Genomic DNA, 569942 nt, shown 5'->3' on the forward strand with positions numbered 1-569942 from the left:
GTCCTGCAGCGGCCGATCAGTGCACCGCGTCTTTGCGTTTGAAAAGTCAAATGGCGTTCCTTCTCTTCTGAGCCCTGCCATGCGCCCAAACAATTACTTTCCACCACATATGAGGTATCTACGTACTCAGGAAAAATTACACAATACGTTTTATGACGCAGTTTTTACTGATACCGTTACATAGTTACATATAGTTTCTTAGGTTGAAAAAAGACCTAGGTCCATCTAGTTCAACCTTCCTCCACCAGTTCTACATTTAGTCACTAAGTCATTTAGAACCAACAATGTTTTGTGTACTGAGGAAATCATCCAGCCCTTTTTTAAAAGCTGTTATAGTATCTGCCATTACTACCTCTTGTGGTAGGGCATTCCACAGTCTGACTGCTCAAACTGTAAAGAACCCTTTCCTATTTAGCTGTTGGAATCGCTTTTCTTCCACTCGCAGTGAGTGCCCCCTGGTCCTTAGTACTGTCTTTGGAAGAAATAAGTCATGTGCCAGTCCTTTATATTGACCACACATGTATTTATACATATAAATGAGATCTCCTCTGAGACGTCTTTTTTTTTAAGCTAAACATATCTAACTTTTTCAACCTGTCATCATATGGGAGGCCTTCCATTCCTTGTAATAGTCTAGTTGCCCGCCTTTGAACTGACTCTAACTTTTGAATGTCCTTTTTAAAATGTGGAGCCCAAAACTGGATCCCGTATTCCAGATGTGGCCTTAAAAGTGATTTATAGAGGGGTAACAATACGTTGGGATCACGGGATCTAATCTCTCTTTTTATACACCCGTTGTAAAAGAAAAAACTACCTGATTGATGCAAAAAATTTGTGGTTAAAAAAAAAATAATAATTTTCACGGTTCAACGTTATCAACTTCTGTGGAGCCCCTGGGGGTACAAGGGGCTCACCAAATATCTAGATAAATTCCTTGAGGGGGTCTAGTTCCAAAATGGGGTAATTTGTGGGGGAGCTCCACTGTTTAGGCACCATAGGGGGTCTCCAAACGTGACATGGTGTCCACTAATGATTCCAACCAATTTTGCTGTCAAATGGCGTTCCTTCTCTTCTGAGCCCCGCCATGCGCCCAAACAATTACTTTCCACCACATATGAGGTATCTGCGTACTCAGGAGAAATTGCACAATACGTTTTATGGTGCATTTTTTCCTGATACCCTTGTGGAAAAAAAAGCTACCTGGTTCAAGTGACAGTTTTGTGGTGAAAAAAAAAAAATTGTATTCCTGGCTCAACATTATTAACTTCTGTGGAGCCCCTTGGGGCTCGCTAAACATCTACATAAACTCCTTGAGGGGTCTAGTTTCCAAAATGGGGTCACTTGTGGGGGAGCTCCACTGTTTAGGCACCTCAAGGGGGTCTCCAAACGTGACATGGCGTCCGCTAATGATTCCAACCAATTTTGCTGTCAAACGGCGTTCCTTCTCTTCTGAGCCCCGCCATGCACCCAAACAATTACTTTCTACCACATATGAGGTATCGCCGTACTCAGGAAAAAATGCACTATAAATTTCATGGTGAATTTTTTCCTGATACCCTTGTTAAAAAAAAAGCTACCTAGTTGAAGCAACCGTTTTGTGGTAAAAAAAAAAAATTTCTTTTCACGGCTCAACGTTATAAACTTCTGTGAAGCCCCCAGGGGTTCAAAGTGCACATCAAACATCTAGAAAAATTATTTGAGGGCTCTAGTTTCCAAAATGGGGTCACTTGTAGGGGAGCTCCATTGTTTAGGCACCTCAGGGGGTCTTCAAACCCGACATGGCGTCCGCTAATGAGTGCAGCTAATTTTGCACTCAAAAATTCAAATGGCGCTCCTTGCCTTCCGAGCCCTGCCGTGTGTCCAAACATTTGATTTCCACCACATATGAGGTATCTGTGTACTCAGGAGAAAATGCACAATACATTTTATGGTGCATTTTTTCCTGATACCCTTGTGAAAAAAAAGCTACCTAGTTGAAGCAACCGTTTTGTGGTAAAAAAAAAATTTTTTCTTTTCACGGCTCAACGTTATAAACTTCTGTGAAGCACCCAGGGGTTCAAAGTGCACATCAAACATCTAGAAAAATTACTTGAGGGCTCTAGTTTCCAAAATGGGGTCACTTGTAGGGGAGCTCCATTGTTTAGGCACCTCAGGGGGTCTTCAAGCCCGACATGGCGTCCGCTAATGAGTGCAGCTAATTTTGCGTTCAAAAATTCAAATGGTGCTCCTTGCCTTCCGAGCCCTGCCGTGTGTCCCAACATTTGATTTCCACCACATATGAGGTATCTGCGTACTCAGGAGAAAATGCACAATACATTTTATGGTGCATTTTTTCCTGATACCTTTGTGAAAAAAAAAGCTACCTAGTTGAAGCAACCGTTTTGTGGTAAAAAAAATTTTTTTCTTTTCACGGCTCAACGATATAAAGTTCTGTGAAGCCCCCAGGTGTTCAAAGTGCTCACCAAACATCTAGAAAAATTATTTGAGGGCTCTAGTTTCCAAAATGGGGTCACTTGTGGGGGAGCTCCATTGTTTAGGCACCTCAGGGGGTCTTCAAACCCGACATGGCGTCCACTAATGAGTGCAGCTAATTTTGCGTTCAAAAATTCAAATGGCGCTCCTTCCCTTTCGACCTCTGTCATGCACCCAAACAATTTATTTTTACCACATATGGGGTATCAGCGTACTCAGGAGAAAATGCACAATACATAGGGTGCACTTTCTCTTTTCTCCCTTGTAAAAATGAAAATTTTATGGCTAAAGTAACATTTTTGTGTTAAAAAGTAAAATTTTCATTTTTTCCTTCCACATTGCTTTGGTTCCTGTGAAGCACCTAAAGGGTTAATAAACTTCTTGGATGTGGTTTTGAGCAGTTTCAGGGGTGCAGTTTTTAGAATGGGGTCACTTTTGGGTATTTTCTGTCACTTCGACCTCTCAAAGTCACTTCAAAGGTGACGTGGTCCCTAAAAAAAATTCTTTTGTAAATTTTGTTGGAAAAATGAGAAATTGCCGATGACCCCTTCTAACTTCCTAACGAAAAAAAATTTTGTTTCGAAAATTGCGCTGATAGAAAGTAGACAAGTGGGAAAGTTTATTTATTAACTATTTTGTGTGACATATCTCTCAGATTTCTGGGCATAAATTTTCAAAGTTTGAAAATTGCGAAATTTTCATAATTTTCGCAAAATTTCCTAAATTTTCACAAATAAACGCAAAAAATATCGGCCTAAATTTATCACTGACATGAAGTACAATATGTCATGAAAAAACAATCTCAGAATCGCCAGGATCCGTTGAAGCATTCCAGAGTTATAACCTGTCAAAGTGACACTGGTCAGAATTGCAAAAAATGGCCCGGTCATTAGGGTGTTTTAGTGGCCGGGGGTGAAGGGGTTAAACAATTAAGAAAATTTTAGCATTTTTAAGGCAAAACACTCAAAGACATCTGGGTGTCTTTTTAGCCTTCCCGTCAACTCCTTCATGCTAATGGCTCCTCCTCTGCTGAGAGTGTGTGCCGAAGTGTCATGCAACTGTGATCCGATCCTGTGATTGGATCGCAGCTGCAGAGGAGAGAGAGGGATTAATCTCTCCATCTCCTCATTGTCAGCAGTCTGATTTTTCACTCGCACCCATAGACTTGGGTGTGAGTGATCTGAGACTCTCAGACAATCACAGCATGTTGCAATTTTTTTCTCAATCTGATTAGTGCTGGGTGAAAAACTCGCAGATGTGAGCTGCTTTCTTGACTTAAATGGGGTCAAGTGCAATGAGAGATTTTCTTGCATTGCACTCATGCGAGTAATACGCCAGTGTGACTCTGTCCTAAGGCCCGTTTCACACATCAGTGAAAAACACTGACGGTTTTCACTGGCGTGTAAAACACGCACATGTCCCTGCGTGTGCCGTGAATCACGGCACACGTGGGTTGTCTAAGTGCAATCCGGGCTCCGTTCTCCGTGGCCCGTGATTGCATTTAGAAATCAACTCACCTGTGCCCGCTCCCGCTCTCCATGGTGCTGATCGCTCCCGCGGTGCAACATCTGGCCGGTGCTGACCCCCGCAGCAGCTGCTTCCGGTTCGGCTGTGTTGTGCATAATGAATATGCGCGACAGTAGTCAGCCGGCTCAGAAGCAGCCGGCAGAACGGGCTGCAGAGAGCGTCGCTGGAGTCGGGTGAGTAAAAATGATTTTTATTTTAAAAGCACGTTTTTTTCTGGCACGTGTCTCACGGATCACACCACTGCGTGGTCCGTGGGACATCAGTGATGCCAGAAAAAAATGGACATGTCACTGTGCGGCAATCACGCACACGCGGGTACGCCGCACGGAGACACGTGCAGTGAAAAATCACTGATGTGTGAGCAGACCCATTCATTATAATGGGTCTGCGTATGTCAGTGATTCTGGTACGTTTCAAAAAAAGCACAAACGTACCAGAATCACTGACGTGTGAAAGGGGCCAAATACTCAGTCATTTCCCACAAACCTATATAAACAGGTGCATCTCAATAAATTAGTCTATTGGTCAGGAGTGGCTTGACACAAGGAATGCGACAGTTGTAGCTCATGTCCTGGATTCGTCTGTGTATGGTGGCTCTTGAAGCACTGACTCCAGCAGCAGTACACTCATGAATCTCCCCAAAATTTTTGAAAGGCCTTTTCTTAAAAATCCTATCAAGGCTGCGGTTATCCCGGTTGCTTGTGCACCTTTTTCTTCCATACTTTTTCCTTCCACTAAACTTTCTATTAATATGATTAGATACAGCACTCTGTGAATAGACAGCTTCTTTAGCAATGACCTTTTGTGGCTTACCCTCCTTGTGAAGTGTGTCAATGACTGCCTTCTGTACATGTGTGAAGAAGTCAGCTGTCTTCCCCATGATCGTGTAGTCTACTGAACCAGACTAAGGGGCCATTTTAAACACTTATGAAGCCTTTGCAGGTGTTTTGTGGTAATTATTCTAATTTTATGAGATAATGACTTTTGGGTTTTTATTGGCTGTAAGCCATAATTATCAGCCATAATTAGCAACATTAACAGAAATAAACTCTTGAAATAGATCACTCTGTTTATTTATTTCAGTCTTTTTCTATTGAATTACTGAAATAAATTAACTTTTTGATGATATTCTAATTTACTGAGATGCACTAGTAATTCTGCTCAGCTTGTTCTTTATACCTTGATGTCCACAGATCAGACTGCATGTTCAAAGTGACAGGTTCCCTTTAACAAGTTACTACCAGCAATTTATAACTGAGCGCTGAGCACACTGTAATTCACTGTGAAATCCATCAAGTATTTGCAGAGGAGTGGAGAGTGGGGGCAGAATTTTGTGACTCATCCATACTTCATCCACTTAGTGTCTCTACTACAATAATATTTCATTGTGTGGTTTAAATCATTCTCCAGCTCAGCAGTTTTCAAAATAATATTAACTAGTTCACAGGAAAAGTGAATAAATCAAATATGTGGATAAAATTATTACTTGTAATATGTCACAATTATATATTAACTATACATAAAGGATTATTCCATCTCCGCTCACTTCTGTATCTGGAGGTAAGCAGATCTACTGATACCTATAGGTCTGCATGTGAGATCATGCATCTATCCTATTCATGTTACATTATAATTAATAGGACATATATAATATATATATACAATATGACAGACATCTCCATTCTTTGCAGGTGGGAAAACTTGCAAAATTGGGAGTGTATCAAATGCTTAAAGGGGTAACTCAGTGGTTAGCACTGCAGTCTTGCAGAGCTGGGGTCCTGGGTTCAAATCCCACCAAGGACACCATCTGCAAGGAGTTTGTATGTTCTCCCCGTGTTTGCGTGGGTTTCCTCTGGGTTCTCCGGTTTCCTCCCACACACCAAAGGCATACTGATAGGGACTCTAGATTGTGAGCCCCGATGGAGACAGTGTTACAAATGTATGTAAAGCGCTGTGGAATTAATAGCGCTATATAAATGAATAAATATAATTATTAATAATAATAATAGCAAATACTGTATCTCTAATTAGAAATGTAGTGTAGTTGTTCTGATTCACTACGTTACTTACCTCATGTGCAGGGCATTGCAAGACCTTAGGTATCCATGGTTATGACCAAGCATATAGTCACAGTTAGTTAATTGCTAGTAGTCATAACCATGGATACCTAAGGTCCTGCAATGCCCTGCACATGAGGTGAGCAACATAATGAAGCAGAAGAACTAGATTACATTTTTAATTGGCGGTATTTGTTAATATTATTATACCTCTAAATATTGGGATAAGATCTTGGAGACAGGAATATTCCTTTAATTTCCCCAATATATACTGTATATATTGTTTGCCTCTTTTGCACAATAAAACATTCTAGAAAAAAAATGTTTTTCATCTCCATATTCTGAGAGCTATAACGTTTTAATTTTTAACTGATAGATGATTTGAGTCTTATGTTGTGTGGGACAAGATGAGGTTTTCAGGAATATCATTTTTATTTGCAAATGACTTTATTCTCTATTTTTTGATCAGCTGTATTATGAAAAACATAGTTTTTTAACTTTTTTTTTTTTTTTACGTTGTTCACTCTATGGTTTAAAAAGAATGAGTTTTATAGCCTAGCTTGTTCCAGACGAGGCAATACTAACTATGTGTACTTGCTTTCTTTATTTTCCAAGATATATGAATACTGGTATTTAGAGGAATAATATTTTTTTACTATATTTTTGTTTTTTTATCTTGTTTTTTTTTTTGTATATATTTACCATTTTTATCACTTTTATTTCTCTGCTCTAAGGCCGTTTTCTCACTTGCGATTTTCTCACAGTAGTGCAATGCGAGAAATTCTCACATTGCACTCGGACACATGTTATTCAATGATTCAGCTCTCATCTTCGATTATTTTTCTCACTCCAAATCGGACTGAGAAAAAAAATCGCAGCATGCTGCGATTTGGAGAGCTTCTCCACAAGTCTCTTCAATAATTCTCTATGGGAGCAGGTAAATAATCGGATGTCACACGGACGGCACTCACACCATCTTAGTGACATTCGATTTTCTAAATACATTTATCGCATGTTTCACAAAACACTGGAAATGAGTGAGGTCTCACATTGTCGGTCAATTATAGAGATTGACCGACATTGTGAGACCTCACTCATTTCCAGTGTTTTGAGAAACATGCGATTAATGTCAGTCGGTCTCTCCCTCTCGGTCTCTATTCTCTCTCTGTCGGTCAATCTCTCTTTCTGTCGGTCTCTCTCTCTCTCTGTCCATGTCGGTCTATCCCTTCCCCCCCCTCTCTCATACTCACCGATCCCCGATCACCGGCGCGGCGCTGCACGGCGTTCATATTGCTCCGGCGGCTTCTCCTCTTTTGAAAAATCTGGCCGCTCATTATTCAATCACGTATTCCCTGTTTTCCACGCCCACCGGTGCCTATGATTGGTTGCAGTCAGACACGCCCCCACGATGAGTGACAGCTGTCTCACTGCAACCAATCACAGCTGCCGGTGGGCGGGTTTATATCATGCAGTTAAAAAAAAAATAAATTAAAAAAAAACCGGCGTGCGGTTCCCCCCAATTTTAATACCAGCGAGGGTAAAGCCACACGGCTGCATGCTGGTATTCCCAGGATGGGAAGCCCCACGTTATGGGGAGCCCCCCACCCTAACAATATCAGCCAGCAGCCGCCCAGAATTGCCACATCCATTAGATGCGACAGTCCCAGGACTCTACCCGGCTCATCCCGAATTGCCCTGGTGTGGTGGCAATCCGGGTAATAAGGTTACGTTAATCATGGCAGGCGTCTCCCCGAAATACCTTCCATGATTAACCTGTAAGTGAAAGTAAATAAACACACACAACGAAAAATCCTTTATTTGGAATAAAAGGCAAAAAAAACCCCTCATTTATATACCCCCTCTATGTTATCCCATAGGATAACACTCCCCATGTTATCCTATGGGACATGGGGAGTGCTGTGTCCATGCTGTGGATACGTGCGGCTGCGGAACATGCTGCGGATGTCCCGCAGCCGCACGTAATTGTATGTCATTCTTTTTGTGGAATTACCTGCGGAAATCCCGACTCTCCACTATGGAGATAGGGCCGGGACTTCCGCAGGTAAGCTGCATAAATGTCCGCAGGTTTACCGCAGCTATTTCGCTGTACTACCGCAGCTAAAAATAGCTGCGGATTCTGGCGAGCAGCTACGGGAAACCTGCGGCTGTACCTGTGGATATATCCGCAGGTGCAAACTCCCGTGTGCATATAGCCTAATAGTTACTCCACCCATTCACTGCGCATGACAATGCTGCTAATGTGAATACTAATGAGTCCACATCTCTGCTACAATAGACAGACAGATCACTGATATTGTGCTACTTACAAGAGACCAAAGATCCACATCCTTCAACCCCAACACGTGTTATGCCACTTATTTTTCAGGGGGGCGTATGTTGGGGTGGAGGGCAACGGTCTTTTTATAGTGTGCTGCCTAATGAAGTAAAATACACTCACTGGTGTTGCATGGTGCATCATCTGGAAGCCGGAACTGCCTGATGTAAAAGTGACTTCGGCCCGGCGACAATGAGACACACGCTGCGCATTGGTCACATGACAACGGAGACAGCGTGAGCTCAAAGTCTGCCGCCGGGTGGATATCGCAGCCAGGAATTCTCCTGACATGCATACAACCTTGTGAGAAGAGTTCACATAAGGACAACTATATAGCCAAATTTTAACAATGTGAACATTCACCTTCTATTAATTGCATAGATTAAGATCTAATTATAGAGGCATGCTATAGATTTCATAAGAGTTCCCTCATATTTAAAGTGTCAAACATAATTCAAATGAGAAATTCATGATTACATCAAATTCAGATATATAATTACAGAGTATAATTTTACATATTATAAAATCAAATACAACAACATCAATAATGAATATATTAGATGATATAGCTATGTAACACTCACATATATAATATCACACTGCCTGTTAAAACTAAATAAATAATGTGTAAATATGAACTCCATATATTAAATAAATTAAATTGATAATATATGTTACGTGTTATAAATATATTTTGATTAGGAGTAAATAAGATAATGTGGATTGATTATATAATTAATTACATGATGGTATATAACATTATGGTGTATTTGAAATATAATGTGATCACCCTATTAAAGAAAGTGAGTTCAACAATTTATAAATAATATAGAAAAAATGTGCGCCAAGTGATAAAATATAAAGTAAGTGTACAATGATAAAACTCAATAGCAATTATGAATTGATTGTTTAAATAATTTGTGTATGTTATAAATATAATTTCCTATCAGAATTGATGACAATAAAATTACAATAAAAAAATACTTCTTAAATGTACCATAAATTATAATTTAATAGAGTCACTATAGGTAGGCCATGTGTGTTGTCCATGCCAAACCCCACATATAGCAGGGAAGGAAGGGCAACACACATGGCCAACACACATTAAAGACTAATAAGGATGAGAGGGAGGCTCCAACTACCAATCACTGAAATACAAATAACAAAAATTAGCTTCCACCAGACATCGAATCTTCTCCTAATTTTCAATTTCATAAATAGAAGGATGAGGATTATTCTAAATAGAAGTGAATATATATAAATATATATATATATATATACATATACATATATATATATATATACATATACATACACACAAACTCATGCACCTTAAAAAACCATGAGCGTTAGGAGGAGTATATATACATCCATAAAAAAGTCTTGTGATTATGAGTCTGATACTCCATGTGTGAACAGAGGAATTTATGCAATCTAATGTGTGAGTATATGCAATCTAATGTGTGAGTGTATATACTCAGATGCGAGTGTGTGCAGTCTGATGTGTGACTGTATGCAGTCTGATGTGAGTGTATGCAGTCTGATGTGTGACTTTATGCAGTCTGATGTGAGTGTATTCAATCTGTGTGAGTGTATGCAGTCTGATGTGTGTGTATCAACCTGATGTGTGTATGCAATCTGATGTGTGAGTGTATGCAGTCTGATGTATGTATATGTATGCAGTCTGATGTGTGAGTGTGTGTAGTCTGATGTGTGAGTGTGTGCAGTCTGTGTGAGTGTATGCAGTCCGATGTGTGAGTGTATGTGATCTGATGTGTGAGTGTATGCAGTCTGATGTGCGAGTGTCTATTAGTCTAATGTGCAAATGTATGCAATCTGATGTGTGAGTGTATGCAATCTGATGTGTGAGTGTATGCAATCTGATGTGTGAGTGTATGCAATCTGATGTGTGAGTGTATGCAATCTGATGTGTGAGTGTATGCAATCTGATGTGGTGTGTATGGAAACTGATGTGGTGTTTGTATGAAATCTGATGTGTGAGTGTATCCAATCTGATGCGTGTGTATGCAATCTGATGTGTGAGTGTATGCAATCTGATTTAGTGTTTATCCAGTCTAAGGTGTGAGTGTATGCAATCTGATGTGTGTGTATGCAGACTGTGTGAGTGTATGCAATCTGATGTGGTGTGTTTATGCAATCTAATGTGTGAGTGTATGCAGTCTGATGTGGTGTGCGTATGCAATCTGATGTGTGAGTGTATGCAGTCTAATGTGTGAGTTTATGTAATCTCATGTGGTGTGAATGCATGCAATCTTATGTGAGGGTATGCAGTCTGATGTGTGAGTGTATACAGTCTGATGTGTGAGTGTATACAGTGATGTGTGAGTGTATACAGTCTGATGTGTGAGTGTATACAGTCTGATGTGGTTTGTGTATGCAATCTGATGTGTGAGTGTATGCAGTCTGATGTGAGAGTGTATGCAATCTGATTTTTGAGTGCATGCAGTCTGATGTGTGTGTATGCAGTCTGATGTGTGACTGTATGTGATCTAGTGTGTGAGTGTATGCAGTCTGATGTGTGAGTGTATGCAGTCTGATGTATGAGTGTATGCAGTCTGATGTGTGTGTATCAACCTGATGTGTGTATGCAATCTGATGTGTGAGTGTATGCAGTCTGATGTATGTATATGTATGCAGTCTGATGTGTGAGTGTGTGCAGTCTGTGTGAGTGTATGCAGTCTGACGTGTGAGTGTATGTGATCTGATGTGTGAGTGTATGCAATCTGATGTGTGAGTGTATGCAATCTGATGTGTGAGTGTATGCAATCTGATGTGGTGTGTGTATGGAAACTGATGTGGTGTGTGTATGGAAACTGATGTGGTGTTTGTATGAAATCTGATGTGTGAGTGTATCCAATCTGATGCGTGTGTATGCAATCTGATGTGTGAGTGAATGCAATCTGATATAGTGTTTATCCAGTCTAAGGTGTGAGTGTATGCAATCTGATGTGTGTGTATGCAGACTGTGTGAGTGTATGCAGTCTGATGTGGTGTGCGTATGCAATCTGATGTGTGAGTTTATGTAATCTGATGTGGTGTGTGTATCCAATCTGATGTGTAAGTGTATGCAGTCTGATGTGTGAGTGTATAAAATCTGATGTGGTGTGAATGTATGCAATCTTATGTGAGGGTATGCAGTTTGATGTGTGAGTGTATGCAGTCTGATGTGTGAGTGTATGCAGTCTGATGTGTGAGTGTATGCAGTCTGATGTTTGAGTGTATGCAGTCTGATGTTTGAGTGTATGCAGTCTGATGTTTGAGTGTATGCAGTCTGATGTCGTTTGTGTATGCAGTCTGATGTGTGAGTGTATGCAATCTGATGTGTGAGTGTATGCAGTCTGATGTGGCGTGCATATGCAATCTGATGTGGTTTGTGTATGCCATCTGATGTGTGAGTGTATGCAGTCTGATGTGAGAGTGTATGCAATCTGATTTTTGAGTGCATGCAGTCTGATATGTGTGTATGCAGTCTGATGTGTGTGTATGCAGTCTGATGTGTGACTGTATGTGATCTAATGTGTGAGTGTATGCAATCTGATGTGTGAGTGTATGCAATCTGATGTAGTGTGTGTATGTCTGCCGCCCCCGTCCCGGGTGCGATGGAATGGGGCATCCAGGTGTTAGAACCCTCCACGGGTAGGAGGGATGCCCCGGGACTTGGTGATGATGTTCGGGGATTGCCGTTGGGTGCGAAGGGGGTCACTTTCGTACTCACTCAGTCCATAAAGCTGACAACGACAACTGGATAAACCAAAGTTCTGGATACCGCTGCCACTGAGGGTCCCGTCCCTAATGGTGCTGCCTGGTGATCCGTGACCTTCCTCCTGGCACTTTACTTCTCTGTTGGTCCCGGTAGTATGGAACTAGTCGGGTCCCGCTCCCCACTATGGCTAAGTGTGGGAGCTTGCTCTCAGGGTTCACGTGCCTACCCTGACACCGCCTCCCTTGGTACACAGAGCGCATGCGTAGCGTGCACTCCAAAAGACTCTTCACCTACTTCCGCGTGTCACAGACCGGAAGTAGCGTCACACACCATAGCGCTTTTAAGGCTGGCACCAGCACAGCCCTTCACCTTGCCAGACGCACGGGGCACACACGCGGTTCACCTCTTCAGGGTAAGTGATTCCCCCACATACTTAATACCTCCACGGCAGCACGCTGCACATTGTTAATTCTCCCTTTTTTTCAGCCTGGCTATACTTAGGTCACGTTTTACCCAGCAACCGCTATATCCACAAGCTCCTTACGTAGCTCATGTTCCTGGACATTTTAGGTATGCTTTTAGCCATATCTTAATGGGGACACTTCCACTCTAACTATTATTGATCTATACAAAGAATCTTATAACCACATACCTGTGTATTCCTCACTAGCTCTCCTATATACAGAGCCCCGGACTATATGAAATTTTGGCTATAATCCTAACATACCATACTACCTAGCCATATGCAAGTGTATTAAGGTAAGAGGTTTCTTCTCCCCTCCCCCAAGCTCATGCTTTTATGTCCATTGTTATCCATTTTTTGCGGTTATGATTCACTATATAAAAGCCCCCCTTTTTCTAATTTTTTCCCCTTTTTTTCCCATCTAGTAATCCCCAGTATGTGCCATATGCACCATTTTCACTCATCTCTCAACCAGCTTTACAGCACCCTAACCTGAAGGTTTTTTTGCCATCTTGCCATCTACATACGGGTACTTTATCCCATTTTAATGTACTTATCTCATAGAGACACACTTAATTACACATGCTTTACGTTAACTAACTTTGGTTAATTTTTACTAGATTGGCAATCCAGCTCTGATTGAGCTGTACGTAATGTACCCATAAGCAAAGAAGTCCTACAGACAAAACCACAAATATATATGAGATCACATCATTGATCCACAATTGGAAATCTTCCATCCCTATCAATAGGTACGTCGCACCTGTTCCTAACAAATTTTCCTGTTTATTTCTCTCATCCCATTTAATTTTATTATTTTTCTCCCTCACACATTACCATTTAGATACTAGAAGAGTCTAGGCATATGACTGCCCATACCAGCACCGTCCTCTCATATATATCGGGACTCCTATATATCTAGGTGAGCCCCATGACTCCGAATGGTCCAGATTACCCTCACAGGAATGTTCACCATAGCACTCTCGTTTTCACCCCATTACACCACACCCTGGTGCCCCACAGAAGCCCTGTCTACCTAGTCACCTACTAACATTTGGTTCTTCTCTTTCTTCAATATTTTGAAATACTTTGTAGCATTTTATAATGTGCATGATTACTGATGTATGCAAAATGATTGTTCATGATATACTGATTTATTTTTTCTTATGTTCTTATGTTGATTTTGTGAATATATACAGTCAGTCTGTCCGACCAGATGAAGGCCGAGAAGAAGGCCGAAACGTTTCAGGCGGACCTTCTGCAATTGTATCATTTCCCCTTTTTCTTCAATAAAAAAATCGAGAAAAATTCAGACTTTATTCACTTTTTGACTTATAATTGGGAGATATAACAGTGTGCCGGAGTTACTCTCATTCTATTACAGTATTTTTCCTCCTGAGCACCTGTAACAGGTGATGCTAGGTCCATTTCCGTTCTTGTTTGACTTATTTTTGACCTAAGCTCCCTTATCTCCCCAACTGAGATTTTCCACCAACAACTCATGTCGCAATCCCACTTCTCCACATTTTCCTATAATGAGGAGGAGACCAATACTATAGTCTCCAGGGTCACCACTCCTAGCACCTTTCTAAGTGTGCCAACTGATGAAATACGACGAAAAGAATACGAAAAAGAAAAACAGAGATATGCAGCTCTAGACCTTCATCTAATTACCCTAGCCGAATATCACCATACCAAAAGAATACCGAGGGGACTCCGTGTCTCATTAAAACCAACACTATTCTCCGATAACAGTGAATTTTGCGATAAATTCGAAGCCATTATAAACAAATGCTCAATGGACATCATCGCTTTGACCATTGATTTTTTGCAAAGAGAAACAGAGCAATTATCCACCAGTATTAAAACTACAGAAGCACAACTTAAGCAAGTTCTTTCAATCTCAGATTTCGATCAATTGAAAAACAAGACTCAAGAACTTATCAACGATTTCAGGAAAACATTGGAAGCTAGAAAAAGGAACAAATTCCTGAGAGATCAGGAAGACTACACACGAGGCTCCGTATACAGATGGCGCTCTGGAGAGTCATCCAGTTATCAACGTCCACCCAGATACACCGGCTATTCTTCCTCAGGGAGCTCCGACAACGAGTTTCGTCCACCACGCCAGCAACCCGGTTTTTTAGGACCTCGCCGCCAACAAGGAAGAAAACAAGAAGGGGGCTCAGACACAGGACGCTATTATCGGGAGGATCGGGTATGGACAAGATCCCAGGTAAATCCCGCTTGGTGTACAACATATCGTCCTACAACTTGTCACCCACAGAATACCTAATTTTGGAGAAAGGTCTCACATTTAGTCCTACCCCACAATACGATACCTATAGGGTTGAACAAGAGCTCAACTACTTCTTTAGATCCATTCGTTTGAAAACACATTTTAATAATGTCAATACTGAAATTACTACTGTAAATTCTTGTACTAATGATTTGTGTTTTTCCTTAAAAGGACTTGACCTCCGTTCTAAAAGCTCATACATGCCTCCCAGAACGTACCATCCAGTTGAGACGTTCATCTCACTAGTAACTGGTGAGGTGGGCGAGCTCAATAAGAAAATTCATACCGGTGACCTCCACATTAGGAGCAATCCAGGGCCATTAAAACCCTCCAAGACAATCAACTCATTATTATTATTAAACCAGCTGATAAAGGAAGTGCAGTCGTAGTCCTTGACAAACATTATTACATTTCCGAAATACTCGGCCAACTTTCAGACAGATCTACTTATGAACCTGTTCCTAATGATCTTACACCTCAAGTGGCTTCTCTTATCAAAACAACAGCCAATTACTACCACAACTTAGGTGTTATGATCCGGAACCATGGAAGATCACCACAAATCATTGGCAAAAAGGTGACAAGAGCCTTGGCAACTAATCTGGCCGCCATCCCCTTACTAACCAACACAACTAGAAGTAGCCGAGGGGTGAACTAACATCCTGTGCACCGCGAACCCAGCCGGAGAACTAACTATCCTAAAGGTAGGAAAGATGAATAACTCTCTGCCTCAGAAAATAGACAAGAATAGCAAGCCCACCACATTCAAAGACTGCGGTGATATAGGAAAAACACAATACACAGGTAGATGACAGGATTAGCAAAAGGTGAGGCCCCCGCTGACTAAAATAGGAAAGGACAGGAAAGGGACTGATGGTAGCCAGAGAAAAACCCTGCAAAATACCAACTTCCTGATAGTACAAAAAAGCCCTCAGATCGCTCGATCTGAACTCCGTCCTATACCAGGTGCCCTTGTCATACCAATGAACAGAAAACAAGAATTATAACAAATTCAACAAGCCATAAACACATGGACCCAAAGGAGCTATACTCCACACAGAACTGCAGGGAGTTCCTCAACAAGCCACTGAGGGGAAAAATCCCTGGAAGGAAATAAACTGAAACCAACCACAACAAATGACAAACCCAGATAAGCAAAAGAACCAGGCAATAAATAAAGAGCAAGAACTTATCTGGAGTGGATGTGATGTAGAGCAGGATTAAGCAGGCTAGAGATACAAAGAACAACTGACATCCGGCAACAGCCTGCAATCAGACCAGGACTTAAATAAGCAGAGAGTTAGGAAAGGAAACACCCACTGCACAACCCACCTGGTCTCTGTCCAAACCCTTCCTGGCCACCAGAGGGAGCATCCCAGCAGCCAAGACATAACTAACATTCACAACACTTAGGCATAATTGACTCCAAACTCAATGAATTCCTGATCAACACACATCCCATCACCCCTGTTTTTTACACCCTTCCCAAGATTCACAAACACCTGACCCGCCCACTGGGAAGACCAATAGTAGCTTCTACTGATTCCATCCTTTCACCAGTATCAAAAACCATTGAAAAGATCTTGTCACCCTTCATACCCCTCACACCGTCTTATATCAAGGACACGGCACATTTTTTTGAGATTTTGGGTGATCTACATCATATTCCCCTATCTGCCTTACTAGTGACACTAGACGTCAACAGCCTGTACACCAGCATCCAACACGATGACGGTGTACAGGCTGTCAATTGGTTTCTACAACAGTATACCACCTTACCTAGTGACAACAGAACCTTTTGTCTTGACATGTTGAGGATTGTTCTTGAACAGAATTTTTTTCTTTTTCAAGATCAGTTCTATGTACAACGCAGGGGGACCGCGATGGGATCCAATGTCGCGCCCCCGTACGCTAACATTTTTATGACATTTTTTAAACAAAGATTTATCCATTCTCATCCCCTCATTATCCAACATGCTCTTCTTTGGCGTCGCTACATCGACGACGTCTTCCTGATCTGGGACGGTGACATCGCTTCCCTCACCTCATTTCACGAAAAGATCAATACTTGTCTCCCCGGTCTATCATTCACCATGCAGTATGATACTGACACAATCAACTTTTTGGACTGTGTGGTCATAAAAGGCACTGACGGCACCCTCAGTACCGATATTTACACCAAGCCAACAGATAGAAAAAGCCTTTTACACTATAAAAGTAATCATCCCAAACACATTAGACAATCCTTACCGATATCTCAACATACCCGGGTTGAAAGGCTAGTTACCAACGCTGATATCAGGACCAAAAGACACCATGAGATGAATGATAAATTCATTCAGAGAGGTTATCCACATCATATAGCCACAAGAACATCTTCAATTTCGGACAAAACAATGGGGAAACATGATCATATTCCCTTCATCAATACGTACCATTCTTTTTCACCCCTCCTCAAAAGGATTATTTTAAGACACTGGTCTCTATTGGGGACCTCATACCCCCCCATTAAAGAATTCCAAAGTACACTCCTGATCTGTCATAGAAGATCACCCAACCTCAAGAATAAACTCATACGAGCAGACATAGGTTCTGCTACCAACATTCCACATCAGAGATTTTTCGGCACTCCCCAACTAGGTACCTTTGCATGTTTGGGCTGTGCCCAATGTTCAAATGTTATCAAAGGTAACACCTTCACGCATCCCAGGTCTGGTAAGATCTTCCAGATCCAACAATTTTTCACATGTGACAGCACGTTTGTCGTGTACTACATCAAGTGTCCCTGCGGTCTCGGATATGTTGGGGAAACCACCCAGCATATCCGAGACCACATCAATAAACACAACTCCGACATTAGATGCGGACGCATGTTGTTACCCATTCCCCATCATTTTATAACAGCTGGCCATAAGATTTCCCAGCTCAGATTTCAAGTGATTGATTCTGTTGAAACTCATCGCAGAGGTGGGAACAGGGTTAAATGCCTCCTAGATAAGGAGGCAAGATGGATACACACATTGGGAACCATGGAAACCCATGGATTGAATCGGAAGTACAAAACAGGTTTCTAATTGCTTTCTTTAGTTGCTCCTCTTTCCACTTAATTTCTGGTTGTGATCTGTATATATCATTCATTCCTTTTTATCTCATAGATTCTTTATTATGATGAATCTCACCATAACATACAATTTTATGTATTTTTCCTAGCCTATAGTCCCAGCACCATAGCTTTGATTAGTGCCCATCTTAGTTTCAATTCTACCATGGCCATGATATGATTTAATTATTCTAGCACCATAACAGCTAATTCATGTGTACTAATTTACCAAATTCTATACTGTCGATATATTGTATACTTATATTGTTATAAATCTATGTCTAATTTTCCTTTCTTTTCTTACAGAATTAATTCCACATTTAGACCAGCACAGCCTGTCATCACCGGATAGTTGCCATTCACCGTCATCTGGACAAATCACTGGATTCACGCCTCCTAATTAGCATCTTGAGCACCGCTCTCACGTTACCATACCTGACCACCACTGCCCATGCGCGCTCTGCGCTCCACGGAGTATTCACCTACTTCCGTGTTCCACCTATAGGAAGTGCCTACCCTGACACCGCCTCCCTTGGTACACAGAGCGCATGCGTAGCCTGCACTCCAAAAGACTCTTCACCTACTTCCGCGTGTCACAGACCGGAAGTAGCGTCACACACCATAGCGCTTTTAACGCTGACTCCAGCACAGCCCTTCACCTTGCCAGACACACGGGGCACACACGCGGTTCACCTCTTCAGGGTAAGTGATTCCCCCACATACTTAATACCTCCACGGCAGCACGCTGCACATTGTTAATTATCCCTTTTTTTCAGTCTGCCTATACTTAGGTCACGTTTTACCCAGCAACCGCTATATCCACAAGCTCCTTATGTAGCTCATGTTCCTGGACATTTTAGGTATGCTTTTAGCCATATCTTAATGGGGAAACTTCCACTCTAACTATTATTGATCTATACAAAGAATCTTATAACCACATACCTGTGTATTCCTCACTAGCTCTCCTATATACAGAGCCCCGGACTATATGAAATTTTGGCTATAATCCTAACATACCATACTACCTAGCCATATGCAAGTGTATTAAGGTAAGAGGTTCCTTCTCCCCTCCCCCAAGCTCATGCTTTTATGTCCATTGTTATCCATTTTTTGTGGTGATGATTCACTATATAAAAGCCCCCCTTTTTCTCAATATTTTTCCCTTTTTTTCCCATCTAGTAATCCCCAGTATGTGCCATATGCACCATTTTCACTCATCTCTCAACCAGCTGTACAGCACCCTAACCTGAAGGGTTTTTTGCCATCTTGCCATCTACATACGGGTACTTTATCCCATTTTAATGTACTTATCTCATAGAGACACACTTAATTACACATGCTTTACGTTAACTAACTTTGGTTACTTTTTACTAGATTGGCAATCCAGCTCTGATTGAGCTGTACGTAATGTACCCATAAGCAAAGAAGTCCTACAGACAAAACCACAAATATATATGAGATCACATCATTAATCCACAATTGGAAATCTTCCATCCCTATCAATAGGTACATCGCACCTGTTCCTAACAAATTTTCCTGTTTATTTCTCTCATCCCATTTAATTTTATTATTTTTCTCCCTCGCACACATTACCATTTAGCTACTAGAAGAGTCTAGGCGTATGACTGCCCATACCAGCACCGTCCTCTCATATATATCGGGACTCCTATATATCTAGGTGAGCCCCAGATTACCCTCACAGGAATGTTCACCATAGCACTCTCGTTTTCACCCCATTACACCACACCCTGGTGCCCCACAGAAGCCCTGTCTACCTAGTCACCTACTAACATTTGGTTCTTCCCTTTCTTCAATATTTTGAAATACTTTGTAGCATTTTATAATGTGCATGATTACTGATGTATGCAAAATGATTGTTCATGATATACTGATTTATTTTTTCTTATGTTCTTATGTTGATTTTGTGAATATATACAGTCAGTCTGTCCGACCAGATGAAGGCCGAGACGAAGGCCGAAACGTTTTAGGCGGACCTTCTGCAATTGTATCATTTCCCCTTTTTCTTCAATAAAAAAATCGAGAAAAATTCAGACTTTATTCACTTTTTGACTTATAATTGGGAGATATAACAGTGTGCCGGAGTTACTCTCATTCTATTACAGTATTTTTCCTCCTGAGCACCTGTAACAGGTGATGCTAGGTCCATTTCCGTTCTTGTCTGGTATGTGAGTGCATGCAGTCTGATGTGTGAGTGTATGCAATCTGATGTGTGAGTGTATGCCGTCTCATGTGGTCTGCGTATGCAGTCTGATGTGTGAAAGTATGCAGTCTGATGTGTGAAAGTATGCAGTCTGATGTGTGAAAGTATGCAGTCTGATGTGTGAAAGTATGCAGTCTGATGTGTGAAAGTATGCAGTCTGATGTGCGAAAGTATGCAGTCTGATGTGCGAAAGTATGCAGTCTGATGTGCGAAAGTATGCAGTCTGATGTGCGAAAGTATGCAGTCTGATGTGTGTGTATTCAGTCTGATGTGTGTATGCAGTTTGATATGTGTGTGTATGCAGTTTTATTTGTGTGTATGCAATCTGATGTGTGTGTATGCAGTCTGATGTGAGTGCATGCAGTCTGATGTGAGTGTATGCAGTCTGATGTGTGTGTATGCAGTCTCATGTGTGAGTGCATGCAGTCTCATGTGTGAGTGCATGCAGTCTCATGTGTGAGTGCATGCAATCTGATGTACGAGAGTTTTCAGTCTGATGTGTGAGTGTATCCAATCTGATGTGGTTTGTGTATGCAATCTGATGTGAGAGTGTATGCAGTCTGATGTGTGAGTGTATACAGTCTGACGTGTGAGTGTATGCAATCTGATGTGTGAGTATATGCAATCTGATGTGTGAGTGTATGCAGTATCATGTGTGAGTGTACACAGTCTGATGTGTGAGTGTATGCAATCTGATGTGTGAGTGTATCCAATCTGATGTGGTTTGTGTATGCAATCTGATGTGAGAGTGTATGCAGTATCATGTGTGAGTGTATATGTCGCGGGCGGAGGAGGGGACGCTGCGCTCTCCCACTGCTCGGGTCCGGCTGCCGCTGCTGCTGCGGCCTCTGCTGCTCGGTGGCTCGAGCGATGGGCCGGATCCCGGGGACTCGAGCGGCGCTCCTCGACCGTTAGTGAAAAGGGGATTGGTTTTGGGGATTTATTGTCCGTGACGCCACCCACGGTTGTGGTGATTGTGTGGACACCACCGCTGCTCTGTATGGGGATCCCGGGAGCGGTGACAGGCAGCAGCTTTGTTGTTATTTCTCCCCTCCGTGGGTAGGGGGTTGGTTGTCCCGGGCCCCGGTGATGGGGTAGGGGTGGAGGACAGGCCAGGTGCGGGGCCTGGTGAGGTGCAGGGTCGCGGGGGCAGCGCTGTGCCGTACGGCACGGTGGTACTCACTCAGCCTGAGACGTTGACACAGTTCTCGGTAAAACACACGGCTGAAAAGACGGTTCCCACGGACGGCTGCTGTTGCTTTTCCCCGGTAGTTAACGGTGACTGTCTCTTTCCCTGCACCTTGTGTAATGTTGGTAGCGATGGGTTCCCACCGGTAACCCGCTCCCCGACTTGGATATGGGCTGGAGGAGCCCCTCTTTGCCCGCAGGCGCTGGCCCTGAGAAACTGGTGCCTTGGCGGTGGCGGTGTCTCTCTCATACGGTTGGACGGTTGCCTTCAATCGGGACTTAGTTGTTTGGAGACCCGGAGGTCCCCTTCACTGACGGATTTGGCAAATTCACGGCGACTCCTTGCCTTACCGGGATCCGAAAGGCCCCTGCCAATGGTGCTGGCTTCTCCTTGTGTACCGGTCCGGTACCGCCGGGCCAAAACCCGTCCACGGTCCTTACGGCACCTCCGATAGGCCACTCCTGCAGACGGTCACCGCCGTCTGCTAACCTTGCTGTCTCTGTCCGGGGCACACACCCGGACCAACTTCAGGCTGCTCTGTTACTACTTTCCTAGCTTCACTCCCACTCCTCTCACTTGCTCCTCTACCACTCAACTCTCACTTCAACTCCAAAACTCATCTGCCTGGTTTTCCCGCCTCCAGGACTGTGAACTCCTCGGTGGGCGGAGCCAACCACCTGGCCCACCCCCTGGTGTGGACATCAGCCCCTGGAGGAAGGCAACAAGGGTTTCTGGTCTAGCTTAGGTGTACCTAACCGGGGTGTAGGGTGTGGTGATGTCATTACCTGTGACCCTTGGCTTGCCCAGGGCGTCACATATACAGTCTGATGTGTAAGTGTATGCAATCTGATGTGTGAGTGTATGCAATCTGATGTGTGAGTGTACGCAGTATCATGTGTGAGTGTACACAGTCTGATGTGTGAGTGTATGCAATCAGATGTGTGAGTGTATGCGATCTGATTTGGTGTGTGTATGCAGTTTGATGTGTGAGTGTATGCAGTCTGATGTGTGAGTGTATGCAGTCTGATGTGTGAGTGTATGCAGTCTGATGAGTGAATGTGCATGTGGTTGTGATCTGATGTGTGTGTCAGCGAGAAGCAGGGGAGGATAGTGTGCAGCATACTTGCTCGGAACAGCTGCCAAGGATCACAGGAGTACCTGCGAGCCACACAGACACCCGGGGTCTGCCAAGTACGACGATCTTGGGAAGGGGGATCTGCATTTTTTGGGGGTAAACTTACCCCAAACCATTTCTCGTTGAAAATAAGCCCTCCCCAAAAATAAGACTTATTGCTTTTTTGGGGCAAGAAAAAAATATAAGACAGTGTCTTATTTTCAGGGAAACAGGGTATATAAATCGCTCATGATTATGGTATATATGTAGGTGCATTCACGGTGTATAATAAAAAAAAGATCCTAAGTTACATGCTCCAGAAACGTGGCTTATGTTGGTTGGAGTCTACAACAGGTGCAGGCTTCTGCTGACGGAGAATGAAATCGTTTAGCACTGACCACAGACTGCGCCTTGTGAATTGTGGACGGAGTTTGTTAATGATGTGCTATTGATAATGTTTGCCATATGTGTCAAGTAAAATATTTAATCTTCCTACAATGTCTTTGCTGAATATTTGTACTGATATTTGACATCTGCAACAAATTTGTACCATAAATTTGTCTTTTGTGTTCTGCACCACATTGATTACGTGTTTTAAGGCCCCGTCACACACAGAGATAAATCTTTAGCAGATCTATGGTTGCAGTGAAATCATGGACATATTGTTCCATTTGTACACAGCCACAAACCTGGCACTGATTGTCCACAATTTCACTGCAACCACAGATCTGCCGCAGATTCATCTCTGTGTGTGACAGGGCCTTTAGACATGTTCTGTAAACTTTTTAGGCACACATTACCATGACTTTATTAGAATGTGACATAAGGTGAAGAGGGGATCATATCCAATTATTAAAGTGCACACAATGGTAAGGACATATCAGAGAACCCTCTTTTTTGTTGTTGTGGAACTAGAATTTTTAGCAAGTCTCTTTTTTTTTTTAAACCAAATTTTTATTTCTTTTCTTGTAATGGTAAAATAGGGTACAGAATGAAGAAAATAAGGGTCAACAAATCAAAATATCAAATAACATAGTCTCTACAATTTATCGATCAAATATTTGTCACGGTCATCAAATTTGCTCCTTCCCCTTCTTCGTCAGTGTATATTTCCATTGTTCAGTCTCCGCTACTCCCCCCTTCAGCATTCCTTGATAACTTGTTACAAACATTACTTATAAACACTATCCCTCCCATTCCCCCCCTCCCCTCTCCATGCGACACAACCCAGAATTTGGCCAACTATACTTTCAGCTCACACAGGGACCCTGACAGGTCTTCCTTCATGTACCATTCCGTAGACACAAATGTAGACATTATTTGTATTATTTCTTCTCTAGAACATATATCGCTTATGAACTTTCTCCATTTACTGAAAAATTTTGCTGTCATCCTTTCTTTGCACCTCTCCACCATCACCTTCTCCAACATGAGTGTTTTTTTCAATTGATTAACAAGTTCTTCTTTTGTTGGTATTTCCTTCACCAGCCACTTCTGAAGAATAGCCCTTTTACTTATCATTGCTATATCATGGAAAAGATTCGGTAACTTGTCTCCCCCTTTCTCTCCCTCCTCCCGATGCGGATAGTGAAATAACCAGACCATTGGATCTAACTCTACATTTCTATTCCAGAGTTTCCTCACTACCCCTTGGACTTGTTTCCAAAATCTTTCAATCCTTTCGCACTGCCATATCCCATGATATAGATCTGTTTTTTCCGTACCACAATTTGGACAACTCATCATCCCAAGTCTCTTTTTTATAGACAAGGCATTTTGTCAGTTTTAATTCTACAACTAAAGACAATATGGAACTTATATATAAAAGTATATACAAATTGTCTGTTCGGGGAGGAAGAAGACAAACTGTCACCTATTGGAAGTAGCAGTCCTAAAAGTCAAAAGTGACCCTTTAACAAGCCTTTTCATATGACTAAGGCGGGCTTTGCACACTACGACATCGCAGGGTCAAATTGAAAATGACGCACTTCCGGCATCGCATGCGACATCGTAGTGTGTAAAGGCTCGATGATACGATTAAAGAGCGCAAAAGCGTCGTAATCGTATCATCGGTGCAGCGTCGGCGTAATCCATGATTACGCTGACGCGACAGTCCGATGTTGTTCCTCGCTCCTGCGGCAGCACACATCGCTGTGTGTGAAGTTGCAGGAGCGAGGAACATCTCCTACCGGCGTCACTGCGGCTTCCGTAGGATATGCGGAAGGAAGGAGATGGGCGGGATGTTTACATCCCACTCATCTCCGCCCCTCCGCTCCGATTGGCCGCCTGGCGTGTGACGTCGCTATGACGCCGCACGACCCGCCCCCTTAACAAGGAGGCGGGTCGCCGGCCAGAGCGACGGTCGCAGGACAGGTGAGTCCATGTGAAGCTGCCGTAGCGATAATGTTCGCTACCGCAGCTATCACAAGGAAATCGCTGCTGCGACGGGGGCGGGTACTATCGCGCTCGGCATCGCAGCATCAGCCTGCGATGTCGCAGCGTGCAAAGTACCCCTTAGGATTTATGACAGATCAAAACCTCAATTTTCAGATATGGTGTTTCGAGGGAAATGCCATTCATCAGTGCAAAGCATGAGATCTTTTCTAGCTGTATCAGAAGCTAAGATGTTTTCCCATGTAAAAGCATAGTTATTATTCTAATTAAATATACTATTAACAGTTTAAAACCCTTAGGAGGCATCCTACAATAAATAACATCATGCTCTCCCCAGTACCCAAAGTTCGGTGCCTCGGAGTGACCTTCGTCCTGCCTTGTCCTTTGTATCACACATCCAATCCCTCACCATCTCCTGCCATCTTCAACTCAAAAATATTTCCAGAATCCGTCCTTTCCCCAATTCTCAATCTAAATGCTAGTGCATGCCCTCATAATCTCCCGCCTCGATTACTGCAACATCCTCCTCTGTGGCCTCCCTGCTAACATGCTCGCCCCTCTCCAGTCCATCCTTAATTCTGCTGCCCGACTGATCCACCTCTCTCCTCAATACCACCCCACTTCTCCTCCCTGCAAATCCCTCCATTGGCTTCCAATATTCCCCCCTATCCAATTCAAACTACTAACAATGACCTACAAAGCCATCCATAATCTATCTCCTCCGTATATCTCTGAACTAATCTCCAGCTACACTCTAAAACGTAATCTCCGGTCCTCCCAAGATCTCCTTCTCTCCTCCTCTCTCATTCGCTCCTCATGCAACCGCCTCCAAGACTTCTCTCGAGCATCCCCTGTCTTCTGGAATTTGCTGCCTCATCACATCAGATTATCTGCTACACTTGCAAGCTTCAAACAGAACTTGAAAACTCATCTGTTCAGAAATGCCTATAATCTTCAATGACTCCACTGCTTCACCACCACCACAGCTGCCACCTCACCACCACGCGGAGCTGCCGCCTCTCCACCGTGCGGAGCTGTCGCTTCACCACCGTGCACAGCTGCCGCCTCACCACTGTGCGGAGTTGCCGCCTGACATATACCCCACCTACTGTCTCCTCAGCAAATTCCGATAGAATGTAAGTCTGCAACGGCAGTGTCCTCTTTCCTCTGTACTAGTCTGTCTATTGTAATTTGTATATGTAGTCTGTATGTAACCCGCTTCTCATGTACAGCACTATGGAATCAATGGTGCTCTATAAATAAATAATAATAATCATCATCATCAGCCACTACCGGTTTTCGGCCACGCTTTTTTCAGGACGAGGGGTCGGGACTTCAGCTTCAGTTTTGCGCCCTTTTGCTGGGGATGATGGCACAGTTGTTTTTGGCGCCAAAATATGGCGGGCAAGATGGCAGCAAGGAAATTTTACAGTCACTTTTCAGATTTGGACAGTTCTGTAAGGCGCTTGTCACCTGGGTTAGCGGGCCTAGTTCTGTTCCGGTTTGTGACGCCAGAAATTTGAGGTGTGCCACCCCTGCAGCAGTCGAACTGCTCGTATCTGGGGTTGTTGGGAACTTGGAACCATGGGGGGTAGGACCTGCACCCTAGGGGATAGGATGCAGTTCCCTGTAGCACCCTGATGTATTCAGGGGCGCTACACCAGCAGCAGCACCTGAAGGTCCAGACACATCCATGACAGTACCTGCCCCTCTAGGAGTGACCTCAGGGCCTGGCTTGGCAGGATGCACCCTTTGAAAAGTACGAACCAACCTGGCAGCGTTCACTTCAGATGCTGGAAACCAACTCCTGTCCTCCGGACCGTAACCTCTCCAATGCACTAATATTACAAGGAATCCAAGATCCTGGAAATTTCAAACTCAAGATTCCCTTCAACCAAAATGGGCACAGGAGGCAATGGAGACGGTATGGCCGGAGCGACATACTTCCTAAGAAGGGACCGGTGAAACACATTATGGATTTTCAGGGCGGGAGGCAGCTCAGGACGGAAAGCCACTGGGTTGATGATGGTAGAAATCTTGAACGGGCCAATAAACCTGGGACCCAGTTTCCACGAAGGCACCTTCAACTTAATGTAACGTGTCGACAACCAAACCAGATCATCCACATCCAGGTCCGGACCAGGTACAAGCTTTCTGTCAGCCATGCGTTTATACTTGTCAACCCATACGTCTCAGATTGCTCAGAACCTCTCGCCAAACAGATGAGAGAGAGGAGGCAAAACGCTCCTCTTCCGGAACCCTGAAGATGCCCCACTACAAAAGGTACCAAATTGAGGCTGGCACAATTGGCACCAAAAACTGGTGACTGGCCAGTGGACTCATTTACACAAAAAGGATGCCCAATCCTTCTGGTTCTCAGCAACAAAATACCTCAAATAGGTCTCCAGGTTCTGGTTGGTGAGCTTTGTCTGACCATTAGGGGCTCTTTGCACACTACGACATCGCAAGCCGATGCTGCGATGCCGAGCGCGATAGTCCCCGCTCCCGCCGCAAATGCGATATTTTGTGATAGTAGCCGTAGCGAATATTATCGCTACGGCAGCTTCACATGCACTTACCTGCCCTGCGATGTCGCTCTGGCCGGCGATCCGCTTCCTTCCTAAGGGGGCGGGTCGTGTGGCGTCACAGCGATGTCACACGGCAGGCGGCCAATAGAAGCGGAGGGGCGAAGATGAGCGGGAGGTAACTACCCGCCCGCCTCTTTCCTTCCGCATTGCAGACGGGAAGCAGGTAGGAGATGTTCCTCGCTCCTGCAACTTCATGCACAGCGATGTGTGCTGCCGCAGGAACGAGGAACAACATCGTACCGTCACAGCAGCCAAAATAATGAAAATGACCGACACTACACCGATCATACGATACCGACGGTTTTGCGCTCGGTAATTGTAGTTAAAACGATTTACACACTACGATGTCGAGAGCGACGCCGGAAGTGCGTCACTTTCGATTTGACCCCACTGACATCACACCTGTGATGTCGTAGCGTGGAAAGGGCCCTGTAGACTGGGGATGGAATGCGGAGGAATAAGACAACTGAACCCCCAAACGAGTGCAAATTGAACCTAGAGACAAACTGAGTACCACGATCGGAGACAACATGAGAAGGTAAACCATGAAGTCTCACTATCTCATTCACGAAAACCTGCACCAGAGTCTTGGCGTTGGGAAGAGCAGGTAAGGCAATAAAATGCACCATCTTGCTAAACCTGTCAACCTCCACCAATACCACAGTTTTACCAGCCGACGCAGGAAGATCCATGATAAATTCCACGGAAATGGTCTATCCAGAATGGTCAATGGCAAAAGAGATCCTGACGGACGAGTATGCAGGACTTTGGTGCGATCGCAAACAACACAAGCAGTCACAAAGCTGGCTACCTCCTTCTGCAACCCCGGCCACCAAAAATGACGGAACACAAGGTCAGAGGTTGTCTTACTACCTGGGTGTCCAGTAAGCACAGAGTCATGATGAGCTTGGATCAGTCGGTAGCGCAGGTCAGAGGGCACAAAAAGTCTCCCTGTAGGACAGGAGGCAGGGGTGTCCCCCTGAGCCTCCAAAACAGCAATCTCTAAGTCAGGACAAAAAGTTGAAACAACCACCCCCTGTTGCAGAATGGGAGCAGGATTCTCCTGATCATCACCCCCGGGAAATCTACGTGATTGAGCGTCCACCTTGACATTCTTAACCGCAGGACAGTAGGTGACAGTAAAATTAAACCTAGTAAAAAACACAGACCATCTGGCCTGTCTGGAGTTAAGACGTTTGGCGGATAACTAAATATGACAAATTCTTATGATCGGTAATCACAGTAATAGGATGAGCCGCCCCCTCCAACTAATGACGCCACTCCTCAAACGCCAATTTAATAGCAAGGAGTTCTCTATTACCTACATCATAATTTCTCTCCGCAGCGGAGAACTTCTTAGAGAAAAATGCACACGGACGCCATTTACCCGGCGACGGCCCCTGCGACAAAACTGCCCCAACCCCTACCTCTGACGCATCGACCTCCACAACGAAAAGCTGCGAAACGTCAGGTTGGCATAGTATGGGAGCAGTAGAAAAACACTTCTTCAAAGAAGAAAAGGCCTGCTGAGCAGAATCAGACCATGTGCAAAAATCAGCACCTTTTTTATATATATACACAGCGAACTGCAGACCTAAGGCTGGAATCACACTTGCGAGTGTAAAATCGGACTGATTCTCATGCTAGAAAGTAGCATGAGCACTGTCCAAGGGTTGATCCGTGTTCAATGCAACAGCAATGCGATTCTGTGATTTTTCTCATGATTGTAGTCCGTGTGAAATCCGTGGGTGATCCGTTTTTATTCTCAGCAGCCATGTCATCTGCCATTCAGCTCTGTTACATGGCCACTGACAGCAGACACAGACAGAGCCGCGGCATCAGAATGAAGTCGGATGAACTTCACGAGACTTCATTGTCATCTCGCGGCTCTGTCTGTGTGTCATGGCCTGATTTTCAGTCACCGATGAAGGTCTCACTGGTGACCGCAAATCCCCTGAGTGACTTAAGTGATCTGCGCTATAAGCAGTGCCATCACTGAGGTTACCCGCGGCCACAGCAGAAGTCCTCCCGCTGAGATCTGTGGCCGCGGGTAACCTGAGTGATGTCATCGCTGATAGCGCGACTCACTTCAGTCGCTGCGGAGAGCTCACAGAGAGCGGTGGTGGTCTGTGACCACTCTCTGTCAGCTTCTGATGTAGCAGAGCTCAGAGCATCGTGGGACCTCTGTGGATTACGTTGGACCTGGAGGGGTATTTAGGGACTTGAATAAAGTGGTGAAGGAGGGTTGTTTTTATTTTATTTCAAATAAAGGTTTTTGGGGTGTTTGTCTTTATTTTCTTTAACTTACAGGTTGATCATGGAAGGTATCTCAGGGAGACGCCTGCCATGATTAACCTAGGACTTAGTGGCAGCTATAGGCTGCTGCCATTAACCCCTTATTACCTTGATTGCTACCACACCAGGGCAATTTGGCATGAGCCGGGTACAGTCCCGGGACTGTCGCATCTAATGGATGCGGCAATTCCGGGCAGCTGCTGGCTGATATTTGTAGGGTGGGGGGCTCCCCATAATGTGGGGCTCCCCATCCTGACAATACCAGCCTCCAGCCATATGGCTTTACCCTGGCTGGTATGAAATTTGGGGGCGAACCGCACGCCCTATATTTTTAATTATTTACTTAATTTACTGCACGATATAGACCCGCCCACCGGCAGCTGTGATTGGTTGCAGTGAGACAGCTGTCACTCAGCGAGGGGGCGTGTCTGACTGCAACCAATCATAGGCGCCGATGGGCGGGGAAAGCAGGGAATACGTGATGGAATAATGAGCAATCGGCTTTTTCAAAAGAGGAAAAGCTGCCGGAGCCTTGTGACAGCCGTGCAGCGCCGCACCGGTGATCGGGGATCGGTGAGTATGAGAGAGGGGGAGAGAGGGATAGACCAACAGAGAGAGAGACCAACAGACAGAGAGAGACAGAGAGAGAATAGAGACCGAGAGGGAGAGACCGACTGACCAAGAGAGACAGATTGAGAGATAGAGATTGACCGACATCGACAGACCTCACTTCTTTGCAGTGTTTTCTGCAACATGCGATAAATGTATTTAGAAAAATGGATGTCACTAGGATGGTGTGTGTGCCGTCCGTGTTACATCCGTTTTTTTTCACGCACCCATAGACTTTCATTGGAGTGACTCGCACGTGAAACTCACCAAAATGCAGCATGCTGCGATTTTTTTCTCAGTCCGATTTGATATAGATTGCCCCCCACTTGTAAAGATTACGTTGATGTAGGAAAACAATACACAGATAGAAAACAGATTCAGCAAAGATGAGGCCCAAACTATCTAAATGGGAAAGGTCAGAAAAGAGCACTGTCTGCAGCTGTGCAATACCCTAGAAAAAGAACCAACACGCCTGAAATGGAAAAATACTGAGCTCACACGGGCTCTCCCCCACTATATCACGACTCTGGTGTTACTGGGATCCAAACAAACCCTAACATAGTGGAGGGACTGAAATTAGTACCAAGCATGACAAAACAAAATACACTGCGTGCAGAATTATTAGGCAAATGAGTATTTTGATCACATGATACTTTTTATACTTAACAAAGGTATAATGGAGGAGCTGTCTAACCCTTATAGCAGCTGGATTTTAATGTTCACTGGTGGGACCCGCTCGCAATCCTGGATGAAGCAATCTACAGGGTGTAAAAGGTATATAACAGAAAGAGATCCGGCGGTAGTCCTCAAGAACCAGATGGTAGTATAAAAAAATCCATTTTTATTAGAGAAAATGAGAATAAAATCCAGCAAAATAGAAATGACAACATGGGAGGTTAGTCAGAGACTAGTTTCGGCAAAAGCCTTCTTCCTGTCTGAGTAGAGTAGCTCTCTCACACAGCATATTAATGAACCACATTGCGATTAGCATAGTTAATTTTTAAAGGTGATCAATGTGGAGTGTGGAACACCCAGTCTGCTGGAGTAAAGAAAAAAAAGAAAAAAAAAAAAAGAGGAAAAACAAGTTTATATGTATACATACAAATAATAAAGAGAGACACATAAAACACTACCTCCCGGGTAGTCATTATAAATATATAAAGGACATATATAAGGATGCAAGTTTGAAGAGAGGAAGCATAATCAAAAAGAAAAGTATCAAGCTATTGCATAAGCATATATAAGGGGATCACAATGCAAGCACCTTCAATAATTTTTTTTTAATAGCATGAAATAAGGTCATATCTAAGATTTAACCCTGTTTTATACTTGTCCTACTCCAAGCTGTATATAGGCTTGAGAGCCAACTACCAATTAAGTAAGTTACGTGATGTGCATCTCTGTGAGGAGGGGTGTGGTGTAATGACATCAACATCCTATATAAGGTGTGCTTAATTATTAGGCAACTTCCTTTCCTTTGGCAAAATAGGTCAGAAGAAAGATTTCACGGGCTCTAAAAAGTCCAAAATTGTGAGATTTTTTGCAGAGGGATGCAGCAGTCTTGCAATTGCCAAACGTTTGAAGCGTGGTCACCGAACAATCAAGCGTTTCATGACAAATAGCCAACAGGGTCGCAACAAGCGTGTTGGGCAAAAAAAGACGCAAAGTAACTGCCCATAAATTGAGGAAAATCAAGTGTGAAGCTGCCAAGATGCCATTTGCCACCAGTTTGGCCATATTTCAGAGGTGCAACATTACTGGAGTGTCAAAAAGCACAAGGTGTGCCATACTCTGGGACGTGGCCAAGGTAAGGAAGGCTGAAAAACGACCACCTTTAAACAAGAAATATTAGATAAAACGTCAAGACTGGGCCAAGAAATAGCTTAAGACTGATTTTTCAAAGGTTTTATGGACTGATGAAATGAGAGTGACTCTTGATGGGACAGATGGATGGGCCAGAGGCTGGATCAGTAAAGGGCAGAGAGCTCCAATCTGACTCAGACGCCAGCAAGGTGGAGGTGGGGTACTGGTATGGGCTGATATCATCAAAGATGAACTTGTGGGACCTTTTCAGGTTGAGGATGGAGTGAAGGTCAACTCCCAGACCTACTGCCAGTTTCTGGAAGACAACTTCGTCAAGCAATGGTACAGGAAGAAGTCGGTATCGTTCAAGAAAAACATGATTTTCATGCAGGACAATGCTCCATCACATGCATCCAACTACTCCACAGCATGGCTGGCCAGTAAAGGTCTAAAAGATAAAAAGATAATGACATGGCCTTGTTCACCTGATCTGGACCCCATAGAGAACCTGTGGTCCCTCATAAAATGTGAGATCTACAGGGAGGGAAAATAATGTCTGGGAGGCTGTGGTGATTGCTGCACGCAATGTTGATCGTAAACAGATCAAGCAACTGACAGAATCTATGGATGGTAGGCTGTTGAGTGTCATCATAAAGAAAGGTGACTATATTGGTCACCCCATTTTTGGGGTTTTGTAGATCAGAAAAGTTTATTTCTAAATTTTGTGCAGTTATATTGGTTTACCTGGTTTAAATAAACAAGTGAGATGGGAATATACAGTCAGGTCCAGAAATATTTGGACAGTGACACAAGTTTTGTTATTTTAGCTGTTTACAAAAACATGTTCAGAAATACAATTATATATTTAATATGGGCTGAAAGTGCACACTCCCAGCTGCAATATGAGAGTTTTCACATCCAAATCAGAGAAAGGGTTTAGGAATCATAGCTCTGTAATGCATAGCTTCCTCTTTTTCAAGGGACCAAAAGTAATTGGACAAGGGACTCTAAGGGCTGCAATTAACTCTGAAGGTGTCTCCCTCGTTAACCTGTAATCAATGAAGTAGTTAAAAGGTCTGGGGTTGATTACAGGTGTGTAGTTTTGCATTTGGAAGCTGTTGCTGTGACCAGACAACATGCGGTCTAAGGAACTCTCAATTGAGGTGAAGCAGAACATCCTGAGGCTGAAAAAAAAGAAAAAAATCCATCAGAGAGATATCAGACATGCTTGGAGTAGCAAAATCAACAGTCGGGTACATTCTGAGAAAAAAGGAATTGACTGGTGAGCTTGGGAACTCAAAAAGGCCTGGGCGTCCACGGATGACAACAGTGGTGGATGATCACCGCATACTTTCTTTGGTGAAGAAGAACCCGTTCACATCAACTGAAGTCCAGAACACTCTCAGTGAAGTAGGTGTATCTGTCTCTAAGTCAACAGTAAAGAGAAGACTCCATGAAAGTAAATACAAAGGGTTCACATCTAGATGCAAACCATTCATCAATTCCAAAAATAGACAGGCCAGAGTAAAATTTGCTGAAAAACACCTCATGAAGCCAGCTCAGTTCTGGAAAAGTATTCTATGGACAGATGAGACAAAGATCAACCTGTACCAGAATGATGGGAAGAAAAAAGTTTGGAGAAGAAAGGGAACGGCACATGATCCAAGGCACACCACATCCTCTGTAAAACATGGTGGAGGCAACGTGATGGCATGGGCATGCATGGCTTTCAATGGCACTGGGTCACTTGTGTTTATTGATGACATAACAGCAGACAAGAGTAGCCGGATGAATTCTGAAGTGTACCGGGATATACTTTCAGCCCAGATTCAGCCAAATGCCGCAAAGTTGATCGGACGGCGCTTTATAGTACAGATGGACAATGACCTCAAGCATACAGCCAAAGCTACCCAGGAGTTCATGAGTGCAAAAAAGTGGAACATTCTGCAATGGCCAAGTCAATCACCAGATCTTAACCCAATTGAGCATGCATTTCACTTGCTCAAATCCAGACTTAAGACGGAAAGACCCACAAATAAGCAAGACCTGAAGGCTGCGGCTGTAAAGGCCTGGCAAAGCATTAAGAAGGAGGAAACCCAGCGTTTGGTGATGTCCATGGGTTCCAGACTTAAGGCAGTGATTGCCTCCAAAAGGATTCGCAACAAAATATTGAAAGTAAAAATATTTTGTTTGGGTTTGGTTTATTTGTCCAATTACTTTTGACCTCCTAAAATGTGGAGTGTTTGTAAAGAAATGTGTACAATTCCTACAATTTCTATCAGATATTTTTGTTCAAACCTTCAAATTAAACGTTACAATCTGCACTTGAATTCTGTTGCAGAGGTTTCATTTCAAATCCAATGTGGTGGCATGCAGAGCCCAACTCGCGAAAATTGTGTCACTGTCCAAATATTTCTGGACCTAACTGTATTTGTTTTTTATTAAATTGCCTAATAATTCTGCACAGTAATAGTTACCTGCACAAACAGATATACTCCTAAGATAGCCAAATCTAAAAAAACCCACTACAACTTCCAAAAATATTAAGCTTTGATATTTATGAGTCTTTTGGGTTGATTGAGAACATAGTTGTTGACCAATAATAAAAAATTCTCTAAAATACAACTTGCCTAATAATTCTGCACACGGTGTACATAGCAGAATATGGAGCAAGGTATCCAGACAGTGGAAATCACTAGCAGAGGTACAAAGACCAAACTTATCTGAAAGGAGTTCTGGTAGACACAGGAGGAAGGGCAGGCTTCAGAATGTCCTTAGCACACAGGAGACAACATTGAGCACCGGCAAGGAACAAGAGAACACGACTCAGTTATATAGGCCCAGTCAGAACCACCTGACTGCCAATCATCCTCAGCGGTCTAATTTCCATTCCGCAAGCCAACTCCACTACCAGCACTGACCACAAGAGGGAGCCCCAAACTGGAATCCAATCTAAATGAATTCACAACAGATCCTGATGATGATAATCATGATGATGTGCATAATGATGATGATGATGTTCATAATGATGATGATGATGTTCATAATGATGATGATGATCACGATCACGATGATGATCACGATCACAATGATGATGATGATCACGATGATGATGCTGATCATGATCACGATGATTATGATGAGCATGATCATGATCACGATGATGATGATGATCATGATAACGATGATGATCATGATGATCTTAATGATGATGATCATGATGATGATCATGATGATGATGACCATGAAGATCATCATGATGATGATCATGATGATGATGGTTATTAAGGGGAACCTGTCACCAGATTTGGTGACTATAAGCTGCGGCCACCACCAGTGTGCTCTTATATACAGCATTCTTTTTTTTTCTTTTTTTTTTAATTCTTTATTTAACCGTAAATATGGAAACATTCCAAACTGAATCAATTGCAATGTATTTCACATCCATTGTATGAGAACCAATAACAGACTGTGTCACATGAAAATTTCAACACTTTGACCCCTCCATGTTTACCCGAAAATTTTTGTAATACGGGAACACCAGGGATATACAGCATTCTAACATGCTGTATGTAAGAGCCCAGGCCGCTGTGCAGAGTGAAAAAATGACTTTATAATGCTTACCTAAACGGTCGGTTTGTTGCAGATAGGACAAATGGGTGGCTTCGTTCTCCGGGTGCCGCGCCTCCTCTTTCGGCTATCTTTGTCCTCCTTCTTCTGAAGCCGGGTTGCGTGACGCGTCCTATGTCATCCACACTCGACGGTATTAAAGTCCTGCGCATTCGCACTTTGATCTGCCCTGAGCAGGGCAGATCAAAATATTGTAGTGCGCCTGCACAAGACCTCAATGCCGGCGTGTGTGCATGAAGTATGACGCGTCATGCATCCCACCTTGAAAAGAAGGAGGACTAAGATGGCCGAAAGAGGTGCAGCACCCGGAGAACAGATACACCCATTTGACCTATCTGCACTGAACCAACCGTTTAAAATACTTACCTAAAGTTATTTTTTCGTTCTACAAAGCGGTCTGGGCTCTTATATACAGTGTTATAGAATTCTGTATATAAGAGCCCACTGGTGATTGCCGCAGCTTAAGTCACCAAATCTGGTGACAGGTTCTCTTTAACCCTTTCACGACCGGCCGATTTTTCGCTTTCCGTTTTTTTTTTTCGCCATTCTTTTTCTGAGAGACGTAACTTTTTTATTTTTCAGTCAATATGGTCATGTGAGGGCTCATTTTTTGCGGAACGAGCTGTACTTTTAAATGAAACCATCAGTTTTACCATATTGTGTACTAGAAAATGGCAAAAAAATTCCAAATGCTGAAAAATTGCAAAAAAAGTGCGATAGCACTATGGTTTTTGAGATATTTTATTCACTGTGTTCACTATATGGTAAAACTGATGTGTGGGTGTGATGCCTCAGGTCAGTGCGAGTTCGTAGACACCAAACATGTATAGGTTTACTTTTATATAAGGGGTTAAAAAAAAATCGGAAGTTTGTCCGAAAAAAGTGGCGCACGTTTTACGCCATATTCCGTGACCCGTAGCGTTCTCATTTTTCGGGATCTTAGGCTCAATGACGGCTTATTTTTTGCGTCTCGAGCTGACGTTTTTAACGGTACCATTTTTGCGCAGATGCTACGTTTTGATCGCCTCTTATTGCATTTTGCGCAAAAGTTGTGGCGACAAAAAAACGTCGTTTTGGCGTTTGGAATTTTTTTGCCGCTACGCCGTTTACTGATCAGATTAATTGATTTTATATTTTGATAGATCGGGCGTTTCTGAACGCGGCGATACCAAATGTGTGTATATTTTTTATTTTTTTAACCCTTTAATTTTCAATGGGGCGAATGGGGGGTGATTTGAACTTTTAGGTTTTTTTGTTTTTTTTTAATTTTTTAAAACTTATTTTTTTACTTTTTTTTTTTATTTTACTAGTCCCCCTAGGGGGCTATTGCGATCAGCATTCCGATCGCTCTGCAGTATCTGCTGATCACAGCTGGAAGGCTGTAAACAGCAGATACGCTGTCTTTCTCTTTTGCTGTGCCCCGGGCACAGCGAAAGTGAAACCAATTCATGTGTAGTACAGGAGTCATCACATGACCCTGTACTACCATGACAACTATCGGGAGTCACGTGATCGCGTCACGTGACTTCCGGTTTCGGCGGTAAGTAAAAACTTTACCGCGATTGCGCTTATAATGGCGCTGTCATGTATTGACAGCGCCATATAAGGGGTTAATCGGCACGAGCAGATAACGATTCTGCTCGTGCCTAGCAGGCACACATCTCAGCTGTGAAAATCAGCTGAGATGTGTGCCGATCGCGGCATGCTGCCGCCGGAGGACCGCGGGCAGTAAGATTATGTCATTTAGGACGTAATTTTACGGCCCGCGGTCGTTAAGGGGTTAAGCCAAATGGCACATTCTGTGTAGGTGTTTTTCATGCCGTGTTTACCTCTACCTATAGTATTCTTTGATATGAATTTTAATCGGCATTTTTTTAAAAATTCTTTATTTTTAAGTGAAAACCTTCAACATAACATAATACAGTTCTTAGGACCAATCAGGCCAATTTGCGTTACAATACATATATCATTAACAAGATGCCAAAACGGGAAATATATATTTGTATCTTGCTGAATAGCGTTCCTTCATATATCTCCTCCCGGGTTCCTGATAAGTCTAGGTTCCACCACACTTTTTCTTTAATACAGATTCACATTAAAACAGATAACGAAGGTGACTCACAAATACATGTGAAACAAGAAAGATAGAAAGGCTAGAGAAGAAAGAGAAGTTATTAGGCAATCAGTGTGAGAAGAATAGAAAAGTAGGAAGAAAGATGGGAGGGGAAGGGGAAGAGAGGTAGGGAAAAGGGGGGGGTAGGGAGGGGAATTCAGCTAAGTGTTGCGGACTGCGGTTCCATCGGCAGCCACATCACCCCCCACCAGGACGCTATATTCCTCTGAATGTTGGAAGTCCAACCATTCCCGCCAAGTGGATTTATCGGCATTTTGTATTATTTTGTTGTGCATGTTATATGGGTAATGGTCTCACTGTGCTTATTTAGCATTATTTGCTTGTTGTAAATTTATTGCAAAGTAGCATTCTCATTCATCCTTGTTTTTGTATCTTCTTAAGGCAGCTTTACAACTTACAATTACACATACGATCTCGTATGTGATGTGACATGCCCCCATCGTATGTGCGGCACGTTCAATTTATTGCCCGTGTCGCACAAACTGTTAAATCCCGTCACACGTACTTACCTTCCATACGACCTCGATGTGGGCGGCGAACATCCTCTTCCTGGAGTGGGAGGGACGTTCGGCGTCACAGCGACGTCACACGGCAGCCGGCCAATAGAAGCGGAGGAGCAGAGATGAGCAGGACGTAAACATCCCGCCGACCTCCTTCCTGCCGCATAGCCGGCAGGAGCTGCGGGACGCAGGTAAGCTGAGTTTATCATTTCCCGGGGTGTCACACACTGCGATGTGTGCTGCCTCAGGAACATTGAACAACCGGACGTTCAATTTTTGGTAATTGAACGACGTGTATGCGATCAACGGTTTTCTATTCAATCGCAATCGCACGTAGGTTTCACACACTACAATATCACTAACGATGCCGGATGTGCGTCACTTACGATGTGACCCCGCCGACACATCGTCAGATATATTGTAGCGTGTAACGCCCGCTTTATCCCCACTATTTTTAACAATTATTTTTTTACAAGATTAACTAATATAATAATTAAACATTTCTAGAATCTTGTGTCAGAGACTTGTGCTTCATAGGATTTACATTTTTCAAAGACTTGGTGTAAGCGTACAGCCTATTTCTGGATTTATGCTAAAAACAAAGAAGTTGTGGTGCCTGTTAGAGAATTATATGTTTTCAGCTTCAATCAGCCTCATTTAGGAGACATAGATTTTTTTAGCATTCATACTTGAAAGTATATATGACCTGTCACACAAAACAGCCTTAAGGTTATACGAGAGCCCACTATATCCAGAAATTATCCTGATTCTTTTTTTGAACTTTACCATCCACTTTACTGTAGGCACTTCCGTTTCATCAGTATTACGCTAGCACTATTCTTTTTGGAACTTACCATCCACTTCTCTGTAGTTTTCATCAGCACTATAATTCCTCAAAGTTGCAACTAAAATTTGGTTCACTTCAAAAAATTTTACGCCAGAATTCTAGTGTGAAAGCCTTGATGAGTCCGGCCCTTAGATTCTGGCACTCCAAATTGATTCTTCATGCTGTAATGTCATTTTTAGTAACAAAGTACTTGGCCGTCAAATGAGCCTAAGATTATTGAAATAACAGAGACCATTTAAGGCCAGAGGAGAGAATTCATTTAGCCATTGAAATAAACTGTAAGCAAGCCCCTCCTTTCACATCGACACAAGAACCCTTGTCCTATATGGGGCACAGGACCAGAAGTAAAGCAACCAGAAATGAAGATGGAGAATTTCTGGTGAAATGAGGTACCTAGCCAAATAAATTATACAACTTAGATAAATAAGCTTTAACTAGGACCATATTACTATGTTGTAGAGTTATACTGTACAAATTGCTATAGTAGTGTAATTGCAATATAATCTCATCTAGTCACGACCAAAAATTTTAAGCCTGACATTTTGGCTTTCACAAAGTTTGCTGCTTCAGTGTTTTTAGTCCCATGTTTCTATGGTTAATAAAGTAGAATTTTCAGCATTTCATAAGTTTTTACATTTTTACTGACAAATAAATCATTTATGCAAAGTCTAAATATGTATACAGTGTTGTCCCTTAATTTTCAAGGCTTCTGCTATTCTCCCTGACTTGCCAGCTGTATATTCGCTTCTAGGCCAAATCCTGACTGATGACAACCCATTCTTGTCTAATCAGTGCTCATTAATAGGATTGAGAACTGGGAAGGTTCCTGCCCAAAAAGCAAAATCTCAACGTTTTCTTCACTGAACCACTTGGTTATCATGTTTGCTTTGTGACATGGTGCTCATTCATGTTGAGAAAAGCCTGATTCCCAAATGGCTTCTGAATTGTTGGGAGAAGTTTATTTTGGAAGATTTTTAGATCCCATTCTTTATTCATGGCAGTGTTTTTAGGCGAAACTATGAGTGAGCCCACTCACTTGGATGAAAATCAACCCCACACATGAATGGTCACAGGATGAGTTACTGTTGGCATGACACAGGAATCATGGTAGCGCTCACCTTTTCTTCTCCAGAAATTAGTTCTTCTATATGTTGCAAATAGTCTAAAGGGGGCTTCATCTGTAGAGTTGAGTTGACTTGCAGATAACCGGGATCGGCAGGTCCCTGCTATTTTTCTTTGTAAATCTGGTTCCTTTCCGAAATCTGTCCCTATATAAGTCTATGGACATCAGAAACTGGAGATTAAAAATGTTGGTAGAAGGGATGGGAAGATAGGTCCGCACGGTGTACTTACTGAGGATCAGTCATGGCAGTTAAGGTATCGTCACACTAAGCGACGCTCCAGCGATCCCACCAGCAACCTAACCTGGCAGGGATCGCTGGAGTGTCGCTACACGGGTTTGCTGGTGAGCTGTCAAACAGGCAGATCTCACCAGCAACCAGTGACTAGCCCCCAGCCAGCAGCGACGCGTGGAAGCCATGCTGCGCTTGGTAACTAAGGTAAATATCGGGTAACCAACTCGATATTTACCTTGGTTACCAACGCACACCGCTTAGCACTGGCTCCCTGCACTCCTAGCTAGAGTACACATCGGGTTAATTACCCGATGTGTAGTCTGACTATGTGTAAAGGGAGCAGGGAGCCGGCACTGACAGCATGAGAGCGGCGGACGCTGGTAAATATCGGGTAACCAAGGAAAGGGCTTCTTGGTTACCCGATATTTACATTGGTTACCAGCGTCCGCAGAAGCTGGCTCACTGCACATTCAGTTGTAGCGCTCTCGCTGTCACACACAGCGATGTGTGCTTCACAGCGGGAGAGCAACAACTAAATGGTCCAGGACATTCAGCAACAACCAGCGACCTCACAGCAGGGGCCAGGTTGTCCCTGGATGTCACACACAGCAACATCGCTAGCAACATCGCTGTTGCGTCACAAAAGTCGTGCCTCAGCAGCGATGTTGCTAGCGATGTTGCTTAGTGAGACGTGGCCTTAAGCTGCTTCCAGGTCATGCATTCACTTCCGAAGCAGCTAATTAACTTTCATTAAATATACACTGCTTTCCCCGCCCACCGGCGCCTGTGTTTGGTTGTAGTTAGATTTGCCCCCACACTTAGTGGCAGCTGACTGCTTCCATTCATAGGCTCTATGCGCATCTATTTCGTAGGCCGGGGTCACACGAGCATATGTCTTGTGATGCAAGAGCATCTGATGCGATATGCTAATGACCCTCGGCTCAAGTTGTGATGCACGCGTGAGTCATGTGTCATGTGACAGTGATCTGATCGGATCACAGCTGCGGAGGCGATGGATGGATTAATCCCCCCATCTCCTCCATTGTCAGCCTGTGCGTATATTGCACTGCACTTGAATGTCATCTGTGCAGTCCAATGTTTCTCTTGCACCCTTGGACTAGTATGGGTGCCAGTGATAGGTGACTCGCAGACAATCGCAGCATGCTGAGATTTTTCTCCCGAGACAGATTAGGGCTGAGAAAAAACTCGCAGATGTGAGCTGCAGCATTATCTTACATGCAAGATTTTCCACGCATTGCACTGTTGCGAGTCATACACCACTACGGCTCTACCTTTACATTAAAAATAAATAAAAATTGGCGTAGGGTCCCCTATATTATGATACCCAGCACAGATAAGCATACGGCCATAGGCTACAGACTCCAGCATGCGCTAATCTTGGCTGTTTAATAAAATAAGAGGAACTGCATGCGGGGTTTTCTTTTTGTTATTTTTAAATAATTTACAAGAAAAAAAACAAAAACAAAAAAAAAACCAAAACAACGGGCAGTCTCCCCAATTTTGATACCCAGAAAAGATAAAGCCTGACAGCTGGGGGCTGGTATTTTCAGACTGGGGAGAGCCATAGCTATTGGCTGCCACCCCAGCCTAAAATAGCAACCTGCAGCTGCCCACGATTGTTGTATGCATTAGATGTAACAAGCTCTGCACTTTACCCGCCTCTTCCCAAGTGCCCTGGTGTGGTGGCAATCGGGGTAATAAGGATGTGCGATTCATGTCTATTTCTCCAGGAATGCTAATAAGGCGTTAATGGCAGTCCACAACAGCCACTAAGTCCTAGATTAGTGATGAGAGGCATCTTTGAGACAACACAAACACCGAAAAAATCCGTCTCAGTCATTGTCTGCGTGCACGCACAGTGAGTAGCTCACAAAATAACATTAGAATGTTGGGCACTGCAGCACAAAGCTGTGTGACTGTGCCGTACTCACGGAATCTAGCGTTCAGCTGTTCCAGGACTTGTATATGGCTGCTCCAGGTGGTGCTCTGCTGGCAGCGTGGTCAAGTTCAAGTGATATCTACATTATATCTTTTAAATATCCTAAACAGATCAATATTAGGTAAAATCTTAAAAACATATCTTGTTTGCGTGTTATACAATAACGCTGTATCCTCTTTTACAAACCTTTGTTGCAATCTTGTATAGGTAACTTGTTACAGAGTAACGTTTTTTTAACATCACCACGTCAGCAGCTATGACTCATTAAAAAGAAGTCAGCTGACGATTCAGACTAGGACTCTTCAAACCGCAAGCCACAGCGCGAAACGGCTGTCGTCCGTCTGCCGCCTCCGCACACCCCTCTCTCCCTGATTACGTTTTTGTCTGCAACCGCAGAATAGTTTGCCATTTACCAGAGTGAGTTGCCGCTTCATTCTCATACTTGGCACAGTGAGTAGTCATGCTCTATGGCCGCGCACTCACACTGAGATGTAGCAGAGCTGAATCGCTGTGGTACCTCGTGTGGATTACGTAGGACCTGCAGGGGTGTTTGGGGTTTAATAAAGTGGTGAAAGAGGGTGTTTTTTGTATTTTATTATAAATAAAAGATTTTTCTGTTTATTTTTTACTTTTAGGATTAGTGATGGGGGGGGGGGGTCTCAGACCCCTACCCATCACTAATTTTGGGCTTGATGACAGTTGTGCGCTGTTATTAACCCCTCATTACCCCGATTGCCACACCAGGGCAATCGGGAATAGCCGGGTAAAGCGCCATGCTTGTCGCATCTAATGGACGCGGCAATCCTGGACGGCTGCAGATTGCTATTTTTAAGCTGGGGGTCCTAATAACCATAGGCCTCCCAAGTCATAGAATACCAGCCCCCAGCTGTCGGGCTTTATCATGGCTGGGTATCAAAATTGGGGGGGGACCGCATGCCAGTTTTTTTAATCATTTATTTAAATAATGAACGAAAAAAAAAAAAAAAAAAAAAAAAAAGCAAACTGTATGTGGTTCCTCTTATTTTGATACACAGCCAAAATGAGCGAAGGGCTGGGGGCTGCAGCCTGTAGCTGTGGGTTTTATCTGTACTCGGTATCATAATATAGGGTGACTCTATGGCAATTGTTTTATTTATTTTTATACCATGATAATGACCCATAGAGAGCACCTGTGATTGGTTGCAGGCAGACACTGTCACACAGGCTGGGGGCACATCTGACTGCAACCAATCACAGATACCAGGCCAACCGGTGGGCGGGGAAAGCAGTGCATATGGATGAGCAATGATGGGATGAGCGGCCCAGGAAGTGAAGCAGAAGCTGAAGGAACAGGGTACAGCCACGCAGGTGCATTGTACAGCCGCGATGGAGCCTTGGTAAATATGAAGCGCTTGCTTCATTCTTATTTTCACTTTTTTTTTTTTTTTTTTTTTTTTTTTTTTTAAATTTCTTGAGTGCCGAATCCAGATCAAACACCCGAAATCCCGGGCCTTGGTCCAGCACCCGGGCATCTTTGAAACCGCGTGGATACCGACTTTTACAGTCTGCGTCCGCGCATCACTATTCATCAGAGAAAATAACTTTACTCCAGTCCCTGTACTTTGTGAAAAGTTACTTTCTGTGATGAAACCTCTTTAAAATTAGTCATCAGTATAACATGTGTAAACAATATTCTGTGCACAGAGGACAGCATAGCGTTTGTTTTGTGCACAAAAATTTGTTGACCGCCCGTCTAACCAGATCTAGGATAAATAGAAGAATTGATGCTGCAGTATTTTTATTTACACAGTATTTATTTCCCAGGAACACATTTGTATACAGCGTATTACAATAAAATCATAAAAAGGCATAAAAATTTCAATAACGGATAAAAAGTCCCTTTCTTATATTGCAGGCCTTGTAATTTACATGTCATTTCATATATGCTACATACAGAAGTTCAATAGTAAATACAAAACATACAAAGAGAAAACCAATCAAATAATTTAAGAATGAATCATCAGTACAGTGACATGATCTGAGTCATGGACAGGCAAGAAGGTCATCGTGTAAGAAATCATTATGTACAATTATTCATATCCTTCCTTCTACCTTACATGTCATCGGATTAATAACGAGACTCGAATTAGCAAGATTCTTTATAGGATTTGTCAGTATTGTAACATTTCTCATTTCCACCAAAACCTTATAAAACAGAAATAATAAAGTTCTGTTACTTAGTCAACCAGCCAAATATTCAACAGTTACTACAGACCACCATACCCATCACAGGAAAGTCAACTGCTGAAAACGACCATCTAATGAGTATGGGGGCTTCACGATTCTTTGACTGGAGATAAGTGACCACAAGAGTTGGCTCTACTCTCCCCATAGAGAAGTAATGCATGCTCAACTAAACGGAGCATGCATGTGTATATAGGGATCAAGAGAAATCACTGTTAACTTGTTTTAACTACACAACGCCTTTATGTCTTACCTGCAGGTTCATCTACTTACAGGCGGGGGTCCAAACGCTGGGGACATGCACCAAAAGTCGACAAAATGGATCATTTTTATTCCAGATGGGTCATTTTTATCCCCATTGAAGAGTGTTGCGGCAGGTTGAATGCCTGACCACAGCTCCATTCAGTCATTATGGGACTGCTGGAAGTAGTTGAGAGCCCTGTTCGGCAGACCCACAAGGGAATGAGCACACACACTGCCGGTCCATTCTAAAGAGGATAGACGTGCTCCATTTTGCCGATCAGTGTGGGTCCCAATGATTGGAGTGCCATCGATTCATAAGTTATCACCTATCCCGCATATAGGTGAAAAAGGGGTTGTCTGGGGAAAACAAGTTAAGAAGGGGACAAGCCTTCCCTATTTGGTCTAGGTTCTTCTTGCTTTCTAGATTTTTTTGTAGGTGAATAGATAACTTTACCTATAGCTTTGAGCCATAAAGATACATTTTTGTGACACATTTTACTGAGAAGTTCCTCCCATAAATGTGAATGGGGGCATTTCTGCAGTTTTTGCATGGATTTCTGCAAATCCTACTCAGATGAATGGGATACCTCGAGATATTTGTGCAATGACAGTGTGGAGTCCAACCCTTAAGGGGGCTTTACACGCAGCGACATCGCTAGCGATGTCGCTCGTGAAAGCACCCGCCCCGTCGTTTGTGCGTCATGGGCAAATCACTGCCCGTGGCGCACAATATTGCTAACACTGTCACACGTACTTACCTTCCTAGCGACGTCGCTGTGGACGGCGAACAACCTCTTCGTTAACGGGGAGGTTCGTGTGCCGTAACAGCAATGTCACACAGCAGCCGACCAATAGAAGCGGAGGCGCGGAGAGCAGCCATATTAACGACACGCCCACCTTGTTGCCGGAGGACGCAGGTAAGCTGTTAGTCGTTCCCGGGGTGTCACACGTAGCGATGTGTGCTGCCTCAGGAACGACGAACAACCTACGTCCACAACGACCAACGATATTTTGAAAATGAACGATGTGTCAATCAACGATTAGGTGAGTATTTTTGAACGTTAACACTCGCTCGTAGTTGTTACACGCAACGACGTCGCTAACGACGCCGGATGTGCGTCACGAAATCCGTGACCCCGAAGACATATCGTTAGATAAGGGGGTTTTACACAAAACGACATAAGCCATGGATTCAGGCACACATTCTGCAAAACTAAATGCAACTACAGCACAGTCGCACTCTGAAAGAACTGGCACTGGCCTTAAAGTCTGATCCATTTCCACCGATATTCTTTATGGGTCACACAAATAGAAAAGAACTAAGATAGACAGTAAATAAAATAATCTAATGTTGCTAAAAAAAAAAAAAAAAAAAAAAATAAAAAAAAATCTGAACATTGGTGATCAGCGATCAGATTTCTTTCCAGAAACAGACCTTTTCTTATCTATGGGCGGTGTCTAGTAATGTAGCTCAGGTCATTTCAAGTAATTGGGCTATAAAGCTAAATACCACCTATGGACAAGAATTGAGCCATTTCTGAGGAGAAAAAAAAAAAAAGAAATCAGACTTCTTATTCCGATCTTATACAATCCCTTTAAGATTAGCAATTTCACTAATTAACTAATTCTATCCAGATCATCAAGAATGTAGAACAAAATCCTATACAACTGACATTACAATAATTCTGTAGATTTTCCCCTATCCTCGGATATCATATATTATAATGTTGGATACACATTGGGCACGTTATGACCTAAACTGACCTGATGGCACGATGGATTTTGTCTGCAGGTATACATAAGACATGACTTATGCAGAGCAACATGGTAAGCATAGTTGGCTATTCACATTATTTTACATTCACATTCATTTCATGTACAAAAATTTACAATATATTTATTACAACCTATAATCAGAATTCAAGGGCTGGAATAAAAAAAAAATCGCTCCAAATCAAAAGAAGAAAAAAGGTCTTTACAAATCACAGTAGGATTACATCACAAGTGTATGAATCAGGTTGTTGGATTATTAGAAGACTCCTAAAACTCATTTGCCTAATCCGGACAGTGTATCATAAATGAAGCCGGGATGCGATCCCAGGCAATGGGCCACTCCTACTGATATTATGACCCAAATCTGGATTCTTCTTCATGAATGAATCTTGATATTTCCAGAAATATGTTAAATATATAAACTATAAAGTGATTTAAAGTCCATAAAAAAACATCAGTGTGAAAGATTGTCGTACACAGGTCTGTGCTGGAGATCCCTCAGGCGGCTGCTTCACATCGCTGGCTGAACAAGACTTCAACTATACTTGGATCAGCAAGAGTCGATATGTCCCCCAAATCCTTCTCATTGCGAGCGATCTGTCGCAGTACTCTCCGCATTATTTTACCTACAAGAACAAATCATAGTATTTATGGCTGCATAACATTTTCAGTGGTTTGTGGATTTAAAGGGAATCTGTCACTACATTTTATTACCTAATCTGAGAGCAGAATGATATAGAGACACGGATTCCAGTGATGTGTCACTTACTGGGCTGCTTAGTGTAATAAATGAGTTTTTAATCTCAACTGCAGATGCCAGTAAAGTAAGTGATAAATTACTGGAATCAGGCTCTCTGCCACTACAACATGCTGCTCTCATATGTGGTAGATCACCCAGGCCAAAAACTAGTACTACCAGGATACAGCTAAATCCCCACTAAAGTGGAAGCATCACAGGTGCAGGAGGAGCAAATCCCACACACCCCCCTGCATGGAATGGAGGGGGGCGATTGCTAGATGATAAAACTGCACACTGATTGCTTGCATAGAGCGCAGTTCACACATGCAGATAACACAGTCACAAACAGTGGAGAGTGTCTGTCCGTGCATGATACACAGGTGGGGTACGGCTTGGCAGCCCACCTGATCTAATAGTATGGGCGTCACCTAATAGGCTGCGGGTTTGTGACTGTTATCTGCATGTGTGAACAGCGCTCTATGCAAGCCACTAGTGTGCAGTTTTATCATCCAGCAATCGCCACCTCCATTCCATGGAAGTGTGTGATTTGCTCCTCCTGCACCTGTGATGCCTCCACTTTACTGGGAGTTTAGCTGTATCCTGGTAGAGTATTAGCTTTTGTCCTGGGCGATGTACACACTGCAGCTCATCTTGCTGTAAGTAATACATTTTTGGAGGATATTTTCCTCTTTTTGTTGTTATTTTTTATCTCATATGTGGTAGCAAAAATCTAGTGACAGATTCCCTTTAAGAGTGTATATACAATTAGTAAGTGTCTGCTTTTTTTGTCCTCACACAGCTTGAATTAGACAGAGTCTGCAATATTTGATATGCACCATAGAAGAGAATTGTCCAGTGGCTACTGATCTGAGACCATCTCTGTACTGCACTGTGGAATATGATGGGTTAAACAAGCAACAGATAATACACAACAGCCAAAAAGATGTGACAAAATCATGGAAGTATAATCAGGAAAATTAGATGCAAGTCACTAATTAAAAATATATTTTTGCTTCATGATAAAGCCTCCTTCCTGACTACTCTCCTTACACCTCATTAATTCCAAGAAAAAATATTTAAAAAAGGGAACCAGTCACCAGGTTTGTCCCTTATAAGCTGCGGGCACCACCAGTGAGCCCTTACAGTTGAAACCAGAAGTTTACATACACTATCTAAAAAGACACATCTGCATGTTTTTCTCACTATCTGACATGAAATGAGAATAAACCTTTCCCATTTTAAATCAATTAGAAACCAAAATTATTTATCTTTGCCAAATGCCAGAATAATGAGAAAGAATGTTAAAGGCTATGTGCGCACTAGAAAAGTGATTTTTCTCAAGAAAATTTCTTGAGAAACGTCTGGGAGTTGAAGATTACCGCAACTGCGGTAAAAAAACGCATGCGTTTTTGCCGCGGTTTTTCCCGCAGGTTGGTCCCTACTTTTTTTTATGCTGAACTGCAATAAATAATATAGATAATAGATAATCGATAGATAGACAGATAATGGATAGAGGGATAGATGAGAAAGACCTATAAAATGTCCCACCCCCCTGCATATTCTAAGCTGGCACCCTTTAGTGACTTTCATGTGGCACTAAAGGGTGCCTAGCCTTGTATTTAGCCAAAAAATAAATAATTAAAAAAAAACCAAAATGACGTGAGGTCCCCCCATCTTTTGTAGCCAGCTAGGGTAAAGCAGACTGCTGCAGCCTGCAGACCTCAGCTGGAAGCTTCACCTTGGCTGGTAATCCAAAACAGAGGGCACACCATGCTGTTATTTTACATTAAATAATTTAAAACAAAAACCGTGGGGTCCCCCCCAAATTGGATCACCAGCCAAGGTAAAGCGGACAGCTGGGGTCTGATATTCAGACTAGGGAGGTCCACTGTTATTAGACACTTCCCAGCCTAAAAATAGCAGGCTTCAGCCGCCCCAGAAGTGGCGCATCCATTAGACATGCCACTCCTGGCGCTTCGCCCCAACTCATCCCGTTGCCCTGGTGCGGTGGCAAACGGGGTAATATATGGGGTTGATGCCAGATGTGTAATGTCACCAGGCATCAAGCCCTGGGGTTCATGATGTCACGCGTCCATCAGATACCCGACATCACCAACCCAGTCACTAAGAAATAAAAAAATTAGACAACAAAAAAAGTTTTATTTGAAAAAACACTCCCCAGATTCCCTCTTTCACCAATTTATTGACAAGAACAATCAAATCCAGGTCCGGTGTAATCCAATAAGGGGGGGGGTCCCACGATGATCCATACCATAGTCACTGTCCCAGTCAATGAAGAACAGAAGGTTCCCCATTGGCTGGGAGAGTAATGCAGTGACCTGAGCTAACATCAATAGGTCAGGCCAGGTCACTGCAGGGGATGACGGTGCGCTGCCATCAGGAGGTTAGATGAGATCATTACCTGCTGTGATGATCTCCTGCAGTCCTGCCATCAGCGCTGTCACTGCCTTCTATGCCCGCCGCGTTCTCAGCAGTATTGCGAGAGCCCGTGACGTCCCCATCAGTGACAGTCTCGGGCATAGACGGCAGTGACAGCGGTGAGGTCAGGAGGCAGGAGATCTGACAGCAGGTAATGATCTCATCTCACCTCCTGACAGCAGCGCCCGTCATCCCCCGCGGCTGCACGCACTGCTGTGTGTCAGTGTCTGCCTGCGCTGCAGGGTGACAAGCTGCTGATACTGCGGGCAGACACTGACACTGCAGGGCGGGCAGCCGCAGGGCTGGAGCGGGACACAGACTGCACGGGCACCTGGAGGTCACACGGAAGTGCTTCTGTGCGGTGTCCAGGGAGTGTGACGTCTGTGTTTACTCTGCTCCGCTTCCTCTTCTGTCATAATGACATCACTCCCTGCAAAACCGCAGGCAGCGATGAACATTACCGCAGGTAAATCGCGGCTATACCGGGGGTATACTTCACATCATTTGCTACCTGCGGTATACCCCCGGTATTTCGCGATTACATTACAGTGAATGGAGTGAAATACCGGGGGTATACCGCAGGTACCTGCGGAAAAGAAGTGACATGCACATTTTCTCAAGAAATTTTCTCAAGAAAATCTTCAGAAAGAATTTTCTTGAGGAAAAAAAAACGCAGTGTGCGCACAGCTATTTTTTTTTCCCCATAGGTTTTGCTGGGAAATGTCTGCAGAAAGATCACAAGCATTTCTCAAGAAATTTCCGCAGTAAAAACGCCTAGTGCGCACAGGGCCTAAGGCATTTTTATTACTTTCTGCAAAGTCAAAAGTTTACAAACATTTCATTAGTATTTGGTACCATTGCCCTTAGGCCTCACGGACGTGTCAAAGGTGTGTATTGCCCTCGGTGTGCCGTGTGTATGGCATACGTGTGTTCTCCGTGTGTTATCCGTTTTAAACACACGGAGAACGGGACCTTTCTACTCTCCTGTCCCTGGCATCGCTGTCCGTGGTGCTGATCTTCGGTCTCTGATTCTGCCGACTCCCCGCTTCTGCTGCTTCCGGCCGCAGTGAAATGAATATGCAATGAGCAGAATGAGCGGTGGTCGGAAGCAAGTGACAGCAGCGGCAGAGATAGCAGGGCTGGAGAAGGTGAGTAAAGTTTTTTTTTTTTTTTTCTCGCAGACACGTGTTTTCTCCGGTGCGTGTCACATGGAACACATCCGTGTGGTCAGTTTGTGTTCCGTGTGACACCCGTGATGCCGGAGAAAAACGGACATGTCTACGTGTGGAGCACACAAGCACACGGTCCATGGCAGAATACGCACGTGAACGCAGACCCATTGATTTAAATGGGTCTACGTGTGCCCGTGTCTCCGGTACGTGAGAAAACTGGCCAAACACTTACCGGAGGTACAGACGTGTGAAAGAGGCCTTAAACTGTATGACTTGGTCAAACCATTTTTTTCATATCCTTCCACAACCTTCTCACAATAGTTGGTAGGAATTTGGGCACATTCCTCCTGTCAGAACTGGTGTAACTGAGCCATGTTTGTAGGTCGCCTTGCTCGCACCTGCCTTTCCAGCTTTGCCCATAATTTTTTTTTTTTTTTTAAATCAGATCTTTTTTATTAAACAACTAAGAATCAATACAGAGAAAATATATTGCACCTTGTATAACTAGTAAAAGCGTACATTGAATAAACATATGTTGTCTATAAATCAGGTTCTTCCCCTGTATAATATTATATATATATATATATATATATATATATATATATATATATATATATATATATATATATATATATATATATATATATATATATATATATATATATATATATATATATATATATATACATATACACACACACACATATTATAATATATATATATATATATACATACATATACACACACACACATATTATTATATATATATATATATATATATATATATATATATATATATATATATATATATATATATATATATATATATACATATATATATATATATATATATATATATATATACATATATACACATATACACACACATATTATAATATATATATATATATATATATATATATATATATATATATATATATATATATATATATATATATATATATATATATATATAAAAAAAGGATTCTTAGATCAGTTATATAAATTGAGCCTACAAAAAACCTGGCTCCACAGATAAACAAAAGTTTAAATTATGCAATAATACCTCAGTCTAATAGAAAAGCCTCCTCCATCAGCCGTGTCGCTCCGCATCATATTTCCATACCCGGTTTCCTCTCTCTCCCCGTTTAATCATCAATCACATCCTTCCGGCCCCTCCCACAGCGCCGCTCAAAGTCCATTCCGCCACGTAAAACACTAGTTTTAACTTTTACTCCCCAAACGTTCCATTCACTGCAAGCACAACAGTAACTGGTCCAACATTGCATCCTGCACTAGTGCCCCAGAGGGGAGACCCGGCGACTCCATCCATGGCTGCCAGATTTTGTAAAACTTTCTCAGTGTTTTTCTCTTTAAATAAACTCCCCTTTCCAATCTAATGACGTTATTTAATTTATTTTTAAGCTCTGATAACGGTGATGGAGGATCTAACCAATGGTATGTCAGTATCTTCCTTGCTTGATACAGGATACGGGCTATTCCCAGGGCTGTTGGAGTGTCCGGGTCTACTCCTCCCTCCAACAGACTCAACAAACAAACGAGGTGACGGCTGTATTGTGATATGATTTATTTGGTCTATGAGTCCCAGGGTTTGTTTCCAGAAATCACCAATGTGTCCACACTCCCACATAACATGCATCAAATGGGCATCATCCTGTCCACACCTAACACATTGTGCATTTGGTCTAAGTCCCATCCTGAATAATAGGCTGGGAGTTTTATATACCCTGTGGATGAGATATATTTGAGAAAGCCTTTGGCACTCAGAGACCGCCAGTTTAGGGAACTGTTCTAGAATGTCGGACCACTGGTCTTCCGTCAGGGGACCAACGTCCCGTTCCCATTTACTTTTAACAGACAGTGAGTATGTCTCCAGATGGGCAGGTAGTAATCTTTTGTATAGTTCAGAAATAAGGCCTTTAGAGGACTCAGATGTAATAATAATAATAATTTTATTCATTTATATAGCACTATTAATTCCACAGCGCTTTACATACATTAGCAACACTGTCCCCATTGGGGCTCACAATCTAGAGTCCCTATCTGTATGTCTTTGGAGTGTGGGAGGAAACCGGAGTACACGGAGGAAACCCACCCAAACACAGGGAGAACATACATACTCCTTGCAGATAGTGTCCTTGGTGGGATTTGAACCCAGGACCCCAGCGCTGCAAGACTGCAGTGCTAACCACTGAGCCACCGTGCAGCAGCATATGTAATGTCTGATTATGTGTCACTGTCACAGGATTTGTCCTCCCCTGTCTTTCCAGTGCGTGCCTCAGCTGTAAATACTGATAAAAGAAGACATGCGGAAGGTGAAACTCCGTTCTCAATTGCTCAAAACTCTTAAGAATATTATTTTGTAGTACTTGTGACACTAAATGGATCCCTTTATCTTCCCATCCTCTGAACCCCACTAATTTTTTAATTTCTGGCAAATCCGGGTTCCGCTACAGTGGCCAGAACTCCGTAGGCCCATTTATCTTCAAAAGAAACTTACCTTTGTCCCATACCCGAAATATCATAGCCAACGTGGGATATTGTGCCCCATTTATCCGTCTTTGTCTCACATTCAACTGGCAACCCGGATATTTCCATACCGATCCCTCTCTCACTATATCACCACTATTATCATACGCTCCTTCTTTGCCCCAACCCCTACGATGTTGCGCCCATAAATTTTCAATAGGATTGAGATCAGGGCATTATGATGGCCACTCCAAAACATTGACTTTGTTATCCTTAAGCCACTTTGTGACCAGTTTAGCAGTATGCTTCAGGTCATTGTCCATTTGGAAGACCCATTGCCGCCCAAGCTTTAAGTTCCTGGCAGACGTCTTGAGATGTTGCTTCAGTATTGCCACATAATCTTCTTTCCTCATGATGCCATCTATTTTGTGAAGTGCACCAGGCCCTCCAGCAGTAAAACAACCACACAACATGATGCTGACACTCCCGTGTTTCACAGCTGGGGTGGTGTTCTTAGGCTTCAAAGCTTTTTCCTCTAACTGTAACAATGGTCATTATGGCTTTTATTACTTTTCTCACACCACAGGATGTCTCAAAAAAATTAAAGGTGTGCATTTGCAAACATTAATCTTGCTTTTTTAGGTTTCTTTTGGAGTAATGGCTTCTTCCCGACAGAGAGGCCTTTCAGCCCATGTTGATACAGTACTCATTTCACTATGGATAATGACACAATCTTACCAGCTTCCACCAGCATCTTTATAAGGTCTTTTGCTTTTGTTCTTGGGTTGATATGCACATGTCTGACCAAAGCACGTTCCACTCTGGTACACAGAACCAGTCTACTTGATGGCTGGATATTCTCACCTTGTTTGTACTTGGGTATAGATGTTTGTACAGATGAACAAGGCACCTTCAGGTATCTGGAAATTGCACCCAAGGAGGAGCCAGACGTGTGCAAGTCCTGAGATTTTGTCCGATTTCTTTTGACACAAAGAAGCAGTGTGCTTCAGGTGTGCATTAAAATACATCCACAGATGTGTCTCTAATTAACTCAGATGTTGATAATAAACCTATCAGAAGCTTCCAAAGACATGACATCATATGAGCTATCCCATATTGTTATAGTACTCTTCGTGTATGTAAACTTTTGACTTTACAGAAAGTAATAAAAATGCCTTAAAACATTCTCTCTCATTATTCTGGCATTTGGCTAATATAAATAATTTTGGTAATCCTAATTGACCTAAAAATGGGAAAGGTTTATTCTTACTACATGTCAGGTAGTGAGAAAAACAAGCATATATGTCTTTTTAGATAGTGTATGTAAACTTCTGTTTTCAACTTCTATACAGCATTCTAGAATGCTGCGTATAAAGTGTCCAGGGCGACCTGTAGAACATAAAAAAATATCGTTCATTATACTCACCTGTGAGGTGGTCGGGCCCGATGGGCATTGCTGGACTCGATCCAGCGAAGCCTCTCTCCTGTGCAGTTGCAGTCCTACTTCCCAGCTCTGTGTGGATGACGTGTCCTACGTCATCCACACAAGTCTCCATTGCGCTCCTGCGATAGTGCACTTCTCTCTGCCCTTGACAGGGCAGATCAAAGTGTGCGTGCGCAGGAGCGCAATGGCGGCCTCTATATGGACGACGTAGAACACGTCATCCACACAGAGCTGGGAAGGAGGATGGCGACTGCACAGGAGAGAGGAGGCGCTGGACTGAGACCAGCGACGCCCAGTGGACAGGACCACCCCACAGGTAAGTATAATAAAAGAGGTTTTTATGTTATACAGAGCAGCCTGGGCTCTTATATACAGTATTTCTAGAATTCTGTATAAGAGGGCTTACTCGTGGTTTCCACAGCTTATAGGGGACAAATCTGGTTCCCTTTAAGAAATTAAAGCTTAAAAAATAAACAAAAAAAACCAAAACATTATGTTTTATGGTGAGAACATCAACCAAAAAAATTGTAGGAAGTGAGTTGTGACACCTGAAAAGCAATAGACATTTACTGGAAAACGCAAGTGACCTTTACATGTCTGCCTGCACCGATAATAGATAAAGTATTGCATCCAACGTTCTACTGGAATTGTTCCTTGTCACTAATGATTAACTAAACTGATCATTGATACTTTGTTGTTCGGTGAGGATCAAAAGTAATGTGTAGGAAATTACTATGACTGCGCCCATTTCTGCAGAATTGTAGGTTGCATCAACCAGAATTAGTCAAGGCTTTACCTGATCTCGTCTTTGGCAATCCTGGAGCATTCTGTATGAAATCAGGAGTTGCTATCGGCCCAATTTTCTCCCGAACTGCAAATGGTGACATGAAATAAATTCTTTATTTACATGCATAACACAAAATACCTTTAGAAATTTGGCAACAAGAAATAAAAATATAAAATTGCATAGGAAAATAAAAGGACAACTAATAAAAAATAAAAAAAACGCTCTAACTTTTTCGGTGCATGCTGTAGAATTCTCAGTGGCAAACATTATCACAAAGTAGATTACAATATACAGATTCTGTATTGATTTAGACGTGAGAAGGTAGAAATTTGTAAAGTTAGTACTGCATTTCCCTAAAGAGGGCTCCAATTTCAAGGAGAAGTTTCACCTTCAAGACTGGACATGTATATATCATCAGCAGCAGGAAAGCGGGAGACACCAAAAGCCTCTCCTTTTACTGACTGCCCATTCCGCTACCTGCTTTACAGAACATGTGATTAAACTTGCAGCTAAACTACCCCGAAAATGTTAATATACCAACTATATTAACCCCTTCACGCCCGGGCGATTTTCCATTTTTCTTTTTTCCTCCCCATCTCCCAAAGAGCCTTAACTTTTTTTATTTTTCCCTTCAACATAGCCATACGAGTGCTTATTTTTTGTAGAACAAGTTGTACTTTTGAATGTCATCATTCATTCTGCCACATAAATGTACTGGAAAAAACAGAAAAAAATTCCCAGTGCAGTGAAATTGCAAAAAACAAAAAAACAAAACAAAAACAAAACTGCAATTGAACGATTGTTTTTTTTACTTTTTATTTACGGTGTTCACTATATGGTAAAACTGATCTGGAATTACGATTCTTCAGGTCAGTACAAGTTCACAGATACCAAACATGTATAGTTTTACTTATCCAAGTGGTGAAAATAAATAAATAAATCTGAAATTTGTCAAAAGAAAAATTGTGTTTTTTGCTGCCATTTTCCGCAACCCGTAGCGTTTTCGTTTTTCAGGACGTGGGGCTCAGTGATGGCTTATTTATGTCTTGCGCTGATGTTTTTAAAATGATAATATTTTGGGTAGATACAATTTTTTGATCGCCTGTTATTGCATTTTAATGCAATGTTGTGGGGACCAAAACAACGTAATACTGGAGTTTTGATTTTTTTTCTTGCTACGCCATTTGCCGATCAGATTAAATGATTTTATATTTGGATAAATCGACCATTTCAGAATGCGGCGATACCAACCGTGTATTTTTTTATTGTGTTATTTTCAATGGGGCAAAAAAGGGGGTGTTTGAACTTTTAGGGGTTTTTTTAAATACATTTGTTTATTGACTTTATTAGTCCCCTTAGGGTATGGAAGCCTGCACTGTCAGATCACTTCTGCTGTTCAGAGCAATGTTTCAGCATCCCTCTAAACAGCAGAAATGCTGATGTGTGAATGTCTGTTCTCAGCCAGCATGCACAGGAAGTGAATCATGACAGCGAAGGGTAATCAGCCGACATCCGGATTTAATGACAACACATAGTCACCCAAAAGGACGCCAGGGAATGGCGCGCACTCCCTCGGCACGTGTTAGATTGTGCTGTCAGGGTCTGATAGCGCCATGTAACTAAATACTGCAGGTGCATTTGGATTGAAGATCCATCCGTGCCTGGTAGCTGCAGGGATCCGATCAGCCGACATGCGCGGGGAATGATGCGGGGTCGACGCATGAGTTTGCAATAAAAGGACAAACACGACCAAGGACGTATAGGTACATCCTTGGTTGTGGAGGAATTAAAGTGAGAATAGTGAGGAAAGTGCAGAACAACAAATAAGAATAGTTCAGTGAATATATTACCTTGTCTTTTAAGTTCTTCTGCAATCAGTTCAGTAAATTTCTTCCCATCTTTTAAGATCACGAAGCAGTAAAGACATTCTCCTTTTACAGTGTGGGGGCGACTTACCACCGCTGCCTCTGCTACTGCAGGGTGCTCCGCCAGGGCAGACTCCACCTCGGCTGTGCTTAGCAGATGACCTACAGAGAAATATACATGTTGACTACACAGTATAAATGCTACAATGCAGACATAGCCACTACTGGAAATTCACAGGACAAAGTATGCCTGGTAAGAAGTGAAACATTGTCAGAAAGCTGCCAGTCAGCGGCGTAGATAGGGTTATACACAGTAGTTCAGCATTCTGAGCACTTCTACATCTACAGCAGAGAAAACCGGGATTCCATCAAAACTACACCAAGCAGCCGAGTAAGGGAAACATTGCTGGAATCAGGGTTTCTGTCCTTACCTCATACTGCTCTCAAACTACATAGCAAAAACCTGCTGCTAGGTCCCCTTTAAAGTTATGGGCTGCCTTTTATTACCTTACACAGCAGCATCAACAATATGACAGAGTCCTTTTAAAGCAGGATGCAATAAAAGTACAATATACGCATAAAGCAATAATAAAGCTGTTATAGAGGTGCCTAGGGTCTGTACGGTAGTCAGGAATGCCCCATTAGACTTTAAAGTGTGGAGGTGAACTCCCATAAATAGAAATTAACGGATATCCAGCAGGGGAATATTATATTCCATAAAGCCATAAGTTTAAGGGGAAAAAAATAAAATTCTATTGTTCTAAAAACACTGCAAAAGCAATAAAAGATTAAGTACAAAAGTCCATATTGGATAGCGAGGAACATTAAATATAGAATAAACTGAGCTTGTCACCAACTATTTATTTCACTAACCTGAAACATTCAGCATGTCATCAATGCGACCGGTAATCCAGATGTATCCGTCCTTATCTCTTTTGCATCCTATCAGGTGAGAAGGTATGAGGTTAGCAGATAACTATGGCACCTGAAATACTGACAAGATCACTAAAACGGAAATGCCCATTGCTCCCTGTTCAGGTATATCTGTATTTACATCTACCTATCCTACACAGCTCTCTGCACTATAGCTATAGGGCACTATAAGGGTAAGTTCACACAGTGCGTTTTTCACGTGTTTTTCGGGTGTGTTTTTGCTCAGAAAACTGCATGACTTTGCTGCCTTCATTTTTGCTGTCTGCACGCAGAGGGTTTTTTTAGCTGCGTTTTTGGGGTGCCCACAAAAACGCAGCATGTCAATTATTTTTGCGGTTTTCACTGCGTTTTCCACCCATTGAGTTCAATGAGATGTTCAAAAACGCAATGAAAACAGCAAATTGCAAATATAGCTGCGTTTTAGTGCGTTTTTATTACTAAAAACACAGCTATAAAACGCAAGGGGTGGGCAGTAAAGTGACATGTACAGGAAGAGGATTCCTTCTGTCAGTAAATACAGAAGCCTGACCGGTACCGTCACCGCTGCGTCCATCTCCAGTCCTGTGCATGTCAGCTCCCGTGCGGCGCCATGTCTGGGTGGGAGGTGGAGGCAGCTGTGAAAACAAAAGTGAACAGTAGAAAAAAAAAAAAATATATGTCATACTCACCTGTCAGTAGACTCCTGGTGCCATGACCGCTCCCAGCTCCTCTCCCGGTTCCTCCGCGCCGGCTGTGTGCAGACGGCCGGGACACCTCTGATATCTGCAGGACCTGGCGATGATCACCTGACGCATCAGCTGATCGTAAGTCTCGCGGTGACTTCATCAGCTGATTACCATCGAGTCCTGCAGCGATTGGACGGGATCAAACTCCGCTCCAGGAGCTGCCGGTAATTAGCACATAAGTGAGTATTTTTTTTTTTTTGTACTGATGCTTCAGCTGATTGTATAAAAGCCGTTTATACAATCAGCTGATGTGTGATGTGATTCACATCCTGGAACCTGACACATCTGATCGCTTTGCCTTCCAGCAAACCGCTCAGATGATATTGGATCCAGATTGGACGGCGCGGGACCCTTGACTCAGGATTACTGCGGAGGGGGGGGGGGGGGTTCTTTATTTCAATAAAGATTGAGTCACTAATTGTGTTGTGTTTTATTTTATTTCTAATAAAAATATTTTTCTGTGTTTTTTTTTTATCTTTACTAGAAATTCATGGTGGCCATGCCTAATATTGGCGCGACACCATGAATTTCGGGCTTAGGGCCAGCTGATAATATACAGCTAGCCCTAACCCCATTATTACCCAGCGAGCCACCCATCACCAGGGCAGCTGGAAGAGTTGTATACAGTGCCAGAAGATGGCGCTTCTATGAAAGCGCCATTTTCTGGGGTGGCTGCGGACTGAAATTCGCAGCAGGGGTGCCCAGAAAACATGGGCACCCTGCACTGTGGATTTCAAACCCCAGCTGCCTAGTTGTACCTGGCTAGACTCAAAAATTGGGCGAAGCCCACGTCATTTTTTTTTTTAATTCTGTCATGAAATAAAAAAATAAAGAAAAAAAAAAAAGCTTCCCTATATTTTTGGTTCCCAGCCGGGTACAAATAGGCAGCTGGGGGTTGGGGGCAGCCCGTAACTGCCTGCTGTACCTGGCTAGCATACAAAAATATGGCGAAGCCCACGTCATTTTTGGGGGGGGCAAAAAACTCCTGCATACAGTCCTTGATGGAGGATACTGAGCCTTGTAGTTCTGCAGCTGCTGTCTGCTCTCCTGCATACACTAGTGGAGAATGAAGAACATATTGAAAAAAGAAATTAAATCAGACTTTTTTTTTTTGCAACAATCTTTAATGGCATTGTTCACTGATACAAAAAACGCATAAAGACGCAGTGAGCAAAAACGCAACAAAAAACACCAAATCGCGGAAAAAACGCATGCGTTTTTTGCCGCATTATTTGACGCGGGTGCGATTGTGCGGTTTTTGCCTCAAAAAACGCAGCGTCAAAAAAACGCAGTGTGTGAACCTAGTCTTAAGCGAAAAATAAAGCAGATTGGAATTAGTGTGACTATTCCGGCGTCCTATTCCATCGGCTACAATAGTGGTCTGTGGCCTCTACTGGAGTGGGAGTACTGCCTGTTACCTACCGGCATCTCCAGCTCTTATATTTAGCCTGACTAGTACAATCTCATTATTGAGACATAACAGACATTTGAAGTTGTGCCAAACCGGCTAATCAAGAGAGCCACGAATAGCGGCAAGCAAGATGGAATACTCCCTCTCTGACAGAGCAGCCATTGACCACGGCTGAGTAGAGTGGATTACCGCCAACTGTACTGTGATGTACGATTTCAGCCCTTCCAGTGTGCTCATGGGATAAATCAATAATACTGAGCTCTGGGCTGATAATACTAAAAGAGGCAAAATACAGTTCGGTCCAGAAATATTTGGACAGTGACACAATTTTCGCGAGTTAGGCTCTGCATGCCACCACATTGGATTTGAAATGAAACCTCTACAACAGAATTCAAGTGCAGATTGTAACGTTTAATTTGAAGGTTTGAACAAAAATATCTGATAGAAATTGTAGGAATTGTACACATTTCTTTACAAACACTCCACATTTTAGGAGGTCAAAAGTAATTGGACAAATAAACCAAACCCAAAAAAAAAAATAAATTTATTTTCAATATTTTGTTGCGAATCCTTTGGAGGCAATCACTGCCTTAAGTCTGGAACCCATGGACATCACCAAACGCTGGGTTTCCTCCTTCTTAATGCTTTGCCAGGCCTTTACAGCCGCAGCCTTCAGGTCTTGCTTGTTTGTGGGTCTTTCCGTCTTAAGTCTGGATTTGAGCAAGTGAAATGCATGCTCAATTGGGTTAAGATCTGGTGATTGACTTGGCCATTGCAGAATGTTCCACTCTTTTGCACTCATGAACTCCTGGGTAGCTTTGGCTGTATGCTTGGGGTCATTGTCCATCTGTACTATGAAGCACCGTCCGATCAACTTTGCGGCATTTGGCTGAATCTGGGCTGAAAGTATATCCCGGTACACTTCAGAATTCATCCGGCTACTCTTGTCTGCTGTTATGTCATCAATAAACACAAGTGACCCAGTGCCATATAAAGCCATGCATGCCCATGCCATCACGTTGCCTCCACCATGTTTTACAGAGGATGTGGTGTGCCTTGGATCATGTGCCGTTGTTCCCTTTCTTCTCCAAACTTTTTTTCTTCCCATCATTCTGGTACAGGTTGATATTGGTCTCATCTGTCCATAGAATACTTTTCCAGAACTGAGCTGGCTTCATGAGGTGTTTTTCAGCAAATTTAACTCTGGCCTGTCTATTTTTGGAATTGATGAATGGTTTGCATCTAGATGTGAACCCTTTGTATTTACTTTCATGGAGTCTTCTCTTTACTGTTGACTTAGAGACAGATACACCTACTTCACTGAGAGTGTTCTGGACTTCAGTTGATGTTGTGAACGGGTTCTTCTTCACCAAAGAAAGTATGCGGCGATCATCCACCACTGTTGTCATCCGTGGATGCCCAGGCCTTTTTGAGTTCCCAAGCTCACCAGTCAATTCCTTTTTTCTCAGAATGTACCCGACTGTTGATTTTGCTACTCCAAGCATGTCTGTTATCTCGCTGATGGATTTTTTCTTTTTTTTCAGCCTCAGGATGTTCTGCTTCACCTCAATTGAGAGTTCCTTAGACCGCATGTTGTCTGGTCACAGCAACAGCTTCCAAATGCAAAACCACACACCTGTAATCAACCCCAGACCTTTTAACTACTTCATTGATTACAGGTTAACGAGGGAGACGCCTTCAGAGTTAATTGCAGCCCTTAGAGTCCCTTGTCCAATTACTTTTGGTCCCTTGAAAAAGAGGAGGCTATGCATTACAGAGCTATGATTCCTAAACCCTTTCTCCGATTTGGATGTGAAAACTCTCATATTGCAGCTGGGAGTGTGCACTTTCAGCCCATATTATATATATAATTGTATTTCTGAACATGTTTTTTAAACAGCTAAAATAACAAAACTTGTGTCACTGTCCAAATATTTCTGGACCTAACTGTACATTAAGATTGATGGCTGAACAAGCTGTTTCGCTGATGCAGCCATAGTGGATTCTGTGGCCGACTTCTTTTTAGGGAATGATCAGTCACTAAAACAATAGTATATTAAATTTCACCCAACGAAGAATTGTTTTGGTTGAAATCATCCGTGATCAACTTTAGACTAACTTATATGGCCACCTTAACAGACTGACACCATTTAAACCAGAATAACCATTAATCTCATGAGGGTGACCCCATAAACAAAACAAGTAAATGTAAAAATCCTTATGCGTAATATTACATCACACTTAGGACCCATATAGAGGAGCTCGTTTTGGTATGTTAAGAGCACTGATCGACTAAATACCTGTGTATTTACCTATTCAGTACAACAGGAAGGTAAGGCAACAACTATGGTGGCAGCTGTAAATGAATATATATTATATATAAATCTCACACATATTGGTTGTCACCCAGTGTCCAGATTTTAAATTTTTCCATCTACACCTAAAATTACTTCTAGACACAGGCCAATCTGGCCATATTCCTCAATATCACAGAAGGGCAGGAACATCTGCGGCTATTGGAAAGGTTATATTTTTCATGTCAAGTAAAAAAAAAAATCATTATAATGCAATGTGAAGAATAAAAAAAGATCAGTGATGAAGTTTGTATATCATTCACAGAAATAATACACTCAGTGAGAATTCAGGGTTGTATTCGTCAGACATCCGTTTCCACACAATATCTTACCATCTCCAGCCACATAATATCCAGGGAACTTTCTGAAATATGTATTTTCAAAGCGCTCTTGGTTGCCATACACGGTCCTCATCATAGATGGCCATGGCTGCTTGAAGACCTAAATTGACAAAATTTATTTTAATATATTTAGTGTCTAACAAATTAGTATACCAATGGGAATGTTCAAAATCTGATTAACAAGTGTGCATTACAATCCCTTTAAAACATTATTTTTATTAATTAAATATTAAAATCGTCCAGGTGAAAAAACTCCAAAAAATAATAAATAAAAGGGGAGCTATTAAGGGTCAGGTGCAACCATATATTCTGAAGTTTACACAGGCAAATATAAAGATAGAAAAGCCAATCCAAAATTTATTTATACTAAAGTGACCCTAATATGTCACTATATCTGGCTCTGCCTGACAACGGAGGGTATGACGCCCTAACGTAGCTGGGCGCCCCCGTTCCTCGACGGCTGACCCTCACTCACCCTACCAAAGGATGATAGTATCTGTACCAAATACTCTCACCAACATAGTATATAATACTCCATTTTGATAAAAGGAGTACCTCAATTATCAATTCTATAGGCACATGGAGGGGAACAACTATAAACGGGTACAGCAATAAGTTATGATATCTGCAGGGGCAGATCAAATGACCAGGTCTGTCCAAATTTAGTAATGTTAAAGTGACCCTAATGTGTCACTTTACCTGGCCCTGCCTGGCAACGGAGGGTATGACGCCCTAACTTAGCTGAGCGCCCCCGTTCCTCGACGGCTGTCCCTCACTCACCCTAGTTGACCCTACCAATATAGGGATGGTATCTGTGCCTAATAATCTCAGTAATGGACACTAAATGTAATACTCCACAGAGAGTCCAATTAGAGGATAAATACCTCAATACACAATTTTACAGGTACAGTACAAAAACAAGGACATCTGCTGCCACAATCAGCCTACAGCATGTCTATCAGTATACAATGGGGACAAGATGTACTTCCCTCAATTAGATGCTGTTTACATGGCCTCAACGCGTTTCCCCGCCCGTCATCGGATCATCAGGAAGCCCACGGGTGATGATAAAAGATATACATCCCAGCATCATGTATGGTAGTGGCCAGCGCCATTGAATCATGGATTTAAATAAGCCAGACCTTGAAACTCTAGAGGTCCACTATGGAGAATTAACATACCAGGCTACCGTCCTCATAGTATTATATACTATGTTGGTGAGAGTATTTGGTACAGATACTATCATCCTTTGGTAGGGTCGAGTAGGGTGAGTGAGGGTCAGCCGTCGAGGAACGGGGGCGCCCAGCTACGTTAGGGCGTCATACCCTCCGTTGTCAGGCAGAGCCAGATATAGTGACATATTAGGGTCACTTTAGTATAAATAAATTTTGGATTGGCTTTTCTATCTTTATATTTGCCTGTGTAAACTTCAGAATATATGGTTGCACCTGACCCTTAATAGCTCCCCTTTTATTTATTATTTTTTGGAGTTTTTTCACCTGGACGATTTTAATATTTAATTAATAAAAATAATGTTTTAAAGGGATTGTAATGCACACTTGTTAATAATATATTTAGTGATAAGACTTTTGGATTTAAACAATTCTTGCCATGAAGCGCAATGTCAGATCATAGTTTGAGCTTATTCATATGACCATATTTTCAGTCTGAGTGCTATCCAAGGGGGAAGAAAAAAAAAAAAAAAAAAAAAAGGACACTGACCATTGTTATTCCATAAGGTTATTCACATGTGCATTTTTTAATTATTTTTTTCACTAGCATGCACGCATTGTTCTGCATGTCAGATAAAAGTTGCCCATTCAAGTCTATGGATACTAAAATTTAAATTAAAAAAAATGGATCCTATACAGTTCCCATAAATCTATACATCATCCAATTTTTGTAGACTCATTGATCAAATTTCCCATTCAGACAGGAGGAGGACTTGAACTCTAGTGCCACCTATTGGACATAGCAAGCCTAAAAATCAATATCAACCCAGTTAGGGAGCGCTTATACAACTAAATCAGATCTCATATCTTGCACTGAGGTGGGGAATCACATGTCTGCACATGGCAAGGCACTTTAAAGGGTTGTCATTGACTTTTAGGATTGCTACTTCCTACATATATATACATAGCAACTTCTTTAACAAAGGAAACTTTTTATTTTTGTTAAAAAAATTTGTTTAAAAGAACTGAAGTCCTCAGTGGTTGATGCCTTTTAATGGCTAACTGAGAAGATGGTAATAATAACAAGCTTTCGAGACTACTCAGGTCTCTTCATCAGGCATGGTATAACACAAAATCTGAAGAGTCACATATTTATACACTGGACAGCGACATATTTTTCTTACAAAGACACTTCTGAAGAAACGCGCACAACTGGACAGCGACATATTTTTCTTATGTGTATAAATATGTGACTCTTCAGATTTTGTGTTATACCATGCCTGATGAAGAGACCTGAGTAGTCTCGAAAGCTTGTTATTATTACCATCTTTTCAGTTAGCCATTAAAAGGTGTCAACCACTGAGGACTTCAGTTCTTTTAAACAAATTTTTTTATCTCTACTGGCCAACACGGTACAAAGATATATTTTACCTGTATTTTTGTTAACAAATTTTGTGTAGTATGGCAAGTTATGAAACTTTTGCAAATCACCTGGAGGATTTGTCTTCACTCCAGTACAAAAAAAAACTAAAAAAAAATATATATTATATTATATATATAAAATTGCCTTATTCTGTCTGTCTTGCTCCAAAATTCTGTCGTTACCGTGACAAGCGTCTCATTGGCCGCTCTCCTCGCCTCGGCTCCGCCCCCGCACGGATTGGCCGCTCACCCAGGCTCCGCCCCCTACACGGATTGGCCTCTCGCCCCGGCCCCCTGCACGCATTGGCACCTCGGCCATGCCCCGCCCCCTCACGCATTGCACGCTCGCTCTGGCCCCGCCCCCCGCACGCATTCCCCGAACCGACACGGAGCCCCGACTCCCAGGTGAGTGCTGTACCCCCGGGAGCCCACACCAGCGTACACCGGCAACCCAGCCGACACATACCCTCGCATTGCTGGGGTTGCCGGCGTACGCTGGTGTGGGCTCCCGTGCGTGCGGGGGGGCGGGGTACGCTGGTAACCATTGTGCTCATCGGGTAATATTGTGTAGCATGGTTACCAGCGTATGCCGGCTCCCTGCCCGTTCAGATCGTTGGTCTCCCGCTGTAACACACTGATGCGTGCTGCACAGCAGGAGACCAACAAGTGACCCAGCACTGTCTCTTTGAATACTTACCTGATGTGTACCATACTTACTAGCATACCCCGACTCCCGGCACACGTACGCTGATAACAATGATACACATCAGGTAACTATGCCTCCTCTCCCCCCAGGACTACTCCTCCTATTAGACTCCTCACCCCCAGGATGACTACTCCTATTATCCTCCTCTCCCCCCAGGACTACTCCTCCTATTATCCTCCTTTCTCCCCAGGACTACTCCTCCTATTATCCTGCTCTCCCCCCAGGACTACTCCTCCTATTATCCTGCTCTCCCCCCAGGACTACTCCTCCTATTATCCTGCTCTCCCCCCAGGACTACTCCTCCTATTATCCTGCTCTCCCCCCAGGACTACTCCTCCTATTATTCTTCTCTCCCCCCAGGACTACTCCTCCTATTATTCTTCTCTCCCCCTAGGACTACTCCTCCTATTATACTCCTCTCCCCACAGGACTACTTCTATTATCCTCCTCTCCCCCCAGGACTACTCCTCCCATTATCCTCCTCTTACCCCAGGACTACTTCTATTATACTCCTCGCTCCCAAGGACTACTCCTCCTATTATACTGCTCTCCCTCCAGGACTACTACTCCTATTATTCTTCTCCACCCCCCAGGAATAATACTCCTATTATCCTCCTCTCCCCCAGGACTACTCCTCCTACTATCCTTTCTCCCCAGGACTACTCCTCCTATTCTTCACTCCCCCCAGGACTACTCCTCCTATTATCCTGCTCTGCCCCCAGGACTACTCCTCCTATTATCCTCCTCTCCCCCCAGGACTACTACTCCTATTATACTCCTCTACCCAAGGACTACTCCTCCTATTATACTCCTCTCTCCGCAGGACTACTCCCCCTATTATACTCCTCACCTCCAGGACTACTCCTCCAACACACACACACACACACACACACAAACAAACCGCGCAACACACACAGCACCAAACACACAACGCTGCAGACACAGCGCTCCAGAAACACAACACACACACACACACAACGCAACACACAGCACCACACACACAACGCTGCAGACACAGCGCTCCACAAACACAACACACAGCACCAAACACACAACGCTACAGACACAGCGCTCCAGAAACACAACACACACAACGCAACACACAGCACCACACACAACGCTGCAGACACACAGCGCTCTACAAACAACGCAACACACAACGCTGCAGACACACAGCGCTCTACAAACAAGGCAACACACACAACGCAACACACAGCACCACACACAACGCTCTACAAACAAGGCAACACACAAACACCGCTTTCACACCACCCCCACCCAGACAACACCCAGAACATTTACAGCTCACTACACAAATACTTGGCAACTACAGGCAATTTATTTATATATATATTATATATATATATATATATATATACACACACACACATATACATATACATACATATACATATATATATATATATATATATATATATATAATCTATTATAGATAGATAGATATATATCTAACAAAAATCATACAGTAACCACACAATAAATTCTAGAATACCCGATGCGCTAGAATCGGGCTACCTTCATTATATATATATATATATATATATATATATATATATATATATTATATATATATATATATATATATATATATCTTATGTGGCTTCTAAACCACTGTTTTTCCCTGGTCTATTGTCTGCATGGATATCAGAATGAATTAATTTGGAGTACAGAGGATAGCAGTGAAATGGTCAGCACCTGTCTAAAGCGGGCTTTACACGCTACAATATATCTTGCGATGTGTCGGCGGGGTCACGTCGTAAGTGACGCGCATCCGGCATCGTAAGTTATATTGTAGCGTGTGACAGCTACGTGCGATTGTGATTGAACGTTAAAACGTTCATCGCATGCACGTCGTTCAATTGCTAAAATTTGAACGTGAGGTTGTTCAATGTTCCCGAGGCAGCACACATCGCAGTGTGTGAAACCCCGGGAACGATGAACAGATCTTACCTGCGTCCCGCGGCTCCCGCCGGCTATGCGGAAGGAAGGAGGTGGACGGAATGTTTACCTCCCGCTCATCTCTGCCCCTCCGCTTCTATTGGCCGGCTGCCGCGTGACGTCTATGTGACGCAGAACGTCCCTCCCACTCCAGGAAGTGGACGCTCGCTGCCCACATCGAGGTCATATGCAAGGGTAAGTACGTGTAACGGCAAATAATAGTTTGTGTGACACGTTCAACAAATTGATGGGGGCGTTTACGAACGCATACGATATCGTATGTGATATCGTAAGGTGTAAAGCAGGCTTAACTCTGGGGATAAACCTCTGCAGGAAGATGGAATTGGACGTACAACACAGAGGAGTAAACAGATGCCGACCCTTTCACTGCCATGGTCAGTACTCCAAATGAGTGTTCTGAGATCAAAACATCTGAAGGTAGGCAAACAGACTGGGCAAAAGCAGAGGTTTGGAAACCACTTATATGCAAACAAATTACATAATAAATACCTTTACAATGTTTCTTCCTATGAGATATAGAGATTATATATTATAAATCTATATCTATATAACAGTTTAGGAACTCTTTAAATACTTACTTTGTTATTGGAAACATTTTAAGAAGTATAGATTAGCACTTATAGGTATTCCAACTACAATATGTAGCAGTATATCGCTGGGATCTACCAACACATACCAATTAATACCTTATCACTTGGATACCAACTAGAACAAAGGTTATAAAGCCAAATTAAGACGTTTCAAGCACAGTACCACTCCAAACCAGTCACTCTGCAAGGAACTTCTACACGTGTGGCCTTTTATGCAATTCTGAGTACAATGAGAAAAAAAGGCTGCTTGCTTTCCACCCCCCCCAAACCCCCCCAAACCACCCCCCCATAAAAATTGTGTCTGGTACTGCAATTCAGCTCCATGAAATAGGACAATACTACAAATCACCTGCAGACAGGTGTGGTTCTGTGCTTCGAAGAATGCAGCCATTCTTGTGTCATCTTGGACAAATCCTTCAATACATATTTACAGGATGTCACAAAATAATAAGGAATTTCACAACACTTACCAGATAGCCCTCGGCTTCTCCTTCCAGCTCCTCTCCGTGCTCATTCAGTACTGCAGGAACCACTCCAAAGAATGGAAAAGTCTGTAAAACCCAGAATTTGATTAAATCATTATAGAAGCAAGCAATAGAAAATGTGTAACTAAATCTATGTAAATTTGTAGGGTGATTCAAATATATCTGGAGAAAAGATGGAAATGTTCACAAAACATCAATATTATGCAACTTCTAATATTAACGGAAAAGTTACGTTAAAATGACAAGAGATCAATGCAACTTTCCTGTAAAGACCCACGAGTGCAAATATATAAAGGCAGATTTAGTGTATATTGATAATGATAATCAGATTTAGAAACGCCAACCAAAAACAAAAACACATTTAGGGATTAGCTAGACAGGTGAAAATATAGAGTATTTTATAATAAATCCAATTACAAAAGTGGTTAGGGTGTAAAGATAGATATTTAAAAATTATATTTTAGGTGCTGAACCATGCCTTTAAAGAAAAGCGTGGATTTCTCTGGAAGAAAACTTCAGATTGCAGATATCAAGGAATCATATTATTCAGCTTCCTATGATCTCCATGCCCATATAGATGGCTTAGGAAGGTTGACCCTACTGATAGTTGTATCTCTCCAGCAGATATATACATTTATGACAATACTTACAGCAGATCCTGGTTTCAGAGGTGTAGCTGCTGGCAAAGGAGTAATGACATGACCTCCCTGAAAACAGAAAAAAAAAACCCACATTAATGTACATTTCTATACAGTTTAATGAAAACATAATAAATTTGTAAAATTTCGTTTAAAAAAAAGCATCTGTATCACTTTTCACTTAGGCCGGTTTCACATTTGCGTAGTTTTCACGGAAATGGAATCCAGCACAGATGCAGTACAGTACATTTATTTACAGTGGAAGCGCGATACCATGCGGTTGTGTGCTTCATACACTACCGCATGTGTCCACATGGTGTCGCGCTTCCACTGTAAATATATGAACTGTACTGTATGTGTCTTGGATTCAGTTTCCGTCAAAACAACGCAAATGTGAAACCGGCCTAAGAAAGAGAACCACTCCTGACATGTCTGTTTGTTAACATTTGTATTATCCATTTAGTCCCTTTATTACAATGAGATTTTCTAGGATTGTTTTGTATTCTTTTTTCGTTTTTTCTTAACTTCTTCTAAGAGTCATAACTTTTTATCTTTCGGCCCATACAGAATTGTATCATTACTTTTTATTATTTTACTTCCAAGCGTATTGAACCAAGTGCATTGAAATTGTGCAAAAAGAAGGGAATTTTGTTTACTTACCGTAAATTCCTTTTCTTCTAGCTCCAATTGGGAGACCCAGACAATTGGGTGTATAGCTTCTGCCTCCGGAGGCCACACAAAGTATTACACTTAAAAGTGTAAACCCCTCCCCTCTGCCTATACACCCCCCGTGCATCACGGGTTCCTCAGTTTTAGTGCAAAAGCAAGAAGGAGGAAAGCTAATAAATTGGTTTAAAGTAACTTCAATCCGAAGAAATTTCGGAGAACTGAAACCATTCAACATGAACAACCTGTGTACACGAAAAAACAACAGCCCGAAGGGAACAGGGCGGGTGCTGGGTCTCCCAATTGGAGCTAGAAGAAAAGGAATTTACGGTAAGTAAACAAAATTCCCTTCTTCTTTGTCGCTCCATTGGGAGACCCAGACAATTGGGACGTCCAAAAGCTGTCCCTGGGTGGGTAAAATAATACCTCGTAATAGAGCCGTAAAACGGCCCGTTCCTACAGGTGGGCAACCGCCGCCTGAAGGACTCGTCTACCTAGGCTGGCATCCGCCGAAGCATAGGTATGCACCTGATAGTGTTTGGTGAAAGTGTGCAGGCTCGACCAGGTAGCCGCCTGGCACACCTGCTGAGCCGTAGCCTGGTGCCGCAAAGCCCAGGACGCACCCACGGCTCTGGTAGAATGGGCCTTTAGCCCTGAGGGAACCGGAAGTCCAGAAGAACGGTAGGCTTCGAGAATTGGTTCCTTGATCCCCCGAGCCAGGGTGGATTTGGAAGCCTGTGACCCCTTACGCTGACCAGCGACAAGGACAAAGAGTGCCTCCGAGCGGCGCAGGGGCGCCGTACGGGAAATGTAGATTCTGAGCGCTCTCACCAGATCTAACAAATGCAAATCCCTTTCACATTGATGAACTGGATGAGGACAAAAAGAAGGTAAGGAGATATCCTGATTGAGATGAAAGGTGGATACCACCTTAGGAAGAAATTCCGGAACCGGGCGCAGCACCACCTTGTCCTGGTGAAACAGTGAAACACCAGGAAAGGAGCCTTGCATGACAACGCTGCTAGCTCAGACACTCTCCGAAGTGATGTGACTGCTACTAGGAAGACCACCTTCTGCGAAAGGCGAGAAAGAGAAATATCCTTCAAAGGCTCAAAAGGTGGCTTCTGAAGGGCCATCAGAACCCTGTTCAGATCCCAGGGTTCTAACGGCCGCCTGTAAGGAGGGACAATGTGACAAACCCCCTGCAGGAACGTGCGTACCTGAGAAAGCCTGGCAAGACGCTTCTGAAAGAACACAGAGAGCGCTGAGACTTGTCCCTTAAGGGAGCCGAGCGACAAACCTTTTTCCAATCCTGATTGAAGAAAGGAAAGAAAAGTGGGCAAGGCAAATGGCCAGGGAGAAAACCCCTGATCAGAGCACCAAGATAAGAATATCTTCCACGTCCTGTGGTAGATCTTGGCAGACGTTGGTTTCCTGGCCTGTCTCATAGTGGCAATGACCTCTTGAGATAACCCTGAAGACGCTAGGATCCAGGACTCAATGGCCACACAGTCAGGTTGAGGGCCGCAGAATTCAGATGGAAAAACGGCCCTTGAGACAGCAAGTCTGGTCGGTCTGGTAGTGCCCACGGTTGGCCCACCGTGAGATGCCACAGATCCGGGTACCACGACCTCCTCGGCCAGTCTGGAGCGACGAGAATGGCGCGGCGGCAGTCTGCCCTGATCTTGCGTAACACTCTGGGCAACAGTGCCAGAGGTGGAAACACATAAGGGAGTTGAAACTGCGACCAATCTTGAACTAAGGCGTCTGCCGCCAGAGCTCTGTGATCGTGAGATCGTGCCATGAATGCCGTGACTTTGTTGTTGTGCCGGGACGCCATTAGGTCGACGTCCGCATCCCCCAGCGGCAACAGATCTCCTGAAACACGTCCGGGTGAAGGGACCATTCCCCTGCGTCCATGCCCTGGCGACTGAGAAAGTCTGCTTCCCAGTTTTCTACGCCCGGGATGTGAACTGCGGATATGGTGGAGGCCGTGGCTTCCACCCACATCAAAATCCGCCGGACTTCCTGGAAGGCTTGCCGACTGCGTGTTCCGCCTTGGTGGTTGATGTAAGCCACCGCTGTGGAGTTGTCCGACTGAATTCGGATCTGCTTGCCTTCCAGCCACTGCTGGAACGCTTTTAGGGCAAGATACACTGCCCTGATCTCCAGAACATTGATCTGAAGGGAGGACTCTTGCTGAGTCCACGTACCCTGAGCCCTGTGGTGGAGAAAGACTGCTCCCCACCCTGACAGACTCGCGTCCGTCGTGACCACCGCCCAGGATGGGGGTAGGAAGGATTTCCCCTTCGACAATGAAGTGGGAAGAAGCCACCACCGAAGGGAAGCTTTGGCTGCCTGAGAGAGGGAGACGTTCCTGTCGAGGGACGTCGACTTCCTGTCCCATTTGCGTAGGATGTCCCATTGAAGAGGACGCAGGTGAAACTGCGCGAAAGGGACTGCCTCCATTGCTGCCACCATCTTCCCTAGGAAGTGCATGAGGCGCCTCAAGGGGTGTGACTGACCTTGAAGGAGAGATTGCAACCCTGTCTGCCGTGACCGCTGTTTGTTCAGCGGAAGCATCACCATCGCTGAGAGGGTATGAAACTCCATGCTAAGATATGTCAGCGATTGGGCCGGTGTCAGATTTGACTTTGGAAAATTGATGATCCACCCGAAACTCTGGAGAGTCTCCAGAGTAGCGTTGAGGCTGTGTTGGCATGCCTCTTGAGAGGGTGCCTTGACCAGCAGATCGTCCAAGTAAGGGATCACCGAGTGACCCTGAGAGTGGAGGACCGCTACTACTGTAGCCATGACCTTGGTGAAAACCCGTGGGGCTGTCGCCAGGCCGAACGGCAGTGCCACGAACTGAAGGTGTTCGTCTCCTATGGCGAAGCGCAGGAAGCGCTGATGCTCTGGAGCAATCGGTACGTGGAGATAAGCATCTTTGATATCGATCGATGCAAGGAAATCTCCTTGGGACATTGAGGCGATGACGGAGCGGAGGGATTCCATCCGGAACCGCCTGGTCTTTACGTGTTTGTTGAGCAGTTTTAGGTCCAGGACAGGACGGAAAGACCCGTCCTTCTTTGGAACCACAAACAGGTTGGAGTAAAAACCGTGACCCTGTTGCTGAAGAGGAACCGGGACCACCACTCCTTCTGCCTTCAGAGTGCCCACCGCCTGCAGAAGAGCATCGGCTCGCTCGGGAGGCGGAGATGTTCTGAAGAATCGAGTCGGAGGACGAGAGCTGAACTCTATCTTGTAACCGTGAGACAGAATGTCTCTCACCCAACGGTCTTTTACCTGTGGCAGCCAGGTGTCGCAAAAGCGGGAGAACCTGCCACCGACGAGGATGCGGTGTGAGGAGGCCGAAAGTCATGAGGAAGCCGCCTTGGTAGCGGCACCTCCGGCGGTCTTTTTAGGACGTGACTTAGACCGCCATGAATCGGAGTTCCTCTGATCCTTCTGAGGCCTTTTGGACGAGGAGAATTGGGACCTGCCCGCGCCCCGAAAGGACCGAAACCTCGACTGTCCCCTCCTCTGTTGGGGTATGTTTGGTTTGGCCTGGGGTAAGGATGTATCCTTTCCCTTGGATTGTTTGATGATTTCATCCAATCGCTCACCAAACAAGCGGTCGCCAGAAAACGGCAAACTGGTTAAGCACTTTTTGGAAGCAGAATCTGCCTTCCATTCCCATAGCCACAAGGCCCTGCGTATTGCCACCGAATTGGCGGATGCAACCGCCGTACGGCTCGCAGAGTCCAGGACAGCATTAATAGCGTAGGACGCAAATGCCGACGTCTGAGAGGTTATGGACGCCACTTGCGGCGCAGACGTACGTGTGACTGCGTCAATTTGCGCTTGACCCGCTGAGATAGCTTGGAGTGCCCATACGGCTGCGAATGCTGGAGCAAAAGACGCGCCGATAGCTTCATAGATGGATTTCAACCAGAGCTCCATCTGTCTGTTAGTGGCATCTTTGAGTGAAGCCCCATCTTCCACTGCAACTATGGATCTAGCCGCCAGTCTGGAGATTGGAGGATCCATCTTGGGACACTGAGCCCAGCCCTTGACCACGTCAGGGGGGAAGGGATAACGTGTATCCTTAAGGCGCTTGGAAAAACACTTATCTGGACAAGCTCGGTGTTTCTGGACTGCCTCCCTGAAGTCAGAGTGGTCCAGAAACATACTCGTACGTTTGGGAAACCTGAAACGGAATTTCTCCTGCTGAGAAGCTGACTCCTCCACTGGCGGAGCTGAGGGAGAAATATCCAACATTTGATTGATGGACACGATAAGATCATTCACTATGGCGTCCCCATCAGGAGTATCAAGGTTGAGAGCGGCCTCAGGATCAGAATCCTGATCAGCTACCTCCGCTTCATCATACAGAGAGTCCCCCCGCTGAGACCCTGAACAATGTGATGATGTCGAGGGAATTTCCCAGCGAGCTCGCTTAGGCGGTCTGGGGCTGCGGTCCGTGTCAGAGACCTCACCCTGGGATCTATGAGACACCCCGGGAGCACATTGTTGTTCCAACTGAGGGGGACCAGGGTGCAATGATTCAACAGTGCCCATGGTCTGAGATACCGGTCTGGACTGCAAGGCTTCTAGTATCTTAGCCATAGTCTCAGAAAGTCTATCAGTAAAAACTGCAAACTCCGTCCCCGTCACCTGGACAGTGTTAGCAGGTGGTTCCCCCTGGGCCACCCTTAGCAGAGGCTCCGGCTGAGAAAGTGCCACAGGGGCCGAGCATTGCACACAATGAGGGTCGGTGGAACCTGCCGGTAGTATAGCCGTACATGCGGCGCAGGCAGCATAGTAAGCCTGTGCTTTGGCACCCTTGCTTTTTGCGGACGACATGCTGTTGTCTCCTCTGAGCAATCCAGGAGGGTATATAGCCAAAAATCAACCGTGCACCATACAGTGTAAAGTATAGCCTATAAGCATATAAATCTATATGTACACTTCTGCACTAGTGGGGCCAGCACCTCAGGTGCTGCTTACCGCCCGCTCAAAGCGGTTGTGTGATCACCAGAATCCCTGCCTGGGTCTCCCAGAGCTTGTCTCCCCTCTCCAGCGTCAGAAGAGCTGACAGGAATGGCTGCCGGCGTCCTGAGGAGAGGAGGGGGCCGTGGGCGTGCCCTAGAAAGTGCGGGAATCTGGTGCCCCACTGTGCACAGTGAGGGGGGTGGAGTATGCAAAGCATGTTCCAGCCCTCAGCGCTGACGTCCTGTGCAGCGTCCCGCCCTTCCCCTGACTGGCAGGCCTGGGGGCGGGAAAAAAGTGAGATTAGGCCGCAAAAGCCGGGGACTAAAGTTATAAGCGCGGCCGGCGTATAAGCCCGGTCGGCGCGGTAGTCCCCGGCGTACTAACACTCCCAGCCGCGCTGCAGTGTGAAATGGCAGCGCGCGGTAGTCCCCAGTAAACTAACACACCCAGCCACGCTGCAGTGTGTGATGGCACAAGCGCGGTCAGCGCTGCGGTCCCCGGCGCACTAACACACCCAGCAATGCTGCAGTGTTTCTGTGCGCGGTCCCCACGGGGACACAGAGTACCTCAAAGTAGCAGGGCCTTGTCCCTGACGATACTCGGCTCCTTGTCCAGCAGAGTCCCCAGGGGCTGTGGATGGAGCACGGTCTCAGTGCCTGGAGACCGATTAGGATCCCACTTCACCCAGAGCCCTAAAGGGATGGGGAAGGAAAACAGCATGTGGGCTCCAGCCTCCGTACCCGCAATGGATACCTCAACCTTAACAACACCGCCGACAAGAGTGGGGTTAGAAGGGAGCATGCTGGGGGCCCTGTTATGGGCCCTCTTTTCTTCCATCCGACATAGTCAGCAGCTGCTGCTGACTAAGATGTGGAGCTATGCGTGGATGTCTGCCTCCTTCGCACAAAGCATGAAAACTGAGGAACCCGTGATGCACGGGGGGTGTATAGGCAGAAGGGGAGGGGCTTTACACTTTTAAGTGTAATACTTTGTGTGGCCTCCGGAGGCAGAAGCTATACACCCAATTGTCTGGGTCTCCCAATGGAGCGACAAAGAAAAGCACAATTCCATAATGGGTTTATAGGTTTTCTTTTTATGATGTCATTTTTAAAGCACAATCAACATGGCAATATGATTGTCCAGGAGAGCAGAATTACAAGTGGTATGGCTTCTACTTTTATTCCTTATTTGAGTCGTGTGTAGTAAAAAAAAAAAAAAAAAGTTTGTATTCTTTGAGTCTTCAGAGTTTTAATATTGTTAGGTCGATGGTGCTGTGTGACAGCTTTTCGTTGTGTGGTGAACGCACATTTTATTGACACCATATTGAAGTAATTATGACATTTTCATAACTTCTCAATGTATTTTCTTGCAGCGACCAAGAAACCACAATTCTGGCATTTCAATTACTCTTTTTATGGCTTTCACAGATCAGTTTAATTAATTGGATTTGATAGAGCCGACTTTTACAAACAGCAGTTACCACGTTTTTTGTATTTTTTATATTTTAAAATTAGGAAAATTGGCGAGATTCAAATTCACAAATTTTATTATTGTACTGTATTCTTTAGTCCTCTTAGGAGATTTGAACCAGTGATTGTCCAATCGCTTGTACTAGACTACAATATATAGTCAAAAATCACTATTCAAGAGCATGTATATGCAGTAGTCAGATACTGACAGCCGCATTTAATGGGTTAACAGAAGCATGTAAAGCTTCAGCACCATTTACTACTGTTCGAGGCAGATGATGACTGTAACACAGCCATCATCTGCCGGGACTGATGCAGGCTCAGCTCCTGAGCCTACGTTGAACATGGGAACCAGATATCCGATAATCCATCATATGTTGGGAAGTTCTGGAATATCTCTATGTAAATCTGAATTGCGCTATTCCTCTGTTATTCCTATTAGAAATATATAAAATGAACAACTCTTACCATTCCCCTTGTGACACTATCAGCACTGATTCTACAGGTAATAATTTTATCATAAATTTCATAGGAGTATTAAAAGAAGAACGGTTCTACACCAAGTTATTAGAGGAGATGATCTTTCATGAAAAATACAAGTATTTACTGAAACAAACAGGTAATAAAAGCTGACAGATCCTCAATGCAGGTGATCCAGGAGCAATTTAAAGTGAGGTTATCCATCACCAAGTGACGGCATCACTGGTATACGCTTTCCCTTTTAGACGGTGACGTAGTGCAGCTTTTTTACTTATCTTTCTATTACACAAGTCATGATTATAGTATTAATGTATAACTAAACACTATGAAAACATAATTTAACTACTTCCAGACTGCACATAGACTGTAATTGTCCACAAGGTCTAAACATAGTGTAGCAGTCGACAGACAGAAAAGGGCTCCTATGCAAAAATATTATATGAGCCCTTGCAGTACAATAATATTTCTGTGGCAGAAGCCGCTTTGTAGGTAGAAGTTGGACCTTTTACTTTCTTGGGCTGCTGTGTGACTGCATCCGGCCTTGATAGGAGCTGCACAAGTTGATGCAAGTTGCTGAGTGGGGGAGGTGACTGTCCGACACAGCAGGACTCCCCATAGAAAACGCAGACAAGGTTTATTACCACCTCTGCCTTGCCACTTGCCATATAAAACAATGCTGGAATAATGGTCAGTGTGCAGTATCAGTTGCATTGACATTGCTTCCCACTCTGGATCTAGGTATGTGAAAGCTGGATATATGGAGGGAGCAAGAGCTGCTCAGTTGTAGGAGATCCAGTCAGTTCTGAAATGCCCCTCCCCAGTTATTTTATGATCACTGATTGGGGCATAATGTGTGTAAAAATAAAAATATAATAACATACATACACACACACACACACACACACACACACACACACATATATATATTATATATATACACACACACACACACACACATATACACACACATATACACAGTATATACACACACACATAAGATATGAGTGTGTGTAAAGCACACACACAGATATACTGTATATATTAGTTTTACACACACACACACACACACACACACACACACACACACACGCACACGCACACGCACACTAAAATGCTTCCTCCATCCATAACCATACCTAGATATACAAGAATAATGGTTATGGAATGGGGGAAGCATTTTAAAATGTATTTCAGCGGTCCTTTGTGGTAAAAACAAGCAAGCAAAAAAAATATTTTGTTTTGCAACCAATATTGGAAATAAGAAAAGCGTATGAAAGAAAATTACACCCCACCAATGACTAAAAAAAAAAAGCCAAAAAAAATTTGAATATCTGAATGTGAAAAGGTTTTACAGAGCTTAAATCCACATGTACAGGGGCAAGGGTAAAGAGCACTTACCGTTTCTGTCTGCCAAAAAGTATCAACAATGGGGCATCTCTGATTACCAATAGTGTTGTAGTACCACAACCAAGCTTCTGCATTAATGGGCTCTCCGACTGTACCCAGTATTTTTAAAGAATTCAGATCGTATCTGCATGGAAGTAAGAGACATTAGGGGGGAGGTCAATACTGTATTTTTCGGACTATAAGACGTACCGGACCATAAGACGCACCCTGCTTTTAGAGGAGGAAAATAGGAACATAAAATTTTAAAGCAAAAAATGTGGTCATGACACCCTGTTATGGGGCGAAGATCTGCTGCTGACACTGTTATGGGGTAATGTCCCCAAATTCTCTACTAAAAGGTAACCCAGCCTGGTAATGATCCTCCTGCCTGGCATATGGCCTCATCCTGCTATATAACCCATCCTGGAATATACCCCCATCCTGCTCATAATATACCCCCATCCTGCTATATGCCCTCATTCTGCTATACGCCCCCCATCCTGGTATACGGCCCGCATCCTGTGGCACAAAAATAATAAATAAATAAACGTTCATAATCACCTTACCTCACTCTCTGCAGGATTGCTCCTCCTCCCGTCTGTGCCAGCATCAGCGCTGTTGAGTGGAGCCGGCCACGATCCCTGCAGCATCGCGATGTCCTCCTGTCTGTGCCGGCGGTGGCTGCGTGTGGACACGTGCGCACAGCGATGACGTTATCGCTGTGCACCCCGCTAGTCTCCACACAGCCGCCGCCGCCACAGATAGGAGAAGATCGCGGTGCTACAGGGATCGTGTCCGGTGAGTTATAATGATTCACTGCACAACCACCCCGCGCTGATGACGATGCGCGGGGGGCAGTGAATACAGCCGCACATGATCACTCCAGGCTGTAGTTGCCAGGGGTGATCATACGGACAGGCTGTTTAATATGCGTGCATTCCCCGCCCATCACCCCGCCCACCTGTCAGCACCAGCTTCAGCACTGAGAGATGATGGGTGTGCATATTAAATGAGCGGGTCGACATGGTCACGGCAGGCTGCTACAGCCTGCTATTGCCCCAGATCAGGGCCGGCGTCAGCACGCGGCATACCCGGGAAAATGCCGGGGCCCTGGAGAGCTGGGGGGGGCCCACTCGGCCTCGTCAGTTCTGCTGCCCCCAGGCCGAGTTCCGGGGACCGCAGTCCTTGGCACTGGAAACTGTGGCTGCCGGCCCTTTAAGGCCCGCAGACCACAGCATTCACTGTGTTCTCCTGCATTGAGCATCATCTGTGGGCGGAGCTACTGCCCGGCGTCCTGCTTGGTCGCACAGATGAAGGAGTCACAGTGCCAGCCGACCCCCAGCACATCGCTTCCCTCCAGCGCTGTGTGGGCCCCATCTGCACCGTGACCTGATCAGTATGTGGGACATCACTCCCTCCCCGCCCCTCCCTGTCCCCCCGTGCGTGTGTGGGCCCCGCAGAGCAAGGTGTGTGTTTGTATGTATGTATGTATGTATGTATGTATGTATGTATGTATGTATGCATGCATGCATGCATGCAGCAGAGCAGTATGCGTGTCTGTATGTATGTATGTATGTACAGTGCCTACAAGTAGTATTCAACCCCCTGCAGATTTAGCAGGTTTACACATTCGGAATTAACTTGGCATTGTGACATTTGGACTGTAGATCAGCCTGGAAGTGTGAAATGCACTGCAGCAAAAAAGAATGTTATTTCTTTTTTTAAATTGTGAAAAGTTTATTCAGAGGGTCATTTATTATTCAACCCCTCAAACCACAAGAATTCTGTTTGATTCCCCTAAAGTATTAAGAAGTATTTCAGGCACAAAGAACAATGAGCTTCACATGTTTGGATTAATTATCTCTTTTTCCAGCCTTCTCTGACTAATTAAGACCCTCCCCAAACTTGTGAACAGCACTCATACTTGGTCAACATGGGAAAGACAAAGGAGCATTCCAAGGCCATCAGAGACAAGATCGTGGAGGGTCACAAGGCTGGCAAGGGGTACAAAACCCTTTCCAAGGAGTTGGGCCTACCTGTCTCCACTGTTGGGAGCATCATCCGGAAGTGGAAGGCTTATGGAACTACTGTTAGCCTTCCACGGCCTGGACAGCCTTTGAAAGTTTCCACCCGTGCCGAGGCCAGGCTTGTCCGAAGAGTCAAGGCTAACCCAAGGACAACAAGGAAGGAGCTCCGGGAAGATCTCATGGCAGTGGGGACATTGGTTTCAGTCAATATCATAAGTAACGTACTCCACCGCAATGGTCTCCGTTCCAGACGAGCCCGTAAGGTACCTTTACTTTCAAAGCGTCAGGTCAAGACTCGTCTACAGTTTGCTCATGATCACTTGGAGGACTCTGAGACAGACTGGTTCAAGGTTCTCTGGTCTGATGAGACCAAGATCGAGATCTTTGGTGTCAACCACACACGTGACGTTTGGAGACTGGATGGCACTGCATACGACCCCAAGAATACCATCCCTACAGTCAAGCATGGTGGTGGCAGCATCATGCTGTGGTGCTGTTTCTCAGCCAAGGGGCCTGGCCATCTGGTCCGCATCCATGGGAAGATGGATAGCACGGCCTACCTGGAGATTTTGGCCAAGAACCTCCGCTCCTCCATCAAGGATCTTAAGATGGGTCGTCATTTCATCTTCCAACAAGACAACGACCCAAAGCACACAGCCAAGAAAACCAAGGCCTGGTTCAAGAGGGAAAAAATCAAGGTGTTGCAGTGGCCTAGTCAGTCTCCTGACCTTAACCCAATTGAAAACTTGTGGAAGGAGCTCAAGATTAAAGTCCACATGAGACACCCAAAGAACCCAAAGAGGAGTGGGCCAAGATAACTCCAGAGACCTGTGCCGGCCTGATCAGGTCTTATAAAAGACGATTATTAGCTGTAATTGCAAACAAGGGTTATTCCACAAAATATTAAACCTAGGGGTTGAATAATAATTGACCCACACTTTTATGTTGAAAATTTATTAAAATTTAACTGAGCAACATAACTTGTTGGTTTGTAAGATTTATGCATCTGTTAATAAATCCTGCTCTTGTTTGAAGTTTGCAGACTCACTTATTTGCATCTTATCAAACCTGCTAAATCTGCAGGGGGCTGAATACTACTTGTAGGCACTGTATATATGCAGCAGAGCAGTATGCGTGTCTGTCTGTATGTATGCATGTATGTATGCAGCAGAGCAGTATGAGTGTCTGTATGTATGCATGCTAAGCAGTATGCGTGTATGTATACATGTATGTATGCAGCAGAGCAGTATGCGTGTGTATGTATGCATGCAGAGCAGTATGCGTGTCTGTATGTATGCATGCAGCAGAGCAGTATGCGTGTCTATGTATGTATGTATGCAGCAGAGCAGTATGCGTGTCTATATGTATGTATGCATGTATGTATGCAGCAGAGCAGTATGCGTGTCTATGTATGTATGCATGTATGTATGTATGTATGTATGCATGCAGCAGAGCAGTATGTGTGTCTGTCTATATGTATGTATGCAGCAGAGCAGTGTGTGTGTGTCTGTATGTATGTATGTATGCAGCAGAGCAGTATGTGTGTGTCTGTCTATATGTATGTATGCATGCAGAGCAGTATGTGTGTGTCTGTATGTATGTATGTAGCAGAGCAGTATGTGTGTCTGTCTATATGTATGTATGCATGCAGCATAGCAGTGTGTGTCTCTGTATGTATGCATGTATGTATGATGTGTATTTATGTATGTCAGTGTATATGACTGTATAGATTTGTCTGTTTATATGTATTTTTGTGAGTATGTCTTTAAATATGTATATGTACGTGTATGTATCTGTGTATGTGTGTGTGTCTGCGTGTTTATGGGGCCCACTGGGACTCTTCCGCCCGGGGCCCACAAAAACCTGGAGCCGGCCCTGCCCCAGATGACCCGCTCCACCGCAGCATCCTCATTCCCCGCAACCCTACAGTCAGACTATAAGATGCACCCCCCACTTTCCCCCAACATTTGGGGGGAAAAGTGCGTCTTATAGTCCGAAAAATACGGTAATCATAAAGTACAACAGAATGAAAGAATTGTATTAGCCTTCAAACAACAGTTAGGGGTTTACAAAAAGTAACAAGATTTACAGTGATCTTAAAAGAGGAAAAGAAAAAGAAAGGATGTGCCATCTGCCAAAAAACACTCACTTTTGAATGGCATCATTTCCATATTTCATCAGTAAACGTATGGCAGTCGGTGCAGTATAAAACTGGTTCACCTTGTATTTCTCAATTATTTCCCAAAATCTCCCAACATGTGGATAGGTAGGAATGCCCTCAAACTGACAGAAAAAAAAAGAGAAAAAAAATTAATATAGGAATAAAAAAAAACAAAATTTTTATTTTCAGACACGTCCATGAAATAGGACAATAAGAATTCATCTGTAGCTGAAAGTAAAATCAAGTGAGCGTGATAGATCTTTTAGTTTGAGCTTTTTTTGTGAAATACAGTTAAAGAGATGGATTGTCACGTTCCAGATTAGACTAAGGCGGGCTTTGCACACTACGACATCGCAGGTGCGATGTCGGTGGGGTCAAATTGAAAATGGCGCACTTCTGGCATCGCATGCGACATCGTAGTGTGTAAAGGCTCGATGATACGATTAACGAGCGCAAAAGTGTCGTAATCGTATCATCGGTGCAGCGTCGGCGTAATCCATGATTACGCTGACTCGACGGTCCGATGTTCCTCGCTCCTGCGGCAGCACACATCGCTGTGTGTGAAGCCGCAGGAGCGAGGAACATCTCCTACCGGCGTCACTGCGGCTTCCGTAGGATATGCGGAAGGAAGGAGATGGGCAGGATGTTTACATCCCACTCATCTCCGCCCCTCCGCTCCGATTGGCCGCCTGGCATGTGACATCGCTATGACGCCGCACGACCCGCCCCCTTAACAAGGAGGCGGGTCGCCGGCCAGAGCGACGGTCGCAGGACAGGTGAGTCCATGTGAAGCTGCCGTAGCGATAATGTTCGCTACGGCAGCTATCACAAGGAAATCGCTGCTGCGAGGGGGCGGGTACTATCGCGCTCGGCATCGCAGCATCGGCCTGCGATGTCGCAGTGTGCAAAGTACCCCTAAGTGATAACTTTATACAGTGACATTTCTTTACTCTAGTTTTCCTTGGGCCTTGTAAATGCTTAATATTCTAGATAATTGTACTGTGATATAAAAGTACAGTACACATTTCCTTTCATGGCTAGAGAACATTTAGGTAATGAGTTTAGAAAGCTTACCATTACACTTGTAGCACCATTAGCTAATGGACCATAGGTAATGTAAGAATGACCTGTGATCCAACCAATGTCAGCTGTGCACCAGTAAATGTCATCCTCATGGTAGTCAAACACGTACTTAAATGTTAGAGCAGTGTAGAGGAGATATCCTGCAACTGTGTGCAAAACACCCTGCAGCAAAAGAAGCCAGTCATTAGCATGGCACGTATAATGCATGTATATTCAGTATGTATGTACAAAATGTTACTAAAAGTTCAAGACACAGAAGTAAATAAACAGAAATCGCTGGTAGATGCAGGTTTCTGATAATGTTGTCCAATTAATGCCACTTTTGGTTCTTTCACAGTTGACTTAGGTTTTAAGAGGTAAAGTCTCTCCTTGTGGAGAGTGACACACCTAACATGACAGGGTAAGAAGACTTATAGGCCACACAAGACTTATTAAAGGGTCAGAATTGACTTTTAGGATTGCTACAGTTCACAAGCTATCCATCTTTGAAGAGGCAATTTGCATATTTAATTATCCAGAGGAGCATTGTATGACCAAAAAGTCTCCTTACATTTGTGTATCAGGGACAACTCTCCACAAGGAGATGCTATCTCTGAGACCCCAGTTCATTTTTTCAATGAACAGTCATTTCCTAAAGGTCTAAGTCACAAACAATATCTTACATATAATAATTATTAAAAAAAAAAAATATTTATCAAAAATATTTATTGATGTTGATTACTTTTTTGAAGTGTATGTTAAATGTGTTTGCCCTGTGTGTATTTGATCAGTGTTTGATCCAGCCAAATGTATGTGTGTGCGCGCGCTGTACAGTGACAGAGTTGCCCAAAAACCGCGTGCCGATAATTGGAGATGTCACAATTGTTCCACAAACTAACAAAACTGTTCAATATGGCCGCCATCATGCATGGTGATCATGTTCAACCTATGCAGAACATGCTCGACACTTGCGTGTAACAGGTCTGGTGGGATGCTGCGCACTTCCAAAATGATGCGGTCTTTGAGGTCAGCCAGGGTGTCGACATTTTCCCAATAAACACGCTCTTTCAAGTGTCCCCACAACCAGAAATCTCAAGGATTGAGTTCAGGCGAATGCAGTGGCCATAGATTAGGGAAGGAGAGGGCTCAAAATCCGGTCATCACAAAAATGTGCACGCAGAACGTTCTTCACATGATTTGCAATGTGAGGAGGTGCTCTATTATGCACGAAGGTGGTCGACTGAAGACATTGCAGCTGTTGGAGTTGCAGACTTCCACTGTTTCCAGCCTAGTCTGGTATCTTGCTGCTGTTATGGAACAGGTAGCAACCCCAGTTGGCCTTAATGCTTCATAAAAGAATGGTTCGAGGATGAATGATGAGGTGAGGCCACACCGAACGGTTACCTTTGGTGAATGCAGCAGCACCTGCTCGACTGCATGTGGATTTTCGGTACCCCATATGCGGCATCATTGTTCCATTCTGGTAAAAATGCGCTTCGTTGCACCACAGAACATTCCATGGCCAATTGCCAGCCACTTCCACCCTCGCCAGAAACATGAATGCCAATGTCAAGTGGGTATCATTGTCTTGAGGAAGAAGTTGTTGATGGCCAATTTTATATGGGTATGCCTACAAGACCATTCGGAGAACTTTCCACACCGTGCTGCTCGGGAGCCCCAAATGCCTGGAAACACTGAGTGCACTGCTGTTCCCGGCAGGGTTGTTCGTACCCTGTTCCATGACAGCAGTGGCAATGTCCTCCACAACTTCTCTGCTTACCGGTTCTCACCCGCGCCCTGGCTGAACACGCAGTAACCCTGTTGCCTCAAAACAGGTCCTCATCTGTCTCAGCGAATTAACAGCCATTGGACCGCTACGTGTGTGAAGGTCTTTCAAACGATGAAAGGTTCTCAGTGAGCCTGGCATTCTCATAAAACAACCGCACTAACAGCGCGTGATCCGGCAAAGAGGCAGGCATCTTGCACACTGAGTTGCAAGGCACACTCACTGTACAGCGCGCCACCACTGGTGGGGAGTTTTGGTAAAACATTTTTTTTTTTTTAAGATGCCTTCCGTTCCTCCAAGCCTTGAATAGCATACATACCAACTTTCAGCCAATTCTGTCCACTGAGTCAGTCTGCACACGGGTTCAAACACATTAGGTTATTTTATGACCACCTTTTATATAATATTTAAATTTAAGAGACATGTAATATTTAAATTTAAGAGCCACGAATAAGACCACAAGGTCAAAACGTGCTGGTTTGTATGTTGGCTATTGCTGTTCTATACGTACATGTCCCTTAAACAAAAAAAAAAACAAAATTTTACAGTCTGGAATCAGAGTGTTGGACCTACCTTTTGTTCAAAATCTATGTACGTACGTGTGTGTGTGTGTGTGTGTGTGTGTGTGTGTGTGTGTGTGTGTGTGTGTGTGTGTGTGTGTGTGTGTGTAATAGACAAATTGTCCCTCCAGTGAGGAAGTTTCCAGAGGGGCATTGCAGCTATAAGTCCCCTTACTGACAGCCAGACTGGTTTGTCAGGTCTCCATAAGAAGAATAGTCTTCCCCGTAATAATAGACGCACACATTTTTACATTATAATATACATATACACAGACACACTTTATTCTGTTCAAATTGAACGAGCAGTATGCCTTCCAGGATATTGTTTTGGAAAATACAAGTGTCACGGTGCACTTGCTGGAATGTTTAGTCAGGGAGTGTCACTCCACGCATGTCATAAAGCGAAGAATGTGTTTAGAAATATCCCTGTATACGTGGACATGACTGACGTGACATTTTCTTGCACGAGTTTCCTGGTACTTTGAGGTCAGACTAATCGGTTTTTCGGTTTTGAATAAAGAAAAAAAAAAAAAAGCCGACATGTAAGACACACAATAGGAAAACATATGGTGAATTTGATGTTAGGTGAAGCTATAAACAAAAACTATTAAAGAGGAAATCACTAGCGCTATGTGCCAAAAAAATGGTGGCAGTGTGGGTGTATTCGACAGATGGGGAAAAACCCCCCATAAATATAGTATATATGAGAAAGAGAGATAGAGATAGATAGAGATATATATATATTACAATAAACTAATTCTTAGTGAAATTCACTGTTGCAAACAAGTCTCCAATGCTTACCTTTGGTTTTCCAGTGGAGCCACTTGTATAAAGAATAAAGAGAGGATCTTCTGACTCCATCCACTCAGGTTCACACTCCTCCTCAGCCGCGGCCATCAGCTCCTCCAGCCACCTGTCAGTATCAGGATTCCAGGCAGTCTGTGACAGGGACAAAATATTCATCAGTGACCAGAGCTACCAAAGAACAGCTGCAAAACATAATGTACTGTGCAGTCAGGCCAAAAATAGAAAATGTACACCATTATTATTCTCCCCTGGAAGTGGTACATAGAGTGGCGGTAAACAAGTCTGTATATCAAGCCGCTATTTATTTCTTTGTGTCTTGTATGTTTGTCAATCCCCGTTGAGCAACATTTCACAAACTTATTGGCAAGAACAACAAGGTTAAGGGAAAAAAATAAAAAGAGAATAAGGAAGTAAAGGTGCATAGAAGAATAGAAGAAAGTATTTTTGTACTACAAGTCTGAGGCAAAGCAAGTAGAATTATAACAACATGGATATGCGATTTACCTGAAGTTTGGACTTGTTTTGGTTGTTTAGTCTTCCTTCAAGGTGTTTGACCACGATACAATGCGTCACAGTGTGTGCCCTTTGTCAAAGAAAAAAAAAAAAAACAAAAAAAACCCACAATTTTAATCTGCAATAGACACAATATAACCAAACCCATAAGTGTATCATGACAACCAGGATGCTAATCATTGTAATAATTTGTTGCATAAGACCTAAACTTTGTATCTGTGGTGAAAGTAAGGTTTCTGAGGGATCCTTGAACAATGCACTCTTAAACATCACCTAATCCATACACATCAATGTCCATTTGTCTGAATGCTCCATTTTCAGTGGGAAGAAGGCTTCCAGATACCTCTGGCGTTCGCTCATCTTCCCCGATATCAGATATTATGAAGAGTCAGGAGGCCTCCATACTCCTCAGATGGTCAGCGAAGCCTGACATTTAAGGCCTCCTATATATGTTAGATGGCTATGGGACTGAATAATGGTTCAGCCAATAATTTGGTCTGCAATTTTCTCGGCCATCTCTCCCATACACAGGACCTCAGTCGGTGGTCCATGGGGTTTTCTATAAGTTCAAAGCCAGACATCTCTGCTTATCTCAGGGATAACAATTGAATGGGCAGTCCAAAAATAATACATATCAGGTCCTCATCTCCCCTGATAATCATCCTATCTTGGACCCCCATACACATTAGACTGTCATCTGAAAAAGAGGATATCGGCAGGTTCAGCCAACATTCGTCTATTTTATATTGGGAGCTTAAGCATCAGTTCACAAATCCAGTAATCATCTGTTTGAACCTAATCCAGTTTTTTTTTGTTTACTGGATGAGTTTCAAAGCAATGAAATATATTCTAAAAACGGATCCGTTCACATTAATGTCGATGATCTAAGAAATAGATCCAGTAGCAATTTCTCATTTTATTTAATCACAGTGAACTGATCTGTTTTAAAGTGTTTGAGTTTGCAAACTGATCCAGTTTTTTTTTGGTTACTGGATCCACTTCAAACACTGACTCAGTGGTTAGCACTACAGTCTTGTAGCCCTGGGGTCCTGGGTTCAAATCCCACCATGGACAACATCTGCCAGGAGTTTGTTTGTTCTCCCAGTGTTTGTGTAGGTTTCCTCCCACATTCCAAAGACATACTGGTGGATTGTGAACCCCAATGGGGACAGTGATGATCATGTCTGTAAAACGCTGTGGAATTGATAGAGCTATATAAAAAGGGAGTAAAATAAATAAATTAAAAAAAAAAAAATGATGATTAATGAACGAGTGAACTCAATCTTACTTCCAAGAAAAACAAATGTTCTACAATGTATATGTGACAGGAGATGCAGGGAGCAGTTTGCTATCCTCCTTGTGCCAGGGGCATGGAGAAAATCCTACAATTTAGAAGATTTTGTAAAAGAATGACTCTAGCGTTGGTTTTTTTTTTTACTTCTCGAGTGGTGCTTTAAATTGAAGTTGGCAGACCCCTGTCTTATACTCACCCTTCAGCGTCCTCACCATTTTTCAGTGTTGCTCCAGTCCTGCAGCACCATTTTGTACCCGTAACTTCTGACTGGCTTGAAGTCAGAAGTTACATCATAAGCTCTCAATACTAGTCTATAGAGCCAGAACAAGGCTCTTGTATTGAGTTGTGACCTTGGTGCACTCCATGAAACACTGGAGCTGCCGGCAGGTCACAAATCGCCGGAGACCGGCCAGAGCGACGCTGAAAACAGATGAAGACAGCAGCAGATGAGTATAAGCATGAAATAAAAAGAAACAAACAAAATGCTGGAGTGGTGCCTTAAGGCTGAGGCCACACGGGGATTACTGTGAGTGCTCGCATGAGACTCTGCACACAATCGCAGCACAGCGTGGCGCAGAGTGTCATGCGACCGTGGTCCAATCAGACCACAGCTGCGAAGGGGAGGGCCAGCACTGCTAAGGAGAGGGCCAGTGCTGCAGAAGAGAGGCATTTATCTCCCCATCTCTTCCGTTGCCGGCTGATGCGAGAATCGCACTGCACTCGCAATACAACGGTGTAATGCGAGAGCAATGCGATGTTTCTCTCGCCCAATAGACTTGAATGGATGCGAGTGGAACAAGATCGCCTTCCACCCGTAGCATGCTGTGACTGTTTTCTCGGTCCGATTAGGGCTGAGAAAATAAAAAAATCGCTCATGGGAGCGGGCATAGAGTAATATTGGTCCGAGTGGAATGCGATTTTTTAATCGCATTCCACTTGCTCCGTATTACTCTCCGTGTGTGCTTACCCTAATACTTGTACTGGGTTAGGTTCCATCTGCTGCTTTTTGACCTAAAGAATAGATTGGTTGGCAAAGTAGGTTTTTGGCATCACAGGCATAGAGGCAACTGAAGCAGCTCTACACTGTAAAATTTATCTCCATTTAGTGAATTTGGGGTTTATAGAGGAGCGGTCATCAAATTTCACAATACAATGTGCCTACTTTATGTAGTAGGTCTCTAACAGCCCCCAATACACATTGGATCAATCATTTGGCTTCAATGATTCCCCCATGCACAGAACGCTCGGCTCTATGAAGTGGCCAGTGCCAGAATGACAGTGTGTTATTCTATGGAGAACAGCAAGATCGGCTGCTGGAAATCCAACAGACTGGATCCTTCTCTACCACATCTTCTGTCAGGAAGGGGAAAAAGTCAGGAAGCCCCATTCACTTTAGACGGTCGGACAATCATTATAAAATAAATCTCTGAAGGATTCCACACCTCAGATCGTTGACAGATCCCAATGATATTTGAGGGCTCTGCCACCATTAGCCTAATGTGCATCGGAGCCTTCAAACCTCATGAGGCTGGTGTACTTAATCTGAAAAGCCACATCACATTGTCTGATAATATGAATAATAATAATAATACTGGTAATAAATTATTTTATGAATAGATAGGATTTACATACCCGGCAGTAAAAACATTAACAAAAGGATTATACAGCCATTCTGACAAATGTTCAAAGTAAATACACCTGTCTCATTAAGTCAAAGGATGTATTTAATAATGTGTACAAACTGAATAATAAGATCTGGTGACAGATCCACACATTCCTTCTTATGCAGGTGTGCGTAGATTTCATTTATTGTAATACATTTAATAGAAATTATACATGAAAGCATTTAGAAAGCCATACTTTTCCTTGCATTTTTGGATAGCCTCATCTGCAATATGCTTCAAGTTGATGAGTTTTTCTCCTCTAAATACCCCATCTGAAAAAGAAATATTTATTTCCAGGATTGATAGACACAAATTCTGGATTACCAATCTGAGTATAATTACACATGGTAGAATTTCTGCAGCGATCACATACATTTCATTTGGGTTTCTAATAAAGTCCAGAGACAGCCATATACCAATGTATGAAAGATTCTCTGCCACACGAGAACGTGCCCTGTGGTCAATGCTTTCCATACCTGCAGTGATCAGGACGGCACACTGGGAGTCCAAAATCCTTTCACAAAGTGAATCAGAGGAAAATCCTGCAAACTAAGAGTATAAATCAAAAACACACTTATTAGTGTTATATTCCAAAATTTAGCTTCTGGGCAACACGGATGAAATACACAAATGTTGATGTAGGACCATCGGTACATGCAGATACAGAATGATGGTCCATGTTACAATCTCTACTAGTTTGGACAGCTACGACATTCTATAAAACGGCGATATGGCCACTGTGTACAAACCCATAATCTCAGTAATGATATTATTATGGGCTGATTTGTCTCAATGTCCTAGTGATGAAGCCTCATCAGATCCCATATGCAGATTACAGGTGTAGAGGTAGTCAAGTCCCTACACTGTTTTCTGCTATATGTTGTCTACTTGTACTGCGAAAGAGGTCTTATACTAAATGTATTATATGGTGTTGATTGTTATAAATGTGTGTTAACATGTAAATGCTGCTAGTGGAGTGTACATTTCCGCTGTAGCCGAGTCAAGGGTAGTTTACCAGCAAGTGCCACCTAGCGGGTAGGCTGGAGCAGCGATAGATTGCATATCAGATATGACAGGGTTAAGTTGAGATAGAGGAATAATGACAGGTGGCAATTTGGCTGGTAGTGGGGGCCTCATGGGGTGGTTGTTCTGGATAGTGTTAGAGTAAGAATACGTGGCCACGGTGTCAGGACTAGTCAGGGAACCCTGAGGTAACCTCAAGAGGTCCAGAGCCTGTGGCTCACCCCAGTTGACTTAGGAGAGTCGTGCGACTAGAAAGCAGTCAGGGCAAAGAAACAGACGACAGACGACAATGTAAGGAAGAGGGGGAGTGTGGGGAGGGGGCAACAGAGCCACAAACCCAGCAGCTTGAGGACGAATTCCAAGATAGCAGGGTACAGGTTGAGAAAGTACTCCAGAAACAGCAAAACCAGAACTGTAAGGAGTGAGGTCATGTCTGTCATAATAGTGTAAAGAATAAACTGAACAAGATAGGTTCCCAAGTGTACTCTGTTGTTGATCTGAGGTTACTATTTCGTCTACGACGAGGATTGTCAGTGATAGACACCAGCCTAAAGAAACCAGTAAGTGTCGAGCACCCCACCCAAAGTCACACCCGTACAAGGAGTCTCTTTGATGAAGGAGTGTGGCGCCCGTATCTTAATTCTGGGGTACCAACCATAAAGTCATCAGAACTACTAATGGAGCAGTTTTCCCCATAGGTGGATATTTTGTGCCATCAAAAGCATGACTTTCCTCCAGAAAATGAGATCAGATTGGATATGTATATGTATCCTGTGTACAGTTAATAAAAGTGTCCAATGTGTAAATGGAGCAGTAGTGCACATACATAACCACCATTTCTTTCACTTCTATGGGACTAGTATTGTGCATGTGTGACCACCGGTCTCCTAAACACTAATCATCTGTGTGTGGTTCAGGGATCAAATCCCCCATAAACCTTACTTTTAACACCCATTTACCATATTCTTACAGCATGAAAGAAAAATTGGGATAAACTAAAGAATGGCCACACATATACATAGCAGATGGCTATGAGATATATGTCCCAACTCCCTCACACATGAATGTACAGCTCAGCCAAAACTCTGTGTTCTGAAAGGTGAGAGAGGAGAAAGCCACCGCCAACCAGCAGCGGGTCTCCAGAATAAAAAGAAGGAGTGGGCATAAAACTCAAGCTGGCCGATACTCATTCCCTCTCCTCATTATGTGTTGGGAGACCACTAACATTAGACTGATGGCCATTCCTACCAATTAATTAAGGAATATGGGGATGCCAAGAATGTAACCAGCATTACCAATGACTCTACCCCTGAAGAAGCCACACCGAGTGGCGATACACATGGGGTCTGTTTCTAACTCTTACACAGGTCACCATGCATTGTTGATCAGACATACCAACATGTTTTTGCTCACTGCATGTTTTTTGTATTGCTGACTGACCAGCATCCATTATCTTTGCAAGTATTCGCTATTTCTAGTAACAGTTACAGATTTTGAGAACGATATTAAGATGAGAAACCTACCACTATAGAGTGAACTGCACCAATCCTGGCACATGCCAACATGGAATATACCAGCTGTGGGATCATTGGCAAATAGATTGCCACCCGGTCTCCTTTCTTCACTCCTTAAAAATAAAAAACAAGATATAAGACTGAATTAAGAATGGAGATAAGATGAAAAATCAAGTTTTACAGCATTACTAAAATATGGTGTGGCTATTTAAGGGGTGTAAGGGTGGCGTCACACGGTACGATCTATCGTGCGATCGCACCCGCCCCCGTCATTTGTGCGTCACGGGCAATGAGTTGCCCATGGCGCACAAAGTCGTTAACCCCGTCACACGTACTTACCTCCCGAACGACCTCGCTGTGGGCGGCGAACATCCTCTTCCTGAAGGGGGAGGGACGTTCGGCGTCACAGCGACGTCACACAGCAGCCAGCCAATAGAAGCGGAGGGGCGGAGATGAGCGGGACGTAACATCCCGCCCACCTCCTTCCTTCCGCATTGCCGGCGGGACGCAGGTAAGCTGTGTTCGTCGTTCCTGGGGTGTCACACGGAGCGGTGTGTGCTGCCTCAGGAACGACGAACAACCGGCGCGCAGATGGAGGAACGACTTTATGAAAATGAATGACGTGTCAAAGAGCAACGATAAGGTGAGTATTTTTGCTCGTTCACAGTCGTTTGTAGCTGTCACACGGTACGATATCTCTAAGGCTATGTGCCCACGCTGCGGAAAATGCGCGGATTTTGCAGCGGATTTCTTGCGGAAAAGCCGCGGATTTTCCAGAAATCTGCAGCACAGCTACTCCCCAGCCATTTATATGGCATTTGGGAAATGCTGTGCCCACGCTGCGGATTTTTCCGCAGCGGAAATCGTGCGGAAAAATCTGCAGCATGTAATTATTGTTGCGGATTTCTCCGCAGGGTCCCATATACTTACTTGCCTCACCAGAGTCACTTTCTCCATCCGGTGTACAGGAGCGCGGTGAATCCAGGTACAGGAAGGAAGAGGTGGGCGGAGCCTGAATGAGCTCCGGTCATGTGACAGCCGGAGCTAGTTCAGGCCCGCCCACCTTCTCCTGCAGACACAGAGAGTGACCCGGCTGCCGGAAAGCGAGGTGCTGCATGATGGAGGCAAGTATGAACTCCCCCGATCACTGCAGCACTTGTTCTGCATTGAGGATGCAGTGCCGAAGCCATGGTACTGTATCCTCAATGCAGAATGCCCGCAGGATATCCGGAGGACATTCCGCAGCATGGAAACAGACAAAAGTTGTGGTGCTGTTTCCTGGGAGCACCTGCGGAATGTCCTGCGGATATATCCACAGGACACTGTCCCCGTTGGCACATAGCCTTACGATGCCGGATGTGCGTCACCGAATCCGTGACCCCGATGACATATTGCCGGATATATCGTAGCGTGTGACGCCGCCCTAAGTCTCCTGCACACAGTAACATGAATTTATGCTGTGGTATGCACATTTCTATGTAGTACGACAAGACTTAAAAAAAGCTTCTGCTCAACAGATCACCTATTAATGAAATAGTCTACTCTGCTGCCTGTTTCTGAAAACACAATGTCATTCTCGCGATTCCTTAAAATGGTGTTCCCATCTCCAAGATCCTATCCCAATAGGCAGGTGTAATTATAACAATATTAGCAAATACCGCCAATTAGAAATATAGTATAGTTATGTCACTTACCTCATGTGCAGGGCATTACGGCAGCTTAGGTATCCATGGTTACAACCACGCATATAGTGACCGTTAGATATCCATGGTTACGACCACTAGCAACTAAGCTGCAATGCCCTGCACATGAGGCACAGACATGGCTATATCAAGAGAACTATACTACATTTCTAATTGGAGATATTTGCTAATCTTATTAGGACACCTACTACTTATTGGGATAGGGTCTTCGAGATGGGAATACCCCTTTAACTATACCCAATCTGATAATTAGTTTTATGAACAAATGAGATATCTAATGGCACACTGTACCCCACATCTTAACCAGAGAGGCAATACTTTGTGTAAAAAAGTCTAACAACGCGTTTCAAATCTATCTGCTCCTATTTCAAGTGAAAAGTCTGTCAGAATACATGAATTTTCTGTCAAACTTGGGTTTCCTCAATGTTAAGTAAAGCAATGATAACGAATGCATCTGCTACTTATTTCCCATGAATTGTAGATTATCTCATTGAAACTTAATGACATGGCTGCAAGTTTCTATCTTTATTACTGGTGATAGTGAAGTAATGGGCCAATGTTTTACAATGTCAGAAGAGACCTTAAAGCAATATTGTGCTTAACCTAGGAGCCTTTCCTGTGTCCTCGCTGCTTCCACACATGATTATCAAGCAGGCGGCGTGGGACTCTTATGAAAGGATCCATCAAAGATGACAGATCTATGCTAAATTCATTTTGTGATGGGTCCTAATGGAACCCTTTAACTTGGGTTCGGTCTGTCAGATTTGCCATGCTATTCAGACCATTAGGAGCAAAGAAAACAGGCCAGTGTGAAAAAAAAAAAAACCCAAAACGTAAAAATGGGTTGGCCCCTTTATCTTTACTAGTTCTTGGAATTGATGGTGGTACCATTGGTTTGGCCACTAGCGATCGTGAAGTTGTGCTCTAGCCAATGGATAGGGGATACTTCTACTAAGACATACAGACAGGGACTCTAGATTTTGAGCCCCAATGGGGACAGTGTTACCAATGTATGTAAAGCGCTGTGGAATTAATAGCGCTATATAAATGAATAAAATTATTATTACATTTAAAGGCAAAATTGGGCCTCAACACCTTAGCACAGATCAAATTTTAATAACCCAAAGTCTACAACAATAATCTGAACATTTGCCATAGATTTCAGATCAGTGGGTGTAAGACTAAACTAATTCCCCTCTTACAATAGCAGCATTGCTGGGTACAATGAGCAGAAAATGACTAACTGGATAGAATTATAAAATGAGTAAACCATTGACAGAGAAGGCAAATTTAACATCCCTCCATGTCTGTAAATGTATCACTTGTTTTATACATTCTGGTCGTGTTATGTCATGATTTGTATGCAATGACATCAACATAAAGCTTCGTTATATGGGATCAAACGTGCATTTGAAACCCTTGGTTTTTTTCCTGAGGGCAGCAGCGTTACTGAATCGGCACACACAAAATGCAGCATCTATTGGTAGCCATCTGTGATCCTGAGAATGAAGGATCGGGCATTCTGCTCCACCTGCCTTGCACGGTGGCTACAGGGACCCCAATGTTTAACTGTCTGTTCAACCTCTTGAGGATTAGTAGTAACCCCGAAAATAAGATCTACCCAAAAAAATAAACCCTGGCAGAATTTTTTGGAGTATGCTTCAAATATAAGCCCTAATCCAAAAATTAGCCCAAGTATTGGTTCATTTTTTGCATACCATACTAATAGTATCCTGAAATAGTTTTCGGATATGTAACTTTTATTGCTTTAGTTGCACCATTGTGTTGCTGTAAGCCCCAAAAATGAATGAATGAATGTATATATATATATATATATATATATATATATATATATATATATATATATATATATATATATATTATATTATATTATATTATATTATATTATATTATATTATATTATATTAATATATATTTATATATATATAATATATATATATATTCTTGCGCCGGCTGTTTATGCAAAATAAATATTCACCGCTTACCCCACCAATAATCCTACCAACCCCTCTTTGGCAGCTGCACAGAAATACATGCGGTTACTCCCAGGTCAGGACAGCAGACAGCCAGTCCGATGATTGCGATGTGATCCTCGCGTGATTACTGCGGCTGTCTGACTGCACCTAGTCACTGATGCCGACTCAGAGGGATGAATATTCATTTTGCATTAATAGCCATAGACTATAGATTTTCCGGGGCTTACAGCAACACAATGGGGCAATGTACAGCAATAAAAAAAGTTACATATCCTGAATGAGCTAACCAAACAGTATGGTATTAAAAAATTACCTGACCCATTCCCTTTAAAGAATAAAGCAGGACCTTTCATCTAATAATACAACATAGAAATATAAGACATCCCCTGAAAATAAGCCCTAGCACATATTTCAGAGCCAAAAACATAAGACCCTGTCTCATTTTCAAGTAGACACCATATCTAAAAAACTTTCACCATTTTAGTTTTTCATAAAGATGTTCAAAAGTTAAAAAAACAAAAACAAAAGCAAAAACAGTCAAGACATTAAAGAATCACACCTAACTTTTTTATATATATATATATATATATATATATATATATATATATATATACATATACACACACACACACATACACTCAGTATAGGTGGTTCATGTATGATTGATGAGGGGGTGTGGTCTGACTGTTGAGACCCTCACTCATCCAAATAACAGGGTATCAAAGCGGCTGTGAACGCTCAACGACAGCGTCATTGACTTCCAGATATCGTCCTCCTATAAGTCCCAAATAAGTTAAAAGGAGCAGAGTCTATGCATGTGCACCAACTTTGCTTTCACAGAGGGAATTTTGGGCCCCTATTTTTGAGAATGGTAGGGGTCTCAACAGTCATTCCCCAGCGATTATACATTAATATATTTAGCTTATTAAGATTACTATGAACAACAACCATATGCGCAAAATATTTGACAATATATGTAAACTTGTATCATCTAAGAACTTCTAGCCATCTTAATTATTTACCTAAATTCTTCAAGACATTTGCCATCTTGCATACTTGTTTGAGTAACTCAGCATAGGAAATGACCGAAGAATCGGTGGGCGAATTGCCTTCCCTAAAATACAAAACAATGAAGAGTAAGTCAGTTTTATTTCCATAGCTTTATAAGAATATTTGGTGCCAGGTCACATTGCCCTCTTCCACATGTTGACGGGCGAGACCCTTGTCTAAGGCGTATCCTTCCCTGACTATGGGGCACAGTATCTTGGCAGCTGTAGTCAGTCTCTGCACTATCCAGTCTCAAAATTCAGAAAAGGTGAGGACCCCGAGGCCACAAAATGGCTAGAAGTGCCAGGGGTACTAAATTGTTCATATAATATATCCATCCATCATACAACGGCAGTTTTCAGCTGTGCACCCACCAATCGCAACGTAGAAAAGTCACAATTAACAATCCATAAAGTTGTAAAAAGTCTGATACAGCTGGTAAATGCTAGTACTTGTTCTCATTTTATTCCTACAGTGACCCAGAGTAGTTTGTTGTTTTTTTTTTTTTTTTTTTTTTTTTTTAAATCAGCCATATGGTTCTACAGATAAAAGCCTTTTTAATTATTTCTTATTTTTATTGCCTTTATCAAGGAGGTGGTGCTGATCGGATTCTATGGGTACGTCTTTAGGCATCTCTGTATTATTACATGATAAGCACACCTTAGGTTAAAGAAGAATATCATAAAAAAAATGTAAATTACATTACATAAAAATTCTCAAAACTAAAATCAGTTTGGATGATAAACAAAAAAACAAAAAAAAACAAAACTGGAGCGTAAGGAACGAAAAATGCAAAAACCTCTCTTAACCTAGCGACAAGTCCTACCTAGATACTCCTGAAAACACCAGTTGAGGACCATTAATTCCTCTTATACGAACCATGAATATTCAGCTCTACTCAGTATAGACGATGTGTATACAAGATTATTAATTAGGGAAGGACACCTCATTGGTGCAGGGGCCCAAAAGGTAAGGAGGCCCATTGCCATCTCCAAAGCAGGTGGAATTGTGCATTTTGATGAGCTTTTGGGCTGCAAAGGGCCCATATTTTGTTCTTGCACAGGGGCACTTTTCTGTCCATATCTGCCAGTATGACTAATACACAATATTGGAGATGAGATTGACATCAGGCATTGAGCAGTTAAAGGGACGCAGATCCTTCTGTAGTGTGTACACAAGTCATAACTGAGCCCTGCCCTATTGACGTGGAACCAGATGTTGTTACTGAAATGTCCGCAAAACAAGTCGGTGGAAAGATTACACTTGTCAGTACAAATATATAGGCTGCAAAGTAATCTGTTCCCTTTAAAACATGCCAATAGAAGAAAAAGTCCACTTGACTTGGCTTACATAGAAGGAAAAAAATAAATTCATAATAATTATACTAATATACCCTGGAAACACCAGTCACTTTTTAGAACTGTAGACATTTCACACCGTGTTTAGGGGCATCATGGGTCAGTGGTCCGCAGTATAGATCTATAAAGGACAATATATACTTTCTCCCCAAATATCGTCATTTTCAGAAAACAATTGACAGTATGGTGCACAAACCCCATCCGATTACTACAAATGAAGAGGCGGTTCTCTTCTGAAGATATAAAAAGGAACTCACTGAAAGGGATAATAATTATTACTTAGCTTTTATTGAGATTAAAAAAAAACAAAAAATGACCCCAGCATATAACAAACAACTAGTTGAGTGCATCTAAACACTAGTATCTGATGTGATCTTAGGAAGTTTTTAAGGCTCTTGAAGTTAATAGAGGAAACCCCTAGAAAAAGGTCTCAGCTCGACGCGTTTCGTAGTTATATAAGCAACCTCTGTCCCTCTGTTCTCAAAAACTGAGCTGATCAAAACTTTGGACACGTCTCTGAGATGACTTTTTTTTTTTTACACCAGAAACAGGAGATTAATTTATATACATACACAAATTATATATATACATACATACATACATACATACATACATACATACATACATACATTATACAGGGGTGGAAACATAGTAGATGCAAGCAATAGCACCTGGGCCCTGGAGACTACTGGGGCCCAAATTGGTCCTGTTGACCCATATGAAAAGACGTCACAGATGGGGGCCCTCTTGGATATCTTGCATTGGAGCCCACAAGCTTCAAGTTATTCCATTGATTATATGCAAACATTTTTTATTTATTTTTTTAAATTCTCAAATGACGGTAACTTTATGTGAATGGGGTTGTCCGGTCTTAAGCTACAAGTCTGCAATCACTGACTACAGACTTGCGAATCCTCCCATTGTGAATATTGCGAGGATTCTCCGGTGCCAGCACCGGAAGCAGTCAGTTATGCAACCACAAGTTTGCGATTTGCATACTTCAAGCCACATTCTGACTAGACTGTGTCCGCTCTCGTTTCATACACTTGCATTGAACAAGTCTAGTTGGCATGTGACCATATGTCTACAAATCACATACTTGCTGTCACATACCCTTCGCTGGCACCAGAGAATCCTCATGGCACACAGTGAGGATTCACGTCTGCAGCTACATAGAATGACTGCAGACTTGCAGCTTAAGACTGGACAATCCTTTTAAGGCTCATTTAAAAATCAGGGAACAAGAGTTCCTAGGAATGCTCTTATACAATCATTAGGCCAGCTAAACACGCCGGCAAGCACCCAACCAATAATGCTTGTTCATCGGGTGCGATTATATTTAGGCCACTTTAAAAATAATTGTATTCAGCAGCACATTGCTCTGTGTAAACAGGACATGCACGTCTAATAACCTGATATTCTGCGCACAGAACCAGACCTTTAACATCATTATGTGTGTGTGTACAACATTTACAGCCATGAAATGATCACTGAGCCTTGCATATATCCATAGGGGGAGGTTTAGCAGCTGTGATCAGCACGTCTAATTGTTAGACTGGGCTGCTTTTATGAGCGAGAAGTCATGAATAGGGTTGAGTTAATTTTAGATCAAGTCAAACTTGTTATCTTCCCATTTATTAGCATTGACCTTGATAGCGCAGAGCTCTTCCCTTTTTCCATCGTCACTGCTCTATACAAAGATAACAACACTACTTACCAACCAATTACGTCTGAAAACTCTCCTAAAATGTGCATTTCTCACCCAACCCTAATATGTAATCCTAATCAGGACATATTTCCCTCTATGAAGGGACAGTATACAGTATAGTATAGAGATTGCACCAAATGCGGATCCCAAATAGGCAGAGTGCCCTTCAGTCAGGGTAAGTGCAGAATTAAGCGGGCTTTACACGCTACGACATCGCTAGCAATTGGTAGCGATATCGAGCGTGTAAGCACCCGCCCCCGTCGTGCATGTGATGTCGTGTGATAGCTGCCGCAGCGAACATTATCGCTACAGTAGCGTCACAAGCACTTACCTGGTCGGCAGCGTCGCTGTGACTGCCGAACAATCCCTCCCTCAAGGGGGAGGGACGTTCGGCATCACAGCGACGTCACCGCAACGTCACTAAGCGGCAGGCCAATCAAAGCGGAGATGAGCGGGACGTAACATCCCGCCCACCTCCTTCCTTCCGCATTGCGGCCGGCGACAGGTAAGGAGACGTTCCTCGCTCCTGCGGTGTCACACACAGCGATGTGTGCTGCCGCAGGAGCAACGAACAACATCAATAATCAACCATTACCGATTTTTGGTTTTGGGACGACCTCTCCATGGTGACCGATTTTCACCATTTTTGAGGTCGCTGGTGTCACACGCTGCGATATCGTTAATGACGCCGGATGTGCGTCACTAACAACGTGACCCTGACGATAAAACATTAACGATATCGTAGCGTGTAAAGCCCGCTTTAGAGTAATGAAAAGATTTTGTACATAGAGTAATAAGGACTTACAGAACTTAACTTCATGTATTCATAAGCTGAAAAAGTTATTTTACAGAAGAAAAAAAAAAGTTAAAAAAAAATTACAAAAAAGTGAATCAACTATACAAAAAAAAAAAAAACAACAACCACACACCACTTAGAGTATTTATTTTACTCCTATAGCGCTTTACAGACAGTCATGAGCATATGTCGTCTTTTTGCTCCGAAAAAAACGGCTTGAAAAAAATAACTAAATGCAAAAAAATAAAAAGGAATATATACATTTTTCATGTAAACGACCCCCTGTTCATGTCTGTGAGGTACAGCTTATACTTATTGGAGGACAACACTAAAGCGGGCTTTACACCCAACGACATCGCTAACGAGATGTCGTTGGGGGTCACGGAATTCGTGATGCACATCCGGCCTCGTTAGCGACGTTGTTGCGTGTGAAACGCACGAACGACCGTTAATGATCAAAATTACTCACCATATCGTTGACAGGTCGTTCTATTCCCGATTATCGTTGCTGTTGCAGGACGCTGGTTGTTCGTCGTTCCTGCGGCAGCACACATCGCTATGTGTGACACCGCAGGAACATCATCGTACTTGCGGCCGCCCGCAATGAGGAAGGAAGGAGGTGGGCGGGATGTTCCAGCCGCTCATCTCCGCCCCTCCGCTTCTATTGGGCGGCCGCTTAGTGACACCGCTGTGACGCAGAACGAACCTCCCCCTTAAATGAGATATTGTTCGGCGGCCACAGGGACGTCGGTGAAGAGGTAATTGCGTGTGACGCTGCCGTAGCGATATTGTTCACTACAGCAGCGATCACCCCATGACGCGCCACCGACGTGGGCGGGTGCTATCGCTCGCGACATTGCTCGCGATGTTGCAGCGTGTAAAGCCCGCTTAAGGATTCTAGGGCCAAACTACAGAAAAACTCCGGCTTCCTCTGGCCTACATAAATGCACCGATAGAATGATAATATTTATTCTCTTATATAGCGCTATTAATTCCACAGCACTTTACATACATCAGCAACACTGTCCCCATCGGGGATCACAATCTAAGGTCCCCATCGGTAAGTACGTTCTTTGGTGTGTGGGAGGAAATCTGAGAACCAGGGAGGAAACCCACACAAAACAGGGAGAACATACAAACTCCTTACAGATGTTGTCCTTGGTGGAATTTGAACCTACTGAGCCACCGTGCAAGATCTTCACCATGTCTTTCCCAGATCTACGCTGAGCTGTCCTATATTCACTTAAGTCAGCAGTCAGAATGGGGGAAAGGGAATGGACAGGTTGGATCGTAATCTGAATCCTACGGTTTTAACCTGAAATAAGTAGCGTCAGTAGTGTGGTGCCAGACACTCCCTGCTGACATCATAGAAGTCACATAACTGCTCATCTGAACTGAACAGGCGCAATTATAGTGCAGCTATAGGTATAGCTTAGAAAAGAGAATCCCAGCAAGCACATCATGCTATGAGGATCAGGTTCACCCCGATATTACACGTACAGCAGAATTTCCTCCTCCTGCTCATCTGTCCCTTCTCCATAGAGTTTTAAAAGCACCAACTGTAATTTCTCTCAATGGTGGGAAAATCTAGCTTCACCGAATACAAATTTTACTCAGAAATCAAGAGTGAAAAAGAAATCCTTGAGGTGAATGAAGATCTTATCAGATAAATCTGCTTCTAAGTTGATTGTCGTACATACTATTGGTTTATGAAATAAAATGAACACATATCACATTCACCAAGAGGAAAATATGTGAATAATGAATCAATCTAGAGCAACATGTGTTCGACAAAGCTTCACAGCGACTATTCCCCGTCTGCTGATGTCCTTACCACCATACAGGTCATTGAGATCTATCAGCTCGTCCTTTAAGTCATTCAATATCTACTCTGTTTACCACAAGGCACTAAGAATATCACTGGACGGTGACACACAAGCTCTCATCCTTTGTAATGAGGACAGAACGTAGTCCATTGCTATTCAATAACATGATGCAATGCTGACGACTGGCCCAAAACTGAAATTATCTTGAAAATTTGGGTCATCTCTTAATTAAATAACTTTGAAGCTTGGGCGAGACGTCTTTATTGGGCCTATAATTGGATAATAGCGGCTCTAGTACTGGAGCATGTTGTTAAAAAGGAACACGTCAACCACCATGTACTCTCCGCAGGTAGTTTAGGTAAGTCATCAATGTTAATGGGGGGGGGGTAGGGGGGAATCACTGTTCTGATTTGTGTCTTAGCATAAAAAGTAATTATAACTACAAGCAACAGTCACAGGTAGAAGATCTGTAAGCACTACGCTGAAGAAATTCTGTGATTGAGGGTTTAGGTTCTGGTGGAGAAATCCAAGAACATCTCCTAGATAGGTGTGATCTCAGCAGGGAGTAATGAGGGGTCGCCTTTGGGGGTCAATATAACTGATACACAGCCTGGTTGACATTGTGCAACATACGATACTGAAAAGTAAGGAATTAAATTATGGACCATGGGGGGGGGGGGGGGTTGGTGGAAAGACTAACATCACCTCATTGTTAATCGAAAATGTATCCTTTATTTTCTCCTGTGTGTAGAGGAATATTAAAAAAAAAAACATTTTGCAAAGAGTAGGATTTTACCAATAGATCATTTCCTAGATGGTACCTTCCCTTTAAAAAAAAAAAAAAAACGTAGATCAGTGACCTATAAAGTGGTTTACATGTCTTTTAATTGGACGTTATAAGAAAATCTACTAAGTAATCAAAAAGCAGCTTGAGATAGAGGCTGAGACCCTGATTCCAGTAATGTGTCACTTTGTAAACAAACACAGCTTTCTGAGCACTGCTACATCCACAGCAGAAAACAGGGCCCTGTATAACCCTGCACATATCACTGATTAACAGAAAGCTGCTAATCAGTGGAGAAGGGGATGGGTGACAGAGAAGTTGACTAAGGCTATGTGCGAACAGTGCGTTTTTCGCGGCATTTTTGCGCGTTTTTCGGGTGCGTTTTTGGCCTCAAAACTGCAGGACTTTGCTTCCCCAGCAAAGTCTATGAGTTTTCATTTTTGCTGTCCGCACACATCTGTTTTTTTTACCTGCGTTTTTAAGTTAAAAAAAAAAAAAAAGGGACATGTCAGTTCTTTCCTGCGTTTTTCTGCGTTTTCCGCCCATGCAATGCATTTGAAAAACGCAGCAAAACGCAAAGATCAAAAATGCAGCAAAACGCAGCCAAAAACGCACCAAAAACGCATGCTTTTTTTATGCGTTTTTTCTACGCAGGTGCGTTTGTGCGTTTTTAGCGGCCAAAAGCGCACAAAAACGCAGCGTCAAAAAGACGCAGTGTGCGCACATAGCCTAAAGCTCGCTTTACACGCTGCAATATATCTTACGAGGTGTCACGTCGTAAGTGACGCACATCCGGCATCGTAAGGTACATTGCAGTCTGTGACAGGTACATGCGATTGAACGGTAAAACGTTCATCGCATGCACGTCGTTTATTCCTCATAAATTGAACATCAGGTTGTTAATCGTACCCAGGGTAGCACACATCGCAGTGTGTCACACCCCGGGACCGATGAACAGATCTTACCTGCGTCCTGCAGCTCCCGGCCAGTAATGCGGAAGGAAGGAGGTGTTTACATCCCGCTCAGCTCCGCCCCTCCGCATCTATTGGCCGCCTGCCGCGTGACGTCGAAGTGACGCCGAACGTCCCTCCCACTCCAGGAAGTGGACGTTTACTGCCCACATCGAGGTCGTATGGAAGGTAAGTATGTGTGACGGGGGTTAATAGTTTGTGCGGCACGTTCAACAAATGGAACGTACCGCACATACGATGGGGGCGTTGCAAATCGCATACGATATCGTATGCGAAATTGCAACGTGTAAAGTTGGCTTAAGAGGCACAAGATACCGATTCTTGTAGTGATAATCTGCTGATAAAAGATCAATTTTATTGATCACTTGAACCAGGGTCTCCGCCCCTACCTACATTATGCTGCTCTCAGATTACATAGCGAAAACCTGCTGACAGATTCCCTTTAATTAAAAAAAAAAACAAAACAGAGGACTGAATTCCTTGATTGTAGAAATCAAGCAAAAACAAAAACAAAAACTTCATAGATCAATAAAAGTGACCTCAAATTGTGACATTGGTGCACATTTCATAACAAAGTTTTATGTTCAACTTGAACTCCACACAACTTGTAGGGGAGTACACTAACACAAAGGATTATAATATAAATATATATTTTCACATTATATTTATTGGATGTTGTATAGTAGTGTGGGAATTCACTTGTTTAATATTCAATGCTTTTAGACATTAAATGGGGGATTCATTTCCAGACTTCAGCTTTATCATATAATACAGTGGACCTTTCTTGGTCTTTTTTGCTATGTTAAATGATTGAGGCTATGTGCGCACTAGAAAGTGACTATTTCTTAAGAAAAAAAACAGACCGTCTTAAAGAATCCCCGAATCCGCGGTAAAAAAAAAAAACGCATCAAAACCGCAGCGAAATCCGCATGCGGTTTTACCGCGGTTTGCCTCAGATTTTCCACAGGTTGGTCCCTGCGGATTTTTGTCATTTCTATGGCAAAAACCGAATGTACCTGCAGAAAAGAAGTGACATACTCATTAATTTCGCAGCGGAAAATCCACGGGTATAAGAGAAACCCACAGTGTGCGCACAGCATTTTTTTTTTTTTAAAACCCATAGGATTTGCTGGGGAATGACTGCAGCAATGTAAGGCCTTAGTCACACGCCTGTGCCTCCGGTACGTGTATGGACAGTTTTCTCACATACTGGAGACACGGGCACACGTTGACATATGTTTTCCTATAGTTTCGGGCACACGTAAGTATTTTTGCACGGAACGTGTGTCCGTTCCGTACTTACGTGTGTCCGTATGTTTCTCACGCTGACATGTCCGTGTAACACCCGTGTTGCCGGAGAAAAACGGAACGCAAACGTGTCACACGGATGTGTTCCGTGTGACATGCATCGGAGAAAAAAAGACGTGTATTAAAAAAAGCAAAAAAAAAAAAAACAACCTTTACTCCCCTTCTCCTGCCCTCCTGTCTCTGCTGTCACTTGCTTCCGACCGCCGCTCATTATGCTCATTTAATATTCACTTCACTGCGGCCGGAAGCAGCAGCAGTGGGGAGTCTGCAGGACCGGAGACCAAAGATGAGCACCACGGACAGCGACGCCAGGGACAGGTGAGCAGAAAGTTCCCATTCTCCGTGTGTTATCACGGATAAGACACGGAGAACACACGTGTGCCATACACACAGTACACCGAGGACAATCCGCATCTTTGACACGTCCGTGAAACACGTGCTTGATTTTCACGGGAGTGTGATAGAGGCCTTAAACACAATTTCTGCAGCAAATCTGCAGCGTGCGCACAGGGCCTTAAAGAGTTTTTTTTCCCTGTTCAATTTCCTTGATCGTGTAATAAAAGTCCAATTTTTAGATGTGCCAGGATTTTTATGGGTCTTTGTATTTTTCTTACAATTTGCAAAAGCTTGAACACAACTTTTTAGAAGCTAGACAATGCCTTTAAAGGCCTCACTCACACAAGCGTCTATATCAGAGGACCGCTATCTGATGTTTTATCAAATAGCACTTGGACTAATGTTATTCTATGGGGCAGTGTCAATCAGCTTTTTTATTCTCGTATCAATTTAGCATGAGAAAAATATATAACCATTGCAGCATGCTATGATTTGCAGTGCAAATTAGATGACACGCGCCTATTCAAATCTATGGGTGTGTGGAAATCATCGGGATGCACTCGGATGACATTAAATTGCAGTCCCATTCATGTAGACTCACAATGAAGAAGATGGGAGAAATTTTGTTCATCATCTCCTGAAAGTGGCTATCATTTTCTCATAAGAGATAATTGGATCACACTAGGGTGATACTCGGATCAGAGTGTCATTATCATAATCAAGCTGATTCTATCTATTCTATGATGGAATCTACACTTGTATGACCCCAGCCTCAAATAGATTGTCTCTGGTCTAGCAAAATGGACTACTGTGTGAATGATAGGCGTCAGCGGTAATGGACTACAGCAGGGTTTACACGCTGCGACATCGCTAGCAACGGCTTGCAATATCGAGCGCGATAGCACCCGCCCCTGTCGTACGTGCGATATTGTGTGATTGCTGCCGTAGCAAACATTACCGCTACGGCAGCGTCACACGCACATACCTGCTCTGCGACGCTCTGGATTGCGAACCGCCTCCTTTCTAAGGGGGCGGTCCGTGCGGCGTCACACGGCAGGCGTCCAATAGAAGCGGAGGGGCGAGAATGAGCAGGACGTAACATCCCGCCCACCTTCTTCCTTCTGCATTGCCGGTGGAGGCAGGTAAGGAGACGTTCGTCGCTCCTGCGGTGTCACACATAGCGATGTGTGGTGCCGCAAGAACAAGGAACAACATCGCTAAAAAAAAAAAAAAGGATTTTTTGTTTCAGGATGACCTCTCCGCGGCAAATGATTTTGACCGCTTTTGCGATCGTTTAAGGTCGCTCATAAGTGTCACACACTGCGATCTCGTTAATGACGCCGGATGTGCGTCACAAACAACGTGACCCTGACGATAATTCATTAACGATATCGTAGCGTGTAAAGCCCCCTTACCTGCTTGTAACCAAAGACCTGGGTGACAAGAAGGAGAAGTTCTGTTGTTTTGTTACAGTTTGTATTTTTAGAAACAGGATAACCCCAAGGAACCTAACATTCTTTAAAGAGTATTGAAATTATGTTACATGAACCAATTCAAAACAAGGAACTCCACCTGATCAGCCGGTTACATTCTTCATCTACCTGTAAACCAACCAGAAATTCTGGTCATCTGCTACACAAGGTATAATGGACATGATGTAACATTACTGGGAAGGAGAAATAAATCAGGTTATAGAGATCAATATAGAAACATTCATGTGTGTTTGGCATAGTGATCATCAATACAGACAAGCGAGCAACATCCGACAGGAGTGAACGTCTCTGAACTCCAAATAACCACATCCCGATCTACACACGAGCATATCTATGTATTGGAATATATAATACACTATATATAAAATTATATCACACAGACTAATATTATTCAGTGGCATCTTAAATTTTTGAAAAAAAAAATAAGCAGATCTGTATTGCAACAGATTTTTATTTTTTATGGATACATTGCTATAATATATATATTATATATACATACATACATACATACACGGTATATATGTACTAGTGTACGCGGATGTTAAAAAATGGAAGGAAAAACAAAAAAAAAAAAAACACACATATGGAACAGAAATGACAAAATACATAAAAGAAAAAAAAAAAAAATGTGATTTTCCATACACTTATGTGTACACGACCCATTCATACATCTGTTACCATTTTTTCCGTACGTGTAAAATGGGCTATATTTCTGTCATGTTTCATATGTTTTGCCTCAGGGTTTTTTGCATGCATTTTTAAATCCTGAAGCCGGTAGACCGCCTGAGCAAAATGTTTTATCCATTCACTCTTAGCAATGATTCAGTTAAAAACGGGTGTATCATAGTGTTTATAAGTAATGTTTGTAACAAGTTATGAAGGCTGAAGGGGGGAGTAGCGGAGACTGAATAATGGAAATATACACTGACGAAGAAGGGGAAGGAGCAAATTTAATGACAGTGACAGATATTTGGTTGATAAATTGTAGAGACTATGTTATTTGATATTTTGATTTGTTGACCCTTATTTTCTTCACTCTGTTCCCTATTTTACCATTACAAGAAAAGAAATAAAAATTTGGTTTAGAAAAAAACAAATGTATCACAGAAATATAAAGTATGGCCCTGATTCACCAACACTTATATGCCAGAAAACTAGAGTGCACAACTTTGAAAAGTTAAAAAACTTTAGCGCAACCTTAAATTGAGCCTTTGTATTTTCAGGCCAGTTGTGCCCCTCTCAGTCAGAATAGGCAGATCTGGGGCCGGATGTGACACTACAGCTCAGATATGGTGCCGTTCTCTGGTCACTGACCGGAGTATTTGTGTCACTGCACACGCCAGACATGCCCGACTCATTAGAGATGTATCAGGAGGGTCTGACTGGACTATGCCCCCTCATCAAAGCTGGAGTGAAAATTGCCGATCTTGATGAATCGAAGTGTTTGGCTTCTGTTTTTCATCCATTTTATACAGCTCCCCATAGACTAATGGCAGAGTTTGATCCACAAAATGAATGAGTTTAGGGCATGTTCTGAATCTTATGGATCCATTTTTAAAATACAAATCAATCAGACCAGTGGCAGGTATATCATCGGTGCAGTGGCACAGGGGCCTGAGAGGCAATGGGCCCCCTACCATCGTAAAATCAGCGCCGAACTATTGAAATGTAAAAGGGACCTTTAAAAAAAAAAAAAAAAAGAAAGAAGAAGAAGGGCAGCACAACAGATGAGTGAATGTAGCCTAATTAGAGAATGATGGGGCCACACAACCCATGGATCTGCCACACTCAGGACTGGCTGCAGTACCCTGCACATCCACTGGGGGCTGCACACAGAAGACCCTACAGTCTGACAGCAGGGCCTGATCAGTGGGGACCATCCGCTATAGGCACATACATGGTACTTGTGTGTACGACATAGCAGCCCCATCACATCCATCATCATGTGTATTAGTAGATTTTTACATATAAATTACCAGAAATATGCCGTCTTATCCCCTAGGTTCTTCTCCATGACATTTCTGTCCACAACGTTGTAGCAAACATTGGTCTTGGCCCCCTTCATGAACTCCACAAATATTTTGCCTTTGGTGATATCGAAGTTATAATCCAGCACTTTCCCAGTGGGGGGCGATTGCCAGTAAAATTCAGAAGCCACATTCATCCAGAATTCTGGGCAGAAGGAAGACAAGGGCATCACTGTAACCACGTCACTAGATCAGTCTGTAATACAAGGTCTACACAGTCTATCTCACAGACACAGAAAGTATACATATTCCTCAGCCCTGGGAGACGGCTTATATGGACACTGACATGACCTCTGGTGGATGTCTATCATGCAGTCCTATGTAAAACACATAATACAAATGACAAACCTAGCATCTAAGGTAAACATGTTACACACTCACCTCTGCTACCCCTACGTGGTACGCACGCTCACACCCCATACACCTACGTGGCACGCACGCTCACCCCCCATACACCTACGTGGCACGCACACTCACCCCCCATACACCTACGTGGCACGCACACTCACCCCCCATACACCTACGTGGCACGCACGCTCACACCCCATACACCTACGTGGCACGCACGCTCACCCCCCATACACCTACGTGGCACGCACGCTCACCTCCCATACACCTACGTGGCACGCACGCTCACCTCCCATACACCTACGTGGCACGCACGCTCACCCCCCATACACCTACGTGGCACGCACGCACGCTCACCTCCCATACCCCTACAGGGCACGCACGCACGCTCACCTCCCATACCCCTACAGGGCACGCACGCACGCTCACCTCCCATACCCCTACAGGGCACGCACGCTCACCCCCCATACCCCTACAGGGCACGCACGCTCACCCCCCATACCCCTACAGGGCACGCACGCTCACCCCCCATACCCCTACAGGGCACGCACGCTCACCCCCCATACCCCTACAGGGCACGCACGCTCACCCCCCATACCCCTACAGGGCACGCACGCTCACCCCCCATACCCCTACAGGGCACGCACGCTCACCCCCCATACCCCTACAGGGCACGCATGCACACCCCCCATACCCCTACAGGGCACGCATGCACACCCCCCATACACCTACGGGGCACGCACGCACGCTCACCTCCCATACCCCTACAGGGCACGCATGCTCACCCCCCATACACCTACGGGGCACGCACGCTCACCCCCCATACACCTACGGGGCACGCACGCTCACCCCCCCATACACCTACGGGGCACGCACGCTCACCCCCCATACACTTACGGGGCACGCACACTCACCCCCCATACACTTACGTGGCACGCACGCTCACCTCCCATACACCTACGTGGCACGCACGCTCACCCCCCATACCCCTACGGGGCACGCACGCTCACCCCCCATACCCCTACGGGGCACGCACGCTCACCCCCCATACCCCTACGGGGCACGCACGCTCACCTCTGATAGCCCTACGGGGCACGCTCACCTCTGATACATCTACATGGAGCTAGGTAGACTGGCGACTATGCAGGAATACCTTGTGGGTTGTGGATGGACTTCTCATACAGATCTTGGTATGTCCTCAGATCTGGGATGTGGGCATGCTCCTGCAGGGGCTCTGCCGGGGGATAGGTGATCTCCGCGTCTTCCGGAGCCACCCGAGACGTCGCCTTCACCTGACTTGGCATGCTGGCTACTGGAACACCTTGATCCGAATCTTGGAATGGCTGATTGGTGGGTCACAGTGCCCCCTCCGGCAGCCGTGTGTGTGGAAATAGCGGTGACCGTCACTGACTACATGGATTTAGCAGCCGGTAATCCCTCCTCGCCGCCTCCTCACTCGCTGCTCTCTCGATTCTACAGCAGGACCCGATTTGTGAATCTCGCCCGGGTCTGTAATCTCATAAGTCACCATCCAATCAGTGAACGCCCTGCTCACACTCCTTCTTTCTGATTGGCTGCGACGCGCTCGGCTCATCTCTTGCCATTGGAGATGTAGCACACACAAGACGGTGGAGTCACCGGGCGGAGGACGAGGGCGCTATAAAGAGGGAGGGGGCACTGTAGTAGTGCTAGGGCGCTATAAGGAAGGAGAAAGTGCTATAAGGAGGGAAGGGGCACTGTAGTAGTGCTAGGGCGCTATAAGGAAGGAGAAAGTGCTATAAGGAGGGAGGGGGCACTGTAGTAGTGCTAGGGCGCTATAAGGAAGGAGAAAGTGCTATAAGGAGGGAAGGGGCACTGTAGTAGTGCTAGGGCGCTATAAGGAAGGAGAACGCGCTATAAGGAGGGAAGGGGCACTGGCTGTATTATAACTCTGGCGCTGTAAGGAGGGACGGGGTTCTGCTGTAGTGTGAGGGCGCTATAAGGAGGGAGAGGGCACTGCTGGCGTGTGAGGGGCTATAAGGAGGGACGGGGTACTGCTGGAGTGTTAGGGCGCTATAAGGAGCGAGAGAAGGTAATGCTGGAGTGTGAAGGAGGGAGAAAGGGAACTGCTGGAGTGTGAGGGCGCTATAAAAAGGGAGAGAGCACTGCTGGAGTGTGAGGGCGCTATAAGAAGGGAGAGAGCACTGCTGGAGTGTGAGGGCGCTATAAAAAGGGAGAGAGCACTGCTGGAGTGTGAGGGCGCTATAAGAAGGGAGAGAGCACTGCTGGAGTGTGAGGGCGCTATAAGAAGGGAGAGAGCACTGCTGGAGTGTGAGGGCGCTATAAGAAGGGAGAGAGGACTGCTGGAGTGTGAGGGCGCTATAAGAAGGGAGAGAGCACTGTTGGAGTGTGAGGGCGCTATAAGAAGGGAGAGAGCACTGCTGGAGTGTGAGGGCGCTATAAGAAGGGAGAGAGCACTGCTGGAGTGTGAGGGCGCTATAAGAAGGGAGAGAGGACTGCTGGAGTGTGAGGGCGCTATAAGGAGGGAGAGAGCACTGCTGGAGTGTGAGGGCGCTATAAGAAGGGAGAGGGCACTGCTGGAGTGTGAGGGCGCTATAAGAAGGGAGAGAGCACTGTTGGAGTGTGAGGGCGCTATAAGAAGGGAGAGAGCACTGCTGGAGTGTGAGGGCGCTATAAGAAGGGAGAGAGCACTGCTGGAGTGTGAGGGCGCTATAAGAAGGGAGAGAGCACTGCTGGAGTGTGAGGTCGCTATAAGAAGGGAGAGAGCACTGCTGGAGTGTGAGGGCGCTATAAGAAGGGAGAGAGCACTGCTGGAGTGTGAGGGCGCTATAAGAAGGGAGAGAGCACTGCTGGAGTGTGAGGGCGCTATAAGGAGGGAGAGAGCACTGCTGGAGTGTGAGGGCGCTATAAGAAGGGAGGGAGCACTGCTGGAGTGTGAGGGCGCTATAAGAAGGGAGAGAGCACTGCTGGAGTGTGAGGGCGCTATAAGAAGGGAGAGAGCACTGCTGGAGTGTGAGGGCGCTATAAGAAGGGAGAGAGCACTGCTGGAGTGTGAGGGCGCTATAAGAAGGGAGAGAGCACTGCTGGAGTGTGAGGGCGCTATAAGGAGGGAGAGAGCACTGCTGGAGTGTGAGGGCGCTATAAGAAGGCAGAGGAGGCAGCTGAAGTCTGTGGGAAATGAGGGCGGTATAAGGAGGTGGCGGGGGTCACTAGTGTCAGGACTTGGAGCTACTTGTGACTGAATAGACTGCTCTTGTTCTACATCTGCCATGACTGCTGGGTTATACAGAGGGCAGCACAGGTTTACATTACAGTCAGGTGTAAAGAGCCCATCACTGACACATCCGGGCACCACACAGCCATTCACAGGGCACTTCCTAGCTGTGATTACTGACCATGAATCGTGTGCATCCCTGAATAACATTTCCACTGCCTGTATAAAAAGTCTTTGGAAGCGCATAATGTACTGAAAACCAAGCAAAATAATCCAAGCAAGGTGCAACAGGGAAAAACCCTGAAACAGCCTGAAAATAAACCCCCAAAAAACAATGGCAAAGTCCAGTAATCATCCGTTAGAACGGATCCAGCCACAATCTGTTGTCAAAAACGTTCTTTAGACAGAACTTTTTTTGTCCGTTTTGAAAAATTGAATTTTGCAGGATCCATTTGTTTAACATGGGAGTCTATGGAGAACGGTTCCCTCAGGGGTGGGGAACCTCTGGCCCGCGATGACTTTTTCTGCAGCTCCTGTGTTAGGGCCAGGTGGACGGGCAGACCCAGGAGGTGGATCCACTGGGCCGAACACCTCACTGAAGGCAAGGGGTCCGGTAGCCGGAGCACTACAGGTAGCAGGACAGTCCGTTCAAAAGAGTGGAGTGGAGTGGAGAAGTCCCTGGGACCACGGAGTCACTGATGGTAGTCCGGGTGACGGAGCTCAGGTTCGGAGGCCGAGATGTTGTCAGGCAGAGTCCGGAACCGACGGAGCGAGAAGACTGATCACCACAGGGATCAGAGATGGTACGGACTGACGGGATGGCAGACAGTCAGCGTTCGGGGTTCAGGAATCGTCAGGACCGGATGGCGAGGCAGGAGCGGCTCTAGGAGAGAGATAGGTAAGTATACCGCAAGACATAAGGAGACCTGACTCCTAGCTTAGGAAAACACGAAGAACAGGCCCCGCCCACTTGGACATTAAACCCCTTTATACCCTGTACCTGTGTGTTCAATATCCTGTCAGTGGATGCTGGCCCTTTAAGAGAGGGTCAATGGGGGGCGTGTCCTGACATGGAAGCGTGAGGACGCTGGATTCCAGAGCTCCTGCGCCCACAGCCTAATTTCACTATTTCCTGCAGACCCCACTTACCCAGGATGGCCCCCAAGAAGAGACCGGGGATAGCGCCCGCTTCTGCCTCCCCGGTGACGAGTCAGAGACCCCAGGGGAGCCTCACAAAGTTCCTGACGGCGCCGGGCTCTGATCCTCCGCAGGCGGTCCGGAGCAAGATGGCGCCGGCGGGCGCGTGGCATCCTCCAGCCGGGGATTCCCCAGGTGCCGCTCGGCACTCTCCCACAGCCTGTGGAGCAGTGCAGGAGATCAGCGGTGGAGAGAAACGGAGGACAGAGTCGGCGATGGCATTGGTCGGAGCGGACCCAGGTACAGAGGACTGGAGGAGGGGGGAAGCTGCTCAGCCTGCCTCACAGCACGTTGCTGTGGATAGTGAGGGGGCCCTGGGGGGATCATCAGATCCGGGTATACCTGCCATGCTCTGCACACAGGGGACCCCCCCGCCCCCGGGGCACACGGAGCCTCAGGCTATATTAAACAACATGCACGCTGGCCCCCCACAGGGGGACATACAAGCCCTGAGAGAGCTTATTTTGGCCCTCCCCAGCAAGAAAGATCTGGAGGACGTTGTGGCTAGAATTGAATCCTCCCAGCAGATGGCGTTGTCTGCCCTGAGGGAGGAAATGGTGGTACTGGAGGACAGAATTGAGGCCACAGAGCAGGCTCAGGAGTCCCTGGAGAGCAGAATGGAGAGGATTGAGAGAGACTGTGAGTCATCCAATGCCCGCATCAGAGACCTGGCCCTACTTTTAGATGACCAAGAGAACAGAGGCAGAAGAAATAATATCAGACTGAAGGGTATACCGGAGGACTGGCCCCAGGAACTCCTGCGTACTAAAGTCTTAAACATCTTCAACCGGGTCACTGATCGCCCCTCGGAGGCTACCTACCTCTTCGACAGAATTCACAGAGTCGCAAGGCCGGGCCCTAGATCTGTCCCCTCCTCTAGAGATGTACTATGTCGTTTGCATTATTATGGAGACAGAGAAAGGATCCTACAGGGAGCTTGGTCATACGGACCGGTGGAGATGGATGGGGCCATGGTGAAGTTATTTCCTGATGTCTCCGGCCGCACACTATATATGAGACGCCTGCTTCATCCTCTCCTGCTTGGCATCAAAGAAGTAAATGCCTCATATAGATGGGGCCATCCCTTCCATTTGATTGTACGCAAGGGGGACTCCGTGTTTTTGCTGAGGAGGCACTCAGAGCTTCCGAATCTTTTTGCCTTCCTGGGAATACCAGACTGCTCAATTCCGGACTGGATGGAGTGGGAACCCCAGGCACCCCCGGAGATGCGGAGGAGGAAGGGAGGCACCCGTTCTACTCAAAGCGGAGATCCTTGAGGGGCGTGGCATGTACCGGGTGATGCTGGGAGGAAGGAGTGGTCCAAGATGTGAGACGGAGGTGCTTTCGATGGGAGACGGAGTCAAAGAACTGGGAGCTGGGAGGCTCTCTTTCGTCCCTACGACTCCTAAGCAGGAGTCCTGGCCTTGGGCTAGTTTGTTCTGGACATAGTTTATTGTCATAAGTTTTTGAAAATTCTATTTCTATGGCAATGTCTAGTTTAGGATCGGGGGTGGGGGGGATGTTTTTCTTTATCGCGTTCATCCTGGGTGGAGGGGTGTGTGGGTGGTTAATTGGCTGACCCTTCTTCTCCGTCGGGGAGAGGGGTCATTTAGTGCTAATAAGAGGGGCGCGGGTCTGCGCTCTGGCCGCATGTCAGTTCTTGTCCCTATCTTTTCCTTAGTAGTCCCTGGGCTGGTCCCTGGTACTGCGAGCGGCAGTTCTGCTGCTTTTCCACTTTCTTGTTCTCTCTTCTGAACTTCTTGTCTCTCTCTCTTCCCCCTGCTAAAGGATCTCAGCTACTTCCTTCCTTGTCAATTCTTTTTCTTCCCCTCCTCTCTTTTTACCAGCTTTCCTTCCTCCCATTTTTTTTTTTTTTTTTCTCCCCCTTCCCCTCTTCTTTTTTTGGTTTGTTCCTCTAGGGTCTCGCGACAGAGAATGGCGAAACAGAGGCAGGCCGAACTGCGGGTGGGCTTACTGAATGTCAAGGGCCGTCACAGCCCGGAGAAACGGTCTATTCTGCTGAACCTTCTTTGGAAAAACCGAATTCAGGTAGCCTTCCTCCAAGAGACACATTACTGTGAAGCTAAACCTTACAGACTCTCGGACAGAAGGTACTCCATTGTGCACCACTCACGCTCCCCTGATCCTAGATCTAGGGGCACGAGCATCCTCATGTCCAGTATGCTCCCTTGGGAATTGTTGGACTCCCAGACAGACGATCAGGGTAGGCTTATGATGCTCAAGGGACGCATTGCTACTCAGATATTCACATTCGTGGCAGTATACTTACCTAATGCGGGCCAATGTCCCACCTTGCTGCGGTACCTTGAGAAGATAGAGGAATTCTCGGAGGGCACTCTGGTTCTCGGGGGTGACTTTAACGTAGTGTTGGAACCGTTGAGGGACAGTTCAAAAGGGGTGTCCGGTATGCCACACATGACGCTGCGCCGGATGAGACGGGGACTACATGACCACCAACTGATAGACACTTGCCGATTGCTGCACCCATCAGACAAAGACTTTTCATTTTATTCTGCAGCGCACGACTGCTATTCTAGGTTGGACCTCTTTTTTATTAAACATGGGGACCTACATTCTCTGGTGGATGCTTCAATTGAGTGTATATCTTTCTCTGATCACGCTCTGATCACGGTCACTCTGTCCCTTGAATGTCCCATCGGGAGGCAGGGTCAGTGGATATTGAACACCTCGCTACTCAATGAGCCGGTGACAATGCAAGAAATAAGGGAGGCCTTGACGGAATACTTTGACTGCAATGGGGGGGAGGGGATGTCCCCCAACATTGTGTGGGAAGCTCACAAATGTGTGGTGAGGGGATTATTCATCAAACATGGGGCCCGTCTGAAAAGGGAACGGGAAGCTGAGGTTACATCTCTCCTAGCAGATATAAGGGAGTTGGAAGCAGTACATAAGGGGTCTCTGGGAGGGAACGTGGGCGTCAATCTGGCCAGGAAGAGGGAGGAACTCATGTCCTTGTTATATCAAAAGGCCAAGACACATTTTATAAAAATATTTTAGTGTAGGACTGCTTCAAATGAGATTTGCCGTGACGTGGCGAAGCAGCTCAAGAAATTGCAATTTTTTGCCAAAAATCTCAAAAAAATTTTTATAATAAGTACAGTTTGGAATGTTTAGTGCTGTAGTGCACATTTGGTGCTGGCTTTTTGTTTTTTCTTCATTGAATTGGTCGGTGGTTGACCTCCACCTTGCTATGCACCCCAATTTGGGATGTATTCCATCTGTCTGGATTTTGGCGGTTGGTGACTGTTCACATTAAGTCATCAGGCTTTGTCCACAGGCTATTTACTTCATGCAGCATTTGCTTGGACCTGTCCCGCCCACAGCCATGACTCAGTCATGGGTACGGGATTGAAATAGACCAGGTGAGTGCTGCTAAGAGCAGTTCTACTATTCATATGTGAGGCCGTATGGCACATTTTATAAAAATATTTTAGTGTAGGACTGCTTCAAATGAGATTTGCCGTGACGTGGCGAAGCAGCTCAAGAAATTGCAATTTTTTGCCAAAAATCTCAAAAAAATTTTTATAATAAGTACAGTTTGGAATGTTTAGTGCTGTAGTGCACATTTGGTGCTGGCTTTTTGTTTTTTCCTCCTCTCTTTTTACCAGCTTTCCTTCCTCCCCTTTTTTTTTTCTCCCCCTTCCCCTCTTCTTTTTTTGGTTTGTTCCTCTAGGGTCTCGCGACAGAGAATGGCGAAACAGAGGCAGGCCGAACTGCGGGTGGGCTCACTGAATGTCAAGGGCCTTGACAGCCCGGAGAAACGGTCTATTCTGCTGAACCTTCTTTGGAAAAACCGAATTCAGGTAGCCTTCCTCCAAGAGACACATTACTGTGAAGCTAAACCTTACAGACTCTCGGACAGAAGGTACTCCATTGTGCACCACTCACGCTCCCCTGATCCTAGATCTAGGGGCACGAGCATCCTCATGTCCAGTACGCTCCCTTGGGAATTGTTGGACTCCCAGACAGACGATCAGGGTAGGCTTATGATGCTCAAGAGACGCATTGCTACTCAGATATTCACATTCGTGGCAGTATACTTACCTAATGCGGGCCAATGTCCCACCTTGCTGCGGTACCTTGAGAAGATAGAGGAATTCTCGGAGGGCACTCTGGTTCTCGGGGGTGACTTTAACGTAGTGTTGGAACCGTTGAGGGACAGTTCAAAAGGGGTGTCCGGTATGCCACACATGACGCTGCGCCGGATGAGACGGGGACTACATGACTACATGATAGACACTTGGCGATTGCTGCACCCATCAGACAAAGACTTTTCATTTTATTCTGCAGCGCACGACTGCTATTCTAGGTTGGACCTCTTTTTTATTAAACATGGGGACCTACATTCTCTGGTGGATGCTTCAATTGAGTGTATATCTTTCTCTGATCACGCTCTGATCACGGTCACTCTGTCCCTTGAATGTCCCATCGGGAGGCAGGGTCAGTGGATATTGAACACCTCGCTACTCAATGAGCCGGTGACAATGCAAGAAATAAGGGAGGCCTTGACGGAATACTTTGACTGCAATGGGGGGGAGGGGATGTCCCCCAACATTGTGTGGGAAGCTCACAAATGTGTGGTGAGGGGATTATTCATCAAACATGGGGCCCGTCTGAAAAGGGAACGGGAAGCTGAGGTTACATCTCTCCTAGCAGATATAAGGGAGTTGGAAGCAGTACATAAGGGGTCTCTGGGAGGGAACGTGGGCGTCAATCTGGCCAGGAAGAGGGAGGAACTCATGTCCTTGTTATATCAAAAGGCCAAGGGAGTGCTAGCTAAGTGCAGGCGGCATTTCTATGAATATGGCAATAAAAGTGGCAGGACCCTGGCTAGAGCCCTCCGGACCCAGAGGGTGAGGGGCTATGTTCCTAGAGTGCACATTTCTGGAGACAGGTGGGCCACTCTTCCGAAAGACATTGCCTCCACCTTTAAAGACTTTTACTCCTCTCTCTACTCAATAGCTGGGGGGCAGTCGGAGAGGGCCAGGACGGAACTACGGCAGCGTATCCAGAAGTACATTTCTAACTCCGGTTTGAAACATCTTAAGCCGGAGGATGCGGACGCCCTGGAAAGACCCATCTCAGAGGAGGAGTATTGGGCTGCAATTAAAAATTCCCCCACTGGTAAGGCCCCTGGCCCGGATGGCTTCCCCCTGCTTTACTACAAAAATATGGGCTCCATGTTGCTCTCCCCTTTTCTCTCGGCCTTTAACAATATCTCACTCTCCAATAAAGTCCACTTGCCGAGAGACTCTCTGGCCGCTAATATAGTAGTCATCCCTAAAGAGGGTAAAGACCCTACCTCTTGTTCTAGTTACCGACCCATCTCCCTCCTCAACACTGACTTGAAGCTCTTCACCAGAATATTATCAGAGAGACTCTCTCCATTGCTGGGGGGGATTGTCTACCCGGACCAGGCTGGGTTCATGATGGGAAGGGAAGCGAGGGACAACACCACTAAGGCGCTGAACTTAATCCACAGGGCTAATTCGGAAGGGCTGCCCCTGATGTTCTTGTCGACCGACGCAGAAAAAGCGTTCGACAGAGTCAATTGGATATTCATGGAGGAGGTTCTGCGGGAGGTGGGGTTGGGGAGGATGATGCTCAGGTGGATATGCTCTCTGTATAGTAACCCCTCTGCCGCGGTCAGGGTGAATGGTCTCCTTTCAGATAGATTTTCCATTCTTAACGGCACAAGGCAGGGATGCCCCCTCTCACCCCTGATCTTTATCCTGACCCTGGAACCCCTGCTGAGCCGAATTAGAGGTAATATTGACATTTCCGGCCCTTCGGTTGCGGGTTCCACCTACAAAATCGCGGCGTACGCGGACGATTTACTTTTCTTTATTACCAACCCTCGGGTCTCCCTTCCCAATTTACTGAGAGAGCTGGAAACATACTCCTCTCTATCTAATTTTAAAATTAACATGTCAAAATCGGAGGCTTTGAATGTTTCTCTTCCCCAAGCTCTTGTTACTTCGCTACAATCTGCATTCGGGTTTAAGTGGGCTAATCACTCTCTGAGGTACCTGGGGGTCCAGCTGGCAGCGGACAATAGCCAACTATATAAGCTGAACTATCTCCCTCTCCTGCAGTCCATTAGAACAGACTGCGCAAATTGGGCGAGGGGTCTTTTCACATGGTTTGGGAGATGTGCAATATTGAAGATGAACATATTACCACGACTCCTTTACCTCTTCCAGGCCCTGCCAATTAAGATCCCGAGCTCTTTTTTCAAGGAATTGGCCTCACTATATACTAAATTTATCTGGGCGAATAAGCGGGCGAGACTTTCCCGTTCCCTACTGTGTAGACCTAAGCGTAGAGGAGGGCTGGGAATACCTGATATGAAAAAATATTACTGGGCCACACATATGGTTAGGGTTCTGGATTGGTGCCGACACTCCAGGATGAAACCATGGGTCGCCCTGGAACAGAGCTTCTCGGAGGTACATTTACCGGCCATGCCTTGGGTCGGGAGCTTTTTCCCGGCTTCTTTGAGATCTCACCCCACCATTGGAGCTACTCTGGAATGCTGTTCGAGGGGAGAGGTTCGGCGCCTCCTCCTGCCGTTGCCTTCCCCCATGTCACCAATTATAGGAGATCCGGATTTCCGTCCTGGCCTCTCGGACCCAGTTTTTCGGAGTTGGGTACAGGGGGGCAGATTCAGAGCTTACCAGTTGGGAGGGGAGGGTGACTGGCTATCTCTTTCGGATATATGTGGTCTCCTGCCTCCGGACCCCCTGGGGAGATGGAGGGCCATGCAGTTGAGGCATTTCTTGAGCTCCCTTCCCTGCTTCGCCCGGTACGCTGGGCCTCTCACAAGATTCGAAAAATTGTGTTTGGGAGAGGGGGCCCTGCGGCACTCACTTTCCCTGGCTTACAATTTGCTATCAGACCCGGGAGATTTGCCCACCCCGGTCTATTTGGGGCAGTGGGAAAGGGACCTTGGGACGGCTCTATCAGACACGCAACGAAACAACGTCCTAATGATGGCACATAAAACCTCGATCAGTTCCAGAATGTTGGAGGCCAACTTCAAACTGCTGACTAGGTGGTATAGAGTCCCGACCAGACTTCATAGTATATTCCCCTCAGTCGACCCCGTTTGCTGGAGGTGTGGCTCGGGGGAGGGTGATTACGTGCACATCTTTTGGTCCTGCCCTTCCTTGCAACGGTTTTGGTCAGGAGTGAGGGAGGTAATTAGACTGGTGACCGGCACGGTTGAGACATTGGGCCCGGAACTGTTTATCTTACAGCTATCGGAACTCCCGGCTCATAGATACAAGCGCTCTTTGCTTAGATTTCTGGTAATGGCCGCCAGGTCTTGTATCCCACTTGGCTGGAAGTCTTCTACCCCCCCCCACATTGGCACAGTGGGTTTCAAGGGTTAATGACCTAAGACACATGGAGGACCTGACATCCTCTCTCAATGACAGTCAGGAGGATTTTCGTAGGACCTGGTTCCCATGGTTGGAGTTCACTTATTCGGAGGGTTACGCCAGATTACTCTCTGTTCCACGGCTGCTGTGAGGCTCTGGAGGAGCACTCTTCCCCCCCTCCCCTTCCCTCTCTTTTTTTTTTTTTTTTTTCTCCTCTCTTGCTTTCCCTTCCTCTCACTTCTTTGTCCCCTATCTTCTTCTATTCTCCCCTCCCCCCTATTCCCCTTTCTACCTCTTTCTCTTTTCCTGTTCTAAATTCTTTTCGGGCTTTGCTTTCTCTTTCTATGTTCTGTATTCTACCCTTGTTGGGTTGGTTCATAATAGGATTAAATTGGGCCTGACTCGAGCAGTTCCAGTAACTAGATAGGTACAGGGGAGCGGAAAGGTGGGCTACATGTCAATGTTGAATATTTGAAATCTGTTATTTTGCTCTTTATGGAGCAGTTGTTATTCTGTATGTTCTCGAGTCGGTCTTTAAAATAAAGAATTTAAAAAAAAAAGAGAGGGTCAATGACCGCGCGCGCGCCCTAATGCGCATGCGCGAGGCCCGGGTGCCAGAAGCCAGGGCAGGGAGCGGTGAATAGGAAGCAGGGGAGCCGGCCTGGAGCAGAGCTGCCGACGGGCGCCGGGAGCGGGGACTGGGCCGCCTGGGGACCGCAGGTGATGGGGGCTGGAGGCTGTGGAGCGGGGGACGCCTAACAGAGGAGCCGGGGAGCGAAGCAGGGAAGCCGGGGAGCGTGGCAGGTGAGCCGGGGAGCGAGGCAGGGGAGCCGGGAAGCAAGGCAGGGGACCCGGGGAGCGTGACAGTACCCCCCCCCACGCCCCCCTCCCCGCAACCGGGACAGGAAGGCACGTATCAGAGGAGTACCCACATTCTCCCGGGGTTCCCAGGACCTATCCTCAGGACCATACCCCGCCCAGTCCACCAGGAAGAACTGTCGGCCCCGTACGGTTTTCATGGCCACGATATCCCTTACCACATAGATGTCATCATCAGCAATAGGAGGAGGAGCAGAACTGGCAGCAGCAGAGAAGGGACCAAGGACAACCGGCTTGAGCAGGGAGACGTGGAAGGAGTTGGGTATCCTCATCGTGGCCGTGAGCTGCAGCTTGTAGGAGACCTCATTTATTTTGCTGAGGACTTTAAACGGCCCGATGTAGCGAGGACCCAGCTTGTATGATGGTAGCTTCAATCGGACGTACTTGGAAGCAAGCCAGACGAGATCTCCTGGAGAGAAACACGGAGGATCCAAACGCCTCTTGTCTGCGTGTCTCTTCATCCGCAGGGAAGCACGTCCAAGGGACGCCTTGACAGAGTCCCAGATTGTTGCAAAGTCACGGGCTACAGCATCAGCAGCAGGGACATCCGAGGAAGAGGATACAGGTAATGGGACGGAAGGCTGAAGTCCGTAAACGACATGGAAGGGAGAGCTGGAGGAGGACTCACTGACGTGGTGGTTATGGGAGAATTCAGCCCAAGGAAGAAGCGTGGACCAGTCGTCGTGATGGGCGTTGACGTAGTGACGTAAGAAGGAGGTCAAGATCTGATTGACTCGTTCCACTTGGCCATTCGACTGAGGATGGTAGGCTGAAGAAAAGTCCAGAGTCACTCCCAGATGTTTGCAGAGAGCCCTCCAGAAGCGGGAGGTAAACTGAGTTCCTCTGTCGGACACAATGTGTGATGGAAAGCCATGCAACCGGAAGATGTGCTGTATGTAGGCGTCAGCGAGTTCCTGGGCTGAGGGCAGTCCAGCCATAGGGACGAAATGAGCCATTTTGGAGAACCGATCCACTACGACCCATATGACTGTGTGTCCGGAGGACAGGGGCAAGTCCGTAATAAAGTCCATTGCAATGTGTTGCCACGGAACAGAGGGTATAGGCAGAGGCAGAAGACGGCCATATGGCAGGTGTTTGGGCGTCTTGTTCCTGGCACAAGAGGAGCAGGCTGAGACAAAAGAAGCGACGTCCGTGCGAAGGGATGGCCACCAGTAGTGACGTACAATTGTACTCCATGTTTTCTTCTGACCAGCATGGCCGGCTGTTTTCGAGGCATGGCCCCAGTGCAACACTTTTTGCCTGTCAGTCTCAGAGACATAGGTCTTCCCGGGCGGTATCTGGGCCAGGGTGACAGGGGCCACCGGAATGATTTTACTAGGGCAGATGATGGGCTGGGATGTCTCCTCCTCCTGCTCCATGGGCATGAATGACCTGGACAAGGCATCTGCGCGTACATTCTTGTCCGCGGGTCGAAAATGGAGCTGAAAATCGAACCTGGCAAAGAACAAGGACCACCTGGCTTGCCGTGGGTTCAGTCGCTGAGCGGACCGTAGGTATTCCAGGTTCTTGTGGTCCGTGTAAATGATCACGGGGTACACTGCTCCCTCCAGAAGGTAGCGCCATTCCTCCAAAGCCAGTTTGACTGCCAATAGCTCTCGGTCACCGATGGTGTAGTTGCGTTCAGGCGCTGAGAAGCTCTTGGAGTAGAAACCGCAAGTAACCATCTTCCCGGAGGAGGACTTCTGCATGAGCACTGCTCCGGCTCCCGAGGAGGAGGCATCCACCTCCAAGGTGAACTGTCGGTTTAACTCCGGATGGTGGAGCACAGGGGAGGAAGCAAATGCCCGCTTCAGGGAGCCAAACGCGGCGTCGGCCGCAGGTGACCAGTCCTTTGGATTAGCCCCCTTCTTGGTCAAGGCGGAGAGAGGTGCAGTCAGAGCAGAGAAGTGAGGGATGAACTGACGGTAATAGTTTGCGAATCCCAGAAAGCGTTGGATTGCCTTCAGTCCAGAAGGAGGGGGCCAGTTGAGAATGGAAGAGACCTTCTCCGGGTCCATCTGCAGGCCGGTATCGGAGATTACGTAACCCAGGAAGGGAAGAGAAGACTGCTCGAAAACACACTTCTCGTACTTGGCGTACAGACGATTCTCCCTCAGTCTTTGTAGTACCAGCTGCACGTTCTCTCTGTGGGTCTGGAGGTCCGGAGAAAAGACCAGGATATCATCAAGATACACCACCACACAGACGTAGAGAAGGTCCCAGAACACGTCGTTCACCAATTCCTGAAAGACTGCTGGTGCGTTACACAGGCCGAAGGGCATCACACAGTATTCATAGTGCCCATCGCGAGTATTGAATGCGGTCTTCCATTCGTCCCCAGAGCGGATGCGGACCAGGTTGTAGGCACCCCGAAGATCCAACTTGGTAAACACACGAGCTCCTCTAAGCCGATCAAACAATTCGGGGATGAGCGGCAGGGGGTATTTATTTTTCACGGTGATTTGGTTCAATCCCCGGTAGTCAATGCATGGGCGTAGGTCGCCCTCTTTCTTCTTAACGAAGAAGAAGCCTGCTCCAGCAGGAGAGGAGGATCTCCGAATGAATCCCCTTGCCAGGTTCTCTGTGATGTAGGTAGACATGGCCCTTGTTTCGGCAGGAGACAGCGGATATATCCGTCCTCGAGGTGGTGTAGTTCCCGGGAGCAGGTCGATGGCACAGTCGTAAGGACGATGTGGCGGCAGTACCTCTGACTCCTTTTTATCAAAGACGTCCGCGAAGGACCAATAGGCCGAGGGCAGTCCCGGTAGGGACTCCGGAACCGGAGGTCGTCGGATGGGCTGTATAGTCTTCAGACAGTTCTCGTGGCAAGAGGAGCCCCATCGGGTGATTTCACCAGTACCCCAGCTGACTGACGGTTCGTGTGTCCGTAACCAGGGGAGTCCCAGCAGGATTTGATGAGACATGTGTGGGAGGACGTAGAGAGCGATGTTCTCGGTGTGCAGGGCACCAATACGCAGTTCCACTGGCTTGGTGATCCACGAGATGGTGTCAGAGAGGGGTCTCCCATCTACAGAGGCAATCACGAGGGGTTTGTCGAGTGGAGTAACAGGCACCTGGTACTTGTCCACCGTGGCCTGCTGGATGAAATTGCCTGCTGCCCCGGAATCGAGGTACGCCTCGGCCGTAAACCGCGTCTCTCCCGTTGTCACTTGAACAGTCCACGTAACCGGGTCTGAGAGAGTCCCAGCACCTAGGGTGGCCTCTCCTACCAGCCCTAGGCTTTGGAGTTTCCCGGCCTCTCTGGACAGGAGCGTAGAAGGTGTATGCCCTCTCCGCAGTAGAAGCAGAGACCCTTGGCGAGCCGTTCTGCTCGGCGTTGTTCGGACTGCCGCAAACGGTCGATCTGCATGGGCTCGTGGACGGAGACACCAGACGACGTTGACTGAAGTACGGCGGGCTTCTGCGGAGGAGAGGAATGCCGTATCGGACGTCTCTCACGGGACACCTCTTTGGATCGTTCCTGGAATCTGAGGTCCACGCGGGTGGCTAGTGCGATCAGGGCATCCAGAGTAGAAGGAACATCGCGGCCTGCCAGCTCGTCCTTAATACGACTGGAGAGTCCTTCCCAGAAGGCGGCGGTGAGGGCTTCATTGTTCCAGCCCAATTCTGAGGCCAAAGTGCGGAAGCGGATGGCATACTGCCCCACCGTCATGGTCCCCTGACGTAGCCTGAGGAGTGATGAGGCGGATGCGGCGGCACGGCCGGGTTCGTCGAAGGTAGTTCTAAACGCCTGCAGGAAGTCATGGATGTTAGTGGTTACAGGGTCCTCCTTTTCCCACAAGGGGTTCATCCAGGCCAGTGCCTCACCCTCTAGATGGGACATCACAAACGCCACCTTGGCTTGGTCGGAGGCAAACAGGTGCGGAAGCAGCTTAAAGTGGAGGGAGCACTGGTTTAAGAATCCTCTGCAGGTCTTGGGATCTCCGGCATATCGGGGTGGAGAGGCCAGGCGGAGTTTAGAAGCTTCCGAGGTAGCCACCACGGGAACCGTGACCGTGGACTGTGCAGTGGTAACCTGAGATGCCAGGGACGTGGCAGATGCTTGCAGCGTGTGCAGGCGGGTATCCACTGAGGTCATGAAGGCCAGCATGCGGGACTGAGTCTCGCGCTGACGTCCGAGTTCCTGCTGCAGGGTGCCCAGCTGGGCCGCTAGTGCTTCGGCGGGATCCATGGCCTGTTCTTACTGTTAGGGCCAGGTGGACGGGCAGACCCAGGAGGTGGATCCACTGGGCCGAACACCTCACTGAAGGCAAGGGGTCCGGTAGCCGGAGCACTACAGGTAGCAGGACAGTCCGTTCAAAAGAGTGGAGTGGAGAAGTCCCTGAGACCACGGAGTCACTGATGGTAGTCCGGGTGACGGAGCTCAGGTTCGGAGGCCAAGATGTTGTGAGGCAGAGTCCGGAACCGACGGAGCGAGAAGACGGATCACCACAGGGATCAGAGATGGTACGGACTGACGGGATGGCAGACAGTCAGCGTTCGGGGTTCAGGAATCGTCAGGACCGGATGGTGAGGCAGGAGTGGCTCTAGGAGAGAGATAGGTAAGTATACCGCAAGACACAAGGAGACCTGACTCCTAGCTTAGGAAAACACGAAGAACAGGCCCCGCCCACTTGGACATTAAACCCCTTTATACCCTGTACCTGTGTGTTCAATATCCTGTCAGTGGACGCTGGCCCTTTAAGAGAGGGTCAATGACCGCGCGCGCGCCCTAATGCGCATGCGCGAGGCCCGGGTGCCAGAAGCCAGGGCAGGGAGCGGTGAATAGGAAGCAGGGGAGCTGGCCTGGAGCAGAGCTGCCGACGGGCGCCGGGAGTGGGGACCAGGCCGCCTGGGGACCGCAGGTGATGGGGGCTGGAGGCTGTGGAGCGGGGGACGCCTAACAGAGGAGCCGGGGAGCGAAGCAGGGAAGCCGGGGAGCGTGGCAGGTGAGCTGGGGAGCGAGGCAGGGGAGCCGGGAAGCAAGGCAGGGGACCCGGGGAGCGTGACATCCTGGAGCAAATTCCTGAGGACTGCAGTGCTCGGGCAGCAACCACGGTCTCTCCGGCTGCCGGCCCTTTCAATCCCAATACGTGATGCTGATTAGAGATGGGGGGACCCGAGCTTTACAGTTTGGTGTTCGTAACAAACACAGACTACAAAAAATAAAATTAGTGTTTTAGTTCGGAGTTCAGGTGCTTTACGTATGCAAACAACTCACATGAGCATCACTGTACTATCGGGCACGTTCAGTGCTCGGTACTGTGCGAGCCGCTTGCAGTGTTTGAATGGCTCTCACTGGAGGCGAAGTCGGATGTATTGTGTACAAAAAAAAACCCTCACTCCCCCGGAAGTACTCTAAGTATGGCTGGCCGTATGTGGGTGGAGAGCCAAACTGCCCACTCAGTGAGATCCAATGAGATTCAGGTCCAGAACACAACTTTATCTAAAGTCCGGCTGAACCTGCCGAACACGAACATCCATGGGTTCACTCATCTCTGGAGCTGATTCCAGGTATGTTATTTGCATTTGGAAGCCATTGCTGTGAATCCACAGAAATGTTAGGAGTAGCTAAATTAACCGTTTGGTACATTCTGTAAAAAAAAAAAAAAAGCACTGGTGAGCTTAGGAACTCAAAACGGCCTGGACGTCCATGGAAGACAACAATCGCAGAATTCTTACTATGATGAAGAAAAACCCCTTCCGAACAACCCCCCACCCAAGTGAAGAAAGTTTTCCAGCAAGTAGGTGTTTCAGTATCTAAGTCTACCTTTTAAAGAGACTTCATGAAAGCAAATACATAGAGTTCACCACAAAGTGCAAACAATTAATCATCCGTAAAACAGACAGATTAGACTTTACCAAAAAAAATCTAAAGAATCCAGCCAGGTTTTGGAATAGCATTCATTGGAAAAATGAAATTAAGGTCAACCTGTACCAGAATGATGGGAAACAGAAAGTATGCAGAAGGCTTGGAACTAGTGATGAGCGAGTGAAATCGTTACTATTCGCTACTTGCACGTATAGTATGGTATTCAGGTTACTCGTTACATTGCGGGTTTTTGTATACTCGCCTCGTGATAGTCGTATATTTCGCCCAGCAGGTTTGACACCTGATTTGCAGCCACTAAACATGCTGGGCTTTTTAACCAATCACAGTAATGCCACAGCCATCTTGGTTTTGGCATTACTGTGAGTGGCTGGCCACGCAGTGTCAAAGGGTCTATAAAAGCCCTTCTGGAACCATTTTGTAGGGAGGGAGGGGAGAGAGAGAGGTTTTATTGACATACTCCAGGCTCTCCCCATTCATTTTCATCACTTTCACATCCATTTCAGCGGTTTCCTCAGGCCCCCAGACCTCTTTGTTGAGTCCTGCAGAAAATTACTTACATTTCCCATTGACTTGCATTGTACTTGATATTTAGAACGAATACGCAAGTATTACAAAGTACTTGTTACGAGTAAAGCGATTATGAATATTTTGGTACTCCCTCATCTCTACTTGGATGGTTCATGATGCAAAGAACACCACATCCTCTGTAAAATATGGTGGAGATAGTGTGATGGCATGAGCATGCATGGCTTCCAATGGCATTGGGTCACTAGTGTTTATTGATGATGTGACTGAAGACCAAAGCAGCTGGATGAGTACTGAAGTGTGCAGGGCTATACTTTCTGCTCAAATTAAACCAAATGCAGCAAGATTGATTATACGGCGCTTCACAGTACACATGGAATGAACCAAAACATACTGAAAAAGCAACCCAGGACTTTTTTTAAACAAAGAAGTGGAATATTCTGCAATTGGAGAGTCAATCACCAGATCTCAACCTCATATAGCATGCATTTCACAAAGACAAAACTTAAGGCTGGTCTGGTTATGGTGTGGTTTTTATTGGTCCCTTGTATGTGGGATTATTTGGTCACTATACACAGTAAGGAATAAGCTGGGCTCACTACTATAGACCTGGTGCTCGGGAGAAAAATAGTCCATATATAAGATAGAGAACCCCGGCACACAGTATGAAAAGAGAAAAACAGTCAATGGTTCTTGTTGTACGTTCTAGTTTTATTCAAAAAAAATTTTTCCAGCAGGTTGTAATACAGGTTTTTCGTGACAACAGGAAGTTGCATTAAAGTCCGACGTTTCGGCCGAAACGTCGGACTTTAATGCAACTTCCTGTTGTCACGAAAAACCTGTATTACAACCTGCTGGAAAAAATTTTTTTGAATAAAACTAGAACGTACAACAAGAACCATTGACTGTTTTTCTCTTTTCATACTGTGTGCCGGGGTTCTCTATCTTATATTTGGTCACTATGTGATGGTAATATGTGGTCTGGTCATGGTGGGGATGTATTTATTCCTTCTATATAGTACTATTCAGTCATTATGTGTTAGTAATATGTGGACTGGTAACGATGTGACAGTATTTGTACCTCGTATGTAGTATTCATCACTATGTGGTGGTAATATGTGGTCTGTTCATGGTGTGGCGGTATTTCTCCCTTTTATGTTATAGTAATTTTTGGTCTTGTCAGCGTGTGGAGGTATTCCATGCATATTTGGCCTATGGCTGCTGAGATCAAAGATTAGGTTGGGCAGACAGTTGAGGTGACAGATGGACAGGTGGTCATCCTTTACAATTTGAGCAGGGTTCTTTTAGTACTAATTTCCAAAACATGTAGAAAACCCATTAATACTAATCACCATACAAAGGAGTGACTGGAACAACCTGTACTTGATAGGAGGTAATAAAACTAGACATGATAGCATTAGTAGGATAACAGGGGTAAAGTGCTTTTAATTTTAGCTGAAGTTACTTGTATTTTATGGTTGAGGAAAATAAAAAAAATGGACATAGATGGGTGTGGATTTCTGGCACAAACGGGAACCTGTTAATAATTTGAATCCCACCCCTAAAACCCCACCGATTTAGCATTCTTGACCTATCTTAAAGTGAAGCGATCAAGATTATTCAGGACAACCCCTTTAAAATTGTGCAAAAATTGACAATGAAATATTGACATATGAAAAACTTTCTAACGTGTCACAAGATGCACCAAATGTATCATACAGCATAAGCCTCTGTAATCAATATAGTGCATCTTCATTCTGGTATAGTTTAAAGGGAAAGTCCAGGAAAAATAAATTATTGCTGAAATGGCCCAGACTGTCTACAAATAATAAAGGAATTAATACTCCCTTTCCCAAATCCACCTTAGGTCTCATTCTGGTGCTAACCCATTTCATTGTGATTTTTGCTATCGAGTCCTGTCCTCAACTCACCACAGATGCCCACTAGACCAATTAATGACTTAGGTTAGTCCTGCTGTTTCTTATTATTGAGTGAGTGGGCAGTTATATGGCTATTTCTTGTGTGTTAAGGCTGGAACCCAGAAACAAAGATAAATGGGGAGTGGATGGGCAGCAGAACATTAGCTGGAAATCAACAAGGGTGACTATTGATTTTTCATTTTCTTTTTAGCCAGTCTGGGACATATCAGCTATTATTTATATTCCCTGAACAAATAAACTGAAGAGATGTTCAGTAAGTCCACAACAGGAAAAAAACATGCAAATTAATAAATTAATTCCCATCACCAGAAGAAAGAAATCTGGTTTTCTAGTGCCACCTACAGGTAGCTCCTATGTAAGTTAATGACGGACTGATAGTTTTGAAACATGATATCACCCAAACCAGATACTCCATTCTGTAGATTTTGCTGTTTTGGAGTTTTTGCTATTCCCCAGTACAGTGGGGTACTGATTGGTTGGGCAACATGCCTTTAAATTCAGGTCTTGGAAGTCATTGGTTCTCCTTGATAAGACCCAGAGGATGTTGTAACAGGACCAGGTAAAAAGCATTGGATGGCGCGTACATTTCCCGTAGTACCACCTATCTTGTACTTTGCAAATACATTAGCTGCTGAGCTTGGTAGCATGGTTTTCTGTGTATTTTCCCTTCATTGAGCAACTCCATATGTTTGTGATAATTGTGGCTAATCACCTGTAATGCTAAGGTATGGTATACAAGGGCTAAATGTCCACAAGCTGAAGGATCTCTGTGCTCTTTGGAAATCTAATGTGTGAGTAAAGCAAATGTTGTACAGTAGGCCCAGCTCTCTTGAATCATGACTTTTATTTGTATAGTTAGCGGCTACTTGGTTTACAAATTTTCTTCTTGTATCATTTGTGTTTTTCTGACTTATACAGTCATGACCGAAAGTTTTGGCACCCTTGAAATTGTTCCAGAAAATGAAGTATTTCTCTTTGAAAAGTATTGCAATTATACGTTTTGTAAGACACGTTTATTTCCTTTGTATTGGAACAACACAAAAAAAAAAAACACAAACAGAAAAAAGGCAAACTGGATATAATTTCACACAGAGCCCCAAAAATGGTCAGGACAAAATTGTTGACACCTTTAGAAAGTTGTGCGTAAACCACTTTGCTCAAAGTATGTGATGCTCATTCAAACTCCCCTGTGGCAAGTAACAGGTGTGGGCAATATGAAAATCACTCCTGAAACCTGATAAAAAGGGAAGAAGTTAACTCAATCTTTGCATTGTGTGTCTGTGTGCCACACTAAGCATGGAGAACAGAAAGAGAAGAGAACTGTCTCAGGACTTGAGAACCAAAATTGTTGAAAAATATCAGCAATTTCAAGGTTACAAGTCAATCTCCAGATACTTTGATGTTCCTGTGGCCACGGTTTGAAACATAATCAAACGTTTAGAACCCATGGCACTATAGCTAATCTCCCTGGACGTGGATAGTATTGAAATATAGATGTAAGATTGGAACACAAGATAGTCTAGATGGTGGATAAGCAGCCCCAATCAAGTTTGAAAGAAACTAAAGTTGCCTTGAAGGCTCAGGGTGCATCAGTGTCACTCTTAACTATCCGTCGACATTTGAATGAAATTAAACGCTACAGCAGGAGCCCCAGGAGGGCAACCCTGATTACACAGAGACATATAAAAGCAAGACTGCAGTTTGCCAAAACGTGAGTAAGCCAAAATCCTTTTTGGAAAACATCTTGTGGACAGATGAGACCGAAAGACAGCTTTTTGGTAAAGCACATCATTTTAATGTGTACTGAAAACAGAATGAGGCCAACAAAAAAAGAACACAGTACAAACCGTCAACTATGGTGGAGATTCAATGATGTTATGGGGTTGTTTTGTTGCCTCTGGTACTGGGTGCCTTGACTGTGTGCAAGGCATTAAGAAATCTGGAGATTACCAAAGGATAAAAATATCAAAATGCTAGAATTATGTTTTTGTAAGCCACCATAACATTGCAATAAAATGCAATAAAGGCCACTTTACACACTGCGATATCGGTCCCGATATCGCTAGTGTGGGTACCCGCCCCATCTGTTGTGCGACACGGGCAAATCGCTGGCCGTGCCGCACAACATCGCCCAGACCCGTCACACATACTTACCTGCCCGGCGACGTCGCTGTGACCGGCGAACCGCCTCCTTTCTAAGGGGGCAGTCCGTGCGGCGTCACAGCGACGTCACTGAGCGGCCGCCCAATAGAAGCGGAGGGGCGGAGATGAGCGGGACGTAACATCCCGCCCACCTCCTTCCTTTCGCATAGCGGCCGGGAGGCAGGTAAGGAGAGCTTCCTCATTCCTGCGGTGTCACACGGAGCGATATGTGCTGCCGCAGGAACGAGGAACAACCTCGTTACTGCTGCAGTAACGATTTTTGAGAATGGACCCCCATGTCACCGATGAGCGATTTTGCACGTTTTTGCAACGATGCAAAATCACTCATCGGTGTCACACGCAACGGCATCGCTAATGCGGCCGGATGTGCGTCACCAATTCCGTGACCCCAACGAGTTCGCATTAGCGATGTTTTAGCGTGTAAAGCCCCCTTTAGAGTTGACCAAAACATTGCATCTACCAAAACATTGTATCATCAAAAAAGTCAGCTAAAGGCGCAAACATTAAGCCATCACACAGTCCCAGATCTCAAAAAATGAAAACGCTATGAGTCTCGGAAAATGTCAACATATGTCCCAAAAATTTTTACCGCGTAAATAAAACAAAAACTATTTATGATTGGTATCTATGTACTTGTACAGACCTGGAGTCACACTGCCATACAGGTCAGTTTTACCTTATAGTAAACATGGCAAATCAAAGATCCAAAAAACAATTGTGGAATTGCACTTTTTTTTTTCAAGTTCTCCGTTCTTGGATTTTTTTTCCTGTGTTTCAGTACATGGTGGGAGAAGGCGACTGGCTACATTATTGTAAATAGGTGGTATGTACCACCGAAGTGGTGGAGACCTGAAGGTCCATTCTGGTACATGTAGTACCACATTTTGTTATATGTTGTCACACTCCCCATGTCCCAGCACCACTCCTTACCCACTGATCCAGTCCATGTGTCCACCAGTCATGGCTGCCGCTCCCGCTCTTGCTCCCCTGAGTCCTGTTCCTGGTCTCAGGAGTCTGACTCTGAGTCTTAGCCACATGGTTCTGTATAGGACCAGGCCGCGCCCACTCTCCTGGTCTTATAGGCCCAGTACACCTGAAGCAGGAAATGACATAGGGCTGTGCTGGGTATATAAGACTTGCCTTTCCATGTGGGCAGGGCCTGATCAACGTGTCTTGTAGCATAGTCTTATGAGCTAGGTGCTCAGGTCCCCTGGTGCTGTGTCCTGCTGACTTATTGTCCTTGCTTCCTGGTACCTGTGCCTGTTTACTTTACTGTCCTAAAGAACTCTATGACTCTGGTGACCTGCTTATACTTTTCCCTGCCACGCCAGTGCTCTGGCTGCCGTGTACCCTGCCCTCCGGTGGGGTGCAAGGTCCAGTGGATCCACCTCCTGGGCCTACCAGCCTTCCCGGCCCTGACAGTTTAATCAGGCCATGGATCCCGCTGGAGCGCAAACATCCGAGCTGGCTGAGCTGCGCCAGGAGCTGGCACAACAGCGTGAAACCCTGAACCGGATGCTGAAATTCCTGGCGTCCGTGGACCACCGGTTTTATACGCTGCAGACCGCCGCCTCGTCTGAGTCCACGCAGCAACCAGTCTCCAGGTCTGAACCAGTTTCCTCCACGGCCTCGCAACTTCGCCTCGCTGCTCCGCCTCGCTATGCAGGGGATCCCAGGTCCTGCCGCGGTTTCCTGAACCAGTGCTCCCTGCACTTCCAGTTGCTCCCGCACTTGTTTGCCTCAGACCAGGCCAAGGTGGCGTTCCTGATGTCACACCTGGAAGGTGAAGCCCTGGCCTGGATTAACCCCCTGTGGGAGAACGAGGACCCGATGATCACCGACATCCAGGAGTTCCTGCAAGCCTTCAGGGGCACCTTCGACGAACCCGGACGAACTACCGCAGTGACCTCTACGCTCCTCCGGCTACGCCAAGGGACCCAAACAGTCGGCCAGTATGCCATACAGTTCTGCACGCTCGCTTCGGAGCTGGGCTGGAACAATGAGGCCTTAACGGCGGCCTTTTGGGAGGGTCTATCTGGCCGCATCAAAGACGAACTAGCTGGCCGTGACGTTCCACGAACCTTGGACGCTTTGATTTCCCTGGCCACTCGGATTGACCTCCGCTTTCAGGAGCGTACCAAAGAGAGAGTCTGGGAGAAGCGACCACCTTGCCATGCCTTGCCCCCGCAGAGACCTATCGCTCCCTCGTCCCTGCCTTTCCGTGACTTATCGCCAGAACCCATGCAAGTAGACCGTCTGACCCAAGCCAAGCAGCGCCGTGCAGAACGGCTCGCCCGGGGCCTGTGCTTCTATTGCGGAGATGGTTCACATATGCTCCGTTCTTGCCCGGAGAAACCAGGTAGACCCCAGGTCCAAGGGATGGTGGGAACCGCCACCCTTGCCACCGAAATCCCTTTGGTTCCAGTTATACAGACTGTTCGGGTGACGACAGAGGGGACCCGGTTTTCAGCTGAGGCCCACATCGATTTCGGGGCAGCAGGCAACTTTATTCACCAGGCCACGGTAGACAAATACCAGGTCCCTGTCACCCCGCTGAAGAAGCCTCTCTGGTTCGCCTCAGTGGACGGAAAACCACTCTACAAACCTGTCCGGTTTACCACCGAACCCATGAACCTCCAGGTTGGTGCTTCGCATACCGAGACTATAGCCTTCTATGTCATCCCAAGAATGGCTCCTGAGCTCCTGCTGGGTCTGCCCTGGCTTCAACTCCATGACCCTGCCATTAGTTGGCGCTCTGGCGCTATTTCCCGCTGGGGACCCTTGTGTCATGACCACTGCCTACAAACTGTTCCTCAGTCCCTGTCACCTGAACCGTTGGAACCACCGACCCCTGAAGAGGTGACGACGCAGTCCAGTGCCGTACCACAACTCCTGTCACTTGTGCCTGTGGTGCCACCGGAACCAGAGGAGACGACGCACTCCAGCGTCGTTGCACCGTCCCTGACCATTGAGACTTTGATGCCACCGGCTACCGAGGATGAGACACTGTCCTGTACCCGGTCCGAGATGCCCGGTCCGGTCGTCCACGACCCCAGTCCTGCTTCTGTATTCCCCCCGCTTCCCGTTGCCCCCGTTGCCACTGCTGGTAGATCGGCTAAGCATCGTGCGGCCAAGAAGGCGGTACGGGGTCAGCGGTCCTTCCCCGCCTTTGCGTTGGGTCCTGGTCCGGTGACTCGATCCGGGGTGCCCCTGGGGTACTGTGCACGGAGGGGGGGGCATAGAGGGGGGGTACTGTCACGCTCCCCGTGTCCCAGCACCACTCCTTACCCACTGATCCAGTCCATGTGTCCACCAGTCATGGCTGCCGCTCCCGCTCTTGCTCCCCTGAGTCCTGTTCCTGGTCTCAGGAGTCTGACTCTGAGTCTTAGCCACATGGTTCTGTATAGGACCAGGCCGCGCCCACTCTCCTGGTCTTATAGGCCCAGCACACCTGAAGCAGGAAATGACATAGGGCTGTGCTGGGTATATAAGACTTGCCTTTCCATGTGGGCGGGGCCTGATCAACGTGTCTTGTAGCATAGTCTTATGAGCTAGGTGCTCAGGTCCCCTGGTGCCGTGTCCTGCTGACTTATTGTCCTTGCTTCCTGGTACCTGTGCCTGTTTACTTTACTGTCCTAAAGAACTCTGTGACTCTGGTGACCTGCTTATACTTGTCCCTGCCACGCCAGTGCTCCGGCTGCCGTGTACCCTGCCCTCCGGTGGGGTGCAAGGTCCAGTGGATCCACCTCCTGAGCCTACCAGCCTTCCCGGCCCTGACATATGTGTTCTTTTGGGTCAGGTTTTCAATTGGCTGCAGAGATGGGTGGGTCTGGTCACCTACATACCACCAGCCCATGGGTGTGTCACATGGCAAGTCACATGATATAAATGGAGATTGTTCCTTTGACATGTAGAGTGTGAGGCAGTGTGTGGAGTAGCACTGCATGAAAAGCAGGCTCTGAGAGAAAAAGAGGCTGCTAAGCTCCTAGAGGTTTGAAACACTGGAAGGAGCCTTCTGAGGGACGTGAAAGTTCGCTTCATCTGGCTGGAGTGAGTGAGTGGAGAGAGATAGCTCCACTTAGGATTCTAATGAGGAAAAGTGGTATCCAAACCTGTGCGATTGTACCGCGGATGTTACGGACTTGTAACCTGTATCTTTTTTGAGTTTCTGTAAAGCCAGGGAAGGGTAATCTATGGTTTTGTTCTGGAGTGTGGTTTATGGAGGATTAAATAAACTCAATGAACTACCTTGGAGACTAGCAAAGCGAGTAAGTACTCCTGATGCAGTGTGTGAACTGTATGCAACATCACAATGGTCATGTGCACTATGAAGCCAGGTGTACAAGTCCTGGCTACAAACCTATGTAGTATGCATGACTGAAAGTCCGGGATCATGCGCACTGAGCCGAAATCCAGAACTCGGACGCAACGGCAGCAGAGAGGTGAGCGCGATCATCCTCTGACGCTGCACATTCATTAGCATGTTACCACACCCACAGGGGCGTACTAACATGCTAAGTGGGCCGACTAGCCAGGGGACGTAATGTCCTTGCAACTACACGCTGACCTCATTAGAATATCATATGAGATCTTTAGAAATACTTTTTCTAAAGATCCCTTTATCGATGTTCCTAGATACAGGGACGATTAGGCAAGGATTAGCCATATACACCCAGAACTGCTTGTGGTTCTGGGTGCATATTGTACCTAACAGGTTCACTTTAAAGGTACTAGTTTTGGTTTATAGCTCAAAAATCTGGTGACAGGTTCCCTTTAATTGCCTATATTTAAGGGGCGACCCCGCTTCAGATGCGCACCAATCAATGGCATTCAGCAGTCGTGGAGCGCATTACACAGTGTGATCGAACTGTTATTTTGAGACTTGATACATGGTAACAGGTTTTATTTGTGCAGTGAAGTGACTACATTTCATAGTTATCTAAACATTACAGACTGGCAGACTTGACATGTTGTAAGTTTGATTATTTCAGTTTAAAAGAGTTTATAAAAGTTCAAATGAAATTATGAAACATCGGCTTGAATAACCATTTCAATAGGAAGATGAGCCAGACGATATTCACCTTTCATTGATAAGACACTGATGACTTTTGCAGTTGACACAATTTGCTGCCAGTTTTTAAGGCCAGGTTGTGTTTGGCTCGTATTACAAAACATTGACTCTTCAAATACCTCTAAAAGCGAATATTTCATCAGCAAATCACGTATTGTTTAAATCAGGTTTTATGTGTCATGTTGTTTTTTTCCCCTCATATGACAAGCTATATTTGTTAGGTCCTGGTGGTGGAAACTCTGGGCCGTGCACCGGACTCCCCCAGTGAGGCAACCCGGAGCTAACCCCTGTACAGGGACTGTCCGGTCACCCCGCCAGAGGGCCTTGATGCACAGTAGCCGAAGCACTAACTGTACAGGAACAGTCCATTCAGGAAACTGGGAGGAAGATGTCCCTGGGCCCACAGAGCTCCTGGAGATAGTCCAGATGACTGGGTTCAGGTTCAGGTGCCGGGCGGAGATGTCAGGTGGGAACCGGATCCAGCTGAACGAGAGGGCAGAGGTCACCAAGTAGAGCCGGGGATCGGAGCCGGGTCCAGACTGAAGAAGATGGTGGAGTTCTCAGCCAACAGTCACCAAAAGGACCCCTGGGAAAGCCGTGGTCAGGACCGGGTTGGAGTGGCAGTACTGGCTCTGCGAGAAATACAGGGTTAATACGGGACAAGGCAAAAGGAGACCTGAACTCCTAGCTTACAAAACACGTAGAACAGGCACCTCCCACATGGAAGGAAGATCCTATTATGCCCTGTACCTGCATTTGGCAATATCCTGTTTCTGGAACTCTGGCCCTTTAAGAGGAGGTCAATGACCGCGCGTGCGCCCTAATGCGCATGCGCGAAGCCAGAGTGCCGGAGACCAGAGCAGGAAGCGGTGCAGAGGATGCAGGAGAGCCCGGCAGTGTTTCCTGGGTCGCAGAGGAACACCGGGAGCGAGGGACAGGAAGCATGGAGGACGCAGGGGAGGAAGAGTGAGCAGGGAGGCCGTGAGCAGGAGGACCGGGGACCGGAGCGGTGAGTGAGGGACGGCGTCGGGACCTGGGGAGCGTGACAATATTAATCTTTTCACCACCCGTTGATTTTCAGTTTTTCGTTTTTTCCTCCCCTTCTTCCAAGGTCAGTAACGTTTTTTATTTTTCCATCAATATAGCCATATGAGCGCTTGTTTTTTACGAGTCAAGGTGCACTTTTGAATTAAATCATTTTTTTCTACCCTATATTGTACTGGAAAATAGGAAAAAAATTCCAAGTTCAGAGAAATTGCAAAAAAAGTGCCATTCCACAAATCTTTTTTGGGCCTTTTGTTTACCATGTTCACTTTATGGTACAACTGACCTGGAAATATGATTGCCCAGGACAATACGACTTTGTAGATACCAAAGATGTATAGTTTTATTTTTCCTTAAGTGGAGAAAAAAAAAAAAAATCAGAAATTTGTCAAATAAAATTGTAAAAAAAAAAAAGAATAGCATATTTGTCGCCATTTCTCAAGACCCATAACGTATGACATCTTATTCTTTGCGTCTTGTGCTGATGTTTCTAATTATAACATTTTTGGGGAGATGCAATGTCTTGATCCCCCTAATTGCATTTTATTGCAATGTTGTGACAACCAAAAAAGCATAATTCTGGCATTTCAATTTATTTTCTCGCTACACCCTTTTCTGATCAAACTAATTTATTTCATATCATGATAGACTGAGCATTTCTGAACACAGCGATACCAAATACTGTATGTGTATATATTTATTTTTTTTAATTGCTTTACTTTCAATGTGGCAAAAAGGGGGTGATTTGAACTTTTATGTTTTGGGGGGGTTTTTTTCATGGTTTTTAAAACTTTATTTTTTTACATTTTTTTATTGATTTTACTGGTCCTGAACTATCCGATCATTTCTGCTGCAAAGAGTAATGCTTCAGCACCGCTCTGAACAACATAAATGCTGATCTCCTATGAATACGGGCACTCTGCTGGCATTCATAGGAGCTACATCATGACAGTGACAGGGGTCAACAGCTGACCCCTGGCTGTCATACCAACCCATCGACACCTCGTGATCGCGTAACGAGGCTGCTGATGGCGGAGGGGAATGGCACCCTCCACGCTGGTGTGCATTAAATCCAGCTGTCAGAGATTGACAGCGAGATTTAACTAGTTATTAGATCCACCCCCACCTGTTAGCTGCACATGTCAGCAGATCAGATCAGCTGAGATGTGCAAGGAAAGATGTGGGCTCTCCACATGAGTCCGCATTAAAGGGACACATGGTTTTGGAAGAAATCTTGCAATTTTCATACAGGCTGTAAAGCCGGCGTCCCTGCATGGCTCTCGTCCCTCTTCCCGGCAGGGAAACCAGCACACACACGCTCACCCCCATTTCCGCCCTGCAGGTTCTCCTCCACATGTGCCGCCTCCCGTCACGGTCCCCAGCTCACATGGCCTCCACTCTCCTCGCCTTTTAAAGGGGCAGCATGTGTAGGGTTGGTCTGGGCATTGGCCAAGGCCTAGGGTTGTAGTCGTGAACCTGCCTGACGCACTGCATGAAATAGGGTTAGGATGTGTGGTGGAGTGCAGGGGTGCGATTCAAATTTTTAACAACAGGTTCTCTGTAAACCCCGTCCATTTGAAAACCACACCAATTTTGTGACCACATTCATTTTGTTAGCCACACCCATTTTCACGCAGTTTCCTCAATCAAAAAATACAAGTAATTTAAAGTAAAATCTCTTTCACCTTCTTACCCTTCTATACCTCCACTCCACTGTCCAGTACCAGTTCCAGTCACTGTCAGTCATATTGTATTAAACGGTTTTTCCACAATTTTTAAAAATTATTACTAAAGAAGCCCTGCTAAAATTGGAATGGATGACCTTCCCCATACAGATATCATCCCATGTGGCTGCTTTTCCAGTGCAGATCCCATCCCATGTGGTCTCTTTCCCCTACAGATCCCATCCCATGTGGCTCCTTTCCCCCTACAAATCCCATCCCATTTGGTCTCTTTCCCTTGCAAATCCCATCCCATTATGGCCTCTTCCCCTGCTGATCCCATCCCATTATGGCTTATTTCCCCTGCAGATCCCATCCCATTATGGCCTCTTTCCCCAGCAGCTCCCATCCCATTATGGCTTATTTCCCCTGCAGATCCCATCCCATTATGGCCTCTTTCCCCAGCAGCTCCCATCCCATTATGGCCTCTTTCCCCAGCAGATCCCATCCCAATATGGCCTCTTTCCCCTGCAGATCCCATCCCATCATGACTTCTTTCCCCTGCAGATCCCATCATGGCTTCTTGCCCCTGCAGATCCCATCATGGCTTCTTGCCCCTGCAGATCCCATCATGGCTTCTTGCCCCTGCAGATCCCATCATGGCTTCTTTCCCCTGCAGATCCCATCATGGCTTCTTGCCCCTGCAGATCCCATCATGGCTTCTTGCCCCTGCAGATCCCATCATGGCTTCTATCCCCTGCAGATCCCATCTTGGCATCTTTCCCCAGCAGATCCCATCGCATTATGGCATCTTTCCCCAGCAGATTGCATCCCATTATGGCCTCTTTCCCCAGCAGATCCCATCCCATTATGGCCTCTTTCCCCAGCAGATGCCATCTCATTATGGCCTCTTTCCCCAGCACATCCCATCCCATTATGGCCTCTTTCCCCTGCAGATCCCATCATGGCCTCTTTCCCCAGCAGATCTCATCCCATGTGTTCATTTTCCCCTGCAGATCCTGTCCCATATGGCTCCTTTTCCCATCTAGTTCCCATCTTATGCGGCCTCCTCTCCCCATATAGTTCCCATCTTATGCGGCCTCCTCTGCCCATATAGTTATCATCTATGCAGTCTCCTCTGCCCATATAGTTCTTGTTTATGCAGCCTCCTCTGCCCATATAATTCCCATCTTTATGCAGCCTCCTCTGCCCATATAGTTCCCATCTTTATGCAACCTCCTCTCCCCAGATAGTTTCGATCTATGCGGCCTCCTCTCCCCATATAGTTCCTATCTATGCGGCCTTCTCTCCCCGTATACTGTAGTTCCCATCTTTAAGTGGCTCCTCTCCCCATATAATTCCCATCTTTATACAGATCCTCTCCCTGCATCTTTGGCTCTATGAACGCTTACCTGCTCCAAGCACCGGCGGCTGCTCCTCTGTCTTCCTTCCTCCGCGGCACTCTGCGGTCACACTGACGCTGGCAGGCAGCAGCAGGAGGAGCTACCTCATCACGCTGGCATGACCTCTCTGCAGCGTCAGCGTGTCACTGCACACCAGGTCAGGGAGCAGACAGGCTCCACTGAACCCGGAAGTGCGGCGTTGAGGTAAGGGGATTCATTTGTGTTCGTTTTTTAAAGACACTAACACAAGTGAATACAGGGAACCGGATCACCAGAGCAGTTTTTTGCCGGTTCGGGAAACCGGCTGCTATTTTAACAACCGGTTCGCACGAACCGGACAGAACCAGCTGAATCCCACCCCTGGTGTGGTGTACAGAGCCTGAGGGCTGCAGGTTCTGTACACAGGCGGCGAGTCTTTGTCCAGAGGAATCAAAAACACACTCAGGGTTGTTGTAAAACACTTCAACTTTACTCCAACAATCTTCTCCCATGGAGAGGCACATGTTCTTTACAGGCATTGTTACACAAGACAATATGGCTCTTCCCATACCGGCTATATACAGAGTCCTACCAGCTCTTGGGAGTATACAGATCCTCCATTCTGGGTCTTTTGGCAAGTAATTTCTCCCCTAAGGATAGGCTACCCTGAGTTTAACATCCGAAGACCCCTGAACTGGCAATGTCAGAATAAGGTACTGATCTTCTGCTTTACTTCAGTCTGCCTGCTGACCTCAGAGGCACTGCTGATATATCTCTCGGACACCGCTCTGTATCAACCTTCTGTAGGTCACCGACTTCAGTCTCCCTCCTGCTCAATGCTTCTGCCTGTTTTTCAGCACACCACACCGCTCTCTCTTTATTACTCCTCTTATTTCATCTCTACACCTACTCACTAAGGCCCTGTGCGCACTAGAAAATGCACCCTCTGAAAGATTACCGTACCTGCGGTAAAAAAACGCAGCACACTGCACCCGAAAATCACTTGCGATTTAACCACAACCTGACGCGGTTTTGCCGCAAATTTTCCGCAGGTTGTTCCCTGCGGTTTTTTACCATTATCTATGGCAAAAACTGCAGTGACATGCACATTCTTTTTGCTGCAGAAATTCTGCAGCAAAACCTGTAGGGGAAAAAAACTCAGTGTGCGCACAGCATATTTTTTTTTACCATAGGTTTTGCTGGAAAATGACTGCAGACAGGTTATGAAATTTTTTTGCAGCAATTCATGCAGCAAAACCGCGGCAAATCCGCGCCAAAAAACGCATCGTGAACACAGGGGAACAGGAAATCCGACTTCCTATATCCCCCTAACCTATGGGCCAGGATTCTTTCATTAACCCTTGCAGTCCTGCCACTGTACCTTCTATCTGAACTCCCTCCTAGCACTTAGAGAGTCCAGTGCTATCTGGTGGTAGCTGGCAGGACTATGACATAACCCACATGCAACTTACATATAATGCACGAAAAAGGCACAATACAGTCCACAGATAAAATATACATATTCAATACAACAACCGGTGTTTTCAGGTGGGGGGTTGCACGGCATGGGTCACCCTCCTACACATGCACACTCTGCAAGTGTCCTCAGCCTATTCCTGAGAATCACAGGATACTTAAAACACCCTCCCCTGTAGGGAGGTTCCTGAGCAACTTCAGTATAGTGTGCGTCTTTAACCTGCTAGTTTGTTGTCAGCCTCCAGCTGTCTGCTTTATCTGCTCTGGGTATCAAAATACTGCGGACTCTACACCATTTTTTGCCAATTATTTATATATTTTTACACCACTTCAAGGACTCAGACAGCTAGTGTGAGTGCAAACAATCACAGATGCCAGCAGTCTGACTGCAATCAATCACAGACTCTGTCACAGAGGGTAGGTGGGGGAAGCAGTGAATATTCAGAAGCTTTAATGAGCGGACCAGAAAGTAGTGTGACAGCCACGTGGACACTTGGTAAGTATAACTGTCCTGCTTTTATCCCCATATTGCTTACTTTTGCAGCCCCCCAAGCCCTTATTAACACCATTTTATAACACTTAAGTTCGGGTCCCTAAGACTTACGTCCGGGGTCAGGTTCAGGTCAGGTCCGATTCCCGAACTGAACTTTCTTTTTTAAGTCTGGATGGACCCATCGAACCCAAACATCTGCGGGTTTGCCCATCTGTAGTGATTACTGTCTCTGGTTGTTGTTTTTTTTTTTGTGTGAATTTAATTTATAAATCAATAAGAAATGTATTTTTCGTTTAATATTTCTTTATTATTTCAAAACTTTATATAACAAACAGTGTATATAGATATTTCGTGTTGCCCAATTTTACACAATATGGAAAGGTTATAACATAACCTGGGCCTATGAGTCTCATACACATAAAGTACAGTAGAATTGTCACATATCTTGCACGAAATAATATCTATATACTATCCCAAGTAACCTCAAGAACTAAATGTATGATAATCCTTTATCTTGTTCTATTTAGAATATGGAAGGCAACATCCTTCTGTAAAGTCTTGTAAATATGAACATCAAAACCTATGCATATCAATTATAAGAAAAAAAAGGTAGAAAAAGATGAGAAGAGAAAAGGGGAAAGAGGAGCCGAGGAGAAAGGAGGAACAGAAAAGGGAGGGGAGGTTCTGTGACGTGATGCCACACCGCCTTTTTATTGGGGAATCCAGCCCACCCCACCTCAACATTCATTGTGGTAAAGTACCTGTAAGCAGCCAGGACTGGAATTGTTGTGTCTCTCTAAATTGGAGCCATGGGTACCAGGTAGAGAAGCATAGGGAGTCTCTCCCTTCATCGAAAGCTCTCATCTCCTCTAGACGTCGAAGGGTATCAACGGCCTCCACCCAGTCTGCTCTCCCCAGCACATACGTGGACCTCCAATGTTTCGGTATGATCTGCCTCATTGAAATCATGAAGTACGATAGCAGACCCCTCCTCACCTTGGAGATTGCTCCCGTATACATTGACAATAGAGCCACTTCCGGTGAGGGTGCAATTTCCATGTGATGCAAATGATTGTAGAGAGCAAAGACCTCTTCCCATAGCCCCTGTATCCCTGGACATGTCCACCAAACATGCAGCATTGTGCCCACCGAGGTGTCCTGTACCACCGTGAGAGGATTTTATAGTTGAGTTCCTGCATTCTACAAGAAATAGTGGATTTGTGTGTTAAGTTAAATGACTTATACCACTGTGCTTTAGGGAAGGTCTGGCTCAGTTCTGATTGTCAATGCCTAACGTACTCCGGCAGGTCATCTCCAACCCCCCCGGACACTGTTATGTTGTAGATTATCGAGACTGTCTGAGGGGGTGTTTCTTGGAGGAAACATAGCTTTTCAAATGGAGTCAGATCCCTATGAATCTCGGATCCCGGAGTCACTGAGTCTATAAAACTGCGTAATTGCAGGTATTGAAACCAATGACTTGGTTCTCTCGGCCTCTCACCGATCAGGGACATCAATGATCTGCAACCCTGTTGGGTAATTGCATCTTTGACTCGTGGGATTCCTCCTGTCGGCGTTGAAATCAGGCTAGGATGGGGCTCATGAAGCCAACACTGGAGCGCGGGGTTGCCCACCAGTGGCGTCATAGGACCCGGTTCCTCTGTCAGTCAAAATCGCCTATTAGCCTTCCTCCACGCGGTAGCCAAAGATAAGAGGATCGGGGTAACTCCCAAAGTCTCCAGCCTGGTTCCAGATGGCAACCAGAAGATTCCTTGTGTCATAGTCGGGTTTAAATCACACTCAATCTCCACCCACAATTTTCTGTCTTTATTGTGAAGGAGATCCAGTATGCAGTTGCCCACTGCCGCGGCATGGTATGCTTTAAAGTCCGGTAGCCCCACCCCTCCGTCCCAACGGGATTTATTTAGCATGGTATGTTTCAGTCGAGGTCTGGTACCGCGCCATATAAAATTGCTAATCATCTTCTTTAATTTGAGGAAGAAATTTTCTCCAGGTTCAATGGAATGGTTTGAAACATATATAGTATTTTGGGTAGAACATCCATTTTTATTGTGTTGACTCTGCCAAACCACGAGATAGGTAGGTTATGCCAAGCCATGAGGTCTTTTTGTATATTTTTTAGGAGGTCTGGGAAATTATAGTCATATAGGTCTTGGTGTTTAGGGGAAACCTTAATCCCTAGATATTTAATGTAATTACTGTTCCACTTAAAGGGGAAGGCTGGTTTGAGGATATTCTCTTCTGCAGTTGGCAGCAATACGTTTAAGATCTCTGTTTTTTGTAGGTTTACTTTAAAGTTGGAAAGTCTACCAAAAGTCTCAAACTCCTGTAATATAACAGGTAGGCTGATCCTCGGCTGTGTCACATATATCAAAAGGTCGTCCGCAAACAATGCCAGTTTATGGGTTATTTGTCCTATCTGTATCCCTTTCACCGAAGGATTCTTCCTGAGCGCGTTTGCCAGGGACTCCATCACTAAGATATATAGGTATGGTAACAGGGGGCATCCCTGTCTGGTGCCATTTCTAATATTAAATGGAGCTGACAGGCGCCCGTTCACTCCCACTTGTGCCGTTGGTTCGTGGTATAGTGCTTTAACCCAATGTAGCAAGCGCGGATGGACACCGATTGCCCGCAGTCTGGCCTCTAGAAAACCCCAATGGACTCTATCAAATGCTTTTTCAGCATCCACTGTCAAGAGGCACATTGGGGTTTGGCGCTGACTTGCCTGAGCCACCAGAGACAGGGTTCTAATAGTGTTGTCCCGTGCCTCCCTCCCGGGCACAAATCCCACCTGATCTTTGTGTATCGGTGTTGGATAAGAGGGCCTAATCTCAAGGCTATCATTTTAGAGTATAATTTAATATCTACATTTATTAGTGAGATAGGTCTGTAATTGGAACAAGCCATGGGGTCCCTACCAGGTTTTGGGATTACGGTGATTCGGGCTTGGAGTGTCTGTTTATGGAACTGGCATGTGTTAGTTATAGAGTTAAAAGCTGTCAACATTATAGGGCTACATGCCTCTCCACATATTTTGTAAAACCGGGGAGTGAACCCGTCAGGGCCGAGACATTTACCAACCTTAAGAGTTTTAATGGCATCGCTTAGCTCTGCATCTGAGAAATCCTCATCTAAGTCTCCAGCCTCCACATCCTCAAGGGGGTCAGGTGCATATTTGTTGAGATATTCCAAAATGTCATGGTGTCTCGCATCAGATAATAGGGCATGTGGTGTTGGGATGTTATACAGCTTAGCATAGTAGGTTCTAAATTCTTCTAATATGTCAGAAGTGGAGTGGATCTGGGTTCCTGTCTGCGAGTTTAACGCAAGTATTGGGGTTTGTGTATGTCTGGGGTGTAGGGTTCTAGCCAACAATGCCCCACTTTTATCTCCAAACTCAAAAAAATTCCTACGAAATTTATCTCTGGCGCATAATGTTTTTCGATCAAGGATAGATAATATTTGGTGCCGGATGTTAGATATTTCTGTTTTAAGGATATCACTGGACCTGGATTTATTTATCGTTTCTTTGTGACCTAATTGCTGTAATAGCTCTTTTAGTTCCCTTGCATTTTCTTTTTTAATTCTGGCACCATGGGATATGCAAACCCCCCCGAATCATACATTTCAACGCCTCCCATTTGACCGGGGCAGGTGTGGGATCTGCCGCATGGTCTACTTTGAAGTTTGCAATAGTTTTATGGATATCCTCCAGACATTGCTCATTCTTGAGCAGATTGTCATTCAGTCTCCAAGTGTGTCCCACTCCCCTTCCGTCTCTTACCCCAACTTCCCCATATACTGGCGCGTGGTCGGACCAAAGAAAGACATCCATTGAACAGCCTGGGGATTTGTCTAGCAGGTCGTGAGAAATAAAGATGTGGTCCAATCTAGTGTAGCTATTATGAACTGTGGAATGAAACCTGTAGTCTGACTCCGGGATGTAAGACTCTCCATAGGTCAACTAATTTAAGGGATGTCAGTTCCTTTTTCAATCTACGTAGTGCCGAGGAGGGGATTGCAGACCTACCAGAGGACGAGTCAAGAGCCGGGTCCAGTACGAGATTGAAGTCTCCTCCCAAAATGATACAGGTGCCATCCGCGAACTCTGCAAGTTTCTCCAGAGTCTCCAGTCCAAAGGATACCTGGGCTTGATTCGGAAAATAAGTGTTAGCAATAGTGTAGGTGTTGTTTAAAAAAGATATTTTAATAAATAACCAACGTCCCTCCGGGCTGACGAGTGTGTCAAGAATTATTGGTTGGAATGTCTTGTGGAAGGCTATGGAAACCCCACATACCTTCCTGTCAGGGTGTGGGCTATGGAACCATATCGGGTAATTTTTGGTTTTACATTTAGGTGTGTTAGAGGCTAAGAAATGTGTCTCTTGAAATAGGGCTATTTTAACTCCCTTCCTGTGAAGGCGGTACAAGATTTGACTCCTCTTTTCAGGTTTATTTAAACCTTTGGTATTATAGGTACAAAAGGTTAGGTGTGACATCAGAGAAGAGGGCGAGTAAGAGGTAGGGTAAACCGGAGGAAGAGGAAAAAGAGCAAATCGAAGAAAGAAAAAAGCTAGATAGGCTAAGTAGGACTAGATTGCCTACTGATCCTAAGCTTCTACTAATAGACTATTGTCTACTGTGACGCTCTGTCACGTCCCTAGTAGGGGTACGGGGAAGCCTACAGCCTGTCAGGAGCTCCCCCGTTCCCACGGCAGAACCCTACAAGTATTATGAGTGTCAATCCACAAATTTAGTCTAGTATTGGTCAGTCTCTGTTCTATTCCCCCTCCCCCCCAGACCCAGCAATGTTTGGTACATTTCGAATATAGAACATATAAAACGTATGGCATTTAGAGGACACGAGACAACAAACCCAGCCCGAAGTGTAGTTAAACCAGAGCTCAATATCAGATGGGGAGAGGAGGAGGGGAGAGAGAAAAAAAACCAAAAAAAAAACCCAGTATAAGACAGAGGATAGTGCAAGGCAGAGGGCCAGGAGGCGGTGTGAGGTGGATTGGGTGATGGAAAGATGGAGTGTAAAGAGTGTGTGAGGGAGTGTGTATAATGGCATGTCCCGGGAGAGGGGAGGGTGAAATAAGTGAGGGTAGCGTGGGGGCATATGGCCTTTGTGATTGTGTGTAGGGGGGGGTAAATGAAAATGATCTGATTGTTGTGAAGTAGTGTGTGTATGGAGAGTGTGAGGAGATGAGCGGTATGGGGGAGGAAAGAAAGTGAATAAGAAAGAGAGTGAGGGGGAGGAAGAAGAGGGAAAGGGGGGAGAGAGAAAAAAAAAAAAAAAGAGGGTAGGGGAAAGATCCTGATAAAGTTACGCTCTATAAACAGGTGAATAATCAAATATAATCAACATGCGTCTCGTCTCCTGGTTCTTCCAATAAGTTTTCTCCGGATGATCAACGGTGCACATCTCGGGGGGATCCTCCGGCTTGTCTGCTCTGGACTTGTCGCCATTGCTCCCTCGGTGTTAAGGGTGTGGGACCTCCCGGGGTTGGCCAATCTGGTAAGCTGATCATTGGCAGTTCAAAAGTCCCTAAGAAATTGGGTAGATCTCCCAAGGATCGGAGGACCGCCGACTTCCCATTTTTCTTTGCTATAAGTTGGAAAGGGTATCCCCAGCGGTATGGAATATCTTTATCTTTAAGGGCCTGGAGTAGTGGTCTTAAGGCCTTGCGCAGTTGCAGTGTCCTTCGTGCTAGATCTGGTAGGACAATCAGGGGCGACCCTTTATATGTACCCGCTCCCTTATCTCTGCATCTTTGTAGTATGGCCTCTTTTTCTTTATAGAAGTGGATCCGACAGATCACATCTCTTGGTCTGGCCGGATCAGGGGATTTGGGACCCAAGGATCTGTGGATGCGGTCTAGTTCTATGCGTTGTCCTGGATCACGTTGGAGAAGATTGGTGAAGAATTTTTGTGCCCAATCTTCCAGCTGTGATGGTTCCACTGCTTCTGTGAGGCCTCTGATCCTTAGATTATTTCGGCGGTGTCTGTTCTCGATGTCATCTAAATGGGTCAGAATGTCCTGTATCTGGGCCGTATGTTCTGTTAGGACTTGTTGGTGTGATTCTATATGGGAGAATATCTGCTCCTGCGTCTCCTCTGTAGCTGCTACCCGTTGGCCAATCTGCTTGATCTCTGATTGTATAGAGGCCATGTCTTGCTTATGGGATTCTCTTAGTTTCCCCAGTAAAGAATCCATTTCCTGTCTGGTTGGGATGGATCTGATATGTGCTTTCCAGTCCCAGTCCTCCTCTTGTGTCTGTGCCTGGTCTGTTTTATTCTTTTCTCCCTTGTTTCTGCGGGTGGTGGTATTTAAGTTAGGGGATCTTTGCTCTTTAGATGATGCATGCAGTTGTAGTGGTATTATAGGCTCCTCTCCGGGTGCTGCAGGTCTGTTCCCCATGCCTGCTGGGGTCTGCAGTGATGGTGTGTTGTGGCCTTGTTCTGCCTGCAGCTCACTAAGGCTAGTTTCACACTACGTCTTTTTAACATCCGCTGAAAACGTTTTTTTAGCGGAAGTACGGATCCTGCTTTTACAGCAAATAACGTATGCAAACGCATATGTTATTTTGCAGGATCCTGCACTGGATATTTAGGGGCGGGCATTGGAGTCATGTGATCGGGAGTGAGGGGAGCTAGACTGGGAGGAGGCTTCTGACAGCTGCAGACGCTCGTAACCAAGGTAAACATCGGCCTTGGATACCCGATATTTATCTTGGTTACGAGTGTCTGCAGCTGCTAGGAGCAGGGCTGCCTGCACGCGTAACCAACGTAAACATCGGGTAACTAAGAGAAGTGGTTACCCGATATTTACCTTGGTTACGAGTGTCCGCAGCTCTCAGGTGGGAGAGAGGAAGGGGGAAAGACAGAGATAGAGAGAGAGGGGGTGAGGGAGGGAGTAGAGAGATAGACAGATCACTGGAGACTGGTTCTGGGCATGCTCAGTACTTTCTGGGCATGCTCAGTACAAAAGCAGGATCCTGTTACAACGCAACTGAACGCATTCTGCTAGGCAGGATCCAGCACTCATTGAAATGCATTGCAGCTCGCGGCGCAATGTGAAGGATCCTGTGAGATGCGTTATTTTGACAAAGCAAAAAAACGCTACATGTTGCGTTTTTGAAACATGTTAAAATAACGCAAAAGGACGGATCCTGCGTCTAACGGACGCAAACGCATGCGAACGCAGGTGGACGCGAGTCCATTGAAAATGCATTGAAGTGAAAACGGATTTGCACAGGATCCGTACTTCCGTTAAAATAACGTTTTCAACGGATGTTAAAAAGACGTAGTGTGAAACCAGCCTTAGGGTTCGTTGCTGAGACTGGGATGAGGGTTTTTCAATATTCCCCTCTGTGGTGCTCTGCAGCTGTATGTCTGGGCTTAAGGCTGGCATGTCTGCTCCCACCTGTTGAGGCTGCGAGGCCGCTCCGCTGCATGTCTGCTGAGCGTTACCTCCTGTCTCTCCGTCTGCCGGCGCCATCTTGTGAGCTGCTGCAGTGTCTGGCTGGGGAGCTGTGGCCCCGAAGAAACGGGCGATATCGGTGCTTTCTCCTTCATGGATTTGTTTGCCCGTCGCCCGCCCTCTCCTGCGGGCCATTACAGCGACCTGGGACCCAGTGAGTGCCTGTGGATTCAGGTTTCTGCCGTGTGTCTGTGGGAGCTCCCTCTCACTGCGTCTTAACACGCCATCGGCTAGCTCCGCCCCCCAGAAATGTATTTTTAATCATTTCTGATGAGACCGGTTGTGTTTTATTATAGCTGATGGGTCATTGAGAAGTCTCTCAATCCTCAACCAAACATAACATCTCCAGCATCTAAGTACAGATTGATCAGTAATACAGCTTTTACAATTCTATCTTTAGCCAATGAGATATAAATATATAATTTAGGATTAATTAAAGTTGGTTTGTAGTCCATACAATTGTACAAATCAAAGTTTTGCAAGTGCAAAAAAATGCCATCTCATTGATCGTATGTAAATTGGTTTTATGTCTATTGTACAGTATAAATGAATAGCCCTAGTTAATAAAAAATATCTTATTTAATCATATTTTTCAGTATTTACTTGCTTTGTCAATGTCACTGACTTTTTACCTATTCTCTTCACATAGTCAGGGTCACTGCATAGCCTTCCTCATTAGTTTACTTACCTTGTCCTTTGCCTTTCTGGCCTTTCCAGAATTGCAACTCTAAATACATGTCCAAACTTTGTGCAAGTGTAGTCAAAAGTCACTGAAATAGCTAATCATCATACCACTGTTTAACCCCTTCACCCCCTGCCACTAAGACACCCTAATGACCGGGCCATTTTTTGCAATTCTGACCAGTGTCACTTTGACAGGTTATAACTCTGGAACGCTTCAACGGATCCTGGCGATTCTGAGATTGTTTTTTCGTGACATATTGTACTTCATGTCAGTGGTAAATTTAAACCGATAATTTTTGCGTTTATTTGTGAAAATTTAGGAAATTTAGCAAAAATTTTGAAAATTTCGCAATTTTCAAACTTTGAAAATTTATGCCCATAAAAGAGATATGTCACACAAAATAGTTACTAAATAAACTTTCCCACTTGTCTACTTTACATCAGCGTAATTTTCGAAACAAAATTTTTTTTCGTTAGGAAGTTAGAAGGGGTCAAAGGTCATCAGCGATTTCTCATTTTTACAACAAAATAATTTTTTTTAGGGACCACATCACATTTGAAGTCACTTTGAGAGACCGAGGTGACAGAAAATACCCAAAAGTGACCCCATTCTAAAAACTGCACCCCTCACTCTGCTCAAATCCACAGCCAAGAAGTTTATTAACCCTTTAAGTGCTTCACAGGAACCAAAGCAATGTGGAAGGAAAAAATGAAAATTTTACTTTTTAACACAAAAATGTTACTTTAGCCATAAAATTTTCATTTTCACAAGGGAGAAAAGAGAAAGTGCATTCTACAATTTATTGTGCATTTTCTCCTGAGTACGCTGATACCCCATATGTGGTAAAAATCAATTGTTTGGGCGCACAGCGGAGCTCGGAAGCGAAGGCGCGCCATTTGAATTTTTGAACGCAAAATTAGCTGCACTCATTAGCGGACGCCATGTCGGGTTTGAAGACCCCCTGAGGTGCCTAAACAATGGAGCTCCCCCACAAGTGACCCCATTTTGGAAACTAGAACCCTCAAATAATTTTTCTAGATGTTTGGTGAGCACTTTGAACACCTGGGGGCTTCACAGAAGTTTATAACGTTGAGCCGTGAAAAGAAATTTTTTTTTTTTTTACCACAAAACGGTTTCTTCAACTAGGTAGCTTTTTTTCCACAAGGGTATCAGGAAAATATGCGCCATAAAATGTATTGTGCATTTTCTCCTGAGTACGCAGATACCTCATATGTGGTGGAAATCAAATGTTTGGACACACGGCAGTGCTCGGAAGGCAAGGAGCGCCATTTGAATTTTTGAGTGCAAAATTAGCTGCACTCATTAGCGGACGCCATGTCGGGTTTGAAGACCCCCTGAGGTGCCTAAACAATGGAGCTCCCCCACAAATGACCCCATTTTGGAAACTAGAGCCCTCAAATATTTTTTCTACATGTTTGGTGAGCACTTTGAACACCTGGGAGCTTCACAGAAGTTTATAACGTTGAGCTATGAAAAGAAAAAAATTTTTTTTTTACCACAAAACTGTTGCTTCAACTAGGTAGCTTTTTTTTCACAAGGGTATCAGCAAAAAATTCACCATAAAATGTATAGTGCATTTTTTCCTGAGTACGCAGATACCTCATATGTGGTGGAAAGTAATTGTTTGGGTGCATGGCGGGGCTCAGAAGAGAAGGAGCACCATTTGACAGCAAAATTGGTTGGAATCATTAGTGGACGCCATGTCACGTTTTGGAGACCCCCTATGGTGCCTAAACAGTGGAGCTCCCCCACAAGTGACCCCATTTTGGAAACTAGACCCCTCAAGGAGTTTATCTAGATGTTTAGCGAGCCCCAAGGGGCTCCACAGAAGTTGATAATGTTGAGCCATGAATACAATTTTTTTTTTCACCACAAAACTGTCACTTGAACCAGGTAGCTTTTTTTTCCACAAGGGTATCTGGAAAAAATGCACCATAAAACGTATTGTGGAATTGCTCCTGAGTACGCAGATACCTCATATGTGGTGGAAAGTAATTGTTTGGGTGCATGGCGGGGCTCAGAAGAGAAGGAGCGCCATTTGACAGCAAAATTGGTTGGAATCATTAGCGGACGCCATGTCACGTTTTGGAGACCCCCTATGGTGCCTAAACAGTGGAGCTCCCCCACAAGTGACCCCATTTTGGAAACTAGACCCCTCAAGGAGTTTATCTAGCTGTTTAGCGAGCCCCAAGGGGCTCCACAGAAGTTGATAATGTTGAGCCATGTATACAATTTTTTTTTTCACCACAAAACTGTCACTTGAACCAGGTAGCTTTTTTTTCCACAAGGGTATCTGGAAAAAATGCACCATAAAACGTATTGTGCAATTTCTCCTGAGTACGCAGATACCTCATATGTGGTGGAAAGTAATTGTTTGGGCGCATGGCGGGGCTCAGAAGAGAAGGAGCGCCATTTGACAGCAAAATTGGTTGGAATCATTAGCGGACGCCATGTCACGTTTGGAGACCCCCTATGGTGCCTAAACAGTGGAGCTCCCCCACAAATTACCCCATTTCGGAACTAGACCCCTCAAGGAATTTATCTAGATGTTTGGTGAGCCCCTTGTACCCCCAGGGGCTCCACAGAAGTTGATAACGTTGAACCGTGAAAATTATTATTTTTTTTAACCACAAAATTTTTGTATCAACCAGGTAGCTTTTTTTTTTTTTACAATGGTACCAGGAAAAAATGTACCATAAAACATATTGTGCAATTTTTCCTGAGTACGCAGATACCTCATATGTGGTGGAAAGTAATTGTTTGGGCACATGGTGGGGCTCAGAAGAGAAGGAACGCCATTTGACTTTTCAAACGCACAGACGCAGTGCACTGATCAGCACTTGGCGGGACGCACGGATGGATGCGATACAAAAAGCATCACAAATACGGAAAAAAGTCACGCCAAAAATTGAGCAGGGATGCAGATCCGTTATATGCATCCCTGATCAGCGCTTGGCGGGACGCACGGACGGATGCAATACAAAAAGCATCGCAAATACGGAAAAAGTCACGCCAAAAATTGACCACGGATGCAGATCCATTATCTGCATCCCTGATCAGCGCTCGGCGGGATGCACGGACGGACGCGATACAAAAAGCGTCGCGAATACGGAAAAAAGTCACGCCAAAAATTGAGCAGGGATGCCGATCCGTTATTTGCATCCCTGATCAGCACTTGGCGGGACGCACGGACGGATGAAGTGTAAAAATGGACAGGATACAAGAAAAAAAAAAAAAAGTTATACTCACAGTACCAAGAGGATCACTGACCAGAAGAGCTGCAGAGGAACAAGAAGGCAGTGAGATAGACAGCTTTACACCAGCAGCAGGCAGGACGTTGGACAGATCAGCAGAAGGACCCAGCGATGGAGGCAGATGTGATCGGGCCAGTGAAGACCTCGGACGACCCGTGAAGGCAGGTAAGAGGACGTCGGGGGGGGGGGCAGAGGGGGATGGGGAGAGGGGGTGGCAGAGGGGGGGGGCAGAGGCGGCGGAGAAGCAAAGGCAGAAGGAAGGAACCTTGGAAGCAGAATAGAGATGACAGAGGAGGCAGGCAGATCGCGTGGGTAGCAGATCGGGATGCCGGGGGGCAGATCGGGGCGTAGGGGGGCAGATCGGGGGGGGCACGGGCAGGGGCCTTCACGGGAGCGCGCAGGGGCTTTCACGGGAGCACGCAGGGGCCTTCACGGGAGCGCGCAGGGAGCGGAATACTTACCATTGGAGCGGGAGCGGCGGTGACATCAGAGGCGGCGGCGGCAGCAGCAGCGGTGGCATGGTACCAAAAGTACCAGCCACTCCACGCTGCAGACATGTTGGGGGAGGGTCCCCAGACCAGGACAGGCCTGGTGAGGGCGGCCACCTGCAGATCAGACCGCCCCACTGCACACTGATTGGAGCGATTGCGCGTCATAGCACGATCGCTCCAATCAGTGGTGCAGGGGCTGGGGGCGACATGTTAGAGATCCGGCTATGATCTGCTGTAGCTGCTACAATAGATCATAGCAGGATCTCACAGTATCGCACTAATTCGGGCATTATTTTTGCCGAAATTAGTGCGAACGATGTGGTTGGCGGTTCAGATTTGAACAGCCAGTCACATCGATCGCCTATGGGGGGTGGCGATGCCACCCCCCCTGGGGTCAAGCAAAGGTCCCCTGCTGTAAGAAACAGCAGGGGACATCATTTGAAAGCCGTTGCTATGGCCACGGCAATCAAATGAAGTTTAGGCCGTAAAATTACGTCCCTGGTCGTTAAGTCACGTTAAAATAGGACGTAATTTTACTGCCTGCAGTCGTGAAGGGGTTAAGGCCTCATTCAGACATCCATTTTTTTTTTAACATATACAGTATGTAAAAAAAAGGTCTGATTTTCATCAGTATATTGGATCATACTTTCAGCAGTGTTTGGGTCAGTGTGTCTGTTTTTACACTGATTTTTTTTCGTGTGCAAAAAAAAATAAAATTGTAAAAGCTACTTCTACATAGCTGTCCTAATCATGCACAAGATGAGAGCTCGTCTAAACTTGCTGAAGAAGGAGCCCACAGAATTCTGAAGAAGTCTGAGAAATAAGAGGTTAATGCTGACGGTAATCTCAAAGACTCTGAAGCTGTAGCTAAACCTGAGGAAACTGCAACTGACGACGTAGAGTCTTTGGAAAGAATAGAAGAGATGCTGAATCTAAGGACAAAAATAGGAAGGTCCACGGAAAGAGTAGAATGCGAAAGATGGTAAAAGTGGGGTTATAAAGACCCAAGGAACTGTCCGATGGCAATGAAGAAAATGGAATCTGTCCTGTTGCCCATTGTGATTCTAACAAGGACTGGAGGGTGGAGAGGCGTAGCTCTGACGGAGTTTTCTATGAGAGACTCGTTAAAGATGTTCCCAAAGACTTGAGAGAAGCCTGTGCGAGTGAGATGGTACATAGAAAATGTAAGAAAGCCATAGGAGTGTGTAAAGGCCCAGTCACACACAACGACTTACCAGCGATCCCGAAAACGATGCGACCTGATAGGGATCGCTGATAAGTCGCTGGGAGGTCGCTGGTGAGATGACACACAGTCAGATCTTACCAACGATGCAGGAACAACACAGGTCACAATAGCGACCTGTGTAACGATCTCAGCAGTTACTGTGACCCTGTCACACAGTGTCAAACACAGTGATGTGTCCTGCCCAGCTGGACATCGCCTTTGAAGAAAATGGCCTGGACCATTCGGCAACGACTAGAGATCTCACAGCAGGGGCATGATCGCTGGTAGATGTCACACATAACAAGATCGCTAACGGGATCGCTACTGCGTCACAGAAACCGTGACTCAGCAGCGATCTTGCTAGCGATCTCGTTATGTGTGATGGTACCTTAAAGTCTGCTGTGTCTCAGAGACTAATTGTTTTAAGCTTACTGTCTACAAATGAAGAAGCCGCCAGATACATAGAGCCTACTTAGCAGCTGACCACAGTGGGTCAGGAAGACATAGTACTTAGAAAAGATTTATTAGGGCACACAGTATGCACACTCGGAAATAATGATTAGCAAGCCAGAAAAATTCCGGATATCACAGCTATCCAATTCAAAGGGGATACAGTAACTTTCGAATTTATGAAGAGAGTGCATAAGCAGTAAAGAACTTGAAATATATTGGAATTTGTGATAAATTTCATCCAGGTGTCCAGAAATCTTGTCCGGAAAATTTGAGTAGAATAAAAAAGTCATCCAGGCGTTTATGGATAAATTAGGAGTTGTGAGAACTGAAAGTTGTAATGAAGTAAAAAAACGCCATGGAGATTGTACGGTTTAATTTGTCATTGCAGGAACAAGGGAAAGTGTTGGAAATGTATAGGTTCTTCTAGAATATATCAGGGGAAGCAGGCCCTACAGTGCAAAAGTGCCGATGTAATAAATGACCCAATTACACATCTGGCTATGGTATAAATTCTGTACTTTCCAAGCCCTCTAAAGCATAATCTTAAAGAAAGGATGATGAAGTGACTGGTCTCTAGCTGGGGACAGTGATAGGAAAATTCACTGACAGAGAGACAGCTGAAGACACCTTGGAAGAAGAGGCCATAGTAGAGCTGTAAATTGAGGATGCAGAGGATCTAGAGATGACAATAATCTGTTGTGAATGTCAGTTATGCTTTTGCTGCTATGAGGCTCCCTCTTGTGGCCAGGAATAGTTTGGACAGAGACCAGGTGTGCTGGAGCAATGGGCGTTTCCATTGCTAACTCTCTGTCTATTTAAGCTTTTGCTTCATGGCTGTCTGGGCCAGTTAACATTTGTTCTGTAGTTCACCAGCCTTTTCATCTTGCTCCAGACCACATCTACTCCAGATAAGTGCTTGGTTCTTTTTTAAGTTGTTTTGTTCTTTTGTTCTTATCTGAGTTTTCAATTATTGTGGTTATTGTCAGTTTATTTGCATGCAGGAATCTTCCCTCTCTGTTGCTTAGCTAGGAAGCTTCCTGCAGCTATGTTTGGAATTTTTGAATTTGTAATTGTTCCTGTTTTCTGTTCATTGGTTTGACAAGAGCACCTGATATAGGACGGAGTGCAGATCATGTGATCTGAGAACCTTTTTGTACTATCAGGTATTTGGGGTTTTGTAGGGTTTTTCTCTGGCCACCATCAGCCTTTTTCCTATCCTTTCCTATTTAGTTACTGGGGCCTCACCTTTGCTAATCCTAGCATCCATCTGTGTATTGTTTTTTCCTATATCACCGTAGTCTTTGAATGTGGGGGGCTTGCTATACCTTTTGCGGTCTATTTCTGAGGCAGAGAGTTATTCATCCTTCCTTCCTTTAGGATAGCTAGTTCTCCGGCTGGGTTCGCGGTGCATAGGATGTTAGTTTACCCCTCAATTACTTCTAGTGTTGATGGTTATTAAGAGTATGGCGGCCAGATTAGTTGCCAATGCTCTTGCCACCTTTTTGCCAATGATCTATTGTGATCTTCCATGGTTCCGGATCATAACATATCTTATGAAGAGGAAAGAGTTCTGCCCAGCGCAAGGAGGAGAAATACGTCAGTAAATTTCCAGGTGCTTTATTTTACTTGGTTTCCAATAAAACGATCATATAAACAGTTAAGACATAGTCCTCCGTGGATATTGACACAACAGCGACGCGTTTCGGCTACTGGAGTGTAGCCTTTGTCAAGTGGCTTTACTATGTGAACTGAGTCCTCTTTAAACCCATACATGAAAAAGTCCTCCAAACAAACAGGTGCAGGTTCTTGCTGAATTCCTCAGGGTTAACCCATGATGGATCCACAGGCTCAAGGTGTATCACAGTACATTGCAAATACATGGGTTCAAATGGAATATAAAAGAGACATGCACATTGTATAACAGTTCTCTCATATCAACAGACACTGCTTGAGTGTTACATTATAATATTCATATGGTTAAAGTTACATAAAAAATATACAAATGTATAACAATCAGAGTGATGTGAACTATTACCAAAGAGAGTGTGTCACAATATAAATGCATTGCCATAATTGCTCTGTTCCATGGAAATGACAGAATGTCATATGTGTTTGATATTCCATACCCAACAATCAATGCACAAATGCAATTAAATCCAGAAAAAACTATGAAAAAAAAAGGGGGCATATGATCAAACCTCATTTTGAAGGTGACAATCTACCAAGAGATATAAAAGGCATCACTCTCCACCCATGTATAATATATTCCTACAATGAATCATATAAAGGATAAGCAATTGAATACATGCCTGAACTATTTATATCAATTCCATTGTCCCATGCACGAATGGTTCAATGATCAAAAACTGGGATTGTATTGACAAATCTCCGCTATAGGGGGGGGAAAAAACAAAAAAAAAAAAAATAAAAAACCTTTAGTAAACGTATGTTTTACTATTTATTTATTGTGTATCATCTATAATTGTGTACCATATTATTTGCCGTTGCCATGGGTTACCATCATTCATCAAAAAAATCTCTTCCCAGAAACCCATAACGAGGTTAGCAAGGGAGGGTGAATATTTCCCTCCCATGCTAACGCCCTGTTTCTGGATGTGAGAACACCATTTTGAGATATGGTTCATGTCATCCTAGGCATGTGACTACTAACATCCCTAAGGGCGAGCTAATTCGAACTAAACGCAATTGTTCAGATAGCAGGTATTTGGATGATGTATTAAAGAACAAGTGCAATGATCTAAGAGATAGGGGTTACCCTAAAGATTTGCTAGCTAGGACATATGAGGAGGTCTCTCAGATCAAACGTGAGTCACTGCTAATAGATAGGGTAAAACCCCCATGTAGTAATGACAATAATGTCATAAACTTTTGTCACCACTTACAGTGAAGATTTTAATGATATTGTAAAAATTGTGAGAAAATACATTCCCATTTTGAACAGTGATCTGACAACCAGGGAAGTATTAACCAAGTGTGATATTAGATACATTCCAAAAAAAGCTCCCACAATTGGTAACATGGTATCCCAAGTTTTTTAAAATCTCCCCTTCAGAAGAGCTCCACATGGTTGGACCTGAAGGGCTTCTTCAAATGTCATCACAATATATGTATTTCTTGCTCTTATGCTGGTAAGACGAAAACATTTACCTCTATAGTCAATGGCCATACCTATGACATTAATGGATTCATTAACTGTAACACCACCGGGGTAATCTATTTAATAACATGCACCCTATGTCAAATTCAGTATGTAGGGTGCACTATTGGTCCCCTCAAGAAACGCATAAGGCGACACTTATCCGATGCCTTGGGAACGAATAAAAGTGGTACTTCAATGGTATCAAAACATTTTTCTGAAGTACACGAAGGTGACAACAGTAGTTTCAGCTTTTGTGGCATAGAAAAGGTTCACAAACCCATCAGAGGGGTATGTTATAGACGTAAAATCCTAAATCGTGAGTCTTTTTGGATCTTTAAATTAGGAACTAGGCAGCCAAATGGTCTGAATATACGCAAAGATCTGATATTGCAATACAATTGATTGCCATGTCTCCGTAGGGTGAAATACATATACTTATACTGGCGTATAAGACGACTTTTTACCCCCTTAAAATAATGGCTACAGTGGGGGGTCGTCTTATACGCCGGATATACGGGGGGTGTGTGTGTATATATATATGTACACTGCAGGGTCCAGGGGAGGTGGGGGCAGCAGCTCTGGAGCACAGGGGAACGCTGCGGGCTGCAGCCTTTGATCTCCTGCACCCGCTCATATAATATGCACAGCCGCTGTCCATCTCCAATGGTGCTGAAATCGCACGCAGTGAGGGGCTGGGGCAGCGGTGCATATTATATGAGCCTGCGTCCCAGTGTGATCGCACATGCCCACCCCTGTGTTAGATTTGGCCCCCAGGCTGCTGCTCATTCTAAAATAAAAAAGCTTTACTTACCCCTGCAGCGTTTCTCCCCGTGTCCCTGCACTGTGATCAAGCAGAGAGATCAGCCTGCTGTGCCGATCACATGACCGCACTGAGAACCAGGAAGTGGAAGAACAGAAGCACGGAGCCAGACAGGAGGGAGCTCAGCGCTGGAGGAGGTAAGGAAAGAGGGTTTTATTTTACTTTGGGCAGCAGCCTAGGGGCCATATCTGACACAGGGGGACTTGTGCGATCTATAGGGGCCATGGGCAGCACTATGGGGGCGATATCTGACACAGGGGGACTTGTGCGATCTATATAGGGGCCATGGGCAGCACTATGGGGGCGATATCTGACACAGGGGGACTTGTGCGATCTATAGGGGCCATGGGCAGCACTATGGGGGCGATATCTGACACAGGGGGACTTGTGCGATCTATATAGGGGCCATGGGCAGCACTATGGGGGAGATATCTAACACAGGGGGACTTGTGCGATCTATATAGGGGCCATGGGCAGCACTATGGGGGCGATATCTAACACAGGGGGACTTGTGCGATCTATATAGGGGCCATGGGCAGCACTATGGGGGCGATATCTGACACAGGGGGACTTGTGCGATCTATATAGGGGCCATGGGCAGCACTATGGGGGCGATATCTGACACAGGGGAACTTGTGCGATCTATATAGGGGCCATGGGCAGCACTATGGGGGCGATATATAACACAGGGGGACTTGTGCGATCTATATAGGGGCCATGGGCAGCACTATGGGGGAGATATCTAACACAGGGGGACTTGTGCGATCTATATAGGGGCCATGGGCAGCACTATGGGGGCGATATCTGACACAGGGGGACTTGTGCAATCTATATAGGGGCCATGGGCAGCACTATGGGGGCGATATCTGACACAGGGGGACTTGTGCGATCTAAATAGGGGCCATGGGCAGCACTATGGGGGCGATATCTAACACAGGGGGACTTGTGCGATCTATAGGGACCATGGGCAGCACTATGGGGGAGATATCTAACACAGGGGGACTTGTGCGATCTATAGGGGCCATGGGCAGCACTATGGGGGCGATATCTAACACAGGGGGACTTGTGCGATCTATAGGGACCATGGGCAGCACTATGGGGGGAGATATCTAACACAGGGGGACTTGTGCGATCTATAGGGACCATGGGCAGCACTATGGGGGCGATATCTAACAAAGGGGGACTTGTGCGATCTATAGGGACCATGGGCAGCACTATGGGGGCGATATATAACACAGGGGGACTTGTGCGATCTATATAGGAGCCATGGGCAGCACTATGGGGGCGATATCTAACACAGGGGGACTTGTGCGATCTATAGGGACCATGGGCAGCACTATGGGGGCGATATATAACACAGGGGGACTTGTGCGATCTATATAGGAGCCATGGGCAGCACTATGGGGGCGATATCTAACACAGGGGGACTTGTGCGATCTATAGGGGCCATGGGCAGCACTATGGGGGCGATATCTAACACAGGGGGACTTGTGTGATCTATAGGGGCCATGGGCAGCAGCATGGGGGCGTTATCTAACACGGGAACGTGTGCAATCCATAGGGGACCATAGGCAGCACAGGGGAACGTGTGCTATCACAAGGGGGCTATATTCAATATAAGGGGGCCATATCCAGATTAAGGGGGCTAATTTTAGGATGGGGGGCTATGAGGGACATATACCCTATATGATTTGTTAGAGGGACACTGGCATTATAAGATGGACCCCATTTAACATTAAAAAAAAAAAAATTCTCTTTTCCTTCACCAAATTTGGGGGTGCGTCTTATAATCAGGTGCGTCTTATAAAGCGAAAAATACGGTATATATCATACAGCAGGGGTCGGGAACCTATGGCTCGCGAGCCAGATATGGCTCTTTTGATGGCCGTATCTGGCTCGCAGACAGGGCTCCTACCTGTCTATGGGCAAATGCCGGGGCCCTGGAGAGCCGGGGGGGCCCACTCGGCCTCGTCAGTTCTCCTGTCCCTTGGCCGGGGCCCACTCGCCTTTATAGTTCTGCTGCCCCCGGCCGAGTTCCGGGGACCGCAGTCCTCGGCAGCAATCTGCGGCGCCGTCACTTTAAGGCGCGCAGACATCCTGTTTTGAATTTCATCTGTGGGCGGAGCTACCGCCTTCTCAGTCCCACAGATGAAGGAGGCGAGCTTCTGTCCGGCGCTGTGTGGGCCCCCTCTCCACCGTGACCTAATCGGGTAAATGCCCTCCCCGCCTCCCCATTATGGGCCCCGGTGAGCTGCTTCTAACCCCCCAGATGTATGCCCTGCCAATCCCCCCCCACCCCCACCCCCCCGCCGATGCCGCGGGTGCAGGCCCCACAGAGCAGCAGAGTTGTGTGTATTTGTCTGTATGTAGCAGAGTTGTATGTGTTTGTCCGTATGTAGCAGAGTTGTATGTGTTTGTCTGTATGTAGCAGAGTTGTATGTGTTTGTCTGTATGTAGCAGAGTTGTGTGTGTTTGTCTGTATGTAGCAGAGTTGTGTGTGTTTGTCTGTATGTAGCAGAGTTGTGTGTGTTTGTCTGTATGTAGCAGAGTTGTGTGTGTTTGTCTGTTTGTAGCAGAGTTGTGTGTGTTTGTCTGTTTGTAGCAGAGTTGTGTGTGTTTGTCTGTTTGTAGCAGAGTTGTGTGTGTCTGTTCGTAGCAGAGTGTAGTACCATTGTTTCAGTCCAGTTGTGGCTTTATACAGCAGGGAGGAGCATTCCTTGCTGTACTAAGTGAACATTGGAGCGATTGATCTGTCAATGGCCCTTTAAAAACATATTGTTGTCCTGGATAGGGTTAACCTTCGGCCTCTGAAAGGAGAATCTCCCGCTTTGCTTACAATAGATGCCGAGAAAGCCTTTGACAATATTGAGTGGTCATGGCTTTATAGAGTTCTAGATGAAATGCGTTTTTCGGGGTCATTTTATACCTACATTAGAGAAATTTACACAAATCCGAAGGCTCAAGTTTACATTCCAGGATATCTGTCAGCCCCTTTTCCGTTACTGAAAGGAACCAGACAGGGTTGCCCCCTTTCCCCATTACTTTTTAATCTGGCTCTGGAACCATTGGTACGATTGTTATCTACACATAGCACCTTCCAGGGTATTTCTGTAAATAATAGACAAATTCAGTCAGCTTTTTTTGCGGATGACATTTTGCTTTTCCTTTCGAATCCAGCTCAGCAGGTCCCCGAGATTTTACAAATTTTGCGAGAGTTTGGAGCGTACTCAGGCTTCAAGATTAATGCGTCAAAGTGCGAGCTCCTATACCTGGGAGGGACAAATGTTCAAACACGGGAGCAGAACCCTTTTGAAGGAATTACAGTGGCTAAGTCATATATCACATACCTGGGAGTTATAATAGGTAAGGTTCCGGCAACCCTTTATAGTCTAAACTATCCACCCCTTCTGAGCCAAATAGAGCAAGATCTTAAAAGATGGCACGACCTTCCATTGAACATAATTGGTAGAGTCCACCTAATTAAGATGATGTCGATATCAAAATTAATGTATCATCTTCAAACACTTCCCCTGCTTCTCAAGCATAAAGATATTGTCCAGCTAAATAGAGCTTTTTCACACTTCATTTGGAGGGGGAAATGCCCTCGTATAGGGCTTAAGAAGCTGATGGCATCTAAGGTTCATGGAGGTCTGAGTTTGCCGAACATTCGGGGTTACAATATAGCCTGTTTGACTAGATATATATTGGATTGGATTAAAGGCTCTAGGCATTATTCAGCGTTGGAGCTTGAGAGAGACTATGCACAACCTTGGGATCTGGTGGCATTGCTTCATACTAGGCAGGCTAATCTCCCTGTGAAAATCAAGCACTCTTCCTTATTTAAAGACACGATTGCAGCGTGGAAGGCGTTGAGGAAAAACTACAAACTTCCCCATAAAATAACCAAATACTTGCCTATATGGGGGAATCCAGAGTTTGTGCAGGGGACAAGCAATAAGCTGTTTGAAGAGTGGAAGGTGCGGGGTATAAGGACTGTTGCTCATCTCTTGCACACCTCAGAGCCTAGATGGTTGAGTAGAGACGAAATTATAGCGCAGTATGGCCTGGGGACTAACCAAGTAATCCAATATGACCAAGTGAGATATAGTATTATGACTCAGTTGCATGATGTGACCCAGGAGGTAGTATTTAACTCTTTTGATTGTCTGGTAAAGAACTCAATAACTTCATCATCTATCTCTTTTCTTTATGGAGCCATGCGTGATCTATTAATAGGACAGCACCCGGAAGGTTTATTTAAATCTTGGGAAAAACAATTTGAGGACCCGTCTATGGGGGTAAAAATTAGGGGAGGGTGGAATGCTCTTCGTAAATCAATTTTAAATGAGAATTGGCGAGAAACCCAATTTAGAATTATGCACAAGGCAATTTATGGTTTTAATCTCCCTCCATCAGCAACAAAGCCAGACAGGCTTACGTATTGCCCTAAGTGTAAGAGTAGTGGAACTGATCTCCTTCACGGGTTGTGGTCCTGCCCCCATTTGAGTCCATTATGGTCACAGATCAAAAGTTGTATACAAAAGGTGTGGGGTCTTGAAGTTCGGCTCTCACCTGGGTTCGCTATTTTTCACCATTGGGAGGAGGGGAACGATACCAAAGGGAAGATGACTAACCCACCCAGACTTATACATGTGATACTTCTGGCAGCCAAGAGAGCGATACTAAAAAATTGGTTGGAGTCTAGGGTCCCCGCGATTGAAGAGATCTTGGGTCAGCTCATGCATCTTCTTGAAATAGAAGGATTGGATGCAGAAAGGAGGGCGGATAGAATACGACAGCACTTTAACAAATGGAAGAAATTCATACTGGCCTATTGTACTCGGGAGGAGATAGTCAGGATTATGTCACCTTTCAAAGACACAGTCTGGTATCATACTGAAAAATTGAAGGATACATTGGATGGCTTGGAGGTGGGGGAGGAAATGCCGAAAGGTGACTAAAAGGAGAGGGGGAAATAACCGATTTGAGTGGGACTTCTTTATTATATGTCATTACCATGTTCACAAGGGTTCAATGGGGGGAATGATAAGAATGATGGGTTAAGGGGTCGCTGCTTTCCTTTGCTTTATCTTGCCATGTTATGGTTATTGATTTTAAAAATTGGTATGGAATTTGGGATGATCAAACATGACAATGTAATGTTGAATTTACAATGCTGAATTCGCTTATGCCAATGTTATGTTATTGAAAAATTTGAATAAAAATATAGTTAAAAAAAAAAAAACATATTGTACGGCTCTCACGGAATTAAAATTAACATGTTGCAATCAAAGCAGACTTTTTTTCATTTGGGAGCGGGGTAGTCTTATACAGTGAGTATATCCCAAATTCTATATTTTTAGGGCAGAAGTTGGGGGTCGTCTTATACGCCCAGTCGTCTTATACGCCGGCATATACGGTATATAATTGATTAAATAAAGGTTAATATACACAAAAATACAATTTAAAAAATAAAAGAACAATTATAGATGATACACAATAAATAAATAGTAAAACATACGTTTACTAAAGGGTTTTTCTTTTTTATTTTTTTTTTTGTTTTTTTTTCCCCCCCTATAGCGGAGATTTGTCAATACAATCCCAGTTTTTGATCATTGAACCATTCGTGCATGGGACAATGGAATTGATATAAATAGTTCAGGCATGTATACAATTGCTTATCCTTTATATGATTCATTGTAGGAATATATTATACATGGGTGGAGAGTGATGCCTTTTATATCTCTTGGTAGATTGTCACCTTCAAAATGAGGTTTGATCATATGCCCCTTTTTTTTGTTTTTTGTTTTTTTTTTTCATAGTTTTTTCTGGATTTAATTGCTTTTGTGCATTGATTGTTGGGTATGGAATATCAAACACATATGACATTCTGTCATTTCCATGGAACAGAGCAATTATGGCAATGCATTTATATTGTGACACACTCTCTTTGGTAATAGTTCACATCACTCTGATTGTTATACATTTGTATATTTTTTATGTAACTTTTACCATATGAATATTATAATGTAACACTCAAGCAGTGTCTGTTGATATGAGAGAACTGTTATACAATGTGCATGTCTCTTTTATATTCCATTTGAACCCATGTATTTGCAATGTACTGTGATACACCTTGAGCCTGTGGATCCATCATGGGTTAACCCTGAGGAATTCAGCAAGAACCTGCACCTGTTTGTTTGGAGGACTTTTTCATGTATGGGTTAAAAGAGGACTCAGTTCACATAGTAAAGCCACTTGACAAAGGCAACACTCCAGTAGCCGAAACGCGTCGCTGTTGTGTCAATATCCACGGAGGACTATGTCTTAACTGTTCATATGTTTATATGATTGTTTTATTGGAAACCAAGTAAAATAAAGCACCTGGAAATTTACTGACGTATTTCTCCTCCTTGCGCTGGGCAGAACTCTTTCCTCTTCATTATAGTCAGGTAACAGCACCTGCAGCCCGAGCAGCAGAGGGAAATCTGAGCACATGGAATGGGTGAGCTGAAAGTTTTTCTTATTGTCTCTATAACATATCTTATCAGCTCAATGCTGAAGGACCCAGACAGTAGCCCCTATAGAGTACTTGATAACCCAGAGTCAGACAACATAGTAGATTCGAGTGTAAGTGAATCTCACTACTGTACTAAACGTAGGAGATTCTCATGGAGAGTGAGGTCTGACAAATGTTTTTATCTAATAGATGTGATTATAAAAAAGGGTTTAATGACAGTGACAGACTATGTCTCAGGGGCTGAAGTTCAAAGTCAACAGAGAAGACTCTCGGGTTTGGTAGGGAAAGGTGCCAAGCCCCCACTGCTTTAGGTAAAGGGGGAGGTATGTACAATGGCGGACATGTATGATGGAAAAGCCGGAGAAATGGACAAGTCTGGCTATCTACAAACCTCTGCCCATGGTTGTGTGACGTCCTGGCCTATCAGGTCGTCACAGGGTTTTGTGCAATCTGACCTTCTGTGCAATATCCACCTCCTCCTTGGTTACGGGTTCTTCACCTTTGGTGTTGCCAAGAACAGGCTAATCAAAATTCTAGGAACACTCTGCACCACACCGACCAGACACACCAGTGAACGGCCTAAGTGGAATAGGGTCGCCCACTTGGGGGGTTGGTTAAGGGGAGGTCAGGAGTGTCAGGAAGAGTTCAGTGTGGTGTTGGAGGAGAGAGAGAGAGAAGAGGTCAGGAGCTGGGCTCCTTGAGATTACTAGGTAGCAGACGTTGGTCTGGGCCTGGTAGGAGCTGGACCCCGGTCGCAGGGGATCGTGACAAGGGGCACGGACTGTCGAGAAGGACAGCCGGCGGACTTGTACCATCACCGGGCAGGGGCCAGGGCACGGCGGGGTACGTGGACCCTAGGTTAGGGAGTAGCTTCAGGCAACCTGACAATTTACCTGACGAGGACGGAGCCTTCAAGATCCGTTCTCCACCCACTCCAAAATCGGGGTACTAGCGCAACGAGAGGGATAGGACTTTCCACTACACGGTCCAGAAAATCCCAAGCGTGAACCATGGGAGCAAGCTCACCCAGTTAGCCATACTGGGGAGTGGGTCCCGAATAGTTTCACACTAAAAGGGACCAACTAGAAGACAAGGTGCCACAGGAAAGGTCACATGCCAACAGGCAACACCAACGGGCGCGGGACCCAGGCGTGCTCCCTCCAAGCGGCAGCAGTGTCCAGAACTTTGGTTTACTACAGTTGTCAGTGTCAGCGTTATTGGACTGAGTGAGTACGCAAGTGACCCTTACCGTCCCAATGGCACACCCCCCGTCACCTTAACCGAGTCCCGGGGCGTCCCCCTATCCGTGGAGGGGTTAAACACCTGGCTGCGCGCACCATCGTCACCGGGTACTCCCAGTCACAGCGGTGGTACTCCACCTTACCACGCACCACGGGTGGCATCACGAACTTTCCACACCATCCCCTGTAAATAACCCCTCTTGATTTGAGGAGCTGTGCGACCCCCGGGTCCGGAGCCCCTCTCGAGCCACTGCGGATGTGGATCCGAGCAGCCCGGCTGCTGACGTGGGGGCGACATAGGTGTATCTCATATGTTAGAATGGTGTCTGTTTGTTTGACAAATAGTCAATATGTGGACTTTGTTATGCCTCTAGGAAAGAATGTCAGAGAGAGAGAGAGAGAATTCGTTTGTCCTGACTGGGTCAGTGTGAGGAGGTTGTTATACCTTCAGAAGGAGCATCTGAGAGAGAGAGGATTTGCTTTACATGAGTGGGCAAGGTCAGTGTGTGCAGACTCGTACACCTACATTGGGATACTTCCGGGGTGAGATTGTATCCAAACTGAAGTGAAACGGACAGTCAAGCTATGTTTGTATTCTTTGAAGGAGGAGGGCTTGTGTTATGTTCCTGGAGAGAGGTTTATGTGTGGCTGAAATAAACCTGCTGGACTTTTTAAGTGAAAGTGTTCCTGTCATTACCCAGAGGAAGCAAGCTGAGTGAGTAACCCCGTCACAGCCGTTAAAGGGAATCTGTCACCAGGTTCTTGTTACCCAATCTGAGAGCAGCATAATGTAGAGACAGAGACCCTGATTCTAGTGATGTGTTACTTAGTGAGCTGTTTGCAGTCATTTTGATAAAATCACTGTTTTGTCTGCTGTAGATTTAGCAGTTATTTGAATGTGGAGCTCTATAACACTGCCCACATCACTGAATGGCAAATGTATGCGGCAGAAATTTGCTAATCAGGTGTTTAGGGCGAGGTTATATAGAGCTCATGAATATACTTGACTACCTGGCAGCAGGCCAAGTATTCTTCTAATAATATTCTCTTGCTGATTATACAGTGATTTTGAGTGACAGAACATACCCAAACGTGGCACCATTCTAAAAACTGCACCTCTCAAACTGCTTAAAACCACATCCAAGAAGTTTATTAACTACAGGAACTACAGCAATTTGGAAGGAAAATTTTCATTTTCACAAGGGTAAGAAAAGAAAATGCACCGTACAATTTCTCCTGAGTACACGGATACCCCATGTGTGGTGAAAAACTACTGTTTGGGCGCACAGCAGGACTCAGAAGGGAAGGAGCGCTATTTGAAGTTTAGCAAGGAAAAAGTTAAATCCAGCATCCAGGCTGAGTAAAATCCAATTTATTCCAAAAATTGATTAAAATCGTCAAAATGGAAATCAAAAAGGTAGAACAAATTTATATCAAAGAGAAATAGCACTACACGTCTGAAACATGTTTGCTGCTATTTTGTTATTTGATATATGGCACTTAAAAAGATGGACAGTGCCGGACCACAGGCCAGACGGGAGTTCAAGGCGACTCTGTGCCTCATTACAATTAATTCTCCATGGGGAATTTAGTCTGAATCACGTTTTCAGAGATTTACACGTAGCCCCTAGTGTAAGCCACTCAGTGTAGAGCGCAGGATAAATGTGTGTGCCCCTTAGGCCCGTTTCACATGTCAGTGAAAAACACAGACGTTCTTCACTGACATGTAAAACACGCACATGTCCCTCTGTGTGCCGTGATTCACGGCACACATGGGTTGTCTATGTGCAATCCGGGCTCCGTTCTCCATGGTCCGTGATTGCACATAGAGATTAACTCACCTGTGCCAACTCCCGCTCTCCATGATGCTGAACGCTCCCGCGCTGCTTCCAGGTCGGCTGTGTCATGCATTCATGACTATGCACAACAGTAATGAGCCGGCTCAGAAGCAACAGGCTGCAGAGAGCGCCGCTGAAGCCGGGTAAGTAAAAATGATTTTTTATTTTATATGCACGTTTTTCTGGCACATGTTTCACGGATCACACCACTGCGTGGTCCGTGGGACATCAGTGATGCCAGAAAAAAATGGACATGTCTCCGTGCGGCAATCACGGACATGCGGGTACGCCGCACGGAGACAAGGTCAGTGAAAAATCACTGATGTGTGAGCAGACCCATTGATTATAATGGGTCTGCGTATGTCAGTGATTCTGGTAAGTATAAAAAAAAGCACAAACGTACCAGAATCACTGACGTGTGAAACAGGCCTTACTGTGATCTGTCGGAGGTAGCATGAACTTATTTGTAGAATAAGTTGTAGAACTTGCTTTATTTATTTTTTACACTGTTCACCTTGTGGTAAAAGTGATAACGCGGGTTTATTCCTCAGGTCAGTACGATTACAGCGATAATATTTATATCGTTTTTTTAGGTTTGGCTACTATCACACTAAAAAACGCTTTTTTACTAAATAAAGGTTTCTTGCATCACCGAATTTTGAAGGTGTAATGCTCGTAGGTGCGAGCGGACTGTGGACCCAGTGGGCCACAATATACAGAAACCTAGAGGGGCTTGACTATGGTTTGTTACCAGGTTTTCACCAAAGCCTCTAAAGGTAAGGGTGTTGCACTGCAGGTAAAAAACAGGTGTCACTCAGGAAGACTAAGCTGCAACAGCTGGCCCTAGGGGTGTGGACACGGACAGTCACTGATATGATATACAGTATGTAGCTAGGGTGGCTGATGTGGAATGATGCAGCAGTGTCCAGTACAGCAGGCTTGACCGATAAGGTACGATGCACCAGCGGCCGGTAAAGCAGACTTGGTCAACAGGGTGCGATGAAACAGCGGCCGGTATAGCACACTTGGCTGACAGGTACGATGCAGCAGAAGCGCATACGTCAGGTACTGGAACACAGAACAGTATTAGCAATGTGGAACACCGAAATAAACAGCAGCAACACTTAGGGTCCTGAGAACTAGCCACATATAGTCCACATTACTCAGGCACATCCCTTTTTGTTAGGTGTATGATGAAAAGACATAGTTTTTGATATTTTTTTTGTTCACTGAAGAGGTTAACAAGTATTACAGTTTTACATGGGTTGTTCAAGAAGCGGCAATACCAAATATGTGTACTTTTTTTTGCATAAATAGACATTTATTTGTATGATTTCTTGTTTCTTTATTTTTTGATTTTTTAAATATTTGTTACAATTTTTTATACTTTTTTTACTTGTTTACTTAGTTCCTATATGGGACATTAACTTTTAGCACCCTAATTTCTGATATAATGTATTGCATTGCACCAGCATCATGACGACCTTAGGTTACCATAGCAACGATTGGTCCCTTGGGATGACATTGATGCAATCACGCACTGCCAACCCCCTAAATACCGTGATTGATATTGATTGCGCCATTTAGGGGGTTAAACAAACAGGGACAGTGCGGGGACCGTCTCTGGCTGTGAGAGATCGGGCTTGGCTGTCATGTCAGCCGAGCTCCTGAAAGCGATCACACAGGCACATCTCCTCAACTCGCACCATCGCCAGGATGTACAGGGTACATCCAAGGTCAGGAGTCCCCGACAGATTGGACGTATCCAATATGTCCAAAGTCGTGAAAGGGTTAATATATAGACCTGTATAACAATTAGATGACATATGCATTTTACAAAGTAGTCTCGTGTTCACATGAACTATACAAACAAAGTCCATTACACGATCTGGTTTAAAAGTTAATGATTTTAATTTTTCTGTATTGATTGTCTTTATTCCTAGTCTGCATCCTGTTGTGATAAAGTAACCCAAGTCTGTGGCTTTGTGTATATTCTGTGGTTTTATGTCATGAGATCATACTAGTGTCTGTCTCTCTCCCATCCTGAGGTTGTGGTCTAATGTGACATTTCAATAGTGTTTATTTCCTAGTTTACGTGCTACAGTGCCTTGTGGAAGTATTCACCCCCCTTGGCTTTTTACCTATTTTGTTACATTACAACCTGTGTTTATTTTTGTAATCGGATTTGTGTGTGATGTATCACCGCTAAATACTCGTAGTCTAAGTTGTGGAAATGAAGTGAGAAAAATATAATTATGGGTTAAAACAAACAAAAATTACTATGTGCATATGTATTCACCTCTTTTGCTATGAATCTCCTAAAAATTTCTGGTACAAACAATTACCTTAATAAGTCACATGCTTAGTGAGAGGCAGTCCACCTATGTGAAATCTAAGTGCCCCATGGTCTGTCAGTGTATACATATCTTTTCTGTAAAGCCACAGAGGCTCCAACACCATTAAGCAAGAGGCTCCACTAACCGAACAGCACCATGAAGACCAAGGAGATTGCCAAACAAGTCAGAGAAAAGTACAATTCAGGGTTTGGTTCTAAAAAATATTCTAGTCTCTGATGATCCCCCAGAGCATCATCAAATTCATTATCATCAAATAGAAAAAACATGGTACTACAACAAACCTGCCAAGAGAAGGCCATCCACCATAACTCTTAGCTGGGGAAGAAGGGCATTAATAAGAGAGGCAGCAGAGAGACCAAAAGTAACCCTGAAAAAGCTGCAGAGTTCCCAAGCAGACACTGAAGTATTTGTCCATACGACCACAATAAGTCATACACTCCATAGTGCTGGCCTTTATGGAAGAGTGGACAGAAAAAAAAACCCTTTACTTATAGCAAAAATTGGAAAGCTTGTTTTGTTTAAGCCAAAAGACATATGTGAGACTACCCAAATGTATGGAGGAATGTGCTGTGGGACCATTATGAGACCAAAATGTAACTTTTTGGCCACTAAGGTAAACGCTATGTCTGACGTCAAACCAACACAGCTCATCAACCCAAAAACACAATTCCCAAAGGGAAACATGCTGGAGGGAGCATCATACTGTGAGGATGTTTTTCAGCAGCAGGGACAAGGAAAATGGTCCAAGTCAAGGGGAAGATGGATGGTGCGAAAAAGAGGGATATTCTTGAGCAAAACCCGTTTTAGTCTGTCAGGGATTTGAGACTGGGATGGAGGTTCACTTTCCAGTAAGATAATAAACATACTGCGAAAGCAACATTTGAGTGGTTTAAGGGAAAAGGTGTAAATGTAATCAAAGCGCAAACCTTAATCCAGTTGAGAATCTGTGGTCAGACTTGAAGACTGATTGGTGTTCACCAGAGGAAACCATCTAACTTGAAGGGGCAGTTTTGCTCAGCATGATTCTACAGGCTGTTTTCAATAAAATGGCACTGGATGCGATCCATGCACCGATCGAGATTTCGGCTTAATGAAGAGGTAATTGAGCTGAAATCTCGGTCTGCTCATGCTCTGCATCTGGCGCAATTTTATTGAAGACCTGCAGACCACCCGTAGAATCACACTGTGCGCGCGCCACCCAACGCAATCATGGTGACGGTGCGGAATTTCAAAAGGGGGGCATCTCACTAAATAATCAGTGACTCGTAGAAGAAGACCCTACCCCCAAGTCTCACATCAATGCATGGATGACATCATCATGAAAACTTTAGAGGAAATTTATTCAGCAATCAAAGATCAGCTTTCCACACTGCAGGGATCCATTTAATCAACATCATAGCACCATTATGGCCAAGGCCTTACTTTATAGTATTAAATCCAGCTGACAGGTTCTCTTTAACGTTTCACACCTATACAGGGATCCAATCTTTACTTAAAGGGACCTCCGGTTTGGATCCATGAAGTACCTGCTGGATAGGGGATGGGCTTGATGGAAGAAAATGATCCAGAATGGGTCAGGATAAGAACAGAGAGACAATGACAGAATCGCAAACACAAACCCAGTCAAGAGATAGACAGCTACAATTCCTGGTGTTCAGGCAGAGATATCAAGCAAAATAGAGTCCAGGCAAGTCTATGGTTCAAATACAATTTAACATGCCAAGAGTTCAATAACAAATTTAAGTAAGAAAGTCGAGGCACTAATGCAGATCAGTCTAATTTGGGCAATATAAGATATGCAAAAAACTGGCAACATAGGGATCATTTAACTAAATTACCTAAAGTGCCCATTGGCTACTGAATCCATCTTCGGTTTGATCTGCTGACCTTCCTGTGATTGGTTGGTCAGCAGGAACTTTTCAATTACTGATTAGTGAGGAACTGGCACTCTGAGTATCAGTTCTACATTCAGGACTAGCATTTGCCAGCTGTCGGTAGCTTAGGAGCCAGATGGATGGAGTAACTATCTAACGATACCATTCATTTTATGAAGGACTTCTGGACCCTAGTTAAAGGACTAGATTTAAAGGGAAGCAGATTATATATATATATATATATTTTATTTTTTTTTCAAATATTGAAAAATATACTATAAATTATTAAGGTTTTATTTTTTATATTAATATTTTTATTTAACTTTATTGTCACATTTAGGTTTGGCAGCAAGAGTGTCAAAGCAGAAGCCCTGGATCACAGTTTTTTGTTCTTCTTAACCCGGATATATTAAACCCATTCCTTTTTTTTTTTGCAAAAGGAATAATCTCATTCTCTACTGCTACTACAGATCTGGCTAAGAAAATGCAAAGTATCCAAGATCTAGGTCATGTGAGCACACCTTCAGGGAAACTATTTGTACCTTCACAGTTTAGATTGTAGGTTACACAGGAAATGTATTTCTCATTTATTAAAGGGGCATCCAGGGGTTAATAGGACTAGTTGGCTTATCGCCGAGTGTTTTTGATGGCTACCATTGTTAATGGATTATAAAGCTTATGTGCTTGCTTGTGATGTCTGTGCCTGTGCCAAGCTGGGCCAAGCCCAACTGCTGGTCAGCTTTTCCCTCTATCCATTTCAAAAAGTCCCTTAACACATCTCTGTAGATTTTTCAGCCTCTGTAGAGAAGACTGAAGACAGATGGATAATGGAGTTTTCCAAGGAGCTGTCATTCACTATTAATTTTTAACACCAAATCTACCTTAATTAAATTCTAAAACAATTCCTTTATTATAGACTAGAAGGTGGCCCGATTCTACGCATCGGGTATTCTAGAATTTATTGTGTAGTTAATGTATGATTTTTGTTATATATATATATATATAGATGTTGTTGTGTGTAGTTGCCAAGTGTTTGTGTAGTGCGCTGTAAATGTTCTGGGTGTTGTCTGGGTGTGGCGGGGGGTGAGAGCGGTGTTGTTTGTGTGTTGCGTTGTTTGTGGAGCGCTGTGTGTCTGTAGCGTTGTGTGTGTGTGGTGCTGTGTGTGTTGCGCGGTTTGTGTGGGTGTGGAGTGCGTGTGTGTGTTTTGGGGGGCGGTATGTTTTGTGCAGTGTGTGTGTTGTGCGGTATGTGCGTATATTTGTGTGTGCCGCGGTGTTTGTGTGTTGGGTGTTGTGTGTGTGCGGTGTTGTCTGTGTGTGTGGGTGTCTGTGTAGGGCAGCGTTTGTGGTTCCCAGTGTGTGTGTGGTGTGTTGTGCAGTGCGTGCGTGGCGATGTGTGTGTGTTTTGGGGGGAGGTGTGCACCCCCCATCGTGCTCCATCCCCCATGCTGCGCACCCCCCATCGTGCTCCATCCCCCATGCTGCGCACCCCCCATCATGCTCCACCCCCCATGCTGCGCACCCCCCATCATGTTTCATCCCCCCATTCTGGGCACCCCCATCGTACTCCATCCCCCACGCTGCACCCCCCATCGTGCTCCATCCCCCATGCTACGCACCCCCCATCGTGCTCCATTCCCCATGCTACGCACCCCCCATCGTGCTCCATCCCCCATTCTGCGCACCCCCTATCGTGCTCTATCCCCCATGCTGCACCCCCCATCGTGCTCCATCCCCCATGCTGTGCACCCCTCATCGTGCTCCATCCCCCATGCTGCGCACCCCCCATCATGTTTCATCCCCCCATTCTGGGCACCCCCCATCGTGGTTCACCCCCCATGCTGCACCCGCCATCGTGCTCCATCCCCCATGCTTCACTCCCCATCGTGCTCCATCCCCCACGCTGCACCCCCCATCGTGCTCCATCCCCCATGCTACGCACCCCCCATCGTGCTCCATTCCCCATGCTACGCACCCCCCATCGTGCTCCATCCCCCATTCTGCGCACCCCCTATCGTGCTCTATCCCCCATGCTGCACCCCCCATCGTGCTCCATCCCCCATGCTGTGCACCCCTCATCGTGCTCCATCCCCCATGCTGCGCACCCCCCCATCATGTTTCATCCCCCCATTCTGGGCACCCCCCATCGTGGTTCACCCCCCATGCTGCACCCGCCATCGTGCTCCATCCCCCATGCTTCACTCCCCATCGTGCTCCATCCCCCATGCTGCGAACCCCTGAGAGAGGAGTATAATAGGAGGAGTATAATAGGAGGAGTATAATAGGAGTAGTAGTCCTGGGGGGTGGTGTACAGGTGGCCAACGAGTGCGGGGGGCGTGGCCTCGTGGGCATCGCGTGCGGGGGCGTGGCCTAGCGGGCATCGCGTGCGGGGGGAGTGGCCTAGCAAGCATCGCGTGCGGGGGCGTGGCCTTGCGGGCATCGCGTGCGGGGGACGTGGCCTAGCGGGCATCGCGTGAGGAGGGCGTGGCCTAGCGGGCATCGCGTGCCGGGGGCGGGCCTGGCCAAACGGTTAATCCATGCGGGGGGCGGGGCCGAGCCGAGCTGCCAATCCGTGTGGAGGGGCGGGGCCAGGCCGAGCCCAGCGGCCAATCCGACGGTTGTCACTTTAAGGACACAATTTTGGAGCAAGACAGACAGACAGACAGACAGACAGAATAAGGCAATTATATATATAGATACTTTACAATCACCAACTATCCCACACCGTGAGTGAATACACACAAAACAACAAAACAAACTTGGACTCTATAAGGCCACAATTAATGACTCTTTTTTTCTTTTTTCATAGAGTCACTATGGATTTTTTGGTATTATCTGTCTATAATGGGGCAGATAGTCTATATGCCCCCTATACCAAATCTTTCCGCTACCTATCAATGGAGATATAACTTATGTTACTGTCACGCTCCCAGTGTCCCGGCACCGCTCCTTACCCACTGATCTGGTCTCAGCGTCACGCCGCCGCTCTGTACTCACTGATCCGGTCCACATGCTCACCGATCGCGGTCGCTGCTCCTGCTCGTGCTCCCCTGCGTCCCTCGTGCTCCCTGCTCGGTGTTCCCTCCGGCCTTCTGTGTTTGCCTCTGGCTCCCGGGCTTCATGCATGTGTATTAGGGTGGGGCCGCGCTCACTCACCTTGTCTTATAGGTCCAGCATCCCTGGAACAGGATATGGGTGATACAGGTGCAGGGTATATAAGACTTCCCTTTCCAGGTGGGCGGTGCCTTATCAACGTGTTCCCAGAGCTAGGTGCTCAGGTCTCCTTGTGCTTTGTCTCTCCATTAACACTGTCTCATCCGCAGAGTCCGTCCACTGGTCCTGACTGCTGATTCCCCAGGAAGTCTGCCGGTGGCTGTCTGCTGAGGATCCCGCCATCTACCGTCAGCCTGAATCAGTCACCGATCCCCGACTTCACCTGGTACACCAGCCTTCACGTCTCGCTGGACCTAGACCCCGTCTGCGGTTCCTACCCGGCACCTGAATCCGGTTCCAGTCATCTGTCCGGCCTCCGGTGCTCGTTGGACTCAGAGACATTCCCGTACAAGATCCCTGAAGGACTCTGATCCCGTACCCCTAGTGTTCCGGCTACCGTGCATCTAGGCCCTCTGGTGGGGTGATCGGACAGTCCCTGTATAGGCGTTAGCTCCGGGTTGCCTCACTAGATGAGTCTGCGCACGGCCCAGTGAATCCACCTGCAGGACGTAACAGTTACACGCACCCGAAGGTTCAAGTGGTGCCCCCATTCCACAGCGGCTATCCCTTGGAAGCTGCCCCTAATCTCCCTCACTAAAAATAGATTTGGGTAGATTAGCTTAATAGACAACAATTCACAATGGTCACTTATCTTAAATATATTCACAGCAGCCTCTCCACATTGTTTTCATTTGTATATGGTCATATACAGGCTTTCAATAGATACCATCCACAAAGAGTCCAAAAAAGAAACTCGATGCGTTTCATCCCACTAATGTATTGGGGTTCATCAGGAGTTAAGGCCCAATCGCCTGTGGAATAGATATTTCAATTAAGAAACCCTGTCCTAAAAGTTCTATGGTCAGAAAAATGGGTCCCACAGATCTCTACATACCATTCTGATGTTCAACCGCACATATGGCAGCATATATCCCTCCAAGACGGAGCATGTGACAGACACAGTCACGCCATACCCAGTGGTTCTTATATATGTTGATAATGACATGATGTAACCCACCTGAGTGTGGTCCGCCCCATCTCTATGGATACTCGTCTTGATTATGTAGCAACATATACTGCTTCACATGGAATCTAGAAAGATGCCAGCTAAGCGACGTCACATGACCAAACACGTGGTTGCCTGGTCCTGCCCTACCAACGTCATTAATAACAAAACATTCCAACTTTAGCTAGTTTTTAGATAATGTTCAGCTTAGGCAGATCGCTTGTCTTTCACTCTGGCATTACCCGATCTTATTTGTAATTTGTGACGTTTTTGAAGTGGAACGCTATGTGTTCCACTTGCGAAACCGGAAGTGCATCGGTGGGCAATATCATGTGATCATCACATGACCGCTCCGTCCCGCCCCCATCAATATTGTTATTATGAAACACACTGCGCCTGCCCAGTTATGATTCGTGTGGGATTATGGTGCATTTTCTAGTGCATGATGGGTTAGATTGCTCGATCTTTATTTGATTTGAATGTTTTTTAATATAAAACACAAAAAGGGGGGGGGGGTTAATTTCCAAACACTGATAGACACCGGACAGTGAGATTTATCATGTGACTACCTCATGACCACTTGTCTCCACCCCTCTCAAGTCATTAATTAAAAAGGACACCACTCTTCAACTCATTGGAAGGGGACCAAATCAGAACATTATAAATTAAAGCTATTCATGCTTCTTATTACACTGGTCATTGGAGACACCATAATGTTTTTATTTTATTGGGGAATCCTCAGCCATAAAGGGCAAGCACCGATAAATCCCCCGAAACAATAAATTATAGACTAACAGAGTGCCCTGATATACCAAAATTTATTACTCAAAAATGCAACAAATAAAAAATATCATTATACTCATGATCTAATGATGATATGCAATATGTTCATTCCCATTGTCCGTACATTAAAGTGACATTGGGTTTCCAGAGTCAGAACGACAATATGTTCAAAACAAAGGGCTAAAAAGATACTTTACGAATTGTTACTCTGTGAAGTAATGTCATCATCCAATTTATTAAGACCAAAATACATCCAGGACAGAGAATTGCTTCCAAAAAGATTAGAAAAAGGAGATGAATAAAAGTATCACCTCAACACAGTAGCGTAGCTAGCGGGGGGGCAGAGTGTGCGGTCGCCCCGGGCTCAGAGGGGGCCCACTCGGAGCTACAATACAGATAACTATATCAGTGACACTGCACCTTTAAATATATCGGCTTGGCTGCGTCACAAGGTTTAGGTCCTATCATACACCAGCACACTGTGTGCAGAGAATTCCCTGCTGTTCTTCCAGGACCTGTGCCGACTCCGCCTCCCTCTTCCTCTGCTTCACACGGAGCTCTGGGCTCTGGTATTGTAATCAGTCAGTGGGCCTTTATATAGGGCTACAGATACTCACTGTGCTGTTTGGTGACATGGTGTGTACCACACTCAACATGAACAAGAGGAAGCAAAGGAAAGAGTTTAAAAAAGGAGATTAGAAAGAAAATTATAGACAAGCATGTTAAATGTAAAGGTTATAAGACCATCTCCAAGCAGCTTGATGTTCCTGTGACTACAGTTGCACATATTATTCTGAAATTTAAGATCTATGTTATCCTATTATGTGTGATAAAGCCCACAGGGGCACATATCTAATCCCATTATGAGTTATAAAGCCCACAGTGTTGCGTATCTAAATCCATCATGTGTGATATAGCACGTACAGCAACGTATACAGTATATTGCCCAACATGTGTGATACAGCCAGCAGAACAGTTTATCTAATGCCCATCATGTGTGATACACTCCACGTATCTAATCCCAGTGTGTGATTTACTCCATGTATCTAATCTCAGCATGTGATACACTCCCCATATCTAGTCCCAGCATGTGAATCACTCTGCGTAGGTAATCCCAGCATGGGATGCACTTCAGGTATCTAATCCCAGTATGTGATGCACTTCATGTATCTAATCCCAGTATGTGATGCACTTCATGTATCTAATCCCAGCATGTGATATACTGTGCGTATTTAATCCCAGTGTGTGATACTCTCTGCATATCTAATCCAGTGCGTGATATGCTCTGCATATCTAGCCCCAGCATGTTATGCGCTCCACATATCTAATCCCAGAGTGTGATACCCACCACGTGTCTAATTTTAATGTGCGATACACTTTGCATATCTGGTCCCAGCATCTGATACACAAAATGTATCCAATCCTAACATATGATACACTCTGTATATTTAATCCCAGCAGGGCCGGCTCCAGGTTTTTGTGGGCCCCGGGCGGAAGAGTCCCAGTGGGCCCCATCCACACGCAGACACACATACGTACACATACATATACATATTTAACGACAAACTCACAAAAATACATATAGAACTGACACATCTATACAGTCATATACACTGACATACATAGATACACATCATACATGCATACAGACAAACACACACAGCTCTGCTGGATACATACATACAGACATAGCTCTGCCACATACATACACACATAGCTCTGCTATATACATGCACACATAGCTCTGCTACATACATAGCTCTGCTACATACATAGCTCTGCTATATACATACACACATAGCTCTGCTACATACACACATAGCTCTGCTATATACATACACACATAGCTCTGCTATATACATGCACACATAGCTCTGCTATATACATACACACATAGCTCTGCTACATACACACATAGCTCTGCTATATACATACACACCTAGCTCTGCTATATACATACACACATAGCTCTGCCACATACATACACACATAGCTCTGCTACATACACACATAGCTCTGCTATATACATACACACCTAGCTCTGCTACATACACACATAGCTCTGCTATATACATACACACATAGCTCTGCTATATACATACACACATAGCTCTGCTATATACATGCACACATAGCTCTGCTATATACATACACACATAGCTCTGCTACATACACACATAGCTCTGCCACATACATACACACATAGCTCTGCTACATACACACATAGCTCTGCTATATACATACACACCTAGCTCTGCTACATACACACATAGCTCTGCTATATACATACACACATAGCTCTGCTATATACATGCACACATAGCTCTGCTATATACATACACACATAGCTCTGCTATATACATGCACACATAGCTCTGCTATATACATGCACACATAGCTCTGCTATATACATGCACACATAGCTCTGCTATATACATACACACATAGCTCTGCTATATACATACACACATAGCTCTGCTATATACATACACACATAGCTCTGCTATATACATACACACATAGCTCTGCTATATACATGCACACATAGCTCTGCTATATACATACACACCTAGCTCTGCTATATACATACACACATAGCTCTGCTATATACATGCACACATAGCTCTGCTATATACATACACATAGCTCTGCTATATACATACACACATAGCTCTGCTATATACATGCACACATAGCTCTGCTATATACATACACATAGCTCTGCTATATACATACACACCTAGCTCTGCTATATACATACACACCTAGCTCTGCTATATACATACACACCTAGCTCTGCTATATACATACACACCTAGCTCTGCTATATACATACACACATAGCTCTGCTATATACATACACACATAGCTCTGCTATATACATACACACCTAGCTCTGCTATATACATACACACCTAGCTCTGCTATATACATACACACCTAGCTCTGCTATATACATACACACATAGCTCTGCTATATACATACACACATAGCTCTGCTATATACATACACACATAGCTCTGCTATATACATACACACATAGCTCTGCTATATACATACACACATAGCTCTGCTATATACATACACACATAGCTCTGCTATATACATACACACCTAGCTCTGCTATATACATACACACATAGCTCTGCTATATACATACACACATAGCTCTGCTATATACATGCACACATAGCTCTGCTATATACATACACACATAGCTCTGCTATATACATGCACACATAGCTCTGCTATATACACACATAGCTCTGCTATATACACACATAGCTCTGCTATATACATACACACATAGCTCTGCTATATACATACACACATAGCTCTGCTATATACATGCACACATAGCTCTGCTATATACATGCACACATAGCTCTGCTATATACATGCACACATAGCTCTGCTATATACATGCACACATAGCTCTGCTATATACATACACACATAGCTCTGCTATATACATACACACATAGCTCTGCTATATACATACACACATAGCTCTGCTATATACATACACACATAGCTCTGCTATATACATACACACCTAGCTCTGCTATATACATACACACCTAGCTCTGCTATATACATACACACCTAGCTCTGCTACATACAGACAGAGACAGTCATGCGCGGCTCCGGGGGGGGGCATAAATCGGGGGGTGGGGAGGGCACATACCGCTCAGGTCACGGAGGAGAAGGGGCCCACACAGCGCCGGAGGGACACGCTGTGCTGGGGGTCGCTGGCTGGCACTGCAACTCTCATCTGTGGGACTGAGCAGGATGCCGGTCTGTAGCTCCGCCCACAGATGAAGTTCAAACCAGGAAGTCTGCGCGCCTTAAAGAGACGGCGCCGCAGATTCCTGCCGAGGACTGCGGTCCCCGGAACTCGGCCCGGGGACCGCAGAACTAAGGAGAGTGGGCCCCGGTCAAGGTGCACCAGAGCTGACGAGGCCGAGTGGGCCCCCCCGGCTCTCCAGGGCCCCGGCATTTGCCCGGGTATGCCGGGTGCTGACGCCGGCCCTGAATCCCAGTGTGTGATACACTCTGCATATCTAACACCAGTGTGTTATTTACTTTATGTATCTAATCCCAGGGTGATACACTCCGCATATCTAATCCTAGCACAAGCTGCATTTCTAATCCCAGTGGCAATCAGCAATAATTAACAGAATCAGGGCTGCCGACCGTCCTCAGTGACACTGCCCACATGTTAGTATCACTTTGCAGTCATTAACAAAAATGACTCTGCCTTATGATCCTAAACTAAAATCCTACTTGTCCTTTTGCAAACACCCAGAAGTGGAGATGAGCAGATCCGCCCACTGTTACTGCAGTCGTAATGTGAGCTAGCAATACACTAGGTTTTCATGGCAAATTTCAGCAGCTGCTCCCCTTAGTGTTTAAAAGTGGAAAATAACATTTTTTAAATTATTTTTCATACTTATATCATTAAACATGGAGAAAAGCAAAACCCATTTAGCTTTCTTTGCCAATAGACGCTAAGGCTATATGCGCACGCTGCGTTCTGTCAAGTGCAGAAAAAAATGCACCCTCTGGCAACTGGACAACTGTAAACACTGCGTTTGACAAAAAAATGCATCCAAAACGCATGCATTTTGGATGCATTTTGAATCTGTTTTGAATGTATTTTGGATGCATTTTTGACAGTGCAGTCCCATTCGGCTCTGCTACATCCCCATAGAGCACGGCTGGCTATGAGACGGAGCTGCGCGATCAGAATGAACTCGGATGAACTTCACCCAACTTCATTGTCATTGCGCGGCTCTGTCTGTGTGCCGCGGCCTGATTTGTGGTCACCGGTGAAGGACTCACCGGTGACCGTAAATCCCCTGAGTGACTGAAGTGAGCTTCACGATCAGCGGTGCTGTGGCTTAGGTTACCTGTGGCCAGCTGGAGTCCTCCACCCGAGACCGCAAATCACTTGAGTGAGAGTACCGCTGATCGCACAGCTCACTTCAGTAACTCGGGCGACTTGCTGTCACAGTTGGAGGATCCAGCGGTGGTCGCGGGTAACTTGAGTGACGTCATCGCTAATAGTACGACTCACTTCAGTTGTTGCGTGGAGCTCACAGAGAGCGGTCGTGCTCTATGGCCGCTAATTGTCAGCTTCTGATGCAGCAGAGCTGAAAGCGTTGTGGAACCTCGTGTAGATTATGTCGGACCTGGAAGGCTGTTTGGGGATTAATAAAGTGGTGAAAGAGGGTGGTTGGTTTTTTTTGTCTTTTATTCCAAATAAAAGATTTTTTCGGCGTATGTGTTTACTTTCTTTAACTTACAGATTAATCATGGGGGGTGTCTCATAGATGCCTGCCATGATTAACCTAGTACTTAGTGGCAGCTATGGGCTGTCATTAACTCCTTATTACCCAGATTGCCACCACACCAGGACAATTCGGGATGAGCCAGGTAGAGTCTCGGGACTGTTGCATCTAATGGATGCGGCAATTCTGGGTGGCTGCTGGCTGATATTTTTAGGCTGGGGGCTCCCCATAACATTGGGCTCCCCATCCTGAGAATACCAGCCCTCAGCCGTGTGACAAGTCGTTTTTTTTAAATTAATTATTTATTTATTTATTTTACTGCACGATATAGACCCACCCACCGATGGCTGTGATTGGTTGCAGTGAGACAGCTGTCACTCAGTGTGGGGGCGTGTCTGAATGCAACCAATCATAGGCGCCGGTGGGCGGAAGAAGTAGTGAATACGAAATGGAATAATGAGCGGCCGGCACTTTCAAAAGCTGGAGAAGCCACCGGAGCTTTGTGACAGCTGTGCAGCACCACGCCGCATCTGTGATTGGATAGTATGAAAGAGAGAGGGAGAGACCGACCGACAGAGAGAGAGAGAGAGAGAGAGACCGAAAGACCTGAGTTTTTGTGTAAAAAAAAAAAAAAGCATGCAGAACGCAACAAAAATACAGTGCAAGCGCATAGTTAAACATTTTGGTTGCATTTTGACACACCTAATTGATTTCAATGGGTAGAAAATGCAACCAAAAAACACAAAAGAAGTGACATGCTGCTTTTTTAAACGCATCGATTTTTGTCAAATATTTTGCATCCAAAACGCTGCGTTTAAAAAAGCAACGTGGGCATGGAATTTGCTGACTTCACAGACTTTGCTGGGGAAGCACAACGCATGCATTTTGTCAATGACACGCTGCAGTTTTAAACGCAGCCAAAATGCAGGAAAAAACGCAACGTGCGCACATAGCCTAATACTGATCATTGAGAGCCAGCGCTGCAGATTCTGAGAGCCACGGTCAACCTCCCATGGAGCTGCTGGGAGACACTGCAGACACCCGCATCAGGCAGCCTCCTGCCAGCTGCACCCACCTGTCTTTTTTACATACGGCTTTAGTCCCCGCCCCTGGGGCCCAATGAGTGGAAAAATGAAAGAGGAGGGACCTGGGCTGCAAGCGTGTCCAGGCTCCCCTGTGTATTTCTGCTCACTGGGTGCGCCCTCTGACGCGCCTCTCCCCTCCCCAAGCGCCCCCTCTGCTCCGCTGACCTGGTCTCCAGTCCAGCACATGGCTAATTTGCTTGCTCCACCCCTTCACATGCAAATTATCCTTCAATAGTAGCCGAAGCAACACTGCTGGGCCCCTCTGCTTCAGCTGTGCCTGGGGCTGGCCCGTGCTTAATAAAGCTAACTAATTGCCACAGGCTCAGCTGGGTCCTCCCTCTTCACCGGGCCCCCTACACCAGTCATGGTTGTGATGCCCTGATGGTGGCCCTAAGTAGGAGATTATCACCAGAGGACAAATAACCTTGCTGCCATGTAGTTCTCCATGTAGTCCTTCATATTCATGAGATCTCTATAACCTTTCCCTACTTATGATTGTCAGCTTTGTGCCTATACACAGTGTACACAGAAAGCTGCCAACCAGTGGTGTGGGCAGGGTTATACAAAGCTCAACATTTAGAGAGCTGGTAGATCTGCAGCAGATAAAAGAAAATCACCGAAAGCAGCCTAGTAAATTATACATCGCTGGAATCAGGATCTCAGCCCCAATATTGGAGCCCATGATGAAATGTGTCTCTGTGTTGGTGTTACTTTCCAGGAGGTATAATAGATGTTTGGGGGACATTATAGAGCAGTGTGGAACATTGTAGAGCTATAGGGGACATTATAGAGAAATGGCGGACATTATGCAGAGAGGAAGTGTGGGGGAATATTATGGAACAGGTAAAAACTCACTTTAAGTTAGTGTGTGTTCACACTGATTTATTATGGAGCAGAAACTCTCCAAATCATCCTTAAATATTCAAAACTTGCTTCTGATGATGTAGTCATGTGAGTACTCCTTTAATCATAGCTTTTCTCAGTGGATGAGAATTTTTTTATTAGCATGCACAAGGGTTAATCTAAATAAAAGAAGCAGGACCCTGACAAGGAACTACCATAGCCCCAATGTCAGAGGCATCAACTACAAAGACAAATGCTAGTTTCAGATGAGATTTGAAGATGGGGCAGATACTAAGTACCCCTTAGGCTTCCTTCACACATCCGTGAAAAACAACGCACGTTTTTCACGGACGTGTCAGAGGTGCGTTTTGCCCTCCATGACCCGTGTTTATGGGCTACGTGTGTTCTCCATGTGTTATCCATGATAACACATGGAGAACGGGAACTTTCAACTCTCCTGTCCCTGGCATTGCTGTCCGTGGTGCTGATCTTCGGTCTCCGGTCCTGTGACTCCCCGCTGCTGCTGCTTCCGGCCGCAGTGAAGTGAATATTCAATTAGCATAATGAGCGGCGGTCGGAAGCAAGTGACAGCAGCGGCAGAGACAGGAGGGCAGGAGAAGGTGAGTAAAGGTTTGGGGTTTTTTTTCTCACAGACACATGTCTTCTCTCCGGTGCGTGTCACACAGAACACATCCGTGTGTTCCGTTTGCAGTACGTGTGACACGTTTGCGTTCCGTGTAACACCCGTGATGCCGGAGAGAAAACGGACATGTTGGCGTGCGCAAATACTTACATGTGTCCAAAACCATAGGAAAACCTAGGTCTGCGTGTGTACGTGTCTCCGGTACGTGAGAAAACTGCCAAACACGTACCGGAGGCACGGACGTGTGAAGGGGGCCTTAATTTGTAAAATAAAAAACAAAACACAGAATGCTTTGTTTCCAGTTAACTACATCTGACTCTTTTATTTAGTCAAGAATGGGAAGATTACGGATCTTGAGAGTGTTGCCAAGGGAAAAAAAATGTTCCTGGAGCACTCAAGATCCATGAATTTTCCTATCTTGCACCTCATGTTTTAGTTCTACGAGGGACACAGTGGCAGTCCAATGAGAAACTATCCTCATGATAAGCAATGTTGTGCTTATATTGCACAATTCTTGGTGACAAAAACAGCTTTTATTAATGAGATATTCTTGGTTGATTCATACAACGAGCACTTCCTTTTTCTATTATTTTCTTTTTTAGTCAAGTCAAGTAAAGAAAAGCGAAGCTATCATCAAAACATGGCATGTTGCCGAAATACATTTTTTTGCATTTAATTTAAGCAAATGCTTAATAAAAAAAAATAGCAATCTTACAATTTTCACATTGGCCACTGGGGCTATTTTAGACTTCTTGTCAGAAAACACCACATGTACATTAGCTGCAATTTATAGATGTTGACCCTATCTTTTGTATTCAAGCATTTAATGAGCCTGTGCTAAGATCATTGTGAAGGGAGGGGTATCACAGTCAACTATGACATTGCTTGTTATGAATGGTAGATCCATTGTTATCAACTGTGTATAGAGGTGTTACCTGTCATAATTTGGTCTCTGATAATAATCAGCCCGCTAAAAACTCTTCCTGAAAAGGACAGGAAGTATGAGTCTAAAGAAGCCACAGGGGCCAGTGTTCAAGGAGTACTCAGGGGAGATAAAAAAAAATTATTTTAACGGCCATTCCCTCATAAACTATAAAGATAAAATGTATAGTGCCGTTCCATATCTTCAGAGTATATGTAATTCAGTGTAACACTGGAGCTGCCCCTTGGTGCTTCCCCTCCCTTCTGGGAGACCATGTCACGGAACAGGGAATAGTGGCCTGCACCACGCTGTTTGTAACAGCAAACCCCTGATAATATCTTCTTCCCTGCAATCCTAGATCAGGGTTCAGGATCACACCCACAAAAGAAACAGATATTATCATGGGGCTGGCTGTTAATAACAGCATGGAGCAGTCTGTGCCCCCTGAAGTGTGATATAACTTCCCAGAAGGGAGTGGGAGCATCAAGGAGCAGCTCCAGTGCCACGCTGATACAGGAACAGCAATGTAGATCTTATCTTTATAGTTTGAGGGCAGGGCCAGTAGAACTAGCCCTTTAAAATTACAAGATTACTCATTTTGTTTTTTTCATAATGTTAAAAAAAAAACAAAAAAAACAACAGAATAATATATTAACAGAAAAGATTATAAACGCACGTAACACAAAAAACGTAATTTACACAATAAGTCATCTTCTATAGACAGCTTCCTTTTAAAGGTCTTTTTCACTTTTAGAAAAGTGATCCCCAAAATAGTTTGTTATGTAAAATAACATCAGCTCACACTCAGCCTCCCCAGTCATTCCTCTAGTCTCAGCATTTTGGCTCCCGAGGTGATGTTATGCCGACAGCTCACATCACTGCTGATACCAATCAATAAGCTCACCGGCTTGTGCTGTCTGCAACAACTGAGGCATTAAAAGTGTTTTCCCCATTTGTAGCGAGATGGCTGCCTGTGAAGTCAGGCTAATAATCAGGAATGAGCATTCACAAAACTGTTTGTTCCCAGTTATCTGCTAGTGTACATGCAGCTTAATTGTAATCTGTGGAGATTTACAAAAAATCTGCCCTTCTATTTACAAAAAAAAAAAAAAAAAAGCAAAACACAAACAAAACCCATCTAATTGTGTCACCATTTTATGAGAAGCATCAACTGATTGACAGAATTCTGGTGTATAACTGTTTTAAAAGTTCCAACATTTTTACGTTTCTTTTAGAAAAGTAAATGGAGCTGCCTCGGATCATAGGCACACATAATTGCAAAAATGTATCACAAATTACACCAAACAAGTGACAAATTACAAATGAAATATACTCCCAGTTTATTCCTTGTGTTGGCATATGGCAAATGAAAGGTGTGCCAAATTCTTTAAGAGGCACACACTTTTTAATCTGCCTCCTGTCACGAAGTCACAAACAGGATTTCGCCAGGTATCAGGAAAACCCCAAGCAGGTGCTGCAACACACCGGGTACCCAGGAGCCACAATACAATGGAGAGCCCTGGCGCTAGGGAGAGGGGAGCGTGGTCACCACCTGCACTCACCTGAGGCTGTACCCTGCACTCCCTAACGTCCCTATACGGGTTCTTTTCACCCCGTTGCAGATCGCATGCCTAAAAAGCGGGCTTTACACACTGCGATATCGGTCCCGATATCGCTAGTGTGGGTACCCGCCCTCATCTGTTGTGCGACACGGGCAAATCGCTGCCCGTGCCGCACAACATCGTCCTGACCCGTCACACATACTTACCTTCCCGGCGACGTCGCTGTGACCGGCGAACCGCCTCCTTTCTAAGGGGGCGGTCCGTGCGGCGTCACAGCGACGTCACTGAGCGGCCGCCCAATAGAAGCGGAGGGGCGGAGATAAGCGGGACGTAACATCCCGCCCACCTCCTTCCTTCCGCATTGTGGCCGGGAGGCAGGTAAGGAGAGCTTCCTCGTTCCTGCGGTGTCACACGGAGCGATGTGTGCTGCCGCAGGAACGAGGAACAACCTCGTTACTGCTGCAGTAACGATATTTGAGAATGGACCCCCATGTCACCGATGAGCGATTTTGCAACGATGCAAAATCGCTGATCGGTGTCACACGCAACAGCATCGCTAATGCGGCCGGATGTGCGTCACCAATTCCGTGACCCCAACGAGTTCGCATTAGCGATGTCGTAGCGCAGGGGTGGGGAACCTCCGGCCCGCGGGCCGTATGCGGCCCGCGACGACTTTTTATATGGCCCCTGGGCACATTGCTGGTGACTACTCCCGCGGCAGCCACGATCATGTCGGCTGCCGGCACTTTAAATCACACATTGTGGTGCGCATAGCATAGGCTCTCAGCACAGTGGCCTGTACCAGTGTTCTTCCGACGTACTTTGTGGGCGGGATAAACGTGAGATACGCTCACGCTGTGTGCTCCTGTCCCACAGAAGAAGAGGAGCAGCTTTACCGGATTCCCTGCTGTATGTGCTATCTTACTCCTGTCTCCCTGCTTTTCATGCCTCACCGGGCTGTGCGAATCCTGCCTCCCTGCTGTGCATGTCTCCCTGTGCTGTGTGACTCCTGCCTCCCTGCTGTGCATGTCTCCCTGTGCTGTGTGACTCCTGCCTCCTTGCTGTGCATGCCTCACCATGCTGAGTTAATCCTGCCTTCCCTGTGCATGTCTCCTCGTGGTGTGCAAGTCCTGCCTCTCTGCTGTGCATGTCTCCCCGGGCTGTGTGACTCATGCCTCTCTGCTGTGCATGTCTCCCCGGGCTGTGTGACTCATGCCTCCCTGCTGTGCATGTCTCCCGGGCTGTGTGACTCCTGCCTCCCTGCTGTGCATGTCTCCCGGGCTGTGTGACTCCTGCCTCCCTGCTGTGCATGCCTCCCCGGGCTGTGTGACTCATGCCTCCTTGCTGTGCATGCCTCACCATGCTGAGTGTATCCTGCCTTCCCTGGCTGTGTGACTCATGCCTCCCTGCTGTGCATGTCTCCTCGTGCTGTGCAAGTCCTGCCTCTCTGCTGTGCATGTCTCCCGGGCTGTGTGACTCCTGCCTCCCTGCTGTGCATGTCTCCTCGTGGTGTGCAAGTCCTGCCTCCCTGCTGTGCATGTCTCCTCGTGGTGTGCGAGTCCTGCCTCCCTGCTGTGCATGCCTCCCTGGGCTGTGTGACTGATGCCTCCTTGCTGTGCATGCCTCACCATGCTGAGTGTATCCTGCCTTCCCTGGGTGTGTGACTCATGCCTCCCTGCTGTGCATGTCTCCTCGTGCTGTGCAAGTCCTGCCTCTCTGCTGTGAAGTCTCCCGGGCTGTGTGACTCATGCCTTCCAGTGCTGTGTGAGCCCTGATTCTTGTGCTGTGTGACTCATACCTCTCCCTCCCTGCTGTGTATGTCTCCTGGTGCTGTGCAAGTCCTGCCTCCCTGCTGTGCATGTCTCCCGGGCTGTGTGACTCCTGCCTCTCTGCTGTGCATGTCTCCCGGGCTGTGTGACTCCTGCCTCCCTGCTGTGCATGTCTCCCGGGCTGTGTGACTCCTGCCTCTCTGCTGTGCATGTCTCCCGGGCTGTGTGACTCCTGCCTCCCTGCTGTGCATGTCTCCCGGGCTGTGTGACTCCTGCCTCCCTGCTGTGCATGTCTCCTCGTGCTGTGCAAGTCCTGCCTCCCTGCTGTGCATGCCTCCCCGGGCTGTGTGACTCATGCCTCCTTGCTGTGCATGCCTCACCATGCTGAGTGTATCCTGCCTTCCCTGGCTGTGTGACTCATGCCTCCCTGCTGTGCATGTCTCCTCGTGCTGTGCAAGTCCTGTCTCTCTGCTGTGCATGTCTCCTGGGCTGTGTGACTCCTGCCTCCCTGCTGTGCATGTCTCCTCGTGCTGTGCAAGTCCTGCCTCTCTGCTGTGCATGTCTCCCGGGCTGTGTGACTCCTGCCTCCCTGCTGTGCATGTCTCCTCGTGGTGTGCAAGTCCTGCCTCCCTGCTGTGCATGCCTCCCCGGGCTGTGTGACTCATGCCTCCTTGCTGTGCATGCCTCACCATGCTGAGTGTATCCTGCCTTCCCTGGCTGTGTGACTCATGCCTCCCTGCTGTGCATGTCTCCTCGTGCTGTGCAAGTCCTGCCTCTCTGCTGTGCATGTCTCCCGGGCTGTGTGACTCCTGCCTCCCTGCTGTGCATGTCTCCTCGTGGTGTGCAAGTCCTGCCTCCCTACTGTGCATGTCTCCCGGGCTGTGTGAATCCTGCCTCCCTGCTGTGCATGTCTCCTCGTGGTGTGCGAGTCCTGCCTCCCTGCTGTGCATGCCTCCCTGGGCTGTGTGACTGATGCCTCCTTGCTGTGCATGCCTCACCATGCTGAGTGTATCCTGCCTTCCCTGGCTGTGTGACTCATGCCTCCCTGCTGTGCATGTCTCCTCGTGCTGTGCAAGTCCTGCCTCTCTGCTGTGCATGTCTCCCGGGCTGTGTGACTCATGCCTTCCAGTGCTGTGTGAGCCCTAATTCTTGTGCTGTGTGACTCATACCTCTCCCTCCCTGCTGTGCATGCCTTCCAGTGCTGTGTGAGCCCTAATTCTTGTGCTGTGTGACTCATACCTCTCCCTCCCTGCTGTGCATGTCTCCTGGTGCTGTGCAAGTCCTGCCTCCCTGCTGTGCATGTCTCCCCGGGCTGTGTGACTCCTGCCTCCCTGCTGTGCATGTCTCCTCCTGCTGTGTGACTCATGTCTCCTGTGCTGTGCAAGTCCTGCCTCCCTGCTGTGCATGCCTCCCCGGGCTGTGTGAGCCCTGATTCTTGTGCTGTGTGACTCATACCTCTCCCTCCCTGCTGTGCATGTCTCCTGGTGCTGTGCAAGTCCTGCCTCCCTGGGCTGTGTGACTTATGGCTTCCTGCAGTTTATGCCTCTCAGTGCTGTGTAACTCCTACCACCCCAGTGCTGTCTGTGTGTCCCCCAGTGCAATCCCAGCCCCTCCTGTGATGTGTATATACGCCCCCAGCCCCTCCTGTGATGTGTATATACGCCCCCAGCCCCTCCTGTGATGTGTATATACGCCCCCAGCCCCTCTTGTGATGTGTATATACGCCCCCAGCCCCTCCTGTGATGTGTATATACGCCCCCAGCCCCTCCTGTGATGTGTATATACGCCCCCAGCCCCTCCTGTGATGTTTATGATTTACCAATTTGTTAACTGCGCTCCCGACTGAGACAAACCTGGAAAAGCAGTTGTGAGAAGCAGCATGTTCAATATCGCTGAATATCACAGCCACAACAAAGAAAAGCAGCTCTAGCCACCATAGTTGGGGTGTAGGCGTGAGTTAAATTGTTTGACCAAATATATTAGGGTAAATTTCAAGCTGTTAAATTTTTTGCGGCCCCCGAAGTTTGGTAGAAATTTCCAAATGGCCCCCGGCAGAAAAAAGGTTCCCCACCCCTGTCGTAGCGTGTAAAGCCCCCTTTAGCCCTTACTTGCCCTAAACTCACCCTGACTTGTGAGCAGGACGGCGAGAGCACTAGTCTCATCTCTGCAATAGAGAAACACAAGGGTAGGATAACAGACAAGGGAAATATAGTTGTGCTTAAAAGTTTACATACCCCAGCAGATTTTTTACTTTCTTGGCCTTTTTTCAGAGAATATGAATGATAACACAAAATCTTTTTTTTTTTCCACTCATGGTTAGTGGTTGTGTGAAGCAATTTATTGTCAAACTACTGTGTTTTCTCTTTTTAAATCATAATGACAACCAAAAACATCCAAATGACCTTGATAAAAAGTTCACATACCCCAGTTCTTAATACCGTGTATTGCCCCCTCTAACATCAATGACAGCTTGAAGTCTTTTGTGGTAGTTGTGGATGAGGCTCTTCATTTTCTCAGATGGTAAAGCTGCCCATTCTTCTTGGCAAAAAGCCTCCAGTTCCTGTAAATTTATTGGTTTTCTTGCATGAACTGCACGCTTGAGTTCTCCCCAGAGTGGTTCAATGATATTGAGGTCAGGAGACTGAGATGACCACTCCAAAACATTCACTTTGTTCTGCTGTAGCCAATGACAGGTCGACTTGGCCTTCTGTTTTGGATCGTTGTCATGTTGGAACGCCCAAGTATGTCCCAGGCGCAGCTTCCAGGCTGATGAGTGATGAGGGCAAATTTGCCTTCAGTATTTGCTGATAAAGGAAAGATGAATGCAGTATGTTAACTTTGGCCAAGTTTCCTGTGCCTTTGTAGCTCACACTTCCCCACATCATCAGCGATCCACCTCCATGCTTTAGGCTATGTGCGCACTTACCGGATTTTGCCGCGGATTTTTCGCGGATTTGCTGCATGTTTCGCTGCAGAAAATGTTCATAACATCTCTGCAGTGAATCACCAGCAAATCCTATGGAGAAAAAAAATCCTGTGCGCACTGGGCGGAATTTGACAGCTGCATGTTTTGCTGCGGGAATCCCGCAGCAAAAACAAGTGCATGTCACTTCTTTTCCGCACATCGCTGCGGGATTTCCCTCCATTGACTCAATGTTAATCATGAAATCCCGCAGGGAATAACACAGGCAGCAAATTCTGTGCGGTTCACTGCGTTTTCCTGCGTTATTCCCTGCGGTATTTCGCGGTTTACCTCCGGTAATGTGCATCGCTTGTCTGCGGTTTTGCAGGGAAGTGATGTCATTACAGGAAGAGGAAGCCGTGCAGAGAGTAAACACACACACATCACAGACACATCACAGACATGGATCACATAGACACAGACACATAGAAAGAAAACGGAAATATAGAAAAAAAAGAACGTGGGCTCCGCTGCATATTTACCGTCCAGCCGAGGTAAGCACACAGCGGCGGCCCGGTATTCTCAGGCTGGGGAGGGAGAGGGGCAGGGGTAATGTCCCCCGCCTCACTCCCCCTCCCGCAGCCGAGAATATCAGCCGCAGCTGCCCCGGCACTGTCGCATGCATTATGCGGCAGCACCGGGAGTGTCCTCGGCTCTTCTTGCCACCGTGTAGCAGTGGTGGCAAGGTAATACAAGGGGTTAATGATGGTGGATCACCGCCATTAACCCCAGGCTTGATCATGGCAGCGTCTATGTGACAGCTGACATGATCAACCCGTAAGTAAAGTGAATAAAACACACACACAGAAAAATCCTTTATTTTAAATAAAACCAACAAGCCTCGTTCACCATTTTATTAACCCCCCCCAAACAAAGCTCCGGCGTAATCCACTCAGCTCCAGCATCCTGCACTGCTGACATCCAGCCGCGACTGTCACAGACACAGGCTGAATGCAGCAGACAGCAGAGGTAATTACCGGTCATTTCCCACGGCCGGTAATGTGAACTCACTGCTGACCGTGGGAAATGCAGCGATCTGTCCTCTATCTATCCCTCTATCTATCTGTCTGTCTATCTATCTATCCCTCTATTCTTCTGTCTATCTACTATCTCAGAATTAAATGACTTTTTTTTCTTTTTTTTTTTTCTTCAATGTGCTTTATTGCATTGAATGCAATAAAGCACATCCCAACCTGCACGCGGCAATACCGCGAATAATACCGCGGTAAAACCGCGGCAAACCGCGGCAAACCGCATGCGGTTTTCGGGTGCGGTTTCCCGCGGTTTTTTACCGCGGGTGCGGTAATCTTTGAGCGCATGCGGAATTTTCACAAGAAAATTCCATTTCCCAGTGCGCACAGAGCCTTACAGTAGGAATGGTATTCCTTTCATCATAGGCCTTGTTGACACTTCTCCAAATGTAATGTTTATGGTTGTGGCCAAAAAGTTTGATTTTGATCTCATCACTCCAAATTACCTTGTTCCAGAAGTTTGGAGGCTTGTCTCTGTGCTGTTTGGCGTATTGTAGGCAAGATACTTTGTGGCATTTGCACAGTAATGGCTTTCTTCTGGCAACTCGACCAAGCAGCCCATTATGCTTCTTTACCTTCTTATTGTGCAGCTTGAAACAGCCACTCCGCTAGTTTTAAGGGAGTCCTGTATTTCAGCTGATGTTATTTGTGGGTCTTTCTTTGCATGCCGAACAATTTTTCTGGCAGTGGTGGCCAAAATTTTTGTTGGTCTACCTGAACGTGGTTTAGTTTTTACAGAGTCCCTGAATTTCCATTTGTTAATCACAGTTTCAACATTGCTGACTGGCATTATCAATTCCTTGAATATCTTTTTATATGTCTTTCCTGTTTTATACAGTTCAACTGTTGTGAATGTCATCCAAGGGGGGGATGGTTAGGAGCTCCCTCTGATGGTCAGGACTGGGGGTGAAGCTGACTGTGCCTCAACAGGTGTGGGAGTTAATTGGGAGTCCCAATTGCAGATCAGCTTGGGTTATATAGTAGAGCAGTGTCTGCTGGCTGGGGCCAGTTATTGTTCTTGTTCCTCAGTCTCTGAATTGCCTTGGAGTTGTCCTTCCATTTTTCCTGTGCCTGCCCCATTCCAGATAAGTTGCAAGTTATTTGGTTTATTACCTGATCCACACTTAAGGGTGTTTTTTTTTTCTTAAAGTCTGTTTTCTTGCAGGAGAGGAATTGTCTGTTTTGATGCGCATGGGGGTTCTCCCTCTAAAAGTCCCACTGCAAGAAAAGGGAGATTCTCCCTGTTCTATTTAATTATTTGCACTTTTGTATTTCTTGTGGGGTTTTTTTGGTGTTTTTTTTTTCTCCCATTATTTACAAGAGTACCTGATATAGTGGGGAAGAGTCCGTGTGGTCTCAGTATTTTTCTTATCAGGAGATTGGTATTTTTCCGCTGGGTTTTTGCACTGACCGCAATCAGTTGGGCCTCGCCTTTGCTAATCTATATTTCTTATCTGTTGTGTTTTCTTACATCACCGTTGGCTTTATATGTTGGGGGATTGCTATTCCTTTGGAGACTACTCTAAGGCAAGATAGGTTTCCTCATTTCTATCTGTGAGGTGTAGTAAAATTTTTCGGCTGTGACGTTGCGTCTAGGTGTGTTTAGGAATGCTCCATTGCTAATTCTAGTGTGGTCTGACAGATAGGGGATTGCGGTCAGCTCAGGTTCCAACTACCGTGTTTTTCCAAAAAAACTGTCTTATACTTTTTTGTCCCCCAAAAAAGCACTAGGGCTTAATTTTGGTGGAGGTCTTATTTTTTGAAAAACATGGTTGGGTGTAAGTTTACCCCCCCAAAAAAGCAGACCCCCCCACTTCCCAGGAGACTCATACTTACCAGACCTGGACGTCTGCGTGGCTCCCAGGTTCTCCCTGTGATCACTGGTGGGTGCTGCACGCCGTCCTCCCCTGCTTCTGGCTGGCTGACGCTGACACACACGCTGACACACACACTTTTTTATTTAATTTAATCGTATGAACGTATACCTTATCATCATATAAAAATAAACACCAGTCAATAGACAATGATTGAAAAATATCAAAAGGATAAAAATCAAAGTCGAATATCAAGATTTTCTATATATGCAATAGCATTATCATTTACAATATAGAAATGGGACACACACTCACTGACGCTGACACACACACACTGACTGGCGCTGACACACACACTGACACACTCACTTCATCCAGCATTGCAGAATACTTCTGACTGCAGGGAATGATGGGAGGAAGTCACGTATCCGGCCCGCAGGTCCTGTAAGCAGCATTCTTGTGCTCCACTGCACTGCCTCCCAGGATGCTGCCGGCCAGAAGAAATCGGTGTCGCTGGATGTGGTGAGTATGTGTATAATGCAATGTGTGTGTGATCCGATGTTTGTGTGTGCGATCTGATTGTGTGAGATCGGATGTTTGTGTGTGTGTGTGTGTGTGATATCTGATTGTATGTGTGTGATATCTGATTGTATGTGTGTGAGATTGGATGTGTGTGTGTGTGTGTGTGTGAGATTGGATGTGTGTGTGTGTGTGTGTGTGTGAGCTGATGTGTGTGGGAGTGCGATCACTGTAGGTCCTGCAGCTCAGCGTCGGGTGAGTGTGATTGAGTGGTGCCCTTTGTGTATAATGAAGTGTCCTGCAGTATCTGTAACTTTTTTAGCTGCACGGACACTTCATTATTGATCTGGGACTAGTGCTTATTTTCGGGGGAGGTCTTATTGTTACGGCCCCTGGGTCTGTTGCTCCACGTTACCCTTATTCCCCTTCTGCTTCTCGTTTGCGTCGTTCCAGTCGTTTCGGAACTTCTTAGCTTCCTGAGTCTAAGTCCCAATTTTGAGCTACTGAGCATGCTCACGGACTTAGTCATTTCTGAGGCTACGTGTGTACTCTGTTCTGAGCATGTCTGCGACGTGGCATTACATGATTGGCCGTGGGTAATGTCACAGATGATGCGGGGATCACATGGTCCTCGGCATGTGACATGGCATTACATGATTGGTCGAGGGTGATGTCACTTCTGTCGTTGCTTGTTACTATTGGCCCAGGGTCATTCCTGTTAGTTAGCCTCCATCTTGTGGATGGAGCCAAGTTTATAAAGGGCCCTGGAGCCCGCCTCTCGGTGCTTAGTTGTTACATGCGCTTGTGTGGGAGTAGACACTCCATGCGAGTCTGCATAATTTCCCCGCTACCAATCTCTATAGTGGTACCGGGTTAGGCAGGGACCTAGTACCGATTCGGGCGTCGTTATGCCCGCTTCCCATGATTTAGGGGAGTCGGGCTAGGTAGGAACTTCTCCCCCTTCGCTCCTGTTTACTCTCTGCGGATAGCATAGAGAGTTCCCTGGCTCCTTATAGTGCGGTTAGCACACGGGGCTTGTACAGGGACTTGCACTTGAGCCATTTCAGAGAAAGCTATTGCTCTGTTATCAGCTGTAATATTACACTTCCTCTATGAGCATAATAGTGGTTAGTTCTTAGGTTTGCCTGTGACCATTAACAGGAGACCTGTGCATTCTCTCCTTACCTAGGAGCATTGTTTATGCTTTGTTAATTTACTAGCTTCTGTGAAGTAACAGAGGTATTTCCTATTCGTATGGGGTAGGCACCCTAACTTATTTATTTGTTACCACATATTAGTTTATGCTAATACGGTACTCGCTGTGAGTTAAACAGGGTGTGTCGTACTAGTCCTTGTGTTGCTGTGAAGTAACAGGAACAAGTACTACTTCTGTGGTACAGACACCCTTTTCTGCTGTCACTAGCAGCAGTTGCATGGTGGGCCCTGACTGCCTGTTACTCATTATTAGTTATAATACCAAGCAGCCCCGTAACACTTATATTTAAGCCTTGCTCCGAAAATGCTGAAAATCCCTGCTAGGGCTTATTTTTGGAAAAACACTGTAGTATTTATGGCAGCTTCCCTGTAGAGAGGTGCCTGAGCAATTAGATTCCTAGTGTACCAGTACCCGCTTATACACCCATCTGTTGTCTGTTAGTGCCTCTAGTTCGTAGATCCGATCCCATCCTGACAGTCTTCAGTGGTGACTCTCTTCTGCCTGGGTCCAGTACTCGCAGTGCAGACTACTAGTCCCATTGCTTCAATACATTATAATTAAGATTGACATGCAGAACACCAGTCTTAATGATGGGCATGCTGGCCCAATCTGCGCCTAATTTATTAAGAGCTGCACAATGTTTTCCCGAACTAGCAGCACTCTCCCCTGGCTAATTGACAAGTCAGTGGTCAGTCACCAGAGCAAATGTCAATCAACAAGCAGTGTGTGCTGTTAGTTTGAGAGGAGTGCATCAAGACACCCAGGGCCTATTCTGCCATAAGGCAAGTTGAGCATCTCGCCTCTGATAGCAGTTGTGTGTCACTCTCAGGCAGCATTTTGCTAGTTTGAGTTACATGTCCCACACAGGTAACACTCCCTTTAAAAATAAATAAATAAGCTCTGAAAGCAGATTCTCATGCAAATCAGTGTCCAGCCCATAGGCTAGAACAGCAGATCGCAGATATTAAGATATCATTTTATTCCGCTTCCTATGACCTACATGCCCATATAGACGGTTTAGGAGGGTGGATCCTATTGACAAATTCCCTTTTAAAGGGAATCTATCAGCAGGTTTTTGCTATGTAAACTGAAGACCGCATCCTGCAAAGGATAACATACATATTACAGCCAGGTGTCTCTTATCACAAATTGTGTTTTTGTTTACCTGCAATGTTAGTTTAAGCTGCAGTAGCGTTATCATTAGTGGACTGAAAAGCATGTGAGGTCAAGTCAGGTTCCGCCCCCTTCTGTGATTATCAGGTTCTGTCTATGGAAATGTACAAAGAAACCCTGGTTTGGGAGGGGGCAGCTCCAAGAGCTCTGCTAGATTTTAACAATAATATATTTGATTTTGTCAGAACGGCTGCATCCAGTAATCTAAAGGGGGTTTTACACGCAGCGACATCGCTAGCGTCAGTTGTGCGTCACGGGCAAATCGCTGCCCGTGGCGCACAATATCGTTAGGAGCCGTCACACGGACTTACCTGCCTAGCGACGTCTCTGTGACCGGCGAACCGCCTCTTTTCTAAGGGAGCGGTTCGTGCGGCGTCACAGCGGCATCACTAAGCGACCAGCCAATAGAAGCGGAGGGGTGGAGATGAGCGGACGTAACATCCCACCCACCTCCTTCCTTCCTCATTGCCGGCGGCCGCAGGTAAGCTGTAGTTCATCGCTCCCGAGGTGTCACACATAGCGATGTGTGCTGCTTCGGGAACGACGAACAACCTGCGTACTCTACAATCAACGATTTTTTGAAAATTAACAACGTGTCAACGATAGACGATTTGGTGAGTATTTTCCATCGTTAACGGCCGCTTGTTGGTGTCACACGCAACAACGTCGCTAACTATGCCGGATGTGTGTCATGGAATCCGCGACCCCGGGAATATATTGTTAGATACGTCGCTGCGTGTAACGGGGTCTTAAGTGATACATTGTTGGATTAAGAATCTCTCTCTACGTCATGCTAAACTCAGATGAGGTAGCAAAAACATGCTGACAGATTCCCTTTAAGGAAGAACCAGGACTAGGTTCAAAATAAGAGCAGCTGCAAATCTTCCTACGACCCGCAACACACATCCATTTTTTTTGTACGTGTGCGGTACGTATTTGCACGTACCGGAGACACGTACACACGGAGACCCATGTTATTCAATGGTAGATGGCACACACACGTAAAATCACATGGAACGTGTCTGTGTCGTAAGTACGTGTGTGCGCTTTTCTACACGGACGACATGTCCGTTTTTGGCCGGCAGCACGCAGGCACGGACCCGCTTTAGTCTATGGGTCCGTGCCTGCACGGACCGCACACGGAGTATGTCCGTGTTCAGCACGTATCGTCCGTGTCCGTTTTTCATCACGAAATCTGAAACACTTGTTTCCAATCTATCAGGACAATTGAAAGCAAACAACAACACCAGGATCTCATGATGAATGATTAAAATCTTTAATTGGGTAAGAATGCGGGCCTTTAAAAACGGACAGCACATGTACGTATTTTATGTCAATACGGACATTCCACACGCACACACTGCTCGCATACGCCATCACACGGATGCCATACGTACCGGAGAAACTCCACTAAAAAAACGGAACACGGACCAAAAAAACGGACCATGAGACACGTACTTTTTTTTGCGGAAGTATGTTTTAGGCCTACCATAGTATTCTCTGTTTAGGCTTCAGTCCTGTTTTGGCTTACATCTAGGGATAAAAAACACCAAAAAACTGAGCTGTAACAAAAAAAAACAGTAAACATGCAACATTACAAGCATGCAAATGGCAGCCTCTAGACAAGAAAAAACCAAAGAGGAAGAAAAAAAACAAACAAAGAGAAATTGTATGAAAAATACCCTGAATAATAATGAATAAACTGCAAGTGCTTAATAACAGGGTACTTAGTATATACATTTTTGCAAAAACGTAAGAAGCCATCCCACCTCGTCACGGTCTACCCATCTGGGACAGTCCCTAACCAACTAAAGTTAAAACCATTATACATACCTGACTTGTGTCTATCAAAACTCCAATGTGAATGGTAACAAGTGGTCATCTGGGTCCCAGATTAAATACACAGCAAAGTGGGAAGCAATTAGTTGTTCAGCCTCAGGAGGGCTGCGCCCCCAACTTGCAATAAAGCAAGATAGCAGACACAAAACACCAAAAAATTGAGCTGTAACAAAAAAAAAAAAAAAAAAACAGTAAACATGCAACATTACAAGCATGCAAATGGCAGCCTCTAGACAAGAAAAAAACAAAGAGAAAAATTTAATGTGGAACCCAGCTGACCACTTGTTACCATTCACATTGGAGTTTTGATAGACACAAGTCAGGTATGTATAATGGTTTTAACTTTAGTTGGTTAGGGACCGTCCCAGATGGGTAGACCGTGACGAGGTGGGATGGCTTCTTACGTTTTTGCAAAAATGTAGATACTAAGTACCCTAAGCACTTGCAGTTTATTCATTTATTCAGGGTATTTTTCATACAATTTTTTGGGGTTTTTTTTTTTTCTCTTTTTTACATCTAGGGATGCAAAATAGTAAATCTTGTAATGTGAACGGCCTAAGTGTGAATACTTGGATAGCATTGATAAGACCAGACAGGGGAGTGCAGTTTGCAGGATTCTCACTAGATGGTGATATTTTACACATAATCAACTGGTAGAAGTGATTAAAAAGGGGTTTTTTTATTAGTATAAATATCCTTAATAAGTTACTTGATAAAAAAAAAAAAAAAAAAACTTGATTGAAAAGTATTTAATTTGAAATACAGGACAGGAGGATACTGTCAGAGGAGGTGCTTGAAGCTAAATGTGAAAGTGTCATGAGCGTACTTGTTGCGATAACACTGAATGGGGGTAAGAACGCCTGGATGGATGTATCATTATACAGATAATGGGGGGGCTCTGAGTGTTACTACTCTGAAGGGGGTTGGGAGCTGTTTACCACTACACTCTTTTGAAAGGTATGCACGATCATCCGTCATCCGGAGCACACCGCTCCTCTGCCTCCAGGCCTCCTGGTTGCTGGGGAGCCATGTGCTTCTGAAGAATGACAGTTCAGACCAGCAGCATGCTACAGCTGTTGTTTGAAACTGAGCGCTCTCTCAGGTTACTAGGAAAGACAATGGTTAGATCCAGCCTATTGTAGAGCGTATTGAGCAGGCTCTATAGAGTATGCTAATGGCGTGCGTTCCTCGCCCAGTTAACTGGCCACTCTGATACTGCAGGGTGGTCGGTAACCTTGGCAACAAGATGTACACTATTAAATAAAAATAATCTTTATTCAGAACTGAGAGGATTTTTAGTAAGAATTAAATTGCAAAGTTGCTTGGTTTTTTTACAAACACTTTGCAATTTGACCCATTTAAAGAGGTTGTATAATAATAATAATAATAATAATCATCTTTATTTCTATAGCGCCAACATATTCCGCAGCACTTTACAATTCAGGAGGATCATATACAAACAAGTAACAGTTATAGAAATACAATATTTAGAGGAAAAAAAAAGAAAAAACACAACCCTGCTCGTGAGAGCTTACAATCTACAATGAGATGGGGGGGGGGGGAGAGGCAAGGTTCAAGTGTTTATTTACAATGACAATCCAGCCATCTCACGGAAATGGGGGATAGATAATGGTTTCCTCGACCAGTGGGCCAGAGCCTTGAGATGCCTTTGGGTGCCATGGAGTTTGACGTGGAGTTATGTTGTGAGAAGTTGTAGAGGGACTATGTGAATCGAATCTGATTAGGGAGTGTGATAGGCCGCCCTAAAAAGATGCGTCTTTAGGGTGCGTCTGAAGCTGAGTAAGTTGGGAATTGTCCTAACTTCTTGGGGTAGAGCGTTCCAGAGGGTTGGTGCAGCTCGGAAGAAGTCTTGGATCCGGGAGTGGGAGGTTCGAATTAGTGTGGCTGTTAGTCGAAAGTCGCTTGCAGAACGTAGAGAACGGGTGGGGTGATAGACAGAGAGGAGGGTGGAGATATAGGGGGGTGCCGCACTGTGGAGAGCTTTGTGGGTGAGAACAAGCAGTTTGAATTGGATCCTGTGATATATGGGCAGCCAGTGCAATGACTGGCACAGGGCAGAGGCATCCGAGTAGCGATTAGCCAGATAGGTGACCCTGGCTGCTGCATTAAGGATGGACTGTAGATTAGAGAGTCTAGTTAGGGGGAGACCAATTAATAGAGAGTTACAGTAGTCAAGGCGAGAGTGGATCAGGGCCACGGTGAGGGTTTTTGTCGTTTCCATAGTGAGAAAGGGGCGGATTCTAGAGATGTTCTTGAGGTGCAAGCGGCAGGAGCGGGCAAGAGATTGTATGTGGGAGGTAAAGGAGAGATCAGTGTCAAGTAGAACACCCAGACAACGGGCCTGCTGCCTAGGACTTATCGTTGTGCCACACACAGAGAGGCAGATGTCAGGTTTAGGAAGGTTGGAGGATGGAGGAAAAAGAAGTTCAGTTTTGGAAAGGTTAAGTTTCAGATAGAGAGCAGACATGACATTGCAAACTGCAGTCAGGCAGTCACTTGTGATCTTTAGTACAGCGGGGGTGAGCTCAGGGGATGAGGTGTACAGCTGTGTGTCATCAGCATAAAGATGGTACTGAAAGCCAAATCTGCTGATGGTCTGTCCAATTGGGGCAGTGTAGAGGGAGAAAAGAGGGCCAAGGACTGAACCTTGAGGGACCCCAACAGTGAGAGGGAGAGGAGAAGATGTGGAGCCAGCAAATGATACACTGAATGAACGGCCAGAGAGATAGGAAGAGAACCAGGAGAGCACAGTGTCCTTTAGGCCGATAGAATGGAGCATAGAGAGAAGGAGACTGTAGTCAACAGTGTCGAAGGCAGCAGAAAGGTCAAGAAGAATAAGCAGAGAGTGGTCACCGTTACGTTTTGCTGTCAATAGGTCATTGGTCACTTTGACAAGGGCAGTTTCTGTTGAGTGTAAGGGGCGGAAGCCAGACTGTAAAGGATCTAGAAGAGAGTGAGTGGAAAGGTAGCGGGTGAGACGAGAGTAGACCAGGCGCTCCAAGAGTTTGGAGATGAAGGGGAGATTGGAGACTGGTCTGTAGTTGCTTGTGCAGGACGGATCGAGAGAAGGTCCAATACTTTTCTATTGATGGCTTTTCTTTAGGATAGGTCATCTCATTGGTAAAGATGTGACACTCAGGAGCTGTTCCCGTTGCCAGCAAGATGTGATCAATTGCAGAGATGCATAGCACTGCTTCATCAGCGGTATAGTGGCCGTGGCACTATGCACATTTTTCCTTATTCAAATGAATAGAGGTGGATCTGCAGTGCCTCGCTTATATGATAATGATGATCTAGCCAAAAAATAGGCCATACATATCAAAGTAATGAAAAAAACTCTTTAAGATCTTTAATGACTTAGTTAGGGATTGTTTTGTTATATTAGAACATTTAAAGATTTTTTTTTTCTAACTAGTCTGACGTTGCACACAGTTCACACACTGCATAATGGGGTACTCACTCACTTGCTGGTCTTCAAGGTAGAACACTGGAACGCACTTCTTAAAAATTCCAGCAGTTTTATTAAAACACCTAAACCTCACTTGTGATAGACAACATACACAGGTTTCAAGTCCGTAAATCCAGCAGTTCACTCGCACAGGTTTGGATACACTCCTTACGTATCCAAGGGGAGCTATGTTTGGTTCTAATCACTTACCCCGGCCAGTTGAAGCGGACCCTCTCTTCTCCCAGGGAACTCGCTCCAGAGAGGCTTTAATACATCTTTATGTTTTTTAGCACCCTCTTCACACTGACTCCTGTCAGTGTTGAGAACCTCTCACACAGGCCGCCTCTCACACCCACTCTGACATGTGCCAGCAACAGTCTCCATTTTACATGCCTCATGTGACACAGACACACCCATGGGCTGGGGTATGTAGGTAGCCAGACCCACCCATCTCTTCAGCTACCTGTAAACCTGACCCAGAGAACACTTTACAAATGTGTGGCACTACCTTCAGCTTTACACCACTTCTTTGGTACATACCAACCATTAACAATATAGCCGATCGCTGTCTTACACTATTTAAAAGTACTTCAATGCTGGAGAGGAGAAACAGGGTTAGGCTATGTGGCCACGTGTGTGCGCTCTGCAGCGCAGCGTAATGTCACTGCATGTCCGCTTCAGAGCGCAGCTGAAAAGCTCCGTTCTGAAACTTTGGAGACTGCACAATTCGTGCGCTCTGGATGCTGCCTCTCCCTATAGACAGAATGGAGACAGCATGCAAAGCGCACGAAATAAGTGACATGTTGCTTTTTAGAACGCAGCGTCTTGGCAGCATGCAAATCGCTGTGTTCTAAAACACAACGTGGGCATGGATTATGCACAATCTTCATAGATTGTGCAGGGGACGCAGGACGCACGCAGTTACGCTGCAGTGCAGATCGCAGCGTAACTGCATACAATACGCACACAGCCTTAATGCCGCACTGCTGCTGAAGTAATAGACTGTTGATTTAATCAATTCTTCTTTATTTTACAGGTGTACATGTTTCAGAGGTCAGAGCCTCCTTCATCAGGACAAAGGAAAAATCAACAATGTATCATTTTCATTTTTCCTTTGTCCTGATGGAGGCTCTGACCTCTGAAATGTGTAGATCTGTAAAATAAAGTAGTCTATTACTTAGGCAGCAGCGCGGCATTAACCCCATTTCACCTCTCCAGCATTGAAGGGTAACATATGTGGGGCTGCAGCAGCACCATTACCTTAGGCCTGCATAGCGGTTGTGACTTACACAACCTCTTAAGGTGAGTGTCTCTTTATGAACATTTCCTTATAATATCTGGTAAGACCCTATTAGCGCTCTTTTCCCTTTAGCTTTCACTATTTAAAAGTAGGCAGACATTGATGGTAGATACTGATCCTCAATTGTTAGAGTCCAATAATCAAGTCGCAGGTGCCAATCGCCAGACAGAGGGAGCCTTCTGCCTCTGTCAAACACCTTAGCATTAACAATGGTCGCTATAGGGTTAGGCTTTTGTGATTGTAGGCATCTTCAGGGCACAAACAGTTGTGGTAGAAGCCTCAGGTGTGCATTAGAGCAGGGCTCCAGCCGCAATCTCAGACGCATAGTGGACAGTATCAACTAGATCATTATGATAGATAACTATGGTGAAAAAAACAAGAATAATTTTATAATATCATAGGGCGCTAGTGGAAAATGTCTACTTTAAACATTGATGAGAACAGTGATTAAGACAAAAAATGGAAATATTTATAACAAAATATGTTATTATTTAATTAATCTTGTTTAATTAGCGTTATGTTCCGCAACGCTGTATACAGATACATAATAATGAAATTTTTATATTAAAGTGCTGTCCATCACATTGAAATGGTAGAGAATAACTGAGTAGTACTCACTTTACAGATCCCATACCACTCTCTTGTGCTGCTTTCCTGGTGTTTTCTGTACCTTGGTCTCTAGAGATGGAAGAGGTTTATACAGACATGTAACCATTGAAGCCAATGTCAAAGTGTAGAGGTTTGTGGAGGCCAGGGTACAATGAAGAGGGAGCAGAGCACTGGGGTGGTGGGAGATTGGTAAGGTGAGTATGGTTATATGTTACCATTTTAAGATTTTAACTACTTCCCAAAATTGTATATAATGGCTCGTCCCATGTCAGGTCTTTGTCCTTGATGCAGGTGCCGGAGAAAAGTCTGCATTGTACCTGGCAGATGATAGCTGTGTTATACAGGCAGGGGGCTCCTTCTCTGCCATGAAGGTGCTCCTGTGAAGTCTATTCTGGGGCTGGCCTGTATACACCATGATTTACTATGACATTTCAGCATCTTATATAGGCAATAATCGGTTCAAGGCCCCTAGGGACTAAAAAAGAAAAGAAACATTTTTAAAAATATAAAAGTAAATATATAATTTGACTCATCACCCACCTACTTTTCTAACATTAAAAATAAAGAATAAAAATTAAAATATACTGTATGTGGATATCAGTCACTGCTTCCATAAATGTCCGATCTTTCAAAATTTTAAATTAAAAAACCCGATCAGAGAAAAAAATTAAATCAAGGCAATCTGAATTGCACATTTTCGGGCACTGAAAAAAAGTAGCAACAATCAAAATAATGTTTTTTCCCCACCAACAGGTGCTCATACAGCTGGATTGATGTAAAAATTAAAAATCTGCAGGCCTTGGAAAATGGCAACACAAACTATTTTGTTTCCCACAACTTAATACACAAGTCTAGCAGGATTTTTTTTCAGTGCCGGACTGGCGCTTTAAATCTAAGTACCCTGTGCCCATTCCTATACTCACCCTCTGGCATTTTCATCCTTTTTCAGCGCCACTCCAGTTCTGCGGCACCATCTTGTGACAGTAACTTGTTACTGGCCAGAAGTTACGTCACAAGCCCACAAAGCATTTCTATGAGAGCCAGAAGGAGGCTCTCATAGACTTGTATTGAGTTGCAACCTCCGCAAGCTCCATGAAACACTGAAGCAACCAGCAGGTCACAAACTACTGGAGACTGGTCAGTGCAGCAGCCATAGAAGATAAAGACACAGGAGGGTGAGTAGAAGGCAGGGGGTTTAGATGTAAAATACCGCACGAGGTGTGTGAGTAAATAGAGAAAAACTGGGTGAGGAAACAACAAACTCAACTGCAAAAGGTGAGGTTGATTAAGACAATTTAATGTCAAGACAGCACAGCAAAAAGTGGCAAAAGTTCAAAGCAGACTGGGGTTCCAAGATTTTTTGTTCAAGGAATTTTAACCTCTTCACGTACTGGGTATGTCATAGATCATGTCAGGTTAATACCTGCCTGCTGCAGCCGGCAGCGATCGCTGCACATGTCAGCTGATTTGAACACCTGACATGTGCAGCTATCAAGCACGAGTGGATTCGGTATCCACTCGTGTCTGTTAACCCCTTACAGCGCACTGTGAAAATGTCACAGCGTGATGTATTAGCGGGCCGTGGTAAGCATTCACTTACCCAGCACTATCGGAAGTCACATGATGTGATCACGTGGATCCGATGGTTGCCATGGTAGCACAGGGTCATATGATGACTCCTGTAGCTATCATTATTCACTTCTTCATCTTACACCTGACAGACTGCCGTTTGTAATAGGAGAGCTGCTTTTCTGCAGATCTCAGATGTGTAGCTGTGATCTGGAGAAATGGAAGAGCGATCAGACTGCTCATTCTAGTCTCCTAGGGGGACTAGTAAAATAAAAAAAAACAAAGTTAAAAAAAGTTTAATTTTTTTTTTTAAAACTTCAAATCACCCCCCATTCGCCCCATTGAAAATTAAAGGGTTGAAAAAAATAAAAAATGTACACATATTTAGTATCGCCGAGTTCAGAAACGCTCGATCCATCAAAATATAAAATCAATAATTCTGATCGTTAAACGGCGTAGCGGCAAAAAAATTCCAAATGACAAAATTATGTTTTTTTGGTTGCTGTGACATTTGCGCAAAATGTGATAACAGGCGATCAAAACTGCACTGCTGCGCAAAAATGTTACTGTTAAAAACGTCAGTTCAAGACGCAAAAAATAAGCCTTCACTGAGGATAGATCCTGAAAAATGAGAACGCTACGGATCACGAAAAATGGAGCAAAAAGTGTGCAATTTTTTGGGACAAATTTTAGAATTTTTTTTAACCCCTATACATATTTGGTATCTACAAACTCGTACCAACCTGAGGCATCACACTGACACATCAGTTTTACCATATAGTGAACACAGTGAATTAAATATCCGAAAAACAATCATGCATCTGCACTTTTTTTTGCAATTTTTTTGCACTTGAAATTTTTTTGCTGTTTTCCAGTACACTATGTGGTAAAACTTTCATATAAAAGTATCTCATCCCGCAAAAAATAAGCCCTTATATGGCAAGATTGACACAGAAATAAAAAAGTTACGGCTCTTGGAAGAAGGGGAGCGAAAACCCCCCCAGGAAAAAAGGGAAAATCGCCCGGGGGTGAAAGAGCACCAAGAAATGGGCAACATTGAGCACTGTAGATGCAGTGGTCGGTCAAGGAAACAGTGCAGTACTTCAAAGACATGACATGATCACTTCCCTTCTGAATCAGATAATATCCCTTAGCCCCATCAGCTCAGAACTTATTGCAACCAATTGGTCCCAGTTATGACATTGGAGTCAGACTAAATCTCGGCAGCAGTCAGCTTCATTAATTTAAATGACAGTAATGTAAAAATTAACCATCAGCCGTGTGATAAAAAGAAAATTTTGTAAAATATCCTGTTCAGGAAGAGGTATTTGAAAATAATATAATTTATAACGAACTCCTTCATGCACCGATACTCTAATAATAACTCTTTTAGGATCGCCACTTTCAATAGGTGGCGCTATGCTAAAGTTTGTCTCCTTTTCTGGAGAGACAATTTGAATATTTCCCAGAGGGGCATTGTAGCTATAAGTCCCCTTACTGGCAGCCAGACTGGCTTGCAAAGTCTCCTTAAGGAGAATAGTGTTCCCCCGTGGTCCCCACATAGCTTCTCATGAGCCAGATCAGACACCCCATACTTTGCACTGACGAGGGGCAAGCACCCGAAACACCGTGTCTGCAAATTGGGATTCTGATCTGGCATAAATCCTAAGTCCTATGCAAAGGGTTGTTAAAAATCCACTTTTGACTTTTAGGATCGCTACTTCCAATAGGTGGCGCTGCGCTAGAGTTTGTCTCCTTTCCTGGAGAGACGATCTAATAATAGGTAGAATATAATGTTCTGACGATATCGATATTTTAATTGCTGTTTATCAAAACATAAAGTTGCTCCCCAAGATTATCTCTATAGCTTCATATATTAAGCGCAATTATAGCACGTCTATATGAAATGCACTATGAAGAAATAAGAGCGTCCTGTCCCTTTAAATTCTGTGTATTCCATAACACTGGTCAGCAGCCAATAAGATTGCTGGATTTGAATCTGGAAAAATAAACACAAACAAACTGTCATTCCTCCTCAGTCTGTTGCAGACCGTGACCAGTGGAGGTGGATGTTGGTGAGTAGCTGCCATCACATCACCTGATGACCTGACACTGACTTATCTCATCTCCTCAATGCTACATTCCTGTTATCTGGAATCTGCTGATGATTTTATCATTTCACCTAAACTCAAAATAGAACACCGGGCAGAGCAGAGAATTCTGCCACAACGACTGCTGTCACCGGCCACTAGGGGACGCTATCAGTGTAATATGTATTTACTGGTACGCTGTGCTCCCCCTAGTGGCTGCAGGAAAGCAGAATTTTATGTTTAAGTTACATAGGACACTGCTGCCAGTATTATTTATTGGGGCATTATTTACCACTAATGTCAGTGCGATTAGTATCCTGGCACTGTTATTGGGGGTTCGGCTCTATGTGCTGGTAATGAAGTCAGTGTCAATGTAATTTTTGAAGGGTTACCTGCATTTATTTGCATGAAGAACATAGATATACATGTATGCCATATATCTTTATTTACAGGCCCCAGTACAATCCAATGTACAATGTTTTCCATGTGGTATTACCTATACTCGAGACTATAAACACCCAGTAAAGACTTTGCTCCATGTGATCATGTTGCCTCCATGTGTGGGTGTAATGATGTCCGATACCTGGGGGGACGCTCACTATGAATGTGTATTAAGCTGCAGTGTTTGTGTCTTTATCAGATCTGTAAATATTTCAAAAGACTGACCTGCACATCCTACAAGTGTGTATAGGTGCCAGCTGAAAAAAACTAGCAAATACAAAATGGATACAGCCGCACACTAAATGCCATCAATGTATAAGGGAACTCTGGTACTGCATTACTGCTATATGAAAAAATGAGATTTTTAGTTTATGAATTGGCCAATGCATGTAAGCCCAGAAACCAAACGGCAAGGTAAATCTCAATATTCCGGGTCCCTAACTAAAATGCCACTATCTAGGTTAAAAACATCCTTGTCTGGGCAGCTAGACTAAAAATCTAACTTGAAATGCCACTATCTGGACTAACCTCCATGTCTGGGCAGCTAGGACTCCTGGTATAAGGATTGTGAACACAGCCTGGTTTATAGGGCGGAGTGCTCAGTCAGAAAAAAACTCACTGCAAATATTTCAAAAGACTGACCTGCACATCCTACAAGTGTGTATAGGTGCCAGCTGAAAAAACCTAGCAAATACAAAATGGATACAGCCGCACACTAAATGCCATCAATGTATAAGGCATTACACACTTGTAGGATGTGCAGGTCAGTCTTTTGAAATATTTGCAGTGAGTTTTTTTTCTGACTGAGCAACCGCGAAGCCCAGGAAAAATATCTGCCGTTTCCTTTATATGAAAAAAGACCTGAGCCGCCATCAGTGACGCCAGAAAACCAGAATGAAGAGGTAGAAGATGAGGAAAAAGACACTAAGACGCCAGAGCAGCAGAATGAACTGGTGATAACGGAACCTATGAAGTATTTGGAGGTGAAAGACCTGGAAGAAGATGAGAAAGAAGACACTAAGAAGAAAAAGACTCATGAGTTTAACGAAGAATGGTGCAAAATACGATAAGTGTTCAGCACCAGCCGGCAAAGAGACAACGGGTTCAGGACCAGCCGGTACAGAGTCAACGAGTTCAGAACCAGCCGGCAAAGAGACTAGTTGAGAACCAGCCAGCGCAGAGTCATCGAGTTCAGAGCCAGCCGGCAAAGAGACGAGTTCAGAACCAGCCGGCACTGAGTCAAAGAGTTCAGAACCAGCCGGCACTGAGTCAAAGAGTTCAGAACCAGCTGGCACTGAGTCAATGAGTTCAGAACCAGCTGGCACTGAGTCAATGAGTTCAGAACCAGCTGGTACAGATTCAACGAGTTCAGAACCAGCTGGTACAGATTCAACGAGTTCAGAACCAGCCGGCACAGAGTCAACAAGTTCAGAACCAGCCGGCACAGAGTCAACAAGTTCAGAACCAGCCGTCACGGAGACAGATGATGCGCCAACAGTCCATGTTCAAATACATCAGCAGCAACCTCAGAGGAATAAGAAACACCCTGTGGAACATCCTCCTCAAACCGATGAGACGCTGATGGACTGTGTGGCCCCAACATACAAGCTGTAAGAACATCAACAGCATCAAATCTAGTAAGTATAATAATAAAAATAAAATAATAATTATTAGATTTAGAAAAATAGGTTAAAAATGTAGTAAAAACATTAAAAAGACTTATATAGTAGGAGCAGTCATTTAGTATCGAATATCATAATAAGAGCAGTAACTCTCACATTAATTGTATAATAATGATGATTAGAGGCATAAAAATAATCTCCGCAGGTTTGATCCAGGGTTCTTTGACTGATCGCCTTTTTCCGGGGTCGAAAAGGAATTTTTCCCCCTGAGACACAAATTGGCTGAATGTGTCCGGGGGTTTTTTACCTTCTTCTGGATCAACAGCTCCCGGGATCTCGGCACCGCCTGTCACTCACTGCTCTGGCCCCCGGTCCCTCTGTCCACGGCTGCTCCTCTCGCTCCCCCACCTGTGCATCTCAAATGCCTTCTGTCCGCCGGTCCCGGCGTCACGCTGTGACCCAGGACTCTGTGCCTGGCTCCCCTGCATCTCCTCCACCTCCCTCTCTGCTTCCTGCACTGGTCTCCGGCACCCGGGCCTCGCGCATGCGCATTAGGGCGCGGGCGCACTCACTCACCTCTTCTTAAAGAGCCAGCATCACTGGAACAGGATATGGCTGATTACAGGTGCAGGGTATATAAGACTTACTTTTCCATGTGGGCGGTGCTTGTTCAACGTGTTCTTGTAGCTAGGTGTGCAGGTCCCTCTGTGCTTTGTACCCAGGTTAACCATGTCTCTTCCGCAGTGCCTGTCTGCCGTCCTGAGTGTGTCCAGCTTGCCGGTGTCCCAGGAGTTGCCCCGGTGACTATCAGCTGTGGATCCCACCATCTTCCGTCAGCCTGTACCAGTCACCGATCCTGGATTCCACCTGGTTACTTCAGCCTGCACGTCTCGCTGGACCTGGACCCAGTCTCCCGTCTGCTGTTACCACTCGGCACCTGCACCCGGTTCCAGTCACCCGTCCTGCATACGGTTCCCGTTGGACTTATAACCATATCTCGTACAGACTTCTGAAGGACACAAAACCCGAACTCACTTGTGTCCTGGCTGCTGTGCATCTAGGCCCTCTAGGGAGGCTGCCAGACAGTCCCTGTGTAGGGGTTCGCTCCTGGTTGTTTCTCTGGGGGAGTCCGGTGCACGGTCCCATGGATCCACCTCTGGACTGAACGTTACAACAGCTTTAGGAATAGGAATCTAAGTTAATATTTAGTAAAGTATCAATACAAATGTTACTAACAATGGTAATAGTAAAATAGCAATTAACCAAAGATATCTAGAATAAAATATTAGAGTAGAATAATAGAATAGTAATAAGATCAGTAAAATAGCAACAAACTAAAAATAGCATAAATAATAGTAATAAGAAAATTACAGTATTTATAGTAATGACTAGAATATATAGTATATAAATAATAGGCATTAGGGGATTTGATCCAGGGTCCTCGGACTGATCGACTTTTCCCGGGGTCGAGAAGGAATTTTTTCCCCCTGAGACACAAATTGCCTGAATGTCTCCTGGGGCTTTTGCCTTCTTCTGGATCAACACCTTTAGAAATGGGGATCTAATTAATAGTAAATAGAGAAATAATAAAATATTAGTACTAATAATCATAAAACTAGAAAAAAAATAAGTAAAAAAGAATAGAAATAGTATTTTAAAAAATAATAGTAATAAAATAGTATAAATTATAATAATACATCATTAGGAATAATATAATAACATAATCCATTATTAGGTACCGTCAGAGTTGATCCACGGTTTTCGGACTGATCGCATTTTCTCGGGGTCGAGAAGGAATTTTTCCCCTGTGACATGAATTGGCTGAATGTGTCCGGGGGTTTTTGCCTTTTTCTGGATCGACAGTTTTAGGAATAGGGATCTAATTAATAGTAAATAGAGAAATAATAGAAATATTAGTAATAATAATCATAATATTAGAATAAGTTAAAAAAGCATAGAAATAGTATTCTAAAAAATAATAGTAATATAAATTATATTTCATTATTATTAGGAATAATATAATAATAACATAATACATTATTAGGTACCGTCAGATTTGATCTGATTATGGAGATGCTTATGATAAATGAGAATCATGCTGGATGTGGATGGACTGCACCATTATGGGTAAGGTTGTTCCATATTCTTCATGAGACTGTTGAACTACCTATGCTACAGGTCTTATCTATAAATGTCGTCTTTGTGTAATCCACGGTTTAATGTTTTGCATGTTATATGATACAGATTACACATTTATATTCGGTTTTCCTGAATGAGTCCCACATGCTAAAATTGGCCTGATTTAGCCCCTGAGACGTATTAAGGGGAATAGTGGTTTTGGCACTCTTTTACTGTGGATAAACCTTTTTTTTAATAGGAGTGAGTTATCCCTTACTTCCTTTTTAAAGGATTATTTATTAAAAGTTAAGTTTTATTTAGTATCAATTTTGCTGTTTTTGTGTGTTTTATATAGCCACCTATCCTTGTATATAGCGCCTCATCCTGGTATATAGCCCCCATCATGCTATATACCTCATTCTGGTATATAGCCCTCCACCACACCGCACACAGTAAAAAAAAAAAAACAACAAAAAGCAATTGTACTATGTGTTCACTTTCATAATGAGGCATATGGAATTTTGTATAGATAAATAGGATAGAAGTATAGATAGATAGATGGACAGACAGGATGGGCTCCAGAAAGAGGAGGGGAGGCTGCACCACAAGAGAAGATGGAAGTACAGGCTCCAGAGAAGAACCGTCCTGGGCACCATGTGCCATCATCTGCAGAGATGTTGAGTCCATGTGTAATGTGTGGTCAATGTGTGGACATCTATCTATCTATTATCTGTGTATCTAATTATCTAGCTATATGTTATCTGTGTATCTAATCTATCTATTATCTGTGTATCTAATCTATTATCTATCTAACCCTCTATATGTCTATTTATAAATTATCTGTGTATCTTATCTATCCCTCTATCTATATATTATCAGTGAATCTAATCTATCTATCCATTATCTATGTATCTATATATCTATCTATCCATTTATCTATTATCTGTTTATCTAATCTATCTATGTATCCTAGCATTCATCTACTGTATATGTCTGTTTGTATGTGTCACGTCTTTCACACCCTCGCAAAAATATCAAACCACTTGATTTACATTCACTTTCTCAGTCCCTTCTCCCTCTTACAGACATTGCTTCTTTACAGGATGCAGATGCTTCTGCCACTTTATACAACACCACCATCTCTACAGCTCTCAAATCAGCTGCCCCCCTCACACACACACACACACACACACCAAAACCCGCACAATCAACAGGCAACCCTGGCACACGAGCCAGACTAAAGAATTGAGACGAGCTTCCAGAATCGCTGTGTGCAGTTGGAAGAGGTCTCATTCCGCTGAGCACTTCGTTACGTACAAACAGACCCTCACCACTTTCAAGTCTGCACTCACTGCTGCAAAACAAACCTACTTCTCATCCATCATATCCGCTCTATCTCACAACCCTAAACAGCTACTCAACACTTTCAACTCTCTCCTCCATCCCCCAGCACCACCTCCCTCTCCTCTCATCTCAGCTGAAGACTTTGCCTCTTTCTTCAAACAGAAAATTGACATCAGCGCAAGCTTTGGCCCACAATCACCACAGCCGCTCCTCACAACTACTCAGCCTTCTTCCTCCAAATCCAGCTTCTCCACTGTCACAAACCACCGGGGGGGTCACTCAGAAATCCCCCGCGCTGGCTACCAGTACGTCACAATCGGGGGGTAACAAGTGGGGTCACCCCTCCTTTATACCTCCCGACCGACAGACAGAGCACGTGACGCGCTCTCTAGCGCCCCTCTTATAGTCAGGCCAATTATGGAATTGCCCGACCATAAGCAAGGAGGCCGCTATACTACTTATGCCGATTATTGAAGGGTCCCCGGTGAGAGTAAGGTATATATTCCCCCGACCTCCGCGGGCGGAATATATAAAATCTCCCCGAATCTCACTGGCCTCCCCACAATAATCCTTGGCACAATTCGCTGCCACCAACCGATTTACGGTAACTATTAGCCGAACACACAGACGTGGGATTCAAGATCGAGATAACAGAGCAGCCCAAGATTAATTATATAATTTAATCAGCCTAAAGCACACTAGAACTACAATATATACAATAGGGAATCTACAGAATATACATATGTCAGAGTACAGTTACAATCAAAGCATGGGTTACAAACAGGCATACACAGTTCCAGCAGTTACCTTGTTGCGTCTGGCCACAGGGGGGGCGCTGTAGACCAGGTTTCCAGGAACTCTCTCACAGGTCTTTCCCAACCAGGCCCCCGAGCAGAAGAACACTGGAAAATGGCCGAAGTAGGGTTATCAACCTGGGCAGATCCAGGTCCCCTCCTACCTTAGTGACCTCACAGGGAAGCACTGCCACTCCCCCTGCATGGATCAGAATTATCCAGCAAAGGGGATATTGGCCATAACTTTGCCTGGGAGCGTCGTAGGCGGACGCCAATGCTCTCATTGTGACAGTTATGAATTTAGCTACAGAACGAGGGGACTCATGACCTGTCTGCCAGTTCCCCATTGGCTGATATCACGCCTGGGGCATTTCCCAATGTCCTGCTCCCATAAAAAGGGGGTGCCGGCATCGTCCACATGCGGAGACACCATTTTTATGGTTGCCATATTTATCGGAAATATGGCTTGCGAGATATGAACCATTTTTTACTGGAGTCGTTCTGTCTAGCTAGTTCCATAGCCTTGCTAATGAGATACAACTCTTGTTACAGGGTGACGGCAGGGAGTCATCCTGTGTCCATTGTTCCCACACCACCTCATCTCCATATCACAGGACATGGCCATGGGATTTGTTGCTAAACCAGTTGTGTGAAGGAAAGGGGGGGTGACACCAGGAGAGGGCTTCCTGACATACTTGAATATCATGATTTATCGTCATATCTCCGGATTTACCTCACACCTCCCCCCTTTTGAGGGCGCTAGGGGGCAGCACACTCCGGTGTTCCCCCGTGCGCCCGTCCGCGACCTCTCCTTGTCGGGACAGCCCGTCTGCGTTACCGTGGTCACGGCCCCTTTTGTGGCGAATGGTGAAGTTGTATTGCTGGAGCGCAAGGCTCCATCGCAACAATCGCCCATTCGTCCCAGAGACGGTGTGCAACCAGCTGAGGGGATTGTGGTCCGTCTCCACGATGAAGTGGCGCCCGTATAGATAGGGTTGCAGACGCTGCAGGGCCCACACTATGGCCAGGCACTCCTTCTCCATCGTGGAATAGGCAACTTCCCTTGGTAACAGCTTCCTGCTCAGGTACAAGACTGGGTGCTCTTGGCTCGCAGAGTCCACCTGGCTGAGCACCGCACCGAGGCCGAAGTCACTGGCGTCGGTCTGTACTACAAACGGCCGCGTGAAGTCGGCTGCCTGTAGCACGGGCGGGCTGGACAGGGCGTCCTTTAGGGCCCGGAAGGCTGTCTCGCAGTCCATTGTCCAATCGACTGCAGAGGGCAGCTTCTTCTTGGTGAGGTCCGTCAAGGGCTTTGCCAGGCTACTATAGCATGGAACAAACCTCCTATAGTACCCAGCGGTCCCCAAGAAGGACATCACCTGCTTCTTGGTCCTGGGGGTGGGCCAGGATGCGATGGCTTCCACTTTCTCAGGCTCGGGCTTCAGTGTTCTCCCACCTACCCGGTGACCGAGGTACTGGACCTCGCTCATGGCCAGCTGACACTTTCCCGGCTTGATGGTCAAACCTGCCCGGTGGATCCGCCTGAGCACCTGTGCTAGATGCTCTAGGTGGTCCTCCCAGGTGGGACTGAAGACGGCAATGTCATCTAGGTACGCGGCCGCGTACCCTTCAAGTCCCTTGAGCAGGGTGTTGACCATCCGCTGGAAAGTGGCAGGGGCATTCCTCATCCCGAATGGCATCACCGTGGACTCGTACAGTCCAAGTGGGGTAATAAAGGCAGAGCGTTCCCTGGCCTTGCGAGTCAGGGGGATCTGCCAATATCCCCGGCTCAGATCCATGATGGTCAGGTACTGAGCCCCGGCCAACTGATCGAGCAGGTCATCGATGCGTGGCATTGGGTACGCATCGGCGACCGTGACCGCATTGAGCCCCCTGTAGTCCACGCAGAACCGAGTGGTTCGGTCCTTCTTAGGGACGAGGACTACAGGCGAGGCCCAAGCGCTGTTGGATGCCTGGATCACCCCCAGCTTCAGCATCTCGTCAATCTCCTGGCGCATGTGTTGCTGCACCTCCAGGGAGACCCGATATGCTGAACGCCGGATCGGGGGATGATCCCCAGTGTCCACGTGATGGACAGCCAAGTCAGTCCTTCCGGGCTGGTTGGTAAACAACCCCCGGAAGGGGAGGAGGGTGGCCCACAGCTGGGACCGTTGGTCCTCCAAGAGCTGGTGGCCAACCTCCACATCCTCAATGGATCCGCCTGCCCTAACCTGGGCTAGCATATCCAAGAGGGTTTCCGCTTCTCCCTCCTCGGGCAGGTTGCACACGGGGAGCGCACATGCCTCCCGCTCATGATGTGCCTTCATCATGTTCACATGGAAGGGCTTCCGCCTTCCACGGGCAGGGTCCAGGGTGACCAGGTACGTCACAGGGTTGAGCTGCTGGTACACGAGGTATGGGCCTTCCCAGGCTGCCTGAAGCTTGTCCTGTGGTACGGGGACCAGTACCCACACCTCTTGACCCACTTGGTAGGTCCTCTCACAAGCGTTCTGGTCGTACCAACGCTTCTGATCGGCCTGGGCTTGAGCCATATTGTCGTGTACCAGTTGCGTCAAGGCCTGCATTTTGTCCCGGAAGCGCATGACATACTCGATAACCGACACTCCAGGGGTGGCCAAATCCCCTTCCCAAGCCTCTTTCACCAGAGCCAGGGGGCCCCGCACACGTCGCCCGTACAGGAGCTCAAACGGTGAGAATCCTGTTGAGGCCTGTGGAACCTCCCGGTAAGCAAATAACAGGTGTGGGAGATACCGCTCCCAGTCACGCCCATGGGAGTCGACCAACATCTTAAGCATCTGCTTTAAGGTGCCATTGAACCGCTCGCACAGGCCATTAGTCTGTGGATGGTACGGGCTGGCCACCAGATGTCGCACCTGGACTTGCTTACAGAGGGCCTCCATCAGCTGGGACATGAATTGGGTCCCCCGGTCAGTGAGCATTTCCTGGGGAAAACCCACTCGGGAGAAAATCTCCAGCAATGCGGTGGCCACCTTGTCAGCCCGAATGGACGACAAGGCCACTGCTTCTGGGTACCGGGTGGCATAGTCCACTACCGTCAGTATGAAGCGTTTCCCGGAGCTGCTGGGGATGGCCAGCGGGCCGACCAGATCCACAGCCACCCTCCTGAAAGGCTCATCGATGATTGGCAGAGATACCAGTGGGGCTTTGGGGCGTGGCCCCGCCTTCCCCACTCTCTGACAGGTTTCACACGAACGGCAGTAGGCAGCCACATCGGCCCCCATTTTTGGCCAGTAGAAATGCTGGTTTAACCTGGCCTTGGTCTTAGCGATCCCTAGGTGTCCGGCCATCGGAATCTCATGTGCGATCCGCAACAACTCCGTCCGGAACGGATAGGGTACCACCAACTGTCGGTCCCTGGGCCACGCCTCCGGTGAACCCTGCTGGACCGTGGCCCGGTACAGCCGTCCTTGGTCCCAGACCACTCGCTCCGGGTCCGAGTCCGAGGGAGGCTGTGCCGCCTGCTCCTTAAGAGCTTTCAGGCTGTCGTCAGCTTCTAACGCTGCCTGAAACCCCTGACTAGATGTGGCCAGAATCGACGAGACTGTCACATCTTCAGTCAGTACCCCGGGACCTGTGTCCTGGCCTCCACCTGACTCGGCTGCCACTTGGTCAGAAGGGGAAGAGCTATCGGACCTCCGGGAGGCCCCTTGGCTTCCAGCACTCCCACTGCGGGTGACAGCGGCCACAGCCGCTGCGACCGTGGGTCGTGCCTGCTCCTCCTCCGTTCCTGACCAAGTCGCCGGTTCAGGCAGACCTACCTGGCTTCCTGACACCCCGGTTGTGGGGGAACCATGCACCGAGATCTTACCTGGGAGCACTTCCGCTCCTGGACCGGCCCCAATCTCACCTGCCTGTTCCCCTCCTGCAGCAACAGAACCCCGCTGTGAAATCTCTGGGGACCCCACATTTGCTGTGGTAGCCCCCACCCCACACACTGGTCCTCCCCCTGCAGCACCCTGCTCTCTGCTTATCCCTGCAGAGGGCAACAGATCCCAGCTCACAGGCTGGTTACTTGTAGAGGCATTGTCACACCTTTCTCTGACCCCCTCCCCTGTCACAGCTGCAGCTGAGTGTGTGTCTATGGTGTCTATGCAAGCAGAAATATCAGAGTTCACTCCCTCCTCCCTTACATCATTCATAGATAACACATTAACATTGTTAGGAGTCATGTCAGTACGGGCTGAAGGTTCAGCCCTTGGTTGGGGCCCAAACTGGGAGGTTATCTGCCCCAAATCTGTCCCAAGTAGCACGTTTGCAGGGATCCGATCAGTTACCCCCACCTCCCTCACCCCTCGCCCTGCGCCCCAGTCCACATAAATGTCAGCAACAGGCAGCGCCGGGTCAGTGCCTCCAATCCCGGAGACAGCGAGGGTTTTTCCAGGGATCAAGTCTTGGGGGGACACCATCTCAGGCCGCACCAGAGTCACCTCCGAGGCGCTGTCTCGCAGTCCTATGGTCACAGACCGGCCGACGGTGACAGGTTGGAAGCTGTCCAGGGACCTACCACCACCCCCACCCACACAATACACCTTGGGCGGCCCTTGGGACGGGGACGGAGCCGGGGCCTTGGGACGCTGAGGGCACATGGCCTTGAAGTGTCCAGGTAGGTTGCACTGGTGGCACCGTCTTGGTTCTGCCACGGGCCTGGAGAGGGGAGTTGAGGGGGACACCCCCTGCAGTCTAGGGGCAGGTGGGGCAGTCGCAGAATTCATCTTACCCCCTCTCCAGGTGCTGCTGGTGGCCGCTCTCCTGGCCTCAGGGGCCCGGTTGTTGGTGTAGTCATCGGCAAGGGCAGCTGTAGCCGTGGACCCCTTTGGCTTCTGGTCTCGGATGAACTGGCGGAGATCCTCAGGGCAGTTCCACAAGAGTTGCTCCGTGATGAACAAGTCCAGGATCTCCGGTCCGGTGGAAAGCTGCAGGCCTTGGGTCCAGTGGTCGGCAGCTCGGGCAAGTGCCCGCCGGTGGTCAGCCCAGGAGTCCTTTGGTCCCTTCTGTAGGCTCCGGAACTTCTTGCGGTAGGACTCTGGAGTGAGGTTGTACTGTTGGATCAGGGCCCGCTTGATGGTGTCGTAGCCCTGATCTGCCTCAGCAGGCAAGTCCCCAAGGATATCCAGGGCCTTACCCCTTAAACGGGGGGTCAGGTATTTGGCCCACTGGTCCTTGTTCAGATGGTGCTGCAAGCAAGTCCGTTCAAAAGCAGTCAAGAAAGAGTCCAAGTCTCCATCCTTCTCCAGCACTGGGAAGTCCTCAACACGGACCTTTGGAAGTTTGGTGTCTTGAAGGTCACGTGTGGCTGATGAGGGCCGGAGCTGAGCTAGCTGCAGCTGGTAGTCACGCTCTGCCTGGCGCTCTTCACGCGCTGCCTGCCGCTCCGCAGCCTCAGCCTCACGCGCTGCTTGCCGCTCTGCCCTGCGCTCTGCCAGGAGTCCCTTGTAGCCCTCCTGGTCTCCAGCCTGGAGAAGGGCCATAGCCATTTGAAGAAGGCTATCCGAGCCTCCCAGGCTCGGTGGAATGGCACGTGGTGATCTGCGGCCCGCTGCGGAGCCTGGTGCTTCACTGTCCATTGCAGAGCGGAGGGCTGGCATCTGGCTCGTTGAGGACCCTTGGGTGAGCTGCTCCTCATCTTGTCCATAATTGCCAGCTTGTGCGCTGTCCTCTGCAGAACGGTTTTCTGGCGTCGAGCTCCTGGAGGACTCGTGGGCAACCTCCTCATTACTGCCCACAGCACCGTCCTCCCTCTCTTCGGCTCCTGCTTTAGCATTGGCCAGTTGCATAGCTCTGCTCCTGGTGCCATCAGCCATTCTTGCAGACTTTTGGTCACTGACACAGAACTGACACCTGATGCCTCCACACACCTTACAGTATCTGCACTCTGACACTCTAGTGTTGAGCTAGTCTGAAGACCCCAGCAGCCACAGCTGCTGCAGGCAGTCTTTAGTGTCTGGGAGTATGGGTCTCACACTCACACACACTATTATCTCGATCCCACCGCTTGCCACCAATATGTCACAAACCACCGGGGGGGTCACTCAGAAATCCCCCGCGCTGGCTACCAGTACGTCACAATCGGGGGGTAACAAGTGGGGTCACCCCTCCTTTATACCTCCCGACCGACAGACAGAGCACGTGACGCGCTCTCTAGCGCCCCTCTTATAGTCAGGCCAATTATGGAATTGCCCGACCATAAGCAAGGAGGCCGCTATACTACTTATGCCGATTATTGAAGGGTCCCCGGTGAGAGTAAGGTATATATTCCCCCGACCTCCGCGGGCGGAATATATAAAATCTCCCCGAATCTCACTGGCCTCCCCACAATAATCCTTGGCACAATTCGCTGCCACCAACCGATTTACGGTAACTATTAGCCGAACACACAGACGTGGGATTCAAGATCGAGATAACAGAGCAGCCCAAGATTAATTATATAATTTAATCAGCCTAAAGCACACTAGAACTACAATATATACAATAGGGAATCTACAGAATATACATATGTCAGAGTACAGTTACAATCAAAGCATGGGTTACAAACAGGCATACACAGTTCCAGCAGTTACCTTGTTGCGTCTGGCCACAGGGGGGCGCTGTAGACCAGGTTTCCAGGAACTCTCTCACAGGTCTTTCCCAACCAGGCCCCCGAGCAGAAGAACACTGGAAAATGGCCGAAGTAGGGTTATCAACCTGGGCAGATCCAGGTCCCCTCCTACCTTAGTGACCTCACAGGGAAGCACTGCCACTCCCCCTGCATGGATCAGAATTATCCAGCAAAGGGGATATTGGCCATAACTTTGCCTGGGAGCGTCGTAGGCGGACGCCAATGCTCTCATTGTGACAGTTATGAATTTAGCTACAGAACGAGGGGACTCATGACCTGTCTGCCAGTTCCCCATTGGCTGATATCACGCCTGGGGCATTTCCCAATGTCCTGCTCCCATAAAAAGGGGGTGCCGGCATCGTCCACATGCGGAGACACCATTTTTATGGTTGCCATATTTATCGGAAATATGGCTTGCGAGATATGAACCATTTTTTACTGGAGTCGTTCTGTCTAGCTAGTTCCATAGCCTTGCTAATGAGATACAACTCTTGTTACAGGGTGACGGCAGGGAGTCATCCTGTGTCCATTGTTCCCACACCACCTCATCTCCATATCACAGGACATGGCCATGGGATTTGTTGCTAAACCAGTTGTGTGAAGGAAAGGGGGGGTGACACCAGGAGAGGGCTTCCTGACATACTTGAATATCATGATTTATCGTCATATCTCCGGATTTACCTCACATCCACCATGACAGATAATCTTTCCACTCTACTCTTAAGCTGGGTTTACACACTGCAACATCTCAAACGACATCGCTGTAACGTCACCGGTTTTGTGACGCAATAGCGATGTCGTTTGCGATGTTGCAGTGTGTGAAACACATGAGCGACCTGGCCCCTGCTGTGAAGTTGCTGATCGCTACAAATCGTTCAGGACCATTCCTAGGTCCTTTGCTTCCCGCTGTGCAGCATGCATCGCTAGAAAGTTTCAGTGTGTGAAAGACTTTGCAGCGACTTTGTTAGCAACTTCCCTTTCAAAAAGCTGCTTATCAACGTCCCCAACAACCAGCTAGGTCGCTCTGCAGGTCTGGATCGCTGTTGCGTTGTTGGCCAGGTTTGCCTGTTTGACAGCTCACCAGCGACTCAACAGAGACTTCGGGAGGTCGCTGTTACGTCACAAAACCGGTGACGTTACAGCGATGTCCTTTGCGATGTTGCAGTGTGTAAACCCAGCTCTAAGATCACATCTCACAACCTGCCTGCTTGATCCACTCCCATCCCACCTGATCCCCAATCTCACCACAGTCTTCATCCAAACCCTAACCCATCTCTTCAACCTATCACTAACAACTGGTGTATTCCCTTCATGCGTTAAACATGCCTCCATTACACCCATCCTCAAAAAGCCCTCCCTTGACCCTCCCTCTGTGTCAAATGATCGCCCCATATCACTACTCCCCTATGCCTCAAAACTACTGGAACAACATATCCATCTTGAACTGTCCTCACACCTCTCTTCCTGCTCCCTCTTTGACCGGTAACAATCTGGTTTCCGACCGCATCATTCCACTGAAACTGCCCTAACGACCTAGTAAGCGCCAAAGCCAAGCGACACTACTCTGTCCTCCTCTTCCTGGACCTATCCTCTACCTTTGACACAGTAGACCCTTCCCTTATACTACAAATTCTCTCATCTCTGGGCATCACAGACTTTGCCCTATCCTGGATCTCCTCATACTTAACCGACCGAACTTTCAGCGTCTCCCACTCTCAGACCACTTTCTCATCTCACCCCCTATCTGTCGGTCACCCATATTATGACACTACATGCATATACACATATTCCATCAGTAAACAAATTAGTGAGACCTTCTTTAATGATGTCTATGGTGCCGCTGGTTTTTGCTGTACAGTATTTCCCCTGTTTCTCTTCTGTAACCTCCTGTGGTATAGAGCGCTGCTTCAAGGAACCTGACAGCAGATACATGTCACCCATTGATCCAGCAGCCTGTATCAGACATCACATCTGTACAACTAGTATTTCATGTGGCTCAGTCCTCGACATCTATTAATATCTTTCTCTGAAGCTCCGCAGCGTTTTAGGGTCACACGCACCTGGCTGTGATCATACAGCCACTGCCTGGTACAAGCTACCCACGTCTGATGGGTATCAGCAGTTGTTTGAAGTAATACATGAACTGTAAAGAAATTGTCTGGAAAAAGGATCTAATGAGGGTAACATTTTGTAAAACTAACAAAATAATTGTTCACACCTGCAGTCACCCTCCTGGATCCAGCGCCGAAAATCCTGTGGTCTGTGCAGCATTAATTATGTCAGCGTTCTACCAGACACAGGACTGTTGCAGTATGTGATCAGCTGCAGCGGTCAGGTGACTTGAACTGCATGCATCACAAGCTGCAGCGGTCCTGTATCCCATAGAACGGTGACATAATTAATGCTGGCACAGAGCACAGGACGGTCTGCGCTGGATCCAGAAGGTGACAGCAGGTGAATACAATTTATTTTGTTAATTTTACAGAGTCTGGCCTCCAGGTAATGACCTTTTCTCTGGCCAGTCCCTTTAATAAACTATAAATCCTCATCTTTCTTCCACCTGACAGCTTTAGTGTTCCATTCCCTGATGCTTCTGTTTACAGTTGCTGCAGATATCACAGCCCAGGTTCCCCATGTGACCGCTGCAGACAATCACTGGTATCAAACTTGAGTTGTATACTACGGACAAGCTGCAACACACAGGGTGTCCAGGTTGTGCCATTTCCAGCCAATGTAACTAAAAGCATTGGAGACAGCGCTGAAGCTGCAGCAGATAGAAGGGCGGCAGGACTGTGCCGTGTTAGATTCAGGTGGTAAATATGGAGCTTATTTATTGTTTAGATTTGGCAGTTGTGTCCTAAACTAGGAATAAACGGTGCAATCTATATGTTTACATCATTTTGTTTTAGTATGAGGGGGGGGGAGATTTCTTGCACAGGGGCCCCCTGCAGTCTGTGTCCGCCCCTGGCACCAGCGGTGCAATAAAAACAAACCACCGCATTGGTGCTCAAATACTGCACGTGTGGTATCCTTGTAGTGACCTGGAGCATCACAGTCATACTGCCCTTTCATTTTACTGCACAATGAACACTGTAAAAAAGATATACTATTGAAGACTTGTGAGGACAGTTTGCCGCATGTGGGTTTTTCCCCCATTTTCCAGTCCACACTGTACGGAAAAATGGCAGCATTCAAAACTACAACTCATACTGCAAAATATTAGCCCTCATGAGGCTGTCTGGACAGAAAAATGGCTTTTGCGAGAAGGGGAGGAAAAAATGAAAGCGCAAAAACGGAAACTTGTCAGTCTCTAAGGGGTTAATGCGATAAATAACGTCTCATCGCCAGCTTAGGACTCGTGCTCATGAGCGTCACAGAACCTAGCATCCAAGTGTCTATTCACGAGCCGACATGTGACGGAAGCACAGGAGTGGCTGATGACGTCACACGGCACAGCGGCGCACTGAACTGCCCCACACACTGACGTCCCAGCGCAGCGGTCACAGCACTATTCAGCGTGCGATTGCTTCAGTCTGGAATTAGCTCGCTTCTTATTGGCAGGCCGTGCGCTCCCTGAGCTCTGTGCTCTGCTAGTGCTGCCTGTCCGTCTCCGCTACTCTTGGGGCCCAGAGTCGCTTTGACCTGAGGCGCCATGTTCCTGTGTTCCAGGCTCCGGGCCGGTGTCACTAGCTCGGTGAGTAACCTGTGCACCGCAGCGGCTGATGGGGCATGTGTGGCCGACGTATGGGCACCGGTGTATGCACGACCTTCACACAGCGCCGCCTCACCTCCGGCTGTCAGCAGCCTCTGCAGTGCCGGCCCTTCTGCACGGAGCGGGGCTGCTGCAGGATAAAGAGCTGCTACTGACCTCGGTGTCACTGTCACTAGGGAAGAAGTGGCCGGGCCAGTGCCCGCAGCCCCCTCCCCGGCCTCCTGCACATAGTCCAGTCCTGTGTGTTGTATCACTGCCACACATCCTGCACCCAGGGCGCTGCATGACCTGGGCATAAACTAGTCCGGTGCCAGGCTATGTTCACACTATGTTCTGCATCCAGGGCGCTGCATGACCTGGGCATAAACTAGTCCGGTGCCAGGCTATGTTCACACTATGTTCTGCATCCAGGGCGCTGCATGACCTGGGCATAAACTAGTCCGGTGCCAGGCTATGTTCACACTATGTTCTGCATCCAGGGCGCTGCATGACCTGGGCATAAACTAGTCCGGTGCCAGGCTATGTTCACACTATGTTCTGCATCCAGGGCGCTGCATGACCTGGGCATAAACTAGTCCGGTGCCAGGCTATGTTCACACTATGTTCTGCATCCAGGGCGCTGCATGACCTGGGCATAAACTAGTCCGGTGCCAGGCTATGTTCACACTATGTTCTGCATCCAGGGCGCTGCATGACCTGGGCATAAACTAGTCCGGTGCCAGGCTATGTTCACACTATGTTCTGCATCCAGGGCGCTGCATGACCTGGGCATAAACTAGTCCGGTGCCAGGCTATGTTCACACTACATGGAGGGCACCACACAATCATATACATAAACCATTCTGGTGCCAGGCTATGTTCACCCCATGTCGCCGCGTGATCCTGAGCATAAACCAGTCTGGTGGCAGGCTATGTTCACCTCACATCCTGCATCGAGGGTGCTGCATGATCCTGAGCATAAACCAGTCCTGTGCCAGACTATGTTCATACTAAGTACTACATCCAAGGCACCACACAATCATGGACATAAACCAGTCCGGTGCCAGGTTATGTTGCCACCACGTCCTATATCGAGGCCACCACGTCGTGGAACCAGGCCACTATGTCGTGGAACCAGGCCACCACATGATTCTGGGCATAAACCAGTCTGGTGCCAGGTTATGTTGCCACCACGTCCTATATAGAGGCCACGACGTCCTATATCGGGGCCACCACGTCGTGGAACCAGGCCACCACGTCGTGGAACCAGGCCACCACGTCGTGGAACCAGGCCACCACGGCGTGGAACCAGGCCACCACGTCGTGGAACCAGGCCACCACATGATTCTGGGCATAAACCAGTCTGGTGTCAGGCTATGTTCACCCCACGTTCTGCGTGATCCCTGACATAAACCATTCCTGTACCAGGCTATGTTCATCCCACGTCCTGCTTCCAGAGCGCCGCATGGTCCTGGACATCAGTCCGGTGCCAGGTTATCCACATACGTCCTGTATCCACATGATCCTGGGCATAAACTGACTAGTTTGCATTTTGGATCAGGAGTCCCGCTGCTGGTGCTACATCGCGGTTCGTACTCCGGCTGCAAAATACAGATGTGTGAATCCGCCCTAATGGGCGAGCTTTATTGGATGCTGCAGCATGTGGAGTCCACTATGCTATTCGGTATTGGCCTATCTGGTATTCTGGACATATTAGCATGTACATAAGTTGTTTTCTCAGCATACATGATAAATGTAGACCAAAACCACATATGGATCGTCAGGACCAGAGACAATAAGAGGACCTTTCACCATTTTGAGCACATTAAAGTTATAGGGGCTGCAGAGCTGAGTGAATCGTAACTTTTATTTTTTAATTTCTCTTCTCCATTGCAGAGATTTCAGCTTTTTTAGGTTATGTTCTCGTTCACCTGGGCGTTACAAGAGATTTGTCTCTGATGTTGTGTACTTCTGTTTTATGCAGGGGAAAACATGTCCCCCAGAGAAGAATCTGATAATGCCTCCATAGACTTATCATAAATTATAGCCTAAACTTTACAGCTAATATCTCCACCACGGAAAGAAAAAATAAAATCATGTCCCCAATTTATCAAGACAGGCGATTTTTTTTTCACCGATCATGATGAAGGAACTTGTAGGTGTCAACCACTCCTGATTCATGAAAAGGTGCATGGCTCTTAATAAATTACCATCACCTTTTTGTTCCACTCCAGAAATCTTCCTCCTGCCTCATAAGCATATATAAGATGTTTTGGTCAGGAAACTTGTGACTAGTCCTTGGCTGGGCTGTAAATAGATCTGGACGAGTTGTAACGTCATGACGTCTTCTTGCCCCAGCGCCACCCATTTTGGCAGAGTTAGGAGAAACTAACGTGGAAATGGCAACAGGCACAAACATTTTGCACATACAGAGTTGCGCGTAAATTTTGAGATTTCAAGCAATTTATGCCAGAGTTCTAGTGAAATTATGATGAATTGGGGCCTATGTTTTATTCAACTCGGCAGCCACTAGCCCCTGATGTAGCCAGTATAGGATAAAGGGTCCTCTTTAAATTGAATCTGTCACTTGATTCATGCTGACCGAACCACAAGCCTCATGAATCAGAGCCTAGCTCTGTTCTTATCAAGTTGGAAACATACAATTGTCTAAAATGCCTTGGATTGTTAAAGCATTAATAATTTAATACAATGAAATCAAGGGTCTAGACCAACTGCTGAAAAACAACCCCATGATACCATGCCTCCTCCATCACACATTACAGTTGGCATAGTCCAGACAGGGACATAATGTTCTGGCATTCGCCAAGCACAGGCTGATTTGATGCTGGGCATTATTCTTGGTGATGTGAGGCTTGCATGAAGCTGCTTGGTAATAGAAACCCATACCATGAAGTTCCTGGCACAGTTTCTGTGCTGAGGTTAATGACCGAGGAGGTTTGGACTCCACAGTTATTGACGCTGTCTTTTTATGTTACTGATATTTGTTGCCAAGTGGACTCCTTGTTATTTTTTGATGGTGCGTCCCAATTTGTGGACTTGGTGTCTGGCTTAAAGTCCTGAGAAGGTGCTGCGAGTATCTTTATGCCTTTTACAGTTATTGAGTCAGTGAGTATTGGTGATTTTGATCGACTATGCGCATGGCCGGCTTTAGGCATGTGCGACTTGTGCGGTCGCACAGGGCGCCGACGGCCATGCTTCAGGGGGGGTGCAGCAGAGAGGTAAGAAGTTGTAAATTTCCTGGCTCCTCTGGTCCCAGCACTGCGTTTTTACTGTAACCGCCGCCGGTTACTTACTTAGCCGGTTAATTACTTAGCTTTCTGTAGCCCCTGGCCAGCCGGGCACACCATCTTCACCGAGCCCCAGTCACAGCTGCAGCAGAGGGGCCCGGCGGTGTCGCTTCAGCCACTACTGCAGTCTGCACATGACTAAGGTGCCTGCGAAGTCCTTCTAGGGCATCGCATGCAAATTAGCCATGTGGTGGGGGAGGCACTGTAAATGGAGCAGAGCAGGGAGGCAGCGCGTCATCCCAACGTGATGAGGTCATCACTTTGCACCTCATCACAGTGCTGCGGGCAACGCGGAGCTGGCGAGCGCGCGGCATCCGGCAGGGAGAGGTAGGCGCTCTGAGCTGAAGATTGCCGTGGGTGGTGGGGGGCCCTCTGACTCCAGGGACGGGGGGGGCCCTCTGACTCCAGGGACGGGGGGGGGCCCTCTGACTCCAGGGACGGGGGGGCCCTCTGACTCCAGGGACGGGGGGGGCCCTCTGACTCCAGGGGCGGGGGGGGCCCTCTGACTCCAGGGGCGGGGGGGGCCCTCTGACTCCAGGGACGGGGGGGGGGCCCTCTGACTCCAGGGGCGGGGGGGACCCTCTGACTCCAGGGGCGGGGGGGACCCTCTGACTCCAGGGGCGGGGGGGACCCTCTGACTCCAGGGGCGGGGGGGACCCTCTGACTCCAGGGGCGGGGGGGACCCTCTGACTCCAGGGGCGGGGGGGACCCTCTGACTCCAGGGGCGGGGGGGACCCTCTGACTCCAGGGGCGGGGGGGACCCTCTGACTCCAGGGGCGGGGGGGACCCTCTGACTCCAGGGGCGGGGGGGACCCTCTGACTCCAGCCGTGGGGGGGGCCCTCTGACTCCAGCCGCGGGGGGGGGGGGGGCTCTGACTCCAGCCGCGGGGGGGGGGGGGGGCTCTGACTCCAGCCGCGGGGGGGGGGGCCTCTGACTCCAGCCGCGAGGGGGGGGCCTCTGACTCCAGCCGCGAGGGGGGGGCCTCTGACTCCAGCCGCGGGGGGGGGGGGCCTCTGACTCCAGCCGCGGGGGGGGGGGGGGCCTCTGACTCCAGCCGCGGGGGGGGGGGGGGGCCTCTGACTCCAGCCGCGGGGGGGGGGGGCCTCTGACTCCAGCCGCGGGGGGGGGGGGGCCTCTGACTCAAGCCGCGGGGGGGGGGCCTCTGACTCCAGCCGCGGGGGGGGGGCCTCTGACTCCAGCCGCGGGGGGGGGGGGGCATCTGACTCCAGCCGCGGGGGGGGGGGGGCATCTGACTCCAGCCGCGGGGGGGGGGGGGCATCTGACTCCAGCCGCGGGGGGGGGGGGGCATCTGACTCCAGCCGCGGGGGGGGGGGGGCATCTGACTCCAGCCGCGGGGGGGGGGGGGGCATCTGACTCCAGCCGCGGGGGGGGGGGGGCATCTGACTCCAGCCGCGGGGGGGGGGGGGGCATCTGACTCCAGCCGCGGGGGGGGGGGGGGCATCTGACTCCAGTCGCGGGGGGGGCATCTGACTCCAGCCGCGGGGGGGGCATCTGACTCCAGCCGCGGGGGGGGCATCTGACTCCAGCCGCGGGGGGGGGCATCTGACTGCAGTGCCTACAAGTATAATATATGCAGTGCCTACAAGTATAATAAATAATATTTTGTGGAATAACCCTTGTTTGCAATTACAGCTAATAATCATCTTTTATAAGACCTGATCAGGCCGGCACAGGTCTCTGGAGTTATCTTGGCCCACTCCTCCATGCAGATCTTCTCCAAGTTAGCTAGGTTCTTTGGGTGTCTCATGTGGACTTTAATCTTGAGCTCTTTCCACAAGTTTTCAATTGGGTTAAGGTCAGGAGACTGACTAGGCCACTGCAACACCTTGATTTTTTCCCTCTTGAACCAGGCCTTGGTTTTCTTGGCTGTGTGCTTTGGGTCGTTGTCTTGTTGGAAGATGAAATGACGACCCATCTTAAGATCCTTGATGGAGGAGCGGAGGTTCTTGGCCAAAATCTCCAGGTAGGCCGTGCTATCCATCTTCCCATGGATGCGGACCAGATGGCCAGGCCCCTTGGCTGAGAAACAGCCCCACAGCATGATGCTGCCACCACCATGCTTGACTGTAGGGATAGTATTCTTGGGGTCGTATGCAGTGCCATCCAGTCTCCAAACGTCACGTGTGTGGTTGGCACCAAAGATCTCGATCTTGGTTTCATCAGACCAGAGAACCTTGAACCAGTCTGTCTGAGTCCTCCAAGTGATCATGAGCAAACTGTAGACGAGCCTTGACATGACGCTTTGAAAGTAAACGTACCTTACGGGCTCGTCTGGAACGGAGACCATTGCGGTGTAGTACGTTACTTATGGTATTGAGTGAAACCAATGTCCCCACTGCCATGAGATCTTCCCGGAGCTCTTTCCTTGTTGTCCTTGGGTTAGCCTTGACTCTTCGGACAAGCCTGGCCTCGGCACGGGAGGAAACTTTCAAAGGCTGTCCAGGCCGTGGAAGGCTAGCAGTAGTTCCATAAGCCTTCCACTTCCGGATGATGCTCCCAACAGTGGAGACAGGTAGGCCCAACTCCTTGGAAAGGGTTTTGTACCCCTTGCCAGCCTTGTGACCCTCCACGATCTTGTCTCTGATGGCCTTGGAATGCTCCTTTGTCTTTCCCATGTTGACCATGTATGAGTGCTGTTCACAAGTTTGGGGAGGGTCTTAATTAGGGCTAAGCCACACGGCGAGAAAAACAGTGCGAGTGGAGTGCGATAAAACATCGCATTCCCCTCGGACCAATTCTAGCCTGTGTGTCAGCACACATGGGCGATTATTTTCTCAGCCCTAATCGGACTGAGAAAACAATCGCAGCATGCTGCGATTGTAAGCTGAGTCTCTTTCTCTCGCACCCATTAACCCCTTAACGACCCATGACGTACTAGATACGTCATGGATCGTTTTCCGGTAAGCCCCGCCCCCTGCCGCCGGCGGGCGGCGGCGATCGGTGCACATATCAGCTGTTATCAACAGCTGATATGTGTGCCTGCTAGCCGCGGGTGGAATCGCTTCCACCCGCGGCCATTAACCCCTTACATTTCGCTGCCAAAGTCTTGGCAGCGATATGTATATGGGCGCCGCCATTACAGTGACTTACCCCGCCCCCGCCGGAAGTCACGTGACATGATCACGTGACTTTCGGCGGTTGCCATGGTAGCACAGGGTCATGTGATGACGCCTGTGGCTAACATGAGTCACTTCCTCTCAATGCCGGAATACAGCCGGCATTGAAAGTGAAGCAGCAAATCTGCAGTTCTCAGCTCTGTAGCTGAGATCTGCAGATTGTGCAAAGCGATCAGATTGCTGATCGCAATAGCCCCCTAGGGGGACTAGTAAAATAAAAAAAAGTAAAAAAAAAAGTTTTAAAAAATTAAAAAAAAATAAAAAAACCTAAAAGTTCAAATCACCCCCCTTTCACCCCATTGAAAATTAAAGGGTTAAAAAAATAAAAAATACACACATATTTGGTATCGCCACGTTCAGAAATGCCCGATCTATCAAAATATAAAATCAATGAATCTGATCAGTAAACGGCGTAGCGGCAAAAAAATTCCAAACGCCAAAATTACGTTTTTTGGTCGCCGCAAATTTTGCGCAAAATGCAATAACAGGCGATCAAAACGTAGCATCTGTGCAAAAATGGTACCGTTAAGAACGTCAGGTCAAGACGCAAAAAATAAGCCATCACTGAGCCTCAGATCCTGAAAAATGAGAACGCTACGGGTTTTGGAAAATGGCGCAAAACGTGCGCCACGTTTTTCGGACAAGCTTGTGAATTTTTTTTAACCCCTTAGATACAAGTAAACCTATACATGTTTGGTGTCTACAAACTCGCACCGACCTGAGGCATCATACCCACACATCAGTTTTACCATATAGTGAACACGGTGAATAAAATATCCCAAAAACTATTGTACAATCCCAGTTTTTTTGCAATTTTTCCGCACTTGGAATTTTTTTGCCATTTTCCAGTACACTATATGGTAAAACTTATGGTTTCATTTAAAAGTACAACTCGTCCCGCAAAAAACAAGCCCTCATATGGCAAGATTGATGGAAAAATAAAAAAGTTACGCTTCTCGGAAGAAGGGGAGCAAAAAACAAAAACGCAAAAACGGAAAGTGCCCGGGGGCTGAAGGGGTTAAAGTGAATGGGGCGAGAGAAAAATCGCACTGCACTCGCTGTACACCGGTGTACCGCTAGTGCAGTGCGAGAATGGCAATAGCCGGCTACGCAGTAGAGAGGGAGAGAAATCCCTCCCTCCCCTCCTGAGTGCCGGCCCTCCCCCCGCAGCTGAGGTCTGCTCGCACGAACGGACCTCAGTTGCAAGGACACAGGCATGACACTCGGCTCTGCTGTACTGCCAGCACGAGCCGAGTCTCATGCAAGTGGATCGCAGTAGTGCCCGTGTGGCCCCAGTCAGAAAAGGCTGGAAAAAGAGATAATTAATCCAAACATGTGAAGCTCATTGTTCTTTGTGCCTGAAATACTTCTTAATACTTTAGGGGAACCAAACAGAATTCTGGTGGTTTGAGGGGTTGAATAATAAATGACCCTCTGAATAAACTTTTCTCAATTTTAAAAAAAATAAATAAAAATAAATAACATTCTTTTTTGCTGCAGTGCATTTCACACTTCCAGGCTGATCTACAGTCCAAATGTCACAATGCCAAGTTAATTCCGAAAGTGTAAACCTGCTAAATCTGCAGGGGGTTGAATACTACTTGTAGGCAGTGTGTGTGTGTGTATATGTGTATATATATATATATATATATATATATATATATATATATATATATATATATATATATATATATATATATATATATATATAAATAAATATAATATTAGCTGTAGTACCCGGGCGTTGCCCAGTATAGCAACTGTCTCTCTCCCAGTCTCTCTGTGTCGCTGTCTGTCTGTCTCTTTCCTTGTATGTGTCTATGTCTCTGTCTATTTCTATCTGTTTGTCTTTGTATCAGTCTATCTGTCTCTCTCTGTGTCTGTCTGTCCCTTTCCCCCGTCTCTGTCCCTTTCCCCCGTCTCTGTCCCTTTCCCCCGTCTCTGTCCCTTTCCCCCGTCTCTGTCCCTTTCCCCCGTCTCTGTCCCTTTCCCCCGTCTCTGTCCCTTTCCCCCGTCTCTGTCTCTTTCCCCCTTCTGTCTGTCCCCGTCCTTTTCTTTCTGTCTCTCTGTCTCCCCACCGACCTCATATTACCTCACACATAAGCTTCTTATACTAACAGTGGCTTTTGTTCCTATAGCAACCAATCACAGCTGCTATTAAAACCGGTAGTTCCAGGCTCCATTTACTTTAATGGAGGCATGTTTTTTGGAGAGTCTACGAGTCTATGACGTTCCTTGGGTCACATGAATTGTCTGTGCAAAATTTCGTGATTGTAAATGCGACGGTGCGGATTCCTTTAGCGGACATACATACATACAGTACATACACACATACATACATAGATACATACAGTACAGCTGTAATAACTGTCCTGCTTCTTCCATCAGTGATCTTGACCTGGTTCCCATTGATGGTTTAGGTATGTCTCCGCAGTCCTGTTGTTGGACATTTTGACCACGTCTTTACCTGATATTTGCTCCAAAGCTTGTTGCAGAGCTTGTCTTACCTCTGACAGTTCTTTGAAATTGGAAGAGCGATTTCTCTCGGTAGGGTTCCAACTCCCCTGGAGGAAAAAAATCCTCCAAGTGAGCTCCCCACACCGAGGGGCTTGCGTCCGTGTTGACCACAATTGGGTGTTTTTAACCCCTTCACGACCCTGGACGGATCTATCCGTCCAGGATCGTGTCCCGTTAAGCCCCGCCCCCTGCCGCGGGCAGGCGGCGTGGATCGGCACACATATCAGCTGTTTTCAACAGCTGACATGTGTGCCTGCTAGCCGCGGGTGGAATCGCTTCCACCCGCGGCCATTAACCCCTTAAATCTTGCTGCCAAAGTCTGGCAGCAAGATTTAAATGCGCGCGGCCATGTTTGTTACTCACCGCCGCCCCCACCGGAAGTCACGTGTGTTATCACGTGACTATCGGTGGTTGCCATCGTAGCACAGGGTCATGTGATGACGCCTGCTGCTACGATGTTTCACTTTCATTTTCCCTCGGCCGAGAGCAGAGGGAAAACCAAAGTGACTGAATCTGCTGATTACAGCGGTATAGCTGTGATCAGCAGATAGCGATCAGCAATCGGATTGCTGATCGCTATAGCCCCCTAGGGGGACTAGTAAAATAAAAAAAAAAAGTAAAAAAAAAGTTTTAAAAAATAAAAAAAAAAAACAAAAAACCTAAAAGTTCAAATCACCCCCCTTTCCCCCCATTGAAAATTAAAGGGTTAAAAAATAAATAAATATACACATATTTGGTATCGCCGCGTTCAGAAATGCCCGATCTATCAAAATATAAAATCAATTAATCTGATTGGTAAACGGCGTAGTCGCAAAAAAATTCCAAACGCCAAAATTACGTTTTTTGGTCGCCGCAAGTTTTACGCAAAATGCAATAACAGGCGATCAAAACGTAGCATCTGCGCAAAAATGGTACCATTATAAACGTCAGCTTGAGACGCAAAAAATAAGCCATCACTGAGCCATAGATCCTTAAAAATAAGAACGCTATGTGTTTCGGAAAATGGCGCAAAACGTGCGCCACTTTTATTGGACAAACTTGTGAATTTTTTTTAACCCCTTAGATACAAGTAAACCTATACATGTTTGGTGTCTACAAACTCGCACCGACCTGAGGCATCACATAGATACCTCAGTTTTACCATATAGTGAACACAGTGAATAAAATATCCCAAAAACTATTGTACGATCACACTTTTTTTGCAATTTTTCCGCACTTGGAATTTTTTTGCCGTTTTCCAGTACACTATATGGTAAAACTTATGGTTTCATTTAAAAGTACAACTCGTCCCGCAAAAAACAAGCCCTCATATGGCAAGATTGATGGAAAAATAAAAATATTACGCCTCTCAGAAGAAGGGGAGCAAAAAACAAAAACGCAAAAACGGAAAGTGCCCGGGGGCTGAAGGGGTTAATGTCCAGGGAACCCCTTTCCTTAGATTTCCCTCGTTTAGCCAACATCCTAGAGATTTGATCATGTTCGGGCTCAGCTGGAATTTTTGGTATAGACTGTCTGGATTTGTGGTTTGTATTGACAAGACCTGCCATTGTAGATCCCTTGTGTGTATGTGTGCCCACTGGACCGCTGGAATTGTAGCCGTCAGGGAGCCTAACAGAGACCTAGCCTTTCTTACAAAGATTATTTGTTGTGTGCATGCTCATGTAACTTTCTCCCTGATTTTTAAGATTTTCTCCTCTGGGGGAAAAAAAACAGCGCTGGAGTTTTGCATCTAGTTTGATTCCTACTTTTGATTTTTCTCTGTTTATGAGCCAGCTGAGGTCCGTCATTATTGCCAGGCCCTACTTGATTGCCATTGAACAGTCTACTTTGATTTGCCTACCACTAAAAAATTGTCTAGATATGGCACGATTAGAATGTCTTCCTTCCGCGTGTATGACGTCATTTCGGCCACTATCTTGGCGAATATCCTTGGTGCTAACCAGATCCCAAAGGGTAGGCACTGGTATTGTAGGTGGGTTGTGACTCCGTTGATGTCTACAGATACCCTGAGGTATTTTTGATGTTCTCTGATGTGATGTGGTAGTACGCGTCCCCTAGATCTACGACTGCCATGTAACAACCGGGGTAAAGGCGTTTTGCATCTGATTTTATGGTCTTCATTCTGAACCTCTCTACTTTGATGTACTGGTTCAGAGGTTTTAAGTTGACTATGGTCCTGTAGGACCTATTTGGTTTCTTGGCCAAAAAGAGACTGCTGTAAAACCCCTTTCCGATGTCAGATTGTGGAAATTTGGTTAGTACCCCTTTTTTCTAACAGATGGACAACTTCCTTCTCTAATGCCCCTTGATTTCTTCAGGGTGTTTGGGTTTTTATTCATCGTGGAGGAAAAAGGTTAGTTTTAGGCCCCGTGTGTCTTCTTATTACCCATCTGGATGGTGGGAGTAGAGCGCATTGGTGAGCGAAGAGTTTCAATCTTCTTCCCACCTGTTATTTGGCATCATTGCTGGTGCCTGGGGTTCAAAGAAGCCTTAGAGAATAGGAATCCTTTGTTATATTTGCCCTTCTAGGCACGCTCCTCTCTTGATCTGTCTTCTATTTGGCCTCCTCTACGTTCTCTCCTTCCTGAGCCGAAAGAACCTCCGAAATGTTTTTGGAAGAGGGGGAAGGGGGTAAGCTCTTTTTCTTGTCTGCCGCCTTTTCTAGGATTTCATCGAATGCTGGCCTGAACAGAAATTCTGCCTGACAAGGAAGAGAGCAGTGCTTTACTTTTGACTGGAAATCTGCCACCCAGTTTTTGAGCCATAGGGCCCCGCGGCCCAAGCTGGACAAGGCACATGCACGAGCGGCGAACCTCACACTGTCCACCGAGGCATCTGCTAGAAATGCTGCTGCCTTTGGAATTGTGGGTAGTGCTTCCAGCAGTTTTTCCTCTAGGGCACTTATTTTTTATCTGAGAGGATAATTCATTAAGCCAGCTGACCATAGCACGTGCAATGCATGTCGCTGCTTTGCTGGGTTTGAAGGACCATGCCGCAGCTTCCCATGTTCCCTTAAAGGAAACCTGTCACCAGTTTTTTGCCCTATAAGTTGCGGCCACCACCCGTAGGCTCTAACATGCTGTATATAAGAGCCCAAGCCTCTGCATAAAACATAAAAAGCACTTTATAATAATCAAACCGGTCACTGCAGTGGATGTAGCTCAAATGGGCGTCTTCATCCTCCGGTGCCGGCGCCTTCTCTTTTGTCCATCTTTGTCCTTCATTTTTTGTAGCCGCAGCGCATGACGCGTCCGTCATACACACTTGCCGGCATTCAGGTCCTGAGCAGGCGCAGGGCAGATCAAAGTATTGTAGTGCGCATGCGCGGGACCAGCGAGTGTGTATGATGTAACGCGTCATACACACAGGCTTCAGAAGGAGGACGACATTGGCCAAAAGAGGAGGCGCCGGCACTGGAGGATGAAGACGCCCATTTGAGCCACATCCACCGCAGTGACCGGTTTAGGTGACAATTTTAATTTTTTTTTTTATGTTCTACACAGCGGCCTGGGCTCTTATATGCAGCATTCTAACATGCTGGTTATAAGAGCCCACTGGTGGTGTCTCAGCTTATAGGGCAAAAAACTGGTGACAGGTTCCCTTTAAGGAACGTGTCGACCTTTTTGTCCAATGGATCTTTTAGGGATACCAAGTTCTCAAAGGGGAGAGCCACCTCCTTGGACACTTTAGCTATTACTGCATCAATTTTTTTGGGACTTTTCCCAGGAACCACACAGCTCTTCATTAAATGGATATTTTCTTTTCAGAGTTTGGGGAACTGTTACTTTTTTAACAGGTTTTTTCCACTCTTTCTTAATGAGCGGTAACAAGTTGTCATGAACTGGAAACTATTTTTGTTTCCGCTCCTCCACGTTCCCAAACATGGCATCCTGTATGGACCTAGGCCCCTTAGGGGTCTCGACCCCCATCGTTGCCCTAACTGCTTTTAGGAGCTCGTTGATATCATCCGCTGAAAAAAAATGGTCGGCCATATTCCTTGTCTGAGGAGTCTGATGCTGACCTTTCCGAGATTAAGACCTCCTGACTCGTCCTCAGAGCTAATATCCAAGGGCACTTGTTTGCTTGAGGAGGGAGAAGACCCTTTAAATTGGAAAATTTCTGCCCTCACTGTAGATTTAACCTCTTTGATTAGTTTTAATGTCCTGTAATATAGAGGGGGATTCTCCTGCCACCGTCTTTTCAATACAAGAAAGACACAGCTTTTTAGCATATTCCCTGTCTAGCTTCTTCTTGCACAGGGCGCATTCTTTATGCTTGGTTTTAGATGTTGCTTTCCTACCCTAAACAAAAGACAATAATAAGGCTATCAGTATGATGGAATTACAGATTAGGCACTCACCCATCCTTTATCCCGGTACTACCACGCTAGGAGAGGTTTTCGGGTCCGCTATGGCATCCGCTGGCGTTGTGGCATTCTCATTTGTTTGGAATATTCCACATGCATCCAGGTCCACAAGTGACAGGGTGCCACTGGTTGCGTTCCTTTAAATATTGTATGCTTCGGTGTAGCACATGCAGTGCTTCCGGCTACTTCCTCCTGGAAGTGCCAGAATACCATGCCCCCAGTGAATGACATCACCGCCACTGGAAATGACCCGGGAAACCCTGAGTGCAGGTGCACTTTCCAGGTATGCCCCCTTCCGGCCCAGCTGGAACTCTGTTCCTGGGACTTTGTTGCAGTTTGGTCATGTGTGGGCCATGGAGCAGTCGGCAGGATCCGTTGTCAGTGGCAGCGGTACGCTCCAGGAGGGAGGTTGCTGCCACCCGGAGATGTCAACGGTGTCCGAATGCAGCACCGCATCCATCCTCCTCTGGCCTGTGCGAGGGAGACACAGATAGGCCTTTTCCCAGGCAGCACCATAGGTATCCTCTTCCAGGAAAAGGTAATGCACTAAGACTCTGGAAAGGTGCCGCCCTTTTTATTTCTTTAGGTTTCCTGTTCCTGGGGGCTGACACTCATGTACGGTGCTGTCATGGTGAAAGGAAAAGGTATTTCTAAAGCACTTTTATCGTATGCTAATGAGCGTGGGGACTAGTACCAAGGGCATTGCTTCCCTTGCTGGTTAGCACAATTAGCATGTTAGCACGCACCTGTGGGGCGTAGCATAGCATCAGAGGATGATCTCACTCACCTCTCCGCTGCCATTGCCTCCTGATGCTGGATTTTGGCTTTTTGCGCATGACTCAGAAGTTTCGGTCATGCGCACTATGAAGCTGGGTGTACGTGTCTGCTTCAAACTGAAGTAGTGCGCATGACCGAAACTCCGGGGTTATTTGCACTGAGCCGAAATCCAGCATCATGTGCAGTGATGACAGCGGAGAGGTGAGTGAGATCATCCTCTGACATGGTGCATTCATTAATTAGCATGTTAGCACACCCACAGGGGTGTGCTAACATGCTAATAGAGCCGACTAGCAAGGGAGGCAAACGCCCTTGGAACTAGACCCCGTGTTCATTGGCATACGATAAAAGATCTTTAGAAATACTTTTTCTAAAGATCTCTTCATCTATGCTAGTGTATACAGGGACGGTTAGGCAGGGATTAGCAATATTCATCCAGAACTGCTCGTGGTTCTGTATGCATATTGGACCTGACAGGCTCCCTTTAACTTTGAATTTTCTTAATTGAGAGGTTAATAGTTTATTTTTTAAAGTATTCTTAGGCTATGTGCGCACATTGCGTAATTACATGCAGTTACGCTGCGCTTTGTAGCGCAGCGTAACTGCATGCATCCTGCGTCCCCTGCATAATCTATGAAGATTATGCAGGAGCCGTGCGCACGTGGCGTCTTAGAGCGCAGCGCTTCGGCTGCTGCCCGAAGCGTGCGTTCTAAGAAGTGACATATCACTTCTTCCGTGCGCTTTGCCTGCAGCCCCTGCTCTGTCTATGGGAGGAGCTGCAGGCAGAGCGCATGGAATCGGCTTTTTTTTTTCACTACGGACATTTCTTCAGCGCTCTATTGGGAGACCCAGACGATTGGGGTATAGCTACTGCCCTCTGGAGGCCACACAAAGCACTACATCAAAAGTGCAAGGCCCCTCCCCCTCTGGCTATACCCCCCCCGTGGTATCACGGGTTCTCCAGTTTTAGCTTTGTGTGCGAAGGAGGTCAGACATCCACGCATAGCTCCACAGATTTTAGTCAGCAGTAGCTGCTGACTATTTCGGATGGAAGAAAAGAGGACACATATAGTGTCCCCAGCATGCTCCCTTCTCACCCCTGGATGGTGTTGTAAGGTTGAGGTACCTATTGCTGGTACGGCGGCTGGAGCCCACATGCTGTTTTCCTTCCACATCCCCCTGAGGGGCTCTGTGGAAGTGGGATCCTGCCGGCCTCAAAGCTCTGACGCCGGGCTCCATCCACAGACCCATTTGAACCTGCTGGATTCGGAGCTGGAGTACCGTTCAGGGACATGGCCCTGCACCATTACAGGTACTCTGTGTCCCCGTACACACAGGCACAGCACACTCCAGACTTGCTGGGTGTGCTAGTGCGCCGGGGACAGTAATGGGTTACAGTCACTGCAGCTTTGCTGAGTGACTTTGTGTTTTGGGAACTACCGCGCCGGACGCTCCGGGAGCGGAGGCGCGGCTGGGACTTGTAGTTCGCCGGGGACTGGGCGCCGACCGCGCTTTTACGGCGGCGGCGCTTATAAATCCAGTCCCCGGCTTCTGCGGCCTAGTGCCGCTTCGTTCCCGCCCCCTCCCTGTCACTCAGGGAAGGGGACAGGCGCTGAGCAATCAGCAGCGCCGAGGGCTGGAGCCTTTTTACATGCTCCAGCCCTCTCACTGCACACTGTCGGGCGCCGGATTCCCGCTCTGCCTTGGGGCACGCCCACGGCCCGCCCCTCCTCACATGAGCTGGAGAAGAAGCCGGCAGCCATTACTGAAGTCCGAGCTCGGATTTCGGCAACCAGGCAGGACGGTGGCGATCATACACCCGCTTATAGGCGGGCGGTAAGCGGCACACATAGTGCTGACCACAGATAACTGCAGTGTGTACATGTGTTGTTTTTAACTGCACAGGTCGCTATATGCCCGCTTGGGGAGCGACACATTAGCAGCAGGAAAGCAGGTGTGCTAAGGCACAGGCTTTCTAGGCTGCTTGTATTGCACGACTGAGGTGTTCATTTGTGTTTATGTGTTATACATTGCACTGTACAGTCGCTAGTCTTAGCTATATTCTCCTGGAATGGCTAGACTACAGCAGCAGAAAACCAAGGGTGCTGGGGCACAGGTTTTTTTCTATGCTGCTTGTATTGCATGGGCTGCAGTGTGCATTTGTACTTGTGCTTGTATGCTATACATTGCACTGTATGGTCACTCTTCTGGGCTATATTCCCCTGGATGACTTGTCTACAGCAGCAGAAGAGCTGGGGTGCCAGGGCACAGGCTTCTATGCTGCTTGTATTGCATGTGCTGCAGTGTTCATTTGTACTTGTGCTTGTATGCTATACATTGCACTGTAGGGTCACTCTTGGCTATATTCCCCTAGATGACTAGTATACAGCAGCATAGGAGCAGGGGTGCCAGGGCACAGGCTTCTATGCTGCTTGTATTGCTTGTGCTGCAGTGGTCATTTGTACTTTATGCCTGTATGCTATACATTGCACTGTACGGTCACCAATCTTGGCTATATAATTCTAGATAGCTAGTCGGCAGCGGCAAAACAGCTACACAGATTTTCAGTGCTGTTTTTACTACATGGGAGGCTGTTCATGACACCGTCCCATTGTGTGCATGCTCCCCCGTAGCACGTGCCGGGGTCTCTAGCACTTCGTCTGCCTGGGTCTCTACTAGTTGTGGCCAAAGAAACCACCTGTCAACCCTGTCCATGGACAGGGACGGAGTAGTCATAATATAGAGACTTGCAGTCCAGACAGGCCATGGGCAATCTACTGGACCAAAAGGCAGCTCTTCAGGGCTTTGATTCTGACATAGCTATCGATCCGGATACACCGGGTGGTAACGCCATACGGAATGATCCTATACCGTCCATCAATGGAAGGTTGGATCTTTTTCTCCCTCAGCTCCCCCAGTGGAGATAGGAGACGAACAGGAGAAGTCCCTTTTCAGTATCTCACACAGATGTTGAGTATTTTTCTGGCCACGCTGACTTCAGAGAAGCAGTCCAGGAACACCACGCTTACCAGATAAGCGTCTTCTCCAAACGTTTTTAGGATACACGTTATCCCTTTTCCCCTGACGCGGTCAGTGCTGGACCCAGGGTCCAAAGGTGGATTCTCCAATCTCCAGGCTTGCGTCTAGAGACATAGTTGCACTGGAGATGGGGCTTCACTTAAAGACGCCAGTCACAGACAGATGGACTCTGGTTGAAATCTGTCTAGGAAGCTATCGGCGTGTCGGTTGCTCCGGCATCCACAGCCGTATAGGCAACATAACCTTTTCAGCTGTTCTTGCGCAGCTGGCCTTGAGCACAGGGACATCTGTACCGCAGAGGCGTCCGTAACCCGCAATGTCTGCACTGCGACTTACCCTGTTAATACTGTCCTAAAAGTACAGTCGAGGTTTCGGTCCTTCCCAAGCTCCGGTAGGTCCCAATTGTCCTCGGGCAAAAGGGCTACTAAACCTCAGACGGGCTCAGATTCCGGCCGGGCTCAATCACGCCCAAGGAAGGCAGTCGGAGGAACCGCTACAAGGCGGTCTCCTCAGGACTCTCAGTTCTCTCTCTCTCTCCGCATCCGCGGTTGATGGCAGAACCCCCCGCCTTTGGCGACATTTAGCTGCCACAGGTCACAGACCGGTGGGTGGCGAACATTGTGCTCACGTGCACAGGACAGTGTTCTAATCTCGTCCTCCGACTCCATTTCCCTGCTGCAGGCGGTGGATGCTCTAAGAGCAGAAGGAGTGGTGATCCCTGTCCCCCCTCAGGAACGAGGGCGAGGGTTTGTACTCCAATCTCTTTGTGGCTCCAAAAAAGGACGGTTCCTTCCGTCCCGTTCTGGTCCTGACACTGCTCAACGAGCATGCGAACTCCAGGCGGTTCCGGATGGGATCCCTCCGATCCGTCATTACCTCAATGTCTCGAGGAGACTTCCTTGCCTCAACAGACATCAAAGATGCCTATCTCCACGTGCCAATTGCTACGGAGCACCAACGTTTTCTACGTTTTGTGATAGGAGACGAACATCTTCAGTTCGTAGCTCTGCCATTCAGTCTGGCGACAGCCCCACGGGTGTTCACCAAGGTCCTGGCAGCAGTGGTAGCAGTCTTGCACTTTCAGGGACACCCGGTGATCCCATACTTGGACGATCTACTCGTCAAAGCACCCTCCCTCGAGGCATGCCAATGCAGCCTGAATGTTACGCTGGAGACTCTCCAGACTTTCGGGTGGATCATCAATTTGGCAAGGTCAAATCTGTCTCCGACTCAATCACTAACGTATCTCGGCATGGAGTTTCATACTCTATCAGCAATAGTGAAGCTTCCGCTGAACAAGCAGCGTTCACTGCAGACAGAGGTGCAGTCTCTCCTTCAAGGCCAGTCGCACCCCTTAAGGCGCCTCATGCACTTCCTAAGGAAGATGGTGGCAGCCATCGAGGCAGTTCTCTTTGCGCAGTTTCATCTGCGCCAACGGCAATGGGACATTCTCCGCCAATGGGACGGGCAGTCAACCTCCCTGGACAGGGAAGTCTCCCTTTCCCAGACGGCCGAGGACTCTCTGCTATAGTGGCCATAGCCCCCATCCTGGGCACTGGTCACGACAGATACGAGTCTGTCAGGGTGGGGAGCAGTTTGTCTCCGCCACATGGCTCAGGGGACGTGGACTCAGCAGGAGTCCACCCTTCAGATCGATGTTCAAATCGGGGCAGGGTATCTTACCCTATTAGCCTTCCAGAAGTGGCTAGAAAGAGAGCAGATCCGAATCCAGTCGGACATCTCCACAGCGGTGGCATACATCAACCACCAAGAAGGGGCGCGCAGTCAGCAAGCCTTCCAGGAAGTCCGGCGAATCCTCATGTGGGTGGAGGACACAGCATCCACCATTTCCGCAGTTCACATCCCGGGCGTAGAAAACTGGGAAGCAGACTTCCTCAGTCGCCAGGGTATGGACGCGGGGGAATGGTCCCTTCACTCGGACGTGTTTCAGGAAATCTGTTGCCGCTGGGGGGTGCCGGACGTCGACCTAATGGCGTCTCGGCACACCAACAAGGTCCCGGCATTTATGGCACGATCGCGCGATCACAGAGCTCTGGCGGCAGACGCCTTAGTGCAAGATTGGTCGCAGTTCCGGCTCACATATGTGTTTCCACCTCTGGCACTCTTGCCCAGAGTACTGCGCAAAATCAGATCCGATTGCAGCCGAGTCATACTCGTCGCACCAGACTGGCCGAGGAGATCGTGGTACCCGGATCTGTGGCATCTCACGGTCGGCCGACCGTGGTCACTACCAGACCGACCAGACTTACTGTCCCAAGGGCCGTTTTCTCCATCGGACTTCTGCGGCCCTGAACCTGACTGGGTGGCTTTTGTGTCCTGGATCCTAGCGTCTTCAGGATTATCCCAAGGGGTCGTTGCCACCATGAGACTGGCTAGGAAGCCCACGTCTGCTAAGATATACCACAGAACGTGGAAGATTTTCTTATTCTGGTGCTCTACTCAGGGAGTGTCTCCCTGGCCATTTGCATTGCCTACTTTTCTTTCCTTCCTACAATAGGAGTCAGAAAAGGGCTCGTCGCTCGACTCCCTCAAAGGGCAAGTCTCAGCACTATCCGTGTTTTTTTCAGAAGCGGCTAGCACGTCTTTCTAAGGTGTGCACGTTCCCGCAGGGGGTTTGTCATATCGTACCCCCGTACAAGCGGCCGTTAGATCCATGGGATCTGAACAGGGTTCTAGTTGCTCTCCAGAAGCCGCCTTTCGAGACTCTGAAGGAAGTTTCTTTTTCTCGCCTGTCACAGAAGGTGGCGTTTCTCGTTGCGATCACATCGCTTCGGCGAGTGTCTGAGCTGGCAGCTCTGTCATCCAAGGCTCCCTTCCTGGTGTTTCACCAGGACAAGGTAGTGCTGCGCCCCATTCCGGAGTTTCTCCCTAAGGTCGTATCCTCGTTTCATCTTAATCAGGATATCTCCTTACCGTCTTTTTGCACTCATCCGGTTCACCGGTATGAGAATGATTTACGTTTGCTAGATTTGGTGAGAGCACTCAGAATCTACATTTCCCGCACGGCGCCCATGCGCCGGGCCGATGCACTTTTTTGTCCTTGTCGCTGGTCCGCGCAAGGGGTTGCAGGCTTCTAAAGCCACCCTGGCTCGATGGATCAAAGAACCAATTCTAGAGGCCTACCGTTCTGCGGGGCTTCCGGTTCCTTCAGGGCTTAAAGCCCACTCAACCAGAGCCGTGGGTGCGTCCTGGGCATTACGTCACCAGGCTTCGGCTCAACAGGTGTGCCAGGCAGCTACCTGGTCCAGTCTGCACACTTTCACCAAGCATTATCAGGTGCATACCTATGCTTCGGCGGATGCCAGCTTAGGTAGAAGAGTCCTGCAGGCGGCAGTGACACCCCCGTAGGGGAGGGCTGTTTTGCAGCTCTAACATGAGGTATTTCTTTACCCACCCAGGGACAGCTTTTGGACGTCCCAATCGTCTGGGTCTCCCAATAGAGCGCTGAAGAAGAAGGGAATTTTGTTACTTACCGTAAATTCCTTTTCTTCTAGCTCTTATTGGGAGACCCAGCACCCGCCCTGTTGTCCTTCGGGATGTTTTTTTGTTGTTTGCGGGTACACATGTTGTTCATGTTGAACGGTTTTTCAGTTCTCCGATGTTATTCGGAGTTAATTTGTTTAAACCAGTTATTGGCTTCCTCCTTCTTGCTTTGGCACTAAAACTGGAGAACCCGTGATACCACGGGGGGGGTATAGCCAGAGGGGGAGGGGCCTTGCACTTTTGATGTAGTGCTTTGTGTGGCCTCCAGAGGGCAGTAGCTATACCCCAATCGTCTGGGTCTCCCAATAAGAGCTAGAAGAAAAGGAATTTACGGTAAGTAACAAAATTCCCTTCTTTCTGCAGCGATTAGAAGCGCACGTGTGCTCTTCAGATCACTGCAGAAATTTCTGCAGTGACTGTATGCAACGTGCGCACATAGCCTAAATGCTGAGCTGTGTATAACCCTGCCCACAATATTGATTGGCAGCTTACTGTTAATGCCTAGTGTACACCAAAAAACTGGCAATTGGTGATGAGTCTGGGATTATACAGATTAGAAGGACTACAAATGCATCTCAATAAATTAGAATATCATCAAAAAGTTAATTTATTTCAGTAATTCAATACAAAAAGGGAAACACATATATTGTAGTCATTACAGAGTGATCTGTTTCAAGTGCTTTTCTGTTAATGTTGATCATTATAGTTTACAGCCAATGAAAACACAAAAGTCATTATCTTATAATATTAGAATATTATATAAGCTGAAAAAAATTATTTTAACCCCTTCAGCCCCCGGGCACTTTCCGTTTTTGCGTTTTTGTTTTTTGCTCCCCTTCTTCCGAGAGGCGTAACTTTTTTATTTTTCCATCAATCTTGCCATATGAGGGCTTGTTTTTTGCGGGACGAGTTGTACTTTTAAATGAAACCATAAGTTTTACCATATAGTGTACTGAAAAATGGCAAAAAAATTCCAAGTGCGGAAAAATTGCAAAAAAACTGGGATTGTACAATAGTTTTTGGGATATTTTATTCACCGTGTTCACCAGATGGTAAAACTGATGTGTGGGTATGATGCCTCAGGTCGGTGCGAGTTTGTAGACACCAAACATGTATAGGTTTACTTGTATCTAAGGGGTTAAAAAAATTCACAAGCTTGTCCGAAAAACGTGGCGCACGTTTTGCGCCATTTTCCAAAACCCGTAGCGTTCTCATTTTTCAGGATCTGAGGCTCAGTGATGGCTTATTTTTTGCGTCTTGACCTGACGTTCTTAACGGTACCATTTTTGCGCAGATGCTACGTTTTGATCGCCTGTTATTGCATTTTGCGCAAAATTTGCGGCGACCAAAAAACGTAATTTTGGCGTTTGGAATTTTTTTGCCGCTACGCCGTTTACTGATCAGATTCATTGATTTTATATTTTGATAGATCGGGCATTTCTGAACGCGGCGATACCAAATATGTGTGTATTTTTTATTTTTTTAACCCTTTAATTTTCAATGGGGTGAAAGGGGGGTGATTTGAACTTTTAGGTTTTTTTATTTTTTTTAAATTTTTTAAAACTTTTTTTTTTACTTTTTTTTTTTATTTTACTAGTCCCCCTAGGGGGCTATTGCGATCAGCAATCTGATCGCTTTGCACAATCTGCAGATCTCAGCTACAGAGCTGAGAACTGCAGATTTGCTGCTTCACTTTCAATGCCGGCTGTATTCCGGCATTGAGAGGAAGTGACTCATGTTAGCCACAGGCGTCATCACATGACCCTGTGCTACCATGGCAACCGCCGAAAGTCACGTGATCATGTCACGTGACTTCCGGCGGGGGCGGGGTAAGTCACTGTAATGGCGGCGCCCATATACATATCGCTGCCAAGACTTTGGCAGCGAAATGTAAGGGGTTAATGGCCGCGGGTGGAAGCAATTCCACCCGCGGCTAGCAGGCACACATATCAGCTGTTGATAACAGCTGATATGTGCGCCGATCGCCGCCGCCCGCCGGCGGCAGGGGGCGGGGCTTACCGGAAAACGATCCATGACGTATCTAGTACGTCATGGGTCGTTAAGGGGTTAAACTCAAATGTTGGGCTACTGAAAAGTCTGTACAGTAAATGCACTCAATACTTGGTCGGGGATCCTTTTGCATGAATTATTGCATCAATGCCGCGTGGCATGGAGGTGATCAGCCTGTGGCACTGCTGAGGTGTTAAGGTTGCTTTGATAGCAGCCTTCAATTCGTCTGCATTGTTGGGTCTGGTGTCTCTCATCTTCCTCTTGACAATACCCCATAGATTCTCTATGGGGTTTAGGTCTGGCGAGTTTGCTGGCAAAGCAAGCACAGGTTACTGTGGTTATTAATATAGGTATTGGTACTTTTGGCAGTGTGGACAAGTGTAAATTCTTTCTGGAAAAATGAAGTTTCCATCTCCAAAAAGCTTGTCGGCAGAGGGAAGCATGAAGTGCTCTAAAATTTCCTGGTAGATGGCTGTGCTGACTTTGGTTTTGATACAACACAGTGGATCTACACCAGCAGATGGCAGCCTCTATGCGGCGGTGGACACCGCACTAATCACCCACGCTGAACTCTTCACGAATGTGCTTACTAATAATAATAATAATAATAATCTTTATTTCTATAGCGCCAACATATTCCGTAGCGCTTTACAATTCAGGAGGATCATATACAAACAAGTAACAGTTATAGAAATACAATATTTAGAGGGAAAAAAAAATACAACCCTGCTCGTGAGAGCTTACAGTCTACAATGAGATGGGGGGAGAGGCAAGGTTCAAGTGCTTATTTATAATGACAATCCAACCATCTCACAGAAATGGGGCTTACTGAGGAAGGTCTACGGACCGAAAATGTTCTGTTGTTGTTATGCACAATAAATAAATCACACGTTGCAGCCAATCTTGGGAGTGCCTTGTATTCTTCTACTACACCAGCAGATGACATGGCTCCCCAAACCATCACTGATTGTGGCAATTCACACTAGACCTCAAACAGCTTGGATTGTGGCCTCTCCACTCTTCCTCCAGACTCTGGGACCTTGATTTCCAAATGAAATGCAAAATTTACTTTCATCTGAAAACATCTTGGACCACTGAGTAACAGTCCAGTTCTTTTTCTCCTTGGCCCAGGTAAGACGCTTCTGGCGTTGTCTATTGGTCATGAGTGGTTTGACACAAGAAATGTGACAGTTGTAGTCCATGTCCTAGCTACATCTGTGTGTGGTGGCTCTTGAAGCACTGACTCCAGCAGCAGTACACTCCTTGTGAATCTCCCCCAAATTTTTGAATGGCCTCTTCTTAACAATCCTATCAAGGCTGCGGTTATCCCGGTTGCTTGTGCACCTTTTTCTTCCACACTTTTTCCTTCCACTAAACTTTCTATTAATATGCTTGGATACATCACTCTGAACAGCCGGCTTCTTTAGTAATGAACTTTTGTGGCTTGCCCTCCTTGTGGAGTGAGTCAATGACTGCCTTCTGGATACCTGTCAAGTCAGCAGTCTTCCCCATGATTGTGTAGCCTACTAAACCAGGCTAAGGGATTATTTTAATTGCTTAGGAAGCCTTTGCAGGTGTTTTGTGTTAATTATTCTAATTTTCTGAGATGAGGACTTTTGGGTTTTCATTAGCTGTAAGCCATAATCCTCATCATTAACAGAAATAAACACTTGAAATAGATCACTCTGTAATGACTCTATATAGTGTCTCCCTTTTTGTATTGATTACTGAAATAAATTAACATTTTGATGATATTCTAATTCCTTTCTTGCCTTTTCATTGGGGGACACAGACTGTGTGTAGTATGGTGTCTCCAGGGGAGGCGTGACACTAGATTGAAAAAGTGTTAGCTCCTCCTCCCACAGCATATACCCCAGCTAGGCAGGAAACTAGCTCAGTTTTTTTCTAGTGTCAGCAGGGAAGCTGACATGTCTGGCCTTGCCCTACCAGGTGCCTCAGGCCAGCTTATTTTGTTTTTATTTTGTTTTTTCTTATTCATTCTATTTTTGATATGGGGCAATACCAGGGTGCCTTGCCACCCTCTTTCCCCCCCCCCCCCCCCCCCATCCCCGCGTATGGGCAGAGGAAACCTGGCGTGCACAAGCCATCAGTCTTCCCTCGCGCCCAAGTGGTCGGGTCTGCATACCCCTCCAGGCTCCCTGGAAGCACCTCACACCAAGGTAGCTCCAGGGGGCTAAGCAGAGCCGAGGACCTGCTTCAGCCTTGAGCCGAAGATGCGTCCCTGAGATCCCTGCATCCATCACCGACGCGTCTTTAGACGGAGCCAGGAGCAGGTAGGGAGACGACGAGTCATCTGTCCCCTGAATCCAAACCGCCGCCTGGAAATGCGCCGGTGGAGCGATGCAGGCCGTGATCCCGGGGAGCATCATTAATTTAGCCCCCGGCTTCGGCCTGCATTCTAGCAACGTCCCCCCTCACTGCTCTGGAAGCCGCTCACTCAGGAGCAGCTCGTTTCCGATTGGCCGTCACGCTTAGTCCCAGCCCTGGGACCAATCAGTCTCCGGGGGACGTCTCTCTCCTCCATGCTGCCAGGAACGCTGGATGCCATTTTCCACGTGGGGAGCAGACACGGGTGAGATCGCCTCCTTGGCTCTGCACTTCCGCAGCACTATATACCGCTCTGCTCAGTGGTATATCGCTGTTTCTCTAGCGGTATGCGCCTGCTGGCTAGTGGTGTATATCAGCTACTAGCGGTATATACTGGCTCTGCCTGCAGGTATATGCCAAATAAATAAGGAATAACGTTTGGAACTCCATTCTAAAGGTGGCTTTACACACTGCAACATCGCAAACGACATCGCTGTAATGTCACCGGTTTTGTGACGTAATAGCGACCTCCCCAGCGACATTGCAGTGTGTGAAACACATCAGCGACCTGGCCCCTGCTGTGAAGTTGCTGATCGCTACAAATCGTTCAGGACCATTCTTTGGTCCTTTGTTTCCCGCTGTGCAGCATGATCGCTAGAAAGTTTCAGTGTGTAAAAGGACTTTACAGCGACTTCTTTAGCGACTTCCCTTTCAAAAAGCTGCTTTACAACGTCCCCAATGACTAGCTAGGTCGTTCTGCAGGTCCGGATCGCTGTTGCGTCGTTGGCCAGGTTTGCCAGCTCACCAGAGACTTTGTAGCGATCCCGGCCAGGTTGGGATCGCTGGTGGGATCGCTAGAAAGTCTCAGTGTGTAAAGGGGCCTTAAGTCTGAACTGGGTGCAAAAAACCTAAATAAACATCACTATATGGAGATAAGGTATGCACACCAGTGACTATGCAAGGGGAATACATGTAATAGCAGAAACTGCTGTGTGAATACTGACATGAAAAACTCAATAGCTATATGTAAGAATGAAATGTGAAAAATGGAACCTGCATTATTGCCAATCCACATGATACGTATATATAGCCTGGGTCTCAGATTCCCATACACGGTAAGGTTTTTTAACTGCATGAGAGGACACACATTAGCTAGGGACCCCAACGTAAGAGAAATAACTTGGCGTAGTGTTGGGGCTCTATTGCATTGATCAATTCAGTAGCTAAATTTCTCTTTATTCATATGTTCATGGCAGTAATGCAGATTCCATTTTTCACATTTCATTCTATACATATAGCTATTGAATTTTTCATGTCAGTATTCACACAGCAGTTTCTGCTATTACATGTATTCCCCTTGCATAGTCACTGGTGTGCACACCTTATCTCCATATAGTGCAGGTATATGCCAACTGTTTGACAGTATATGCCTTTTGCTATCGGTATATACCGGCTGTGCATAGCAGTCCCTTTATAATACTGCTAGTGGCTCCTCATACTAACAGCAACATATCCCTATATAGGGCTGTAGGACTCTGTTGCTGATATGCGTAACCGCAAGGGTGATAAAGCTTCCCAGGCGTCCTCTACGGACCTGTACTATGCTTGTACCACCTGTGGACGCTCGTTTTTGTAATGGCCGAAGCTATCCATTATGCCGGGGCTGCGATGCCCCTACTACCGTGTCACAACAGACCCAGTTGCCGGACCAGGAGGATGCGCAGGTTTTGGATTCTGCCCCGGCCACCGGCCAGCCAACACCCCCGTCTGATGACGTTCTTCCTGCATGGGCTCTTCTAATGTCTAAAAGGATAGATGACCTTGTCACTCAGATATCCCAAACCTCAGGCAGCCTTCCCCCGGCTCAGCTCCTTCAGAGGAGCCCGCCTGCTTCGTCTGGTCCTTCTTCCCCAGAACGTAAAAAGGCTGCTTCCAAGAGGCGCCATTGCGACTTCTACGCCTCTTCCGACTCGGACGATGGTCAGTCTGACCCGGGCTCTGTGACTTTTTTAGTAGTCACGATTCTCAAGACTCTGATTCAGATGTCCCTTCCGAGTCTAGGCATATAGAAGACACACTAATTTCGGCTGTCAATCACTCTTTGTCGATTTCTGATCAGCCTCCGGACCCGACTTCTCATTCGGCAATCAAGCGGGCCAAGAAGCCTCCTAAGTCCTTTGCCCAGGATCCGGTTTTTCGTCAAATCGTGTCTAAACGGTGCGATCACCCTGATAGAAGGTTTAATAAAAAAACCTTTCACTTCATTCGCTTATCATTTTCTATCTGAAATGGTTAAGACCTGGTCAGTACCCCCCTATTGTGGACCCGCCAGTATCCAGGCTGGCTAAACACACGGTTATGTCCGTTTCAGACAGCGCGTCTCTCAAGGACTCGTCCGACCGTGCAGTTGATGCCGCGGTCAAGTCTATTTTCCAGGCTTCAGCCTCCTCTCTTTGCCCCCTGTTTGCCTTGACATGGTCGCGAGAGCTATGGGTGTGTGGAGTAAGAACCTACGCAGGATGCTTCGCTCTTGTAATATTCCTCCGGAAGCTTTTGAGATCCTTGATTTGATCTCCCTAGCCTCTAATTATTTTCTTCACGGCTCCCTAGATGCAGCTAGTTTGTCAGCCCTAACGGCAGCCAATGCTGTTTTTGCCCGCAGAGTCCTGTGGCTAAAGATATGGAACGCGGACAGTGCCTCCAAGAAATCCCTGTCCACGCTCCCCTTCCATGGTCTTCTCCTGTTTGGAGAATCCCTGGAGAAACTCATATCTGAGACGACGGGTGGATAAAGTACCATTCTACCACAAAAGCGACCTGTATCCAGGAATTTAAAAAAAAATCTTCTTGGCGCAGGCAGTCCTTTCGGCCCGTCTCCCAAAAACCTTCAGTACAAGGATCGTCCCAACGCTCAGATCGAGGATCCGGCCCCTCAAGGTGCTCTTCTTGGCGTTCCCACTCCAAACAACCTAAACCTAAGGGACCTCGCCCTGCACAGGCCCCCTCAGCATGACGCCAGGTATCCCTCAGATCCGACTCCTGTTGGAGGGCGGCTTCTGCTTTTTCGGAATATCTGGCTAGACCACACTCACGATGCTTGGGTTCAAGAAATCGTCACCTCGGGTTACAAGATCGATTTCCATTCCCTGCCGACCAGCAGGTTTCTGCGTTCTCGTCTCCCAAAGTCCGAAACGCAAAGCCAGGCCTTATTTCAGGCCATAGCCTCTTTACAAAAAGCAAACGTTATCATTCTAGTGCCCATGGAACAGTGCGGCAAAGGTTTCTATTCAAACCTTTTTGTCGTTCCCAAAAAAGATGGCTCTGTTCGCCCTATCCTGGATCTCAAAAGACTGAACAGATCCGTACGCATTCGGACCTTCCGAATGGAGTCATTAAGAGCAGTACTAGCCGCCATGGAACCGGAAGAATTCCTAGCCTCCATAGATGTTCAAGATGCTTATTTACACATTCCCATATGTGTATCCCATCAACGGTTCCTTCGTTTTGCCGTAGGACACAGTCATTACCAATTCAGGTCCCTCCCCTTTGGACTGGCCACTGCGCCTCGGGTCTTCACAAAGGTCATGGCGGCCGTCATGTCCACTTTGCACCCCAGAGGCGTTCTGGTCGTTCCCTATTTGAACAACCTACTTCTCAAGGGGAGCTCTCATCAAGTTTGCTCAGAAAGCGTGCAGATATGCTTAGACACGCTGTCAAGGCAAGGGTGGCTTATCAACTTCAACAAGTCATCCCTCATTCCTCGTCAGCGCATCACCTTTTTAGGTATGCTGATAGACACGGCTCAGTCCCGGGTTTTTTCTTCCAGAAGACAAGAGGTCTTCCCTCATCCGGGCCGCCCAATCCCTCCGCTCCCGCCGTCACACATCCCTTTGGAATGGGATGAGAGTATTAGGCAAGATGGTGGCAGTCATGGAAGCCGTGTCCTTTTGCCCAATTCCATCTGCGCCCTTTACAACTGGATCTTTTATCCTTCTGGGACAAGAATCCAGCTTCTCTAGACCGGTCAGTCCGCCTATCTCTGACTGCGCTCCACTCCCTCGTCTGGTGGACTCAAGTCTCATCCCTATCTCAAGGGAAGTCCTTCCGTCCTGTCCACTGGCAAGTAGTCACGACAGATGCCAGCTTCATAGGCTGGGGAGCGGTGTTTCTCCACCACACTGTTCACGGACGCTGGTCTCCCTCCGAACGCTCCCTTCACATCAACGTTCTAGAGATCAGAGCCATATTTTTGGCCCTTCAGAACTTTCAGCCCTTGCTATTGGGTCTCCCTGTTCGGATCCAGTCAGACAATGCCACGGCTGTGGCTTACATCAACCATCAGGGAGGAACTCGCAGCGATGAAAGAAGTATCCAGGATTCTTCTTTGGGCAGAGATGCACATTCCCATTATTTCAGCTGTCCATATTCCGGGAGTAGACAACTGGGCCACAGACTTTCTCAACAGACAGGATCCAGCGGCAGGGGAATGGTCCCCCCACGATGAAGTGTTCAATTAGATCACTCTTCGTTGGGGATTCCCAGATGTGGACCTCATGGTGTCTCGGATGAACGCCAAGGTACATCCCTTTTATGTTTTTAACCCGCTAGCGCTCGGCTCCGACGCTCTAGTCTTCCCGTGGTCGCAGTTTCGCCTGCCCTACATCTTCCCTCCGTTTCCTCTCATTCCGAGAGTAATCAAGAAAATCAAGGCGGAGGGAATTCCCGTGATCCTCGTGGCCCCGGACTGGCCCAGGAGAGCCTGGTACCCAGAGCTTCTCCAACTTCTCAGCGACACTCCCTGGAGTCTCCCCGACCGCCCAGATCTTCTGTCGCAAGGTCCAATATTCCACCAGAATACAGCACAGCTGCATTTGACGGCGTGGCGCTTGAATCCTTGATTCTAGCCAAGTCAGGTCTTTCTTCTAAGGTAGTTCATACCATGCTTAATGCTCGGAAGCCCTCCTCCGCCAGGATCTATCACAGGACCTGGAAGACCTATCTTTTCTGGTGTGACCGTCATCACCGGTCGCCCTTTGTTTTTTCAATCCCTAATGTTCTTGCCTTTCTGCAGGACGGTCTGGACTTAGGACTAGCCCTCAGTACCCTTAAAGGTCAAGTTTCTGCCTTGTCAATTTTTTTCCAGAAGCAGCTGGCTTCTCGCCCTCAGGTCCATACCTTAGATCCCTGGGATCTGAATCTGGTTCTCGGAGCTCTTCAGCTTCCTCCTTTCGAACCTTTAAGAGAAATCTCTCTTCAACGTCTCTCTTGGAAGGTTGCCTTTTTAGTCACCATTACCTCTATCAGACGAGTGTCCGAACTGGCGGCCCTTTCCTGTCGCTCACCTTACCTGATATTCCATCACAATAAGGTGGTCCTTCGGCCTTCCCCCGCCTTTCTTCCGAAGGTCGTATCTTCTTTCCACTTGAACGAAGACATTGTGTTGCCGTCATTCTGTCCGGCCCCGGTCCACTCCTTTGAAAAAGCCCTTCACACTCTAGATCTTGTTAGGGCTCTGCGGATCTACATCTCCAGAACAGCGCCGTTGCGCAAGTCCGATGCCCTCTTTGGCCTCTCAGAAGGACACAAAAAGAGCAACCAGGCTTCTAAATGCACAATTTCTCGATGGATCAGGACTGCCATCTGTGAGGCATACAAAGCACGAGGTGCTGTTCCCCCTCAATCTGTGCGGGCCCACTCTACGCGAGCAGTGGGTGCATCCTGGGCTATCCGCCATCAGGCTTCGGCGGCCCAACTTTGCAAGGCCGCTACCTGGTCCAGTGTGCACACGTTTACAAAATTCTACAGAGTGCATACGCATGCCTCCGCGGATGCTGCTCTTGGAAGACAAGTCCTTCAGGCAGCAGTGGCCCATTTATAAGTGGCCACTGCTCGGTTTCTTGACAGTGTTGATATGTGTTCACTGCAGTTGCAGTTGTTAGTCAGCTCTTAGGCTGATGTTCTACACTGTTAATAGTTCAGTTCCCACCCAGGGACTGCTTTGGGACATCCCACTGTCTGTGTCCCCCAATGAAAAGGCGAGAAAGGAAATGACATTTTTGTGTACTCACCGTAAAATGTCTTCCTTGGAGCCATTCATTGGGGGACACAGCTCCCGCTCTTGTGGTTTTGGTTGTCCTTCTTCTACTGCTTTTACACCAAACTGAGCTAGTTTCCTGCCTAGCTAGGGTATATGCTGTGGGAGGAGGAGCTAACACTTTTTCAATCTAGTGTCACGCCTCCCCTAGAGACACCATAATACCCACTGTCTGTGTCCCCCAATGAAAGGCTCCAAGAAAGACATTTTACGGTGAGTACACTAAAATTTCATTTTACTGAGATGCACTTGTACAAGGATCAAGACACCTAGTCCTGTAGTGATAATTTCCTGCTAATAAAACACTGATTTTATTGAATCTACAATAAGCAGCCCAGTAAAAGACACATTGGTGGAATCGGGGTGCCTACATCTACATTATGCTTCTATCTGATTACACAGCAAAAGCCTTCTAATGGGTTCTCTTTTAAAACTTTTGCTCGGTACTGTCTGCAATATATGAGCCTTAGGCTGCTTTCACACTACGTTTTTTTAACATCCGTCATTAACGTTTTTTTTAACGCAAAAAACGGATCCAGTGCAAATGCGTTTTCATTTCAATGCATTTGCAATGGACTCGCGTCAACATGCGTTCACCTGCATTTGCGTGCGTTATAGTAAGGATCCAGCGTCTTGCAGTTTTTTAACTTATTTCAAAAACGCTACTTGTAGCGTTTTTGAGCTGCGTCCAAATACTGCAAATTGCTGGATCCTGACTAAACAGCACGCAAACGCATGTGAACGCTGGCGTGCTGATAGACAGGATCCTGCTTGCTCTACTGAGCATGCCCAGAAACCAGCCTCGGGTGATCAGTCCCTCTCTCCACCTCTCTCCACCTCCCTCCCTCTCTCTCTCCTCCACCTCCCTGCCTCCCCCTCCCTCTCTCTCCACTCTCCCCTGCCTGAGAGCGGAGGACGCTCGTAACCAAGGTAAACATCGGGTAACCGCGGCCTTAGTTACCCGATGTTTACGTTGGTAACGTGTGCAGGGAGCCGGCTCCTAGCAGCTGCAGACGCTCGTAACCAATGTAAATATCGCGTATCCAAGCAAGTTACCCGATGCTTACCTTGGTTACGAGCCTCCACTGCTGTCAGATGCCGGCTCCCAGTCTATCACGTTCAGTTCCCCTCACTCCCGATCACATGACTCCAATGCCCGCCCATAAACTTAAAGTGACAGGATCCTGCAAAATAACACATGCGTTTTTTTTGCTGTAAAAGCAGGATCCGCTTTTGCAGCAAAAAAAGTTCATGACGCATGTTAAAAAAACGTAGTGTGAAAGCAGCCTTAGATGGGTTGTGCTACTCTATTTAGTGTGTTTGCGCTTTAGTCTTGTGTGATGAGAAAGTGTTGTAATGCTTTTGTATACTTGCAGGTACGACGGTACTTGCATAAAACTGCAAGATGCAGTGGAGCTGGAGGAGCCTCATTTATAGTAAGTATCTTGCTGCTTTTCTTAACCTGTAGAACCTTGATTTTAGACACATTCAATAAGTAAAATAAAATGTCACATAAGCCGATCATAGACATAATTGCAGTGAATGGAAATTATTTTAAGGGTATGTGCAAACATTAAGTATTTGTAGCAGACAATTTAGCTCTGAAAAATGTGTAAGTTATGCATGTTAGTGCATGGATTTTGTATGCGTTTTTCCCCATTCAATTGAATGGGTAGAAAATGCTGTAAAAATGGTGAAATAATTGTAGTCCCACAGATTTGAAACTGCTTCATTTCTGCAAGGAAAAAATAAGCAGGGTGTGTGAGAGACGTCAGAAATCTCATTCACTTTGCTAATAAACTAAAACAATGCGTTTTTGCGCAGCAACAGTGTGGCCAAAAAATAACGTGTGAACAACCATTAATGGTATGTGCACTCTATGGGGCTAATTTATTAAGACTTTTGAAATCTGGATTAAACCACCACTCCATTGAATTTTTCTTTTTTATCCAGCGCTGGAGTGGTGTTTTTCAGACTAGAACACATGGCAAGTAAAACGTCCCGAGTGTAATGTGATAAAAAAAAATTGCATTCCACTCGAACCCATGTTACTCTATGGGGCCGTTCCCATCTGCAATTATTTTCTCAGCTCTAATCGGACCAAGAAAACTATCGCAGCATACTGCGGGTCGAATCTGATTCACTCGCACACATACAACTTGTCTATGGATGCGAGAGAAATATCGCACTGCAGTTGGATGATACTGGAGCGCAGTGCGATAATCGCATTAGCTGGCAATAGAGGAGATAGGGAGATTAATTCCTCCCTCTCCTCTGCAGCTGTGATCGATTCAACAATGAAATGATGACTAGTAAAAACACTGAAAAAGAGACCTGGGCATCTTGTTGAAGTATAGACTGTTTTCAGAGTGTAAGGGTATGTGCCCACGATCAGGACTCGCTGCATTCTGGACACAGCGAGTCTTGATCTGCGGGTCCGCGAGTCTCCTCCGCAGGAGCCTGCAGCTGCTTGTACCCACTATCAGGGTTCACTGCGCTGTGATCTCTCGCTTGTGTTCTCTCTACGGACAGCGCATGCAAATCCACAGCAAACAATTGGCATGCTGCGGTCTGGAAAGGCGCACCGTAGGTCAGTGTTTGCTGCGTAAAAAAACAAGCACAGTGGGCACAGGATTTCTAGAAATTCCATCCACTGTGCTTGTACTGTACACTGCAGCGGTTTGGACGCAGCTGAAGCATGCTACATCCAAAAAGCTGCAAACACTGATCGTGGGCATGTACTCTTAATACCCCTGAAGAACGATCAGCTCACATTATTTACAACTTGGCATCTTTGGTAAACCTGAAGCAGGTAAGACACTTAAGGCCATGTGTGCACACTACATATTTTTTATGCGTTTTTTTGGGGAAGATTTGTCACAAATCTGTGTGCCTATCCTTAGAAAGCAATGAGAATTTTGAAGTGTTATGCATATGTTGCTTATTTTTTCCTTGCAGATTTTGTGCAGAAAACAATTGTCAATTCTTGGTGCGCTTTTGCCTGCATTTTTCAGCCCTTGCACCCATTTGTCATCATTATGGAAAACGTATGTCACAAACGTACCGCATGGCTCAATTTCTGCACCAAATACTCAGCGTGCACACATAGCCTAAAACTGAACATGTGTACAGTAGGCCATTTTTACATGCATATGTTTGTTTTTTGGAGTATTTAGTTAGTGATTTTTCGGGCACCTTTCGGCATCTGCCTTCAAAAAGATGTTGCGTGCACATACCCTGAAGAAAACCAGTCATATGCAGAAACTCTATTTACCTGCAGATGTAGTTTATGTGCAAGTAAATAGCATTTAAATGAAGTTCTGGAGCTGCAGTTACAGGGATAAATCTACTTTTCCCCTCCCTGTTGCTGCTTGCTTCTAGTCATCGGGGTGGTGCAGGGAGAGCGCTATAATCACTCCCCAGCACTTGACCACGTACAGGAGAATCCTATACACCCTCATACATGTTAATTTTGTTGGCATTATCAACTATCTATCAGGGTTGGTTAGATTTGACTTTAATCTGATGCTATGGCCAGGTTTAGATGCTGATATAAGGGAACTGTTGCTGTTTAGTGCATCTCATCCTGTGTGACGAGTGACATGGGGCTCAGGTACCACGCTCAGATTAATAGCTGCTACCATGGGAGACTAAAATCAATGAATGAAAATGGAGATACAATGTACTGTTTTGTTTTTTGTTTTTTTTGCCTTGGATTTTAAAACTGTCTGTGCAGCCGCTTTATACATTGTAATGACCACATCTCGGAGACTTCGGATAGCAGAAAACACAACATTTACTATCAGAACAATTATTTCCATCTGGCCAAACTGATAAAAATGCAATGATGAGTTGTGTCCATATTCAGAGGAGCAGCTGAAGAAGTACATTACATATATATTATATAGTTTGTGAGGTTGAAGAAAAACTCAGTGTATGCTTTAACCAATGGAGACACAGGCAGCAGAGCGCATACCTGACACACACGATACTTATTTCTCATCCCTTTGACCAGTGATGTTCTATTGGACGTAGACTTTGCTGATTCACATGCTGATTAGTAAGCCAAGACATTGTGTGATCCTTCGGGGAAGCGGCAGTCTACGCTGGTGTCCTCTCTGCCTACTCCTGGGCCGGTCTCTCCTCAGTCACCCATTTTCTTAAAGGGGTATTCCCATCTCCAACTATCTCAATATGTAGTAGGTGTAATAATACTAATATTGGCAAATACATCCAATTAGAAATGTAGTATAGTTCTCCTGATAGCTATATCACACTTCTCATGTGCAGGGCATTACAACTTAGGTATCCATGGTTACAACCACTCAGTGCTAGTGGTCGTAACCATAGATACCTAAGATAAGTGACATGGCTATATCAGGAGAACTATACTACATTTCTAATTGGAGGTATTTGTGAATATTATTATTATTACACCTTCTACATATAGGATCTTGGAGATTGGAATACCCCTTTAACTCCGCCTTGACTTTATGATTGCGCTGTGTCACCCCCAAGCAGCAATAGTCCTGACATCAGTCAGTGTTTTCACTGTTCTACCTGATCATTTAGGAAATGATTTCTGTTGTGCTGGCCCCATACGACACATGGTATAGTTTATAAATTACGGTCCAGTAAGTCTTTTATTTAGCTCAGTAGATACTTGCATTAATTAGAAAGATGTGGCAGCCTGTAAACCAAAGAAAACATAGGTAACTGCCTTGATGAGAGGCCTTCTGTATCAGCCATATTTATAAATATGCATCATTCTCTCCTGGCCCTTAGATGTTCTTCTCATTTGTTCATTGCAGCACAGAGATACCCCTGAGAACAACCCGGATACTCCCTTCGAGTTCAGTGCAGAAAATTACAAGGTACGTTGTGTGCACTTTGGGTTATGTAACATTAGAGCACTCAGACGCTGGCTTTTATATAACCCCATTAGCGGCTGCACAGCCTGTATCTAAATTGCTTTGCTTTTCATTCTGGGCTTCTGTGACACTGGAGAGATTTATATTTTACCATTTTATTATTTATTTCTTTTTTTCAGAGAATAGAAGCAATAATTGGCAACTACCCAGAAGGGCACAAAGCAGCAGCTGTAATCCCAGTGCTTGATTTGGCACAGAGACAGCACGGATGGTTGCCTATCTCTGCTATGAACAAGGTATGATTAGCAGTATCCAAAGAATTATGTGTTCAAGGAGCGAGCCATGCCTCTTTGTACAAAGTCATTGTGGAAAAGGTTTTATTAGGTTTGTTTTTGTATTAAAGTGAGGTACATATGGGAACATGCAGCCAATTAGAGGACGGGGACAAAGCCCACAACCAAGGACTTCTCAGTAAATTATGGGAGACGCTGCCTAACTAGGTAGAATCGACGTACGGGATAAGAGCAAAAACTCTATGGAAGTACAGTATAATTAAAAGCAAGCTGATTTTTTTTTCCCATTTTTCAAACAGCTACAGTTTTTATCACTTTGGGTTACATGCGACTTTTTGATCTTATTTTAGTGATATGTTTTGGCTTCTCCCTACCTACACCCACGTCATCTGCCATAAGGGTTAAAGGGAAGGTGTTGTCAAAATATTTTTTTTTTCTCTCCAATAACTGAGAAAATATAAAGTATTAATGTTTTAATGTTGTTTAAATAATGTTATCTGTGTTTAATTAAAAAAAAAAAAATAAAAATTAAGTTTCATATTTTCCACTCTTAACCCCTTAACGACCCATGACGTACTGGGTACGTCATGGATCGTGTGCCGGTAAGCCCCGCCCCGATCCGCGCACATATCAGCTGTTATCAACAGCTGACATGTGTGCCTGCTAGCGGCCATTAACCCCTTACATTTCGCTGCAAACATCTGGCAGCGATATGTATATGGGCGCCGCCATGACAGTCACTTACCCCGCCCCCACCGGAAGTCACGTGACATGATCATGTGACTTTCGGTGGTTGCCATGGTAGCACAGGGTCATGTGATGACGCCTGGAGCTAACATGACTCACTTCCTCTCAATGCCGGAATACAGCCGGCATTGAAAGTAAAGCAGCAAATCTGCAGTTCTCAGCTCTGTAGCAGAGCGATCGGATTGCTGATCGCTATAGCCCCCTAGGGGGACTAGTAAAATAAAAAAAAAGTAAAAAAAGTAAAAAAAAATTTAAAAAAAATAAAAAAAAATAAAAGTTCAAATCACCCCCCTTTCACCCCATTGAAAATTAAAGGGTTAAAAAAATAAAAAATACACACATATTTGGTATCGCCGCGTTCAGAAATGCCCGATCTATCAAAATATAAAATCAATGAATCTGATCAGTAAACGGCGTAGCGGCAAAAAAATTCCAAACGCCAAAATTACGTTTTTTGGTCGCCGCAAATTTTGCGCAAAATGCAATAACGCGAACAAAACGTAGCATCTGCGCAAAAATGGTACCGTTAAAAATGTCAGGTCGAGACGCAAAAAATAAGCCATCACTGAGCCTCAGATCCCGAAAAATGAGAACGCTATTGGTTTTGGAAAATGGCGCAAAACGTGCGCCACTTTTTTTGGACAAGCTTGTGAATTTTTTTTAACCCCTTAGATACAAGTAAACCTATACATGTTTGGTGTCTACAAACTCGCACTGACCTGAGGCATCACATAGATACCTCAGTTTTACCATATAGTGAACACAGTGAATAAAATATCCCAAAAACTATTGTACGATCACACTTTTTTTGCAATTTTTCCGCACTTGGAATTTTTTTTGCCGTTTTCCAGTACACGATATGGTAAAACTTATGGTTTCATTTAAAAGTACAATTCGTCCCGCAAAAAACAAGCCCTCATATGGCAAGATTGATGGAAAAATAAAAAAGTTACGCCTCTCGGAAGAAGGGAAGCAAAAAACAAAAACGCAAAAACGGAAAGTGCCCGGGGGCTGAAGGGGTTAAAGACTAGGGGGAGCAGCTGCAGGAATCTTACTGTAGAAGTAGCTCACATTACAGCTGCAGTAAAAGTGGGCAGAATCTGCTCTCCTGTGTTGATGTCACACCTCCCTGTCCCAATCTGGGTGCTTCCAAAAGGATAAGAGAATGAAGTTTAGTGACACAGTGTGGAGCCATTTTGTTGTTGGCCGCAAACTGATATGTCTAAAGTTTCACCGAGGACAGCTGCATAGTGCACCACTGTATCCCTATGCCCCGCTGCTGGCTGTCTCCCTATGCCTCACTGTATCCCGTGCCCCCATATACTGTGCTGCCGGCCAGGATCGGCGGTCCGAGGTGGCATGCGACAAGGAGGGGTGATCTGTAGTGCAGTGCCGCTAAGGCTGCAGATCACCGCTCCCAGCCGCATACACTCACCTCAGACTTGCGCCCCCGGCAGGATGTCCTGTCAGCGATCACAGTACGAGCAGCGGACGGAGGCCCGTGGTGAGCGGCGGTGGTGTGAGCGGCATGGCGGAACAGGTTTTGAACGGCAGAGTGGGGGAGCAGCATGCCAGGATCAGTAACTGTGCAATCACCATTGCCTGGCGTCGGTACTCGCCCCATCCATCCCAGCGGGTGACAGGGGGAAAGTGGAGCACACCGCATACGCTGTGTTCTCCACGAAGATGGCGCTGATCTGCTCCCTCTGCTGTGATCTGGACAGCCCAGGGGGCACATCCATTTCACAGCAGACGCCTTCTCTAGTGTTACAATTTAGGGTCGGAATCCGACCACTGTCTTCTATGCCCAGGGGCCTGCCATAAAGGAGGTAAGTAACTGTCGTTACAAACACCAAATCCAAGATGGCAGCCCCCAGTGCTTCAGTAAAACTAGAATTAAATAAAAACTAAGTAAACAGTGATTTTAATTTTGTATTAAAAATACTTGATTTTATAATCCCTATTATTAATACAAAAATAAAAAAACGCGACACCCTTACTTTAATTCTATATCTTGGTAGTTCAGACTTATACAAATGCAAAAAATCCAAAGGAGCTTGTTTTTTTAAAAAAACTTTTTCCTTTCTGACATGATGTACACCTCCAGGAGCGCCGTTCCACACACCAATCAGCTTCCCCGCGATCACGTGGTGCTGAGGTGTCCTGTGCTTGTACTGACAGAGCTACGATGTTCATAGGAGACTGTGATTTTTACTATTTTACTGGTATTGCAGTGTATCATATGAATGATCGGCTTAGTGCAGGTTCAAGTCTCCTAAGGGGACAAACAGTATGCACGTGGTTTTGCCACCTGTACAAGTAACCGGTCAGTAAATGTCATAATGAAAAGGAATTCGAGATTCCAGTACTGCAATTTTTTCGTTGCCGCGACAGCAATAAGAAGCAATCAAATTGTCATATGTATCCAAAAAAATGGTATTGATTAAAAACGTCAGCTAACTACGGAAAAAAACAAGTCATTAGTTGGCAGCGTAAACCATTGAAAAATTAAAATGTTGCGATTGTAAAAAAAAAATTGGCAATACAATCTTCTTTTTTTTTTTTTTTTTTTATTCTCCCAAAAAGAAACAAGCCCTTATACAACTATGTGGATGGAGTAATAAAAGAAAGTTTGGGCTCTTGAAAGAAAGGCAGGACTAAATCAAAGCAGGAAAATTAAAAATAAAAATGGCTTGTTTGGGAAGTCTAAAGTCTTTAGTTCACCCTAGGGGACCTGAATCTACTTTTGCATTACAGTATGTTGCCCATTTATCTTTTTGTTCTTTTTGATTGTCATATACATCATAGGTATATGCTGGGGGTATTCCCATGGTCATGTCAAATGGGTCTAAGGGCACCACGCGCAGTTCTGGGTGTATATTGCTAATCCCTGCCTAACTGTCCCTGTATACACTAGCATAGATAAAGAGGTATTTAGAAAAAGTATTTGTAATGATCTTTTATCTTATGCTAATGAGCGCAAGGACTAGTCCCAAGGGCGTTATATCCCCTGATTAACAGCCCTCTTAGCATGTTAGTACGCCCCTGTGGGCGTGCTAACGTGCTGTTCAATTCAGCATCACGAGCAGTGACACGCGTACCTGTGTTCGCGCTTCTGAATGCCGGGCACTTCTGGTAATGTGCAGTATGAATCAGGGCGTACGCGTCCTGGCTTCAGAGAGGTCTACTGCGCATGACTGGAAGTGCCCGGCATTCAGATGTGCAGTCACAGCGAACACAGGTATGTGCAGCACCGCTGGTGATACTGCATTGAATAGCATGTTAGTATGCCCCTGTGGGCGTGCTAACATGCTAAGAGGGCGGCTAGTCAGGGGATATAACGCCCCTAGGACTAGTCCCTGTCCTCATTAGCATATGATAAAGGTTCTTTAGAAATACTCTTTCTAAAGATCTCTAACTATACTAGTTTATACAGGGACAGTTAGGCAGGGATTAGCAATATGCACCCAGAACTGCTCGTGGTTCTGGGTGCCTATTGCACTTGATAGTTTCCCATTAAGTGTTGGTCGGGGAATATTTCTGGCGTGCGCCTCCGATATGCCTAAAAGAACCAGATGTGAATACAGTCTGAGAAGGTTTTTATTGTAACAGTATGTATTTTTTATAAAACAATGCAGCCGGTCAAATCTAGGTTCACACGTTGTATTTGCTCTGTAAAGCACAGGCATGAAGAAATTCTGCTGAGTTGTATGTCTAAAATACCAGGGGCATAACGAGTGCCATTTTTGTATTGCTTTGATGCCTTTGCTTCAGCTATTTGACAGCATACTGGATCACTTTCATTACTGCACCATGTATATACATTATTGGCAGTCACTGACACATATATAAATTAATATCCATATGTAATAGTTAATATACAGCTGCATATATACTTCCTGACTTTATATTGTAGTTGTTGGAAAACCTTGCTCAGCTTCAGTGTCAGTGATGTCCTGAAGACCACCGTGATCCATTGCTCCAGCAATTAACATAAGCAGATGCAGACACAACTGATACATTTTTGTCTTTAAAAATGCAAAATGACAACCGTTTATGACTTTATGGAGGCTGCTACAATAGAAAGGTTTGTTTTGACAGTAAATGCTGTGTTTTCAGGTAGCCGAAGTCCTGGACATGCCGTCCATGAGAGTCTATGAAGTGGCAACCTTCTATACGATGTTCAACAGGAAGCCTGTAGGAAAATACCACATTCAGATTTGTACGACTACACCCTGTATGCTCAGAGATTCGGATTCCATACTGGAAGCGATCCAAAAGAAACTTGGTACGCACATTTTTATTTTTTTTTTTAATTTTTAAAACATAACCAGTCTATTCACTGTATATGTGAAATCTTAAAAGGGTTGTCACAACTTCTTAAATGATTTGAAATTTCTTGGAAAAACAAGCAATTTTGCCTCATAGTTTAAATACCCTGCCTGCTCTTAAAAATGGAGGGATAAGTATTTCTATAGTTTACTGTTTGTTACCTAGGTAACCAGCCACCTCTGCAGCAGAGAGCACACAGTCCACACCAGCAGCACTACCATACCTCTGGTCTGGACTGCCAGTCATCAGGAGTACACTGCCCCACAGCAAACCCGGAGGCTGGGTGCAAAGATTTGATCCCTTTTTCAAGAGTTTGTCCACTTTTTTTATTTTGGCAACTTTGTGGCACTTGCTAACGTATACAGTGCCTTGAAAAAGTATTCATGCCCTGTGAACGTTTCCACATTACACCCACAAACTGAAATGTATTTTATGTGATTTACCAACAGAAAGTAGCAAGTATTTGTGTTCAGTAAATGATACACGGTATTCTAAATGTTTTTCAAATATTAATCTTTAAATTGTGACTTTCACTTGTATCAAGCCAGAGTCAATTCTTTGTAGGATTAATTTTTCGCTGGAATTACTGCTGCAAGTCTCTTGGGGTATATCTTTACCAGCTTTGCACATCTAGCGTCTGAAATTTTTGCTCATTCTTCTTTGCAAAATAGCTCTAGATCAGTGAGTTTGAATGGAGTGTGTCTGTACACAGCAATTTTCAAGTCTTGCCACAGATTATCCATGAGATTTAGCTTTGGGCTGTGATTCGGCCATTCAAACACATGAATATGCTTTGATCTAAACCATTCCATGGTATTTCTGGCAGTATGTTTAGGGTCATTCACCTGCTGGAAGGTGAAGCTATGCCTCAGTCTCAAGTCTTTTACAGCCTCTAAAAGATTTTCCATCAGGATTGCCCTGTATTTGGCTCCATCCATCTTTCTATCTATCTATCAACTCTGACCAGCTTCACTGTCCCTGCTGATGAAAAGCCTCCCCACAGCATGATGCTGCCACCACCCTGTGTGACAGTGGGGGTGGTGTTTTCAGGGTAATGTGCACTGTTAGTTTTCCGCCATATGTAGCGTTTTGCATTTAGCTGAAAAAAAGTTCTACTAATTATTTAAACACTGCACTATCTTATCTACCACTCGTGGACCACTTGCCAACCAGTGTGTAGCAACAATGTTTCTGGTCTGAAGTATTTTTCATATGGCCAGTGGTATTGAAGAGAAACCCCTACTTTCCTGTATAAGACCCCGAACACAAAGTTTAAAGCTCAGTGGACCTCGTATAGTAAATGCCTCCCATATTAGTTTCTCAATGTTTTCCCACAACCCAGTTAGCTAAGAACAAGACCAAAATATTTGCAACAAGTTTGTAACCCCTTCCCCACATTGTAGCCAGCAACGCCCATGGCTTTTTAGGTTTTCAGTTTGCTATACGCCTTCCATTTTTGGATGATGAAGTGCTTTGTGAGATTTTTTTGTTAAGAGCTTTGGCTATTTTTTTTTTTTTTTTATATATATATATATATAACCTAACCCTGCTTTACTTTTCTCCACAACTTTATTCCTGACCTGTCTATGTTCTTTGGTTTTCATGATGCTGTTTGATCCCTAATGTTCTCAAGCAAACCTCTATAGACTTCACAGAACAGGTGTAGTTATACTGAGAATAAATGACACGCAGGTGGAGTTAATATACTAATTAGATGACTTCTGGAGGCAATAGGTGACAAAGGATTTTATTTAGGGATATCAGACTGCAGGGGCTCAATACAAATGCTTCAAATAAGTTAGGGACCCACTCAGAGGTTCATTGTGATGTGACCGTGGGCTTCATACAGTCTGATCAGAATGTTAAACCAAGAACCTCATATCCTGTATATCTTTTTTTGCCTAGTGGCATTAGATCAATTGATGATGTTTGGATGTGCGGTTCATGTCTATTTCTCCAGCTATGTTACAAATGCATGTTATATACATATATTTTTTTTTTTTTTTTTTTTTTTAGAAAACTGTATCATTACCTCTACCCTTCACAAATACTTTCTACTTTGTGTTTGTATCTTGCATAAAATACATTCAAGATTATGGCTATGTGCCCACACTGTGGAAAATTTGCGGGATCTGCTGCTATTTTTTCGCGAAATTTCTGCGGATTTTTCAAAAATCCGCAGTACAGCGAGTCCCCAGCCATCTCTATGGCGTTTTGGAACTGCTGTGCCCATGCTGCGTTTTTTTCTGCAGTGGAAATAATGCGGATTTCCCTGCGGAAAATCTGCAGCTTGTCTATTATTCCAGCGGATTTTTCCACAGGGTCCCATACTTACCTGCCTTGATAGCAGACACCGGAGTCACTTCCTCTAGTGCAGAGGAGCACGGTGGAGCCAGTAGCAGGAGGTGGTGGGCGGGGCCTGCACAAGCTCCGGTCATGTGACAGCCGGAGCTAGTTCAGGGTCGCCCACCTTCTCCTGCACAGTGCAATCACTGACAGACACGGCCGGAAAGTGAAGTGCTGCGTGATGGAGGCAAGTATGAGCACCCCGATCACTCAGCACTTGTTCTGCATTGAGGATGCAGTGCTGAAGCCATAGTACTGTATCCTCAATGCAGAATGCCCGTAGCATATCTGCAGGACATTCCGCAATGCAACCCGCAGCATTGAAACAGACAAAGTTGTGCTGCGGATTTCTGGGAGCTCCTGCGGAATGTCCTGCAGATATAACCGCAGGACACTTTCCCCGTGGGCACATAGCCTATAGGTGTAATTCAAAAACATGTGGAAAAGTTCACAGGGAATGAATACGTTTTCAAGGCACGCTCTGTATTACAGGTTTTCCTCCTTCACTTGTAGTACAGTCTTCCTCAGTCTACACAGCTCTGTTCTCCACAAAATAATTGATGGAGGCGCATGTGACCAGACCTGTCCATCAGCCCCCTCCACCCTCCAGTAGAACACTTCATACTGGAAAGCTGTTTTTAATTGGCAGAGGCTGGACTGGTCTGACCCCAGACTCCTCCATCTGCAGCCATTGTGAGAACAGAACTGTGCAGTGTGAGGAAGGCTGGACTTAGGCTATGTGCGCACGTGTGCGCTCTGCACCGCACCTAAAAGGTGCACTTCAGAGCGCAGCTGAAAAGCTCCGTTCTGAAGCGCATGGTGCCGGAAGAGAACGTGCGCTCTGCATGCTGCCTCTCCCTATAGACAGCATGACAGCATGCAAACCGCACGGAAGAAGTGACATGTCATTTCTTAGAACTTAGCGATTCAGGCAGCAGCTGAATCGCTGCGTTCTAATATGCCACGTGCGCACGGCTCCTGCACAATCTCCATAGACTGTGCAGGGGACGCAGGACGCATGCAGTTACGCTGCGCTGCAGATCGCAGCGTAACTGCATGTAATATGCACATGTGCGCACATAGCCTAACAAACACTGAAGGAGAACCTCAGGTCCTTGACACATCTGTTTAAAATGGTCGTCCACTCTTGCCTTTAAGTATAAATTGTGTATTACACTGGACAGTTAAATATATAATAAATATATATATATATATATATATATATATATATATATTATATATTTTAAATACATACGTTATGAAAACAGCGAAGTGGATCCAGCAATGAGAACGGAAATCCAGGTGGCAGTAAAATAGTTTTTCAACTTTATTGAGCACAAATTAAAAATATTTCAGAGCTCATGACATGTGGTATATGCAAGACATACGCAGAAACGTACAATTTTTTTTTCTTTTTCTTTTAAAAGCTAAAGTCAAGGGTTTGTTTTGGTTTATCATCTAGTCGCCGCAAACCAAGCCTTGCAACGCTGGGTTCCTGGGTTCAAATCCCACTTGTATGTTCTCCCCTTGTTTTCATGTGTTTTCCTCTCACACTCTAAAGATATACTAGTAGGAAGTTTAGATTGTGAGCTCTAAATGGGACAAGGATGATATTTGGAAAGAGTTGTAGAATTAAATGGCATTATATAACTAAGAAAATTAAATGAATAAAACCAAAATATCCCGGTCTTGTCAAACAAATGAATAGCAATGAAGAATTCCTCTGCTTTATAAAATGAGACATATATATCTTGATCACCACATGTGTAAGGAATATACTTTTTAATTTATTGTGTGACACACCGCTTGATAATATTGTTTGTACCATGTGATGGCAGTATAACGGTAGCAGCTGTCATCCGGGCTGACTGTGTCATCTGTTCCTAGGAATACACGTCGGGGAGACCACACCTGATAAGATGTTCACACTGTCAGAAGTCGAGTGTCTTGGCGCCTGTGTAAATGCACCGATGGTGCAAATTAACGACAATTACTACGTGAGTATATTACTAGTACAAAAATCTCTGTATATACTGTATTTTACAATGTATCAGAATCACTCCATGAGTATTGAAGGAATCCTGAGCCGCCTAACCCATGGCTATAATGGAGGGAATATATCGCTGTAAAAAATGTGTGTAGAAGTCACTGAATTCATGCCGAGTTATTGGCTGTTGTTCAAAAAAAAGTCAAAGGGCACACAATAGCCCATTAGCACCCGAAAATAGGGAATGGGCCCAATTTATCACAACTATCCAAAAGAAAAACTGTCTTTGTTGCCTGTAGTAACCAATCACCGCACGGTTTTAACAAAACAGGATCTGTTCTTTGATTGCTATAAGCAAATTTTCCTTCAGACAGTTTAATAAAAAAAAAACACAGACCTAGATAATGATAACAAACCCCCCCCTTTTTTGTTATCATTATCTAGGTCTTCACATTGTTACTATTTTTAACCTTTTCAAATAAAGCCTTGATGTTTTTTACCTAAATAAGAAAAATCGTGCTGGATCCTCAATTTTCTTTTCCCTTGGCGTCCCCACACTAGGCGCCTGGGTTTGATAATGGGAGCATTCTGAATAGTCTTCTCGTCTCGTTATTCTGGACGGCTTTATCTACAAATGTTTGCTGAACATATATCTATATTGAGATTGTTGCCGAGTAGCTAGCTGGATAATCCACCTGCTAATCTGGCTGCAATACAGTGAGACTTTAAGGGTTTTAGACGTGCAGATGGTGTTTACACGAGGGGATATATATGCACACGAGATAGACCATTCCTTCTAAAAGACAATTGTGCTAGTGAATGTAATGACTGTTGTGGGGGGAGAATCCGGAAATCAAATAAAAGTATAGATTGAATCCATAATACCTACTTGTCAATACGTGCTAGAAATGGCACAAGCTGCTGCTTTTAGCGTCCTTGTCTTCAGTAAAGGGGTTTTCCATGTCATCAATATTAGATTGGTGGGATACAATTTCTTATATCACTGACCACTAATTGAATGTGGCACATCTCTATACACTGTGTAGTGGCTATGACTGGTACTGCAAGCTCTTTGGGGCTGTGACCACTTTTTAAAGGGAATTTGTCAACAGGTTTTTGCTATTTAATCAGCATGATGTAGAAGTAAAAAAAAACCCAAACAAATATCAACTATACCCATCATCAGGGTGTGTGCTGTTCTTTACTTAAACTAAAGGCTTTATCACTTGGTGATTATCATTGCTAGGTCTAGCTGGCACATGCACGGCAGTCCGGCACGCTCCCTCCTCCAATTGACACCTCACTGTCAATGTACAATGTCTATTGAGACCATGGTGTTGGTGGGAACAGCTTTCAGCTCAGCTAAATCTAAAACATTTGATTATATCAGAACGGCTGTAGCAAGTAATCTAAGTGATAGATCGATGGATTCAGGGTCTCTTTACCTACATCATGCTGCTCTCAGATGAGGTAGCAAACACCTGCTGACAGATTCCTTTTAAGCATTGCCCCTTTATGGTTTAAAAAAATTATATGTATTCCATCAGCTTAAATTCTAGAAAAAGCTCAACTTTATGTAATGGCTGTATTTTACTATGTGCCAGATGCTGTAGGCTTCACTGTAAGAGACCTTATTAATACCCTTTAGCAGCGTTAGATTAGGTCAGAAGTTGATTTAACGGGTATATCATTTTTAACACTGTAATTGAAATTCCCATTTTAGTAACCTAAAAATAAATTGCATCTTATTAAAAAAAAAATATTCAAATTGTTATAAAACCTGGAAAGAGTCCCTTTTTCTGCCCCATGTGAGAAGCAGCTTAATTTAGGGGTATAGATCCTGATTACAATGGTTTGTCAGTTACTAGGTTTCTTACTGTAGTTTTGATAAAACCCTATCTGCTGCAGGTCTTCTAATTTTAAAGGGAATTTATCAGCAGGTTTTTGCTCCCTCATCTGAGAACAGCATAATGTAGAGACAGAGACCCTGATTCCAGCAATGTCACTTACTGAGATGCTTGCTGTCATTTTGATAAAATCAATGTTTTCTCTGCTGCAATTCTAGCAGTTATACAGAGCTCATGAATATGCTGGACTACCTGGCAAGCACACAAAGTAGTCCTCTAATGATAACATCACTGATTAATCAGCAGTAGATTATGAAAACTACACTGAGCAGACCAGTAAGTGACACATCACTTTAATCAGGATTTCTGCCTCTACATTAAGCTGCACTCAGATTAGGTGGCAAAACCCTGGTGTCACATTCCCTTTAATGATTACCTCCTGCTATCACAACACTATTTATTAGCTGCCTGTCCATGCAGTAAGCTGTCAAATAATATTATGGGTGTAGTTAGAAAGAGCTCATCATTTAGAAGAGTAGCAGAGCCGCAGCATGTTAGTGATGTTATCAAAACTACAGCAAGAAGCCAAATAAAGGGCACATTGGTGGAATCAGGATCTCTGTCCCTGCTATGCCGCCTCTTACATTGGGGAGTATAAACCTGGTGACAGAGTTGCTTAACCCCTTCACGACCTTGGACTGATCTATCCGTCAAGGATCGTGTCCCGTTAAGCCCCGCCCCCTGCCGCGGGCAGGCGGCGGCAGTCGACACACATCAGCTGTTTTCAACAGCTGACATGTGTGCCTGCATGTTGCGAGTGGAATCGCTTCCACTCGCAACATTTAACCCCTTAAATCTCGCTGCCAAAGTCTGGCAGCGAGATCTATATGCGCGCGGCCATGTTTTTTTACTTACCGCCGCCCCCCACCGGAAGTCACGTGAGTGATCACGTGACGTTCGGTGGTTGCCATCGTAGCACAGGGTCATGTGATGATGCCTGCAACTACGAAGTTTCACTTTCGTTTTTCCTCGGCACGGAGCAGAGGGAAACCGGAAGTGACTGAATCTGCTGTTTACAGCTGTATAGCTGTGATCAGCAGATAGATAAGAGCGATCGGATTGCTGATCGCTATAGCCCCCTAGGGGGACTAGTAAAATAAAAAAAAAAAGAAAAAAAAAAAGAAAAAACCTAAAAGTTCAAATCACCCCCCTTTCACCCCACTGAAAATTTAAAGGGTTAAAAAATAAATAAATATACACAGATTTGGTATCGCCGCGTTCAGAAATGCCCGATCAAAATATAAAATCAATTAATCTGATCAGTATACGGCGTAGTGGCAAAAAAATTCCAAACGCCAAAATTACGTTTTTTGGTCGCCGCATGTTTTACGCAAAATGCAATAACAGGCGATCAAAACGTAGCATCTGCGCAAAAATGGTACCATTAAAAATGTTAGCTCGAGACGCAAAAAATAAGCAGTCACTGAGCCATGGATCCCAAAAAATGAGAACGCTACGTGTTTCGGAAAATGGCGCAAAACGTACACCATTTTTATTGGACAAACTTGTGAATTTATTTTAACCCCTTAGATACAAGTAAACCTATAGATGTTTGGTGTCTACAAACTCACCGACCTGAGGCATCACATAGATACATCAGTTTTACCATATGGTGAACACTGTGAATAAAACATTCCAAAAACTATTGTGCGATCACACTTCTTTTTGCAGTTTTTCCACACTTGGAATTTTTTTGCTGTTTTCCAGTACAATATATGGTAAAAGCTATGGTTTCATTTAAAAGTACAACTCATCCCGCAAAGAACAAGCCCTCATATGGCAAGATTGACGGAAAAATAAAAAAAGTTACGGCTCTCGGAAGAAAAGGAGCAAAAAACAAAAACTGAAAGTGGCCGGGGGCTGAAGGGGTTAAAGGATGTTTAGTACATTATTTTATAACACGTCACCACTATCTTGGTTAGCGTCTATAAACAAGTTGCCCTTTCTAACTTTATTTTACTTTTATTAAATTGGTAGTGTAAAATTTAATCATCCAAAAGTAACCAATCTGATCACTTTCCTTTTTGTAAATTTTCTCGCAAAAGTCAGATTGGTTGCAGCGAGCAAAATGGATATTTATTTCAAAAATATAATTAGCTTAAATGCCCCTATATCATCAACTAGATATTTTCTCAAGTACATTATAAAGGTTCTGTGCAGTGTCGCCCTGAGAAATGCAGTACAGAAGTGCAACTAATATATTTTCATGCATCTTGAATATTGGGCTATGTTTGTTGTTTTTTTTTTAAAGATTTGTGAAATTTTAAAGGACTCTTGCTTATTTGTGGACTCTCTTGATATGTCTCTCACTTTTGTAGGAAGATTTGTTGCCAAAGGATATCGAAAGTATCATTGATGACCTAAAGGCCGGGAATGTTCCTAATCCTGGACCAAGGTAACAAATGTGGCTTTATCATTACATTTTATGTATGTGCCGTTTACGGTATCTCGCAACAGCAATTAATTAGCTTGAATATGTAAGGCTAGTTTCACACTTGCGTAGAACGGCATCTGTTGCATTGCGTTGTGTGATGGATGCAACGGATGCGTTGCATATAATGGCACAACGGATGCAACGGATCGTACAAAACAACGGAAAGCTTTTTTTTTTCTTTCTTTTGTTTTACCACTAGACTATTGTGAACGATCAGCTGATCACCCGGCGGCCGGGTGCTCAGATTGCTCTCACATCTCACAGCTCTGATTGCTCTCACATGCCGGCGGCCGGGCGCTCAGCTGAGAGCTCTCACATGCCGGCGGCCGGGCACTCAGCTGAGAGCTCTCACATGCCGGCGGCCGGGCGCTCAGCTGAACGTTCGGCCACTGAGAAACAAAATAAAGTTTCTGTGATTAAAAAAAAAAAAGAAAAAAAGAAAAAAAACAGCATGTGCAGTGAAAAATAAAGGTTTCTGCCGCTCAAAAAAGTTACATGCTGCGTTCCTTACGCCCGGCGCAGCGTCACAATAACGGCGCTGCGTCGTCCAGCAGATGCAACGCTGACACTTGTGTTACAGTGCGTCCATACAAGTCTATGGAGAATAGCGCAGTGCGTTAACGGATTGCGCTATTCTCCATAGTGATGGACTGCGCTGAACGCAAGTGTGAAAGTACCCTAAAGCTGGGTTTACACACTGCAACATCGCAAACGACATCGCTGTAACGTCACCGGTTTTGTGACGTTACAGCGACCTCCCCAGCGACATTGCAGTGTGTGAAACCTATCAGCGACCTGGCCCCTGCTGTGAAGTTGTCCCACCGGCAAATATGATTGGTTGCAGTGAGACACGCCCACACGCTGAGTGACAGCTGTGTCACTGCACCCAATCACAGCAGCCCGTGGGCGTGTCTATACTGTGCAGTAAAATAAATAAATAAATAATTAAAAAATCCGGCGTGCGGTCCCCCCCAATTTTAATACCAGCCAGATAAAGCCATACGGCTGAAGGCTGGTATTCTCAGGACAGCTCAGCTGATCGCGCTACTCACCGCCGCTCCGGTCAGCTCCACGCAGCAAATGAGGTGAGTAGCGCGATCAGCTGAGCTGTCACTGAGGTTACCCGCGGCCACCGCTGCATCCACCGCTGGATCCAGGTAACCTCAGTGACAGCTCAGCCAATCACACGGCTCTCTTCATTAGCTGCGTGCATGCAGCAGAGCTGGATGCGACGCTGGAGGACCGTGGAGTACGCCGGACAAGGAGGGCTTTGTTGTGGGTAATAAATTGGTAATGAGGGAATTTGTTAGTGTTTTTTATTTCTAATAAAGGATTTTTTGGGTGTGTGTTTTTTAACTGTAATTTACAGATTAATCATGGAAGGTATCTCGGGGAGACGCCTGACATGATTAATCTTGGACTTATTGGCAGCTATGGGCTGCCAATAACTCCTTATTACCCCGATTTGCCAACGCACCAGGGCAAATCGGGAAGAGCCGGGTACAGTCCCAGATCTGTCACATCTAATGTATGCGGCAATTCTGGGCGTCTGCTGGCTGATATTGTTAGGCTGGGGGGCTCCCCATAACGTGGGGCTCCCCATCCTGAGAATACCAGCCTGCAGCCGTATGGCTTTATCTGGCTGGTATTAAAATAGGGGGGGACCGCACGCTGGATTTTTTAATTATTTATTTATTTACACGGCACACAGAGCCGCGCGGCATTAAATGAAGTCGGGTGAAGTTCACCTGCTTTTTTGACACGTCCCCAACGACCAGCTAGTCGCTCTGCAGGTCCGGATCGCTGTTAGGTCGTTGGCCAGGTCTGCCTGTTTGACAGCTCACCAGAGACTTTGTAGCGATCCCGGATAGGTTGAGATCGCAGGTTGGATCGCTAGAAAGTCTCAGTGTGTAAACCCAGCTTTACCTATATATAGTAGTCAGCAGAAATTAATTTTATTCTAATGGTAACTAATTCCCAGAACAGCCATCTTAATAGGGTGATTAAGACATGAATGTTTGATACTGGCATTGGATATTCATGTGTTAATGAATGCAGGGGCTTTAAGGTGTTAATGAGACTGTCTCTCAACACATTTATAGTAAGGGACCATTATCCTCTCAAAATAGATAATGGAGATAGATCAGAATTCATCAGCTTGCTGCTGGTTCCTATCCTAGGTGGGAACAAATGTTTTTTTTTTTTTTTTTTACTTAAAAGCCTATTTGCACATAATCTTATGATTGTTTGTTCCATATCGTTGTGTTCATGTGTGCTGTTAAACAGGAGATGTGCAGCTGTCAGTATGTTGTGTGGGGTTAGAACATTGCTTTTAAAGATTATTCCCGAAATGAAATTTTCCTTAACAAGAAAGCTGCTGCACTCATTGTCTATGGGAATACTGCATACAGCACTTGGATTTTTCTAGCAGTCCCATTGACTATGAATGGAGCAGAGGTCAAGCATGGGCACCTCAGCTAAATTCAGGACAGAGCTGCAGAGTCCCAATCTCTGGATTGCTGGAGGTCTCTGTGGCCAAACCCCCATAAATCAGCAAGTTATCTCCTAACCTGTGGAGGTGAACTTTAATTTTGGTAATAACCCTTTAACCACACTAATGATTTCGGTCCCCATACAGTTTGTATGTGTCCCGTATGTACGAGCTATAAGCGAGCCCCCATTGACTCGAAATTAGAAATTGAAACTCAGACGCCACAAATGCGGAATTTGGTGACTACAACCAATTTTAGATACAGCAGAACACAACTTAGACATAGTATACACCTCCACCTGAAGGCATTTCTCTATACTTTCGTTGTAATATACTGTACTGCTGCTCTAGTGTGAGACGTTCTGCCAACTGGTTCTTTGTACCATGTAACCAGGTGACTTATTGGCGTTTCCCCCTCTCCCATACATTATGGAAACAGACACAAGGTGGCCAGCACCAAGTTGAGTTTGTTTTGCCTATGGCAGAATCTAGCTCTCAGTACTAGCTTCATGGTTTTTATTCACTATATTTGAAGAAGAAAAAAAACTCCTTCCCAAAAGAGAAACAACCTGCTGAATGCTTAACACTAGAACTACTGAGGTAGTCATTTTGACTACTTTGCACCATGTATTTCTATATAGGTGTCACGAGTCCAGTAGTTCTAGTGTTAAAAATGCAAAAATGCAGTATTCTGGCTGATCTGCCATGGCCACTCCAGCGCCAATACGGTTGGCGTCATCTGTCCCTCCAGCCAAAGCAGCAAGTTAGAGACTGGGGGCGGGGGGGTGCAGAGGGGCAGCAAGGCCAGAATATCTTGTTTTATGTATTGTCTTAATTGTGCACAAGCCCTGTAATTTCTTCCCGTCACAGCACAGACTATTCACGTCCTGTTATTTTGACATTTTCCACAAAGTCTGAGCTAAATGTTCCATTTTGTCCTCCCAGTGATCCAGTGCTTACCACTCTCCCTGTCCCTTTACTGGCAACATTAGCCTTTGTATAGTATGTGCTGAGGTCAGAAGACCTGGTTTATTGTCTGTGATCAGTTAACTCACTCAATGCTAATTACATTGCTGACAAATCGGAGGGGCTCTGTTTCTCACTTGCATGTAGAGCTGGGTTTACACACTGCAACATCGCAAAGGACATCGCTGTAACGTCACCGATTTTGTGACGTAACATCGACCTCCCTAAGTCTCTGTTGAGTCGCTGGTGAGCTGTCAAACAGGCAAACCTGGCCAACAACTCAACAGTGATCCGGACCTGCAGAGCGACCTAGCTGGTTGTTGGGGACGTTGATAAGCAGCCTTTTGAAAGGGAAGTTGCTAACAAAGTCTCTGCAAAGTCTTTCACACACTGAAACTTTCCAGCGATGCTTGCTGCACAGCGGGAAACAAAGGACCTAGGAATGGTCCTGAACGATTTGTAACGATTACAACTTCACAGCAGGGGCCGGGTCGCTGATAGGTTTCACACACTGCAACATCGCAAACAACATCGCTATTGCGTCACAAAACCGGTGACGTTACAGCGATGTCGTTTGAGATGTTGCAGTGTGTAAACCCAGCTTAAGACATGGGGAAAAGTATAGAACAATTATTTTGTCAAGCAGTGTTCATGGGATATGTAACGTATGATCTCTGCATATCCTGGTCTTTTTGAGGTCTAGATGGAAAAACCCTACACTGCTGCACATTTCACACTACTTTTCCATATATTGACAATTAATACTTTGTAGTTGCTTAGTTTTTGTATTTATTTTTTTTCCTTTACAGAAATGGCAGATTTTCATGTGAGCCCTCTGGAGGACTAACCTCTCTGACCGGACCCCCGCCAGGACCTGGTTTTGGTGTTAGAGCAGACCTCTGAACTGTACACAATTGTTAAATGTATCTATTGCAAACTAAACCTAAATAAATTTATGTTATGAAACCATATACTTTTTGCAGTCATGATCTATTATATTTATAAAGTTTATCCAACCATTGAGGAGAATAGGTGTTATGTTTGAGAATACCCCTTTAATAGCGAGCATGACATTTCAATATGTGTACTAAAGCAAGCATCTTTTAAATTACATTTTCCAGTGCATTATGCTCATGTCCTATAAAGTCTAGTGTTATTATAGTGTAATCTACGCCACCTGACCTGAGTAAACACTAAGCTCACCTCTTCCAGGCCAGACGCTTTAAAGGGAACCAATCACCAGGATTTTCGTATATAAGCTAAAGCCAGTGCTATACTGGCGCTATCAGACTGATTCTATACATACCTGTAGTGGTCAGCTCTGATGTTTAGGTTTTGAAATCCAAAAAAGTAAAGTTTATAAAATTATCTGCTTGTTGAGTGACAGCAGCAATAGAGCAGATAATATATTCATAGTTATCCCCTCCCCCTGTTAGAATTAGCATAAGTATTATACAAACGACTCACTTTGTCTCTTGCAGGACCTGTGTGAGGTCATACCCATGTGACCTGGTATCCAGCTTTGTTGGCTGAGGCCCCGCCCCTTCTGGTCACATGGGTATGACCTCACACGTCCTGCAAGAGACAAAGTGAATCGTTTGTATAATACTTATGCTAATTCTAACAGGGGGAGGGCATAATTATGAATATATTATCTGCTCTATTGCTGCTATCACTCAAGAAGCAGCTAATTTTATAAACTTTACCTTTTTGGATTTCAAAACCTAAACATCCGAACTGACCACTACAGGTACGTATAGAATCAGCCTCATAGTGCCAGTATAGCACTGGCTTTAGGTTAGATACGAAAATCCTGGTGATTGGTTCCTTTTAATTAATGAAATCAGAATTAATCAGAACAAACTACTGGGCACAAAGTAAGGCATAAAGTAACATTTATTCATTTTAAAAAGTATAATTTTATAGTTTAAAAACAGAAAAGTCATTTTACTATTGAAATGAGAACAATGCATAAAAACTGGTTTATACAAAAAGCATCTCAAGGATAGACATGGATCAGATGGAGCAAAGGTAGTTAACTGGTGAACTGTTATCAGGACCTGCAATGCAGCACATAGGAAGAAGGAGGGATCGAGGGAGTGATAGGAAAGCAGGGGGAAAAGCAAGGAATGACCAGGGTTACAATGATCAGGTAGCGCAGGGGAAGGATGTAGGAGTATAGATAGAGCAGAGGAGGGACGAAGAGGGTACCAGGAGTACAGAGATCATGGAGAGCGAGTGGAAAGCATGAAAGGACCTTGGGGTACAATGATCAGGGAGCGCAGGGGAAGGTAGCAGAAGGGTACCAGGAGTACAGTAATCGGGGAGCTCAGGTGAGGGGACCAGGAGTATAATCAAGGAGAATGGAGGGGGGAACAAACCATGTAATTACCTCGGGTGCAATTATGCATTGCTTATATAGCACTATCATTTTGCAGCACTTTACATATATTATCATCGCTGTCACCATTGGGGCTCACAATTTACATTCCCTATTTTGTCTTTGGAGTGTGGAAGGAAACCCACACCAACACAGGGAGGACAAACTCCTTTTCAGATGTTGTCCTTGGTGGGATTTGAACCCGCTACAAGACTGCAGTGCTAACCACTGAGCCACCTTGCTGAAATGATCAGGGAGCGCAGGGATAGGTATCAGGAGAGGCTAGGAGTATAATAATCAGGGAGAGCCGAGGAAGGAAGCAGAAGGCTTTCAGGTATAGAAGGAGGGGACGGAGTACAGCGATCTAGGAAGGTTGCAGGAGAGGGCCAAAAATACACCGATGAGGAACACCAGAAGTACGCTGATCAGGTAAGGAAACAGGAGACCAGAGTACTCCTGGTTCCCTACTGCTTCCTTCATAATTGTACTCTCATATAAGGGAGAGCAGAGGAATACAATGAGAAAGGAAGCAGGAGGGGAGAGCAGGAGTACAGTGATCAGGGAGTGCAGTGATACATGAGGACAGGGGAAAGTAGGAGTACAGTTTTCAGAGAGCAGGGTAATGAACATGGTTTGAATACGTTTTATTCATCCAGGCTCAGCAATACCTACACAGTATATCACAAAGGTTAGCAAACCCCCTCACATTTTTCAAAGTATTTCATTATATTTTTTCATGGAACAACACTGAAGATATGACACTTGGATACAATGTAAAGTAGTCAATGTACAGCTTGTATAACAGTGTAAGTTTGGTGTGCCCTCTGAATAACTCAGCCATTACTGTTGAAACAGTTGTCAACAAAAGGAAGTACCGTACATTCCTAAGCGAAAATGGCCAATTTGTGCCTAGTGTGTCAATGTGCGTCCACCATTATTTTCAAGGATTGCCTTAGCTGTATTGGGCATGGAGTTTACTAGAGCTTCACAGGAGCCACTGGAATCCTCTTTCATTCTCCATGATGACATCACTGAGCTGGTGGATGTTAGAGACGACGCACTCCTCCTCCTGGGGTCGTTATGCTGGAACACTGCCCTGCGGCCCGGTTTCTAAAGGGAGAGGGCTTATACCCTACTTCAGTATGTCACAGTACATGTTGGCATTCATGGTTCCCCTAACGAACTGTAGCCTCCTACAGTCGGCAACCCTCCTACAGCCTTAAACTATCACACTCCCACCACGTTTGGTAGGCAAGACTCACTTGGCTTTGTACTCCTCACCTCACTGCTGTCACACATGCTTGACACCCTCTGAAATAAATAGGTTGATCTTGGTCTCAGACCACAGGACAGGGTTCCAGTAATCCATGACCTTAGTCTGCTTGACTTCAGCAAACTATTTGCAGGCTTTCTTGTGCATCATCTTTAGAAGAGGCTTCCTTCTGGCAGGACAGCCTTGCTGACCAATTTGATGCTGTGTATGATCTGAACACTTACAGGCCGACACCCCACCCCTTTAACCGTTAGATTAATGCTGGCAGAAGTCATGCGTCTATTCTGAATAACAATCTCTTCATATGACTGAGCATGTGCACTCAACCTCTTTGGTCAACCATTGCGAGGCTTGTTTAACCGCTGTATGGTCATGGCCACCGTGCTGCAGCTCAGGGTCAGGGTGTTTGGCAATCTTCTTATGGCCCAGGCCACCAGTGAGGGGAAAATTGGTTAATTGGGTACAATTTGTCCATTTTCACTTAGGGGTGTACTCATTTTTGTTGGCAACAGTTTAGACATTAATGGTTGCGTTATTTAGAGGGCACACCAAATTTACACTGTTATACAAGCTGTACACTGACTACTTTACATTATATCAAAGTGTCCTTCTACCCATTTTTCTAATATACTGTATGTATATATATATATAATTAATTTTTTTAAACTCCACTTTGCAGATTTGTGGTTGTTCACATTATGGACAGGTGCAGGAGCTGCCTATTTGACAACCTATTCTGGTCCCTACAGAAAAAAATCATGCACTAAAAAAAAAAAAAAAAAAAAAAAAAAAGTAGGGGCATTTTGGGAAAATAGCTTGTGTACATATAAAGCTCTAGCAAACTGTTCATTATCCAGAGTGAGTACTGGATGAATAATGCCGGACAGTGCATCCACCTAAAAGCGGTCAACAGACACATGCTGTGTTAGGAGCTCCTGAGCCTGCTCTATACAATGTAGTTCTCATGACATAAATATATATACTATATAGATATCAATAGGTTAATAATCTGCATGCACTGTGTATGGGAGCTGTGCTAATGTACTGCAGCTAGTCAGCAGTGTGCACAGCATGTCTTTGTACAAGTGAGGCTGGGAAATCCCCCGGGTCCCTTCTTTCCTCCCACACACTGTAGAGACACTGGCAGCAATAATCTGAGCCAAAGGGAAGCTGCACATTGCTGCTAATAACCGCACTAGAGCGGCTGCTGCCATGCTGGGGTGCTCTCACACTATGGAGCAATTCATTGTGCAATTTACATCAGTTTCCTAGCATATAACATAGCGCACACTCATGTAGTGACTTGTGGTGTTTTTACGGCAGCCTACTGTAAAGTGGATGCGGCTTAGCAGGTAGGATCGAGCCCAGTGCAGCCTGACACATCCACTGTAGCCTTAGAGGGTGGTCTTTGACCTTTCCCCATGCCTGTGAATTACAGTACTTTAATCTATCCTCAGCAGGGCAGAGAAAAGTGCACAGTAGCACAATGTCGGCCGCTCTGAGGATGACATAGGACACGTCATCTAGACGGAGCAGGGAAGGAGGACGGCGATGGAAGGAAAATAGAAGGCGCCGGATCATCGACGCCCATCGGTCCAGACCGCCCAGCAGGTGAGTATTATTATTATTTATTATTATAGCGCCATTTATTCCATGGCGCTTTACAAGTGAGAGGGTATACGTACAACAATCATTAAACAGTAAAAAACAGACTGGTATAGGAGGAGAGAGGACCCTGCCCGCGAGGGCTCACAGTCTACAGGGAATGGGTGATGGTACAATAGGTGAGGACAGAGCTGGTTGCGCAGTGGTGTACTGGACTAAGGGTTGTTGTAGGCTTGTTGGAAGAGATGGGTCTTGAGGTTCCTCTTGAAGCTTTCCACGGTAGGTGAGAGTCTGATGTGCTGAGGTAGAGCGTTCCAGAGTATGGGGCATGCACCGGAGAAATCTTGTACGCGATTGTGGGAAGAGGAGATAAGAGATCTTGTGAGGATCTGAGGTTGCGTGCAGGTAGGTACTGGGAGACTAGGTCACAGATGTAAGGAGGAGACAGGTTGTGGATGGCTTTGTATGTCATATTTAATGTTTTGAACTGGAGTTGTTGGGCGATGGGAAGCCAGTGAAGGGATTGGCAGAGTGGCGAGGCTGGGGGAGAGGTGGATTAAGCGGGCCGCAGAGTTTAGGATAGATTGGAGGGGTGCAAGAGTGTTGGAAGGGAGGTTGCAGTAGTCAAGGCGGGAGATGATGAGGGCATGCACTAATGTTTTTGCTAATTCTTGGTTAAGGAAAGCACGGATCCGGGAGATATTTTTGAGCTGTAGTCTGCATGAGGTGAAGAGGGCTTGGATGTGTGGCTTGAAGGATAGAGCAGAGTCGAGGGTTACTCCAAGGCAACGAGCTTGTGAGACTGGGGAGAGTGAGCAACTATCAAGTTTGATGGAAAGGCTTGTTGGAGGAGATGAGTGAGGAGGAAAGACAATGAATTCTGTTTTGTCCATGTTAAGCTTTAGGAATCTCGCAGAGAAGGATGAAATAGCAGACAGACATTGTGGAATTTTGGTTAGTAGAGAGGTAATGTCAGGTCCAGAGAGGTAGATCTGTATGTCATCGGCATAGAGATGACACGGAAAGCCGTGGGACTCTATGAGCTGTCCCAGGCCGAAGGTGTAGACTCCAAGAACTGAGCCTTAGGAGACACCGACAGATAGGGGGCGAGATGAGGAAGTGGTGTGAGAACGGGAGACGCTGAAAGCTCGGTCGGTTACGTATGAGGAGATCCAAGATAGGGCCAAGTGTGTGATGCCTATAGATGAGAGAATCTGTAGTAGGAGAGAATGGTCTACTGTGTCGAAGGCAGAGGACAGGTCCAGGAGGAGGAGGATAGAGTAGTGTCGTTTGGTTTTGGCGATTAGTAAATCATTGGCGACTTTGGTTAGGGCAGTTTCAGTGGAATGATTGGGTCAGAAGCCAGATTGTAGCTGGTCAAAGAGGGAGCAGGAGGAGAGGTATGAGGACAATTCAAGATGGACATGCTGTTCCAGTAGTTTTGAGGCATAGGGGAGAAGGATATGGGGCGATAGTTTGACACAGGGGAAGGGTCAAGGGAGGGCTTTTTGAGGATGGGTGTAATGGAGGCATGTTTAAAGCATGAGGGGTATAAATCACTTGTTAGTGATAGGTTAAAGAGATGGGTTAGGGCTGGGATGAGGACTGCGGTGATGTTGGGGATGAGGTGCGATGGAAGCGGGTCCAGTGCACAAGTGGTTAGATGTGATCTTGAGAGTAGAGTGGAAAGATTGTTTTCTGTCATGGTGGAGATAATAATATGTCTTGCATTATACAGAGCGGCTTGGGCTCTTCTATACAGCATTCTAGAATGCGGTATATAAACGCTTACAAATGGTAGCCCGCAGCTTATAGGGGAAAAATGTGGTGATAGGTTTCATTTAAGACTCAAAACATGAAATTGTATATATATATAAAAAAAAAAAAAAATGGCCTGACCATTCTTCTGTTTGAAAGCTGCTAACAAGTTTATACAAGTTCATAAAAACAGCTTCTGACAACGATGTCGCAAAAAGCACTTGGGAAACGTCAAATGACACCGGTGTGTGCCAAATCATCTTCATTCTGAAAAAGTTTGCGGGTTCACACACATCTAAAAGATATCATGTGCATAGACCTTGGGGAACATTCACACACAATGGCTGAAGAACTGTCTGCAATTCTTCCATGCATCTGAATAGGGTTATTAAGATCTATGCAGATGCAACAAAAACAGCTCAATTCATAGGCAGGAAATGCCTAAAGGGTTATTTCCATCTCCAAGATCCTATTCTTATATGTAGTAGGCGTAATAATAATATGAGCAAATACCTTCAATTAGAAATGTCACTCACCTCATGTACAGCACATTGCAGGACCTTAAGTATCCATGGTTATGACCACGAGCAACTAACTAAAAATTGTGACCCTATGCATGGTCAACCATGGATACCTAAGGTCCTGCAATGCCCTGAACATGAGGTAAGCGACATAGTGAATCAGAAGAACTATACTACATTTCTAATTTGAGGTATTTGCTAATATTATTACAACTACTACACCTATTTGGATAGGATCTTGGAGATGGGAATACGCCTTTAAAGGAGGTATCAAAGACTGTGACTATTTTTTTGCGATGGGGTTAAGAACTAACTGGCAGGTAGTTGCTTACTCCTTATCTGTTCTGCCCTGCAGACATCTCTCCTGGCAATTCTTCCGCTTCCTGTGATTCTACTTCCACAGAGCAGTTATTTCTCTTCTAGACCGATCTGTTGAAAAGGCCTCACTGCTGACACCATGCTGATAGGTAGTTCCCCACAGTTCAGCAGCAGGGAGTTAGTCAATTAGCATGACATTGGCAACGATGCCCCATCGATGGCGTACGAGGAGCGGCTCTGTCAACGTGACGTCACTGGAAGCTGCAAAAATGACAACTTGAGCACTCTGTGATGGCTCCCAGGCAGAACAGATTGTCACTGGGCAGAACAGGCAGCTAGATAGCAACTACTTGCTTACAAGTTCTTGCACCATAACAAAAAAAAACAACCCACCCCCCTCCCCCTCACAAAGTCCTGGATAACCGCTGTAATACTCATGTATAATGATTGGACACATGCTGCACTCTCGATAGTCGCAATGAATACTCAGAGTTATTGATTTATGTGGGTACAATTTTGATTAACAGACATGCCAATTTCTTTGGAGAACAGGGAACTCTGACCCAGTTATGTAAAAGTGATCGAGCGCAACTAAGAAAGATTTGTGCCACTCACATACATGTTCTGTCTTATTTACTGATAGACTATAATGGATACATGTTCTATGGGCTTTTAACATGTATATGATTTTGTATTTTTTTTTTAGACCGACCCTGCGCCTTCCAAAATCTGTTTATAATCCGAATCACACTTCAAACTCACCAATGCAAGTCTGAGGTGGTGTAGAAACTGGGCAGTATTCAGATGACATCCTAGTCATGGCCATTTTGCATTCACTATTTGATAAGAAAATCTTGAGAAATCTCCATTTGTATTTTTTGCATTCAGGAAAATTGATTAAAATCTGACCCAACACTAAGTGTTTTTTTTTTTTTTTAATGTACAAGAATAAAGCCTTGTTGTCTGGATGGGGCCGTGTAAGGCCTCTTTCAGATGTCCGTGTTTCAGGTACGTGTGACATCCGTTTTTTTCTTTTTTCAGGGATGCCACACGTACCCATGTTATTCTATGGTCTAACTCACACATCCGTGATTTCAAACAGACAGTGTGGCTTGTACGGAGACATGTCCGTTTTTTCTTCGGCAGCACTGATGTGATCTGTCTGACACGTACCGGAGAAAACACGTGTCTTTGACATAAAAATATTTTGTATACTCACCTGTCTCTAGCGCTCCTGTCACTTTACATTCATTGCACCGCGGATCCGGAAGTAGCAGCAGCGCCGAAGACAATATCGCCGGGGACAAGTGATTATTCAGCAGTGTGTGCAGTGACACCAGTTTCATCAGAGTATCCAATGAACTCTGATGACCTACTGACGTCACTGATGAGCGACCCACGCTACCGTGGGTGTCGTGGCAGTGACTTCACGGGTTCATCAGAGTTCATTGGGAACTCCGATGAAACCGTGACATCGTAGCCGCGTGCGCACACTGCTGAGGGTGCCTCTGTGGTGACCTGGGCTAATTTTATGAAGTCATCTCAGGTTACTGCTAGGAAGCACACACAGCAGTGTATGTGTGCCTGCAGGGGTTGCTCTCACAATCAATTGGGAGCGTTCGGTTCTCAATTGAACGTGCCAGCAAGTATGGGATCAACGTTGGACCCATACTTGGATTACGGCGGATCAGCATTAGGGCTTTGACAGGAAAATAAATTGGAAAAGAGGGTGTCTCTTGTCTTTATTTAATAATTTTCTCCTTTTAATGTCTTTTCAGTTCGCTTTTGGGGAATGTCATGGGATCTCATAATGGATTACAGCGGTCCTTTTTGTATTTTTTTTTTTTTAGAAATAAAAGATTGGTGAATGAGGGCTGGAGTCGGGGTTTTTTTGTTAAATTATTTTTTTTTCTACTTTCAACAACTGGGGGATGTCTGCTAGACGCCCACCTATTACGAATACCAGGGCTTGATGCCAGCTGGCAATTCACAGCTGGCATCATCCCAACAAATATTACCTCATTTGCCACTACAGCAGGGCAATGGGAAGAGCAGGGTCCAGCGCCAGAATTGATACATCTAATGGATGCGCCACTTCTGGGATGGCTGCGGGCTGCTATTGTTAGGCTGGAAAGGGCCAAATAACCATGGCACTTCACACCCTAATATCAGCCCCCAGTTGTCTGCTGTACCTTGGCTTGTTTTGAAAAGGGACCCAACGTTTTTTTTTTTTTTATAACAAAAAACAAGTGATTTAAAAAAAATAAGCGTGGGATCCCTTCTATTTTAATAACCAACGAATGTACAGCAGAGAGCATAGGGTTGTAGCCCGCAGCTGCTGCTGTTCCTGTGCTGGATATTAAATTTTTTTTATATTAAAATATAAAAAATGCTGGAAAACAGCTGGCCAAATTAGATATCGCTATCAATTGAGTTATTTATCAATTTTATATGTTCTTTCTTTATATCGCTCTAGCTATCTATCTTTATCTATAATTTTTCTAGCTTTGCACATCTTTTACATATAAAAAAAACCCTAAATATTCATTTCTGTATCGTGTTTTTTTTTTTTTTTTTTTTTTTTATTGGTACCAGTCACATGTATGACCATACCGGTATGTATGGCTTGTCTGTGTTTAAACACGGATGTGTGAAAGAGGCCTAAGGCTGAATTAATATAAACACACACACACACACACACACACACACACACACCCCCACACCCACACCCACCTTTTGGGGCTATTTTTTTCTTTTTGGCCAAATACAGAGTGACCAGCTGCTACTTTACAATCTTTAACAAAATGCTGTAAAAGTCATGTTGAAGAAATTTTGTGTACAGGCTTTTTGTAGAGTTTTTGGGTTAGTGGATATTTTTTCCAAAAAAAATGCAGCTTACTACAAATATAGTACCACAAAAGAAGCTAGTGTACAAGAGAAAAAAAACACTATGAAAGATGTTTAAAAAAAAAAAACAAACAAAAAAAAACCACAAGCCAAGTAGTATGTGAGAGGGAGAACTAAGCAAACTGCTATAGCGTGAAATAGTCGCGCACATACACATCGCTCACCTCCTATTTCTTGTAAGCAATAACTTGTAGACATATTCGGGAAATAAATGGAGCAGATCATAAAACAGAGAGGTCTATATGTAATGCCAGTCACTGTGAGTCTCCTGAATATTCTTAGCGCTGGAAGAGGAACCAGAGAAAACACTATTTTCATTGATCTGTATAGCCCCGGGTGAAGCTTTCCTACTGGCACAGGCACTCCGGAAGTCTTCCCTGTATGCTTTATGCACACTTTTTCCTTCCAAAACTCTACTCCCTGGCTGCGGGTCATGCGTACGGACCTCAGTGTACAGACTGGCCGCGGGTCATGCGTACGGACCTCAGTGTACAGACTGGCCGCGGGTCATGCGTACGGACCTCAGTGTACAGACTGGCCGCGGGTCATGCGTACGGACCTCAGTGTACAGACTGGCCGCGGGTCATGCGTACGGACCTCAGTGTACAGACTGGCCGCGGGTCATGCGTACGGACCTCAGTGTACAGACTGGCCGCGGGTCATGCGTACGGACCTCAGTGTACAGACTGGCCGCGGGTCATGCGTACGGACCTCAGTGTACAGACTGGCCGCGGGTCATGCGTACGGACCTCAGTGTACAGACTGGCCGCGGGTCATGCGTACGGACCTCAGTGTACAGACTGGCCGCGGGTCATATATGCCTGTGAGGCTGCTGTGTTTGTGTCTGGAGACCCCGGTAAGTCTGTGCATGGCCAGATTTTCACAGACTTACTGTGAACTGCATCTATAGGTATCACATACTGGAAACTGCATTCCTAAGCTATGGCAATTTGCTGTACGGTTACTTTTGAGGTGTTTGACTATAAAGTTAAAAACCTATCAAGCAAATGAACCCTAAATGGCCAAATATCTGATCAAAATCTGTCAGAAATCTGATCCGACATGTTTACTAATCTACTGGCCAGTCACACTCGCCTGTAGCCAGCATCTGTGGCACGGTCCTCTACATGCTACAGAAGGGGAGGATTTTAGAGCCAGAACAGATAAGGAAAGGACTCTTCTGTTCTGTCCTGAGGGACTTTTGGGTGCAAACGGACAACTTAGCCCAAATTTCTCACGTGCCAGATCGGCCAGACATCAGAGTATAAGGCCACCCTCCCCACATTACACTGCCAGCCTCACACTATTATACCAGCATCTCACTATTATACCAATCTCGTGTTATACACCGCCAGCCTCACACTATTATCCCAGCCCCCCCGCTATACACCGCCAGCATCACACTATTATCCCAGCATCACACTATTATCCCAGCCTCCCGCTATACACCGCCAGCCTCACACTTATCCCAGCCTACCGCTATACACCGCCAGCCTCACTCTATTATACTAGCCTCCCACTATACACCACAAGCTGCACACTATTATTCCAGCCTCCCGCTATACACCGCCAGCCTCCTGCTATACACCGCCAGCCTCCTGCTATACACCGCCAGCCTCCTGCTATACACCGCCAGCCTCACGATATACACCGCCAGCCTCCTGCTATACACCGCCAGCCTCACGATATACACAGCCAGCCTCCTGCTATACACCGCCAGCCTCACGATATACACAGCCAGCCTCACGATATACACAGCCAGCCTCCTACTATTATACTAGCCTTCATCTATACACAGCCAGCCACACACTATTATACCAACCTCCTGCTGTACAGTTCACCGCTAACCTCACACTGTTACAGCAGCCTCCCCCTATACACCGCCAGCCTCACTATTATACCAACCTCCCGCTATACACTGCCAGACTCACTATAATAATAAAAAAAAATCTTTCTATAGCGCCAACATATTCGGCAACGCTTTACAATTCAGGATGATCACTATTATACCAGCCTAACACTTTTATATCAGCATCCCTCTATACACCGCCAGCATCACACTATTATACCCAGGGCTGTGGAGTCGTAGCTCATTTTGGTGGAGTCGGTATAAAATGCACCAACTCCGACTCCTAAAATATATAATAAATTGGTACAGGAGTTCAATGCAGAATGTGCTGAATATTTTTTCATAGGAATTTGGGAAAGTTATGAAACGTCCTATAAATGGCTGTCCTATTCCTGATCCAAGGCTGCATTCACACACAGCATTTTTGCTGCGTTTTTTGAAGATACGTTTTTCAGCTGCAAAAAACACATCAGCTTTTTAATAAACTGCATCACCTGAAAGCTTTTTGAGCTCATAAATAATGCTTTCAATAGCAAAAGCAGACTAGAAAAAGGCCACACAAACCGACTGCTCATTCTCTGTGAGGATCTTCACTGAACGCTGTGTCTGAATGTCATCTTGAAACTCATTGCCTTTGCTGGGATGCCCAGAGTCACTGCAAAAAACAGATCTGCAAAAACGCTGTGTGAATGTAGCCTGAGGATCTAGGCTTTGTCTTAGCTGAGATAAGTGTGTGCTGCACTTCAGCACCAGTGAAGCTCCTCCTCTACAGGCAAGGGTAAAACACTCCGAAAGAAGGAAGACCGCACTCATCTCAGAATTGCTAGCGTGAACAGGATAAGATTAAGGTAATTACTTCTTAAAGCATATTTAAACTTTCAATAAACTGTGCACAAATCTATCGTCCAGTATACTGTATGTCCTCTGTATGCTTGATTGTTTTATCTTTGAGTTCATGTACTTTTGGGAGGATAGCTTCTATACAATATACAGGGAAATACAGCAACAGAATTGATGAGGACTTGTATGGGTATAGATTAGAAGCTAAAACATCCAGTTATTAGCTCTGTTATCAGTTTCTTGTTCCTGGAGTATGATACACAGCAAACTTGCTCCCTCCGTCCTCCCCTCTTCATAGACTGAAGCAATCTGATGTGAAACATTGAGTGAGCTGTACCTAAGAAAAGCCTGAGATTGGAAAGTCAAAGTAAAGCTATCTAATGACATATTTTACACACTTTATATTTGTCATCTGTACTATTGATTTATGCAAAGTTTGTTTTATTTGTATCTAAAATTATACAGTGGGGAAAATAAGTATTTGATAGACTGTCGATTCCCACCTACAAAGAATGGAGAGGTCTGAAATTTTTATCATAGGTACACTTCAACTGAGAGAAACAGAATCTACAAGAAACGTCTGACCTCTGTAATTGCAAACAAAGGTTTCTGTACCAAATATTAAGTTCTGTTTTTCTATTGTATCAAATACGTATTTTTTCATGCAATAAAATGCAAATTATTTAACCCCTTCACGACCCATGACGTAGATATCAGTCATGGATTGTGTAAGGTTAATACCCGCCCGCTGCCGTGGGCAGGCTGCGGCGATCCGTGCACCCATCAGCTGATTTTAACAGCTGACATGTGTGCCTGTAAGTTACGAGTGGAATCGCATGCCACCCACAACTTTTAACCCCTTATATCTCGCTGCCAAAATCTGGCAGCGAGATGTATATGCGTGTGGCCATTACTTTTACTTACCGCCGCCCCTACCGGAAGTCACGTACGTGATCACGTGACTTCTGGTGGTTGCCAAGGTAGCACAGGGTCATGTCGCCTGTAGCTAACATGAGTCACTTTCTCTCAGTGTCGGCATAATGCCAGCACAGAGTAAAGCAGCATATCTTCAGATCTCAGCTCTGTAGCTGAGATCTACAGATATGGAAGAGTGATCAGATTGTTGATCCACATAGTCCCCTCGGGGAACTAGTAAAATAAAAAAAACAAAAAACCCCCTAAAAGTTCAAATTAACCCCTTTTCGCTCCATTGAAAATTAAAGAGTAAAAAAAAAAAAAAAATATACACATATTTGGTATCGCTGCGTTCATAAATGCCCGATCTATCAAAATGTAAAATCAATGTGATTAGTAAACGGCGTAGCAGCAAAACCATTCCAAACGCCAAAATTCAGTTTTTTGGTTGCCGCAAGTTTTTCGCAAAATGCAATAACAGACGATCAAAACATAGCATTTGCGCAGAAATGATACCATTAGAAGCGCCAGCTCAAGACGCAACAAATAAGCCATAACTGAGCCATAGATCCCGAAAAATGAGAACGCTACGGGTTTCAGAAAATGGCGGAAAGCGTGCGCCACTTTTTTTGGACAAACTTGTGATTTTTTTTTTAACCCCTTAGATACAAGTAAACATACATGTTTGTCTACAATCTCACACCGACCTGAGGGATCACAACGACACATCAGTGTTACCATATAGTGAACACCGTGAATAAAACATCCCAAAAACTATTGTGCGATCTTACTTTTTTGCAGTTTCCACACTTGGATTTTTATCGCTGTTTTCCAATACACCATATGGTAAAAAAACCCCTTATGGTTTCATTTAAAAGTACAACTTGTTCCGCAAAAAAACAAGCCCTCATATGGCAAGATTGACTAAAAAAGTTACGGCTCTCTGAAAAAGGGGAGCAAAAAAACCCCCCAAAAACCGGAAAGACTGAAAACGCCTGGGGGCTGAAGGGGTGGTTCACCCATATTTTTTATTGTCTAGTTCGATATTATGTTGAGAAACAATGTTTCTCTCAAATACCTTGTGTTGGCAATAGTGCCTGTGAGAGGCGCTATTGCAGACCGCTGTTCCCCGTCCAGTGACGTACCCGTCAAATGCTGCACACGTCACATCCGTGCAGCCGGCTGCATTCTGCCAGACTCTGAGCTGTGAGCGTTGTTTCACTGCTGTCACAGCCCATCTGCTCCCGCCTCCCTCCTAGCACGGCGCGTCTCCTGCTCCCGCCTCCCTCCTAGCACGGCGCGTCTCCTGCTCCCGCCTCCCTCCTAGCACGGCGCGTCTCCTGCTCCCGCCTCCCTCCTAGCACGGCGCGTCTCCTGCTCCCGCCTCCCTCCTAGCACGGCGCGTCTCCTGCTCCCGCCTCCCTCCTAGCACGGCGCGTCTCCTGCTCCCCCCTCCCTGCTAGCACGGCGCGTCTCCTGCTCCCGCCTCCCTCCTAGCACGGCGCGTCTCCTGCTCCCCCCTCCCTCCTAGCACGGCGCGTCTCCTGCTCCCCCCTCCCTCCTAGCACGGCGCGTCTCCTGCTCCCGCCTCCCTCCTAGCACGGCGCGTCTCCTGCTCCCGCCTCCCTCCTAGCACGGCGCGTCTCCTGCTCCCGCCTCCCTCCTAGCACGGCGCGTCTCCTGCTCCCGCCTCCCTCCTAGCACGGCGCGTCTCCTGCTCCCCCCTCCCTCCTAGCACGCCGCGTCTCCTGCTCCCGCCTCCCTCCTAGCACGCCGCGTCTCCTGCTCCCGCCTCCCTCCTAGCACGCCGCGTCTCCTGCTCCCGCCTCCCTCCTAGCACGCCGCGTCTCCTGCTCCCGCCTCCCTCCTCGCAGAACGCTGCAAGCAAGAGACGCGCTGTGCTGTGAGGGAAGAGGGAGCAGATGGGCTCAGAATGCAGCCGGCTGCACGGATGTGACGTGTGCAGCACTTGACGGGTACGTCACTGGACGTGGAACAGCGATCTGCAATAACGCCTCTCACAGGCACTATTGCCAACACAAGGTATTTGAGAGAAACATTGTTTCTCAATATAATATCGATCTAGACAATAAAAAAATATGGGTGAACTACCCCTTTAAATCATACAATGATTTTCTGGATTTTTTTTTTATTCTGTCTCTCACAGGTGACGTGTACAATTACAGACCTCTCCATTCTTTGTAGGTGGGAAAACTTGCAAAATTGTTCTGGCAGCTGTTTATGGGGACCCAAGTCATTGGTGATGGTGGGAGGCCGTGACTACCACTGCTGTTTCAGCCCTTCCAGGACCATTATCAGGCATCCTTTTCCTCATATCCCCGCTCTGTCACAGCCTCCCACCATCACTCTGACAAAGTATACTGCAAAATGTGATGTTCTCTACCTAACTTCAGTGACGGTTGTCCAAGGGGACCCGTGCATCATAGCATCTATACATTAAGCAACTACCTTGATAAAGGTGTTACAACCGAAACGTTGATGTTGCTACTGTGACGCCCCTCAACTAGTCAGGGTGTCACAGGGTACCGCACTCCTTTCTCTTCTGGTGCAGGACTCAACCCCCCATGGTTCTGGGATCCTAACCTTTGGTATTGCTCCATCAGCATGCAAATCCTAGTCACACCTCACACTACATCCTGTCAGGCACACCAGTGGGTGGTCTAGCTGGAACGGGGCCACTCGCCTAGGGGTCAGGCAGACTGGTGGGAGGGAGGAAGTGAGTAGAAGAGTAGTAGGTCCCAAAGAGTGAGGAGCTGGGTTTTGGAGCTCCCTGGGGACTGCTATACACCAGCCTCACACTATTATCCCAGCCTCCTGCTATACACCAGCCTCACACTATTATCCCAGCCTCCTGCTATACACCAGCCTCACACTATTATCCCAGCCTCCTGCTATACAGCGCCTGCCTCACACTATTACACCGCTAGCCTCCAGTCCTGCTATACACCAGCCTCCTGCTATACACCGCCAGCCTCACACTATCATCCCAGCCTCCTGCTATACACCGCCAGCCTCACACTATTATCCCAGCCTCCTGCTATACAGCGCCTGCCTCACACTATTATCCCAGCCTCCTGCTATACAGCGCCTGCCTCACACTATTATCCCAGCCTCCTGCTATACACCGCCAGCCTCACACTATTATTTCAGCCTCCTGCTATACACCGCCAGCCTCACACTATTATTTCAGCCTCCTGCTATACACCGCCAGCCTCACACTATTATCCCAGCCTCCTGCTATACAGCGCCTGCCTCACACTATTACACCGCTAGCCTCCAGTTATACACCGCCAGCCTCACACTATTATCCCAGCCTCCTGCTATACACCAGCCTCACACTATTATCCCAGCCTCCTGCTATACACCAGCCTCACACTATTATCCCAGCCTCCTGCTATACAGCGCCTGCCTCACACTATTACACCGCTAGCCTCCAGTCCTGCTATACACCAGCCTCCTGCTATACACCGCCAGCCTCACACTATCATCCCAGCCTCCTGCTATACACCGCCAGCCTCACACTATTATCCCAGCCTCCTGCTATACACCGCCAGCCTCACACTATTATCCCAGCCTCCTGCTATACACCGCCAGCCTCACACTATTATCCCAGCCTCCTGCTATACACCGCCAGCCTCACACTATCATCCCAGCCTCCTGCTATACACCAGCCTCACACTATTATCCCAGCCTCCTGCTATACACTGCCAGCCTCACACTATTATCCCAGCCTCCTGCTATACACTGCCAGCCTCACACTATTATCCCAGCCTCCTGCTATACAGCGCCAGCCTCACACTATTATGCCAGCCTCCTGCTATACACCGCCAGCCTCACACTATTATCCCAGCCTCCTGCTATACACCGCCAGCCTCACACTATTATCCCAGCCTCCTGCTATACACCGCCAGCCTCACACTATTATGCCAGCCTCCTGCTATACACCGCCAGCCTCACACTATTATCCCAGCCTCCTGCTATACACCGCCAGCCTCACACTATTATCCCAGCCTCCTGCTATACAGCGCCAGCCTCACACTATTATACCAGCCTCCTGCTATACACCGCCAGCCTCACACTATCATCCCAGCCTCCTGCTATACACTGCCAGCCTCACACTATTATCCCAGCCTCCTGCTATACACTGCCAGCCTCACACTATTATCCCAGCCTCCTGCTATACACTGCCAGCCTCACACTATTATCCCAGCCTCCTGCTATACACTGCCAGCCTCACACTATCATCCCAGCCTCCTGCTATACACCGCCAGCCTCACACTATTATCCCAGCCTCCCGCTATACACCGCCAGCCTCACACTATTATCCCAGCCTCCCGCTATACACCAGCCTCACACTATTATCCCAGCCTCCTGCTATACACCGCCAGCCTCACACTATTATCCCAGCCTCCCGCTATACACCGCCAGCCTCCTGCTATACACCGCCAGCCTCACACTATCATCCCAGCCTCCCGCTATACACCGCCAGCCTCACACTATTATCCCAGCCTCCTGCTATTACCCCAGCCTCCCGCTATACACCGCCAGCCTCACACTATTATCCCAGCCTCCTGCTATTACCCCAGCCTCCTGCTATACACCGCCAGCCTCACACTATTATCCCAGCCTCCTGCTATTACCCCAGCCTCCTGCTATACACCGCCAGCCTCACACTATTATCCCAGCCTCCTGCTATTACCCCAGCCTCCTGCTATACACCGCCAGCCTCACACTATTATCCCAGCCTCCTGCTATACACCGCCAGCCTCACACTATTATCCCAGCCTCCTGCTATACACCGCCAGCCTCACACTATTATCCCAGCCTCCCTATGTACGCGCTCAGACATATAATATTCACATGATTACACAGCTGTTCCCACAATACACCACACCAGTGCACTGCACTCAGCGGGCACCAAGGACACCGGCAGGCTCCAGTAAGAACGATAGCAGTTGCCATAGCTACAAGCTAGCTCCTTTGCCGCGCCACAGAAGGTCGCCCTCTGCCGGGGGTTCACAGTCGCATGTTAGCACTTCAATAACCGTCGCTGTCAAAACAACAGATGGTTGCGTCATTACCGCTAGTGACGTCACTAACCTTCCTAGAGTTCGCGCATGCGCCTGAGTCCTCTAGGGGACAATACTCACTGCGCCATCACAACAATAGTGAAGGCGACACCAACAATGGCGACCCCCGTGGTACACACACAAGACAAGAGACATAACCGGATGGTTGGAGAGGAAGACTGGGTAGCAGCGTCCGACACCTCGTACCAGCACTCTCCCTCCTCCGCTTTCGAGAACCTTCTTCTAGGCAGTGTAGGAACAGCCATCCCTGGGTGACGTCAGTTATCCAGTGACCAATCAGAGGCGACATGTCTGTTTCCAAGTGCCAGCTTGTAGCGACGGATCCCGCCTTTCCGTGACGTGTGGAGGGAGGAGTCACCTCGAAGTGCGTTATCAGTAGCAGTCAGGACGTGAGTGGGGGATGGGCTAGACACTGACAGTCTGCTGTATGCTGTGCTGGATGTAGGACGCTGCAGCGCCCCTTGTGTTAGCGGTGACAGCTGCATGCCCCATTGTCATGCCGCCCGCTGTCCTCTGCGTGCAGCCTGTGCTGTGTACGGCTTGTGAGTGACAGCTCACGGTGACTCCGCCCCCAGATGGACCAATCCCGCTCCGCCGGCCTGGCATCACGTGGTTTGGAGCCCGGCGTCCAATCCGCTGCAGGTCGCTGAGGGCTGTGTGCGGGGAGCGAGTAGTGAGGGGGAGGGCGGCGGAGAGGGAAGAAGAGGGGTGTGAGCGCTGCCGTGCGGAGCCTACCGGGAGCCAGCGCCGTTTCTCACACCGACTCCTACACGGTCCCCTGTGTGTGGCAGGCGGGATACTATAACGGCGTGCAGCAGGTAAGCAGCGGGCACAGGAGGCGAAGGGGAGCCTAGGCCGGGAGGGTCGGCTGTGGCAGACATGGCTGCTGTGTGCCCACATCAGTGCGGGTTATCCCGGGGGAGCCTGGCAGCTCTCTGGCCTGGCACAGTCTGCCCCTTCAGGTGCTGCCGCCGGGCCTGGTCATGGCAGAGGGCACATGTATGTATCAGCCGTGGTCCTGCCCACTCCCAGCCTCTAGTGTCCTGGCCCCCTGTGTATGAGGGTCACCCCATGGCTGGGTGCATATGTGCTGGCCACTGTGATGGCAGATGCGCTGGCCGTAGAGTTGGTGGCCTCCAGACTGGATCCCTGAGAGCACCTCTCACCTGACTATTTGGGGCTCTTTTGATTACACTGCCTGGCATGATGTTATTACAATGTGACGCAACTAACTTTGCGCCAGGTGACTAATCAAATGAATTTCCACAGATGTCAGGTGAATGGCGAATCTCACGGCTCATGGCCAGAGGCCACGGATTACCGTTCAGGCCTGCAAATCATTTCATACCAATTAGATGGCTGTTATGATCTTCTGGGGAGACGGTGGCCTCCCCCAGGTTTCCGCGGTGCCCCGGGGAGACGGTGGCCTCCCCCAGGTTTCCGCGGTGCCCCGGGGAGACGGTGGCCTCCCCCAGGTTTCCGCGGTGCCCCGGGGAGACGGTGGCCTCTCCCAGGTTTCCGCGGTGCCCCGGGGAGACGGTGGCCTCTCCCAGGTTTCCGCGGTGCCCCGGGGAGACGGTGGCCTCCCCCAGGTTTCCGCGGTGCCCCGGGGAGACGGTGGCCTCCCCCAGGTTTCCGCGGTGCCCCGGGGAGACGGTGGCCTCCCCCAGGTTTCCGCGGTGCCCCGGGGAGACGGTGGCCTCCCCCAGGTTTCCGCGGTGCCCCGGGGAGACGGTGGCCTCCCCCAGGTTTCCGCGGTGCCCCGGGGAGACGGTGGCCTCCCCCAGGTTTCCGCGGTGCCCCGGGGAGACGGTGGCCTCCCCCAGGTTTCCGCGGTGCCCCGGGGAGACGGTGGCCTCCCCCAGGTTTCCGCGGTGCCCCGGGGAGACGGTGGCCTCTCCCAGGTTTCCGCGGTGCCCCGGGGAGACGGTGGCCTCTCCCAGGTTGCCGCGGTGCCCCGGGGAGACGGTGGCCTCTCCCAGGTTGCCGCGGTGCCCCGGGGAGACGGTGGCCTCTCCCAGGTTGCCGCGCTGCCCCGGGGAGGCGGTGGCCTCTCCCAGGTTGCCGCGCTGCCCCGGGGAGGCGGTGGCCTCTCCCAGGTTGCCGCGGTGGCCTCTCCCAGGTTGCCGCGGTGGCCTCTCCCAGGTTGCCGCGGTGGCCTCTCCCAGGTTGCCGCGGTGGCCTCTCCCAGGTTGCCGGTGGTGGCTGGTGCTGGCCGCTGCGGTACCCCTGGCCGATATTTGTTGTTGAGTTCCTGATAGAATAGCCATTCTTGCTGCTGGATGTGTCACTGCCCAGCTGCCTGCATTGCCATGGCTCCAGGATGCGGACAGCCTCCAGGTCCAGACTAGGAATTCAGTGCTTTTACTTTCCCTTTTATTACATCCATCAAAGAGCAGAATAAAGCGCAGCATGTCCGTGTTTGGCAGATCTGGGCAACTCAGACGGGCCACAAATAAATAGCATTACCAGTGGCTGCATTCAGTCCGCTGCTCCCAGTATTGTAGGTGGGGGTTTATTAAATTTTCATAATTGTAAACACCTCATTGTTTTTATCTGGGCAGTGCGTCCATTTATTTGACAGTAGTATGATATAAAGCTAGTGGGAAGAAGGGGGGTGTGTTCCTGCTCTCTCCACAGGCGAGCATTCGGAAACAATGCGACCCAGGCATGAATGCCGCATAGAGAATAAGAAATGGCACATCCTAGCAGGAATCTCGCTGGAGGCAGGTTGACATGGCATCGCCTCGTGTTTGCTGCTGTCTCTGGCTTTAGTGCCCTACTTGGCTTTGATGTAATCTGGCCAGCAGTTTACTACTCCACCTTCTTTTCTGGTGCACCCTTATGAATTGCTGCACCTTGAGAGCACAAATAAATTCTACACAATGTGACCATTCACTGCTAGACAAATGTCAACTTTTTCTGAGTCTTTTGCCTAAATTCTCGTTCACAATTTATCTTTCTGGTTTCAGAGAAAAAGAGAAAAGCGAGAGTGAACATATTAAGCAATATTTGCCTAGTGATGCCCTTAGTGCCCAGCGCTGCAGCGTGGCTGCTCCCTGCCAGTGTTAGGTGCCAGGGCTGCATTGGTGACCTCCAATCTACAGCTAGCTCGGTGACCACTGGACTCTGCGGTGATGCCACGGAAGGCAGCTTCAGCCCTATTGTTGGCTGCAGAGTTCACATGCTGTAGATGTGGCATCATAACTTCAGCCCAGTCATTGTGGAGAAGGGGAGCTGAAGTGGCTTCAGTAGGTCAGTAATATGCTTTGATTTTAAGCTGTAAGCAGCCTTGTCCAAGTTCTCTACTTAAACCAGACAAACCTTTTTAAATCTTTGTAAAAAAAAAAAAAAAATATATATATATATATATATATATATATATATATATATATATATATATATATATATATATATATATATATATATATATATATATATATATATATATATATATATTTCATAGCATTTTTTTACAAGCTTATTTGGTTGCTTAACATTCAAACATACCCAAAGTTTTCTGCATTGAAACACTGTATCGTTATACTTTTCAGTTATTTTCCAAAGACTTCAAAGTATCATCTGGCTCCAGTGTTGGCGACCATTAAAAAAAAAAATGCAACAAAAATCCCCCAAAATTGTAAACGGTTATAGTAAAGGTATCCGAAAATGTAGACTGTATTGTGGGCCTAATTCATTAATATTTGCATTTTGTACTTGTGACTTACAGTAAGATGCTCCTTAATTCCGCCTCACCAGAATTGTTACTCCAAATGATCTGGTTTAGTGGCTACTAAAGTTTTTTTTTTTTTATTTTTTTTGAAGAATTTTTTTGGGGGCCATCTTAAGCAAAACTCGCCCTGCTCATGCATTTTCTCGCAGCATCCAATTGGGAAAAAGTTTTGCAACCTTTCAAGGTGTTTTTTTGCCAATAATCTGGTGAAACCACTCCGACTCAGTGCCACAGGGTAGATGTGTGTGTGTGTGTGTGTGTGTGTGTGTGTGTGTGTGTCTTCTCCTTCTGGAGCACTTCTGATTTTCATAAGTTGTATGAATGCAGCATGTTCGAGGTGACTCAAAGCAAACGCCCCCAGAGAAGGTCAGAACCAACCTTTCAGTGTGATCTTGTAAGACGTGTCTAAGCTCATCACAGTGGGAACGCCTCATTCGCCTGACGTGCTGGAACTGTCCCAGCTTTTGGGAATAATGCCCCGATATCTGATATAGATCCAGAATGTTATTTGAGCAGCATTTGTCCTATCCAATCATCTTCATCACTATGTCACCTTTTTACTTTTGGTGACGTTTATTAAAAAAAAAATAAAAAATATATCAGTGAAATGCAAATTGAAGATTCACCTCATCTCCAACCAGGAGCATGAACTTTGCATCATAGTAAATATTATTTAGCAGCCATGTAATAAATTGCCCCCCTGTATACTGCAGTAATAGAAGAAATCGACTGCATTTTAAAGAGTTAAGGGTACTTTACACGCTGCGGTATCGATATCGCTAGCGAGCGTACCCGCCCCCGTCAGTTGTGCGTCACGGGCAAATCGCTGCCCGTGGCACACAACATCGCTTACACCCGTCACATGGACTTACCTTCCCTGTGATGTCGCTGTTGTCGGCGAACCGCCTTCTTTCTAAGGGGGCGGTTCGTGCGGCGTCACAGCGACGTCACAGGCAGCTGTCCAAAAGCAGAGGAGGGGCGGAGATGAGCGGCCAGAACATGCCGCCCACCTCCTTCCTTCCTCATTGCCGGTGGACGCAGGTAAGGAGATGTTTGTCGCTCCTGCAGTGTCACATATAGCGATGTGTGGTGCCGCAGGAACGAGGAACAACATCGCTACTCACCAGACAACGATTTTTCATAAATAAACGACCTCTCTCAAACGATTTTTGCGATCGTTTAAGGTCGCTCCAGCCTGTCACATGCTGCGATGTCGCTAACGACGTCGGATGTGCGTCACAAACACCGTGACACCGATGATATATCGTTAGCGATGTTGCAGCGTGTAAATGGCCGTAACTCGTGCGAGTCTCTCATTGAATCACCCGGCACGGACTCTCACTCTCCGGACAGGAACAGGTTGGTTGCATGTATGTCTACGCAGCTGAGACGCTCCTGTCCTGAGAGTGTGAGTCCATGCCGGGTGATTCAATGAGAGACTCGCGCTAGTTACACGCGATGCACTTGCAAGTGTGACTCTGGCCTAAGGCTATGTGCGTACGCTGCCATTTTTTTGTGGCCACAAGGATGCAGCATTTTTGGCTGCAAAAAAACGCACCCGCGGTAAAAACGCATAAAAAAATGCATGTTTTTTTGCACTTTGTGCCGCATTTTTGTTGCTGCGTTTTTTCCAATGCATTGCCTGGGTGAAAAACGCTGGCAAAAATGCAGAAAGAATTGACATGTTGCATCTTTGTGGGCACCACAAAAACGCACCTAAAACAAAACTGCACTGTGCGGACAGCAAAAATGAAAACTCATAGACTCTGCTGGGGAAGCAAAGTCATGAAATTTTAAGACAAACTGTTGCAAAAAAGGCACTATGTGCACATAGCCTTAGGCTATGTGCCCACGGGAGCTTGCTCCAGCGGATTTTGCTGCGGAAAACCTGCGGATTAATCTGGATTTTACAGATAAATCCGCAGGTTTTAGCAAGTACAGACACTCCCCTTGTTATCCTATGGGACATGGGGAGTGCTGTGTCCATGCTGTGGAATGGAATGTGTGACTGCGGAATATGCTGCGGATGTCTCGCAGCTGCACATAACTGCATGTCAGTTATTCCTGCGGAAATCCCGGAGCTCCACTATGGAGATAGAGGCTGGGACTTCCGCAGGTAATCCGCAGGAATGTCCACAGGTTTACCGCAGCTACTTCGCTGGAATCCCGCAGCTAAAAATAGCTGTGAGTTCCGGGGATCAGCTGCGGGAAACCTGCGGCGGACATACCTGCGGATATATCCGCAGGTGCAAGCTCCCGTGAGCACATAGCCTTAGTGTCTCACTACGTACTGTACATCCACTTTCACATCACATCAAGGAGCAAGTATCAAGAGACAAGAACCTCACCATCCTGCAGACTCCGATTCTCTATCCACAGTATTCTCCCAGCTGAGAAGCAGGAAGTCTCAAATAGCGAGACAGCGGAGAGCCCAAACTTCAGGGATGAGTTCTCTTTAAAAATACATTTACAGCTGGGGGATTGGACATTGGACAATCATTGTTGATCCTGTCAGGGTCTAGGGACAAACGTCTTTCACAAAGGGAACAGTAGCGCCCAGCTATACTAGGAGGAACAGCACAACATTTTTTATAAAAACAGATCTAAAAGTTATTTTACAATTTGCTAAATAAACATGGCGGCGGGGGGGGGGGGGGGAGTGCGGTCCTCTTCAATAGGGAATTAAACACTCTGGGACAAGTAGAGCGATGATGTTTATGGGGTTCGCTGGTTAATTGTATTGAAGAGTGCCATGTATATGCAGGGTGCTATGTTTGGCATTTTGCATGTCTTTTCGGTGGGAAAGACTAACTTTATTCTCTCCCCTGCCCCCCCCCCCCCCCCCCCCGCTTAAAAAAAAAAAATAAAAAAATTATTTTTTTTTTTTTATATATTTACATATGTAACAAATAAATACTCTCTGCAGTAGACCTACCTGGCCTCATAAGAGTTTGCAATCACTTTTCTAATCAGCAAGAGTCGTGCCTTAATTAAAATGGCTACAACCTGGCTTACTTCAATGACTGTATAAACGTCTTATTAATCTATTATGTATCCTGTGGGTCCCTCACATGCTACACTATGCCATGTGACTCATGGTGCCCAAGCCATGGGCTGTATGAATCAGAGCCTGGCTCACTTATGACAAAGGCTGCAGTGTTACACACTGTAGACAGGGGCCCTGGCACACGGTGACTAAGAGAACTAGTCACCAAGGTACACCCTGCTGGCATCACCCCGCTGGCACTCTCCCCTTACACATCAATCAGCAGTGAGCTTGTAGGAATATGAAGTTTTGCTTAAGCTGAGCCATCCACATCAGACTGAAGGAAAACGAAATCTTCCCACTATTGCAATTTTTAGTGCCAAGGTTATTTTGTAACACATCAGACTAAAGTGGACGGAGCATGTCTATTATTGTGGCGCTGGTTGACTATCTCGTGTATCTGTTCTTTCATCTGTAGTCACTCAGCAGGCACCTGGGAGCAAAGGAATTGAGCATGTTGATAATACATGTCCGATCCTTCGTTCTTAAGGGATAGAAGTTGCAGCTTAATGTGTCTGGATGCAGCTTCTTCCCCTTTTTTGTTGAGCACATGCATGCTCCACCAAACTGGGAGAGTTGGTTATGCGCATTCAACCTATAGTTATTGAAATTGTATGACAGTCTTCATTCTTAATAATAAATACCTGAATAATAATGGTGAAAGCCTAGATTATCTGCACTGCTCAATACTGCGGACCTCTTCCAGATGTGACAGCTACCAGGACAGTAGAGAATAAGTTGTGCTCACTGCTATAGTCCTGGTGCTCGGGAAAAAAAGAAGTCAATAGAGAGGGGTAATCCCGGCACACAGTGTGTGAAAAATTGATAAGTCCAGGTATTTATGCTTGAACAGAATTTCTTTATTTTACACCAATATAGTACTGCCCGCCCAACGTTGCGGCTCACGCAGGAGCCTTCACCAGGGGTCAAGAGCACTAAGACAAACATGATATACAAAGGGAAACAAACAGAGACAATATTTACAAAATGCATCATGACATTACATCAAGGAAAACCTAAGAAAAACATAAGAAAAATAACCTATCGGGGACTATGGGAATGACAAGAGACAATTGTCGTAGTGTGAGAGGTAACATGACAGAATCTAACCGCTACCCTCTCCTTTTCCCCCTTTTTTGACTTTTACATACCATTATAGTCATTTTTACCTTTCTTCTCTAGCATCACTGACGTCATCTTGACCATTCACTTGGCATACTACATATGACCAATAACTGTAATACACATATGACAATGTCCCATTGGTATGTATCCTCATCCCTATACCTTGCCCCAACATTCTTAACATACTATCTTTTACTGACACTGTTTTCATTTGGCAGCATTCACCTTGTATCCTAGTCTACCGTGTGAGCCCCTTCATATTGTATGCCAGCCCCTTATTGGTATGTACCATTATATACAATCCCCCTCTTTGTTGTCCCTTTAACTCCTTCCACTTTTAATATCCATATGTTTCCACATTAGGTTTTCCTTGTCTACTTTACTTGTAGCAACAATCTCCTCCTGCCGGAGTAACCCTTTAGCTGACTTTACTAAGTAAGTCAATCATGGTCTTACCACTCCTCCCTCCTGAGTCATACTATGTGATATCTTATGTATATCCCCTCTCTTTCTTTCCTCCTGTTCACAGGTCCTATTGTACCTACATGATTTTCTACCACAATCTTCTTCCCGGTATGTCCTCCAATATGTTTTGCCCCCCCTTTTTTTGCCTCTTGATTACTGCATACTCTTCTACTTTTCTCCTTTCCCTGTTTCTCTCTCCTTTCCACTACACTCTCTCATGTTCCTTCTTTATCTTTTTCCTTTCCTTTTCTTTGTTCTCTTCTTTTCTTCCCTCTCCCTATACCCTCAACATTCTCTTCCTCTCTCTCCTTAGCGGTTAGATTCTGTCATGTTACCTCTCACACTACGACAATTGTCTCTTGTCATTCCCATAGTCCCCGATAGGTTATTTTTCTTATGTTTTTCTTAGGTTTTCCTTGATGTAATGTCATGATGCATTTTGTAAATATTGTCTCTGTTTGTTTCCCTTTGTATATCATGTTTGTCTTAGTGCTCTTGACCCCTGGTGAAGGCTCCTGCGTGAGCCGCAACGTTGGGCGGGCAGTACTATATTGGTGTAAAATAAAGAAATTCTGTTCAAGCATAAATACCTGGACTTATCAATTTTTCACACACTGTGTGCCGGGATTACCCCTCTCTAGCTACCAGGACAGGGGAGAACATGGAGATATGTTGTCATGTGTTTAGGGTTATTCCGATCTTTGCCTTTTATACCCCAGACGGGAGTAACTGGTTCTATGTCCTGGCCTCCAGAGATACAGTTTTGTTCCTTCCATACAAATGATTGTAAGTTGCGCTACTCATGGGTGTTTTCTTATCCCTGCCCCAGGTGGCCAGGACATGGAAGCCGTAATTCCTGTCTCGGTCAGGAAAGGCAGAAATGAAAATGGCCATTTATGGTCTTATTCCCACAACTATTTTTTTGGTCTCCATACTCGATGGCCTGCACATGGATATAATGGTGCCAAATGTCACTTCTGCCTCAGAGATGTGATTTGTGGTATTCTTGAAGTGCTTTTGTGGATGTTCCCTAAACCGTAAAGGTTACTTTTCTGAAACTTTTGACTTCTCATAGGTGGTGCTCTGTGTCCTGTGACCTCTGCCACTTGATTGAAGAAAAAAAGGGCATGCAGTTTTTTTTTGGGGGTTTTTTTTTTCTTTTTTTATTTTTCTTCTATTTTCTTTATTCTAGTCTATCTTCTATTGACCACAATGCACTGTGACACACATACAGTCCCATTGCAGTGAATGTGAGACAGGCGGCAAAGTTAAAGAGAGAATATCTTAGGGCCTGTGCACTCGATACAGATTTGTTGTGGGTTTTTTGTTGTTTATTCTGTGCGGCTTGGTCACCATTTCCTGATGCCAGCACACGTTGCTTATTTTCTCCTTGCAGATTCCATTCCGCAGTATGTCAATTAGTTCAGTGTTTTTTCTTCTGCAGATTGCAATCATACTAAACGTTTTTTTGCCATTGCGTTTTTCCTGCCAAGAGATGCAGAAATCTCTGCACCAAATACTTAAAGGGAACCTGTCGGGTGTACTATGCACCCAGAACCACGAGCAGTTCTAGGTGCGTATATTAGTATTCCCTGCCTGACAGTCACTGTATACACTCTACTTGCACATATTTCTGAAATAAAACACCTAATCTCAGAACTGAAGGTATGGTTACACTCAGCATACTAGAGCCAGTATAGCACTGGCTTTACTTTATATGTAAAAATCCTGCTGGTTGTTTCCCTTTAACGTGTGCACACACCCTTAGGGTCTGTGCCCACGATCAATGTTTTGGATGTAGTGTGTTTTTGCTGCTTCCAAAACACTGCGTTGTACAGTACAAGCATAGTGGATGTTATTTCTAGAAATCCCGTGCCCACTGTGCGTGGTTTTTTTTGCAGCAAACGCTGACCTGCAGTGCGGCTTTCCAAGCTGCAGCATGTCAATTGTTTGCTGCAGATTCGTATGCGTCCTTCCATAAGGAGAACACAAGCGAGAGACCGCAGCACACTGAACCCTGATTGTGGGTATTAGCAGCTGTGGTCTCCTGCGGAGGAGACTCGTGGCCCCACAGGTCAGGACCCGCTGTGTCCAGGACGCAGTGAGTCCTGATCGTGTGCACCTACGCTTAGACTACATGTCCACGGTCAGTGTTTACAACGTGCTTTCGCTGCGTCAAACTCTGCATTGTACAGTACAAGCACAGTCTATGGGATTTGGTGCGAAAACTGACCTGCAGTGCAGCTTTCCATTCTTTGCTGCATAGTTGCAAGCATCCTCTGTAGGGAGAACACAAGCGAGAGACCGCAGCACACTGAACCCTGATCATAGGCACGAGCAGCTGTGGTCTACTGCATTCTCCTGCGGAGGAGACTCGTGGCCCCACAGGTAAGGACCCACCACTTCCAAGACACGGCGGGTCTTGATCGTGGGCACGTAATTTTAGTGTGAAGCCATATTCCCCAGTTTCTCACCAGAATTCCTGGTGTAAAAACTGTTTAAAATGTTGCAAAATGTAAGGCTGTATGCACATGTTGCTTTACTGCTGCTTTTTTTTCCCCCATGTGTTTTTTCCTTGCAGATTTTAATCAATACTGCAAGGAAAAACACATGCTAGCAATGTCTATGAGAATCCTGAAGTTGCTTCTTTTTTTCCTTGCAGATTTTGTTGCTGAAAAAAAAGCAGCATGTCAATTCTTTCTGCTTTTTTTCCTATGTTCCTATAATCCACTACATTGGATTATGTCTATCAGTGCTGCACTCACAGCACTGAGTTTGCCTCACACACCATGCATACGGCATGATCTGTGAGGTGTTCCACAGCTCAGTAACCCTGGGTCGTCATGGTGACTAGCCGGGGTTTCCGTGCCAGCGATCGGGCCCCTGTGATTGCATTATAGGAACCCGATCGTCAGCAAGAGTTAAATAGCATCCATTTTTCTTCCATTTGAAAAGAATCAGATTTTTTTTTTCTTTCTGGATCAATTTCAAATGGAAGAAAAACTGAGGTCTCATTAACAGATCCGTTTTCCACAGACTTCAATGTTAATAATAGGATAGAGCTGAGATCTTTTTTTTTTTTTTTTTTAAACTGACAGGTGTTTGCAGAACTTTTGCCAACGGATTGTGTTGCATCTGTTCTAATGGATCTAACAGCTTTCTTGTCATGTGAACATAGCCTTAATGGGGTGTTACACGCAGCGATATCGCTGGTGAAAGCACCCACCCCCTTCATTTGTGCGTCATGGGCAAATCGTTGCCTGTGGCCCACAAAATCGTTTGGAGCCGTCACACGAACTTACCTGCCTAGCAAAGTCGCTGTTGCTGGCGAACCGCCTCCTTTCTAAGGGAGTGGTTCGTATGGCGTCACAGCGACGTCACTAAGCGGCCACCCAATAGAAGCGGAGGGGCGGAGATGAGCGGGTGTAACATCCCGCCCACCTCCTTCCGCATTGCCGGCATCCGCAGGTAAGCTGCAAGTTCGTCATTCCCGAGGTGTCACACGTAGCGATGTGTGCTGCCTTGGGAACAACTAACAACCTACGTGCTCCATAATCAACGATTTTTCTAAAAAGGAATAACGTGTCAACGATGGACAAGAAGGTGATGATTTTCCATCATTACCGGTCGTTCCTTGCTGTTACACGCAACGACATCGCTAACTATGCCGGATGTGCGTCACGGAATCCGTGACCCCGGCTATATATATCGTTAGATCCGTCGTTGCGTGTAACGGGGCCTTAAGTCGTCATCTTCAGGTTTTTGAATGAGTAAAGCTTCTAAAGCCCTGTAGGAGTGGGGGGGGGGGTGCGCGGCGCCCCTGTTGGAGTGGGGGGCGCGGCGCTCCTTACTCCAGTGCACTATTCATCAAGCTATGTTGAGTTGGGGCCATAGGGTCATAACACTCGGAGGCGCACAGTGGCACTTTCATTCTAGCAAATGACAACACAGGACGTACGCCCCCTTCTCACTAATGATGACATTCTGTCATATCTTTTAGAAAGTGAACCCGTCTTTTTATGTGACCGAGATCCATCAATAAAGGTGAAAGCTGATTAACCAGGATATTTTCGCTTCATTAGCGTGTGATTTCATTCTGGATGAAGGCTCTTGGCAAACCCTGGCTTCGGTGTCATGTCTGCAAGTTCACAGTGGGGATATTTTAATTTGCTGCTGAATGCAAATCCACAATATATCGGAGAAGTGATTATTTATAATCTAAATACCTAATTCCTGGGCGATGGAAGTAAAAATACCTCAATATCTAAAAGTGGCGTCTGTAGAAAATACTACAGCACAGGAGAGAAATTGCTCGGTCAACCAAATGGCTGCATAGAAAGGATGTATATGCATACATAAGCAGCCTTTTGTTCTTTTGCAAGGTGGGAATGTCCCTAGAATTCTTGCTGCTGAGCATCGGCTCTCGCTCTGTGTTCTGCGATCCTTTGTCATACGTTACATTTTCAGAATTCGTTTTTGGTTGTTTTTCATTGCAGAAAAGCTTTTCTAGTTTCAATAGTGCCTATGAGGTGTCATACAGAGGTTAGCTACATTCCCAACCGAGCACTTACTGAGTTTTCTGTTGCATTTTCCTTGCTTTTAGCTGTGAAGTGTTTTGTATAGGTAAATTATGTGTATGGCTTTTCCCTTACATTTATTGCTGCAGGTTTTGGCCAATGTCATCAATATGTATCGTTATCTGTGTTGTTTTTTTTTTTTTTTTCTGATCGCACTAATGATGAATAAATACAATATTCCATCTTTTCAGAGACAAGATACTTCTTGAAAATGTGGCTACTGAATATTCCATGCATAAGTGGTGTTTTAAGATTACTACATAACCCATTCACATGAATAGGGCAGTCCAGACATTTTGTATGTGTACCCAGCGGGCGCGTTTCTCACTTACTGAGGGTCTTCCCATCAGCAGAAACTAATAAGGATCTGTTGGCCGTGGGGAAAAGCTATCGTTGACTGGCCACTACATCCACCCCCCCCATGTAAAAATGCACTGTACAAAGAGCGGGGTTATCGCCAGTCCCTGCACTATGGGAATTAGTGCAATCATATCCATATACAAGATTCCCTTTAAGCTGCTTGCTGTCATTTTGATAAAAATCAGTTTTCCCTAGTCCCTTCCACGACAGCATAGGAGGTTGTCTCTCCACGCCCTAATTGGGACAGGAAGTTCAAGAGGTTTAAAAGGACCCTCCCACCTCCCACAGCCAGTGTCTTTCCTGTCCCCATGGGGCATGGAGAGGTTTTTTATTTTTCTCCTATGCTGTGGTGGCCGGCGAACTACAGTATAATATTTTTTCTTTTGCTTTCCCCTGTTACCTTAAGCCGGACAGCATCGGTCTGGCCTTCACCGCTCCTCCCTTGCTGTTCCCTCACGCTGTGGGGGACCGCGGCTCCAGCCTTCCGGAGCCTCCTTAGGGGTGATGCAGGCTGTTGAGCTCCCCGGCCGGCGTCCTCCCTGAGCCGCCGGCCGCTTCCTGCATGCACGCTGCCGGAGCGATCCGGAAGTGCTCCCGGGGGCGGGACTTCCGGTCTTGCGGACTTCCGGTTGAGCGCTTCCGGTTTGCGGAGGCAGTGTGGAGGACACGCCGACGCTGACACGGCCTGTCCGGGACCGGATGCGGGAGGCGGGGAACGTTAGCCGTCACTGGGGGGGCAGGCCCTTTTGCATAAGGGCTGCCGTGAAGACGTCAGATCATGGTAAGCAACCGTGCTCCCTGTCATGTCTTCCGCTGCATCTGCAGAACCCAGTGTGCCCCCTGCTACTGTAAGTATGGAGGGGGATGGTCCCTCGGACATAGGTCTCAGTCAGATGATTTATGGCTCTCTGGTCTGTGTTTTCTAGGAGGCCACTAAGAAAACTGACAGAAATGAAAAATCAGAGAAGCCTGAGAAGTCAGAGAAGGCTGACAAGTCCGATAAGCCGGATAGACCTGACAGATTTGAAAAAATTAAAAAATGTCCTGTCTGTATAAAGAAGCTCCCTGCAGTATGGGACAAAAAGCTTTGCCAACAATGTACGGACCAGATTATTAGGGCCGAACAACCGTCACTGATAGACGAGTTGCGGTCCATGATGAAACAGGAGATTAGGGCCTCACTGGCCTCCCTTCCTGCTCCGGGCCCTGCTCCTGGACCCTCTTCTCCAAAGAAGAGGAGACTCCAGTCGACCCCGTCTGATCAGGAGGACGCTGATTCCACCTCGGAGGGTCCTGATGACAATTTCCCTCTGGGGGGTCTGACCAGTCCTTTCTGTTTCCCTCAGAAGATTTGGGGGATCTTATTGGGGCAGTTCGGAGCACTATGGGGTTAGAGGAAGTGCAGTCCCTTCCCTCAATCCAGGATGAAATGTTTGCTGGCCTGAAATCAGTCAAACAGTTAGGATTTCCAGTTCATGCCAATATTCTGGATATTGTCTCTCAGGAATGGGAATTTCCTGAGAGACGGGTACGGAGTGACCCTAGACGCCGGTTTCCTCTAGAACCTTCTGGATTACATTGGGAGGTCCCAAAGGTAGACGTTCAGGTGGCTAGGGTAGCTAAACAAACGGCTCTTCCCTTTGAAGATACTTCCCAACTGAAGGATCAGATGGATAGGAAGGTAGAAGGCCTGATGAAGCGATCCTGGGAGGCATCGTCTTCTTCTATTCAGGCTAACATTGCCTCCACTTGTGTATCCAGGTCCCTAATTAGGTGGTTAGACCAGTTGGAGGCTCATATTTCCCAAGGGACCCCTAGGGAGGAATTACTGGAATCCCTTCCCTTGCTTCGGAAGGCTACCAGTTTTTTGGCAGATACGTCGGTGGAATCTGTCCGCCTGGCGGCCAGGACCTCGGTTCTTTCTAACTCTGCCAGACGTGCCCTCTGGCTTAAGGCCTGGAGTGGAGATTCCACCTCCAAAATGAGGCTTTGCTCCCTTCCGTTCAAAGGGGATTTGGTGTTTGGGCCTGCCCTGGATGATATTCTGGACAAGGCGACCGATCGTAAGGCCTTGCCTGATCCTAGACCCACCAGGAAGCGGTCCTTTCGTCCCTCGATGCCTCAGGCCTCCCAGCCCAGAGGGAAAGGGAAGGCAGGCAGGTGGAGCTATCCTAAGGGTAGAGGGAGAAACATCCTCATCCCTCCCCATCAACAACGTCCTCAGCAGGACAAACAGTGACTCGGCCCGGGTGGGGGGACGACTCTCGGCGTTTCTTCCCCAGTGGCGGTCCATAACCACTTGCCAATGGGTTCTGAAGATCGTCTCGGAAGGTCTCCTCATAGAATTCCTCTTTCCCCCCCCCCCCCCCCTCTTCCGGGTCTCCGAGTCACTGCTCTGGCGTCGCAGGTTTCGCGGGCTCTGTTGTACGCAAAGATTGTAGAGCTAATGCACTCGGGGGTCGTTTCCCCAGTCCCGAGTCAGGAAGAAGGGGTAGGACACTACTCCCGCCTCTTCCTTGTCAAGAAGCCGTCTGGCGACGTCCGAATAATTATCAATTTAAAACGTCTGAACCGTCAGGTCAGGTACCGGCGGTTCAAGATGGAGTCAGTGAAATCAGCCATTCCCCTGATAGGTCTACACCACCAGATGGCCTCTATAGATCTGAAAGACGCCTACTTCCATGTGCCCGTCCATCCGGGTCACAGGCAATACCTCAGGTTTGCGGTGCTACACGGGGAGGAAGTGCTTCATTTCCAATTCAATGTACTTCCCTTCGGGATCTCCTCGGCTCCAAGGATCTTTTCGAAGATCATGGCAGAGGTGGTCGCCTTCATAAGATTGCAGGGTATCTGTCTGGTTCCATATTTGGATGACTTTCTTCTCATGGCTCCATCTGCTCCAACCCTCCGGAGCCATGTGGAAAAGTCTTTGGGAATCCTTCGGTCCCTGGGATGGATTCCCAATCTCAAAAAATCACAGTTAACCCCCTCCTCCACTCGGCAGTTTCTCGGAGTGCTGCTGGACTCCGACAGACAGGCATCTTTTCTCCCAGAGGGCCACAGGGTAGCTCTGTTAGCCAAAATATCAAAGCTTCGCAGGCAGGCTCGCCCGACGCTTCGAGCGGGTATGTCAGCTCTGGGTTCCATGACGTCCTGCATTCCCTCAGTCAGGTGAGCTCAGGCCCATTCTCGGTGTCTCCAGGATCATATCCTGGCACATTGGGACAGGCTCCCGTCATCCCTAAACAGACTGTTTCGCCTCTCGGGGCCCGTCTCCTCATCCCTTCTCTGGTGGCTGAGTCCCACCAACCTACAGGTGGGGGTTGCCTGGACGCAGGCACCCCTGGTTACACTGACCACAGATGCCAGCCTGCGAGGATGGGGGGCAATGGTGGCAAACTCCCCATTTCAAGGGGTCTGGAGTCCTTACGTCAGCTCCCAATCCTCCAACTACCGGGAGCTCAGGGCAGTCAGGGAAGCCCTCCTTGCGGCTCAGGACCTCGTCCGGGACTCTCACGTCCTGGTATATTCGGACAATGTCACAACAGTGGCACATCTCCGCCATCAGGGCAGTACACGCCTAGGCGCCCTGAAGTCAGTGTCCTCCCGGATCTTTCAATGGGCGGAACAATCACTGCTATCCCTTTCTGCAGTCCATCTGAAGGGCTCACTAAATCTTCAGGCGGATTTCCTGAGTCGTCGGGATGTTCATCCGGGGGAATGGAGCCTGGATCAGGCGGTGTTCTGCTCTCTGGTGGCAAGGTTGGGGTACTCCAGAGGTGGACCTCTTTGCTTCGGCAGGGAATCACAAGGTCGCAACATATTTCTCCCTGAACCCACGGGACAAGGCGTTAGGGGTAGACGCTTTCTGCCACAATTGGTCCTTTTGCCTCGCTTACGCGTTCCCCCCTCTTCCTCTTCTCGCAAGGGCCCTGAGGAAGATCAGAGACGAGGAGGTCCCATCTATACTGGTAGCTCCACTGTGGCCTCGGAGGAGTTGGTACAGCCTGGTCATGACTCTAGGAATAGACGGCCCAGTCCTCTTAGGTTCGGACCCCAGCTTACTGTCCCAGGGTCCAATTTTCCATCCGGCTCCCCAGAAACTCAACTTGGCTGCCTGGCTTCTGAGGCCCGGGCACTGAAGGCCCAAGGGCTTTCTGACAGGGTTGTGGCTACCCTGCAGAAGAACCGTAAACCAGTGACAAATAGTATTTACAACAAAATCTGGAAGAAATTTTCCTCCTGGTGTGGTTCTCGGCCTCCTGACCCTCTTCAGCCTAATATTGCGCAGATTCTGGACTTTCTCCAGAGTGGATTGGACTTCGGCCTAGCACCCTGAAAGTTCAGGTGTCAGCACTCAGTGCAGTCTTTGACACGGCTCTGGCAGATCATCGTTGGATCCGTCGGTTCTTTGTGTCCGCTAGTAGACTCTGTCCACGTCAGAGGGTATTGACGCCTCGCTGGGATCTCAATGTGGTCCTTACCGGACTATCTCAGTCACCTTTTGAGCCTCTGTGCTCTTGTCACATTCGTTCTTTCTCACAAGACTGCTTTTCTTGTGGCTATCACGTCTGCTCGCAGAGTCGGAGAACTTCAGGCTTTGTCCATTCGGGAACCTTACCTGACCATCAGAGATGACAGCATTGTTTTTCAGCTGGACCCTTCCTTCCTTCCCAAGGTGGTTTCGGATTTCCACCATTCTCAGTCCATCATCCTGCCTTCCTTCTGTCAGAATCCTCGGACTCCCGGTGAGGAAGTGTTTCATTCTTTGGACGTCCGTAGGACTGTGTTGCACTACCTAGAGGTTACTGCTTCTTGGCGCCTTGATAGCAACCTGTTTTTCTCTAGTCCCTTCCACGACAGCATAGGAGGTTGTCTCTCCACGCCCTAATTGGGACAGGAAGTTCAAGAGGTTTAAAAGGACCCTCCCACAGCCAGTGTCTTTCCTGTCCCCATGGGGCATGGAGAGGTTTTTATTTTTCTCCTATGCTGTGGTGGCCGGCGAACTACAGTGTGTATGTATGTATGTATATATATATATATATATTTTTTTTTTTCTTTTTTCTTCTTCCCCTGTTACCTTCAGCCGGACAGCATCGGTCGGTCCTTCACCGCTCCTCCCTTGCTGTTCCCTCACGCTGTGGGGGACCGCTGCTCCAGCCTTCCGGAGCCTCCTTAGGGGTGATGCAGGCTGTTGAGCTCCCCGGCCGGCGTCCTCCCTGAGCCGCCGGCCGCTTCCTGCATGCACGCTGCCGGAGCGATCCGGAAGTGCTCCCGGGGGCGGGACTTCCGGTCTTGCGGACTTCCGGTCGAGCGCTTCCGGTTTGCGGAGGCGGCGTGGAGGACACGCCGACGGTGACACGGCCTGTCCAGGACCGGATGCGGGAGGCGGGGAACGTTCTCCGTCACTGGGGGGGCAGGCCCTTTTGCATAAGGGCTGCCACGAAGACATCAGATCATGGTAAGCAACCGTGCTCCCTGTCATGTCTTCCGCTGCATCTGCAGAACCCAGTGTGCCCCCTACTACTGTAAGTATGGAGGGGAATGGTCCCTTGGACATAGGTCTCATCAGATGATTTATGGCTCTCTGGTCTGTGTTTTCTAGGAGGACAAGGCCACCAAGAAAACTGACAAAAATGAAAAATCAGAGAAGCCTGAGAAGTCAGAAAAAGCTGACAAGTCCGATAAGCCTGATAGACCTGACAGCATGGAAAAAATTAAAAAATGTCCTATCTGTATAAAGAAGCTCCCTGCAGTATGGGATAAAAAGCTTTACCAGCAATGTACGGACCAGATTATCAGGGCCGAACAACTGTCCCTGATAGACGAGTTGCGGTCCATGATGAAACAGGAGATTAGGGCCTCTCTGGCCTCCCTTCCTGCTCCTGGCCCTGCTCCTGGACCCTCTCCTCCAAAAAAGAGGAGACTCCAGTCGACCCCATCTGATCAGGAGGACGCTGATTCCACCTCTGAGGGTCCTGATGATGGATTTCCCTCTGGGGGGTCTGACCAGTCCTTTCTGTTTCTCTCAGAAGAGTTGGGGGATCTTATTGGGGCAGTTCGGAGCACTATGGGATTAGAGGAAGTGCAGTCTCTTCCCTCAATCCAGGATGAAATGTTTGCTGGCCTGAAGTCAGTCAAACAGTTGGGATTCCCAGTTCATGCCAATGTTTTGGATATTGTCTCTCAGGAATGGGAATTTCCTGAGAGGCGGGTACGGAGTGACCTTAGACGCCGGTTTCCTCTGGAACCTTCTGGGTTACATTGGGAGGTCCCAAGAGTAGACGTTCAGGTGGCTAGGGTAGCTAAGCAAACGGCTCTTCCCTTTGAAGATACTTCCCAACTGAAGGATCAGATGGATAGGAAGGTAGAGGGCCTGATGAAGCGATCCTGGGAGGCATCGTCTTCTTCTATTCAAGCTAACATTGCCTCCACCTGTGTATCCAGGTCCCTAATTAGGTGGTTAGACCAGTTGGAGGCTCATATTTCCCAGGGGACCCCTAGGGAGGAATTACTGGAATCCCTTCCCTTGCTTAGGAAGGCTTCCTGTTTTCTGGCAGATACCTCGGTGGAATCTGTCCGCCTGGCGGCCAGGACCTCGGTTCTTTCTAACTCTGCCCGACGTGCCCTCTGGCTTAAGGCCTGGAGCGGAGACTCCACCTCCAAAATGAGGCTTTGCTCCCTTCCGTTTAAAGGGGATTTAGTGTTTGGGCCTGCCCTGGATGATATTCTGGACAAGGCGACCGATCGTAAGGCCTTGCCTGATCCTAGACCCACCAGGAAGCGGTCCTTTCGTCCCTCGATGCCTCAGGCCTCCCAGCCCAGAGGGAAAGGGAAGGCAGGCAGGTGGAGCTATCCCAAAGGTAGAGGGAGAAACATCCTCATCCCTCCCCATCAGCAACGTCCTCAGCAGGACAAACAGTGACTCGGCCCGGGTGGGAGGGACGACTCTCAGCGTTTCTTCCCCAGTGGCAGTCCATAACCACTTGCCAATGGGTTCTGAAGATCATCTCGGAAGGTCTCCTCATAGAATTCCTCTCCCCCCCTCGTCCGGGTCTCCGAGTCACTGCTCTGGCGTCGCAGGTTTCACAGGCTCTGTTGTACACAAAGATTATAGAGCTAGTGCACTCGGGGGTCGTTTCCCCAGTCCCGAGTCAGGAAGAAGGGGTAGGACACTACTCCCGCCTCTTCCTTGTCAAGAAGCCGTCCGGCGACGTCCGAATAATTATCAATTTAAAACGTCTAAACCGTCAGGTCAGGTACCGGCGGTTCAAGATGGAGTCGGTAAAATCAGCTATTCCCCTGATAGGTCTACACCACCAGATGGCCTCTATAGATCTGAAAGACGCCTACTTCCATGTACCCGTCCATCCGGGGCACCGGCAATACCTCAGGTTTGCGGTGCTACACGGGGAGGTAGTACTTCATTTTCAATTCAATGTACTTCCCTTCGGGATCTCCTCGGCTCCACGGATCTTTTCCAAGATCATGGCAGAGGTGGTTGCCTTCATAAGATTGCAGGGTATCTGTCTGGTTCCATATTTGGACGACTTTCTTCTCATGGCTCCATCTGCTACAACCCTCCGGAGCCATGTGGAAAGGTCTTTGGGAATCCTTCGGTCCCTGGGATGGATTCCCAATCTCAAAAAATCACAGTTAACCCCCTCCTCCACTCGGCAGTTTCTCGGAGTGCTGCTGGACTCCGACAGACAGGCATCTTTTCTCCCAGAGGGCCACAGGGTAGCTCTGTTAGCCAAAATATCAAAGCTTCGCAGGCAGGCTCGCCCGACGCTTCGAGCGGGTATGTCAGCTCTGGGTTCCATGACGTCCTGCATTCCCTCAGTCAGCAACATAACATAACTCACATCAAGAGCCATAAAAAAATAAGCACCAAGCCTCCCTCAATTAGGCAGGGAAGGTGCGAGCACTACTCATAACAGGAATGAGAAACAGGAGGACAAGAGTAAAGTGCAAAAATTAACAAAATTTTATTGAATACACAACAAGACATATGTTTCATTAAAATGGTGCACTACCAGTATATCCTGGGGATGCCAACATAGAATAGACCAGTGTTAATAGCCAAAAAAGGTCAGAGAGACAAACTAGTCACAGTCTATATGTATGTGGCTACAACTAGCCTAAACAGGTCACAATAATTGGGAACATACCCAGTAAAAAGGGAACTGTTAAATGGAAAGTGTAGGTCAAATCAAACCATGGTTGCCCACCATGTAAGGGTGGGGAATCATGGTGATGCCGCTGGCTATGCTGCAAGTAACCATGATAATGCAGCAGGGAATAAACATGCAAAAACAATATAGCACAAGTGTGCAATTAAGAGGTATTCCCTTACCTAAAGTGCTAGAGTGCAAACTGAGCCAATGCAGGACGGCCAGCCGTGGACACAAACGGTTCCTAAGGAGTGTGGGAAGGCATCCTCAGGTTTCAAGAGGTCTCCATCCAATTGGATGGAGACCTCTTGAAACCTGAGGATGCCTTCCCACACTCCTTAGGAACCGTTTGTGTCCACAGCTGGCCGTCCTGCATTGGCTCAGTTTGCACTCTAGCACTTTAGGTAAGGGAATACCTCTTAATTGCACACTTGTGCTATATTGTTTTTGCATGTTTATTCCCTGCTGCATTATCATGGTTACTTGCAGCATAGCCAGCGGCATCACCATGATTCCCCACCCTTACATGGTGGGCAACCATGGTTTGATTTGACCTACACTTTCCATTTAACAGTTCCCTTTTTACTGGGTATGTTCCCAATTATTGTGACCTGTTTAGGCTAGTTGTAGCCACATACATATAGACTGTGACTAGTTTGTCTCTCTGACCTTTTTTGGCTATTAACACTGGTCTATTCTATGTTGGCATCCCCAGGATATACTGGTAGTGCACCATTTTAATGAAACATATGTCTTGTTGTGTATTCAATAAAATTTTGTTAATTTTTGCACTTTACTCTTGTCCTCCTGTTTCTCATTCCCTCAGTCAGGTGGGCTCAGGCCCATTCTCGGTGTCTCCAGGATCATATCCTGGCACATTGGGACAGACTCCCGTCATCCCTGAACAGACGGTTTCGCCTCTCGGGGTCCGTCTCCTCATCCCTTCTCTGGTGGCTGCGTCCCGCCAACCTGCAGGTGGGGGTTGCCTGGACTCAGAAACCCCTGGTTACACTGACCACAGATGCCAGCCTACGAGGATGGGGGGCAATGGTGGCAAATTCCCCATTTCAAGGGGTCTGGAGTCCTTACGTCGGCTCCCAATCCTCCAACTACAGGGAGCTCAGGGCAGTCAGGGAAGCCCTCCTTGCGGCTCAGGACCTCGTCCGGGACTCTCACGTCCTGGTGTATTCGGACAATGTCACAACAGTGGCACATCTCCGCCATCAGGGCAGTACACGCTCAGGCGCCCTGAAGTCAGTATCCTCCCGAATCTTTCAATGGGCAGAACGATCTCTGCTCTCCCTTTCTGCGGTCCATCTGAAGGGCTCCCTAAATCTTCAGGCGGATTTCCTGAGTCGTCGGGATGTTCATCCAGGGGAATGGAGCCTGGATCAGGCGGTGTTCTGCTCTCTAGTGGCAAGGTGGGGTGCACCAGAGGTGGACCTCTTTGCCTCGGCAGGGAATCGCAAGGTCGCAACATATTTCTCCCTGAACCCACGGGACGAGGCGTTCGGGGTAGACGCTTTCTGCCACAGATGGTCCTTTCGCCTCGCTTACGCGTTCCCCCCCTCTTCCACTTCTCGCAAGGGCCCTGAGGAAGATCAGAGACGAGGGGGTCCCAACTATATTGGTAGCCCCTCTGTAGCCCCGGAGGAGTTGGTACAGCCTGGTCATGACGCTAGGAATCGACGGCCCAGTCCTCTTAGGTTTGGACCCCAGCTTACTGTCACAGGGTCCGATTTTCCATCCGGCTCCCCAGAAACTCAACTTGGCTGCCTGGCTTCTGAGGCCCGGGCACTGAAGGCCCAAGGGCTTTCTGAAAAAGTTGTGGCTACCCTACAGAAGAACCGTAAACCTGTGACTAATAGTATTTACAACAAAATCTGGAAGAGATTTTCCTCCTGGTGTGGTCCTCGGCCTCCTGACCCACTTCGGCCTAATATTGCGCAGATTCTGGACTTCCTCCAGAGTGGTTTGGACTTAGGTCTTAGGCCTAGCACCCTGAAAGTTCAGGTGTCAGCACTCAGTGCAGTCTTTGACACGGCTCTGGCAGATCATCGTTGGATCCGTCGGTTCTTTGTGTCCGCTAGTAGACTCTGTCCACGTCAGAGGGTCCTGACGCCTCGCTGGGATCTCAAGGTGGTCCTTACCGGACTATCTCAGTCTCCGTTTGAACCTCTGTGCTCTTGCAACATTCGTTCCCTTTCTCACAAGACTGCTTTTCTTGTGGCTATTACATCTGCTCGCAGAGTCGGAGAACTTCAGGCTTTGTCTGTTAGGGAACCTTACCTGACCATCAGAGATGACAGCAAGGTGGTTTTGGATTTTCACCGTTCGCAGTCCATCGTCCTGCCTCCTTCTGTCAGAATCCTCGGACTCCGGGTGAGGAAGTGTTTCATTCTTTGGATGTCCGTCGGATAGTGTTGCACTACCTGGAGGTTACTGCTTCTTGGCGCCTTGATTCTAACCTGTTCATCCAGCCCTTTGGCCGCAATAAGGGCAAGAAGGTGGCTAAAAGTACCGTCGCCAACTGGATTGTGCGGGCAATTAGAGATGCATACCTCGCTCAGCATCTCTCTCCACCTACTGGATTCACGGCGCACTCCACCAGGGCTACCTCTGTCTCCTGGGCCGAACGGGCAGGGGCCTCCCCTGAGCAGATCTGCAAGGCGGCTACGTGGTCTTCGCTCCATACTTTCACGAAGCATTATCGTCTGGATCTGGATTCCAACAGGGATTTGGCCTTTGGCAGGAAGGTCCTGCAGGCTGTGGTCCCCCCCTAGGTATCAATTCTTTGGTATTCCTCCTATGCTGTCGTGGAAGGGACTAGAGAAATAAGAATTATTATTTGTAGCAGTAAAAAATGCACAAACGCAGCGTCTTAAAAAAAAAAAAAAAAAAGCAATGTGGGCACATAGTCTAAAGATAATCTGTCACCAGGTTCTTGTCACCCTGTCTGAAAGCAGAATAATGTAGAGACCAAGGTCCTGATTCCAGCGATGGGTCACTTACTGAGCTGTTTGCAGTCATTTTGATACAATCTGTTTTTTTTTCTGCTGCAGATCTAACAGTTATACAGAGTTTATGAATATGCTGGACTACCTGGCCGCACGCCATATAGTCCTATGATAAAATCAATGTTTAATTAGCAGTAGATAATCCAAACTACACTAAACAGCCCGGTAAGTGACACACCACTGAAATCAGGGTCTCTGTCTCTACATTATGCTGCTTTCAGATTGGAGAGCAAAATCCTGGTGACAGATTCCCTTTTACCTGTATGTAAAAAGTAAACTGTTTTTTCATCTTGTTTTTTTTTTTCTCTTTTTTTTTTTATTTATTGATTTCAGAAGTTATTTTTTCCACTCATATTAAACTAAGTAGTTTGGAACCTTTTGTGTCCTCTACATGACGAGTGCTGACTTGAATTGTTTGGCAATAAAGGTGATTTCTTTATTTGCCAGCAAAAAGAGGATCTTAAATATTCACAAGCATCACCAGAGTTACCGTACTTTATATTTCTAGAATTTCCCTATCGTTTTGGACCAATTGAATGCTTTTATATGGATCCACTCTTCTCTGCATTACCATTATAGCAAAAAAAAAATACCAAAGGTAATCGATCCTTGGTTTGTTCACACCCTGCATTTTTGCTCTGGAGAAAAAATAAATAAAAACGTGCCGTTTCACAGTACCTGCAAAATGAATGAGATTTCTAAAATCTCAGGCACAGGCTGCTTCTTGTCTGTTCTTTCAGCTTTTTTGCAGCATTTTTAATCCATTAAAATGAATGGGGCAAATGTGCTAAATGTGTATGTTCTGCATTGTTTTTCCAGACAACATTTTTGTTGTAGAAAAAGCTGCAAAAACACAATGTACATTATCATTACAGAGAGGTTATAGTGATTAAGTGTTGTTCACAAATCGCACTGTGAACGAGCAAAATGCTAACTTTTGGGTGACATGATCTGGTGGTATTTTTCTTTTTTTTTTTTTTTCAAATTAACACCAAAAATACAGTGGACAAACCCAATCAATAGTATTGATGTTCGGGACCTGGCACCATCTTTGTAATAATAGAAGGACCCATAAAACAGAGCTGTAAACCATATGTGAAACACAATTGAAAAAGTAGATGCAGCTGCCTAAAGCAAAATAATCTATAGAGCATAAATTATATATTCACAAGTGTGAAAACTATATGTACCTAGAGATCTCAGAAAACATTCAAGAGTTAATAAATATACTACCAGTATGCAGGGCCCAGACCAAAGTAAAAGTGCGATATCCCCTTGCACCCGACGCACGTTTCACACTCCTGGACGAAGCAGTTTGGTTGCGTAACGCTTGTTGTATGGTTTACAGCTCTGTTTTATGGACCCTTATATTATTACAAGGTTGGTGCCGGGTCCCCCATATCAGTACCATCCATCTCTTGAGTTGTTCCATTCTTTTAGATTGTTTTTTTAGTATATTTGATGATTACATTTTTGAACTCTTGGCTTGCATTGTATTTTTGGTGTTAATCTGTGGTGGTGTATGCATATAGCCTTCCACATTGATTATGGTTTTGGTGGTAAATTTTTTTTATACAAAAGATGACGTTCTCAGCGGTGCTTCGTCCTTTGTAAATTGGACTTGCCCTGCTGACTATGGTAGCCTATGTGCACTGAGTGCTCTAGTATAGATCACTCCATGCACACCATTTACTTTCATGTGCCTATGTAAATATACATTAAATCTACCGCCGATCAGCATAGGTTTATCCTGCCACTAGTCGGTCCCTGTAAATGATGCACTGGTAAAAATTATCCTTGTGCTGCACAAAACCTAATTTCCCACGATGACTGAACAGTTTGCTCGTCCATCAGGTGATCTGCTGCAGATAATTATGAAACTAACCTTTTTAATTATCTTGCAGTATAAATATTCCTTTTGGCACAAAATAAAATCAAACCCATCAGTAGAGCGTGTGAAATCTTATCTCTGATAAGATTTACTCTAAGTGGAACCTTCCTTTACAGCAGGGGTCGGGAACCTTTTTGGTTGAGATGTAATTCTGTGTGAGCGGCGGTGGTGGAGCGGCTCGGAAGGTCCCAGGAGGCAGAGTAATTGATGCTGCGTGCATGGAGGAGGGGGTGTCACGGCTGTGTGCGGAGGGTCGGCGATACTGCTGCGGGCTTATGGGGTGTCACGGCGGTGGGCGCCATTAATCTACTTGCTGCTTTGAATCACCCTCAGTTGACGAGATAGACTTCAAGAAAATGGCTGTGGCGCATGTGCAGATCGACCCGATTGCCTTCAAGAAAATGGCTGCTTAGTCCTATTTGCGCACACGCCGCCTCCACGGCCATTTTCTTGTAGTCTATCTCGTCAACTGCAGGAGATTCAAAGCAGCCCGCAGATCAATGGCGCCCGCTGCTGTGACACCCCACAAGTCCGCAGTATCGTCGACCTTGCGCCACCACTGCTGCTCCGCTAAGCCATATGCGTTTTGTAAGACGCACCCCCAGTTTTGGGGGAAAATGCGTCTTACAAACGGAAAATACGTTTTGTTTTTTTGTTTTTGTTTTTTATTAAAGATTTGTTTGCGACCCAGAGGCAGCCATCAAAAGAGCCACATCTGGCTCACGAGCCATAGATTCCCGACCCCTGCTTTTATAGCATCCTCCAGTGCAGGGGGATGAGGACCAGAGCAAATGCTACGCCACTCTATGGCCACCTCTGAGGAGGTCTCCTGGGAATGGCTTGTTTTGCTGAATGTTCTCCTTGAAGCAGGTAGAAGGGAAATATGACAATACTTGTGTCCTTGAAATATAATACATGGATTGCCCGAGTAGCTATTTGTCAGCATTTCTCTTCTGTACTACATAAAGGAAGGGTTGCTGTATAAAGTCTGTACTCCTTTTCTATAGGCATGCTCTACCTCTAAATAACAACTGAGCCTAATGTGCCCCCGATCACTGCAGATCTGCCTGCGACCTTTGCTGACCTGACAGCAGCAGGCAGTCGCTGAGCTCAGCAGCCCTGCACCGTCTAGTTGTTATCAATGCAGCAGTGTGAGCAAAAACCCGGGGCAGCGCTGTATGGCTCAGATTGTTACTGTGGCATAATGAACACCTAAGAAAAAGATTTCAAAACTTTGTAAACCTTAATATTTTTATTTATTTTTTTTTTTTTTTAAATCTAAAATTTTCCTCTAAGGGTACTTTCACACTTGCGTTTATTTCCTTCCGTTACAATCCGCCCTTTTGGAAAACAGCGGAATCCGTTAACGGATTCCGCTGTTTCCCATAGACTTGTATGGGTGACGGATTGTACCAAAAGGACCTGCGTTGCTTCCGCTGGGCGACGCTCCGTTGCTTCCGCCCAGCGGGAGGAACGCAGCATGTAACGTTATTTTGAGCAGCGGAATCCTCTGGATTTCACTGCACATGCGTTTGTTTTTTTTTTTTTTTCTTTTTTTAATCAAACTTTATTTTGGCTCGCGGTGGCCGAACGTTCAGCTGAGCGCCCGGCCATCGGCAAGCGACAGCGCCCGCCCGCCGGCATGCCCGGGCGCCGGCAAGTGACAGCGCTCAGCTGAGCGCCCGCCGGCATGCCCGGGCGCCGGCAAGTGACAGCGCTCAGCTGAGCGCCCGCCCGCCGGCATGCCCGGGCGCCGGCAAGTGACAGCGCTCAGCTGATCACCCGGCGGCCGGCTGCAGGGAGCGCTCAGCTGATCACCCGGCGGCCGGCTGCAGGGAGCGCTCAGCTGATCACCCGGCGGCCGGCTGCAGGGAGCGCTCAGCTGATCACCCGGCGGCCGGCTGCAGGGAGCGCTCAGCTGATCACCCGGCGGCCGGCTGCAGGGAGCGCTCAGCTGATCACCCGGCGGCCGGCTGCAGGGAGCGCTCAGCTGATCACCCGGCGGCCGGCTGCAGGGAGCGCTCAGCTGATCACCCGGCGGCCGGCTGCAGGGAGAGATCAGCTGATCACCCGGCGGCCGGCTGCAGGGAGCGATCAGCTGATCACCCGGCGGCCGGCTGCAGGGAGCGATCAGCTGATCGTTCACAATAGTCTGCCGCTGGTAAAAACTGTAAAAAAAAAAAAAAATCAAAACGAATTGCATTGTTTTGCAGCATCCGTTGCATCCGTTGTGCCACTATATGGAACACATCCGTTGCATCCGTTACACAACGCAATGCAACGGATGCCGTTCAACGCAAGTGTGAAACTAGCCTAACTTCAGCACGATTGTAGTCTGCATCCTTTTTCTTTTCCAACATCTTCATTGTCTTTCCCTACTTTAATTTCCAGCATCAGCAAATCCCACATTCTAGCCAATCCGGTCAGCATATGTTGCATTTCTTGATTGCTGTCAAGTCATTTAGCAAGTAATAGATGATGATTTTTTTTTTTTTTTTGTGTGCCCCATATTTCTTGAAGTTCATATATCAAGGATCACTTTGCGTCTGTACACACATCATCTTTTAAACTCTGAGTCTACCGAGTTTTTCAGGAAACTACCAATTTCTCTAGTCCCTTCCACGACAGCATAGGAGGTTGTCTCTCCACGCCCTAATTGGGACAGGAAGTTCAAGAGGTTTAAAAGGACCCTCCCACCTCCCATAGCCAGTGTCTTTCCTGTCCCCATGGGGCATGGAGAGGTTTTTATTTTCTCCTATGCTGTGGTGGCCGGCGAACTACAGTATAATATTTTTTTTTTTTTTTTTTTCTTCCCCTGTTACCTTAAGCCGGACAGCATCGGTCGGGCCTTCACCGCTCCTCCCTTGCTGTTCCCTCACGCTGTGGGGGACCGCTGCTCCAGCCTTCCGGAACCTCCTCTGGGGTGATGCAGGCTGTTGAGCTCCCCGGCCGGCGTCCTCCCTGAGCCGCCGGCCGCTTCCTGCATGCACGCTGCCGGAGCGATCCGGAAGTGCTCCCGGGGGCGGGACTTCCGGTCTTGCGAACTTCCGGTTGAGCGCTTCCGGTTTGCGGAGGCAGCGTGGAGGACACGCCGCCGCTGACACGGCCTGTCGGGGACCTGCTGCAGGAGGCGGGGAACATTACCAGTCGCTGGGGGGGGCAGGCCTTTCCACAGGAAGGCTGCCCGGAAGGCATCAGAACCACGGTAAGGTTTCTTCTGTGTGCACTGTCAGGTCTTCCTCTGCTTCTGCAGAGCCCAGCGTTTCCCCTGCTTCAGTAAGAGGCTGGGGACGGTCCCTTATGCCTGGTATCAGGCTGACTTGGTGAGTGGTTTCCAGGAGGATGTGCCTGCTGGTATTTGTGTCAAGTCTGACAAGTGTGCAACGGAAACTTTGCCAGCAGTGTACGTCTGTCCCTTCCATGGGCTACTGGGAGTTGAATCTCAGTGGACACTGCTGGATATTGCTGTGTCAGGATATGGGCTGGCTGCCTGGTCTGATGACGCCTCTCTGTTCCGTTGAGTGGAGAGGGCAGGCATCGTGTGTATAGACACCGTCCCTTGTGCCAAGCTACGGTCCATGTTGATACAGGAGCTTCAGGCCTCGCTGGCCTCCATCCCTGCTGCTGACCCTTCTGCCACAAAACAGTTACCTCCAGTCGTCTGATCCTGAGGCTGATTCCGCCTCGGTGGGTCCCGATAAAGGTTTTCCTCCGGGAGGCCTGACCGGTCTTTTCTTTTTCCCTGAGATGATTGGGGGATCTTAATGGAGCAGTTGGGTGCACTATGGGGTTGGAGGATGAGTAGGTCCTCCCCTCCGTTCGGGGCGAAATATTCGCGGACCTGAAAACCACTGGGCATGCTACTGTCCTGGATCTTCTCTCTAGAATGGGATTTCCTTGAGGAGCTTTCTGGAGTGGCCTCTGACACAGTTTCCCCTGGAGAGTTCTGGGTTGCTTTGGGAGATTCCCATGCAGGTGGCCAAGGTCGCTCTACAAACAGCACTCCCCCTTGCGGACGATTACCAGCTTGGGAATCTGATCGTTAGGTCAGGAGTCTCAGGAAGAAGTCCTGGGAGGCTTCGTCGTCTCCCATCGGGCCCATACTGCCTCCTCTTCGGTCCCCCTGTCCCTCCTTCGGAGGCTCGACCAGTGGAGGCTCATTTCCTGGGGTGCTCCTAGGGTTGAGTACTGGAATCCCTTCCCTTAGGAAGGCAACTAGTTTGACAGGTACCTCTGTGTAGTCGGTCCGCCTGGCTGCCAGGACCTCAGTCTTGTCTAACTCGGACAGACGAGCTCTAGGCTAAGGCTTGGAGTAGGGACTCTACTTCCACACTGCGGATTGCTCCCGTCTGTTTAAGGGTTGGGCCTGCCCTGGATGATATTCTGGTCAGGGCGACTGATCATCAGGCCAACCGGATACACCCTCCAGGCAACGGTCATTTCGTCCCTCGATACCTCGGGCCTCCCAGCCCAAGGGGTGAGGTGAGTCTGACCGTGGGAACTACCCTTTGGGTGAGGGGAGTACTTTTCTCATCCCTTCCCATCCACAAAGTCCTCAGCATGACGAACAGTGTGTCGGCTCGGGTGGGGAGACGGCTCTCTGCCTTTCTTCCCCAGTGGCGGGCCTTCTCCGCCTGGCCAGGGGTCCTACAAGCTCTTCTCAGAGGGTCTATTGGTCTCTTCCCCCAACCAACCCCCCCCCCCCCCCCGGCCTCCGCGACACACCATCTGGAGACGTCCGTTTTTTTTTTTTTCATCTATCTGAGGCGTCTAATTCCAGCGGGTCAGATGCCGTCGTTTCATGAATGGAGTCTGGGAACTCTGTTGTTCCCCTGCTCGGTCTCCGCCACCTGTTGGCCTCGATTGCCCTGAGGGACGCCTAGTTCCATGTGCCCTTCCATCCTTGTCTCCGGCAGTTCCTCAAAATTGCGGTTCTGCACGGAGGGGCCATGCTTCATTTCCACTTACAGATACTTCCCTTCGGGTTCTTCTCGGCTCCAAGGCTCTTTCAAGGATCAGGGTTGAGGTGGTCACCTTCCTCCGTTGCAGAGTTGGCCTCATCCTGACAGGCATCCTTCCCCCAGAGGATCACAGATTGACGCTGCTGGCCAAACTCTCTATGTTCATAGACAAGCGCGCCCGACCCTTCGAGGCGCTATATCGGCCCTGGGTTTATGACGTCCTGCATTCCCTCAGTCTTGTGGGCTCCGGCCCACTCTTGTTGTCTATGGGATCATATCCTGGTTCATTGGGTCGGACTCCCTTCCTCCCTGAACTCCAGTTTCGCCTGTCGGCACCCGTCTTTTCGTCCCTTCTCTGGTGTGTCCCTACAACCTGATGGTTGGGGTTGCCTGGACCCGGTCACCCCTGGTTACACTGGCAGCCGATGCCAGCCAGAGGGGCTGGCGGGCTATGGTGGACGACTATCAGTTCAGGGGGGCTGGAGCCCTTAGGTCGGCACCCAGTCCTCCAACTACCGGGAACTCGGGGTGGTCGGAGAAGCCCTCCTCGCTGCCCAGGATCCCATCCGGGACACTCATGTCCAGGTCTACTGGGACAATGGCTCCACAGTGGCACATCTCCGCCCTCAGGGCAGTACTAGGTCGGCACCCTGAAGTCTGTGTCCTCCCGGATCTTCCACTGGGCAGGGCAGTCCCTGCTGTCCCTTTCTGCAGTCCATCTACAGGGGTCCCTACACCTTCCAGCAGACTTCCTGAGTCGTCAGGATGTTCACCCAGAGGAGTGGAGTCTGGCCCAAGCGGTGTTCTGCTCTCTGGTGGCAAGGTGGGGTACTCCAGAGGTGGACCTCTTTGCTTCAGCAGGAACTCGCCAGGTCGCAACATTGTCTCCCTGAACCCTCGGGGCAACGCGTTGGGGGTGAGCGCCTTCTGCCACGATTGGTCCTTTTTGCCTCGCTACGCCTCCCGCCTACTCCTCTTCTCGCACGAAGCCTGAGGACGATCAGGGACGTCGGAGCCACGACCATCCTGGTCGCTCCTCTGTGGCCGCGACGGAGTTGGTACTGCCTGATCCTGACTCTCAGCCTCGACGGACCGGTCCTCCTGGGTTCAGACCCCAGTTTCCTGTCTCAGGATCCGATATTCCATCCGGTCCCCCAGGAGCTCCAGTTGGCTGCCTGGCTTCTGAGGCCCGAGCACTGAAGGCCCAAGGACTTTCTGACTAGGTCGTGGCTGCTCTACAAAAGGACCGTACACCAGTGGCTAGTAGTATTTCCCCTGAGGTCTGGATGAGATTTCCTCCTGGTGTGGTTCTCGGCCTCCTGACCCGCTCCGGCCTACCATTGCGCAGATTGTCGAGGTCATCCAGAGTGGATTGGACTTAGGCCTTCGGCCCAGCGCCCTGAGGGTGCAGATCTCGGCGCTTCGTACAGTCTTGTCCCGGCTCTGGCAGATCGTCGCTGGATCCACCGTTTCAGGGTGTCCGCTAGTAGGCTCTGTCCGCGGCGGAGGATCCTGACGCCTTGCTGAGATCTCAATGTGGTCCTTACCGGATTTTCTCGGTCACCCTTTGGGCCACTGTCCTCTTGTAACATATATCAAGGATCACTTTGCGTCTGTACACACATCATCTTTTAAACTCTGAGTCTACCGAGTTTTTCAGGAAACTACCAATTTTGTTTCTTTCCTGTATCTTGTTGTCGTTTGTTTTTCAGACCTTTTTGCCACTAGTATTTTTTTGTAAGGGTTTTCCAAAGGCTTTGGGGTCTTCTGTCTACCTGTCTCCATTAAATGATGGAATTGCTAGTGTTTTTAAGAAAAAAAAACACATACAAAAAAAGTTGCTGTATAGCCTTGGCTTAAGGCTAATGGCTAGGTGTGTGTATGCCAGTCAGAGACCTGCTTAGCACCAGTCTTCCTGATGGCTAGGCTGTTTATTGGGTATCTGTATAGAATGATAGTGTTTTTATGTTTAAGCTTAAATTTCTTAGTATTTGCTCACCTGGTAGAAAGCTTCCCAGTGGAGGAGAGCATATCCCTAACTGTATAACATCCCCTATACAGATAAATGCAGTAAGCAATGTTGGACAATACAGTGCAATGTGTTTCCTCCTTTTGTTGGATATACCGTATATGTCTGGGATAACTCCTTTTTCATAGCTTCATGGGATGGATGTTTATGGAGTGTTTGTAAGGTGCTTAAACTTTAATCTGGTCACAGTCTTGACGACAATTGAAAGATTTCCATAGTTTCAAGTCGGCTGTATCTACAGCTCATCATTATGCTTCAGGGGTTTCTCTACTGCACCCCAACATACGGGTCGGGCAGTTTGAATTTAGTCTCTTGACCCGTTTAATTTTTCTCTTTTCCCCGTTGAAAATGTGTGAATGCTCAGATGAGATGAGTGGTGGGTGAAATGACTATCTGACCAAGCGTTTGGCTGATTATCGCATGTATATGGCTAGTTTTTAGACTTTTCCATAAGGGTAGTAAATAACCCAGGTCCCCACCAACCTTCTAAAATGAAATATAAAACAAAAAACATTTTCACCCCCATACGGTGCCGTTCCAGCGATCCCGGCATTGTATGGCATAGTCATGTGGGCCTTGCAGCCAATCAGCGGCCGTCATTAGGCTGCTGTGCACTCACTACTTCTTTTTGTCCAAGGTTCTGAGAAAGTGAGCATGGCGTACCGGAATAGCTGCCACTGGATGCAGGGCTCACGTGACATAATGTCACACATCCCTGGAATGACACTGATTTCTATGTTTTTTTTTTATTTTATTTATTTATTTTTTAAGGGTGACTAGATGGAAGGGACAGGAGGGGGCGGAGCGCTGCCTCCAGCTCCTCCCTCTGTCCCTATATTGGGTATATACACGTATTTGTATAGACCTGATATGATGTGTATTGTGTGACTCAACTATGCACATTACCTTATATTATATCCTCTAGTCACATTGCTATTGTATTTACCTGTTTAATATTTGACAATTGGCTAATGTCAGGAATTTGGAATCACCATTTGTGAACATGCCACCTGTTTTTATGTAACAAACTCTAGTATCTTTTATATATTTTTTTTGTAATAAAATAATTCCTTTTTGAGAGCTATTGACTCCATGTCCTCCTATTTAACATATTTTTGAGTCGTTATGTACTGTAGTCAAAATATACTAATCTGGAATTTTTCTAAATAACACAGCCATTTAATGTCTAAACTAGTGATAACAAAAGGGAGTACACCCCTAACTGAAAATGGACAGAGATTGCCCTTAAGGCCTGAAAATCAGTGCAAGTGGAGTGTGATAAAAATCGCATTCCTCTTGGACCAATTTTAGCCTGTGTGTCAGCACACATGAGCGATTTTTCTCAGCCCTAATTAGACCGAGAAAACAATCGCAGCATGCTGCGGGTGCAATGTGACCCTTGTTTCTCTCGCACCCATTCAAGTGTATGGGGCAAGAGAAAAATCGCACTGCACTCGCGGTACACCGGTGTACCGCGAGTGCAGGGTGAGACTAGCAATAGCTGGCAACAGAGAAGAGAGGGAGATAAATCCCTCCCTCCCCTCCTCAGAGCCGGCCCGCCCCCCGCAGCTGAGGTCTTCTTGCACGATTGGACCTCAGTCGCAGGGACACTCGCATGACACTTGGCTCTGCTTTACTGTCAGCGTGAGCAGAGTGTCATGCGAGGGGATCGCAGTAATCGTTGTGTGGCCCCAGCCTTACTCTCTTGGGCATTGAGTTCATTAGACCTTCTCATGAGCCACTGGAATCCTCTTCCATCCTCCATGATGACATTACAGAGCTGGTGGATTTTAGAGACCTTGTGCTCCTTCACCTTCCATTTGAGGAGGCCCTATAGGTTTAGGTCTGGAAATATGCTTGGCCAGTCAAGCACCTTTTACCCTCAGTTTCGTTAACAAAGGAGTGGTTGTCTTGCAGGTGTGTTTGGGGTTGTCGTCGTGTTGGGAATGCTACCTTGCAGCCCCTGGAAGGGATTATGCTCTGCTTCAGTATGTGACAGTATATGTTGGCATTCACGGTTCCCTCAATGAACTGTAGCTCTCCACAGCCTGGTCTCATCAGACCACAGGACATTGATCCAGCAATACATGTGTTTAGTCCTTCCCTTGAGCTTTCTTGTGCATCATCTTTAGAAGAGGCCTCCTGAGACCATAGCCATGCAGACTAATTTGATGTAGTTGGTGATGTATAGTCTGCACACTGATAGGCTGACCTCCACCCCTGTAACCTCATGCGTCTATTGTGAGAAGACAACTTCTGGAGATGACGCTGAGCACGTGCACCCAACGTCCTTGGTTGACCACTGTGAGGTCTGTTCTGAGTGGAAACTGTCTTGTTAAACCTCTGTATGGTCTTGGTTACTGTACTGCAGCTCAGTTTCAAGGTGTTGGCAATCTTCTAGTAGCCTATTCCATCTTTCATCTTGAGCAACATTTCTTTTTTCAGATCCTCAGATAATTTTTTGCCATTAGATACACGGTTAGGCTGTGTGCGCATGCTGCATTTTTTTAGTGCTGTTTGTTGCCCAAAACTGCATGACTTTCCTCCGCCCAGCAAAGCCTGAGAATTCAGAAATGCTGTGCGCAAGCTGCTTCCCCACCCCCCCTCTTTTTTTTGGTGCAGAAAAGAACTGCAGCATGTCAATTCTTGTGTCTTCTAGCCCTTCCAGCCATTAATTTTCCTAAAAAAAAAAAAAAAAAAAAAAAAAAAGGGGGGTGTGTGTTTGTTGCGCAGTTGGCAGAAGGTGCAGGTTTTTTTTGGGGGGGGGGGGGTTGTGTTAGTGTAAACAAACAAATTTTCTGCAGCGTGCTCACATAGCCTTATACAAGCTGTACACTGACTAGTTTTATGTTTTTATATCTTCAGTGTTGTCCCAAGAACAGATAGAACTAAATATTTACACAAATGTTAGGAGTGTACATATTTTAATGATACAGTATATCAATGTATGTAGGGTGATATTTTATTTGAACATTCTGTGCCTTTCAGGAAAAATGGTGCAGGAAAGCCCTAGATGTGAAGTATTATAGCCCACCTTGATTAATTTTTTTCAATTTGTAAGTATGTTTAATTTTAATGAGAACCAATCACCAGGATTTTTCTATATGAAGTAAAGGCAGTGCCATACTGGCACTATGATGCTGAATCCAGGCATACCTGCTGTAAAACGAGCGGATGCTTGATTGCAGAAATGCACTGCACTTTGACAGGTGCAACGGGGGCAGGCCTTTGTGGGTTTGGTCCTCGCTGTAAAGTCCTCCTCCAGCGTCCTTTATGATGTGCCCCCTTTTCTTTATTTGAATATCGCGCCACAATTGTAGTCGTTGGCGGCGCGTACACATTGACAGTCACTTGGTCTTCATTAAAATGGTACCGGAGTCCACACTAGAACAAACCCCGATCTCAACACCATTTTATTGATTACACTGCAGTGAAGACTACGCAACAGGGTTGCATGCACAGATGTAAAATAAATAAATAAAAATCTGCGCACGCGCCAATGCCTCCAATAGTCTTCACCACAGTGTCTTCAATAAAATGGCACCAGAGATGCAGTTCGCGCATGCACGGGCTCCGGTGCCATTTTATTGAAGACAGAATCACTGTGTCAATGTGCACTCGCCGCCACCAACAGCAATAGCGGCACGATGTTCAAGTAAAGAAAAGGGGGCACATCATAGAGGACGCTGGAGGAGGCCTTTACAACGAGGACCCGACCCACAAAGGCGCCTCCGTTGCACCTGTCAAAGTGCAGTGCATTTCTGCAATCAAGCATCCGCTCTTTCTACAGCAGGTATGCCTGCATTCAGCCTCCTAGTGCCTGTATGGCACTGCCTTTACTTCATATGGAAAAATCCTGCTGGTTGGTTCTCTTTAAACCTTGAGTTTTCATGTCTTAAATTTTACAAAGAAAATTCTGGTGGTCACAAAGTTGCATGAAGGTGAACCTACCGTGGAAAGTCTTGCATTGTCTGTTTTGGACATTATACAGATATTGGAGTTTTGTTCATCTTGTAACTTCTGCATATGCAGCCTAAACCCCAGATGTTGTGTAGGAGGCTGTTTGCTAAAAATATCACATTGGTAAAGCTGCATGAAGATGGTCCTGACTGTGTAAAGCCCGATAAAACTTAAAATTGTCAATTTGTTACATTGAAAAGGTACACTTCCTTGTCAATTACACCCCAACAGAATGTACATATTTTTTTTTTTTTTTTTACTTTTTTTGTTTTTAGGCTATGTGCGCATGTGTGCGCTCTGCACCGCACACAAAAGGTCCGCTTCAGAGCGCAGCTGAAAAGCTCCATTCTGAAGCGCCTGGTGCCTGCAGAATTCATGCGCTCTGCATGCAGCCTCTCCCTATAGACAGCATGCAAAGCGCACGAAAGAAGTGACATGTCACTTCTTAGACCACACGCTTCGGGCAGCAGCCGAATCGCTGCGTTCTAATACATTACGTGCGCAGGTCTCATTGCCAATCTTCATAGATTGTGCTGGGGACGCAGGACGCATGCAGTTACGCTGTGGTGCAGAACGCAGCGTAACTGCATGCAATACGCACACATGCGCACATAGCCTTAATTGTTATGCATGTTTTGGGTATCCCCTCTTACATTCTGTGCAAAGAGAAAAAAAAATACATTTGAGATGTGTAGAGGAGATTCTAGAAAAAATGTATATAATTTTATGTAAAAGGAAAAAAAAAAAAACCTCGCACTGGATGTGGTGATGTTCCTGCTGGAACTATCTAGGCTTGCACACGATCGATCTTCCTACAGAGCCTGTATCCATCAAGTCACCATGACTAGAGATCGAAAGGAAGGCTCTTAAGATATACATTTGTGTTTTAGGAGAGGAAAAAGGAAAATTGATAGAGAATTGTACTTTTAGCTTCCACTATAGTAAGGCACAGACGTCATCTTCGCCTTTCTGTTATGGCCAGGTAATTGTCTTTTAAAAGTTTAAGCCCGCTTAATTGGGTATGTCAACACAGAATGGAAAAATAAGGATTTTCCTGTGGATTCTTAGCAAAATTTGAAAGTGTTACATGCAGAGTTTGCTGCTGATTTAACACTAAGGCTATGTGTCCACGGTAGAATGTACCTGCGGATTTTTCTGCATGAAAATCCGCGACTTTCGCGGCAAATCCGCACTCGCGGATTTGCCGCGGATTTTTTTTTTTTCCCCATTCTATACCCAAAATCCGCAACAAATAATTGACATGCTGCAGATTTTTCCGCATCAAAATCCGCGGCAAATCCGCAGCGGAAAAATCCGCAGCATGGACACAGCATTTCCAAAATGCCATTGAAATGGCTTGGAAGTGCCGCTGCTGCAGATTTTCGGTAAATCCGCGGCAAAATCCGCAGTAAATCCGCAGCGTGGGCACATAGCCTTAAGCTCTCAAGTCTATAAAGCAAGTTCCAAGCAGTTAACTGGAAAGGACATCAAATCCAAAAAACATTACTGAATAAATGCCATACCTGCCAATACCTGGTCACAATACTAACGTACTGCAGGATGCAGCAGACCCCATGAATGGAGGCAGTTAGTGTAGTAGCATACAGCGAACAACCCCCACTCCCACATATCCTTCATGACGAGGTAACTACTTACTGTATCATGCAGTGTCAGTCCTTACGTTATCCCTATGCTACCTTCACCTTTTCTCATGCCTGCTTTGTTGCATCCTGCAGTATTAGGCTATGTGCCCACGGGAGTTTGCTTCTGCGGATTTTGCTGTGGAAAACCTGCAGATTTATCTGGATTTTCCAGATAAATCCGCAGGTTTCAGCATGTACAGACACTCCCCATGTTATCCTATGGGACATGGGGAGTGCTGTGTCCACGTTGCGGAATGTGCGGTTGCGGAATATACTGCAGATGTCCCGCAGCCGCACATAACTGCATGTCAATTATTCCTGCGGAAATCCCCTTCCTTGGTCCCATACTTACCTGCCTTGATAGCAGACACCCGGTCATTTTCCCTCGGTGCACAGGAGCAAGAAGGAGGAGGTGGGCGGGGCCTGCACGGGCTCCGGTCATGTGACAGCCGGAGCTAGATCAGGACCGCCCACCTGTTCCTTCACAGTGTAAACCCGGCCGGAGACGGAGAGAAGTGCTGCATGAAGGATGCAGTGCCGAAGCCATGGTACTGTATCCTCAATGCAGAATGCCCGCACCATATCTGCAGGACATTCCGCAATGCAACCCGCAGCACAAAACAGACAAAGTTGTGCTGCGGTTTTCTGGGAGATCCTGCGGAATGTCCTGCGGATATAACCGCAGGACACTTTCCCCCGTGGGCACATGGCCTTAGGCTACATGTGCACGCTGCATCTTTTTGTATTGCCAAAACTGCACCTTGTCAGAGAGCGGGGAAATGTCACAAAAAATGCTTGTAATTGTAGGTGCGTTTTTGCTGCGTTTTTGTGACAAATGTTGACAAAAACGCAGAAGAATGAACATGCTGCATTTTTTTGTCACAAACTTTTGACAAAATGCTGACAAACTGCAACGTGCACACAGCAAATCTGACTTCTCATAGACTTTGCTGGGAAGTCAAATGTCAAAGTTCTGACAACAAAACTGCAGTCAAAAAACAAAGCAAAAAATGCAGCGTGCGCATGTAGCCTAAGGCTATGTGCGCACACTGCGGTTTTTTTTCTGACTACAAAGAGGCAGGGTTTTTGGCCCCAAAAAACGCACAAAACGCACCCACAGGAAAAATGCATCAAAAAATGCATACTTTTTGCATGGGGTTTTTTTGCAGTGTTTTTGTCCAATGCATTCAATGGGTGAAAAAATGCAGTGAATAACGCAAAAAGAATTGACATGCTGCATCTTTGTGGTCACCACAAAGAAGCAGCAAAAAAAACTGCAATGTGCAGACAGAAAAGCTAAAATCTCATAGACTTTGCTGGGGGAGGAAATGCATGCAGTTTTGAGACCAAAACTGCACCCAAACAATGTGCAAAAACGCAGCGTGCGCGCATAGCCTTAGGCTTTCTGTGCACCCTACTTTTTTTGTCACGTTTTTGCACTTTTTTGGGTGCAATTTTGGTCTCAAAACTGCATGCATTTCCTCCCCCAGCAGTTGCAGCTTTTGTTGGCTGCATCTTTGTAGTGACCACAGAGATGCAGCTTGTCGATTCTTCTGTGTTTTCGAGCTCTACCAGTTTTGACTTTAAAAAAAAAAAAAAAAAGCAGTAAAAAGTCTCAAAAAATGCATGCCGAGGGTGCGTTTTTTGGGCTCAAAAAACGTGCATCTTTGTGGTTACCACAAAGATGCAGCACATGCACATAGCCTTAGTATCCGGGCTGGGTGTTTGGTATTTATGGCCTCTCTTTAAGACGTGATTCATAAATCATTATTTTTGATTAATATTTTATCAGCATTTGTATGGCAAAACCGAGTGTCTGCAAAATACAGAACAGGGGTAAATCTATCAATTTATAGTTTTTCTCTGTAAAGGTCCAGTCACACATAACGAGATCGTTACTACGTCACAGTTTCCGGATCGTTGTTAAGTCGTTGGTGAGATGTCAGTCATTTTCCCAACGACTTTAGTAACGATGCAGCGACCTGTAGAATGATCCTGTATGTCGTTGGGGCCCTGTCACACAGCAGCTATGTAACGATTCTGATCTCGAATAGGGCGTAGTGTTTGACGCTATAAGCCACGTAGGCGTGCATATGCGTCGCCTTTTCCACACCCCTCCGCTCCGATTGATGACCAATACTGCGTTCTGATTAGGCGGCCGGCCTAGAAGACAACTTTGTATCGCTTCATCCTTTGTCCCTTTTTGAGCCTTGCTTTGAGGATAGAACCTGCGACTCCACCTGGATTCATTCGTACTTTGTTCCCGGTCGCTTGCTTGCTTTTCGGATCGAAGCTGCATCTGCACCCGTATTCATCCCTCCTTCGTTCTACCCTCAAAGCAAGGCTCAAAAAGGAACAAAGCATGAAGCGATACCCAATCAGAACGCAGTACTGTTCTCAGCGCCAACCAATCGGTGCAGAGGGGGGTGTGGAAAAGCTGACGCAACTACACGCCTACGTGTCACACTTTAAGTTCTCATCTAGGTCGTTAACGAGATCGTTGGTAGGTGTCAAACATACAGATCCATCCTGCCCAGCAGGACTCCGAGCCAAAAATGGCCCAGGACATTCAGCAACGACCAACAATCTCACAGCAGGGGGCGGATCATTGGTACGCGCCAAACATAACAAGATCGCTGGTGAAGTCGTTGTTTCGTCACAGAAGCTGTTACATAGCATCAATGTCGTTAGCGATCTCGTTATGTGTGAAGTGGCCTTAAGTTTCACTCCTGTCTTTGGCACGCACTGATGCAAGAATACTGACGTGTGAATGAGGCCTAAGGCAGATTTCCGATTTCTTCATTATTGGTAATAATTAGTTATAACATTTACTCTATTTAGTAAAATCTTTTTTGCTATCTCAATACGCTCCAGATCTTTGTGCCCACAATTCTGGATGTGATCTACTTATTGATTGTAGGGCTGTATTGGCACATTTGCCCTTTTACTTTACAGACCTGTCCATTTCTGAGCTTTAGACGCCTGTATACATTGGATGAGAGAAGCGGAATGCGACAATGTTTCTCAAGGTTATGGCGTGGGTAAATGGCTTCATGTCTGTGGACCCTGGCAGTATGTAGAAAATATGATATTTATTTTTGTATTTTGCAATTTAAGAAATACATTTTAGGAATATTTAAGTATTTCATTCATTTTTCTTCCGTTGTGTTTATATACTTTTCAGTTATTTAGTAGAGATTTCTAAAATGGAATGTAAAGCTGTTGTAGCAGGTTCTGCACATTGCAATGGGCTGATCTAAAATGTGAAACCCCCTGGACGCTTTTCAAATATTTTAATCCAACCCTGAGCAGAGGAAAGATCTGGCAATTTGGATATGACAGTGCTAACATTTTGCCTGCGTGTACAGAAAATGGAATAACTGTGTTGAACCAGAAACCTAACAAGGTTCCTTCTGTCGGATGGGGGTTTTCAATAAGCGGAGTTTCTTTTTGTAGAAGACAGAAATGATGTAGATGTAAAAATGAAGCTCAAGATTGTACCATACTTGTTAATAATTATTGCCACCCTTATCATTTATGGCATTTCCACTTCTGGTATCCATACCTATGTGGAGAACAACATAGACTGTGATTAGGTAATAGGGGGGGGGGCATTAAATTGCATTTCGAGGTACTTTTGTGCCAGAAATCTGACCAGCTTCCATACGGACCTCCTGGCTGGTATCATGTACCAGTGTACAATTACAAGCTGAAACTAAAACAATCATTCTTTAAAACTCGAAGGGGTTGTCCACTACCTGGACAACCCTTTCTCAGTCACCACGTTTGCCCTTGTTAAACTAACACTAATGCCGGCATCACACGGGACGATCTATCGTGCGATCGTACCCGCCCCCGTCGTTTGTGCGTCACGGGCAATTAGTTGCCCATGGCGGACAAGTCGTTAACTTCCTGTCACATGTACTTCCCGGACGACCTCGCTGTGGGCGGCGAACATCCTCCTTCTGAAGGGCGAGGGATGTTCGGCGTCACAGCGACGTCACACAGCGGCCAGCCAATAGAAGCGGAGGGACGGAGATGAGTGGAACGTAAACATCCCACCTCCTTCCTTCCGCACAGCCGATGGGACGCAGGTAAGCTGTGTTCGTTGTTCCAGTGGTGTCACGCGGAGCGACGTGTGCTGCCACGGGAACGATTAACAACCGGAGCACAGAAGGAGGACCGACTTTATGAAAATGAACGACGTGTCAACGAGCAACGATAAGGTGAGTATTTTTGCTCGTTCACAGTGGTTCCGACCGAGGTCACACTGTACGATATGTCTGACGATGCCGGATGTGCGTCACTAATGACGTAACCCCGACGACATATCGCCCGATATATCGTAGCGTGTGACGCCGGCATAAGGCTGTGTGCCCACGCTGCGTTTTTTTTTTTTTTTCTTTTCTTTTTACAAATTCTAATTTATACTGCAAGGATGCAAAGTCTGAGAATCCTGAATTACTGTACACATGTTGCAGATTTTCTCTCTTTGCAGATTTTGGTGCAAAAAAAATCTGCAGCATGTCAATTCTTTCTGCGTTTTTTCCTGTATCTGATATAATCCACTGCAGGGCTCGATCACTGCAGTGGATTAGATCTGTGTAGCATCCAGCATGGTGTGTAAGGTGATCCGTAGCTCAGTAACCCGGGGTCATCATATTGATGACCCAGGGTTGCTATCAGGTCCCTGTGATTGCATTACAGGGCCTCGATCGCCAGGGAGAGGTAAGTTATTCTTCTCCCTACCTATCATGATTGATTGCAGCATTTAGGGGGTTAAATTGCTGGCTTTCCAGCAGTAACATCAGCCAGATACCCAGCGGTGATCGTGGGGGTACAGTGCAAGAACGACAGCAGGCAAAATGTACACAATCTCCGGCCACGCATCGGATGTAAAAGGGCCACTAAAGAGAACGGAAGGAGAAGTCTTGTATAATGCAGACCGGAAGCAGTCTTCTCTTCGGGGCAGGCCCCATAGCTTGGAAAATCAAAGCTATAAAACATGATATTTAGTGAACAAGACATCAGGAAGCATGCAGGTATGACTAATATCGGATATATACAACCTGTGTGCCCTTATTAATAGTTCAGAAGCGTGACCGATTCCATGTAAATGAAAGGACTTACTGCCGCATCAGAATAGAATTGTTTGACCCCAGAATGGAAGTTGTGTATTTGCCCTCCACATCAGGAGCTGACTGATGCTGCATCTTCCGAGAGCCAAGTAATTTAACCCCCAAATGCCACTGTCAGAACTGACCACAGCATTAACCCCTTAACGACCTTGGACGTACTGAGTACGTCATGGTGACATGGTGCTAAACGACCCATGACGTACTCAGTACGTCATGGCGAAATCGCGGTCCCGGAGCCCCGGGGAGTGAAATTTATTTACTTAAACGGTAGATTCGGGAAGGAGGGGACCTCTGCCTGACCTCAGGAGGGGTGGTGCCTCCTCCCCGAACCTACAGAGGCTGTGATTGGCTGACGAACGCCGCTCAGCCAATTACAGCCACTGTAATGTTCCAGCCATTGAAAATGGCTGGAACATTGAAATCCAGCCCTGATCAGTGCTGCTGTAGCACTGGCCATTGGCTGGAGCTGGGTGATCGATGCTTCACCCGCCCCCAGCTCTGATTGGAGAGACCGGTCTTGTGACCGCTCTCTCCAATCAATGTGGATCTGCGGCCTGTGATCGTCCCTAGAAGCCGAGGAGAGCGGTAAGTTGTTGTCCCCGCCCCTGTCCCCGATCGCCCCGCCGCTCGCCCATGTCCCCGATCGCCCCGCCGCTGCTCCTGCTTCACCGCTGTCCCCGCCGCTGCTCCCGCTTCACCGCCGCTGTCTCCGATCGCCCCGCCGCTGCTGCCGCTTCACCGCTGTCCCCGCCGCCATGCTCCCGCTGCACCGCTGTCCCCGCCGCCATGCTCCCGCTGCACCGCTGTCCCCGCCGCCGCTCCCGATCCACCGCCGTCCCCGCCGCCATGCTCCCGCTGCACCGCTGTCTCCGCCGCCATGCTCCCGATCCACCGCTGTCCCCGCTGCCGCTCCCGATCCACCGCCGTCCCCGCCGCCATGCTCCCGCTGCACCGCTGTCTCCGCCGCCATGCTCCCGCTGCACCGCTGTCCCCGCCGCCGCTCCCGATCCACCGCCGTCCCCGCCGCCATGCTCCCGCTGCACCGCTGTCTCCGCCGCCATGCTCCCGCTGCACCGCTGTCCCCGCCGCCATGCTCCCGCTCCACCGCCGTCCCCGCCGCCATGCTCCCGCTGCACCGCTGTCTCCGCCGCCATGCTCCCGCTGCACCGCTGTCTCCGCCGCCATGCTCCCGCTCCACCGCTGTCCCCGCCGCCGCTCCCGATCCACCGCTGTCTCCGCCGCCATGCTCCCGCTGCACCGCTGTCTCCGCCGCCATGCTCCCGCTGCACCGCTGTCCCTGCCGCCATGCTCCCGCTGCACCGCTGTCTCCGCCGCCGCTCCCGATCCACCGCCGTCCCCGCCGCCATGCTCCCGCTGCACCGCTGTCTCCGCCGCCATGCTCCCGCTGCACCGCTGTCCCCGCCGCCGCTCCCGCTGCACCGCCGTCCCCGCCGCCATGCTCCTGCTGCACCGCTGTCTCCGCCGCCATGCTCCCGCTCCACCGCTGTCGCCGCCGCCGCTCCCGATCCCCCGCCGCCATGCTCCCGCTGCACCGCTGTCTCCGCCGCCATGCTCTCGCTCCACCGCTGTCCCCGCCGCCGCTCCCGATCCACCGCTGTCCTCGCCGCCGCTCCCGATCCACCGCCGTCCCCGCCGCCATGCTCGCCACTGTCCCCGCCGCCGTCGCACCCACCTTTTTCAGCCGCTGCTGCCCCCGATCGGCGGCGGCGGCCGCCGCCGCCTCCTTCATCGGCTGCCCCTTCTCCATCGCCACACCACCTATCCCTCCATGTGCTGCAAGCCACCCTCCCCCCACGTGGGGGGAGGGTGGCTGGCTTGCAGCACATGTGGGGGGAGGGTGGCTGGCTTGCAGCACATGTGGGGGGAGGGTGGCTGGCTTGCAGCACATGTGGGGGGAGGGTGGCTGGCTTGCAGCACATGTGCTGCAAGCCACCCTCCCCCTACATGTGCTGCAAGCCAGCCACCCTCCCCCTACATGTGCTGCAAGCCACCCTCCCTCCCCCTACATGTGCTGCAAGCCCCCCTCCCTCCCCCTACATGTGCTGAAAGCCCCCCTCCCTTCCCCTACATGTGCCATCTCTCTCTCGCATCAGACTCTGCCCCCCTCCCCGATCTGCTGCCTGCTCTCTCCCATTTTCCATCTACTGCCCCCTCTCACCCTCCTCGATCTGTTGCCTCCTTCATCTGCTGCCTCTTCTGTCTGCTGTGATCCTGCTGCCTAGATCCATCCTGTAAGGTAGGTATCCCCATCTCACCCCCCCATCCTCTGCCGCTCCTCCATCCGCTGCGCCATTTCCCATCCATCCGCTGCGCCATTTCCCATCCATCCGCTGCGCCATTTCCCATCATCCATCCGCTGCGCCATTTCCCATCATCCATCCGCTGCGCCCTTTCCCATCCTCTGCCGCTCCTCCATCCGCTGCGCCCTTTCCCATCTTCCATCCGCTGCGCCCTTTCTCATCTGCCGCCCCGCCCTCTCGCATCGCATTATCCAGCGCAGTTGCTCGCTTCCAGACTGCAGTGGATGATGCGATGCGAGACTCGTGCATTGCTCTCACGTTTGGCACTGGTCTTAGTGGCAGGCGCTCTTTTTTTTTTTTTTTTTTTTTTTTTTTTTTTACTGATGTCTGTATTTTTTATTTCGACAAACTAATTTTTTTTGTATGGGGGGGGGGTCTAGTTTCCAAAATGGGATCACATGTGGGGGAGCTCCATTGTTTAGGCACCTCAGGGGGTCTCCAAATGAAACATGGCGTCTGCTAATAATTCCAATCAATTTTAATGTGAAATGGCGCTCCTTCTCTTCTGAGCCCCGCCGTACGCCCAAACAATTGATTTCCACCACATATGAGGTATCGTCGTACTCAGGAGAAATTGCACAATACATTTTATGGTGCATTTTTTTCTGATACCCTTGTGGAAAAAAAAGCTACCTGTTTGAAAAAACAATTTTGTGGTAAAAAAAAGAATAAAATATTTTCACGGCTGAACATTACAAACGTTTGTGAAGCCTCCAGGGGTTCAAAGTGCTCACTAAACAGCTAGATAAATTCCATGAGGGGTCTAGTTTCCAAAATGGGGTCAATTGTGGGGGAGCTCCATTGTTTAGGCACTTCAGGGGGGTCTCCAAATGAAACATGGCGTCCGCTAATAATTCCAACCAATTTTGCTGTGAAATGGCGCTCCTTGCCTTCCGAGTCCTGCCGTGCGCCCAAACATTTGATTTCCACCACATATGGGGTATCTGCATACTCAGGAGAAAATGCACCATAAATTTTATGGTGCATTTTTTCCTGATACCCTTGTGATAAAAAAAAGCTACCTGGTTGAAGCAACAGTTTTGTGGTAAAAAAAATTTTTTTTCTTTTCACGGCTCAACGTTATAAACTTCTGTGAAGCCCCCAGGGGTTCAAAGTGCACATGAAACATCTAGAAAAAATATTTGAGGGCTCTAGTTTCCAAAATGGGGTCATTTGTGGGGGAGCTCCATTGTTTAGGCACCTCGGGGAGTCTTCAAACCCGACATGGCGTCCGCTAATGAGTGCAGCTAATTTTGCACTCAAAAATTCAAATGGCGCTCCTTGCCTTCCGAGTCCTGCTGTGTGCCCAAACATTTGATTACCACCACATATGAGGTATCTGCGTACTCAGGAGAAAATGCACGATACATTTTATGATGCATTTTTCCTGATACCCTTGTGAAAATACTAATTTTTATGGCTAAAGTAACATTTTTGTGTTAAAGTAAAATTTTCATTTTTTTCGTCTACATTGCTTTGGTTGCTGTGAAGCTCCTAAAGGGTTAATAAACTTCTTGGATGTGGTTTTGAGCAGAGTGAGGGGTGCAGATTTTAGAATTGGGTCACTTTTGGGTATTTTCTGTCGCCTAGGTTTCTCAAATCACTCCAAATGTGATGTGGTACCTAAACAATTTTTTTTTGTAAATTTTGTTGGAAAAATGAGAAATTGGTGATGAACTTTGAACCCTTCTAACTTCCTAACGGAATTTTTTTTTTTTTCAAAAATTGCGCTGGTGTAAAGTAGACATGTGGGAAATGTTATTTAGTAACTTTTTTGTGTGACATATCTCTCAGATTTATGGGCATAAAATTTCAAATTTTGAAAATTGCAAAATTTTCAAAATTTTCGCTAAATTTCCGAAATTTTCACAAATAAACGCAAAACATATCGGCCTAAATTTACCACTGACATTAAGTACAATATGTCACGAAAAAACAATCTCAGAATCGCCAGGATCCGTTGAAGTGTTCCAGAGTTATAACCTGTCAAAGTGACACTGGTCAGAATTGCAAAAAATGGCCGGGTCTTTAAGGTGAAAACAGGCTGGGGGCTTAAGGGGTTAAAGGTGTTTGACAGAGGGTTTGCTGTTTTTTCTTTTTGTATTTGTTTTTTGTTCCCCCATCAACCACTCCATTCTCTAATTTAAAGTTGGCTAATGATTCCTCACAACTATGCTACTGATAATACAACTTGTCCTGAAAATGAAAACCAGCCCTTTCCTGGCAACATCGACAAAAAATAGGCCTTCTATAATGTGATAATATAACCTACTTTTGGTGGTGAGAGGGTTAATAAGCGCCCACTGCAGCTACTGAGTGTATGAAGGCACTGGGCCTTTTGTCACTTGTGTTCTGCACTGCCCCCTACAGGACTGTTGGCTGTAGATTCATAAGGAAGCAATTGCTTCAGAGATGACATAACTGAGATCAATGGAGCGTCTTAGTATTTTATACATAATGAGCCAGTGTTCTGGTGGCATTGCAGCCATGCTGCCTCAATTCTATGGCCTATTTTACACTACCATATAGGTCACAACTTTTATACATAAAAATGTTTGCTTGTGTGTATATACACATGCAGCCTTTTTTTTTTTTTTTTTTTTTTTTTTCGTTATGGATAGAAAAAAACCGAAAACATAAATCAACCCAATGCCATTCAGTGCTTCAAAAAGTGGACCCTGAAAGTGGTGCTTGTGCCTAGATCTGCCCATCAGTAACCTCCTTTGCCTAAGGGTACTTTCACACTTCGTTTTTTTCCTTCTGTCACAATCCGCCCTTTTGGAAAACAGCGGAATCCGTTAACTGATTCCGCTGTTTCCCATAGACTTGTATGGATGACTGTGTCAAATGTACCTGCGTTGCTTCCACTGGCCGACGCTGCGTTGTCCGCCGGGCGAAAGGAACGTTTTTTGAGCGGCGGAATCCTCTTTTTCACTGCGCATGCTCATCATTTTTTTTTTTTTATCACAGAAACTTTATTTTGTCTCTCGGTGGCCGAACTTTCAGCTGAGCGCCCGGCCGTCCCGCCGGGTGATCAGCTGATCGTTCACAACAGTCTGCTGCCGGTAAAACTGTAAAAAAAAAAAAAAGCTTTCCGTTTTTTTTTGTACGATCCGTTGTGCCATTATATGCAACGCATCCATTGCATCCGTCACACAACGCAATGCAACGGATGCCGTCCAACGCAAGTGTGAAACTAGCCTAACACTGAGCTAGTATCTACTGCTATGTGGCTTTGTATTTGGAACCAGTGATGGACACGTCTGGTCACAAGCTCCTTCGTCAGCAGCTTGTTGTGGACCTGAGCGCTGCAGTATGTGGGGGCTGCACTTTTAATATGGGGACGTCCGCGCTGCTTTAGCTCTTATGTAATTTTAGTAAGTGAAAATAAATAGAAGCTTCCTGGACGTTTTCAAAAATAGTAATTTGCCAACTCTTGAGTATTACACTCGAGGTACTACTAGTAATATTGTGCCTATAAATTCCCAGAAGAGTGATGTAGGCTCCAGCAGTTGTGCATAACTTGTGTGGCGATGTAAAGGTTGTCACATTAGGGGGCAGAACATGTGACAGGCTGAAAACCAGGTGCTGGGGTTTTCTGAAATGATTTTTTTTCTTTTGGGACTAAATTATCCAGAAAAGATGGCCTATGTATTATTCTACATCAAGTTCATGTGAACAGACGCCATGCATTTCTGTTGTATATAGATGGGGGTACGTTGTACTTGAATCTGTTGTGTACTCTGTTCATGTTCTTCTGTACAGCAAATTTTAGATAGTTTCTCCTGTAAACAGGACCTACTGCGAAAATAAGGCCTAGCATGATTTTACAGGATTTTTTGGAGTATGCTTGAAATATAAGCCCTATTCCAAAAATAGGCCTTAGTTGGTCAGGATCGGCTGATTCATGTGACCATGATGTTATCAAAGGTCCTTTAACTGCAGGATTCTAGAGGCATTGAAGAGGAGATAGGCTAGTATGCAGCGTCGGCAGTTCATTCATTTCTATTCTGAGGGTAAGACTGCTTAAGGACCTTTGGTGATGTCAGTCATGTAACCATGATGTCACCAAAGATCTTTTAACTTCAGGAGTATACACTGTGTTCCAAATTATTATGCAAAAAGAGTTTAGGAGTGATAAGGTCAGAAATTTTTTGAATGTCATTTAAACTCATTGCTGGTGATGTGTGTCAGGGCTCTTTATATCACTGAAAGCAATTGCAGATACCTGTGCACATTAGTTTAGAAGGGGTGTCCAAATAAAGGCAAGACTACTTAAGAAGGCTGTTCCACATTATTAAGCAGCCTACATTTTTTGCCAAAATCGGAAAGAAAGGATGTGTCGGCTGCTGAGAAGCAACAAATTGTGGAGTATTTAGGTGAAGGCATGACTACAATCAACATTGCCAAGACACTTCATCGTGATCATCACACAATCAAGAAGTATGTAGCTGATTCACAGCACACACGTGTGCGTGCTAAGGAGAAATTGAGGACTCTTTCCAACAGGCAATTGCGTCAGGTTAAAAGAGCAGCTGGTAAAATGCCTTGTCATAGCAGCAGACAAGTTTTTGAAGCTGCTAGTGCCTCCAACGTCCCCCGAACAACAAGATGCAGGGTTTGCATCTGTGCGTAAGCCATCCTGTCGACCACCTCTATCCACTGCACACAAGCAGAAACTGCTCCAGTGGGCCAAACGATACATGAAGACTGACTTCCAAACTGTTTTGTTCACAGATGAATGCCATGCAATGCTCCATGGTCCAGATGGATGGAGTGGAGGATGGCTGGTTGATGGACACCCCATGAAAACACGGCTAAGGCGCCAACAAGGAGAAGGTGGAGTAATGTTTTGGGCTGTAATCATGGGGAGAGAGATTGTCGGCCCCTTTAAGATCCCAGAAGGGGTAAAGATGAACTCCATAATCTGTGGAGTTTCTAAGACTGCACTTCCTGCCATGGTTCAGGAGTAAGAACCGTGCATTCTGCAGCAAGATCATTTGCATAATGCACAGTCTCATGCTGCAAATAACACATCTGCATCTCTGGCTGCTATGGGCATAAAAGAGGACAAACCTATGGTGTGGCCACCATCTTCCCCTGACCTCAACCCCATTTGAGAACCTCTGGAGCATCATCAAAAGGAGTGTCTAAGATGGCGGGAGGCAGTTCACATCTAAGCAACAGCTCTGGGAGGGTATTCTGTCCACATGCAAAACAATTGAAGCACAAACCATCCAAAAACTGACAAATTCAATGGACGAGAGTTCAGAAGCTTCTTTCAAACAAGAAGTCCTATGTGCAAATGTAACATCACCTAGAATTAAAGGAGTTGTCCGACATTAGCTTAACAAAAATTTTTGAGTTTATCTGTGCTGTATTGTCATATAAATCACACCTACATTGTTATTTTTAGTTTTCTAACTTTTGTTCCTCTTGAATTATCCCTTTATTCTCTGCAGCTCTTGTTTACATTCAGATCCAGCAAACTGACCACTTCCTGTGCTGAACCTCAGTCAGAGCTGTCACCACCCACCCCAGTGTCCAGCCCCACCCCCTGCCCGCCCCCTGCACACACATTCCCTGTCAGTATTCTTCCCCAGCACCTGACCTGGTATCACTACAGCATTGCAAATAACAGCCCCACATATGGCTCTGCATACACACATATGGCTCTGTACTGCACACATATGGCTCTGCACCGCACACGCACACATATGGCTCTGCACCGCACACGCACACATATGGCTCTGCACCGCACACATATGGCTCTGCACCGCACACATATGGCTCTGCACCGCACACATATGGCTCTGCACCGCACACATATGGCTCTGCACCGCACACATATGGCTCTGCACCGCACACCTATGGCTCTGCACACGCACACCTATGGCTCTGCACACGCACATCTATGGCTCTGCACACGCACACCTATGGCTCTGTACCGCACATATGGCTCTGTACTGCACACGCACACATATGGCTCTGTACCGCACACATATGGCTCTGCACCGCACACGCACACATATGGCTCTGCACAGCACACATATGGCTCTCCACTGCACACGCACACACATGGCTCTGCACACATATGGCTCTGCACCGCACACGCAAATATATGGCTCTGCAACCCTCCCATCGGGAGCACATGTGGAATACATACTCGCCCTTCCTCGGTCCCCGCCGCTCCTGCACGTTCGCGCGCTGTCTGTGCTCTGGACATATCAGCACAGTAGTGACGTCACCGCTGTGCTGAAGAGAGCACAGACAGCCGGAGGGACAGTGATGAGAAGCAGCGCAGCGCTGCTTCTCATCAGCACTTTCAAATGTACCGGCATTTGTGATCTGTGATGCCGGTACATTTGAATGTGTGATCCTGAGCAGGGGGCCCGGTGCTGGAGCTGACACCACGGCAGCCGCCGCCAGGCCCCGCCCCCAGGGCACGGACCCCACAGCAGTGCAGGGGGAGGTTACTGGAGAGTAAAAGAGGTGCGGGGGAATGTGTGGGAGGGTGCAGGGAAGGGGGGCGGGGCTCATCACACTGTAGACACACAGCAGGGAGGCGACATGCTGTTTCCACATTTGCATGTCAACATGGCCCTGCCCATGTTGACATGAAATGACCGGAAGCAGCAAAATCGCGGCAGGAGCGGTCACATGACCGCTCTGAGCCGGGGGAGAGGGGCTGACAGCAGGGCAGGTAAGTGGTCTCTATCTACTTACCTGCCCCAATGTAGCCCAATAGGGAAATAAAAAAAAAGTCAAAGAAGCCGGATAACCCCTTTAAGGGAGGTAGGAGGTAAGAAAAAGGAACCGCACTCCTTCGCTTGTGCTGGGATCTTTTATTCAAAACGGTGCATGGTAAAAATCTTTAGACCTCAAAAATAGATTACAGCAAAGGGGTTACCCCAAAAAATTAATCAACAGTGCGTACGAGAGAGTGAGGGCCGTAGGTGATCAACCCAATCGGAAAGTTGATTATAAGGACAAAGGCAATTGTATGAAGAGGTTCATGTTTAGTTTTAAGTATGGACCTTTGGAAGATGTTATCAGGACAACGTTATGTAAAAATTGGCACATCCTTGAGAAGGACTCCGACTTAAGTGAGATGACCAGGGCGAAACCCTTGGTCACGTTCAGACGTTGCAACAACCTGCAGGACATACTAGTGAAGAACAGACTCACCGACCCATTGACATGGCTGGATAAATGCTGCCCACTGGGCAACTACCGGTGTGGGAACTGTAGGTTTTGTAGCCTATATATAACTGGCAGGTCCCTGCAGGTTGGAGCACATGTGCATAAGATCCAGGATTTTATCTCATGCAAAACCAAGTTCGTTGTCTGTGATTCTCTGCTCATGTGGCAGGTTTTACATAGGCAAAACGATAAGGTGTATGTATGTTAGATTCAGAGAGCACTACAACTCGATTGCGTCAGGAAAAGGATCACCTAGGTTGATTTCCCATATACGGGAACATCATGAGGGCAACCCTGATAGCCTGCGCTTCGCAGGCCTCAAAAGAGTCACCCTCCCCCCACAGGGGGGTGATTTACAGAAAATGTTGTTACAGAAAGAGGCAAAATTAATAAACTACGGAGCGCAGGGCAACCTAGGTTTAAATGATAGTGTTGATCTTGCAGTATTTTTGTGAAAAAATGAACTCTTTGTATGTGTCTTTCTTGCACCCCGTGTCTTTGTGTTTTTATGTAAATATGATATTGTGTATTTATATGCATGTTTCATGGGTGTTTATGTATATATATTTTTTTCATGTTGTGACATTCCCCATTGTTTTTAACGTGGTTGTGATGTAATATGTATGCACTCCTTTAAAAAGGGTGAGTCCCACTACCACATGTGGACCCGTGGAAACCTAATTAATAGGCTAAACGGCCGTCGTCCATAGCAGGAGCTGACATATGGATTACCTCCAGCCTTTTTACCATGCACCGTTTTGAATAAAAGATCCCAGCACAAGTGAAGGAGTGCGGTTCCTTTTTCTTACCTCCTACCATCCTTGGATTCTATTCTGCGACGCGCACCCCGCGCTGGACTGAATCGCCGGCAAGTGAATACCCCAGGCATACGCGGTACCGCAGGTGACAGGCAGTGGTGCACGACCATTCTTCCTGTGTTCACCTAGAATTAAGTTTGGACTTGAAAACTGTTTGATTTCATTGTGTAATAAGCTGATAATGCTTATTTCACAATTGACCATTTTGTTATTAAAAATAAAAAGGCTGAAAACTCTGCTGTGCATAATAATTTGGAACGTGCATTTTGAGTGTTTATTATTTTTAAACATATACTGTTTTCATTGGCAGTTTGATCAAAAACATTTCAATTATACTAGAATAGTAGATGACTGGAAAATAACTGACTGCAATTCATAAAGTTAATTTAGGAAAATATGAAAAAATATTTTTTGCATAATAATTTGGAACACAGTGTAGTGGAACTGAAAGTAGACAGGCTGATGTGTACCATATGTGCAGTGTGTATGTATGCTGTGTGTATTGACATCTGAATATATAAACCTGTTTTTATATGCTAGTTATGCTAGCTATCAAGTTGGGATCGCAATGGGATCATATTTAAAACTATGGAAGTAACACAGAGGTTTAGAGCTTTCATGTGGACGCCATGCCTGGACATGGTCACTTTTGAACAAACCGTTCTCTACACAGGCATCAAGGGAGTTGGTGTGCTACAATAATGAATGTGTTTAAAGTTTGAGGAAATTTTATATTAATAGTTTAATGCTTTTCTTAAGGGTTAATACACACACAGCACTATTCTGAATGATTATTGTTCAGAAAAAAAACCCCATTCATTTCAATGGGGTAAACACATGCAGTGTTTTTTGAAACGGAGTGAGTAAATCACTGCTTGCACAGCTGTTAAATGCTGCGTTTATTGCAGTGATTTATCACTATATGAAAAAAAGCTGCCATTGTTTTCACTAAATCTAGAAAAATAGCTTAGAAGTACAGACATGAAAATTAAACAAACTCTTAAAAGTACAATTTTTTTTTTATTATTATTCAGTCTTAAAAAGGGGAAGATCCCAACATCAGATTTACAATAAAATAGATATCCATAAGTACAGGGGAGGGGCCTGACCCTTATTTCGCCCTAGCCTCACTCCTTCCTTGCCGCGGAGGTTGGCACCCTATAAGCCTGCGCATTTGGCGCCCCCGCTCAACGAAGACTATCCCTCCGGGCCCTGGAGTGACCCTAACAGTATGAGGTGATAGTGCTACAAGGAATTAATTTCAATCGCCTCATACTGTTAGGGTCACTCCAGGGCCCGGAGGGATAGTCTTCGTTGAGCGGGGGCGCCAAATGTGCAGGCTTATAGGGTGCCAACCTCCGCGGCAAGGAAGGAGTGAGGCTAGGGCGAAATAAGGGTCAGGCCCCTCCCCTGTACTTATGGATATCTATTTTATTGTAAATCTGATGTTGGGATCTTCCCCTTTTTAAGACGGAATAATAAAAAAAATTGTACTTTTAGGAGTTTTTGTTTAATTGTTTTCACTAGCGATTAAAAAAACTAATGCAGATATAGTGAAAATTGTGTAGAAAAATGCCAAAATCGCAGCGTTTATCCGCAGACAAAAAACCTGTGTGCGCTAGCTCGAATACTCACTTTACAGTAACAGTTATGTCTCAAGTGTACTGTAAATTTTTATTTTTATTACCCATATTCTTTACTTAATATTATCGGTATTTTTCTCACACAGCAATGGCTGCTACTTCTCAAGGAACAGCATTTTATAATATACTAGCTGTAGTACCCGGCGTTGCACGGGATAGTAACTGTCTCTCTCACAGTCTCTGTGTGTCGCTGTATCTCTGTCTCGCTGTCAGTCTGTTTCTATCTCTGTCTATATTTGCATTAGTCTGTCTCAATCTCTGTATCTGTGTCTCTTTTGCCTGGCTGTCTCTCTTTGCGTCTCACCACCGACATCTTTTTACCTCACACATAAGCTTCCTATACTAACAGTTTATTTTGTTCCTATAGCAACCACTGACAGTTGCTATTTATAGCCTGCAGCTCCCACCTCCATTCAGTTTAATGGCTGCAGGATTGTTGTAGAGTAACTGGAAAGTACGAGGTTAAATTTTCCCACCCAAACATAGTCTGACGTTCCCTGAGTCACATGAGGCGTCTTACAATAACGAAATTTTGCACAATGCGACTGTACGGATTCCTTTAGAGCGCACACACACACACACACACACACACACACACACACACACACACACACACACACACACACACACACACACACACACACACACACACACACACACAACAAGAAGAAAAATCTTAGGCCTGTACAAGATTGGTTGTTTCATATAAATCCATCAATCAATGCAGGCATGAAAATTTGTGACAGTTGTAGAAAGCAACTTGCAAAAGAGAAAAATACTCTGCAGGCAGAAAATTTCGAAGAACCTGTTACTTCCAACACAGAGGATTTTATAAATCCTGATTTAACAATAGAGTATTTTAATAAATCACTTTCTAACGTCGAAGAAATGCCCATTGCAAAAAAACCCCAAAACATTAACCAGGATATTTCCAACAAAAATTAGAAAAAGTTTAAAAAAAAAAAGACCCTTAATCTGGTAGGTGAAACAGTAGAAGGTGAAGGAAGAAATGACACTGATTCAGATCATTCTGCAGCTTAAAGCTAAATTTAAATCCACCCCTAGCAGAAGTGAACAGTTCATAATACTGACTACACTACCGAAGAGTTGGATCCCAAGTTGAATCCCTGCACAAATATAACCAAGAACACAGGTAACACACATGCAATTTTTCACAATTTTAAAACATACGTTTTTGTTGTGTTTTTTTTCACAATTGCGCATCAAAATTTTGAATTTAATTTCTCCAAAACAAAATATAAAGAAACATAGTCTTGTGACATATCAAATGAGACTGTTCTGAGAAAAATGCTGCATTTCCCACCTCTTTATCTTACTTCTAGCCCGAGATATGATAAAAAATGTAAAGCCATACCAGGCCAAAATGTGCGTTTTTTTTTTTTTATATAAAACTTTAAAAGTCTGTACAAAAAAATTAACTGATGAAGAAAAAAAATTCTAAAGTTTGCAATTAACTAAAGTTGTACTTCATAAAATAAAAAAAATCTAAAGACGTCCGGAAAAAAAAAAAATTCATTTGGATCACTTGACATGGAATGACCCTATGGCAGGGTATTACACTGACCCTTTGTGTGTCAGATTTTAAAATATATTACTATTTCATAACTGGCTAGTAGAACTGGGAAAACTCGCAGAAAACTGGGACCGGCGGATTATATATATATATATATATATATATATATATATATATATATATATATATATATATATATATAATATATATATATTATTCCCAGATCCGGTCCAGAATCTGATATACCTAGAAGGCTAAGGGAACCAGAATCCGGAGCGCGCGCGGTGTACTCACCAAATATCAGTCATGGCGGCAAGCGCCTTCCAGGTCACACATTCCCTTTCCGAAGCCAACAATTAACACTCATTGAATATTCACTGCTTTCCCCGACCATCGGAGTGTGTAATTGGTTGCAGTATGATGCGCCCCACCCTGTGTGTCAGCTGACTGCAACCAATTATAGGCACCGGGACGGCCGGTTGGTGGGGAAATGTGTGTGTGTGTGTGTGTGTGTGTGTCGTGGTATAAAAATAAATTAATAAAACAATTGGAGCAGCGTCCCCGTATTCTGATACCAGCAAAGATAAAGCCCACGGCTGCAGCCCCCAGCTTTTGGGCTGTATCTTGGCTGTGTATCAAAATAAGGTCTGAGTCACTCTCGCATCGCATCTGCACACTCTCCTTACAGGAGCGTGCATCTACATGTATGTCTATGCAGCTGTATGCTTCTGTCGGAGAGTGTGCGGCTGCCAGGTCATGCGATGTTAGACTCATGCAAGTCATATGGTTCGTGTGATTGCACCGTAAGGCCGGAGTCATACTTGTGTGAGTCTCTCATCACATGGCACGGCCTGACGCTCTCCAGACACGAGCGTGCAGCTGCATGGAACTACATGCAGCCGACCCGCTCTTGTCAGGATAGTGTGCGGTCGTGCTGGGTGATGCGATGCAAGACTCGTGCAAGTCCCTCGCAAGTGTGACTCCGGCCTAAGAGGAATTGCATGTATTTTTTTTTTTTTTTAATCATTATTTAAATTTAAAAAAACGACGTGCACTTCCCCTAATTTTGATACCCAGCCAAGAAAAATTGACAGCTGGGGCTGTATTCTCAGGCTGGGGAGGTCCAGCCTAAAAATATCAGCCTCCAGCTGCCCAGAATTGCTGCCGCAGCCATTTAGATGTGACAGTCCCGGAGCTTTACATCGCTCTTCCCTATTGCCCTGGTGCGGTGGCAGTTGGGGTGATAAGGAGTTAATGGCATCCCACAGCAGCCACTAAGTCCCAGATTAGTAATGGCAGCATCTATGACACTCAATTACTAATCAGTAAGTGACCAGTAAATAAACACACCGAAAAAATCCTTTATTTGGAATAAAATGCAAAAACCACCTTCTCTCACCACTTCATTAACCTCAACACACCCGTGCAGGTCCAACGTAATTCACACGATGTCCCACGACAATTCCAGCTCTTCTACATCTGTCACAGCGAGCAGCCATAGAGCATGACTGCTCGCTGTGTGCTCCAGAGAATGAATGAAAGCCGCAATGACTGACTGGTTGCAGTCAGACGTGCCCTAGTGTGACCGCGTCTGACTCCAATCACAGAAGCAAGGCCGGCCGGTGGGAGGGGAAAGCAGTGCTGAGTGCATATGGACGATCAATGAAACAAGGAGAGAAACACATTTGAAGGAGAGAAACACATTTGAATTAAATCAGTGTGTTAAACCTTACATACCCCCATTTTACACTTGACGGCTTCACACACCATTGATATTCTCTTAAGCAGCTTCATCTGTTACTGGTCTGTAGTGACTTTCCAGTAGTCTTGAAGGAGTTCCTAGAGGTGCTGAGCACTTGCTGGCTGCTTTGCCATGTTAGGCTATGTTGTGTGTTAATCATTGAGATTGCGGGGGTTCAGGCGCTGTACCCCTGTGATCACCGCTGGGTCTCTGGCTGATGTTACAGCTGGGACCCGGCTCTCACTACCCGGAGCGGTCACTGTGCCGCTCTTGACAGTTTAACCCCCTAAATGCTGTGATCAGTGCAACATTCAGGAGGAAAGGAAAGGAATTGCTTACCTCTCCCTCGAGATTGGGTCCTTGTAATGCAATCACAGGAAGCTGATCGCTGCCATGGTAACCCTGGGTTATCAATCACCATGACGACTCCGGGTTACTGAGCTATGGAGAGTCTCACACACCAGGCTGTATGCACGGTGTGTGAGGCAAAGTGCTGTGATATAATCCACTGTAGTAATGAAGCATTGCAGTGGATTATAGAAACTCAGAATAAAAAAGTAGAAACAATTGACATGCTTCTTTATTCAGCAACAAAATCTGCAAGGAAAAAAGTAACGTGGGCATAGCAAGTAAGGATTCTCATAGAGTGTGCTGGGATGCTTTTAACTTTCTTTTATTGATTAAAATAAGCAAGGAAAAACGCATAAAAAAGGCAAAAAGAAAACACCACGTGTGCACATAGTTTGGGACAAGTTGGGCTACAGACTAAAGACTGTTTGCTAACCTTTAGTAGTGGCTTCTTTTAGCATAAATTCGTCCATAAATGCCTGCTTTTTAGAGATTCCTCTGGATAGTTAATGTTGAGATGTGTGCATTATTGATAAGGTGCTGTCAATTTATGGTTTCTGGGGTTTGTAGACCTGAACTTCTCTTCTGCAGCAGAGGTAATTCTTGGTTTTCCTTTCATGACTACACTTGGATACCTTCAAGGTTAGGGAAACAGAGCAGTACACATGGACCTCATTGAAAGTAAAAGGCAACAACTTCAATAAGTAGAAGTACACAAAGAAACCTTCAAGGTTCTTGCAATTTTCTGGATTTAATGACCTTCATGTCTTAAATTGGCTGTTTCTCTACTTCAGTGGTTCCTGCTGTATTCTTACTTAGTAGAAAAGTTATGGAATAGAGCAGGGCTATGCAGTCGGTAAGCCAAACCTCAGTCTCCACAGCCCTGGCATACAGCTCGGCATAGTTTGGAGTTGTGCACCTTCCTGGAGGCCACTGATTCTACATTGTTCATAAGCCATTCCAGGTGCCTACCTGACGAAGCTGCTTGAAAAAAATTGTGACACTTGGCTTTTCACATTGAAATCACCCAACCCTAACAAAGTTGGTGGAGCTGGTGACGACCTCGCTTGTCATATTCCTGACGGTGTTCCTTCCACTACTAATCTTACTCCAGTCGCTGACTGACTATACACATATGTTCTACATTGCTGCAACGTTCATTTGTTATTGTACATACAAGGGGCGATCCAAAAGTAATGATAATCAATAATAAACACAATGAATTTATATTAAAAAAAAATTATATATATTTTTCTACATAGTCTCCTAACAAGTCTATACATTTAGTCCATCTCTTTTCTAAACTTAGAATTCCCTTCGAAAAAAATTCTTGATCTTTACCATCAAAAAAATCCCCAACAGCGGTTATCACGTCGCTATGGTCGTCAAATTTCTTGCCCCGGAGGTGTTCCTTGAGGAAAGAGAAAGAAGTCACTGGGGGCTAGATCTGGCGAATGGGGGGGGGGGGTGTTCCACCAGTTCAAAGCCCGCTTCTTGAATGGCAACTGCAGCTTTGTGAGCCGGCGCGTTATCTTGGTGAAACAGCACTCCAGCCTGCAGTTTGCCGCAACTTTTCTCCTTGATAGCCTTCCACAATCTTCTTATTTGTTCTGCGTAGTAGGAGCCCGTCATAGTGGCTCCCTTCTCCAAATAGTCCACCATAATAATTCCTTCAGTGTCCCAAAAAACGGACGCCATAACCTGGACACTTTCAATTTCTTCGGCGTCGGCTCGTTTCCATGTCATCGATTTGTTTAGTTTCGGGATCAAAGTGGTGAATTCAGGTCTCGTCCATGGTCAAAAAACGTGACAAAAAATTCTCCTTGTCTACTTGGAACTTTTCGAGATTTGCTATTGAAATGTCAACTCGTTTCTTCTTTTGCTCGTCGGTTAACGTTTTTGGCACCCAACGCGCGGAGACCTTTCTCATATGCAATTCTTTTGCAAGGATTCTTTGAATACTGCCATATGAGATCCCTGTGACCTCAGCTACATGCCTGATGGTCACTCTTCGATCTGCCAATACAACTTCTTCAACTTTTTTCACGTTTTCGTCATTGAGGGACGTGGATGGGCGTCCTTCACGATGTTAATCTTCCGTCGATGTTCTTCCCAGCTTAAATTCCTTGGTCCAACGTGTAACTGTGGAATATGGAGGAGAAGAGTCCCCAATGTTTCCACCAAGTCGCTGTGTATGTTTTTGGTCGTCCATATTTTTTTTCAAGCAGAGGTATTTGATGACAGCTCTGAGCTCGTTTTTTTCCATTTTGATGTTTACTCCTCGGCAGGTCATATTCAAATGAATGTAGCTCCCGGGAATCGTGGCCTATTTAAGTGATGTTTTGTTTTTTTTGTTTGTTTTTTTTTTCCCCTGGACAAGTGGGTACCTAAGAGAGAAGAAAACCTTTTATTTTAATTTCTGTGTGCAATAGAAATAACCGATTTTATCATTACTTTTGGATCGCCCCTTGTACAATGAGATGTAAAAGTTTAATTTTTGGATCATAATTCATGGTTTCTTCATGAACTTAGAAAAATTGTAATATATAAGGGCTGGAGAAATAATTTATGAAGATTCTCTGGAAAAATGGAAGCTACGCAGTTATTGGTTGCTATGGACAACAGCGATAGGTTTTTGTTTGTTTTTTTTCCCCCCTGTGCTGTTTAGCCATTTTGTGCAGTGGGTATAATATCACTTCTACATACAGCAGCTCCTGCACTAATGAATAAATGTATGTCGTGTGACTGACAAGCATGTAGTTGCAGATCAGCTGGATTTTGTTGCTATGGAAACAAAGATGTGCAGCATAAAGACAACATAATACAGCCCATGGCTTCTTTAGCTGCTGATATGGCGCGGATTGCATCAGCTTCAGTTGTTCCTTTTAGCGTGGAGCATTGGACAAATAAAGGGGTTTATCTCTTCATGTAAGAGAGTCACATAATTAATAGTAAATACTAAAAACAAACCTTTTGTGTGTTCTGCACATAACACTTCATGTAATTGACATTGCGTACAATAGATGAGAATTCCAGCAAAAGCAGAGGACGTGCAGCGTTCAGATTCATCCTGGGAACACCCAGCCACAATCTGCTGATCTCTGGTTGCTATGAGAGATGGACAGCTTTCCTTTTAGGCGACTGTAATAAGTACGACCTTAATTATGTTCAAACTTCTTCTTTAATTTTATTTTTGCCATTATTACTATTGTAGCAGTCATGATCCGGGATGGGAAAATGTAGGACAATATTTACACACTGACAGGTGACAAAACAACAATAGTTACTTGGGTGCATTGTGTATAGGGTGCAGCATGGGGCGGCTTCAGGACATATCAGCTGTGTGTTTGGCGTGATGGCCTCCTAGGTTGTCCTGGACAGAGGACAAGTTGTACATGGCTTACAGGCACCAGACGACTGCTGGCATCAGAATGGTTTACACAGTCATGCCCACAGCAATCTGCGTGTAAGTGGTGACTGGCACAAAGTGGGTAGCATTAACATCGGGGTATTTTACCCCCATCCCCGATTTCATCTGGCTATTATGTAAAGCTACATTCACACATCACTTTCCATTCCATTCGCTTGCGGATGTCTCACAGATCACTTTTTAAAATGATCAGTGTAAATCTTGTACACGGACAGCGCAGGGCCATGTTGGAGATGTGTGAATGCAGTCTCCAGAATATGGACATCATACAGGAGACTCTACATTAAACAGTATAATAGCCATGCACAGCCACCTCTCCACTGATGGCGATATGTGGGGGGGCTCCATTCACATGATGGATGTGGATCCCCGCACTGGAACAAGCAACTATAATAGTTTTCTGCCTCTGGATATTGCAAAAAATGTACCGTATTTTTCGCTTTATAAGACGCAGTTTTGTTCCCCCAAATTTTGGGGGCAAGTAGGGGGGGTGCGTCTTATAAATCAAATATACGGATTATATACTGCAGGGTCCAGGGGAGGTGGGGGGCCGCTCTGGAGCGCTGCTGGGGGGGGGGGGGGGGCTGGTGGAGGCTGGTGAAGCTGCCGGAGGGAGTCTTTGATCTCCTTGCTCCCGCTCATATAATATGCACAGCCGCTGTCCATCACTGTGGTGCTGAAACCGCACCGCGGCGATGGGCTGGGTGAGCTGCGCATATTATATCTGCCTCTGCTCCCTTTAATCGCACATGCACCCCTGTGTTAGATATGGCCCCCATGCTGCTGCCCATAGTAAAATAAAAAAAACTGTTTCCTTACCCCCTCCAGCGTGTCTCCCCGGTCTCCCTCCTGGTGCTGTGATCATGCACGCAGAGATTTCACTCTGCTGTGCCGATCACATGACCGGGACCATGAACCAGGAAATGCAGGCAGGAGGCCGGAGCTCAACCCCAAGGAGGGGGACACAAGGGAGCACAGTGCTGGAGAAGGTAAGGAAAGAGTTTATTTTACTAAAAGCAGCAGCATGGGGGTGATATCTAACACAGGGGGCCGTGTGTGCCAGCCACAAGGGGGCCGTGTGTGCCAGCCACTAGGGGGCTATATTCAATATAAGGTGGCCATATCCAGATTAAGGGGGCTAATTTTAGGATGGGGGGCTGAGAGGGACATATACTCTATATGGTTTGTTAGACGGACACTGGCATTATAAGACTGACCCCATTTATTAAAAATAAATTCTCTATTCCTTCACCAAATTTGGGGGTGCGTCTTATAATGCGAAAAATACGGTATGTGATAGGAACACCAAGTTAGAAGACTGTATTTTATCCACCATTGCCGTTTCCAGGTGTCACCTTGATCCAACTAATGTGACACCGTTTTTATAAAACAAGTCTGGACAGTTTTTCACTCTAGCAGGACATGAAAAAATATTTGCATGCAGAGGGCACACATTTATCACTTGTCCTGTCTATCGCAGGCTATGTGCACATGGAGTATTTTTTTGGGTACATTTTTGGAGAAGAAACTAAGCTGAATCTCCATTTTTGACATTTGGAGAGCGCACAGCCAACTGATTCAATGGATTTTTAACTCATTATTTCTTTACCACTTTACTACATAGATTTACCGTATTTTTTGCTTTATAAGATGCACTTTTGTTCCCCCAAATTTTGGGGGAAAGTAGAGGGTGCGTCTTATAAGCCGAATATACGGGGGGGTGTATCATATATACACTGCAGGGTCCAGGGGAGGTGGGGGCTGCTCTGGAGCGCAGGTGAACGCTGCAGGCTGCAGCCTTTGATCTCCTGCTCCTATAATATCCACAGCCGCTGTCCATCTCAGTGATGCTGAAATCGCACCGCAGTGACGGCCTGGGGGAGCAGTGCATATTATATGTCCCTGCGCCCCCTGTGTTAGATATGGTCCCCCAGGCTGCTGCTCATTCTAAAATAAAAAAGCTTTACTTACCTCCTCCAGCGTTTCTCCCCGTGTCCCTGCTTCCACTGTGATCAGGCAGGCAGAGAGCTCAGCCTGCTGTGCCGATCACATGACCGCACTGAGAACCAGGAAGTGGAGGAAGAGAAGCACGGAGCCAGACAGGAGGGAGATCAGCGCTGGAGGAGGTAAGGAAAGAGTGTTTTATTTTACTATGGGCAGCAGCATGGGGGCGATATCTAACACAGAGGGACTTGTGCAATCCATAGGGGGCCATAGGCAGCACAGGGGAACGTATGCAATCCATAGGGGGCCATAGGCAGCACAGGGGAGCGTGTGCCATCACAAGGGGGGCTATATTCAATATAAGGGGGCCATATCCAGATTAAGGGGGCTAATTTTAGGATGGGGGGCTATGAGGGACATATATCCTATATGATTTGTTAGACGGACACTGGCATTATAAGATGGACCCCATTTAACATTAAAAAAAAATTCTCTTTTCCTTCACCAAATTTGGGTGTGCGTCTTATAATCAGGTGCGTCTTATAAAGCGAAAAATACGGTATATATTGAAGAAACCACTCATAAGGCCTATAGCTACATGGCAGCACATTACAACATTGCAACATTGTATCTAATTTCTTACGGTGTCATGATGTGATCTGCAGCATTCCAGGATCAAGTCGGAGATGTTTCCATGTGCTGGATTTTCTGCTACACGTATAAACCGTACAAGAGTCTTCCCATGTTCTTCAATGCAAGTGTACGACTTCTCTGGAACTTGGCTGTTTTATTTACAGCAAAATCCGAGTTCTAAAATAATCTTTCCAGAGAATTGCTGATGTTACACATTTAACCCCAGTTTGTCTCGCAAGTGTATTTTTAATCTGTGTGCTGTGTGTGAAAAAAGAAAAAACCCTGCAGATATTTTGAGTGTTTTTTTTTTTTTTTCTGGTATCCTTTCTTATTGTGCTGCTTTGGAACAAATGGCACAAAGCAAAAATATTCGTAGAAACGTATGGCAGATTTGGGGGAAAAAAACCTCAATACTCAAAGCAGCAGCAGGAAAGAATGTGCACTTTTTGACTTGGTGAAAGGTTCTCGTTAAAGAAATGTGTTTTATAACAATTATATTAGAGGAGATGTGTGTTTTCTTCTTGTTGCAACAAGCATTAATTACATCCTGTTTCCCTGTAGGACATTTGCGGATAACTGTCAGTGATTATCACATAACCACACATAAGGCCAGGGAATTCTGGGTTTTCTTTCTGAGACCTAAATGTGCAAGTGCCTCATAAGTTGTGAAAATACAGGGCTGGCAATTTATATGGATACACCTAAATAAATGTTTGGTAGAAAACCTTTGTAGTGGGTCCTCTGATGCATGCCATGCAATCTCAAAGGTGTACAAATGTATGACGAACGCGGCGGAGACGTCTCCCCCCCGCTTCTGTGCGGCATGGGAAGCGGAGCTCGGCCAGACTTTCCCTTGGAATCAGTGGAAACGTTGTTTCCGTTTGACCCACAGGTCCGTGGTGGCCACCAGGATGCAAGAAACCAGCTATAAAATACTTTCTAGATGGTATAGGGTCCCAGCATCTCTTCATGCATGGTATCCAGAAATTCCTGACACGTGCTGGCGCTATGGAGCGCAGGGGGCACTATGTCGCATATCTGGTGGTACTGCCCGAGCTTGTCGGCCTTTTGGAATAAAATACTGGTGGACATTCATGAGCTCACCGGGGTCGTGGTCCCGAGTCGCCCAGAGGCGGTATTATTGTACATCTTTAATGTATCCCAAAAGGTCTATAAAAATTCTATCCTAGGCCATCTTCTCCAAGCAGCCAAGACAGTGATCCCACGACGATGGAAGGACTCTGCTCCCCCTTCGTTGGAAGAGTGGGTAATGGAGGTAAATGTGATCCACCGTATGGAGGTGGTGATGGCCCAGTCACGCGGGCAGACAGTGGAGACAGCCACCAAATGGTTCCAGTGGGAATCTTTTCTGTCTAGTAAAAAATTCTTGGATCTAATGTAACTTCTGAAGAACAAGCACCCCGGCCCCCTCTCTTCTTCAGACGACATACACCATCTTTTCGAATGGTCTTGGTCCAGCGGACAGTGTATTAGCCCCGGTCACCGCGCTCTACTTTCTATTTTTCCTCCTTTCTCTCCGACTTATGCTATCTTTCCTACATCTCATGACTGCTACGCTCCTCTGTTTTTCCTCTCTGTGTTACTGGTTTTTACTGGTTTTAACAGTTTAAAATGAGGACCCATGTGTCACCGCAATGACTTATAATCCATTATGACTCTTATGACAGTTTAATATTGTCCAGATGTTTGATGAAAACTATCTATCATTACATGGTCCCATGCTCTTTTACTGTATGCTTATGAAAATTTAATAACATTTTAAATTGGAAAAAAAAATAAAAATAAATGGTTGGTGATATCAACTTCCTGTTTGTGGGTCATTAGTATATGGGAGGGGAAACTTTTTTTGAAGTCGGACATTTTGGATTCAACTTTTTCTAATGGGAAGAGGGTCATGTAACATATCAAACTAATTCAGAATGTCACAAGAAAATCATTGGTGTTAACGTAACCTTATTCGTTCATTAGTTATTTACGATTTTCTGACCACTTATAAAATGTGTTCAAAGTGATGCCAATTGTGTTGGATTGTCAATGCAACCCTCTTCCACTCTTGACATACTGATAGCAACACCACAGAAGAAATGCTAGCACAGGCTTCCAGCATCCATTCTTTCAGATGCTGCACATCTTGGTGCACCATCACATTATGGGTGTCAGGTCCGAGCATTCCTACATGAACAGTGTCCTGGAAAGTGGATTGGTCACCGTGGGCCAGTTGAATGGCCACCAAGGTCTCCCGATCTGACCCCCTTAGACTTTTATCTTTGGGGTCATCTGAAGGCAATTGTCTATGCTATGAAGACACAAGATGTGCAGCATCTGAAACAACGGATACTGGAAGCCTGTGCTAGCATTTCTTCTGCGGTGTTGCTATCAGTGTGTCAAGAGTGGGAGAAGAGGCTTGCATTGACAATCCAACACAATGGGCAGTCCTTTTAACACATTTTATAAGTGGTCATAAAATTAAAAATAACTAATGAATAATGTTACGTTAAGACCAAGCACACCATTGTTTTTCTTGTGACAGTCTCAATAAGTTTAATGTTTTACATGACCCTCTTCCCATTGGAAAAAATAAAGTTGAATCCAAAATGGCGGACTTCAAAATGGCCGCTATGGTCACCACCCATCTTGAAGTTCCCCTCTCTCGTATACTAATGAGCCACAAACAGGAAGTTGATAGCACCAACCATTCCCATTTTATTTAGGTGTATCCATATAAATGGCCCACCCTGTAGAATATATTAAAACTGTGAGGTTTTTTTTTGGGGGGGGGGGGGTGTTTGTTTTTTGTTGGGGGAATTATTGATGGAATCTGCCAGAAATGCCATTAAAACTGAAATTGATTAAAACTGGTGCCATTAAAAGTAACAGATTGTCTTACTTGTGCTATCTCTGGTGTCTGACAGGCTACAGAAGCATCACTGTTGACACGAATCATGTGCACGGCTGTGTGATGCGCTGTTTGTTTCTAACATCAGCAAAACTAATGAATAAAAGCGTTTTATGCTAAACTTTAACTATTGAATGTCTGACCCACAAATGAGCTAAAAAATAAAATTGTCTGTGAACTTGCATTGTCTGACTAGGATAGAACCATCCCAGCTGCATGATTCATCAACGACCACTGACTCTGAACCACAATCAATTAACATGTGGATATACATTATCATCATTGTATTCCTGCAGTTTGCACTTCAACTCCCAAACTCTGCTGCTTGTTGCCTTCATATCATGGGGGTTATTGTGTGTGTGTGTATATATACATACATACATATACACACACACACACACACACACACACACACACACACACACACACACACACACACACTCTGTTAGTATAAGAAGCTTATGTGTAAGGTAATATGATGTCGGTGGGGAGACTGATAGAGAGAGACAGAAAAAGACAGGCGGAGAGGGAGAGAGCTGGGAAACGGATAGAGAGACAGACATATACCCACAAACAGACACAGTGAGAGAGAGTCAGAGACAGATACAGACACGCAGACGGGAAGAGACCGAGACAGATGCAGACTGGGAGAAAGACAGTTACTATCCTGGGCAACACCCAGGTACTACAGCTAGTGTGTATGTATGTATGTATAATATATAGTGTGTTTTATAGAACTCAAGCAGTGGGAGGTCTACTGTATACATCATATAGGAGACACCAAGTCTACTGTACATCCATCGCTGGGGCTGGAGAATATATAAATTATTCAGGAGATGTTTGGGCAATAGAATATATACAGTACGCAGGAGACGCTGGGGCCAGAGAATATATACAGTACGCAGGAGATGCTGGGGCTGCAGTCATCATTGGTGGGGTGGACAAGGTTTCAAGGAATGTGGCGAGAAAGGCGCATAGGGTCTTACCAGATAAAAACCAGATGATTATAAATAGGGTACATTTACCTATAGGGGTTGTGAAAACGTCACAACACCTGAAATCGCATAATCATGGGTGGAGATAGCTGCAGGCCCACAGGAATTTAAGATACATTTTTCAAAAGAAAAACGGGGGTCACCACCGCTCTCGTCACCAATGCAAGTCGAAAATATTAATCACTATCCTTGTCACTACTATACTATCCTGAAGAAGAAGGCAGAGACCCCTGAAACACGTTGACCTGTATATGTGCCTGCAAGAAATTACTTGGATTAATATTTCCGACTTGCATTGGTGATGAGCGCGGCGCTGACCCCCGTTTTTCTTCTGAAAAATTAATCTTGGAGGGCAGGAAGCAGAGCTCGCGCTTGCACACGCTAACTCCACCCAGATACTATATCCTGGCACTGACCAGCGACCGCACGTAATGCTTCATTTCATGTGCCGCAGTGGTCAGTTTGGAACACTATGCGCTCGCAGTATAAGGAGGGATTAAAGAGCCTGCAAAACGGAGCTCTTGACCAAGCGCTGTAGGCCGGGGAAAAGGACATCACAGGCCCTAAATAACCCAATAGCTGAAGGTTCCACACTCCTGCTTTAAGTGATGGCCACCATGTCAGATAGCCACTTGGTTTTTCTACAAAAATGGATAACCCATCAACGATATGTAGCATAAAATGGACAAGTACTACAGACTTCTGCAGTATGACTTCTACGGGCTTTCACCCTTTAGGCTATGTGCGCACGTTGCGTAAATTCATGCAGTTACGCTGCGCTTTGCAGCGCAGCGTAACTGCATGCGTCCTGCGTCCCCTGCACAGTCTATGGAGATTGTGCAGGGGCCGTGCGCACGTGGCGTCTCAGAGCGCAGCGCTTCGGCTACTGCCGAAGCGCTGCGCAAAAAGAAGTGACATGTCACTTCTTTCCTGCGCTTTGCCGGCAGCTCCTGCTCTGTCTATGGCAGGAGCTGCAGGCAGAGCGCATGGAATCGGCGCTCACTACGGACATTTCTGCAGCGATCTAAAGCGCACATGTGCTCTTCAGATCGCTGCAGAAATATCTGCAGGGCTAGTACGCAACGTGCGCACATAGCCTTATGATGTAAGGGGTGAATTTGTAGTTTAGTCACAATCTGCATATTTTGCTAGTGTGGATATGTCACCTGTCTATATACCTCAAGGGTATATATGCACAGCATCTTTTTCAAGTGAATTCTGCCTGAAATCCATTGGAAAAAAAGTTTTTTTTTTTAAAAACAAAATGCTGAAAAGACTAAACATATGCACTGAAACGTCAAATTGCCGTCACCCCTCAAGAAATCTTTGGGGAAGATGAGGATTATGAGCCAATGATTAGATGTTTCTAAGAAACTGGTCTGCAGCTGGTGATGCAAAACGAAAAAATGAAAACCCTTGATGCCCCTGGACATATGAGAGGTTACCAAGGTCTTCTGTTTCTCCCCACTGCCAACGGTTAACCATTGCATTTTTATAGCATCACTGACTAAAATAACTTATGTAGTGTATAAGTATTGCAGTATAATTTACAGAACATACACTTTTTATTATAACTATTTTCTTTTAAAATACTTAAGTGGAAATACATACACTGTGCAGAATTATTAGGCAAATGAGTATTTTGATCACATGATACTTTTTATACATGTTGTCCTACTCCACGCTGTATAGGCTTGAAAGCCAACTACCAATTAAGTAAGTCAGGTGATGTGCATCTCTGTAATGAGGAGGGGTGCGGTGTAATGACATAAACACCCTATATAAGGTGTGCTTAATTATTAGGCAACTTCCTTTCCTTTGGCAAAATAGGTCAGAAGAGAGATTTGACGAGCTCTGAAAAGTCCAAAATTGTGAGATGTCTTGCAGAGGATGCAGCAGTCTTGAAATTGCCAAACTTTTGAAGCGTGATCACCGAACAATCAAGCGTTTCATGGCAAATGGCCAACTGGGTCGCAAGAAGCGTGTGGAGCAAAAAAGGCGCAAAATAACTGCCAATGAATTGAGGAAAATCAAGCGTGAAGCTGCCAATATGCCTTTTGCCACCAGTTTGGTCATGTTTCAGAGCTGCAACTTTACTCGAGTAGCAAAAAGGACAAGGTGTGTCATACTCAGGGACATGGCCAAGGTAAGGAAGGCTGAAAAACGACCACCTTTTGAACAAGAAACATAAGATAAAACATCAAGACTGGGCCAAGAAATATCTTAAGACTGATTTTTCAAAGGTTTTGTGGACTGATGAAATAAGAGTGACTCTTGATGGGCCAGATGGATGTGCCAATGGCTGATCAGTAAAGGGCAGAGAGCTCCACTCCGACTCAGACGCCAGCAAGGTGGAGGTGGGGTACCTAGTATGGGCTGGTATCATCAAAGATGAACTTGTGGGACTTTTTCGGGTTAAGGATGGAGTGAAGCTCAACTCCCAGACCTACTGCCAGTTTCTGGAAGACAACTTCTTCAAGCAGTGGTACAGGAAGAAGTTGGTATCGTTCAAGAAAAACATGATTTTCATGCAGGACAATGCTCCATCCCATGTATCCAACTACTCCACAGCGTGGCTGGCCCCCTTGTTCATTTGATCTGAACCCCATAGAGAACCTGTGGTCCCTCATAAAATGTGCGATCTACAGGGAGGGAAAACAGTACACCTCTCGGGAACAGTGTCTGGGAGGCTGTGGTGGCTGCTGCACGCAATGTTGATTGTAAACAGATCAAGCAACTGACAATCTATGGATGGTAGGCTGTTGAGTGTTTTAGGGTTTTGTTTTTGCATGTCAAATGTTTATTTCTAAATTTTGTGCAGTTATATTGGTTTACCTGGTGAAAATAAACAAGTGAGATGGAAATATATTTGTTTTTTATTAAGTTGCTAATAATTCTGCACAGTAATAGTTACCTGCACAAACAGATATCCTCCTAAGATAGCCAAATCTAAAAATACCACACTCCAACTTCCAAAAATATTAAGCTTTGATATTTATTAGTCTTTTGGGCTGATTGAGAACATAGTTGTTGATCAATAATAAAAAAAATCCTCTAAAATACAACTTGCCTAATAATTCTGCACACAGTGTATAAAATTGGTGTATACAGTTACCTAGTGCAAAACTCTGCAGTAGAATTGGAGTAAGAATTCATTATATCAACCAAGTGATATGTAGAGGCCCTAGGAGGTGTCGATCAGTTTCTACCTTGTACCCCAAACAACGCAATTGGCGCCCCCTCTCAACCATGACTCGCCCTGCCCTGTTATGCCCTATAATGTCCATCACAGTCCCTACCTTGCTGTGGAGGTTGACACCCTAAACCGTGCAATAGGCATCCCCCTCTCAATGACTGCCAGCCCTATTAGTTCCTGGTAGAAATTGAATTTTCACTTCTGTTTATAGGGCCTAAGTGGTTTATACCGTATTGGAAAAGGACTCCATACTACCAGCAAGGCTAGTGGATACCCAATACCATAAAAACATTCCTCTTCAAATCCATCTTTTGACTGTATTAGGCTGTGTGCACACGTTGCGTTTTTTACCGCGGAAACGCTGCGTTTTGAACCGCAGCGTTTCAGTGGCAAATTGCATGCGTTCAGCTTTCCCAGCAAAGTGTATGGGAAAGCTGAAAAATCAGTGCACATGCTGCGTTTCTTTCCGCAGCGTTTTGGATGCCAAAAATCGGTGCGGAAAGAAAAGCAGCATGTCACTTCTTTTGTGCGGTGTGGCTGCGTTCTCTCCCCCATTGAAATCAATGATGTGGGGTCAGAACGCAGCTACACCGCATGGACCTGCTTTTTTGTTGCGGTCCGCGGCCTTTGTCGGCACGCCAGAACGCAGGCATTTACCTGGAAGTGAGGTCAAGAGGCTTCCTGTTGACCTCACTTCCTGGCAAAGCCCCCGGTGTCGCCAAAGTGCCCTCCCCGACCCCCGACCCCCCTCCCGAAAATCCAACATGGCCGCGCGCACAGTAGCGCACCGGCCGCCCTGCTCCTATGTTATCTGTCGCATGTGCCTTGGGACATGCGACAGAAAAATGCACCCAGGCCCTGCCCGGTCACCCCCTATTCCCCCCGGTGTCATACATACCTGTACGGTCGCAGCGCTGATCCCCCGCGGGCCCCCTCCTCCTTCACAGCAGACGTCGGCCGGTCACATGAGCAGAGCAGCTGACAGCCAGCACTGTGTTCAGTGTGAGCTGTGCTGGCTGCTCGGTACTCTGCAGCTGTGACCCGGGGAGAGTGGGTGCAGATTTTTGCACCCACTCTCCTCAAATGGAGGGTCTGCCCTCCTAGAAAATGGGGGATACGTTCCCTGAACGTGCCCCCATATTCTAGAAGGTCCAGAGCCGACGTGGGACATCCAAATGGATTTCTGCGGACCCATTTTTTTTTTTATTAAATTGGAGAACAAGGGAATGATTTGGGGAGTGTTTTTTCTAATAAATTTTTTGTCTTTTTTTGCTTTTGTTTACTGTCAGTTAGTTATGTCGGGTGTCTGATAGACGCCGTGACATCACTAATTGCTGGGCTTGATGCCAGGTGACATTACACATCTGGTATCAACCCCATTTATTACCCCGTTAGCCAACGCACCAGGGCGCGGGATGAGTTGGGGCGAAGCGCCAGGATTGGCGCATCTAATGGATGCGCCACTTCTGGGGCGGCTGTGGCCTGCTATTTTTAGGCTGGGAAGAGTCCAATAACCATGGCTCTTCCCACCCTGAGAATACCAGACCCCAGCTGTCAGCTTCACCTTGGCTGGTGATCTAATTTGGGGGGACCCCACGTTATTATTTTTTTTTATTCTTTATTTATAAATAAAAAAAAAAAAAGCCTGGGGAGCCCTCCAAATTGATCACCAGCCAAGATGAAGCTGCCAGCTGTGGTTTGCAGGCTACAGCTGTCTGCTTTACCCTGACTGGCTATCAAAAATAGGGGGGACCCCACGCCATTTTTTTCATTTTTTTATTTATTTTTTTTATTGGATAAATACTAAGCTAGGCACCCTTTAGTGCCACATGAAAGGTACTAAAGGTGCCAGCTTAGAATATGCAGGCGGGGGTGGGACGTTCTATATATTTGACATCCCTTCATCCATTGACGCTTTTTAGGCTGTGTCCACAATCAGGGTTTGCAGCGTTATGGGCGCTGAGTGTTTTCCCTGCGTCCATAACGCTGCGTTGTGCAGTAGAAGCACAGTGGAAGGATTTTTGGAGATCCCATGCCCACTGTGCTTCTTTTCTCCGCAGCATAAACTGACCGGTAGCGTGGCCTCCCGAGCATCAGCATCTCAATTTATGCTGCGGAGACTAGAGTGTTCTCTGCAGGTAGCATAGAGCTCCCCAGCAGCCTGAACCCAAATCGTGTGCATGGGCAGCTGCAGGAAGGCTGGCACTGTGTACTAGACGCCGTGTCGCTGGATTATGGCCACATAGCCTTAGGCCCCTTTCACACGTCAGTGATTTTGGTACGTTTGTGCTTTTTTTTAAACGTACCAGGATCACTGACATACGCAGACCCATTATAATGAATGGGTCTGCTCACACATCAGTGATTTTTCACTGCACGTGTCTCCATGCGGCGTACCGGCGTGTGCGTGATTGCCGCACGGAGACATGTCCATTTTTTTCTGGCATCACTGATGTTCCACGGACCACGCAGTGGTGTGGTCCGTGAAACACGTGCCAGAAAAAAAAGTGCTTTTAAAATAAAAATCATTTTAACTCACCCGGCGTCCAGCGATGTCCTCTGCAGCCCGTGCAGCTTGCTGCTTCTGAGGCGGCTCATTATTGTCGCGCATATTCATGATGCACGACACAGCCGACCCGGAAGCAGCTGCTGCGGGGGTCAGCGCCGGCCGGATGCTGCACCGCGGGAGCGATCAGCACCATGGAGAGCGGGAGCGTGTGCAGGTGAGTTAATCTCTAAGTGCAATCACGGGCCACGGAGAACGGAGCCCGGATTGCACTTAGACAACCCATGTGTGCCGTGATTCACGGCACACGGAGTGACATGTGCGTGTTTTACACGCCAGTGAAAAACGTCAGTGTTTTTCACTGACGTGTGAAACGGGCCTAAAAGTGAGAATATTGTTGCTACAGCAACATTTTGGGTGAAGTAGCTGTGGATTTAAAATGCTTAATATACTCCTGAATAAAATCCTTGATGGGTGCAGATTCCAAAATGGGGTCACTTGTGGGGGTTTTCTGACGTATAGGTACCTAAGGGGCTTGGTGCGCGAAGTTTATTTCAACTTTTCCAAAATTCAAATGGTGCTCCTTCCATTCCAAGCCCTCCCATTTATCCAAACAGAATGTGGAGAAGGAAATGACGTCACAGGTTTTTTTTTTTCCAAAGGTCTGTGTTCAACCAACTTTATTAACACTGACAAGTCTTAAAAAACGCACCTAAAAAAACGCATGAAAAACGCATGCGTTTTCGATGCGTTGTTTCTCAAAAAGCATTGTTTACAATTCTCCCCTCTGCCAGAGGGTGCGTTTTTTTCCGCACGGAAAAAAAAGCAACGTGTGCACATACCCTTAGGTATGGTTAATTATATCCATAGTCAATCCAAATGTAAACAGTGAAGCACGAGGCAAACCACCAGAGATCTAAAAAAATGCATAGTATGTTGAACTTGCTTTGAAATTGACTGACTTAATACATAGCATGTTTAAATTTGAGAACTCACAGTATTGTGCACCTAGCAATTCTCATTGTGCCAAATATCAATGATTAGCAGGTACTCCTTATTACCCGACATAAGGGAGACACAACGCGTTTAACATACATTATGCTTCTAAGTTCAATATATACTGTATGTTTTGAACTTAAAGGAGTTGTCCGACATTAGCTTAACAAAAATTTTTGCGTTTATCTGTGCTGTATTGTCATATAAATCACACCTACATTGTTATTTTTTGTTTTCTAACTTTTGTTCCTCTTGAATTCACCCTTTATTCTCTGCAGCTCCTTGTTTACATTCAGATCCAGCAAACATGACCACTTCCTGTGCAAAACCTCCCAGTCACAGCTGTCACCACCCACCCCAGTGTCCAGCCTCGCCCTCTGCCCGCCCCCTGCACACACATTCCCTGTCAGTATTCTTCCCCAGCACCTGACCTGGTATCACTACAGCATTGCAAATAACAGCCCCACATCGGGCTCTGCACCGCACACGCACACATATGACTCTGTACCGCACACATATGGCTCTGCACCGCACACGCACACATATGGCTCTGCACACGCACACATATGGCTCTGCACCGCACACGCACACACATGGCTCTGCACCGCACACACATGGCTCTGCACCGCACACGCACACACATGGCTCTGCACCGCACACGCACACATATGGCTCTGCACCGCACACACACACATATGGCTCTGCACCGCACACGCACACATATGGCTCTGCACCGCGCACGCACACATATAGTTCTGCACACATATGGCTCTGCACCGTACACGCACACACATATGGCTCTGTACCTCACACGCACACATATGGCTCTGCACCGCACATGCACACATATGGCTCTGCACCGCACACGCACACATATGGCTCTGCACACGCACACACTTGGCTCTGCACCGTACACGCACACACATGGCTCTGCACACGCACATATATGGCTCTGCACCTCACACGCACACATATGGCTCTGCACCGACCCCCATCCCCCATCCCCATAGGGAACACATGTGGAGTACATACTCACCCGTCCTCGGTTTCCGCCGCTCCTGCACGTTCGTGCGCTGTCTGTGCTCTCTTCAGCACAGTAGTGACGTCACCGCTGTGCTGAAGAGAGCACAGACAGCGGGAGGGACAGTGATGAGAAGCAGCGCTGCGCTGCTTCTCATAAGCACTTTCAAATGTACCGGCATCGGTGATCTGTGATGCCGGTACATTTGAATGTGCGATCCTGAGCAGGGGGCCCGGTGCTGGAGCGGACACCATGGCAGCTGCCGCCAGGCCCCGCCCCCAGGTCACGGACCCCACAGCAGTGCAGGGGGGAGGTTACTGGAGGTGCGGGGGAATGTGTGGGAGGGTGCAGGGAAGGGGGGCGGGGCACATCACACTGTACAGCCCAGCAGGGAGGCGACATGCTGTTCCACATTTGCATGTCAACATGGCCCTGCCCATGTTGACATGAAATGACCGGAAGCAGCAAAATCGCGGCAGGAGCGGTCACATGACCGCTCTGAGCCGGGGGAGAGGGGCTGACAGCAGGGCAGGTAAGTGGTCTCTATCTACTTACCTGCCCCAATGTAGCCCAATAGGGAAATAAAAAAAAAATTTCAAAGAAGCCGGATAACCCCTTTTAAAGGGAACCTGTCAGGTGCAATATGTACCCAGAACCACGAGCAGTTCTGGGTGCATAGTGCTAATCCCTGCCTAACTGTCCCAGCACCTGGTAACAAACCTAAAAAGATCTTTAGAAAAAGTATTTAAAAAAATCTTTTATGGTATGCAAATGAGCACAGGGACTAGTCATAAGGGTGTTTGGTTCCCCTGACTTATCCGCCCTCTTAGCATGTTAGCATGCCCATTGTCCAGCATCATCAGCAGTGACGCACGTACCTGAGGGAATCCGGCTGTGATTGGGTGTGAAGCTGGTGTGACGTCCCTTCCTCAGGTAAACCCTGGGAATGCGAGTGCTGGAAACGTGCCAGAAAGCGAGAGGAGCATTAGCTGTTTTTCTCTTACTTTTCTCCAGATATGGTGACTGGTAGTAGTAGACAATCCCTTGAAAGACTAACTCCGCTTATAAACCTGCTTCATAGGTACATGCTTGCTGTCAGAATGGGCTTAAAAAAAGAAAAAATCTAGAACTTTTTTTTTCTGTCTCATTGTGGTCTCTATGCAGGATAAAGTGTGGTCATGTTATACATTAAAGGAAATCTGTCAGTGGGTTTTTGCTACTGAGCGCAGCACAATGTAGGCAAGGAGGCCTGGAGTTTAACCCCTTAGTGACAGAGCTAATTTTCACCTTAATGACCAGACCAAATTTTGCACTTCTGACCAGTGTCACTTCATGAGGTTATAACTCTGGAACGCTTCAACGGATCCTGGTTTGAGATTGTTTTTTCGTCACATATTGGACTTCATGTTAGTACCAAATTTAGGACCATATTTTTTGCGTTTATTTATGAAAAAAATTGAATTTTGGCAAAAATTTTGAAAATTTAGCAATTTTCAACTTTTGAATTTTTATACCGTTAAACCAGAGATTTCTGTGACACAAAATAGTTAATAATTAACATTTCCCACATGTCTACTTTACATCAGCACAATTTTGGAACCAAAATTTTTTTTTGTTAGGAAGTTAGAGGGGTTCAAAGTTTATCAGCGATTTCTCATTTTTACATCAAAATTTACAAAACCATTTTTTTAGGGACCACATCACATTTGAAGTGACTTCATTAGGCCTAGATGACAGAAAATACCCAAAAGTGACACCATTCTAAAAACTGCACCCCCCCCAAGTACTCAAAACCACATTCAAGAAGTTTATTAACCCTTCAGGTGCTTCACATGAACAAAAGCAATGTGGAATGAAAAAAAGCAAAAATTAAATTTTACCTAAAAATGTTGCTCTAACCCAAATTTATTCACTTTTAGAAGAAATAACACAACAAAATGGACCACAAAACGTGTTCCCCACTTTCTTATGAGCGCGCCGATACCCCACATGTGATCAGAAATCTCTGTTTGGACAAATGGGAGGGCTCGGAACAGGAGCAGCAATATTTGAATTTTGGAAAGCAAATTTGGCTGAAATAGATTGCGGGCACCATGTTGCATTTACAGGTCCGCTAAGGTACCTAAACAGAAGAAACCCCTCAAGTGACGCCATTTTGGAAACTAGACCCCTCAAGGCTTCTATCTAGGGGTATAGTGAGCATTTTAGATCCACAGGTACTTCACAGATTTTGTTAACGTTACGTTGTCATATTGAAAATTTTAATAATTTTCTCAAAAATGTTGCTTTAGCATCAATTTTCTCACTTTTTCAAGAGGTAATTCCAAAAATTTGACCTCAAGGTTTGTTAACCACTTTTTTATGAGCGCGGTGGTACCTCACATGTGGTCTGAAACCTTTGTTTGGACAAATGGGAGGGCTTGGAACGAAAGGAGCAATATTTGAATTTTGGAAAGGAAATTTGGCTGAAAAAGATTGCGGGCACCATGTCGCATTTGGAGGTCCCCTAAGGTACCTAAATAGCAGAAACCCCGCACAAGTGACCCCATTTTGGAAACTAGGCCCCTCAAGGAATTTATCTAGATGTTTGGTGAGTACCCTGAACCCCCAGGTGCGTCACAGAATTTTATAACGTTGAGCCATGAAAATAAAAAAATAAAATTTTACCACAAAATTGTTATTTCAACCAGGTAACTTTTTTTTTCACAAGGGTAACAGGAAAAAAATCACCATGAAATTTATTGTGCAATTTCTCCTGAGTTTGGCGATACCTTATATGTGGTGGAAATCAACTGTTTGGGCGCATGACAGGGCTCGGAAGGGAAGGAGCGCCATTTGACTGCAAAATTGTCTGGAATCAATAGCGGACGCTATGTTGCATTAGGAGAGCCCCTGAGGTGTCTATACAGTGAAGCTCCTAAACATGTTGCCACATTTTGGAAAATAGACCCCTGAAGGAATTTATCTAGATGTTTGGTGAGTACCCTGAACCCTCAGGTGCTTCACAGAAGTTTATAATGTTGAGCTGTGAAAAAAAAAAAATACATTTTTACCACAAAATTGTTACTTCAACCAGGTAGCTTTTTTTTTTTACAAGTGTAAAAGGAAAAAATTCAGCATAAAATTTATTGTGCAATTTCTCCTGAGTATGCTGATACCTTATGTGTGATGAAAATCAACTGTTTGGGTGCACAGCAGGGCTTGGAAGGGAAGGAGCGCCATTTGACTGCACAATTGGCTGGAATCATTAGCGGACGCTATGTTGCATTTGGAAAGCCCCTAAGGTGCCTAAACAGTGGAGGTCCCCAACAAGTGACCCCATTCTGGAAACAAGACACCTCAAGGCTTTTATCTAGGTGTATATTTAGCAGTTTGAATCCAAGAGTACTTCACAGAATTTGATAAGCTTAGGTTGCCATATTGAAAATTTTCATTTTTTTCACAAAAATGTTGCTTTAGCATCATATTTCTTACTTTTTCAAGAGGCAACAACAAACCGTGGACCCCACAGGTTGTTATCCAATGTCTTATGAGCACAGGGATACCCCACATGTGGCCAAAAACCTCTGTTTGGATAAATGGGAGGGCTTGGAATGGAAGGAGCACCATTTGAATTCTGGAAAAGTTGAAATAAATTGCGGGCACCATGTCACATTAGCAGGGCCCCTTGGGTACCTATACAGCAGAAACCCCCCACAAGTGACCCCATTTTGGAAACTGGATTTTATTCAGGAGTATAGTAAGCATTTTGAATCCACAGGTACTTCACAAAAATGTTGCTGTAGCAACAAATTTCTCACTTTTAGGCTATGTGGCCATGATCCAGCGACACGGCGTCTAGTACACAGTGTCAGCCTTCCTGCATAGATGTGAGTGTTGTCCACGGGAGAACGCAGCTGCCCATGCCCACGATTTGGGTTCAGGCTGCTGTGGAGCTCTATGCTACCTGCAGACAACACTCTTGTCTCCGCAGCATAAATTGACATGCGGAGGCTCGGGAAGCTGCACCACAGGTCGGTTTATGCTGCGGAGAAAAGAAGCACATTGGGCATAGGATTTCTAAAAATCCTTCCACTGTGCTTCTACTGCACAATACAGCGTTATGGACGCAGGGAAAACACTCAGCACCCAAAACGCTGCAAACCCTGATTGTGGGCACACAGCGTAAAATGCTACAATGGATGAATGGATAATGTCAAACATATATAACGTCCCACCCCCTGCATATTCTAAGCTGGCGCCCTTTAGTGCCTTTCATGTGGCACTAAAGGGTGCCTAGCCTTGTATTTAGCCCCCCAAAAAATTAATAATTAAAATAAACGACGTGGGGTCCCCCCTATTTTTGATAGCCAGCTAGGGTAAAGCAGACAGCTGTAGCCTGCAAACCACAGCTGACAGCTTCACCTTGGCTGGTGATCAATTTGGAGGGCTCCCCAGGCGTTTTTTTAAAAAAAAACAAACGTGGGGTCCCCCCAAATTAGATCACCAGCCAAGGTGAAGTGGACAGCTGGGGTCTGGTATTCTCAGGGTGGGAAGAGCCATGGTTATTGGACTCTTCCCAGCCTAATAATAGCAGGCCGCAGCCGCCCCAGAAGTGGCGCATCCATTAGATGCGCCAATCCTGGCGCTTTGCTCCAGCTCATCCCACGCCCTGGTGCGGTGGCAAACGGGGTAATATACGGGGTTGATACCAGCTGTAATGTCACCTGGCATCAAGCCCTGGGGTTAGTGATGTCACGGCATCTAAACAGATACCCGACATCACTAACCCAGTCAGTAATAGAAAAAAATAAAGACAAAAAAAAAATTTATTTGAAAAAAAACTCCCCGAAACATTCCTTTTTCACCAATTTATTGAAAATAAATAAATTTCGGTCGCTGTAATCCATTTTGGAGGTCCCTCAGCGACTCTGGACCTTCTAGAATATGGGGGGCACGTTCAGGGAACGTATCCCCCATTTTCTGGAAGAGCAAGCTCTCCATGAGCAGTGTGGGTGCAGTAATCTGAGAATACTGCACTCACACTGCCCCGGTCCAACCTAGGGCAGAGTGACCTGCAGTAACCTCATTCCAGAATATGAGGGGTACGCTCACAGAACGTACCCCCCATTTTCTGGAACAGCAGTCACTCCATGTGAGGAGTGTGGCTGCAGATTACTGCACTCTCTCCCCCGGTCCACAGTGGAGCAGCCTGTGCAGCAGCGACGTCAGCGTCCCTGCTTGCAGGGATCCAGCTGACAGCCGCTGTCTGCGCATGCGCCGCCAGCTTTCCAGAGGGAGTGATCGCGGGGACGGAGCAGCAACAGCCGCCAGGTAACGTAAGACTGGGGGCTGGGGGGGGTGACGGCGGGACCTGGGGACACCTTTCTGCCGCATGTGACGTGTCACATGCGGCAGAAAGAGCAGGATGAATGCGGCCGCTGCACGCCGACATCCTGCATGCTCCGGAGGGGGGAAGGGGGAGCGCTCTAGAGAACCGGAGGGGCTCCGGGGACCAGAGATCTCCGGTGCACCGGAGGAGGGGTCAGGGGGAGGACATTTCCCTCCGATCTGAAATGTTTGATCATTTCAGATCGGAGGAAAATGAATGCAGAGCCGGCGGCGGCGGCAGTTTTCGGCGCGCGGCGGCGCCATTTTGAATGTCCGGTGGGGGTGGGGGTTGGTTTCTCCGGTACCGGGGGCTTTGGGGGCACTAAAGGATTATATTTCTTTTTCATCGGACATGTTTGATCATGTCCGATAAGAAAGAAATCAGTATTATTTGCCTTTTTTTTTTTTTTTTTTTTTGTATGTGTACGTCGGTATACGGTGTATACCGGCGATCACATTATCGGGGGCCAAAAAAAAAACCCCGATTCATAATCTTGGGGGTCTCAGCTACCTCCGGTAGCTGAAACCCCCGAGATTTTTCGTCACTGGGGGGCGCTACAAGCTTTTTCCGGCCTGACGTCTCAAGACGTCGGAACAGAATAAGTACCCTGTTTTTCCGACGTCTTGAGACGTTAGGCCGTCGCTATGGGGTTAACAATGTAACAGTGAAAGTTTTTCATTTTTTGTATGCAGCAGTGGGGGGAGAGCTATCCCCACTCACATCAGGCTTTCAGTGCAAATTTCTATAGACAAAAGCTGCTAATCACAGAAGGGGCGAAGTCTGACAAACAGTTCACTACTGCTGAGACCCACTCATGATAAAGAGAAAAGGCTTAAACAAGTAAACAAAAGCAAACACTGAGATAAGAGAAGCAGGGCTGAGTTCTCTGTTTTAACTCTTGCAGCATGCTGATTACATTGCAGAAACCTGCTGACAGTCCCTTTTTAAGCCTTTATAAAGGTGTTTGGGTTTTTGTGCATGAACGGAGTAGCTGGTCCTCCTCAGTTTTGCAGTATATTTTTGGGATGCAGGGCTCTGGTCTTCAGCTGATGTTACAGCTGACACCTGGCTCTCCCTAACAGGAGTGGTGCCCATACCGCTTCCAACAGTTTAACCCTTTAGATGCTGTGATCAATTGTGATCAGAGCATTCAGGAGGCAGGGAGAGGAATCGCCTACCTCTCCTTGGCAATTGGGTTTCTGTAATGCGATCACAGGGACCCGATCGCTGCCAAGACAACCCTGGGTTACAGAGCTACGGATTGCCTCATGGACCATGCCAGATTCATGGTGTGTGAGGCGAAGTGCCAGTGCTGCGAGTGCCGCACTGTCAGATATAATCCACTGCAGTGGATTATATCAGTGATCAGACGCATGAAAAAACGAAGAAAGAATTGACATGTTGCAGATTTTCTGCACCAAAGTCTGCAAAGGAAAATCTCTGCAGCAAGTCAGGATTCTCAGACTTCGTAGGGTTGCATTTTTCCTTGCAGTATTGATTAAAATCTGCAAGAAAAAAATGCAGGAAAGGCACACAGCCTTACACTGTAGAGCGGAAGCCATATATATCACTTGCACTTGTGCAGCCGAAATGAGCAGTGCTGTGAGTGATCTATGTACTGCCGCCTCTGGAGCAGGACGCCTTGTTTAGCCACCTGTTTCAGCTCCTGAGTGACCCCTGTGCCCAGTCTATGGAACCTCTCAAAATGAGGCCTGTAAGATTTTCAGGAAGTTGATGGAAGCAAAAAATGTTCTTATTGAGTCTAGATCAGCATCTTTCTCAAGGTTTGTTACTATTTTATAAAAAAAACAAACAAAAAAAAAACGCTTTATCACAGGTATTGGTTTGTTTTTAACTGCGCTTTTAAAATAAGATGTGCTGTGAGTGGCTAAGTTTTCTTTGCTCTCCCCTGTATGTGGGAGTTTTTGTTTTTACGATGAATTGGCTTTATTTAAACCTTTTTTTTACCCTCCTACGATCTTCATGTAGAAATGTGATGTTCCTAGAAACAGTGTGAAAATACATTTCCTTTATGCCGTATGATTCTGATTAGAAACGTCCTGTTATTCTGTGTCGTCTGCCTTCTCTGCACATCCACCAGATCCGATGTGCTGTACCCCAGTTATCAAACGTGAAGAGAAACCTTGTGCACAAACCATGTACAACAGTATACATTATAATTGTGTATATGTAAACTTTCTAAAAAAAGACACATGGGTGCTTTCTCCATCTGGAGGAAAAAAAATTCAATCTTCTGCAACAACAAGGGTCCTTAAACAGCAGATTGATGAATCTGGTCCTTCTAGTAACTAGTTGGGATCATCCTTCTAAGGTTTAGATGATTTTATATAAAAAAAAAAGCAAGATGAGCGTCTATATAAATGTTTAATTGAAATACTATGTCCCAAGAATGACAAAAGTATTTTAGGAGTGATACCTTTATAGGCTAACCAGAAAAATTATATTAGCAAGCTTTCAGAGCACAGAGGCTCCTTCCTCAGGCAAATTACAATAATCTGCCTGAAGAAGGAGCCTCTCTACTCTGAAAGCTTGCTAATATAATTTTACCTTTTCTAGATTAGGGTTTCATTTCTATGGTTTTCATTTTTTTCTTACAAAGCCCACATTGTTAGATTGTACTTTTTTTTTTTTTTTTTTTTCTTTTATGATTTAAAAAAAACAACAAATTTACTATTACCATCTCCAAGATCTTTTCCCAATATTTAGTAGGTGTACTAATACTAGCAATTGCCTCCAATTAGAAATGTAGTATAGTTCTCCTGATTAGCTATATCCCTTACCTCATGTGCAGGGCATTGCAGAACCTTAGGTATCCATTGTTATGATCACGAGCCACTAATTGACTACATGCATAATTGTAACAATGGAAGCCTAAGCTACAGTGCCCTGCACATGAGGTAAGTGACATTACTAATCACAGGCGTACTATACTACATTTCTAATTGGAGGTGTGTTATTACCATTACACCTACTACATATTTTGATAGGGTTTTGAAGGATTTTAAAGGAAATTCTGATGTGCCCGAGCATAAAGTTCCATTTCTGGAATTTCCCCTTCTCTGGAACAATAATTTCACACATTGGAGAAAAGTCATGTTGGCAATGCATAGGCATGGCTATCTGTATTCTAGTATTCAAGCCATACTCATACAGAACCATCTTTTTCACTCTGGAAAACTGAATTGAAAGTCCCAAATATGACGTAGCCCACATATGATCCCTGTGCCGCAGATTGTGCACCCTGGATCTACGTCCTCTCCCATCCCCCTGTTGTATGGATTCATTGTGTAATGGGAAGATACAGTACAGGCCCCATGCACTGCGGTGGGAGCCCATTTGCAGCTCTGCACAGAACAGTTGGGGTACGTCCGCACGCTGCGTTCTCCCTTGACAACTAAACTGCACACGTTTCACAAATGTAAACACTGCGTTTGACAAAGAACGCATGCGTTTTGACCGCGTTTTCCTTACGTTTTTGACCGCGTTTTGGACCATGCGTTTTGAGATTGACAAGTCAATGGGTGGAAAATGTTCACAAAATGCAATGAAGTGACATGCTGCTTTTTGTTTTGTTTTTAGGTAAAGATTTTGACAAATATTTGTCAAGCAAAGCGCTGCCTAAAAAAAAGCAACGTGCGGATGGAAATTCTGATTTCTCATATACATTTGCATGCGTTTTGTCATTGACACAGGGTAGTTTTAAAAAGCAACCAAAAAGCAAGAAGAAAAGCACACGTGTGCACAGACCCTTAGCCTGGCCTTGTGTTTTCGGCCTGTAAAGGTTCTCCCCTGTGATTATCTGTGTGTCATCACTAATGCCTCTTTGGGCCTGTGCAGTGCTCCACTACAGCCAGGGACATGCGTCCACCCATATTGTGCATTCCCAGGGTGGGGAAACATTGCGCGCATGTACTAGGTATGCAAGGTCGGCAGTGACAGCATTCTTGCAAATCCTGACTCTTAAGGTACCGTCACACTTAGCGACACGCCAGCGATCCCACCAGCGATCTGACTGGCAGAGATCGCTGGAGTGTCGCTACAAGGCCGCTGGTGAGCTGTCAATCAGGCAGATCTTCACAGCGATCAGAGATCAGCCTCCAGCCACCAGCGACCCGTGTAACGACGATGTGCTTTGTAACCATGGTACACATCGGGTTTCTAAGCAAAGCGCTTCGCTTATAGTTACCCGATGTGTACCTTGGTTACGTGTGCAGGGAACCGGCTTCAAGAAGCTGCGGACGCTGGTAACGAAGGTAAATATCGGGTAACCAAGCAAAGCCTTTGCTTGGTTACCCGATATTTACCTTGGTTACCAGCATCCGCAGAAGCCGGCTCCCAGCTTTCTGCACAGTCAGATCGTTGCTCTCTCGCTGTCACAGACAGTGATGTGTGCTTCACAGCGGGAGAGCAACGACCAAAAAATGGTCCAGGACATTCCGCAACAACCAGCGACCTCACAGCAGGGGCCAGGTCGTTGCTGGAAGTCACAAACCGCAACATCGCTGCTACGTCACAGAAAATGGCGACTTAGCAGCGACGTGTGTGTGTGTGTCATGACCATTACACCCATAGGGATCTGTTTACATAATGAGAAGGAGGAGTATCCTGGGCAAATGGACTCTCCACCCTGACTTGTCAGTCACTAATCTACATAGTGCGAGTGCGGCTCAGATTTAATTTCCTATTCATCAATAAGCCTCATAAAGTGTCTTGTTAAAATTATTATTGCTGTACATGCATGGTGGAATGATGGACCATTTGGTGGGAGTGGGGGCTACAACAGCTGACAGATTCCTTTTTTAAAGACTGTTTTTGATTGTTTGTAAAATTCATGAGCCGTGTGCTTCACGGTGTCTGCGCAAGCTGCCCCGGGGATCACCTGTGCCCTACACCCAACCTGTGCCCTACACCCAACCTGTGCCGGCATCCCTCTCCTCTCCTTTGGACATATGAAACCTAAATAAGAGGAGAGGCAGAAGCCACAGACCTCACCGCTCGATTAGTTATTCATCCGGAGGTGGAGGAGAGTAAAGCCGATGTGGAGTGTGTTACGTCATACGAGCGCCAGCAAACTGCCAGCACGGAGCGGGGGTATATGTGGGTTTTTTTTTTATTTTAATGGGGGTAAACATTGGGAATGTTAAGACGTCCAAGTAGTGGACAATCCATTAAACAATAGACGTAATGATGAATTGGGCCGATTTGTGCACCACATAAAAAAAAAATTAAGACATAAGAAAAAATATTCTCTAATTGACACTGACAAATACTTTCTAGCATTACAAACAAGCATTCATGTTACATGGGGAAAAAAATGGTGGCTCATTAATGAAGGGGGAACAAAAAGTGTGGTTATGTGGGCAAAACGGGCCTCTTAAATGGAATGTCACCAAGATTTTGCTTTGTAATCTGCGAGATTTAGGAGCAGGGATCATGAGTCCAGGATGTCCCTTCCTGGGCTCTTTGCTGTGGTTGTCATCAGTTTTCTCTGCTGCAGGTCTAGCAGTTTATCTTAATGCTGAGTTGTGTATATACAGTGCCTACAAGTAGTATTCAACCCCCTGCAGATTTAGCAGGTTTGATAAGATGCAAATAAGTTAGAGCCTGCAAACTTCAAACAAGAGCAGGATTTATTAACAGATGCATAAATCTTACAAACCAACAAGTTATGTTGCTCAGTTAACTTTTAATAAATTTTCAACATAAAAGTGTGGGTCAATTATTATTCAACCCCTAGGTTTAATATTTTGTGGAATAACCCTTGTTTGCAATTACAGCTAATAATCGTCTTTTATAAGACCTGATCAGGCCGGCACAGGTCTCTGGAGTTATCTTGGCCCACTCCTCCATGCAGATCTTCTCCAAGTTATCTAGGTTCTTTGGGTGTCTCATGTGGACTTTAATCTTGAGCTCCTTCCACAAGTTTTCAATTGGGTTAAGGTCAGGAGACTGACTAGGCCACTGCAACACCTTGATTTTTTCCCTCTTGAACCAGGCCTTGGTTTTCTTGGCTGTGTGCTTTGGGTCGTTGTCTTGTTGGAAGATGAAATGACGACCCATCTTAAGATCCTTGATGGAGGAGCGGAGGTTCTTGGCCAAAATCTCCAGGTAGGCCGTGCTATCCATCTTCCCATGGATGCGGACCAGATGGCCAGGCCCCTTGGCTGAGAAACAGCCCCACAGCATGATGCTGCCACCACCATGCTTGACTGTAGGGATGGTAATCTTGGGGTCATATGCAGTGCCATCCAGTCTCCAAACGTCACGTGTGTGGTTGGCACCAAAGATCTCGATCTTGGTCTCATCAGACCAGAGAACCTTGAACCAGTCTGTCTCAGAGTCCTCCAAGTGATCATGAGCAAACTGTAGACAAGCCTTGGCATGACGCTTTGAAAGTAAAGGTACCTTACGGGCTCGTCTGGAACGGAGACCATTGCGGTGGAGTACGTTACTTATGGTGTTGACTGAAACCAATGGCCCCACTGCCATGAGATCTTCCCGGAGCTCCTTCCTTGTTGTCCTTGGGTTAGCCTTAACTCTTCGGACAAGCATAGCCTCGGCACGGGTGGAAACTTTCAAAGGCTGCCCAGGCCGTGGAAGGCTAACAGTAGTTCCATAAGCCTTCCACTTCCGGATGATGCTCCCAACAGTGGAGACAGGTAGGCCCAACTCCTTGGAAAGGGTTTTGTACCCCTTGCCAGCCTTGTGACCCTCCACGATCTTGTCTCTGATGGCCTTGGAATGCTCCTTTTGTCTTTCCCATGTTGACCAAGTATGAGTGCTGTTCACAAGTTTGGGGAGGGTCTTAATTAGTCAGAAAAGGCTGGAAAAAGAGAATTAATCCAAACATGTGAAGCTCGTTGTTCTTTGTGCCTGAAATACTTCTTAATACTTTAGGGGAACCAAACAGAATTCTGGTGGATTGAGGGGTTGAATAATAAATGACCCTCTGAATAAACTTTTCACAATTTAAAAAAAAAGAAATCTTTTTTGCTGCAGTGCATTTCACACTTCCAGGCTGATCTACGGTCCAAATGTCACAATGCCAAGTTAATTCCGAATGTGTAAACCTGCTAAATCTGCAGGGGGTTGAATACTACTTGTAGGCACTGTATAATCCCTTCTCACCATGATTAGCAGCTCTCAATATACACTGTACAGTGATAGAAAGCTACCAATCAGTGGTGGGGGTCTGGTTACACAGAGCAGGAGGACTACATTGCATGAGACACCTAGTCCTGTAGTGATAATCTTCTGTTGATAAAACCATTAATTTTATTGAAACTGTAACAAACAGTGAAGTGAGTGACACATCACAGGAATCTGGGTCTCTGCCCCTACATCAGGTCTCTTTCAGATTATAGCAAAAATCTGGTGACTATTTCTTTTAAGACAATAACATATAGTTTAAAATATTCTAGCAATAATAATGCTTAGTAATTTAAGGATGCGTTTGCATTGGGCTGATTCTGATTATTTCTGTAATATATCTATATGTATAACTTGTCAGGGACCATTTCTGCCATGTAGTAAATTCCTGCAAATATAAAAGGGCCTGTGTTCAGTACAGCGTTCAGTGAGAGGATGAAAGCAGAAATCACAATAAGCCCTTGTCTCCTGCGAGCAGTAAATGTGCAGAAAGACCAATATTATTGGTTTCAATTATGTTCTGCCCAGATTAGTCTGATTTTCTCAGAGTAGAGAATGTGCTGATATCAATTTTTGACCCCAATCTGTATGGCTAGATGAGGCCTCTTAGGAATCTTGTGGCAGTGGTATGACATACATGTGACAATGATGGGTGATATGGAGGGTAAGGGCTGCCTGAACACATACGAGGCCTTTATACCAGATGTCTGACCCTTCTAGGGTTACCTTTTATATATCACAGGATCTAATCGTTTCTACTTCTTTCTGTCTCTCCAGGCACATAATGATCCGCTTGATTTGGTGTTGAAACGGATTACATAATAAAATGCCCAAAACGTTGTCTACCAAAGTCATTCCCAGCGAGAACTCCGACAGTGACTGCAACATCATGGTTGAGAAACCACCGGGACGAAAGGTAAGAGAAGAAAACTGCTGCAAAGGCACCAGATGTTTTCATTTGTTTTTCCCTAAATAGGTTGTTTTTGTGAAATCTATCTGATTTTTCCATGTCTCCAGCAGCTGGCTCGGGATGTTCCGGATGTCTTTCTGTGCTCACTGGAATGCACGGAAAACAGCTGGTGAATTTCTCTGGTTCTGCTGTCTTCATTTCTTTAATTCAGCATACATGCATACCTGGTGTAGAATAAATGTACAATTATATTATTATAATATAAGGTAAAGGTTTACTTTTCAAATGAAATGATTCCAGATCTTCTAATTTAATAAGTCCATGACCTCCCAATATTGGAGCAACACTGATTAGGCTCTGCCCATATCTAGTGATTAGCTCTTCATCTATGTGTTCTCCCTCCAATATCATTTATTAAGAGCGAAGACTAGTTACAAGTTATAAAATAAATATTCACCCATCCTTCACACGTCCCATTCTCACGCCAAGTATACATGCACAGCTTCAGTATTCGGTCAGTATTTGTAAGACAAAAGGAGTGGGTGGAAAATGCAGAAGTGGTGCCGTGTTTCTATTAGACTTTTCCTCTGTTCTATTCCTGGTTTTCATTTACAAAGGAGGTAAAAAAAAAAATCCCTAAATACTTAGTGTGCACGTGGCCTTGTGTGGTCCCAGATGGTTTGTGCTTACTGGTCCTGTCTGTTGTTCAATGATGTAGGGGTATTTGAGGATGAATATAACTTTTACTTTAACTCATGTGGACGCTGTTAACAGTCAATTTAATTGGACAATAAGCTCCCACAATGAATATTAAGTTTTTGATGTTGCAGCGTTTTTGCACCTATTAGGTTACTTGCTGTAGTACCCGGGCGTTGCCGGGATAGTATCTGTCTCTCACCCAGTCTCTGTCTGTGTGTCGCTGTCTCTCTCTGTCTGTGTCTTTCTTTGTCTGTCTGTGTCTATGTCTCTGTCTGTTTGTATCTCTCTGTCTGTATTTGTATTAGTCTGTCTGTCTGTCTGTCTGTCTGTCTGTCTCTTTTCCTGGATGTCTTTTTTTTCTTTTTTTTTTTTTTTTTCCCTGGCTCTCTTTTTGCCCGGCTGTGTCTGTCTCTTTCCATGTCTCTCTGTCTCCCCACCAACATCATATTACCTCACACATAAGCTTCCTATACTAACAGTTTATTTTGTTCTTATAGCAACCACTGACAGTTGCTATTAATAGCCAGGAGCTCCCAGCTCTATTCAGTTTAATGGAGGCAGGATTTTGGAGAGTAACTGTAAAGCGCGCACACACACACACACACACACACACACACACACACACACACACACACACACACACCTTTATATATTAGATTTACGGTTGTTGGGTTTTTTGGTTTTTTTCATTGTACTTTTGAGGGGTATTTTTACATGCATTTTTATTTTTTATCTTCCCTGCTGTAGTTTCTCTTTTTGATGTCATGTTTTCAATAAAGCTGTTTTGTTTTGAATACTTCCTGTGACTTTGAAACCTTTAATAAAAGAATGTACGTCTGGAACACCAATGGTGTGAACAAGATGCAAGACTCAAAAACATATAACTAAACAATAGGGTAGAGTTGCACACTAGTCACAATGTATAGGGGAATGATGAAAAGCAGAACTGCTATGGCAATACTAGACTGAAAAATACAATGGACTATCTGAAAAAATGAAACATGAAAATGGAATATGCATAACTGCTATGAATCCTAAGAATAAAAGAGATGTTTAGCCATTGTATTGATCAAAAGCAAAAGAGCCCCAAAACCACGCCAAGTTAATATCTATTTTTGGGGTCCCTAACCTATGTGTACCTCACCTGCAGTTAAAAAAAACTGTGAGAAATTGCCAAGAAACTGAAGATTTCCTACAACGGTGTGTACTACTCTCTTCAGAGGAGAGCACACACAGGCTCTAACCAGAGTAGAAAGAGAAGTGGGAGGCCCCGCTGCACAACTGAGCAACAAGACAAGTACATTAGAGTGTCTAGTTTGAGAAATCGACGCTTCACAGGTCCTCAACTGGCAGCTTCATTAAATAGTACCCGCAAAACACCAGTGTCAAAGTCTACAGTGAAGAGGCGACTCCAGCTTGCTGGCCTTCAGGGCAGAGTGGCAAAGAAAAAGCCATATCTGAGACTGGCTAATAAAAGGAAAAGATTAATATTGGCAAAAGATCACAGACATAGGACAGAGGAAGATTGGAAAAAAGTGTTATGGACAGACTAATCGAAGTTTGAGGTGTTTGGCTTACACAGAACAACATTTGTGACACGCAGAACAACTGAAAAGATGCTGGATGAGTGCGTGACGCCATCTGTCAAGTATGGTGGAGGTAATGTGATGGTCTGGGGTTGCTTTGGTGCTGTTAAAGTGGGAGATTTGTACAATGTAAAAGGGATTTTAAATAATGAAGGCAATCACTCCATTTTGTAACGCCATGCCATACCCTGTGGACAGCGCTTGATTAGAGCCAATTTCATCCTACAACAGGACAATGACCCAAAGCACACCTCCAAATTATGCATGAACTATTTAATGAAGAAGCAGACAGCTGGTATTCTATCTGTAATGGAGTGGCCAGCCCAGTCACCAGATCTCAACCCTATTGAGCTGTTGTGGGAGCAGCTTGACCGTATGGTACGCAAAAAGTGCCCATCAAGCCAATCCAACTTGTGGGAGGAGCTTCTGGAAGCATGGGATGAAATATCTCCAGATTACTTCAGCAAATTAACAGCTAGAATGGCAAAGGTCTGCAAAGCTGGAATTGATGAAAAGGAGCATTCTGTGATGAAAGCAAAGTCTGAGGAGAAAATTATTATATAAAGTAAAAATCATTATTTCTAACCTCGTCCATGTCTGGACTATATTTTCTATTCATTATGCAACTCATTTGATCCATGATTTTTCATGGAAAATACAAAATTTTGTGTGAACCCAAACGTTTGAAATGTTGTATACTTGTAGGAATTTTAGCCTTAACTTCCTGTGTCACAAGGAAAAACAACTGTACTGAAGGACACCTCTGCAATAGAATTGTTTTTCTAATTCCTTGTGCAGAGTTATTTTTTCTTTTTTTCCGGTGGTATGGATGGCGACAGGCTTTGCTGCGGGCTCTTTTCCAGACTAACTGAAACCATTCCTTCTGCACTATAATCCCTCCCTGTGTATCGCAAGGTGCACCTCCATGGTGGCGGGTGATGTATTTTGCTGTTTTACTCATGCACTGTGTGCAGAATTATTAGGCAAATGAGTATTTTGATCACATGATACTTTTTATACATATTGTCCTACTCCAAGCTGTATAGACTTGAGAGCCAACTACCAATTAAGTAAGTCAAGTGATGTGCATCTCTGTAATGAGGAGGGGTGTGGTGTAATGACATCAACACCCTATATAAGGTGTGCTTAATTATTAGGCAACTTCCTTTCCTTTGGCGAAATGGGTCAGAAAAGCGATTTGACGGGCTCTGAAAAGTCCAAAATTGTGAGATGTCTTGCAGAGGGATGCAGCAGTCTTGAAATTGCCAAACTTTTGAAGCGTGAACACCGAACAATCAAGCATTTCATTGCAAATAGCCAACAGGGTCGCAAGAAGCATGTTGGGCAAAAAAGATGCAAAGTAACTGCCCATGAATTGAGGAAAATCAAACGTGAAGATGCCATTTTTCACCAGTTTGGCCATATTTCAGAGCTGCAACGTTACTGGAGTATCAAAAAGCACAAGGTGTGCCATACTCGGGGACATGGTCAAGGTAAGGAAGGCTGAAAAACGACCACCTTTGAACAAGAAACCTAAGATAAAACATCAAGAGTGGGCCAAGAAATATCTTAAGTGAAATTTTTTTTTTTTTAAAGGTTTTATGGACTGATGAAATGAGTGACTCTTGATGGGCCAGAGGCTGGAACAGTAAAGGGCAGAGGGGGGGGGCGTGTCCTTGACATGGCGGAGTGAGGACGCTGGTTTACAGAGCTCCCGCAGCTAATTCTCTTCAGATCCCGTGGACCCCGCTTACCCAGGATGGCCCCTAAGAAGAGACCGGGTGCCCGCTCCTGCCTCCCCGGTGGCAAGTCTGAGGCCCCAGGGAAACTTGACAAAGTTTCTGACGGCGGTGGGACCCGAGCCTCCACTGTCGGCCCAGAGCAAGATGGCACCGGCGAGCCCGCGGCGTCCTCCAGCAGGGGATTCCCCAGGAACTGCCCGGCACTCCTCCTACAGCTCGCGAGATCAGCACTGGTGAGCAACGGAGGACAGTCGGCGGTGAGACCGGAGGGAGCGGGCCCAGGCATGGAGGGCTGGAGGAGGGGGGGAGCAGCTCAGTCTGCCTCACAGCACGCAGCTGTAGATAGAGCAGGGACCCCGGGCATGGAGGGAGCACTAGACCCGGGTGTGCCTGCCATATTCAGCACGCAGGGGACCCCTCCACCCCCAGGGCACACAGAATCCCCATCCTTATCACATACCCTGCCCTCTGGCCCTCCACAGGAGGACATACAAGCCCTGAGAGAGCTCATCCTGTCCCTCCCTAGCAAGAAAGACCTGGAGGATGTGGTAGCCAGAATTGAATTTTCCCAGCAGATGGCACTATCCACCCTAAGGGAGGAGATGGTAGTGCTGGAGGACAGAATTGAGGCTACGGAACAGGCTCCAGGAGTCCCTGGAGAGTAGAATGGAGAGGATTGAAAGAGACTGTGAATCTTCCAATGCCCGTGTCAGATCTTGCCCTGCTTCTGGACGACCAGGAGAACAGAAGCAGAAGAAACAATATCAGGCTGAAGGGTATACCTGAGGACTGGCCCCAGGATCTCCTGCACACTAATGTCCTAACCATCTTCAATCGGGTCACTGACCGACCTCCGGAGGCTACCTACCTCTTTGATAGAATTCAGAGTCGCAAGGCCGGGCCCCAGATCTGCCTCCTTCTCTAGGGATGTGTTATGTCGCTTGCATTATTATGGAGACCGAGAAAGGATCCTACAGGGAGCTTGGGCACACGGTCCGGTGGAGCTGGATGGGGTCATGGTGAAGCTTTTTCCAGATGTCTCCAGCCGTACACTATACATGAGACGCCTGCTTCACCCTCTCTTGCTCAGCATCAAAGAAGCACATGCCTCATACAGATGGGGCCACCCCTTTCACTTGATTGTACGCAAGGGGGACTCTGTGTTCTTGTTAAGGAGGCACTCGGAGCTTCCGGATCTCTTTGCCGCCTTGGGAATACCAGACTGTTCAATTCCGGATTGGATGGAGTGGGAACACCAGGCACCTATGGGGCAGCGGAGGAGGAGGAGTATTGCCAGTCGTACCCAGGGTGGGGAAACTTGAAGGGCAAGGCACACAGCGGGAGTTACCGGGTTGGAGGCGAGCCTCCGGAGGAGGTGGTGTTGGCGTGAGACGGAGCTAAGGAGCTGGGAGTTGGGTGGTTCGTCCACGCCTCCACGTCCTCGAAGCAAGTGCCCTAGCCATGAAACCAGGTTGTTTGGACAAAGTATATTTGACTTGTATATATGAACACATTGTATTGCTTTAAGTATATGCAAATTTCATTTTCATGGTAATGGCTTGCGGGAGGTGGGGGGGGGGTAATGCTCCTCTTTATTTTGCTTGTCCTGGTTGGGGGCGTTCGGGGGAGGATAGCTGGTTGACCCTCCCCGGTTGTTGGGGAATAGGGTCACTTAGTATCAATAAGTGGGGCTCGGGCCAGCACTCTGGCCGCGTGTCAGTTCTTGTCCCTACTTTTTCCTAAGCAGTCCCTGGGCTGGTTCCCGTTACTGCGTGCGGCAGTCTTGCTGCTTTTCCACTTTCTTGTGCTCTTTTCTGAAATTTCTTTTTTCTTTCTCACTTTCTCCTTCTAAAGGTTCTCCACTTCTCCCTCTCTCTCTAACATAACTTCTCCCCTCTTTCCCTCCCCACCGACCTCCCCCCAATCTCTCTTTTTCTTTCCCCCTCCCTGATTGTTTCTCTGGGGTCTCGCGATGGAGAATGGCGAAGCAGAGGCAGGCTACACTACGGGTGGGCTCCGTAAACATTAAGGGCCTTCATAGTCCGGAGGAACGGTCTATCCTTTTGAACTTACTGTGGAAAAATCTTTCCTTCAAGAAACACACTACTGTGAAGCCAAACCCTATAAACTCTCGGACAGAAGGTACTCCGTAGTGCATCACTCACCCTCCCCTGATCCTAGATCTCGGGGCACGAGCATCATATTATCTAACACGCTCCCTTGGGAATTGTTAGATTCTCGGTCAGACGATCAGGGAAGGCTTCTGATGCTCAAGGGTCGTATTGCAACTCAGACATTTACATTTGCAGCAGTCTACTTGCCTAATGCGGGTCAATGCCCCACCTTGCTGCGATACCTTGAGCAGATAGAGCAATTCACTGAGGGCACTTTGGTTCTCGGAGGGGACTTTAATGTTGCGTTGGAGCCAGCAAGAGACAGTTCAAAGGGGTGTCCAGCCTGCCACACTTGACGCTGCGGCGGATGAGACGGGGATTCCATGATCACCAATTGGTGGACACTTGGCGATTGATGCATCCATTAGATAAAGACTTCTCCTTTTATTCTGCTGTCCATAACTGTTACTCCAGGTTGGACCTCTTTTTTTTCTCAAACATGGGGACTTACATTCTCTGGTGGATGCTTCAATTGAGTGCATATCATTTTCTGATGACGCCCTGATTACAATCACTCTGTCTCTTGGCTGCCCCATCGAGAGGAAGAGTCAGTGGATTCTGAACACCTCACTACTTAATGAGCCCGTGACAATGCAGGAAGTGAGGGAGGCTTTGACCTGAATATTTTGACCGTAATGGGGGGGAGGAGATGTCTCCCAACATTGTGTGGGAAGCTCACAAATGTGTTGTGAGGGGACTGTTCATCAAACATGGGGCCCGGTTGACAAGGGAACGGGAGGCGGCAGCTACATCTCTCCTGGCAGACATAAGAGAACTGGAAGCGGTACATAAGGGGTCTCTGGATGGTGAAGTGGGTGCCAACTTGGCTAGGAAGGAGGAATTACGGTCTTTATTATACCATAAGGCTAAGGGAGCACTGGCTAAGTGTAGGCGACACTTTTACGAATTCGGCAATAAAAGTGGCAGGACCCTGGCTAGAGCCTTGCCGACACAACAAGCGAGGGGCTATGTCCCTAGAGTACACACTTCTGGGGATAGGTGGGCTACCTTACCGAAGGATATAGCCTCCGCTTTTAAAGATTTATATTCCTCCCTCTACTCAATAGATGAGGGGCGGTCTGAGAGGGCCAGGACAGAATTGCGCCAACGGATGCGGAAGCACATTTCGGACTCGGGCTTGAAACATCTCAAACCCGAGGACGCGGCCGCCTTGGAAAGACCTTTCTCGGAGGAGGATTATTGTGCAGCAATTTAAAAACTCTCCCTCTGTTAAGGCCCCTGGCCCAGATGGGTTCCCCTTGCTTTATTACAAAATGATGAACTCCCTACTGCTCTCCCCATTTCTTTCAGCCTTTAATAATATCCCACTTTCCAAAAAGGCCCCCTTGCCGAGGGACTCTCTGGCTGCTAACATAGTAGTTATCCCCAAAGAGGGTCAAGACCCTTCCTCCTGTTCCAGCTACCGACCAATTTCCCTTCTTAACACAGATCTGAAGCTCTTTACCAAAATTCTTTCAGATAGACTCTCTCCTCTGCTGGGGGGGATCGTTCACCCTGACCAGGCTGGGTTCATGATGGGAAGGGAAGCGAGAGACAACACCACTAAGGCGTTGAACTTCATACACAAGGCTAAATCTGATGGGTTGCCTTTGATGCTCCTGTCGACCGACGCAGAAAAAGCGTTCGACAGAGTTAATTGGGTATTTATGGAAGAGGTTCTACGGGCGGTGGGACTGGGGAGGATGATGCTCAAGTGGATATGCTCGTTGTACAGTAATCCCTCGGCCGCGGTTAGGGTGAATGGTCTTTTCTCAGATAGTTTCCCCATTCTTAATGGTACCAGGCAGGGCTGCCCTATCTCGCCCTTGATCTTCATTCTGACTCTGGAACCTCTGCTTAGCCGAATTAGAGATAACATTAACATCTCTGGCCCTAAAGCCGCTGATTCCACCTACAAAATCGCGGCGTATGCTGATGACTTACTTTTCTTTTTAACTAACCCTCGGGTCTCCCTCCCCAATCCTCTGAGAGAACTAGAAACATACTCCCACCTCTCTAATTTTAAAATTAACATGTCAAAATCGGAGGCTCTGAATGTATCGCTCCCCCAGGAGCAGGTTATCTCGTTGCATTCTGCGTTCGGGTTTAGGTGGGCCAGTCAATCTTTGAAGTACCTAGGAGTCCAGCTGGCCGCGGGCAACAGTCAACTATATAAGCTGAACTATCTCCCCCTCCTGCAGTCCATTAGAACAGACTTTTGCAAATTGGGGTAAGGGGCCTCTTTACTTGGTTTGGGAGATGTGCAGTATTGAAGATGAATATATTGCCACGTCTCATATACCTTTTTCAATCCCTACCGATCAACATTCCGACCTCCTTCTTCAAGGAACTGGCTTCACTACATACCAGATTCATCTGAGCGAATAAGACGGCGAGACTCTTCCGTTCCCTTTTGTGCAGACCTAAGAGCTGGTCTGGGGATGCCAGATATGAAAAAGTATTATTGGGCTACACACATGATCAGGGTTCCGGATTGGTGCCGCCATGCTAGGATAAAGCCGTGGGTCGCCCTGGAACAGAGTTTTTCGGACATCCCTCTTCCGGCCGCTCCTTGGCTCTCGAGTTTGCCCCTGTCCTCTGAGATCTCATCCAACTATTTGGCGCTACCTTGGAATGTTACTCGAGAGGTGAGATTCGTCGCCTTCCCCCATGTCACCCATACAAAGCGATCCGGATTTCCGTCCTGGCCTTTCAGATCCTGTTTCGGAGCTGGGTTCAGGAGGGTAGATTCAGAGCCTGTCACTTGGGGGGAGAGGGAGATTGGCCATCTCTGTCAGCTCTTAGTGGTCTCCTGCCTTCGGACCCGCTGGGGAGATGGAGGGCTATGCAGTTAAGGCACTTTGTGTTCCCTTCCCTGCTTCACTCGGTACGCCAGGCCTCTTACGAGACTCGAGAAGTTGTCTGGGGGAGGGGGCCCTGCGGCACTCACTTTCCCTGACGTACGACTTGTTATCGGATCCCGGGAACTTGCCCCCCCGGCCTACTTACTGCAGTGGGAAAGAGCGCGATCCCTAGGTCCATCTGACTCGCAAAGAAATAACATCTTACTGTTGGCGCATAAAACTTCAATTAGTTCCAGACAGCTGGAGGCCAGTTTCAAATTACTGACTAGATGGTACAGAGAACCGACTAGACTTCATAGGATGTTCCCCCTCAGTTGACCCCATCTGTTGGAGATGTGGCTCAGGGGAGGGTGATTATGTGCACATCTTCTGGTCCTGCCCTTCTCTACAGCGGTTCTGGTCAGAGGTGGGGGATGTCATTGGACTGGTGACCGGCACGAAAGTTACATTGGGCCCGGAATTGTTTCTATTAGTTATCGGAACTTCCGGCCCCTAAGTACAAGCGCTCCTTGCTGAGATTTCTGGTCATGGCTGCCATGGCTTGCATTCCGCTTGGCTGGAAGTCCACTACCCCCCCCCCCTCCCCCACACTGACACAGTGGGTCTCTAGGATGAACGATCTCATGCATATGGAGGACCTGATATCCTCTATCAATGACCGTCAGGATGAGTTCCATAGGACTTGGTTTCCCTGGTTGGAGTTCACCTATTCGGCGGATTACACTAGACTGTTCTCTGTTCCACGGCAGTCGTGAGGCTCCGGAGAAACACCCCCCCCCTCTCCCGCCTCCTTTCCCCTCCTTCCTCCCCTCTCCGCAACTCCTTCTACCCCACCCCCTCTTTTTTTTCTTTTTTCCTTTTCCTTCTCGCTTTCTTCGCTTTAAGCTTTTTTTCTGGCTTTATCTTTCAGCTGTGTATTCTATCTTTTTTTTGTTGGGTTGGTTTATAAAAAGTTTAAAATGGGTCAGACTCGAGCAGGTGCGGGGTCGAGAGCTGTGTTTGCGAGCAGACTGATACTATGCATGTCATTGTTAAATGTTAATTTTTCTATAATGATTATTTGCTGCCCGGTGTGGAGCAGGAGATACCCTGTACTGATTTGAGTTTGGCTTTTAAAATAATTAAAAAAAAAAAAAAAAGTAAAGGGCAGAGAGCTCCACTCTGACTCAGATGCTAGCAAGGTGGAGGTGGGGTACTGGTATGGGCTGGTAACCTCAAAGATTAACTTGTGGGACTTTTTCGGGTTGTGGATGGAGTGAAGCTCAACTCCCAGACCTACTGCCAGTTTCTGGAAGACAACTTCTTCAAGCAGTGGTACAGGAAGAAGTCGGTATTGTTCAAGAAAAACATGATTTTCATGCAGGACAATGCTCCATCAAATGCATCCAGCTACTCCACAGCGTGGCTGGCCGGTAAAGGTCTAAAAGATGGGAAAATAACATGGCCCTCTTGTTCACCTGATCAGAACCCCATAGAGAACCTGTGGTCGTAAACAGATCAAGCAACTGACAGAATCTATGGATGGTAGGCTGTTGGGTGTCATCATAAAGGTGGCTATATTACGCACTAATTTTTAGGTGGTTTGTTTTTGCATTTCAGAAATATTTATTTCCAAATTTTGTGCAGTTATTTTATTTTACCTGGTGAAAATAAACAAGCGAGATGGAAATATATTTGGTTTTTATTAAGTTGCCTAATAATTCTTCACAGTAATAGTTACCTGCACAAACAGATATCCTCCTAAGTTAGCCAAATCTATAAAAAAAAACCACTCCAACTTCCAAAAATATTAAGATTTGATATGAGTCTTTTGAGTTGATTGAGAACATAATTGTTGATCAATAATAAAAACATACTCTAAAATAAATATTGCCTAATAATTCTGCACCCAGTGTAGTTCATACTAGAAGTGAACATGCATCTTGTGATGAGCTGTTAGAGCCCAAGTAAAAGCCTTTCTTTTCTTGTTCCATATAAGTGTCTTTCAGTGACGGTTTATTTGTACGGGAACGTGCAGAGCCACTTCACGTGTATTATGTCAGGGTTACCTTGATGGAGTGGAGAGCGGCTTTTAGCTTTCTGAACAGCTCCTATATATGAAGGACCCTTCTATTAACCTTCTTACGGTCAATTGTCTGGATATTCTCTATTAGAAGCTCCTGATGTGTTTTTCTGTGTTCGTTTTTCATCAATATCAGCAGGAGTGTCTCCTTGTTGCTTTACCTAAATTTGTGATACTAGAGTTAGGCTACTTTCACACATCCGGTTTGAGCTGTGCGGCTCAATCCGGCTGTGAAACCTATGCAACGGATGCGGCAAAAACACCGCATCCTTTGCATAAGTTTTTACATGCGGCCGGTCCGTTTTTTTCCGGTTGCGGCACGCTACGGAACATGCGCAGTGGAAGAAACCGCATGCAGCGGCCGGATGCGTTTTTTTCCGCATCGCGCCGCATCCAGCGTCCATAGGCATGCATTGAAAAATGCGCCGCAGCGGCTAGATGCGGCGCAATGCGGTTTTTTTTTGCCGGAGTAAAAAACGTTCCATCCGGCCGCGGCATCGACTAAATCTGCCGCATGCGGCAAAAACCTGACCGAACGCAAGCCCATGCGGCACAGTACGGCACTAATGTAAGTCTATGCAAAAAAAAAACGCAACCAGCGGCAAAAAAACTAGGTTGCGGTATTTCTGCAGAGCGCCGTATTGTGCCGCAGAGCAAAAACCGGAGGTGTGAAAGTAGCCTTAATCTGCTGCCGGCGTAGACCTGATATTTCAGTCTGTGCTTTGTTGAGCTTTTCAGTATCCCAAACTACTGAAGACTCTGTGCCCGGCACTGCTGAGAAGGGGCAGCTTGTGCTCACTGGTAGGGAGTTAAACACAAATTATCTCATCCAGATCCAATTCATTTCCACTATATACTATACATACTGGCCATCTCTTTTTGAGAGAACCACCACCCTAGAAAAAAAACAATGCAATTTTAGGTTCTTTTTAGTTTGGTTCTCTGGTTCCTCTTTGAGACCGAAGTACATCAGTGAGTCTCACCATTGTTTTCAGCCATTGTCTGATGGATGCAGCCCTGCGCTGTTCTTTTTTTGTTCTACACAATGTTCCAAATTATTATGCAAATTGATTTGTCATAGCGGATTTTTTTTTTTCTTTTTTTTCAATGAAACCCATTATGGTATTGTGTCTAAGGGTTCTTTGGATCACTGAAATCAATCTCCGATACCTGTGATAATTAGTTTGCCAGGTCAGGCTGCTTTCACACATCCGGTTTTTCCTGTGCGGCACAATCCGGCGCTTTGCAGAAAAAACGCAACCGTTTTTTGTTTGTTTGTTTTTTGCCGCCGGTTGCGTTTTTTTTGCATAGACTTACATTAGTGCCGTATTGTGCTGCATGGGCTTGCGTTCCGTTCGTTTTGTGCTGCATGCGGCAGATTTAGCCGATGCAGCGGCCGGATGGCACGTTTTTTTCGTCCGGCAAAAAAAATGCATCACGCTGCATCCGGCCGATGTGGCGCGATTTGTAATCCGGCCGCCGCATGCGGGGTTTTTTCCCACTGCGCATGCTCAGTAGCCTGCTGCAAGCGGCAAAAACCGGTCGGGCCGCATGTAAGAAACTTATGCAAAGGATGCGGTTTTGTCGCCGCATCCGTTGCATAGGTTTTAGAGCCAGATTGGCCGGCTCTACTAAAACCGGAGGTGTGAAAGCAGCCTGAGCCCAATAAAAAAAAAAAAAAAACGATGTTCCACAATATTAAGCAGGCCACAGTTTTCATGTAACATGGGAAAGAAAAAGGATCTCTCTGCTGCCGAAAAGCATCAAATAGTGCAATGACTTGGACAAGGGATGAAAACATTAGATATTTCGCAAACTTAAGCGTGATCATTGTACTGTGAAGAGATTTGTGGCTGATTCTGAGCACATATTTGGCTGATAAAGTTAGAATGAGGAAGGTTTCTGCCAGACAAGGCCATCGGATTAAGAGAGCAGCTGCTATAAAGCCATTACAAACCAGCAAACAGATATTTGAAGCTGCTGGTGCCTCTGGAGTCCCTCGAACCTCAAGGTGTAGGATCCATCAAAGGCTTGCTGTGGTGCATAAACCTACTATTCACCACCCCTAACCAGTGCTCACAAGCAGAAATGGTTGCAGTGGGCCTAGACATACATGAAGACTAATTTTCAAACAGTCTTGTTTACTGATGAATGTTGAACAACCCTGGATGGTCCAGATGGATGGATTGAGTAGTGGATGGTTGGTGGAATGCCACCATGTCCCAACAAGGTTGCGACGTCAGCAAGGAGGTGGAGGAGTCATGTTTTGGGACGGAATCATGGGAAGACATCTGGTAGGCCCCTTTTAGGGTTCCTGAAGGTGTGAAAATGACCTTTGCAAAGTATATAGAGTTTCTGACTGACAACTTTCTTCCATGGTACAAAAAGCAGAAACATGCCTTCAGGAGCAAAATCATCTTCATGTATGACAATGCACCATCTCATGCTGCAAAGAATACCTCTGTGTCATTGGCTCCTGTGGGCATAAAAGGAGATAAACTCCTGGTGCAGCCATCATCTTCCCCTGACCTCAACCCTATAGAGAACCTTTGGAGCATAATCAAGCAACCGCATACAAGGTTATCCTGGAAAAACAGTTGCTTCCTTCTGCTCAGGCAATGTTCCCCAACTCTGAGGACTGTTTTTCCAGCAGCACAATGCACCACGCCACACAGCTAGGTCAATCAATGTGTGGATGAAGGACCACCACATCAAAACCCTGTCATGGCCAGCCCAATCTCCAGACCTGAACCCCATTGAAAACCTCTGGAATTTAATCAAGAGGAAGATGGAGAGTCACAAGCCATCAAACAAAGAACTACTTACATTTTTGCGCCAGGGGTGGCATAAGGTCACACAAAAGCAGTGTGAAAGACTGATGGAAAGCATGCCAAGACGCATGAAAGCTGTGCTTAAAAATCATGGTTAATCCATAAAATATTGATTTCTGAACTCTTCCGGAGTTAAAATATTAGCATTGTTGTTTGTTAATGATGATTATGAACTTGTTTTCTTTGCAGTATTTGAGGTCTGATAGCAATGCATTTTTTTTTTTTTTTTTTTTTTAATTTTGCCCATTTCTCAATTTAAAAAAATAGTAAATGCAAAATGTTTTGCTTGGAAACTCTAAGACATGTTGTCAGTAGATTATAGAATAAAAAACAATTTACATTTCACTCAAAAATATACCTATAAAGAGAAAAATCAGAAAAACTGAAAATTTTGCAGTGGTCTCTTAATGTTTGCCAGAGCTGTATATTGCGTGATCTGCAAATTGGACATAAAGCCTTACAAACATTACATAAGGTTTTCAACCATCCAATGTGTAGGAGCGCCTACTAACCTTCCCTATACATGAGGGATATAATATTTTAAAAATGTCAGATAAGTCGCTAGTATCTGCTTACTTTCCTTTCCCCAATCAGCACACATGCATTCTGTTCAGTGGCATGTGTATTGGGGTTTATGGCCACCTGTGCAGCTAATGATAAATCCTGACTGCCAGCCGTTACCACTTTTCTCAAGAACTTGGCGAACCGTATAGCAATTGGTTTACACCGGACAGTAGGCTTAAAAATGCTTTTCTGAAAAACCTTTACACCAGCCTTCTGCTGTCAAAGCTTTGATGAATTTGGGCCCAAATGTTTGATTGCCAATTATTTTAGGATCAGGGCGTTGCTAGTACTTATGGTGACTACTTATCCTCAGATTCTAGTTAAAGCTATTTTTTAAATTTTGTATATTTCTTTTTTCGCTCATAGAATAAGGAAAAGATTGCATCATTTACTCGGACTCCAAAACTGGATAGGACTGAAGGTGGGAAAGATATGAAAGAGAAGTCATCTATGAAACGGAAACTGCCCTTTACGATCAGTCCACCTAGAGAAGAAGAGAGGGAATCTGACACAGGTAATACGGATGGCTAAGAATACTTCAGCTTTGCTTTAAGCAAGGCTGTTCTCCTGTTTTCTTGCAGTTTTAATCACTTAAAGTTAATGTTCCTTTTAAGGGTTATTCACATCTTCATAAATGAGTTGTGTTGGATAATGCTTATAAATACCAACAATTTAGCAATTTACTGCCTATTAAAATTGAATCCATTTTTCAGATATTTGCCATTGCATGTAGATCATAGGTAGGTGTAGGTGTTGCACTAATAGGGTCTTATACATTCTAGTAGATAAAGAACTAGGCACTCCATAGTTAATTTAAAATGATCTTTATTAGCAGTCCAATATGCATGTTTATTGTTCATACAAAGTTATGGTTGGTCGGACCTTCGTCAGATACACAGATTGTGCTTAGCACAGGGGCTAGGGGTAAGGTGTGTATACAGTGCCTTACGAAAGTATTCGGCCCCCTTGACCTTTTCAACCTTTTCCCACATTTCAGGCTTCAAACCTAAAGATAAACATGTTAATGTTATGGTGAAGAATCAGCAACAATTGGGATACAATTGTGAAGTTGAACAAAATTTATTGCTTATTTTAAACTTTTATAAAAAAATAATAAGCTGAAAATTGGGGCGTGCAATATTATTCGGCCCCTTCAAGTTAATACTTTGTAGCGCCACCTTTTGCTGCGATTACAGCTGCAAGTAGCTTGGGCTATGTTTCTATCAGTTTTGCACATCGAGAGACTGAAATTCTTGCCCGTTCCTCCTTTGGAAACGGCTGGAGCTGAGTGAGGTTGGCTGGAGAGAGTTTGTAAACAGCAGTTTTCAGCTCTTTCCACAGATTCTCGATTGGATTCAGGTCTGGACTTTGTCTTGGCCATTCTAACACCTGGATACGTTTGTGAATCATTCCATTGTAGATTTTGCTTTGTTTGGGATCATTGTCTTGTTGGAAGACAAATCTCCGTCTCAGTCTCAGGTCTTTTGCAGACTCCAACAGGTTTTCTTCAAGAATAGTCCTGTATTTGGCTCCATCCATCTTCCCATCTTGTTGTTGATTTTTCACCATAACATTAAAATTTTTATCTTTATGTTTGAAGCCTGAAATGTGGGAAAAGGTTGAAAAATTCAAGGGGGGCGAATACTTTTGCAAGGCACTGTATATAAAGTTGACCAAAATGTATGTACAATAAGCATGGATATAGGGTCGTTTATAAAGATCACCTTAATTTAACTACGGAATGCCTAATTCTTGAGATATATAAACCCCTTTTTGTTGTTTACAGCTTGTTGCCTTGGAGACAGACCACCACTCCTACCCAGCAGAACATGCAGGGCTTATAAGTTCTTTGATTTTATGCTAGTAAGCTCTGGTCTGTAGCTAGCCAGGATCAAAGGAACAAGCTGTTACTTCTAAACCCGACCAGCTTCAGAGCAGGTTGGTTTTCTAGGCAGTAAGCTGTAAACAAGTGTTAACATTTCAAAATGAGCTGCAAATTTACATACTGCTGAGAACGCAGCGGGCATAGAAGGCAGTGACAGCGCTGACATTAGGAGAGCAGGAGATCGTCACAGCAGGTAATAATCTCATCTAACCACCTGAAAGCAGCGCTAGTCATCCCCGCAGCTGCTCGCACTGCAGTGTGAGAAGCTGCTGATGCTGCAGTGCGGGCAAATGCTGACACGCTGCAGTGTGGACAGCTGCAGGGCTGGCGGGGGAGTGGGACACAGACTGCACGGGCACCCGGAGGTCACACGGAAGTGCTTCCGTGCGGCTTCCAGGGATTTTGCGGGCCCATTGACTTGTATTGAGTCACGGTCCGTTATTACGGAACAGAATAGGACATGTTCCATAATAACGGCACGGACATTCGGCAGCCGATGTGTTTTTTTGGTTTTTTATTTTTTTTAAAAGGATCGGATGCACACGGAGGTGCATCCGTGTACCATCCGATCCTACACAAGACATTGAAAAGATGGTCCTGTCCGTGGGTCCGCAAAAAAACAGGAACTGACCAGGACAAATTGAACGGTCATGTGAATGAGCCCTTATCCGGATGTCAGACCATTAAATAAACCTATTCATTGTATAGGGTATAAAAAATAATTAAGATTTGCTACATAGATGCTCTTGCAAAAAATAAAATCTAGTAAAGAGGTATGATTTTCGTTATATTAAAGTGCCTTGTGGGTTTATGTAAAATATTCACAAATATCATACGTGAATCATGTACATACAGTACAGACCAAATGTTTGGACACACTGTCTCATTAAAAAAGTTTTCTTTATTTTCATGACTCTGAAAATCGTAGATTCACATTGAAGGCATCAAAACTATGAATTAACACATGTGGAATGAAATACTTAACAAAAAAGTGTGAAACTGAAAATATGTCTTATATTCTAGGTTCTTCAAAGTAGCCACCTTTTGCTTTTATTACTGTTTTACACACTCTTGGCATTCTCTTGATGAGCTTCCAGAGGTAGTCACCGGAAATGGTCTTCCAATAGTCTTGAAGGAGTTCCCAGAGATGCATAGCACTTGTTGGCCCTTCTGCCTTCATTCTGCGGTCCAGCTCACCCCAAACCATCTCGATTGGATTCAGGTCTGGTGACTGTGGAGGCCAGGTCATCTGGCGTAGCACCCAATCACTCTCCTTCTTGGTCAAATAGCCCTTACACAGCCTGGAGGTGTGTTTGGGGTCATTGTCCTGTTGAAAAATAAATGATGGTCCAACTAAACGCAAACCGGATGGAATAGCACGCTGCTGCAAGATGCTGTGGTAGCCATGCTGGTTCAGTATGCCTTAAATTTTGAATAAATCCCCAACAGTGTCACCAGCAAAGCACCCCCACACCATCACACCTCCTCCTCCTCCATGCTTCACGGTGGGAACCAGGCATGTAGAGTCCATCCGTTCACCTTTTCTGCGTCACACAAAGACACGGTGGTTGGATCCAAAGATCTCAAATTTGGACTCGTCAGACCGAAGCACAGATTTCCACTGGTCTAATGTCCATTCCGTGTGTTCTTTAGCCCAAACAAGTCTCTTCTGCTTGTTGCCTGTCCTTAGCAGTGGTTTCCTAGCAGCTATTTTACCATGAAGGCCTGCTGCACAGGCCACTTAACAGTTGTTCTAGAGATGTGTCTGCTGCTAGAACTCTGTATGGCATTGACCTGGTCTCTGATCTGAGCTGCTGTTAACCTGTGATTTCTGAGGCTGGTAACTCTGATAACCTTATCCTCCGCAGCAGAGGTGACTCTTGGTCTTTCTTTCCTGGGGCGGTCCTCATGTGAGCCAGTTTCTTTGTAGCGTTTGATGGTTTTTGCCACTGCACTTGGGGACACTTTTTTTTAAAGTTTTCCCAATTTTTCAAACTGACTGACCTTCATTTCTTAAAGTAATGATGGCCACTCGTTTTTCTTTACTTAGCTTTTTTTCTTGCCATAATACAAATTCTAACAGTCTATTAATATATATAATATTTATTAATTTATATCAGGACTGTGGAGTCGGAGCTCATTTTGGTGGAGTTGGAGTCGGTATAAAATGCTCCGACTCCTAAAATATATAATAAATTGGGGACAGTAGTGCAATGCAGAATGTACTGAATATTTTTTCATAGGAATTTGGGAAAGTTATGAAATGTCCTATAAATGGCTTTTCTATTCCTGATCTAAGGCTACATTCACACACAGCGTTTTTGCGGCGATTTTTTTGAGGATACTTTTCTCAGCTGCAAAGTCAGATCAGCTTTTTAAAAAAACGCATCACCTGAAAGGTTTTTGAGCTCCTAAATAATGCTTTCAATAGCAAAAGCAGATTAAAAAAAAGCCCCACACAAACTGACATGCTTATTCTTTGTGAGGATCCTGACAGAACGATAAAGGTCCAGTCACACTAAGCAACTTACCAGCGATCCCAACAACGATAGGGATCGCTGGTAAGTTGCTAGGAGGTTGCTGGTGAGATGTCACACTGCGACGCTCCAGCGATCCCACCAGCAACCTGACCTGGCAGGGATCGCTGGAGCGTCGCTACACGAGTTGCTGATGAGCTCACCAGCAACCAGTGACCAGCCACACATGCAGAGAGCAGGGAGCAGCGCACACTGAGCGCTGGCTCCCTGCTCTCCTAGTACAGCACACATCGGGTTAATTACCCGATGTGTGCTGCAGCTACATGTGCACAGAGCAGGGAGCAGCGCACAATGCTTAGCGCTGGCTCCATGCTCTCCTGGCTACAGCACACATCGGGTTAATTAACTCGATGTGTCCTGCAGCTACACGTGCACAGAGCAGGAGCCGGCACTGACAGTGAGAGCGGCTGAGGCTGGTAACAAAGGTAAATATCGGGTAACCAAGGACAGGGCTTCTTGGTTACCCGATGTTTACATTGGTTACCAGCCTCCGCAGAAGCCGGCTCCTGCTGCCTGCACATTTAGTTGTTGCTGTCTCGCTGTCACACACAGCGATCTGTGCTTCACAGCGGGACAGCAACAACTAAAAAATGGCCCAGGACATTCAGCAACAACCAACGACCTCACAGCAGGGGCGAGGTTGTTGCTGGATGTCACACACAGCAACATCGCTAGCAACGTCACAAAAGTTGTTCGTTAGCAGCGATGTTGCTAGCGATGTTGCTTAGTGTGACGGGGCATTAAGTCTGAATGTCCTATCTTGAAACCCATTGACTTTGCTGGATGCCCAGAGTCACTGCATTTCACTGAACTATTTTGCCATCAATGTTCGATATGTTTGTGACAAGAAAGAAATTGTTAGTAAGACACTGGCAGTAAAAGATAGTAAAGCTCAAAACACCAGCCAGTTTCTCCAGGCCTTAGTGGAAAAAGTTATGCAAGACTACGAACTCAAAAAAAGAACGGGTTCTTGCTATTGTAAAGGACAATGCTTCAAACTTGATAAGTACAATTAAACTGATGAATGAGAGTAATGAACAGCTAGAAGAAACTTTAGGATTCAGTATGTGTGAGATGGAGCCACAGCGCTGTTCATGTAACTGAGGAACAAACAGAAATTACAACAGAAGAACAGCAAAATGATACTTAAGAATTAGATGATCTTGTTGAAGCTGCTTCAAAACACTTTCATATTCATCACATGCGCTGTGTTGTGCACACGCTGCAGATGGCAATAAGAGTTAGTCTGCAAGAGGGACCCCGGTTTCAAATATCTGGCTTTTCGCCGGTTTGGCGGATGCGGCGCACTCCAGTACAGTGTATACAGTACAGTAGCAGAGCGACAAACGATGGTCACATACTGTCATGTGACCGGAGCATGTGACCCAGAAGATGCGGCGCTGCCACTGTACTGTATTGTACTGTACAGGCGTGCACCGCATCCGCCAAACCGGCGAAAAGCCGTATTTGTGAAACTGGGCGGACATGCTGGAAATCAAATTGGAAAAGTGAGGAAGTTGGTTATTGCCGCCAGAACCCCTAAAATTGATTCCATCTTGAAGAGATGTGCTGGGAAAGGGGCAATTGTTGATCAAGCCACTCGGTGAGGCAGCACTTATTTAATGATTGAGCGATTGCTTGAACTAAAATAGTTTCTTATAGATATGGTGAACCCTCAAGTAACATTAAATGAAGGTCAATGGACACAGGTGGCTGAATTGAAGGAATTGCTTAATCACCCATTTACCGTGACTAAAAAATTACAAGCTGACGATTTAACTCCTGGCATTTTCATAAGGGAGTGGAAGAACTTGCTATTTTGCCTGTCTCAAAGAGGAGGTTTAATCGCAGATGGCATTTCTGCTTCAATTAAACGGAGAGAGACACCGCTATTGGAAAATAAAATTATACTGCTTGATGATCAACTGCTTACTAAAGGAAAAGAAGCTTTGAGTGAGGTAGCAGTTAGGATGAGCGGCTACAGCACTGCCAGTCGCAAGAGGACTTGGGGCCTGACAGTGCTACTGCTGCAATATCTTAATCCTCATCAGATGAGGAGTTTAACTTTGACAAGTATTTGGATGACATGGAGCAGCAAAGTGTTGACGCAAGGAAAAAGATTTCACTCCGTCTCCTATAGCAGCAGATTGACCAGATGTCAGTCAAATTTTTCATTTGCTCTCAAAGAAATAGAAAAATTCAACCGTTCATCAAAACGGACTGTGCATGAGGCAATTCCTTTTTACCTGGAAATTGTTAGAGATGTTGCCCATGTGGTTACGGCTTTGCCTCCAACCCAACTTAGTGTAGAGAGTTTGTTCTCTGCCCTTAAAATTATTAGGTCAGATTTGAGGTCATGTGCGAAGTAGGATCTGATGGAGGCAATTCTATTTTTTACAACAAATTCATGGACTGCACAAATGTTATTTTAGTATGTTTTTGTTGAAAACTGTTTTTGCCACTTACATAGTGTATTACATAGTGTTATATATAATATATCAAGCTCAGTATATGTGTGTATGTCCGCTAAAGGAATCTGCACCGTCGCATGTACAATCACGAAATTTTGCACAGACACTCCATGTGACCCAGGGAACGTCATAGACTATGTTTGGGCGGGAAAATTTAACCCCGTGCTTTCCAGTTACTCTACAACAATCCTGCAGCCATTAAACTCAATGGAGGTGGGAGCTGCAGGCTATAAATAGCAACTGTCAGTGGTTGCTATAGGAACAAAATAAACTGTTAGTATAAAAAGCTTATGTGTGAGGTAAAAAGATGTCGGTGGTGAGACGGATAAAGAGAGACAGGCAGCAAGAGAGACAGAAAGACACAGCCGGGCAAAGAGACAGACAGATACATAGATTGAGACAGACTGATGCAAATACGGATAGAGAGATAGAAACAGGCAGACAAAGAAAGACAGACAGCGACACACAGACAGCGACTGGGAGAGAGACCGTTACTATCCCGGGCAACGCCGGGTACTACAGCTAGTATAACACTATATAATAAACTATGTAAGTGGAAAAAACAGTTTTCAATAAAAACATACTAAATAACATTTAGTATATTGCTTATATTTAAGTGAAAAATGTATTGTAGTACAATGTGAACATCAGAGATTTAATCATTTTTATGATACAATAATCAAGATATTTAGAACATAAAATATATTTATTGGAATACAACTTTAGAACACAAAAAAATAATAAATTGTAAATATGTAATACAATATGTAATATATACATATATATACATACACACACACACCATACATATGTAATCTACTGTATATTACATATTTACATTTTTAGTTTTTTGTGTTCTAAAGTTGTATTCCAATAAATATATTATGTTCTATCCAAATATCTTGATTATTGTATCATAAAAAATATTAAATGTCTGATGTTCACATACACATGTTCATGTATTACAATAAATGTTTCACTTAACTATAAGTAATATATGTAGGAGTCGGAGTCTAAGTCGGTGCAAGAGAAATTGAGGAGTCGGGAGTCGAAGGTTTGGCTTACCGACTCCACAGCCCTGATTTATGTAGCGCTATTAATTCCACAGCGCTTTACAGTAGGACTATCAGGTGTGTATCCACCAGACTTCTGCACAACACAACTGATGGTCCCAACCCCATTTTTAAGGGAAGAAGTCCCACTTCTTAAACCTGACAGGGCACACCTGTAAAGTGAGAACCATTTCCGGTGACTACCTCTTGAAGCTCATCAAGAGAATGCCAAGAGTGTGCAAAGCAGTAATCAAAGCAAAAGGTGGCTACTTTGAATAACCTAGAATATAAGACATATTTTCAGTTGTTTCACACTTTAAGTATTTCATTCCACATGTGTTAATTCATAGTTTTGATGCCTTCAATGTGAATCTACAATTTTCAGAGTCGTGAAAATAAAGAAAACTCTTTGAATTAGAAGGTGTGTCCAAACTTTTGGTCTGTACTGTATATAATAGTACATGGCTATCCTGTGAGATATACCGAATCTCCCCGAAAATAAGACAGGGTTTTATACTAGTTTTGGCTTTCAAACGATGCAGTAGGGCTCATTTTCAGGAGATGTCTCCTGGTTTGGTTTTTTTTTGTTTTTTTTTTCTTTTTGTGGCAGTGATTGGAACGCTTGTTAATGTTAACTTAATATTCACCCCCTTCTGCTGCCCATAATCCTGACTACCCCTTTGTGTCAGGTGTGAGTGATTCAGACAGACTGCTAGATTACTGCCCAAAGATTGCATCGCAATCCTAGGACTGGCTGTCTGCTCTCCTAACCTGAGCGTGACCACTGTATAGAAAGACATGCTGACATGCTCTGGTCAGGAGAGCCCTGGCCAGTCCGACGATTGCGATGCGTAACTTGGGCAGTAGTAACTGCAGTCTGACTGAATCACTGACACAGGCACGGAGGGGTGGGCAGGGAAAGGGGTGAAATATTAATTTTTCCATTAACTAGCTGGCATGTGACTATAAACTTTCGGGGCAGTGTGCACCAATAACAGTTACATATTCTATAAAAAGGCTGCATTAACCCTATTTCAGGATACTATTATAGTATAGTGTGCAACTAGGACTTATTTTTGGATCACAATCTAAATTGCTTATTAGAATGGCTTTGGAGAGTGGGAGGAAAACCGGAGTACCCGTTGTTAACCCACACAAACATATAATTTTACACACAACCCCAAAAATGGGCTTGACAAAATTGTTTGAATCCTCTACTTTAAAGGGAACCTGTCACCAGTTTTTTGGCCTGTAAGCTGCTGCCACCACCACCGGGCTCTTATATACAGCATTCTAACATGCTGTATATAAGCGCCCAGGCTGGGGGTATAACCTAAAAATTTAAAAATACTTTATAATACTTTACTAACAGTCGCGCTGTGAGCCTTATGGGCGTCTCCGTTTTTTCGGTGCGGGCGCCTCCCCTTTTGTCCATCTTCGTCCTCTTTCTGACGCCTGTGTGCATGACTCGGCTATGTCATACACACTCTCCAATCTTGCGCAGGCGCACTACAATACTTTGATCTGGGCAGATCAAAGTGCGCCTGCTCAGGACCTGAATGCCGGCGAGCGTGTATGACGTCGAACCCGTCATGCACTGCGGCTAAAGAAGAAAAACAAAGATGGCCAAAAGAGGCGGCACCGGGACCGGACAACGGAGACTCCTTATAAGGCCCACCACGCGACCGTTGGGTATGTATTATAAAGTGTTTTTTATGTTATACCCCCGGCCTGGGATCTTATATACAGCATGTTAGAATGTTGTATATAAGAGCCTGGTGGTGGTGGCCGCAGCTTATAGGCCGAAAAAGTGGTGACAGGTTCCCTTTAATATTGGTTGCACACCTTTCGAAGAAATTACTGCAGTTAATCACTTCCTAGAACCATCAACAAGCTTCTAACATCCCTCATCTGTAATTTTGGACCACGCTCCTTTTGCAAACTATTCCAGGTCTCTCATATTGGAAGGTGCCTTCTGCCTACAGCAAATTTAAAGTCTATCCACAGGCGTTTGATGAGATTTAGATCCAGACTAATTGCTGCCACTTCAGAACTCCTGTTCTTTGCTTCCATCCACTTCTGGGTGCTTCTTCAAATACTTTTTTAAACTTCTATAACAAAATAATAATAACATTTATTCATTTATATAGCGCTATTAATTACACAGCGCTTTACATAAAATGGCAACACTGTCCCCATTGGGGCTCACAATCTAGATTCCCTATCCGTATGTTTTTGGAGTGTGGGAGGAAACTTTAGAACCCCGAGGAAACCCACGCAAACACGAGGAGAACATACAAACTCCTTGCAGATGGTGTCCCTGGTGGGATTTGAACCCAGGACCCCAGCGCTGCAAGACTGCAGTGCTAACCAAAACAAGAGTAAATGCAGTCATTTTCTGGGAGAAACTCTTCATCACCTGGAGCAAACTCAACGGTGCCACAAATCTCGGCCATGATTGTGTCTGTCTGTCTGTCTGTCTGTCTGTCTGTCTGTCTGTCTGTCTGTCTGTCTGTCTGTCTGTCTGTCTGTCTGTCTGTCTGTCTGTCTGTCTGTCTGTCTGTCTGTCTTGTGAAGCCCTAGTGAACTCCATGCCCAAGGGTGCTTGAAAATGACAGCCACACAAGATTGACACTTTGCGCCCAATTTGGCTACTTTCACTTAGGGGTGTACTCATTTTTGTTGCCAGCGGTTTAGACCTTAATGGCTGTGTTATTTAAAGGGCACCAAATATACACTTTTATACAAGCTGTGTACTGACTACTTTACATTGTAGCAAAGTGTTGTATCTGCCGTGTTGTCCCATAAAAAGATTTAATATCTACAAGAATTTGAAGGGTGTACTCACTTTTGTGACAGAATGTACACACACACACACACACACACACACACACGATATCTGATACTAATCTAGTGATGTCTGCACAGGATATCTGTATTGTTCCAGTAAGATATGGGCCGCTGTGCTAGACAGACCGCTTGTAGGAAGTCCTTGTCCTGGTGTGTTAGTGTGGAGCAGATGTTACTTATTTGTGTTGATAGTTACATTTGTGGTGTTGTCTGACATTGTTGTGTAGCGGTGGTAGCGGCATCTGTGTCTCTTCCTAAAATTAGACCTTGTCAGTTGAACACAGGGAGGTCCTAAATCTCTAGTAATGTGCAGGTGTGGAGAAAACCAGAAACGACACATTCTCTAGAACCCTTCAGGGTTACACAGCTGCTGTTGTGCGCTCGGAAGGATGTGAAGGCTCGCTTTATACACTTTCATGGCTATGACTTAATCTGTTAGTTTTTACATAATATTGTTTGTTTTACGTAAAAGAAAATGTCTCCCTGCTGGTTATTATTGTAGCAAGCTTTTGTTTTACTGACCAGTTGTGGCCTGATTGACACATAACAGGACATTAGATATGTCATTCTAATCCTGTGCTATTGCTCTTACCACCTTCTGTCCTGTTTGCCTCCCTTTGATGTACATGAGTCCCATCAACGCTTCTTCCCAGTAATAATATGGGAGGATGGTCTGTCACCTTATTTCCATCATCCTCCATAAAGATGCTGGAACGGTAGGTGCCGTGCTGTCCTGTGTGTGCTATGATCTGTCCTCTTTACCAGTTTCCTTCTTGTCTGTCTTTCTACCCTGTAGATTCAGAAGCAGGACACACTAGTGAAAACTGGGGCGAGCGACTAACTCCTCCTTATAGCACATATACAGGTAAGGTTGTATACATTCTCAGCATGTTGTTATGGTGGGTTTTGTGCTTTTTTTATGTCTTGGAGATAAATCACACAGAGTAAATTTATTTTTTTGTTTCCAGGAATTCTGTTCTGTTCAGTGTCCCCATGTCTTGCTAAAGAGATCCAGTATGTAGCTATTATTTAAAGGGCTTGTCTGGACCCTGTATGAAGCAGGGAAGACATCTAATATGCTAATACATGACACACACTTAGGACTTTGCTGTTTCAAACTCCAATCGGTGTCACATGACCACTCATTTTAGATTTGTATTCTTGTGATCATGTGCCAACCTGTTTCTGTTCCATTTCAATCAATTCAGACCATTGAAAGAAGCGGAAGAGACAGTGATTGTCAAGTATGCAAATCTGATATCGGGGGTCATGCAGATCGATCAGAGTGTGAACCGGCAGAATCCGAACAGTGTGTATGTTATGTATTAGCGTGTTAGGCTCCTTCTCCACTTTATACATGGTCCACATAACACATTTAACTCCTTCAAGACCCATGACGTAGATATCCGTCATGGATCGTGTGAGGTTAATCCCCGCCCCCTGCCGTGGGCAGGCCGCGGCGATCCGCGCACATATCACTAGATTTCAACAGCTGACGTGTGCCTGCAAGTTACGAGTGGAATCTCATTCCACCCGCAACTTTTAAACCCTTACATCTCGCTGCCAAAATCTGTTAGCGAGATGTATATGCCCGCGGCCATTACTTTTACTTGCGTCCGTCCCACCGGAAGTCACGTGCTTGATCACGTGACTACCGGTGGTTGCCATGGTAGCACAGGATCATGTGATGACGCCTGTAGCTAACATGAGTCACTTTCTCTCAGTGCCGGCATAGTGCCAGTAAAGTAAAGCAGCATATCTGCAGATCTCAGCTCTGTAGCTGAGATCTACAGATATGGCAGAGCGATCAGATTGCTGATCGTTATAGTCACATAGGGGGACTAGTAAAATAAAAAAAAATTAAAAAAAAAAAACGAAGTTCAAATCACCTCCCTTTCGGGGGGTTAAAGGGTTAAAAAAACCTAAAAAAATCTACACATATTTGGTGTCTCCACGTTCAGAAATTCCTGATCTATCAAAATGTAAAATCAATTAATCTGATCAGTAAACAGTGTGGCGTCAAAAAAAATCCAAACCCAAAAATTAAGGTTTTTTTGGTCGCCACAAGTTTTGCGCAAAATGCAATAACAGGCGATCAAAACGTAAAATCTGCACAAAAATGGTTCCATTAGAAACGTCAACTAGAAACACAAAAAATAAGCCGAAGATCCTGAAAAATGAGAACGCCACGGGTTTTGGAAAATGGCGCAAAACATGCGCCACTTTTTTTTTTTCTTTTTTTTTTTTTTTTTTGGACAAACTTGTGATTTTTTTTTTTCTTTTTTAATCTTTTAGATACAAGTAAACCTATTCATGTTTGATGTCTACAAACTCTCACTGACCTCAGGCATCACACCCACACCTCAGTTTTACCATATAGTGAAGATGGTGAATAAAATATCCCAAAAACGTTTGTGCCATCACACTTTTATTTTTTTTGCAGTTTGTCCACACTTGAAATTTTTTTGATGGTTTCATTTAAAAGTACGACCCGTCCCGCAAAAAACAAGCCCCCATATGGCAAGATTGACAGAAAAATAAAAAGGTTACGGCTCTCAGAAGAGGGGGAGGAAAAAAAAAAAGAAAAAGGAAAATGCCCGGGGGCTGAAGGGGTTAATGTGTGTGAAGCCTGGTTGTGGAAAAAATACTGACATGAATGTGTTACCATTTTGTAAAAATATTATCAATTTTTCTTACAGGGGTTGTCTACTTTATGGTGACTTTTTTTTTTTCTCTTGCGGTGGTTGGCGTTTGTTGGCAATAGCTGTGCTTCATTAGTATTCACTGTTGGTGCCTTCTATCAGTTCATTTTCATTGCTTGCTTAGGGTCCTTTGTACTGCTCTTATATGAGGTAATGCATATTTAATGCCTCAAGGAGGGATGCACACATCTGTGTGATGAGGGAGCCCCCCTTTTAGTGTGTATATATTCGGTATATGTCTCTAGAGGGCACTTACTGAGTGAAACTCTAAAGTGACTCCAGTTACGTTCTTGTTTAATCTATATAAAGGTGCCTAGATGACTGTCTGACAACATTTTGTTTGACCGACCTCTATTTCTCCTGACTCCTCCCATACGTAAGTGGCTTATCCAGCGGGTGAACAAAGGTATCTGGAGTTTGAATTACAATGGCCCAATTTTCTCCCCTCCATCTTTTCAGTAAATAATCGGGAGGTTTGTATACACATTAAATGGTCGGCTGCTATGATCTGGATGTATGGCCAGTTTTGTGTATCGAGGCTGTAAGAACGAACTATAAAGGACATTGGGTAAGAGTATTTTGTAGAGACTCTAGACTGAGCGCAGATGCGTATGAAGCCTCTCTGAAGAGTCCAGGATGGAATAAAGGAGTAGGCAGAGTAGGCGGTATATGAGGTGGGGACTGCAGATCGATTTTTAAGGGTTTCAACACATTATCCTCAGTCTGTCCACAGTCTTAATAGAGAGAGGTATTGGGCACATGTAACAAAGCGGAATCCTAACAATGAATATATTACTCGCTCTTTGGTTTCAGAATGTTACTCTTTTGCTTCATTTTCTTATTTTTGTTTCTTGATCTGGACTGTCACTTTTTATATGGTGGTGAGAAACATTATGTGCACAAAGTATTGGGTTTTTTTTTATCCGAAAGACAGATAGCGGTGGCTCTTGGCAGCGGTAATTAAACAATGTGTTGCTTTTTTTACATCTATAAAAGTTAACAACAAAAAAAGGGATAAAAATCTCCTCCAAAACTCCAAAAAGTCAGCAATTACTTACAGCAAATAGCGGGCAGCAGTGATGACCTGCCAAGGAACGAATGCGCTAGCAGGATGCAGCAAGACCCCCAATAAAGTGGAGGCATCACAGGTGCAAAGGAAGCAAATCACTTACACACTTCCAATCATGGAGGGGGACAGCGCTGGATGATAAAATTGCACACAGATGACTTGTATAGGGCACCGTTCACACATGTAGGTGCAGCCTATTAGTTCCACCCATACTATTCGACAATAGTGTAAATAGGCTGCTAGCCAGATACTGTGCACCTACAGTGATAAGTGTTTTTCATCAGACAGCGCCATTTGACTCCGTGTTTTCCTACTACCCATGTCCCACGGACCCAGCTGGTGATCCGCACAGAATTTGGCAGCAGTCTGCAGTTTTACTATCCTTAGTTGTGTAGTGCACCAGGTGAGCGCTTAATTTGCCCTACCACCTATATTCATAGGATTATCGCACATGGAAGCAAAGGTTTTTTTGGGGTGGGTTGTGTATTTCTGGTCTTATTACACAGGCCTCTCTCCCCCCTCCAGACAATGGTACGTACGGCAGGTTGCATTTAACAAGTCAATGTTTGTGGTATTAACCTCGCTGGATACATATAACCTTACTATGACACTTCTGGCCTTGTAAATAGGAAGTATTTGTAACATCCTAAGACCGGTCACATTTCAGCTGTGAGTGATGACAAGCGCAGTCAAAAAATAGCTCAGGGGCGGCAGAGCACGCCGCACAAAATCTGGGCTTTTCAACGTCACACTAGATCTATTGATAGAACTTTATGCTTCTGGTAACCGTTTTACAGGTGAAGCTGGACATTTCCCTATCTGAGGTTTCCAGACTCTGATATTAAAGCTTTTTTGTCTCTGTTTAACCAATAAAGCACCATTTGACTCCTCGTAAGGTCCAGAATTCAGTCCACAGTGGAGTTCATTAGAGAGCTCTGATCGCTCCTGACCTGCATGTCCTCTGTGTAATAACTGCAGTACTGTCATTTACTCTGTTGGGTCTTGTGTACCTCTGTCGGGTTCTAGTAGGATAAAGTTCAGTATGAAGACCAATGGCACAATACAGACTGTAGATGGAGCGATAATCCTATCAGGCTTTGTATCCAGTATGGCATTTCTCACAATGCATAACAAGGCTTACTAGGTACTAACCTCAGTAGCCCTGACATAGGGAAAGGCTCCATCTAGTGGTCACAAGAAACATCCAGACACCCAGTCCAAAGTATCTCTTAGGCTGCTTTCACACATATGTTTTTTGCCATGCGGCACAATACGGCGCTCTGCAAAAAAAAGCAACCGTTTTTCTTTCTTTTTTTTTTTTTGCAGCCGGTTGCGTTTTTTCCCGCATAGACTTGCATTAGCACCGTGTTGTGCCGTGTGGCCTTGCGCTGCACCCGGTTTTTGCCGGATGCGGCATATTTAGCCCATGCAGCAGCCGGATGGAACGTTGCCCGACACGTTTTTTTGTGTGGCAAAAAAAACGCATCGCACCAGATCCGGCGCGATTCACAATGCAAACCTATGGACGCTGGATGCGTTTTTTTGTACTGGGCATGCTCAGTATCAAGCCGCATCCGTCAAAAACCGGACGGGCCGCATGGAAAAACTTATGCAACAGATCCGTTTTTTTCGCCGCATCCGTTGCATAGGTTTTTGAGCCGGATTGTGCCGCTCAGCACAAACCGGATGTGTGAAAGCAGTGTTATAGGGCCAGATTAATCTTTTTGTTTTGGTGGGGAGGGGTTTACACTTTTCTAGTGTTTTTTTTTTTGTATGCGTTTTACGTTTTGGGGTTTTTTTTGTTTCTTTTGTTTTCTTCAAAATGGCACATGTGGGTCATAAAGTTAGCACAAAACTTAAAACAATGCTTGTTGTTCTTGTCTGTAGAGCAACGAGTCGCATGTCCCTCTAGAACAGGAATGTCAAACTCAAATACACAGGGGCAAAATTAAAATCTTGGACAAAGCCGTGGGCCGACCTTGATATTTATTGAAAACAAATGTCTACAATTGAAGTTTTTTCTTATCAAATATATAACAATCTTTTCACGTGCAAACAAACTTAAAGGGGTTGGCCCCCAAATATAGTAGATTTTAATTATTATTTATTATTATTTTCCACAATTGTATGTGTTAATAATTAATAATAATAATAATAATAATAAAAAATATCCTGTCCCGTGATCTTATAAATGTGTCCCTGAGTAATGGCTGTATCTGACCGTGCAGGAACAGTGTCAGCAATGGCATGGGCACCATAGAGAATGCAACAGCCCACGTCATTGGTGTAGGGTAAAAAGGCAGAACAGACACACATGAGCCAGACCAGGCCTAAACCATTAGATGATAAAGGCCCGTCCATTGTCACACAGCGCAATGACAGGGCACATCACTGCATGCATCATGACTGACATTGTGGCCACGAAACCAGAATCCCCGCTTACATATCTACAAGCGAGCCGATGAGGTGGACCACATTATCACAGCACTAGCTAGGAGAGACTTGCACAGGAATGGGGCCACACGCACCAGGGTTGCCATGGACGCTACGGCGACCAATAGGAGGGCTGGTTAGGTAACCATGGGAACTGTAAACGGTGGAAACTTAAGGGGTTATTCCTATCTCCAGGATTTTATCCATGGTATGTGGTTGGCGTAATAATATTAGCAAATACCTCCAGTTAGAAATGTAATATAGTTCTCCTGATATAGCCATGTCTCTCTTATATTGTGCGCAGGGCATTGCAGCTTGAGTATCCATGGTTACATCCACTCATATAGTGACAGTTCGTGGTTGTAACTATGAATACCTAAGCTGCAATGCCCTGCACATGAGGTAAGAGATATGGCTAGATCAGGAGAACTATACTACATTTAGAATTGGAGAAACTTTCTATTAACATTATGCCTACTACATATTGGGATAGGGACTAGGGTAAGGGAATACCTGTTTAAAACAAAATTACTAATGTACAAGACAAACTTCATACAAATAAAAGAAAAAAGGGAATAGGTTTAAGGCTTAATGAATAATTTGTGGATTTATCATTCATTGTTTTTTAGATTCTCCAGAAAAAAGCTACAGTCCCCCATTGACTTCCATTATACTCGGGTACTCCAGTCATGTCCATTCGAGCATTCAACTGCTCTTAACGAGTACAGAGCACCTAAGCTCATCACTAGTAACTGCCGTTAAAGTGCCACAAGCCAGACTGTGGCCTATATATCTCAGTGGTTAGCACTGCAGCCTTGCAGCACTGGGGTCCGGGTTCAAATCCCACCAAGGACACTATCTGCAAGGAGTTTGTATGTTCTCCCCGTGTTTGTGTGGGTTTCCTCCCACACTCCAAAGACATACTGATAGGGAGCCTAGATTGCTAGATTGTTAGCTTCAATGGGGACAGTGTTGCCAATGTATGTAAAGCGCTGTGGAATTAATAGCACTATATAAATTAATACATTATTATTATTTATTATTATTATTATTTTTATTATTTATGAGCAGCTTCCTGCTATAATCACAAATTAGCAAGTATTAGAAAGGTATATGCACATTTAGTTGTGTCTATTGTTGCCTATCCACCCCCCCTAAAATCTACAAATTAGAATAAAGCTAAGTATGTCTTCAAAGAGAAATAACGCTTTTTATTTATTTTTTACTGAATGCCTGCCTGGCAACGAGCCTCGCACCAGCAGAGAACCCTTGGCAGCTCTTTGTACTGGTTTGCAGATTCTGAAGCGTCACTTACTGTGTGTGTGTGTGTGTGTGTGTGTGTGTGTGTGTGTGTGTGTGTGTGTGTTTATACTGTATGCATCTCTTCTATTTTGCATTATTTGTAGGGCTGCATAATTGATCTACATGGCACTGTAGGTAGATATTTTACCTGCACGAGACCTAACCATGTGTTTGAGGCCACAATAGAATAAAACAATAGAAATATAACCCGTCCTTATTGTGGCTGCCCGCTCAGACCTTGCACTAGATGTAGAGATGTACGGTATCTGTTAGAAGAGATGCAATGACACACTACTGAATCTTTGTGTAAGCATAGTTAGCTCATCATATTAGCCCAAATCGCGTGCCAGCAGGACACGAATAGACGCCCGGCACTTATGTAAGATTGTGTTGTACACTGCTCTGCCGTTAATGAGATTGGACGGGATCTCCTCTCCAAAGCCCAGACAAGAAGCACATGTCTCCTCCTTTCGGCAGTTGCTAATTGCTCAATTACAACTGTGATTCGTCTTTTGATGCTACTCAACACTATGCAGATCATGGCCAATCTATGTATACATGCACTCTCTGATATATATCCTACAGACCAGGATTTGTTTTTATACCCACATCATATTCAAGCTTGAAAGGAAATGGTCAGGTAAAAAAACAAAGATCAAAGAAAAATAAACAGTTTACAAAAAAAACCCTTTTCCTGCAGTCCACCGAACTCAGATGCCTCATTGCCATATAAGAGTGGCACCACTAGCTAGGACTGATGGCCCATAGAGTGCTCTCATATTGGATCCCTGCAGCACCCGCATGGTAACATGCATATCAAGAAGTACAACCTCTGAAAGGGGTTGTCCACTTCTCTGAAAGCACCTTCTCTTTTCAATTCCACCATGCAAAATAAAAGCAGCCTGTACTGACCAGCGGTGCCAGTGCCATCTGTGCTGGGCCTCTGGGGCTTGTGTGGAACGCGTTATACCATGTGAGCCCTGCAGCCTCAGCCGTGGACACTCAATGTTCCCTTTTTTTTGGATGTATATGACATCCAGAGGGAGTAACTGAAGCAGTCCTCACTTCTGGATGTACGTTTCATCCAATGAAAGGAAGTATGAAGCAGCCACTGATTTGGCTGCAGGGCTCACATGACATGGAATCTCATCGGAAGGGGGAGTACAGGCTGTTTTCCTTTTACAGTAGGGATTATAGCAATTGAGAAAGGGTCGTTTGTGTACTGGAGAACCCCTTTAGGACTGACTTACAAAAACTCATAATCAGGAATGAGTATTGCTATAACTGCTTACTACTTATTGGCCAGTTTAAACAGAATACCCTAAATGATTGTCAGGTAAAATGATTATTTTATTTATTTTTTTTTTATATAGAAGGGTTGTCTATTCTGAAGAGTAAAGGCCGCTGAATCCTGAGAAAACACAAATTGCATGCGGTCACCAACCACCATATTCTGGATGTGGGTGGGATGTCTCATCCGGCTTCTTTCAATAGAAGACAATAAAGAGAAGCCAGATAAGACTAGTCGAAACGTGGCCACAAGTGTGCAAATCTCACACATTCTCCTATGTGATCACACACTCTCATGGGGATTACAGTGTGCAATGCATTACACACTGTCACAATTTCTCAGTCTGCAGTCGGTTTACTTCTATGACTGGACAACCCCTTGAAGCTTACCTGGGGATGTCCTGCCGGTGATGTGATGTTCTATGCACCCAGAAAGATCAGTTTTGTGCCCATGGAAGTGCAGTCAGGCTTTTTATACAGGCAAATAAATGAAAACTGATCGGCTTATATGTAGCCAATTGGCCGTCATTTAACACCCCAGTGTAAATAGGCTCTTAGTTGCTGTGTAATACCTACCTGCCTTCTGCACATTGGGTACATACATATCATGGGGTCTCCAAGCCCCCCCCCCCTCCCATTCTCATAAGGCTATGTTCCCACTATCCAGATCTGTGTTTTTGGTGTATATAAAATTTCTGCACCTTAGTTTATTTTTTTTTTTTATTGCATTTTTAAAGCTGCCCTTTTTGTCTGTCATTACCTGTGTCATTACATGCGTTTTTGATAAGTTTATGTAAACGCACCAAAATCGCATTTGTGTATTTCACCAGCAGAGTTTCTGCATCTAATGCAACTCTATGGGGAAATTCCGCACAGAATAATCGGAATTGGATAAACGCGCTGCAGGTGAGCTGATGCAGCGCAAAAAAAACACAATGGAAGTGAGATTTCTATTACTCTCCATTTCGCTTGTACTGTACTGTCAAAAAGCAGCGTTTTACACCGGGAAAATATGTAGCGTCAAAAGCGCGAATAAAACTTTGTGGGCATCGTACCCTTAAAGCTCTGCCCCAACTGTCAGTTGAGCTGCTCCTTTTTCTGAGGCTGGGTGGAAGAAACAGCTTTCACTGTATCCAACAAAATTACAAGAGCGTGTCCAGGAGGAAAAATAGGCTTGTTTGGAAGTGAAGAGTTAAGGTGTAAGTGTTGGGCTTGTAATAGAGGAAACCTGCTGACAGGTGTGATTTTTCTCCATAGAGTTCTGGCATATCTAGAGCACTGCATATGACTTTTTTGATTTAGCTATGGAAATGATGCGTTGAGTTTTCATTTTAAGGTACCCTTGAGGATTGTCAGGACATTTTAAGGTTGCCATTCTATAATGTAGCACCTCAACTTGGTATACATAAAGTACTGTGCAAACGTTTAGGCTGGTGTGAAAAAAAAATTCTGCAAATTAAGAATGCTTACGAAAATAGAAGTGATAATTGTTTGTTTTTATCAATTCACAAAATGCAAAGTGAATGAATAAGTCTAGTTTCACATATCCGGCTTTTCGACGGATTAGGCGCACTCCAGTATAGTATATACAGTACAATGGCAGCGCGACAAGCTCCGGTCACATGCTGTCACGTGACCGGAGCATGTGACCCGGAAGTTGCCGCGCTGCCATTGTACTGTATATATACTGTACTGGAGTCCGCCAAATCCGGCGAAAAGCCGGATATGTGAAACTAGCCTAAAAGAGAACTCTATATCCCAACCATATTTGTGCACCAAGAAGAATTTGATGCTGTTTTGATGGTAAAGGGCGGTTGCACCATTGTGTGGAATTCTAGTCCGTTGTATGTGTAACTAAATATACCAAACAGGTGACAATGATCGTCATTTTCATATGTAGGTGTAAACACTATCATTAACTGAATCTGGCTTATGCGGGCGTCACACGGTACGATCTATCGTGCGATCGCACGAGCGATCGTACCCGCCCCCGTCGTTTGTGCGTCACGGGCAAATCGCTGCCCGTGTTGCACAAAGTCGTTAAACCCCCGTCACACGTACTTACCTGCAGAGCGACCTCGCTGTGGGCGGCGAACATCCTCTTCCAGATGAGGGAGGGACGTTCGGCGTCACAGCGACGTCACACAGCCGCCGGCCAATAGAAGCGGAGTGGTGGAGATGAGCGGGACGTAAACATCCCGCCCACCTCCTTCCTTCCGCATTGCCGGCGGGTGCCGCGGGATGCAGGTAAGCTGTGTTCATCGTTCCCGGGGTGTCACACGGAGCGTTGTGTGCTACCCTGGGTACGATGAACAACCGGCGCCATGAAAAATAAACAATTTTTTAAAAATAAGTGACGAGTACACGACTCACGATTTGTGACCGATTCTGCGTCGCTCGGAGGTGTCACACGAGATGACGTCGTGAACTATGCCAGATGTGCGTCACGAAAACCGTGACCCCGACGATGCATCGCACGATAGATAGTCTCGTGTGACGCCCGCATTTCTATAGAGTGAATAACAGCCAAACTTTGCTACAAAGGTGAGGTTGTGGAAGATGGTTTCATGTCACAGGCCATACACTAATGCAAGACTGCGCACAGACACAAGGTAGTTATGCAAAAGAATTTTTGGTCAAAAAGTCATATCTTTGACATAGAATCAAGGCCAAGCAACTCAACTATGCATGAAAACCTAGTAACTGGGGTGCAGAAAACTGTCCGCAGGTGAGCTGGAGTCAAAATGTTACATATTTCGATGGGCTGTACAGTAAAAGCACAGTGGATGGGATCTATAGAAATCCCATGCACAATATGCTGCTTTTTTTTTTTTTTGGCAGCATAAACTTCCATGTTGCACAGCTTCCCGAGCCGCAGCATCTCAATTTATGCCTGCGGGGAAAACAGAACGGAAGTCTGCAGTGCGCAGAACCCCGATTGTGGACACAGACACTGTTCTCCTGCGGTCAACATGTGTGTCTCTGCAGGAGGAAAGACACTGCGACTACAATGCAGGGTCTCTGGATTGTGGGTATGTACAAGGAATCCTGGAAGTGATGATATGGCCCCCACAGAGCCCTGATCGCATTATCTATTATGTTTGAGATTACATCAAGAGACAAAAGTATTTGTGCAAGCACACATCCACAAAAGATCTTTGGTTTGTTCTTCGAGATGTTTGGCATCGTGTTGCTGAATAGTTCTTTTAAGATCTGCGTGCAAGTGTACCTAGAAGAATTCATGCTGTTATAAAGACGTTGTAACCAAAATTAGTTTTGATTTCCATTTTTCCTTTGGTCATTCCCTTTGCATTTTTTAATTTGATATAAATAAACCTCCAGTCAGCGCGCAAGCATCAGATTGAGGCTGCTTACATGCCACTGTCTGAGACTGGCAGCAGCATTTAAATGGTTCGCAGGCAGTCGCAGCTCTTACAGACTGGTACAGGCTATGTAATATTGAGGTGAACTCAGCTCTTGAGACCCCTCCACAGATGCGGACCCCTTTCCAGTCTGTGGATTTACATTCTTCTGTAGTAAGAGATTAAAGAACGTTTTATTAAGAGCTTTACGAGAATAATAAACGCACAGATGGTTATAATAAAAGCGAACACAGCTAGCACATGTCAGAGGTGTGAGTTGGGCTTGGTATAAACAGCGCAACAATAAAAAATAGCAATATTCATAACCAGAACTGTGCTTCTCTTGTACTGATAAGAAAGCTTATACTGTATGAACAAGGAGTAAAGGGTGTGCGCAGCTACGTGGTGTTCAGAAGTGTGACTGTATGTGCCGTGAGCTTCCTATAGTCAATAATAAGAGTCCTCTACAGCTGCGTTTGTGACAGGGGCATCTAGCCATCCTCTTCAGCTCTTCTGAACCGTAGCCGGACATCCTCCTCCTGAATACATAACGTATACATGATTGGTACACTATTCACTTCCTGCATCCACACAGCTCTTGTAGGTCTCTCAGGATGTTTCCAATTTAATATAATTTTTTGCTTAATCTAGTAATATTTTATACAGGAGTACCCGCCCCCATCGTTTGTGCATCACGAGCATATCGCTGCCCGTGGCGCACAAAATCGTGCGGACCCGTCACACATACTTACCTGCATAGCGACGTCGCTGTGACCGGCGTACCGCTTCCTTTCTAAGGGGCCGTTTCGTTCGGCGTCACAGCGACGTCACTAAGCGGCCGCCCAATCAAAGCGGAGGGGTGGAGATGAGTGGGACGAACATCAAGCCCACCTCCTTCCTTCCTTATTGCGGGCGGGAGGCAGGTAAGGTGAGGTTCTTCGTTCCTGCGGTGTCACACGTAGCGATGTGTGCTGCCACAGGAACGATGAACCACATCGTACCTGCAGCAGCAACGATAATTGAAATTAGGGTGGCATGTAAACGATTAGCGATTTTGAACGTTTTTGCAACGATTCAAAATCGCTCATAGGTGTCACGCAACGACATCGCTAACGCGGCTGGATGTGCGTCACAAAATCTGTGACCCCCAATGACATCGCTTTAGCGATCTTGTAGGGTGTAAAGCGGCCTTAAGAACCTGTGCATTACTGTTCTTTCCCCCATTAGACATCTTAGACATTCTGCAGATCCCATGTTTTCTCTTTTTATACAACAGTAATAGTGTTGTATAAATCCTATTGTAAAACATAACTTTTCAATGCTCAACATACAAGTGGGAGGCCGAGCCTATCAAGTCTACAACTGCAGGCCTCTTCAGCTATATAGGGTATGACCACTTTGTATCGCTGCAGAATTATGTATCTTCATAGGGGCAACATGTTTTTTGTTTTTTTTTTAAACTGGTTAGAGGCCTATGTATGCCTCTGACCTGAGCTAGGTTGTCTAAATTGGTGATATTAAAGGGAATCTGTCAGGTTTTATGATCTGAAGGCAGCGTAATATAGCAGTTAAAACACTGAAAATCAGCGATGTGTCACTTAAGGCTATGTGCACACAGTACGTTTTTGCTGCGTTTTTGGCCTCCAAACTGCATGACTTTGCTTCCCCAGCAAAGTCTGAGTTTTCATTTTTGCTTTCCGCACTCAACTTTTTTTTTTTTTTTTTTTTTTTTTAAGCTGCGCTTTTGAGCTTAAAAAAAAATGTACATGTCAATTCTTTCCTGCGTTTTTATGCATTTTCCCCCCATGCAACGCATTGCAAAAACGCAGACATCAAAAACGCAGCCAAAAAGGCACCAAAACGTGGTAAAAACGCATGCGTTTTTTTGCCGCGTTTTTGTGCAGTTTTAGTTGTCAAAAACGCAGCGTCAAAAAAATGTAGCGTGTGCACATAGCCTTATTGAGTGGTGTGTTATTTACGTTATGATGAAGGTATTATCACTGCCCCCTCCACTGCGCTGCTCTCTGTCAATAGACAATGTATACAGAGAGCCTGTTGTAGGCAAGGTTAGCTACTAAGCTCTGATGTAAGAACAGTGTCACATCTGCACTCAGTAAAATGAGTGATACATTGCTGGAATCGGGGTCTTTTTCCTAAATTGTGCTGCTCTCCGATGACGTTGCAAAAACCTTTTCACAGATTCCCTTTAAGAGATTTCACCTGTTCCCGAAAATGTCCTCTTAACGCATGCTGTATTTGATAGTTTGAGTAGGGAATTGTCTGGAGGGTTATGGGCTGTAAACGCTGGGATGTGCGGGCCATACGGTGAGTTTGGCAGTAAGAGACATGAATGTGTTATGCTATATTGCTTATCTGTTCTGTAATGTCTCTAATGCTGTTCTTCTACACGACATTAATTAGTATTGTACTCATTAAAAAAAAAATATTTGAAAAGGTTCAGTATGTTTAAGAATTGATTATGCAAAAGTTTATAACTGCTCCTTTACTGCACTTTACAGAGAAAGAAGGTCCAGAGAAAAAAAAAATGAAAAAAGATCCGGGAAGTAAGAAATCTACTCCTGTCAATATCCTCTTTGGTTACCCCTTATCGGAGCGTAAACAGATGGCTCTCCTCATGCAGATGACTGCCAGAGACAACAGCCCAGGTAAAGTCTACTAAGGGTAGACCTGGTCAGGATCGCTGGTGCGTCGCTACATGGTCGCTGGTGAGCTGTCAATCAGGCAGATCTCACCAGTGACCAGCCACCAGCGACGCGTGGAAGCGATGCGCTTGGTAACTAAGGTAAATATTGGGTAGCCAAGCGCTTGGTTACCCAATATTTACCTTGGTACCAGCGCACACCACTTAACACTGGCTCCCTGTACTCCTAGCCAGGGTACACATTGGGTTAATAAGCAAACCTCTTCGCTTATTTACCCGATATGTACTCTGGCTATGTGAGCAGGGAGCCGGCATTGGCAGCGTGAGAGCGGCGGACGCTAGTAACCAAGGTAAATATCGGGTAACCAAGCAAAGCACTTTGCTTGGTTACCCGATATTTACCTTGGTTACAGCTTACCGCAGGCTTCCAGACGCCGGCTCCCTGCACATTCAGATCGTTGCTCTCTCACTGTCAAACACAGCAATGTGTGCTTCACAGTGGGAGAGCAACGTCCAAAAAATGAACTAGAGCATTGTGTAACGAGCAGCAATTTCACAGCAGGGGCCAGATTGCTGCTCAGTGTCACACACAGCGAGATCACTAATGAGGTCACTGGTGCGTCACAAAAACCGTGACTCAGCAGCGATCTCGCTAGCGATCTCGCTATGTGAGAAGTACCCCCAACTCCTCCAGCATCTATGATTGTTCTGGTTTTCCTCCCTGCTCCCTTTCAGTGGAAAAAATAATAACTCACTGTATTAAAATATAACACAAATTTGGGATCATTCAGATGAGCTAAAAATGTTAATCACCCTAAATAAGAAGGATCAGTTCACAATTGATGATTTCACGCATATTTATCTACAGATTCTACCCCAAATCATCCTTCTCAGGCAACACCAACTCAGAAAAAAACTCCGACCTCCTCCACAAGACAAAAGGACAAAGTTAATAAAAGAAATGAGCGTGGAGAAACGCCATTGCACATGGCAGCTATACGAGGAGATATAAGTCAAGTGAAGGAGCTTATTCGTCTAGGCGCAAATGTCAAGGTTAAAGATTTTGCAGGTAAGATTAAAAAGATACTTGTCGGTATTGAAATTTTGGAAATTGGATATTAAAAGGTTATTCCCGCTCCATGTAATAGAAGATGACTTGGGACCGACCATTCAGACCCTGAGATATCCAGAGAATGAGGCTCTGGAAACCCGTCTTGATTTGGAGCGGAGGTGCGCCCTCACATTCATTGTCAGCATGGCGCCTGTAAATAAAGGACTGCAGTGCTCCGCTATTTCTAGCAGACGACAATAGACAATCTCAGGATCGTTGGTGGTTCCAGTGGCCGGACCACAGGGATTAGCAAGTTATATGGGGTGGAGTCGGGGCAGGGCGTGACTACGCTCACCCATCAAATTCTGCAAGTATCGATGGTTTTAACTCCAGAAATGCCGCTCTCGTCACTGTCTGGTAAAGCATCGAGGTGCATGCCAATGAGGCGATGCCGCAAATTCAGTGCCAGCCCTAATAAATCACCCCAATGGTGCTTTTGTTTATTTATTTAAGGGTTGTGAATGTTTTTGTCACTTTGTAAAACAATTCCCGTTGTAATGATCTATTAATGGGTTTATAGGAATGCATCTGTAATGCCATCTACATATAAGGAGACAGTGTTTTCTTAAATCCCTGTGTGCTCTCCTACTGTGTCAGTGTATAACACGGGGAATATTTTGCCTTTGAAACCATTTAAAGCAACTAAATAATTGAGAAAATTCACACTTTTCAGGTTGGACGCCTCTACATGAAGCCTGTAATATGGGATATTATGATGTTGCAAAACTTTTGATCGCAGCGGGAGCCGATGTGAATACCCAAGGGCTCGATGATGATACACCTCTTCACGATGCAGCAAGCAGTGGGCACAGAGACGTAAGACGTTCGAGGGTTTCCTTTTATCATGAGATGTATGCTTGACTCTGGTTCCTTGCATATTGTGTCCCATATGAGAAGGGAGAGTAGAGCTATTTCTCCTGTCCAAATGGACGCCTTGATGGAACCTGAAGTCAGATGTTTCTTTTGTGTAATTGGACTGAACTGAAACCCAAAACGGACAGAACGTGTACTAATGGGGATCACAAGTGGATTTATACCATACCTATAATGGTATTGTGGACATCTGGCTACATGACCTCTTACTTATTTATTTTTTTTCTCAGTCACTTTTAGACAAGGATTTATTTAGTGTTTTAAGTTTAACACTAAAGCTATGTTCACACAGGGCATTTTTGCTGCGTTTTGGTGCCTTTTTTTTTGCAGCAAAACCTGATCTCTTGGCAGTAAAGAAGCAGTGTTGTTTTTTTTTTTTTTGTTTGTTTTTTTTTTTTTTTTGCTGCGTATTCTGTGGCATTTTTTGCTGTGTATTACGGTACGTCCACACAATGTTCAGTGTCTGTGCTTGGGGTTCTGGGTGCCGTGGGACTTCCGCTGTGTCTAGCCCCTCCCCCACCGAGAGCACTCGTGTCTCCACAAGCATAAATTAACATGCTGCCGACATGTGGCAGCTCACGGGTGAGTATACGCTGCTTACAAAAAAAAGCACAAGTGTACAAGAGATTTCTATAAATCCCATCCACTGTGCTTGTACTGTACAACGCAGCAGAATCCTGATCTTCATTTTTCTACAGTACATGATTAAATAAAGTTTTATTGTCCAAATAAGCAGCAAAAAACATGGGTCCGTTTTTGGGTTTTTTTTCGCTTTCAATGGTGAAAAATAGCTGCAAAAAACACTGACATAATTGACATGCTGCTGCTTTCAAAAATGCAGGAAAAAAAGCAGCATATTGCCAGTTCAGTCAGGGAAAAAGTGTCTCTTACATAAGTTGAAAAAAGGACCTAGATCCATAAAGTTCAACCCTCCTCCATTCATTTATAGCAGACAATGTTATGTGCACTGAGGAAAGCATCCAGCCCTTTTGTAATAGTTGTTGTAGTATCTGCTATTACTGCCTCTTGTGATGGGGCATTCCACAGTCTGACTGTAAAAAAAAAAAAAACAAAAACCCTTTCCTATTTAGCTGCCAAAATCTCCTTTCTTCCACTCACAGCGTATGCCCTCTGGTCCTTGGCATTGTCTTTGGAAGGAATAAGTCATGTGCCAGTCCTTTGTACTGACCACACGTTATACATATAAATGATATCTCCTCTGAGACGTCGTATGTTTTTTTTTTCTTATCTAAACAAATACAACGATTTCAACCTCTCATCACATAGGAGGCCTTCCATTCCTTGATATAATCTAGTTGCCCACCTTTGAGAGGACTCTAACCTCTAAATATCCTTTTAAAAAGGAGGAGCCCAAAACTGGATCCCATATTCCAGATGTGGCCTTACAAGTGACTTGTAGAGGGGTAATAATACATTGGGATTACGGAATCTAATCTTGTTTGCTTTTGCAGCTGCTGCTTGACATTGAGTGCTGCTGCTCAGCTTGTAACCAGAATACCCAAGTATTTCACCTGTTCTGTTGTCCTGAGTTTAGCCCAATTAGAGACTATACAATTCATGACTACTTTTTCTTATCTTTTAGTAAATTCCTTACCCATCTGTATATAATTTCTCCTAGTCATTGCTTCTGGAACTTCATTATAATGCTGTTATGTGGTACAGTATCAAATGCCTTTGCAAAGTCCAAATCACATCAGCTGCATTACCAATATCCAGATTTGCACTTATCTCATCATACAAACCCAACATGTTGGTTAGACATGACTTATCGCTTATGAATCCATGCTGGTTGTCAGTTATTATAAGCTCTTGCATATATCATTGCATGTCCTCTCTTAAAATGCCCTCAAAATCCTTGCACACTACTCATGTCAGACTTTAACTTTCTTAACTATCGGAGCTATGTCAGCCATTCCCCAATCCTGAGGTACCCACCCTGTTACAAGAGTCTAAAAAGATGACATGTCAATTACTGAGCCAATGTCCGTGGCAGAATGCTATCTGGCTCGTGGGGATTTGTCCATGTTTAATTTACTCAGATGTGGATGTACTTCTTCTGTTAGATTAGTTAATTTGGGGGGGGCGTGTTTTGCATGTCCCTGCCCCCTAAACCCGCCCCCCCACCCCCACCCTACTGTCTCATTCTCTATTATCTACTCCCTTTTTTGCACAACTAAACTCACTCTCCCCACATCCTAGTTTAGAAGCTCCTCCATCCGACCATTTTTCTTCAAGCAAAGCTCCGCCCTCACCTTCTCTCCTAGTTCCCTGTAATCATTTTTAAGGACCTTACACCTCCCTCTAACTTTGTCATTAGTACAAATGTGCACAGGGCTGCCACTAGGAATTTCAGGGCCCCATACTGGCAAAATTTTGGGGCCACCCTTGAGACTCTGCCCAGGCTGCACCCCATCCACCCCAGCTCTGCCTCCACCCTCAAACCTTCCACACTCTTACCACCACCCTTGTAAATACTCCACTTCTGCACTACACCCTCATCAATCACACATTAGTAGCTGCCACCAAACACCATCTGCTGGCTTGAAATATTATATACATACAGTGTGTGTGTGTGTGTGTGTGTGTGTGTGTGTGTGTAGGTGTAATATATAATATATATTACACCTACACACACACACACACACACACACACACACACACACTGTATGTATATAATATTTCAATCCAGCAGATGGTGTTTGGTGGCAGCTACTAATGTGTTATTGGTCATGGTGTAGTGCAGAAGTGAATTTTTTACAAGGGTGGCGGTAAGAGTGTGGAAGGTTTGAGGGTGGAGGCAGAGCTGGGGTGGATGGGGGTGCAGCCTTTATATATAGAGAGAAAAAAAAATTAGACCAGACATACCTATATTATAATATATTTTTAAGATTATATATTATTTAATATATAATGTATAATCCCTCCCACAAACATTGCCCATCTGTACAATATCCCCCACACACTGCTCCTCACAACACTTTGATAAAGTAATAGTGGGCAACACAGTGTAATGAATTATAAATAAAGGGAGGGATGCTAACAAAAACGATGCAAAAAATGACATGTAACACGAGGAAAAAAGTTGTATAGTAAAAAATGTGCACACCCAGATATTTATATATAAACATGGCTTTTATTGATGCAAAACATATAGGGTTGAAAATATGATTGATGAGAGACAAAGAATGGATGAAATTGAGGGATGGACATAATAACCGGTACTTCATTGGGGATATCAGGGCACTAATAATAGAATGCACAATAAGTATATGAACAAGGCAGTGTCCACAGATTAATAATCTAATCCCAAAGCATACAATACTTAGCTTTTTTTGGGGTTCTGCTTAAAGTTTTGAAAAACTCCTGGTAGTATAAAATAGAAATCTCATAAACTCCAAATGGCTTCAGAAAACAAAAAACGAAAGCTCCTCTTCAAAAAAATCCATAAAGGAAGAACATTTCATGAAGAGTTTTGCACCTCCAAAACTCCTTCTGCACATAGCCTAAAGATTGGAATGGCAGTAAGGGCTCTTTACAGTCAGATTGAGCATAAGTCAGCAGGCCTGATCAGCCAGGCATATGCTTAAAAAGTAGTCTGGAAAAGCTCATAAGTATTCATAAGTAGCCACTTTGATGAGCAGCATAGAATAAAAATCAGGATGGCAGTAGTGTAATGCATAGTGTAATGCTGCATAGAGCAGGATTTATATAGGCTATGTGCCCACGCTGCGGAAAATGCGCGAATTTTGCCGCGGATTTCTCGCGGAAAAGCCGCAGATTTTCCAGAAATCTGCAGCACAGCTGCTCCCCAGCCATTTCTATGGCATTTGGGAAATTTCGCGGATTTTCGTGCGGAAAAATCTGCAGCATGTCAATTATTGTTGCGGATTTTCGTGCGGATTTTGCCTATTCAATTGAATTAAAAAAAAATCACAAAATCCGCGTCAAAGCCGCACAAAATCCGCACCTATGAAAAGGTGCGGATTCCGGGGGAAAGCTGCGGATTTTGATGCAGAAAAATCTGCAGATAGAGTCCCGTGGGCACAGAGCCATAAAGCGTCATTCTATAATAATTGCTTTAAGGACCGAAAATAAATATTTTGGAGATTCTGGAACAACTTCACTCCTCTTCAACTTTTCATTTGCTCTTTTTGGTTTATTTCCTCTCCTACATTCAATAGCTTCATTATTTTTATTTTTATTCCAACGTAGCCTTATGAGGACTTTGTTTTTAGTGGGATAGATAATCTTGCCATTTTCTCAGACCTCAAAATGTTTTTTGTTTTTGTTTTTTTTTTTTTTCCCTGTTGGAGAAGATACTCATTTGGAGTCCTTGACACTTTTTAATTACTTTTCATGCATTAGTTTTAAGAAGGTGCAGCCACAAAAATAAAAAATGCAATTTTGGCATTTCGATTTCTTAAAGTGTGTTTTTTGTAATACAGGCTAATTTAAAATTTTGATCAGTCTTTAACGGAGCTATGAAATTAGGCTAGTTTCACACTTGCATTGTTAAGCATCTGTTGCATTGCGTTGTGTGATGGATGTAACGGATGCGTTGCATATAGTGGCAGAACTGATGCGACGGATACTGCAAAACAACGGAATTCGTTGTAGCTGTTTTTTCAACAAGTACTCAACTGAGCATGCGCAGTTGTGTAAAAACTGATGCGTCACAGGAATCCGTCAAATGACGGATTTCGACGGATTACGCCACCATAGGCTTCTATTTATAAAAATGACGGACGCCGACGGAATCCAGCACATTGCGTTTTCTTGACGCTCAGGGAAGCGCAGAAAAACTCTACATGCTGCATTCTTTCCGCCCGGCGGATGCAATGCAGCGTCGGCCGGCGGATGCAACGCAGGACAGTCAGTCGCAATGCGTCGTCCATACAAGTCTATGGAAAGCAGCCGAATCCGTTAACGGATTCCGCTGTTATCCAAAAAGGCGGATTGCGACTGAAGGAAAAAAACGCAAGTGTGAAACTAGCCATAGACTTCTTTTTTTATTATAAAAGCAGAAAGATGGGTGGTTTGGATTGTTATAGTATCTGTTTATATCTGTATGTTTTATATATGTATGTAATTGTGTGTACTTGCATACATATATTCAAGATGTACAAGTCTGATACGATCATTGGCACACAAGCTGCACATTTTGCTTTTGCATTATAATCACTTTAAGTATGTCACTGTTTCTTGAAATTACACTTTTATGTATTGATATTTATGCATATTTGTTTGTTTTTTATTTTTTTTTAATATAACAATGAAGATTGTGAAGCTTCTTCTCCGTCACGGTGGCAATGCATTCCAGGCCAACAAACATGGTGCTCGGCCGATTGATGTGGCGGAGACAGAAGAACTTGAACAGCTATTGAAACGAGAAGTGTCCCTTTCTGATGATGATGAAAGTTATACAGGTATTTATTATTCAGAATTATTATTTTAAGGAACCATTAATTCCATGATGCTGTGCTTGTAGAGTTTTTACATACAAAATCCATATGTTAGCGTGAATAAACTAACAGTGACAAACTGGTACAGAGGAGGACCCTGACCTCACAGGCTTACAATCCACAAGGTATTGGGGAAGTAGACAGTGGTTTGAGGGGTTGCAGCAGCTCCAGTGGTAGGGTGGTGGCAGCATTGGCATTGCAGGCTGTAGGCTTTTGGGAGGAGATGAGTTTTCAGTTGTCTGAAGGTTTCTATTGTGGAAGACAAAAGGAGATCCTGAAGCACTGAATTCCAGAAAATGGGAGTTACACAGGAAAAAATGGTTCCTGCATAGCCTCCTTCAAATCATGGTTCTAAGATGAGCATGGAGGGGTGGAGAAGAGAAGCAAATCTTGTGACAGCCAGAGATTACATGTGAGACGGTACCGAACAATTAGTTTTAACAAATATGGAGGAGACAGATAATGGCCTCATAAGTCAGTGTTAAATTTAAACTGGATTGACGTGGAAATTGGACGCCAATGAACAAACTTGCAGAGCCATAGGAGTAGCGAATGAAGCAGTGGAATTATTGGGCAGCAGAGTTAGACTGGGGAGGTGCGAGAGTGTTAGGAGGCCCCAGAGAAGAATATTGCCGTAATCGATGCAGGAGATCAGGAAATGCACCACATTTTAGTTGATTCTAGGTTGAGGAAAGGACATATATTCAAAAACAAATTTCAGCTGCAGGTGAAAATGGCCACGATTTATGGTTTGATGATCATAGCAGAGTCAAGGGTTACATTGATGCAGTGGACTTGGGAATGAAAGTGTGATATCATCCATTCTGATAGGCAGTTGAGTGAGATGGAGGAAAAATTGCCACACTGCCCACATTGAGTTTTTGAAAGCGTGTGGTGTGGAGCATATGACTGATAGATATTTTGGGATTCTGGACACCAGAAAGGTGACATGTGTGCCAGAGAGGTAGATTTGAATATCATTGGCATATATATTACATTTTAAATCATGCAATTACTATTTTTCTTACATTTTCCTAAAAGGTAGATGCAAATGAGTTAGTGTAATGTTGAAATCATCAGCTATTAGAGTATAAATAAAATTTTATTGGACAACTCCCAATTGTAAGGCTATGTGCCCACGGTAGAATGTACCTGCGGATTTTTCTGCATGAAAATCCGCGACTTTCGCGGCAAATCCGCACCTTATTTTTGCCGCGGATTACTGCGAATTTGCCGCGGATTTTGATGCGGATTTTTTTTTTTTTTTCCCCATTCTATACCCAAAATCCGCACCAATAATTGACATGCTGCAGATTTTTCCGGATCAAAATCCACGGCAAATCCGCCGCGGAAAAATCCGCAGCATGGACACAGCATTTCCAAAATGCCATTGAAATGGCTTGGAAGTGCCGCTGCTGCAGATTTTCGGCAAATCCGCGGCAAAATCCGCGGTAAATCCGCAGCGTGGGCAACATAGCCTACCTATTTTTTTTTTTCTTCAAAAGAAAAAAACATTTCAAAATACACTGTTCCAAATTATTATGAGTTCCCCAATATTTTATAGGCTGTAAAGAACTGAAAATAATTTGCTGAATGTGCAGCATTAAGAGATCACATTTACTGAAATCAAAAACCTCAACAGGCCAAGTTACATGTCATCATAGGACCCCTTCTTTGATATCCCCTTCACAATTCTTTCATCCATTGACCTTTTTATGAGTTTTTGGTTAGTTCCTGCTTGAATTTCTTTGGCAGGATGTCAGAAAAGCCTCCCTGAGGACACTCCAAAAGTGTTGAGGTCAGTGAAGGCTAGGGCCACAACATGAGTTTCTCTCCTTTTTATGCCTATAGCAGCCAATGCCTCAGAGGTCTTCTTTGCAGCACGAGATGGTGCCAAGAAATGTATGAAGATAATTTTGGCTGAAACCTTCTTCATTATGCCTTTATCTGCACAAACCCATTTGTGCTGTGCATCAGCGACAAATGTCTTTACAGTGCGATAATTACTTGTATTTGTAAAATACCTAATGTTTTCATACCTAGTGCAATACCTTCAACAATTTGCTTTTCGGCAGTAGTCTGATCCTTTTGCTTTCCCATATTGCTTGAAACCTGTGGCCTGCTTAATAGTGTGAAACCTCCTTTTTAAGTAGTTTTCATAGTTACATAAGTTAAAAAAAAAAGACCTACCGTAGGTCCATCAAGTTCAACCTTCCTCCATCAATTATAGTTGGGTGTTTTTTTCCCCACAATGTTGTGTACTGAGGAAATTTAACAGCTGTGTGACCAGTCAGACTGTGGAATGTCCTACCCCAAGACCTAGTATTTGTAGACACTATAACTGTAAAGAACCCTTTTCTATTTAGCTGCTGGAATCTGCTTTCTTCCACCTGCAGTGAGTGCCCCCTGGTTCTTAGTATTGTCTTCGGAAGGAATGTCATGTGCCAGTTCTTTGAATTTACCACAAATGTCTTTATACATATAAATGAGATCTCCTCTGAGACATCATTTTTTTTTTTTTTTCTTTTTTTCTCCAAACTAAATAAGCCCAACCTTTCATCATATGGGAGGCCTTCCATCCCCTGTAATAATCTAGTTGCCCGTCTTTGAACTGACTCTAACTTCTGAATGTCCTTTTGAAATTATGGAGCTTGAAACTGGATACCATATGCTAGATGTGGCCTTACAAGTGATTTATAGAGTGGTCATAATATGTTGGGATCATAGGACTTATATCTTTTTATATACCCTAAAATCTTGTTTGCTTTTGCAGCTGCTGCTTGATATTGAGTGCTGCTGTTCAGCTTACTTAGAACAGGAGAAGGACTTGGCTATTCTGGTTACGAGTTTATTCCAATTTAATGTATACGCAGCCATAGGATTCCTCCGTCCTAGGTGCATTTACTCTAAATTTAATCAACATTAAATCTCATTTGCCAAGTGTCTGCCCATTCCGACATCTTATCCAGATCGTTTTTATAATATTGTACTATCAAGGTCCATTTTTAATATCCTACATAGTTTGTTGTTGAAAGCAATGACTGACAATCCCATCCACAAGGTCAGTAATAGAGATTAAAAAGAATTGGTCCTAGCGCAGATTCCTGCGGCACCCCACTGCAGACTATAGCCCAATTAGAAAATGTACCATTTGACTACTTTGTTTCCTATCTGTTAGCCAATTCCTTACCCATCTGCTTATAGTTTCCTCTGGTCCCTGTTCTGGAGCTTTATAATGCTGTTATATGGCACAGTATCAAATGCCTTTGAAAAGTCCAAATAAATCACATCCGCTGCATTACCAGTATCCACATTTGCACTTACCGCACCATAGAAACCCAACATGTTGGTTAGACACATTTATCTTTTGTGAATTTATGCTGGTTGTCATTTATTTTTCTTTTAATCAGATAAATTTTTTATTTTTCACCAAATATACAAAACGTGTTATATTTTCAGCAATAATGAGCAGAACTATAAACTTTCCCTCCCCAACATCTGGTTGTCATTTATAATAATAATCTCTGCAACATGTTTTTGTAAGTCATGCCCTCAAAACTTTGCACACCACTGATGTCAGACTTACCAGACGGAAGTTGCCTGGAACTTTCATATCAATACCATGTCAGAAATCCTCCAATCCTAAGGCACCAACCTTGTTACAAGATTGTAAATAGATAAGATACAGCAGTCTGTCAATTAGAGTTCCATTCCCTCCATATTCGTGGATGAATGCCATCTGGTCCGGGGTTATATGTCAATGTTTAATTTGCTCAGATGCAGGCATACTTCTTGTCTTGGTTATAGCAAACTGTTATTTATGCCTTTTCGAATGATTCCCTAGAACAGTCAGTTTCTTGATGAAAACTGCCTGTTTATATCTCAGCCTTTTCTTTGTCCCCTATAATTATCTTGTTCTCATCCTTTCATGCGTTATGATGCAATTTTTTTGCCTGGAGGTATAGATTGGGTGCAGGAATATGGTGTAAAAATTTCAGCACCAAATCTGCATCTTTTGGCAAAAAAAAAATTCTGCCAGGAGGTGCAGGTCTGTGAACTCAGTATCCTCACTGAGGTCACAGATTTTCATGAGGTTACCTGCGGTCACAGGTGGACCGCCTTTGGGACCTCCAGCTGTGACCGCAAATAAACTGAGTGATATCACTGCTCATCGTTGTGGCTCAGTCTCTCCCTGAAGCGCACAGCGGGCAGTCATGTTCTATGCCCCTGCACTGAGGCTTCAGCAATGTAGTATAGCTGGAATAGTTGTGGGACGTCATGTGGAATATGTCTGACTTGGGTGTTTTGAGGGTTAATAAAGGGATGAAAGAGGGTGTTTGTTTTTTTTTTTGTATTCTATTTCAAGTAAAGGGTTTGTATTGGTGTCTTTTGTGTTTTATTTCTTTTCACTTACAGTATTTGTAATGGGGGAGTCTCATAGCCTCTCGCCATCACTCATCCAGGGCTTTGTGGTAGCTATGAGCTGTCATTAACCCATTATTACTCCGATTGCACTGCACCAGGGCAATTGGGATGAGCCGGGCAAAGTTCCGGGATTGTCGCATATAAATGGCTGCGACAATCCTGGACGGCTGCTATTTTTAGCCTTAGGGAGCCAAATAATTATGGGTCTCCCTAGCCTGAGAATACCAGCTGTCCGGTTTATCATGGCTAGGTATCAAAATAAAGGGGGAGGACCACACAGTTTTTTGTTGTTTTTTTCTTTAAATTATTTATTTACATAATTTTTTTATTTTTTTCTTTAAAAAAGCCGCATGTGATTCCTCTTATTTTGATACACAGCCAAAATAAACGCACGGCAAGGGGCTGCAGCCTGTAGCCATATGCTTTATCTGTGCGAGGTATAGGAATACGGGGGGAACCCTATGCCAATTGTTTTAATTTATTTTTTGCACCAATAGAGACGCACACACAGCGCCTTTTGTTGTACCTCCACCCTGTGTGACAGCATGTCTGACTGCAACCAGTTAGACCCGGGGACTGCCGGTAGGCGGTGAAAGCAATGCACATTTATTAGGTTAATAAACTGCCCCGTAAGTAGCATTACAGCTGCGCGGGAGACTCTTAAGTATAACGCACTTGATCCAATCCCCCTCTCTCTTCTTCCACCATTCTAAAGCACCAGATTCTAGTCTCCATAGACCTATATGGGGACTGGCATCTGGACAGATATTCTGGATCAATTCTGGGCTGGAGCCCAGGTGTTTGTTTTTTTTGTTTTGTGTTTTTTGTTGTCTGGTTATTTGAAATCCTCCATAATAAGGACCTGATTATTTGCTGTCCTTTCAATTTTTTTCAGCATTTCATCCTCACCTGTTCAGCTATGTTAGGAGGCTTATAACCAATTCCAATTAGTAGTTTTCCATTATTGCCCTCCTCATGTACATTTACCCATACTGACTACATTATTGCACCTCCCTGCAATGTCATCATTGAGCACAGGTTTTAAGTTAGATTTCATGAAAATACACACCTTCCCACCTTTTTTGTCTTTTCTCTACTTTTTTAAATGTGGCTTAAATGTCTACATCGGTCCCCCCATCATGGCTCTCATCAGCCAGGTTTCTGTAATGCCCACCACATCGCAATCCGTGGTTGACAAGAGTCCCTAATTCATTCATTTTGTTTGTAAGACTTCTTGTATTTGCCAGCAGACATTTAATACTATCTAATAATTTCTTACTCTTAGCCTCCATACTTTCATTGTATGTCCCAGCTTTTTATAAATTCTCATTGACCCATATTGTCTCACTCGCTCTGTCTACTTGATCTATCCCCTTTTTTGCACAACTACCCCCAGATCCTAATTTAAAAGCTCCTCCATCTTTTTTTTTTTTTTTTCTTTCCTCCCAGCACAGCGGTCCCCTCCCCATTGAGGGTGCAGCCTGTCCCTACCATAGAGCCACTTATTTTTCTCCCTAAGCTCCCGCAGTCTTTTAAGTCACGCTCATGGCACTGGTAATATTTCTGAAAACACCACCTTGGAGTTCTTTTTATTTGGGCTCATGTGGCACATTCTTTCATAGGTGTTTCAGATTGATTTTAGTGATCCAATGAACCCTTAGACACAATATCATACAGGAGTTTATTTGAAAAACAAAAAAATTAAGTCTTTGACACGTAAATGTAATTTGCATAATAATTTAGAATGCGGTGTAGGTGGTACTGGAAGCCATGGGACTTTTAGCTGTCCCAGGCCAAAGGTATAGATGGCGCAGTGTCTGTCCCAAGACAGTCATGAGAGACACCAGCTGAGAGAGGGCAGCATGAGGCAGGTAGTGTGGGAATGGGGGACATTTAATGTGTGGTTAGTGAGGTATAAGAAAATCCAAGAGATGGCAAGATTTTGAACGCCAAGGGGAAGAGAGGATCTGTAGTGTGCTTTTCAGTCCATTGTGACAAAAGTGCAATACAGATTTTTGTCATAAAGGGATTTTTATCCTGGAAAATCCAATTGAACTGGCAAATTTTGCCTGATCCTCTCATCTCCAGTGAAACATGGGTACCACTTCTGCATTTTTTTTTTCCCCCCCTACTCATGTTTTTTTCATACAAATACTGAGGTAAAAGGCTTACCGAATACTCAATGTGTGCACGTGGCCTAAGAGCACATGATCAAGCTTTTATTTGGTGATGGTTGGAAAGAAGATTATGGGGTAAAAGAATTGGTCTGTTTTATGGAGGGGTTGAGATGTTTGCATGTTAAAAATTGTTCTAATGTGATCGATCTTATTAAAATGTTCTGGATAGTCATGTCCTGAAATGAGGGCTGTGGGGAGGTAGCAATGGTGGGTGGAGGATGGAATTAAGTGAGTCATTTTTGGGGATTGAGGAATAGATAAGATATTCCTGTTTAACAGAGTGAGGGCTGACTTTCACTTCAACGTGCTTGTGTGATGCTAGACACTACAAGCTGTATGACTAGAAGGGTAGTCAGACAAGCCGGGATCATAAGCCAGGAGGTAACATATAAGATTCAGGGAGCAGACAGAGATGTGGTCAGGAAGAGGTCCGAGGTCAGAAGTCAAGATCAGAACACTTACACCAGACAGGAGTCAAGAGCACACTGAGCAACAGGGAGTACAACTGGCGAAGTTCAGGCAGAGCAAGCCCAGGAGAGAAACAGAGCACTTACTAAAAACGAGGCGCATCTGTGAAGGCACCTCCCAAAACCAGCACGTGGACCCTAGTGCTGAAAGACAACCTGTAAGCAAGTGCACAAGACACATAGCAGAGCATTTTCAAATGCAAAATGCTCCGCACAGCGGAGCCATGACAAAAGCATTCCACATGCGAAATGCTCCGTACAGCGGAACAGTGACAGCTTGCTTGAATGTGTAATCCAGTCTTCCAGTGCTGCTCTGCAACCTTGGATGCTAGCTGTAGCTCTAGCTATACTAGAGGAGCAAACAAACCAACAGCTGATGTGATTGTGGCTTTGTGGAAACCAGTGTCTTTCTTGTGGTGAAGATTTGGCGGACAGCGGAAGAAGGGTTAGTGTATGAGTATCTAACCTAGAAAGGTTTCTGTGTGGGGACAGGAAGTCCTAATTGTTGAACTTGGGAGCTAGATGAGGAGAACAGGTATGAGACTGTAATTAGTTGGTAGGCAGGGAGAGATGTGAGGTTATTTGTTTAGATAGGAAACAGAGGTGTATGAATCGAAGGTATGTCCTCCTCTTCATGGATGGAAGTGGAGGACCATTGTGTGCCACCAAAGGAGGAAGTGAGTGACTAGTTTGGAGGATGTAGTCTGGGGAGTGTCAATGGGGTCATTTTACATCAAGTGGACCAGTTTTAAAAATCGTCCCCACTCGACCTGCTCCGATTTTGCTGAAAATTTATAAGGATGTACATGTATGTTTGAAAAGAGGTTCTGTAAATGTTTAGGGCCAGATCTCAAATACATTGGGCACTGTTGACCTTTCACTGGAGGGACCACCAAGCCTGCGGCTTCAGCTAAGAGGATTTTGCAAACTTTGGCACATAGCCATGTTGCGTTCGGAGACCCCCTGAGGTGCCGAAACAGTGGAGCTCCCCCACATGTGACCCCATTTTGGAAACTAGACCCCTCATGGAATTTATCTAGATGTTTATTCAGCACTTTGAACTTCTGGGGGCTTCACAAAAGTTAATAGAGTTGAGCCGTGAAAATAAAAAAAAGTTTTTTACCACAAAATTGTTACTTCAACCAGGTAGCTTTTTTTTCACAAGGGTATCAGGAAAAATTGCACCATAAAATGTATTGTGCAATTTCTCCTGAGTACACAGACACCTCATATGTGGTGGAAATCAAATGTTTGGGCGCACAGCAGGGCTCAGAATTCAAGGAGCGTCGTTTGACGTTTCAAACACAAAATTGTCTGGGATAATTGGCGTATTCCATGTTGTGTTTGGAGACCCCCTGAGGTGCCGAAACAGTGGAGCTCCCCCGCATGTGACCCCATTTTGGAAACTAGACCCCCATCGCATAGAAAAAAAAAATAGGGCGCACGCACAAATGTTCTGCAAAAAAAGGGGGGGGACTAGGTGGGATGGAAAAAAGAAGTCCTGTCCAAAGTCGAGTAAGACTGCAGGACGATTGCTGATCAGGTACCTAATTGTTCAAGTTTTGTTTTGGTTTTTTTATTTGGGGTGCACAAAAAAAGCAAAAACTAGAGCAACAATTACGTACCTGATCAGCCAATCACGTAGCTGATCAGCACTTGGCGGCAAGCAGGTGGGGGAGGAGGGGGCCACGAACAATACTTACAGGATGGATCAGAACAGCGGCAGATGGGGGGGCAGCAGATGGGGGCAGCGGCATATAAAGGGAGAATCTGTGAATGTGAGACGGCGGCGGCTGGGATAGGGTGGGGGCCGATGGGAGAGGGCGCAGTGGATGCAGGAGCGGCAGAGGATGGGGGGGGGAACGGCGGATGGGAGGGAAGGGGAGTGGGAGGTGAGATTGGGGATAGTTACCCTACAGGATGGATCTAGGCAGCAGGATCACAGGAGATGAAGGAGGCAGCAGATCGGGGAGGGTGAGAGGTGGGAAAGGGAGCGCAGCGCAGATCACGGGGGAGACAGGTGAGCAGAGCACAGATCACGGGGGTGAGAGGTGGAGGGAGAGCGGACAGCAGATCACGGGGGTGACAGGGGAGGGAGCACACATCACGGGGGTGACAGGGGAGGGAGCACACATCACGGGGGTGACAGGGGAGGGAGCACACATCACGGGGGTGACAGGGGAGGGAGAACACATCACGGGGGTGACAGGGGAGGGAGCACAGATCACGGGGGTGACAGGGGAGGGAGCATACATCACGGGGGTGACAGGGGAGGGAGCACACATCACGGGGGTGACAGGGGAGGGAGCACACATCACGGGGGTGCCAGGGGAAGGAGCACACATCAGGGGAGGGAGCACACATCACAGGGGTGACAGGGGAGGGAGCACACATCACGGGGGTGACAGGGGAGGCGGCGGGTAGACTATCACGGGGGTGAGAGGTGGGGGGGAGCGTGCAGCACATAACGGAGGAGAGGGGCCGGGCAGCACATAACGGAGGAGAGGGGCCGGGCAGCACATAACGGAGGAGAGGGAGCGCACAGCTCATAACGGAGGAGAGGGGGAGGGCAGCAATCACGAAGTGGAGGGGCCGGGCAGCAGATCGGGGGGAGCGGTGGCACTGTGGCAGATGGAGGGCGGCGGATTGGGAGGCTTTTCGCCGGTTTCATACAGTGCAATGGCAGCGCGGCAACTTCCGGGTCCCATGCTCCGGTCACATAACAGCATGGGACCGGAGCTTGTCGCCCTGCCATTGCACTGTATACACTCACTGTGCTGGCGTGCTGCAGGGACCGACAAGTGAAGCTGATGGGGGCGGTCACTGGCAACAGGTCCACTCTGATTGGAGAGATCGGTCACAAGGCTGATCTCTCCAATCGGAGCTACTGGAGCTGGGGGAGGGTGATACAGTGAGGTCACCCAGCTCCAGCCAATGGCCAGTGCTACAGCTGCACTGACCATGGCTGGATTTCAATGTTTCAGTCACTTTAAATGGCTGGAACATTACAGTGGCTGTGATTGGCTGACGAATGCTGCTCAACCAATCACAGCCTCCGTAGGTCCGGGGAGGAGGCACCACCCCTCCTGAGGTCAGGTACAGGTCCCCTCCTCCCCGAATCTGCGGTTTGTGTTAACCGATCACAGTTACCGGGGGCTCCGGTGCCGCGATTCCGCCATGACTGAAAGATCCGTCCTTGGTCTTTAAGGCCCAGGGCACCATGACTGATCTATCCATCCATGGTCGTGAAGGGGTTAAAAGGATATTCCCATCTCCAAGAGCTTATCCTAATATGTAGTAGGTGGAATTGCCGGACCTTGGGTATCCATTGTTACGACCACACATATAGTCAGTTAGTTGCTCAAGATCATAACCATGGATACCTAACTGCAATGCCCTGCACATGAGGTAAACGACATAGCTATTGAGAACTATACTACATTTCTAATTGGAGGTTCTTGCTATTATTATTCTTGTTGTTGTTATTATTATTATTAGATATTACTACATCAACTACCGTATTTTTCGGACCATAAGACGCACTTTTTTTCCCCCAAATGTTGGGGGAAAGTTGGGGGTGCGTCTTATGGTCTGACTATAGGGCTGCGGCTGGGAATGAGGGTGCTGCGGGTCATCGGGGGCACGAGCAGGCAGCAGCAGCGCCTGCTCGTGACCACGTGGGCCCGCTCATTACATATGCACGCCCATCCTCCCGCCCATCTCTCAGCGCTGAAGCCGGCGCTGACAGGTGGGCGGGAGGATGAGCGGGGACGCGCGCATAGCAAAGAGCCGGCATGATCACCCCTGGCAATTACAGCCTGGAGTGATCATGTGCGGCTGTATTCACTGCCCCCCGCGCGTCATTACCAGCGCGGGGTGCAGTGAATCAGTGCACTCACCCGTCCCCGTGTGTGGAGCCGCCGCCCTGCTGCACGCGATGACTTCCTGTCTGTGCCGGTCAGCTGATCTGTGCCGGTCAGGTCAGCTGATCGGCACAGACAGGAAGACATCGCGATGTTGCAGGGGAACGGCTCCACACACACAGATCAGCGTGCCAGAGAGGAAGATGATCGGTGCTGCAGGGAGTGAGGAAAAGGTGAGTAAACGTTTATTTTTTTCTCTGTGCTATAGGATACAGGCCATATACCAGGATGGTATATGAGCACGATGGGAGTATATGAGCAGGCAGGATGGGGGGGCATGTGAACAGGCTGGATGGGGGGGGCATGTGAACAGGCTGGATGGGGGGGCATGTGAACAGGCTGGATGGGGGGGCATGTGAACAGGCTGGATGGGGGGGCATGTGAACAGGCTGGATGGGGGGGCATGTGAACAGGCTGGATGGGGGGGCATGTGAACAGGCTGGATGGTGGGGCATGTGAACAGGCTGGATGGGGGGGCATGTGAACAGGCTGGATGGGGGGGCATGTGAACAGGCTGGATGGGGGGGCATGTGAACAGGCTGGATGGGGGGGCATGTGAACAGGCTGGATGGGGGGGCATGTGAACAGGCTGGATGGGGGGGCATGTGAACAGGCTGGATGGGGGGGGCATGTGAACAGGCTGGATGGGGGGGGGCATGTGAACAGGCTGGATGGGGGGGGCATGTGAACAGGCTGGATTGGATAGGGGGGCATGTGAACAGGCTGGATGGGGGGGCATGTGAACAGGCTGGATGGGGGGGGCATGTGAACAGGCTGGATGGGGGGGGCATGTGAACAGGCTGGATGGGGGGGCATGTGAACAGGCTGGATGGGGGGGCATGTGAACAGGCTGGATGGGGGGGCATGTGAACAGGCTGGATGGGGGGGCATGTGAACAGGCTGGATGGGGGGGCATGTGAACAGGCTGGATGGGGGGGGGTATGTGAACAGGATGGATGGGGGTTTATAGCAGGATCATATACAAGGCAGGAGGATCATTACCAGGATGGGGTACCTTAGTAGAGAATTTGGGGACATTACCCCCATAACAGTGTCAGCAGCAGATCCTCGCCCTATAACAGTGTGTCATGACCACATTTTTTGCTTAAAGTTTTATTTTCCCATTTTCCTCCTCTAAAACCAGGGTGCGTCTTATAGTCCGGTGCGTCTTATAGTCCGAAAAATACGGTACATATTTGGAGAGGATCTGTAAGTTGGGATTACCCCTTTAACTTATTTTCAGAATTCCCTATTTGTGTTCAATTGGGCTCAGATGAAGAGACATAATTGACCACTCAACCACTTTCACTTTTTTTTATTTTTATTTTCTTCCAGAAAAGCAATGTGATTCATTGTAGGCACCATGCATTTCTTTAAATGCATGGTGCAACAGTGCTGGCAGTGTTTATATGTGGGGCTGCAAGAGTGCTGCTTTTGTTAAGGAGCTTTTTGATTGATTGCTATCCTGAATTCATAGATGTGTTTTTATAAATTGAATAAGAAGGTGCTATAATCACTCCTTGCCTTTGGTAGATCTGCACTTTTCCAACCTGACCATTATCCAAAACGCACATCTATTGAATTTCTGAAGAACAGGGTGAAAGTGATTCAGTGGCCAAGTTCAGGGAGATATGAATTAAAATCTTACTTTTCTAGTGGGGTGTACTCATTTTATGCTGATAACAGTATAAATATTTGTATTAAGATGTTGATACTGGTTTGTCATGGAATACAAAATATATTTCTGATTTTGTTTTTGTTTTTTTCTATTGTAATCAACTCTATTTTTACCTGTGTTCTGTTTCAGACTCCGAAGAGCATCATTTCACCAATTTATCGAGTGTGGATGAAAACTTAGACTCAGAGGGCGATAAAGAGTCTCTTATTAGTGAAGCCAAGCTTGCTTCGGTCAAAGGGACCCCTTGTACTCCAGGTCTCGATGAATATGAATTTAAGGAAGAGGATGATGATGACGACGATGACGACGACGAAGATGATGATGATGACGACGATATTGACGATATTGATGATGATGATGATGATGACGAAGATGATGATGCAGACTTTGCTAAGATGCTGGAAGACAAGCGTATGGTTAAGATTGATATGAAAAAGGAGACCCCTGAAGGAAGCACAAACTTATATTTAAAGAAAGAGAAGATGGATTTTCCAAAACTATTTAAGAATCGAAAACCAAAATCCTCTCGGCTTTTGTTTACAAGCTCTGATAGTTCAGACGACGATCTGTTACCTGAGAAAGTGGGACTAATATCAGAAAGCCTAAATTCTGAGATCCGGCTTAAAAAAGAATTCAGTGTTTTCCAGGAACAGAAGGAAAAAGGTAAAGTTAAGAGGAAACTGAAAAATCAAAGCAAGAACAAGGAGAACAAGGAATTAAAACAGGAAAAGGATAAAAAAGAAAATGTGAAAGTGGTAAATTTAGTGATGAGCTCTGCTTTAGATTCGTTAGATAGATCCAGAGATGAGGACGTGTTTAGGAAGTCTTTGTGTACAAAGGATGAAGGTTCATTACAGTTATTACAGATCACTCCTGGCAAATCCCCTAAGCATACGTATGCATTTGTTGATAAGCAGTCTACACCTCTGAAACAAGAGAACACTAAAATGTGTGTTTCACCTCCTGGTGGATCAGAGTCATCATTACAACCGGAGTTATTCCACTATGATCAGAGCCCTGATTCTGAATATGCGCTGGAGAGTTCAAGCACCACATTTTCCAAGTATAAGGAAAAAAGTAAGCATCTAAAAGACTTTTTTACAGAGTATGGAGAAAGGTCTGTGACTAAGTGCAAAGATGACGACAAGAGCCCTTCTTATGAGCCACCAGAATCTATTGCAAAAAAGGCAGACAAAGAAGGCAAAGTACTAAAGAAGCACAAAATAAAACATAAAGAAAGGGAAAAGGACAAACTTAAAAAAGAACCAGATATAGAGAAAGAGAAAAGTAAACACAGAGATAATAAAAACACTCAAAGAAATATTGAATTCGATAGAGAATTTTGGAAAGAAAATTTTTTTAAAAGTGATGAAAACGATGATGAATTTTTGAGTTTGGAATCCAAAAACTCACCATTGGAGAAAAAAGTCAAACTGGAAAAAACTACAATTGGTGATGAAAAAGCACAAGAGAATCATGACAATAAGGAAATTACTGTGGAGGTTCAAGAGGAAAATATAAAAAAGGAAAAAGACAGTAGTAGTCTTTTTCCCGAGAAAGAAGCTGATATCTTTTCACCAACTGAGCTTAGCAAGGATGATTCTTCCAACTTGGAAAGAGAAGCTGACACAGAGAAAAAAGTTAAGGAAAAGACTGATAAGAGATTAGCATTTAAAGAAAAAGAGATTGACAAACTGGATAAAAAAAGTTCCGACAAGGAGAAAAAATCAAAACAAGATCACAAATTTGAGAAAACTGAAATGCACGAAAACTCTGACAAATGCAAAATCCATTTACAGTCTGTTCAAAAAGAAAATGACAAAATTAAAAACTGTTCTTCCAATAAAGAAAAGACAAAAGATAAACTTGAGAAGAAGGGTGAAAGGATTGAAAAGGATAAGCATATTGGTGAACAGAAAGTTTTTTCAGATAAAAAGATGAAGCCATCTGATAAAGATCTGGATACAAGCAAATTAGACAAAGGGAAACGTAGGGAACGCGAATTCAAAAAGAAGGAAAAATCTAAGGAAGGAGAATTTGCTGCTGGTCCTAGTGGGAAGTATAGTCAGGAGGACAGAAGGCAAAGTAGCAATGAAAACTGCAAAATCCTGCATGAACGACTGTCTGTGGTAAAGGACAAGAACAAAGATGAGCAAAAAATTACAGATTACAAAGAACGTGACAGGAAAGATAAAGAAAAGGACATTGATCGATACAAAGAAAGGGACAAACACAAAGACAAAACGCAAACAAATATATTGAAAATCAAACCTAGAGAGTCCGAAACTGGAAAATGTAAACCAAAATTACAAATGCTAAAAGATTCTCACCCTAAAGAAAAACGGCTGGTTAATGATGATCTTATGCAAACTAGTTTTGAACGAATGTTAAGTCTCAAAGACCTAGAAATTGAGCAATGGCACAAAAAGCATAAAGAAAAAATAAAGCAAAAGGAGAAAGAGCGGCTCAGACATCGGAACAGTGCAGACCTTGGTAAAGTAAAGGAAAAAGAAAAGCAGAGACATGCACAAACACCATCTAAAAGCAAGGAGCTAATGAGATCCAAAAGTTCAGAAATGTCAGAGATCTGTACAAAAGAGAAGATATTGAAAGATGCTACTAGCTGCAGGTCACAGTCAGTCGATTGTAAAAATTTGATGCATGCTGGAAAAAATCTCTTAATTTTAGAGAATAATAATCTTGCCAGGTCTCCAAGATCAGAGAGTGAAAAAACTGGGCTCAGCTCCCGATCAATATCTATGATATCGGTTGCAAGTTCTGAGGACTCTTGTCATGCTACTGTGACTACCCCAAGACCTATAATTGAATATGATTCCGACTTTACACTTGAAGGTTCTGATTCTCAAATGTCATTTTCTCAGTCACCATTTTTGCCAAGTGCAAAGTCACCAGCTGTTCATGACAGAGAATTAGACAGCCTTCCAGAGTTGCCCGATCGTGTTAAACCAGCTGTGACAAATAGACTTCTACCAAATTATCTCAGGTCAGTCTCAGTTGAGGATAGTAAACTGACAGTAGGTGAATGCAGGCCAGTTGTAGAAGTAAGGCGGTGCAGCATGCCTGCTACATTTGTGGAACAAAAAAAGGCGCCATTACCAGTATTGGAAACTACTTTACAGGAGTCATTAACTGCCCCTTCAATGCCAAATAACTGCAAGTCTCCTAAACCAGAAATATCTCCGTCATCGGAGAAAGATTTCTCCGGTACTTTGCCTAATTGCCATCCTAGCAGTAGAAAGTCTTTACCTTTTAGTAAGAATACTGCAGACTTGAATGCTTCAAAGCCAGAAACACTATCGGCATCTGAAGGAACCCCTGCACATGTTGCAGGAGATAAACCAAGCTGTCATACCGGAATGCCTCCAACTTCGCCAGAGTCTGAATCTGCTAATTTGGTTTGTGCCGAGCACGAATCTCGCATCGCTACTGAGGTTGATAAACAAGAAGCACAGGATCCTCCGTCATCTGAGCCAGAAAACATAAAACCAGTAACACCTGAAGTTTGTGTATTACCTTCTACCACACCTTGTCCTAGTATTACAAATACTCTTGCTTCTGAAACCCAGAGTCCCCCAAAATCTACACAAATCGTAAGTCTTAAAGAAATACAAAACCTTGTTAAAGAAGAGCAGGATACAAGTGCCAACACAAAATGTGTCAGAGGGCAAGATATAGTTGAGGTTGATCCAAATATTTCTAAAATGGAGAAGACTATAGTGTCTCCTGATCCATGCGTAGATAATGCTCATCCAGTGGAAAAAATAAAAATTATACTCTCGGACTGTGCTGTAGATAAAGCACTAAACAAAGAGGACGCACTTGTGGACACCCAAAGTAATAATGTGGAAAAGGAAAATGTTTTGATGGATAAAACTGAGGAAGAAAGTAAACCAATATCGGAGCAAGTGGCACCTTCAGTAGCTGACAGTAAAAGTCCTTTAGAATTGGATAAAACATTCCAAACAGAAACCCCAAAAGACAATTTACATTTTCCAGTGAATCGGTCCGTGCTTTCAAGAGATATGACCCTGAAAAAGCCTGACCAAATACAATGTGCGTCTGAAAATAATTCCCTCTCTGTTCAGGAAGAGATGCAGAAGTTTAGTCAGTCTATCAAAATGGAAGTGGAGGAAAATTCTGAAGTGAAAACAGAACCGCAAGAAATTCCACAGAGAATTACGAGAAACAGGGCAAATCTGTTAGCCAATCAGAATAAGCAAATGCAGACTCCCTATTCTAATACTTCAGAAAAGGAAGCCATTGAAACATCCATGTCATTAAGAGGGAGGATTCGTTTATCTGAAGATGATGATGTACAAGTTCATCATCCACGGAAAAGGAAGATGTCTCGTGTGCCCCAACCAGGTCTAGTCAATCCTTCAATACAACAAGCTAAAGAAAAGACGCAGCAGTCCCTAGCAGCTGTTGTAGATTCTCTAAAGCTTGATGACATTCAACCATATCAGTCTGAGAGGGCAAATCCATACTTTGAGTATCTCCATATAAGAAAAAAGGTAGAAGAGAGGCGCAAGATGTTGTGTAGTGTAATCCCACAGGCACCACAGTACTACGATGAGTATGTGACTTTTAATGGCTCTTATCTGCTAGATGGAAACCCCTTCAGCAAGCTGTGCATACCTACGGTAAGACTTTTCAATAAACCACTTATTTTGTTACTTTATTTATATGGCACCAAAATGGTTCACAAGATTTATCACTGAATTAGTAAAAATGAAATGTCCAACCTTAATGATATTGAAGTGAACTCTATAAAGATCAGCAACCTAAAGGGTATGGCTAAAGGAAGGCAGTAGGTACAAGAAAAGTTCAATTTTACTCAGCAGGCCAGTCGTTATCGTGAACCAGACATGTAATTTAAAGGGAATCTGTCAGTATGATCAACCCTCCTAAACTGTCTATACAGTATGGACATGCAGGTCATAGAAAACGGAAGAATAAAATGATACCTTAATATCTGTGATCTCATGTCTAATTCCAGAGAAGTCAATTTTTCTTAATATGTAAATAAACTGTTCAAATCTATGGACCGGACACAGATTTCCCTGAGAATCTGCCTCCAGGGCTTATTTTAAGTAAAAAGGGGTGTTAAATGTGAGACATGTAATGACTGATGATTTTATCTGTCACACACAGCTCTACAGTGAGGTTAGGGCTAACAAAGAGCAGAAGGAAACTTTGTCATTAGAAACACATTTGCAGCTACAATATCTTCTAAAAATGTTGTTGGGTTCCACAGGCAGCCAGATGGGGGGAAGGAGAAAGGGGGGTGGGGTTGCAAAGCAGAGCCGACAGCACTGAGGACAACTGCAGAGTTGAACCTTGTTTTGAACCTTGCAATAACAGTCCAGTGATTTACAGCCCTCTTACTGAAAGCATGGCAAACAGGAGAAAATGTACTTTTTTCCTCCTGCAAGCCACCAGCTTTCAGTCAGATGCCTTTTTTTTCATTTCCAATCAATCTTGGAATTTATTCCAAGTTGTATTGATGAAAATGTACTTTGTTAATGGGAGAATCAGTTTAAGTAACACCCTTTTATAGTCAACTGTCTCCAGGACATCTATTTAACCCCTTAACGACCAGTGATGGGCATAGCACGTCGATTTTAGCAGGTGTCAGTTCCTGCACCATGACATGCTATGTTTTTCATGGCTTTAAACTGTCAAGGTTTGTAAACAAAGTGACAGCTCCGTACCTACAGCTGTCACTGACAGCTGACCGGCACGGAAAGAGATGCGGAGGACCCATGTCAGATGTCCACACACTCAGATCGCTGTGATCAGGCAGTCAACCTGACTGATCGATCACAGTATGATTGTACAGAGAAGTGCTGAATGTCAGCACTTTCTCACATGATCACCTATGGAGCTTGGCACCGTTGACAGCCAAAATCTAGTAGTAACAGCCAGGGACTGCATGCGCGTGAATCGGTTTTGTGACAAAATCAGTGGGGAGGCGATGGTAGTCATGGCACCCAGAGGTCAGTGACCACCTGGTGGGCCATGTTTGGTGGCCTGTTAGACCCAGCCATAGGCAGGACCTAGCAGGTCAATGTGATCTGAAACGGGCTCATGTATTGCATTACGTGTCTATTGCAATACATGAGACTAGTGATCAGAATAATAAAAGTATCACATATGTGGTATGGTCACGTCCGTAACTACCAGATTTTATAAAACTGTCCAACTAGTTAACCCCCACATTGAAAGCTGTAAAAATAAAAAAATAAAAACACATGGCAACAAACAATGCCTCCTCATACCTTTTGAAATAAAAGTGGAATAAAACGCGATCAAAATGCAAATGTAGATAGATATCTCTGAAAACATCATCTTGTCCTGCAAATAACTAGCTGCCACACAGCTTAAAAATAAAAACTATAGCTGTCAGAATACAGCTATGTAAAAACAATACTTTTTTTCTATAAAATTGTTATTGTGTTAAACATAAAAAATATATAAATGTGCTATCACTGTAGCCATACTGACCAGAAGAATAAAAATGTCTTATCAGTTTTACCACACGGTAAACAGCATAAAAAAGTAAAATAAAAAATGAGTTGCTGCATTTTCTTAATTTTATATCCCAAAAATTGGAATAAAGTGATAAAAAATATGCCTGAAAAATGGTACCAATAATCTGATATAGCTGCAATCGTGCTGACCCAAAGAGTATATCCGTCTAATCACTTAAAACACACAGTGAACGGTGTAAATAAAATAAATTCTTGACCTTGCAAATGTTACAGCACCCGCAAACTATTTCAGCCAAATCTGCACTCCGATATGGCACTGCTTTCCTTCCGAGCTTTGTTCTTTGCCTCCAAAGTAGTTTCTGATCACACATGGGGTCTTGCCGGAGAAATTGGATAATACAGTTTGATTTATATTCTCCTTTTACCCTTCTAAAAATTAAAAATTTGTGCCTTGTTAGCATAATTTTCATTAAAAAAAAGTATTGTCATTTTCATGGCCTAATATTATAGAACTCTGCAAAGCACCAATGGGTTCAGGATGTTCACCACCCTCCTAAACAAGGGTCTAGTTTCCAAAATGGTGTCACTTTTGGTGGGTTTCTGTTTTGGAACCTCAGCAGCTCTGCAGACATGACAACGTGTCAACAATTTATTTCAGAAAAGTTTGCCCTTCTAAAATAAAATAGCGTTTCATCCCTTCTGAGCCCTGCTGTGCACCCAAAAAGTAGTTTTCCACCACATATGTTTTATCTGCGTACTGAGCATAAATTTGCTGTAAGTATGTGAACTTACTAAATTTGGAGCTAAAACATTTTTTTTTGTGGGGGGGGAAAGTGTTGTTTTTTTATTTTTATGGCTCAATTCTCTAAGATTCTGTGAAGCACCTTGGGTTGCTTCAAACATCTAGATAAATTCCTTGAGGGGGTCTAGTTTCCAAACTGGGGTCACTTGTGGGGGGTTTCCATTGTTTATGCACATCAGGTGCTCTTACAAATGCAATATGTAGTCCATCTATTCCAGCCAGTTTTTCATTCCATAACTCGAATAGTGCTCCTTCCCTTCTGAGCCCTGCTGTGCGCCCGAACAGTACTTGTCCACCACATGTGGGGTATCCCTATAGTCTGAAATGGCACAACAAATTGTATGGTGCATTTTCTCCTGTTACCCTTGTGAAAATACAAAATTTGAGGCTACAGTAAAATTTGTCTGTGAAAAAGTAATTTTTTTTTCCTTTTATGTTGCTTTAGTTCCCGTGACGCATCTAAAGGGTTAATAAACGTCTTGGATGTGGTTTTGAGCAGTTTGAGGGGTGCAGTTTTTAGAATGGTGCCACTTTTGAGTTTTTTCTGTCACCTAGGCCTCTGTCACTTCAAATTAGATGTGGTCTCTAAAATTATTTTGTTGGGAAAATGAGAAATTGCTGATAAACATTGAACCCTTCTAACGTCTTAAAGAAAAAAAATGATGGTTCAAAAATGGTGCTGATGAAATGTAGACATGTGGGAAATGTTACTTATTAACTTTTTTGAGTGACATAACTAGTTTACTAGGGACAGCCTTGTACATAATTTTATTTCTTTGTAAGCTTAGTAATTAAAGCTCAGAAATGAGTCTTATCTTGATATATCCGTAACAAGGCGTTACATCCTAATAATTGAATGCTGATTACGTTTTATAATTACGCCTTAATAAGAGAATGGTTGCAGGGAGCTTTATCATGTGTATGCAGTTTTCACCTAGGTTCAACATTGTTTAAAAAAAACAAAAAAAACGAAAGAAATAATTGTAGATCTAAGAATTTTGCCTTTCTTTTTAATCCAAACCACTTGCATACTATACTGGTCAAATGCTACAATCTTTGTTTTGTTTTAACTTTATCTGATTTTTAAATTTTATAATTTATTTTTTTTTATTACTATACAGATCACACCCCCTCCATCCTTGTCTGAACCACTGAAAGAGCTGTTTCGACAGCAGGAGGTGGTACGGATGAAGCTACGCCTACAACACAGCATTGAGAGGGTAAGGGAAAAAAGTAGAGATGAGCAAATCGATTCTAAACTAATAAACTTTGCTACCAATTTCCCGAAAAATTCAGTTTCTAAAGGGCTTGAAGGGAGTTAAAAAAAAAAAAAAACAAACCAAAAACAAAACCCTCCTCTGCCTTCTGCATACCTGTCCCACTGACGCCATTCCTGTCTCCTTCCAATAGGGTCTTCCTCTTCTCCAGTCCGGTCTTTATTTGCTCCAGGCTTCCAGTGAGCGTTGCTGCTGATGTGATCACTTGGTGCCAAGGCAGCAGCGCCTGCCGGAAACTCCGAGTGAAAGAAGACCGAACTGGTAAAGAAAGAATAGGAACAATGGCAGCAAGACAGTTATGTGGAAGACCAAGGGGATGTGAGCATAAAATTTATTTATTTTTCTTCATTACAGCAGATTTAATTTGCATTTAATTTTATAAGAATTTTAATCTCTCTGAGTTGAGCAAATCTACCTGTATCGAAGTTTGTTAGATTTTTGCTGATTTCTATAAGCTAGCAACATGCTCCTAAAGTTGCACATCAGAATTAAACATTTCTAAGAAAAATAAATGTCTCTTCATTTTTCAGGAGAAACTTATAGTTTCCAATGAACAGGAAGTTCTGCGCGTACACTACCGAGCAGCAAGGACATTGGCCAATCAGTCTCTGCCTTTCAGTGCCTGCACTGTGTTGCTGGATGCCGAGGTGTATAACGTCCCACAGGAATCTCAGGTAAAGAAATCATGCAAATTTTTTTTTCTTATTTTCCCAGTACTTAAAGAACAAAAAAAAAACACCATGAAAAACATACTTCCTACAAACAATTCAAGTGATGGATCAGATTCTTCAGGACTAGTGATGGACGGACCCAGACTATAAAAGTCTGTATCCGCCTGAACCCGCGCCCGGGTTCAAAAGATCCCGCGCCCGGGTTCAAAAGATCCCGCGCCCGGGTTCAAAAGATCCCGCGCCCGGGTTCAAAAGATCCCGCGCCCGGGTTCAAAAGATCCCGGGTTCAAAAGATCCCGCGCCCGGGTTCAAAAGATCCCGGGTTCAAAAGATCCCGCGCCCGGGTTCAAAAGATCCCGGGTTCAAAAGATCCCGCGCCCGGGTTCAAAAGATCCCGCGCCCGGGTTCAAAAGATCCCGCGCCCGGGTTCAAAAGATCCCGCGCCCGGGTTCAAAAGATCCCGCGCCCGGGTTCAAAAGATCCCGCGCCCGGGTTCAAAAGATCCCGCGCCCGGGTTCAAAAGATCCCGCGCCCGGGTTCAAAAGATCCCGCGCCCGGGTTCAAAAGATCCCGCGCCCGGGTTCAAAAGATCCCGCGCCCGGGTTCAAAAGATCCCGCGCCCGGGTTCAAAAGATCCCGCGCCCGGGTTCAAAAGATCCCGCGCCCGGGTTCAAAAGATCCCGCGCCCGGGTTCAAAAGATCCCGCGCCCGGGTTCAAAAGATCCCGCGCCCGGGTTCAAAAGATCCCGCGCCCGGGTTCAAAAGATCCCGCGCCCGGGTTCAAAAGATCCCGCGCCCGGGTTCAAAAGATCCCGCGCCCGGGTTCAAAAGATCCCGCGCCCGGGTTCAAAAGATCCCGCGCCCGGGTTCAAAAGATCCCGCGCCCGGGTTCAAAAGATCCCGCGCCCGGGTTCAAAAGATCCCGCGCCCGGGTTCAAAAGATCCCGCGCCCGGGTTCAAAAGATCCCGCGCCCGGGTTCAAAAGATCCCGCGCCCGGGTTCAAAAGATCCCGCGCCCGGGTTCAAAAGATCCCGCGCCCGGGTTCAAAAGATCCCGCGCCCGGGTTCAAAAGATCCCGCGCCCGGGTTCAAAATGTATATACGTGCGGCTACTCAAGTTGCTGTCGATTGTAATACATGAATAAACTGGATTCACAAGCGCACAATCTGTGCATGTTTGTTTACTCTTCTCTCTGGCTCATAAGAGTTGGGCCTTAAGTAGGGAATGGACCTGAGCTCCAGTAATGGGTAGTGATGAGCGAGCACTACTATTCATAGTACTTTTTAACAAGCAATTAGTGCTCGGATGGGCGTGACTCATGTACAAGCATAATGTAAGTCAATGGTTAATGCAAACATTTTTCCAGAAGATTTCCCAGAAAAATGCTTGAATTCCCCATTGATTTTTATTATACTCAGATGGTGCCCATCTGAGCTTCCAAATGCTCGTTACAAGTACTGAGAATAGTAGTTGTGACAACATGGACTCTGTCAGTGCCTAGCATGGGTTAAGTTTCTTAAAATTCAGCCAGACATGTTGATAGTTTGTTTATAAACGGGGGATAAGCCCCTCATTGTTTCTATAAGACTCTTAGGAGTCTAGTGTTAAAGTTGTTTTTGACTCATGTAATTGCCTTGGCCAGTGAAGGTCCGATACCCAGACAAATCAATTATGCGAATCTCCTATTGTATTTCTAGATGCCAGAGACCATTACTACTAGGGATATTTTGTATACGGCTTTAAATCTAGTCAATAAGAGCCCAGTCTAATCCACCAGTCGTGAAGACCCCAATGGTCTGAATTGAGAGCTCAGGGGTATAGGAAGGAGGACTGTCCATTGCCCGGGTAGACTCTTGCTACATGATACCAATCTTGGATGTGCGGATCCGAATGGCAAGCCATAACAGAACCTGAATTATTATACTTTATGGACTTAAGCATCGAATGCAAGGATTTGGTTGAGATAACAAGGACTACCTAAGGAAGGAATCCAGCTTGGAACAATCCCGTCACCTGACTACAGGCTTTGCAGCCCTCAGCCAGCTTCTTAAATCTGGCATTGTTCCATTCTCGGTGGGTGCCCGCCGAAAGCGGGGTGCTGCTGGTTTGCAGTAAGTAGCCCTGAAAGCTCTGAGGCACGGACATTCTAATCCCTGGTGAGCCAGCGGAAGGGGGAGAAACTTCTGTGGTTTTGCTGGTTATGTGCCATATGCCATTAATTGTTTGGGGATCCAATTAAGTCTTAATATTGTGATTCCCTCATCCTGTGTTCTCTGAGTAGTGTTCCGCTCACGGTTAAGGAGGTCGGGGGTTCAGTTGGGATGAACCCTGGGCCATGCAGTCTTTCTAAAGGCGGTAGGGTTAGCGGACGAGAGCACCCACTGACACCCGTTTCTCCACTGTAGTGTTTACTCATCCCTAGTAATGGGGGCATATGGACAACTGAACATGTGCCAGCAGTATTATTCAAAGCACCTGTGCCAAATGCGCACAGCCTGAATCAGACTGTATGACGTTTTAAAGGAGAAGTGTTGTGTTTTTTTTTGGGGGGGGGGGGTGTTTCTTCTGCTTGTCCAAAATAAATAATTTTTTACTTCAATAGTTCCTGTGGTTTATAATCTTATTATTTTGCTAAATATGTTATTATCAAACAACACTTTAAATTCAAATTCACAGAAGTAGTGCATCCAATATAAACCTCCAAAGCTACCTTAATTACTATATATAAAAACACTTTTATTTAGTCTTATTAAAATTTTTAAACATCCCACATCGGGAATAATAACACACCAAAAAAAATTCCAGGACCATGGGGCAGCATCAATAGATTGTTCCTGTCAAGGAAACATTTTTTTAAAAAATTTCAGAGCATCAATTTGACAATATTACTGAAGGGGCAGACTCTAAATGATTTTCAATCTCTCTAACCCCTACCTGCCAATGGAGATATAACTTACGTTACAGGCACCCTAAAGGTAAAGTGGTGCCCCCATTCCTCGGCGTCTTTCCCTCCTATGATGTCCCTCCCTTCCTATCAAGCAGGGCTTATAGGGTCATATCATTTGACATCAGAGGGAACAAAAAAAGAGGAATCACTTATCTGAAATGTATTCAGGTCAAATGCCCTTCAGCAATATTCTCTCTCTTAGGCCGGGGCCACACGGGGACTACTGCGATCCCCTTGCATGAGACTCGGCTCGTGCTGGCAGTACAGCAGAGCCGAGTCTCATGCTTGTGTCCTTGCAACTGAGGTCCGTTCGTGCGAGCAGACCTCAGCTGCGGGGGGCGGGCCGGCACTCAGGAGGGGAGGGAGGGATTTCTCTCCCTCTCGCCTGTGTAGCCGGCTATAGACATTCTCGCATTGCACTGGCAGTACACCGGTGTACCGCGAGTGCAGTGCGATTTTTCTCTCGCCCCATTCACTTGAATGGGTGCGAGAGAAAGAGTCTCGGATTACAATCGCAGCATGCTGCGATTGTTTTCTCGGTCCGATTAGGGCTGAGAAAATAATCGCTCATGTGTGCTGTCACACAGGCTAGAATTGGTCCGAGGGGAATGCGATGTTTTATCGCACTCCACTCGCACCGATTTTCTCGCCGTGTGGCTTAGGCCTTAATGTGATACCCAGGCTCTCCATAGTCCTTAGTCAAAATAAAGCCTAAGCCACACGGCGAGAAAATCGGTGCGAGTGGAGTGCGATAAAACATCGCATTCCCCTCGGACCAATTCTAGCCTGTGTGTCAGCACACATGAGCGATTATTTTCTCAGCCCTAATCGGACCGAGAAAACAATCGCAGCATGCTGCGATTGTAAGCTGAGACTCTTTCTCTCGCACCCATTCAAGTGAATGGGGCGAGAGAAAAATCGCACTGCACTCGCGGTACACCGGTGTACTGCTAGTGCAGTGCGAGAATGGCTATAGCCGGCTACGCAGGAGAGAGGGAGAGAAATCCCTCCCTCCCCTCCTGAGTGCCGGCCCGCCCCCCTCAGCTGAGGTCTGCTCGCACGAACGGACCTCAGTTGCAAGGACACACGCATGACACACGCATGACACTCGGCTCTGCTGTACTGCCAGCACGAGCCGAGTCTCATGCAAGGGGATCGCAGTAGTCCCCGTGTGGCCCCAGCTTAAGAGTAAGTAACAAAGCCTCGATGCGTTTCACCCCATTTATTGACTGGTGTTCATGAGGAGACGAGATCAAATTACAGCACAATCACCAAAGGCTGTCAAAAGGCTGCATATATTGCAGCACACGCCTCTCCGTACCGATGCATATGATGATGGTCTATGTTGAATTCTAAAATTCTGAAATATTCATCCTGAAGGTCTTGTAGGAATTAAACGATGGTATCATTATTTGAGAATGTGACATGGAAATATTTGAGACTGTAATAAATCAGAAAAATGTGTTCAACTGGGCCAAAAATTACTTTCCATCAATCTTTCTCCAAATAGATAACCACAGGACAGTTTTACAGTGGGCTCCGTGATGTGGATGAAAAAAGAAAAGTAAAGGTAATTAGTTATAATATATGATGTTTTGATGCCTGTTGTTAATTTTTTATTTTTTTTTTGTTATTGTGGCAGCAGAAAAATTGCAATTCTGGTTTTTGTTTTTTTCTTGTTTCGCTGTAATAAAGGGAACCAATCACCAGGATTTTCGTATATAACCTAAAGCCAGTGCTATACTGGCACTATCAGGCTGATTCTCTACATACCTGTAGTAGACAGCTCAGATGTGTATTTTTTTTAAATCCAAAAAAGTAAAGTTTATAAAATTAGCTGCTTGTTGAGTGGCAGTTACAGGGGAGCAGATAATATATTTATAGTTATCCTCTCACTCTGTTAGAATTAGCATAAAACGATTCACTGTCTGTTGCAGGACCTGTGAGGTCATACCCATGTGACCACAAGGGGCGGTTTCCTCAGCCAACAAAGCTGGATACCAGGTTACATGAGTATGACCTCCCACAGGTCCTCCAACAAAGTGAATTGTTTGTATAATATATGTATAATATATTGTATAATGCTAATTCTAACAGGGAGGGGATAACTATAAATATATTAGCTGCTGCATTGCAACTGTCACTCAACAAGCAGCTAATTTTATAAACTTTTTTGGATTTCAAAACCTAAACATCTGAGATGACCACTACAGGTATGTATAGAATCAGCCTGATAGTGCCAGTATAGCACTTGGCTATATGGCTTTAGCTTATATACAAGCTATATGGCTTTAGCTTATATGCCAGTATAGCTGACTATGGCTTTAGCTTATATACAAAAATCCTGGTGATTGGTTCCCTTTAGTTTTGTTCTAGATTTTGATAGAAAATGGACAATCTATCATGTGGTAAGAGGGGTGATTTCAACTTTTATATTTCATTATATATTTATATATATATATATATATATATATATATATATATATATATATATATATATAATATTTTATTTCTACTTTTGTACAGTATTTAATAGTCCCCTTAGGAGACTTGAACCTGCAAAAGTCAGATCACTTGTTCTATACGAGGGGCTGCTGAAAGTCTTTCGATTTGTGATCTTTTTTTTGTTTCTATGGTAACTAATGTTATATCACATGAAAGCATTATGTGTCTAATATATGTTTTCAAAATTTTGTTTGTTGCATATGGCAACAGTGTTCTACGCATGTGGGAAAACAATATGGTGAAGTCTAATGCGATATTCACAGCAACTGAGAGCAGAGGAGTGATAAAATTCTTGTTTCTGCAAAGAAAGTCCGCAAAGGATATTCATGGGGATATGTCGCAGACTTTGGGGCCCTTCATATTCCACAGTTAAGAACTGGGTTACCAAATTTATAACTGGCCACTTCAGCACCAATGATGAGGCACGTCCTGGATGACAAAGAGTGGTGGTTGTTCCGGAGATAATTGCTGCTGTGCACAACCTCATACTGGAGAATCGACGAATTTCAGCTAAAGCAATAGCAGACATCATGGGGATTTCCCGTGAACGTGTGAGTGTGTGTCATTATCCATGAACATTTGGTCATGAGGAAGCTATCTGCAAAGTGGGTCTCCAAATGTTTGTCAACAAATCAGAGAAGCATACTAGTGAAAACTTCCCGGTCCATTTGTTAGCATTTCTAGATTGAGAAGAACTTCCTGGATCGACTGGTCACTATGGATGAGACCTGGATTTATTTGTATGACCCTGAAAACAAGGTGAAGTCAAAAGAGTGGAGGCACAGTGGTTCTCCTCGTCCAAAGAAGTTCAGAGTGCAAACTAAGCCACTAAGGTGATCTTGTCTGTGTTCTGGGACAAGGAGGGCATGCTGCTAGTGGACTACCTTCAAAACGGTTCCACCATCAATGCAAGGTATCGCATTGAACGTTTGGACCAATTGAATGCAGCTCTGAAGACCAAAAGGTGCAGCAAGCTCTCCAAAGGAATCTTGTTCCTGCAAGACAACGCGTCCGCTCACACTGCACAAGCGACCACAGCAAAACTGACAGAGCTGGGCTTCCAGCTGGTTAACCACCCTCCTTATTCACCAGATTTAGCTCCGTCCCACTATCATCTGTTTCCAAACCTTAAACACCTCAAGGGTACCAAATTTCACATAATTTCTGATGCCATGGCTGCTACGGATGCCTGGTTTGAAGCACAACCGAAATCCTTCTTTTAGCTAGGCTTACAGAACTTGAAATACCGATTTGTAAGAAGTGTGTTGCCATCAGTGGAGAGTATGTGGAATAAATGTAAAGTTTCATCATCCTATCTCGTTTCTCTCTGGGTAAAGCCAAAGACTTATCAGTAGCCCCTCGTATACATCAATGCCACAGACTGTAGGCAAGACACACTTGTCTTTGTACTCCTCACCTAGTTGCCGCCACATATGCTTGAGATCATCTGAACTTAATAAGTTTATCTTTGTCTCATCAGACCACAGGACATGGTACCAGTAATCCATGTCCTTAATCTGTCTTTAGAATACTGTTTGCTGCCTTTCTTATGCATCATCTTTAGAAGAGGCTTCCTTCTGGGACGATAGACATGCAAACCAATTTGATACAGTGTGCGTCGTATTGACTGAGCACAGACAGGCTGACACCCCCAACCCTTTAACCTCTGCAGTAATGCTGATAGCACTCATACATCTATTCTGAAGAGACAACCTCTGGATATGATGCTGAGAATGTTCACTCAACCTCTTTGGTAGCCATGGAGAGGCCTGTCCTGTTTTGTTAAATCTCTGCATGGTCTTGCCCACCGTGCTACAGCTCAGTTTCAGGGAGTTGGCAATCTTCTTATAGCCTAAAGGCCGCTTTACACGCAACGACATTGCTATCGAGATGTCGTTGGGGTCACTGAATTCGTGACGCACATCCGGCCTTGTTAGCGACGTCGTTGCGTGTGGAACTCACGAACGGCCGTTAACGATCAAAATTACTTACCTAATCGTTGATCGTTGACGCGTCCTTCCTTTCTCGATTATTGTTGCAGGACGCAGGTTGTTTGTCGTTCCTGCGGCAGCACACATCGCTATGTGTGACACCACAGGAACGAGAACCATCACCGTACCTGCGGCCGCCTGCAATGAGAAGGAAGAAGGTGGGCGGGATGTTCGGCCCGCTTATCTCCACTTCTATTGGGCGGCCGCTTAGTGATGCCACTGTGACGCCGAACGAACCGCCCCCTTAGAAAGGAGGCGGTTCGCTGGCCAGAGCGACGTCACTAGACAGGTAAGTATAGTGTGACGGGTCCTAGCAATGTTGGGCAGCGATTTGCCCGTGACGCACAACAGACGGGGGCGGGTGCTTTCACCAGCGACATTGCTAGCGATGTTGCTGCGTGTAAAGCAGCCTTAAGGCACCTTTATGTGGAGCAACAATTTATTTACTTTTTTTCAGATCCTCAGAGAATTCTTTCCCATGAGGAGCCATGTTAAACTTCCAGTGACACGTATGAGAGATTGTGTGAGTGATGATATCAAATTTATCACACATGATCCACATTCACACCTGAGACCTTGTAACACTGAGTCACATGACACTAGGCACGGAAAGTGGCTCATTGGGCACAATTTGGCCATTTTCACTTAGGGTGTACTAACTTTTGTTGCCAGTGGGTTAAACATTATTGGTTGTGTGAGTTATTTAGAGGGCACACCAAATTTACACTGTTACACAAGCTGTACACTGACTACTTTACATTGTATCAGTGTCAGATATTCAGTTTTGTCCCATGAAAAGGTGTTATAAAATATTTACAAAAATGTGAGGGATATACTCACTTTGGGATATACTGTGTGTATGTATATACAGTGATGTGAAAGTGTTTGCCCCTTCCTGATTTCTTATTCTTTTCATGTTTGTCACACCTCAATGTTTCAGATAACCAAACAAATTTAAATATTAGACAAAGATAACACAAGTAAATACAAAATACAATGTATAAAAGAAAGTCTTTTATTACTAAAAGGAAAAAAAAACCTAAAGGGCCCTGTGTGTGAAACTTGTAATTGACCCCTAAACCTAATAACTGGTTGGGCTACTCTAAAGCTGGGTTTACACACTGCAACATCTCAAACGACATCGCTGTAACGTCACCGGTTTTGTGACGCAATAGCGATGTCGTTTGCGATGTTGCAGTGTGTGAAACACATCAGCGACCTGGCCCCTGCTGTGAAGTTGCTGATCGCTACAAATCGTTCAGGACCATTCCTAGGTCCTTTGTTTCCCGCTGTGCAGCATGCATAGCTAGAAAGTTTCAGTGTGTGAAAGACTTTGCAGCGACTTTGTTAGCAACTTCCCTTTCAAAAAGCTGCTTATCAACGTCCCCAACAACCAGCTAGGTCGCTCTGCAGGTCCGGATCGCTGTTGCGTTGTTGGCCAGGTTTGCCTGTTTGACAGCTCACCAGCGACTCAACAGAGACTTAGGGAGGTCGCTGTTACGTCACAAAACCGGTGACGTTACAGCGATGTCCTTTGCGATGTTGCAGTGTGTAAACCCAGCTTAAGCAACAGCAACAACTGCTATCAAGCATTTGCGATAACTGGCAGTGAGTCTTTTACAACGTTCTTGAGGAATTTTGTCCCACTCATCTTTGCAGAATTGTTGTAATTCAGCCACATTGGATTGTTTCAGAGCATGAACAGCCTTTTTAAGGTCATGCCACAGCATCTCAATCAGATTAAGGTCAGGACTATGAATAGGCCACTCCAAAGTCTTTTGTTTTTATTAAGCCATTCAGAAGTGGACTTGCTGGTATTTTTGGCTTATTGTCCTGCTGCTTTACCCAAGTTCGCTTCTGCTTGAGGTCACGAACAGATGGCCAGACATTCTTTTTCAGAATTTTTTGGTAGACCGCAGAATTCAGGGTTCTACTTACCACAGCAAGTCGTCCAGGTCCTGAAGTAGCAAGACAGCCCCATACCATCCCACTACCACCACTATATTTTACTGTTTGAATATGATGATCCTTTTCTGAAATGTGTTACTTCTATTCCAGATTTAATACACCTTCCAAAAAGTTCAGTATTTGTGTTTATTTCTTTTCACTTACTGATTAGTAATGGGGGGGTCTCATAGACTCCTCCCATTACTAATCTAGGGCTTAGTGGCAGCTGTGAGCTGTCATGAACCTTTAAGATTACCCCAATTGCCCATCACTAGTACTGGCCAGACTAATAAAACCACCTAATCACTTATAGCACAAGATAAACTGCATAAAAAATAATAAAGCCAATTCTTCAAGTGATTTTGATTTGTTCATTTTGCCTCCCAAAGCTCACAGGACGGCGTGGCTCTTATTTATCCTGCGCTCCACACTGAGCACTTACACCCATGATTACGTGTAAGGGTGCATGCCCACGCTCGGGAATAGCAGAGTTTTGGATGGCGTGTTTTCGCTGCTTCCAAAATGCTGTGTTTGTTTGTATAGTACAAGCACAGTGGTTGGGATTTATAGAAATCCCATGGCCACTGTGCTGCTTTTTTTCTGCTGTGTAAACAGACATCGGAAGCAGCTTCCGATCTGTGGCATGTCAATTTATGCTTGTGGGGAGAACAGAGTGAAAGTTTGCAGCGCCCTGAACCCTGATTGTGGGTACGAGCAGCTGCGGCCTTCTGTAGAGAACAGTGAGATCGAGAATGTCTTTTTGAACTCCGGTATGGCCTGTGGTGCAATGGTATCAATCGTTTTAGGTGTGCACAAAAGTGCGATCATTAACAATTTTGTGCACCATTGAAAAGACGGACACCACTGAACAGAGAATCCTGAGTAACTCTGCTGCCTAATCATAGTGAATGGATCAGTTGGTTTCATCTGAATCTTGTATTTCAGAAATGTAGAAGGCAACCCCAAGGTTAGTGCTCAGCATAAAGGACAGGATAAATGTGAACTGATCAAACATGTTCTGTGTCCAAATCACCAAAGAGCATTCAACTCAGCCCACCAAAACACAATTCCCCACTCAGGTCCGTCATCTGTTAACAGAAATATAGGGGGCCTTCAATGTTACTGGTAACACAAAGGATCTGGTTCCCCCCTCAAAAAAGAAATCCAGCAAAACCATCTCCTCGCAAATTCAAATGCCGCCCCCCCATCTTCTGACCACCACAGTGTGCCTAAAACTACAGTTAACGTCCACATGTTTGGCATTGTTGTAGGGACAAGAGCCCGCTTAATTTGTCTTTAGTTATTGTGAAGCACCTAGACTGTTGTTAAACTTCCTGGATGTGGTTTTCTGCAGTTTGAGGGGTGCAGTTTTTAGAATTGTCACTTTTGGGTGTTTTAGGTCACCTAGGCCTCTGTCTCTTTAAATGTGATGTGGGCCTGAAAAAAGGTTGGGGTTTTTTTTAAATTTTGTTGGAGAAATTAGAAATTGCTGAATAACTTTGAACCTTTCTAATAAGAAATAAAAATAGTTTCTAAAATTGTACTGATGTAAAGTAGACATATGGGAAATGTTTAACTCTTTTGTGTGACATAACAGATTTATGGGCATACAATTTCAAAGTTTGAAAATAGTCACATTTTCCCCAAATTTCCGATATTTTCACAAATAAATGTAAAAAATATCATCCTAAATTTACCACTAACATGAAGTACAGTATGTCACCAAAAAAAAAAAATGGTCGAATCACCAGGATCCGTATAAGTGTTCCAGAGTTATAACCTCCTAAAGTGACATTGGTCAGAACAGGGAAAATGTACTGGTCATGAAGGTGACAGCAGACTGGGGGTGAAGGGTTACATTTGTTTTGTGACCTGAATCATTTGTGTGTCATATAGAAGAGAAAAAGAAATCGGGAAGGGATTGAATATTTTTTTTTCGCTTGTGCACGCGTACGTGGAGAGAGAGATCTATATATTGCACTTAAGTAAAGAAAACCTTTTAGAGGGGTTCTCTCATATTTTATGAATCCCTCTTGATCTCCCTGAGGCTTGTATTAAGGCCCCGTCACACTAAGCAACATCGCTAGCAACATCGCTGCTAACGAACAACTTTTGTGACGTTGCTAGTGATGTCGCTGTGTGTGACATCCAGCAACAACCTGGCCCCTGCTGTGAGGTCGTTGGTTGTTGCTGAATGTCCTGGGCCATTTTTTAGTTGTTGCTGTCCCGCTGTGAAGCACAGATCGCTGTGTGTGACAGCGAGACAGCAACAACTAAATGTGCAGGCAGCAGGAGCCGACTTCTGCGGAGGCTGGTAACCAATGTAAACATCGGGTAACCAATAAGCCCTGTCCTTGGTTACCCGATATTTACCTTTGTTACCAGCCTCCGCCGCTCTCACTGTCAGTGCCGGCTCCTGCTCTGTGCACATGTAGCTGCAGGACACATCGGGTTAATTAACCCGATGTGTGCTGTAGCTAGGAGAGCAGGGAGCCAGCGCTAAGCATTGTGCGCTGCTCCCTGCTCTGTGCACATTTAGCTGCAGCACACATCGGGTAATTAACCCGATGTGTGCTGTAACTAGGAGAGCAAGGAGCCAGCGCTAAGCGGTGTGCGTTGCTCCCTGCTCTGTGCACGTGTAGCTGCAGTACACATCGGCTAATTAACCCGATGTGTGCTGTACTAGGAGAGCAGGGAGCCAGCGCTCAGTGTGCGCTGCTCCCTGCTCTCTGCACGTGTAGCTCCGTGCGCTGGTAACCAAGGTAAATATCGGGTTGGTTACCCGATATTTACCTTAGTTACCAAGCGCAGCATCTTCCACGCGGCGCTGGGGGCTGGCCACTGGTTGCTGGCGAGCTCACCAGCAACTCATGTAGCCACGCTCCAGCGATCCCTGCCAGGTCAGGTTGCTGGTGGGATCGCTGGAGCGTCGCAGTGTGACATCTCACCAGCAACCTCCTAGCAACTTACCAGCGATCCCTATCGTTGTTGGGATCGCTGGTAAGTTGCTTAGTGTGACTGGACCTTTAGGCATATTATTGAAAAAACACTGCCTGAACTTTTCCTTTCAATTTACATTAAATGGGGAATATTGCACATTGAAAAATTGTTCCTGATGGCTCTGGTCCTAAATAGTAAAGTAAACTTTGACCATTAAATTGAGATTAATCATTTCAATAGACTTTCCCCAGTTTTATTACTAGACTCTCATCCAACATTTGATATAAAAAAAATGAAGCTGATGAAATGCACTACGTTACAAAACTGAAGCAAAATTTTCCTGTTTTTTTTCTAATTTATGGCGTTTTTATTATTCACTGTGTTTTGCCTTTTGCAGCTTGTTTTTACCTTAAAGGGAACCTGTCAGGTGCAATATGCAGTTCTGGGTGTATATTGCTAATCCCTGCCTAGCAGTCCCTGTATACACTATCATAAATAAAAGATCTTTAGAAATACTTTTTCTAAAGATCTCTTTATCTTAAGCTAATGAGGGCGGGGACTAGTCCCAAGGGCGTTTCTCCCCTTAGCTAGTTGGCCCACATAGCATGCTAGCACGTCCATGTGGGCATACTAATATGCTAATGAATACGCAGCGATGCCGCACATAGCTCACTGTTCATGGCAGCCGGCGGAGGATGGCTTCGCAGTGCGCAGGACGATCCGGAGTACCCCAGGCTTCGAATCTTGTGTACTAAACTGATGCCGGGTATAAGCTTCCCGGCTTCAGTGAGGTACAGTGCGCATTACTAGAAGGGCTGAGGACTCGGGATCATGTGCAGGGTGCATCCATCCTCCACCGGCCGCCATGAACAGTGAGGTATGTGCGGCATTGCTGTGTATTCATTAACATGTTAGTACGCCAAAAGGGGCATGCTATGTACGTGTGATGGGGGTTACCGACTTTGTGCGACACGGTCAGCGATTTGCCCGTGACGCAAAAAGGACGGGGGCGGGTACGATCGATTGTGAAATTGCACAATCGGTCGTACCGTGTAAAGCAGCCTTAACTCTTCACCTCTTTTATACACTGGTCCGATGACTGCCACATGGACACTCTTCTGGCAAACATAGGGTGGCAAGTACGCCATTTGGTGAACAGAGAATTATTCTATAAAGGTCAGGCTGTTTTCACATCAGCGTTTTTTTGATGGACGTAAAAAAAAACGCAAACCGCATATGACTGGATCCTGTTGAACGCATGCAAACACAAGTGTTATTTTACAGGATCCTTTCACTTGCAGTTTATGGGCGGGCATTGGAGTCATGTGATCAGGAGTCAGTGGAACTCAACCTGACAGCCTGCAAATGCACACGCCGCTGTGGAAGGGTGAGGGGAGGGACAGGGACTCTGATCACACCAGGTTGGTTTCTGGGCATGCTCAGTAGAGCAAACGGGATCCTTTCTATCGGCATACCACCGTTCACATGCGGTTGCGTGCAGTCAGGATCCAGTGACATGCAGTATTTGGACGCAGCTCAAAAACGCTACAAGTAGCGTTTTTAAAAAAAAGTTAAAATACTGCAAGTCAATGGATCCTGACTGTACCGCACGCAACTGCATGTGAATGCATCTTACCACAATTCCGTTGAAAATGCAATAAAATGACAACGCATTTGTCAAGGATCCGGTCACATGCGTTTTGCGTTTTTTGCTGTCCGTCAAAAAACCGCTAATGTGAAAGCAGCCTCAGTCCTGCAGACATGGCACCCAGATGGAATAAGCAGGCTTATGTTGCTCCTTGTCTTTCTGGTATCCACATAACAGCAAGGCTCCAGCTCTACATATTTAGGCCTTAGACAGTGAGTGGCGCTCTGTGAAGATCTCAGACATTTCTGCACAGTGTGCAGCACAGACCTTGAAAGAGCTATAAAGGGATGAAATTCTGAAGCTTAAAGCTTTTGAACATTAACAATGCAACTTATACCTAATTTTTTTTATTATTATTATTCAGTATTTAGAAATTCCAAGTGAAGCTGCGGTGGTAGATTTGCAATGCAAAAGCCATTTTGTTGCAGTGAATACAGATGATATACAATGGTTTCCTGAAATGTCATGGTCTCCTATGATCTGTGTTCTTCTCTCTTTACTCATATTGATTCTTAATATTTTCCTCTGTTGCAGACAGAAGATGGGAAAGCATCTGTACGGGACAGATTCAATGCCAGGCAGTTCATGTCGTGGCTTCATGATGTTGATGATAAATTTGATAAATTAAAGGTATTGTTACAATGCGCATTCATTCTACCACTCGGCTGCATCATTTATTCTAAATTTATCTTGGATAAAAAATGATCAACCCCTTTATTTTAACACGTGTTGGGGACATGTTTTTGTGGCACTTACTAATATAGAAGTATTACAGCTTCTCCTCCTCTACTTGTTAGTGCATTCTTCCCTGCAGACTGCTTAGGCCTCCTATTCTAAAAATGATTGCGGTTGGAGGAGCATGTGACCGGACTTGTCCATCAGCCGCCTGGAATTGAAAAATAGTTTCCCAACATGAATCGAACAGGACAGATTTCTGTGAGGAAGGGGACACTAACATGGAGGAGAACCAGTAATACTTAAAAAGTACCGTAAATCCATGACCCTCAAAACCTGTTATTATAAAGTGACCTTTCCTTTCACCTCTTCATTTTTGGTTTATTTTTTTAGATTTGTTTTCTTTTAGTGCTGCTTTTTTAGGCATATTAGTTGATATTAATTGATTGTACCACTTTATTTCCTATCCATTGGTTTAGAATACTATGCATAATAAATATGCTGTGTATTGGATATATGAGAAACCTATACTTAAACGCACCACCGTGATGTACAAAATATATATATCCCATCTACAGTTCATAAATAAAGTAAACAAATATATTAAGGGAATAAATATATAATAAACACAGCAAAAGATAAATATTGTATATGTATAAAAGGTTCTAGAAACAAGGGTTATACATTAAATTTAGGTAATAAACGGAAAACAACCAGAAAGCATAGAGGGTGATCTATAGATTGTCACTATAAATTGAATAAATCACAACAATGGTGAATCTACGAGAACATTTCCACACAATAGTAGTAGATCACGGAAAACACTTCCTCAGAACCAGTATACAATTGTACAGAAAGCAGAGTAGATAAGTAACAGAGTGTTAACCCAGAGATGCCAGGAGCGGGACCCAACGAGTGTTTCGCTGGGCTTTGACAAGGGTCCATTAGATAGGAAAAACTTCCCACTCACTGGGGAGTAACTGCCATATTTTCACCAACCCCTTTAGTAAAATGTTGTGCATGATTAGAAAAGAAGAGTTTTCTCTTTGAAGTTTGTTGGGTACCAGTGCAAAACAGTAGGCACAAAGCCGCTGATCTCACTGGTTAGCTGCAATGCTGTCCAAATGATATCAGCGTAGACCAAGACAACCCAGAGCAGCAGTGCAGTGTCAAAAATAGACCCAGTGAGTGCAAGTAAGTAGAAGTTCACTTCCCCAGTAATAATCTGTTTGAAACAGATCCAGCAGCAATCAGTGATCACTTAGTTTTTATCCCGCTAAAAAACTATAATTTTTGGATCATTGAAGTCTATGGATCCGTTTTCCTTCCATTTGAAATGGATCCATGTGAACTATCAAGTTATCATCCATTTAAAACTGATGCAGTAAGCCAAAACAAATCCATTTCAAATGCAAGGAATACGGATGACTATTTAATGGCTCAGTTTTCCATAGACGTCAATGTTTAAAAAAAAAAAAAAAAAAAAAATATTCAGCTGCAATTTTTTCTTGTTTTTTTATATTTTTTTTTTTTATAGAAATAACTTTATATAAATGATGCCTCTATGATTCTTCTCGCATTGAAAAGTTTCCTAACTCAACTCTTCTGTCTGCAGACATGTTTGCTCATGAGACAGCAGCACGAAGCAGCAGCGCTCAATGCCGTTCAGAGGTTAGAGTGGCAGCTGAAGCTACAAGAACTGGATCCGGCCACATACAAATCTGTCAGCATTTATGAGATTCAGGAATTCTACGTTCCACTTGTGGAGGTCAACGATGACTTTGAACTGACGCCTATATGATCATCTATTCTGCAGCTTCTTCCATAGACTGCACTTCTGTATGTTTTTAACTGCAGACCATTAGTTTGAAGATCATGGGAGGGCACAGCCTCTGTGAGGAAAACCTGCACTGTTTCTTAAGGGGAATGTCAAAGAGCTTACATGCGCACACAGCCTCTGGGTCTTTCAGGAACTTGTGGCTGAGGATGCGCTTCTAGAAATTATTTTATATAAATATATTTAATCATAGAAAAGAAAAAAAGCATTTTACTACAGTAATCTCACTGTCAGCAGCAAAATGGAAGCGTATAGCTGGCAGATCAGGAAGCTGCTTCAGAATAGTAGCAAGAAGCCCGAGGTGACCTCCACTTGGACGATGGTCCATGTTATTCTGCTACTATTGGTACCTGTGTTTTGCACACCAATGCATTACAGTTCACTGCATAGCTTTTCCAATGAGTGCCATAGGGATCTAGCTAAATGTGCAATGCAGGAACGTGTCCAACAACAGCAAGGGTTAACGTTCCATCCTATACCCAGCTATCATGAAGTGTAATGCAGCGGAAACGTAAAAAGCTCTGAATCGATCACATCTTAGGAAGACAATGTGTGAAATTCATACAAATGTAATATTGTCTTATTTTAAATAACTTATTTTATACGTGTATATATTTCTGTGCATTTTGTACATAGTATTGTAATTAACAATCCCGAGCTGTACAAAAATAGATATTTTATGTGGAAGCCTATGTCTGATGTTTTAATGGACCAAAGTCGTTGTCTTTTAGGTTCTGTTTTTACTCGTAACGTGTTGTACTTGTACGTGTTTCAGTAAGGCATGTTCATGGCCTTGGAAAGGTTTCTGGATAAAGGTTTTGCATGCACCACGCAGTTCAGCACTTGTACCACATCACATCCAAGACCATTTAATGCAAGTCACGCTAGCCTGCTGCCGAACAGCGTTATCATGAGCAGATTATTTTTTTTGTTCGAATTTAAAAACAGACAAAATAATGAATCCTTGTTAGACTTTGGACTCAAACGAGCCTATTTTTTAAGAAAAATAAAAACTTTGAATGAAAGCTCTAAAATTGTAAATGTTCTATTTTAATATTTACAAAAATTTGTATATAACTATGTAAATATATTGTTTAATAAATTTTATTGGTCCTGTTCAGAAAGCAAATGGACAGTCTGTGTACATTTATTTTACAAACAAAAGAAAAAAAGATAATTCTATTATGAATTAGTGAAAGTGGCCAACATTTTCCAGCCCCAGTGAAGGGTAGAACATTAATGGTCTCTAAAGAACATGTTAAATTAAAGGTTATTACATTGACTTATTTTACCTTCAAAGGTTGCCATTAAATTGCCCTGCTTTTACTTTTTTGTATACCTTGTGGCCCAAATCCACATCGCACTTGGTGTTGTCAAAAATTCTCCCTGTCGTGTTGAGGGATTCTGTTCATTTCACGCAAATAAAAACCCCTCTGCATGGTGCGCCTCTGCAATTTATACCCTCAGGAAAAAAAACAAAGCATATAGCCAGAATAAAGAGTTATTTTTATTTAAGGAGATTAAAAAAACAAAGTGACAAAATAGTGATTAAGAAGGCAACACAGCAAGGGCAGAGGAATGCAACCACTCATGTGGCACCAGAGGGTTAATAAATTCAATCATATAAGTGAATCAGATGACCCCTGTGACAACAAGACTCCAAGTAAGGACAATGTGCGGTTAACTGAAGAATACAAATCTATCAAGAAGATATCAATAGACAGAGGGTTAATGAAACGTATACAGTACCTAGGGGCATCTCCTTGTGCTGGCGCCAATACAGTACGCGTGTTCCGGCTTTAGGGACTTCGTCAGGGGGTGTACTGCATGTGCCCTTGAAAGATGTCATTCCCGAAGATATAGGAAGAAAGTCAGGGCTGACTTTCTGTTCACAGGGCAATATTGTGCAATGCAATGAACCACCTGTGTATACAGTGTCACCAGAGGACTTAACTGAGGGTGCTAGTGAGGTCACAACTACCAGGCTATACAATAGGGCGTAAAGTTGAAATGGTACAAACGCTTTGATTGGGTTGTACAGGAAGGATTATCCATTTTGTTCATCGGTGTTTGGTCAGAGTTTCCAGTTTTTACAATTGTTTCAACAGTGATTTTCTTGTATGTAAAAAAAAAAAAAATCACATTTTCCAGTACCCTATCCAGTGTGCAGCCTGGTGTTTTCCATAGCTCTGTATGGGAGATTTTGATCCAACAATTAGAGCTGAGCAGATTGGAGAGAGATATCTGGAGAGAGAGAGATATCTGGAGAGAGAGAGATATCTGGAGAGAGAGAGAGATCTCGAGAGAGAGACATACACACAGTCTTGGCCAAAAGTGTTAGCACCCTTGAAGTTGTTCAGAAAATGAAGTATTTCCCTCAGAAAATTAATACACCGTCTGCCCCTCTCCATAACACACTACCTACACCGCCCCGCTCCATAATAAACTCTATACACCACCCCTTTCTAGACAACACTCACTACACCGCCTCTCCATTATCTCTCTCCCACACTGCCCCTATGTATAATATCCCCACACACTTTACCCTTGTGTAGAATATCTCTCCCACACACTGCCTCTCTATATAATATCTCTGACACACTGCCCCTTGGTATAATACACACACACACTGCTCCTCTGTATAATATCCTTCACATACACTGCCCCTCTGTATATTATCCCATTTTTCCCACTCACTGTCTAAGGCCTGAATATGTAGAGCTAGAGCCTTGCTGTTATGTGGATACCAGAAAGACGACAAGGAGCGACATAAGCCTGCTTATTCCATCTGGGTGCCATGTCTGCAGGACTGAGGCTACTTTCACATCAGCGGTTTTTTGACGGACAGCAAAAAATGCAAAACGCATGTGACTGGATCCTTGACAAATGCGTTGTCATTTAATTGCATTTTCAACGGAATCGCGGTAAGATGCGTTCACATGCAGTTGCGTGCGGTACAGTCAGGATCCATTGACTTGCAGTATTTTAACTTTTTTTAAAAACTCTACATGTAGCGTTTTTGAGCTGCGTCCAAATACTGCATGTCACTGGATCCTGACTGTACTGCACGCAACCGCATGTGAACGGTGGTATACTGATAGAAAGAAAGGATCCTGTTTGCTCTACTGAGCATGCCCAGAAACCAACCTGGTGTGATCAGAGTCTCTGTCCCTCCCCACTCTGTCCCTCCCCACTCTGTCCCTCCCCACTCTGTCCCTCCCCACTCTGTCCCTCGCCACTCTGTCCCTCGCCACTCTGTCCCTCGCCACTCTGTCCCTCGCCACTCTGTCCCTTCCACAGCGGCATGTGCATTTGCAGGCTGTCAGGTTGAGTTCCACTGACTCCCGATCACATGACTCCAATGCATGCCCATAAACTGCAAGTGAAAGGATCCTGTAAAAGAACACTTGCGTTTGCATGCGTTCAACAGGATCCAGTCGTATACGTTTTGTTTTGTTTTTTTTACCTCCATCAAAAATACGCTGATGTGAAAGCAGCCTGACCTTTACTTGCCACCCTATGTTTGCCAGAAGAGTGTCCATGTGGCAATCATCGGACCAGTGTATAAAAGAGGTGAAGAGTTAGGCTATGTGCACATGTTGCAGATAATCTGCATGTTCGGCAGGAAAAAGGCTGTGGCGTTTTTTTCATTGCTTTCAATGGTGAAAATGCAGGAAAAATAAAAATAATGTAGAAAGAATTGACATGCTTCAGATTTTTTTCTGTAACAAAATCTGCAAGGAAATAAAATCCTGAACGGGTGCACAGCACTTCAGGATTCTCATAGACTTTGCTGGCATAAGGATATCCTTGTAGATTTGGGAAAATCTGCAAGAAAAAACAAGGCAAAAACGCACCATGTGCGCACAGCCTAAGGCTGTGTGCACATTGCGTATTTGCATGCAGTTACACTGAGATCTGCACCGCAGCGTAACTGCATGCGTCCTGCATCCACAGCATAATCTATGAAAATTATGTAGGAGACGTGCGCACGTGGCGTATTAGAGCGCAGCGCTTCGGCTGCTGCCGGAACCGCGCGTTCTAAGAAGTGACATGTCACTTATTCCGTGCGCTCTGCATAAGAGTAGGGGATTTATGTAGAAGCAGCAATGTTGATGTCCTTCTCTCAAACAATTGATACAAAAGCCAACACCAGTGGTGGGTATACACCAAAATGTCAATATCTGAATAACTTGTCACGCCGCCTTAAACATCAATTACAGCTGACGATGACGACGCCTCCTGCTGTTCCCAAGTAGAGTTATTGTGTGTGGAGGCATGGCATCCCTTTCTTCTTGAAGGCCGAGATCATTGAGGTTCTGGGGTACAGAGTTACGGCCTCTACATGGTGACTCAGCTGATCCCATAGGTTTTCTATGGGATTCAGGTCTGGAGAAAGTGCAGCCTCTCCATTTGAGGTCCCTCAGTCTTCAGCAGCTGTTCCCTAATAATGCGACCTCGATGAGCTGGAGCATTGTGTCATCCATGAAGATGTAATGAGGCCTGTGTTGTTTATGCAGAGGCACAATGACTGGATTAATTGTTATTCCATTAGTAGGAGCTGTCATTGTACCTCCCTCAGTCTCCAGCAGCCGTTCCCTAATAATGTGACCTCGATGAGCTGGAGCATTGTCATCCATGAAGATGTAATGAGGCCTGTGTTGTTCATGCAGAGGCACAATGTCTGGATTAATTGTTGTTTCAGTAGTAGGAGCTGTCACTGTAGCATTCACACAGTATAGGGCCATTCTGTACTGACTAGACACCTGTCCACAATGTAACACGTCCGTTTGCATTTCGTTTGACCCGTTTGCGTTCCGTGTGACACCCGTGATGCCGGAGAAAAACGGACATGTCTACGTGTGGAGCACACGTATGCTCCACACGTACACGCGGTCCATGGCAGAATACGCATGTGAGCGCAGACCCATTGATTTTTAATGGGTCTACGTGTGCCCGTGTCTCTGGTATGCGAGGAAATGGACCAAACACGTACCGGAGACACGGACGTGTGAAAGAGGCCTAGGATAAACCTAGGAAGAGGTCAGAGAAAACTAAGAACAGGGAATGTCCCTTGTGCAAATCCCTGTTGGCCTCTGACAGCCAGAAGAGATTGTGTAGCTTCTGTATCCAGAGGACTATAGCAGAAGAGGCACCAGACCTAGCCACCAGCCTTAAGGAAGTCATAAGAGCAGAGGTTAGGGAGTTCCTGAAAGGGTTTTCTCTACCGGTCATTCCTTGCACCTCCGGCAAGTCTGGTGTGCAGGACTGAGACTCTGAAAGACCACGGACTCAGCATCAGGTTCCTCATCCTCTTCAGCTTCATCCTCAGAGGAAGATGTGGGGGGCTGACCGTGTTGCTTCCGCTGAGGTTAATTACCTAGGTAAGGCTGTTACATCTACAATGGGGTTGGTGGAGAGAAAGGGTCCAGAGACTTTGTTCGGCACCGCAGCTTCAGAAGGAAGAGGTTCGCTAAAAAGAAGCAGCCCACATCCCAATAAGGGTGGAAAGACAACAAAAGGAAGCGATTAGGCTTCATGTTTGGCCCTTCTACTCATGGTTGATGCCTCCCTCCCGGTAGGAGGTAGGCTGTCCTCCTCTTTACCCTGCATGGTGCCACATCTCTTCCAGTGACTTGATTCTGGGGATTGTTTATAGAGGGGTTAAAACTACAGTTCCATTCGACCCCCATGGGGTCATTAATTATTACATTGTTCGGCAGGTCGGTAGAGAAACCGCTCGCTTTGGGTTTTATTCTCCGCTGTTTCTCGTAAGAAAGCCAGACTGCCTCAACAGACATTTGGTATATCATTGTTTCAAAATGGAGTCCGTGAAGGGTGTTTCATGGCGGTTCTGGATCTCAGGGTTGCATATTATCATACCCAATTCACGCTTCCCATCAGAAGTTCCTCAGAGTAGCCCTTCTTATCAGAGGAGTAGTAAGACACTTCCAATTCAGAGCCCTCCCCTTCGGGTTGGCCATGGCTCCAAGGGTTTTCACGAAAGTAGTGGCGGACGTGAGGGCTCACATTTGCGAGCATGAGATCCTCATTGTTTCCATAATTGGACGATTTCCTGATAGTGGGGACTTCAGAGGAACACTGCAGGTCCCAGATTCTGTCAGTATTCTCGGATGGATTTTGAAAATCGAAAAATCAAGGCTGCAGCCCTCCAGGACTCTCGTTCCCAACTCTGCCATCTCCAGGAGAAAGTATCGTTTCTCAGGGCACGGATCTCCTGTGTCATCGCAAACCCCATTCTCACTCTCAGAGAGGCCATGTCACTCCTAGGGTCCCTGGTGACATGTATCCCTGCTGTTCCCTGGGCACAGTTTCACACCAGTGTACTTCAGGGGGAGGCGTTGAGAGCACAAAGACAATTGAGAGGGGATTTGACAGATACATCACTCTTCTTCTCATGTTCTCCTTCCCTCCGCTGGTGGCTACAGGTTCGGAACCGGTCGGTTGGGGTCCTTTGGTCACTTCCACCTTCAGATATCTTTACAAATGACGCCAGCACACTAGGATGGGGGGCTCATTTAAGAGATCAGGCAGTACAGGGTACCTGGAGTCCTCAAGAGAGTCAAAGCTTCTCAAATTTAAGGGAATTAGGCACAATCGGGAAAGCTTTAGATGCTTCCTTCCTCATCTAGTGGTAACACAAGTCAGAGTTCTCTCAGAAAACTGGGTGGTGTTTTCCTACGTCAATCACCAGGGGGGCACAAGATCTCCCTCCCTCATGGGGGTAATTCAGGTATACAGGAGAAAATAGGATTTTCGTCGCGCTCACACCACAATGCTCGTATAGATTTAATTTGTCTTTTTTATTCTATGTAGGTACAGGTCAACGCGTTTCAAGGGACTCAGCCCTCTTCATCAGGACAGCAGACCAAAAGAACATAAAAATATGACAGGGCCCCCCTTTGAACCATTTCACAATCTACTATTAGGTCACTGACTCTAAAGGTTGCTTTGCTAGTGGTCCTAACGCCTGCTTGGAGGGTTAGTGATCTTCAGGCCTTTTCTGTAAGTATCCCTTATATTCAGGGTTTTTTTGAGGACTGGGTGCTCCTTCGTACCGACCCTGCCTATTTGCCCAAAGTGGCGAGGTCTTTCATCGATCGCAGGAAATTGTACTCTCCTCCTTCTGCCCAGCTCCTGGGAATCCCAAGGAGGAGAGACTGCATACGCTAGACTTTACAAGGGCTTTACGTCATTACATAGAGGTCACCAGGTCTTGGAGAAAGAGCCAGGCATTATTCCTTTGTTTCAAGGGTCCTAAAAGGGGGAGTTCAGCTTCTAAGGGAACTATAGCTAAATGGGTCAAGGAAGCAATTAAGGCAGCTTATTTATCCCAGGACAGGCCGTTTCCACAGGGTATTACAGCTCATTCTACCAGAGCAGTGGCAACCTCCTAGGCCGAGAGAACGGATGTGCCTTTGGAGCTAATCTGTAAGGCAGCAACCTGGTCCTCTCCTATGACCCTTTTAAATCACTATCGATTAGACTTGTCGGCCACCGTGGATTTGACTTTTGGTGGAAGGGTGATGCAGGCTGTTGTCCCTCCCTGATGTTGTTTGTCTTCCGAATCTCTCTGGTGGCGCTGTCGTGGTGAAGGGAAAAATCTTAAATTACTTAATGGTAATGATTTTTTCCAGAAGCCACGATAGCGCCACTGCTTCCCACCACTTTTCACTCTGTCACCCTTCGGGGCTCTTGATATCCACGGTCCAAGATCTTTTTTTTTTTGTGGTGAAGGTGATGGTATTGTAGTTATTGTATTTATCATGTTTCTGGTATTCCTCTCTGTGCTCTGTAACCAAACTGATGCGGGAGAGAGGAGCTGCCCTTTTATTTCAGTGGGTTTGCTATCCAAAGATGGGCGGACCTATCTGGTGGCGCTGTCGTGGCTTCTGGAAAAAAAACATTACCGGTAAGTAATTTAAGATTTTTATAGTCTGACATGACACTTCTTGCCTTTCACCTCACTTAAATGTGCCTAGAGTTGTGTGGCATTCATAAACCGGTTCCCAATGGCATTGTTCACAATGAAGCGGTCATCAGTGTGGGATGTGGCCAAAGGACGTCCAATTCTCTGCCTTTCTGTGACGCTTCCAGTCTTTTTATATCTCTGTTGCAACCTGCTTATGACACTCTCTGACACTCTAAAGCTGGTGTCACACTAAACGACAGCGACAACGACGTCGCTGTTACGTCACCATTTTCGGTGACGTAACAGCGACCTTGTAAGTCGCTGTTATGATCGCTGCTTAGCTGTCAAACACAGCAGAAGCAGCGATCATAAGGTCGCTGTGCTACATGTTCAGAGAGCAGGGAGCCGCGCTTAGCGCTGGCTCCTTGCTCTCCTGCAGCACACATCGGGTTAATTAACCCGATGTGTGCTGCAGCTACATGTCACAGTGCAGAGAGCAGGGAGCCGCGCGCACTGCTTAGCGCTGGCTCCTTGCTCTCCTTGCTACAGTATACATCGGGTTAATTACCCGATGCATACTGCAGCCACATGTCACAGTGCAGGAGCCGGCGCTGGCAGCAAGAGCGGAGGCTGGTAACCAGCGTAAACATCGGGTAACCAGGGAAAGGTCTTCCCTTGGTTACCCGATGTTTACGCTGGTTACAGCTTACCGCAGCTGCCAGTGCCGGCTCCTGATCGCTTCATTTCGTCGCTCTCTCGCTGTCACACACAGCGATGTGTGTGTCACAGCGGGAGAGTGACGACCAAAAAATGAAGCTGGACATTCAGCAACGACCGGCGACCTCACAGCAGGGGCCTGGTCGTTGCTGGATGTCACACACAGCGACAGCGACGGGACGTCGCTGCAACGTCACAGAAAATGGTGACGTAGCAGCGACGTCGTTGTCGTCGTCGTTATGTGTGACACCAGCTTAAGTTCAGTGACCACTTCCATCTAAGAACTTCCAGCTTAAAGCCTCACAATGGCGCGGTACTGCTGATCAACTGGTAGGTGTCATTTTGGTTTCATGATGTGAACCCCATGATGAGGAAGACTGTTTAATACCAATTCTAGTTGAACCCTGAAATTTATTGGGCGTTTCAAAAATCCAACACCTGTTCTGAATTTTTACCATTAAGCTCCTTGTTACAGAACAGCAAGTTGTGCAGATAATCCTAAAACATTGAACAGTTGGACATGTGCATCCAAAAGATTAGAGAAGGTCACATTAAGTTCACCTGGAAAGGTTGGAGGACATTTTAGGATCATCCTGAAACTTAACCCAAAAGGCAAACATCTCTGTTTGAAAAAGTGTACAGATAAAGCCACTTTACTGCTCACTCTCTGGTGGCAAATGCATCATTCCAAGCCGCTCCAACAGCATCCAGCACATGCTCAGTGTCAGTGGAGTAACTAAAGTGCGAAGGACCCCAGTGCAAAATGTGGACCTGGAAACCCACCTGCATATTGGTCAGATGTATGGGGCCTTGCAGTGTTATAGGTCCTATAAACATAGATCTTTGCTTCCGATGTGATAACGTTCTGGCCCCTTCTTGTAATCATATCCTCCATCTTGGGCCCCTTCTTGTAAACATGTCCCCCATCCTGGGCCCCTTCCTATAATATTCTCCATCCTGGGCCCTTTCCAATAACAATGTCCCCACCATGGGTCACATCTTGTAAGAAATGTCCTAGACCCCTTACTGTTATAACATCCCCCATTCTGTGTTTTTTTTCCAACGCATTGGACGTTTGATCGTGGCTTCCTTTTTTTTTCCTCTGCAGTTAAGGTCAGCTGCACCTGCTTTGTAGTATATATATATATATATATAAGAGGCTCCTGTGCCAGAATATGATAGGGGCCCTGTGCAGTCCAATATCTCCTCATAATGCACAATTCCACCTGCTTTGGATGTGGTAATGCATAGCTCACCATCCAGTGGCATACCACCAATGGCGGCAGGCCATGCCACCCTATGGGGCCCATGAGTCAGGGGGCGCAATGCTAGTGCCCCCCCTGCCAAGTATTGACCTATCAATTGTATTGATCCTAGCTGTCTAACCAGTTCAGCCCTCCTTAGCTCCTACCTGCCCGACCAGATCAGCTCTGCTGACTCCTAGCCGCCCAAATCTGTTTGGCCCTGCTTGGCTCCTAGCCACCCAAACCTGTTTGGCCCTGCTTGACTTCTAGCCACCCAAACCTGCTTGGGACTACTTGGCTCCTGGCCGCCCAAACCTAATGGGCCCTGCTTGGCCCCTAGCCGCCCAAATCTGTTGGGCCCTGCTTGGCCCCTAGCTGCCAAACCTGTTTGGCCTTGCTTGGCTCCTAGCCGCCCAAACCTGTTTGGCCCTGCTTGGCTCCTAGCCGCCCAAACTTGTTTGGCCCTACTTGGCTCCTAGCCGCCCAATCCTCTTTGGCCCTGCTTGGCTCATAGCCGCCCAATCCTCTTTGGCCCTGCTTGGCTCATAGCCGCCCAAACCTGTTTGGCCCCACTTGGTTCCTAGCCACTCAAATCAATTTGGCCCCACTTGACTCCTAGCCGCCCAAATCTGTTTGGCCTTGCTTGGCTCCTAGCCGCACAAACCTGTTTGGCCCTGCTTGACTCCTAGCAGCACAAACCTGTTTGGCCCTGCTTGGCTCCTAGCCACCTAAACCTGCTTGGCTCCTAGCCACCCAAATCTGTTTGGACCTGCTTGGCTCCTAGCAGCACAAACCTGTTTGGCCCTGCTTGGCTCCTAGCCATCTAAACCTGTTTGGCACTGCTTAGTTCCTAGCCGCCCAAACCTATTTGGCACTGCTTGCCTCCAACCTGCCCAAACCTGTTTGGCCCTGCTTGGCACCTAGCCGCCCAAATCTGTTTGGCCCTGCTTGGCACCTAGCCGCCCAAATCTGTTTAGTGCTGTTTGGCACCTAGCCGCCCAAACCTGTTTGGCCCTGCTTGGCTCCTAGCCACCCAAACCTGTTTGGCCCTGCTTGGCTCCTAGCCCAAACTTGCATGGCCCTGCTTGGCTCCTAGCCGCCCAAACCTGCATGGCCCTGCTTGGCTCCTAGCCGCCCAAACCGGTTTGGCCCTGCTGGGCACCTAGCCGCCCAAACCGGTTTGGCCCTGCTGGGCACCTAGCCGCCCAAACCGGTTTGGCCCTGCTGGGCACCTAGCCGCCCAAACCTGTTTGGCCCTGCTTGACTCCTAGCCGCCTTAATCTGTTTGGCCCTGCTTGACTCTTAGCCGCCGAAACCGGTCTGGCCCTGCTGGGCACCTAGAAAAATGTTTGTTTGTTTTTCTCTAATTTCTGCTGTGTAAACCTGGGGTGTGTCTTATGGTAAAGAGCGTCTTATAGTCCAAAAAATATGGCGCTTAGCTTTATTAAGCCAAGGGCCTCAGCCATAGCCATAGCCACAGCTACTTAGGTATGGCCGCTGAAGAGGGGGCTGGCTGCTTGTGACATCATCAGTGACATCTGATGCTGCTGGCCACCCTCTGTTCCTCTGTTCATTATTGTGAAGTTTGTACTGTGCATGCGCTAAAGAGGCTGCTATGCGCAGTACAAACGGGACTGTCTCGGAAGATGAAGGATGTCACCGCAAGGAGAGAGGACCCTCAAATCACCGCCGAGCACCAGGACTCCATCTGAACCTTGTGTCTTCAGTGTCGGAGCCATTTGCGGCTCGTAAGTATAATCTGTGTGTGTCTGTCTCTCGGCTCATACACAGCACCATACTGTATATACAGGAGCACACTACAGTCTGCATTATATTGCACAGACAAGAATACGTTGGTCCATACTTGTACATTAATTATTACTGACCAAAGTCAGCATATCATGAAACATTTTTAACAAAATTGACTCTGTTCATAACCCTAATACAACTTTTATAAAGGCTCAATAGACCAAATTTTATTAATATATAAATATTTTTATTATGCGCACTACGGACAAGATCACACAGACAGTTGTGATTAAAATCAACACCCAAACCAAGACAGGGCAGTATGAATAAAACCAGGGCAAAATATTGCTGATAGAAAAATCACATAAAGTAGCTATACAGAGAAATTCATCAAGCCATTATAAGATTGCATAATTTCAGATCAAATGACCAAAAACAATGATCTACCACCTCAATATAATAATATGGAATTTTATGACATGAATTCACACAGCATCACATGGCCAGAAACTAAATATTAGTATATGAAATAAGCATTACATAGTAATAATAAATATGAACAGACCCAAGGTCATATGATAATAAATATAATGCAAATAATACTAACGTGGATAACTAGTATCAAGTCTGATATCGACTATTGATATATTGCCAAGCCATGCAGTTAAATACTGCTTAGTGGATGCTGCCCATGAAGATGCTAAAAAAACGAAATATGGCAGATCAGAGTGCTTCCATAATGGTTACAAACCAGTAAGGCCGTGACCACACACACACACCGCCCTGCACCTCGACGCACGTTTCGCAGCAGCTTCATCGGGAGGTACAGGAACCGTGTGCCTGGCTGCTTAAATCCCTGCAGAGTCAAGCTTACCAGCCTGAAGCGGCGCGCGTCGGCTCGCTGAGGCCCATCCTCCACTGCACGTCGGCGTCCCAGAAATCCCCGTGCGCAGCTTCAGCACATGGATACCCGATTGGACGCCAGGCACAGGGAGGAGAAGCATCAGTAAGCCAGCACGTGCACCGGCTGGAAGCTGAAGACGCCATTGTGGAACAGGGCAGACAGGGGTAAGAATATTAAACATACTTTCACCACCAGCACATGTGATTGCGCTTTATAGATGATATTTTTTTGATTTGGCAGGGTGAGGTCCACCAGTTGGAGATGTTTGTACAGCGGCTCAACATCAATAATAAGAATATTAAACTTACTTTCACCACCAGCACTGAAAGTATTGAATTCCTGGACGTTCTGATCACCAAGGGCAATGATGGTTCTCTGCGCACGGACATCTTTTGCAAGAAGACAGCGGTCAATTCCCTCCTGAATGCTAAGTCCTCTCACCCGTTTCAAGTAATTAACAATGTGTAAGGGCACGCAGAATCTTCTCAAGTGATGCTTTGTTTGAAAATCAATCCAATGATCTAAGGAGAAGATTTGAGGCTATACATTTTTCCCACTATTCCATCGAAAAGGGATATGAGAGAGCCAGGAAAACGACACGTGACACTTTATTAAAGCCACAATTTAAAACAGCGGCTGATACAATCCGATTAATGACTCCATACCATGCACAGTGGTGTGAAATGTCAGCAATAATTTCCAAATACTGGCTGGTACTTATGGCTGATCGTGACCTGACCCCCATCCTCACCCCCAGGCCAGCCATCACCTCTAGGAGATCGAAGACACTCAAGGATTTGATTGCGAGGAGCCACTATGTACCGAAAAAAAACATCAATTTTTTGACAACCAGAGGTCCCAGATGGGGATCCGTTTCGTGTGGTGACTGTGGTGCATGTCCACAAATGAATCGCACCTGTAAATTCTGGGACTCCTCACAATCAAAGACCTATAAAATATTACACTTTATCAACTGCCGTTTCTCCAATGTTGTCTACTGGGCTATATGTCCGTGCGGACTTATTTATGTAGTCCTCACAACCCGAGAGTTCAGAGTGCGAATTTTAGAACATGTTCGCGACATTAAAAATGCCGCGAAAATTCAAAAACCTAATGAGATAGCCCAATTGAAAAATATACCAAAACATTTCAAAGAAAAACATGGATGTAATTGGCGACAGTTGAAATTCAGGGTTATAGATAAAGTGGACATGGGGGTGAGAGGGGGCGATATAAAAAACAATCTTCACAAAAAAGTAGCTCGGTGGATCCCGATTTTGAACACCATCAAACCTAAATGCTTGAATTTTTTTCATTTTATTATTATTTATTATTTTTTCTTTTTCATTGGATTTGGTACATAGTAAAAACCTTTGCAGTTTTAGCAATGTGGGGAGGGTCTGGGGGATATGTGGTTTCTGCCATGCATCTTTGCCAGATTCGTATTTTTAATTTAAGTATTTTTAATTTTAACATTATATCTTTCACCATAGATCTGGCTATTCCCTATATCTAAGCCTGATGAATCGCCTTGTGGCAACTGATAAAGAGCAGAGAAAAGTCGGCATTCAGTGGATTATATAAATGTGCTTCTCTAATATATGCTATATCTATGTATTTTGTTCATGGATCCTGCTTTGTATATTATTATATTTGAATAACATTATTTGTGACCTATGCTGAACTAGAATGCTGTTTTTATAAATATAACAAGGAGGGACAGAGTAAAGGACCATTGCCTTATATTGAGGAACTAAACCCAACAAAATATCATGTCAATAAACAATGAACAACATGGGAATCATAGTCCAAATAACAATAATGATTAAAAAATGGATGTCTTGCAAAAGTATAAAAGATTTTTATTACAATTTACATGATAACAAGACTCAATAATATCAAGGAATTATGAAGTGCATAGCATATAGGTAAAATACAAGTATGGGATCCTGACAATGAAATACTATGGTCCAATCACCACTAGTATGAGGGTGAAATTAGAGGTCCACATAACCATATCTATTGGCCAGAATGTAACACAGAATTTTTACCTATATTTACAACAACCATCAATAGGCATTTACTAAAATTTACATTAATGCTCTGTGTGTTTCCAATTAGGCACATTAATGAAAAGGTGGACTTAACTACTACCAAAAGACTGAGGACATCCTATAAAACATATATCACAGTCAGTCAACATAACTGTCCCACAGTCTAATATCCAGCTATTCGCTGGTAGTATTCACTCACCCATAGTGGGATGGATGCCAGTGTGGAAAACGTGCCCCGACGCGCACATTTCGTTAGCTTCCTCGGGGGCCGTGGTGTAATGTGTGTGTGTGTGTACTGAAGGCAGGTTTAAATGCATGCCCGAGATGTGCGAGGCGGCATATGATTGGTCGTACGTGCTGTGAAGCCACGGCAGCGGTACGCGTCATTGGGCGTTCCCAGAAATGACGCGGGTGTTTATGGTGTCGTCACACAGCCACCCGCGTCACATCGTACGGAAGCCGGCAGACATGAACATACACGGGGCAGCAACACGCATGCGTCACACCGCCGCGGACATCATAGTCACAGGTAGGATTGATAGAAACTGGGAGGCAGATGTTATAAATAAATCAGTTAGATTCTGTAAAAGAATGCCCACAGATGTGCCAAAACTATATAGAGCCATAAATCATATTCAATTCTTATATATTACAACCAAAGGGCTACCCCTGATCAAACATGCATTGGTAGAAACCCATTATACATAGTTATATATACAGTACAGCGCTCTAAGTTATAAAACATATATATATATATATATTTCATGATAGGTTTGGCATATCAGGACATAAATCAACAGCAAAACATGTAGTAAACTAGTATTACATAAAACAGATATAACTGATTATATATAAAGGAGAAAATTCTCCTATAGCCCAGAGGAAATGGAGAAATCAGTTAGATTCTGTAAAAGAATGCCCACAGATGTGCCAAAACTATACAGAGCCATAAATCATACTCAATTCTTATACAGTCATATGAAAAAGTTTGGGCACCCCTATTAATGTTAACCTTTTTTTCTTTATAACAATTTGGGTTTTTGCAACAGCTATTTCAGTTTCATAGATCTAATAACTGATGGACTGAGTAATATTTCTGGATTGAAATGAAGTTTATTGTACTTACAGAAAATGTGCAATCTGCATTTAAACAAAATTTGACCGATGCAAAAGTATGGGCACCCTTATCAATTTCTTGATTTGAACACTCCTAACTACTTTTAAGTGACTTACTAAAGCACTAAATTGGTTTTGTAACCTCATTGAGCTTTGAACTTCATAGGCAGGTGTATCCAATCATGAGAAAAGGTATTTAAGGTGGCCACTTGCAAGTTGTTCTCCTATTTGAATCTCCTATGAAGAGTGGCATCATGGGCTCCTCAAAACAACTCTCATATGATCTGAAAACAAAGATTATTCAACATAGTTGTTCAGGGGAAGGATACAAAAAGTTGTCTCAGTGATTTAAACTGTCAGTTTCCACTGTGAGGAACATAGTAAGAAAATGGAAGAACACAGGTACAGTTCTTGTTAAGCCCAGAAGTGGCAGGCCAAGAAAAATATCAGAAAAGCAGAAAAGGAGAATGGTGAGAACAGTCAAGGACAATCCACAGACCACCTCCAAAGACCTGCAGCATCATCTTGCTGCAGATGGTGTCAATGTGCATCGGTCAACAATACAGGGCACATTGCACAAGGAGAAGCTGTATGGGAGAGTGATGCGAAAGAAGCAGTTTCTGCAAGCACGCCACAAACCGAGTCGCCTGAGGTATGCAAAAGCACATTTAGACAAGCCAGTTACATTTTGGAAGAAGGTCCTGTGGACTGATGAAACAAAGATTGAGTTGTTTGGTCATACAAAAAGGCGTTATGCATGGAGGCAAAAAAACACGGCATTCCAAGAAAAGCACTTGATACCCACAGTAAAATTTGGTGGAGGTTCCATCATGCTTTGGGGCTGTGCGGCCAATGCCGGCACCAGGAATCTTGTTAAAGTTGAGGGTCGCATGGATTCAACTCAGTATCAGCAGATTCTTGACAATAATGTGCAAGAATCAGTGACGTAGTTGAAGTTACGCAGGGGATGGATATTTCAGAAAGACAATGATCCAAAACACCGCTCCAAATCTACTCAGGCATGCATGCAGAGGAACAATTACAATGTTCTGGAATAGCCATCCTAGTCCCCAGACCTGAATATCATTGAAAATTTGTGGGATGATTTGAAGCGTGCTGTCCATGCTCAGCGACCATCAAACTTAACTGAACTGGAATTGTTTTGTAAACAGGAATGGTCAAATATACCTTCATCCAGGATCCAGGAACCCATTAAAAGCTACAGGAAGCGAATAGAGACTGTTATTTTTGCAAAAGGAGGATCTACAAAATATTAATGTCACTTCTATGTTGAGGTGCCCATACTTTTGCACCGGTCAAATTTTGTTTAAATGCAGATTGCACATTTTCTGTAAGTACAATAAACTCATTTCAATCCAGAAATATTACTCAGTCCATCAGATATTAGCTATATGAAACTGAAATAGCTGTTGCAAAAACCCAGATTGTTATAAAGAAAAAAGGTTAACATTAATAGGGGTGCCCAAACGTTTCTCATATGACTGTATATTACAACCAAATTGCTACCCCTAATCAAACATACATTGGTGGATACCCATTATAGATAGTTATATACAATACAGCGCTGTCAGTTATACAATTTATATATATTTCATGATAGGTTTGGCACATCAGGACAAAAATCAACAGCAGAACATACAGTAAACTAGTCTATATATATAATTGCCTTATTCTGTCTGTCTGTCTGTCTTGCTCCAAAATTGTGTCCTTACGGTGACACAAAGCTGATTGGCCGCTGGGCTCGCCATGGCCCCGCCCCCCCGCACGAATTGGCCGATCGCCCAGGCTGCGCCCCCACACGGATTGGCCGGCCGCTCGCCCAGGCTCCGCCCCCCCACAGATTGGCCTCTCGCCCCGGCACCCTGCAGGCATTGGCAACTCGGCCACGCCCCGCCCCCCTCACGCAATGCACGCTAGCTCTGGCCCCGCCCCCCCCACGCATTCCCCGAACCGACACGGTCATGGAGTCACGACTCACAGGTGAGTACTGTACCCCCGGGAGCCCACATCAGCGTACGCCGCCAAACCAGCCGACACATACCCTCGCATTGCTGGGGCTGGCCGGCGTATGCTGGTGTGGGCTCCCGTGCGAGCGGGGGACGAGATACGCTGGTAACCATGGTAGCATAGTTACCAGCGCATCAAGGTCCTGCAGCGGCGGAACATACACACACGCACACACAACAGCACACACACACACATCAGATCACACTCACTCTCACACACACCTCACACACACATCACATCGCATCCACACACTCACAACATCCTGGGATATCGCTTGCTTCTCGGCGGTGATACTGTGCTGTGAGCTTCCAGGACCTGCCGGAGGATCACATGGCCAGAAGCATGTGGTATCTCTGGATGTTGTGAGTGTGAGCGCGTATGTGCAATATCGTCAATGTGTGTGTGCGTGAGTGTATGCGATCGGGTGTGTGTGAGTGTATGCGATCGGGTGTGTGTGGGTGTGTGTGAGTGTATGCGATCGGATCTGTGAGTGCCGGCAGAGTAGCACGGCGTGCTGGAGGAGGCTGGGAGGAGAGAAGCTGATCCTGGGGAAGGCTGGGATGGGGAGGCTGAGAGAAGAGAGGCTGATGCTGGGGGAGGCTAAGGCTGGGGTAGGCTGGGAGGAGAGAGGCTGATGCTAGGGAATGAAAAGGCTGATGCTGGGAGATAGAGAGGCTGATGCTGGGGGAGGCTGAGGCTGGGGTAGGCTGGGAGGAGAGAGGCTGATGCTGGGAGGAGAGAGGCTGATGCTGGGAGGAGAGAGGCTGATGCTGGGGGAGGCTGAGGCTGGGGTAGGCTGGGAGGAGAGAGGCTGATGCTGGGAAGAGAGAGGCTGATGCTGGGAGGAGAGAGGCTGATGCTGGGGGAGGCTGATGCTGGGGGAGGCTGAGGCTGGGGTAGGCTGGGAGGAGAGAGGCTGATGCTGGGGACAGAAAAGGCTGATGCTGGGAGGAGAGAGGCTGATACTGGGAGGAGAGAGGCTGATGCTGGGGGAGGCTGAGGCTAGGGTAGGCTGGGAGGAGAGAGGCTGATGCTGGGAGGAGAGAGGCTGATGCTGGGGACAGAAAAGGCTGATGCTGGGAGGAGAGAGGCTGATGCTGGGATGAGAGAGGCTGATGCTGGGGACAGAAAGGCTGATGCTGGGGACAGAGAGGCTGATGCTGGGAGGAGAGAGGCTGATGCTGCGGGTAGAGAGGCTGATGCTGGGAGGAGAGAGGCTGATGCTGGGATGAGAGAGGCTGATGCTGGGGACAGAGAGGCTGATGCTGGGAGGAGAGAGGCTGATGCTGCGGGTAGAGAGGCTGATGCTGGGAGGAGAGAGGCTGATGCTGCGGGCAGAGAGGCTGATGCTGCGGGTAGAGAGGCTGATGCTGGTGCAGCATGGGGGATGGAGCACGATGGGGGTGCGCAGCATGGAGGATGGAGCACGTTTGGGAGTGCGCAGCATGGCGGATGGAGCACATTTGGGAGTGCGCAGCATGGCGGATGGAGCACGTTTGGGAGTGAGCAGCATGGCGGATGGAGCACGTTTGGGAGTGCGCAGCATGGCGGATGGAGCACGTTTGGGAGTGCGCAGCATGGCGGATGGAGCACGTTTGGGAGTGCGCAGCATGGCGGATGGAGCACGTTTGGGAGTGCGCAGCATGGCGGATGGAGCACGTTTGGGAGTGCGCAGCATGGCGGATGGACCACGTTTGGGAGTGCGCAGCATGGCGGATGGACCACGTTTGGGAGTGCGCAGCATGGCGGATGGAGCACGTTTGGGAGTGCGCAGCATGGCGGATGGAGCACGTTTGGGAGTGCGCAGCATGGGGGATGCAGCACGATGGGGAGTGCGGAGTATGACGGATGGAGCACGTTTGGGAGTGCGCAGCATGGCGGATGGACCATGTTTGGGAGTGCGCAGCATGGCGGATGGAGCACGTTTGGGAGTGCGCAGCATGGCGGATGGAGCACATTTGGGAGTGCGCAGCATGGGAGATGGAGCACGATGGGGGGTGCGCAGCATAGGGGATGGAGCACGATGGGGGGTGCGCTGCATGGGGGATGGAGCACGATGGAGAGTGCGCTGCATGGGGGATGGAGCACGATGGGAAGTGCACACCTCCCCCCAACACACACACACACACACGCGCGCGCACTGCACAACACACCACATACACACACTGGGAACCACAAACAACTGCCCTACACAGACACCCACACACACAGACAACGCTGCACACACACAACACCCAACACACAAACACCGCGGCACACACAAATATACGCACATACCGCACAACACACACATTACACAAAACATACCTCCCCCCAAAACACACCACACAAACACAAACCGCGCAACACACACACAACGCTACAGACACACAGCGCTCCACAAACAACGCAACACACGCAACACACATACAACACCGCTCTCACCCCCCGTCACACCCAGACAACACCCAGAACATGTACAGCGTCCTACACAAACACTTGGTAACTACACACAACAACATCTATATATATATATATATATATATATATTACAAAAATCATACATGAACTACACAATACGTAAATTCTAGAATACCCGATGCGTAGAATCGGGCCACCTTCTAGTATTACATAAAACAGACATAACTGATTATATATAAATGAGAAAATTCTCCTATAGCTCAGAAGAAATAGAGATAAAATCAGCATTCTCCTCCCAGAAAAATGTCTGTCAAATCTCCATCATTCAGAACGCTGATATATTTCTGACAGTACTGACGAAAGTTGCTGTTGTCATTTGGTTCGTCTAGAGCTACAGTAGAGATTAACGGATCCATCAATGCACTAAGCGGCCGCCCAATTAAAGCGGAGGGGCAGAGATGAGCGGGACGAACATCCCGCCCACCTTCTTCCTTCCTCATTGCTGGCGTGTGGCAGGTAAGGAGAGGTTCCTTGTTCCTGCGGCGTCACACGTAGCAATGTGTGCTGCCGCAGGGACGAGAATCAACTTCGCCCAAGCGACAGCAGCGATAATTGGGAGAGGACCCCCATGTAAACGAGGAGCCATTTTGGACGTTTTTGCAACGATCCAAAATCGCTCCTAGGAGTCACACACGAGATCGCTACAGCGGCCGGATGTGCGTCACAAAATCCATGACCCCAACGAGATCGCTGTAGCGATCTCGTAGCATGTAAAGCCCGCTTAAGTATATAGGATTTCCGTAAAGACCATACAGATCCATTATTCTCTATTAGCCCAGTAAATATCCCAAAGGGACCAAATACTCTCAAAGTGATCTATCATGTTATTTGACATAGCTGATAGATACTCCATTCTCCTCACTTTTTGGATCCGAGAATGGAGATCATTGAGTGAGGGTCATGAGCCAACCTCCACTTACGAGCAATTAAACACCTGGCCGCTGTGGTTACGTCTAACAATAACTGTTTCACTTTCCTACCCAACTGAACAGGTGGAATAATTAATAGGTAAAACTTAGGGTCCAGGGGTATCTGGAGATCAGTTACTTTATAAATAAGAGATTGTACCAACCTCCAAAAGCACTGGATGTTAGGACATACCCAGAATAGGTGTGGGACGTCTCCCCCCCCCTGTAACTCCACACCTCCAACAGTTATCAGGTATAGCCGGATTTAGTTTGTGTAATAATGATGGGGTGTGGTATCAATACATGAGTAATTTATACTGATTCTCCTTGTAGACATAGCACGTGGATGTTTTAAAGGCACCATCCCAAATTCGTCTCCACACACATAAGGGAATGGTCTCACCCAGGAAATCCTCCCATTTACCCATATATACGTGATTTGGCCTTTCGTCTGGATAGGGGGTAACTAGAATACGATATATATAAGAGGCCCTTAGTTGAAAGATTATGCAGAGCAGGGATTTCTAACAGTGCAGGGGTAGAGACTTCTAAGGAAGAAAATAGAGAGTGCATCAGGTCTCTAACTTGTAGGTACTGTGAGGTAGCGTGGTCGGCTGCGCAGCAGAAGACACGGGATCCAGGCACCAAGGGTCACAGCACACGGTTTAATATCCAAACAAAAGTCCACAACAGTACACATGTGCCTCTCCGGCAGAGAACTCAGGGAGTTGTGTTCACTCCCTCACACCCGGCACACCCGCCCTTGTTCCTGTTTCCTTTTAACCCTTCCTTCAGCCTGTAGGGAAACAGCATTAACCCTGGAGTGGAGTTACTTTCTATCATGGAGTGAGCACAACCGGGGCGAGACGTACCGGCCGTCATAGATAACCCCGGTCACAGTGTCACATACCCCCCCTCAGTTCAAGCGTGCGGGGTTGAACTCCCGCCATCAAACACGGGCCGCGGGACAAGGCATCGGCGTTGCCCTGCAACCTACCGGCCCGGTGTTCAACTGTAAACCGGAAGTTCTGCAGAGAAAGGAACCACCGGGTAACCCGGGCATTCCGTTCCTTGGCGGACCTCATCCAGAACAGCGGAGAGTGATCCGTCACCAAGCGAAACTGCCGTCCCAGCAGGTAATAGCGTAGGGACTCCAAGGCCCACTTGATCGCCAGGCACTCCTTCTCCACTACGCTATAATTCCACTCGGGAGGGGTGAGCTTCCTACTTAAGAAGGTGACGGGGTGTTCCTCCCCCTGAACTACCTGAGACAGCACTGCACCCAGGCCGACCTCCGAGGCGTCAGTCTGCACTATGAACTCCTTCCGGAAATCAGGGTTGACAAGAACGGGCTGTCCGCACAGGACCCCCTTCAAGGCCCGGAAGGAGTCCTCGGCCTGCGGAGTCCAGCGCACCATGACGGACTTCTTGCCTTTGAGAAGGTCCGTCAAGGGGGCTGATAGTCCCGCAAAATCTTTTACAAACCTCCTGTAGTACCCCACGATACCCAGGAAGGCCCTAACCTGCTTCGTGGTCAGGGGTCTAGGCCACTTCTGGATCGCCTCAACTTTGTTAATTTGAGGCTTAATCACTCCTTGGCCTATTACGTAGCCCAAGTAGCGGGCTTCCGTGAGCCCCAACGCACATTTCTTGGGATTGGCTGTCAATCCGGCTGTTCGGAGCGCGTTCACCACCGCTTGTACCTGTTCCAAGTGGGTCTACCACTCAGAGCTGTAAATAATGATGTCATCAAGGTACGCTGATGCATACGCCTGGTGGGGTTCCAGCACCAAGTCCATCAACCTCTGGAACGTGGCCGGAGCGCCATGTAACCCAAAAGGCAAGACAACATAGTGTAAGAGACCCTCCGGCGTAACAAAAGCGGTTTTCTCCTTGGCGGACTCCGTCAGTGGCACCTGCCAGTACCCCTTGGTCAGGTCGAGCGTGGTGAAATATCGCGCCTGTCCCAGCCTATCAATCAGCTCATCCACCCGGGGCATGGGGTAGAGATCGAACTTGGATATTTCGTTCAATCTCCTAAAGTCATTGCAGAACCTTAAGGAGCCATCGGGTTTTGGTATTAGGACAATGGGACTAGCCCATTCACTCCGGGATTTTTCGATGACCCCCAGGCGTAGCATTGTCTTCACTTCCTCTGATATGGCTTGTCTTCGAGCCTCCGGCACCCGGTATGACTTCAGGCGTACCTTCAGGTGAGGCTCGGTGACAATGTCATGTCGTATCAGACTGGTCCTACCAGGCAGCTCGGAGAAGACATCGGGGTTCTGCTGAACCAGCCGTCTGGCCTCTCGCCTCTGTTGCTTGGTGAGGGCTTCTCCAATCCTTACTTCCGGTTCGTCCTCTCCGGAGGTCGTTGGAGCCGGATGTGAACGACCCGAAGAGGAGGGAGATGGGGAGAAATCAACCATCAGGCTTTCCCGTTCCTGCCAAGGTTTTAATAGGTTGATATGGTATATTTGTTCGGGTTTCCGCCTACCGGGCTGCAATACTTTATAGTTGACCACCCCGACTCTTTCCTTTATCTCGTAGGGGCCTTGCCACTGAGCCAGGAATTTACTCTCCGCCGTGGGGATTAAAACCAACACCCGATCCCCGGGTTTAAAGGTCCGCACGGTGGCTTGTCTATTGTAGCGGCCGCTTTGCGCGGCCTGAGCCTCCTGTAAATGCTCCTTCACAATTGGCATGACCGCGCTTATGCGGTTCTGCATTCCTAAAATGTGTTCAATCACACTTTTATGGGGGGTGGGCTCTTGCTCCCATGTTTCCTTTGCCAGGTCCAACAATCCCCGGGGATGTCGCCCGTATAACAATTCAAAAGGCGAAAACCCCGTGGATGTCTGTGGCACCTCTCGTATGGCAAACATCAAATAGAGAAGCATCATATCCCAGTCTTTCCCGTCTTTGGAGATCACCCTTTTGAGCATGGTTTTCAGGGTTTTATTGAATCGTTCTACTAACCCATCCGTCTGAGGATGATACACAGACGTACGCAACTGCTTGATCTGGAGTAGCCGGCATAGCTCTTTGGTTACTTTAGACATGAATGGGGTCCCCTGATCCGTAAGGATCTCCTTGGGCAATCCCACCCGGCAGAACACAGCAAACAACTCCCGAGCTATAAGCTTCGCCGCAGTATGTCTGAGAGGTATCGCCTCGGGATACCGGGTGGCATAGTCAACGATCACTAGGATGTGTTGGTGCCCTCGAGCGGACTTTACGAGGGGCCCCACCAGATCCATCCCTATCCGTTCAAAAGGGACTTCTATAATGGGTAACGGTACCAACGGACTGCGAAAGTGGGTCAGGGGTGCGGTAAGCTGACACTCCGGGCAGGTTTCGCAGAACCGTTTTACCTCCCCAAAGACCCCGGGCCAATAGAACCTTTGCAATATTCGCTCCTGCGTTTTCTTGACCCCTAGGTGGCCACTCATCAGGTGTTTATGAGCCAAGTCGAGGACCCGCCGGCGATACGGCTGGGGCACCACCAACTGCTCTACCCCCACGCCCCGTATTTCATCTACCCGGTAGAGTAAATCCTGCTTAAGAGCGAAATGGGGGTACCTTACCTGGGCACCGGGCAGCTGTGCCACCCCGTCAACTACTGTCACCCGACTCCGGGCATGTATTAATGAAGGGTCCTGGAGTTGGGCTGTCCCAAACGTATCCGGGGACGCCTCCAACTCCGGGATGGGCTCGACCGTCTCAGCCTCTCCTGCCAATACCTCTAGGGGCGACCTATCGGGTTCACATTCTGTCCCTATCACGGGGACCCCTACGGCAGGCGTCCCGGATTCAGGATTGTAGGGCTCAGGTCCCGGACTGACCAATATCTGAGGGGACTTAGGAGGTCCCTTCCATAAAGTCCAAAAATAGGGCAGATCCCTTCCTAGGATCACGTTATAGGGAAGAGTGTTAATAAGTGCCACCTCATGTTGCACCTGACTGCAAGGTGCTGTGATGGTGACAATCCCCGTGGGATAGTCTCGGCGGTCCCCATGTATGCAAACCACCCCCACGGTACATCCTGTGGCCTTTACTTTAGCCCTCAAGGTTGATCGCACAAGGGTCACTAAGCTTCCGGAATCCAACAAGCCTGTAACCGGACATCCATTCACCTGTATTTGGCACAAGTGGGGCTCAGTCTCTGGGGAGACCAGGTCAGCGGTACACACCCCTGAGCATACATTGAACCCCGCCGGGTAACCCCACAATCCATGGGCTCCGTGGTGAGTGGACACTGGGCTTCCATATGTCCCACCCGCTGGCACCGCCAACATCTAATAGGGAAGGAAACCCCCTTGACGAGTTGTCGTTTAGGGTATATAGCCTTCCGGACCTCAGGGACGGAGGGCGCGGCCTCAGACGGGACGGTAGCGGACTCCTGCCCCGGTGTCAGCGGTGGGTCCTTGGCCCTAGGCTTGGAGGGGCCGGACCGACGAGCGGTACGCAAAGTCTCAGTGTCCCGTATCAAGTCCTGCGTAGCCACATGCCGCTCTACCAGGCCCACTAATTGGTCCAGGGTACTTAGGTCGTCCTGTCCTACCCACCGTTGAATGGTGACGGGTAAAGTGCGCACAAAACGATCAACTACTACCCTTTCCACCATTTGCGCTGGGCTCAGAGTGTCAGGCTGCAACCACTTCTTTACGAGATGCAACAAGTCATAGGCCTGGGAGCGTACGGGTTTGGCTTCCTCATAGAACCACTGATTTACCCGCTGAGCCCGTACATAGGTATTCACCCCCATCCGAGCAAGTATTTTGGCTTTCAGGGTCGCATATTCTAAGGCGTCCTCGGTACAGAGGTCCAGGTACGCTTTTTGGGGCTCCCCCGTCAGATAGGGCGACAATACCTCAGCCCACTGGGGGGTCGGCAGCTTTTCCCGCTCGGCCACCCGCTCAAACACCGCCAGGAACGCTTCCACATCATCCCCCGGGGTCATCTTTTGCAACGCTTGTCTCACCACTTTCCGGACGCTGCCGTCGTCACCCGGTCCCGGGGTTGTTGCTGCCGGTCCGGCACGGATCGACTTGGCCAGGAGAACCATCTGTTCTTGGTGCCTTTGTTCCTGCAATTTCAAAGAGTGCTGCTGATGATCCAACGACCGGAGCAGGTGTGCATTGATCTGTTGCTGCTGCTTTAGTATTTCCTCCATGGCGTCGCCGGGTTTGGGCTGTAGTATAGCCGCTTGAATCCAGGACATGTGCTACCGGGTCACCAGAAATGGAAGCTACACCTCACCGGGCTGGCATGCCCGCCGATTCTCCACCATATGTGAGGTAGCGTGGTCGGCTGCGCAGCAGAAGACACGGGATCCAGGCACCAAGGGTCACAGCACACGGTTTAATATCCAAACAAAAGTCCACAACAGTACACATGTGCCTCTCCGGCAGAGAACTCAGGGAGTTGTGTTCACTCCCTCACACCCGGCACACCCGCCCTTGTTCCTGTTTCCTTTTAACCCTTCCTTCAGCCTGTAGGGAAACAGCATTAACCCTGTAGTGGAGTTACTTTCTATCATGGAGTGAGCACAACCGGGGCGAGACATACCGGCCGTCATAGATAACCCCGGTCACAGTCTCACAGTACCGATATTGGGAGTTACCAGGGAGATTAAATCTAGTGGATATGATGGTAGCGAAGGGAAGAAGAACTTTGGAGTGCGAGTCTACTAAGTCAGCATAGCAAAACAGCTTCTTGTGAAACCACACTTTGGTCATGGTACCCTGCATACCATCCGGCATCCTGGGGTTAAAAAGAAATTAAGTCAGAGGGGAGCGTTCAGAGCTAAGTGGAAACTTTTTAACACAACAGTCCCAAATCCTCTTGGTAAAAGCTATGGGGCCTAGAGTATGTGGGTCAGGTTTGCTAGACGAGGTGCTCCAAAGTTAAGAGTTGGGATGTAATGGAGCCAACCATAACTTCTCTATTTCCATCTATCTAGAGAAGGCACAACGATTGGACCATGCAGGGATGTGATGCAGATGAGTTGCCCAGTAGTATTTAAGGTGGTGTCACACATAGCGACGCAGCAGCGATCACGACCAGCGATCTGACCTTATCAGGATCGCTGCTGCGTCGTTACATGGTCGCCGGTGAGCTGTCAAACAGGCAGATTTCACCAGCCCCCAGCTAGCAGCGACGCGTGGAAGCGTAACTAAGGTAAATATCGGGTAACCAAGGAAAGCACTACTCTTGTTTACCCGATATTTACCTTAGTTACTAGCGTCCGCCGCTCTCACGCTGCCAGTGCCGGCTCCCTGTTCCCTGCACTCCTAGCCAGAGTACACATCGGGTTAATTACCCGATGTGTACTCCAGCTACGTGTGCAGGGAACCGGCACTGGAGCGTGAGAGCACACCGCTTAGCGCTGGCTCCCTGCACTCCTAGCCAGAGTACACATTGGGTTAAAGCGAGCAGGGAGCCGGCGTCTGACAGCCTGCGGTAAGCTGTAACCACGGTAAACATCAAGTAACCAAGAAGCCCTTTCCTTGTTACCCGATATTTACCTTAGTTACTAGAGTTTTTGCCCAAATTTCTGCCACAAAAAGGCAGCATTTTGAACAGCATAGTGCGCACAAGAAACCCAAATTCCCATAGACTTTGCTTGAAAAGCAGAACACATAAATTTTGGCATTAAAACGCTGCAGTTGAAAAAGCAGCAAAAAAGCAGGTAAAAAGCAAAGTGCGGACACAGCCTAAGGGACTGTATGTTACGTAACTCATTGTATGGCACACACACCGGGGGGTCTCAAATAAGTAAAGTAGCTTCAGCAGAACTGACATTTTGACACTGGAGATTCGTCCAAATAGAGACAATAGAAGTTTATTCCAACTGAGTAGGAGTCTTTTAAGCTCAGTAAATAAGGTAGGATAGTTATGCTGCTATAGGGGTTTATAATTAGATGTTAATTGTATTCCCAAGTATGTCAACGATGTATCTTTCCATTTGTAGTTGTAGTTTTCTTGCAAGGTGGTCACTTGTGCCTGCGGAATGTTAAGAGGCAAAGCCTCCGTTTTTCTCTCGTTGACCTTATATCCCAAGAGCCTTCCAAAATGTATTATTAGAGTATGTAAGTTCGTAAGGCTATGTGCGCACAGTGCGTTTTTCGCGGCGTTTTTCGGGTGCGTTTTTGGCCTCAAAACTGCATGACTTTGCTTCCCCAGCAAAGTCTATGTTTTCATTTTTGCTGTCCGCACACAACTTTTTCTTTAAGCTGCGTTTTTGAGCTTGAAAAAAAAAATGGACATGTCAATTCTTTCCTGCGTTTTTCTGCGTTTTCCGCCCATGCAATGCATTGGAAAAACGCAGCAAAACGCAGATATCAAAAACACCGCAAAACGCAGCCAAAAACGCACCAAATCGCAGTAAAAACGCATGCTTTTTTTACGCGTTTTTTTCGACGCGGGTGCGTTTTTATCGGCCAAAAACGCAGCTTCAAAAAAGCGCAGCGTGCGCACATAGCCTAAAGGCCCCGTCACACTAAGCAACATCGCTAGCAACATCGCTGCTAACGAACAACTTTTGTGACGTAGCAGCGATGTTGCTAGTGATGTCGCTGTGTGTGACATTCAGCAACAACCTGGCCCCTGCTGTGAGGTCGTTGGTTGTTGCTGAATGTCCTGGACCATTTTTTAGTTGTTGCTGTCCCGCTGTGAAGCACAGATCGCTGTGTGTGACAGCGAGACAGCAACAACTAAATGTGCAGGCAGCAGGAGCCGGCTTCTGCGGAGGCTGGTAACCACAGTAAACATCGGGTAACCAAGAAGCCCTGTCCTTGGTTACCCGATATTTACCTTTGTTACCAGCCTCCAACGCTCTCACTGTCAGTGCCGGCTCCTGCTCTGTGCACATGTAGCTGCAGGACACATCGGGTTAATTAACCCGATGTGTGCTGTAGCTAGGAGAGCAGGGAGCCAGCGCTAAGCATTGTGCGCTGCTCCCTGCTCTGTGCACATTTAGCTGCAGTACACATCGGGTAATTAACCCGATGTGTGCTGTAACTAGGAGAGCAAGGAGCCTGCTCTGTGCAGCTGCACCCTGTACTCTATACCCTATATATGTACCCTGTGCAGCTGCACCCAGTGTGCGCTGCTCCCTGCTCTGTGCACATTTAGCTGCAGCACACATCGGGTAATTAACCCGATGTGTGCTGTAACTAGGAGAGCAGGGAGCCAGCGCTCGGTGTGCGCTGCTCCCTGCTCTCCACGTGTAGCTGCGTGCGCTGGTAGCCAAGTTAAATATCGGGTTGGTTACCCGATATTTACCTTAGTTACCAAGCGCAGCATCTTCCACGCGGCGCTGGGGGCTGGTCACTGGTTGCTGGTGAGCTCACCAGCAACTCGTGTAGCGACGCTCCAGCGATCCCTGCCAGGTCAGGTTGCTGGTGGGATCGCTGGAGCGTCGCAGTGTGACATCTCACCAGCAACCTCCTAGCAACTTACCAGCGATCCCTATCGTTGTTGGGATCGCTGGTAAGTTGTTTAGTGTGACTGGACATTTTGTCTCTCACCATTATCCCATGTACATTAGGATCGGAGCGAAAAGCTGCCGCCAGCGGCTCAATGCATATAACAAAGAGAAGTGGAGACAAAGGGCACCCCTGACATGTGCCATTATGTATCTGAAAGGGTTGAGATGTGGCGTAAGGAAATTTGACCAAAGCTGAGGGGCACGAATACAGACTTCTCAGGCCAGTAATAAATGCACCTGAAATTCCAAAGTGATGTAACGTTTCAAACATGAATGGCCACCCCAGTCAGTCAAAGGCCTTCTCTGCATCTAAACTGAGAAGAAGTGCCTCTCTGTCAGTTTTATTAACAACCTCTACTAAGTCAATTATCTTCCTAGTATTGTCCCCTCCCCGTTTACACTGGACAAATCCCACCTGATCCTTATGAATAAGGTGAGGGAGCAGGACCAAAAGGCGTAAGGCTAACAATTTAGTAAAAAAAATTTAAATCGGCATTAAGTAACGCTATGGGTCTGTAATTGACACAATCCATAGCATCCTTTCCTGGTTTGGGGATAAGCATGATATATGAATGTAACATACTTTATATAAGTATTTAACTAAGTAGAGGATAAGTCGGCCCGCTTATGTCTTATAGTATAAATACTATAAGACCGTCTGGACCTGGCGATTTCCCATTGGGAAGTAATTTAAGCACCTCTCCTATCTCCTCGCAGAGCTCAACTATTTAAGCACATCAGGGGCTTTCCAAACGCGACATGGCATCAACTAACGATTCCAGCTAATTTGCATTCAAAAAGCCAAATGGCGCTCCTTCACGTCTAAGCTTTGCCATGCGCCTAAACAGTTGATTTCCACCACATATGAGGTATCAGCATACTCAGGAGAAATTACACAACAAATTCTGTGGTGCATTTTCTCCTGTTATCCTGTGAAAATACAAAATTCCGGGCTAAAGTAACATTTTTGTGTGAAAAAAGTAAAATTTTCATTTTTTTCCTTCCACATTGCTTTAGTTCCTGTGAAGATCCTGGAGGTTTAAAAAACGTCTCAAGTGTGATTTTTGAGTACTTTGAGGGGTGCAGGTATTAGAATGAAGTCACTTTTGGGTATTTTCTGTCACTTAGGTCTCAAAGTCACTGCAAATCTGATGTGGTCCTTAAGAAAAATTATTTTGTAAATTTTGTTGTAAAATTAGAAATTGCTGATAAACTTTGAACTCTTAACTTCCTAACAAAAAAATATGTTTCAAAATTTGTGATGATATAAAGTAGACATGTGGGAAATGTTATTTATTAACTATTTTGTGTGACATAACTCTATGGATTAAAGGGAACCTGTGAGGTCCAATATGCACCTAGAACCACGAGCAGTTCTGGGTGCATATTGCTGATCCCTGCCTAATCATCCCTGTATACACTAGCATAGATAAAGAGATCTTTAGAAAAAGTATTTCTAAAGATTTTTTACCGTATGCTAATGGCCGAGGGCACTAGTCCTCTGGGGGTTAGTTCCCTGGTCAGTCACCCCCATTAGTATGTTAGTACACCCCTGTGGGCGTGCTAACATGCTAATGAATATGCAGCGTCACAGGATGATCTCACTCACCTCTCTGCTGCCATCACCGCCCGATGCTGGATTTCGGCTCAGTGAGCAAGACCCCGGAGTTTGGGTCATGCGCACTACTTCAGTTTGAAGCCAGGACGCATACACCCAGATTCATAGTACGCATGACCCTGGACTAAGCCAAAATCCCCCGTCGGTTGCGATGGAGGCGGAGAGGTGAGTGAGATCATCCTGTGACGCTGCGTATTCATTAGCATGTTAATACGCCCATGGGGGCATACTAACATGCTAAGGGGGGGCGACTGGCCGAGAACTGCTCGTGGTTCTGAGTGCATATTGCACCTGACAGGTTCCCTTTAAATGCATAAAATTCAAAGTTTGAAAATTGCTAAAATGTTTGCCAAATTTCTGATATTTCTGCAAATAAACATAAAAAAATGCCCTAAATGTACCACGATCATGAAGTAAAATATGTCACAAAAAATAGAATTTCAGTTACTGGGATCCATTGAAGCATTCCAGAGTTATAATGTAATATAGTGACACTGGTCAGTATTGGAAAAAATGGTCTGGTCATAAAGATAAAATCAGGCTTGGGGGGGAAGGGGTTAAAGGGAATCTGTCAGCAGTTTTTTGATACCTCATCTGAGAACAGTAGGATGTAGACAAAGTGATCCTGAGATGTATCACTGAGATTACTCGGTGCAGCCATTATGATAAAGATTTTAGTTTTAGCAAACCAGGAGAGCTTAAAAAACTGCCTCCGCCCACACCAGGCTGTCAGTGCACATTTTCATAGACAATAGCCGCTAATCACAGAGGGGGTCGGACTTGAGCTCATGGGCTCCCCAGTCCACTAATGACAAAGCTACTGTAGCTTAAACTAACATTCTAAGTAAACAAAAATACACTTTGTGATAAGACACACATGGCTAAATTCTGCATGTTAAACCTTACAGCATGATGTCTTCAGATTACATAGTAAAAACCTGCTGATAGATTCCCTTTAAGAAGTTAATGATTTTGGTACAAAAAGGTCAGTTTTATTGGGGGTCAATAGCCTATTTTGCAGTGAGTTAAACCATTTTTTTTCCGTCCATGTGTCGGCTTTTGCAATCTTTGTTGCATCTGTTTTTTATTTATGCAAAAAAAAAGAAAGAAATCTTAGCTTTTACTCATTAACACCTTAAAGACCCATGACGTACTGGGTACGTCATGGATCGTGTCACTATCATCGGGCAGACCGCGGCGATCCGCGCACATATCAGTTGATGTGAACAGCTGACATGTGTGCCTGGAAGTTACGAGTGGAATCGCATTCCCCTGCAACTTTTAACCCCTTACATCTTGCTGCCAAAATCTGGCAGCAAGATGTATATGTGCGCGGCCATTACTTTTACTTACCGCCGCCCCCATCGGAAGTCACGTGCGTGATCACGTGACTTCCGGGGGTTGCCATAGTAGCACAGGGTCATGTGATGACAACTGTAGCTAACATGGGTCACTTTCTCTCAATGCCGGCATAGTGCCAGCAGTGAGAGTAAAGCAGCATATCTGCAGTTCTCAGCTCTGTAGCTGAGATCTACAGATAGGGCAGAGCGATCGGATTGTTGATCTATATAGCCCCCTAGGGGGACTAGTAAAATAAAAAAAAAGTTAAAAAAAAGTTTTAAGAAATAAAAAAAAATTAAAAAAATAAAAAGTTCAAATCACCCCCCTTTCGCCCTATTAAAAATTAAAGGGTTAAAAAAAATAAAAAATATACACAAAAAATATACACATATTTGGTATCACGTTCAGAAATGTCCGATCTATCAAAATATAAAATCAATTAATCTGATTGGTAAACGACATCAGTCCACAAGAAAAGGACATGTAACAGGACCATGAGCTACTTGCAAAAATAATGGATAGCACATTTATCAAAATAACTGACTTAGGCCCCACTCACACTTGCGCTATTTTCACGCAAACGGACTCCGTCACTACTGTATTACAGTTCATTTATTTACAGTGTAAGCGCGACACCATGTGGACACATGCGGGTAGTGCATGAGTCATGATGTCGCGCTTCCACTGTAAGGCCTAAGCCACACGGCGAGAAAATCGGTGCGAGTGGAGTGCGATAAAACATCGCATTCCCCTCGGACCAATTCTAGCCTGTGTGACAGCACACATGAGCGATTATTTTCTCAGCCCTAATCGGACCGAGAAAACAATCGCAGCATGCTGCGATTGTAATCCGAGACTCTTTCTCTCGCACCCATTCAAGTGAATGGGGCGAGAGAAAAATCGCACTGCACTCGCGGTACACCGGTGTACTGCCAGTGCAATGCGAGAATGTCTATAGCCGGCTACACAGGCGAGAGGGAGAGAAATCCCTCCCTCCCCTCCTGAGTACCGGCCCTCCCCCCGCAGCTGAGGTCTGCTCGCACGAACGGACCTCAGTTGCAAGGACACAAGCATGAGACTCGGCTCTGCTGTACTGCCAGCACGAGCCGAGTCTCATGCAAGGGGATCGCAGTAGTCCCCGTGTGGCCCCGGCCTAAATAAATGAACTGTAAACATTAGTGACGGAGTCCGTTTGCGTTGAAACAACGCAGATGTGAAACCAGCCTTAGGAATCCGACCTGCCTGTGTTTTTAGTCTTCTGTTTATAAGTGAATATACAGAGCAAGACATGTTTGTAATTTTATCCTGAAGTGTTTCACACTTTTTTGGTGTGAATTTCTTTTCACCACCACCACTATGCTGTTCCTGAATGTGTCACTTCATTTACATTTATCACACCCTGATAATTGAATTTTGCTATGTGAGACAGATTAGGATCAAAGGCATGAGCACCAGGTAGAGGTGGTCATGTGGATGTGTTTTGTATGGAAAACACTCATTGATCTTTATGGATATCACAAATTTCACTGGGGCAGGGGCTTCTTTAAACAATAAATATAAAAACAAACATCAACGTGTTACAATTAGGATATATTCACACATTGCAGATTTATCGCAGAACATTCTGCAATTGAAAATCAGTTCAATTTTCTTATGGGGTTATTTCAGTTTTAAGCACATGAATTCCTACAAGCCACAGTTAGATGAATGGGACATATTACAGAAAATAATGTAACAAATTTGCCCTATGTGAAATACTGTTCATTCGTAGGTGATCATAAATATTGAGATGGAGTAATACATCTCCATTATGCAATGTAATGAAGAAGGAGTTATTATACAGTGCAAAGACTATAAAAAATAAGACAAGTTTCAGAAGATTATAACATCGCTATATTTTTGGATGTCTATCTTGGAATAAAACAAATGAGCCCCATGTGCTGAACCAAACTCCTTAAAGAGGTTATCCCCTACTTTTACATTAATGGCCTATTCTTAGGATAGGTCATCAATGTCTGCTTGGACAGGTTCCTACACCAGGCGCTCCTGCCAATCAGCTGTTCCAATAGGTGGCGGATGTGCAGTACCCGAATGCTATCAGCTGACAGGGCAACTCCAGAACTGAGCTTTCCAGCCTCCAGCTGCCGTCAGGACCACGAGCAATTGATTGGCAAGGGTGCTGAGTTTCGGACCCCAGCCGATCGGACATTGATTACCTATCTTAAGGATAGGCCATTGTGATGGTAGCCTCCATCTTGAAAACGACAGTGTGGCTTTAAGAATTGTCTGAAGACATACTATATGAATTCTGTTTGGATTTCTGAACAGGTACATCTAACTGCGCATTAAACTTGAAAAAAAAACACATTACTAAATCTTAACGTTGAAAAATATACATTATCAGAACATCTCACTGAGAAGAATGTGATGTTGAATTTCTCCTAAATAAAGGTATGTGGGACTGATACCCCCTTCTGTGGCAGCATGCTGCCCAGATTATACAAAACAAAGGACACATTAATTTGAAATGAACATCCAATCATAATAGCAGATTGACATTTAACCAATCAATAATGTAATGTTGAATGACCAATGAAATGCTTGTTATATATGTTATGTTTTATATGCAACCAATTAGATGCTTATGTTTTGCATATTATCGATTTGTTAAGCCCAAAATTTCTACTCTATATACCAGTACTTGCTTCAATTAAAGGGAATTTTGTTACAGCTAGAGCTGCTGGTGTGTGTCCTTGTTCCCTCTGTTGACGGCATTCATCTGTGACACGAGGCAGATCCCAGAACAGGACTAGTCCTCATAATTGCGGTGACATTTTTGGTGGAGAATAGCATCACCGAACTACAGACACTTGAGCAGACCATGACTCATGAACAACCACAGTAACGGGTACTTCACACATAGCGAGATCGCTGCTGAGTCACGGTTTTTGTGACGTACCAGTGACCTCATTAGCGATCTCGCTGTGTGTGACACTGAGCAGCGATCTGGCCCCTGCTGTGAGATCGCTGCTCGTTACACACAGTGCTGGTTCATTTTTTTGACGTTGCTCTCCCGCTGTGAAGCACACATCCCAGTGTTTGACAGCGAGAGAGCAACAATCTGAATGTGCAGGGAGCAGAGAGCCGGCGTCTGGCAGCCTGCGGTAAGCTGTAACCAAGGTAAATATCAGGTAACCAAGCGAAGGGCTTAGCTTGGTTACCCGATATTTACTTACTAGCGTCCGCCGTTCTCACGCTGTCAGTGCCGGCTCCCTGCTCCCTGCACAAGTAGCCGGAGTACATATCGGGTAAATAAGCAAAGCGGTTTGCTTATTAACCCGATGTGTACTCTGGCTAGGAGTGCAGGGATCTAGCGCTAAGCGGTGTGCGCTGGTAACCAAGGTAAATATCGGGTAACCATGCGCTTGGTTACCCGATATTTACCTTAGTTACCAAGCACAGCATCACTTCCACGCGTCGCTGCTGGCTGGGGGCTGGTCACTGGTCGCTGGTGAGATCTGCCTGATTGACAGCTCACCAGCGACCATGTAGCGACGCACCAGCGATCCTGACCAGGTCAGATCGCTGGTGGGATTGCTGGAGTGTCACTAAAGTGTGACGGTACCCTGAGTAAGAGATCTTGGCACTCCATTGCACACAAAAAGTTGTGTTTTGTATGTTTGAACGAGTGTCTGCTGCAGGGCAGTGATCCCCAGCGTAGGGATCTGACTTTTCATGAGTTGGATGGGTGTTTGGCCTCCGATTGTATGGGGGCTACTCAAAGCATACGGTCCCTGGGAATGATCCAGAGACATGGGTCACCTTCCTAGACATTATGGGAAGCGTAAAGAGAAGTTCTGCCACTAAAGGTAGCAAGTTACTGCTTAAAAGAATGAGATCAGGAAGACATGATATTTTAAATGAGGCAAAATGGAAAAGATTTCTAACCAACAATAAGGGATGGCTAGTAGAAAATGGACTACTGACTATAGCACAGACATGACACACTTGTGTCAGCCAGCTCACTAATACAGAACACAAACAAAAAGAGACACCAGACGGACCCCTGTATATAATATTCAAGCGTCTTCCAGACCAGATAGAACAGACAGGGAAAGGGTATATCCCACCCTCCGGAGCCTAGTGGTCCAACATCCCTTCCCCATATGCTGGGTCAAGTGGGTGGACCTGCTCAAGGTGCGGACGGCAGAACCCTGATTGAAGGGACTGTTGCAGTGCCTGTGGACTTCCAAAGCCACATACCCATGCTCTTGTAGACCTGTACATTATGGTCCCTAGGGTGCACATCTCTACTCCTGTCACACCGCAGGCTCCAGGAGTCTCAGTAGATGCCCAACAGGTCACTGCTGCCCCTGTGAACTTCGCCTCCTATAGTGTCTACAAACCATGTACACCCAGTGAACTTATTTGTGTAACACCCTGCCAGACCGTACGAAAGCTCTGAGTGCCTTAGTTTAGAAAGCCACTTGGAGCAATCTTGCTCAGCTCTTAAGAGACTAAAGGAGAAGTCCTGCTCTGACAGGTGATGAGTAAGGTAGTTGCTTTAGTTCTTGGCCATAAAGACAGAGAACAGTCAGGACAGAAGTTTTGTACAGCCATAGAACCATGGGTCTGTGAACAACAGGACGTGGTGACAGACACCTTTATCTCCAATGTCCAAGAGCCTAAACAGAGTGTGGCTGACTATGCCAGTGCACTGGAGCAACTTTGGTTGGATTTTGGTTATGAAACTGGGGACTCCAGAGACGAAACGCTCTTTAAGCACACCTTTATATCTGGTCTCAGACCAGGTATACAGGAGGGGGTAAAAAAAACCTTGCCCAGACTGGCGGACCTGCCAGTTTCAGGACGTGGTCCAGATAGGAAAGGTTGTGGAGTTAGTGTAGCACCCAGGGATATGGGATACTCTGTTCCGAGCAGTGTCTCTCTTGGTAATGTCACGGTGGTGGCCGTTAGCCGGTTCCGTGCCCTGGGCACTTCACTTTTTGTAATGGAGATATTTACAGGGGATTGTTGAATAAAGTTTATACGTGATGCCACTTGCGGTGTTGCGACTACGTGTAGGGAGCAGCCGCTGCAGAATGTCTCTACTGGGGCTGGTAGTATTAGCAGCTAGTAAGGTAGTCCCTCCACAAATAGGGTTTTGCCCCAGCAGGTGTATGTTGCAGTAGGCGTCGGAAGAAGGTAGTCCACACAGGTATTCAGTGCAACTGGTTTACTCACTTTCTTAGGATGGTTACTGGTGGCCCGAGGCCAGCTGGTTTCGCCTCCAGGTCCCCTTCGTCCCAGTGCCAGTCTGGTTTCTCTGGTACCTTCTTCCCCTGCACCTGTCTCTGGTAAGTGGGTCTTCGTGGTATAGAACACTGGGGGGGTCCCCGTTCTGTGGTTTGTCCACTTCTGTCCGCCTGATGGTAGCGTGAACCCTGTAGGGTTGGACTCCCTGGTCCTGTCCCCGGTTCTCCCTTTGCTACTGAGTCTGAGTCTTCGGATTCTGTAGGGTCAGCAAGGTCCTTGATGGTTCCCTTTGCTGTTCAGGTGTTAACAGGTCGGCTTGAAGCTTTTTCCTGTTCTAGGGTCCTGTACCCCGTTGGTGCGTAGATCCGGGAGTACTCCACCGTATTCCACTGGCAACCACCTCTCCTGGGTATCAGGTCACCGTTAACCCGAGTCAGGGTGTCACTTCGCTTCCACCTCCTCGCCTGTCAACTCTGTTCTGACTACGCTCCACAGTCTGCCCCTCCCACCTGGTCAACTAGTGGACTGGAGTGGCTCCACCTCTAGGCGGCCATCCATGGGTCCCACCCTAGCTAAGTACCATTGTATGGGGGAATTGTTGGGGAAAACTGGGATTACCTGGGTTTTTGGTATTACCGGCACTGGGGTTCTGGGTCCCTAAGGGGGTAGGCCCTGCATCCTTGTGGGGAGGCAGAACCTTGTAGCACCCTGATGGGTTCAGGGGCGCTACACTAGACATCACCCTGAAAAAGAGGAAAGTCATGGTGAACCTGCCACCCTGCTGGAAGAACCGGTCAAATGACTTTAAGGGGAAACAAGTTCTCTAATATCAACAATCCTACAAAACCCAAAGGAACTTCTCCATGGTCATATTCTGGAATTGTAGACAAAAAGGACACTATTCAACCAAGTGTCCTGATAAGGGTCACATCACAGACCCGAGTCCCCAATGATGTGAAGGCAATCCTGTAATTTCCCTCAATGCAAAACCCTCTTTGACATGCCCACAGGACCCCAGCTGATGGTGTTTGATTCTAGTGAGGGCCTGGGGGACTTGGAATTATTAGGTGACACAGGAGCTGCCCATTCAATAATCCAAAGGGACCATGTCCCCGAAGATCTCATATCCTCAGACTGCATAGTAAGTCAGGGAGTAGTCGAGGAGACTAATCTACAATTACCACTAATCAAACCCATGAAACTCAATTTTCATGATGGCCAGATCACCAGATCTGCCTATCTTTATCATTAGAGGCAGTAGACTAGTGGATAGAGCGCTTGCCTAAGAAGCATAACTTCAGGAGTTGTTGTCCTGATCCGGTAAAGATTTTTGTTTTTGTTTTTTAATTTTAAATTATAATAATTATTTATTTATAAATTGAAAGTAAAGAAACACACACAGCGAAAAATCCTTTATTTGGAATAAAAGACAAAAAAACACCTCATTTACCTCTTTATTAATCCCAAAATACCCCTCCAGGTCCGACATAATCCACACAACACTGTCAGCTCGCCTACATGAATCTGCAGCAGGACCATAGAACACGATTGCGCTGTATTAGCTGCACGTAGCAATGAAGTATCTTTATCATTAGAGGCAGTAGACTAGTGGATAGAGTGCTTGCCTCAGAAACATAACTTCAGGAGTTCTAGGCCTGGTCCCGGTGAAGAATTTAATTTTTTTTTTTAATTTTAAATTATAATTATATATTTATAATTATAATTTAATTATGCACTGAGGGGAGGAGCTGGACATCAGCTGTGAGCCGCGGGACACACCTCTAAAATCGGAGCAGTTCACGGAATGAGACTGCATTGCTCTCTCCTCTCTTCTCTCTCCTCTCTCTCTTCTCTCTCTCTTCTCTCTTTCTCTCTCTCTCTCTTTCTCTCTCTCTCTTTCTCTCTCTCCCAACGAGAGGGAAGAAAGTGTTTCAGGGAGGGCTGAGAAAGCATACTACAGACAAGGAGAGGGAAGAAAGTGTTTCAGGGAGGGCAAAGAAAACATACTATGGATAAGGAGAGGGAAGAAAGTGTTTCAGGGAGGGCAGAGAAAACATACTATGGACAAGGAGAGGAAAGAAAGTGTTTCAGAGAGGGCAGAGAAAACATACTATATTATAATATAATTATTATTTATTTATAATTATAATTTAATTTAAGTATGCACTGAGGGGAGGAGACGGACATCAGCTGTGAGCCACGGGACACACCTCTAAAATCGGAGTAGTTCACGGAATAAGGCTGCATTGCGCTCTCCTCTCTCTCATCTCTCTCTCTCTTTTCTCTCTTCTCTCTCTCTTTCTCTCTCTCTCTCTTCTCTCTCTCTTTTCTCTCTCTCCTCTCTCTCTCCTCTCTTTCTTCTCTCTCTCTCTCAGACCTGGCGATGAACAGCTGATGCGGTCACCTGACGGAATCAGCTGACACTATAAGTCGAGCGGTGAGGCCGGCTTTTTACCGCCCGGCCGGGTAAACTATCAGCTGATGCTGTCGGACAGGAGTCTGCACTGAAGTGTGTAGTTTGTTTGGTTTATTTTGCACTGATGCATCAGCTGATTTATACAGCTGGAAGAGTTGGATACAGCGCCAGAAGATGGCGCTACTATGAAAGCGCCATTTTCTGGGGCGGCTGCGGACTGCAATTCGCAGCAGAGGCGCCCAGAAAGTTTGGGCACCCTAAGCTGCGGATTCCAATCCCCAGCTGCCTAGTTGTACCTGGCTGGACACAAAAATTGGGTGAAGCCCATGTCATTTTTTTTTAATTATTTCATGAAATTAATAGATACTGCTCCTATTTTACCTGATGAAAGCAATTCCGCTGAAACGCGTTGTAATAATAGGAGCGCCTAATTAATAAAGTTTAAATAACTAATATCAGCATATATCCTTATTGCGCTATATTAGACCGAAAGAATTTTTGCTGTACCTGGGTAGCATACAAAAACATGGCGAAGCCCACGTAATTTTTTGGGGGGCAAAAAACTCCTGCATACAGTCCTGGATAGAGTATGCTGAGCCTTGTAGTTCTGCAGCTGCTGTCTGTCTGTATGGAGGAGAGCAGACAGCAGCTGCAGAGCTACAAGGCTCAGCATGCTCCATTCACTAGTGTATGCAGGAGAGCAGACAGCAGCTACAGAACTACAAGGTTCAGCATACTCCATCCAGGACTGTATGCAGGAGTTTTTTGCCCACCAAAAAAAATACGTGGGCTTCGCTCTATTTTTGTATGCTAGCCAGGTGCAGCAGGCAGGTACGGCTGCCCCCAACCCCCAGCTGCCTATTTGTACCCAGCTGGGAACTAAAAATATAGGAAGCCCTTTTTTTAATTATTTCATGAATTTCATGAAATAATTAAAAAAAAACAAAAACGACATGGGCTTCGCCCCATTTTTGTGTCCGGCCAGGTACAACTAGGCAGCTGGGGATTGGAATCCACAGCACAGGTTAGCCCAAGCTTTCTGGGCTCCTCTGCTGAGAATTGCAGTCCGCAGCCGCCCCAGAAAATGGAGCTTTCATAGAAGCGCCATCATCTGGCGCTGTATCCAACTCTTCCAGCTGCCCTGATGCCGGGTGGCTTGCTGGGTAATTATGAGTTAATACTAGCTTTGTTTTACTAGCTAGTATTAAGTCAGAGATTCTTAATGTCAGCCATTAGGAATCTCCAATAAAGGGTTAAAAAAAACACACCACACAGAGCAAAAATACTTTAATAGAAATAAATACACAGACACACTTAGAGACTCCATGTTTATTACTCCCTCTCATCCCTCCACGATCCATGGTCTTCTGTCTTCTTTCTCCTTCAACCCATGCAGTTCTGCTACATCAGACAGCACTGCATGGGGGAAGACGCTGCTTCCCGTACAGTCTATATCACTCAGTGAGTGAGCAGCAGCTGCGTACTGTAAGCGGTGACGTCACCGTTGACAGGCGCGTTGCTATAGCAACGATGATCTTCGTTATTGACCGGCTGTAGCAGCTGGTGAATAACGGAACGGGGAAGCAAAACGGGGAGCCGACCATGTGCCAGAGCATCTCACCGGTACACTGGGATTCACAAACAAGCACGGCATACCGGAGAGATGCACTGACAGGACCTAGCAATGACGTCTAGGCATGTGACCAGTCTGTAGCCAATGAGATAATAGACACGTGACTGGTCACATGCTTTTTTGACGTCACGGAAGGTCCTATCATCAGTCCTGGTTACTGGGAGGATGCAGCGATTATCGGAAGGAAAAGCGGCGGGAGACAGAGTGCAGGACTCGTTGCGGGGACAGGTGTTATAGCAATGTTTATTAACTGTATGTGTACATTTATAATGTGTTTTTATGTGTTTGTGTTTACCTGCCATTGGTTTCAATGGGGCTCAAGAGGTTCGTCAAGCCGTTCGCCGAACCGAACTCGAACGTGGCCTCCGTTTGACGAACCGAACTCGAGCCTCTAGAAGCCACTCACTTGCTATACTTCCAGGTGCATCAAGTGGCAGCTACAGACACAGGATCCAGACATCAGAACGCAGCACTGACACTGGAGTGTGCAGCTGTACTCCTCCTGTGTTGTGTGCACACTCGCACTGACGCTTGGAGTGTGCTGCTGTACTCCTCCTGTGTTGTGTGCACACCTGTACTGACGCTTGGAGTGTGCCGCTGTGCTCCTCCTGTGTTGTGTGCACACCTGCACTGACGCTTGGAGTGTGCTGCTGTGCTCCTCCTGTGTTGGGTGCACACCCGCACTGACACTTGGAGTGTGCCGCTGTGCTCCTCCTGTGTTGGGTGCACACCTGTACTGGTGCTTGGAGTGTGCCGCTGTGCTCCGCTTGTGTTGGGTGCGGTGCAGACAGGAGATCTGATGTTATGGTGCTCACTCTTACCAATGGATCACTATCAATCAAGACAAAGGACTGGCTACTATGTTCCTATATTCAGTGGTATCGGTGCACCCAGGGTTAGGCCGTGCCGAGGGTGCGCAGAAATGTCCTCATTTTCATGTTAAATAAATGTGGCTTTTTCAGTAAATAGTAAAGGGAACCTGTCACCATTTTTCGATATTAACCTGCCCCCAATGTCTTGTTAGTGGTGCAGTGTAAGTGATGCACATTTTCTGACTAGCAAGACAATGGAGAAGTTTAATATTAAAAAAAGGACGTGACCGGTTCCTTTTAAGCTGAACTCTATATGGGGGGATTCTTTATCTGCGGACCACGTCCCACATATAAATATTTCTGCAGTCTAGGTGTCATTTTGGGTTGACCGATTCCCTTGCAGTCAGCTTAAAAATAATCTCACCTGACGTATGAAAGTTTTGCTCGTGCATCGGGTGATTGATACTGTTTAGATAAATCTGTTTTCCCTTCTTTGACTGCAGTATTAACGCTGCTTTAAAGGGGTTTTCTCACATTGGAAACTTATCCCCTTTCCTTGGGATGGGGAATAACTTTCCAATCGCTGGGGGGGTCCGACCACTGTGGCCCCCAGTGTTTCCGAGAGCCAGAACAGAGGTCGATCATCCGCACTACGACTTCATTCTTTCATTCTTAACGGGAGTGCTGAGCGCAGTGCTCTGCTGATCTTTGGCATTAGAATGAATGGAGCAGAGGTGGGGATGATCCATCTCCACTACATTCAGAAGAGCCCCGGATCACACCATTGTTGGGGGCCACGGCAGTCGGACCCCCACAGATCAGAAAGTTATTCCTTTATCACATAGAGGGATAATGTTGAAGTTTGAGAAATCTGCTAGAAAGAATATCTAAAGTTTTGGGATATTTTTTTTGTTGTAGGCATCTTCTGAGTAGACTGCTTAGAAGACCACAGTTCAGGAGACAGAAGAGCGTGCAGACAGAATGGAGGCCAGGAGTAGAATTTCATAGTCCTGTCTCCTGAGCTGTGAACTTAGAGCTCTTTTGAGCAATTGGTGGGGGTCTCAAGTCCCACCCCATGATGCCCCTTCTCCTTACTGATCCCACCTCTGCCCCTACTAATCTCTTCAGAACTAATGGACCTAAACATATAAGATATCTTCCAAACGTTGTCTACTGCCTGCGACTAATCAGTATTGTGGTTTCTATACGGTCCACAGCATCTCCTTACCATTGATAAGGACATACTGGGAGTTGGACGATAATGCAATACATATATGTATATGGGTCTAACCTGACACTTCCCTTGATTGCTGTAATAAGTTTGGCAATGTAGTTATGTACTGACAGTGGTTTTGGTGATGTATTATTGTCTTTAGTGTGGTTTTGGTGATGTATTATTTGTATTTAGAGTGGTTTTGGTGATGTATTACTGTACTATCGGTGGTTTGGTGATGTATTCTTGTATTTAGTGTGGTTTTAGTGATGTATTACTGTACTGATGGTGGTTCTGGTGATAGTCATGTGGATGATGTAATCTTTACCTTATCAGTCTTGATCTTAAAACATAAGGCAGTGTGCTGGACTAAAAATACAGCTATCTGCATGTCTGTCAGCCGAATAAGGGTACCTTCACACTTAGCGATGCAGCAGCGATCCGACCAGCGATCTGACCTGGTCAGGATCGCTGCTACATCGCTACATGGTCGCTGGTGAGCTGTCAAACAGGCAGATCTCACCAGCGACCAGTGAACAGCCCCCAGCCAGCAGCGACGTGCAAGCGACGCTGCGCTTGCACGGAGCCGCCGTCTGGAAGCTGCGGAGACTGGTAACTAAGGTAAACATCGGGTATGGTTACCCGATGTTTACATTAGTTACCAGCGCACACCGCTTAGCTGTGTGTGCAGGGAGCAGGGAGCCGCGCACACTGAGCGCTGGCTCCTTGCTCTCCTAGCTACAGTACACATCGGGTTAATTAACCCGATGTGTAATGCAGCTACATGTGCAGAGAGCAGGGAGCCGCGCTCACTGCTTAGCGCTGGCTCCTTGCTCTCCTAGCTGCTGTACACATCGGGTTAATTAACCCGATGTGTACAGCAGCTACATGTGCAGAGAGCCGGAGCCGGCAGCACAGGCAGCGTGAGAGCTGCAGAGGCTGGTAACTAAGGTAAATATCGGGTAACCACCTTGGTTACCCGATGTTTATCTTGGATACAGCTTACCTCAGCTGCCAGATGCCGGCTCCTGCTCCCTGCTCGCTTCATTTGTCGCTCTCTCGCTGTCACACACAGCGATCTGTGTGTCACAGTGGGAGAGCGCCTTTGAAGAAAACGAACCAGGGCTGTGTGTAACGAGCAGCGATCTCGCAGCAGGGGCCAGATCGCTGCTCATTGTCACACACAGCGAGATCGCTAATGAGGTCACTGCTGCGTCACAAAAAGCGTGACTCAGCAGCGATCTCGGCAGTGAGCTCGCTGTGTGTGAAGCACCCCTAAGTAAGAGACTAAAGCCCCCATACACTATAGTCTGATATTTCTGCCGACAGCTATCTTGCTCGGCTCTCCCATATACAGGAGCACTCATTCTGCCAAGTGTTTGTGTTCTTTATTAGAGCCGCTGCTAGACATCTTCGGCATAAGCTTATCATTTAGAGGATAATAGGATCTACACTCCCTAATCTTACATACTGGATCCTTATTCCCCCCGACAGTGATGAGGTAGAACTCCCATTCACATTGGACTGTAAGCAGAACCTGTTTATATTGGTGGGCTTAGACAACTTTAGGTTAATGTGTATGGAGGTCTTAACTACTATCTGAAGGCTCTGGGCAGTCTCTGGGTATGTGCATACGTCTTGTAGATGTCTGTGAACCCCCTGAGTTATTCAGACAGAAGACACTTCAGGACAGTCATCATTTTATCCTGAAGCATACAGTTAGGTCCAGAAATATTTGGACAGTGACACAATTTTCGCGAGTTGGGCTCTGCATGCCACCACATTGGATTTGAAGTGAAACCTCTACAACAGAATTCAAGTGCAGATTGTAACGTTTAATTTGAAGGTTTGAACAAAAATATCTGATAGAAATTGTAGGAATTGTACACATTTCTTTACAAACACTCCACATTTTAGGAGGTCAAAAGTAATTGGACAAATAAACCAAACCCAAACAAAATATTTTTATTTTCAATATTTTGTTGCGAATCCTTTGGAGGCAATCACTGCCTTAAGTCTGGAACCCATGGACATCACCAAACGCTGGGTTTCCTCCTTCTTAATGCTTTGCCAGGCCTTTACATCCGCACCCTTCAGGTCTTGCTTGTTTGTAGGTCTTTCCGTCTTAAGTCTGGATTTGAGCAAGTGAAATGCATGCTCAATTGGGTTAAGATCTGGTGATTGACTTGGCCATTGCAGAATGTTCCACTTTTTTGCACTCATGAACTCCTGGGTAGCTTTGGCTGTATGCTTGGGGTCATTGTCCATCTGTACTATGAAGCGCCGTCCGATCAACTTTGCGGCATTTGGCTGAATCTGGGCTGAAAGTATATCCCGGTACACTTCAGAATTCATCCGGCTACTCTTGTCTGCTGTTATGTCATCAATAAACACAAGTGACGCAGTGCCATTGAAAGCCATGCATGCCCATGCCATCACGTTGCCTCCACCATGTTTTACAGAGGATGTGGTGTGCCTTGGATCATGTGCCGTTCCCTTTCTTCTCCAAACTTTTTTCTTCCCATCATTCTGGTACAGGTTGATCTTTGTCTCATCTGTCCATAGAATACTTTTCCAGAACTGAGCTGGCTTCATGAGGTGTTTTTCAGCAAATTTAACTCTGGCCTGTCTATTTTTGGAATTGATGAATGGTTTGCATCTAGATGTGAACCCTTTGTATTTACTTTCATGGAGTCTTCTCTTTACTGTTGACTTAGAGACAGATACACCTACTTCACTGAGAGTGTTCTGGACTTCAGTTGATGTTGTGAACGGGTTCTTCTTCACCAAAGAAAGTATGCGGCGATCATCCACCACTGTTGTCATCCGTGGACGCCAAGGCCTTTTTGAGTTCCCAAGCTCACCAGTCAATTCCTTTTTTCTCAGAATGTACCCGACTGTTGATTTTGCTACTCCAAGCATGTCTGCTATCTCTCTGATGGATTTTTTCTTTTTTTTCAGCCTCAGGATGTTCTGCTTCACCTCAATTGAGAGTTCCTTAGACCGCATGTTGTCTGGTCACAGCAACAGCTTCCAAATGCAAAACCACACACCTGTAATCAACCCCAGACCTTTTAACTACTTCATTGATTACAGGTTAACGAGGGAGACGCCTTCAGAGTTAATTGCAGCCCTTAGAGTCCCTTGTCCAATTACTTTTGGTCCCTTGAAAAAGAGGAGGCTATGCATTACAGAGCTATGATTCCTAAACCCTTTCTCCGATTTGGATGTGAAAACTCTCATATTTCAGCTGGGAGTCTGAACATTCAGCCCATATTATATATATAATTGTATTTCTGAACATGTTTTTGTAAACAGCTAAAATAACAAAACTTGTGTCACTGTCCTAATATTTCTGGACCTAACTGTATATATATAATTTTTTTTTCTCTTGTTGCTTTTTGGTTGTTTTTCCAACATCGTTTAGCTACTGGATTTTACTTAATTTAATAAACTAGTAAGCTGAAATGAATAAAGAGAGAGAGGGCGCTCCTGTGTGGGATCTTAATGTACCGAGGTATGTACAATTTGAGGTGCACACTCACCTGATAGTGTTGTACGTCAGGTACAACACTGTTAGTGGTATTGAAGGGGGATCGCAAGTTCACCGCTCCTTGTCAGCAGGGATCCCGTCCTCCTGACTCCGCAGGATTCTGCTCACACGATCGGGGTTTCCACGTGCAGTGTGCAGCCGCCGGACCGGCGTCTGATAGCAGCTCCTCCTCCGGGTCGGACGGTCCCGTGATCACAGATGTGGTGATTCCCCAGCCCCTGGTGTTAGATTCAAACGGATAGTACGATCCTGGTTCTGGCTGCAGCAGCCCCGTGAGCTCCCATAGGGAGATAATGATGCAGGGGGAAAAAAAAAAATGCACGGTTTCGCTGCGCTGCTCAGAAAGGTAGTGATGAGGTTATTTGGGATGTAGATTAGGTAGGTAGGTAGCTACCTGAGGAAGGGGGAGGTTGTACCCCCGAAACGCGTAGTGGCATGTAAATAATTAATAAATCTACATCCCAAATAACCTTATCATTACCTTTCTAAGCAGCGCAGCGAAACCGTGCATTTTTTTTTTTCCCTGCTTAAACTACTAAGCGGCATCCAAGCAGCAGCCGCCAGTATAATGGACCGGTCACTTTTAGCCGCTTCATGTCTGAGGAAACCTGACGCACTTAGAAAAACTCCAAAGACTGAACATATGGACAGCAAGTCGTTTTTACACTGCAGTGTATGAGTTCATTCGTTTTAGAATTCATAGTTTGGGTTTTTTGGGTGGGTTACAGGGAGGATCTGTCTGAAAACAAAATGCTGTGTGCACATACCCTTAAGGTCCAGTCACACTAAGCAACTTACCAGCGATCCCAACAACGATAGGGATCGCTGGTAAGTTGCTAGGAGGTTGCTGGTGAGATGTCACACTAAGCGACGCTCCAGCGATCCCACCAGCAACCTGACCTGGCAGGGATCGCTGGAGCGTGGCTACACGAGTTGCTGGTGAGCTCACCAGCAACCAGTGACCAGCCCCCAGCGCCGCGTGGAAGATGCTGCGCTTGGTAACTAAGGTAAATATCGGGTAACCAACCCGATATTTACCTTGGTTACCAGCGCACGCAGCTACACGTGCAGAGAGCAGGGAGCAGCGCACACTGAGCGCTGGCTCCCTGCTCTCCTAGTTACAGCACACATCGGGTTAATTACCCGATGTGTGCTGCAGCTACATGTGCACAGAGCAGGGAGCAGCGCACAATGCTTAGCGCTGGCTCCTTGCTCTCCTAGTTACAGCACACATCGGGTTAATTACCCGATGTGTGCTGCAGCTAAATGTGCACAGAGCAGGGAGCAGCGCACAATGCTTAGCGCTGGCTCCTTGCTCTCCTAGTTACAGCACACATCGGGTTAATTACCCGATGTGTGCTGCAGCTAAATGTGCACAGAGCAGGGAGCAGCGCACAATGCTTAGCGCTGGCTCCTTGCTCTCCTAGCTACAGCACACATCGGGTTAATTACCCGATGTGTGCTGCAGCTAAATGTGCACAGAGCAGGGAGCAGCGCACAATGCTTAGCGCTGGCTCCCTGCTCTCCTAGTTACAGCACACATCGGGTTAATTACCCGATGTGTGCTGCAGCTACATGTGCACAGAGCAGGGAGCAGCGCACATCGCTTAGCGCTGGTTACAGCACACATCGGGTTAATTACCCCATGTGTGCTGCAGCTAAATGTGCACAGAGCAGGAGCCGGCACTGACAGTGAGAGCGGCGGAGGCTGGTAACAAAGGTAAATATCGGGTAACCAAGGACAGGGCTTCTTGGTTACCCGATGTTTACATTGGTTACCAGCCTCCGCAGAAGCCGGCTCCTGCTGCCTGCACATTTAGTTGTTGCTGTCTCGCTGTCACACACAGCGATCTGTGCTTCACAGCGGGACAGCAACAACTAAAAAATGGCCCAGGACATTCAGCAACAACCAACGACCTCACAGCAGGGGCCAGGTTGTTGCTGGATGTCACACACAGCAACATCGCTAGCAACGTCACAAAAGTTGTTCGTTAGCAGCGATGTTGCTAGCGATGTTGCTTAGTGTGACGGGGCCTTAAGGCTATGTGCCCACGCTGCGGATTTTGCGCGGATTTTGCCGCGGATTTTCCGAAAATCTGCAGCAGCGGCACTTCCAAGCCTTTTCAATGGCATTTTGGAAATGCTGTGTCCATGCTGCAGATTTTTCCGCGGCGGATCTGCCGCGGATTTTGATCCGGAAAAATCTGCAGCATGTCAATTATTGTAGCGGATTTTGGTGCGGATTTTGGATATAGAATGGGGAAAAAAAAAAAAATCCGCATCAAAATCCGCGGCAATTCCGCAGTAAATCTGCGGCAAAAATAAGGTGCGGATTTGCCGCGAAAGTCGCGGATTTTCATGCAGAAAAATCCGCAGCAACATTCTACCGTGGACACATGGCCTTAATGTGACTGATCAGAAGGGGGCGCCACCACAGACAGTGCCTAGAGCAGCAAGAACTCCAAATACGGCCCTGCTTACGGAGTAGAGTGACATGTGCCATCGTGGCGTGGGGTGGGAACGGGGTATCATTCAATACAAAGTTAAATGATAGGAGCATCAAGGGAGCTAACTGCTCCGCAAAGGCTTTGTAAAATTTGGCAGAGAACCCGTCTGGGCCAGGGCTTTTATTACCGGGTGTATCCCGAATTACTGCTAGAATATCTTCTAACGAAAATGGGCTCTCCAATTCCAATACTATAGAACCATTGAGAGGTTTAAAGGGGGAAGGCATCGCATGAGTCAAACTATCCCTCTCAGGGGATTCGGGTTTCAGGTTGTAAAGTTTAGAATAAAAAGCATGTAACTCACTAGAGATGTCAGGAGTGGCGTATAGTAGCTCGTCTCGTGGGTTCTTGATGCAAGGAATTACAGTGTGGGCCCTCCCCTCCCTCAAAGCGTTAAGGTGGTGTCACACACAGCGACAACGACAACGACGTCGCTGCTACGTCACCATTTTCTGTGACGTTGCAGCGACGTCCCGTCGCTGTCGCTGTGTGTGACATCCAGCAACGAGCTGGCCCCTGCTGTGAGGTCGCCGCTCGTTGCTGAATGTCCAGCTTCATTTTTTGGTCATCGCTCTCCCGCTGTGACGCACAGATCGCTGTGTGTGACAGCGAGAGAGCGACGAAATGAAGCGAGCAGGGAGCAGGAGCCGGCATCTGGCAGCTGCGGTAAGCTGTAACCAAGGTAAACATCGGGTAACCCAGGTGGTTACCCGATATTTACCTTCATTACCAGCCTCCGCCACTCTCACGGTGCCAGTGCCGGCTCCTGCTCTCTGCACATGTAGCTGCAGTACACATCGTGTAATTAACCCGATATGTACTGTAGCTAGGAGAGTAGGCAGCCAGCGCTAAGCAGTGTGCGCGGCTCCCTGCTCTCTGCACATGTAGCTGCAGGACACATCGTGTAATTAACCCGATGTGTACTGTAGCTAGGAGAGCAGGGAGCCAGAGCTCCCTGCTCTCTGCACATGTTGCAGCACTGTCGTTATGATCGCTGCTTCGGCTGCTGTTTGACAGCTAAGCAGCGATCATAACAGCGACTTACAAGGTCGCTGCTACGTCACAGAAAATGGTGACGTAACAGCGACGTTGTTGTCGCTGTCGTTTAGTGTGACCCCAGCTTTAGCCAGCAACCTGCCTGGCTTGTCTCCAAATTCATAAAACTTCCCCCTCCCCACCTGCAACAAACGCTGATATGAAGAGTCCATTAACTTCTTGGCCTTCAGTCTAGCCTGCAAAAGGGCCTGTAAAGTTGTAGCTGATAAGGCCTGCTTGTGGATGAGCTCAAGTTCAGAGACTTTGTTGAGAGCTACTACCATATCATGGGCCTTTTCTTTTTTGATACGAGATCCATGTTTTATGAAAATGCCTCGCACAACACACTTTAGTGCTTCCCACTTATAGGTGGGAGCTGTGTTGTTGGCAGAGTGATCCTCCAGAAACTCAGTAATGGAGGTCTGTACGTCAGAGATACAGAGCTCATCCAGCAGCAGCAGCGACTCATTAAGCCTCCGTGACCCTGTGGGGACTGGTAGGGAGGGGATTGTTACCATGCAATAGACCGGAGCGTGGTCCGACCACAATATGTTTCCTATCCCAATGTGCTGAACCCATGGGAGAGCATTATGTTCTATGAGAATATAATCTATGCGACTATATGAGTCTTGTGAGTGGGAATAGAAGCTATGTATCAAATAATTGTAGGCGCAGAAGAGCTCTCTTAATACATTTGATGGTGGTGTAGGGGATGGCCTCTGATTTGGGGCATATAGATTTATGATTGTTAGGGTTTGATTCGGAGCAATTAATGAGAGAATAATAGATCTGCCCATACTGTCCGATGTACAATTTAAAATTTGATGGGGGAAGGACTTATGAATGGCGATTGCCACTACTTTAGAGCGAGAATCTGGATTGTCTGAGAAGAACCAGGTCGGGTAGTATTTGTTTTTCAGGGAGGGGGCATGACCTTGTTTAAAATGGGTTTCCTGAAAACACACTACCTTTACCTGACGTTTAGAAAATGGTAGAGGATCTTTGACCGCTTCTCCGGAACATTGAGACCCCTGGCATTAAAGGAAGCAATAGTCAGGTCAGCCAACTATAAGAGAGTAAGGAATTAGTGAAATCTGAGATATAAGATCTGACTAAACCGCCCGGCCATTGTGAACAGTAGAGAGGGGGATCATAAAGTATAGAGAACAGGAAAAGTACGGAAACAGAGACAACAAGAGCAGCAGGTATAATATCCCTGCACAAAACTCTAATTCGGAACAACCGTTCCTGGGAAACATATCTGCTACATCTAGGCAAGATAGAGGGTCCCAACCTATTTGGGGGAGAAAGAAGTCAGGCATAACCAGGCATAGCTCTAAAATACACGATAAACCTTAAAATTAACCACAATCACCGGCAAAGATATTTAAAAAAAAACTATGAGCCATAAGGGCAATCAGCAAAGAATAAGCAATATTACAACACATAAACGTCAATTAGCTTATTTAATTGGAGTCAATACACAATGTGTAGCCCAGCGCATCCTCCGCACCTGTCTAGGTCAGTCGCCAGGCACGTCCAGATCTACAACCACGTTCCCCTCTCGGGGGCAGACTCAAGGTAGGGCCAGGAGGGGAAGACACCCCAGTAGAGACGTCATGTCCCCTCGGGGCCCATGGTTGCAGGAGAGTAGTGGGCCATTGAGAGATGGAGATTGAAGGTAAGCCCAAATTTGAAGTGAATGAAGGGATGTCCCCCGGGGATCTCAAGACCCACCACCATGAGTCCTTTTGCACCGCCAGGGAGAAAGGAAAACCCCATCGGAACGGGAGACCCCTTTCTTTAGGACATCTAACAAAGGCTTGAGGGTGGCCCACTGGGCAAGTGTGTGTCTCGAGAGGTCTGGCATGATGTGGATGGTAGAACCGTTATATGATAGATTCTGTCTCCTCCGTGCTGCCTGGAAGATTGCTTCTTTTGCGGCAAAGAAATGTACCCTGCATACAACGTCCCTTGGGCGAGGATCCTCCGGGTCCAACGGGCGCAATGCCCTATGAGCGCTATCAAGGTCAAGGGAACCTCTGGCAGGTCGTTTCAGCAAATTATTAAAGATTGAGGTAAGAACCGAGGGAATATCAGGTGCGGTAATTGACTCAGGCAGGCCCCAAATACGTAAATTGTTCCTTCGGTTTCTATTCCCCAGGTCATCAACATGTTGTTGGAGGTCGAATAATTGCTTAGATTGACCTTGCACTGTATTTTGGATAGATTGAATGGTAACCTGAGATGCTGATTGTTGGTCTGCCAGGCCATCCACCCTATGGGTGAGCGAGGAAAGGTCCATTCGTAGCTGAGCAAATTCTTGTTTACATTCCGCCACCACCTGATTAACCAAGGCTGCAATGTAATTTTTAGTGGGTATTGCTTGTAAGAGGGACCGCAGGTCTGCCAAAGATGGTGGGCGGTCCTTCCCCATTGACGTAACCGAAAAAGGCGCTGTGGAGTGTACACACAAAGAGTCCTGTAGGACTGGACCATATATTATTTTCGGACAGGAGGACAGGCATGAAGTGTTGAAGAGATGCCTGCCTCTGACGCCACCTTGCCACTCGAGGCACCCGTGGAGGTGTCCATTGCATGCTGCGCACTGGAGCTCATCAGGGTCGGCGGCTTCACTTGCGAGGAGTGCACTTGCAGGGGCGCGGTGTTAACATCAACCTGCACGTGTGTCACTCTCTGGGGAGGTGCAGGTCCCACGGTTGCACCAAGGATTTCTGCAGGTGAGGCCAGTTGCTGAGGTGTGCAGAGGAGCTCTGATCTGGGCAGGTCTCCAGGCTGCACATTGGCTGGGAGCATATCGGTCGGGGAGGTTGCAGAGAGCAGCGCACATTTCAAGTTTGGGGCAGGAGGCATGCAGCGGCCATCTTGGAATGGCTCCGGGGGCTTACAATCCCATCCTGTCATCTCCACCGCTGCGGGCACAGGCCCTCCCGAGCCCCGGGGGTACCCACCGCTGCACTGATCCCCGGTGTGTTCCCCTCACTCACGGGACCGGATGCAGAGACGTCGGATCTTATTTCCTTCTCTGGGTCTGGGTGCAGGGTCAGGCCAGGGTCTCGAGAACGGGTGAGTGCTGGGAGGTGGAAAGTCGTATTGGGGCATGGGGCCCAGTCTTTTTACGGGAGTTTTTGCCCATTTTATTGCAAAATGCCGGTGTTGTGAGGAAATATAGAGAGGAGCTCAAGGAAGCAGCTTCCTCATCCAAGCATGTCCGTCTCCGTCCCCCCGTACTTTAATTATTTTTGTTATTCACAGTGCCCTCTCTGTTACTTAATCCTCTCTTATTAGATATGACATGACTGCTGATGGAGCGGTATCTGATCAGAAGACCAGTCCATCAGCTTCTCCGTTAGAAAACAAGCCTTACCATGTGCCATCAGCAGTCTGGTCATTTTATATTTAACAAGAGAAAATACTATGAAATAAAGAGAAAGCAATATAAATAACAAAAATAACAATAAAATCCAATATATAAGGGATGGTGCTATACTTAACAAAAGCGGGCCCCGCCCAAGCAAAATTTCTTGCACAGGGCCCCCAAGCTGTCAGTATCCACCCATGGTATGTATACAGATGGCAATGTTCAGATTGACTGCCCATCTACTAACTTAACTTAACCCCTTCACCCTCGGGCGATTTTCTGTAACTTTTTTATTTTTCCGTCACTATAGCCATATGAAGGCTTATTTTTTGTAGGACAAGTTGTACTTTTAAATGACACCATTCATTCTGCTCCATATTAAACTCGAAAAAGGAAAAAAAATTCGAAGTGCGGTGAAATTGCAAAAAAAAAGTGCAATTGCACAATTGTTTTTTTGTGTTTTTATTTACCGTGTTCACTATTTGGTAGAGCTGACCTGGTATTATGATTCCCCAGGTCAGTACTAGTTTATAGATATCAAGCATGTATAGTTTTAGTTTTATCTAAGTGTGAAAAAAAAATCTGAAATTTGTAAAAAAAAAAACAACAAAGAAACATTCTGTAGAGTTCTCATTTTTCAGGATCTCAGGCTCAGTGATGGCTTACTTTTCTGGCATTTGAAATTATACAATTTTTGGTACATGCAATGTTTTGATTGCCCTCCTGTATTTGAATGCAATGTTGTGGGGACCAAAAACACATAATTCTGGCATTTTGATTTTTTTCTTGCTACGCTGTTTACTGATCAGGTTAATTGACTTTAGATTTTGATAAATAGGCATTTCTGAATGTGGCGATACCAAATATGTGCGGTTTTTATTGTTTTATTTTAAAGCGAACATGCCACCTAGAATATTCGTTCTGACCTATCAGCAGACGCATGTGTGCCCTAATTACACCTCCCTACCCATCCCTGTGCTGTAAAATTGTATAATATGAAAGTAATAAAAAACGTTTTATTACCTTCATATTTCGTATGTAAATAGCAGGGAATGTGGTCACAGGGGTGGCGCCTTGCCCTATGGACGTCTCCATACTTTCCGTGGTATCACGCCCCTCTGGGCGTGATACCATGGAGCGACGTCCCCGTCGCTCATTCTATCCTGCGCGCATTGCGGCAGGCTTCTTTTCCGGGTGTTCAATTGCTGGCTTCAGACACGCACTGCGCATGCGCAGTGCGCGTCTCAAACTGACAAGGAGAACCCGGAAGGGAAGCCTGCCGCAATGTTCACAGATTAGATTGAGCGACGGGGACGTCGCTCCATGGTATCACGCCCACAGGGGCGTGATACCATGAAAAGTATGGAGACGTCTGTGACGCCCTGGCCTAGCCAGGTAGTCACAGACACAACATCATACACCCCCCTTCCCTGTACAGGTCACACCAGTCACACATTAAATCCTTGTTGCCACCCTCCAGGGTTGATGCCCACACCAGGTGGGGCGGAGCCAGGTGGTTGACCCCGCCCACCGAGGTGTTCACAGGCCTGGAGGTGGGAAAGCACGGTAGTGAGTAAGGAGTGAGAGAGTCCAGTTGTGGACGGTAGAGTGTGAGGAGTGGAAACTGTTGGTGTCTGGGTTGGAGCCCCGGGCACGTCCAGCAAGGTAGGCAGACGGTGGTACCGTCTGCAGGAGTTGGTGACGGTCAGCGGAACTGTAGGACCGGGGTCAGGCGGTGGCCCGCCGGTACCGAACCGGGGAGCTGATTGGAGCCAAGCACCAGGCAGGGTACTCAGACCCCGACTAGGCTTGAAGCCAACCTTTAGTCAAATTTACTGATTGCAGTCTGGACCTCAGGGGTTCATTCTCACCCAAGTTCCGATTGAAGGCAACAGCCCAACCATTCCGGATAAGCGCCACCGCCAAGGGCCAGAGATCCATAAGGCCAGCGTCTGCGGGCAAACGGGCTCCTCCGACATGTATATGCCGGGGAGTGGACTACCGGTGCCCAGGCATTGGAGTCAAGATACAAAACACAGGTGCAGGGAAACGACAGCCACTATCAATCCGTCCAGGGAGAACACTGCAGCCGGCTGCGGGCCCCGTCCATCCAGCTGTTTGGTTTACCAGAGACTCTGTCCATCTGTGTCTGAGTGAGTACACCTGTGCTATCCGGCACCGCGCTGCGCTGTATCGTAACATTGCACCCTGCAAACCCATCCTACGGAGCCCTCCCTCCTACCGGGCCCCGGGACCAACAGCCCCTACCCACAGAAGGGTCAACACCTAGCTGCTCCCCCACCATCGCTCCCGGGAACCCCGTCACCAGCAGCGGTGGTCCCACCATCATCACAACCTGTGGGTGGCGTCACGAACTCTATATATATCTCAAAAATCCAATTCCCACCCCTTTTCACTCGCTGGGAGAGGAGCGCTGCTCAAGCCCCGGGTCCGGCCCACTCGAGCCACCGAGGAGAAGTCACCGGATCCGAGCGCGATCTCCCCGAGCAGTCCCCGTGATGGGGAAACTGGAACCCCGCCCCCGACACGTCCATAGAGCAAGGCGCCACCCCTATGACCACATTCCCTGCTATTTACATACGAAATATGAAGGTAATAAAACGTTTTTTATTACTTTCATATTATACAATTTTACAGCAGAGGGATGGGTAGGGAGGTGTAATTAGGGCACACAAGCGTCTGCTGATAGGTCAGAATGCATATTCTAGGTGACAGGTTCCCTTTCAATGGGGCAAAAGGGAGGTGATTTTAACTTTTAGGTTCCTGTTGTTTTTGAGTAATATTTTTTAAAACTTTTTTTTCTACATTTTTTTAATGAATTTACTAGTCACCTTAGGGGACCTTATGCCTGCACTTTCCGATTGCTTTAATCAGGAGAAATGCTTATCTCCTGTGAGTGCCGATGCATAATAGCGACAGGGGTCATCATCTGCCCAATGCTGTCATGGCAACACATTGGCGCTCCATGATTTTGTCATGGGGCCACCGATGGCGGTGCGGAACAACTCAATTCCCACCAGAATGCGTTGGATTACGCTGTCAGAGTTTGACAGCACAATCTAGGGGGTTAACAGGCGGCAGTGGATCTCCGATCCACCCGCCCCTCTGAGCTGCACATGTCTGCTGATCAGATCAGCACACATATGCGGGGAATAATGCGGGCTCGAGTAACCTCCCCCTCTTCTCAATTCTCAGGCTCTGTTCAGTGTATATTGTAAAGTATGGGACAGTTACGTCCACAAATTGTGGCTAAATTGTGGACATGTGTGACGCCCTGACAAAACCAGGTAGTCATAAAAGTGTACATCCTCTTTGTTACCATTAAAACCTACACTTAGGCATAACACACAGCCAATAAACCCTGGCCACCCCCTCGTGATAATAGGGGCACACCAGTGGGCGGGATCAGGCGGATGAGAATGCCCACCTAGGGGGCCTGAGGTGTCAGAGGCGGGAACATGTCAGTTTAAGTTAAGTCTGAGTCAGAGAGAAGTGAAGTTCAAGTGGGAAGCTGACAGCAGTGTAGTCCGCGGTAGTGGCCCTTGGACTACCCGGCTAGGTGACAGACAGTGGACAGGGTCACAGGCGACGGAGATCCGGTCACGGGAGACCTAAAGTGGACCGGGGCAGGGTTGTAGCCCGCCGGTACCGACAGAGGGAATCCGGTCCGGAGGCCATGCACAGTCGGGGTGCCTGGACCCTAGGGCGAGGAAGGTTGCAAGCATCTCTCCAATTAACCAGCCGGGGACAAGGTTCCAGACTTTGTCCCATTAACTGCCCAGATAGAGCGAAACGGAAGCCCAATGCGGGGGATAGGGTGTCCGTCAGAACTCACTGAAGTCCTAAGGGTCAGCTTTCGTGGGCCACAGCTCCCAACACATACAGAACCAGGAGTGGACTTCTCTGTTCCATGCGAAGTCGTCCAGAAGGAAAGATAAATACAAAGTGCAGAAGGAAGGGATACCTGTTCATTAACCTGGGTGCGGGACCCGAATGCACCCTCCTAAGGCAGTCGGCCACTGGCAACTTGGTTTACTACTGGACTTGTGTGAAATTACTGAACTGTGAGTACACCATTGTCCCCCGGTCCAACCCGGCACGCCACCTCCAGCAGCCATCACTCCCGTGTTCAATCCTCGGGTCCCACGACTACACGTCCCCTACCCGTGGAGGGGATCCCATCTTGCTGCCCCGCTCCATCAGCCCCGGGCGCCCCATCACCAGACAGCGGCGGTGCCACCATCCTTCACCGCAACCCACGGGTGGCATCACCGACACAACAACTCCCCTGTAAATACCCCCTTTCTGACGGTTGTGAGGACGGGTTGCTGTGAGAGCCCGGGTCCGGTCACCACTCGAGCCGTAGCAGTAACCCGGATCCGAGCAGGCACCAGAAAGAGAGGAGTGGCAGCGGCCCCCACCCGCAACACATGAGTGACTGTGTGCCCATCTGCACAACGGATGGGTGCAGGAGCGATCTGCTACTTACATTTACCAGTCTAGTCCATAAATCCGACCAGTTAGAACAAGCTGCGATTATACTGAGGACTGTGTAAAAAAAAAATAGCCCATCAGATAGGCTAATATTGGGTTGTGTGTGGTCCATTTTTACCACACTGGAATCACAGGGACTGAAAATGTGTTTTTCTGACCATAACCTAAGGGTCACCAGACAAGCAGATATGAAACAAGATTGAAAAGCCATTTTCTTTTGTGGCTAGCCCTGCCCTGGGGCTCCATGCCCACACGGTGCAATAAGTCCAGATGTTCCACTCAGATTTTGTGATGAATAATCACAGTCTAGTATAGTAAGAGCTAAATACGAGATTTTACCATCTAAACGCTGCATTGATTTCCAGACAGGAGTTGACAATAATTTTTCTGTAGCTTTGCCACCTACATTTCACCCACTGCCACGTAGAAGAGTGAAACCGGCTATGACATACGTGATGCAAATCTGCAACAAAAACTGCATCTTATACGCGTTTCGCCCTTGGAATAAGCCACGGTGAAACGCGTCAGGGTGTCCTTTTGGTAAGTTTTTTTCAGCATGTAACGTAGTGGAATATTTTGCTTCCAGCACATGGCTATTTATTTTGGTGAGATGTAGTTTATCAGATTGTACGAATACGATTTTTTTTTATATTATCACTGTACTATTATTACATGTCTACTTGTGACACTATTGTTAGTGATTATTTTTTTCTCACACTATTTGTACATCCTGATATCCTGTATTATATTATTTTACATGCACTTTGAATATCATCTACCTCACTTTGTTAGGGCATGTGCGCACATGTGCGTATTGCATGCATTTACGCTGCGTCTGGCACAGCAGCGTAAAGGCATGCGTCCTGCGTCCCCAGCACAATCTATGAAGATTGTGCATAATCCATCCGCATGTTGCGTTTTAGAGCGCAGCGATTTCGATGCTGAAATTTTGATCCAAATCGCTGCGTTAAAAAATGCAGCATGTCACTTTTTTAGTGCGCTTTGGATGCTGCTGCCACTCTGTCTATGGGAGAAGCTGCATCCAGAGCGCATGAAATCAGCATTTTTTCTGCAGAAACACTGCATCCATTAGGCCGGTCGCAGAGGGTAGTGATAGGGGGCACAGTACTGCCACGGAGGGCAGACCGGCGGCCTTGTGTTACAGCCGGGCAGGGGCCAGGACAGGACCGGGTACGCGGACCCTAGGCTGGGAAGTAGCTTCATGCAGCCCAGTAATTCACACGACGGGAACGGAATCTTCACGAACCGCTCCCCACCCGCTCCAAAATTAGGGTACTAGCGCACTGAGAGGGATAGGACTTCCCAAAACCGTCCAGAAAATCCCAAGCGTGAACCCTGAGAGCAAGCTCACTCTGCTAGCCACGCAGGTGAGCGGGACCCGAGTAGTTCTAGGCGAAAGGGATCCACCAAGTGTAAACACGGTGCCAAGGGACAAGGCTTCAGACCAACCAGCAACGCCAAAAGGGCACGGACCCAATGTGTTCGGATTAAGGCTGCAGCAGAACGTTCAAGACTTTGGTTTACCTGGTGTCAGTGTCAGCATCTCTGGACTGTGTGAGTACGTTGTGTCCCTTTGCTCCCAACGAGTCCCCAGCCTGTCAGCACCGAGCCCCGGGACATCTTCCCCTGTTCACGGAGGGGTTAACATCAATAGCTGTCAATCCATCGCTCCTGGGCACTCCCCTCTCCCCTAAACGCATGACCCTGGAATTGTAGATTCCGGCCAGAATTTAGCACACACTTCCCTTTTCAATTCCCCCTTATCCGTTAATAACCACTCAGACACCAATTTATCTTTGGATAATTTTGTCCATAGCAGCCATTTATTAAACAAATACATAACATGTAGAAAATTGCATTATGGTAAGGTCCTTGAAGCTAAAACCCTGGTGATTCCCATAACCAAAACATAGAACCAAATTGCTCCCAGCCGTTACCCACACTGGCTCAGGAGCACCAAACAGTGAGGGTTATTCCTCCATTAACCACCAAACACTCACGGGGGCCCCGACATACCCCGTCGGGATCCCCCAAAAATCACCAGGTGACCAACCATTCTGCCAATGAGGGGATCCATAACCGGATGGGTTCCCCGAACCAATTTAAACCAACTTCAAGGACCCACCAATAAACCTGCCACAACGAGGGCACCTTGATAACCTTCAAGTGCCTGAGACCCCCCGCAATAGCAAAGCCCGTTCAATATCTCCCAGTGATCCAAGGGCCCACGCAACGATCCTTACTGCATTCAAATGCACCCCATTCCCCTACAAAAATTCTTCATCCTTCCGCTCCAACTCCAAATGCCGTACCGCAACACCCCCATTGCGGCTAACAATTTTTGAGATAACCATATGAGCCTTCACTCGAGCCTTATTCAGCTTCTCCCCATACCGTGCTTTTCTGCCCAAACCCTTGTCGGAAACCATTTCCGACCACACAATTATCATGCCTGTACAAGACACCCATAACCGCAACAAAACAGCTTAAATATTGTTCATCAAAATGCGAAAAAGCCGCTCACCCATTTCCCCCCGACGTGTAAAACAACAATTCAGGAAGCCTGTCCAAAACGGGCAACAGGCATACCTATGCACCTCCTGCAATACCCTATTCCACCCCATACCCCTGATCCCGGGCCATCTGACAAGAACCCTATCCCTCTGAAAACCAGCTGTCTCCCGTTCCCTCTCGCCTCTGCTCCCTATATCCCCCAATACGCATTAGAATGGCCTAGGATCCAGACCAAGCAAAAAAGGGGGGGGGGGGGGAAGTGGGGGCTTCTGAAACAAAATGCACAAACCGCCAAGACCAATTAGCTCCAATACAAACACCAAAAATGACACCCCCCAGGCCCCCTCTATCGAAAACCCGTCCCCCGGTCAATTATCCACAAAAACCGGCTGAACCTACAACTTAACAACGCTAAGACTTCCCTCGGCCAATCTGTTTAACTGTCTCAGCGGGGATACCACACATAGAGGCTTCCGTCGCAGCCCCAATACCAAGAGAATGCAACGCACAAATCACCGGATCTAACCCCCATGATCTCAAAACATGGACGAAAAACTCTAATTACTGATCTTCAGACACAAAACCCATCCCCGTGACATAACAATGGGCCATCCAGACTCGGGTGGACCCTTGCCAAACTCAAAACACTGCCACGGGCACATACCCGGTGCCGTGAACTTCCTTAAACGAACCCACCTGCGTGCCCCCACTTGATCCATTTTTGATTTCCAGATCCAAATTTGATCCCCATGTTCCAAGATTAGGATGCCACCACTACCCCATCCCCCGGTGAACGTCATACTGGGAGATGCCAATTCACCAATACACAACGCCCCGACAAAACGCCCCCGAAAAAGCCAACCATAACAATGATACTACCATGCCGATGTACAAACTACGTGCAAATCCTTACCCAAACATTCCCATAAGCTAAAATGACACAGGCCGTCAACCTGCAACCACACACGCACTGCTCCCCGAGAACCCATGTGGCTTGATACGCCGCCCACGTGGTACCAGTCAAAAAAGGCCCGAATCAGTGGTCCTGCTGCTGGAAGACACAATTTCCAAAACTGCGCAGGGCACTACAAGCTGCTGACGTCTGTCTCCGGTGCACAAACCCATAAACTACCCCACTGAAAACAAGAAAGGGAATCCGCTATTAGGTTCACTATCCCCGGTACACGAGCTGTTGTGCCACGCATTAAGTTTCAAACAATTCAACACCAGCTGCCGCAACACTTCGTACAACTGGGGGATAGGATGCTGCGACATGATTAATCGCCAGCACCACACCCATATTGTCATATTTAAACCTGATTCTACCTATTAGACAACTGGTGCCTCCACAAATGAAGTGGGACCAAAATTGGAAAAATTTCCAATAGCGACACATTCCTTATCACACCCTCCGCCATCCCACTTACTGGTCACCGATCCACACACCACTGACCCTGAAAGAAGGCCCCGAAACCTGAGCCACCCGCAGCATCCGTAAACCACTCTCCATTCGACATATTCCCTCCCTCATCCCTTAGCAGCAACGACCATTATCCCATAGCAAACAACCTCTCCCCAAACCGACAAGTCCCCTTATTGTTCCGCCGACAAAAGTATGTCGTGCTGAAGAGCAAGCACTGCAGCTGTAGCGCAAGCTAGCCGACGTGAAAAAACTCAGCCCATTGACATTACCCAACACACAAATTAAGGTTTTCCCAAGTGATTGAACCTCCCTTAATTGTAATTTCCTTCACCAGCATGCCCTTGCTACATCCACTTTTAGCGCCGCGACCATGTCGTCAGGAAGCCGAACCTCCCAAATCACTGAGTCAATTACAACGCCCAGAAAACAAATACAAGTATTTTGACCCAACAGTTCTTCCGGTGCAAAAAACACCCCAAAACACCTCGCTACCCCTTCCATTGCTGCTAGAATGCTGGTGCACTGTGCCGAAACAACCGATCCCACAAAATTCATCCAGGTAATGTACCAGTGAAGCCAAACCAAAAAACATCACGCACCACCCATTCTAAAAAGAACTAACCGTTTCACTAAATGCTCATGATATTGAACCACCCATTGGCAAGCAGCGGTCCACCAAATAATATCCCTCCCAACAACAACCCAATAACCGAACCCATTCCGGATGAACTGACAAGAGCCAGAAAGCTGACTCAACATCTGCCTTTGCCATCAACGCACCCCTCCCACAACGTTTCTCCCATTTTATAGCCTCCTCAAATGACGTATACACCACTGAACAAAGCTCAGCCAGTATACCATCATTCACTGACCTACCCCGGGATGAGACAGATGGTGGATCTGCCGAAATTAACCTGGCTCCCGCATGCTGATATGCCGAAGGCAGCTTCCTGGTTGTCCCTGTAACATCAAACAGGAGCAGGAATCCTAAAACCCTTTCCAACCTAACCTCAAAAATTTCAGTTTTGTTCCTATCAGGATACCTATTTAGGTACAGAAGCTGTCGACTAAGCTCATCGCATCTGACCCTTGTGTATTAGAGGTAGCGGACTTGGGCTTATTCTTTTAAAAAACACTTGGATGCCCATGGGATGTTCTGCTGCTCGGGTGCCGAGGTATTTTAAAACCAGCAAATGGCACCGAACTTGCATTACCCCTCATTAACTTATCCCCACAAACTGGCTTCTGGGACCCGCCTTTCCGTACTGACCACTAGCACCCTGGCTTCCATACTGGACGTATAACCCAGCCATGCCCTGAATGGACTGCCCATACCTGGCTGGCCCATCACCCGCACCCCAAACCTATATCCATCTGATCCCATGTTATGGTTGGACTGATAGCCTTCCTCTGACGAAACTACTCGTCAGAACACAGCCAGGTCTGCTCCTCATAAACCCTATAGGCCTCCCCAATGGAGCCCATATAGCAAAACCAATGAGAACAATTCCCCGGCCCTTTTTGCCAATTGCTTGCCCAAACTGCAACGCCTGCAATCAAATATCAAAGGAATCAAACTCCACCGCCACTTCTCATTTTCCTGCTTGCTAACATCATTTCCCCCTTTTTGTCCAACTAAACTTTTTGCCAATGGGGGGGGGGGGAAATGTCTCAACATACCCATTCTTCCAGATCTGTTTTCCCCACTTTCTTCTTAAGATGGGAATCCAATGGGCCCTCAAAACCCACATAAACCTCTCCGCGCATGCAATCAGCCAAATTAATCCTATCCTCCTTATCCTTTTCTGTTTGAGCCGATATTGGGGAAGAAATACTCCCACCCGTGGACTCACTAACCGCAATGACAGACAGATTAAGCCAAGCTGCCACTAGCGCCAGGGGTTTTTCTGCCCCCCATCCGCGTCAGCAACGTGTGAACACAACTTAAATTCTGAAAACTCCCCACCTGACGCATTCCCCCTAACACCCACCGGCACCCCCAAATCTGAACTCCCCGCCGACCTGTCACCCCCCCCATACTGTGTACCTGACAGAATGTGAAGACAAACAAAACATAGAATTATACTCACCAAGCTGCACAAGGGTAGAGACCCCGCCAGCCGGACCTCCCGCATCCTGACGTCCCTCCGATCTAGCTTGACTTGGCTCCTCCCCTCTGACTCCGCTCCACTGGCTTTTGTAGCCGCACAGCCCGAGGCCCCAGAGGCCGCACATCCTGGACCCGTCGATCAGTGGCGCCGACACAAGAGAGGGAGCTGCATATTCTCTTCAGGGTTCTCCGAGCGCAGCCCCCCCCCCCGCCCCCGCTCCATGTGGCTCCTCTTCCAGACAGGGCCTCTGTAGCCTCAGGCCCTGAATACCAGGCCCGATGTGTTGCCGACCGCAGCCGCCTGGCTTCGCCCGCTTCACAGGGATCCCTCTGAGACATCGATGCTGCAGGGAGGAGGGGCTCAGGGCGCTCGGCAGGTACATCACCAGAGCGCCCCGCCGCACCGCTGACGTCACTCGCCGACAAGGCGGCAGCAGGCCCTGCCCCCAACTCCAGCGCAGGCCTGCCGACCGCCGCTGGGCCCAGCCGCCCGTTGGAATTCCTCCCAGGCCGGGGCCTGCTGGACCTCGCAGCTCGCGGCGTCCGGCCTGGAGGGTCCCCGGAGGGGCTTCTGCGGCGACGCTGGGCCCTGGGAGTCAGGTCAGGTGACCGCCTCTCTGCCGGTCCAGACCTCCGGGGGCGCCGCTGTCGCAGGGGTGCAGTCCCTGCCCCCCCCGGACTCCCACCGAAGATCCTCGCTACCATGCTCTGCAGCCACCTGGGGGGATGGTCCCAGCAGCAGCTCTCAGCCGCTCCAGGAGCTGATCCACGGAGTCCATGACAGGTACAGGGATGGGGACTCTCACGCGGGAAAAGTGTCACTCCTCCCCCAGCTTCACCTTTTATCCTGTAACCGGGCCTACACCCCCCCTCCCCTACCCATGACACCATGACCTCCACTCCAATCAGCGTCATGCTGGCCTCCTCACATGCCCGGGGGGAGGGGGGGGGGCAGTGCTCCGGCCATTCTGCAGCGGTGGTATCTCAATTGTTACCACGAACTGTGGGTGGCGTCACGAACATTATTCAATCCACCCTTTCAACCCCCCTTTTATTTTCGAGAGGCCGCGAGACATCGCCTCGGGTCCGGAGACCCCTCAAGCCACTATGGATCCGGATCCGAGCAGCCCGTCGGCTGTCGCGGGGGCGGTACATAAAGATGAATTTATTTAACTGATTCCGGAGTAGTGCTTTATAGGTTCATATAAAAATTGCATCTCATTAAATCAGAGCATATATCGCAGCTGATTTCCCACAGATTTGCACCAAAATTGGCCCGTGTTTATGTAACCTAAGCATTCATGGGAGCAACCTGTGCAGCCGCACAAGAACCCGAGAGATAAGGGGCCATTTCTACCTCCAGAGCAGGTGGATTGTGCATTATGAGGGCTCTTGGGCAGTGAAGGGCCCATACATTGTTCATGCACAGGGGCCCTGTTCTGTGTCTGCCAGTGTAAACATTGTTCCCTTGATCACACAAAGATAATGCATTGGCCGTGTATTCCTCTAGTGTGAATGGACCTTTTAGAAAAAAGGCATTGTTAATAGAAAAAACACACTAGACCCTTGTAATTGAAGATAAATAGCCGCTCTTTAGGTTCTCAGGGCTTTCTGTGTGTGTGCAGTGATGGTATCTAACAGAAGAATACCAATCATTTGTCCCAGGGATGGAAAATAGGAGGGAGGTGCTCTGGAAACTCACTGCAACTTTTTTGTGAGCATATTGGGGGCTGGGATATCCCTGCTCCTCCTTCTCCTTCTCCTCCACACGCCATCAGAGTCTAGGAGGTTACAGAAAGCTGGATAGTCTGATCCCTGCCGAAAGGAGAAGTATAGCGAGACAAACCCTGAGGTGAAGCGGGATCCCATCCCATCCAAGCCACTGGTAAGAGCCTGGGAGGAGGTGGGCTCGGAGTCATGGGACATGAGCAATTGTCCTGTATTTCTTCCTTGAAATTCAAAACTGCAAAGAACCCAAGTGTTCAGTGTAATGGGTAATTCTCAGGTTTGTGTCACGCAGGGTTGCATTTTATAGAGCAAACCTATAGGTAGAGGAGGCCGGGGAGATGAATATACAAGCCACCTATGGCAATGGCTACAAGGAATGTTCTGCAATTACTTCCACTGGGCTGTGTTGCTGTTAACCCGTGTAATTCCTCTCTATTCATTGTATTAGTAGTTTTTGGAATTCTGGATGGGTTTGTGTTCTTATTACATCTACGGGGTTGTATTATACATTTATAACTTTTATTTCTCCGCCAGTGTTGTTAGTAAATAAGGCTTAAACATGGTCAGGAAAGTGTTATCCTTGTGTTTTTAATACTATGTGTGTATATATAATCTCTATATATCTCTCCTTCACTAAATACCTACATTTCCTTTCCTAAAACTACTGCAAGAAAGTGTGATGTCTGTGCATTTAGGTAACGAACTCTGATTCTCGAACAGGTTTGATTTTTAAGGGATTGTTCAGACAGGGCATTTTTGCAGGGTTTTTCTTTCCCACATAAAAAACACAGGTGCTGGCGGGGAAATTAGTTATTTGTATGGATAAAAAATTGCTGCAACAACTATCCTCTATATGATTTGCCGACAAACACAAATGCTTCAAATTGGCATAGAAAAAAATGGTGCACGAGAGTTCAGAAATCTCATTGATTTTTACTGGTACTGTAAAGCGCTGCGTATCGTACACGCCAAATATCGTACACGCCAAATATCGTACACGCCAAATATCGTACACGCCAAATATCGTACACCCCTAACTCCCCAAGAAAACCTAATTGTAGCTAAGAAAAATAAAACACTAGATTGTAAGTGATATGATGCAATTTTAATTAAAGATGCAGGTGGTGACAAGTGTTATAAAGGGTTAAGTATTATGCAATTAGTTAATTGATCATCTTATTATAGGAAATGCCGAGCTGGGATGTAAGGGTCCACCAGTAGCATCCACTCTGGGGGCTCACTTTTCCGCTACATGCAAATATTATATTACCCTCATAAATTTAGAAAAATAGCCTTGATAGTTTAAATGAAATATGAGATGTTGAATTTGTCTGTACATACTGAATAAAGTGTATTGTGCCAACTTCTGCTCTGAAGAATAGGGGTGGGGTGCCCTCCTGCACAGGGGCCCACCGGGGAATTCACCTGCTGTCCTATGGCCAGTCTGAGCCTGATTATAAGGTCAGGAGAGGCAGGTCCCAATCTACTGACCTTTTCCATGTCCTCCTTTCTGGACAATAGTAAATATAGTAAGTTTACCCTGTAATTAATAAGATTTGTTTGCCTTTTCCCATGTGTTTTTAAAGCTAAATGACCAGGACAAGTCGTCGAAAAACAGGATCTATTTACATATGGGTTTCTGCATGCATATTGGGTACAAAGCAGATGTGCCCATATAGCCCGTGAAATAAAGTATCACACATGACTTGCTGTAGATTAATGGAAGAAGTATAACTAGTGTTGTGTAGGAATGCATATTAAAGGCAAAGTGGAGAGAGAGAGCAAGTTAGGCTGCTGTCACACATCCGTTTTTCGCCGTCCAGCACCATCCGGCAAAGAACTGATAAAACGGATCCGGCGCCGGATCCATTTTATTCCCCATTGACTTGTATTGGCGCCAGATGACCTTGCGTTGCATGCGTCGTCCGCCGGATCCGGCGAAATGTCTTCGTCCAGCGGAAAGGATGCAGCATGAAGCGTTTTTTGTCTCCGGCAAAAAAAACGTACCATGCCGGATCCGCAGCCGTTCGGCATGTGGTAAAATGGAAGTCTATGGGCGCCGGATCAGTCATCATCCAACATGTGACGGAATCCAACAATGGATCCGGTTTTTTGAACTGCGCATGCTCAGTAGCACAACGGATCCGTCAAAGAAACGGAAGGAACGCATGGAAAAAAAACTAATGCAACGGATCCGGGTTTTTTTTCGCCGGATCTATTGCATCAGTTTTTTTACCGGATTCTGCCCGATGTCAAAAAACTGATGTGTGAACGCAGCCTTAGGCTATGTGCCCACGCTGCGGAAAATGCGCGGATTTTGTCGTGGATTTCTCGCGGAAAAGCTGCGGATTTTCCAGAAATCTGCAGCACAGCTACTCCCAGCCATTTCTATGGCATTTGGGAAACCTGATCAGACCCGGATCCATTTTTCTCAGATGTGGAAAAATTGAAGAGAAAAAAAAAATGTCTCCATTCTGTCAGTCTGAGAAAATAAAGCACACTCTGTCATCTGGGTGCAGCACGAATATAAATATATATATATAATATATATATATATATATATATATATATATATATATATATATATATATATATATATATATATATATATATATATATATATATATATATATATATATATATATATATATAATAATATATTTTTCCAGGAACCTATAGACTTGAATGGCTGAGTGTGAAGTGATCTGCACAGGCAATTCATGACTGCTGTGAGCACTTACCCCCCCACCCCCCTGGACCACACGGTCCGAGAAAACAGAAATCGTACATGTGCCTTGCCTCATGTCCTAGTGCAATCCTATATTTTTTTTTTTTTTTTTTTTTTTGTCTGATTGCAAAATCAGATTAAAAAAAAAATATGGTCGTCTCACGAGCCCGAATGGATAAAGTTAGTGGTGATGATCTTTATAATGTAAGGAATATGATGTCCTGTGGACAACAAAATTGCTTATGAAGAGTCCATCACTAAATGACAAGGGCTAGTAGAAACCATACTCCTAATACATGAAGATCACCTTACACATGGGCTGACAGTAACTTTTTAAACCAGCACTTTTTTGCAAATAGTAGGATAACATTCTGTGTATAAAAACTGATTGTTGCAAAATATTAGTTATTACATAACAATATTTAAAGGGCCACTAAGGGCAAAACATGTAGTTTACACATGTATGAAAATGCTAAAAAGATTCTACCTGTAAATTATGTATACACAAACCTCTAGAGCACTATCAGTCTGCATTATTTTGTATTATCTAGGAGTTTTTGCTGCATTTTAGCCTTAAAGCTCCATTCCAGTGTTTTGTTTTTTTTTTTTTTTTGCTTAATTTTATTTTCCATCTGCATTGCTGCTTTAAATCGAATTCCTCTGTCCTTAATGTTATAATTACCTGCTGCAATCTTCATTTGATATCAGCGCAGATTCAGTCAGACTCCTGCAGTTTGTGACATGCCAGCTGCTCCAATATTCATGGAGCTTGCCAGATGTCACTTTTCAGTGCAAGTCTATGAGAGCCTCCTTCTGGCTCTCGTAGACTTGCATTGAGAGCTTGTGATGTACGGTACCTTCCGGCAAGTCAGAAGTTGTGGTCACAAGATGGCACGGCCTGAGAGGTAGTTTAATGGTAGGGGTGGGGACCTTAGCTTCAAATTAAAAGCACCACTCTAATGATAAGAAAAGATTTAATGGAAATATTTGCACCTTTTGGGTATTTTAGTTTTGGCTTAAAAATACTCTATTCAAAACACTGATCAAACTATGCAAGTGTCTTAAGTTATATGCACACAGATGTTAAAAAAATAGGGAACGTTGCTTCTGTAAACACTCCTTATTGGAAGTATTTCCTTTCCTGTGGTGTTTTGCTTTTTTTTTTTTTTATTGGACAATGCCTATTTGGCAGCATTTTCAATCAGGAGACACTTCTAAGGGTGGAAACACATATCTATGCGAGTAAAATCGGTCCGACTGGGCTGAAAAATACTCGGCTGATTTTAGTTCACGTTAGGTGCGAGTGCAACGCAAGTGCGATGCGTTTTGCTCGCGTGTGTATTGCGATGCTAGTTTCATGCAACATCTTAATTAGATAAAAGCTATTACACGTGTCATTTAATTAACCTATGGGAATGTGCTGTCACATTCATCTAATGTGCGAAGTTACTGCCACACTCGCAAATGTGAACGGTTGTGCGCGTGTGTGATGCTACTTTTAATCCCCTTCCATAGGAAATCATTGGGACAAATGGTGCGAGAAACTCGCAAAAAAGCAGCATGCTGCGATTTTTTTTTTTTTTTTTTTTTTTTTTTTTTTTTTTTTTTTTTTTTTTTTTTTTTTTCTCGGTCCGATTTGGACTGAGAAAAAAATCGCAAATGCGAGCTGAATCATTCACTAACATGTGTCCGATTTCAATGCGAGTTTTTCTCGCATTGCTCTACTGCGAGAAACTCGCAAGTGAGAAGCAGCCCTAAGAAGTGAAATCTCCAAGTAGGAGAAAGTGGAAGTAAAATGCCCTAAAGACTGCACATATGAGCAGCAAGTCGTCCTACAGTAGAGAAGAATAGGAAGAGCCTGCGTCTTTCAGAGCAGATCTGCTTCAAAAACACTGTGCACGTCTGCAAATGGCATGTGCCTGCGAGGTTTTTTTTTTTTTCTTCAGACGGGCAAACTCCGTTTTTCATGATTAATGCTGCGTTCCCACAGTCAGCGTTTTTGACACTGCAGAGTTTCTGCACCTTGGTTGGCTTGCTTGTTTGTTTGGTCATGCATTAAAGGGAACCGGTTACCGCATTTTTGGCTATAAGCTGTGGCCACCACCACCAGGCTCTTATACAGCATTCTAACATGATGTATATAAGAGCCCAGGCCGGGGGTATAACATAAAAAACACTTTATAATACTCACTTAGAATGTCGCTCCGGTGCACACGAGTCGGATGGGTGTCTCCGTTCTCCGGGACTGGCGCCTCCCCTTTCGGCCATCTTGGTCTTCCTTATTCTTAAGCCGCGGGTCATGACGCGTCTACGTCATACACACGTGCCAGCATTGAGGTCATGTGCAGGCGCACTCCAATACTTTTGATCTGCCCTAAGTAGGGCAGATGAAAGTGCTCCTGCATAGGACCTCAATGCTGGCGCGTCTGTATGACAGTACGCATCATGAACCGCGGCTTCAGAATATGGCCTAAGCTCTTTTATACATCAATGGCAGCACGGTGGCTCAGTGGTTAGCACTGCAGTCTTGCAGCACTAGGGTCCTGGGTTCAATTCCCACCAAGGACACTATCTGCAAGGAGTTTGTATGTTCTCCCTGTGTTTGTTTCCTCTGGGTACTCCGGTTTCCTCCCACACTCCAAAGACATACAGATAGGGACTCTAGATTGTGAGCCCCAATGGGGACAGTGTTACCAATGTATGTAAAGCGCTGTGGAATTTATAGCGCTATATAAATGAATAAAATTATTATTAATTATTTTAGAATGCTGTATATAAGAGCCCAGTGGTGGTGGCCACAGCTTATAGGCCGAAAATGCATGCGTTTTTTGAACGCAAGTGCGCTAATCTTTGAGACTCAAGACATTTCTTGAGACAAATCCTTTTTCTAGTGCGCACAGGGCCTAAAACTGATTATGGGCATGCTTATTTTGTCACTTCTTTTAACCGCTTGGCGTCTTTGGAAATGTGAAGAGTTGTTAAAAATCTGAATATGAGCAAAACGTCATTTTTATATAGGATTAGATATTTTAATTCTTTTGAGTGTTTAGAGCTTTTGCTCACAGATTATGGAGTGGATCCATGTGGGGGAAAAAAGTGTGTGTGTGTGTGTGTGTGTGTGTTTGAGCTACAGTATACTTGAGATTGTGTCCCTATAAATTTTTCTGTAGGGACACTAAAAAATCTAAACCGAATTCTTATGGAGGTGTTTGTCCATTTCTGAATTACGCTAGCACATTACTAGCTGTCCAGGCATGCTGGGAGTTATAGTTGTACAACACCTGACATACCGCAGGTTGCTGAATTCAGAGGTATTTATTATTATTATTATTATTATTATTTATTATTATATACTACTAAAGCGGGTACTTTCTTGAAAAGCGCGGCCTAAACTTCACAAGATAATTAGGTTTCCATCAGTCAGCAAGTGGAATGTTTTCTGGTTATCTTATCTTGGTATGGGGTAAACCCGTACTAATGAAAAGATTTAACATTCTTCTTGTGCCAACCTACAACCAACAGCGGAACAGAATCTGATCTTATTATCCGATAATGAAACTTAAGTCATAGATAACGCTGCTTGTTGTGCTGCGGCCTTCCAGCTCTCCTAGTATTTAGCTCACTAGGCTAGAAACATGGGGATATTCTCATCAGAAATGCTTCTTGTATATGATCCCTAAGACACAAACCACAGAGTCAAGTCACGGAGAAAGAAAATAAGTGTAAAGTGTTCTGTAAAATGTACCAAATGAGGTAACTACAACAACTTTTCTGTGAACCCCAAGGGTAGAATATTAGAGGTATATGTAGGAGTTTTTCTATACATACATAGAAAAAGGTTGAATAAACTTCCCATACCCCTACAGAAAAGGAATATATCCAGCAATTGTGATGCCCATAGAGGTTCCAATTTTTTATTCTCAAAATATTTAAAAATTATTTAATCTGCTTCACGTTTGCAGATTAATAATAAATAAAGCCAACTCATGGAGTTTCTTTATAGCACTTAGGTCTGCCATACATACTAGATGGTGGTTGGCCAAGCAATACCGCTTATACTCCCTTACAGAGGAGCTGTAACACTAATGGCCGATGTGGGGGCTACGAGCCGGATTAGGGGACCCACTGGACCACAGGGGGACCCTGAGCTTCCCCTTAACTTGAGAGGCTTGACTAAGCGCCTACCGCGAGGCAGTCCCAGGGAAGTAATTGGGCTGTGGCAGCTGACACTTCCCCGCCCCGGGACTGGAGACGGACTTGGGTATAGGCAGGATGACTGAGGCAGGCTGGACAGGCGTGTATGGATACGAATGGTGGTCACAGCAGGGTTACACAGGTAGGTATGGGAAGGCAGGTACAGGGTGATGGACACAGGGTTAACAGAACAGTAGCGCAGCACCTGAAAGCTAGCTAGCAGACTGACTAGGAGACTGACTAACTTGAGGCGTTGTGCAGGCACCTCCCCTAACTGTAGGCAGCCATAAATACACAGTGTCTATCAGCCATAGGCTGAGGGGCATTTCCTGGAAATGGTACGCCGGCCCTTAAGAGGAAGGCCAGTGTGCGCGCGCGTCTTGGATGTCCTCCTGGGAACCATGCACAGGGCCTGGGAGGGGAAGGAAACAGGAGCACATGGGGTAGCTACGCGGCAGCGGGGGAGAACGCAACCTGGCCGGGTCGATGAGTAAGTTGGCGTCTCATCCAAGAGAGGGTGTAGCGCCAGCGTCTCTACAGAGTGCTACTGAGTTCTCTGTAAGAAAATAGTTGACCGATAGGTCAACCTGTGGCTTATTTAAGAGAGAACAATGTAACTGGCGGTCTGAAATCTGGCATGTATGATCGATCTCTCTCCTGATCATCAGATGGCTGGGTGCCCACATGCATTTTAGACTGTCAAGGGGACCGATCAATATCAGCCAATGTTAGTCTATGGGGGCATATTTCATAGTCTGTATACGGACTATAATGCCTGGACTGTCTGCTTATCTCCCAACCCAAATTCACAGGAGCTGCTTGGAGTAATAAAGTTAATTTCCTCCTGGCAGTGCGGCTCTCAGTGCAGCAGCCGCATGGCATCAGAATGCGATTAACCTGCAGATTAACCCCATATGTGCAGGTTGATAGCATTTTGTTTTTGAATGATATTCCCATTAAGGCCATGTTGATATAACTAGTAATAATCTGTTAGAAATGATCCAGCAGCCATCCAGTATTTAAAAAAAAAAAAAAAAAAAAAAAGTTGCACAGCCACAAATTTTTCAAATTTTAAAAAATTACTTCAGCATGATCAATTTTTTAACAGATGTTCATGTTCAGCAGGACTTGGCTGACTTTTTTTTTTTTCTTTCTTAAGAAAAACAAAAAACAAGAGCTGTTCGGGACAGGATTTGAGCCTGGATGCTAAACCCCATATAAGTCTATGGGGACACAAGCTTGTGTACTACTAAATGGTGACCCCATTTTGCTTCCTTTTTGAACTTTTTTTTTTTTTTTTTTTTTATCTGAGTGGTGGAACTGAACAGTAATAACCCAGATTTCCCTGACAAGTCCGTGTTCGGGGTCTGTGCACGGATGCTAGGTGTGTAGTATGGACCCCAAACTTTATAGTTCGGGTTCGCCCATCAGTTCTCATGAGTGATGACTGTAGCATCCAACAGGAGACCGCTATAGCTGTAACGAGAGAATGGTTAGTTCCAGATAGCTGTCTTTTTTTTTTTTTTTTTTTTTTTTTTTTTTTTTTCCCCCCCCCCCTCTATTCCTGCAATACGTTTTGACCTATGGTTTGCAAACAAAATCTTTTAACCCCATCTGTTCTGTATAATTTCAGATTTCCATGGTCATTTTCAGTGTCATCTATAAAGTATGAAGCTGTCTGCCTTTCCCATTCCAGCAATAGCCATCATTTTAGGCCTTATGTGGATTATGCCCGTTCACTGCTGCAATAAAGCTCTGTGTGCAAGTGATGTCAGCAAGTGCTTAATACAGGTACCTTCATTCTATATCCTCATATTAGGCTTCTCTCTGTTCATTGGCAGAAGTGATGTTGAGTTTTCGCTCTATGCATATCTCAACTTTTTAATTGTAATGTATTATTTATTGTTGTTAATGTTATATCAGTGCAACAATATCAGTAAGGTCTAATATGTGTCAATAAACTCGGGTAGTCTTCAGCTGGACCCTTTAGTTTAAAGGCCACGTCACACTAAGCAACATCGCTAGCAACATCGCTGTTGAGGCACGACTTTTGTGACGTGCTAGCGATGTCGCTGTGTGTGACATCCAGCAACAACCTGGCCCCTGCTGTGAGGTCGCTGGTTGTTGCTGAATGTCCTGGACCATTTTTTAGTAGTTGCTCTCCTGCTGTGAAGCACAGATCGCTGTGTGTGACAGCGAGACAGCAACAACTAAATGTGCAGGCAGCAGGAGCCGGCTTCTGCGGATGCTGGTAACCAATGTAAGTATCGGGTAACCAAGAAGCCCTTACCTTGGTTACCCGATATTTACCTTCGTTACCAGCGTCCGCCGCTCTCACACTGCCAGTGCCGGATCCCTGCTCTCTGCACACGTAGCCACAGTACACATCGGGTAATTAACCCGATGTGTACTGTGGCTAGGAGTGCAGGAAGTCGGCACTGGCAGTGTGAGAGCGGCGGACGCTGGTAACGAAGGTAAATATCGGGTAACCAAGGGAAGGGCTTCTTGGTTACCCGATGTTTACCGTGGTTACCAGCGTCCGCAGAAGCCGGCTCCTGCTGCCTGCACACGTAGCAGAGTACACATCGGGTAATTAACCCGATGTGTACTGTGGCTAGGTGTGCAGGGAGCCAGCGCTAAGCGGTGTGCGCTGGTAACCAAGGTAAATATCGGGTTGGTTCCCCGATATTTACCTTAGTTACCAAGCGCAGCATCGCTTCCACGCGTCGCTGGGGGCTGGTCACTGGTTGCTGGTGAGATCTGCCTGTGTGACAGCTCACCAGCAACCCGTGTAGCGACGCTCCAGCGATCCCTGCCAGGTCAAGTTGCTTGTGGGATCGCTGGAGCGTCGCTTAGTGTGACCTCTCACCAGCGACCTCCTAGCAACTTACCAGCGATCCCTATCAGGTTGTATCGTTGTTGGGATCGCTGGTAAGTTTGTTTAGTGTGACTGGGCCTTAAGATTCTGACAATGTAACCATCTTGGTTTTCTACTAAAAGCAATACAACTCATATATTTTTATATGGATTCTTAAAGGGTCATCTTTGCTGTTCTTGACTGACCTGGGAGTAACAGCGTCCAAGCACCAGTCACTGTGTATGAGCCATATAAACAACCAAGCACAGCTGAGACTCCATTTCCCATGGAAGCAGTAGTTTTCCAGGCTGCTTTGTTTGCATAACTCCGATTAAAATCTATAGGTGTTATGGAAGTAGTGGATTGCAATCTTGCTCATTCACCATATTTTATTAACGCTACTACTTGCTTACTATTGTGTAAATGCTATTAACAAGGACCGGTCACCTGCCAATAATATGTAAATTATTTAAAGGGAATCTGTCAGCAGGTTTTTGCTACCCCATCTGAGAGCAGCATAATGTAGAGACAGAGTCCCTGATTCCAGCGATGTGTCACTTACTGGGCCGTTTGCTGTCATTTTTATAAAATCATTGTTTTCTCTGCTGCAAATCTAGCAGTGATGTGAATGTGGTGCTCTATAACCCTGCCCACACCTGATTGGCAGATTTCTTCCCATACAGTGTATACAGAAAGCTACCAGTCAGTGTTGGGGTGGGGTTATACAGAGCTAATGAATATGCTTGGCTACCTTGCAACAGGCAAACTAGTCCTCAAATGATGATAATCTTCTGCTGATTAAAGCAGTGATTTCTCAAATTAGGTGCCAAAAACCTGGTGACGGATTCACTTTTAACTGGTCTAAATCCTGCAGTTCTGAATTTGGCACATTAGCTTTTTTTTTCTTTTCCAAATAAAACTAATTTACTCAAAGGGAAAAGGGGGCCATATGTAAGGAATGGAGAGGTGCAGGGGAAAAAAAAACAGGCAAACAAAATAAATATTATGTATATATGTTGCAGACAATGTATGAAAACCTAGCATTCTATAGAATACCTAGGCAATATATACAATCCCTGTTGTTTTCAGGCAAGGTTTGAAATATCTGCGTTGTTCTATACTTTCCTTAGGCATTACATAAAATGTCTAGATCGTATAAAGAATGACAAGAACTGCTCAGGGCAAAGTCTGATATAATGCCCAGATTGGAAAAGTCTTTAGTAACAAATAGTCAAAAAACTAATGAAAGAAGGAATCCTAAATGAACAATAGGATATCTTTACTGGGAAAAACACAAAGAAACAGAAGTGTCATTCCTGACTATTAGTCTTTAGTAACAAACAGTCAAAAACATGAAAGAAAAAATGAAAAATGAACAGGATATCTTTGCTGAGAAACAAAAAAAAAAAAAAGAATCAGAAGTGTCAATCCTGACTATTTGTTGCAGCACGGGAGGCTAGCATGGCATTATAAATTGCACTTCTTTTTTTTTTTTTTTTTTTTTTTGACGCAAAGGCATTTCTTAGTTTGGCACTTAGTCTTGCACATACACCTCAAGTCTGCTGCTACGGCACAGCAAGCACCCTACTTAATTCCAGAATGTATACAGCGCGGTCCGTCCAAAAGTAGTAGGTGGACAGGCCGCAGACGTGTGAAACTGGCTCAGTTGCCCTCGGCAACCAATCAGATTCCACTTTTCATTCCTCATAGACATTTTGGAAAATGAAAGGTGGAATCTGGTTGCTTATGCTAAGGGCAACTGAGCCAGTTTCACAGATCTGCTGCTGCCTGCTCTGTCCACCTACTTTTGGACGGACCACCCCTGTAGTGTTCTACACTCCGCCTGTTTGTCATTTAGGTATTCTATAGAATGACTAGGAAATGTATAAACATCATACTTTGACAATCCATTTCCGGCATTGTATACATCGCCTAGGTATTCTATAGAATGCCCGTTTTTACACATTGCCGGTAACATGCATACATACACACTATATAGATAGATACATATATAATATATGTGTGCGCGTGTATAAATAAAATATATATATATTATATATTTTATTTTTTTTTCCTTTTGAACCCCCTTGATTTGAGAATAATAGACGAGTGTCTGTGCTTAGAAAAATACACCTATAATGATTGAAAAGATTAATAGAGCAAGAACGTTTTCTATAATGAGCACTTTATACTGGGGGAAAAAAAGAAAAGGCTCACAGAGTGAGAAAATATTCAGGTGTGAGATTGGAATGTATGTCTTTGACATTAAGCATTGACTAATGCCATAGGTACGCTTTCCTGCTGCAGGGAAAGTGAGGAGCGTGCTGCCACCACTACAGCTGTCTGCAGTATGGTCTAAAGATGTGTGCAGACATACTGGTGCCTGCGCGAGGCCTGGGAATGGAAAGACGCCCTGTGCTCTGCGCACTGTGCCTTTAAGAGCAGACCCTGTTACCATATCTAAAAGACATCTCTTCTGCATTGTAATTTTGCAATTGTAGATAACATTTCTTCTAGATTGTGAGCTGTTGTGACTTGTTGCATTTCACTCCTGCTCCGCAGATTAGCCAGTTCTAGTCTGTCAGACATTATTCCTCCTTCTCTCAATAAGACAACCTTAGTCCTAAATAAAAACCAGCGTAACAATGAGCATATTCCCACAGATCCACCTTCTGGAGCCCCGATATTAGCAGGGAGGCATTGTTAAATAACAATTAATCTTTGTAATTCTTACATGAAAACATTGCAGGACTTATACATTGTGGATTGGGCACAATGCAAAAAATAATACAGGGGCTTTGGAGTTCTGGGAACATACAATTGACAATGTGTATCATACACACTCCTTGCTTTTCTGTAAAGTGCATGCTGCTCTCCACTTGATGGATCTAGATGTAGAAATAGTGTGTTGCTTGACCTTATGGACGTCAGTTGATCCAGGGGTACTTAGGTCTTTGCTCTTGTTTTTGATCACCTCCCATAGCTTGCAGTAGAATATGAATGTGGCTGTAGTGAGGTGTCTGCTCTGCTGCCCCCCTCTTTTCTGAGGACTTAAAATTAGGGATCAGAAGCAGCTGTTGAAGTGACACATGCCCCTTCATTTTCAAATTGGTAGGGGTCCCATAGGATACTTCCTCACCAATTAGGAAGTGGCTGCGTATATTATCAACATGCTGTTACTTCTTATAAGGTGAAATTCCTGTAATGCCCTCATGTAATTAGTTATGTTAAATACTTAAAGGGAATCTGTCAACAGGCTTTTACTACTTCATCTGAGAGCAGCATAATGTAGGCAAAGAGACCCTGAATCCAACAATATATCACTTAGATTACTGGGCTCAGCCGTTCTTACACAATAAATTTTTTTATGTAGAAGAGCTGAGAAAGCTGTCCCTGCCCTCACCAGGCTCTCTAAAGAGATTGACACCTCACTGTCAGAGGAGGGGGGTTTGCCGGACTGCCGGGAGCATGACATTGTAGCGCCACCAATGAGAAGTTCTGCTGGTTCAACAAACGTAGCAAATAAAAAAACAGATTGGACCTTGATAAGATGGGCATCCCTGAATTCTACGTTTCAACCCTTGCAGTATGTTGGCTTCAGATTAAATAGCAAAAAGGAAAGACGAGAATCGAACTCCCATTTATTCACACATGTATGATCCATTACAATTGAAAGACATATATGAAGATAAAAATTCCTTACCAGCTGTACTGAATCTATTCAATCACGTCTTCTTAGTATATATCCAAGGACCGGTATTCTGGGTCCAATTCATCAGTTTATGCCAGTTTTCTGTTGTGAAACACTTTTAAAAGTTGCACAATATTTGCACAATTTGTGCACAATACATTGTTGTGCAAAAATGTTACAACTTTTGCCATTTTTCACGCCAGATTCTGCAAGCTCTGCCAAAATAGGTAGAGATGGGAAGGCAACGGCATATGGCTAGGCCTACCCAACAAATTTATTAAAACTGATGGCGTTTCTTCTGCCAGAAATGCTACTCTAGTCCCGGCAGGAGTAGCATTTATGGTGAGGCACACGCTTTACCGAAGATGTGCCAAATTAAGTGGCACGTACTTGTTGATAAATTTGGTGCATCTTGCCCCAGTCTTAATGATCCCACCTGTCTTTTTCTGACCAGTCTGTTTTCCTGCATTTATCCCTTGCTCCAAAATCAAAGCTTTCTAGCAACGTGCAAGAGCGCTCAGCGCTGACCATTTTTATTTATTTATTCATATATATATATATATATATATATGTATATGTATGTATGTATGTATGTATGTATGTATGTGTGTATGTGTATATATATATATATATATATATATATATATATATATATATATATATATATATATATATATATATATGTATATATGTATATGTGTGTATATATATATATATATATATATATATATGTATGTATGTATATATATATATATATATATATATATATATATATATATATATATATATATATATATATATATATATATATAATATATGTATATATGTATATATGTGTATATAATATATATTTATGTATATTAATTTTATATTTCTATAAATATAACCTCAATTTTAAAGAACTATACAAAGGGAGCAATTACCATAGTCCTACTTCGTCTTAGCAGCACAGGTGACTAAAGGCTGTGTCATACACACAGAGATAAATCTTTGGCAGATCTGTGGTTGCAGTGAAATCATGGACATATTATTCCATTTGTACACAGCCACAAACCTGGCACTGATTGTCCACAATTTCACTGCAACCACAGATCTGCCGCAGATTTATCTCTGTGTGTGACAGGGCCTTAAAGGTGGCTTTACACACTGCAACATCGCAAACGACATCGCTGTAACGTCACCGGTTTTGTGACGTAATAGCGACCTCCCCAGCGACATTGCAGTGTGTGAAACACATCAGCGACCTGGCCCCTGCTGTGAAGTTGCTGATCGCTACAAATAGTTCAGGACCATTCTTTGGTCCTTTTGTTTCCCGCTGTGCAGCATGATCGCTAGAAAGTCTGTGTGTAAAGGGGACTTAAATGTGCAGGCAGCAGGAGCCGGCTTCTGCGGACACTGGTAACCATCGGGTAACCAAGAAGCCCTGTCCTTGGTTACCCGATATTTACCTTCGTTACCAGCCTCCGCCGCTCTCACTGTCAGTTCCGGCTCCTGCTCCTTGCACGTGTAGCAGAGTACACATCGGGTAATTAACCCGATGTGTACTGTAGCTAGGAGAGCAGGGAGCCAGCACTAAGCAGTGTGCGCTGCTCTCTGCACGTGTAGCTGCGTGCGCTGGTAACCAAGGTAAATATCGGGTTGGTTACCCGATATTTACCTTAGTTACCAAGCACAGCATCGCTTCAGTGCGTCGCTGGGGGCTGGTCACTGGTTGCTGGTGAGATCTGCCTGTGTGACAGCTCACCAGCAACCCGTGTAGCGATGCTCCAGCGATCCCTGCCAGGTCAGGTTGCTGGTGGGATCGCTGGAGCGTCTGACTGTGTGACATCTCACCAGCAACCTCCTAGCAACTTACCAGCGATCCCTATCAGGTTGTATCGTTGTTGGGATCGCTGGTAAGTTGTTTAGTGTAAAGGGGCCTTTAGTCTATGCACACAGAATGGTCTACAGATCATGTAGTGCATATAGGAAATGCCCTTGTAAATAGTCTATTAAACGGCTGCCGATCAACAAACGAGTAGGTTATTGGCTGTCATCTAACGCTGCGAGTTGGGTGGTCTAAACGCACATTTAAACATTTCACCCAATGAACCAGTGTTTTGCTGATTTGTCGGGTGATTGGCAGTCTGTTTATGCTGCATGTCTTTTCGGGAATTGAGCATTCTTCACTTTCACGATAATCATGCAAAGTAAATCCAGTTTAAGTCCTACAAGGAAGGAATGTCAGTGTTTAATCCTTAGCACCATTGTGTACCATCCTTACAAAAGTAATTGCTCCTCATATACCAGGTAAATCTGGGAACTTCGCTCTGTGTCTTGGAATACAATTAAGAAGTTGTGGTGTAAACAGAAGCTTAATGACTTCCTTTTGTGTGACCCCAGCAGACTTCTGTTTTGCTCTAGACCAGAAGTCTCCGCATTATAAATCGTGGTTGTTGCATTTCTCCTGCTGGGAGCAATAATGAGCACTGGGACAATTTCACAGAGTTTTGTCTGTCTTGATTTTATCACACTTCCAAGTAGAGCTGCTGACTTTTACATGCAAATATACGCTGGAAAACACACTCTGAAATTCCAGATGTTAATGGTTTTAGTGTGATATTTTTATTTTAATCTTGAACTAAAAAAGAAAAATAAATAATTTTAATTTTTTTTCAATACTTTACCAGGAGCTTTGCCAATGCCGACCTACGGATGGGAACTGCTCCTGTTGTAAGGAGTGTATGCTGTGCCTGGGCACTCTGTGGGACGAGTGTTGTGACTGTGTTGGTAAGTCCGTGCTGAAACTTGTCATTTAATTAATATTTGGGCTGTTGTAGCGCAGTCTGACTATGGTACTTGGCCACAAGTCTCCAATTATATACAGCTTTCACGCGGCATAATGATTTGCATAACATTCCTTCCTCCCATTGGGTACAATTAGATCAGGGCTACACGCTTACATTACATCCACATACTGTTTGTCTACCATATTGTCATTTATACACATTAGTGACTAATATGCCGATTCCACTGTCTCTCGTGTGTGTATAAGGGACCTGACCAACACAAGGATCAGATATATTGCATTTTGACACTCAAATTTTCTGTTCACACCACGATAGGTGACTGCTGGGCAGAAGCTTATTTCTCTCTTCCCATTGATAAGCAAGTGTAACAGAGCAAGTGGAGCACACGTATATGGACATTCATTGATCCGCTGTACAGATCCAAACAATCATTCACTAATATATAATGGCAGACAATGAAGTCAGACATTCTGTACAGTTGGGTAAAAGACCTTATGAACGTTTCTAGCATATTGTTTTTACAGAACAGCTCTTGTGAAGGCTGTGATGTGGGGCAGATCACACTTGGCATGACTTTACTGTCTTCAGGCGTAATTGAATGCAGGTGACTCTGCGGAGTGCCAGATTAGAGCCCAGCCCCAGGGCCTGTTATACGCACAGCATTTTTCTCCAGATGTGCAAAGTTATAAGGTGACATCACTGCTTACAATAACACAAGCTGGAGCTGCACTTTCATTGCACCTCCCCAACTCTCTCCACTGCTTGTTTGATTTATTTTGTTGGAAAAAAAAAAATCCCATCTCCTTTTGAAAAGTACATAGAGCAACCATTATACATATTACAGATGTTTAGTCGTCAATTCTGACTAGGAAATTGATGTACGGCAGTTGTAAAAAAAACTACCCAAACCTTACTTGTGAAACATCCATGTTCATTTTACTCCCCTCATCTGAGTTTACAGTTGTAATAGGTTTTCTTCCTTCTGATCGGGACCATGAATATCCTTGTTGTCTTTTCCCCAAAAGTGTACCCCCTTCGGGTGCCATGAGATGGCGCACTGTGGTTTCCGTCTGTTTATCCATTTTTCCGGCCCTCACCTACTCAATCCTTCTGGACTTCCAGGGTTGCATGGCACTCATGAGTAAAGAAGACTTTTTTTAAAAACTCGTCTTCATTAGTGATGGGCGGACTCGCAGATAACCGAGACCGGCGGGTCTAACTGGTTTTAAAACAAAAAAAAATACCAGACCCCATAACACAGTTCCTGCCCTGAATTGATCCTGGTTATCTGGCCGGATGCCAATCACCATATAAATCTATGGGGACCAGAATCTGGCGATTTAAAAGTAGTGGTAGCAGGGATGTGGTATAGGAGCAAGCACTTCATACTTACGGAGGCTCCGAAATGGCTGCAACTGCTTTCAGGCCGCTCATTAACATTTAGGGCCGTTCACTTCATATGCACTGCTTTCCCCGCCCATCGGCGTCTGTGATTGGTTGCAGTCAGACGCACCCCCATTGTGAGTGACAGCATTTTTGACTGCTTCCAATCAGATGCTATGTGCATCTATTGTGATATAAAAATAAATAAAACAATTGGCGTAGGGTCCACCCATATTATGATACCCAGCACAGATAAAGCATACTGCTGCAGGCTGCAGAACCCAGCCGTGTGTTTATCTTGGCTATGTATCAAAATAAGAGGAACCGAATGCGGCTTTTTTTTCTTTATTCTAACTTGAATAAATGAGCGTGCAGTCTGAGAAACCCCCCTCCCTCCCATTACTAATCTGTAAGTGAAAAGAAATAAACGCAAACACCAAAAAATCCTTTTATTTGAAATAAGACAAAAAAGCACCCTCTTTCACCACTTTATTAACCCCAAAACATCCCTGCAGGGTCCGACTTAGTCCATGCACGGTCTCACAACTATTTCAGCTCTGCTACATCTGAAGCTCACAGCGAGCACCATAGAACGATGACTGCCTGCTATGAGCTGCAGGCAGAGACTGAGTGAGCCGCGCAGTCAACAATGACATCATTCAGGTGATCTGCAGTCACAGGTGGAGGACCGTTGGAACCTCCAGCTGTGACTGTGGTCATTGCTCTGTCTCCCAAACGCAATCAAAATGTTGCATGTAAATAAGATGTTTTTCAGTTATACTTTTTTTTTTTTTTTTTTTTGTCATGCAAAAAATAAAGCCTCCACAGAGCTCAGTCAGTGGAAAAGTAAAAAAAAAAAAAAAACCCTATGATTCCCAGAATACTTAAATGCAAAAACAATTTTTCTATAACAATGTTTGTGTAAAAGTGGCAAATTTATATAAATGTTTTGCTGGAATCATACGGACTCAGAGAATAAAGATATCTTATCACCTTTAAAACACGGTCAAGGGTATTTTTAAAAAACAAACAAACAAACAAACAAAAAAAAAACCAACCATCCTCTGAATTGCTGGTTTTTGTTCCAAAAATAGAAAGCGATCAAAAAAATATTGTGCCCGAAAATAGTACCAATAAAAATGTCAACTCATCCCACAAGCTTTTTTTTTTGTGTGTGATAGTAGCCAAAAATAAAGATATTTTCATAAACGCCAATCATATCGACCAAAATTTACCACTAACATGAAGTACAGTATGTCATGAAAAAAAACACCTATTTTGGAATCACTGGGATATGTTGAAGCGTTCCAGAGCTACCACCTCATAAAGTGACATTGGCCAGATTCGCAAAATGAGGCTAAGTCATTAACGTACAAAGTGTGTTTTCTCATTAAGGAGTTAATAATGTGGAACGTCCTTAAAGGGAACCAGTCACCAGGTTTTCTCCCTTATGAGCTGCGGCTACCATCAGTGAGTCCTTATATACAGCATTCCTAAATGCTGTATAAAAGAGCCCAGGCCACTCTGTATAAAGTAAAAAAAACCCCACCTTTTATAAAACTCGCCTAGGGGGCGGTCCAGTCCGATGGGTATCGCTGCTCTTGGTCTGGCACCACCTACATCTTGTACGATTGCCGTCCTCCTGCCCAGCCCCCCAATATGCATGATGTATCCTGCATCATTCAGAGAGCCCTCCATTGCACTCCTGCACATGTGCACTTTGATCTGCCTGGCCGAAGGCAACTCAAATACTGTAGTGCACATGCACTGGTGGTCTTTGACCATTTCTTGCGCCTACGCGTTACAGTACTGTGCTTTGCCCTCAGCCAGGCAGATCAAAGTGCACATGCACAGGAGCACAATTAAGGCCACGAGGCTGGGAAGGAGGATGGTGATTGCATGAAGAGAGAAGGCGTCTGACCGAGACCAGCGGCACCCATCGGACTGTACCGCCCCCTAATGTGAGTATTATAAAGGTGTGTTTTACGTTCTACAGAGTGGCCTGGGCACTTGAACACCGCATTCTGGAATTATTCTTCCTACTAGAATATACACAATTGTGGGACAACTGTTTTAGCAAGACAAAGTTTTATAATCAGCTAATGCGTTTTTACGGGCATGCTGCACTTTGTGAGTAAACATTTTTGGAAGTGTTGTTTTTTTTTTGTTTTTGGTAGTTTCTTTGAATGGGTCCCAGAATTCCATCAATTCATTCATCACCCTAAAGACCAAATAGTGCACCATCTATTATTGGCACAACCATGTGTACAGTATTCAAATTGGTGCCACATTGGCTGTATGTCTGAACACTGAAAAACTTGTGTAATAAAATTTGAGGTGTGTTCCTCAGAACGTGCAAAGAAGATTCATAAAAATGAGTGGGGGGGAAAAAAACCCAATGAGCTGTCTCAAGACCTTCGTGCATTTATTATTGCAAAACGTACTGATGGCATTGGTTACAGAAGAATTTCTAAACTACTGAAGATCAAAGTGAGCACTACTAGGGCCATAATTTGGAAGTGGAAAGAACATAATTTCACCATGAACCAGCCACGATTAGGTGATCCCTGCAAGAGTTCAGAGGAGAGAAAAGAATTATCAAAAGTGTTGTCAAAGAGCCAAGGACCACCTGTGATGAGCTATGGAAAGACTTAGAATCAGCAGATACAATTGTTTCAAAGAAAACCATTAGTAATATATTCAGCCTCCATGGTCTGTATGCACGCTCACCATGCAGGACTCCATTGCTGTACAAAAAGCATGTTCATGCACATTTAAACTTTGCTCAGCCACATTTAGGCAAGCCTGAGAAATACTGGGAGAATAGAGTTGAACCCTTTAGATGCCATAATACACAGAATGTTTGGAGGCCATAAGGCTCTCTATATTGCCCCAAAAACACCATACCAGCAGTACATTTTGGAGTTGGAAACATCATGCTGTGGGGCAGTTTTCAGCAAACAATACGGCAAACCACATATGATTTTGAAGGAAGGATGAATGGATAAATGTACCGAGGCATGATCCCAAACACACAGCCAAGAAAACTCTCTCAATTTATTTACCTTACTCTAAAACCAAAGCTGGTAGAATGATCTAGCCAATCGACTGACCTGAATCCTATAGAAATTTTCTAAAAGGAACTAAAGCTGGAGTTCATAGAAGCAGTCCACGGAACCTTCAGGTGTGTGTGTGTGTGTGTGTGTGTGTGTGTGTGTGTGTGTGTGTGTGTGTGTGTGTGTGTGTGTGTGTGTGTGTGTGAGAATTGGCCAAAATCACACTTGAGCAATGCATGCCACTAGTTTCGCTATACAGGAGGTGCTTTAAAGCTGTCATCACAAACAAAGTCTTTTGTAGAAAATATTAAATACATATACATTGCCTACAAGTAGTCTTCAACCCCTTGCAGATTTAGCAGGTTTGATAAGATGCAAATAAGTTAGAGCCTGCAAACTTCAAACAAGAGCAGGATTTATTAACAGATGCATAAATCTTACAAACCAACAAGTTATGTTGCTCAGTTAAATTTTAATACATTTTCAACATAAAAGTGTGGGTCAATTATTATTCAACTCCTAGGTTTTAATATTTTGTGGAATAACCCTTGTTTGCAAGTACAGCTAATAATCGTCTTTTATAAGACCTGATCAGGCCGGCACAGGTCTCTGGAGTTATCTTGGCCCACTCCTCAATGCAGATCTTCTCCAAGTTATCTAGGTTCTTTGGGTGTCTCATGTTGACTTTAATCTTGAGCTCCTTCCACAAGTTTTCAATTGGGTTAAGGTCAGGAGACTGACTAGGCCACTGCAACACCTTGATTTTTTTCCCTCTTGAACCAGGCCTTGGTTTTCTTGGCTGTGTGCTTTGGGTCGTTGTCTTGTTGGAAGATGAAATGACGACCCATCTTAAGATCCTTGATGGAGGAGCGGAGGTTCTTGGCTAAAATCTCCAGGTAGGCCGTGCTATCCATCTTCCCATAGATGCGGACCAGATGGCCAGGCCCCTTGGCTGAGAAACAGCCCCACAGCATGATGCTGCCACCACCATGCTTGACTGTAGGGATGGTATTCTTGGGGTCGTATGCAGTGCCATCCAGTCTCCAAACGTCACGTGTGTGGTTGGCACCAAAGATCTCGATCTTGGTCTCATCAGACCAGAGAACCTTGAACCAGTCTGTCTGAGTCCTCCAAGTGATCATGAGCAAACTGTAGACGAGCCTTGACATGACGCTTTGAAAGTAAAGGTACCTTACGGGCTCGTCTGGAACGGAGACCATTGCGGTGGAGTACGTTACTTATGGTATTGACTGAAATCAATGTCCCCACTGCCATGAGATCTTCCCGGAGCTCCTTCCTTGTTGTCCTTGGGTTAGCCTTGACTCTTCGGACAAACCTGGCCTCGGCACGGGTGGAAACTTTCAAAGGCTGTCCAGGCAGTGGAAGGCTAACAGTAGTTCCATAAGCCTTCCACTTCCGGATGATGCTCCCAACAGTGGAGACAGGTAGGCCCAACTCCTTGGAAAGGGTTTTGTGACCCTCCACGATCTTGTCTCTGATGGCCTTGGAATGCTCCTTTTGTCTTTCCCATGTTGACCAAGTATGAGTGCTGTTCACAAGTTTGGGGAGGGTCTTAATTAGTCAGAAAAGGCTGGAAAAAGAGATAATTAATCCAAACATGTGAAGCTCATTGTTCTTTGTGCCTGAAATACTTCTTCATACTTTAGGGGAACCAAACAGAATTCTGGTGGTTTGAGGGGTTGAATAATAAATGACCCTCTGAATAAATTTTTCACAATTTAAAAAAAAATTAAAAAAAGAAATAACATTCTTTTTTGCTGCAGTGCATTTCACACTTCCAGGCTGATCTACAGTCCAAATGTCACAATGCCAAGTTAATTCCGAATGTGTAAACCTGCTAAATCTGCAGGGGGTTGAATACTACTTGTAGGCACTGTAAGTAAATATGTTCAATACTTTTTCCCTGTTTCATTTGTCATTATTGCTAATCACTAAATTTATGGACATCTTTTGTTTTTTTTGTTTGCCTTGTTTGCCTATGTGGATTGGACAG

At 45.7% G+C, this 569942-nt stretch overlaps 4 protein-coding genes across 5 annotated transcripts in view; 3 read left to right on the forward strand and 1 right to left on the reverse strand.

Moving 5' to 3' along the window:
- Positions 1-46447: 46447 nt before the first annotated feature.
- On the reverse strand, positions 46448-113149 carry LOC142243034 (acetyl-coenzyme A synthetase, cytoplasmic-like). 2 transcript variants are annotated; one of them, XM_075314536.1, is made up of 18 exons: positions 112811-113149; positions 111259-111454; positions 98678-98769; positions 93965-94068; positions 91895-91967; positions 91615-91690; positions 88452-88530; positions 87942-88079; positions 84807-84977; positions 83721-83854; positions 79557-79689; positions 70561-70617; positions 69896-69976; positions 63547-63655; positions 58665-58733; positions 57777-57953; positions 55936-56010; positions 46448-47481 (listed from the first exon to the last, which is right to left on the reverse strand). In XM_075314536.1, exons 1-18 carry the CDS (start codon positions 112959-112961, stop codon positions 47354-47356), a joined length of 2043 nt encoding a protein of 680 aa, XP_075170651.1. In that variant the 5' UTR covers positions 112962-113149; the 3' UTR covers positions 46448-47353. The 2 variants fall into 2 exon arrangements, 1 of the variants encoding a protein (XP_075170651.1); XR_012724296.1 differs by having other exon boundaries at positions 47391-47481; positions 57883-57953.
- Positions 113150-230631: 117482 nt separating this feature from the next.
- Positions 230632-285194, forward strand: NDUFV2 (NADH:ubiquinone oxidoreductase core subunit V2). Its single transcript, XM_075316398.1, has 8 exons — positions 230632-230771; positions 263226-263285; positions 266661-266723; positions 266900-267016; positions 271880-272048; positions 276326-276435; positions 280651-280727; positions 285033-285194. The coding sequence occupies exons 1-8, from the start codon at positions 230730-230732 to the stop codon at positions 285124-285126; spliced, it is 732 nt and encodes a 243-aa protein (XP_075172513.1). The 5' UTR covers positions 230632-230729; the 3' UTR covers positions 285127-285194.
- Positions 285195-304117: 18923 nt separating this feature from the next.
- Positions 304118-481667, forward strand: ANKRD12 (ankyrin repeat domain 12). The gene is made up of 14 exons (XM_075314537.1): positions 304118-304518; positions 394384-394522; positions 409405-409552; positions 420630-420698; positions 434511-434657; positions 435522-435722; positions 436438-436580; positions 441937-442084; positions 454920-459454; positions 463229-463327; positions 463915-464058; positions 468514-468573; positions 478569-478664; positions 480325-481667. Exons 2-14 carry the CDS (start codon positions 394433-394435, stop codon positions 480508-480510), a joined length of 6066 nt encoding a protein of 2021 aa, XP_075170652.1. The 5' UTR covers positions 304118-304518; positions 394384-394432; the 3' UTR covers positions 480511-481667.
- A 65587-nt stretch (positions 481668-547254) lies between these two features.
- The window catches only part of TWSG1 (twisted gastrulation BMP signaling modulator 1), a 55792-nt gene continuing 33104 nt past the window's right edge, over positions 547255-569942 (forward strand). The window contains exons 1-4 of the mRNA XM_075316055.1: positions 547255-547387; positions 555786-555943; positions 563370-563469; positions 567223-567362. Coding sequence (XP_075172170.1) covers positions 555821-555943; positions 563370-563469; positions 567223-567362 — 363 coding nt within the window. The 5' untranslated portion in view covers positions 547255-547387; positions 555786-555820. The remainder of the gene's footprint in view (positions 547388-555785; positions 555944-563369; positions 563470-567222; positions 567363-569942) is intronic.

The sequence above is a fragment of the Anomaloglossus baeobatrachus genome, chromosome 6 (genome assembly GCF_048569485.1).
Source record: "Anomaloglossus baeobatrachus isolate aAnoBae1 chromosome 6, aAnoBae1.hap1, whole genome shotgun sequence".
NCBI classification, from domain to species: domain Eukaryota; kingdom Metazoa; phylum Chordata; class Amphibia; order Anura; family Aromobatidae; genus Anomaloglossus; species Anomaloglossus baeobatrachus.

Bases quoted from the DNA above. Each gene is read 5' to 3' on its own strand.
- LOC142243034 (XM_075314536.1), bottom strand. From the start codon at position 112,961: ATGCCAAGTCAGGTGAAGGCGACGTCTCGGGTGGCTCCGGAAGACGCG. The intron at 111,455-112,810 runs GTATTCCTGCAT...CCTTCTGCCCAG, and splicing joins GTCCATCCACAACCCACAAG to AATTCTGGATGAATGTGGCT. The intron at 57,954-58,664 runs GTTAGTGAAATA...ATTTCTCTGTAG, and splicing joins TGACATGCTGAATGTTTCAG to GTCATCTGCTAAGCACAGCC.
- NDUFV2 (XM_075316398.1), top strand. From the start codon at position 230,730: ATGTTCCTGTGTTCCAGGCTCCGGGCCGGTGTCACTAGCTCG. The intron at 267,017-271,879 runs GTATGATTAGCA...CTGTGTTTTCAG, and splicing joins CTATCTCTGCTATGAACAAG to GTAGCCGAAGTCCTGGACAT. The intron at 280,728-285,032 runs GTAACAAATGTG...TTTCCTTTACAG, and splicing joins GTTCCTAATCCTGGACCAAG to AAATGGCAGATTTTCATGTG.
- ANKRD12 (XM_075314537.1), top strand. From the start codon at position 394,433: ATGCCCAAAACGTTGTCTACCAAAGTCATTCCCAGCGAGAACTCCGAC. The intron at 459,455-463,228 runs GTAAGACTTTTC...ATTACTATACAG, and splicing joins GCAAGCTGTGCATACCTACG to ATCACACCCCCTCCATCCTT. The intron at 464,059-468,513 runs GTAAAGAAATCA...TTCTCCAAATAG, and splicing joins ACGTCCCACAGGAATCTCAG to ATAACCACAGGACAGTTTTA.